The 475,621-nt window shown below is 56.2% G+C and overlaps 135 protein-coding genes and 2 non-coding genes across 137 annotated transcripts; 71 read left to right on the forward strand and 66 right to left on the reverse strand.

Annotated features, from left to right (window-relative positions):
* Positions 1–5,534: 5,534 nt before the first annotated feature.
* Positions 5,535–8,410, reverse strand: B0H64DRAFT_193809 (fungal-specific transcription factor domain-containing protein). Its single transcript, XM_062799127.1, has 2 exons — positions 8,099–8,410; positions 5,535–8,039 (listed from the first exon to the last, which is right to left on the reverse strand). Exons 1-2 carry the CDS (start codon positions 8,269–8,271, stop codon positions 5,759–5,761), a joined length of 2,454 nt encoding a protein of 817 aa, XP_062658240.1. The 5' UTR covers positions 8,272–8,410; the 3' UTR covers positions 5,535–5,758.
* Positions 8,411–8,965: 555 nt separating this feature from the next.
* On the reverse strand, positions 8,966–10,003 carry B0H64DRAFT_193807 (uncharacterized protein). Its single transcript, XM_062799126.1, has one exon. The coding sequence runs from the start codon at positions 9,811–9,813 to the stop codon at positions 9,175–9,177; it is 639 nt and encodes a 212-aa protein (XP_062658241.1). The 5' UTR covers positions 9,814–10,003; the 3' UTR covers positions 8,966–9,174.
* A 1,444-nt stretch (positions 10,004–11,447) lies between these two features.
* On the forward strand, positions 11,448–12,242 carry B0H64DRAFT_401417 (uncharacterized protein). Its single transcript, XM_062804159.1, has 2 exons — positions 11,448–11,839; positions 11,887–12,242. The coding sequence occupies exons 1-2, from the start codon at positions 11,467–11,469 to the stop codon at positions 12,144–12,146; spliced, it is 633 nt and encodes a 210-aa protein (XP_062658242.1). The 5' UTR covers positions 11,448–11,466; the 3' UTR covers positions 12,147–12,242.
* Positions 12,243–12,739: 497 nt separating this feature from the next.
* On the reverse strand, positions 12,740–13,879 carry B0H64DRAFT_193862 (uncharacterized protein). The gene has a single exon (XM_062799128.1). It carries the CDS (start codon positions 13,536–13,538, stop codon positions 12,834–12,836), a length of 705 nt encoding a protein of 234 aa, XP_062658243.1. The 5' UTR covers positions 13,539–13,879; the 3' UTR covers positions 12,740–12,833.
* Positions 13,880–15,988: 2,109 nt separating this feature from the next.
* On the reverse strand, positions 15,989–18,362 carry B0H64DRAFT_193873 (uncharacterized protein). Its single transcript, XM_062799129.1, has 5 exons — positions 17,979–18,362; positions 17,757–17,923; positions 17,118–17,690; positions 16,710–17,055; positions 15,989–16,476 (listed from the first exon to the last, which is right to left on the reverse strand). The coding sequence occupies exons 1-5, from the start codon at positions 18,169–18,171 to the stop codon at positions 16,010–16,012; spliced, it is 1,746 nt and encodes a 581-aa protein (XP_062658244.1). The 5' UTR covers positions 18,172–18,362; the 3' UTR covers positions 15,989–16,009.
* Positions 18,363–18,678: 316 nt separating this feature from the next.
* B0H64DRAFT_193923 (uncharacterized protein) lies at positions 18,679–20,556 on the forward strand. Its single transcript, XM_062799132.1, has 6 exons — positions 18,679–18,926; positions 18,995–19,222; positions 19,275–19,396; positions 19,446–19,802; positions 19,858–20,121; positions 20,172–20,556. The coding sequence occupies exons 1-6, from the start codon at positions 18,850–18,852 to the stop codon at positions 20,264–20,266; spliced, it is 1,143 nt and encodes a 380-aa protein (XP_062658245.1). The 5' UTR covers positions 18,679–18,849; the 3' UTR covers positions 20,267–20,556.
* A 1,079-nt stretch (positions 20,557–21,635) lies between these two features.
* On the forward strand, positions 21,636–23,116 carry B0H64DRAFT_193895 (uncharacterized protein). Its single transcript, XM_062799130.1, has 3 exons — positions 21,636–22,380; positions 22,436–22,487; positions 22,615–23,116. The coding sequence occupies exons 1-3, from the start codon at positions 21,983–21,985 to the stop codon at positions 23,026–23,028; spliced, it is 864 nt and encodes a 287-aa protein (XP_062658246.1). The 5' UTR covers positions 21,636–21,982; the 3' UTR covers positions 23,029–23,116.
* Positions 23,117–23,584: 468 nt separating this feature from the next.
* B0H64DRAFT_193901 (phosphatidylethanolamine N-methyltransferase) lies at positions 23,585–26,940 on the reverse strand. The gene is made up of 4 exons (XM_062799131.1): positions 26,571–26,940; positions 25,888–26,487; positions 23,811–25,825; positions 23,585–23,757 (listed from the first exon to the last, which is right to left on the reverse strand). Exons 1-4 carry the CDS (start codon positions 26,749–26,751, stop codon positions 23,680–23,682), a joined length of 2,874 nt encoding a protein of 957 aa, XP_062658247.1. The 5' UTR covers positions 26,752–26,940; the 3' UTR covers positions 23,585–23,679.
* A 1,066-nt stretch (positions 26,941–28,006) lies between these two features.
* B0H64DRAFT_375491 (uncharacterized protein) lies at positions 28,007–28,498 on the forward strand (the record flags this gene model as incomplete). Its single annotated transcript, XM_062802420.1, has 1 exon — positions 28,007–28,498. The coding sequence occupies one exon, from the start codon at positions 28,007–28,009 to the stop codon at positions 28,496–28,498; it is 492 nt and encodes a 163-aa protein (XP_062658248.1).
* Positions 28,499–29,151: 653 nt separating this feature from the next.
* Positions 29,152–30,621, reverse strand: B0H64DRAFT_433835 (eIF-3 RNA-binding subunit). Its single transcript, XM_062806065.1, has 3 exons — positions 30,454–30,621; positions 29,738–30,398; positions 29,152–29,657 (listed from the first exon to the last, which is right to left on the reverse strand). Exons 1-3 carry the CDS (start codon positions 30,468–30,470, stop codon positions 29,433–29,435), a joined length of 903 nt encoding a protein of 300 aa, XP_062658249.1. The 5' UTR covers positions 30,471–30,621; the 3' UTR covers positions 29,152–29,432.
* A 569-nt stretch (positions 30,622–31,190) lies between these two features.
* On the reverse strand, positions 31,191–33,896 carry B0H64DRAFT_193965 (uncharacterized protein). The gene has a single exon (XM_062799133.1). It carries the CDS (start codon positions 33,797–33,799, stop codon positions 31,367–31,369), a length of 2,433 nt encoding a protein of 810 aa, XP_062658250.1. The 5' UTR covers positions 33,800–33,896; the 3' UTR covers positions 31,191–31,366.
* Positions 33,897–36,527: 2,631 nt separating this feature from the next.
* B0H64DRAFT_433838 (uncharacterized protein) lies at positions 36,528–38,062 on the reverse strand (the record flags this gene model as incomplete). The annotated part of the gene is made up of 4 exons (XM_062806066.1): positions 36,528–37,104; positions 37,168–37,857; positions 37,924–37,965; positions 38,050–38,062. 4 exons carry the CDS (start codon positions 38,060–38,062, stop codon positions 36,944–36,946), a joined length of 906 nt encoding a protein of 301 aa, XP_062658251.1. The 3' UTR covers positions 36,528–36,943.
* Positions 38,063–39,016: 954 nt separating this feature from the next.
* Positions 39,017–40,658, forward strand: B0H64DRAFT_476145 (FAD dependent oxidoreductase; the record flags this gene model as incomplete). Its single annotated transcript, XM_062808134.1, has 1 exon — positions 39,017–40,658. The coding sequence occupies exon 1, from the start codon at positions 39,375–39,377 to the stop codon at positions 40,656–40,658; it is 1,284 nt and encodes a 427-aa protein (XP_062658252.1). The 5' UTR covers positions 39,017–39,374.
* Positions 40,656–43,787, reverse strand: B0H64DRAFT_362293 (uncharacterized protein). Its single transcript, XM_062801761.1, has 5 exons — positions 43,387–43,787; positions 43,234–43,302; positions 42,388–43,137; positions 41,117–42,334; positions 40,656–41,053 (listed from the first exon to the last, which is right to left on the reverse strand). The coding sequence occupies exons 1-5, from the start codon at positions 43,404–43,406 to the stop codon at positions 40,969–40,971; spliced, it is 2,142 nt and encodes a 713-aa protein (XP_062658253.1). The 5' UTR covers positions 43,407–43,787; the 3' UTR covers positions 40,656–40,968.
* B0H64DRAFT_433841 (heat shock protein 70 family) lies at positions 43,788–46,734 on the forward strand. Its single transcript, XM_062806067.1, has 3 exons — positions 43,788–44,312; positions 44,381–44,501; positions 44,562–46,734. The coding sequence occupies exons 1-3, from the start codon at positions 44,286–44,288 to the stop codon at positions 46,418–46,420; spliced, it is 2,007 nt and encodes a 668-aa protein (XP_062658254.1). The 5' UTR covers positions 43,788–44,285; the 3' UTR covers positions 46,421–46,734.
* Positions 46,735–47,024: 290 nt separating this feature from the next.
* Positions 47,025–49,181, reverse strand: B0H64DRAFT_344197 (uncharacterized protein). Its single transcript, XM_062801296.1, has 3 exons — positions 48,914–49,181; positions 47,719–48,849; positions 47,025–47,655 (listed from the first exon to the last, which is right to left on the reverse strand). Exons 1-3 carry the CDS (start codon positions 49,102–49,104, stop codon positions 47,052–47,054), a joined length of 1,926 nt encoding a protein of 641 aa, XP_062658255.1. The 5' UTR covers positions 49,105–49,181; the 3' UTR covers positions 47,025–47,051.
* A 205-nt stretch (positions 49,182–49,386) lies between these two features.
* On the forward strand, positions 49,387–53,744 carry B0H64DRAFT_401450 (uncharacterized protein). Its single transcript, XM_062804160.1, has one exon. It carries the CDS (start codon positions 49,677–49,679, stop codon positions 53,541–53,543), a length of 3,867 nt encoding a protein of 1,288 aa, XP_062658256.1. The 5' UTR covers positions 49,387–49,676; the 3' UTR covers positions 53,544–53,744.
* Positions 53,745–53,839: 95 nt separating this feature from the next.
* Positions 53,840–56,846, forward strand: B0H64DRAFT_194119 (uncharacterized protein). Its single transcript, XM_062799134.1, has 5 exons — positions 53,840–54,064; positions 54,159–54,277; positions 54,346–55,011; positions 55,066–56,135; positions 56,194–56,846. The coding sequence occupies exons 1-5, from the start codon at positions 54,000–54,002 to the stop codon at positions 56,758–56,760; spliced, it is 2,487 nt and encodes an 828-aa protein (XP_062658257.1). The 5' UTR covers positions 53,840–53,999; the 3' UTR covers positions 56,761–56,846.
* Positions 56,847–58,006: 1,160 nt separating this feature from the next.
* B0H64DRAFT_375501 (methylenetetrahydrofolate reductase-domain-containing protein) lies at positions 58,007–59,907 on the reverse strand (the record flags this gene model as incomplete). The annotated part of the gene is made up of 2 exons (XM_062802421.1): positions 58,007–58,152; positions 58,209–59,907. 2 exons carry the CDS (start codon positions 59,905–59,907, stop codon positions 58,007–58,009), a joined length of 1,845 nt encoding a protein of 614 aa, XP_062658258.1.
* A 126-nt stretch (positions 59,908–60,033) lies between these two features.
* Positions 60,034–60,467, reverse strand: B0H64DRAFT_362306 (uncharacterized protein; the record flags this gene model as incomplete). Its single annotated transcript, XM_062801762.1, has 1 exon — positions 60,034–60,467. A coding segment is annotated over one exon (249 nt), but the record flags the coding sequence as incomplete, so codon positions are not given.
* Positions 60,468–61,366: 899 nt separating this feature from the next.
* Positions 61,367–61,451, reverse strand: B0H64DRAFT_t108. Its single transcript has one exon. It is a non-coding gene; the product is annotated as a tRNA-Ala (tRNA).
* Positions 61,452–61,620: 169 nt separating this feature from the next.
* Positions 61,621–65,855, reverse strand: B0H64DRAFT_194164 (putative serine esterase-domain-containing protein). Its single transcript, XM_062799135.1, has one exon. The coding sequence runs from the start codon at positions 65,591–65,593 to the stop codon at positions 61,838–61,840; it is 3,756 nt and encodes a 1,251-aa protein (XP_062658260.1). The 5' UTR covers positions 65,594–65,855; the 3' UTR covers positions 61,621–61,837.
* Positions 65,856–66,723: 868 nt separating this feature from the next.
* Positions 66,724–69,649, forward strand: B0H64DRAFT_194222 (uncharacterized protein). The gene is made up of 4 exons (XM_062799137.1): positions 66,724–66,911; positions 67,108–67,532; positions 67,591–69,228; positions 69,292–69,649. The coding sequence occupies exons 1-4, from the start codon at positions 66,817–66,819 to the stop codon at positions 69,399–69,401; spliced, it is 2,268 nt and encodes a 755-aa protein (XP_062658261.1). The 5' UTR covers positions 66,724–66,816; the 3' UTR covers positions 69,402–69,649.
* Positions 69,573–73,311, reverse strand: B0H64DRAFT_194217 (exocyst complex component Sec5-domain-containing protein). Its single transcript, XM_062799136.1, has 3 exons — positions 72,901–73,311; positions 70,733–72,828; positions 69,573–70,656 (listed from the first exon to the last, which is right to left on the reverse strand). Exons 1-3 carry the CDS (start codon positions 73,223–73,225, stop codon positions 69,898–69,900), a joined length of 3,180 nt encoding a protein of 1,059 aa, XP_062658262.1. The 5' UTR covers positions 73,226–73,311; the 3' UTR covers positions 69,573–69,897.
* A 375-nt stretch (positions 73,312–73,686) lies between these two features.
* B0H64DRAFT_194312 (uncharacterized protein) lies at positions 73,687–75,644 on the forward strand. The gene is made up of 5 exons (XM_062799138.1): positions 73,687–73,928; positions 74,002–74,064; positions 74,199–74,285; positions 74,366–74,488; positions 74,545–75,644. Exons 1-5 carry the CDS (start codon positions 73,842–73,844, stop codon positions 75,334–75,336), a joined length of 1,152 nt encoding a protein of 383 aa, XP_062658263.1. The 5' UTR covers positions 73,687–73,841; the 3' UTR covers positions 75,337–75,644.
* Positions 75,645–78,206: 2,562 nt separating this feature from the next.
* Positions 78,207–78,697, forward strand: B0H64DRAFT_194345 (uncharacterized protein). Its single transcript, XM_062799139.1, has 2 exons — positions 78,207–78,470; positions 78,527–78,697. Exons 1-2 carry the CDS (start codon positions 78,358–78,360, stop codon positions 78,615–78,617), a joined length of 204 nt encoding a protein of 67 aa, XP_062658264.1. The 5' UTR covers positions 78,207–78,357; the 3' UTR covers positions 78,618–78,697.
* A 2,024-nt stretch (positions 78,698–80,721) lies between these two features.
* On the forward strand, positions 80,722–82,648 carry B0H64DRAFT_401475 (uncharacterized protein). The gene is made up of 2 exons (XM_062804161.1): positions 80,722–80,828; positions 81,177–82,648. The coding sequence occupies exons 1-2, from the start codon at positions 80,804–80,806 to the stop codon at positions 82,316–82,318; spliced, it is 1,167 nt and encodes a 388-aa protein (XP_062658265.1). The 5' UTR covers positions 80,722–80,803; the 3' UTR covers positions 82,319–82,648.
* Positions 82,649–84,150, reverse strand: B0H64DRAFT_401478 (peptidase of plants and bacteria-domain-containing protein). Its single transcript, XM_062804162.1, has 3 exons — positions 83,428–84,150; positions 83,081–83,318; positions 82,649–82,912 (listed from the first exon to the last, which is right to left on the reverse strand). Exons 1-3 carry the CDS (start codon positions 83,791–83,793, stop codon positions 82,698–82,700), a joined length of 819 nt encoding a protein of 272 aa, XP_062658266.1. The 5' UTR covers positions 83,794–84,150; the 3' UTR covers positions 82,649–82,697.
* A 498-nt stretch (positions 84,151–84,648) lies between these two features.
* On the forward strand, positions 84,649–88,205 carry B0H64DRAFT_418504 (clasp N terminal-domain-containing protein; the record flags this gene model as incomplete). The annotated part of the gene is made up of 4 exons (XM_062805323.1): positions 84,649–85,113; positions 85,169–85,287; positions 85,340–86,648; positions 86,682–88,205. The coding sequence occupies 4 exons, from the start codon at positions 84,649–84,651 to the stop codon at positions 88,203–88,205; spliced, it is 3,417 nt and encodes a 1,138-aa protein (XP_062658267.1).
* Positions 88,152–88,597, forward strand: B0H64DRAFT_401482 (uncharacterized protein). Its single transcript, XM_062804163.1, has 2 exons — positions 88,152–88,356; positions 88,388–88,597. The coding sequence occupies exons 1-2, from the start codon at positions 88,238–88,240 to the stop codon at positions 88,509–88,511; spliced, it is 243 nt and encodes an 80-aa protein (XP_062658268.1). The 5' UTR covers positions 88,152–88,237; the 3' UTR covers positions 88,512–88,597.
* Positions 88,598–91,504: 2,907 nt separating this feature from the next.
* B0H64DRAFT_194512 (uncharacterized protein) lies at positions 91,505–95,584 on the forward strand. The gene is made up of 6 exons (XM_062799140.1): positions 91,505–91,781; positions 91,840–91,870; positions 91,948–93,285; positions 93,349–95,130; positions 95,206–95,339; positions 95,424–95,584. The coding sequence occupies exons 1-6, from the start codon at positions 91,716–91,718 to the stop codon at positions 95,568–95,570; spliced, it is 3,498 nt and encodes a 1,165-aa protein (XP_062658269.1). The 5' UTR covers positions 91,505–91,715; the 3' UTR covers positions 95,571–95,584.
* An 888-nt stretch (positions 95,585–96,472) lies between these two features.
* Positions 96,473–97,289, reverse strand: B0H64DRAFT_443802 (uncharacterized protein; the record flags this gene model as incomplete). The annotated part of the gene is made up of 2 exons (XM_062806736.1): positions 96,473–97,086; positions 97,142–97,289. 2 exons carry the CDS (start codon positions 97,287–97,289, stop codon positions 96,473–96,475), a joined length of 762 nt encoding a protein of 253 aa, XP_062658270.1.
* Positions 97,290–98,551: 1,262 nt separating this feature from the next.
* Positions 98,552–101,308, forward strand: B0H64DRAFT_194545 (uncharacterized protein). The gene has a single exon (XM_062799141.1). The coding sequence runs from the start codon at positions 98,644–98,646 to the stop codon at positions 101,290–101,292; it is 2,649 nt and encodes an 882-aa protein (XP_062658271.1). The 5' UTR covers positions 98,552–98,643; the 3' UTR covers positions 101,293–101,308.
* Positions 101,309–101,626: 318 nt separating this feature from the next.
* B0H64DRAFT_401491 (P-loop containing nucleoside triphosphate hydrolase protein) lies at positions 101,627–105,192 on the reverse strand. Its single transcript, XM_062804164.1, has 6 exons — positions 104,834–105,192; positions 104,616–104,647; positions 104,308–104,556; positions 103,795–104,246; positions 101,965–103,740; positions 101,627–101,909 (listed from the first exon to the last, which is right to left on the reverse strand). The coding sequence occupies exons 1-6, from the start codon at positions 104,839–104,841 to the stop codon at positions 101,892–101,894; spliced, it is 2,535 nt and encodes an 844-aa protein (XP_062658272.1). The 5' UTR covers positions 104,842–105,192; the 3' UTR covers positions 101,627–101,891.
* Positions 105,193–105,977: 785 nt separating this feature from the next.
* B0H64DRAFT_401497 (organic solute transporter Ostalpha-domain-containing protein) lies at positions 105,978–108,424 on the reverse strand. Its single transcript, XM_062804165.1, has 6 exons — positions 108,176–108,424; positions 108,081–108,098; positions 107,971–108,024; positions 107,832–107,919; positions 106,782–107,783; positions 105,978–106,724 (listed from the first exon to the last, which is right to left on the reverse strand). The coding sequence occupies exons 1-6, from the start codon at positions 108,262–108,264 to the stop codon at positions 106,191–106,193; spliced, it is 1,785 nt and encodes a 594-aa protein (XP_062658273.1). The 5' UTR covers positions 108,265–108,424; the 3' UTR covers positions 105,978–106,190.
* A 313-nt stretch (positions 108,425–108,737) lies between these two features.
* On the forward strand, positions 108,738–118,825 carry B0H64DRAFT_476163 (uncharacterized protein). Its single transcript, XM_062808135.1, has 3 exons — positions 108,738–108,942; positions 109,017–109,052; positions 109,106–118,825. The coding sequence occupies exons 1-3, from the start codon at positions 108,896–108,898 to the stop codon at positions 118,806–118,808; spliced, it is 9,786 nt and encodes a 3,261-aa protein (XP_062658274.1). The 5' UTR covers positions 108,738–108,895; the 3' UTR covers positions 118,809–118,825.
* A 510-nt stretch (positions 118,826–119,335) lies between these two features.
* On the reverse strand, positions 119,336–121,643 carry B0H64DRAFT_194659 (Sodium/calcium exchanger protein-domain-containing protein). Its single transcript, XM_062799142.1, has 5 exons — positions 121,402–121,643; positions 121,260–121,339; positions 120,537–121,182; positions 119,457–120,487; positions 119,336–119,389 (listed from the first exon to the last, which is right to left on the reverse strand). Exons 2-5 carry the CDS (start codon positions 121,267–121,269, stop codon positions 119,349–119,351), a joined length of 1,728 nt encoding a protein of 575 aa, XP_062658275.1. The 5' UTR covers positions 121,270–121,339; positions 121,402–121,643; the 3' UTR covers positions 119,336–119,348.
* A 196-nt stretch (positions 121,644–121,839) lies between these two features.
* B0H64DRAFT_418510 (vacuolar membrane-associated protein IML1) lies at positions 121,840–128,291 on the reverse strand (the record flags this gene model as incomplete). Its single annotated transcript, XM_062805324.1, has 18 exons — positions 121,840–121,914; positions 122,489–123,027; positions 123,058–123,430; positions 123,467–123,730; positions 123,761–123,791; positions 123,825–124,010; positions 124,044–124,125; positions 124,159–124,410; positions 124,447–124,536; positions 124,579–124,685; positions 124,716–124,834; positions 124,880–124,948; positions 124,988–124,990; positions 125,021–125,122; positions 125,162–125,551; positions 125,588–125,751; positions 125,785–127,672; positions 127,740–128,291. The coding sequence occupies 18 exons, from the start codon at positions 128,289–128,291 to the stop codon at positions 121,840–121,842; spliced, it is 5,286 nt and encodes a 1,761-aa protein (XP_062658276.1).
* Positions 128,292–130,040: 1,749 nt separating this feature from the next.
* Positions 130,041–131,638, forward strand: B0H64DRAFT_463773 (cation efflux family-domain-containing protein; the record flags this gene model as incomplete). The annotated part of the gene is made up of 2 exons (XM_062807613.1): positions 130,041–130,812; positions 130,961–131,638. 2 exons carry the CDS (start codon positions 130,041–130,043, stop codon positions 131,341–131,343), a joined length of 1,155 nt encoding a protein of 384 aa, XP_062658277.1. The 3' UTR covers positions 131,344–131,638.
* Positions 131,639–134,223: 2,585 nt separating this feature from the next.
* On the forward strand, positions 134,224–135,184 carry B0H64DRAFT_194702 (uncharacterized protein). Its single transcript, XM_062799143.1, has one exon. It carries the CDS (start codon positions 134,397–134,399, stop codon positions 134,886–134,888), a length of 492 nt encoding a protein of 163 aa, XP_062658278.1. The 5' UTR covers positions 134,224–134,396; the 3' UTR covers positions 134,889–135,184.
* A 226-nt stretch (positions 135,185–135,410) lies between these two features.
* Positions 135,411–139,181, forward strand: B0H64DRAFT_325617 (folliculin-interacting protein N-terminus-domain-containing protein; the record flags this gene model as incomplete). The annotated part of the gene is made up of 2 exons (XM_062800706.1): positions 135,411–135,752; positions 135,813–139,181. 2 exons carry the CDS (start codon positions 135,411–135,413, stop codon positions 139,179–139,181), a joined length of 3,711 nt encoding a protein of 1,236 aa, XP_062658279.1.
* A 4,023-nt stretch (positions 139,182–143,204) lies between these two features.
* On the forward strand, positions 143,205–144,697 carry B0H64DRAFT_375519 (Lactonase, 7-bladed beta-propeller-domain-containing protein; the record flags this gene model as incomplete). Its single annotated transcript, XM_062802422.1, has 4 exons — positions 143,205–143,608; positions 143,754–143,985; positions 144,057–144,284; positions 144,365–144,697. 4 exons carry the CDS (start codon positions 143,205–143,207, stop codon positions 144,695–144,697), a joined length of 1,197 nt encoding a protein of 398 aa, XP_062658280.1.
* Positions 144,698–145,488: 791 nt separating this feature from the next.
* Positions 145,489–146,854, reverse strand: B0H64DRAFT_194783 (uncharacterized protein). The gene is made up of 2 exons (XM_062799144.1): positions 146,364–146,854; positions 145,489–146,144 (listed from the first exon to the last, which is right to left on the reverse strand). The coding sequence occupies exons 1-2, from the start codon at positions 146,517–146,519 to the stop codon at positions 145,665–145,667; spliced, it is 636 nt and encodes a 211-aa protein (XP_062658281.1). The 5' UTR covers positions 146,520–146,854; the 3' UTR covers positions 145,489–145,664.
* A 3,058-nt stretch (positions 146,855–149,912) lies between these two features.
* Positions 149,913–150,939, reverse strand: B0H64DRAFT_194860 (uncharacterized protein). Its single transcript, XM_062799145.1, has 2 exons — positions 150,504–150,939; positions 149,913–150,400 (listed from the first exon to the last, which is right to left on the reverse strand). The coding sequence occupies exons 1-2, from the start codon at positions 150,836–150,838 to the stop codon at positions 150,121–150,123; spliced, it is 615 nt and encodes a 204-aa protein (XP_062658282.1). The 5' UTR covers positions 150,839–150,939; the 3' UTR covers positions 149,913–150,120.
* Positions 150,940–151,908: 969 nt separating this feature from the next.
* B0H64DRAFT_324468 (uncharacterized protein) lies at positions 151,909–154,135 on the forward strand (the record flags this gene model as incomplete). The annotated part of the gene is made up of 3 exons (XM_062800653.1): positions 151,909–152,301; positions 152,353–153,809; positions 153,874–154,135. The coding sequence occupies 3 exons, from the start codon at positions 151,909–151,911 to the stop codon at positions 154,133–154,135; spliced, it is 2,112 nt and encodes a 703-aa protein (XP_062658283.1).
* Positions 154,136–158,682: 4,547 nt separating this feature from the next.
* On the forward strand, positions 158,683–162,537 carry B0H64DRAFT_194869 (uncharacterized protein). Its single transcript, XM_062799146.1, has 4 exons — positions 158,683–159,826; positions 159,891–160,088; positions 160,151–160,675; positions 160,745–162,537. Exons 1-4 carry the CDS (start codon positions 158,952–158,954, stop codon positions 162,486–162,488), a joined length of 3,342 nt encoding a protein of 1,113 aa, XP_062658284.1. The 5' UTR covers positions 158,683–158,951; the 3' UTR covers positions 162,489–162,537.
* A 640-nt stretch (positions 162,538–163,177) lies between these two features.
* B0H64DRAFT_194873 (P-loop containing nucleoside triphosphate hydrolase protein) lies at positions 163,178–166,237 on the reverse strand. The gene is made up of 2 exons (XM_062799147.1): positions 165,862–166,237; positions 163,178–165,784 (listed from the first exon to the last, which is right to left on the reverse strand). Exons 1-2 carry the CDS (start codon positions 166,127–166,129, stop codon positions 163,293–163,295), a joined length of 2,760 nt encoding a protein of 919 aa, XP_062658285.1. The 5' UTR covers positions 166,130–166,237; the 3' UTR covers positions 163,178–163,292.
* A 279-nt stretch (positions 166,238–166,516) lies between these two features.
* Positions 166,517–167,315, forward strand: B0H64DRAFT_375523 (uncharacterized protein; the record flags this gene model as incomplete). The annotated part of the gene is made up of 3 exons (XM_062802423.1): positions 166,517–166,606; positions 166,671–166,714; positions 166,781–167,315. 3 exons carry the CDS (start codon positions 166,517–166,519, stop codon positions 167,313–167,315), a joined length of 669 nt encoding a protein of 222 aa, XP_062658286.1.
* Positions 167,316–167,469: 154 nt separating this feature from the next.
* On the reverse strand, positions 167,470–169,932 carry B0H64DRAFT_194929 (uncharacterized protein). The gene is made up of 2 exons (XM_062799148.1): positions 169,422–169,932; positions 167,470–169,365 (listed from the first exon to the last, which is right to left on the reverse strand). The coding sequence occupies exons 1-2, from the start codon at positions 169,812–169,814 to the stop codon at positions 167,710–167,712; spliced, it is 2,049 nt and encodes a 682-aa protein (XP_062658287.1). The 5' UTR covers positions 169,815–169,932; the 3' UTR covers positions 167,470–167,709.
* A 166-nt stretch (positions 169,933–170,098) lies between these two features.
* On the forward strand, positions 170,099–172,758 carry B0H64DRAFT_425431 (uncharacterized protein). Its single transcript, XM_062805684.1, has 5 exons — positions 170,099–171,080; positions 171,142–171,210; positions 171,261–171,446; positions 171,499–171,873; positions 171,944–172,758. The coding sequence occupies exons 1-5, from the start codon at positions 170,432–170,434 to the stop codon at positions 172,657–172,659; spliced, it is 1,995 nt and encodes a 664-aa protein (XP_062658288.1). The 5' UTR covers positions 170,099–170,431; the 3' UTR covers positions 172,660–172,758.
* On the reverse strand, positions 172,759–174,099 carry B0H64DRAFT_433867 (uncharacterized protein). Its single transcript, XM_062806068.1, has 5 exons — positions 173,765–174,099; positions 173,571–173,674; positions 173,211–173,390; positions 173,044–173,105; positions 172,759–172,951 (listed from the first exon to the last, which is right to left on the reverse strand). Exons 1-5 carry the CDS (start codon positions 173,878–173,880, stop codon positions 172,865–172,867), a joined length of 549 nt encoding a protein of 182 aa, XP_062658289.1. The 5' UTR covers positions 173,881–174,099; the 3' UTR covers positions 172,759–172,864.
* On the forward strand, positions 174,053–175,522 carry B0H64DRAFT_194947 (uncharacterized protein). Its single transcript, XM_062799149.1, has 2 exons — positions 174,053–174,457; positions 174,533–175,522. The coding sequence occupies exons 1-2, from the start codon at positions 174,416–174,418 to the stop codon at positions 175,229–175,231; spliced, it is 741 nt and encodes a 246-aa protein (XP_062658290.1). The 5' UTR covers positions 174,053–174,415; the 3' UTR covers positions 175,232–175,522.
* Positions 175,523–175,722: 200 nt separating this feature from the next.
* Positions 175,723–177,011, reverse strand: B0H64DRAFT_443818 (uncharacterized protein; the record flags this gene model as incomplete). Its single annotated transcript, XM_062806737.1, has 3 exons — positions 175,723–175,959; positions 176,073–176,325; positions 176,428–177,011. 3 exons carry the CDS (start codon positions 177,009–177,011, stop codon positions 175,723–175,725), a joined length of 1,074 nt encoding a protein of 357 aa, XP_062658291.1.
* A 400-nt stretch (positions 177,012–177,411) lies between these two features.
* B0H64DRAFT_195014 (uncharacterized protein) lies at positions 177,412–178,758 on the forward strand. Its single transcript, XM_062799151.1, has one exon. It carries the CDS (start codon positions 177,717–177,719, stop codon positions 178,494–178,496), a length of 780 nt encoding a protein of 259 aa, XP_062658292.1. The 5' UTR covers positions 177,412–177,716; the 3' UTR covers positions 178,497–178,758.
* Positions 178,635–180,224, reverse strand: B0H64DRAFT_194959 (NUDIX hydrolase domain-like protein). The gene is made up of 3 exons (XM_062799150.1): positions 179,580–180,224; positions 179,090–179,428; positions 178,635–179,005 (listed from the first exon to the last, which is right to left on the reverse strand). Exons 1-3 carry the CDS (start codon positions 179,770–179,772, stop codon positions 178,773–178,775), a joined length of 765 nt encoding a protein of 254 aa, XP_062658293.1. The 5' UTR covers positions 179,773–180,224; the 3' UTR covers positions 178,635–178,772.
* Positions 180,225–180,530: 306 nt separating this feature from the next.
* B0H64DRAFT_324623 (mate-domain-containing protein) lies at positions 180,531–182,703 on the reverse strand (the record flags this gene model as incomplete). Its single annotated transcript, XM_062800660.1, has 4 exons — positions 180,531–180,618; positions 180,680–181,008; positions 181,072–181,809; positions 182,161–182,703. The coding sequence occupies 4 exons, from the start codon at positions 182,701–182,703 to the stop codon at positions 180,531–180,533; spliced, it is 1,698 nt and encodes a 565-aa protein (XP_062658294.1).
* A 583-nt stretch (positions 182,704–183,286) lies between these two features.
* On the forward strand, positions 183,287–187,017 carry B0H64DRAFT_463795 (ribosome 60S biogenesis N-terminal-domain-containing protein). Its single transcript, XM_062807614.1, has 2 exons — positions 183,287–183,500; positions 183,583–187,017. Exons 1-2 carry the CDS (start codon positions 183,344–183,346, stop codon positions 186,864–186,866), a joined length of 3,441 nt encoding a protein of 1,146 aa, XP_062658295.1. The 5' UTR covers positions 183,287–183,343; the 3' UTR covers positions 186,867–187,017.
* A 358-nt stretch (positions 187,018–187,375) lies between these two features.
* Positions 187,376–190,747, forward strand: B0H64DRAFT_362362 (uncharacterized protein). The gene is made up of 3 exons (XM_062801763.1): positions 187,376–187,919; positions 188,007–188,137; positions 188,237–190,747. Exons 1-3 carry the CDS (start codon positions 187,822–187,824, stop codon positions 190,561–190,563), a joined length of 2,556 nt encoding a protein of 851 aa, XP_062658296.1. The 5' UTR covers positions 187,376–187,821; the 3' UTR covers positions 190,564–190,747.
* A 973-nt stretch (positions 190,748–191,720) lies between these two features.
* B0H64DRAFT_195070 (histidine kinase-like ATPase) lies at positions 191,721–194,535 on the reverse strand. Its single transcript, XM_062799152.1, has 3 exons — positions 194,086–194,535; positions 193,813–193,992; positions 191,721–193,749 (listed from the first exon to the last, which is right to left on the reverse strand). The coding sequence occupies exons 1-3, from the start codon at positions 194,173–194,175 to the stop codon at positions 191,791–191,793; spliced, it is 2,229 nt and encodes a 742-aa protein (XP_062658297.1). The 5' UTR covers positions 194,176–194,535; the 3' UTR covers positions 191,721–191,790.
* Positions 194,536–195,932: 1,397 nt separating this feature from the next.
* Positions 195,933–196,325, forward strand: B0H64DRAFT_375533 (uncharacterized protein; the record flags this gene model as incomplete). Its single annotated transcript, XM_062802424.1, has 1 exon — positions 195,933–196,325. The coding sequence occupies one exon, from the start codon at positions 195,933–195,935 to the stop codon at positions 196,323–196,325; it is 393 nt and encodes a 130-aa protein (XP_062658298.1).
* A 445-nt stretch (positions 196,326–196,770) lies between these two features.
* Positions 196,771–198,270, forward strand: B0H64DRAFT_375534 (uncharacterized protein; the record flags this gene model as incomplete). Its single annotated transcript, XM_062802425.1, has 3 exons — positions 196,771–196,773; positions 196,834–196,914; positions 197,134–198,270. The coding sequence occupies 3 exons, from the start codon at positions 196,771–196,773 to the stop codon at positions 198,268–198,270; spliced, it is 1,221 nt and encodes a 406-aa protein (XP_062658299.1).
* A 2,436-nt stretch (positions 198,271–200,706) lies between these two features.
* On the reverse strand, positions 200,707–202,377 carry B0H64DRAFT_325026 (uncharacterized protein; the record flags this gene model as incomplete). The annotated part of the gene is made up of 2 exons (XM_062800678.1): positions 200,707–202,032; positions 202,306–202,377. 2 exons carry the CDS (start codon positions 202,375–202,377, stop codon positions 200,707–200,709), a joined length of 1,398 nt encoding a protein of 465 aa, XP_062658300.1.
* Positions 202,272–203,566, reverse strand: B0H64DRAFT_195156 (uncharacterized protein). The gene is made up of 2 exons (XM_062799153.1): positions 202,767–203,566; positions 202,272–202,701 (listed from the first exon to the last, which is right to left on the reverse strand). Exons 1-2 carry the CDS (start codon positions 203,387–203,389, stop codon positions 202,575–202,577), a joined length of 750 nt encoding a protein of 249 aa, XP_062658301.1. The 5' UTR covers positions 203,390–203,566; the 3' UTR covers positions 202,272–202,574.
* Positions 203,567–214,294: 10,728 nt separating this feature from the next.
* B0H64DRAFT_324064 (Lon protease C-terminal proteolytic domain-containing protein) lies at positions 214,295–217,642 on the reverse strand (the record flags this gene model as incomplete). Its single annotated transcript, XM_062800640.1, has 2 exons — positions 214,295–214,900; positions 215,069–217,642. 2 exons carry the CDS (start codon positions 217,640–217,642, stop codon positions 214,295–214,297), a joined length of 3,180 nt encoding a protein of 1,059 aa, XP_062658302.1.
* Positions 217,643–218,647: 1,005 nt separating this feature from the next.
* B0H64DRAFT_362374 (cell morphogenesis N-terminal-domain-containing protein) lies at positions 218,648–227,338 on the reverse strand. Its single transcript, XM_062801764.1, has 2 exons — positions 227,201–227,338; positions 218,648–226,903 (listed from the first exon to the last, which is right to left on the reverse strand). Exons 1-2 carry the CDS (start codon positions 227,202–227,204, stop codon positions 218,709–218,711), a joined length of 8,199 nt encoding a protein of 2,732 aa, XP_062658303.1. The 5' UTR covers positions 227,205–227,338; the 3' UTR covers positions 218,648–218,708.
* A 2,558-nt stretch (positions 227,339–229,896) lies between these two features.
* B0H64DRAFT_325991 (uncharacterized protein) lies at positions 229,897–232,092 on the forward strand (the record flags this gene model as incomplete). Its single annotated transcript, XM_062800719.1, has 3 exons — positions 229,897–231,678; positions 231,741–232,019; positions 232,075–232,092. The coding sequence occupies 3 exons, from the start codon at positions 229,897–229,899 to the stop codon at positions 232,090–232,092; spliced, it is 2,079 nt and encodes a 692-aa protein (XP_062658304.1).
* Positions 232,093–235,395: 3,303 nt separating this feature from the next.
* Positions 235,396–238,119, forward strand: B0H64DRAFT_195302 (uncharacterized protein). Its single transcript, XM_062799155.1, has 9 exons — positions 235,396–235,447; positions 235,667–235,702; positions 235,859–236,756; positions 236,805–236,895; positions 236,951–237,040; positions 237,094–237,185; positions 237,242–237,499; positions 237,553–237,648; positions 237,709–238,119. Exons 3-9 carry the CDS (start codon positions 235,867–235,869, stop codon positions 237,842–237,844), a joined length of 1,653 nt encoding a protein of 550 aa, XP_062658305.1. The 5' UTR covers positions 235,396–235,447; positions 235,667–235,702; positions 235,859–235,866; the 3' UTR covers positions 237,845–238,119.
* Positions 238,120–238,357: 238 nt separating this feature from the next.
* Positions 238,358–239,841, reverse strand: B0H64DRAFT_401588 (Rio2, N-terminal-domain-containing protein). The gene is made up of 2 exons (XM_062804166.1): positions 239,655–239,841; positions 238,358–239,590 (listed from the first exon to the last, which is right to left on the reverse strand). Exons 1-2 carry the CDS (start codon positions 239,715–239,717, stop codon positions 238,394–238,396), a joined length of 1,260 nt encoding a protein of 419 aa, XP_062658306.1. The 5' UTR covers positions 239,718–239,841; the 3' UTR covers positions 238,358–238,393.
* Positions 239,842–240,079: 238 nt separating this feature from the next.
* On the forward strand, positions 240,080–243,364 carry B0H64DRAFT_195396 (armadillo-type protein). Its single transcript, XM_062799156.1, has 4 exons — positions 240,080–240,479; positions 240,568–240,638; positions 240,698–243,175; positions 243,239–243,364. Exons 1-4 carry the CDS (start codon positions 240,347–240,349, stop codon positions 243,263–243,265), a joined length of 2,709 nt encoding a protein of 902 aa, XP_062658307.1. The 5' UTR covers positions 240,080–240,346; the 3' UTR covers positions 243,266–243,364.
* Positions 243,365–243,482: 118 nt separating this feature from the next.
* B0H64DRAFT_433883 (Sec1-like protein) lies at positions 243,483–246,698 on the reverse strand. The gene is made up of 6 exons (XM_062806069.1): positions 246,383–246,698; positions 246,270–246,307; positions 246,103–246,190; positions 245,845–246,045; positions 245,635–245,777; positions 243,483–245,581 (listed from the first exon to the last, which is right to left on the reverse strand). The coding sequence occupies exons 1-6, from the start codon at positions 246,417–246,419 to the stop codon at positions 243,893–243,895; spliced, it is 2,196 nt and encodes a 731-aa protein (XP_062658308.1). The 5' UTR covers positions 246,420–246,698; the 3' UTR covers positions 243,483–243,892.
* Positions 246,699–247,264: 566 nt separating this feature from the next.
* Positions 247,265–247,634, forward strand: B0H64DRAFT_401596 (uncharacterized protein). The gene has a single exon (XM_062804167.1). The coding sequence runs from the start codon at positions 247,354–247,356 to the stop codon at positions 247,576–247,578; it is 225 nt and encodes a 74-aa protein (XP_062658309.1). The 5' UTR covers positions 247,265–247,353; the 3' UTR covers positions 247,579–247,634.
* A 430-nt stretch (positions 247,635–248,064) lies between these two features.
* B0H64DRAFT_195487 (permease for cytosine/purines, uracil, thiamine, allantoin-domain-containing protein) lies at positions 248,065–249,973 on the forward strand. Its single transcript, XM_062799157.1, has 4 exons — positions 248,065–248,475; positions 248,530–248,697; positions 248,754–249,155; positions 249,248–249,973. Exons 1-4 carry the CDS (start codon positions 248,183–248,185, stop codon positions 249,942–249,944), a joined length of 1,560 nt encoding a protein of 519 aa, XP_062658310.1. The 5' UTR covers positions 248,065–248,182; the 3' UTR covers positions 249,945–249,973.
* Positions 249,974–250,001: 28 nt separating this feature from the next.
* On the reverse strand, positions 250,002–251,015 carry B0H64DRAFT_325239 (dihydrofolate reductase-like domain-containing protein; the record flags this gene model as incomplete). Its single annotated transcript, XM_062800690.1, has 2 exons — positions 250,002–250,517; positions 250,602–251,015. 2 exons carry the CDS (start codon positions 251,013–251,015, stop codon positions 250,002–250,004), a joined length of 930 nt encoding a protein of 309 aa, XP_062658311.1.
* A 987-nt stretch (positions 251,016–252,002) lies between these two features.
* Positions 252,003–252,978, forward strand: B0H64DRAFT_195490 (uncharacterized protein). The gene is made up of 2 exons (XM_062799158.1): positions 252,003–252,565; positions 252,660–252,978. Exons 1-2 carry the CDS (start codon positions 252,296–252,298, stop codon positions 252,720–252,722), a joined length of 333 nt encoding a protein of 110 aa, XP_062658312.1. The 5' UTR covers positions 252,003–252,295; the 3' UTR covers positions 252,723–252,978.
* Positions 252,979–253,217: 239 nt separating this feature from the next.
* Positions 253,218–254,584, reverse strand: B0H64DRAFT_401603 (uncharacterized protein). The gene has a single exon (XM_062804168.1). The coding sequence runs from the start codon at positions 254,284–254,286 to the stop codon at positions 253,234–253,236; it is 1,053 nt and encodes a 350-aa protein (XP_062658313.1). The 5' UTR covers positions 254,287–254,584; the 3' UTR covers positions 253,218–253,233.
* Positions 254,585–256,707: 2,123 nt separating this feature from the next.
* On the forward strand, positions 256,708–261,237 carry B0H64DRAFT_195495 (uncharacterized protein). The gene is made up of 2 exons (XM_062799159.1): positions 256,708–257,216; positions 257,297–261,237. The coding sequence occupies exons 1-2, from the start codon at positions 256,957–256,959 to the stop codon at positions 260,901–260,903; spliced, it is 3,867 nt and encodes a 1,288-aa protein (XP_062658314.1). The 5' UTR covers positions 256,708–256,956; the 3' UTR covers positions 260,904–261,237.
* A 3-nt stretch (positions 261,238–261,240) lies between these two features.
* B0H64DRAFT_401613 (uncharacterized protein) lies at positions 261,241–262,750 on the reverse strand. Its single transcript, XM_062804169.1, has 4 exons — positions 262,519–262,750; positions 262,232–262,429; positions 262,126–262,170; positions 261,241–262,064 (listed from the first exon to the last, which is right to left on the reverse strand). The coding sequence occupies exons 1-4, from the start codon at positions 262,529–262,531 to the stop codon at positions 261,493–261,495; spliced, it is 828 nt and encodes a 275-aa protein (XP_062658315.1). The 5' UTR covers positions 262,532–262,750; the 3' UTR covers positions 261,241–261,492.
* A 117-nt stretch (positions 262,751–262,867) lies between these two features.
* B0H64DRAFT_401614 (uncharacterized protein) lies at positions 262,868–264,430 on the reverse strand. The gene has a single exon (XM_062804170.1). The coding sequence runs from the start codon at positions 264,117–264,119 to the stop codon at positions 263,331–263,333; it is 789 nt and encodes a 262-aa protein (XP_062658316.1). The 5' UTR covers positions 264,120–264,430; the 3' UTR covers positions 262,868–263,330.
* Positions 264,431–264,886: 456 nt separating this feature from the next.
* On the reverse strand, positions 264,887–268,307 carry B0H64DRAFT_195639 (Hamartin protein-domain-containing protein). The gene is made up of 3 exons (XM_062799160.1): positions 268,207–268,307; positions 265,266–268,102; positions 264,887–265,198 (listed from the first exon to the last, which is right to left on the reverse strand). Exons 1-3 carry the CDS (start codon positions 268,218–268,220, stop codon positions 265,089–265,091), a joined length of 2,961 nt encoding a protein of 986 aa, XP_062658317.1. The 5' UTR covers positions 268,221–268,307; the 3' UTR covers positions 264,887–265,088.
* A 350-nt stretch (positions 268,308–268,657) lies between these two features.
* B0H64DRAFT_401618 (class I glutamine amidotransferase-like protein) lies at positions 268,658–270,297 on the forward strand. The gene is made up of 3 exons (XM_062804171.1): positions 268,658–269,195; positions 269,347–269,848; positions 269,907–270,297. Exons 1-3 carry the CDS (start codon positions 269,060–269,062, stop codon positions 270,136–270,138), a joined length of 870 nt encoding a protein of 289 aa, XP_062658318.1. The 5' UTR covers positions 268,658–269,059; the 3' UTR covers positions 270,139–270,297.
* A 184-nt stretch (positions 270,298–270,481) lies between these two features.
* On the forward strand, positions 270,482–271,363 carry B0H64DRAFT_401621 (uncharacterized protein). The gene is made up of 2 exons (XM_062804172.1): positions 270,482–270,635; positions 270,701–271,363. Exons 1-2 carry the CDS (start codon positions 270,556–270,558, stop codon positions 271,209–271,211), a joined length of 591 nt encoding a protein of 196 aa, XP_062658319.1. The 5' UTR covers positions 270,482–270,555; the 3' UTR covers positions 271,212–271,363.
* B0H64DRAFT_476200 (MT-A70-domain-containing protein) lies at positions 271,361–272,659 on the reverse strand (the record flags this gene model as incomplete). Its single annotated transcript, XM_062808136.1, has 1 exon — positions 271,361–272,659. One exon carries the CDS (start codon positions 272,657–272,659, stop codon positions 271,361–271,363), a length of 1,299 nt encoding a protein of 432 aa, XP_062658320.1.
* A 695-nt stretch (positions 272,660–273,354) lies between these two features.
* B0H64DRAFT_195696 (mitochondrial carrier domain-containing protein) lies at positions 273,355–274,845 on the forward strand. The gene is made up of 2 exons (XM_062799161.1): positions 273,355–273,683; positions 273,743–274,845. Exons 1-2 carry the CDS (start codon positions 273,471–273,473, stop codon positions 274,718–274,720), a joined length of 1,191 nt encoding a protein of 396 aa, XP_062658321.1. The 5' UTR covers positions 273,355–273,470; the 3' UTR covers positions 274,721–274,845.
* Positions 274,846–275,729: 884 nt separating this feature from the next.
* Positions 275,730–276,544, forward strand: B0H64DRAFT_401624 (HotDog domain-containing protein). Its single transcript, XM_062804173.1, has 3 exons — positions 275,730–275,950; positions 276,020–276,157; positions 276,217–276,544. The coding sequence occupies exons 1-3, from the start codon at positions 275,755–275,757 to the stop codon at positions 276,282–276,284; spliced, it is 402 nt and encodes a 133-aa protein (XP_062658322.1). The 5' UTR covers positions 275,730–275,754; the 3' UTR covers positions 276,285–276,544.
* Positions 276,545–276,670: 126 nt separating this feature from the next.
* B0H64DRAFT_433894 (origin recognition complex subunit 4 C-terminus-domain-containing protein) lies at positions 276,671–279,461 on the forward strand (the record flags this gene model as incomplete). Its single annotated transcript, XM_062806070.1, has 4 exons — positions 276,671–278,132; positions 278,186–278,347; positions 278,396–278,827; positions 278,886–279,461. The coding sequence occupies exons 1-4, from the start codon at positions 276,771–276,773 to the stop codon at positions 279,459–279,461; spliced, it is 2,532 nt and encodes an 843-aa protein (XP_062658323.1). The 5' UTR covers positions 276,671–276,770.
* Positions 279,462–280,189: 728 nt separating this feature from the next.
* Positions 280,190–282,233, forward strand: B0H64DRAFT_443847 (uncharacterized protein; the record flags this gene model as incomplete). The annotated part of the gene is made up of 3 exons (XM_062806738.1): positions 280,190–280,490; positions 280,552–281,786; positions 281,919–282,233. 3 exons carry the CDS (start codon positions 280,190–280,192, stop codon positions 282,231–282,233), a joined length of 1,851 nt encoding a protein of 616 aa, XP_062658324.1.
* Positions 282,234–282,459: 226 nt separating this feature from the next.
* On the reverse strand, positions 282,460–283,551 carry B0H64DRAFT_476205 (uncharacterized protein; the record flags this gene model as incomplete). The annotated part of the gene is made up of 3 exons (XM_062808137.1): positions 282,460–282,931; positions 283,274–283,339; positions 283,399–283,551. 3 exons carry the CDS (start codon positions 283,549–283,551, stop codon positions 282,683–282,685), a joined length of 468 nt encoding a protein of 155 aa, XP_062658325.1. The 3' UTR covers positions 282,460–282,682.
* A 975-nt stretch (positions 283,552–284,526) lies between these two features.
* On the reverse strand, positions 284,527–287,061 carry B0H64DRAFT_195734 (regulator of G protein signaling domain-containing protein). Its single transcript, XM_062799162.1, has 3 exons — positions 286,330–287,061; positions 284,876–286,216; positions 284,527–284,812 (listed from the first exon to the last, which is right to left on the reverse strand). Exons 1-3 carry the CDS (start codon positions 286,918–286,920, stop codon positions 284,678–284,680), a joined length of 2,067 nt encoding a protein of 688 aa, XP_062658326.1. The 5' UTR covers positions 286,921–287,061; the 3' UTR covers positions 284,527–284,677.
* Positions 287,062–291,842: 4,781 nt separating this feature from the next.
* On the reverse strand, positions 291,843–293,114 carry B0H64DRAFT_195771 (kinase-like domain-containing protein). The gene has a single exon (XM_062799164.1). It carries the CDS (start codon positions 293,030–293,032, stop codon positions 292,085–292,087), a length of 948 nt encoding a protein of 315 aa, XP_062658327.1. The 5' UTR covers positions 293,033–293,114; the 3' UTR covers positions 291,843–292,084.
* Positions 293,115–294,292: 1,178 nt separating this feature from the next.
* Positions 294,293–295,009, forward strand: B0H64DRAFT_401638 (uncharacterized protein). The gene has a single exon (XM_062804174.1). It carries the CDS (start codon positions 294,390–294,392, stop codon positions 294,978–294,980), a length of 591 nt encoding a protein of 196 aa, XP_062658328.1. The 5' UTR covers positions 294,293–294,389; the 3' UTR covers positions 294,981–295,009.
* A 15-nt stretch (positions 295,010–295,024) lies between these two features.
* Positions 295,025–297,004, reverse strand: B0H64DRAFT_476209 (RNA pol II accessory factor, Cdc73 family-domain-containing protein). The gene is made up of 2 exons (XM_062808138.1): positions 296,198–297,004; positions 295,025–296,134 (listed from the first exon to the last, which is right to left on the reverse strand). The coding sequence occupies exons 1-2, from the start codon at positions 296,771–296,773 to the stop codon at positions 295,478–295,480; spliced, it is 1,233 nt and encodes a 410-aa protein (XP_062658329.1). The 5' UTR covers positions 296,774–297,004; the 3' UTR covers positions 295,025–295,477.
* Positions 297,005–297,446: 442 nt separating this feature from the next.
* On the reverse strand, positions 297,447–299,611 carry B0H64DRAFT_195782 (Bystin-domain-containing protein). Its single transcript, XM_062799166.1, has 7 exons — positions 298,797–299,611; positions 298,622–298,735; positions 298,377–298,564; positions 298,295–298,321; positions 298,047–298,238; positions 297,848–297,985; positions 297,447–297,784 (listed from the first exon to the last, which is right to left on the reverse strand). The coding sequence occupies exons 1-7, from the start codon at positions 299,411–299,413 to the stop codon at positions 297,615–297,617; spliced, it is 1,446 nt and encodes a 481-aa protein (XP_062658330.1). The 5' UTR covers positions 299,414–299,611; the 3' UTR covers positions 297,447–297,614.
* Positions 299,612–299,735: 124 nt separating this feature from the next.
* On the forward strand, positions 299,736–301,332 carry B0H64DRAFT_195822 (uncharacterized protein). Its single transcript, XM_062799168.1, has 4 exons — positions 299,736–299,861; positions 299,921–300,070; positions 300,124–300,237; positions 300,322–301,332. The coding sequence occupies exons 1-4, from the start codon at positions 299,841–299,843 to the stop codon at positions 301,099–301,101; spliced, it is 1,065 nt and encodes a 354-aa protein (XP_062658331.1). The 5' UTR covers positions 299,736–299,840; the 3' UTR covers positions 301,102–301,332.
* A 1,287-nt stretch (positions 301,333–302,619) lies between these two features.
* On the forward strand, positions 302,620–305,016 carry B0H64DRAFT_195831 (major facilitator superfamily domain-containing protein). The gene is made up of 4 exons (XM_062799169.1): positions 302,620–303,088; positions 303,143–303,564; positions 303,629–304,146; positions 304,215–305,016. The coding sequence occupies exons 1-4, from the start codon at positions 303,037–303,039 to the stop codon at positions 304,996–304,998; spliced, it is 1,776 nt and encodes a 591-aa protein (XP_062658332.1). The 5' UTR covers positions 302,620–303,036; the 3' UTR covers positions 304,999–305,016.
* A 1,217-nt stretch (positions 305,017–306,233) lies between these two features.
* On the forward strand, positions 306,234–310,453 carry B0H64DRAFT_195872 (uncharacterized protein). The gene is made up of 7 exons (XM_062799170.1): positions 306,234–306,887; positions 306,945–307,137; positions 307,193–307,462; positions 307,520–307,690; positions 307,751–307,775; positions 307,846–308,421; positions 308,468–310,453. Exons 1-7 carry the CDS (start codon positions 306,528–306,530, stop codon positions 310,053–310,055), a joined length of 3,183 nt encoding a protein of 1,060 aa, XP_062658333.1. The 5' UTR covers positions 306,234–306,527; the 3' UTR covers positions 310,056–310,453.
* A 292-nt stretch (positions 310,454–310,745) lies between these two features.
* B0H64DRAFT_324065 (fungal-specific transcription factor domain-containing protein) lies at positions 310,746–314,117 on the reverse strand (the record flags this gene model as incomplete). Its single annotated transcript, XM_062800641.1, has 2 exons — positions 310,746–311,816; positions 311,868–314,117. The coding sequence occupies 2 exons, from the start codon at positions 314,115–314,117 to the stop codon at positions 310,746–310,748; spliced, it is 3,321 nt and encodes a 1,106-aa protein (XP_062658334.1).
* A 1,582-nt stretch (positions 314,118–315,699) lies between these two features.
* On the reverse strand, positions 315,700–317,921 carry B0H64DRAFT_195924 (major facilitator superfamily domain-containing protein). Its single transcript, XM_062799171.1, has 6 exons — positions 317,743–317,921; positions 317,378–317,687; positions 317,263–317,321; positions 317,163–317,202; positions 316,607–317,095; positions 315,700–316,552 (listed from the first exon to the last, which is right to left on the reverse strand). Exons 1-6 carry the CDS (start codon positions 317,816–317,818, stop codon positions 315,871–315,873), a joined length of 1,656 nt encoding a protein of 551 aa, XP_062658335.1. The 5' UTR covers positions 317,819–317,921; the 3' UTR covers positions 315,700–315,870.
* Positions 317,922–319,586: 1,665 nt separating this feature from the next.
* On the forward strand, positions 319,587–321,082 carry B0H64DRAFT_463875 (uncharacterized protein; the record flags this gene model as incomplete). The annotated part of the gene is made up of 3 exons (XM_062807615.1): positions 319,587–320,194; positions 320,275–320,286; positions 320,543–321,082. The coding sequence occupies exons 1-3, from the start codon at positions 320,057–320,059 to the stop codon at positions 321,080–321,082; spliced, it is 690 nt and encodes a 229-aa protein (XP_062658336.1). The 5' UTR covers positions 319,587–320,056.
* A 3,497-nt stretch (positions 321,083–324,579) lies between these two features.
* Positions 324,580–325,086, reverse strand: B0H64DRAFT_401659 (uncharacterized protein). Its single transcript, XM_062804175.1, has 2 exons — positions 325,065–325,086; positions 324,580–324,984 (listed from the first exon to the last, which is right to left on the reverse strand). Exon 2 carries the CDS (start codon positions 324,942–324,944, stop codon positions 324,762–324,764), a length of 183 nt encoding a protein of 60 aa, XP_062658337.1. The 5' UTR covers positions 324,945–324,984; positions 325,065–325,086; the 3' UTR covers positions 324,580–324,761.
* Positions 325,087–325,103: 17 nt separating this feature from the next.
* B0H64DRAFT_195959 (uncharacterized protein) lies at positions 325,104–325,875 on the forward strand. The gene is made up of 2 exons (XM_062799172.1): positions 325,104–325,593; positions 325,665–325,875. The coding sequence occupies exons 1-2, from the start codon at positions 325,298–325,300 to the stop codon at positions 325,765–325,767; spliced, it is 399 nt and encodes a 132-aa protein (XP_062658338.1). The 5' UTR covers positions 325,104–325,297; the 3' UTR covers positions 325,768–325,875.
* A 1,592-nt stretch (positions 325,876–327,467) lies between these two features.
* On the forward strand, positions 327,468–328,853 carry B0H64DRAFT_195963 (uncharacterized protein). Its single transcript, XM_062799173.1, has 2 exons — positions 327,468–327,663; positions 328,067–328,853. The coding sequence occupies exons 1-2, from the start codon at positions 327,506–327,508 to the stop codon at positions 328,578–328,580; spliced, it is 672 nt and encodes a 223-aa protein (XP_062658339.1). The 5' UTR covers positions 327,468–327,505; the 3' UTR covers positions 328,581–328,853.
* A 521-nt stretch (positions 328,854–329,374) lies between these two features.
* Positions 329,375–333,683, forward strand: B0H64DRAFT_443860 (uncharacterized protein; the record flags this gene model as incomplete). The annotated part of the gene is made up of 7 exons (XM_062806739.1): positions 329,375–329,421; positions 329,488–329,582; positions 329,771–330,771; positions 330,826–330,905; positions 331,761–332,218; positions 332,273–332,372; positions 332,426–333,683. The coding sequence occupies 7 exons, from the start codon at positions 329,375–329,377 to the stop codon at positions 333,681–333,683; spliced, it is 3,039 nt and encodes a 1,012-aa protein (XP_062658340.1).
* A 91-nt stretch (positions 333,684–333,774) lies between these two features.
* B0H64DRAFT_325901 (uncharacterized protein) lies at positions 333,775–335,315 on the reverse strand (the record flags this gene model as incomplete). The annotated part of the gene is made up of 3 exons (XM_062800716.1): positions 333,775–334,374; positions 334,445–334,636; positions 334,689–335,315. The coding sequence occupies 3 exons, from the start codon at positions 335,313–335,315 to the stop codon at positions 333,775–333,777; spliced, it is 1,419 nt and encodes a 472-aa protein (XP_062658341.1).
* Positions 335,316–335,737: 422 nt separating this feature from the next.
* On the forward strand, positions 335,738–337,650 carry B0H64DRAFT_425461 (WD40-repeat-containing domain protein). Its single transcript, XM_062805685.1, has 2 exons — positions 335,738–336,384; positions 336,471–337,650. Exons 1-2 carry the CDS (start codon positions 335,983–335,985, stop codon positions 337,179–337,181), a joined length of 1,113 nt encoding a protein of 370 aa, XP_062658342.1. The 5' UTR covers positions 335,738–335,982; the 3' UTR covers positions 337,182–337,650.
* Positions 337,651–338,236: 586 nt separating this feature from the next.
* B0H64DRAFT_375571 (P-loop containing nucleoside triphosphate hydrolase protein) lies at positions 338,237–340,334 on the reverse strand (the record flags this gene model as incomplete). Its single annotated transcript, XM_062802426.1, has 2 exons — positions 338,237–339,917; positions 339,979–340,334. 2 exons carry the CDS (start codon positions 340,332–340,334, stop codon positions 338,237–338,239), a joined length of 2,037 nt encoding a protein of 678 aa, XP_062658343.1.
* A 982-nt stretch (positions 340,335–341,316) lies between these two features.
* B0H64DRAFT_401680 (uncharacterized protein) lies at positions 341,317–342,863 on the forward strand. The gene is made up of 3 exons (XM_062804176.1): positions 341,317–341,520; positions 341,657–341,987; positions 342,182–342,863. Exons 1-3 carry the CDS (start codon positions 341,446–341,448, stop codon positions 342,811–342,813), a joined length of 1,038 nt encoding a protein of 345 aa, XP_062658344.1. The 5' UTR covers positions 341,317–341,445; the 3' UTR covers positions 342,814–342,863.
* Positions 342,864–342,867: 4 nt separating this feature from the next.
* Positions 342,868–344,497, reverse strand: B0H64DRAFT_476222 (uncharacterized protein). The gene is made up of 2 exons (XM_062808139.1): positions 343,706–344,497; positions 342,868–343,509 (listed from the first exon to the last, which is right to left on the reverse strand). The coding sequence occupies exons 1-2, from the start codon at positions 344,027–344,029 to the stop codon at positions 343,177–343,179; spliced, it is 657 nt and encodes a 218-aa protein (XP_062658345.1). The 5' UTR covers positions 344,030–344,497; the 3' UTR covers positions 342,868–343,176.
* B0H64DRAFT_401690 (uncharacterized protein) lies at positions 344,498–347,713 on the reverse strand. Its single transcript, XM_062804177.1, has 6 exons — positions 347,466–347,713; positions 346,828–346,959; positions 346,587–346,746; positions 345,336–346,097; positions 344,938–345,283; positions 344,498–344,876 (listed from the first exon to the last, which is right to left on the reverse strand). Exons 1-6 carry the CDS (start codon positions 347,479–347,481, stop codon positions 344,805–344,807), a joined length of 1,488 nt encoding a protein of 495 aa, XP_062658346.1. The 5' UTR covers positions 347,482–347,713; the 3' UTR covers positions 344,498–344,804.
* On the reverse strand, positions 347,714–349,507 carry B0H64DRAFT_401693 (CobW/HypB/UreG, nucleotide-binding domain-containing protein). Its single transcript, XM_062804178.1, has 6 exons — positions 349,311–349,507; positions 349,131–349,214; positions 349,061–349,072; positions 348,912–349,008; positions 348,356–348,857; positions 347,714–348,301 (listed from the first exon to the last, which is right to left on the reverse strand). Exons 1-6 carry the CDS (start codon positions 349,408–349,410, stop codon positions 347,951–347,953), a joined length of 1,146 nt encoding a protein of 381 aa, XP_062658347.1. The 5' UTR covers positions 349,411–349,507; the 3' UTR covers positions 347,714–347,950.
* Positions 349,508–349,653: 146 nt separating this feature from the next.
* On the forward strand, positions 349,654–352,171 carry B0H64DRAFT_425463 (Mob1/phocein). The gene is made up of 2 exons (XM_062805686.1): positions 349,654–350,196; positions 350,262–352,171. Exons 1-2 carry the CDS (start codon positions 349,981–349,983, stop codon positions 351,957–351,959), a joined length of 1,914 nt encoding a protein of 637 aa, XP_062658348.1. The 5' UTR covers positions 349,654–349,980; the 3' UTR covers positions 351,960–352,171.
* Positions 352,172–353,616: 1,445 nt separating this feature from the next.
* On the reverse strand, positions 353,617–356,054 carry B0H64DRAFT_326041 (uncharacterized protein; the record flags this gene model as incomplete). Its single annotated transcript, XM_062800720.1, has 5 exons — positions 353,617–353,893; positions 354,002–354,801; positions 354,861–355,612; positions 355,677–355,704; positions 355,758–356,054. The coding sequence occupies 5 exons, from the start codon at positions 356,052–356,054 to the stop codon at positions 353,617–353,619; spliced, it is 2,154 nt and encodes a 717-aa protein (XP_062658349.1).
* A 97-nt stretch (positions 356,055–356,151) lies between these two features.
* Positions 356,152–357,134, forward strand: B0H64DRAFT_196279 (uncharacterized protein). The gene has a single exon (XM_062799174.1). It carries the CDS (start codon positions 356,250–356,252, stop codon positions 356,877–356,879), a length of 630 nt encoding a protein of 209 aa, XP_062658350.1. The 5' UTR covers positions 356,152–356,249; the 3' UTR covers positions 356,880–357,134.
* Positions 357,135–358,220: 1,086 nt separating this feature from the next.
* On the forward strand, positions 358,221–359,747 carry B0H64DRAFT_401699 (uncharacterized protein). The gene is made up of 3 exons (XM_062804179.1): positions 358,221–358,243; positions 358,307–359,093; positions 359,150–359,747. The coding sequence occupies exons 2-3, from the start codon at positions 358,648–358,650 to the stop codon at positions 359,616–359,618; spliced, it is 915 nt and encodes a 304-aa protein (XP_062658351.1). The 5' UTR covers positions 358,221–358,243; positions 358,307–358,647; the 3' UTR covers positions 359,619–359,747.
* A 3,403-nt stretch (positions 359,748–363,150) lies between these two features.
* B0H64DRAFT_443870 (uncharacterized protein) lies at positions 363,151–364,931 on the forward strand (the record flags this gene model as incomplete). Its single annotated transcript, XM_062806740.1, has 6 exons — positions 363,151–363,264; positions 363,401–364,060; positions 364,254–364,365; positions 364,494–364,608; positions 364,664–364,840; positions 364,895–364,931. 6 exons carry the CDS (start codon positions 363,151–363,153, stop codon positions 364,929–364,931), a joined length of 1,215 nt encoding a protein of 404 aa, XP_062658352.1.
* A 21-nt stretch (positions 364,932–364,952) lies between these two features.
* Positions 364,953–369,220, reverse strand: B0H64DRAFT_476228 (SMC2-like protein). Its single transcript, XM_062808140.1, has 5 exons — positions 369,018–369,220; positions 368,920–368,960; positions 368,747–368,867; positions 365,600–368,685; positions 364,953–365,520 (listed from the first exon to the last, which is right to left on the reverse strand). The coding sequence occupies exons 1-5, from the start codon at positions 369,042–369,044 to the stop codon at positions 365,256–365,258; spliced, it is 3,540 nt and encodes a 1,179-aa protein (XP_062658353.1). The 5' UTR covers positions 369,045–369,220; the 3' UTR covers positions 364,953–365,255.
* A 930-nt stretch (positions 369,221–370,150) lies between these two features.
* B0H64DRAFT_418551 (Arv1-like family-domain-containing protein) lies at positions 370,151–373,917 on the forward strand (the record flags this gene model as incomplete). Its single annotated transcript, XM_062805325.1, has 6 exons — positions 370,151–372,021; positions 372,273–372,293; positions 372,783–373,023; positions 373,093–373,146; positions 373,212–373,380; positions 373,454–373,917. 6 exons carry the CDS (start codon positions 370,151–370,153, stop codon positions 373,915–373,917), a joined length of 2,820 nt encoding a protein of 939 aa, XP_062658354.1.
* A 73-nt stretch (positions 373,918–373,990) lies between these two features.
* On the reverse strand, positions 373,991–374,728 carry B0H64DRAFT_401711 (ATPase, V0 complex, subunit E1/e2). Its single transcript, XM_062804180.1, has 3 exons — positions 374,586–374,728; positions 374,437–374,520; positions 373,991–374,373 (listed from the first exon to the last, which is right to left on the reverse strand). The coding sequence occupies exons 1-3, from the start codon at positions 374,594–374,596 to the stop codon at positions 374,241–374,243; spliced, it is 228 nt and encodes a 75-aa protein (XP_062658355.1). The 5' UTR covers positions 374,597–374,728; the 3' UTR covers positions 373,991–374,240.
* Positions 374,729–375,012: 284 nt separating this feature from the next.
* On the reverse strand, positions 375,013–375,989 carry B0H64DRAFT_375581 (NAD binding domain of 6-phosphogluconate dehydrogenase-domain-containing protein; the record flags this gene model as incomplete). Its single annotated transcript, XM_062802427.1, has 2 exons — positions 375,013–375,891; positions 375,945–375,989. The coding sequence occupies 2 exons, from the start codon at positions 375,987–375,989 to the stop codon at positions 375,013–375,015; spliced, it is 924 nt and encodes a 307-aa protein (XP_062658356.1).
* Positions 375,990–376,675: 686 nt separating this feature from the next.
* On the forward strand, positions 376,676–379,130 carry B0H64DRAFT_362451 (uncharacterized protein). The gene is made up of 3 exons (XM_062801765.1): positions 376,676–376,980; positions 377,040–377,177; positions 377,235–379,130. The coding sequence occupies exons 1-3, from the start codon at positions 376,924–376,926 to the stop codon at positions 379,050–379,052; spliced, it is 2,013 nt and encodes a 670-aa protein (XP_062658357.1). The 5' UTR covers positions 376,676–376,923; the 3' UTR covers positions 379,053–379,130.
* A 192-nt stretch (positions 379,131–379,322) lies between these two features.
* B0H64DRAFT_401720 (BAR domain-containing family protein) lies at positions 379,323–381,192 on the forward strand. The gene is made up of 6 exons (XM_062804181.1): positions 379,323–379,469; positions 379,542–379,623; positions 379,685–379,767; positions 379,836–380,448; positions 380,530–380,661; positions 380,750–381,192. The coding sequence occupies exons 1-6, from the start codon at positions 379,435–379,437 to the stop codon at positions 380,783–380,785; spliced, it is 981 nt and encodes a 326-aa protein (XP_062658358.1). The 5' UTR covers positions 379,323–379,434; the 3' UTR covers positions 380,786–381,192.
* Positions 381,193–381,271: 79 nt separating this feature from the next.
* On the forward strand, positions 381,272–381,356 carry B0H64DRAFT_t106. The gene has a single exon. It is a non-coding gene; the product is annotated as a tRNA-Ala (tRNA).
* Positions 381,357–381,622: 266 nt separating this feature from the next.
* On the forward strand, positions 381,623–382,382 carry B0H64DRAFT_362455 (uncharacterized protein; the record flags this gene model as incomplete). The annotated part of the gene is made up of 3 exons (XM_062801766.1): positions 381,623–381,985; positions 382,084–382,134; positions 382,194–382,382. Exons 1-3 carry the CDS (start codon positions 381,809–381,811, stop codon positions 382,380–382,382), a joined length of 417 nt encoding a protein of 138 aa, XP_062658359.1. The 5' UTR covers positions 381,623–381,808.
* A 368-nt stretch (positions 382,383–382,750) lies between these two features.
* On the forward strand, positions 382,751–385,382 carry B0H64DRAFT_196528 (uncharacterized protein). Its single transcript, XM_062799175.1, has 2 exons — positions 382,751–383,855; positions 383,912–385,382. The coding sequence occupies exons 1-2, from the start codon at positions 383,007–383,009 to the stop codon at positions 385,136–385,138; spliced, it is 2,076 nt and encodes a 691-aa protein (XP_062658360.1). The 5' UTR covers positions 382,751–383,006; the 3' UTR covers positions 385,139–385,382.
* A 546-nt stretch (positions 385,383–385,928) lies between these two features.
* Positions 385,929–388,697, forward strand: B0H64DRAFT_401730 (major facilitator superfamily domain-containing protein). Its single transcript, XM_062804182.1, has 4 exons — positions 385,929–386,630; positions 386,697–386,770; positions 386,839–388,289; positions 388,354–388,697. The coding sequence occupies exons 1-4, from the start codon at positions 386,388–386,390 to the stop codon at positions 388,455–388,457; spliced, it is 1,872 nt and encodes a 623-aa protein (XP_062658361.1). The 5' UTR covers positions 385,929–386,387; the 3' UTR covers positions 388,458–388,697.
* Positions 388,698–389,226: 529 nt separating this feature from the next.
* Positions 389,227–390,338, forward strand: B0H64DRAFT_375586 (HIT-like domain-containing protein; the record flags this gene model as incomplete). The annotated part of the gene is made up of 3 exons (XM_062802428.1): positions 389,227–389,325; positions 389,386–389,905; positions 390,313–390,338. The coding sequence occupies 3 exons, from the start codon at positions 389,227–389,229 to the stop codon at positions 390,336–390,338; spliced, it is 645 nt and encodes a 214-aa protein (XP_062658362.1).
* Positions 390,339–390,368: 30 nt separating this feature from the next.
* Positions 390,369–393,725, reverse strand: B0H64DRAFT_196563 (fungal-specific transcription factor domain-containing protein). Its single transcript, XM_062799176.1, has 2 exons — positions 391,727–393,725; positions 390,369–391,671 (listed from the first exon to the last, which is right to left on the reverse strand). The coding sequence occupies exons 1-2, from the start codon at positions 393,316–393,318 to the stop codon at positions 390,558–390,560; spliced, it is 2,706 nt and encodes a 901-aa protein (XP_062658363.1). The 5' UTR covers positions 393,319–393,725; the 3' UTR covers positions 390,369–390,557.
* Positions 393,726–396,903: 3,178 nt separating this feature from the next.
* B0H64DRAFT_196596 (uncharacterized protein) lies at positions 396,904–398,480 on the reverse strand. The gene is made up of 3 exons (XM_062799177.1): positions 398,089–398,480; positions 397,444–398,026; positions 396,904–397,386 (listed from the first exon to the last, which is right to left on the reverse strand). Exons 1-3 carry the CDS (start codon positions 398,287–398,289, stop codon positions 396,941–396,943), a joined length of 1,230 nt encoding a protein of 409 aa, XP_062658364.1. The 5' UTR covers positions 398,290–398,480; the 3' UTR covers positions 396,904–396,940.
* A 192-nt stretch (positions 398,481–398,672) lies between these two features.
* On the forward strand, positions 398,673–400,984 carry B0H64DRAFT_196608 (ATP-dependent DNA helicase II subunit 1). Its single transcript, XM_062799178.1, has 3 exons — positions 398,673–398,910; positions 398,964–399,569; positions 399,619–400,984. Exons 1-3 carry the CDS (start codon positions 398,842–398,844, stop codon positions 400,876–400,878), a joined length of 1,935 nt encoding a protein of 644 aa, XP_062658365.1. The 5' UTR covers positions 398,673–398,841; the 3' UTR covers positions 400,879–400,984.
* Positions 400,985–401,474: 490 nt separating this feature from the next.
* On the forward strand, positions 401,475–404,815 carry B0H64DRAFT_443883 (uncharacterized protein; the record flags this gene model as incomplete). The annotated part of the gene is made up of 5 exons (XM_062806741.1): positions 401,475–402,027; positions 402,086–403,041; positions 403,094–404,085; positions 404,169–404,378; positions 404,458–404,815. The coding sequence occupies 5 exons, from the start codon at positions 401,475–401,477 to the stop codon at positions 404,813–404,815; spliced, it is 3,069 nt and encodes a 1,022-aa protein (XP_062658366.1).
* An 833-nt stretch (positions 404,816–405,648) lies between these two features.
* Positions 405,649–407,721, reverse strand: B0H64DRAFT_401743 (uncharacterized protein). The gene is made up of 3 exons (XM_062804183.1): positions 407,036–407,721; positions 406,130–406,968; positions 405,649–406,067 (listed from the first exon to the last, which is right to left on the reverse strand). The coding sequence occupies exons 1-3, from the start codon at positions 407,288–407,290 to the stop codon at positions 405,932–405,934; spliced, it is 1,230 nt and encodes a 409-aa protein (XP_062658367.1). The 5' UTR covers positions 407,291–407,721; the 3' UTR covers positions 405,649–405,931.
* Positions 407,722–408,027: 306 nt separating this feature from the next.
* Positions 408,028–410,236, forward strand: B0H64DRAFT_401744 (uncharacterized protein). The gene is made up of 3 exons (XM_062804184.1): positions 408,028–408,436; positions 408,511–408,966; positions 409,049–410,236. Exons 1-3 carry the CDS (start codon positions 408,392–408,394, stop codon positions 409,925–409,927), a joined length of 1,380 nt encoding a protein of 459 aa, XP_062658368.1. The 5' UTR covers positions 408,028–408,391; the 3' UTR covers positions 409,928–410,236.
* Positions 410,237–410,503: 267 nt separating this feature from the next.
* On the reverse strand, positions 410,504–412,032 carry B0H64DRAFT_463937 (uncharacterized protein; the record flags this gene model as incomplete). The annotated part of the gene is made up of 4 exons (XM_062807616.1): positions 410,504–410,700; positions 410,764–410,833; positions 410,930–411,156; positions 411,243–412,032. The coding sequence occupies 4 exons, from the start codon at positions 412,030–412,032 to the stop codon at positions 410,504–410,506; spliced, it is 1,284 nt and encodes a 427-aa protein (XP_062658369.1).
* Positions 412,033–413,599: 1,567 nt separating this feature from the next.
* B0H64DRAFT_401747 (uncharacterized protein) lies at positions 413,600–414,711 on the reverse strand. The gene is made up of 2 exons (XM_062804185.1): positions 414,379–414,711; positions 413,600–414,297 (listed from the first exon to the last, which is right to left on the reverse strand). Exons 1-2 carry the CDS (start codon positions 414,681–414,683, stop codon positions 413,997–413,999), a joined length of 606 nt encoding a protein of 201 aa, XP_062658370.1. The 5' UTR covers positions 414,684–414,711; the 3' UTR covers positions 413,600–413,996.
* Positions 414,712–415,700: 989 nt separating this feature from the next.
* On the reverse strand, positions 415,701–417,370 carry B0H64DRAFT_196739 (Septin-domain-containing protein). The gene is made up of 3 exons (XM_062799179.1): positions 416,998–417,370; positions 416,463–416,929; positions 415,701–416,403 (listed from the first exon to the last, which is right to left on the reverse strand). Exons 1-3 carry the CDS (start codon positions 417,215–417,217, stop codon positions 415,768–415,770), a joined length of 1,323 nt encoding a protein of 440 aa, XP_062658371.1. The 5' UTR covers positions 417,218–417,370; the 3' UTR covers positions 415,701–415,767.
* A 52,184-nt stretch (positions 417,371–469,554) lies between these two features.
* B0H64DRAFT_401870 (acyl transferase/acyl hydrolase/lysophospholipase) lies at positions 469,555–472,539 on the forward strand. Its single transcript, XM_062804186.1, has one exon. It carries the CDS (start codon positions 469,955–469,957, stop codon positions 472,457–472,459), a length of 2,505 nt encoding a protein of 834 aa, XP_062658372.1. The 5' UTR covers positions 469,555–469,954; the 3' UTR covers positions 472,460–472,539.
* Positions 472,540–474,395, reverse strand: B0H64DRAFT_401873 (ribonuclease III domain-containing protein). The gene has a single exon (XM_062804187.1). The coding sequence runs from the start codon at positions 474,185–474,187 to the stop codon at positions 472,919–472,921; it is 1,269 nt and encodes a 422-aa protein (XP_062658373.1). The 5' UTR covers positions 474,188–474,395; the 3' UTR covers positions 472,540–472,918.
* A 238-nt stretch (positions 474,396–474,633) lies between these two features.
* B0H64DRAFT_401875 (uncharacterized protein) lies at positions 474,634–475,315 on the forward strand. Its single transcript, XM_062804188.1, has 4 exons — positions 474,634–474,719; positions 474,783–474,802; positions 474,892–475,074; positions 475,134–475,315. Exons 1-4 carry the CDS (start codon positions 474,717–474,719, stop codon positions 475,201–475,203), a joined length of 276 nt encoding a protein of 91 aa, XP_062658374.1. The 5' UTR covers positions 474,634–474,716; the 3' UTR covers positions 475,204–475,315.
* Positions 475,316–475,621: the final 306 nt, after the last annotated feature.

Below are 475,621 nucleotides of genomic sequence, written 5' to 3' on the forward strand. Positions count from 1 at the left end.
CTTGTACATACACAGTATGCCGCTACCCGAACCCGACAGCTTGGTTCGCCGTGTCTGCCGGCCGGTAATGTGACGCGCAAGCATGAAGACAGGCGGCATCGGCCTGGCCGGCTCGAGTTTGTGATGCGATGATGTCCTGTTTTTGGTGGAGTTTTGGGAAAGTGGAAGGATTTTGGGTGCCTTCCACGAGGGATGCTCTGTTGCACCGTGTCAACACAGTGTGACAGCCACTCACGGCCCCCAAAAGAAATAATGGCCGCCGTGACGTGCGTGACACAGCACTCGCAGGATCAACTTTGAGATAAGATGGAGCTTTGGTAGATTTATTGAGTGGCGCAGCGTCACTGCTTCGGGAAGGAGAGTACAGCGCGTGAGAACAACACCAACCCCATTTTGAGTTGGAGACAACTAACTATAAATATAAATACCTACCATGAACAGTCAGTTTACCTATTGGTAACCTGTCGATTGTAGGTAGGTAAGCACGTAAGTCAAGTTACCTGGAGATATGCACGACATACCTACAGGATACGGATAATACAGGCCGGATACCGCAGGCCTTGGTGAAACACGCCTCACCGCCGTCTCGGTAACCTATCATCAAGTCCGCATTCCTAACACGCCTCCTCATCTGTGCCGTTTAACAAGCTGAAGGGGTCGCGGCCTCGCCTGCTTTTCCGGCCGTTTGCTGCGCCGCTGACATGCTTCCACACTGAACGAAAGGCTGAATTGAGGGCCGAATACAACAAGGGCCAGGCTAGACTCACATATTTTCCGTCCATCTTATATCCTACGTTACGCACATAGTCATTATATTTTGAACTCGCTACGGCTAGCAACGTGGAAGCGAGCTGGAGGCCTGCAGGGGTCCCGAAGCTACCACCCAGACCACGAGGAATCTACACTTGATTTCAGGCCCCAAGGACAGCATCTGAGGAATGGTTTTGGCATACAAAAACTCCTTGTCACCTTCCAGCTATGACTAGAACGGGAGTGACTTGAGTCAATGCCTCCCATTTATTACCTACAGACCGAAGTATATCCTTTGAATACCGCCTCGACTTTGACGATGCGGTTCGTATGTAAAAGTTGAGGTAGTGTATCAAGTAATTTAGCTACGTCTCTGACTACAGCATATGTGCGTAGGGTTGAAGACATCACAGCCGAATATAATTCAACAACCGCTAGGTACTGTAGGTGCCAGCAGTTCGAAAACCAGAAAAAATGACATTACACCCTGTGTTATTCTGCTGTCAGGTGAGACTATGCCATTATTCAGCAACTGCTAGGTGAGCTCTCTTTTTTCAAAAGCGTTGCAATGGCTAGCTTTAGGAACGCTGTCTCTATCAGTGGCATCTTATCATATAACGGTTACCCTATTACCTCGGCCGCAAGATCCCGGTGTCGAAAGAGGGTAGGAGTTTCGACGGCTAGTACTCTACATCTATGTACCTTACTTAGTGCACGACCATTCCAACCCGAGACGGTGACCCGAGACGGTGGCCGTACTACTCGATCTCGCCGGGCATTAGAGTGTCTATGTTCATTACCACTAGGTAATGGGCGGTGGCTACGGTCATGTACAATTCTCTACGACTGTTAGAAACCTCCGCGGCGGTCTTGCCCAATGCAACCGGTGGGCAAAAGCAGAGTCTGTCAAAGCTGCAGCTATAGTGGGACTCGGCTCTAGAACTTGGATGTAATCACAACGTTAGGACTTCTAGACTCAGGATAGTTTCTCAAGCAAGCCATGTAGACAAGACTTTGAGCATCGCTGTCGAGCCCCGTGCCGCTGGGAGGACGAACCTTTGCTCACTACGGATAGAATAGAAAACCGCGTTTTAGGTTTGAGAGAGATTGGCGTGGGATTAGTTCTCTTGAGTCCAGGCGGTGGTTTGGCAGTCCGCTGTACAGCCCGGTGTCAGTGACATGGAGCAAATCACCCTCACCGGGCCCCGGGCTTCATAATCTAATACGGCTGTTGTTGCCTTATGGCTTGTCCCCATATACCCGTATACGAATGAAGTGTATGTGCGTTTGTATTATTCCCACCGTCTCATTCAACAACAGCAGTCGAAACATATGACTCAATGTGCTGCTCCTCACCACGCAACCATATAGCAAACTAGTAACGTTCATCAATTCCACTGGCGCAAAGAGGTTATCGGCGATTTTTTCCGTGCTGTTCGATCATTTCCATTCCCGTTTCCCCATCTTTTTTCTCTTAGCTTTTCTCTTTCTCACCACTTACGAAGTACAACCATCTCACCGGCTCCCTATTGTGTCACCGTGTAACTTCAAGTCCGTCTGTCCGCAGTTACTGCTATTTTTAATGGCGGTGCATGTACCTTCTCGACCGCATTTCCTGATGGCCGCGTTGATGCCCGTCACTGCGCTTCCAGTGGGCAGGACACTGCAAACCCTCAACAGCCGACTCGGGACCGAAGCTGTCCGACGCGGTGGGTTGCTCTTGACCGTCAACGACGCTGATAAAAGCATCCGACCGCACCAGTTCAGCCAATCCGACCCGCAGCGACGAAAATTTTCTCATAAACACCAAACTTGAAGAAAGTTGGATCTCAGCCAAATGGCCACCTTGCGGCTCCTTACAATTTGTCTTGTTTTGCCATGCAGTGCCACCTGATGTTGGCTCTTTTACTTTGGTACTGCAACCCATTATTGCCACAATCGGCCGACAATGCTTCAAGGTGTCCCTGAGCCGATCTCAAAACGCAACTGGTAGGTGCAACCTCGGGACATAACAATAGAGCCTGCTGGCTGTCGACTCTAATGTTCGGAGGTGGGCGGAGGATACTTTCGAAACCCAACCTACGACAAAGTTGATACTTCAAGACGCCATCTATGCACACCAAACTTGGACCCAGGCTGGCTCACCAACGATAGTGCTACCACATCCCGAAGGATAGACAAAGAAAGCCCTTTAGGACCAAACTTTGTGACTTCGCGGTCACCGCCGGACTTTTCGCACGTGTTGGGACATGCTGCTAGGTCCGGTCTCGGCGTGGATCCCGGCCCGGCCTCGTCTCGCGGATGTGACCGTCTACGAGACCCGTCCAACACCGGTATCCGAGGGTCGGTGGCCGGAGCCCTCGGCATCCCCTGCCAATGGCAGACGAACAACAAACACTGCGCTGGGGCCAAGGCCCCTGGTGTGACGAGACCGAGGACATGCAGTTGGAAAGACCGAGCCATCATCCATCTTGCATCCTTCACGGCACATGTGTCGCCCGTGAGCCCGCCAATCCCCACATGCTACCGGCAATGGACGAGAGGAGGCCGAATGTGGATTTCGAGGTGGATAAGTCTGGCGGCAATGGACACCGGCTGGTGCCAAGCTTTCTCGTCGACGGGTTGGCGGGGCCGAAAAGGGGAAAGAGACCAAGAGAAAAGAAGCAACTGGCGATCTCTTGTCACACACACCTACCCCGCATTCTCGCTACATTTCCCGACCAGAGAAGTGCATCCCGAGGAACGGTCTGGCTGGGTGCTGTCGGGAGATGCACCGATGTCTAAAAGGTATTAAGACCAGAGACATATACTCCATTCCACCTGGTTTTCTCATCACGCCGGCCTGAAAAGGCAGGTGGTTGTCTGAGTCCTCACGACCCGGCGGTTGGGATGGAGCTCATCCCCGCATCTTCAATTTTCTTCCCCAGCTCAGCCCAAGTCTCAGAGAGCTGGGGTGCATACCCCGCACTCTCCAACATCTTGCAGTGTCCCCACCCGAGGGTACTCGGTACCTTTGCGCCCTGGTGCAGCTCACTGGCTCCTCCCCTGGACCGACAGGTACCAGGCCAGAGAACGACCCGCGCAACGGGCCGCAAATCCAGATTGCCAAGCAGTTTCGATGCGAAGTCCCGAAGCATTCAGCCACCCAATCACCATCCACCGTTTCGGCTCTCGGCTCCGCTTCAGGAAACCGTTTTTCTCTTTGCCCAGAGCCAAGCGCGCGTCCGACGCCTTGCCAGTTCCATCGGATACCACGGGCCTGAGTGGACTCTTGGACGCCGTGGAGTGTGTCGTCGGAGTGGGCTCAGCATGCAGAGGTAAGGGATGAAGATGGTCGGCGTGTATCAGGAGTCTCCCCTGGGAATTTCCGAAGGCCGCAGCTTCCCGCCGTCGCTAACTAGCCGCCGGACCAACCGATGACCCATGACAAAAGGCGCGCGGACTGGAGGCAGCCCCAGAAAATAACGATTCCGAAAACCCGTCTCGCCCCCTTCGCGGCGACGCGAGCTACGGGCATCACCCCGGGAGTGCAGCAGAGTTGGGGGAATTCCCCCAACAGCTGAATGCCGATCCTCTCCTGACTCCTCGCTCGTAAAAGCTCAGAACAACCCGAAGAGAACCTTGGGGGAGTCGATTCGCAGATCACAGCCTCGAAGAGTCAAGTTCAAGGTCCAAGCACCGCTTGGCGCTCTGGCGCATCGGCCCTGACATCCATCTTGCCATGAGTGATGAGCGGCCCACCCAGGTTTTTTGAGAATCGAAAGGTCGCATTTTCAACCTCGCGGTCTTTCCCGCCCTTCCACGGGCTAGCGCGCCCAAAGGGACCCTACGCCGGTTGATCTCAGAAGGCAGGTTTGCCTGCCGCACCGCCCCCCGGTTGCAAAGTCAAGCAGTGAATATGCCATGCGACGTGGACCGTCACCACGGCAGAGACGATCTCGAGTGAAAAGCCGGTTCCAACCTGCCCAAGCCGGTACGCGCATCTCATTGGGTGTGGTCATGACGCTAGAACTTTTCGAAGCCTTCCATCAATATCCGGGGTAGCAGACGATCACGACACCAAGATGCCGGCAAGGAAGCAAATGCTGCAGGTCAGAATGCGGGGAGGTTGGGTATAATGCCCATGTACATCCCAAAGCACGACCAGTGAACTCGAATAGGAAACCGAGGGGGGTGACAAGTCATACTGTTATACCCTCACCTCACTGCCCTCTGACTGTGCTCTCATTCCGGGTATTCAAACAAGGGCCGCGCGCCATTTTGCCCTGCCCAATCTCAGTCGGTCCATTTCCCCGAATTTCACAGCACAGGAGAGGAGGCAGCAGAAGCAAGATCAAGAGCAAGTACTTGTAAATGTTGAAGCATCGAAGAAGTGTTTTTGCAACCTAAGTATAGACAGATGAAGAAGTATAGACTGTAAACCGACTCCCCATTCCTGTGCACCATGCCTTGCCATCCATCCGATCCCCCCTCTTCCCGAGAGTACTTTGTACAGTCCGATTTTCCCATCCCGCCGCCCCTCCCAATTTGAGCAGCGATCGCATGTACACATGGGGTCATAAACAGCCAACGTTCCTGGTATATCCGTCATCCACACACATCAAGACACATTTCCCGTCGTCATGAGAAGTATTTGAGAAAGAGAAAAAACAAAAAGAGGCGCAGGGGGGGGGGAGGAGGGGGGGTGCATGATCATCAAACCCCCCTCTTCTTTCCTCCACCCCCCTTCGTCCACACCACCACCAGAACCACAACCCAAAAAAAGACTTCCCACCCCTGTACCCCACATTTTCCTGGGGGAACAAGCCACAGACTCCCACCCACACCCCCCTTTCTGCCGTCCGTCCCGGGCCGAAAAGGCCATCCTGCCAAGACCTCGCAAGGTCGGCAAGAAGAACGGAGAGGAAGGGTGTGTGAGTGTGTGAGTGTGTGTGTGAGTGTAGTGTGTGAGTGGGCGAGTTGAGAGAGAGGTGGAAAAATAGAGAGAAGGAAGAAAAAAGAAGGGAGATTATTGGACGTATCCAAACTCCATCGCCCCCTGGGGCTGTTGCTGGTGATGATGATGATGCCCGCCGTGATGGGGGTGAGCGTGGTGGCCCATGAGGCCGCCGTAGTCAACGGCGTGGACCATGCCCTCATGCGGGCCCGCCGAGGTGGGCGCGCCCGGGTGGTAAGCCGCGGCAGCGGCAAACTCGTGGGCGGCGGCGGCGGCAGCCATGGCCGACTCGTCGACGGGGCTGCCCAGGCTCATGCTGCCGGCGTGGCTGCCCTGGCTGCCCCAGTACATGCCGTCGAGGTCGCCCCACAGGCCGCCCTGGTCGAGCAGGCCCATGATGCCGAGCCCCTCGACCGGCTCCAGGCCGATGGGGCTCATGTGCATGCCGGCCGCGTCCGCGGCGCCCGGGCTGGGCATGAGCATGCCGTCGGCGCCGGCGGCACCACCACCGCCCGTGAGCACCTGGATGGAGGGGCTGGCGCTGGCGCGCTGCTGGGCGACGAGCTGGCGGGCGGCCTCGTACATGCGCCAGACGACCTCGCGGGAGCGGCGGGCGGCGAGCGACCACTCCTCCATGACCTCGAGCAGGTCGAGGACGGCCTCGATCTGCTTGAGCCACTCGGGCACGCGGGGGGACCCCCACTGCCAGAAGACGCTGACGAGCGGCACCATGGCGGCCTGGTACAGGAACCAGACCGCGTTCCAGCCGCTCATCTGGTTCCGCGCCCACTCGCGCGCGATGTCGTCGATGGTCTGCGCGGCGAGGTCGCGGCACGTCTCGATGGCGGCCAGGTCGGCGTCGCACGCCTGCGTGTGCGGGTTCAGGCCCGACGAGGCGAGCGAGAGCAGCACGGGTCGGTGCAGCAGCATGCGCAGGTTCTGGTAGCGCCACTTCATGATGCAGCGGGCCATGTAGAGCGGCTCCGCGCAGGGGTCGGTGGTGCGCAGAAGCCAGGGCAGCGATGTGTACCAGGCGACGAGCTGTGCGTCGAGGTTGCAGCGGTCTTCAGTGTTGAGGAGGGGAGTGATGGCGAGCATATCCTGGATCTGGGTCGCGATCTTGCAGAACTTGATGTTCTCGATCAGCGGGAGGATGCCGGCGTGCTGGGACGAGTCGCGGTTGGCGTTGATGCCGAACTCGGGAGGCCGGATGTTGATGGCAGGTCCCCAGCGGCCGAAGGAAGGGCGGCCCATAGTAGTCGTTGCCCACGTGTCGAGGCAGAAGAGAGACCACCAGGTGCGGCGGCGGGTCTCGGCCGCGATGATGTCGCTGCTGGACTGGGCGAGAGACTCGCGGTGCAGGCCGAGGGCGCTGGCCATGCGGATGGCGGCGCCGAGGACGGCGTTGGCCATGTTGGGGCGGTTGATGTAGTGGAGGTAGTAGCCGCCGATGAGGGCGAGGGCTTGCACCATCTCGATGTGGCTGCTGCCGAAGGCGTCCATGGGCAAGTGCTCCATGGCGCGGTTGTAGTAGTTGATGTGGTTGTAGTCGTCGGATTTCATGGCGGCGATGCTACCCATGGCGAACACCATGTTGAGCAGTGCCAGCCAGGGAGCGTCGGTCCGCTGTCCCTCGAGGTAGTCGGCCCGGAAGGCGCTCTCGTCAAGCATCGGGACGAAGACGTGGACGCGCTTGAAGTAGGCGTCGATAAGTGTCTGGCCCTTCCAGGACCACGGGATCCGCTGAGGGTCTTTTGGTGCCGTCGACGACTTTTGCCTTACGGCGGGGAAGTTGTGTGACATCTCGACGCCGCTCAGGGGCGCAGCGAGGGTGGTCCTCAAACTGGGTTGCACCTTGAGCATGACCATCAGGGCGGCCTTGATGGACGAAGCGCCGAGGTAGGATGCTTGCCGGTCCACGGAGAGTGAGAGGGCGTTGATGTCGTCGGCCTCGGCGGGGATGGGGTCTCTCCCCCTCCGCTCCTCGTCCCATTCGGTGTCTCTCGACGGAAGCTGCTCCAGGATGTTTTCCGACTTGGTCATCATTGGCGAGCCGAGGTCCGAGATGGGCGAAGTGTTGATCGGTGGTGATGGCAAACCGCCGACCGAGGTGTCTATTACGGGCCGGTCCAGGAGGCTGAGGAGCTCCTGACGTGATAGGGGCAGCAAGGCCTGGACTTCCTGGTTGGGATACAACCGCTTGAGGATGGAACGGCATTCTTCGAGCGACTGTGAGAGGGCTTCGAGGGTCTTGCGTGAGGGGATGACCCTTTGCCGGTGCTTGTCATAGAAGCACCTCTTGGGTGCTCTGCTGGAGAGACACTGGCCGCAGGGTTGTTGGCCGTCACACCGACTGTAAGAGACCTCCCGTTAGGTCTCGCGTTCCCAATCCAAGGGACCGTTCCGACTTACATCTTGCGCCTCTTGCACTCGGCACAGGCGTGTGGTGTTGTTATCCTCTTAGCGGTCCCTGACCCGCTGGTCTTGGTGCTGTCTTGAGAGTCTGTTGATGCTTTGCGTGGTGTGACGCCTTGGAATGTGTGGAACATGCCGCCCTGGGTGGGCACTGGGATGGTTGGCGCCATGATGGGAAGATCTGAGGTGAAGGGAATCAAGGGTATCTCTGAAATGCTAGGGACCGGCCCGAGGAGCGACGCCGGGTCGTAAGAGTCGTGATAAGGTAGATGGATGATTTACACAAGTTTGTTGTACATGGACGATGGTGACAGTGGACTAGGATTAGACCTCTCGTCGGCAGCCACGATGATAAAGATAGACACGGGCAATGACGGGGAGAGGCGAGAACGTGGGGAGCAGATGCAGACTTATATATCTACATTGATGGATGCAGCTAGGAGTTGGGGATGGGGCTCCCGGGAAGTGTGGGGAGTGCGAGATTTGGAAAAGATGGTCGGCTGCCCAGGCCGCCATCGTGTGGAGAAAAAGTCCGTTGCGGGACCGCCTCCCCCCCTCGTCTCCCAGCGTCGCAACTAGCGGAGCGGGCGCTTGAATGGACCCATTGCCAACGCAATATACGCCGGTATGGGCCCCAGTATAGTTCGCCCGAGTAAGGTTGAGATAGAGTGTGTGAGGCAATGTCCAGTGTCCTGCTAAGCTCGCGTGGCGTGGTCAATGCCGTCCGGATTTGTGAACGAGCATGAAGCCATGAGAGAGAGATTTGGGATTGACAGGGGACAAGGCTGCTCACGAACTCACGAACTCACGAACTCACTGGGGCCCACGGCCAATCAGGCATGATCGAGCCGCTGGTACCTGAGCTCACATATTAATATCAGCTTCAGTACAGGTCACGCCCAACCCGCCGTCCCGAAGGGCAGCTTGACGCGGAGAAGGCGGCTCGTTTGGAGAAAAAAAAAACGCAGCCGTCTGGGGAGCATGAGCTCTCATCAGCCAGCCAGTGAGCGGCCTCCTTGTCCTGAGGTTTCAGCGCCAGGGCCGGGGTGCATGAGGGATGGAGGGGGAAGCGCTCAGAGGTACCGCAAGACGTTCCTGGCTCCCCAGCTGCACGTCAACCAGGGATGTCCCCGCCATACCGCACGTGGGGCGGCGTTGTACTTGGTCGTACTGCGGAAAGCAATCGAAGTACTAGCCGAATATCCTGATGATGTCGCAGTGAAGCATCGGCTGCCGAGGCCATTGGCAGCAGACGAGAGAGTGTAACTGTGTAACTGGCTGCAGGATTCGGCATCGTCGCCGAGCACATGCTCCTCCTCCTGACGTAGGCCCAGCATAGACGGCTGACAGACGTCGTCGCCCCGGGCATGCCCCTGAGCTGCTGGAGTCGGGACAAGATAGCGAGATGAGAGGGATGACGCCGCGCAAGGACATCGGGGCACCACTGTTTCTGTGTTGGAGTTTTGGCCAGGGGCGTCAGGAGAAGAATTGGAGAACAGTGGAGCGTGTGTTTGGAGAGAGCTGGAACGAGGGACGGCCAGCCGACTGTGGGGAGATGACTGCGTGTTCGTCGTCTGATTGGCGACTGGCTCTCTCAACGGCCAGCGCCCAGGGATCTGCCCGCTCGCCCCTCCGATCAGGGCAGACAGGGGTAAGAGTCCGGGGTGGGTGGTGGTGTGGGTCTGGCGTTCCCAGCTTTCACCGTTCAGCATGCCAGGAGGACAAGCACCCCAAGCACTCCTTTGGGGATCTGGGCAAGATTGAGCGAACTGGTGGCATGGCGGTCGACGAAAACGGATGTGGCGCGCCTAATGGGAGGAAGCGCAGCACTCCAGCCCGCTCCGTTGCCAACTCATACGGTGCATGCGACGTTCCCAGAGATGGTCACCTATCAGTACCCTTTCCGATGAGCATCACTTGGATCGTACCAGATGACGGGGTCGAGATGATCGCGGCTGGGGCCAGGCAAGAACCTGTTCTAGGCTGCTCCTAGGTTGTTTGCCTCTTCTGCTGCGGGGCTCCCGAGTCTAGCGAGAGAAAAGAGCGACGGGATAGATAGGCCAGTGGCGATTTCAGCTGTTGTTGAGGGCACATGACTGTGTTAATCTACCCGAACGGTGTTGATGTCCTAGTTGGACAGCGCCTGCGTGATCTGGGAGGCGCCTGTTGCTTGTGGAAGCTGGCAGGCTGGCCGAGCCGCCTCTCCACTGTCTCCAGCGCCCCAATTCCGCGCGCGGCAGGACAGGGCACCTCGCAGCCACCCACCAAGCGTTCGTCACGAACGGAGGGGCGTTCTTTGGTCCGGCCGCTCCGTCATCCTGGCGACCCCGCTATGGAAATGGTATTCATCAATAAGGTTGGCTCTTCGCGCTGGGCCTCGAACGCTGGTGGAAATCTGGACCCACGAAGACGCGGCCCGGTTCTCGCTCTGTGCCGTCTTGCGTCCTGTCATTTCGGCGCGTCCGCGAAGTTTCGTGACGCAATTGTCTACCGCCAGCCGCAGGTCCCTCAGGTCCCTCGGGTTCCTTTCTCAGGACCCCGCCCAAACGGGGCGACAAGTGTTGAGATGTTGATTGATGTTTTTGGTTTCCGCGATTGTTTCCCTCGGTTTCGTTCGTCTGCCGGACATGGGTGTGGACAATGCTACCGTTAACTGTCGGCGTTTGGGTGATCAACCTGCGCCCTACGTCGCACGGCTTTCCCTGGGACCCTGATACCCTGACCTTGTGCGAGATCAAAGCGACATTACCGGCTGTGCCGTGGCCGAGCAGCCGGAATCGAGGGGAGGGGGTGGAGTCGGCAGCACTGGCGAACAGACCCCACGGTGACCGGGGGCCCTGTTTTGGGGGCAACAATCCTGGTAGGGCATCGCTGAAAACGCAGGGTCCAGGCGACGACAAGTCTGTCAGCTTCTGCGATCATCGCCTTCTAGAAAACCGCAGCTGTGAAAGTGCAGAAATGAAATTGCGCATTGTCTTGGCCGTCTGTGCTAGTGGCTTTGAAAGGGGAGGGCAATGGAATGGCAGAGGCAGAGACGGGAGTAATGGGGAATAGCGGGCTTTTCCTGGTGGTACCTTGGTGCTGCCCGGGAAAGATTGAATCGCATTAGGTGGCAGTGGTACCACAAGGCAGGAACGACGACGTCAAGGTGGCTTGTTGGGGGTGCAGTGGCCGCCGTGGCTGGCAACGGGAGTGGCTCAAAGGTTCCACTGGCTGTCGGATGGACGGCCTGCACCTCCACACCCTGAAACGGCGTGTGGCGCCTACCGACTCACGAGAGACCCCACGTGCTCCCCCCTCCGTTACGCACTGCTGCACCCCGCCATCAGCGCCATGCAGTGGTGGTGAACCGACGATGACTTCGCATGCACCCCATGCCGTCATCTTGTGAGCCCGTGCCTGTGTCCGGGTCTCCTGGGCGGTCAACAGAAGTTTCACACGCCCCCCTACACCGCCGCTCGGGCACCGTGAAGACGGTCAGGCAAGCCGAAATAGTGGAAGGCGCGGAGTGGGGAGTCGCAAGATCCGAGCTACGCGCACACCGTTCCCACTCGCAAGTGTTTTGCAAAGGCGCGATGGAGAAGCCCCTGCCATTTCGGCTCCCCTTCGACTGTTGTTCTTCCCCACACTCCTATGGCCCAATCAGAGTTGCAGGCCCGCCTGGAATCACGGCAAGCGAGCCTAGCGTCGGTCGGCTGCGCTGCCCCTGCTTCGACCTGAACATCCATCGTCCCGTTAGGTAAGCAGTCGATGCCGATCTCCAGCGTTGCGCTGACTTTCACCCGGCTCTATTCCTGGTCGAGACTGGTGGCATTCTGAGGTTACAGCCGTGAGATTTCGTGCGTTGTCTCACGGCCTCGGGAGAGTCTGGAGAAAGGCATTGATCAATCAGCTTGGCCCCCATCTGGCTCCTCCATATAGACACGGGAGTCATTGGGGACCTGGAGGCCGGAAATGTTGGATTTCTGTATCGGTTGCCTACTTTAACCTCCCACCTCCTCACTCGTTGCAGTCACATTCCAAACGCAGTCAGATGCAGTCGTGATGGTGGTGTCGGCGAGGTGTGTGGTACCTGATGTGGGCTGCGCGTAGCGGTGGCTTGCTCGGCCGAATAGCCTCATCAAGTGGGGCTTGCGACCCCTGCCCACCGTGACAAACTCGCAGAAGCTTCCACATTTTCAAGTCTCACAGGCTTGTTGACGTTTTAAGCTTGTGGGAAGAAGGCAGCCATACCCAACACGGCTTAACGCTTTGCGGCCTTCGGCATCCACCCCGGCCATTTCCCCACAGGCAGAATCGAGGATCGAATGGGCATTCGACGCCACCAACCGCGCGGACCAGCCAAAACCTCAAAAGGTTCACGCAGATTAAATGCCAAGCCCCCAGCAAGCCCGGCACGCCTTGCACTGGTTTTTCTTGCCCATTCCGACCTTCGACAGCAGGCGCACAGACATGATTGACAACGCTTGTCCGCACTTGCTCAGGCTTTCATGCTTCTCGAAGCCTCTCAATTTCTCACTTGACGCGCTAGAGCAGTCGGAGTGAGGAGAATGCTCACACACTCGCGCACACACAGAATTGCGCATCACACACACACACCTCAGCCCGGCCGTCCCGAGTTTAATTTAGCGAGGCCATCTAACGCCATTAACGCTTTCCTTCCAAGCCCAGCTCTAACCGTCAGTGCCCGAGCCTGGCTTCCCCTTCTCGGATCCCACCACTCTGCCTTTCATCAAGTTGCTTTCATTCTATTCCCCCACCCTTTTGCCCATCTGACGAACTGCCATGGAGGGCGAGCCGCATCTCGGGAGGGTGTGATGTGTGGCTTTGTGCGTGAGACTGGCGCGACATCGCATTGATCGGCATCGAGATGGGTTGTCGCGAGGAGACTGAGCGTTGAAAAAGCCTCGGCTGGGGTCGGCATCAACCTCTCGTTCGAGCCAACCTGCCACCCTGCCAACCCAGTCATGGCTACGGCGTGCCACCCGGCGACGGGATGGCGGGATGCCATCGCCGTGGAGCCGGTCGACCGTGGCTGGACAGCCCAGCAGCGAGCCAGGGACCCGAGATTTCCAGCAACCAACACCACCCAATGACGAGTGTCACGGACCTGGCCGACGTGGCCATGCTCCATTGCCCTGAAAATTGGAGTTGGAACCCGCGTCCATGCCTGTTTCACGGCCCAGGTCATCTCATCCACCAGTCGGCGGGAGACCTCGATTGGGGTGATACGAGGAGACCACCCTGAAGAACACTTCTGGAAACTCCGAACCTCAAGTTTCTGCAGACTGCAATGCGTCTGCTCCACACTTGGGAGGAGGTTTCTCTGAACTCGGCAAACCCCCCGTGTCCCACGTTGAGATGCTGCTCCCCTTCGCATTTCGGGTCTGCCCTGTTCTGGGGCCAACAACCCACTCCCAGAGGCGATCCGAAACATGCATGCCTTGAACTGGCAGATTTGACAGCTAAGCGGGCTGCACAGGACGGGGTCACCTCCCAACTCTATTCCTCCAAGCCGGGCGAGCCCCCACCAGCCGTCCTGTTCATTCTCCTTCCCGTTTTATTTTTATTTCCATCTGGCGTTGCCCACCTCCCCCTCCCTCGGTCTTCCCTGTCAGGCGTTCCCGCGGGATAACAGATATTATCGCGCGTCTCACCAACACAAATCCTCCGACCTGGAACATGTGATCGGGCCACGCAGCGTACTGTGTAGTCCGACGCCGCATCCTCTGGCTTCCTCCAATTCCCGTTCCTGCCGTCCTTGTCCCGTCCTTGCTGCGGCTTTTGTTCCTGTTCCTGTTCCTCTCCTCCTTGGCTGGCGGTACCTGGCCAAGGCACGCAGTGGGCACGGACTTGAAAGAGGTCGCTTTCTGCCCGAAAGGTACCTGGGCCTGACCTTAGCTGCATATGCAAGAAGGTCAAGTGTATTTGCCTATCGGCCGAACCACCCAGCTTTCCGGACGAGACGTCGGAACAGTCGCCACACTCATCCGTTGGAAACCAGAAACGGGCAGCGATCGTCGTGGCCAGCCTTCTCGTGTGGCTTCGATGGAGTCTCCCCCGCTTCCCCCACACACACTTTCCCCAAGACTTCCCCAGATACCCAAGACTAACACAGCATGAGGCAGGAGTCACTTGCTTCCCCTCGTGGCTTGCAGGCTGATCGAAGCCAAGATCTGACGTCGGGTGCTCTTGCCGACCCTGCTGACCTCCATCGCGAGATGCGCTCAAGAAGGAAAGGCGGGAAGGCTCTTGCAATGGGTAGACTACTAGTAGCTCAAAAGAGGTGCGCGTACACGGGCACACACACCAACACCGCCTCCAACATCACTCCGCACTAGTTACCCGACAAAATGTATGGACATACCTAGTGTGCTCATCTGCACCTACAACCACCGAAATACTCCGCAGCAAAATGCAGAGGACACGATACCCTCACCACAATCCACCGAAACCAGGTTCAGAATACGGGTCCTGCGTTTTTTTTTTCTTTTTACACCCGTCCCAAACGTTACATAGGTATCCTTTACCGCCGAATCGCGCAGCAGTAACGTTGGCCGTAGCAGTCGCACTCGTAGCCGCTGGCCCAGCGGTCCCTGGCAAAAAAGCTGAATGAGTTGCGTGCGACTGCGCAAAGCACGAGGGTTCCATCCAGGCCCTGCGGTCCGAAGCGTGTAAATCTCTGCTTGGGGTCGCAAGCAAAACCAGGGTGGGGGGAGGAGGGGGGGCAGGCAGGTGGGTGGTTGGCAGGGAGGCGTTCAAGTTGCCTTGGAGAAAGAGGTGGTCCCCTCATTGCTGTGCACCACAGACAGCAAAAGCGGTCACCTTTTTTTTCTTTCCTTTTTCTTCCACCCACTCATCTGCCATGGCACAACCGGGAGGCTGAGGTGTGGGCCGGTCGACGGCACAACCGCGCGGCGGAAGCGGCGCGCGATGGTACCTTGGAGCAGATGTGGCGGCGGGTTTCGCACGACTGCGCCGACGAGTTCTAGCCGATGACGATGGCAGCGGGAACTTCATCCCCTTGTCCAGGGACGTCATGTCATCATTTCCATGGCCACGCGCAAAGCGCATCACTGCTACAATCAGGGCATGATCGTAGAAACATATAGCCCTCGTTTAGCAAAACCCTCACTGCCGACGCGCATCGCCAGTGATCAACCCCCAACAAATATATCCCCAACACTGACTGCGACTGCCGCCGCCAAGGGCGAGAAGGGTTGGGTTAAAACCCGGATCTGCAAACGCCTAATGCCGAAATCACCCTCAGCCCGAGATATGGTGGGTAAAAGCAGAGAGATACGGATAGGCCCAGAGGCAAAGAAACGCCAGTAAGCCAACCTTGGCCATGCAGCGGGTATTCATTCATCATTCATTGAGGTCCCGCCAGCACCGGCCGGCGCTTGCGGTCGGCCCGTTTTGCTGCCGTCAATCCACACGTGTGCTGTGCTCTCTATGGATGGATGCCAGGGGCGCCCGCCCGCCTACCTACCTACCAGCTGCTTTGCCTACCATGCCTCCGTGCCTTGTCCCGGCGCCTCGCTCTTGATACCCGGCTGGCTGCCCCTGAGTTTCCGAGGAAAACGCTCAAAGGGAAAAAAAACCCTCAAACCCAAGCCGCTTGGTCCGACCGGGCTTGTCCGAGTCATCCATTCCTTAGGCGAGGTAATGAGGCGAGGTAGACAAAGCCCAGTTCGCTTCAGCATGGACCTTGCAGAGCGCCAGTCGCAGTCGGCCGGCGAGCCCAGCACTCGGCGAGATAAACGCACCTCGCGAGCCAGCAAGCAACCCAACCCAACCCACTCACTCCCTCTCCACCGAAGCCACCACCCCCCCATACGAATCCACCCCTTTACCCTCTCTGCCCCTTCCCAACTCCCCTTACTACCCCATCCCCACACCCCATCATCACAGCCGCAGCACCTGAACCCTCCCGCCAACGCCGTCGTACACGCACGTGTTGTCGGCGGGGATGTACTGCTTGGTCACGATCTTGATGGTCTCCTGCGCCACCATGCCCCCCGTCAGGGCGGCGACGTTGTGCAGCTCGCCGCCCGCGGCGCGCGCCACCTCGCGCGCGGCCTGCACCACGCGCTCCCGCTTCTCCACGCCGGGCACCGCCTGGGCGACCGCCGCGAGGATGGACTCCGCGGTGAAGCCGCGCGTTGTTTCTTGCTGCTGCTGCTGCTGCTGCTGCTTCTCCGCCTCGGCTGCTGCTGCTGTCTCTGCTGCCTCTGACTCCGAGTTGGTGGTGGTGGGAGCGGTGGCGGTGGATAGACCCACGTGGGCTGTCGCTTGCAGGGCGAGGTAGATTGGTAGTAGGGAGAGCGGGGAGAGCGAGAGGGCGGCGGTCTCGTCGTTGGCGAACTCGCGGTCTGGTGAGTGAGCGGTGGCGATGTCACCCTTTCGTTAGTCTTTGACTCCTTTCTCTCTCGCTTCTTTCTCGCTTCTTGTTCGCTTCCCCGCCTTCTTCGTGTTGATGGGACCGAGACGTGTGGAGATGGATGACCTCGCCTTGCCCATAGGTAGAGCAGGGCCGAGACCATCCCGGGGGTGGGTGGTGTGAATGAGGGGGAACTTCGGGGGAGGGGGGGGTCTGAATGCTTACCCGCCGCTGCCTTCAAACGATCTGCCCTGCTGATCTTCGCACCGCTACTGCTGTCGCTGGCCCCTCCCCCCGTCGCATTGATTAGCTTGACAAAAGCTGCATTCTTGCAGAAGAGATCCACTTCTGCGGGATTGACGTGCTCGCCACCCGGCGACGCCTGGACTATTTGAAGTATCTTGGCGGCGTCCTTGCGTGCCTTAGCCTTGTAGATTCCTTGTAGCTGGATGTACACCTTGGACTGCGCCTTCATGTCGGGCAGCTTGCCAGGAAGGGGTAGGCACTTGTGCTCCTCGTAGAACTTCTTCACGGCGTCGGCGATGAGCCAGAACCCCGATCTCTGCTCGGCCTAGCATCTCGCGTCAGCACAAGCGAGTCCTCGGTTGGGGTACTTTGTACGGGGGACCTTACCGGGTCTGTGTGCTCGTACTCGAATACCTCCTTCAACCCGGACGGCAGAGACGGCAGGACCACCGTTTTGACAACGGCAGCAGCCGCTTCCTCGAAATTCTCCTCGCCACCTTCCGGGTTATTGGTCCTCGCTGCAGCCTGCACGATCTTGCGGAACTCGGCCTTTTCTTTAAATGCTGTGGGGTACTTGCCGTCGTGTGCCGCTTTCCACTGCTCGAGGTAGTGGAGAAGGATCACCACATACGGCAGGTGACCATGTTCGAAGTTGTCTAGGCCGTCGATATCCTTAGTCAACTCCTCGGCAAAGGCCACCAGTTCCGGCCAGGGGTTCAGCAACCGCAGGTCAGTCGTTGCCGTCTCGTCCGGATGCGTATCGACGATGGGGAAGGCCCCTGGAAGGTTAATCTGGAAATAGGAGTAGAACCCAGCTGAGTGAATCGCCACGAGCGGGGTCTTGTGCTGCTGCCCATACGCTTCGAGCCGTGAGAGCTGCTCTGGGCGAATCGGGTGCGTGTACATGATGACTGTGAACACCGGGGAGTCGGTGAGGAGTGAGTCCAGGGTCTTCGTGTCCTATATTGACCACGTGAGCATGCGGTCTCCCGCAGAGAGTCGAGACTAATCCTGTCATCGACCTACCTCATTGGGATACCAGCTGCCTTGGACATCCGGGTTGAGCTCCAGGATGAGCTCCGTCAGGCTCTGAGACCGAGAAGCTCCCAGGCAGCTGTCGTCCAGGAAGAAGTTGACCCCCAGATCGGCCTCACTGACTCGAGCCTCATCGTAGATGGCGAAGCGGCCGATGCCTGGAGCGGGGTATTAGCACCGAGCTCATGCCAAGTGAGGGGATTCTCACAGTACCTGGCAATACGAGATTCTTCAGAGTCTCTGCACCGACGGTCCCCGCCCCCGAGTTCACCAGGAGTATGTTCGCTGACTCGAGAGCTGCCTGGCCGTTTGCTGCCCACAAACGGAGTTGTCGGTCATATTTGCGTTCCTTTTCTGAGGGCCCGTGAAGGATCGGAGGAGTCTGGCTCATGATGATTTCTGTCATGCTGTTGTGAAAACTGAAAAAGGCGGTCCACCGTTGTTTGGGGGTTCCTAGTCGTCAAAGTCGTGAGCACGGAGTTGCTCTTCGTGGGGTTCGATGCTGTGGATCATGGCGGTTGGCTGTTGGCGCTGACAGCTGATGCCTGTCGGGTTGCAGCGCACAGTGGGAGGTTAGTGTTATAGACAGTGTGGGGCTCGTTGGGCGTGCCCGAACCACGACAACCACACACTGACATCTAGAGAACTTACATACTATCAACAACATGAAATTGTTTGTCAGGTATGATAATTTAACAGGAAGCCATTCTTCTAAACTTTTACCAAATTCATGAATAATCATTGAAGTAGAATAAGCCAGTCTCTCGAGAGATCATGTGCTTCAAGTCTCAGTTCCTTCCTGACTAAGACCTCCTGGGCCTACAGTTGGGAAGGAGCAATGGCATTTACGGATGAGGTGCAACTTCCTCCCCTCGTAGTAACTAGCGGGTGTCAGTGTAATGCTGTCAATGCCAACTTGGAAGGCAAGGTCCAGAAATTCTCCACCAACATCACAATTTTCTTCCATCATCATGGCACTTTCCCGATGCCGTCACGGTCATATTCGCTGAGGATCGACCAGCTTCCGCTGAAGAGCGGCGAACAATTGCTTGAATTTCAGTAACCTGGAATCTGACGATACGGAATGGAGCAACATTTAAATTGTAATGTGCAAGAGTGTGGTGCGCAGCTCACAGGGCAGGCGGTGGTGACGGTGTGCAGGTGAGTCTTTGACGTCCTTCGTTTTAACCACCGATGCCATGCCCACAGATAACTAACCCCTTTCGAAGCCATGCCATATGTCCGCGATGCGCAAACAACCACGGGTTTGCTGGGCAAGCACCTTACACTTGCCCCATTTGCAGCCAGCCTCTGAGCGCCTCCGAAGTATGCGAGCAGCTTCTCCAGCCCTCAGAAGAATGGAAATCCGTAGCCCTGAGCGGACTTGGTCCCACCGTCGTCATGGAGTGCGCGGGGAGAGCCCTGAGCTTCTGGTCATATCAGATGACAAACCAAATGTCTGTCCATTTTCAGTCCAAGCCTTGTTAGGCTGCTGCTTACTGGTAGAAGCTCATCCCAGGCGCGGAGAAACAGCAAACTGAAAGATTACTGCGCCGAGCTTCAGGGGGAGATTGAGAATATATGGGGTCAGGCCAACCAGAGGATTACCACTCTCACTTCAAAGATACGAGGTTTGTCCATACCTCACGGAGTCCTGTTGCCGCTGTTAACATTGCATAGATATGGAACGCGAGGAACACACTCTGAGACGCCAGTGTGAGGACCTCCGCCTCACATTAGAGAGCCGGACCAGGGAACTCTCACAATCGCAAGAGCTGTACAGTAAGTTGAAGCGAAGGGTTTTGCTCAACCAAACTCAGGAGACACCGCCCAGCGTTTCGAGATCGCGGACCCCCATACAACCAACCACCACTGTAGACACAGGTCACGGACAGGCCCAGTCACAGTTACCACGTGCTATATCGTCAGTTGGTACCAGGACGGGGGTCGCCAATTACTTTCCGGCCAGCCCTGGATACTCCAAACCCCAAAACTCGACCTCTCTAATGGACTGGAATCAATCAGTGCCTTCCCGGTGTAAGGGTCACTCGACGTTGTACTTAACAACCGTGTGCTAACAACATAGCGACAGCAATGCCTGCTACACCATCCAGCAACTTGCCCGTTAGAAACCCGAGGTCCTTAGCCTTTGTGTCTACGCCCAGGACGGGGGTGGAGGCGGCATTAAACGTCCCAAGGTCAGGTCGATTTCATCAAACAGCGAACGCTGTTCCCATTAATGCCACAGATGGGCTAAGAGGGTTCCCGGAAGCCAGATCAGGTGTTTCTGATGTAAGGCGTCCGCTTGGCGGCTCTGCATCGGACATGCCCAGGCCCCTTCTAGGGAGGACAGAAGGTTTGAGCTGCCATATTCCCGCTCGTATTTTTGAAGCTCATCGGAACCAGCGGTTTCAGTCGTACCCCGCAACTCTCCGCAGTCGACGGCAAGACGGACATCGCAACAATTTGAACTTCCAGGCCCGATACTTCGCCGTCCTTGACCTGATTTGGTTCCTTGCTCGAACGCCAATGTTGGTTTGGGCAGTTGAAACGACACTGAAAGATGCGAGAGGCCGCCCGGGCCCAAGGGACGCGGTGCTACCATCTTCGGCATTCACGATATCCGGGTTGGCAGATGTTTCTGACGTTTAGTGCTCCTATCCTAAGAAAGCTCTTGGGCATACCTGACACACGGACTAGACGATGAGGCTGAGTTTTCAGGGGCCCGCTTTTCGAATGCCGAACTCCTTGCGAGCTTGCGATATCACCGAAGCCGCGCTCCCCGCAAGCGGCCCACTCGGAATGTTTCGATGCATTGCTGCGTGACAGCTTCCATTTTGGGTGATCTCGATACGATTGGTCTCTTCAATGGTATTTTCCCCGTTTGTGGAAGCTAAAGTTGTTTGATCGACGAGGCCGCCGGGTGGGAGCCAATGTTTCGAGATACACTTGTTCCGATCACCGCGCACTAATTCCGGACCAAGAACGATAGAAACAGAAACCACAGCGCATGAATCGGCGGATCTTGGAGACGATGAGGGTTGTGACCGAAGAGGTTGGTGTTTCCAACGTCCATTCTGGATGGCAGCCTCTCACTGTCGATATCACCGTTGGCGGGGCAACAACCTGGACCGGAACTGCAGAGTCACGAACTCAGAGGATCAGGACGTCATCGAGAGAGCACGCCGTCGACTTGTGGTCGAGCGAGTCATGTCATGGGCCGGGAATAAGAGCCTCACGATGTTTTCAGTGTTTTCACACGCCCAAAGCGCCACTTCCTGTCATTCATTGGATTATCGAGTCGAAACAATCGGAAACCACACCAAAAAGAGCCAAGGTCCGTGCATTCGGGGGCATCGAGTTTCAAACCAAGACGTGGTGAGGCAAGCCCCTTGGTTGCAGCGAACGACGGGATTCCGGCACTCGAGTCCCGCTCTCAACGCTACCTCGAATGTCTGTTTGAGTTCGTTCTGTTTGGGTTTGTTCCAACGCGAAACCGTGTTGGGGCTGAACCAGAACTGATCCAGGGCACATGGAAAGGTTCAGTTCGCACGATGCCTCTCTTCTCCAGGCCGCGAACAGTGGGCGGGCCGACGAGACGTTAGTTGTGTTGATCTCATGCTGTTCAGCCCTATCGTATAAAGAAAAGATCACCAAATCTCAGCGTTGATGTTTTGGCCGAGATCTCCCATTCCCAGCACAGATCTCGATCTTCAGGATCCACAATCAAGGTAGACTTTGCAGTTCAGGACCCGCAGCATTCCCGGGTTTGGTCACGGCCGAGGGTCAGGGATGAATATACGAACAAGGGCACGGACGAGGTTATGGGGGAGGGGGCCGCCGGGGGGTTGCTCAATTCGAGATCTTGAGACAACTCCGTCTCAATCCGATCTTGGGACTGCGGCCGGGCACCTGCTGGAGGTCGCTTGGTTTCGCCAAGAAGTGATAGCACTCGTTCTCATCACGCTGCGGTCGATGAGGTTGAATTCTAGTCAAGATGGAGGATGAGTTACGGCAGTCGGCATCGCGGGCTCGGCCTTGGGCATGTCTATATAATGGGCTTGACCTGCCCTCACCCACCCATATTCCCTCACTCAGCATCACTCACCGTCCAGGAGACAAGCCAGCCACAAACAAACCTTCAACTTCTCTTCTTTCTCCTGCAGGACAGGTTTTGATACTACACCTTAACTCAATAATCACCTTACAAACACAAAATGGCTTCAACCAAGACCCTTCTGACTCTCGCCTTCCTGGCCACAGCCCAACTTGTGGCGGGCCATGGCGCCATCATCGCAGCTGTTGGTGACGCTGGAGGCACCGGCATGGGCCTCGGCGTCGACACCAGCACCCCGCGCGACGGCACCCGCCGCCGGCCTTTCCAACAGGACGCTACCCGCTTCCGGGGCGACTCAGCCGACACCCTGGGCGAGACCCTCGGCAACGGTGACAACAGTCTCGAGTCCGGCACTTCAGCTATCATGGCCGAGACGGGCGACTCGCTGCCGATGGTCACAGCTGGCGGCGAACTGCAAATGACGCTGCACCAGGTGAACAGTGACGGCGCAGGCCCATATACTTGCATGATCAATGCCGATGGCACGGCACAAACTTGGTAAGACACCCTATTTCGCATCTCCCGCCGGACTACATGACTAACAGCCACTCAGGAACAACATCCAGGTCACCCAGAACGTCCCAGGCCGCCGATCCCGCAACCGCGTAAGCATTTTCTACTTCCTCCCCCTTTTACCCCCTCTTCACCCCCTCTCCCCTCTCATCACTGTCATTCCCCACCCGCCTCCCCAACCTCACCAACCAGCCAGTATGTCCTAACCCTTCCCACCAGGACGGCGAGGCAACCGACTTCCCCCTAATCGCCGCCATCCCCGCCACCCAGACCTGCAGCGGCACCGTCGCGGGCCAGGAGGACGTCTGCCTGGTCCGCTGCGAGAACGGCGCCCGCGCAGGCCCCTTTGGTGGCGTCGTTCCCGTGCAGATGGTCGACGCCGGCGCCGGAGCGGGCGCCGCGGCTGGGAACGGGACCGCCGATGCCGGTGCTGATGCCGGCACCGGCACCGGCAATGGGAACACGGGCAACAACAACGCGGCGACCCGGGCCAAGAATGCGCGCCGCGCGCTGGCCAGGCGCGTCCGTGAGTCTGAGGCCAAGCTCGCGCGCCTGCAGAACAGGGCTGTTGCGCTGGCTCAGGACCTTGGTGATCCGGATGTGCTGGCCGAGGTGCTGGAGGACTGCGAGTGAGTGAGTGAGTGAGTGGGGAGATCGAGCTGGAGGAAAGAATAGCACCAGGTGCGAGGGAGGGGGTTTGATCCATTGAAGGGGGGGGGGTTGTAAGGGATAGGGTATAAGGGGGTGGGCGAGCAAGTGAGGGAAGGGATGTTTGACGCTGTTGAGATTACGAGGCACGCTCCTTACGACTGACGAAGTACCTTGAGGGTACAGCTGGATAAATAGTACTCTCCTTAAATTTTAGTTGTTTATTGTATAACACCCTGTCAGGTATCTCAGCCGTTTTCAACGGAAGGTACAGATCTATTGGTTATCGTATGTTTCGATAGGAAACGTGAATGAAGCATGTGAGGTATTAGGCGCGGCAACAACTTGTACAGCCATGGCATCACTTTCCTCGGAACACTCTTGTCTCATTGCCATCAGCACTCCGTGTTTCCGAACTTCAACAAACCACTCTATTCCACGCTGCATGCAACAACAACCAACCCAGCCACGGACACTCCCGACAACAGCACGCTTCGCTAACACCCGCCCACATCTATCGACACTGGTATCTCATGCATCCCGCAACCCCGACGCCACACTCTACAGTCGAGCCATGCATAAACACGTAAACATAGGCCATCATCCTCTATATCCCCCTCCCTTGCAGTCCCTCCTTTACAACGAGGTTGGAAACTTATCCCGGACAGGGGTCGACGGGCCCTGTCCCTGTCTCTCAGACATGCTATAGGGAGCCTGTATTTTGTTAGTATCAACGTCGGTGGTATCTCGCGGAGAGAATGACTTACGAGCACTTCCTTCGCGCTGCATATCCGCCAAGCCAGCTTCCGCACGTCGCCGTCGGCCGGCACGACGGCCGGGGCAAACTCGACACCGAACATGTGGTGGATGGCGTAAACGACCCGCTTGGCATACTTGCTGTCCCGCTCGACGTGGGCACCGAACCGCTCCTCGACAGTACCAGGGGCGATATCGGGGTCGCGGTCCAGGCAGTTGCGGACGATGGGCAGGAGGGCGCTTTCAACCTCCTGGCGACCGGCCACTCCGGCGTCCTCGTCATCTACCTTGGCTAGGCGCACCTCGAAGGGCTCCGAGATGGACATAACGTTGTGACCGCTATTGTGGTGATAACGGAACTCGAAGACGCCCTGCGTCCACCACAGCTTATCGCCCTCGAAGACCATCTCACCCTTAACGACGTCCACTTCGGGTGACGGGCACGGTGTTGTAGTTGGCTGGTCCCACGAGACAATACCCTGGTCGGTGGTGGTGTCGTACTGGCCGGGGCGGGTTGGCACCCAGCGGCCGAGAGTCGGGACCTCGGTGACCTCGCGCGACCGGTTGTCGGTGACCATGTAGAGGCCAACCCAATCCTTCTTGCTGTGGTTGGCGGGCGCGGTCCACTTGACGCGGATCGGGGCGCCATACTCGAATACCTTCGTCTTAACCGGCTTGGACACGCGGGCCCTGGTGCTCTCCTTTCCGGTGGCCTTCTCGTCGGCGCCCACCAAGGGCGTACCCTCCATGGAGATGCTGTAGTGCTTGGGGTCATAGCCGGCGAGGTCGGGCGAGATGCGGCTGAGGGTGAGACGGGCAGGGTACTTGTTGAACAAGGCCGATGTGTCCCTGGCGATGGTTGAGGATCCGGCACCCAGCTTTGTGCGTGCGACATCGACGAAATCGTCGAAGAAGTGCTTGGAGTCCTCCCAGACCTTGTCCACGCTCATCTGCAGCCCCTTTACGGGCTCCGGAAGCGAGCGCTTGATGAACTTTGTCAGGCCGGCTTCCTGGCGCAGATTCTCGCCGTAAATCTTTTGCATGTGCGGCTTCTCGACATAGGAGATGAAGCCGAGGGTCAGGATGTGGCCGATGAGGGCAATCAGGAAGATGGGGCTGCTCCAGGTGATGAGGGCCATGCCCCACAGGCCGGCGGTGCCGATGACACGCTCCGGGTTGTTTAGGAAGCGGTAGATAGACTTGTAGGTGAGCTTTCCGGTGCTATCGAAGAAAAAGTCACCATAGAACCAGCCAAACTCGCCGAGGGACTCGTAGATGCTAGTGGCGGTCCAGATCTGAAGCGCCACCAAGCTGAAACCAACTACGTGCTTCAGGAGAACCCAGCCGTAGCCCCAGTCCGCCGGGTAGTTGTACATCTTCCAGCACGCAGCGAGGAATGAGACGTAGCACAGAGTCATGCTCAGATGATACATGCCCTTCCATTGGCGCCAGGCCTCTGCCGCAGTTTCGCCGAACTTGAGGAAGTGCCTGGTAAACATCTTCTCGTTGGATTGCTTTGTCAGGATGACGCCGAGACCGACCGAGTACCACAGGCGCCAGACGATGGCGTTCAACACGAAGAGGGTTTTGTAAATGGTCGTGGATGGCGTGACAATGGCGAGGGCCGCGAAGCAGGCAACAAGGAGTACCGAGGTGTAGTCGGTGATACGGAAAGGGTCGAAGTTCTGGACACCCACCATGTTGTGGACGGGCAAGGGAGTCGCCGGGGTCTTGGCTGATTTTCTGAACGACTCGGCAGTGGTCTCGGAGTGTGTGCTAGCCTCTGACTCGGCACGCTGGCGGGGCGGGGGCGGGTTGTAGGTCTTCTCGATATGAGGGTTTTCGACGATGGCCAGGAAGGCAAACTGGGCGGCGTGCGCAAGGATGGAAATGAAGAGCACGTCGTAGCTAGCCGCCATCATGGAGATACCATAGTACCCGGCATAGCCAATGGAGTACATGGGGTGCGGGGCCATCTCGAACACACCATCAAACGTAAGTTCCTGCTCAATGAGGTAGAAGAAGTCTATGAGGCTTAGTTAGTATTACCATAACACACAAAGTCTTGGCGGGTTGATGATCACTTACCGCCCCAGTACCAGGCGTAATCCTTGACGACTCTGTGCGCATCCAGCTTGACCCACAGATTGAAGCCGACGAGAGCGATACCGATGACCCAACGGGCGGCAGCAATGGCAAAGCCCTCGCCCAGCGGCTTGTGGGAGCACACGATGGCGAACAGGCAGTACGAGACAAAGTCACACATGAGAATGAGATCCACCACACGGCGGAAGACGAGCCAGGTGTTATACTCGAGGGGTGCCTCGGCCATCTTGTAGTCCTTGGGGATTTTGGCCTCGAGCTCGTTCTGGAGCAGCTGGTAGAGCCACGGACGCGGGTTCTTGCCGGTAGACGGGTTCTCAAAGAGCTGCATCCGCCTGGCCCAGGTAACGATGAGCTTGTAGTTGGATTGGACGGTCAAGAGATAGCCTATCCCCACATTGTAGGACGCCCTCCAGAAAAGGAATATAAGGGCAAAGATGGGGCGCTTGAGGCTCGAGGGCAGGGCGTATGCGGCCCAGATGTGGAGGGCGAGGATGGCGAGCACCAGGACATCGGAGAGGTTCTTGGGTTCGCGGGGATCGAGGAGCTGTGACACCATGTCGTGTGTTTCGGGGACGACGAAGACTGGAGATACGTGTAAGCAGGACTCGGCCAGCATTGCACCCCAGCCATGTCCCATCCCATTTCATAGAATTGGTTTCGCATACCTGTTCCATCCGGAGTGCGGCCATACGTCTTGTTAGAACGAGCCTCCCTCTCCCTTTCCGTCTCAGACTCGGGCCTCCCCGCGGCGTGGGGCGTGGCATCCTTCGAGGTTGACGATGCGGCCCTTGCGCGGTGGCGGACATTGTCGAGCCCAGAAGAGGGCTCGGCTGTCGATGTGCTCATTCTCAGGATTCGGTGTTGAAGACCGATTAGCAGAGATAAGCGTTGAGCTTTAGTAGCATCACCGGGACAAGCAGTGATGTTTTGCGATATTTAGGGAAACGATAGGAATGTGGGAGGACCCGAGGGGCAGTGTCGAGTTCGGCTCGTGTGACCCCCAGAACAAACCAACAGGTCTCGTAACGCCAAGACAATTTAAGCTTGCCGTGCCGTCGTGGTGTGTGGCCAGTGTGGGTAGGAGTGAGTTCTGTTGGTCGCCTTGGGTAATTCCTAGCCGGGTTTGCCGCTGACACGCTTTGGAAAACGACGTCACTAAAAAACAGGGCAGATGTAAATTGCCGGCAGTTGTACTGTGTCGTGTTGTAGTCGTCCAATTCACCGGATGAAAGTTGGCAGTTGGCAAGCACAGCTCATTGACCGGGGATCCTGCGTTTTTCACATGCTCTCCCCGTGGAGAACTTTTGTGGGTTGCCATGGGTGGCCACGATCTGGCCAGTCGGAAGCTTTGCGGGGTGTTGACAGAGGGATCCGCATCTTCTTCTCCGCCAGTTTCCAGGGCATTCCAGGGCATTGGCTCTCTCAGTTGGTGGTGCTGTTCAGCCGTTGCGCAAGACATCCTGATTGTTGATCTTGGATGTTCAACGGTTCCAAGAAAATATTTCGAATGGAGTTGCATCGACCTGATCCAAGGAGCTGGGTGCGACAGGGCAAGTGCGACCATTCAACTACCCACGCCGCCGACGTGCATATGTGCTGGCGTCTCATTGGGTTTGATGAGGTTGTCATGCTTCGAGGGCCATCGGCCGTTGCGCAGTTGTCCGCCAGGTGTCATTAAGCTGTCAGCGACCTTTATCCTCCTTGGCGCCATGGGTCTCTTGACATCGCATGAACTTGCTGGGGACTGTACTCTCCGGACCCAACGAAGAAGTGTGCTCTCACTCCAATGGCGAGAGTTTTTTATAGAGCCAGCAAGGTAGGGTAGACAGGGAGATGGTAGGGAGTCACGGAGGTAGCGAAGGTCGGAGAATATACATAATCAGAAGCTTGTCCCTTGCTGCTGCTTCTTTCTTCTTTTCTTCTCCCGCTTCTTCCCAGGCTCCGATCATTGTATTCCTCGCTCACCCAGTCACTCCCTACCTAATAAAACAACAACCTAATAAACAAACAAGGCCTTACCTCAGGCTGTCCACTCATTTTCAAATGTTCCGCACACCCAAAACCAACACCAATACCACCACCAAACACCACCACCACCACCATGCCCCGCCAACAGCGTCCCCGGACCCCCTCCCTCCCCACAACAGAGGACGAGGACAACTCCAAACCCCTCCCGGACCCATCCACCGACGGCCAAAAACAAAAGCCGCAACGCCCCGGCACCTCGGGCACCGAAGCGGCGCTCAAAGTCTCACGCCGGCAAGCCTCCGAAAAGTTCCGCCAGGCAGAGCGCGCCGAGCGCGCGTACCGGGCCAAGAAGCGGTCGGCCGCGACGCGCGCCAACTACGCCGACGCCAAGGACCACTTCCGGCAGGCGCGCGAGCATTTCGGTTTGGGGTTCAAGCTGCTGTCGGCGGTGGTCAAGGGGTGGCCGTATGTGTTGAGGGAGAAGCGCGAGGCGAGGCGGCTGCGGGGCGAGGAGGAGAAGCGGCGGAAGGTGTTGGAGATGAAGAGGCGGTTGGATGAGAAGTTGGGGGAGGGGGAGGGTGGTGCCCGTGACGGTGAGGAGGGGGAAGGGGTGAAGGTTGTTTGAGTGTAAGGGTGGGTTGGTGAAAGGGGGTTGTTGAGGGGGTGAGGTGGTTTTGAAAGGGGGGGAGGGGAGGAGAAAGTGGAAGAAGGGGGGACACACAAGTTGCACAGATGCCCTTTGGTTTTCTGCCATTTGGCTTCTACATTCCGTCGTTCTTTTTCTATGTCTTCGTTTTGGCTTCATCTGGTTTTTGTTTTTCTTTTGCCTTTTTCTTTGCTCTCGCTTCTGCGTTGAGACAGCGCTGGCAAGTATCCGGCGCTGTCGAAACCCGACATTCACTCACAGCTTGCCTCTGCGCAGCATATTCTCCTTAACTGTTCTGTCTTTCTCTTGCGTTTCACCGGCGTCAGCCGTAATACCCTTATTGTACTAATGACTTGATGAGGCATGGATACGGTTAGAAACGGGGGCATCACGGCCGCTAGAATCTTCCCAGTCGGGTGGGATACTGATTCATCGGGTGGGGGAGAGCGTTCTGGCTGTGTTTTGGAGTCCCCGAGTTGCCGTCTGCTTTGTCATTTATAGTTCACCACACGAAAATTGGTTTAGCGTTAGCAGGTGTGGCTGAGAGGGCGGGACTATGTGCGAAGCCCTTGATTTAATCAGGCTCGAGAAAACCGATAATAAGAAACATCGCGGCATTAGTGTCTTGATCATGCTGAATTCACTATGTTGTACTTTGACGGCACTCAGATCTTGTCCATTCATGCACCGGGCTAAACGACCGGACACTTGCCTTGAGGCTTAAATACCGCTTGCTCTCCTCTTGGAGACATTCACCAATCCGTCCAGTCATGGAAACAAGTCATCGCCGGATTCGTATTGGAAAATACAACTCGTTCATGATGCCCGCAAGCCGTGAAGCAAGTCGCTTTTGGTTCCCAGTCTAGATCCTAGCCTCCAACCCACACTCCCTGCTGTTTCGCTGCCACCAAGTTTACTGGGCCTTTTTGGCAAACTCCACCCTAAGGATCAAATGCCTGAAACCAAAGCCGTCCATCTTGTTGCAAGCCTTAACAGCGTCGTCGCGGTCTGCGTAACTGATAAACGCAAAGCCCTTTGCCATGCCAGTGTCGCGGTCCTTGGCCAGGAAGACGCGAGTGACGCGGCCGAACCGCTCGAACATGTCGCGTAGTTCTTGCTCCTCTGCCATCTCGGAGACCTGCGGTAAATGACGTGGTCAGTAAGTTGTCTCGCCAATGTATTCAAGCATATAATCAGAAAAGGGGGGAAGAAACTCACGTTTGTAACACGAAGCGTCGCCAAGTCGTCCCGCTCGCCATATTTGCCGCCCATCCGCTCGCCCTGCGCGCCGGCACCGGCACGCATCGCAGGCGGAACATACGAGCCCTTCTTGCCGGCCCCAGCGGCGCCGGCGGCCGCAGGCCCCGCAACAGACGGCTCGTCGCCCATGCCCGCGGCGACGTCGGCGGCGCCGGCCTCGCCGATGGGGGCCATGGTGTCCTTGTAGGGACAGCGGGCGGTGAAATGCTCCCCGTTGCAGATACGGCACTTGACCTTCTTGTCCTTGAGCTTGTCCTTCATGGCCTGGGCGTTGGGGTCGTTGGCCTCGTCCTTGGCCTCCTTGCGCCAGTTGACCGACGGCCGGAAGATGATGTTCTCGCCCACCGTCGTCGTGTCGGGCGCGGGGCCCTTGGGGTCGTTGGCCGAGTCGCCGAACTTGGCCCACGCCTTGCGCTCCGCCACCCGCGGGTTGACGACCTCGCGCCGCACCACATAGCGCACGCGCCGCGTCGCCTTGACCTTTTGCCCCAGGTCGTTGATCCGGTACTCAATGATGGTCCATGTCCCGTCCTTGTTCTGGATTTTTTGCGGGGGCGGCAGGTCGGTTGTCGGCGCTGTCGTCGTCTCCTCGAGGTCCTCGTCGTCCGCCCAGTCGTGCCTGCCAGTCCCGAGTCAGAGCCGGGGACAAAGAATTATAACGTGTTTGTACTCACTTTGTTTGAGCCGCCATTTTCGCGATATGTGTGATCTGGGATGCAGCGGGTATGCGCGGTATCGCCTTGATCGATGCTGTGTCGTGGTCGGGGGGCTTGGTGGGGGTGGGGAGTTGAGGTTCCCAGGGCCGTCGAATTTTTGGATATTCCAGTGTGGGGCGAAAATTGGTGAGAAAGAGGCGGAAGTCGGGTGGATAAATGTACAGTGCTTTAACTTGGTCCTCTACTTTCCTGGCTGTCCTTAGTTACTCTGTGGTGTGGTGCTGTTCATCCTGCCCTGGCGCTCTTCTTTTCAAACAGTTTTCCTTCCCAGTCTGACATTCCCTTAAGCTGTGTTATATACCTCTTTATCTCACAGGTACATACCTGGGTTGCGCTGCTAGTAAATTACGTAGATGCTGTGGGAAGACCAGTTCAGATTCAAAGTATATGTACTGTGTAAAGCTCCGCCCAGCACTGTATATCTATCGCGGGACAGGAGAGGGATCTTTTCTTCACAAAAGGTCGGCCCAGCCAGCATGAGGGAACAGAATATATAACCAACAGGTCTGTCCATATTCATTTGAGAAATGTGTCGATGGATCTATATAATTCAAGATACTAGTATCTCCTCCAGAAATAGGAAATAATGTCGTCGTCGACTGTCATCCGTTGGGTATAGCTTTCCTCATTAGATGCCTCCCCCCAACAGCAATTCAACACCAACACCAACATCCCCCAGACGCCTACCCACAAACAGATGACAGTAAAACAAAATCAAACCCCCACCGGTCGTGGTTTCTATAACAAATTCGTGAAAGACGTCGTTCTGTGGCACGACGTACCCTGATTCGCCTCAAGGTGGGCAGGTGCTTAGGTCAAGACTAGACTTGCCAAAAGCTATACATCTCAATGGAAAAAGATAGAGAGTTTATCAGATGAACCCTGGCGGTGCCGTCGTCCTTGGCGGAAGGGGAGGGAGGGCCCGGTTTGGAGGGGGAGCAGGTGGTGGTCCTTCGGCGGCCAGTTGTGACAAGCTCCGTCTCTGATAAGCCGTGTGGGACGGCGGGTCGAGCCTGAGGTGCTGCGATGACCTCGGTACCGATCTCAACGTTGGCGTATGAGGCCGTTGTGTCAGGTCAGGCCGGATAGAAGGAGGGGAAAGAAGGCCGCCCCTTTGGGTTTGCTGAGGCGAGGTGAGGCTCAGCCGCCGGACCCGCGTTGTCGGTTTTCCGGCCACCGGAGGTCCTCGCTGGGGCTCTCCGTACGTGCCGAGCGACGTACTCGACCTGGGCACGTCGTGTGGGCTGGGGGGCGGGAGCCTGGGCGATGGGACCACGCTATAGTCTTTCGAGCAGCGATCCAGCGGGGCATTGGAAGACGGCGGGTCCATACGCAGCACAACCTCCGATGTGCTTTCGTGCGTTGAGATACCCGAGTCCCGAATTGACTCGTCCCGAATCCGCTTGGCCGCCTCGATCAAGGCCCTGTGAGGCGAGATCAAAGTTATCGGCGGGGTGATTGGGGTAGCTGACAGAGAGCTTCCGGCGCCTTCTGTGGCTGTTCCGGCTCGGCTAAGAGCGGACAGGGCGGGCGAAGGGTGATCCTCGACCAAGGACAAAGGGCGTGGGTTGATGGATAAGGCTGACGGTGGTGGCCTTCGTGTGCCCGTTCGCGCAAGTAGGGAAGAAGTTGTCACCTGCGTGGGCGGCATTCCCGGGACGGTCCTGCCGATGGAGTGCCGTTTACTTGCGCTATGAGGCACGCTGAAGTTGGGTGTGGATTGCGACGCGGATGCACCCGCATCCGATTGTCCGGAATTCGAGTACGTCGATATGGGTCGGTGGGACTGAGCCGAGGCGACGCCCATCTCGAGGACGTGGTTGATCGTCTGGAGCGACTGTCTCCGGTCGATAATAGCCTTCGCATTCGGTCTCAGCTTCGGTTGCGACTGGTCTTCGGGTTCCGGGAGCTCAAGCATCGGATCAAACTCCCCAAAGGAATCTCGGATCGGCGAACACGCTGGTGATGACCCTACAGATGTGATCATCGTCCGCTGGCCCGAGGAAATGAACGACAGGCGATTATAGCTGTCCCTCAGGGCGTCGAGCTGTCTCCCTTCGTGTGAAATGAAGCTCGCGGTCGAGGTGCCATCGAAAGACTGCTCGCGGGCCGGGGCTTCGGGGCTGGGGCTCATGATCGGTAGAGCCTGGTTCCAGGATTGTTCGGGCGGCGTCATGACCCGAGAGAATCGATCCGGGTCCCTCGTCACTAGAGTCCTCTGGCTTGACTGGCTCCTCAATTGCGCATCGTCGCCTCCTGTCTTGGGCTTCCCTGTTTCCGACAGGACTTTCCGTCCCCCAAGCGTCTCGATTTCTCGCCGCAGCGTTGCGAGCCAGCTATCCATGTCCTCGGCGCTCTCAAACACCATCAGGAAAGAGGAGGAATTCCTCCTCTCCTGGACACGAAAAGGAAGCCGTGAGCGGAGCGAAGTTGGGGTCCCGGGAGCACGATCCATATCTGGGACTGACGAAACTTGAATGACCCAATGACGGCCCGGAATAGCGTCGCTAGCGAAGGCTGCCGAATCCTTTCCCAGCTGGAGGACCCTTTCTGGGAGTCGGTCGAAGGTACCTTCACCCGCATACTGCAGCAAGAATCCCGACGTGGCGAGGACGTAGATTTTGGTTGTCCACTCGAACCTCGACGTCGAACCGGACCCGTTCCTCCGATGACCCCTTCTCGGTTTCTCGCCCATCGCATCCTCCATCACGTCAGTTGCTCTTGGGCTCAACAGCCCGGCGAGTGAGCCGCTACCCTTGTGGGTATGCATCCGGAGAACGACTTCGGCGGGGACGGTGCATGCGGGGAGGTTCGCATGCTTGATTGCCTGTGGGTACGCTTGAAACAACCGAGGAGGGTCCCAAGACGCGATGCCCTCCGGGTTCGACTGCTGGCGGACGATGCTCTCCGATTTCTTGTGTTTCAAAGCCTGTCCGGCGGGTAGGACCTTGGAGAAGGACGATAGCGAGATTTCGGATCGATGCCCGGGCGCGCTCTGGGAACCGTAAGGCCAATTGATCTCGGCCAGCGAGGCTCGAATTCCGCCAAGCCTTTGGGGAGCATCTCGCGGTGAAGCTGGTCCTGTATCCGCATCAGATCCTCCTTTGCCCCGGCCGAAGATGTTCCTCAATCCCAGTCTCGATTCCCGCCTGCGCGCCTTGTCCCCTTCGGCCCTCAGCGGTATTCTGATTGCCTCTGCGGACTCGGCATGTGGATCAGGGGGTCGTATCCTCCTAAGGTGTGAACCTTGGCTGTTGTTGATTTCTGGCCTCTCAGGAGAGGCCGGGTCCAGGAAGTCGTGCATGGTGGTTGTGGTGGTTGCAAAAACGAGTGGACACGGCAGATGTACCGCTTAAATGGTATGTAAATATTGGCGAATGGCGGTGGTATTGAAGCACCGTAGTGTCCAGCTCAGGTCCATTCAGTCAGAAGATACGCGTGTCATTGAGAAGCGCCGGGCATGAATGCAAAAATGAATGTGCTGCCACGGTAAATCCGATGATGCGTCGTTGTGTAAGACTTGCAGAGCAAGAAAAACAAAAAGAGAAAAAGGAGCGGGATGAGGATGAGACGCAGACGCGTGAAAATAGGGTAAGCAAGCAACAAAATGATGCAGGCGCGTTCCGGCTCCGGTTGTTGCGGGACACGGATCCCCGGGTAGGATGGCGCAAGGAGAGTGGACAATGGACCGGAGATTCGTTATAGCCACCGCTTGCCGAATATACGTTAGAGCCCGAGCTGGCTGTGCCGCGTGCCGCAGGGAGGGGCGGTAGGTGCGGTAGGTGATATAGGTGTAAGGAAAGAACGGACGGCTGGAGCGAAGGACTCGGCACCGACAGAGAGGAACGAGGATGCGCAGCCGGGGCAGGCAAACGCTATATAAATTGGAGGGGACAAGACCATACGCTCCAGACTGGCAGTCCAAAGGACTCGAACTTTGACAAGGGTGTGCGGCTGCGCCAACCGTGGCCCATTTTTTTCAGGAACAGGCCGCCACAACGTCTCGGGGTTTCCATGCTCAGTGTTACAGAGCTTCATCCTGGGCATGATTTTCAGTTGTGAGGGACTGTGCAACGCCTCGCCACGGTCTCAGTTCACCAATATACCGGCCAGTTCAAGATGCCTTGCATCGATCTCAGCCGCACGCTCATGAACCTTCTGAAGCCCGGCTATATTTTTTTTTTTTTTTCAATTTTCTATTTTGAGGCAAAGCTCTCCATCTCGAGTCCGGGCATGGCTGACAAAATGGTTTTTCTCAAAACAGCATGACAGAAAGAAATGAACGAAAAAAGCAAATTCGCAAGCCCAGTGGCATCGAGTCCCGAACAAGGGATTCGGTCCCGGGGGTCCTTGTCGAATCGGTTTCCACATTGGATGGGGCGACCCTTGCTCAGGTGGTATCATTCAGGGGTCATGTTTCCGAGCCAAGCTCGACGTTGCAAGCGGGTCAGCCTGGGTGAAGATCCGAATTTTCGACCCGCAACCGCCGGCAACAAACTTCACGGCGATGAGGTCCAGGCAGTGTCAGGTCATGAATACCTGCTCGCATGTCTCAATTGTAAAGCACGTAATAGATAGATCCAATTCCCCGTGCAGGGGTTCACGGCGGCCAACTTTTGGCTTCCGTTAGTTAAGCAGATGCCCGCCTTTTTCAGCCTCCGGGGCTCGCCTCAGCATCTTAAGAGCAGGGGACGGAGATGCGAAACAAATCCGAGTTAACAAACAGCCACCAGTGATTCCTGAAAGGCGCCTCACATGCTGGTGGCTTCGGCAGTTCCGCCGGGGATGCTTCTGAAAGGCTTCGATGATATCCCGAAGCCATCTATGTACTTGTATACATAGTTAGTTACTGCGTATGGATCTCATGCCGAACCGCCCTGCCTCCACATCAGCTCCCTGGGCTTGATGCATGGCCGAGTTGCACAAAACAACCTCGCGATTGGTCTCGGGATCCCGCCTTGGAGAGCACTGCATCGCCCAACGCGTGTTTCTCATCACCAACAGACGAACCCGCCTCTCCAGCTCAAGCAGCTCCCCGCGAAGTCCACGGGGCACGACGGGGAAACCACCGAAGTGGGGGGCGCCAGGGACCGTGCCGTCCCCCTTTGGACCAACTGGAGAAACAGGGCCCGCAGGCGAGACACGGCGATCCTGATCCGGATCCGGGCAGGTCGCGGCAAGGCGCGTCGCCGTCCAATTCTCTGCAGCCGAAGATGAACCCCAGGACCGGAAGCCTGATCGCAGCTGACTGGGCATCGTCTGGGCGTCGCGCTTGCTCATGAAACATAACGGTCACACGGATCGACGAGGACGACCACCCCGGCTCGGAAGGGGGAAAGAAGAGAAACAAACAGGGCTTGACCCTTACACAGTAGCTGCTTTTAGTTGCTTTTAGCTGCTTTGAGTGACGGACGAAGCGGCAGTTCCATCCGCAATCCTTCCACCCGCGCGAGCGAGGAGAAGAAAAGAAGTCGGGGGTTTTGGCTTCGAAGGACGACCGATTTTTTGTTCCTGCATTAGCGCCATGTGTAATCGAAATTGGCGAGCCAGCTCCGGCAACCAAAACGTTGATTCGACCGCCCGCCAAGTTGGTCATCACGGAAACATGCCCTGGAACGAGAATCGCCAAAACCCACTTCACGGAGAATAAATACCCGGAAATGCCACGTCAAGGGTTTTGAGCGGCCGGTCTCGATTAACGAAGGCAACTCTCGTACGAGCTGACCAAGAACCTGTCAAGTCAACAATCAAAAACCCCCGGTAATGACCGTGCAAGGTTGCAAGAGCCGAGAGCTCGGCTATTTTAGCTTGGGCGGGCCCCCGGAGTGGCAGCCATCTCCACCGAGTTCCGGTAGGGCTTGCCGGGGGGAGGGGTTGGGCAGTGCCGAATCTTGAAGCTAACCTTGAAGCTAACCGACAAATGATCATTGTGTCGACGGCGAGTTTCAAGGGGGCGAGCCTCGAGCGAGTCGTGCCTGTACTAATAGTTATCTTGCCTCGCTTTCATAACTGCAAGCGGGCGTTCACAAGATCCGAGAGAAGTTTGATGGTCTATTCGGTTGATAAAAACCCACGGTTGCGCGCTACCGCCGTTGATACTCATACAACAGTTACACAGTATCAGATCCTCCGCTGAACGCCGCCCCTCCTTCCTCAAATATGCTGCCAGCCCGAAATACCATCAGTAAAGCCCGCGTACTTCAGACCAGGAACGAGACCGCGCTGCAGCAGGACTGCTAGTCGAGGTCGAAGCACCGCTGAAATCTTACAGAAACAAACCCAGGCCCAAACTCCGAAACGAGCGGATATCCCCACCGCTGCGGCAAAAGTCTTGCGAAAACTCTCTAGAGAAGCAATATGGCCTAATAGAAACGCCGTGAGGCGGCCATATCGTACTCGATCATGTTGGCGGCATGGCGTCCGGCCCAAGAGGGCCGGCCTGTTGCGCTTACTCCCCCTTAGCCCCATGCTCCTGCGCGGCGGCTGCGGACGCGATCTTAGCAGCATCCTCTTCAGACGCTGACACGGAGTGGTTCAGGTGTGAAGAATGGGACGGCTCATGGGCCAGCGACGACGTATTGGTGCCCTGCAGCTCGGCAAGTTGGCGTTCTGTTGTCGGGTTAATAACTGGTTTTACTCGAGATCTCAAAAAACAAGGAAGGGGAAACGCACCCATCTCTCGGATCCGATGCCGAAGCATCTGATTCTCACGGACCAGCATCTGTGACTCGGCTTGATAGAAGGCGCTCTCATCGCGCCCGGCCAGCGCCCACGGCTCGCCGCTGTCGGCGTTGATGGACGTGGAGCGTAGCCTGGGTGAAGCGTTGCGGCTGGGGGTCCTGGACCGGTTGCGCAAGTCGGCGCGGGCCATATCGAATGAGCTGCGCGGAAATATGGGGGACCGCGGCAGGGACCCGGAGCTCGCAAACGTGGGTTGCGGAGACGAGGTCATGTTCGGTACGGGAACGGGCACGGGTGCCGGCCCCGACACGGATCGTTCCGACGCCTCATCGCCAGCAATACCAGACTGCTGCTGCTGGCGTTGAACTTGTTCCTGCAGCTGCCGGATCTGCGTAAGGAGCCGGTTGACTTGGAACTCTTGTTCGTTCTCTAGCTCCTGGTGAAGCTCACCGAGGCTGGGAGTCCGGTTGTGGTGTGGCGTCCTAGTTGCGATCAGGCGGGGAGAAGCGGTTGCGGGGGCCGGGATGCCAGTCTGAGAGTTGTTTGTCGGGCTCTCCGAAACCATCTCGCCAGGCGCTGGCATCGAGGGGTTCGCCATTTGGAGGTTTAAGAGAACTTGGGAACGACGGCGACCGGTACTCGGTGATTGGTTACGAGGAGACAGGGGGCTGTTAGGTGAGCCTGGGCAATGACGATATTAGTATAGGACAATGATATCAAAAGTGTCTCACAGTGTTGGTAACCTACCTCTGGTGGGCGACTCGCGCTGTAACCCAGCATTCAGTGTTGCTGCGGCTTGGAGAGAGATAGATGGATGTCTTGCGGGGGAGCTCGAGAGAGTACCGTCTCCATTCAGAGCTCTGGAGAGCTCACCATCGGGAGCCATGTTTAGTGGTGAGATTGCACAAGCTGTTCGTGACAGAAATTGCCGAGCAGGAATTGGAAGGCACAGCTCTGGCCACAGAATTTATGGGCAGATATCAATCACCAACGATAGCCAAAGATAAAGCCCAATGATGGTGGTGGTGGTGGTGGTGGCGGTGGGTAGACTGAATGAGCCAGGAGAATGCCGGAATCGGTTGCTGCAGCTGGAGCCTGGCCTGGTCAAACGAAAGTCGGGTCCGGTGCAAACAACTGCGCTGCCACGGTGTGACTGTGACTCGCGCGGGCAGTTGCTAGTTGGGGCTGAATCAATAAATTCACCGATGAGACAATGTTGCCTGATCAAACCAGAACCCGTGAGAGAAAAGTATCGGAAGGTGGTCAAGGACGGTGAACAGCCACGGGTTGCTCTAAATCGGTGGCATGCTTTGTCTCGTTCCGACGGACCTTCTATAGAAATGGTGGGGTGATTCAACGGCCGGAGGCGCTGCGCGTGACGCAACAATTCACAGGACCCTTGTTCGGAGACTTGTGAGCGCCATGTGGGGCACAACCGTCACCTCTTCTTTCTGAGCCATCCATTCTGTGCCATTCCACACACCATGATGAAAGCTGCCCGTGGACGTCCCCAGCCTCGCGCTGATCACTGTTGCACGGCGCTTGACCTTGCTGGAAGCATGGAAATAACGTGTAGTCTTCTAATTTGATAGTGATCGAATTATTTGGCAGGTTTCAGGCCGTCAAAGACAGTGTGTACTGTGTATGTAATAGCTCGAACCACAATGTGTCAGTGCTGGAAGTCATGGGTTGATCAATCTTGCCGAGCCTACGAGCATCACACCTGCCACTTGAACTGAACCACACCACCACAGTGGAAAAATGGGAGACATCGTTGTGAGGCTAATTTCATGAGAATTCTAGACCAAATCTAAGTTCCTGTTTCTAATTATTTTTATCTCCTTTTGTTGAATCTGTCTTCCTTTTCGTTGGTGGGCCGTTCATTCTCTTGTTGAATCTGTCATTCATTCACACCCCTGTAATGAGTGAGTGAGGAAGTCCCTGTACACAGTACAGAAGAGTCCCACACCGTTCACAAAGGACACAAACGTGAAACTGTAACCTGCAACTACCTCTGCACACCGCACACATGCACCACCACACCATTCCAGACCGACCAAGACCCCGGGTCAGGCCCTTTACCAGCCACCCGGAACGGATTTAGTCGGTCAGGAGACAGCCGCCTTCTCTACCAAGGATCTCGACCCTCGTGATTTCCAAATCCGCCCTTGCTTGCTTTCAAGCAGCCTCGGCCCAGGATGCGTCCCGGTCTCAGTCCAAGGCTGTCCCTCTCCCTCCGTCCACAACATGCCACCACCCTCACCGCCCGGCCCTTCTCCCAAACCACACCCCACCTCTCCAAGCCAGCGGCAGACTTCACCCACGCAGTAATAGGCGGCGGGGTAGTCGGCCTCGCCATCGCACAATCCCTCGCCCAGCGCGCCTCCTCCTCCCCCTCTTCCCCTAGTAACAACAACAGCACAACCCTCCTCCTCGAACGCCACGCCGCAATCGGCACGGAAACCTCCTCGCGCAACAGCGAAGTAATCCACGCGGGCCTGTACTACGGCGCCAACTCCCTCAAGACCGCCCTCTGCCTGCAGGGCAAAGCCCTGCTCTACAACCTCTGCTCCACCCACCACATCCCGCACCGGCGCACGGGCAAGTGGATCGTCGCGCAGACCGACGGCCAGCGCGCGGCGCTGCAGCGCCTGCACGACTTCTGCACCACCGAGCTGCACGTGCCCGTGCGCTGGGTCGGGCGCGAGGAGGCGGCGCGGAGGGAGCCCGCCGTGCGCGCCGAGCGGGGGGTGTTGGAGAGCCCGACGACGGGGATCGTGGATAGCCATGCGTTGATGCTGTGCTTGCTGGGGCAGTTTGAGGATTCCGGTGGGACGCTGGCGCTGGGGAGTGCGGTGGAGGGGGTGGTGCCGCTGGGTGGGGATGGGAGTGGCGGGTGGGAGTTGACGGTGAGGGATGTGGCTTCCGGGGAGGTGTCCAGGGTGACGGCGGAGACGATTGTTAACTCGGCTGGGCTGGGGGCGGTGGCGGTGAATAATATGATTGTGCCGCCCGAGAAGCGGAGGGAGATGTTTTATGCCAAGGGGAATTACTTCTCGTACGGGGCGTCGAGTCCCAGCGTGAGCACGCTGGTGTATCCCGCGCCGGAGCCGGGCCATGCGGGGCTAGGGACGCATTTGACGCTGGACTTGGGAGGGCGGATCAAGTTTGGGCCGGATGTTGAGTGGGTTGATTCGCCCGATGACTTGGCCGTGAACGAGTCGCGTTTGGCGCAGACGGTGGCGGAGGTGAAGAAGTATCTCCCGGGGCTGGACGAGACGCAACTGCAGCCCGACTACGCGGGGATAAGGCCGAAGCTGGGGAAGCAGGGCGCTGTAGCACAGGGGAAGGGGTTCGTGGATTTTGTGATCCAGAAGGAGGAGGGTTATCAGGGGTGGATCAACCTCCTGAACATCGAGAGCCCCGGGCTCACGAGCTGCCTGGCCATAGCAGAAAGGGTGAGAAAACTTTTGTATACATGAACGAGTACAATTATACGGCCGCGCTCCGCTAAGTTGACGGCTACCTAGTTGATGAAGAGCGCGGGCAAGCGAGTTGTCCTTGTTGCCGCATCCGCATACCGGGCCTATTATGTTATGATTAGGCCAACCCAGGCAATTCAAGCCAAACCGCGAGTTTTGATCCTCGAAAAAGCATCGCCATATCCAGTCGACAGACAGACCCCGGAGATACCTGAGCTAGTGACAGTCTCGGCCATCCACGATTACCAAAACACCATAACGCCTTTTCCATGCAATGTTTACCCTATACGCACCCCCCCCAAATCAAACTTTAACTAAAAGTGATGCTCGGAGAGAGTCTCCGTCCAAATAGATTAACGTGGAACTCGTAAATACCACTCTCGGCACCGACGAACCTGGCAGGGATATTAGACGGTTCCTTCACACTGAAGCAGGGCGAGACCAAGGTGTCGACTTACAGACTATGCCCGTTCTCGTTCCACGACAAACCGGCCGTGTCGTATGGCCCAGGTCGCGAGTGGGCAGTCATGTACGTCCCGAGCGTTCGCCGGGTCGGGTTCTCATCCCACTCGCGCATGAGATAAGCCGCTCTATACCGCCGCACCGGGTTAGCAGAGGCCTCAGAGTCAACAGTCCTCGAGGGCACGGTTTCGCGAGGCACGTTCCCACTGGGTGAGGGGTCGTACAAAGCCTCGACGTTGTCCCAGCTGGCCGGGGAAGCGGGATTTGCAGTGTGTGCCAGGAGCCGCGAGACCAACGGGCCTCGTCCGCCGGCCCCGGCCCCGGGCCCGGATCCCGCGGTCCCCACGGTCGTACTAAGTCCAGAAAGGGGGCTGGCTGCATACCGGCGTCTCTCAGCAGTGTTGTCCTCCCGCGTCCGCAGACGCTCGTGCGTATCCCGAATCCGCTCTCTCTGGTCGCGGATGTTTTCCAAGATCTCGATCACGGTGCGCGACACGCTCGCGGTACGCTCTCCACGAACGCTTTCGGCCACGCGCCCCGCTCTGTCCGCCCACGGTGGTGGCCTTGAGCCAGCGGCGGAGCCACTAGCGCCACCGCTGTTGCTATTGCCATTGTTGTTACCGCCACCGCTTTCTGTGCGTGGCCGATGGTCCGCTGCCGCCGCCGCCGAGTTGTACTGGTCCTGGCGTCGGCGGAAGTCTTGAATCGCCTCCAAAACACCCGTTTCTTCCGCTGTCAGAGGGATGTTGTATCGTGACAAGATCGCTTGTTCTTCTGACGCACGAGTTGCCTGGTTCTCTGTCGAGGAATCTGCAGCGGCCGGAAAGCTGACTGATGGCAGCTCATTTCGCTCAGCCCGCTGTTCCAGGAGACGGGGATCAATAGTTCCTCGGTCGATCACCGTTAGGCCCTCGAAATCATTATCCTTGTCGAGATAAAGGATCTGGCGAGAATCGAAGCCGGCACGGATATCGGCAACACCCACACGGCCTCGATCCTCAGTCCAGGCCAGGAGATCGACTGGGCCGGGAGAGAATGCCATGTCTCTCACGGCGCCGAATTCCGCATTCGGCCGCGAGGCGCTAAACGCCGTCATCAACGCATCTGCTCCCGATATGGTGAGGGCAGCAACGTCGAATATCGAGATGGTCCCGTACTGGGTTCCCACGGCGAGGTATTGGCCCGTGCTGGAGAAACACGCCGCAAAACTCCCTCTGTTAATGGTCAGCGATTTGACACACGATGGTTAGTTATGGGTGGTCTGAACCTGTTATCAGAGCGATCGTCTTTGCTCTGACTCTTGAGCTGGATTTTCCCGCATGAACTCCATTCGTACCCGGAACGGTCAGCGGCTCGAGCGGATGTGCCACTTTCAGCCTTCTTCTCTTTCCTTTCGTGGATGTACAAGTAAGGGTCGTCACTGATAGCGACGAGTAGCCGCCCGTCTGGGGAGATTACCCCTCGGTTCATATAATCCGGATATGTGATCTTATCCAGCACCACCTGATCCCGAAGGCTCACCACAACGACCGAGCTGTCGTTGTGGGCTAGAACCGCAACGCCCTGGTCGTACGCTCCTTCGGATGACTCAACCAGAGTCGGGGGAAACCAGAGGGTGATGCAGTTCACTCGGTCCTTTCCGAAGCCAGTACTTTGCGCCACCAGGTTCTTTTCAGCGCGGGTCTCTGCAAGTGCCGATGTCGTGGCGTCCAAGATGTCGAGAGAGAGTGGAAGACGGTCGTCGGCTTGGAGGTCGGGTCCCCTCTCGGTTCCGTCCCGCGGATTTCGCTCGCCCACCCGGAATGCACTGAATAAACCTGCCTCGCCTCCGCAGCAGACCCAGCCATTCCGTGCTACTAGACACCTCGGATTGAAATGTAATCGTTTGATCGTCTCTGTCTCTCGCGTTTTGGCGTTCAGCCTCTGGATCGAGCAACTTCGGTTATCGCTGCCGGGTACCGGGAAGTAAACGAAGTGTTGGCCATCGGTGCCGATAAGCGATCGTAACTGCCAATGCCTAATGGCAGGGGATTAGTCGACGAAGACACATGACGCAACGCGCAAGGAAGAGATGGCGGAAGCCACCCTTGGCTTGGTGTTTGGTTAGACGTACTGCCAACGGACCCCGGTATCGAAGCGTCGGCGAGGACTTGTTGAAATTAGGTCCTCGGTCGGGGTATATCTACGCGATCAGACCATGTCAGCCGCCAGGATGCATGACGATTGTCCAGGTACCTTGGGTCTGTGGGTGAGTCGGGAACCGTACAGGTTGCTTGAGACGGCCATTGTGCCGATGTCTTGGCGTCGGAGGTCAGCGCGATGCGACCATCAAGAATCGCCTCGGGGGCGATGCTGCAGTTGCGTGTTGACGATACTCGAGATTCCTAAAGAAGACAAAGCCGCCTTCAAAGGTGATTTATCATCCGGAAGAATTCGCTGTATTTCAGGGTATTCGGGAGCCGGATGAAAGAGCACCGGAGACAATGAAGCGGGAGTGTCAGGACATGGTCGTCACTGCGGAAAAAGGTGGAGAAGAGCTTCGACTTTTAAGTTGGGAGGCGAGCCGAGATGCAGCATTACCAAGTAAAAAGATGTAAAAGAAACGAAGCACTCGTCACCATTATTTCATACTTTCTCCGCAAATGTTCGACAGATGTTGACCGAGTTGTAACGTATGCAGACCGCCATAAAATCTCACCAACAGCGATAAACCTCCTCGAAAGCATTGGCACCAGAGCCAACGACCTCACTGCTGTAACGTTATGCACATCTGCGCCGCCGAAAGAACCCTGCTGGACCGGCAAAGCCGTTGGAGTTATCCTGGTTTGCATCACGTGGATACTCACTCGCCTTTCCCCGGCTTTGGCATTTGTTGGCGAAAGCGCGGCTTTGCGCGATTGCCAGCTTCAAGTTTTTTGCTGTGACTGATTGGTCTGTGCACATGCCCCCCCACATGTTAGCAAACCAATGGTTCTCGAAATTTCCAGGTTGAGTGCTCTGAAATTTTTTTCGCCATAGTTTTTAAAGAAGACTTGCCGTCTCCGACTTTCTTCCCTCAATCTCCATCAATTCCACCACCCCATCCACCCGTCGTCTGCTTTCGTTGTGATTTACCATCCTACTGAGAGAAGGGTGTTATTTTCCTTTTAATTAGCTTCTTTCACAATGATGGCAACACGCCTTTCTCGTGCCGTAAGTTCCGACCTCGAGCATGAGGGGTTGCATGCTTTGTTTGATCTTGGGCTGACAGGTGTATATAGCTTCCCAGGGCATCCTCAGTAGCTTCCCGCTCGGCGGGTTTGCTCCGAAGGACTCCCGCGTTCGCGCGGTTCGAATCCACAGAGGAGAAGGTCAAGGGATCTGTCATCGGTATCGATCTCGGTAAGTTGCGGCCGGCTACGTCACGGATCGATCATGGGACTCACATGCGGTGATTGTTAGGCACAACCAACTCTGCCGTTGCCATCATGGAGGGCAAGGCCCCCAAGATCATCGAGAACGCCGAGGGTGCCCGTACTACTCCTTCAGTCGTTGCCTTCGCGGAGGACGGCGAGCGCCTCGTCGGTGTCGCTGCCAAGCGTCAAGCCGTCGTCAACCCCGAGAACACGCTCTTCGCCACCAAGCGGTTAATTGGACGCAAGTTCACCGACGCCGAGGTGCAGCGTGACATCAAGGAGGTGCCCTACAAGATCGTCCAGCACACCAACGGCGATGCCTGGGTAGAGTCTCGCGGCCAGAAGTACTCGCCATCCCAGATTGGTGGCTTCGTCCTCAACAAGATGAAGGAGACTGCCGAGGCTTACCTCAGCAAACCCATCAAGAACGCCGTCGTCACTGTCCCCGCCTACTTCAACGACTCCCAGCGTCAGGCCACCAAGGATGCTGGTCAGATTTCCGGCCTGAACGTCCTCCGTGTCGTTAACGAGCCCACCGCTGCCGCCCTCGCTTACGGTCTTGAGAAGGAGGCTGACCGCGTCGTCGCCGTCTACGATCTTGGTGGTGGCACATTCGATATCTCGATCCTCGAGATCCAGAACGGCGTCTTCGAGGTCAAGTCGACCAACGGTGACACCCATCTCGGTGGTGAGGACTTCGATATCCACCTCGTCCGCCACTTCGTCCAGCAATTCAAGAAGGACTCTGGCATCGACCTCTCAGGTGACCGCATGGCCATCCAGAGAATCCGTGAGGCCGCCGAGAAGGCCAAGATTGAGCTGTCGTCGTCCCTCCAGACCGACATCAACCTGCCCTTCATTACTGCCGACTCTGGCGGACCCAAGCACATCAACTCCAAGCTCACCCGCGCTCAGCTCGAGGCCATGGTCGACCCCCTCATCAGCAAGACCATCGAGCCCGTCCGCAAGGCCCTGAAGGATGCTAGCCTCCAGGCCAAGGACATCCAGGAGGTTATCCTTGTTGGTGGTATGACCCGTATGCCCAAGGTCTCGGAGTCGGTCAAGAGCATCTTCGGCCGTGACCCGGCCAAGTCTGTCAACCCTGACGAGGCTGTTGCCATTGGCGCGGCCGTCCAGGGTGCCGTTCTCTCTGGTGAGGTCAAGGACCTCCTGCTGCTCGATGTTACCCCCCTGTCTCTCGGTATCGAGACCCTCGGCGGTGTCTTCACTCGCCTGATCAACCGCAACACCACCATCCCCACCAAGAAGTCGCAGGTCTTCTCCACCGCTGCCGACTTCCAGACCGCCGTCGAGATCAAGGTCTACCAGGGTGAGCGTGAGCTCGTCCGGGACAACAAGCTTCTCGGAAACTTCCAGCTCGTCGGCATCCCCCCTGCGCACCGTGGTGTGCCCCAGGTTGAGGTCACCTTCGACATCGACGCCGACTCCATCGTTCACGTCCACGCCAAGGACAAGTCCACCAACAAGGACCAGTCCATCACCATTGCCTCCGGCTCGGGTCTGTCTGACTCCGAGATCCAGCAGATGGTTGAGGAGTCGGAGAAGTACGCTGAGTCGGACAAGGAGCGCAAGGCCGTCATCGAGACTGCCAACCGTGCCGACAGCGTTGTCAACGACACGGAGAAGGCTCTGAACGAGTATGCCGACAAGCTCGACAAGACCGAGGCCGAACAGATCCGCGAGAAGATCACTTCTCTGCGCGAGTTCGTCGCCAAGGCCCAGTCCGGCGAGACCGCTGCCACTTCTGCCGAGATCAAGGAGAAGACGGATGAGCTCCAGGTTGCCAGCCTGAACCTCTTCGACAAGATGCACAAGGCGCGTGCCGAGTCTGGCGAGCCGGCCCAGAACGCCGAAGGCGAGAAGAAGGATGAGCCCAAGGCTTAAATGCGTCCCCTCCACATGGACGCCTATACCCCCCCTATATTTTGATTTTATCGCATGTGTCTGAGTCGGTCGGAGCGGCTTTCAGTGTATATTCAGTGTACTCATATCTTGTGTTGGAGGCTCATGGGGGCTATCCAAATGTTTAATGCAGACGGCGGATGGCGTTACTGAGCATAAAAACTGCTGCGTTCTTGGGCAGGGTCATCTCACGATTTTTGATGATGGGCAGGAATCGGACGGGGGCTGGATAGCGGTGCATGCGTGTATCATTAAATACACGCCCACGAGAGCAAATATATTCCAAATCCCCCCTCATTTTGAGTTTTGTGCCGGCCTTCTTCGGAAATGTCCCATGTTTATGCACTAGGGCGTCAGGTCACACGGATATTCGTGAGAATATCAAGAATCTGGCAGGTTTGTTGAACCGTAAACGGTGCTAAGTTGGCCTCCGTCGTCGGACTATGAAGCTAAAAACTTGCACAAGCCTAGGCATGTCTACAAGCAGCAATGCAAATAACCAGCCCTTCGTTTGGTGCCGTGCTGGAGGTACTTAGTTTTTGTATTCACCCCATCTATACCTCTTTTTAACCCCCCCACCCTTTTAGGCAACTGTCACCCCTCCCCCTCCCACTCAAGACCGCCCAAACCCAAACCACCCCCTCTTCTGCGGCTTTGCCTCGGACTCCGCCGCACCGCCAGCCTGCTCCTCCTCCTCATGCTGCACCTCACCAGCACCCTGGCCAGCACCACTTGCCGGCTGTTGCTGCGGCTGCTGCTGCTCACCGCCGCCCTTGCCCGGGTAGGTGATGTAGTTCCAGGCGACGTCCAGGAACAGCGGCTTGACGGGGAAGGGCTCGAGGCGCGGTGGGTAGGTCACGATGTTGTCGAGGTCGACGCCGCCGGACGGGTAGTCGGTCAGGCGGGTGGACAGCGGCGGCTTGGCGGTGGCGGTGGTGGTGGTGGGCTGGGCTGGTGTGTTGGTGTTGGTCGAGTTGGAGATCTCGACGAGCGCGCGGCCGCGCTGCACCTCGCCGGTTAGGGTTTCGTGCAGGAGGGTGAGGTCGTGCTTGATGACTTGGATGTTGCGCGGGGTGAAGGCGTCGTTGGCGTCGTCGTTTTGGGGCCCCGAGAGCGAGGGGGTGGCGGCGGTGGTTTGGTTGAGGGCGTGCTTGGTTAGGGCGAGGGAGTTGACGACGTTGCCGGCGATGGCGTGGGAACGGGCGATGGCGAGGGATCTTGAGGGGCTTAGTTAGTTGCCTGCGGGGGGGGGAGGGTAGGATAGGAGGGAGGAAACATACTTGAGGGCAGTAAAGTACTGCGACGTCGCCTCTAACCGCCCAGACAGGTCTTGATCGTTGGCGACGCCGGGAAGCTCCTTGATGGACTCCAGACTCTGCAAGATGCCGTCGTACAAGACGACTTTCTCCTTTAGCCTCGCGATATGCCGGCCCGGTGCTTCATCCCTGCTTCTGTCTGCTTCTGACTCTTCCATCTGCTTTTTCCTCCGTGAGGTGGGCCCAAATTCCATCTTCACACCATCATTCTCGCCCACCAGCACCCTGTTGCGGCCAATCCGCCAGCTAATCATTTCGTAGCCCACAGCTGTCCGCGTAATTTGTAGGCTCTGCATGCGCGCATCGCCCTGTGTGACGCCTTCGGCTCTGAGCTCATCCATGGCTTGTTTAGTAGCGTCGACGGCGTCCTGACTGGCGATCAGAATCTCGTCATAGGCCGCGGCCATGTCCTTTGGATGGAGCGCCCCTGCGGTTGCCAACTTCTCAGCCAGTTGGCCTCTCGCCGTCCCCACTGCAGCCCATGCGACAGCGATCGCGGCGTCCTCGATCTTGACTTCTCTGCCCCGCCATGTCAGGGTGGTCGGAGCTCCCTCAGCCCCCTTCGTCGCATCGGGGTCACCATGTTCAAGAACGGTGGGGTTCAGTTGCTTGATCTGGTCGGCTAGTTCGGGATCGGCGGACTCGAAGGCTTTGCGGGCAATCGTAGGGATGGGTTGCGTGCGTGGGATCTTGGCCTGGTATGCGGCGTAACGGCTGGAGGGGTCGATGGTCTCGGAGAGCAGATCTTTGAAGACGTCGCCCTTCACAGAAGTGGCAAGCGCGCTATAAATGATGCGGCATACCGCGTAGCTCTTCAGACACGCCTCCCAGCTCTGCTTCTCAAACAGGGCCGCCCCCCTGAGCAGAGCGGCGTAGGCACGGGCATCGAGGGTGTCGGTGGGGGATGCACCACTCGCGCTCGACGACAGAGCCTGGGCCAGCCGCTCAGCGGTGCGGGCGCCTTTTTCGAGCCTCGATACAATGTGCGAGCGAGCTTTGCCCGTCATGCCCTTGGTGTCGGCCGTGTGGGAGGCCTTCATGGACATGGCGTGGGCCCATGTCCGCTCGGCCGTCAGCAGCTGGAGGTAAACGTATCTGGGGCGCGGGTGCGGTTAGCCAACTGCAACCAAAAATAAAATAAAGTACCGCAATAGCATACTCATGGTTCTCGGCGATCTGTTCGGGAGTGACGGGCGCTTTGGGGTTGAATTTCCCGCGGCTCTTGGTCGCAATGTTGAGTTTCTTGCGACAGTTGAGCAGCTTGCCCGACAGCTGCGACCAGTATGTCGAGTAGTCACCGTACAACAGCGCCTTCTCCCTTAAGGAAACCACAAATTTGGTGATATCCATGGTAGCTTGCGAGGGGGATGGGTGACGTTTCTCGAGCGGTGGTGGATTCCTTGTCGTGTGCTTCGGCTTCAAACACCACAGAGCTCGAGAATGTGGGGCTCTTGTTTTTTGGTCGATTCATCCCCCGCTGCAATGGAAGGCAAAGAAGGGACAGGGTTGGGGTTAGTTAGTTCATCCCACCTTCGGCCAGACGCTGGCCAGGGTGCGATTTTGTCGTTACCCCCCGCCGGAGCCCGGTGCAAGCTCCACCACCGAGTGCCGGCCGGGACCCAAAATTTCTTGGTTACTTTTTCGGGACGGCAACTAACTCACGAGGGACCTACATCAACTTCCCCTCTACCAGGTACCTCCCTTTCCCTCCCTGACATAACACCTGCCGCTCTCCGTCCCATTATTGCGGGATTGCGGGTTCCAACACCACCCGAATATTCCTGCAGGTCCACTATGACCCTCGGCGGACTTGTATATTTCCTCCAGGTTCATCTCGTCGACGACACGGCAGCTACCTCGAGATCGGTGCGGATCATGCGGCGGTAATACGGTCCACCTTTTTGAGTTGTTTTTGGGATCGAATGCACCGTCGCCATCTTGTCGTATCTTCCAGCGCCATGCTGGAGAGGACCGCGACGAGCATAGAGCCGTGCAGCAGCAGCCTCCAACGAGCTCTTCCCTCGACCAGGTCCTGTTTGCAAAGCCGCCGCAAGCTTCACACTGCCTTATTTTACCATGGTGCTACCGAAACCGAGTTCATCGATGCGTGCCAGGCCCTCATGCGCCAGGTCCCGGCCGAGTCGAAGAACCCCGCGACGCCAGCGAAACCCCACCAGAGAGCCGAGGTCATGACGGCATCTGGCCTCCTTCTCGACTTCCTATACCCCAGCGGAACCGCTGCGCTCTTGCGGAGGCCATATCCGATTCATCCAGTGCGTCTCGAGTCCGCATCCAGACCACGAACCCACATGTCGCGCCTCTTCACATCCGCCGCCTCCCGTCGATCCGACCAGCCGTCGAAACCGCAAGCCGCTGCCGATGAGTCCGCCAGTATAGAAGAGGCAGAAGAGGTAGCAGAGGAGGATTTTGAGGAAGTGCCAGACCACGACCACGGGATCGCGGCCGGAGATGCTGAGGAGAACGCGTTCTTTACGGCTCCTGGCCTGTTGCGAAGGCTGCTATACTCGAACCGCGCCGGAGCTTACGATCAGATCTTCCAGCACTACATGAAACTCGATCCGACCTTGAAGGACGATTTCACAACGGACGTGCTGCTCGCCATCTCGGCATCGACCCGCCCGATCGAGGCATGGAGAGTCAACGATTTATTCGCCAAGTATCAAGTCGAAGACTGGACCGAGGACCTTGTCCGCGCGGCAGTCAAGGCGCAGCTCACGCTGCATAAGGTTCCCGAGGCCATGGCGATTTTCAGGACTGCCATGGAACAGCGTGGCTTTGGTGGGGCATTAGATTATATCGCCGCCTACGGATTCGAGCTGTCGTCGTGGAACCTCGTTCTCGAGGCTTGGGAGCTCTACTTGAGCATCAAGGGTGAAGAGGAACCGGTGTACGCGCCGCCCACTCGGGAGATGGGAGAGACTGGAGAGACTGGAGAGGCTGGAGAGACTGGAGAGTCTCCAGAAGGACAGGGGATAGAGCAAGGGGCTGAGCCGACGAAGCTCGCCAGTCTCGGTTCTGACCCTGAACCAACGACTGCGCAAGTAACGGATACGCAAGAAACGGATACGCAAGCCGCCGAAAGTTCCTCGCAAGTACGACATGTTGGCTCAGGGACCGAAACATCGACTGTGCAGGAGTCCGAAACATCGTCCCGGCCAACAGGCGAGCCAACAGAACCACAGGATTCCGATTCAGGGGTCGAACAGCCTCAAACACCATTGCCGGGGGCCTTCCCGACTCTGGCGGCGACGGCAGACTTTGAGGCCAAAGTGAAGGAGCTGTACAAGTTCCTCGAGAACAACCCCGAGACCATGTCTCAGCGCACTGCCCTTGTCGACTCCTTTCTGAAGCATCTCGTTAGACACTCGCTGGAGTTGTTCCGGGCGTCCGACGTTGTTTTTATGCTCCACCGCGCCGAGGATCCGCGGTCTTATGAGCGCTTCATCATTTCCAGCGCGGAGCAGGACCGGAAGCGGCTTGCCACTGATTTGTACAGAAAATACAGGGCGCTTCCTGGCGTGCGCGTGGACGAATCCGTTCTGCGGGTTCTGATTGACGTCTTTTTCCCATTCAACGTTGTGGGAATGGAACAGCTGCTCGAGGACTGGTACCGTGGTTATGGCCAGTTGGACCAGAGGGCATACCATAAGTTCATGGCTTTCTATAGTGGACGCGGCGATATCAAGTCCATCATGCGGCTGGTCGACGAATATACCAAGCTCTTCGACCTTAAACCCGAGGATGAGCCAAGGTTCATCCACACACTCATGCAGGCCCATGCCGTCAGGGGTGATCCTGAAACCGCCCGCCAGGTCATGATGGATGCTGCCGACAGGACTGGCGAGGCACCAGTGATCAAGCAGTGGAACATCTTGATGAACGCCTACACCAAGGCCGGAGACTACAAGGGCGCTATTGAGCTCTTCTCATACATTTGCGACGAACTCGAACCGGACCATTACACTTTTGGAACCATGATGGGCATGGCTGGCTTCCGCGGCGATTTACAATTCACGCTCGAGCTATTTCAGCTCGCGAAGGACCGCAACGTGCAGCCAACTATAGCGATGGCGAGGTCGTTGGTTGAGGCATACTGCCAGAATGACCGTTTCGCCGAGGCCGAGAAACTCTGCATAAGCGCAACCAAGAGACGGGAGATACCTGGCAGTTATACCTTGCTCTGGAATACGCTCCTCCAACACAACGCGAGGCGGCGGGACTTGAGCACGGTCAATCGGCTGCTCGAGTTTATGTCGTCGCAAGGAATCGTTTATAACCAGGAAACATACAGTCATCTCCTCCTCGCCCTGCTCTACGCCCGTCAGTCGCATCACGCCATGCATCTGCTCCGAGTCGCCAACCGCGAAGGCGTGTTTGAGCCTACGGCCGACCACTTCGTGCTCCTGATGGCGGCCTTCATCAACAGCGGTGAACCACACATGACACTCAAGACCAACGAGCTGATGAACCAAATGAACTTCCCGCAATCGGCCATGCGCATGACCAAAGTTATCGACGCGCTGGGGAGATGGCAGCAACTGCCCTCCAGCAAGCGGCGCGGCGTCGGCGCCGAGCACTTTCTGAAAAGGATTCTCCGCGATTTCTACAAGGCCATGGAGCGAGAGGACCAGGGCGCACCGGACGACATCCGTTCCGTCATCAGTCTCTATTCCAAGGTGATCTTTATCCTGACGCAGATGCGCGAGCACGCCACGGTGCAGCAGCTCATCCACCTCCACAATACTCGCTACCCCGCGCGCTCGTCCCAGGAGACCCTCCCGCTCAAACTCCTCCACCAGATCATGCTCGCCGACTTCTTCGAGAAGAAGTACGCCCGCGTCCACGAGACGTGGGCCCTCATCCTGAAGCGTACCAGCAAGCGCTACCAGCCCGCCTCGTCCCACCTCAACCCGGACGAGTACGACGACCCGGAAGACCCCTCCAAGCCGGTCGTCTACGCGCAGCGCTTCCGCCTGTGCGACCCGCTCAAGACCATGCAGCGTCTGTACCTCGAGGAGAGGAACCCGGAGGGCCTGCTCGCCCTGGTGGCCACGGTCCGGCGGCGCGGGTTCGACCTGGACAGCAAGAACTGGAACTACCACGTGCAGGCGCTGGCGCGGCTGAAGAAGTGGCGCGAGGCCTTCGCCGTGTGCGAGAACGTGCTGATGCCGCAGTGGGCCGGCTGGTACGCGGTGCGCGCCGAGGGCCAGGTGAAGAACCAGGTGCCGCTGGAGCTGCGGCGCGCCGGCACCAACCCGCACCGGCCGCGGCCCATCGCCCACACCCTGCTCGTCCTCGCCAAGGAGTACATGGACCTCGAGCAGATGATGCTCTGGTCGCGCGAGGCCAGCCGCCAGTTCCAGTACATCAACGAGAGCTGCCCCAAGACCGTCCGCGCCGTCACCACCATGCACCGCTCCGGCTCGCGCCTCGAGGCGAGCATCTTTGGGGAGGCCAAGAGCAAGGGTCTCGAGGAGGTGTCGGAGCTGGAGGCCGATGAGGGTGCGGAAGAGGGTGGCGAGGAAGAGGGCGGCGAGGAGGGCGCGGCGGAGAAGCGGGAAGGGGAGGGCGAGGAGGATGAAGCCACGTGGAAGGGTGGCCGGTTGGTCAGGACCGATGAGAAGAAGAAGAGGACGCCCCGTCCGAATCAGGTCTGGTCCGAGACCGGCTTCTTGAATGCGGGAGACCCGGCGCAGGCGCAGGTGAAAAAGGGGAAGGAGGACCTGTCGGAGGAGGATATCGTCAATGCGTTGAAAGATGGTCAGTGATAGGATGTGGGTTGTAAGGGGAGTGTGTATGATTGAGAACAGTGGCAGTGGCCGCTGTACGTTGTATAAATGTACTAGTATGTACTTGTGTATGTAGTTGTCCATGTCAAACTTGTAGAATCGGATACTAAGAAAGAGAAAGGGTGGCGCGGTAATTATATCGTGTATCACGTAACGTTATTTACACCAGCAGTGCTCGGCTCGTCACAATATAACCAAAGAAAGGTGTAATATACAGATCTGTACAAGTACTGTGTATGTAAGTCGGCGCACCCCTGCTCTTCATGACGCGACCTGCAAATAATTACGTGAGGAAGTCGAGGTCGCGCATTGATTGCCCGAACACATTTGACAAAGCGGTGCGATTCTAGCCAAACTCTCGACCTCGAAAGCAAAACTCTCCTTCCACCATAATACATCCCATGGAAATATCGACAGATAAAAGAATCAACCGAAATGCTATTCCCGGAGGAGCACACTGCTCATTTGAAGAAATGGATCGTTACACGACTTGAGAATACGTCCGTCTTTTCCCTTTTTTTGCCTTTTCTCGTGATGCATGCGCCTTGTACAGAATAGTCCGTCCTGCTAACCTCCGGACTTTGTTCGCATCAGATCTGACGCCGACCCCGATGTGCTCGCCGACTATGTCCTAGCTCTCTTACGCCACGATGGTGACATCAACGACGTGCGCAGGCTTTGCGAGGAGGAAATACCCGACTTCCTCAAAGAAGGTGGGCGATTCCTCAACAGCGGCTATGTGCCCCTCCAAGCTTCCCAACTGACCGGCCCCTTGTTACAGACTCGCCCGTTTTTGTAAACGACGTCTTCGAAGCACTTGCCTACCGATCCTACCTACCGGGCGCCCCTCCCCCGCCTCCGAAGCATGTTGCCCTGCCAGCCCCCAGCGCTACCGGCCAATTCCCCCCGAATTTGTACTATGATGACGACTCGATGGGCGCAGCCCCGGCGTACCCGCCGCGCTTTCAAAATGGGTCGAAAAAGCGAGGGTATACCGACTGGGACGACCCAATGGCGCAGAACGGGAGGGATCCTGGGTTTGGTGCGAGGGCATTCAAGCAGCCCAGGCGAGGAGGTCGAGGGCCCCGACCCGAGGATATGAATACCTTCGGAGGCGGCGCGCCAGGTATGGCCCCGTACCCTATGCCGGGACAATTACCACCGCAAGGTCCTCCCGGCCCGGCAACAGTTGGGTATTTTGACCCCAAGGGCGCGATGGATGCCATGTTCGGACTGAGCTTAGCCGCCAGCCATCCCATGCCCGAAATGTTGCGAGGCCAATTCCCCCCCAAGAAGAGAAAGAAGTGCCGCGATTGGGAGAAAAAGGGGTATTGCCCGCGCGGGACAAACTGCATGTTTGCGCATAGCAACGACCCGGGTTATCCTCCTCTGCCTGGGGCCCCGTTCGGCGGTATGCAGGCGCTGCCACAACCTCCGCCAGTAGAAGGTATGACGAAAACCTCCATGGTTCGGGGCGCGAAGGCCGCTAACCAGCACGCAGAGTATGACCCTTCCAATGCTCTCATGCCCGATCTCTTCGGCGCACCGGGCCCTTTTCAGGGGCAGCCACCGATGCCCGACTTCGGCCAGCAACCGAGACACAGGGGTGGCAAGCATCAGAACCGTCAGAGACGGGGCGAGAGAGCGCCATTCTCTGCAGACGGACCAGTTTTCGATCGGACAAAGTCGACAATAGTGGTGGAAAACATCCCAGAGGATAATTTTACCGAAGACCAAGTCAAGGACTTCTTTTCCCAGTTCGGAAATATCCTGGAAGTTTCCATGCAACCATACAAGAGGCTGGCTATTGTGAAATTCGACAGCTGGAACTCCGCCAACGCAGCTTACCAATCCCCGAAGGTCATGTTTGATAACCGGTTTGTCAAGGTCTTCTGGCACAAAGATGAGGGGTCGAAACAACCGAACTCGACACCCTTCGCGGGAGGTGCGCAAGGTGCGAAGAAGCCACGGCACACGAATGGCTTATCCACGGTTGACGATCACGATGCTGGCCCCAAATCCGAGGTAGACGTGGAAGAGTTCACTAAGCAGCAAGAAGAGAAGCAAAAGGCGTTCGAGGAGAAGACCAAGAAGAGAGAGGAACTGGAACGCCAGCGTGAGGAGCTCGAGAAGCGGCAGAAGGAGCTTATAGCGAAGCAGGTGGAGGAGAAGGCGAAGCTGGAGGCCAAACTCGGAGGCCACAACGGCATCAAATCCGACGACGGCGAAAGCGAATCCAAAAAGCCCATAAGCCAGAGCGAGGCCCTCCGAGCGCAGCTAGAGGCGCTCGAGGCCGAGGCACGGCAAATGGGTCTCGATCCCGACGCCATCGACGCCCCCTCACCGTGGCCCCCTAGAGGTGGTTACGGCGGACGGGGTAGAGGTAACTGGCGAGGATCGGCATCGCCGTACCCGCCGCGCGGGTCGCACCGGGGCAACTACCGCGGCCGGGCCGACGTCCACGCCGCATACGCTGCCTATTCACTCGATAACCGCCCCAAGAAGGTAATCCTCACCGGAGTGGATTTTACCGCATCCGATAAGGACGAGACATTGCGGCAATACCTCTTTGTAAGTCCCATTAGCAGCCCGTTAGCCCTTCCACCCCCGTAACTAACACAATCCCCAGGGCATCGGTGAGTTCACCGACATCCAAACAACCCCCACCTCGGCCGAGATTACTTTTAAAGACCGTAAAACCGCCGAGAAATTCTTCAACTCGGTCCTCCTCGCCAACAAAGAAATCCCCGGCCTCAACGCCCCCTCCCAGCTCGACCTCTCCTGGGCCGGCTCCAACGGCGCCTCAGGCTCCGTGCCCACCACCCCCGGCGCCAACGGCCCAACCCCCTCCTCAACCTCCCGACACCTCGGCGCAGCCGCCCAAGGCCGGAACGGCACCAGCGCTGACAGAAAACACGAGCAAACAACCACCACCACCACAACCTCACCCTCCAACGACCACGACCACGACCACGACCACGACCGCGAGAGCGGGGACGAAGACGGAGATCATGACGCCGCGACGGCGGCCGCAGCAGCAGGAGTCGATAGCAGCGATAAGGACGTGCATATCACGCTGGAGCGGCCGTCGGGCGACGACGATCAGCATCATCACCACGGCCATCACCACCATAACGACCAGCAGCAGCGCGATCAGATGGACTATGAGGCCGACGAGGAGCAGTGGGGGTATTAGTGATACCTACCTACCGGGCGTCTCGGGCCCAGCTTGAATGGGTGGTGGTTGACGGGCTCCGTGGGGTGTGGCTGGGGCTGGGGTTTGGCTCGGTGCGGTTCGGTGGTGTGATCGCCGCTGTTGGTGCTGGTGCTGGTGCTGGTGTCGATGAGTGAGTCGGGTTGGGTTGGGTCAGAGGCATGCTGGGGGCCGGGGGGGAATAGCCATGGGCGTGGGGTTCCAAGGGGTTATAACAAGGAGCGTGACGGGAAGTGGGCCATTGGCTGTGTAATAGATATCTTTTACTTGTGAGATACTTGGTCTGATGCTCAGAGAGAGAGGAGTCTGGGCTTCCCGGTTGTTAGGGGCTTCGCCCAGGAGTTGCATGTTACGGTTACAAAAAAACAGAGCGGGTATGGGATGGGTCTGCACTCGGGCTTGGTAGAGGAACGGAATGACAACTAAAACAGCCATTGCTTGGGTGGTTGACATTGAGTGCATTTCAACTGTGTACAGTGCCAGGTGACAAATAAATCACAGTTGCCTGGGACTATAGACGAGCAGAACAGATCGTTTGCGACCTATTGCTACCAATTCACGTTGGATGTCACTCGCCTAGCACCTCATCCTCTGCGTACTGCAAGGTCCTCATATTGTCTCTCCGTATCAACTACTGTTGAAGTTGCAAGTTTGGCCGCCCTACACAAGAAGGCAGCCAAACGTACTTGAACCAAATCCTGCCTAAGTTTCCCCTGGGTATCGTTGAGATCTCGGTGATGCATGAAAACCGGGTTGGACCGTCTACTCCTCCACCGCCAACCACCTCCTTCCTGCCGGCCCAGTCCTCTTATGTGTACCAGTTGATGATTGAAATCCATCCAGCCTATTCCAACACCGCCTGCCTTTCCTTTTTTGTTGAAAAATCAAGACCCGACCTGGGGAAGAAATGCCCATGCCCCGTGATGCGCATTTTGTTTTGCTCGCCCGTCCACTCGAAAACGCCTTCCCATATGCATGCTGTATGTTAAATAATGCCGAAAGTTGCGTGCGTCGTTAAATGCGTCATTCCCTCGGCCCGGTCCCGTCTCGCTCCAGGCTGCGGATGGATAGATGGATAGTTGAATATTAAAAGTGATTGTGTGTGTGCAAGTTGGGAGGTTGAAATGGATTGCGGCCATGCAAAGTGTTGAAGAAATATTCGTCATCGGTTGGCTGGCCAAGTTGAGCGGTCCAGCATGGCCGAAAGACGAGTCATGAGGCATTACGTTTATGCCTCGACGCCGTTGGGGGCGCCGTTTGTAGCGCCATTCGTGGCGCCATTCGCTTGAGGTTCTGGGACCTTGTCTAGACCAGGGGCCTCGAGACCCTTGAGGACCTCGAAGATGGTTTCGCCACGGTGGAAATCGTTATTAACTGCATGTATGTTAGTTTTGGTGATCCTAGGCATCAGGCTTTACGGGTCATCTTACCAATATTCACCAAGTACCAGGTGTTCATGACCTCGTCCAAGATGGAACGGCTTGGCGTGCCGGTCTCGTAGCAGCGAGCCCATTCCATGCCCAACTGGAATGCCTCGTCCTTCCAAGCGAGGAAACTGATCCTCTCCACGATGGTGGGCTGGACGATTTCCTTGCCAGGGAACACACCCCAGGTGACAGCATTGGGTCCCTCGAATTGCGCGTTGGTATGAAGGTTGCCGGACTTGGTCACCGCGTGGTAGGTCAGATCAGGATGATCCTCGATACGGCGCTTGATTTGCGGGAAGAGCTCGGGCGAGATAAGCATCTCGAGGTAGGCCTTCTGATAGACGTAGCCGTTCGCAGGCCCCCAGCCGTGGATTGGGTGGGTTGATTTGACGCCGTTGACGGCCGGCTGTGAGTTCACAGTGATAAGACCACGGTTGTTCAACTCGATTAGGTCGTCCCTGATGAGGTCGGCTTCCTCGGCCACCGGTGCCTCGCTCCAGGGAAGGTAGTCGATCTCCTTGTTCAGGTAGCGGACAAAGAGGTTGGCAATGTCCTGAATGCAGGTCGGCTCACCCCACTTCTTGCGGTTTTGTTCGTTACTGCCAGTCAAGCCAACGCCGTAGGCATCCAGCTCGCCGAAGGCGGGGGACCTCGAATCACCCCAGCGGCCGTTGGGGAACTCATCCCAATCCTGTGTGCGCGCGACGTACGACTTGTTGCGGTTGCGCCAGAAAATAGGTCGAACGTCCTCGTCGCGACGCCCAAAGCCCAGAGATTGCTTCCAAGGGAGCGCCTGCTTGAGCGGGCGGTCTGGCGACGGCATCCAGTCCAACTCTTCCAGGACCATCCGGGTTGCCTGAGCGAGGTTCATGGTGTAGAAATGCAGGTGACGAATTCCAGCGGTGAGGATCTTCCGGCACATGTCGGCAACCAGCGTCTTGCCGATATCACGGACTGCCACATCGTCATTCTTGACCGATTCGAGCTTCGCCATCCAATCCTCGGGCACCTTGCAATTCATATGGTTCGCGCGACGCAAGAAGCTGGCATAGGTGGCGATGGGCATGATGCCAGGCACGATGGGCACGGTAATGCCGCGCTCACGGACCTTTCCGACCCAGCGGATGAAATTGTCGGCATCGTAGAACATCTGGGTGACGATGAACGTAGCGCCCATATCGACTTTCTCCTTCAAGTGGTCGAGCAGCGATTCCTCGTCCTTGTTGTCGTCACAACCCTCCGGGTAGCCGGCCACGCCAATGTCGAAGTGGTTGCCGTATGTCTTGCGGATGTGGGCCACGAGGTCCCGGGCATACTGGAAGCCGCCCTCAGTAGCCTCCCACTTCTCATGTTCGCGTGGCGGGTCCCCCCTGAGGGCCAGGATGTTGGTGCAGCCGGCCTTGTAAGCCTTCCGAAGCGCATCGTTGACCTTGTCCTCGCCCATGTCGGTGCATGTAAGGTGCATACACGCTTCGAGCCCCAGGTAGGTCTGCGCCTGGGCCACCATCTCGCACGTCAACTCGGCAATGCGACCGCCAGCTCCCCAGGTGATGTCGACAAACTTGGGGCCGAAGTTGTACATGCGCTCCATGCGGTCGTAGAGGTTCTGTACACCTTGGGCCGTCTTGGGCGGGAAGTATTCGAACGAGAAGGACGGGTTGCCGGTCCTCTCGGCTTCCGCCAGCATCTCCCGGATGTGCATGATGACGAGATGTTTTAACTATGACGGGGAATCGGCGGAATGGATACGGCTGCTGCTGAGGAGAGGGTTGTTTTCGTTAGCTTGTTGTCGCTCTTTTTCGGTCCTTAAAACTTTAAGAATTCGGGACAATTGAGACGTCTAGGGAAGCAGCTGAAGCGGGAACAAAGGCAGTACAGTACGGTGGGAGTCATCCGGGGGCCAGACCAGATTCACCGGGCCGCAGCAAACAGATCACGGAGGGTGCAATCGATGGGAGAGGAAGCCGAATAGATGGAAATTGTCATACGTGGTTAACAATCTCGGAGGGCAGCTCAACACTCGCTCACTCCCTGGGGGGCGACAAGGAAGCAGCGTCTACACCTCTCCACCTGTGAGCCGTGATGCCCTTGGAGTCCGGCCGGTGATGCTCCGGGGGGTGCGGACACGAGACTGGAGAAGTGGGAAAGAGAAGAAGAACAACAGAGAAGAAAAAGAGACGACTCGACAAACTGACGAGAACCTGGAATGTAATGGAAAAGAGAGATCGCCGCGGGGCAACGGCTGCTTTTACATGCACAGTGCGCAAGGGGAGACAGAAGGAGCACCCTGAGAGGCAGAATTTCGCCGGACACGGAGTCGTGCTCATTGGACGAGACAGCTGCGATCGCGCCTGCATGTCTCCCCGAATCCCCACCACACCCTTCCCCTCCGACCTTGAGAACCCCGAACTGATCTGGCGGGCCCCGCAACCCGGAGAGAATTGGGGGAGGAGCAGCCAGCACCGAGCACACCGAAGCAATTAATGCGCCAGCTAAGCTTGCAGTTTTGACAACGGGAACCTGCCCTGTGGCCAAGTAACAGAGGACAGAAAACGTTGACAGCGAAGCACGGTCCGTTCCGCGAGACAAACAAATACAAGGGGTGTTTGTCTCCGATGAACGATGTTCCAAGTAGCGGTCAACGGTCAACTCACTTTCACTCTCTCTCTCAGGCGCTTCAGATGCGAGGTGGGAAACACAACAGCCCGCGTTCCCGAGCCCTGAGGAGTTTCCCTTACGGATGCTACCCCGAACAAACCGCTTCCCGTAATATCATTGACGACGTCCGAGAGGAGGCCGGACACTTCTCGAATCACACATGAACGGGAAAAGGATCCTGACGTAACCCTGGTCCAAGCACCAACGGCACCCTGTCTGCGTTCCCCGGTTCTCTTGTTGGTGGGTACCCCCACTGTCCCATTCAAGACTGACCTCGCCCCGCATCGCTGCCGTGGTCGGCCACACCACGATTGCGTGACCGGATGCCTCCGGGCCGTCCCTCTTTCTCCTCGCCGGTTGGCTGCAAAAGGGCGGCGCCGAAAAAGAAGAACACCAACGAGACAAAGGACCGAGCGTAATGGGCATCGGGTGCTGAACTGAGCCACTGGCTTCCGTGGTGAGACGACAAAAAGTGATCCGGCAGGACGGCAAAAGATAATCTGTGGACGAGCTGGGAATCGAACCCAGGACCTTTCGCATACACCGAAGTATGCTAAGCGAACGCTCTACCAACTGAGCCACACGCCCTTGATTGGTTGATTGGTTTAACGCTCGCGGTGCTGGGTCTTGTCAACAGGCTCGCGGATTCAACCACATGGGAAGAAAGTGAGGTATGAGAGGAAACGAGAAGGAAGTAGGGGAAGAAGGAAGGATGGACTTGAGTGGAGAAAAGAAAATAAGAGGTGCTGGTGTGAGAGCAAAGTAGCAAACTGCATTTTGTAAAAAGGGGTTGAATCTGTATTAACGAATCTCGCTTTGAACAATTAGTAGATAAAATAACAACCAACTTCGATGTGTACACCTCTATCTTACTCTATCCATCTTCTCAAAGAGGCGACAACCAGCCCAGCAAACAAACCGTGCGCCAGCCAACATCCCGACCGTACCAAACAAGCCACACGATATGAACACTCTCACACGTCCTTCTTCTTCTTCGCAGCAGAACTAGCACCACTGCCAGCCGGCGACTTCGACCGCCCTGCCCCACCCTTTCCGACAATCTTCTCGGTCCAGTTCCAATTCAACGGGCTCGAACTCCGCTCGCCGCCGGCAAGGGGAACGCCCAACCCGCCGCCCCCTTTCCCCTTGCTTCCCCCACTGCTACTACCACCACCACCACCATTACCACCACCCTCCTTCCTCCCACCCCTCCCACCCGCCACACCTCCCTCATCACTCTCATTCTCACTATCCATCCAATCACGCTCACTCCACGTCACCGAATCGAGCCGATCCAGCGTCGGGCGCGGCGTAGTCGGCGTGCGACCGCCGCCGCCACCGCCCGCCGCCTGCGTATCCGACACCGACGACGACGGCGACGAGTACACGCCCAGCATGTTACTACTACTACTGCTGCTGGCGGCGGCGGCGGCGGTGGCGGCGCTCGGCGCCAGCGACGGCGACCGTTTCGGGCTCCGCGGCAGCAGCTCGGGCACCGTGTCGCCCTCCTCGCCGTTCCCGTCCTCCTCGCCATCTTCTTCCTTTCTCGCCGCATCACCGCTGACACTAACCCCCTCCCCGGCCGCATCCACACCTCGCACGGTGCCCTTCGTCTCGCGGCCGTCCGCGCCAGGCGCCCGGCCGACCGACCTGGCGCGCTCGGCGTCGGGCTCGTCGGCGTCGGGGCGGCGGGCGGTGGCGGCGTCGGAGAAGTGGGCGTCGACGAGGTGCTGGATGACGGGCCAGCCGAAGGCGTTGGCAAAGGTGCGGCGCACGACGATGTTGTTGTGCGCGTCCGGCTCCAGCTTGACCAGGACCTTGCGCCACGACAGGCCGCGGTGGTAGGCGCGCGCGATCTTTTCCTCAACCCGCATCTGCGAGCTGTCGATGTCGAGGTCGATGACCTGCTCCGCGGGGGCGTCGGGCGGGGTGTTGAGGGAGGGGATCTGGGCTGGTAGGGGTTCGTCGTTGACTGAGATGGTCGTTTGTTTGGGGGTTTGGGGCGGTTGGGGCTTTTGGGATTGCTGGGACTTTGGGGACTGCTGGGGCTTTTCGGGCTGCTGGGAGGCGGCACTGTCTTTATCTTCGACTGGTTTGTTAGAAGGTGGCGAGGAGGTCTCGCTTTGGCTGGTTTTGGACGAGTTTATCGTGGGTGTTCGCCGCCGTAAGGTCAATGGGCTGGAAGAGCGCTCCTTGATGGGCGGTAAAGGGATGTCGGTCGGATGATAGACGCGGTCGTGGAAGATGGTCCGGGGACGTTTGGATGGGTCGATGATAAATTCCATCGGGGGTAGTTTCGGGTTGAGCAGGTCGCCAGCGGACTCGAAGATGGTCGTTCTTGGAGGTGCCGACATGTTCTCTTGCTCGTCCGTGAGCTCGCTCCCGGTCGTCACTCGAGAGCTAGACTGGGAGGCGGAATCCAAAGCGGACCACTGGTCTGGCTTGAGCGTCTGGCTCCGCTGGTAAATCTTAGTTACCTTGGGAGACGCCGGGGGCACCGGTTTCGGCGTCTCGCTGCGGAAGAAATTGAAAAACCCAGAGAGAGGGTTCGACGTGGTCGTGCTTGAGCTCTGAAGATGCTGGAATTCCGAGGGTGATTCTCGGTATGGGCTAGTAATCGACCTAAGACTCTGCCGGTCATCTTCTAGCATCGCGTTGGTCGGCGGTTGAGGGACCTGGTGAGAGTCTCCATGGCTGGTGGGGGTTGTCTTTCCCGTCCCGCCAGAATCATCTCTGTCTTCCGGCGACCAAGGTGCGAGCCTGGGAGTCGTGACGTTGGCTCCTGTCAGCTCGGCCCAGCCAAACCCAACGACGGTTTCCACCAGACCTGCCTCTCGCCGAGCCTTTTCGACCCGCCCAAGCCCCTGCCAGTCGAGGAAGAGAAGACAGCTTGTCCGAAGCGGCACGATGCCGTCATTGACCACGTTGGAGTAGACTGTTCTGTTCCGGAACTTCTTGAGTGCCTTGTGGGCCGGACCCGTGGGCAGGATCCGGAGGAGCGGCTTGGACTCGGCCTGGTGCTCCCCATACACGCGCTTGTGGGCATGCTCTCCGAGGTTCCCCATGAGCGCGCCCCATCCGTTCCGTGCGATGGTTGGCGCTCTCCAGGTCAACCCGAGATCTTGACCTGTCCTTCCCACCAGGCCAAAGTCTAGCGCAAACTTGACGTAGAGCGGATTCTCATGGTTGAGTCCTAAAAATGGTGATGCCAGCGCAATGAAGTTGACGGGTTCAATCAAGTCAAAAAACTGCGGCGAGTGCTTTTGGATGTACGCAACGGCGTACGTTTGCACCAAGCCACCAAGAGAATGGGCGATGAAGCTGATCTTGGTAAATTTGTACAGCCGCTTGCCCCCCGGAGACGTCGCCTGGTGGACGGAGCTATGCTTATGTGCCTCCTCGATGGCTTTCTTCTGTGCGCCTGTTTTGAGCGAGTGGGTAATGGCATCCGAAGCGGCTTTGGCGGTAGGCAAGCATGGCTGATCCGGGTAGGTCATGGATAAGATGTACCTGGCAAGCCGTTTGCCCAGCCATTTGATACCCTTTTCCGTTTTTGCCGCATTTCCAGAGAAGCCGCGCACAATGACGTCCTCCTCCTCCTCCTCCTCCTCCTCCCCCTCCTCGTAATCGTCATCGGCGAGGTCTTCTTTCCCGTCGGAATTTCCTTGTTGGTCCGAAGTGTCCCCGCTGGCTTCTATCCCCTGGCCAGGAGTAGGAGGAGTGGTCTGGCTGCCTTTTTCGGAAGCATCACCTGATGTATCAGCTTCTGTGCATGCGCTCTTCCTCGCCGCTCGCTCCCTTGCTTTGCGTGCCTTTGCGTCAATCCTCGCTTGCTTCACGGTCGCATCTATGCTCTCCTTGATGAACAGCATATCGCCGCCGAGATTGCTGTGCAACCCGTGGGTGAGCACAACCAGATGAACCTTTCTCTGCTTCTGCTTCGTTTGCCGCCTTTCCTCGTCGCAGTTCCCACTTTCCGCGCCGGGTTCAATCGGAGGGTGGGAATCCTCCGTTTCCCTAGCTCGGAGCCATCCATTATCATCCCAGCCTGGAATCTGTGGAGTGTTCCATAAAGCCGCGGTGTCCTCCACCTTGAGGTGTATGGCTTTGGAGAAGACGCCCTTCGACTGAGCCGGGTGGTGTTTCGACGAGCTAGAGCTCTGTTGGAAGTCGCTGACGCGGCCCGGCTGGGGAACTTGTGCCTGGTTCCCTATGACGGGCACCACGGAGCCGAGATTTAACGACTTCTCATCGCGCGCCAGCAATATTTCATAGTGCACCGACGCCGAGGCGGAAAAGACGACTTGGGAGGAGACCTCAACCACCCACGTTACAGTATCCCCATCATGCTCGGGCCCGCCCCCGAAGTGTCCATGTTTGCTACTGCCCTCGCCGGCACTCTGGCGGATATTGTCGGGCACAACCAAATGGCAATTCCACACAGCGCCAGCCTTGAGCATGGGTTCGAATTCGGGTACGCCATAGCGACGGGGATTCTCGAACTTTTCGAAGGGTTTAAATGTCGATGGATACGCGGCGACTCCGAGAGTGTAGGGTCCGTGGACAAAGGCGGCGCGGAGGGCAATTGCGCAAGTGTTCTTGATGCGTAGGTATAGGAACTCGGGGGACGGGAGGATGTGGTCGGCCGAGGGCGTGTAAGTCACGGTGTAACGGATTACTTCGCCGATCTTGACGCTGCCGGTTTGGTGGAGGAGCAGCATCGTGGACATGTAATGGAAATGTCAGGGGTTCATGTGCCGAGAACAGTGCCAGCATCGGGGCCGGCGAGAGTAATGATCGGACAGAGAGACAATCGAATGCATCCAAGGTTCGGGCTTGGGGGTGCTTCCTTTGGTGGGGCCGATGGTGCCGCGGGCGGAGCGTTTATCCCATGTTGGACATGGTAGGGAGTTACGTCACTGCGGTCAGCGTTTTTGTGCCTGTTTGGTTTGGAGTTGCCCTTCGAAAAGGAGAGAGACCGGCGGAGAGATAAAAGAAGTTGTCGACTGATCTCGGTTGCTTCGGGTGGTGCCTCGAGTTGGCAAGGATGGGGATGTGTCGAAGGAACAGACGAAACGCGTACGCAAGGATGATTGCACTTCTGAGCGTAGGCTGGACCTGGTGCGAAGTTACACAATCCACCCAATTCGAGGTTTAGTTGGTAGAAGAGGAACCCGGGAGGCGGGAGTCCGAGGCGCTCGAGCCAGTTTATCAAAGCTTAATTCTCTTGGCTGGTTGGTGCTTGGCTTGGTTTGTCACATGCTGCAGCGACGATGGATCGCAGAGAGTTTGAACCAATGTTGGATGTTGGCCACTGGCACTTCATCAAGCTCAGCCGACAACATTCCGCATTGGTACAAAGCACGCGCCAGTATTTGAAGGTGGGCGACGACGATTCGTGCGAGTGAATGTGCCCAAAGATATTGGCCCACTGCAGGTGATACCCGGAGGTAATCTAACATACACAGTAATCATTGAAAAAGAGTGTAATGAAGTGGCGAGGCTGCGAGGGGAGTTCCTTCGTCGGTTGGCAGAGTGCAGTTTCTCACCGTTTTCTCCTTCGTAAGCGGCGAACAATAGTTATGAAAACATGCAACACAAAGAGGACCACTTTTCCCGCGTCGGGCTGGTAATTGACAGCACGATGGCTGGGATGCCCAGATGCACAGGTGCCAGGCACCAGGCAGCCGGGCACCCGGGACCCGCTCTCGAGCCGCTTTCGAGTTCAAGTTCGTTGAACTCCGACCACTCCGACCACTCACGTGAGGAGGACAGACCCACCGCATAGCCAGAACGACCCTGACGACGAGACGACATGATTGACTGACCGCCAAATTAAGCCGGCAGTATTTTCACATTTCCAGACCCCTCCCCCCCCGGCACCTCAACAGAGACATACTCACCGCACAGCTCCCGAACTGTCGATGCGACACTCGGGATTCTGATCACAACAATGGGGAGACGGCCGAATGCACTCATCTTGCAGTATTTCGAGCGGGGCCCGAAGCTGCAGGATCAAAGCAATCGCTATCCCCACACATGTAAAGCGTGAGCCACCGCTCTTTTGGTCTTTTGCCCTTTTGTTGTTTTCCTCTTTTGCTGTTTCCGTGTTGTTTCGTTATCTCGTTGTCTCGTTGCCCCGTTACTCCCTCTGTCCCCGTAACCGGGCTCCATTCCCACCGCTTGTTTCCGTTTCCGCGAGTCGCTGAATCCGATCGCTAATCAAATCACTTTTCTTTCGCAGATGCGGAGAGCACTTCCCTCGTGGTCGACTCGACAGCTTGACGGGCCACTTGACTAAGAAATGTCCTGCCATTTCCGAGTCGGAGCGAGTCAGCGCCCTCTTAGCTCTTTCGGGCATGAGCCATGCCTCCCAGCGATTTCAGCAGACCCAGCAGGCCCAGGCGCGTGCCCAGGCCAACGTGTCTTCGGTCGACTTGCCCATGATTCAACAACGCGACTGGACCGCCCTCGGAGTCCTCGCCGAAGTATCGCGACAGATCGACCTGAACGAGAAGAATGACGACCGCGGCCAACCCAATGGCGCGGCCCAACAAGGGCCTTCGTCACCCGGTGGGCAGCCCGCGGACCGCTTTGAGCTGCAAGAGCAGTTCATCATCGAGAACCCGCCGTTGCACCAGGATAACAGCACATTTCAGCCTGTGAAGGGTACGTAATTAATTAGTAGCAAGGCGATACATAGGCGTCGAGTTGACGGGTCATGTAGGCGAACCCCAGCCAGAAGAGACAAACCGGGCACCGACGGCGGAAGAGCGTCTCCAGGAAATCCTGCGCGCCGAAGATGGCCAGGCAGATTCGGCAAACATAACCATGGCCGCCGCCGCCGCTGCGCGTTTGCATCCCGCATTCCTCGACCCCGAGATACTGGGCGAAGAGGCCGCAGCAGCCGCCGACGCTGCGACCGCTAGCGCCGATGCTGCTGCCACCGCCGCTGCTGTAGTAAATAGCCTCCCGATGGCCGACATGAACGGAACAGATGAGCGCCCAGCAACCCCAAGCACCCCTGCGGCCCATACGGCGATGCCCACTCCAAGCGCAATGCCGACACCAAATGCCATGTCAACACCAAGCGCGATGGCGACACCGAATGTGCCCCCGCCTTGGGGTGAGCTCACATATGCGACCGAGACTTTCCAGGCCACCGTAAACAACAACAGCCCCATGCAGACCACAACAGCCCCCCTTGGTAAGGGTGTTTTCCGCTTGGATGGCGGCCCCAACGGTGCCAAGTCCCGCCACTCGAGGGCCCGGTTCAACGCGACCAGGCGGAAGGAGGTCCAGGAGGTCCGGAAAATTGGCGCCTGTATTCGTTGCCGAGTTCTCAGAAAGACCTGCTCCCAAGGCTCGCCCTGTGACACCTGCCGGAAGGTCCTGTCTCCCCGGGTCTGGCGCTCGGGGTGCGTTCGCACAAAGTTTTCAGAGCAGTTGGATCTGTACTCGGCCGGGGTGCAAATAGTACTTGCCCAAGCCCGAGTCAACTCGATCAAGCAAACCATGACTCTCGGTAGCCACGGTGTTCTGATCGAGGCCTGCCATTTCCCGGATTGCGGCCCGCGCCTTCAGCTCCAGGTGCTGCAGCGTGATTCCGATCGAGACCCCGAGGGAAAACTTGTCGACGCGGCCATTGTGGACGACAGGCCGTCGTCGTATCCCATTGTCATGCTCGACAATGACAACCAGGACGCGCCCGCCAGAGTTGAGACCTACATGCGTGAGATTCTGCCCGACATGATCAAGCGAGAGCCCTCACACTTCATGCAAGTCACGCTACAAACTGCTGTCGACGTCGCGAGCAAGACGAATGACGAGTTGCTCAAGAAGTCGCTTGAGCTGTGGGGTCTCGTAGAGATCCTGGACCGCGAGCGGCAATGGACCATCAACGCCAAAACTTGGGCCGAGGACACCCCGGCTAAATCAATCAAGGAAGACACGGACGGAGAGCTTTTCAATACCATCTGTCTTCAGCTCGCAGCCGCAGCCGAGAGGAAGGCCGCAGCTACCAGCAAGGCCCTTCTCACCGGAATGCAGCGCGTTCTCCAAGACAGCAAAGTCAAGATCGACTTCAACATGTACTTTGCCGTCCTGATCCTGCTGAACTGCGTTGAGAAATCCAGCTGGGCCTTCAAGGCATGGGAGCAGGAAAACCTGCGACATCTCTGGCCGCTCGAGAAGGAGCCGGTCAGTTTTGCGCAGCAAGGCTATGTGATTGCGAACCTTTTGCACATGCTCCTAGGCATTCGGAAAGCCCTCCCCCGGACCACGCGCCGGGAGATTGACGGGAAACTGGTTACCGAGGAGGAAACCCCGGCCATCAGAGAGTATTTCGAGGCAATCAACCTTGACTGTGAGTTCCCATCATCGTAGACCCTACGTCTCTGTGTCATCATCTAACCAAGTCCCATCGCAGTCGCCCAGGTCAAGGCAAAGCAGGAACGCCCTACCTTTTCACCCACCGATTCCCGCTCATTCGAGCTCTTGTTCTGCTCAACACTTCTTCTTCCCAGCTCGGATTCCTGATCGAGTCGATCCTTGTTGTCAATAGCTTAAGAGCACCAAGCTCTTCCTCTTCGACTTCGATTCTGGCTGTGGGACCGACCGCGGCATCTTAGACCGCGACGACCCATGGCTTATGACTGCATACGCCATGTACGATTATGAGGTTCTCCGACGTCGGAGACCCCCAAAGTGCAGCAATGGCTTCACTAATGATATAATGCGCCCCCCTCGTGTTTTGTTGATGAGCGGAGAGGGCAGTGTTGGTTGAGAAACTGTCGGGAAAAAAGACACTCTGGACGGTCTCTGGAGAGAATGGATTTGCTTTTCAAATGATAGATAAAATACCCCACGGCGGACTCGGACAACCGAGCGGTCGCCAGCGGATTATTTCTGGTTTCTGAAAACTACCAACGACAATCCTTTACAAATCACAAAAGTCTCCTCAAATGAAGCGTGCTAGAAGCCTGAAAATGACGAACCCAAACCAAAGTAACCCGCCTGAGGCTAGCTACCTGAATCACCTATCCCGATCACTGCCCACGCTACCCCCCGTATCCCTCCTCTCCAGCGCGCCAGGCCCGGGCGCAGAGGAAGACGCACCCCCACCCCCAGCGCCAGCCCGCTTGGGCTTCCGGAAGCAGGCAAACTCCCCCTTGCTCGCCTCGCGCAGGCGCTTGAGCACGGCGCGCATCTCGGGCAGCTCGGCCTGCAGGCGGGCGCGGGCGTCGTTGTCGGTGCGGCCGTCGAGCTCCTGGTAGACGGCGCTCTGCAGCTCCGACGCCCGGTCCGTCGTGTAGTGGCCCAGCGTCTGCGCCACGAACTCGACGTCCAGCGTCGCCTGCATCAGCGCCTCGAGGTCGTAGCGCGCGCGGGCGCGGAACGCGTCCAGCAGCTCGCGCGACCCCTGCTCGAGCAGGTAGGAGAGCACCTCGCTGGTGAGCGAGGCCGCCGTGGTGGACACCTGCGTGTGCACGAGGACGAGGTTGAGCAGCGCCTCGTAGACGTAGGGCCGGACGGAGCGGGGCTTGGTGCCCGGCGGCGGTGCCCAGTCCGGGGCGGAGACGCCGGCGCGGATGATGCGCCGCAGAGCGTCGATGGCGGGCCGCGTGTAGGACTGGAAGAGGCGGGCGTCGATCTGGCTGAGCACGTCGCGGATTGTTTTGGTCTCGTCGGTGAGTTTGACGGAGAAGGCGTTCTCGAACTGGGTGTTGAGGGAGGGGACGACGGTGGACCGCAGCGCTTGGAGGTTGCTGAGGGTTAGGAGCATGCGGACATTCTGAGGTTGGGGGGGTTGGGTTAGTGGGAGGTGCTTATTGGGGGGGGGAAGGGGAAGGGGGTGTAAGGGGCCTTACTCTATCGCCTGCATCTATCGTACCCCCGCCTAGTGTTGATGCCGAGAGCTGGGTGATCGTTGGGTTGCTCACTGGCGCGTACCCGTCAACCTCAACTGTCCACTCATCGTCTGCCTTCTTAGGGAACCGCTCGGCGTTCTCGACCATCCCGCTAAGGGCCTTGTAGAGAGTGGTCACGTATTGGCTCCGCACCATCTGCAGCAGCTTCGTCGGCGGAGGGAGGACAATATCCCCAGCCCCTGGCCTTGACATGGCTTCGGAGATGTAGAGGATCTTCTGCATGCCGCTGAGAAGCGCGCCCTCGAATGCGGCAAAGCTGGCCGGCATCTTGGTCACGTCCCTGCTGTCTGGCGACCGGTTCCAGTCCTCAACGTACTTGATGTTCTCCGCATCCCTGTTCCATGCCGCGCAGAGCGCGGTAACGCACCTCTCCCTGGAAACACCAACTAGCGTCTTGACCCGCTCTACTTCAGCGACATCTCCGTTGCCCACCGGAGTGATGGATGCCATATCTGAAGCCCCGCTCCCCACGAGCGCCAGCATCTTGGACAAGAAATGCACGCCACTCAGAGAGTTTGACCACGGCGGCCAGAACGCAAACTTCTCCCACGCCTCTCCTCTCTTCGGTGAGGGGGGCGGTGGATTGTTCGGATCGAGGTTGAAGCGGGGGTCCCGTGGTGTGAGAGAGCCAGAGACAGAGGCGGCAGCCGGAGTCCCCGGGGATTGGGGCGGCATTGGGGAAAATAGTAGAGAGATATCCTCGGGCGGCGGGCCGGCGAAAAATAGAAGAACGTTGTCGCGTATCATACTGACCAACTCCACGGTACCCTTTGAAAGGTCTGTCGTGCCTTGCAAGGAAAGCCTGTGGTGGTTCTCAGATTCCCCCTGGTACCCAAGTGGCATACTCCTCTGCGTCTTGCCCTCAATGAAGCCCTGGACCGTCTGCCAAAACTCGAGGACCTCGCCCAGGATACCCTGGGGTGAAAGGAGATTACTCAGAAAGCTGATGTTCATCTCCCAGAGCTCGATAACGTCGGAAGAGTCAAATGTTTTCGACATCATCTCGATAGATTGTCGCCCTAGCGTCCGCATGTGCGATGCGATCGTCTCGGGACTCGGCTTCTCGGCGTTCGCCAGCCGCCGTCGCAGGATCTCAATTTCCACCTTGGACCGCTCAGCCGTGGATTGGATCTTGCTCTTCAGGTAATCGTAGCGGCTCAGCAGCCAGACCCAAATAGGATTGTCCTCAACCCCTAGCTCCAAGAGAAGCGTAATCAGCTCCATATGCTGGTCGTTCTCGCGTTGCCCCGGTGTCTCCGCCTTGGCCATGTTGTAAGGAGATATGAGCCTTCGCCATACGTCTCGTTTGAGAACCTGGATTTGCTCGTCGACATCATGCCACATGCGTGCTGCCAACAGAACCCGGTACAACTGGTCATCGGTAGGTTGAGACGATTTGAGCTCCTCGGCCAGCAGCTTTGCCTCGTCCGCAAACTTCCTTGCTTTTGTGAACTCCTCGACCAGGGTTTCGTGGTCCTTGCGCTTGATGCAATCCGCTATTGCCGCGCTCGTCTCCACGTATTCCTTGTACTGGTCGAGCGAGGAGGCAACCGTCTTGAGATGCTCCTCTTTTTCTCTCCCTCCCAGAGCAGGGCCCCAGACTTCCTCCGCTTTTGCCGAAACGTCCAGCAACGGCGCTTTCACCCCTAGCACGCCGTACTCGCTCTCTTTTATTAGCGCATTTTTCTTGCGCGGATCCGTCGCCGGCGAGTGTGGGCTGATGAGGGGCGGAGGGCCGCTGGTACTTCGAAAGCTACTCCTACTCGCATGACGAGAGTGAGCCCTGGCACGTGGTGGTGTAGGATCTGCGCCGCGGTATTTCATCTCCTTGTAGACATTGTCGATGGTTGCTTTGGCGCGGACGAAGCGCTCAAAGTTGGATTCCACCAGCACCTTGAGGGATGCCGACTTCTGATCGATTGACTTGGAAAGAATATCGAGGCCGCTTATCAGGGATTGCGTGTCGGCTGTCGCATGCATCTGGGAGAGGAACAGCGCAGGCGAGAAGGTGGTCGAGGAGAGGAGGAACCGGTTGCCTGTCCACAACTATGTGTCAATCGCCCTGGCCGGCCCAGCCATGTAATTCTGGTATGGTAGGTCAGACTCACGAAGCCGCAAGTCATCCTGCAGCGGAACCCCCAGGTGTTTTAGCGTCCGCACCACGCTCTCGGTCGTGCCTAGGGGGTCGGGCTCGTCCTTCTGCACCAAGTTGCTCACGCCGCTACCCGAATTCTCAGATCCCGGTACGATGCTGCTTCTTGTGCTCACAGCCCTCTCCAGAGCTTGGTATCTCGACTTCCTCCTGTTGGCCTTCTTCTTGACCGATTCATCGCCAGACGCATCGCTTTCGTTATCCTTCTCTGTCGGCCATTGGACGGGGTTGAGTGTCGAGATTTGGTAAAAGTCAAGGACTGTCCGCTCGAGGTCGGCCATGGTGAAGAGTGCGGTGCCAGCCGCTGGGTTCAATCGATTATTCGCGTTCGGATGCGCCTCTCCTTCCTATCGCCATCCCCCACAAACTGTCCTCGAGTTATCGCACTGAACCTCGCTGGTGGTGGACGGGACAGGGGTCAAGCGGGGTCTTGGCAAGCCGATCGAGGGACGTCTCAGCAGCCTTTCACCGCCCGTATGCACAATTGGGACGCAGGGTGTTTCTGCCGTGTTATTCGGGCGGTGAAATTGGAAGCGGGCGAGGTTGTGGGCCCTTGTTGTCGGGCACCCACCTCCAAGGCTACGTAATGGCCCGCCCGCCAGTGCCGCCCTCTGGCCGTCGGCTCGGTCTTGTTGCCACCGACGGCAACCGAAGCCGCATCCTTGCCCTGCACGGGCCTTGCCGTTGTGCCGTCGCCAAATCCTGCATCAACTGTGGGTTTCCAGGTTGGTTCCATTTGCAGCAATTCGATCAGTTTTTCCTCGCGCAGCCAAAAAAACATCCTTCTTCTGCAGACCTACCAAGTGGTTGCCTCTCGACGTTCTTTCCAATTTTCCGCCCTCTCTAGCCTCCGATACCACCTTGTACCGGAACCCAGCTTTACAGTACAGTGTCAAAATGCTGGCCCTCCGCTCGATTGCTGCCCCGGTGCAGCGCCAATCCTGGCGTGCAGCTCCCCGCGCCGCCGTTACCCTCTCGCTGCAGGTGCGCCAGACAGCTCCCGCCAGCTCCCCGCGCAATACGAATAATCCCCCAAACTAACAGCGGCGCCTTTTAGAACCAGAGACTGTACTCGTCGCAAGAACGTGTCGCCAAATTCAACGGAAAGAAGGATGCGCAGGTAGGCAGCAACCCAGGTCCGAGTGCATGTGCGCAGCCGCAATTGTTGTTGGCTTGGCATATGAAAATCACTCAAACATCGCGGGGGAACAACAGCTCCGCGATATGAGCAATGCGGCTAATACCTGTCTATAGGGTCGCTACACTGTCAGCTTGATCGAGGGTGATGGCATTGGCCCCGAGATTGCCGTCGCCGTCAAGGACATCTTCGCTGCCGCCAAGGTCCGTCCCAAGCTTCCGCTCGCCCGGCGCCGCCCAGGCCGGCCAGGCTACGACCCAGAGACGCTGACACAACAAGACAGACCCCCATCAAGTGGGAGCCCATTAACGTCGACCCTATCCTCAAGGATGGCAAGACGGCAATTCCCGATGCCGCGATTGAGAGCATTAAGAGGAACAAGATCGCCCTGAAGGGCCCCCTTGCCGTACGTGCGCCGGATCGCTGGTCCTGACGGGAAGCCCTTTCTAACGGTGGTTATAGACTCCCATCGGCAAGGGACACGTCTCTCTCAACCTTACCCTCCGCCGTACCTTCAACCTCTTCGCCAACCTTCGTCCCTGCCGGTCGGTCGCCGGGTACAAGACGCCCTACGACGACGTCGACACCGTCCTGATCCGCGAAAACACCGAGGGCGAGTACTCCGGCATTGAGCACGTTGTGGTGGATGGCGTCGTCCAAAGCATCAAGCTCATCACGCGCGAGGCCAGCGAGCGTGTCCTGCGGTATGCCTTCCAGCACGCCCGGGCCATTGGTCGCAAGAAGGTCCGCGTTGTGCACAAGGCCACCATCATGAAGATGAGCGACGGCCTCTTCCTTTCCGTCGGCAACCGGGTCGCCAAGGAGTTCCCGGATATCGAGTTCGACGCCGAGCTTCTCGACAACACCTGCCTGAAGATGACGACCGACCCCCTCCCGTACAACGACAAGGTCCTCGTCATGCCCAACCTCTACGGCGACATTCTCTCCGACATGTGCGCCGGTCTGATTGGTGGCCTGGGTCTGACGCCCTCCGGCAACATCGGTGACGAGTGCTCCATCTTCGAGGCCGTCCACGGCTCCGCCCCTGATATCGCCGGCCAGGGCCTCGCCAACCCCACCGCCCTTCTCCTCAGCTCCATGATGATGCTGAGGCACATGGACCTCAACCAGTACGCGGACCGGATCGAGAAGGCGGCGTTTGACACGCTGGCCGAGGGCAAGGCTCTGACTGGCGACCTGGGCGGCAAGGCGAAGACGCACGAGTATGCGGCGGCCATCATCGAGAAGCTATGATATCCATGTATAGACTGTACTAGTACTGCGGCCAACGTTCGATAGCATTCTGGCTGGTTGTTAACGATGACGATTGTAATGATCTTTCAACCGGTTGTGGGCACGTTTGTTTGCTCAGTCCGGCGCTTTCAGGCGGCACCTTCTCCGAGCAACAACTATCGTGTAAGCGGTAGCCATGGGTATATTTTGCACGGCACTTCCGGGCTGCGGTCAGGGACCGGGCTTCATGAACTGAGCGGGAGAGTCCTGGATTTCCCAAACCAAAAGCGACCGAGAGACCTAGTAGGATCTATTACAACTCCCAGGCCTTGATTCGTCCCACATCTCACTCCCTCCCTCACGCCCGCCAGCCAGTCCTGTGCCCCCAACTTGCTTGTCACCCCACGACCTACAAGGCAAAATGACAATCCCCTATCCAACAAATGAATTCCGGCATCAGCGCTGATAGGCTCGATAGGCCTCAGGTGACCATACTGTGTATGTACGGCAGTAAGCCATTTGCCATGCCGGCCAATTTTAAGGCTAATAATCGAGCATCGCAGATCATCGACGGTTGCAAGTGGGGGTCCACGAACAACTGTTTCCTCGAGCCAAGCCACTTGTTTCTCCTCGATCTCTTGGCTCGCGCCACCATCGGCCCCCAGGCGCGGAAAAAGAACGTCGAATTACCTAATATCACGTACTTCGTTGTCCACATCTCGTCCAGTGTTGCGTGCGTGGCCCAAGGGAAGCAAAGCCAGAACCAGGCTTCGCTTATGTGGCTGCCCCGGTAGGCACTCTCATGTGGGGTGGGTGTCAAACCTGGAGAATTTCCCCGGAATGGGGAACCTGTACCACAGTCGATGCATGCATGAACGGGGTTCCATTGTTCATACTTTGAAGAGTAATCCGGATAGAAACACCTCCCGTCCTCGGCCCCGTTCCAGAACACCCAATCGTACGGTAAGACGGGAGGAGCCCCGACCTCCCGTGCGGGACTAAATGATGGCCCAGCCCGCCCAATTTATCGGAGAATCCGTTGAAGCGAGACGAAAACCCAAAGTGGTGACTTACATCAGGGTTGCCCCGGTTGCCATCCAAAACCGACGGGCTCTTTCTCGGGCCGATCTTGAGGGGTAAGAGAAAGCAGGCTGAACTTCGGTTGTCAGCAAGGGACAGGGAAGTTGATCGTGAGAATGGGATGAAAGTGCCTGAATGAATGACTCGCAGAATGTACCAATGTGAGGCTTGAAGAACGGAAACCCGAGAGCATGATACACGTGTTCTGCAATCCTGCCTCCGTCAGGGTGATGCTGATGCTCCCACCAACGAGCAAACAAGGAGTGGGACCGTTCACGCAGGGGTAGCGGCGGGATGGAGGTGCAGGAACCAGAGCGGGAGACCGAGCAAGTTCACATCCCACAAATCAGAAAAGTAAAATGTTTCCCTTTCCAGGCTGATACGAATTGTTCTCGCCAAGATCTGCACGCCTTTGCCGCGTAACTACCTACCTAGGTATGCAGTATCATAACGGCGTACAAAGAGCCGGGAGTTGATGGTCATGCCTGTCTTCGTACCTGGGTCTGAAGGCTGGGCAAGCACTTGAAGTTCGAACATCGTTGTGGTGAATGTCTGGGCAAAAGTCAAAGAGGACAAGCTTCACCGCCGATTACCAAACCGAGAAGGAAGCAACCACGCGATTGGACTAGATCCCAGCCCTGGGGGTTGAGATGACAAGCCGCTAAAACCAAAACGATCTGGGGCCCCACATCAGTTTCGGGAAATTCATCACGCACACACCACAAGTCTTACGTTTGGAGTTTGCCAACTTCGAGCAACAACCACGGAGCACAACAGACAAAATATGAGACCACTTATTGACACAAACATGCGCATAGTTCAAAAAAAAAAAAATCACTCAATCCCTCCATTATCTCCGGTTACACTGCCTGCGTATTTCCTTGTACGTGCCGTCGACTGTCGATCCCGCGAAGACTTCGCAGCTGGATGCGGCACGTTTGTCCACTTCGTTCACCGACGCCAAGCCCTGTAGCGAATGAGATGGGTGACACAATCCAGCCCGCGTTACCGTGCAGCAGCCCCAAGGCACGAGGACAGCATCGCGGCGTGGGAACGGAGAAGCGTGGCTTCTGTGGCGTCCCCGAGCATGCTTCCCCATTGGCGTGGGAGGTTCTGGAACAATGCAGTTACCCCGAGGGTTGGAACCTTCGGAAACTTGGAGTGTTTCTGGTTGTCAAAAGTAGAACCTCTTTTTTTGCGCTGCTGTCCTGAACACGATGGTGTCATGGGACTGGGTCGGCGAACAGACGCAAGTGCGGTCCGGCCTTTTCCGACCTCGACGCGGCTTCCCGCCCAACCATCTTATCCATCTTGCTCCGAGCCGTGTCTCGCGTGGAAACCAGGCTGCTGAATCCGTGGTAGTCTCGGGCTAGTGCCTGAGAGCGACTTGATCCAGGTACCTGCACGATGCTTTATCCGGGGAAGCCCTCGCGATTCGCCCATGTTATCGACTTAGGCCCATGCCACCCTTTCCAAGGGGGGATACTCCCCCTTAGACGAATTCCGCGCGGGATTGGTGTTCCAGAGATCCAATGGTTGGGGCTCTGACGGAAACTGCAACGTCAAGGATACCGGGGTTCGCGCGGGCGTGGGATCCAGCGTGCTCAGAAATGGCTCATTATCGATTCGGGCAGCGGCTCCCGGGTGCATGAGGTTCATCCCTACTTGCGGCCGGCCCACATCCGGCTTGCCCTTCCAGAAAAGCGCACCCGCGTTCTAGTAACACCGACGGTTGGGACTTTGCGGCGGACGATCCGGTTTGCGCGTGCCGTGCCCTGAGCTTCGTGGCTCGCTATATAACCTCCCCGTCATTCCCTCTCCCAAACCCCGACCTTCCTTCCACCATTCACTTCTTTGTATCACACTCCAAACTTCACTTCCGCTCTGTCCTGCAAACCTTCAGGCCCAGGCCATTAACTATACACTCTCCACTCAACCAACAACACAACACTCCTCTCCAAAATGCCTGCCCACCAAGAAGCCCTCAAGTCCACCCTTGAGAGTAAGGGTCTCAAGTTCCATCTCAAGGCCGGCGGCGCCAAGTGGGAGTGCACTGTGCTCGACCGCGCTACCCAGTAAGACTGCTCTTCACTACATCGACAACATAACAGAGGTGCTAACGAGTTCACAGCGAGAGGCGCAAGGCCGAGCGCACCGACTCTTCGTCGTCTGTGTCATCAACCTCGTCGACGTCGTCTAACTCGAGCACCACGTCGCACTAAACGGCCCCCTCAACATCACAAAAGAGGAAGGGGAAGGTAACCGGGCCTTGAACCTCCCTCCCGGGGCAGGAGAACAACCACGACCCCAGACATCTACAATGTGGCCCTGCCCCCTATTTTCGCGCATATACCCTACCGGAACGGAGTACGGCACGTCATTTTAGCCCCAAGGAGGGTTAGATCGCAGGATGGAACGGATCGGACGGCGGCTGGCGGCGGAGAAAGGAAGCAACTTGCGAACCTGGGTAATCAGATGTGGTGGAGTCGGATCAGCCGGTGGACCCGGACACAAGTAAGGGTCTCCCGCCCTCGGGCTTCGCGATGCCGAGCGAGTTGCTTCCCCACGCTCTCCTGGCTGTCTCCGGTTCATCTCCTTTTTTTTCCCCTTATCGATTCGGTGTTTTCAGGCGGGGATGGACAAAACCCGGAGTTCTCTTTTTTATTTATCAAGTGGTTTTCGCGATCATGAATCGGGCGTTCTTCGACGAGATTGCTTCATGAGACGGGACAATACTTCATGATTATAACGATGAGGGATTTCAAGCAACCTCTAAATAGATTGCTCGCTCTCCCGTGTTCGCCCGTTGTTCTGGTGCTGTTGAAACGGTGACAGAACCAACCCCCCTGCAAGCGATGGCATGCAGGACGGCAACGCCCGGAAAGCTTGTTTTTCTCTGGTTGGGCAGGTTTGGGGTGGAGGTGGAATGGCGCGGCGTGGCGACATGGTTGGCTCGTCCCTCTCGAACGTGACAGCGAGCGCCGACGTCTTCGGACTCCTTCGTTTTCTCATCCACAAACGACAGCACGGACATACAGGAACCGCATCCCTCCAGCTGGCTGGCTTAGCGAGGGATAGCGCCTTCCACAGGATGGTGGGTGGCCGCGGAACGGGCGGGTTTTCTTCGACATGCAATTACATGTAGGTCGTTCCGCGTATTCCGCCCGTATCGAACCCGAAGGTGTGGGTGGGGTTGAGGCCAAGCTCCAGTGTGAGCCGTTCCTGTTGGACCGGGTTTCGGACTCGCTTCGCTGTCTCCCGTTTGTCCATTGACAGCACCGATCACGTAAAGGGGTTTTCAGCTGGGACTCCGGTTGTTATTAAACGCCGATGTCCGAGATTCTGAGACGGCGGTTCAATAGCCCGAGTCTCGGGGATACTAGATGGGTATTCGTACCTAGTTACCTTCAAGCATCATGGGCAATCTGGTAATCCAGCATGGGGACATGTGTGAGATGCACCAGTGCATCGGTAGTATGGTCACCTCGGCTGTATCTCTCGATTCTGGATTGTTGCAAACGGTTGATGTCATTTGTTGATTGAGGCACATGGGCGAAAAAGTTGAGGTGATGACACTCTTTTTTGTTGGTTATATGCATAATAATAATCCATCATCGAGTCTTCATGAGCTATCTAACTTGCCATCAATTGTAGTATTTGTTGTGGGAGAAACGAAGGTGAACCACCATCACTTCGTCTTCAGAGGAACCTTTGGAGGCATTCCGTTCTCCTCGGTTCTCTTCCGTCACCAAGACAGGGAGTGGCAAAGCTTGGCACTGAGGGAGACCGGTATTGTCAGCGGCGTCATCGTCATCGAACAAACGAGCCTAGGTTACCCTAACCCTATGGAAGCTATCTGTCTTTGTTCTCCATGCAGCGGCATCGTTTCTTTGACTAAAGAAAGTAGTACAAGGCTTGAGCTGGGTTTCAGCTCGTCTCCATCGAGGAAATAGCTTACCATTATCTCTGTAGGTAGTCTAGATTGAGCTGCTTTTTGTGCTATCAGCCTTTCTCCGTCCTCCAACAGCCGACTCAACATGTGAGGGTTTCCCCAGATATCTTTTGATTTGCAACGTACCTGTGGGGGTTAGATTAGGATTTAAGTTTGGCGCACACGATTCAGGTAGAGAACTGCAGGCCTCATTTACCCCAGCTTCCGTACCTAGCACTGCCTTCATGAGATGAATTGGCGCCCCCCGTGCCCTTGCAAAAGGAGGGGCTCGCCACGGTCCGCCTTGCCCGCAGCCTGTCGCCTACGTAAGCTCCTGGTCAGGGCGCTTGGAACAAAAGGTACAAGCACCCACGCTTTCTTGTGCTTTACCGCTGTGTTCCTTCAACACACTTCCCCGCCTGTCCGACCACCTCCACCAGCAACTTTGGTTTCGGTATACCAAAGACGCTGTCAATAATGCCGGTCCCGGTCGCAGCCAAAGGTGAGTGAAGATCGCTTCCTGTCACTTGTCATTCGTGTTTCCACAATGCCCAAACCCCTGCCTGCCCCGCATGGGTTGCAAATCATGGCGCCCGACCTGCTTGATGAAGTGGCGAGGCCCCGTGAACAACACGCAATCCTCGGCCTCAACACGGGTTGACTTGTCGCCTCAACAATGTTGGGCGAACAGCGTCGCTTGTTTTCCTAATTTCTTCGCTTTCGAGGAGCATTACCCATCAAGACATTTAAAGCAGACCACCATCCTGAGCTCCGACCTACCACTGCATAACCGCCTCCATGCCTCAAAATCCTAGAATGCCCCCTGTTAACCATGCTGCCCTTGCCTCAGTTGGCATCGTCGTCGCATCGGTAGCTGTGACGGCTGCCATCGCCATCTACGAAATTCCAGAAGTCCGCCGCGCAACCGAAGACCTCCGTCGACGGATCGCAGTCGCCCTCCACTCCCTCGGCGACAATTTCGATCCAAACAGGGAGCCACGCTTCAATCGCCCTGAAGACGCCGATGGATTCTATCAGAGTCACGAGGTCGATGCCGACGAGGAAACGAGGAGGAGGCAGCGGGAGGAGTTGATGTACTGGAACCTCCGCCACGAGGAGCAACAGCAAGACCATCAAGAGGTCCGGCAACGACCTCGTGGCTCAACCTTCGACGACTTCCTCCAACCGGACCGTACAGGCGATAGCGGCGCCTTCGTTTATAACACCGGAGCGGACGCTTGGGACGCCGAATCTTCCAACGTCCTCCGCCGCCGGGGCAACGTCGAGGGTGTACGGGGTCTGAACGCCGCCATGGTGAGCGACCCCTTCAGCGACGAGCACGGCATCGAGCTGGATGACAGTGCCGACATTCTCCCTCCGGCCCGCGCCGAAGCCATGTCGGACATCTACGGCGCCACCCCTCGCGTGCTTTCCCCTTCCGTTGCCCACGTTCAGCCCATCCCGGTCCAGCCCCTGGCTGTCCCAGTCGCCAGCGAAGTCCTTTTCGACTTTGAGTCCCACAACGCCCCTAGTGAGTACGCCACAGCCGTGGGAGAAGACAACGACGACGCCACGGAGTCCCCACGGGCCACCACACCCACCGCCACCTCCCGCAGCACCACCATTGGCCGTGAGCTCGCCGAGGACGAATACATGACCGCCGGACAGGACGACCGCACTGCCGCCGATGCCTACGCCTCGATCCAGGCGTGGGCCCACAACTCGTCCAACACAGGCTTCTACTCGCCCCTTCCCGAGACCCCCCAGGCGCCGCTCTCCGATCCCGAGGTCATCAGCCACGGGCAGCTTACGCCGACGGATTCGGTGTCGATGGTTGGGTCCGGTGTGGACGTTGCCAATGATGCCGTCTCAGTCGCCGATGGCCGTGATTATGACGTCATGAGCGAGTCGGATGGCGCGGTACACACGCCGGGCAGCTGGTCCGAGGTGGGGAGCGTAATCAGCGAGAGCGAGAGTGCGGCGCGGGCCTAAGCCCTCCTGCTGTCCCGGGTTGTTGTTTTCTGGGTTTGCTGGCCTACGTGCGATACCACCAACCTTTCTGGCGTTTATTGGTTTTGGCGTTACTGGTTACTGGGATATCGGGAAGGGACAGGGTATCGAAGGGATAGCATAGCATTTGGGCCATCAGGATAGGAGAGTTGTGCTTTCCCAAGTAGCCAGCTGCTGCCACGGACAGAGGCGCGTTATATCACGGCCTTGAAGGGATCTCTGACTGCAGACATAGGAAGGGGACCTTGTATAGGTATTTGCATAGTGAGCTCAAGTCAGAATAGATGCCATTTCATAAGCTTGTGAATTAAATTGGCTCGCCCACATACTCCCCCATCCAAATCGCCATCAGCTACGACGGTCATTTGCAGCTCTCTTGGTCGCGCTCCTTTTCCTTCTGCACGTAATCCACATACAGCTTCTCAACCGACTCGCCGAACAGCTCGGGCCAGAAAGCTTCGCACTTGTACTTGTGCCGCCGCAGCTTGTCGTTGAGCCGGCGGATCGTCCCGTCCCCGAACCGCTGCTCGAGGTATTGCAGGAAGTAGGCTGTGTGTTGGTAGCCCCTATCCCAGTCTAGGTAGAAGACACGGACGGGTGTGGTTAGATATTGATGATACGGTTTGTCTCAACGGAACAAGGGGGTAGGGTAAATAGAACGGAGATAGCAATGATAGCACGCCTGAAACCAAAAGAACAAAACATGAAGATCAACGATAAAGATATAAGATGACAATAACATACCGCCATCCACCTCCCGCTTCCAATGCGGCGGGCTCAGGTCGCAGTTCAGCCGCACCCAGTCGGCCACGCCCTCGATCAGGCCGCCCGGGCACGTGCCCTCGGCGTCCCACTGGTAGCAGTGCACCAGCTCGTGGGTCAGCACCCCCGTGATCTCGTGGGTGAGCCGCGAGGCCGGGCTGATGGAGTTGATGTAGTTGAGCGAGAAGTGGATCTCCTTGTGGTCGCTGTCGAGGTCGGTCTTTTGGGTGGGGGTGAGGGCACGGGGCCCGGTGTGTAAGTTAAGTGAATCAAGTTGGTGTTTTGGGGGGGAGGGTTGGAGAGAGAGGGGAAAAAAGGGGTTACGGTACCCCTGTGGTGTATGCCACGCCGCCCATGTCTCGCAGGATGAGGGTTACGGAGCGGGTGGGCGGGACTGTGGTGTGTTTGTCTGAGGGTGATTTGTAGAGGAGCCGCAGGACGTTGTTTACGGCGGAGGAGAGCACAGTGGCAGAGTTGACGGAGTTGAGGAACTTGAATGCGCCGGGATGATCGAGATCTTGAATCTTGAGGCGGAGCTTTGGCTTTGAGAATGATTGACTCCCTGTCGATGACCCAGTTTCCGGTTCTGGACCCGGTTCCGCGGTATCCCGAGTCCGGTCAGGCAGCGGAATGGGGGATGGAGTGGGAAGGGCTGAGGGCCCAGCGGAGACACTTGTTTGCTCCTTGAGAGTCATTGCGTCAAAGTAAGAGTTTGGTGAGAGATATAAACTAGGCAGTCGGCTCGGAACCACAAGAAGAGATTCGACAAGAGTTGTGAAACAGGGACTCGATCTGTCACCAGTATCATGTGATAGATAGGTAGCTAGGCACGTAGCTACTGTTGCAATCGGGCGAGTTGAAATCGAGGTCGGAGAAGGTGAAATTCCAGGTTGACACAATCCGACCCTTCTTAACCACTTGTATTTTGTTGCCTTCTAACGTTAATTTATAGGTTAGGTATGTTGTCTTGGAGATGGCTAGGCTTCCTTTCTCTTTCTTCGCAACGCGGGGCACCATTCGTTAGCATCCATGGCGTTGCGGGGTTGGCTTGTCCCCAAAATCGACTCCGGGCAGTCAGGCACCAGGGTGCCGAGGCGAGCGAGGGTTGTCAAGGTGATGGGCGGCCCCACCTTCCCGTCCCCGGCTTTCCGACAGGGGTTGGGTTGTCCCGCAATTGATAATCACCAAGCTGCCGCCAATGTCTTGAACTGACCTGAGCCTGAGCTAATTTGCGACGACGAGCATCACCATTAACCACCGCAATCCCTTTTCTTTCCTCGACCAAACGTAACTGTGTATCTCACGTGGATACGCACTAATCCTCACCAATCGTTAGTACACGGCCCTCCCAATTCTGTCTGTGGCGATTCAGACATCCTTGTGTGTGCGACTGTCGCACTCGTTCGGTTTTGTTTTCTTTCTTCCCGTTTCTACAACGTGCGATCGAGAGCCTGATTAAAAACCCAACCAACCAACTGACCCTTTCCCCTCTCCGTTAGAAACCACCATTTTGACGCCAACAACATCGGCATCCTCTTTCTGAGGAGAAAATGTCAGAAAGAATCACCGACGACCAGGTCGCCGACCTTATCGCGCTCCTGCGCACCGATGTATCCATCGATACCAAGGTCCAGCAGGTCACGGCTGTGAAATCGAGCATCAAGCAGCAGATGGTCCCCGAATCCTGTATAGTACCGGTATTCGAAGCTCTGCATCTGGCCTCTAGCTCCCAACATGCCCTCCTCGTCAACGCCGGCTTCACAGCGCTCAATCACCTCTTCACCCGGCTGGTGAGGCAGGATCCCAGGTCTCTGTCAAAAGAGGGCACTCGCGCACTGCCCCTGATTACCGAAAAGCTGGGTGACCAGAAAGAAAAGTTCCGCCAGCTGGCTTCCCAAGCTTTGGTCACTCTCCACAAGGTGGCACCGGTCGAAGTTGAGCGCTCAGTGCGCAACGTCGCCATGATCGGCAAGAACGCGAGGGCAAAGGAGGCCAGTCTACATTGGCTACTCCAGGTACGGGCCAGGAACAGCGCTGCCCCGTACACAATCGCGCTAACTAAGAGTGTAGATGCACCAGGAACACGGCCTCCAATTCCGAGCCTACGTCCCCACCATGATGGACCTCCTCGAGGATGCTGACGGCATGGTGCGCGATGTCGCCAAGTCGACCGTCATCGAGCTGTTCAAGTACGAGCCAGTTCCCCGCTACCGCAAATCGCACAAGCTCACAGAAACATAGGAACGCGCCTGGGCCCGCGAAGTCGGATTTGAAAAAACAACTCAAGAACTTCAAGGTCCGCCCGGCCATCGAACAGGCTATCGTCAAAGAACTCAATCCGACGAGCTCCGCCCCGACTTCGCAGACCGATCGTCAAGAAGACGTCGCGCCTTCCCGCCCGACCCTTGCCGCGAGCGTGTCCTCTCTCGCCCACCGCCCAGTGACCCCCGGACTGCCAGACAACCCCCCAGCGGAGGCCGTCGAACCGTCCTACGTCAACACATCGCGCGAACTCGATGAGATCTTCCGGGATATGCACGGCTACTTCGAGGGCAAGGAGACGGAGCAAAACTGGCTAAAGCGGGAGGAGAGTGTGACCAAGCTGCGGAGGCTTATCGCTGGGAATGCTGTGACCGACTTCCACGATCAATTTCTTGCGGAACTCCGGGCGCTTTTCGACGGCATGATCAAGGCTGTTGTTTCGCTCCGAACCAGCCTTTCCAAGGAGGGCTGCAGCTTGATCCAGGATATTGCCAAGGCTTACGGCCCTGCGATGGATCCCATGGTGGAAATCCTCATGCAGACCTTCATCAAGCTTACCGCCTCAACCAAGAAGATCGCCTCTGCTCAAGCCAACACCACGGTCGACACCATCATATCCAAGGCTACTTATAGTAACCGTATCATGCAACACGTCTGGGGCGCGTGCCAGGACAAAAACGTCCAGCCGCGGCTCTACGCTAGCGGCTGGCTGAGGACGCTACTAGCCAAGGAAGCTCACCACAAGAACCACGTGGAACACACGGGGGGCCTGGACCTGATCGAGAAGTGCATCAAGAAAGGGCTCGCGGATCCCAATCCTGGTGTGAGGGAGAAGATGCGTGCGACATACTGGATGTTCGCGGGCGTCTGGCCTGCAAGAGCCGAGGCTATCATGAACGGACTCGACGCGACCGCTGCAAGGCTGCTGCAGAACGACCCGAACAACCCCAAATCGCCTAAGAAACCGGAAGGGGGGGCGCGACCTGGCCTGGGTTTATCGAAGAGCACAATGGGTACCTCGAAGCCAAGTGTGCGGGAGGCTATGATGGCGCAAAAACGAGCCATGACGACTAAAACTCTTCCAACCCGGCCGGGTTCAGCCATGTCGCATTTCTCGCCCGCCAAGTCCGTCTCGAACTCGTCGCAAAAGCCTCCGGCGGCCTCTACGGTACGCGCAAGACCAGAGTCGGCCATGCTAGGCTCTACGGGGGGCATCTCTGGTGCGCCTATGAGGCCTGGGAGGAGAAAGGCCGAGATGGCTCGGCCGGCAACGGCGGGGCCTTATTCGGTTAGAAGCCACGACCAGCCCTCAGCTGAACAGTCCAGCCCTCCGAGCAGACCGAAACCGAAAGCCGTGACACCCAAGTCGATAACCTCATCACCAAAGCGGACGGTCCCTAAGACGGCCCGGCCGGTTACGGCTGAGCCTCATCTCCCGACGCCTACCAGGGCGGGGACACCAAAGGCCATCGAATCGCCCCGGGCCACTCCATCTAGAAGTGTGCAGCCGATGGTTATCCCGCCGTCAAGCAGCCCGTCCAAGAGACACGAAGATTTTAGTCTAGTTGTGCCCATGGTGACAAGTGACGCGTCGCCTCCACAAGAAGAGCAGCGGCTCGTAGAATCCGTCGAGGATGAAATCGAAATCGACCTAGGGCCGGTCGAGACGCCGTCTAAACTTCCTCAACCTTCTCTGGATGCACCGGATAGCCCGCCTCAGGCCGTTGCGGCTGCTCTTGAGGGGCCAATTATCATGGCGACTCCGCCTCGGGACGTCGAGCCTGCTGCACCGTCCCCGCCCAGCGCCTCGCGTTCGTTGGAGGTTTACGAGGACCCGTTGACCCGGGAGCAGCAGGCAACACCGAAACCCATCTTCGGGCCCGTTCTGGAAGACAGGTCAGTTAACGAAGACGCAGCGATTCTGCAGCAAGCTGTGCGGCAACAACAGCAGCAGCAGCAAAACGGCGAGGCCAACGGAGCAGGCCCCTCCCCGGAGAAGGTCAAGCAAAACCTGCGCCTCCTAGACAGCGGCATCTCCAAGGTCCAACAAAAGTCCCTCGACGTCCACGGCTTCCGCAAGCTGCAAGGCATCATCCGCGACAGCGACATCAAGCCCGCCACTGGCGCCCCGCTCCTGACCGACGATAAGTTCGACGCCCTGGTCACGGGCCTCTTTGACTTTCTCGAGTCGCCCCTGACCAACCTCGTGCCCGAGAAGACCCAGGACGTCAAAGCCCAGGTGCTCGCGACCATCAAGCTCCTCCTCAAGCGCACGCGGACCTCCTTCCAGCCGCACGTCTCGCGCGGCCTCGAGAGCCTGCTGCGCGCCCGCGCGGCCTACGAGGGCCGCACCCACATCGTCAGCGGGCTGGAGCTCTTAGCCGCCGACCTCGCCGACCTCGGCGACGCCAGCGAGATCGTCCTCGTGCTCTGCCGCATGCTGTCGGCGGCCATGGACGTCGACGCCAACACCGACGTCGACGGCGCCCACCCCTCCACCCCCGCTCCCGCCCCCGCCACGGGCCGCTCCCTCAGCATGGGCCTGCACGTGCTGCGCGAGATGCTCGACGCCCGCGGCGCCGCCTTCGTGCCCAGCGACCCGGAGCTTGATGCGCTTGCGTCCTTGGCCGGCCGCTGCCTCGAGAGCCTCGAGTCGGCTGTGCGCATGGATGCGGTGTTGCTGTGCGTCGCGCTGCATGCGCGCGTGGGCGATGCCCGCTTCTGGGAGGCGCTTAGGGGCGTCAAGGAGGATCCGAAGAGCTTGATTACGTATTATATTGTTAAGCGGCAGAGGGAGGCTGGGAGTGGTGGTGCTGGTGCTGGTGTGGTTGGGCTGACTGCTTGAGGGGGGTGGTTGTGGTGGTGGTGGTGGTGAGGATGGATTGGGGGTTGCCGATTTGTTGTGTATTTCTTTCTTGGGTGTGGGAGGCGCCGGCTCGTTCGGGGGATCATGGGCTTCTCCCCGTCCCGTTTCGATGGCATGGGTTTCTCTTTTTGTATGTACTACCTAATACCACACAGCATAAGGGGGTTGGAGGGACGGGAAAAGCGGGGGGATGGAGCGCGGCGTCTTGTGTGTTCGTTTTTGCGCTGCGGGGGATGGGCGGTTGATCTGTCTTTTTGTTTCTTCTCGATGGAAGGAAGTCTCTGAGCCGGGCTGGGCTTTTCTCGAGATACATACTTAAATTAGTTACTGATGGCCAGCGTTGAACATAATCACTCCGTTCTATATATTTACATATTCTCCGCAGATTAATTTGTGGTGATGTCTGTTGTTCGGACGAAACTGAGGCGGGCCGTCCCCGGATTGTTGACATGGCATGGAGTTCGTTCTCTTGCCTGCAGCCCCCCTGACGTGACGGGATTGCAGGGACCCTGGAGATCAATCGATCTGTGATTCTCGCTGCGCTGTAACCTTGGGCGGGTTGGGCGGGTGGTCATCTCATTACGCTGCTGCGTCTTGCATTCCTCTCCAAGCCATTCTGGTTTGACCATGAGTCCAGACTCTTCCTGTGTAGCCGCGGGTGGAGGCAGACTCGAAAAGAGAAGCCTGGGGAAAATTAAACCTCGGGTTCGGTTTGCTCAGGGACGGTAATTGGGGGGCGTCCTCTTTTATTGTTATTAGCGTTGCAACGCTGTTTTGAGGGTCTTGGAGAAGCTATTTCGGGGTCTGCCCCTGAATTACTCCGAGTCTTTGAGGAAAGGTTGTTGTTTTGGACACGACTTCTCGGCTCTTCTTTCTACTCTTGTCGAAAAGCTCATCTTCTCACGAAATGTTTGCTGTTGATTTCTTGACAGGGGGGGTGGGAATCCCCTCGCCTGTGACATTCTGCAGCCGTCCACCCGTCACAGCGGCGGGCCGCCGATGTATGTATGTATGTACATACATACATATTCCCGAGACTCTGAATTGATGAACCCCCATCCCGCCATTGACAACTACCTTGTCCCGTCAACCCATGCCATGCGCCGTCTGTGCGCGCGCAGAAACGGCAAGAATAAGAGACGCGGGTGTTTAAAGATCCACCTCGACAAGATCGACCGAACTGGTTGCCGTTGCGGCTTCATCATGCTGGAGCCTTCGAGTTTGTGGGGTTTCCGTTCGCGTTTCTCCCTCAAGAAGCCCCTGGAATTGAACATGGCCTGGGGGGTTTCTATCTGAAACGCCAAGCGACGGATGTCGGGACCAGGGGATCTCTGCAAGGCCGAGTGCAGATCTCTCCCGAAAGAACCACGCCCCGCGCATCTTATTTGAGAAGAAGGGATGAAACCCGCCATGGGTGCTTGGATGCTGTGTACACCTCATACAGATTAGACGTCAGTTGCTGGCGATGCGGAAACACAGCATCATCGGATTCCGAGCCGGTGTGGTGACTAGGTATCGATGTTTCGACGATCAAGTGGCCGGATTTGAAACATGCGAGGTGTTTCTGGAAGAGGCGGGGTGGTGTAACCTGCTAGTACCGGACATATAGGTATACGACACTCCACCGAGTTGATGGACTTGACATGCAGCGTGGTGCTGGGGGCGGTAGTTTCAGATGCCGCGGCCCTCCCTAGTTCGAGGGTAATTTAAGCATCGTGGAGGATGGGGAAGACGGGAGTTGAAGGTGTCGGAAACAACGATAGACGAGCATGACGGTGTTGGTTCCAACAGCCGCCGGCAGCAACTGCTGTCAGTTACACCATCGGCGAGTACACGCACATACGCGACTGACATACCTGACCTCGTGGTGGCGGGGCTCAGTCATGCGTGGCTAGGCGATTGACGCTTACTCTGGCACACGGGATTCTATTCTTGCCATCAACGCCGCTTCCAGTCGTGGCTTTGGAAGATCCCGACGGAGGCGGGTTATTAATGGTAGAGCAATCAGCCGGGCCACATCACGTCGCCGCCCGAAATCGCACCATGCAGTCGCCCTTGGTTCATCTTCGCTCTACGAAGTACGAAGTAGACTGGGTCGCTCTCCTCCCGACAGTCCGGGTGTGTAACACCAGTCCTGTCAGTCCGCGGCGTCAGCGACAGCAGGCTCGACGTTTTGTTGGTGTGCGCGTCTTATGTAGAGAGTCTGAAGGGCTGTTTTCTGGGACCCGGCTGGCTGGTCGGATTAGGCAAGACAATATTATGTCTCGTAGTATGGTGGGTAGGATGTGCTTCGCTGGTTGTGAGATGGAAACGTTGGACACACGCCGAGGGCTTCAGTTTGGCTTCGAGAACAGTTTCGTGTTCCAGGTTTCTTTCCATGTTTCAAAGCGCCCATTCGCAACAGCGGTCAGGCCAAAGTACCGGTTATTTTTTTAATGGATTGGTATTTCGGAAAATGAGACTGAATTACAGGCACATGGGATGAAGCGCCCTCGACATTCTGGACCCATCCATCCATGATCCATAGAAATTCCAAGGGCACAAGGGTTTTCCTGACGCGGCCATGAAATGGAGCTTTTCGTGGCTGTTCTGGGTCATACAAGCTGCCATTGGTTCCTGCCCCACCCCTGTGCTGCCCCTGACCGCACTCTGAACCCCTGGTCTTGGCCTGTTGAACAGCGGAGCACCTGGCCCTGCAAGGACCGCCCATTTTGGCGAAGAAACAGCGTTCCAGGACAAGAGAAGCCAGCCAGCCAGCCAAATGCACGGCCGATCCAGCGCCCTGGCGTCTTTTGCATTTTCCGCATTCTCGAGCTCGAGGCCAGGTCAGGTCCCACCGCATCGGTCGAGGTCACCCAGTGTGCTTTCCCACATCAGCGGCCCTCTCGTCGCCGCCATCCCCCGATCATCAACCCTGTGCGTAGTACGAGACGCAAACAGTACTTTGCAGATTGCCGCACAGCAGCGCTGGGCTTATCCTCATCCCGCCCGCCCTCACCAAGCAAACGCCCTCTTTGCTCCTTAGGTGGCCCTGCTTTTCTGCTTGGCTGCCCCCCCTCCCTTTGACGAGTCGAACACCTTTTTTTCGCAGGGCAAGAACCCCGAACTTCGGTGACCTTGAGCTTGACTCGACACCGTCCCACCACCATCACCGACGATTGCTCTAGACCGAACCACGAACCGCTACGAACGACGGGCCAAGCTTGCCCTGCCGACCCGACGATCGCTGGACCGCTCTTTGTGCCCCCCGCCCTCCGCACCCTCTCCGAAATAGGACATAAACCGCCGGGCAGAAACGTGTTCCCCTGATGCGATACTCCCGGCCTCTCGACCACTCCCGACACTATCGCTAAACGTTCATGCCGTGCCGGCCTCAAACTATCGCTTACGTTCATGCCGTGCCGGCCTCAAACTATCGCTTCCCCGCCGGTGTAAACCTCCACTGATATAACTCCCACAACCAAGCCCCCCCTGACCATCTCCGAAACCATGGACGACTATCTGGATAGCGCCATGGATGCGGACGATGTCTTCCCCTGCAAAGGGTGCGGCGAGGTGGGTTTCAACGCACTTGGAGTTGCCGTGGACTAGTTCTGACGACATGATGCTCTAGATTCTGGAGGAGGGGAAGGCCTTCGAACTCGGTATGTTGCACCCGAAAAACAGACTACAATACCTGTGTGCGTGACGAGGTAGTGGTATCATACTAACCAAACCCTAGCCGGCAACCGATGGCATCTTGACTGCTTCCGCTGCAACACCTGCAACACCTTGCTCGACTCGGACGCGAACCTCCTTCTACTCGGCGATGGCTCGCTGATATGCAATAACTGCACTTACAGCTGTAGCGCCTGCAACAATAAGATTGAGGACCTCGCCATCCTGACCGGAGACCAGGCCTTTTGCGCAACGTGCTTCCGCTGCAGGAACTGCAAGAGGAAGATCGAAAACCTGCGCTACGCTAGGACGTCACACGGTATATTCTGCATGAACTGCCACGAGTCGCTGATGGCGAGAAGGCGCAAAAAATCAAAGGCGGCCGCGCAGGCGAAGCAACGGGAGAAGGATGCCTCCCCGATGATCACAGACAAGTCGCTGCCCGCGTTGCCGCCGAACGCCGTTCCGCCGAACAACTCATTTTCCAACACGGACCGGGTGACCCCCGACTCCGATACGCCAACGGAACTGTCTCCGCGGCCTCGGGCCGCCTATGGGATAAACGAGTCCTCTTCCCGAAGCAGCTCGAGGCCTGATCGTTCCCCAGAGCGGGGGCATGAACCCGGCAAGGAAGCCTCCCTTGCGCCATCTGGCGGCTCGACCTACAGGCACAACCGAAACTCGGCCATTTTCGCAGGGAACATGGACAATGGCGACTCGGACGGGGGCTTCTTCATCCCCGTCGCGCTCGACCCGAGTCCCGGGCCGGCGTTGACCCCGCAGTCCATGTCGGATGCTTTTCCCGAGTCGAACAGGAGGACTAAGGACAGGGACTATTTTACCTCAGCGAAGCCGCCTACAGAGAAGAAGACTGATTCGCAGGCATCGACGCCTCACATCGCGTTCCAAGAAAAGTCGAGGCAGCCATCTTCGGATTACGAGGCACCTCAGCAGGACCGACCGGGGCGAAAGCTTTCCAAGAGGAACGGAAACCCCAAGGCCTCACCTGGTGTCGAGGATGGAAAGGGTCCCAACGCGAAGACGCAGCCCAATGAGGAGTTCAGGTTGCAAGACGCCCCAAGGACCAAGAGGCTTGGTAATTCCAGGAGCAACTCCGTGTCCAGTAACTCGCTGGATGTGCCTACTCCCGCCAAAGCACCCCCGGCCCCCCCGCGAAACCGGGAGGCTCTCTCTAACGCTACAAACGCCGACTCTCCCCGCCACTCCGCGACGGTGGACAAGTCATCACCGCCGAGACCTTCGCAGGACTCCCGGCGGAGGGACGATGATGGTGTCCGCCCCTCGCTTGACTCCGCAACTTCCAACCGGCCGGACCGGCCCGAGGCAGCTGTCGCGCCGCCCATCGTTAGGAAGGAAGTAGCTCAAAATCAGTCACGAAATGGTGAGCGAATAACGCCCGGACACGCTAAGGGAAAGGGGGTCGGGCTGACGAATACGAAATCAGTGAATGGCAACAACCCTGCTCTACCGCCACGTCCGACTGTACCCGAGACAAAATTGAGCGACACGTACATGCAGCCCAGGGCGCCACCTCAGCCTCCGTCTCAGGGCGCCAAGGAACCCGCGACGTCCGTCAATGAGGCGTCAGAACCAAAGGTGTCGCCCAAGCTGCCGCGCTGGAGCTCGGGCGGGGAGTTCACGATGGATGAAGATATGGCTAGAATACTGGGCACCGACGAAGGATCGTCCTCGATCCTGCGCCGGGTTTCGAACGCTGTCCGCCACGGGAGAAACAACAGCGCAGAGACAATCAGTAACAGCAGCAACAACAACAGGCTTGGTCACAGCAGGAGCGTGAGTGAGACAACCAGGGGAACTACATCCCCCCGCTGGCCACGCACGCCGATTGCCGAGGACCCAGATGGCTCCCAGGATACCAGCAGCACCGCTTCGGCATCCGGAGCCGGGCAGGAGGATCCTGCGCTTTTGAAACGGCAGCTGAGGAGCTCGGAGCAGCGCGTGGCGGAGCTCGAGCGGCAATTCAACACGGAAAAGGACCTGAAGAGCTTGAATAAGAAACTCGTCGAGAAGAGGAAGACTGTCTCCGTGTTGGATACCCAGACCGAGATCATGATCCGGCAGATTGAGGTGCTCGCCGGGTATGTGGAGCGGGCTAAGAAGACCAACGAACCCATCGACGCCCGGGAGCTGGAAGAATCGGCAATCAAAGAGTTTGTGCAGAAGCTTGACAAGGTCAAGCAAAACATGACGGTGGCCATTGAGCAGCTTCACGCCGAGCGGGATGAACTCTTGGAGGAGAAGGCCCAAGCGGTGGAGGACCGAGACCAGGCGCTACTGGAGTTTGCGCAGCTTTCGTCCAAAAACGCCCAGCTGGCCGATATGAACAATGATTTGACGCACCAAATCCAGGAAAGATTCAAATCGCAAATCAACAATGGCGAACTAAGGATGCCACCCAACGGTCTCGGCATCTACGGTCACGCCAAGGGGGTATCATCGGCGTCGGTCAACCTGGATGCCGTCAGCCTGCAAACGGGGACAACCATGGTCGGTACCGATGCGGATGAACCCGTCCTGGAGGGGCCCACGGTGGTCAACATTCGGAAGGGCCAGGTGAAGAAATTCAACTGGAAGAAGGGTTCTAGCAAGGTCGCACACAACATTTCCAAGGGGATCAACCGCGCAGCAGGCGCTTTCCAGCAACAGGAACAAGCTCGGGCGCAACAACAACAACACCAAAACCTGACGGGCGATAGCATTGGCCTCCCTTATAACATGACGGTCGCCCAGGTCGAGTCGCCCGTTACCATGGCCCCTCCCACCGGGCCCATCAACCGGGTCGGGACCGAGAGCCAGCGACAGGGGTTCGGCTTCTTCAGCAAGAAACAGGGCGCCATGCCCAAGTCGACCTCGACCACAAACGTCTCCAGCACGCCTGCTCCGGCCGAAGCGCCCAGCACCCTGTTCGGGTCTGACCTAGTTGAGCGGGCCGACTTCGAGCGCCGCCAGATCCCTAGTGTGATTACGCGTTGCATTGAGGAGGTGGAGCTGCGGGGGATGGACATCGAGGGCATCTACCGCAAGACAGGCGGCAATTCGCTGATCAACACGATCCGGGAAGGGTTTGAGAAGACGGAGGATTTCGATATCTCGGACCCGGCGCTCGACATCACCGCCGTCACGAGCGTGCTGAAGCAGTACTTCCGCAAGCTGCCGACGCCGCTGCTCACATTTGAAGTCTATGACCGGATTTTGGAGTCAAATAGTAAGCGCCTCCCCATTCTCTATTGCCTCGTTCATGCCTAGATGAGAGACGGTGCTAACCAACATGTCTGTGTAGCGGTACAAGATGAAACTGAGCGCTGTAGCCACCTGAGAAAGACGGTGAACATGCTCCCTCCCAAACACCGGGACTGCCTCGAGTTCCTCATGTTCCACCTGGTCCGGGTGGCGAGCCGGGAGCGTGAGAACCTGGTATGTTTACACACCCAATACCCAACCCCCACCCAGTACAGTACAGTACCTTGCAGCAGCAGCTAACCCATCCCCTTCTTCCAGATGTCCCCCAAGAACCTTGCCGTCGTCTTTGCGCCCACCATCATGCGCGACCACAGCCTGGAGAAGGAGATGACCGACATGCACGCCAAGAACCTGGCCGTGCAGTTCCTCATCGAGCACAGTCATGTCATCTTTGGCGAGGCATGAGCCAGCCCCCTCCTGTCCACCCAGCCAACTAGGGCTGGGTCTGGGTCGTAGGATAGAAAAGAAAAAAGAGGAACTGAAAATCAAAAAGGATCGTTTGTTTTGTGATGGGAACTGGGTGAGGGAAAGATGGGGGTGGGATGGCGGCGTGGCTGTGGTGTTGGGAACCGAAACATTGCTGCGTGTTGCACTTTTTTTTTCTTTTTTTTGCTGCAACTGTGTGATTTGTATATACCTTGAGCCTTCGAGCTGTTTTGTTCTTTCTGAGAGACACCCCTTTTGTTTGTTGCCCTTGCCTGGTTGCTAGTTTTACTCTCTTGTTGGCGTGGAACGGTTGTGGTTGAGTTGGTGGGAGCAGTTGGGTGATTTCGCTCATGGTTGGTGTTGTGCTTTTGGCGGGGGCTATGAGGTTGTGGCTTTGGTACAGCATGGGCGAGAAACCCTTTGGTTTGGTTTGGTTCTGGTTGGTTTTATATGATGATGATGCCTTTGCTTGTGGTTCTGAGGTGGTGGAAGTGGATAATACGTTTCAGTTCAGGTGCTGGTTGAGCTCGGTCTGCCTATGTATTATGTACGGTTATGATTCCCCGGCTGTCGATTTCTTCTGCTTGGGCTGTTTAAATAGCCTCAACGAAAGTATGTACCAAACTCCCAATATGAAAGTACGATGCCTGCCTTGAACCCGGTTCAACGAAGTGGCCCGTTGCTCTGCCCCCAACAAGAAAAGACAACCCCTTTTCCCCAACCCACAACCTCCCTAGCCCGACGTCCCAACATGCTCCTTCCTACCCGACAACCCTCACTCAAAACAAGCGACCAGCCCCCCCAGGGGTATCATCATCAACATCATAAAGCCAACCAAAACACATCCCCCCCAAAAATACCAACCCCACCCCATATCAACCTCACCCCCTCCCCACAACCCGCTGCACCCTCTCCAACAACAGTTTACTCTCCCGCCCAATCTTGACCCGCCCGTCCCGGCCGGGGGTCTTGGCTTTGGCCATGGCCTTGCGGTACCGCTCGCGCTCGGCCACGCGCCGCTGCCGCTCCTGCTCGCGCGCCGCTGCCTCGGCCGCCCGCTCGGCCGCCTGCTGCTTCGCGCGCTCGGCGGCGGCGAGCTCTTTGGTGTAGTAATCCGGGCGGTGGGCTTTGCGGCGGGGGGGTTTTTGGTCGTGGGGCTGTTGTTGTTGTTGTTGTTGGTGGGTTGGGGAGGAGGGGTCGGTTTCGGTTGTGGGTTGTTGTTGCTGTTGTTGTTGATGTTGATGTTGATGGCCTGGTTTCGGGCGGGAGGTGGGCGCGTCGAGCATGGCTTGTCGCTCGGGGTGGATCTGGACTGGGGGTGGCTCGGTCCCGTCTTCTTCTTGGTTCGGGTGTGTGGTGGGTTCGGTGCCGTCCTCGGCTTGGGTGTGGTCTTCGGGTGCTGGAGCTGGGGCCTGCTTCTGGTGTTCTGCCTTGATTTTGGCGTACTGCTTCTTCACCTTGGCTTTGGTGATGAGATCCTTCTTGATCTTGGTCACTGTGGGGGGTGGGTTAGTTTATGCCGGCAACGGTCTAAATCAGGGGGGCAATACCTTTGCGACGCCAGGCACCGTCGGGGAGGTTCTCAGGTCCAACTCGGAATCCATGTTTGGCCTTCTTCGGTTTTCTGGTCTCATCGGTCGTGGAAGATGGGCCAGCCCCATGGACGGCATCTTCATCGCGGGGGCGCTTGGCAGGCATGGCTGAATTGCGAGATGGTGTCTGGGTCGGGTGTTCTCTGTCTCAGCCGCGATGTGGTTCGGCAGCAGAGGCGCAATTATTTTTTGGTTGCGATAAAGCCGATAAAGAAGCCAGTTGACCCACCTGCCCGCTCTCAAGGCCCAGAGCGGTGAGAACCGACCCCCACACAGCTCGTCACCCATGATCCCGGCTCGCTTAACTGGACCCTTCCATCTGCATATTTTGGGGTTTCCGTCATTCTGCATTCGCTTGCTTTCAGACACAACTCGCCGACCAGCCAGGTGTCTAGGTAACTATAAACAAGATGGATGCATCGTCCAGGTTGCAAATTGTTACGGATACCTAGCTTTGTTCCTCCCAGGCAGAATCAAGAACGGTCAACTAAAACAGGAGCGCTTTTCCCACTCGGGAGTTCCGGCTGGTTCCGAGTGGCAATGACGCATGATCGAGCGTTTGATCAAATCCGGCAAGATTGGCCAACCGACGAACCCTTGGCGGTGGGCGCAACAGACAGTCCATTCTGTGGGTGTTGTCTTACAGTATATACATACAGGTTTACTATGGAAATACTGAGATAGACCAGTAGCCAAGATGGCAGGATAAAGTTGACGCCCTGGATTAGTGCTTCCCACCCCTAGTTGACAGAACCTCGAAAGTCGTCAGCCTTCCGGCCACGAGACGCGCTGGGTGAGCCGTTTTAGGGGGGTTCTTACCCCATACAGTGCGGGTATGAGCGGTAAATGGGCCCCCGTTCCGCTAAAACCCCATGCCATGACCCACGTTGCAGTCATTGTCAACGGGTCGCTTCAGACCAATCCATCCGTTTTCACCCAGTTGACCCGGGACTGTCTCCCGCCTTCTGCAACAAAGTTTTACAAGTAACAAGGAAATGGCAAAACTGCCTGCGTGTTTCGTGGCCCAATCTCCGCCCAACTATAAAATTATAAAATCATTACCTTGGTGGGCATGAGATTTTCATACAAAAGCAAGGTCGGATCTGGCGTTAACCAAAATAACTACTTGCCTCCATACCGACCGGGATCCAGCATCCTTCTCTTCACGCCTTCCCGCGCCTGGGCCGCCTTCCCGCCAACGAGAACCGTTGTTGGGTCTCGTGTGACTCTTTAACTGTTCCAACTTTCTTTCCCACTGCCTCTCACAAGCGCACATTTATTTGACCGCCCTGGTTTTACCATCACGTCGTCTGCTCGCCGTTTTAAGGAAGGCGTGTGTGGATGGATGGTATGGGTAGGCGTAGAACTGTCGCCTTTCCATGACCAGGAAGTCCATGTCATCATCATCACATCCTCCTCCTCCTCCTCCTCATCATCATCCGTAACATCACAGCTCGAAAATGCCTATGCTTCATGAAGACGATATGGGTCGGAGGAATTCGGGGGATTCCGACTCACAATGCCCCGAATCCGCTCCGGTCCCGATACCAACACCACCAGGAATGGCCAGGTGGTCTCGTCGCCTCTCAGAGGAGAGCATCCGGACCGAGCTATGTGAAGGGCCTGTCCCGGACAGCCCGCCCAAGCCATCCACACCCCAAGAAGCCGTCTCTCATGCGGTTTGCAACAGGGCCGAACTCATCGAGCGGTTGAAGCGCGGCGAGAGCCCGGCCTGGGTCCCGAACCGTCTCGCACACTTGGAACCACAATCTGATATCGGGTCTTCGTGGCTGTCTGAGGAGAAACTGGAATCTTTGTTCCGTCAAAATAAGGCCGCTTCGCCACCGAGAACGCCTCGGTTGACGGGCCCGGCCTCGCCCGGTTTGCTACCTGCACCCACCATCACCCCAGAGAAGCAAGATGTGACACGGGGCCAGCAAAGTATGGGCTCGCCTTCGCAGGAAGGGTTGAACATTGAGCGCCCACGGTCGGCCCTCCACAGCGGCAACTTCACCCCGGTAGAACTTTCTCCACGCTCCGGAGGCACTGAGGACACCGTCCTGCCCGACAGCGAGAGTCACTTTCCCTCAGCTAGCGCTGGATGGATGAGCACATCCCCTCCAAGGGACTATACACCCTTTGACTTTGCCCGGGGCGCGGCCGATTATAGGAAAGAGGCCTTCAAATCTGGCCCTGCTTCATTAAGCTCTTCACTCTCTTCCAGCTTTGCTTATCAGCCGCCAACCAGTCCGCTCGTTCAGTCAGAAAGCAACGAGGACCTCGATTTCACATTGCCTCTCGATAGTTTCAACATAGATGCGAACAGTCCTCGAAATCCTCGACGCCATACCCTAAACTTTGGCCACTCGCCCTTTGCCAACCCAACCGGCCACAGGCAGTCACCTCTTCGCCGCGAGAGCACTTACCCGTACCAAGCGCATCAACCCCGGCGATCCCTAAGTTCGACGCCAAATCCCTCTTTCACCGGGACTCCCCCACAAACGCCCGCGCTTTTCCGGTCCCGGCGGCCGTCGTTTGGCTCGGAAGCCTCCCCCTTGCACCATGCGTCTATGGTGGGGTCCTACGAAGAGAGTATCCTCAGAGGCCGCATGTCCACGATACCCTCTCGACCCCTGGAGTTCACGGCCCAGATTGGGGTTCTCGGCCTTGGAAAGTGCAAAGCAAGCCTCCGCTGCCCAGCTCATGTGACCCTACCGTTCTCGGCCGTCTTTTACAACTATGCCAGCACCTCCTCTGGGGCGAGTAAGGTGGAAGACGGGCCAAGTCCCTACGTTGGCCAGATTGATCTCGAGAACGGATTGCCAAATCCCGAAGAGGGGCAGCGGGCCAAGAGGAAACTGCAAACTCGGTACCAAGATCTTAAGGGTACGGGAGAAGAAAAGCCGCGGGCCCGTGAAAGCCTAGCCGAGCTCTCGGAAGGCGAAGGTGGCTCTTCTAGGACAACGACGTCCAAGCGGCCGTCCAGAACACCAAAGGCGCCCCCTGGTGGAGGTTACCGCATCCCGGAAAAGGGTCAGCTACAGATCATCATCAAAAACCAAAACAAGACCGCCGTCAAACTCTTCCTCATACCGTACGATTTAGCAGGCATGGAGCCCGGCACCAAGACCTTCATCCGCCAGCGCAGCTACTCAGCGGGGCCCATCATTGAAGCAGAGGTTCCCAAAGACGCCCCAGCCGACCGCCCGATCTTACGCTACCTCATTCACCTGCACATCTGTTGTCCTTCCAAGGGGCGCCACTATCTCTACAAGTCCATCCGCGTCGTTTTCGCCAACCGCGTCCCCGACGGCAAGGAGAAACTCCGGAACGAGGTTACTTACCCGGACCCCCGATTTTCCCCCTACAAGCCGGTACGCGTGATGCACCCACCGCCGGGGGTGAGTGGTTACGCCGCTACCAGCACCAGTGTACCCTCTAGCGCCGCCCTGGCGGCAGAGCAGGCCTTCCGTCGGCGCAGCCTGGGCTTCCCCGGACACGGGCACCATCCCCTCTACCAGCAGCAGCACCACCACCCCTTCCCCAACGAGGATCCAGACCATCCTCCCCAGGACCCACAGCCCAACCCATTCAGACGTTTCAGCGCCAACCCCATAACCCAGCCCGGGGCCCGCCCAGGCTGGAAAGGAGACCACACCCAGCTCGACCAAGGCACCTCCACCACCCCCACAGCAATGCCGGGCCTCGAGATGACCGGCCCTTCTTCACAACCGCAAACCTACGACAAGCTCAGCAAAGGCGACCTCGGCTACGGCGGCGTCCGCAGCTCACACCCCTTCAACAACAACAACAACCCCAACCGCCCTCTCCACCACCAACAACACCACACTCACCACCCCTACCAGCACCACCGCCCCCATCACCCCAACACCACCACCACCAACCCAGGCACCTCAGAACCAAGCGCAACAGCGACAGAGGGCCTCCTCTCCAAACGCCTCCGTTCGCTCGGCGTGCAGCACCCTCCTCCCGTCCCCACGTCATCGTCATCGCCACCGCCACCCCCGCCCCCGGCCCCGGCACTTCCATCTCAGCGCGGACCGCATCCGCCGCAGCCCGAGGAGGGCGGGGTGATGGAGCTGAGATAGGTAGCAAGCCTGACGAGCCCTGACGAGCTGGACTTAGCTAGGTGTCAGTCTTCTTGGAAATGATAATGTTGTTGTGGATGACAACAGGAGATGTACGATTTGGGGGTGGTGTATAGTACGAGTATGTATGATGAAGCTGGGTTGGTTTGGTTGGTTGTTTGGTGGGTGGATTGCCCCAAGGTACCTCGTTACCGAAGACGTGCCGGTATTGTTTATTTTGAATGAGGAGGGAGGTACTCTTTGGGGGCTTGAAACGGATAGCGGAATGGTATCGTGAAAAGCACTTTGTAGCAAGATCATCACAATTCACAACTCATCAGTTCATTTCATACCACCCAAAATGAAAGCTAGCCAATTCGGCCAACGTAATAATAAGTCATATCTCCGTTACTACAAACAGGTAGGTATCAAGACGGCGATAAAGCTTTGGGTGCCAGTGACTCTCCGTGGGGTTGCTTTTCACCACCATCGCCCCTCCTGTTTCGCTTGCTCTCATGCTCCTGGAGCCCGTCAGCCACCGGGAAACAGCCTCGGCGACTCGGCTCTTATGGCGCAGAGGGCGTAAAGCAGCGAGTTACACGCCGATCGGTAGGCGCCGCTTAAAGCTTGTCGTAGTACTAGGTAATGCATTAGCAGCTGTGGTTGACTGAGAGGACCAAAGTGAGAACTTACGTTGTCGACGCCCGGGACCTCGACCTTGAGACCCTTGCGCTTGCGCATTTCCTGCACAATCCCGCCAACCTTGGAAGTAGCATCCAGAGCAGAGCCACCAGGAAGAAGCTGCCAGTGGTCGAAGACGGACTGGGGGAAGGCCTGGCCAGAGGTGCCCTGGCGCAGATCGGCGTTGAAGCCGAAAGACTCCATGACAGGGAGGTAGGCCTTGATGGTGAAGAGGGGAGTGCCAGGGCGCTGCTCCTCGTTGAAGACGTGACCTCTCCGGCGGGTAAGGACACCGTAGACACCACCCATGGCTTGCTCGGGCACCTGGATTTCGACCAAGAAGACGGGCTCGAGAAGGGCGGGCTCGGCCAGGAGAGCGGCGGCGTAGAGCACGCGACGAGCGGTAGGGATGACCTGACCACCACCACGGTGGATGGCATCGGCGTGCAGGGTAACATCGAGGATGTTGAAGCGGATGCTGCGCATGGGCTCCTCGGCGACGGGACCCTCACGGGTAGCCCATTGGAAACCGGAAACGACGGAATCCTTGATTTCGTTGAGGTACTGAACGGCCTTGGTCTGGTCAACGAGCAAGTTGGCGCCGTTAGTGTCGGGACCGAAGGCCCAGATCTTGCGAGCATCTGTGACGTCCCAACCGAAGTCATCGGCAAGCACACGCGCGCGCGCCTTAAAGTCATCACGCGGGGTGATCTTGCCGTCCTCGATCGCCTTGGAAACCTCCTCGTCCATCGGCTCAGCAACCATGTACAAACGGTTGTGCTTGTTGGGAGACTTGGAGAGGGCAGTCATGCTAGATTTAGCACCGACCGTCTCACGGTACTGGACGACGGGGTCCGAGATGATAAGAGGAACACCAGCGTGGTCGTCCTGGAGATCCTTCAAGCAAATCTCGAGATGGAGCTCACCAGCGCCGGCGACGACGTGCTCGCCGGACTCGTTGGTCATGGTCAGGACGCAAGGGTCCGACTTGGACAGACGCTTGAGACCTTCGACAAGCTTGGGCAGGTCCTGGGCGTTCTTGACCTGGACGGACCGCTGCACGACGGGCGACACGGAGAACTTCATCACCTTCATGTTGTGGGCGGTGTCGCTGGTGGTGAGGGTACCGGACTTGAGCAGGAACTGATCGATACCGACCAGGCCGACAATGTTACCCGCGGGCATGTCGTCGATGGGCTCGACCTTGCCGCCCATCATGAGGACAGTGCGCTGAATGGCCTTGATGAACAGGTCCTCCTTCTTGCCCGGGGTGTAGTTGGGGCCCTGGATGCGGACCTTGAGACCAGAGCGGACGGTACCGGAGAAAACACGACCGAAGGCGTAGAAACGGCCCTTGTCGGAGGTGGGCACCATCTTGGAGACGTAGAGCATGAGGGGGCCCTTGGGGTTGCAGTCGCGGATGCTGATGCAGGCCTCGTCATCCGGCGCACCCTCGTACAGGGTCTCGGCACGGTACTTCTGAGCCGTGACGGGCGAGGGGAGGTGAAGAATCATCATCTCCAGCAGGCAGTCAGCGGCCGGCAGGAAGGTCTTCATGACAACCTTGAGGAGCTGCTTGCCCTCCTTCTCGCGGTCGTCGACGGAAAGCTTGAGGTTGAGCTTCTCGAGGAGGCTGGCGGTTTCTTCCTTCTTGAAGTTCATGACAGCGGCGAAGATCTTGAAGATGGGGTCCAGGATGAACTGGCAGAAGGCACGCTCGAGCTGCTTGCCCTCGTGGGTGCCAGACTTGGTCCACTTCTTGGTGGTGGGGTTAAAGTAGCTGTCGCCCTACATTTTGTTAGATCAAGCTGGTCAGATGCACAGAAAAGTGGCACCACTCACCCAGAGACGCTCCATCATCTTGTTGCGGTCGACGCCAAACTTCTTGGCGTACCGGGTCGCGAACTGACGGATGGTGAAGGCCCAGCCGTGGAGACCGGAGCCGAAGGCGACGGTGCCGCGGTCGGGGTAGACCTGGACATCACCGAGAGTCTTGTCGAAGTAAGTCGAGATGATGACGTTCACCGACTCGATAGTACGGGCGAAGGACTGGTAAAGGTCCTCCTTGGTGACCTGGAGCTCGAGGAGCGCACGGTCGACCTTGTTGATGATGACAACGGGCTTGATGCGCTCACCAAGAGCCTGCCGAAGCACGGTCTCGGTCTGGACGCACACACCCTCAACAGTGTCGACGACGACAAGAGCACCGTCGGTGACACGGAGGGCGGCAGTAACCTCGGAGGAGAAATCAACGTGACCGGGCGAGTCGATCAGGTTGATAAGGAAGTCCTTGCCTGTATTAACTATTAGCTTCCTGGCGATTTCCCGAAATGGCGCTGCCGGAACATGACCTACCGTCCGAAGCCTGGCCGACAATGTCCTTAAGATCCTCCTCATCGGGGAGGGTGCCGTACAGGGAGATGGCCGTGGACTTGATGGTGATGCCACGTTCTTGTTCGTCCGCTCGGGTATCTGTCGCCCGAGCCTCTCCGGCCTTGCCGGACGAGATGATACCGGCCTTGGCCAGCAGGGAGTCGGTCAGAGTGGACTTGCCGTGGTCGACGTGCGCAATGACGGACATGTTGCGCACGTTCGTGGGCTTGTCTGCGAACGAGTAAGCAATGAATCCGGAGGCGTGCGCCTGTCAGACTGCGCGGACTTACCCATCAATTGACGGATCTCATCGATCGTGAAGCTATTGAGGCACCATGGTCAACACTGTACTCTGTCTGCTCTCAACAATGGCCACCGGATGCTTGTCTTATCTCCGGGCGGGGTAGTGAAGCCCGTCGCAAAGATGCGCATCGCAAAAGGTGCGATGCACGCACGATAGACAGCTCGATCGACGATGTGGACAAGGGGAGCTTGAAGCATGACTTACTTGACCATCTTGGCGGTATTGAACGATACCTGCTAAAATGGGTTCGACAGAAAGTTGATGGAAGTCTGGTGAAGAATCTCCAGGAGGAGAGAAATTTTTCTTCCCCAGGTCAGGTCGGGTTGGCTAAAGTTGGGCGAGCCCGAGAGATGTGGCAGGGATCCCGCAGTCCTGCTCGGTGGATCAGCTATCAGCGCTAGACCGATAGCAATAAACAGGAGGAGGCTGGTGATGAAAAAGGCGCGGAGGGCAGTGGAAGTGGAAAAGCCAGCTGTTCCGAGCCTTTAAAATTGCGGTTGCGAGGGAGGAAAATGTGCACAGAGTGGGGGAGGGAGGAGGGGTAAAGAAGTGGTGGGGCAATGCGATATCGATCAGCAGCCCCTCCATTGGACCCCCTGCATCCAGGTTGTGCGCCGGCTGATTCAACTGGGTGGCCGAGGGTCAAGCCCTGTTTTGCCCCTCCTCACCAAGCCGGACGGAAAGAACCCCGCACCTCGGGGGCAGTTGAAGAGTTTTGTGTGGGACAGTGCACTTACCTCCTTAAACTTCCAGCTTCTTTCGGCGCAAAAGTATCTGTGTATGCAGGATTGTGACGATAACAGCAGGAATGGGTTACCTGGGGCGCTTTTTAAAGCTGCTGGACTGCATCCATGGTTGGTGAAGCTCTCTCTGAGGAATGGAGCTTGGGCCCTCTTTTATGTTAGTTGACGTATGAGGTCGAGCAGTGGCCCCTCTTTTTACGAACTGCTTGTCCAGGCCGTTGCTGATTAAGACGGCGGCGAATCACACACAAGGATCGATGAGCCATTCGGCGTGGCAGCGCCGTCCTTTTCTTACTCGACGCCGGCGCTGGCCGGTTGAAACAGGTGATCAAAAGGGGGCCCGGGACATCAAATCACTCCACAGCCATAGGGAACTGTTTTGATTGGAGCAGGTGATCAGAATGACAACATCAAAACACACCGCAATGGCAGAAAGCTCATTTGACTCTGGGGTAAAGGGCTCGCCACTGTGTCATCGGGAGACAACCGGCTAGGTATCCAGCCGCTAGCCAGTCGCCATGACGCACATAGGTAGGAAGAAGGTAAGACGGAAAGCGTAGTGGCAGTTTGCGAAGGTGTTTTCTCGTTTGCATGCAGAGACAGACCTCGCAAGCAAATATGTAAATAAAAGAAGACGGATGACCCGTTTACAATACTACAGATCCCATAACAACTCCAGTGCAATGCCCGAACCATCCATATATACATACATACAGAAGCATAGCCTCTTGGAGGCTGACGGGGTATTAGATGACGTGCCCCAACAACTCCGCCGCCCAGAATAAAAAAAAATGAAGCGGATGATGAATCGTGATTTATCACCTCCCCCAAACATTTCGAAACTCGTCCTCTCCATCGACGCCATACTTCGGGCTAGGGCTGCGATCCATCTCGCTGTCCTCCCCCTCCTCTATATCGTGGGACACGCCTGTCGGCTTATCATCTTCCTGTGGGACGTGGCTCTGCCGGGCTGGCCTTGTGGAATCCTGGTGAGGTTTGTGCAGCCCGCTGTCCGTGTCGACTTTGAAGTCGTCCTTTGTAATCTCTGCATGTGTCCCGATGGTGGGACCATACGCGATCTCAAGGGGGTCCATGCCCGCTTCATGCGTCGAGTCGGGATTTTGGGCTTCATCAAGCGCTTTCTTCTTGCCCTTCTTATCTCCGACGCCGGCTTGGGTTCCCTCGGGCGCCTGCTTTTTCCGCCTCTCTAGAGGGGCATCTGGATCTAGGGCTGGAACGGAGCTCGACGAGGCGCGTTGATAAAAGCTCCCGGTGGGTGTGTTTTGATAGAGACTGGGATGCGGCGACATATACCGCACGCTCGCCGGTTCACTGGCTGTGATGACAGGGTACTATGGGTGTGCTATTAGTTGACCAGGGCTAGGGACGATAAACACCTAGGCACTCACATTCCAGTCTCCGTACTCGAGTTTTCTCGCACTCTCGTACAAAAGCTCTTCGCTGGGGTCAAGTATCGGCTCTTCGTGGCTGTTAGTGTGTGGAGATAGCGATCCGTTCCTCCTGCTTGGCTCGCCGTTGGCTCCTAGGAGTGGTGTCGTTTGGTTGATCTCATCCGGCCTTGGTATCCAGTATTTCCCCTTGCCTCCTCGTTCATACCGCATCCCGTCCTTAATGCGAGCGAGCCGTGACCGGGAGGCCTCGTGGGCCATAATTTTGTCTCCCGAGTCAAAAATCCGATATCCGTACTTATCCCCCGAAAATGTTTCCTTGGAGTCTTGAATGAGGTCGCGGATTCCAAAAGCATCCCTTGCCGCATACCGTACCGGCATCCGGGCTGAAGCGATCCGGTTGTCCGCAAAATCATGCCACGAGAAGGCGTACCAATGGGCGACGGCAAATGCCGGCATCTCGATGCAGATCAAGAAGTCCTGGATGGCTGCGGCCAGGTTGTCGGGGGTGTAGCCTTCGACTTGGTCTGGAATGGCACCTAGCCAGACCAAAATAGACAGGAAAAAGCCCTGCCAGTACGACGCAAAGATGACGAGCTTGACGCAGAGGAACTTGGGGACCGGCCGGAAGGGTTTCAAGTCGTTGTGCATGCAAACCCAGAACAGCCCCAGCGAGTAAAGACTGACGGTGACACTGATGTTGTAGATTATGCCGCTCCAGAAATAGCCCGAATTAAGCCCGATATAGCCCTCCTGATATGTGCCGGTGGCCTTCATGATGATCGCCGCCAGCGACAAGGTCGGCTTTAGCCACGCGTATTGCAAGATACCGCGCTTTATGGCAAGAAAGGTGTGTGGATCGGAGATGTCGACGCGCGGAAGAGCATGGTTGAGCGGCCACAGATGGTCAACCGGCTCGCGACCGTGGGTCATGATGATGAGGGCTCGCTCGCCACCGAGGTAATTGATCAACAACTGGAAGAAGGTGTAGATGGTGAAGGCCTAGGCAAGTCAGTCCCCGGCCAAACGCGGCGTCAAAACAGGCAGTACCTCGTAGATATCTCGGATAGGACTAAGAAAGTCGGCCGCTGTCCGTGAGACCATGCTAGTCCAGGAAGCAACCGAGTATATGGGGATCCTAGACGCGGGTCAGCGCCGCTAACACAGAGATGAAGTTCTGTGGCCGTACATGAGCAGGATGCGAACCACATATCGTTGGAGCAGAGGTTTCCGGTAGTTCTTCCTGTAGTCGTCGCGATAAGTAGGCGAACCACTGGGGTCGGGTCGGAGCGTTCTTACGTTTGCAGCCATATCGAGCTATTCCAACAGACGGGCCAGAATGTCAGCAAACTTGTGCGATAGAGGGGTCAACTGAGGGAACAACTGTTCCATACACGATAGACATCAACGTCGCGACGAGGGACGCGACGCCTGCAATTACGGTCGCTGCCGCCTCGAACTTCTGTCCTGTGCCTCCCCTCATTTTGTTGGGGGGGTCACGAGCATCAAAACCCCAAGATGTGGATTTGGTCAAAAAGCCGTCATTAGGCTGCGTGGAGTGTGTCGTGAGGAGTGCAAGACTCCGGGGTTGGAATAGATGACGACGACCCCCAACAACCCCGGACTGGAAGCTCCAAACATCGTGGGATGGACAGGGGGTCGGCCTCTGAAGGAGCCGGGCGATTGCCTGCAAGCCTGCCCAGTCGCAGCCCGGGCCCGGGCCCCACTACGAGTTCCCCGGCCTTGTCCCACTCGACCGCGCACGCAGAACCTAATATTAGTGGGGCGTTGACCCCTGCAGCTTCCTCTCGGTGATCTTCTGGAGCTTCCATGCACGCCGCCAATTGCAATTGCAGCGACTCGCGAGCTCCAGGCGCGCCCGTTCGCGACTTCAAATCGAACGGAAAGGAGACGAATTGAGCTCGCATCCACCCCTCTGGCTTCGTCATTTACTATGCAGTAATTCATTCCACCGCCTTTCTACCCTATCTCCATTTTTCTTTTTATATCCTTCCCTCGACCGCGAATGAGGGCATGGAGGGCAACTCAAATCACCTCTTTGTGGTTCAATTCGGGGGGAGAACGCAGCAGCAGTGTTGTAGCTCGCGGTGAGCATGTCGAACGGCGACCCTTTCTCGGGCGATGGGATCGAGTTCCATCCGTACGTATTTTACCTCTGGGTTCCTAATTCAACCCCGGATGCAGTTACCTGATTTCTAACATTCGACCTTCTAGGCCATTCCTCGGGGTCCTGATTGCTTGTGGCGTGCTGTCAGTGTCCTCCTCCAACCTCACATAGCCATCTTTAAACTGACTGGTAGCAGATCAGTATTTTCCCTACTTTACTTTAACCGGGTATTCGCATCTATCGTTTCGTGGGGGATTAGAACATACACATGGCACCAATATGGCGTCTACATCGACATCAAAGCCCTCCAAATATCCTTGCTCGCCGGCCGCATCTTCTTCACGGGTCTTCGATACCACGGCAATAACGAGACGATTTTAGTGCAGAACGGACACATCACCTGGGCGTATTGGCTGCGTAGGGTTCGGGAGGTGGATCTGGGGAAACGAAAGGGGGGTTGTGAGAAGCACCCGGATGCTGCTACGGAAGAGCCCCCTGCAAAGCTCCCATGCCGGGTCAAGGTGTCTCTCAGGGGCCTGGAGTGGTTCGTGTACAACCGGAGTCCCGCATACGATTCCGTTCTTTCCGGTCTTACCGACTCGGCGGAGGTCCTTCACGATGCGGATCCGGGTCAAGGTGGTTCAGGGCCAGCAGCCTCAGAGCCGACTCAGTTGCCGCGGAGACAGTCGGGTCGGCAACAGGGACCCGCGAGGTCTTCATCCCCCGCTCGATTTTCGGCCAGGGCGGAAGGATCGGGCGCCGCCGCGGATGACAATGCCGGCAATAACATCGAGAGGAATCCTGCGCTGAGCCCTGGCTCATCCGGCTCTGAAAATGGTAGAGACGGAGACGCAGACAGGAATGCTAGTCTGCCGTTACTCCTGCAGCTTCTGCCCGTTTACCTGGCGTGCGACAAGGCAGCAATGGTGATGGGCAACGAAAACACCAAGGCTGTTCTAATCGTCAAAACAACCTCCTTGTCAGGTGAAATCGATGCTTCCAAGACCGAGACGCCCGATCCATATCGTCAATACTTCCGATTCAAATTCAAGGACCCGGTGATTGAAATGAAAGACAACATGGATTTCAAGGAAGAGCAACCCGACCGAGCCGTCCGAGACAAACAAGCCGCCCAAGCATCGCTTTCCCGCCCTCGACGGTCCTTTCTCCATTGGCAGAGGCGCAGGCTCCGCGAAGGCCTCAGGAACATGATCCCGTTCTGGAACAGATCTGTCGAGTCACTTGCCCCCTCTGGTAGAGAAATCGGGACTGCTACCAGCCAGGTACCCGGGGCTGGCCGATGGCAAGGGCTGTCGCGATATCTCTCCGACGATGCTGAGGACCAAAAGTCTCGATGGGCATCCTCCGAGTATGCCGCTGTTCCGACGCTCTTGGACAGCCCCGAGGCGTCTTTGACTATATTCTGGGACGTGGTGAGCAAAGTCGGGTCGAACGCTGTATCGTTACAGGAGAAGACTTTGCAGCAAGTGCCCAATATCAACGGCGCCGAACCCCCTGCTTGGGCAATCAGCTTGTCGGTAAACGGGGGCTCCATCAACTACGGCCCTTGGGCCGACAGGCATCGAGCAGATCTCCAGCGCATCTTCGTCCCCAGCCTCTGCAAGGACGCAGTACCAGCCCAACCTCTAGCTCCGGGTGCGTATCGGGTGCCGACGCAGTTTAAGTTCTATGTTGAGCTCACCAAAGCCACGACCATCCGCGTCCCGGTAAGGGAGGCATCGAAGAACTGGAGGTGGAAGGGCAAAGAGCCTACTCCACCAAAACCAGGAGGCAATGACACGCGGAAGGCTCGTCGATCTAAGAAGTCGGATCCTCCCGCTGACCTGCACCAACGACCTTGCGGATGGCTTGACCTGAAGGTCCCTGCCAACGCGACTGTGTCCTACTCCATGGATATGACCGCAGGAGCCTCGGGGTACACCAGCACTCTCGACGTGGACCTGCCCAGCACCGAAGTAACAACCAGCATCAACCACGAACTTCTCCTGAGGTCCAACCGGCAGAGGATATCCTGCGATTTGTCTACGCCACTGTGCTGGAACGCGCTCCGTCAATGGTACTTCAATATCAATAGCGACGATCTGGAGCTTTACATCTTGCGAGATCATATCTTCCTTCTGATCGATCTCGTCGATGACTGGACAAGCGGGCCACTGACCGACTACTTGGTCTTCACCCCCTTCAAATACCATCTAAATCTCCAACTCAAAGATGTACGGCTCTTCCTAAACCTCAACGACGCGAACATTGTCAACAATCCAACCGACTTGGAAGATAACACATACCTCATCATCTCTAGCCCGCTTCTCAAATGCGACACCTGCATCCCAATTGACCAGTACAGACCAAGCGAGAATGGCATTCCCTTCGACATCCGTGCCGACACCGCGGTGATCGACCTTCACCTGCCGCCCTGGAACACAGAGGCACAGTTTCTCACCTGCAAGGAGGTTGGGCGGCTTGAGAATCTTGCTATTCAGGGTTCTTACCATTATAATGCGACCACATCGCCCGCAAACACTGACACCCTGGTTCTGAACATTAGTGGGCAGTCACCGACGGCGAACCTCCATGGTTTTACCATCCGGTACTGCCTCATGATAAAGGACAACTACTTCGGCGACGACCTTCATTTCAGAACAATGGAGGAATACCAGGACATGTTGCGTTTGAAGGAGAAGGACCCGAATGCCGAGCTTGCTAACAAGCCGCCGCCTAAGAAGTCGAATGACTTGGATGTCATCCTCAGCATCAGGGCTGACGATCCGAAGGTCCTGCTCCCTGCCAACCTTTATTCGTCCAACCGCCACATACAAATCGACACTGCAAGCCTGTGCCTCGATCTGCGTTTCACCAACTACTATATGGACCTAGACCTCGTGGTGGCCCCGCTGAATCTCTCCTTGGGTAACACTGAAGCCGGCGCAGAAACCCCAATCAGCGCAACTTCGAGCACGCAAATGTTCGTGGATGGCATCAATGTTTATGGCCACCGCCTTTTCGGCCTTCCTCCGACGGAGCCAACCTACATGTGCAACTGGGATCTATCACTGGGCGCCGTTACCGGCGAATGCACGACCGAGTTTTTGACAACCCTCACCAGCGCAGGCAAGGCCTTCGCATTCACATTTGACGACGATGAAAATGCACTGGTTCCGTTTTCTTCGATCATCGTTTACGACGTCACCTTCCTTCGCGTCTTCGTTCATTCGGTCCGCCTCTGGCTACACGTTGAAGACGCCGCGTTTCTCTTCTCAACTGGGGCGATTGATGTCAACTATAACGACTGGGCGCGGTCACATTATTCTAGGAGAGCCAACATCAGCATCCCGGACATCAGCCTGTCTTGTTTGAACGCAGAGTTGGCTACCAGACACAGGGCTCGCTCGCAACATGCTGTGGACGCGGACGCCCTGGTGGAAACCAGCGTGCGGGTTGCGATAATAGGGCGCAAGGCAGACTTCTCGGCGGAAAGGAAGCTTCAGCAAGACCTTGTTCGTAAGCACGATCAGAGAACACACAGGACTCCGTTCCTCATCCTCTCCAACCTCGCGGATGACGATTTCATCCCTGATCTCGTCGACCCCCCCGCCCAAAGTGTACCACCAATGCCCATGCCGGTTCGCTCGGAGAATTCCAGGGACGATGGGACGTCCCTGCGCTCGAAGACCAGCTCGAGACCACCGCGGGGCCTTCGCCATAAATCGTCCTTTTTATCCATCGCTAGTTCACAGAGCAGCGTACTGAAGTCTTTCAAACCGGGGCGATCGAGTGGGAAAGAAAAACTTCCTGAACGCCACAACTACCATTCTTCTTTGAGTGCTCGCTTCGACGAGGGACGCAACTCGCTCGCCCAAGGCCGGGAGCTTTCTCCATCCACTCGCCATTCTGCCTTCTACAGTATGCCTGGAGACCAGACTGAGCACCCGGATGCCGGTCATAATACTGTTGCCTTCTCAAGCCAATATTTTGCACCTTATTTCCCGCTTGAGAACATCAAACCGAGTCACGGGGAAGCCATGATGCAAAGCATAGAAGAAAAAGACGGCGAATCGGTTGGCCCCGATTCAATCAGCTTCGGCTTGGAGGACGTTGACCCAAACCTTTTCAACGAAGAGTTCGCCTATTCCAGCGTCTTGCTCGAACTGCCGGCAGGCCTGACCGCGTTCTGCAACCCTACGTCTTTGCGATATGTGGCAAACTTGCTTTCGTCCCTGCAACAAACGGACCCAAACGACGTTCTAGACTCGCTGCAGATCGACTCGATGAAAGGGATCTTCGATGCACAAAAAGATCAGAAAATGAAGGGCCGGGTCAACGACCTGCAAGTCAAGCTGCCGCACCTCAACCTCCGGCTCATCAATTCTCCTGAAGTAGACTCCGTGAACCAGACTGCCGACGAGCAGGACCAATACGATGTTTCTCTCACAAAACTTTCCTTCACATCCCGGTCTCAGGCTACTTGGAAGGATGCTTTCAAGCCGCAGTCAAAGGCGTCTCGCGATTCATTTCACTTGAGACTTGACTCGATAGAGGTCTCGGCTTCTGAGAGGCTCCGTGGCATGGATAGCTCTCAAGCCGACGCCCTTGTCCGGGTTGACAGCGTGCTAGCTTCCCTGGGAAACAAAGACGTCACATACTTCGATGCGGAAATTGGTGGCATCCATGGCAGTACATCGTCTGGAAAGATCGACTACCTGGTGTCGTTGGTTGACCGCACAGGCGTCTTGGTGTCTGACCTCGGCGAGGTCTTCTCTAAAGTATCGTCACAGGAGAAGATGATGGTACGAAGTTTGGTGCATCGCCTTGTCGCCGCGGGCCAAGAAGTTCCTGACCCGTCATTCTTTATCCGTCCTTCTGCCATCCTCCGTTCTGCACCTCAACATTTGCGGACCTTTGACTCTTGGAAACTGGCCATGCGTCTTCGACAGATCTGGACGGTCCTGGGGCCAACCGAAGGAGACCAGATCAAGCTGGACTCCCTTGTCCAAGTTCCCAATTCAGCGGCGGAATTGAGGCAAGAAGTCATCTCGTCCTTCGAAAAATGGAGGAGCTGGGACTTGAACAATCTCGAGGAGAGTATGCTTCTCGGCGTGGTATTTGGGTGGTCGGTTGACGGCCCTAAGCCTGCGTCCCAAGACAAGCCGACTCTTGCTATCGTGAAGGTCAAACAGTTTCAACTCGCACTTAACCCCGGGCCGAAGCAGAACGAGATCACCCTCGTGGACCTTACTGCAAGACTCCAGAGCAAACCCGTCACGACAGCTAAGCAAAGGGACAGCTTCGGTGGGATGGCTGGTCCTTTGACCACCCTAAACGTTTCCTGCGAGGATGCCGCCATCAATCTGAACTGGGAGCTGTGCGAGCTAGCAGACAATATCCTAAGGCTGGCAAAGAACATGCAATCTCGGGCACCCGTTCAATCCCCGATCGAGTCTCAGGAAACCAAAGCCTTGACTACACCGAAGAAATCTTCAGAGGGTACGATACACCTTGTCCTGTCCCTCGGTCACGGGTCGCTGCTTTTAGAGGCTGTCAACATTTACTCGACGTCGTTCATTCACGGAGCTCAGACGTCGGTACTCGTCCAAAAGGGGCCCAACAACACCACGGACACGAACTTTATTCTCAACTGCGATTCTGCTACCTCAAGCCTCCGAAGCAACCACCAGAAGCTCGCGAAGCTGGTTCTGAAAAAGCCCAGTGTCCTCGTTTCACACGAGCTGCGAGCCAACCAGACAACAGACTCTCACACCATCAAGACAGCGGCTAGCAATCAATATCTCAACCTGGTTGTTAAGCAGGATCCAGTCACACTGGCAGAGGTTTTTGACCTCCTGGTCCGGGACGAGATCGCCCAGTTACACAGGCTGAAGGACCAACTCCCCTCTTCCCCTCGGCCTGTCTCGTCTTCCAAAAAGCTCGCGGATCGTCTATCTGCCTTCAGAGTCAACGTGGCGCTGTTCATGGACCAGTACACCATCAGCCTGCCTCTTTTGCCATCCCTTACGTACACGGTTCATGGGACAGTCTCCAGAGCAGCCATGGCAGCAAACTTTGGTCGAGAGATCATTTTTGATTTTGACATCAAGGAGAACTCTCACGATATGCAAATCAAGGTCAACAATGTCTCTAGAAGCATCTCGCTTCTGCAAATCCCACCGACCAACGGACGGGTCAGAAGCCACATGGGCCATGGCGAGCATTCCGTGACTGTCTTTGCATCCGTCGAGTTGATACAACTAGATGCCTCCGCCGTGTACAGCCTACTATCGGCTCTGAACCGCCCTGAGATCTCCAATGTCGTCGATGAGCTGCAACAGCAAATCAAAGCAATCCAGGAGCATCTCAAGGAAGTCACGGGAGAAGAACCGCAGGCACTTGTGGCCCCGACGGAGAAGAAACCGACGGCTGTGGCTTACGCCATTCATCTAACGCTTGCTGGTCTTGAGGTGTTTGGGAATAGCCCGTTGAAATCCGAGACCGGGGCGATGGCGCACATCTCTTTTGCACTCGGCAGCGTCCACCTTGGACTCTCAAACCAGGTGGAACAGCATGGGCCGGTATTATTATACCCGGAGTTCAACGTAAACCTGCGCCGCATTACCTTTGAGATACAAAGGGGCAGAGCCGAGGCGATGAAGTCATGCGGCAACGTTGCGTTCGGTGCTCTGATCTCGGCCTCCTCGCACGCCGGTGAGGACGGCAAGGACAAGAGGTTTTTCCACGTCAAGAGTGACGCCTTTGAGGTGAACCTATCACCTGACACCATCTCCACCGTCGTGGATGTCCTGGGCTACATGGGCAATAAGATCAAGGACCTCGACACTTCCCGAGAGCTCGGGTACCTGCGGAAACTCAGACAATCCAAGCCACGCATTGCTATCAACGACGCAGAAACGGGAGAGGAGACCGATATTATCGACACCTTCCTGTCTTCCATCACATACAGCTTCGAGATTTGCAACATCCAAATGGCTTGGTTGGTGAACAAGGCGGACGAAAAGCCGGCCGCTGGCAAAGAGGACCTTGTGCTCTCACTTCAGAGAATTGAGCTCGGCACGCGGACTAGAAACTCGGCAAGACTTACCATCGAAGACCTGCAAGTCCAGATATCGAGCCCATCATCCGACAAGAATCTCCGGTCTCCCAATTCCGCGCTGCTGCCGGAGATAATCTTTAACGTCGCCTACGTTTCCACTGCCGATGCCCGCCGCCTGGCTTTCCAGGCGGTTGGAAAGCCGCTGGATGTGCGGCTCACCTCGGGTTTCATTATACCGGCAGCCCATCTGAACGATTCCATCAGTCTGTCTTTCAAGAATATCCAGCAGGCGTCCCAAAATTGGAACCCGAGCGTCACATCCCCGGAACCGACTGCCACCGATCAGCCACAGGAGGCGGAGGCGCCACGGAAGAACATCCTTGGTGGGAAGAGACTCGAATCTCTGCTCGTAGACGCCGACTTTGCAGGAGCCGTGGTGCATCTCACGGGTAAGAAGGTCCCCGCGGACCTAATCTCGGCCACGAAACCAGCACGACCATCCAGCGCTGGGAAACAAGGGCAGTTGGGCTCAGATGAGACAACGGGCAGCACAACCCTGAGATCGCCGGGCCTAGCCTGGAAGCTAGAGTTTACGGACAACGGCAAGGATGACCCCTCGCTCCATGCAGAGGTCAAGGTCGATGCTTCGAGCAACATACTGTATCCGTCCGTGGTATCGCTCGTTGTGGACATCAGCGACAACATCAAAAAGGTGGTGAGCAGCCGGGACAGCAAAGACAACAACCCGGTTGCGCAAGCGCGAGAGGCTGCAGCCAAGCCGAAACTCCCCGAGGAGGATAGCATCCTCACTGCGGATCCCACGGCTGTTCTCGGCCGCATGAAGCTCAACCTGGGGCTGCGCATCTGCAAGCAAGAATTCTCGCTAAGCTGCCAGCCTATTGCGCGGGTAGCGGCCACGGCTAGTTTTGAGGATGTCTACTTCACTGCCAACACTGTTCGGTCGATGGAGCAGGGCAACTTCTTCGCCATCTCGGGGGCCTTCACGAATCTGCAGGCGTCGGTGCAGCATGTCTACTCGAGAGAGTCTACAGGCAGCTTCAAGGTGCAGTCGATTGTTCTGTCTTTCTTGAACAGCAAGCATCTCAGCGGCACCAGCGGTGTGTCGGCAATTCTTAAAGTCAGTCCTATGGAGGTATCGGTCAACGCGAAGCAGCTCCAGGACTTCCTGCTCTTCCGCGAGATCTGGCTACCGCGCAAGGTCGTGGACCCCTCAGCTGGACCAGTGGCAAAACTTGTCACGGAAACCTCCCAGGGGCATCTTGTGCAGCGTTACCAACAAGTCGCCGCGACAGCTGCGTTCCCTTGGACGGCCAGTATCTCCATCTCAGCACTCAAGATTGTCGTAGACCTTGGTCAGGCGCTGGGGAGGTCGACATTCTCCATCAATGACTTCTGGGTTTCTTCAAAGAAGACATCCGACTGGGAGCAGAACCTGTGTCTCGGTTTCAGCATGATCGGCATTGAAAGCACCGGCAGGATGAGCGGGTTTATCACGCTCAACGATTTCAAGCTGCGGACAGCGATAGTGTGGCCGGAGCGAGAACAAGCGCTCAGCGAGACGCCTCTGATCCAGGCGTCGATTGCGTTCAGGCAGTTCAGGGTAAAGGCTGCTTTCGATTACCAAGCCTTCCTCGTTGCGGATATCACCTCACTGGGCTTCCTCATGTACAACGTCCGCCGCAGCGGCGGAGACCGGCTCATGGCCAACTTTGACGGCGAGGCCGTCCAGGTGTTCGGCACAACAACCTCTGCAGCCCAAGCCATCTCGCTGTACCAAGCCTTTCAGCGATTGGTGCAGGAGCGCAAGGCGAATTTCGAAGTCTCGCTCAAGGAGATCGAACGGTACATGCAGCGCAAGTCGGTTTCGGCTCCCCCAGGCGTGATGCAGCGGCTGAGTATCCCGAAGTCGGCGGGTGACGACACGGCCCTCAAGTCACCCATCTCGCTCGACACGGACGTCGTCGTCACCCTCAAAGCCCTTAATCTAGGCATCTTCCCCGGCTCCTTCTCAGACCACCAGGTCTTCAAGATGGAAGCGCTCAACGCCCAAGCCCGCTTCGCCGCCTCGGTCCAGGACGACGGCCGCATCCACAGCGTCCTCGGCCTCACGCTCGGCCAACTGCGCATAGGACTCGCAGGTGTCCGGGCGGAGAGCGGGGCGCCCAGGACGCTCAGCGAGCTGTCGGTCGAGGACGTGGTGCGGAGCGCTACGGGCTCCCGCGGCGGGACGATCCTCAAGGTGCCGCAGGTCGAGGCCGTCATGCGGACGTGGCAGCGCCCGGAATCAAAGCACATCGAGTACATCTTCAAGAGCGCCTTCGAGGGCAAGGTCGAGGTCGGCTGGAACTACAGCCGCATCAGCTACATCCGCGGCATGTGGGCCAACCACTCCAAAACCCTCGCCCAGACCTGGGGCAGGGAGCTGCCCAACGTGACGGCCATCAAAGTGACCGGGGTACTCCCCGCGTCTGGCGCCGCCGCCTCGTCAGCAGCAACAACAACAACAGCGGCCCCCGACGAAGACAAAGACAGAAAACAACAACAACAAAAACAGCAACAGGACGAAGAACGAACCAACAAGATCACAGCCGAGGTCAAGGTGCCGCAGTCCGGGTACGAGTACACGGCGCTGGAGCCGCCCGTGATCGAGACGCCGCAGCTGCGCGACATGGGCGAGGCGACGCCGCCGCTCGAGTGGATCGGGCTGAACCGCGACCGGCTGCCCAACCTGACGCACCAGATCGTCATCGTGGCGCTGCTGGAGCTGGCGGGCGAGGTGGAGGACGCGTACTCGAGGATCTTGGGGAGTACGTGATGATGATTGCCTTTTGGGGGGAACGGTTTGGTTAGTTTGGGTGTGGAGGGGGTTCAGGGGGGTGTGTTGGTTTTGGTGTATTAGTTTGGGTGTATCTTGTTGTGTTTGATCGTGGATGGGGAAGCTGGGGAGGGGGTGACTGGGCGAGGGGAGTGACTTGATCTGTTTGAGTGCTCGTATATGTACATACCTTGTAACATTGCATTGTTTGGGTTTCGGGTTTTGGATGGGATGAATTGGAATGGAATGGGATAGACAGCAACTTAGAGATAGGGGTTTGAGTATTAGCATTGTAATCAATTCGACGTAGAAATTGTAAGGCAAGTCTTATATTTGCTCTTATGAATAGTGAAAAGTGGGATGTGGTAGCTGTCACATTCGGCCTATATGCCCTGCTTGAAATGCACTCGACACCTGCTTGTTCCCATGATTACACTATCCATATGCACAACCCCCAACTCGGCCCCCGCCGAATCCCTCTTCCGAATCCCTCTCCCAACGTAAACTATAGATAGGCGTTGAGAGCGGTGTCCACGCTCCTTAGACCTCCCCGCCCATGTGGGGGTCCTTCACAGGATACCCTGCACATGATTATCAGCACACCCATTTCACAAATTAACACGGCTCGAGAGAAAGGGAGAAACTTACACCACGCACAAACGGCAATGATACAATACAGGCAAATCAGCAGCATACCCTCCAACCAGTGACTCTTGCCGTCGGCAATCAGGTAGTTGACGAGTAGGACGGCGACAAACAACACGGCGACCTGGAAGGGGTCGAAGCTCAGGGCCATCTCGTCCATGCCCAAGCCCCAGCCGATGATAACAAGCAGGGGGATGAGGAAGAGGGCGACCTGCATGCTGGAGCCGACGGCGACGCCGATGGCTAGGTCCATCTTGTCCTTGATGGCAACGGTCACGGCGGTGGCGTGCTCGGCGGCATTCCCGACGATGGGCAGCAGGATCAGGCCAACGAACTCGGCCGAGACGGTGCCATCGGCAGTGATGGCGCTGATGCCATCGACCATGAACTCGGCGCAGAAGGCGATGATGACCGTGGAGAGCGCGAGGGTGGCGACGGCGACGTAAAAGTGCAGCTGGGGCTCCTCGCCCTCGTCTTCGTCGTTTCCGCTGTCGTTCTGGAGGTTCTTGCGCGGTGGGTTGGTGAGCAGGCTACGCATCTTCTCGTTATCGGTGCTGCTTGAAGGCAGACCATGACCGCCAATCATGCCGGCTGGTACGACGAAGCCCTGGGCGATGGCGCCTTCTTTGAGGCTTGGGCGCCTGAAAGGTTTGGCCTCGACTTTTTGCGACTCCACGGCAAAGACGGCGGAGTGAGTTTTGAGCTGGAAGAGGAGGTAGGCACCGTAGACGATCAGGAGGATGACAGAGGTGCCGCGGGAGAGCTTGGCGACGTCGGACTGGGGGGTCTTGCTGGCCATGTCGAATACGGTCGGGACAATGACGCCGGCGACGGCCAGCGCAAGGAGGCTGGCAGCTGTCTGGGCAACGGTGGTGTTGAAATGCTGCTCCTGGCGGCGCAGACCGCCAAAGAAGAAGCACATGCCCATTACGAGGAGCAGGTTGGAGAGGATACTGCCGATGAGAGAGGTCTGTACGATGACGACTTCGTTGTGCGCTAGGGCGATGATGGCCACGATCAGTTCGACGGCATTGCTGATAAAGTCAGTATAGCTTCGCCTAAAATTCCAGAGCAAGAAATTACCCAAATGTCGCGTTAAGCAGTCCGCCCAGCGTTTCGCCCGTCCGTAGCGCAATCTCCTCGGTGGCAAAGCCAAGCAGAGCGGCCAAAGGTACGATAGCTATAAAGTTGACGACAAACACAGCGATCCGGTCGACCGAGTGGATGTAGTTGATGGCAATGCCCACCGGCGCGGCGAGCAGTAAGATGTTGATCCATGAGCCGAACAGGGTCCGCTGGATCTGGTTCCTGACGGTAAACGGCTCCTTTGGCGTGAGGTGCTTGAAGAAAGTACTCTGCTTCTTTGGCTTCTCGCTCTGCTGTACATGTTCCGCAGTAGCGTCTGACGATCGGTCCCTGTTCGAGGTTCGCCGGCGGAGAACACCTTGGGTGATGGTAGCGTGCCGTGTCTCAGCGCCTAGTGCTTCAGTTTCCGTACTGGGTGGGTGATGTTCCGGATGGGCGGCTGCTGTTTCTTTTCCTTCGCTTCCGGATGTGGTCGGGGGATGTGAAGTGGCGGTGGGCGTAAGAGGTTGGCCTTCGAGCTCGTTGCTGGCCTGCCATGTCCGCGGGGGTGATTCGGTCTTGGTATGGCCGTGAGAAAAGAAGTTCCAGCGAGAGCTGTGGCCGGCTTCTCTAGATGCTTGCATCCTGGTGCGGTAGGCGTTGTCTATTATTGAGTTGTTTAGCACACCAGGTTAAAATGAATTCTGTGAAGGGTAAAGGATAGGCTCTGGTGTGCCCTACATGATGCCATGACCGCGAATACAACTCGGTATTGGAATAGATTAAGTCGAGCAGAAATTAGTATCGAGGTGTTAAATTTTCTAGGATGAGTTACATATAGTTAGTATCATCACATACAATACCAAGCAAAAAAAAGACCTACCACTCCGCTATAGGTCCTGTTGGTCTGGTCGGTTTGCTAAAACGTGAGGTGCGTACGCGTGTAGCGTGTAGTGTGCCTTCGTGAGCTCTAGTCCTGGTTGCCTCACTGCCGCGAGCTAGTCTCAGTGATGTAGCAAAGTTAGATGAGGTGGAATTATTCGGATGCCCCGTAATCCCAAAAGAGTGAACTCCGGGAAAGAACGCCCTTCACTAAACCACTCATAAAACCTAACCTCGACAGGCCGGACTCCGGGGATGCAGTCTCGTGCTGCAAGTCCGATGCACAATCCGCAAAGAAGATCTTAGTCTGCCTTCAAGCAAGCCAATTCGAAGAGTGCAAAAGGGGATGGGACTCGGAGCAATGGAAATCCGGAAATAAGGACTCTTCGATTCCTGTTCTCGGAAAATTACGCGCAGCACTTGCCTTGCTCGGATACTTTCACGATGGAGAAGGAGCGATGCCAAGCAGGGATCGGCGCCCGAGAGGAATCAAGCCTTTGCCAAGAATGCTTGTCTGCGCCACACCCGGCCAATAGTTATCCCTAACCCTTGAAATCACCCTAACCATCCCCAACCCAATAACCAACAATATAAATTAACCCCTCTCTTTTTCCCTTTCCCTTTCCCTCTCCCTCTCCCTCTCCCTTTCTCTCTCCCTCTCCCTCTCCCTTTCTCTCTCCCGCTCCCTCTCCCTCTCCCTCTCCCGTTCCCCCTCCCTCCCTCTATCCTTCCCCCCATCCCCCTCCCTCACCCCCCTCAACGACAACCCCCCCCAACCCCAACAGCCCGCCCCCCTCATACTGCACGCTCCCCCTCCTCAACAGCTGACTCGCCGACACGAACGCCGGGCTCGGGCTCGCCGCCCTCACACTCCCAGCATCCCCACCACCACCACCACCACCACCACCAACAGAAGAGGCAGCCCCGCCAACAGAAGAAGCAGCAACAGTAGCAGTACCAGGCGCAGAAGCAGCAGCAGCCAACACCCCCGGCGGCAGCCCCAGCACGGGGATACTCCCCTCGGGCACCGCCCCAATCCCACCCCCACCACCCCCACCCCCATAATTACCACCCCCCGAAACAGCAACAGCCGCCCCAAAAGCAGGCGTCATCGCCGCCCCAAAAGCAGGCGTCATCGCCGCCCCAAAAGCAGGCGTCATCGCCGCCCCCCCCGCGCTCGTCGACGCCGGCGCCGCCGTCTTCAGCTCGCGGTAAAACGCCTCCAGCGCCTGCGCGTCGAGGCAGAAGCTCTCGAGCTCCTCCTTGATCCACTCGGGCTCGCGCGTCGTCCACGTCGACCAGCCCGACCCGGGGCCGCCACCACCGCCACCGCCGCCACCGCCACCGCCGCCACCGCCACCGCCGCCGCCGCCGATGCAGGCGTTGGCGCAGGCGCCTGCTGCCGTGGTGGTGGTGGTGGATGACGACGGGGGTTTGCCGGGACCTGCTGCCTGGTTCTGGTTCGGGGTTTGGTTCTGCGCCCCCGGCGTGCCGGAGGCGCTGGTGCTTGATGTGGTGGTGGTTGGTGCGGAGAGGGCGGGGCGGACGACGGGGGAGAGGAGGGAGGAGTTCGTGGTGTTGGTGTTGGTGCTGGTGGTGGTGGTTGGTCGCAGGGCTGGGGAGCCGGCTGGGGACGAGTCGTACGGTGGTAGATTACTTGATATGCCGTAAGGAGTGTACGATCCCGGTGTGATGACGCGGATTGAGCCGCCGAGGCCCGGTGTGCCTATCGCGGGCCCCTGCTGCTCTTGCCGCTCGACGCGGAGCTCCTTCTGCATTTCCCGCTCCCGTGCCGCGAATGCGCGACTGCTGTAGAGCCGGTTGGCGAGGAGCAGGAAATGGCCGTCGTCGGTGATCTCGGCGAGGATGGACCCCGACCGGTGGATGTATTGCGTGTATCGGAAGTCCGGCCTGCCCCACGAGTAGTTCACGTCGACGTTGCTGGGGAAGTTGGACGCCGCCTCCATGTCGAGCACAAAGTCAAATCGGCGGAGGATGGCTTTCTGGTAGAACTGTCGCCCTGGGTGCGCCTGCGGGGTGAAGGAAGTCGGGTCGTAGTAGGTGACCGGTGACTGGTCGGGAGGCGACACCGCAAGCTTGATCATGTACGGCCGCCGGAACGGGTTGATTTCGCTGATGGCACTTGCCTCGGCGATGGGCACCTCGACGAGCCGGAGGCCGTACTGTCCGGCTTCGCGCGCCCAGTTCTCGATGACATCCTCTACAAGCTTCGCCGTCACGTTCATCCAGTCGATGCGGATATGGTAGCAGTTGTCTGGGTTGTGTAACCTGTCGTAGTGCAGCTCCACCAGTTCGGGTCGGTATGATCGCTTCCTGTGGTCCACGTCGTATTTGATGACCCTACTCAGCACCACCTTTGGCTTCTTCCCGCTCGGCGCTTGCGGGGCTGTTGGCGTTGTCGACCCCGATTCTGGCGAGTCCTCCTCGTGAATTGACGTCGGCCGGGAGAAGCTTGGTCGCCCGTCTCGCGGCGGCTGCTCCCCCATCGGCGTCGACGGCACCGACCCCTGGCTCCGCTTGGCGTTGAACCAGCCGGGCGGATGTGGTTTGGCAAACTCGTTGCTGATCTGGTAGAAGTACTGCCCATCCCTGAACGGGTGGCGTTTTTCGACATGCACGAACAGCCCGTTGTCCTTCTTCCCCTCCTTTTCCTTGTCGTCCGGAACCATGAGCCGCTTGCCGAGGGCCTCGGCCTCTTCACGATCTTCGAGATCGTCAAAGTTGTCCAGCAGCCAACTTGTCATATCCGAGCCGATGAAGCAGTTGTAGTGCAGCCTGAAATGCCACCTGCGGTTCTGCATCCGGACACCCCCATTCTCCACCGGCTGCTGCATGGCCTCGGCGAGCGCCGCGAGGTTGAGGTTTTTCTTGGAGAACGGCTCCCGGCTCCTCACAAGTTGTCCTTTGCGGTCGAGCCCCTCCAAGAGAGGCAGCGTCTCCAACTCGGCTGCAATTACGACGGAAGCGTCCTCTGTTTTGTAGACAATGTCTAGGGGGTTCGTGTCCTTCTTCGCGCGGGTGCTACCAGAACCCTGGAGCCGCCGTTCGTTAGGAGGAACATAGCGATGCTTCTGCCACATCTGAGCTAGCTTCCTGATACCCTCAATCCGGATTTCTTCCTCGTTGTCGCCAGTCTCGGTCCCCGGCATGGACGAACGACGTCCCGTCATTGGTATCAAGACAAAGCGAGCCCGCCAGAACCGAAGATGCTCCGTCAGCTCGTCGTTGTGGCCGGCGATAAACGCGTCAATGTAGTTCCAGTTCCTCTCCGGCTTTGGAGCGACGAGGTCAAACTCGCTCGTCATATAACCGCCATCCAGCAGAGTCCGAATGGCCGGCTTGTACAGCGGCGGCGAGCTGTAGGACGACCCAAAGGGGTCGGTCGGCTTTCGGACAAAGATATTCACCTCGACCTCGGTCCCGTTAACGCACGAGAGTTGATGGATCGTGTTACCGACGGACATGAAAATGCTAATACCGTCCTCCATCATGTGATTCCGCGAGAAGATATCGGCCACCTTGACCTGCTTTTGGCCAAATGCCCTCGCGACGGCTGGCCCGACGACGATCTGGAACCCTTGAGAGAACCGGAGACTGACCAGTTCACGCAGAAGTTCATCTCGTGACTTGGGCTCTTCCTGAAGCTCTTCGTCAAAGTCTTGAGATACGTTGTAAGGCTGGCGCTCGTATTGGGCCTCGAACTGGGCTCTCGATGGGAAGTATTCTGATGTCAGAGGCACGGCGGCCGGCGAGCACAGGCCTTTCCATTTCATGATTCTCATTTCCTGAGGCCTGGGAAATACGTGTTGCCAACGGCTGTAGAGCATGGCCATGTCCACGTCGTTGGTATCCGGGTTCGACGGGTTGAGCACCGTCAACCAGGGCGAAAGAGCCGTCTTCGGGGATAGCGTAGAGGGCAGTTCTGGGATGGCGCCGGCAAGCAACTTGGAGTTGTAGAGCTTCTTGGCGTCCTCCGCCCTGATGGCGTTCGAATACCGGAAGTCGCGGTCATGGCCGACAGGCTCCGGCCGAAGTGTTGTGGCAAGGATGGAGGAGCCAGACATGTTAGGAGCGGGCTCGAGTTGTTGGTTTCTGATGACGATGGGCCGGCTCGCTGAGTCTGTGGGGAACTGGGGACCCGGTGCGAAAGAAAACGGCGACAGGACTGGCTGCGAAAGTGCGGATGTGGGTGTTCCTCCGGTCAGCCTACGAGACGACGACGGCCGCTGGCCCGGTTTTGACGGCGTTATCCGTAGATCCTGTGAACTGCGAGACGGGGTCAAGGTCTTCGAAGCGCCGGCGCTTTCCATGCTCACCTCTGCCGTGGCCACTTTCGGGGCGGCAATACCAAAACCACGGTTACCCAGGCTAATGTGACGCATGAATTTAGGGGTCTTGAGAGGCGACGACGATGTCTTGGGTTCGGGCTTGTTGGATTGCGCGCTCATGCTCTTGCGGTTGGCTGGTGGGATCTCCAGCCTCTGAGACGTTGGACGGTGATAAGGAGAAAGCTCGGGGAGTGCCTGCTGGCCGGCTGTCGAGGGTCGGCGATCTGTAAAGGATGTCCCCAGCGGGCTCGTGTCCTCCAAGACTTGCCGTCTTGGGGTCTCCTCATGATCACGGCAACGTCTCGGTTGGTTGGCACTTCTGTGCGAGGGCAAACGCGCTCTGCAGTCATCGTACTCCTGCAGCTGCTTCCATATCGATTTCTCCCCCGGCTTACTGTGTCTATCCGGGGCAAACTTCTGAAAGCCAAAAACGTGGTCGAACAGGGTCTCCGGGACACGCACATTCTGGACGATGACATTGCCATCGCCGTCGAGATCAAAGTTCGGTTTAGAGACTTGGCTGGAGAGAACTGCGTTGAGTGGGTAACAGGGATCCGTGTGCAGTGGCTTGGTCTCGATCTCATTTGTTTCCATCACACTTCTCATCTGCAGATCGTACATGCGGCAACGGATTGGGAAGTCATCGCTGGATAGCTTCTGTGTGGAATCCGAGACTGACAGGGCGATGCCTTGGTACGTTAATTCCTCTTCCGAGGCCCCGGTCCAGTATGAGACGTGGAGCCACTGAGGTATGGCAGACACCCACTCGTCCTGGGAGGAGAGAGGGCCGGCTGGCTCACCACCTCGCGGGCCCTCCATTCTTTTGCTCGGCGAGTAGGAACCCGCGACGCTGCTGTAGCTCCCAAAGGTAAGCGTCGTCTGCTTTGGTGTGCTCCCCTGGCTGATATCAACCTTGGTTTTGCGCTGCTGCACATGGCCAGGTTGGCGGGGGTTTCGATATCGAAAAAGGGGCACGGAATGTAGCGGAATATTGGGTATGCATATCAATTCGATACCGATGCCGTTGCAAGCGAGGGCCTCAGTCGTCCGGCGCAACGCATCATACTCGACGTCGAACACGCCGGGGCTCGGACTAATGACAACGACGGAGACGCCAGTCCTCGTCAAATCCCGGTCAATGTAATCGTGGGCGTACAGTGACGAGGCCATGTTGATGGCTTCGAGGAAATTACCATGGATGGCCCGAGAGGCCTCGGCCTTGATTCTGTTGAGCAGAACCTCTTGGTCGCCAGCGTCCTCCCCTGAGGCGGTTGGTCCCATGGCCTTTTGATGGTATGTGCTGATATCCTTGCGGAAATAATTGAATTCGCGTTTGAGCTGATGTAGGATCCTAGTCCATTCTCCGCTGCCCATCTCACTGACCACAACGCGATAAAAGTCCTTGTAAGGGCGGTGATCCTCTGAGGTCTGGACGCCGGTGTAGTAGTCATGGTGTGCCGAGGCAGATGCTATCTCGGTCGAGATGCCCGTATCGTATTCGACGCGGGCGAACAAGACAATGGTAACGAGGTGTTTGACTTTCATAGCAGCCCATTTCTTAAACAGAGCAGGCAGAAACCCGTTGACAACCTTGTTGAACATGATCTCACCAGAGCCATCCTGGTCGAAGTCCCACATCTCGCGGGCCATCTGGATGAAGAGCACATAGCGAGCGGACTCACTGCGAAAAACGGGTTTCGTGTGGCAGCCAAAGAAAGCCGATTGGGCCTTGCGGCCATCAACATAGACGGCGGTCACCTGGGCCTTGACGGTGCCCATGAACAAGACCATCTGGCCCTTGTAGACGGTCCTCTCGGCCAGCTCTCCGACAGCCATCCTCCACATATCAGCTCTCGACAGATACTGGTCTTTGAAGCACAGCTCAACGTGAGACGCCTCGAGGGCTGGGTTGTTCTCGTCGATCTACCTTTATTTTAGTATACCTGCAGTCGCAACCGAGGAGCGGCGGGGCGGTGCTGCGCAAACATACTGGTGTGAGGGTGACTTGGGTGCCCTTCCTCATGGCAAAGGCATCGGCGACGTGTTTGGCGACGTAAACCTCTACGGTAGCGTACCGCGCCTTTAGTTCCTTCGGCATGTCTTTGGCGACACAGATGTAGCGCCTCTCTCCGCAACCGGCAGTGGTCGAATCTTTGCGATCCTGGTGCTTGTTCTGTGACGGTTTCTCCGAGTCGGCCTTCACCACGTCAATGGCTACAAGGCTGCCGGGCTTGATATCATCGCCAATCTGGTCCAAGTTGAGCAGCACCTCGTCGCGAGCGAGCGACTCGTTGACAGTGACGGTCCATCGCCGCTCAGAGCGCAACCGGGACGACAGGCGGGACGAGGGGCGCTCGCGAATGGTAGAGTTGCTCGAGGCGGTGTCGCCGGGCGAGTTTGAATACGCATGTTCGAGGGAGCGATCGTGGCTGGACCTGCTGAAGTGGCGGAGGTGGGAGGGCCAATTATTATTTGAACCCTTCGCTAACCCTGCCACCGCCGACAACGACGCCGACGATGCATTTCGTGGAGGAGGAGGCATGGAGATGGAGGGAAGATGTTCGAATTGATCATCAATCAATCCCTGTCCCCGCAAACAATTGAGTACTGCCGTTGAATGGTCATAGCGCTAAGTGGCAGCGCTTTCAACTTCCGGGTTGGAAGGCATGTGTAGGTTGTGTGTGTAATGCGCTTTCTGGCGGTTGTCGTTGTAAACTGCAGGGGATGGAGCTCGGAGGCTCAGGCGGGAGCTCATGCCGGCAGAATCAGTGGGGTGCATCTCCACCGCCTTCCAGGTTCTGATGCAGGCTCGCAGGCTCGCAGGCTGCCCGTCTGTCCGCCCGCCAAGCCGGGCACCGATGGTTCCACACGCAGAACCTGGGTAGCAATCAAATCAATCAAATCAATTAATTCATGGGCACCGAGCTCTCTCACCCGTGGACTGCAGGCATCCCCGCCATCTCCATCTCCATCCTCTCCATCTCTCGGCCCCGACGGGTGACGACGTCGAGTTTGGTGCAGCACAGCGTCGGACAATAGAATTGGATTTTTCATAGTACCTAGCTCGGTACTCGAGCGGTTTAATTTGTGATTGTGACCCTAGAACATTTTCACGCGGAATCATAGCCATGCCGCACACTCCACCCCAAGTGCCCCCTATGCCTACCCAGTGCCGGCTTCGTTCGGCTTGAATGTGCTCGTCTCCAGGCCTTATTGGGTTGTGGTGGGTTGTGTATTTTTACACATTATCTACCGAGGAAATATTACGAGGGGGGTGTCCCCCAAGCTCCGTGAAACCCCCTTTCCCGTTGCTGCACCAACAGCACACACCTTGCCGTGAACCACCACACACACACCCGTCCGAGCCAGCAATGATTGCATGAACTAATAGTAAACCACTACCCCCCTAAAAGACAATCATGGTGACTGGCTAGCCATCAAGGAGACTCCTGCATATTCAAGACGTGTCTGTTATATTGCACCCCCCTGAGCCCGGCTCGATGTCATGCCTGTTCCCGATGACTTCCTTTGCTATGTCCTCGGCTATGGTACACTACTGTACCCTCCTCCATGCCACCATCCTCCCGGTGCAATGCCTGTGTAATGGCCGTTTACCCTCAAGGCTCTCCATCTCATCGCCCAGGTCCGCTGAGCAGTCGACGACATAAGCAACGTTCCTTGATCTCCGCTATAGCGGGTATGCCACGCCTCCTGCTGCTTTTCGTTACTATCTGTTACTCTTCGTGGCACGCATCTTCCTCTTCACGTCCAGACTTCACCAATCCGACAGAATTAGCGACTTGCCCCGAGACTACCTACCCCCTCGGTGTCTGAATATCGGACCGTGGTTCCTTTGAAGCCGAGAAAGACGCTTTGATAGGGAACCTTGCCAACATCGTCAAGCCGGTGGCCGACACCGAAAACGAATCCTGCCCATGGCTTTCAAACTCCCCGACAAGCAGAAAATTTCGGCGGCTATCGTCATATCATTCGCCTTCTTCGTCGCAGAGCTGGGAGGTATATCGCAGGCCGTTTCCATAGGGGGTGACGGTTGGGTGTTGACAGTATCCAGTGGCTTTCAAGACGGGTAGTTTGGCCCTCCTGGCTGATGCTTTCCACTACGCAAGTCAATAACCCATGACTAACGCTCTCGTCGGCGGTATTGACCGGATCTTGTATTAGTTGAACGATCTCGTCGGCTTCGTCGTAACCTTGATATCAATCCTGGTAATTCCCATGCCCGTGACGGTCCGTAACCGGCACACCCCCACCATCACTAATTACCGGCTAGATGTCCGAAAAGACCGAGTTTCGCCAGGACTTCTCCTTCGGTTGGCAGCGGGCCCGGCTGCTCGGGGCCTTCTTTAACGGAGCCTTCCTCCTCGCCCTGGGTATCAGCATCTTGCTCCAGTCCATTGAACGCTTCATCTCTCTTAAGGAGGTCAGCGAGGTGAAGCTGATGCTCATCATGGGCTGTGTGGGCCTCGGTCTGAACATCATCACCGCCACCTTTCTGCACGGTCAGTCCATCACCAAGCCGTTTTCAGATAATGAACCTCACACATCGCTGCCAGAGCATCATCACCACCACCATAACCACCCCGACCGAGACTCCGAATCTGAAACCAGCTCCGGGACCCAGTTCCCTACCACCCATCCCCACCAAGACCACACACCGGACGAGTGCCCCTCCAAGGACGCCCTCAAAGGCGCAGCAATCAGCAACCATGCCAACCACCACCACACGCAACACACCATCCAAACACCGGGGCGGGACCTAGGAATGCTAGGCGCGCTGCTGCACGTGGCAGGGGACGCGCTCAACAACGCCGGGGTGATCGTAGCGGCGGCAGTGATGTGGCTGGCGCCGGGGGCCCGGGGCCGGTTCTACGCCGACCCGGCGGTGGGGCTGGCCATCGCGCTGACGATACTGCTCTCGGCCGTGCCGCTGGTCCGGCGCAGCGGCGAGATCCTGCTGCAGAGCGCGCCGGTGGGGGTCAGCCTGCGCGACGTGCGGGAGGATATCGAGAAGGTTCCCGGTGTTGTCTCCGTGCATGAGCTGCGTACGTTTTGCTCTCACACAACCACACAACCATAAAATCACCTCCCCTCCCCGCCCGCCCCCCCCAAAAACCACTTACGAGATACCTCCTACCTACCTCCCCGAGAAGAAAAGCAACTAACACCCTCCCCCTTCCCTAAACCAAACAGACATCTGGCGGCTCGACCAGCACAAGGCAATCGCGTCAGCACACGTCATCGTCTCGGCCCCAGACCTGGCCAGTTTCGTGGCCCAAACCCATACCATCCGGGAGTGTCTGCACGCCTATGGCATCCACTCGGCGACCCTGCAACCGGAGCTGGTGCCGCCGCCGCCGTCCTCGATTTGCCCTTCGTCCTCCGACTCGGTCCGTTCCGGCGCGGTGGCGGTGGAGGGCGCTGGTGGTGGCGGCGATGGTGGTGATGGCAGCGGCAAGAGGGAGGAAGGTGAGGGCATTATTCCTGAGAGGGCGGCCGTGTCTTGCTGTCAGATGGTGTGCGGCCGGGGCATGTGTAGCCATCTCATGTGCTGCAGTGGTTTGGTGCAGGTGTGAAGGGGGGCAGTTCGTCGGGACCTGGGGTTGCGTTTAAGTTTACTTGCTCCTTTCGATTGCTCGTCTCGGCGAGGTGGTGGTTGTTTCGAGGAGTTGACGTAGGTTTTCTTTCTCCCTCTCCCTATGTTGGGCATACGCCCTTGAGGGGAAGTAAGGAGATATGGCAAGGCGTTTCACGCAGAGTAGATAGATCCTTATTAACATCCCGTTGAGGCGGCACAGGTACCGTGACGTGACGTATGCGACATCGGCTATGCAACCAACTGCCGGATGGTTCCTTTACTAAGCTCAGCTCTCACGCTGCTTCGTCTACGCACGGCATACATACATGGCATATTGCCGTCAATGGCAGGCCCGCATTAGTTAGACTGTGTGACTGACCCAAATGCCGTATCACCCCGAGTACACTATGCAGGAGCGGTTTCGCAGCAGCTATGTCCCGTCAGGTGGGAGTTTCGGCTCGCTGGTGCGGCAGCTTCCCACTCTGCCACGAGGTGCGGATCACATTCCGTCTGCGTGGAATGACCCTCCCGATATCCAGCCTTGCGTAGAGTGTGCTGTGTCTCACCGTGCTGGGGGTATTTCCCGGGGAGAGCCTGGTGGCCCAACCTGGAAGCTGTGCGGTTCTATTTGCGGAAATGGTCGGAGGACGGTTGCTGTGTCGTTTGTTTCATGCTCGCTCGGCCGTCGCGGCCCGGAACCGTGGCGTCGGAGCCAGGGAGGGAATGGGGGCAAGGGCGGGGGGTTCGACGTGGGGGCGGGGCCATTGTTGAGGATGCGAGCAAGCTCAATCTTGGGATTTCGCGGGCGAGGCCGGGATCACGACCTGCATCTGCAGTGACAAGTTCCTTCGCTTGCCGCTGTTGTACGTAAGAGATACGGCATTTTCCAGGTTACGGGGAAGGTCGCACAGGCCTGGGAGATGCGCGCATCAGGAATATGCCTGACGCAACTTTATCGAACCCATCGGCTGGAGACCAGCCAACCCGTGAATTTCAAGCACGAAAGCTGGGCCAACTCTTGTCAACGTTGGAAACTCGACCAACACCGCACCAGCCAGGTAGTGATGTATTGTGTCCACATTGGATGGTTTGGCAACGATCGGGTCCCGCCCCCCTTTTTGACCTGTCACCTCGCGGCAGCACGGCTGCGGCACAAGAAATGACGGGGGGGGGATTATCTTGGGCCGCGGTTTGCGATGAGGTCACAGGCTTGGTTTCCCTATTGGGCCAGATTAGGCTGTCTTCAGCGTCGTAATTGGCTGTGTGGCATTTGGGCTTGTCGAGTACAGGGGGCGGGCTGTCCAAAACGAAGCCAATGCAGGTGAGAAAGGTGTGCGGTGCACTTGGACTGATGTGTGTGCGGCGGTACGTTCTCACTCGACGTTTTGATGCCACGAAGGAAGAGAAAAGGTGGTGACGATGCCGTCGCGTTGATCGTTTCCTTTGTGCGGACCGAAGCAGAGCTCTTGCAAATGAAGGGGAACAGAAAGGGGAAAAATCGGCGGCCGTTGCGAGAATGCCGTCACTGACCAAGTCAATGTCCGCCGTTGGTTTCGAGTCGCGGGCCGACAAACAAACAGGCTATAATCCAGGCGGGCAGGCTTTAGGAGGCCGTCGACGTCGCGGCAGCGACGAGGACGTCACTTTCTTCCAACCCGCAAAAGGATGAGCAACGACAAGGACAGGGCGACTTGAGTTGATGAACCTTTGGGTTACACCAGCCTGGGCGACGTCTTGTCCAGCCACTCCAGGCCATCAATCAGTTGCCGGCAAGGGAGCGTGAGGATGGCGGCTTTCTGGCGGTGAAGCCGTTGGTCGCAAGACCAACGAGCCAACCAGCCAACTTGCTTGGAGAGCCAGGCTGTCGGAACAGCCCCGGGATCCCGACAGCCTCGTGGCTCTGTCCAGATGTCCGATCCCTGATCCAAGGGAACGACGGAAATCGGGGCCAGGATTGGCCGAGCCACAACCGTCAATGGAGATCCCTAGAGCAGCAACGAAAGTCGCCGTCCCGAGGTTCTTTCTCGTCTTGCAAAACGGCCCGACCTGAAAAGGAAGAAGAATGAAGCTAAATTCAAAGCCACGCGGCATCCACCATGTGGATATTTTCCCTGGACGGGTCACGGCTCGGAAGGCCAACCGATCAGAGACGAGACGGGCCGCGGCAACCTCTGTCAGCCATGACAATAGCCGGCATCCATCTCCTTGGCGGCTGCCGGCAGCACTTTGGACGACTTGTTTGTCAAGCACTCTCCCACTCTCTGGTGGTTGCTTTTTGGAGAGTTGGTACAGATGTACTGCGAGTATTCGTAGTTGATGAATTTTGAATCTTCAGGGTTCGGCAAGTGGAGCAAAGTCAACGGCTGCATGGATGCGACTGACTCGGTCGGATGTGTGTTTTTCCACTGGCTGCTGACAACCGGGGATCGTGGTCGGGTGTTTTGGAGAGCAGTGGACGTTCGCTACTACCTATGTACATCGTAGTTAGTTATAGTTATCGTGTAAACCCACCGGTCCGACGCTGCGTCCTTCAAGGTCGTGGACCTGTGTCGGCGGCTTCAACAGGTCACTGGACCACGGAAGCGGGGGTTGTGTGTCGTGCAGCGTTTGCCCGGCTGCTGCTGTCAGTCATCAGTCGGTCGGTTAACGTGACAGATGCCCCAGCACCAAGCCACTTCAGAGATTCCATCCCAGGTTCCGCGAATTGAATGGTATTTTTGGGTTCCAGGCGCCTTCTTCGAGTCTGTGCAGCCCTGCCCAACCAGCAAATTGCGGGAAAGAGGTGCAGCAACGGGCCCGCTTTTGTGCAGCAAGCAGTCTGGGCGAGCCTCTTCGATTTGGCGAGGTCGATGGCCCCGGCGGATCCCACCCGCTCAATGTCGGGGGCCCATGTCACCCACATGCCGCGCACCTGCCGCAGCTGGGCGCGCAACGCGGACCTCAACCGCCGCTTTCGTCGTCACCGCCATTCTGGACCCGGGACCCCCGCAAAAGCTGCAACGCAACAAGCCAAAGGGCGACTCTGTGGCTCGGCTGCTAAACAATTGATGAATGCTCCTCCGCGCCTTGACAGATTTGAAGCTGACAGACGCCAGAGCCGCGCAAAGCGTCATCACCCTTCCATCTCTCCTCCTTCCTCTCCACTCCACCGCCGAATGCGCTTTCCACTTGCTCCACTCGCGTCCCTTCCAGTGGAGGTTCCTTCCTTGTGATCCCTTCCCCTCCTGCTCTTCTCGGCCCCATCCAGGTTACTCCCCTCGCTGCTTCTCGCTTCTCGCTGCTATCGCCGCTCTCTCCTGCTCTCCTGGGAATCCCCCGCGACGATTTCTCGCAGCCAAGCCCCTCCTTCGCGTATCGCTCTTCTCCACCTCCAACCAAAACCCACTCGTCATTGTGGGTTGCCGTGGGTGCCGCTCGTCGTGTTTTAAACCGCTCGAGAAGAGGAGACACGGAGGAACGGCGTACCCTTATTACGCTGTTTATAACCATCTAAATATCCACTCCCAACCCCCCCGCCCTCGGCCAAACCGCTGTCGCTCCTGACAACGCAGGCCCTCGCCTTTTTTGGCCCTGTCTGGTTTGTTCTGGTCTGGCCTTGTGCGGTGGTTGAGACAACACTAGCTTCAGATTACCCTTGTTGGGACCCGATCTCGTCGAATGAGCCGTTCTCGCTGTGGCCGTTGATCTCTCGGTTGCCCCTGTTAGCCGTTCTCACCTCGGCTCGACCAGTGTCGGGAGAGAGAAGGAAAGAGGGTTGAGAAGCAGATCGCTTCGTGGACGTTGGAACTGGGCCCCTCACGCGACCTCTCACCTCACGACGACTTTCACCTTTTCGTGCCGGCAGGTCATGCCATTTGACGCCTCGCTCGATATTGCCCACCTCTCACCACCCTTCCGGCTTTATTCGTCTCACAGTTACTCTCTTCGCATGGCGCCACCGCCATCCCCACCGGCGACGATGATCCTCCGACGCCTTGCTGTTGTCTGAATTGCTGAAACGGACCATCGCTCAACTCCTGGAGGCTTCCACTCCTCGCTTTCACGCGACTTCGTCAAATTCTGGGGATGCTTGGGAAGCTCTTTAACCTCGGCGCCGGCTCCGGGACCGGGGCCATGCCCTCGCCCCAGCCCTCGTCACACAGGCCTTTCCCGCTCGAGTCGGTTCAAGAAGATATCCACACGCGACATCTGCTCTTTCCAGATCCCCAGGATCTGTATGAGCACCGCGTCAGTCAGTTGTACCCTCTGTCTAGCGGCGCCACGACCCCGACCGGATCTACGACAAACGCCTACGACTATAACGCCGACATCGAGCTTGACGTGCGCGATGTCCGCCTCATCATTATGCAGGATGCCCTGAGCTCCGTCGCAGCCTCTCTCCTGTATGACAGCCAACCCGCCCCGCCTGTTGCACCCGCCTCCATAGACCGCCCTTCGGCGACTGCGGGCTCTTATTCTGTCCAAGAGCCGCGCCGGAATCCTGCCTCCCCGCGGAAACCCAGCGTCAGCTACTCGCAGCGTCCCATCATTATCCAGCCTGGCAGCCCTAAGATTCGGCAGGGCGCTTTCGACAGGAGGCCCTCGGTCCACAGCCGCAACCAGGGCTCCGTGGAAAGCGAATCCCAGCGTGCGTGGCGCGAATACCGCGAGGAGTTGGCTACTTTTTCTAGCTGCATATTTGGCAACTCGGAGCTCATGGCATACAAGGGAACATCGACCAAGGTCCATGTTGTGCCCTCAGAGGTTCGCCCGAACGAGTCGGGCCCCATGTTTGGGGACGGCCGCGGCTCGTTAGGAAGGTCTACTATGAGAGCGAGCCGGCTTTCCCAATCCTTTTCTTCCGAGAACCCCCCACCATTCCCTCCACCTCCCGCGCCAGGGGGGCCAAACCGGAATCAGGACAGGAAGAAGGTCCTGATAACGAGGTTGTTTCCCGTCAATCTCCCAGTTGAAGAAGAGATGCCGTCGTTTCAGGGCGGCTTTTCCGAGGAAACGGCAGGCTATCCGTTCCCGCAAACCGCCGAAGACATGAAGGCCAAGAAGAAGCGGTTCCAGCCGAGGCAGAAAAGGACGCCCATGTACGCAGTGGCCCTTATCATTACTCTGCCTCCTTCGTCGCATTCCGTCCCAGCAACGTTACGTTCCGGTTTCAAAGGGCCCAGTTCTTATGCCGAACAAGATTCATTCCCGTCGTCTTTCGGCTCCACCCGGCGCTCCGGCTGGACGATGGTCGGCCAGGGAGGATTTGGCGGATCTGAGTCCTTAGAGTCGAGTTACGGCAACGACATGGAGGATCAGATCGATGCCATTACCCAGCATTGGGACATCATCATGCGCACATTGAGTCATCTACAGACTGTGGTTGCTACCACCCTGTTTACCATGCTCAGGCAAATTGATCTCGCATCCCCGGACCCGCTTCCCGCTCTATCTCTCCAGCTGGCCAGGACTTCCTCGGCACCTGGTCGGCGCACCGAGGAGGGACAGTCGGTCAAGATCCCCAAGACAAACGCCAAGCACATTACACTGCTCCCCAACTGTCTACTCGACAACCGGAAAATCAGCATTGAAATGGATGCCGCAAAGGCTAGAATCGTTGCCGGCATTCGAGCTTCACGCGTGACAACTGGCCAGAACCGGTGGCCGATATGGCGGGAGGAAGCTCGCTGGATGGCGAAGTGGGCTGGCGGAAAGGAGCAAGGCTTTTTTTTCTTCAACCTACTCACGGGTTTCCTCGCGACCCATACCGACTGGCTCCAAGCATTAAGCCCGCCAGCCTATCGCCGGCGACATCCTTTCCAGCAGCATAAAGGTCGCTCAGAAGAAGACACTCTAGTACCGTCTCGAACGGTGATCCTGAGCGACGACAAGATCGCCGCGCGGCGACTGGTCTTTTTGCTGTCGGCTTTCCTACCGGCCTCCCAGCAGCTTCCCGGCATCAAAGCACATAGGCCAAGCACTCCGGCGTCTTTTGGCGCCCTTTCCCAGTCTCCTCCATCTTTTGTCGTCCCCATCCTCAAAGAGGAGTCGCTGCGCAGGAAAATAAACCGCCGGACAGGCACCCGCATGCCGTCACATTCCCGCAATTTAAGCTTACAGACGCACAACGCGCGCTCAGGAGCCGTCCCTCCCCCCCTAGCGCACCTAAGTATGGAAGGCAGGCATGAAAGGCGAGCTTCTGATGCTGCTTCGATCCGGACCACCCACCTGCCGATTCGTGGGAGCGACCTGCACACCCGAAAGAGCAGCGCTGCCACCACTGCGACCATTCTGCCGGAGACTAGTATCCCGCACTTCTCTACCGCTCATCGAGCCGAGCTTTTCGCCCAGGGTCGCCCCAGCAGCAGCAACAGCATCGCTGCGGATGATTTGAAGCGGCTCACTAGGGATGACAGTCCAGGATCTCAGGGCTCAACGGCCGGCGAACGCAGGCAGAGCTCGAGATGGAGTGTTATCAGCACCCTCTGGAGTGCTCGGAGGAGGGATTCGACGAGCAGGTCCCCCGTGCCTAGTGACGGGCAAAATGGGTTCCCTGCGTCACCAGTAAAGCCACGGCAGTCTTCAATTGCAGCATCCTCTAAGACGGCACCACCGGAAGTAGGGGTAGTAGCCCCCACGGGAGGCGCGGTTGGCGATGCCCGCGATGACGAGAATATCGGTCCGAGAGATCCCACGCCGCCACCGCGTGCCTCCCCCGACAGCCCGGCACCCTGTGAGCAAGCCGGAGTCCCGCGAAAGGCACAGAGGATAGCAGACCCATCGAGCGCCTTTGAGTCCCCCGTCAAGACGTCGATTAATATAGATGACGGAATCATCGACGTGGATGTCCCGTTGCCGGACTTCATCACGTCGTTCGAAAGCGCTGTAAGCTCGCCGTCAAGCAGTGGCTATCTCTCCGCCTCGGGATTCGGTACTGGTCTCGACGCTTTCGAGCAATCCTTCCGCTTTGCCGCCGACGGAGACGTCCCGCTCAACGTCGCCGGGTGGCTGCAGCACTACCACCCGGACTTCGTGCTCCAGGCACTGCCGGCAGCTCAGCACGACATCATCGAGGAGGTCAAAGAATCGATGCGCGCTGAACCAACTCCGCCACTCCCGCTGTCATCATCACCATCGCCGGAGGACATCGCTACCGAAAAGTGGATCGACGTCACCTCGGCCATTGTCGCAGACACAACGACGTTCACCATCACACGTATACGTTACCGTCGCCTAATGAAGCTGACGCCGCACACGCAATCCGTGCAACAGCTGCAGCCTAACAACGCTGCAGTGGTACCGACCCCACTCACGGCCTCAACTACCGCGTCGTCGAACCCGCCGCCGTCGGTGTTTGACGTGCAGCTCAAGGAAGAATTCATCGAAGAGCCCGTCGTCGCCTTTGATGACGTGCTGATTGAGGCTGTAGAGCGCGTCATCGCTTCCGCCGGGACCAGCACCGAGACGACTGTGAGCAAAGTTAGCTCGACGAGCTCGTCCAGGTCGACTAGCAAGCGGCGGGAGAGGGAGCGAGAGACGGGGAGGAGGGATAGCCTCTCGGCCAGCTCAGGGACGGTGTCCGTGTCTACGGATATAAGGTGTTCCGGTGCTTCTTCGACGACGCAAGGGCTGCTGCCAGTTTTGGGGACCGGGGGTTCCACGACCCCGCAGGAGGTGCCGCGGTCACAGTGCAAGACTGTCTTGCTGGGTGCGTTGGAGGATATCATTCATGACGTTATTGGGGAGAGAGAGCAGGAGTTAGAAGGGAGCATTGGAAATCGGGAGAGGGAAAGTCCCCTGCGCGAGGCGGTCAGGGGCTGGATAGAGAGCGTGGATTTTGGGGCTGGCGGCGATTGAGTATCACCTATTACTGCGACTACTTGATACCCTTTACTTTATCTTTCGTTTGGTCTTTTACATGGTTGGGCGGATTCCCCCGGGGGTGTTAGTTAGTGCATGGTAGAGGTCGGTTGGTTGGGCATCTTTGTGGCCGGTGGCCGGTGCATTGCGTTGTGTATTTGAGGGTTGGGTTGGCTACGAGTATTGCATTTCGAGGTCGGATGATGAACCAAGTCGTCTACATAGATATTCCTCTTCTAACTATTTGTGTGGTTGAACAAAACCTTGGAATGTGACGTCTTCACCAGCACAAGCCACATCACCGTTTCCCCCGACTTGTTTGTCCGCTTCTATGATGTATGTGTACCGTTTTGACGGAATCCTGGCGGGGCTCGTTGCGTCCCATGGCCAAATCGCAAGACGCTCTTACTTTGGAAAAGCACTGGGAACTCTCGGTTTGGTTACGAAGGAGTTAGTTTAAGCCGAGCCAATGTTCTGTGATGGCGGTAGTTGGGTAGGTAGGCACGTTAGGTATGTAGGCTTCTCCTTTTGTGACCGCCAACCCCCCCTTGCTCGTCTGGTCGTCTCCTCTCCTCTCCAGTTCGGCTGTCACGACGGCATGTGTGCAATTCGGTACTTGGTCGACGGGCAGGGTTCACGGTAGCATCCATTGACGTCGGTTCCTGACTTGTGGTAATTGTTTAATTAACGGCAGTGACGCTGGGTTTGTCCCCCCTCTCTCATTCTCCTCTCCGCTCGCCTCCCATGCTTGGGGTTGGGGAGGTGAGCGTTGAGGCGGTGGTGGTCTGGATGGGGTGATTGGGTTGAGGTAGTGTGGTACTATCAATACGACGGCGTGTGCTATTAGGGGAGGGTAGGGGGAGGGCGAGAGGGAGGCATTTGGGTATGGATGTCTGGAGTTTGGTGATGGGCGAAGGCGACGCTGCAATGCGCTTGGATCGTACACGAGTTAGCTAACAGATAACTACCTTCCCCGCAAAAGGCCATGCAATCATTTCATGATGCTTGTTCGGCTGTTGCCGTGCCTGCCCTGTTTTGCTGGTCAAGTTACCCTCACATCGTAAGACTTGACCGTTGACAAGGCGAAGAGACGCGTGGTCTCCCGTCCACACACGTCCGCCGCAACCTGCCCTGCTTCCTATCCCCGGTCCCCGTCCCCGACCAGGATGGCACCTTGGAGCCGGGCACAGACCCCCCCCCGAACGGTCTCTCCCGGAGGACGTCCGTTTTTTGCGCCCGGCTTACTCGAAGCACAAGAGTCACCCACCCACCCGTGCCACCCGATCATTCCACGAATGTTCGACACAGGAGTGCATCCCGGGGGCTCATCTCGCGTGAACGAGTGGAGGCGGGCTCGCTGGCCCCGAGGGCAGAAAGCCAGCCTTGTCCGGATCGGTCGCCAACTGCATGGCCCGGCCTTGTTGATCAGTGAGCGATCAGATCGTGGAGAGGCCACTGATATGGCGGGAGAAGAATGTGGGTCGCACCAACCGTCCGCTGACTGGCTGGGAACGGCTAAAGAAGGCGGTTAAATTGTGATTTTGTGGTTGTGGTGGATTGGCACATTGCGAAGGCTGCGGAACGAGAGAACTTCACTCGCTTCAGTGGCGGCGGGGAACGCGAGCAGACCAAGTCCCGGCGCTAACTCATTAGCTTGGGTGGTTGATGGTGGTTGATGGTGGTTGATGCTTGTTGATGCAGCCGTTTTCTGGCGAGCTAACCACTGTTGACGATGCAGGCTTGCGAGCGCTCAGACACTGAAGGATTGCTGGATGAGGCGTCTCTCGGGTACATGTATGTACATACACAGACATACTTGAGAGCCTGGAGTGGTCCGCAACAAACAGGGTTGCTGACGTTGAGTTTGACGCCACGATGTCGAGAGAAGAACCTGGGAACCTTGACTGAAGAGAAGGTGCCGCAGGGGATACAGATGGAGGCTAACTAACTAACTGCCTTAACGAACAGCCTGGAAGTCCGTTTGCGATAGGTACATATTTTCTGTCAGGCTTGCGCTGGTTCTGTGTCTCGGGCATGCACCCGGTTAGACTTTTAGTACGACCACTCCAACGAAATCGCAGGGTATGAGCTATGCGAACGGTAAAAGAGGGATGTGAACAGGTGGCGAGGTGAGCCGGTAATGGGCACGATATCCGTAGCTGCTGCGTCTGGTACCGAAAACGGTGACCCAAAGGCTTGGCATAACTGCCATCCGTGCGCTTCACGCCAAGACCCAGCTGACATAATTTTGAACTTCGGATCAATGAGAAACCGTGTTCCGTCTTCGGGCGAGGATGATTCCCGTCTTTCACGTGACAACCATAACCTGCCTCGCGAGACCGACACGGTTCGTCGTGCCAGTTTCGGCTCCTCGAGTTCCTCTCTGGGGCTTAAACTTCCATTTCCATCGGAGCTGCAGCCACCCGCGGAAGGCCTTTACCTGAACGGGATAGTGCCATACGATGGATGAGCTCGGTGCCATCTTTCTTGTTCTGGAGTGCGAGCTCGTCGGACACCCCTGGAAGAAGGACCCGAAATTCCGGGCTGGGGCGCGTTGGAGGATTTGTTGGTGGCCGTCGGCTGTGTTCCTCGTGACAGCTTTTTCGGACCAACTGCGGGATGTTGACCGGGGATTCGGCCGTCTCAACTCGGTCTCAGCTGGACCGTCTCACCGTCTGAAGAAGCCAAAAGCAACTTTTGAGGCCACAAATCTCAGCAAGGACGGCCCAACCTGCAAGGCCTCAAGTGTCGGCGAGTTATGACGCAAACAATTGCGACCAACTTGAACCTTGAAACTTGAAACCAACTGGTCCGCCGTTGGGGTTCGGTTCCGTGTTGTCGGCGTTGTTCCAGTGTTGCAGCGTCGGATTGTTTGGTCGAAGTGTGCCTGCCTGCTTGTTTCAAACCCAGACACACCACACAGGGGAAGAACAAACAACAGGCCCAGCGAGGCCTTCCAAAGACCTTCCCCGCTTTCTCGGCGCGCTTGGCTTGCCGCGCCCCTGCGTGCCTGCATGCGCCGCCTTGCAGGATCTCTCCATGAGCCCCACTAGCAAGGCGTGGTTCCATTCTTTGCCCCCATTCTTTGAGCTGAAGTCAAAAGGATTGGACGAGACGGAAGGAACACCCGCGAGATGGCCATTGTGCGTGCATGCGCCTTCTTGCGGGTCGCCGGGTCTCGTCCACACAATTCCCCCAACCCGGTACCTGCCCCCAACCGCGTTTCGTCGTAAATCAACCCTCCCCCACTGCTTCCTCGTTCATGTGGGAATTCATCGCTTCGAGCCAGCCAAGGCCTCATCGGGGTTAGATCCCGCCTCGACCGGGCCGGATAGATTAGGGCTCCAGCAGCCTAACGGCGATGGGCGATTTCCACTGGCTCTCAGTGGTTCCCAAGCCCTCCACCCGCTCCCAATGGACAGCTGCGCCCCGTGCTGCCTCCGTCCGATCTCATCCCATGCGGAACCAGGCGCAGGAGCTCCCGTTCCCTAATTGATGACCGCTGCAAGGGGTCGCTGTCCGATGTTGATTTTCCATCAACTGTTGGCCACCCTGCCACCAAACAGTCCGCCAACGCGGGACCACGGCACAATGGCAACAATGCGGGACTGGAGCCGGCTGTAATAACTGGTCTTGATTAGGCGCAATGAACAATGCAAAGGCCCCCTGTCCAGGGGGGCCACCTTTGACCTGTGCGGGCCGGGAGAAGCGCCCATTGTGCCCGTTTGTCAACCTCTCACAGGGCCATGTGGCACGATCGACACTCCTTCAAGCGCTTATTAGAAGGGTGTTGTCCGCCGCACCTCAGAACATCCTAAAATCCCAGAAACCTAGTCCTGGACATTCTTTCGACTGCGACCTACTCGAGAAAATAAAATAAAATAAAACAAAAACAAAACCTACCCGTCCACGCGAGCTGCGACACACAGACAGCAAACAAAACATACAACAACGATCGATATTTGGTTGCGAAAGTGCAGCACCGACTAGCGCCAAACTAACATCTCCCTAAAAAACGCCATGCGGACTTCTCACAGCGTTGCCGTTGCCCTCGGGGCCGGCATCCAGCTCGCGGCCGCCGCTCCGGTTTGCGGCGGCGGAAGCACATCGGACACCCTTTGGGTCACCACCTACCCCATCGGTGAGGGTTCCGGCGAGCTCATCACCCTCAAGCTGGAAGGGTCGACGCTCGAGAACGTCGCCCAGTCCGAGACCTGCGGTCCCTACCCCTCGTGGCTGACCCAAGCCGACGATGTTCTCTACTGCGTCAACGAGGCCTGGGGCGGCGACCACGGCGATCTCGCAGCCCTCCAGATCAACGACGATCTCAGCTTCACCAAGCTCAGCGGCGGTGAGACCATCGGCGGGCCCGTGAGCACCGTTGTCTACGGCAATGGTGGCCGTGGATTGGCTGTTGCCGATTAGTAAGTGTTTTCCCATTTTCCCAACAGCGCCCAACCGCCCCCCCTGGAGCTGGAGGACCCTTGTGTGGTCCGGCACCCGTTCCGCGGCTGGGCCAACCGTCCAATGTTTGGAGAGGACGAGAAACGGCTAACACATGAAATTTAGCGGTGCAGGAGGTATCGACACCTTCAACATTGAGGACCCCAAGGCGATTACCCTGATCAAGTCCCTGAAGTACCCCATCCCTGAGGACGCCACCGAGAACCCCCAGGACATCGCCCGCCCGCACGAGGCCATCCTGGATCCCACTGGAGATTTCCTCGTCTTCCCCGATCTCGGTGCCGACCTTCTCCGTGTCCTGAAGGTGGACAAGGAGACTCTGGAGTACACCGAAACGGTATGTAACGCCCCGCGCTGCGCGATTGCATTAGGTTTTCTTGACTCTGAAAATACTAACCGTCGTTATAGGAGAGCCACGTGCTTACCCGTGGCACCGGCCCCCGCCACGGCGCCTTCTTCACCTCCGGCGACAGCACCTTCTTCTACGTCGTCTGCGAGCTCGCCAACCTCCTCCAGGGCTTCTCCGTCACCTACGCCGAGGACGGGCTCACCTTCACCCAGATTTACAGCGCTAACACCCACGGCGAGGCCGACGCGCTCCCGGAAGCGGTTGCTGCCGCCGAGATTTTCCTTGCTGTAAGTTATCACCCACTCCCCATGCGCCCTGCGCAAGTACACAAGCATCCAGTCGCACTTGCTGACGTGACAAACCACAGCCCAACAGCAACTTCCTGACACTCTCGTCCCGCTACGAGAACGCGCTCGAGTACACCGTCGCCAACGGCACCGTCGTCCCCTCGGACCCGCTCATCACCTTCTCCATCGACGCCACGTCCGGCGAGCTCACCCACGTCCAGACCGCCCCCGCCGGCGGCGCCAACCCGCGCCACTTCTCCTTCAACAGCGACGGCAGCCGCGTCGCCTCGGCCCTGCAGGCCGACGGCCGCGTCGTCATCTTCGAGCGTGACACCGCCACCGGCAAGATCGGCAACGTCGTTGCCGAGGTTGATGTCGCGGGCATGCCTAACTTTGTCTCGTTCAAGCAGTAGAGCTGAGCGGTGGCGCTCGGGAAAGGGGAGGCCTAGATCTTCTTCTCTTTGGCTTTAGTTGTTTTTTACTTTAGAGAAATCCAAACTCACTAAAAGTTGGTTCATCCTCATGTTGGTTAGCCATACCTACGCTGCTTTCGTGAGATTGAGCACCGTGAAAGACGACGCAAAAACAGAACAAGTAGATAAAAAGGTGACAAAAAAGCGACACTTCACTCAAACCCCAACACCACAGCCCTTCACAGCCCTTCCTAATTACTAACGAGTACTTGACCAAAAGTGAGTGAACAAGCAATGATATGAAGCAAGACAAGCCCCCTCAAACTCCGTTGGCACAGACCCTCCCCCGCGGGGAAGGAAGACCTCGCCTCCCCAATGATCAACCTCCCCCCCTCCCCCGGCGCGCGTGCCTGACCCGGTATTGCCCTCCCATCGCATCGCATCGCGTGCATCATCGCATCTCACATCCTCCACCACATGTGAAACCGGGAACGAGGGGCGATCCCATCTCGCCAAGCGGGCGCAAACGCGTCTCGATCGATCCCCCGCTCCCCCGCCCCCGCCGTCCCCCGCACTCTCTCTCCTCTCATCTCGTTCCCCGTCCCATCACAACAAGCCCGGTCCGCCGCCCCCCCGGGCTCCGACCCTCCCTTTCGGCCTGTGAATCCATTTTGGGGGGTGTTGGTCCGGTACATAGTTCTGGGGGGAATGCGGGACCCGAACGGTCGGCAACCGTGGGCGTGGGTCAACCCAGCGAGCAACCCCCCCCCCCCCCCCCACCACCCCCGGATCCCCGACTCCCCGATCCCCCGACCCCCTCGACCGATCCCCCGACCCCCTCGACCGATCCCCCGCGAAAGGCGGCAAGTGGGGGATCCGTGTTGCGCACGAGCAGCAGCACAGACACACAGACACACATGCACGCATGGTGAACGCCATGACACCGGATGGTGGCTTGCCAATCATGTCATGGGGGGGTTGAAGGTTCGGGGAGTGGGGGGTCGAATGCAGTTCCATGTCCGGACACCAGCTTTGGTTTGCCAGTTTGCCCGTCTTCGCCCGAGCCCCGGACGCCCGGATCCAAATTCGGACATCTCTCTAACCCCCCTCTCCTCATCCTGCGGGTGGACGAAATATCACCCTCGCGTCGCGGCGCCGCCCGGGGGGGAGGCGACACAGTGTGGGCACTTGGTCGAATAGCGTTATGGGGTGGCGTCGGCGCGAGGAATTTTGAGTTCAAGAGATCAGATGAAAGCCGCGGGACGCTCCCGTTCTTTCTTTCGTGACCCACCGCACTAATGTTAGCCTGACCGGGGAGAGGGGAGCGAGGAGGGGGTGGATCGGCAGCATTCCGATCCGGTGCTGACGGCCCGGGACCACTCGGTGTTAACGGGAGGGTTTCGGAGGTACGGAGTTGGTTAGACACTTGGACTTTGGGTGTTTGTGACTAAGAATTAATCTTTAGTGAGACAAGATTTGTGTAGTGCCTCACGGTGGCTTGCCGAGCTGGTACTCGAGCGGCCGTTGCTGTGTCGGTTGGTCTGAGTGTCCTGCTTCGGCTCCGTCTTCAGGTGGGGGGAGTCTCGGCCACCTCGCGACAAGTCGACCGAGAACACCGGCTGCTGCAGTCTTGCACGCGCTAACGTAAGAGAAAGGAGAAACCAACAAGGTTCCAGACTAGCCGCATGCCACAAGCCTTTAGTGTAACGGCAGGCCCGATTTGGACACATCGGTCCCAGGATGTCAACACCACATTTTTTGGTTGGTGACGTGACAGGGCAAGCATTGAAAGTCTCCTCGATGGAGAGCACATGCTGCTCATCGGCTGACTTGTGCATGACAGAGACCGCCTCTGACGACAAGATGCGTCCGGTCCAAGGGTACGAAATTGGCACTCGTAGCGAGGCGCGGGGGCAAAAAGAAGGGCACGCTAGCCTTGGAGATGAGAGGGGTTGGTGGACCTCGCCGGCGCTTCGCGGTGAAGACGGGGCCCTGAAAATAGGTATTTTGCAGACAACTCCGCAACGACGTCCGCATCAGGGAAGAAAACGGCGCCGGACGAGGCTCCAAAACGGGTTATCACCAACCGGATCTGTACGTGTACACAGTACGCCTCGCAAAACCGCCTGCGCACCTCACGGACCTCTTGGCTCGCTATCGCATCGCCACGGAAGTGATATCTCCTGTGCGGACGCGGCGAGGGACATTCGGGAAGGATCCTGGCTCAAGCCTGGACGGTCGCCCCAGCACGACCAGGTCGAGACGTGTGACCGACAAGGGACTTGGTGCGGGGAGGCTGCGGCGTCTTGCAGCTGTACACTCTGGTGTAGTGTCCTCTCGAGAGACACATTGGTTCTAGAAGGATGTGCTTGACATGCTCGCTTTGCGGCCGACGGGAGGGGTAACCCAAACCGAAGCTCGGGCCGGGCCAAGTGAGAGACTTGTCAACTGTGTCTGAGCTGCTGCAGTTTCCTTCGTACCATGCTCGCTACCTAGGGTTGTTGTGTGTGGGATTGGCTGAGTGTGAGATGCTCTGTGCCATTGACACCCAGCTGGTTCATGAAAGCCACGTCCGTCGGCAATGGCCGGGTCTCCTGCAGAGGCATCCCGTTGCACATCCCCCGCGGCTTGGCGTGTATGGAACAACCGCCCTCTAATGCTACCCAGCAACAACCGCGGAGAGCAAAACCAGGCGTCATCGCGGGTGGTTAATGAATCACGAGGGCTACCGCGTCCGTCTGGCCCTCCTCACCGGCCTATGCGCGGCAACACCATGGCTGGTTCATAGAGATTAACTCGAACCCGCACCTCCCCCGTGCGGACGAGGACTCGGCGGTGGACGGGCCAAGGACCGGGTGGGGGGGGTCCTGAGCCGTGGGGTGCCGCGCAGGGCCACCGAGGAGCCGCACGGGAAGGGACAGCGGCTGCTAACAATAACGTCGCGCCGATAGACAAAGGAGCCTGCAATATCGATTCCCGTATCGCCTCAGCCTGGGCGTACGAGGCCTAGATGGCCGAGCCACTCCAGTCAGAATGGTGGCGGGTGTCGATTAATTAATATCGTGGTGGATTTGGGAGTCCCATGACCGCTCGGCTATCCAGGGGACGGCGCGGGACACGGCCAGGCGCCGAAATCCCAGGAGGTCGGGTTGCCGAAAGGTGGGAAACTGTGAAGAGCAGTCCGCGGCCCTCTCCCCGCGTTGTGGCGAGCGACGAGCCACGTGCGGGCTGTGAATACGGGGGACGGGACAGCTTGGGCGAGGGCCATGAATCTCGGGCTTCCCAGAACCGTCGTTTACTACCAGTGTGTGTGCTAGGAAAGCAGCTGGACAGACCGTGGGAGACCGTCACTGGGTGGTTTGCTCATCCGCAGTGCTTTTGTAATCAACGCATTTGGTTGGCCGTTCCTCGGGTTCTTGATTCGGCATACCTACTGTGTATGCAGTCGGAAGCCGGTATTCGCGGAGGTGACAGATTCCTTCGGGCTTGTATGTACAGATCTGTAAACCGATATTCTTCTTGCTTCGGTCCGCTGCTGAGATGGTGGTGATGGACAAGGGTTTAATCGCAAGTATTCGGACCGAAGCCTCTTTTGGTGCCCAGTAAGAGAACTGCTCTGTACCAAGCCACTAACGACGAACGCGCTCGGCTGCGCGACGCATGCATGTGCGGAGTGCAGGGGTCCCGGAGCGGAAGTGGCCAGCCACACCACTAACGGACCGCACCATCCGTCAACGTTTTGGCAAGCCACAGCCATGCCTGCGAACTGAAGCAGACGGTCGGGTCATGGGCACCGACCCGAGGTGAGCACAGTGGAGTGACCGGTGGATCCTGTGCAGGAACAGCAAGGAGTCTCTCTCTCAACACGTCTGTGCGCCGAGATTGTGATTTCGGACGGCGATGTTCGAGGACCCCTGGCGAGCCTGGCACGCCTGGCTTGACACGCTCTGGGCAAAAAAATGGGAACACACAAACGACTTACAGCTATCTTGAGTCGATGTTTCTCGGCCAAATCAAGCCCAAATTTGACAGAATAAAAGGCAATAAAGTCTTTGAGTGCTGCTCTCTTCACTTATCTATTATTGCTCATTTATCTTGTTTGGTGGTCCGTAGACGGCTTGTACAAGTGTAGTGCCTCGGTGAACGAGACTTGCAGGCGGATCCACCAAAAATCGGTTTGTGTGTACCGGTTTTTTTGGCCAGAGGGTGCTTGAGTTTGGGTGGCGGTCGGGAGAAGATCCTGTCATCGTCATCGTCGCGGTTGCCCTGCTGCCCTGCTGCCCTGCTGCCCTGTTCAAACCCCCGATCTCGAATCCTCTCGGCTCGTTACCTCGAAGAGGACGCGGCTTGCTTGACATGCACACGCCCGCGCCAGGCACAGCTCGCTGGCGTCTAGAGGATGGTGGCGAGTCCGAAGTGGATCGTTGTGCTCATGGGACTCGTCGCATCAACGCCCTTGCCGCGAGGCAGTCCTTTGCGGTCTGCGAAGTTGATGAGCATCCGTCTTCACATGACTCTGTGAATTGCGGACAACGAAGCGGCAGAGGTAGCGCGGCACGGCAGAAATGATTAGTTCGTCTCCCGTCTGGTTGGATGGGCTTCGGTATGCTGTGGGCACGGCCCAGACGAGGCCACCTTCGTCCCAAGTGGGTGCAGTCCGTCTGCGCGCTTGCTGCTGGCGCGATGATCTTGGACCGCCTTGGGACAAAGAGCACGCCCGATGTGGGGTGGAAGGAGCTTCTCGAAGGTTTCTCCTCAGACACGACGAACGCTTTTGGTCGACAACGCGGAGAGCCCGAGCGTGGGACTGACGTGGTTCGACAGCCAAGAGATTGTGAAGAGCGGTGCTGGCCGCTGCCGGATTTATGCTAAATCAAGAACCGCAGAGTTTGCCAAAATTTCAATTGAGGGTGGTTGCGTTCGTCCAAGCACTTGGGGTGCGTTGTTGATGAGTAACATTACTTCCCAAAGTTTTTGGTTTTGGTGTTGTTGTTGTTGTTGCCATTGAGCATGGTTTCCATGTGGAGAGCCTGAGGCGAGACGATGCGTGCTCCAGAAAAGAAATGGGAAATGCAAGAGAGGGAAGGTGCAGGGTTGATGGCTGTGGCTTGCTGTGTCAGCGGCTCGACTGCAGCTGAATCATTTCCGTAAGTCAACCACTCACTCCGTGCGCCGACTATGTACGGGTACGAAGTAGGTCTGCGAGGTATGGAAGAGTTACAAGTCTGTCGGAGGTGTGGACCAGTTGGCGAACCAGTCCTGATCGGTGAAGTCGAAAGAAATGAGACAAAAAGGCAACTCCTTGGTACCTCCTGTGTCGGTTACAAGGATACCAGGTACTGAGAAATTGAGTGCTTCACCCACTGGATGGAAGACCGAGCACAGGCAGCCCAGAGCGTTGAGAGCGTTGAGAGCCTGAGCTGTCACACTAGGTAGCCGTGCCTTCGCATGACTGTGTACAAGGAGGTACTACAAGTGTGTACTCGCTCACACCACCCACCTAACCAATGCTCCCTTTGCCCGGCGGCGAGGTTTTGGCCTTGATTCAGCGCGCACTTCATCACCATCAACCGTTGCCGGGCGAGATGATCGGCGGTTGCCGAGCTGAGCTTTGAGGGGATTGCTCGGACCCTTGCATGGATTGTCGGTATCGTTTCTTCATAGGGGGCAACAGACAAGAAGACCTGTGTCCCGTCTCGGGTTCTCTCTCTCTCTCAGCAATTCCATGCCCGCCACTGCCCGTCACTGCCCGTCCGTTGCGCACCAATCCGCGCGGCCGCTCTGAGCCCATGTCGGCGTTACATACCTAGGTATCCAAGATGCATCGGACTTGTATACATCACAGGAGAGCGTGCGTTGGGAAACCTGATCGCGAAGTGTGGAAACCGTCGAAACTCGAAGGAAGACAAGATTTGGAAGCCAAGGGAAGATGCGGAGGTTGAGGGTCGCCCAGAGAGAGGCGGCCCAGTGAGCGGTTGGAATCAGAAACCCCACCCCCGCGTTTTTCTGGTTGGCAAGTGGGCAGGCAAGGCCTCCTTCATTTGCTTCCGTCTCCTCCACACCCGGACCCGACGACCCACCCTCGTCCCAGGTCGCGCTGGTCGACGGTGTGTGGAAATGCCGTGGCTCGTCGTCGCCCATTTGCCAGCGATGACACGACAACCCATGGATCGCTTCATGCAGCTTCCCAGAACCCTGAGAGCGAAGTGTGCAAGCTGCAAGGTGCAAGGTCCTCAGTCCGGCATCGCTGAGAGGACCACGTCCGCTTTCGCACGCTAACCGTTAGTCGCTCAGCTTGGGCACTTCGGAGCACGCTCGACGGGCTCGACAGGGCGACCCCAAGATGCAGCAGAGAAAAGCGACATTTAACGCACCCCACAACGCGCCTTCTTTCGAAGACTCCATGCAACCCTCCACAGGGGTCCCTCGAGTGCGACTCCACAACAACCTGGAAGCAGCGCTCGTCCCCCTCACCCCCAGCCCACCCTTGTCCACCACAAATCTCCCCCGGTCGGCACTAGCGCATGCCACCCCAGTCCCCGCCGTCCCGCCTCCGTTATGGCTGGCTTTTCGGCGCACGTAACAGGACCAAGCAGCTTCTCCCCGCAAAAGCCAGCCGTTTGCGTTAGGACAGTACAAACGCCACACTCGACTCGCGCTGGCCCATGCCTTGGCTGTGATTAAAGGTGCCTCCGGGAACAAGCGGTACTGCAGAGGACATGCTCAGGACGAAGTGACCGCCCTACCCCCCCCCTGATTGGAGTCCCCAGTTCGTCTCGGCAAAGGCTGACCCCGTGTGCGGGATGAGATACATATGAATCCTCCACACCCGACCTTCCGTTCCCAAGATCCCGGAGAAGCTTCCCACCTGTCTACCTACGCGCAGCACATACCTGCCCCAACCACGCCATCCGCCCCGATCTGACCTTGACCCACCAAACCACCACGCCAAACCAGTCACCCGGCGCTGGCTTTCACGATTCCTAGTTGGCAGCGGCACGATAATGCGAGTTCGACTGCGAAGCACGGGTTTCAGTGATTTTGTTGGAGTTTACGGCGTTTGAATAATCGTCAACTCGATGTTGGAGCAGCCGCTATCGCTGACCGGTCGTCGATTGGAAGGAACTCAGCAGCAAGCACCCGCCTCCCCAGTTGTGGGTAGCTCGGGTCTTTGGAAATCCGTCACGGTGTCGCAACCCGGCCAATTCAGCATGTCGCCGTCCTCCAACGGCGACTCACCGCATTCGGTCACAGCCACCATGACGACCGCTGCCAGCGCCACCGTGGTTAGGCAGTATCCAATGCCGAATCGGGATTTCACCGTCGACATCCCGTCGCCCCAACTAGCCGCCGGTTCCAATGGCGCGGGCCTGCTCAAGTCGCCAAACTCGCTGAAGGCAGCGCGGGCGGCTTCCAACTTTAGTCGGGAAGGCATACTCGGCTCGGCCCAGAAAGCCCGGAACCTGTCACAGTCGTCAGATAACAGGCCAGACGGGGTCCCGAATGGCATCCCGAAGTCCACGAGCGAAGAGAGCATTAATCCGCTGAAGAGGAGGAACACAGACGCAGCGGTAGATTATCCGAGGCGGAGAGCGACCATTGCCGTATGTGCAAAATCGCAATGGAGCCGCGTCCCTGTGCTAACTCGTCGGTAGTGCGAAGTGTGCCGCTCGAGAAAGTCGCGATGCGACGGCACGAAACCGAAATGCAAGCTCTGCACGGAGCTGGGCGCCGAGTGCATCTACCGGGAGCCCGGTATCAAGCTGGACGCCGGCGACAAGCTCATCCTAGAGCGCCTAAACAGGATCGAGAACCTCCTCCAGATGAATATGGTGGGCCACGGCAACGGCATAAGTCTTTCTCACGACTCACCAAATATGAGCAACGGCACCGCACTCAGCGGGGACAACCTCATGATACGGAACGCGAACAACGAGTTCGTCTCCATCATTCCTAGCGGCGGCATAGGCACCTGGTCCGCGACGGCCACCAACATATCAACCATGCCAAAGGTGCACACAAACGCGGCCCTGCACCTACTGCAATGGCCGCTCATCAGAGACTTGGTCTCGCGGCCGTACGACCCTCAAATCCTGCTCCAGCTCGAGATGGCCCGCGAGCCGCTGCACTCGCTCGCCAAGACGCCCTGCGTGGACTTGTCTAATACCAATGCCTACATCGAGGCCTACTTTGACCGGGTCAACATCTGGTACGCCTGCGTCAACCCATACACGTGGCGGAGCCACTACCGGATCGCGTTATCAAACGGTTTCCGAGAAGGGCCAGAGAGTTGCATCGTGCTCCTCGTCTTGTCTCTCGGGCAAGCGAGTCTGCGGGGGAGCATATCAAGGATCGTTCCGCACGAGGACCCGCCCGGCCTGCAGTATTTCACCGCTGCTTGGTCGTTGCTCCCCGGCATGATGACCTCCAATAGCGTGCTTGCCGCGCAATGCCACCTGCTCGCCGCCGCTTACCTCTTCTACCTGGTGAGACCACTGGAGGCATGGAACCTGCTCTGCACCACGAGCACGAAACTGCAGCTCCTGCTCATGACGCCGAACCGAGTCCCGACCGACCAGAGAGAGTTGATCGAGAGAATCTACTGGAATTCGCTCCTTTTCGAGAGCGACTTGCTGGCCGAGCTGGATCTGCCCCACTCGGGCGTTGTCGCGTTCGAAGAGAACGTCGGCCTGCCCTGCGGCTTCGAGGGAGACGAGCAAGAGGCGGTTGGGCGGGACGAGCTGTGGTATTTCTTGGCCGAGATCGCGCTGCGGCGGCTCTTGAACCGGGTCAGCCAACTCATCTACTCCAAGGACTCGATGGCATCGACGACCAGTCTCGAGCCGGTCGTCGCCGAACTCGACTTCCAACTAACGCAGTGGTACGAGAGCCTGCCCGTGCCCCTGCAATTTCCCTTTACGCGCACCATGCTCCCGGATCCGGTACAGACGGTGCTGAGGCTACGATTCTTTGCCTGCCGGACCATCATCTACCGGCCGTACATCCTCGCTGTTCTGGACAACGAGCAGGCCATATTGGACCCCGCGGTGCGGGACAGTTGCACTAAGTGCCTAGAAGCCTCCGTCCGGCAATTGGAGCACATTGCCGCGCAGTAAGTCCTTTTCCCACCCCTCCTATTGGTCAAGACACCCCCCAATCTAACCAATTGGCCGCAGTCACGCCGGACACATGCCGTACCTTTGGCAAGGAGCCCTCTCCATCGTGTCGCAAACCTTGCTCGTCATGGGCGCCACGATGTCACCGTCGCTGTCTTCGATCCTCTGGAGCCTTGTACCCCACCGCGAGGCTATCGACCAGATCATCAACGACGTGGTCATGGAGATTGAACGCTTCGCCGTCCTGTCTCCCAGTCTCAGCCTCTCGGCCGAGATAATAAAGGAAGCCGAAGTCCGGCGCCGGACCTTCCTGAGCGGTTGATCCGTTTTTACAGGGCACCCCGGGCATTTGCCCCGAGCTTGCATCTCGCCTAGCTCGTCCTCACCACGCTTCCGGCCCTCTGGGAAACATGGTGGTTTCCTGCATCGCAAAAGAACCCCACGACCCGATCTCGCCTATTGCCAATGCATGGAGCCGCTGCACGTCTCGTGCGCGTGCCCAGCACGCCAGGGCCTGCATCTGCACCTTTTTACACACAAACACCCGGCTCCGTTACCATTAGAAAGGAGCACTCGACGCCGGCATCGCTAATGGCTCCCCGAGGAGCCGGTTGCCACCCCCCCGACAGTGTCCGGGGTTTTCAACATGGATGCGAAAAGTCCACCACCGCCTCGATCGTCGGCGCTGGCGTGCAGGCTACTGCACGGGGAAGTTAGCTCGTCAGATTTTATGTCGGAGCTTCCCCTGTTCCTTGGACTGGGCATCCAGCCCTGACTGGACAATGGGTTGCCCGCCAGAGCGCACGCTGCTGGGAGATCTGCAAGCTTGGTCTGGGGTTACACGCTGCTTTTCCCAGAGCGAGTCAAAACTGGCCTTTTGTTGGAGCGAGGCTGCGGATGACCTTGGATACGGATATCACGGCCCGATGTTCCGCGTCAACCTCCCCCATCCCCGCTCCCCGCCTTCTTTTCTTCATGCGCCCCGTCCTGGACATCAACCGGCGGTCGGGGCCACATTCCTCTTTTTATTTTAACTTTTTTGCACTCCTTGGCCCCTCGGGCTCGGTTTTCAGCGTCACGGATGGATATTTGGAGGGGGTAAAACTGGCAGGCAAATACACCGACCACCGTTAGGCGTTGTTGGGATGGAATACCTTTTGAGGACAACTACGTTTTGGATTCTCTTTGGACTTCTTTTCTGGCATTATCTCATTTGGTGGATATATCCCCGGGTTTTTAGCATGAAACATGTACCAGGATTGGTGAAGCCACATGAATTACGTTTTAGTGTACTGGGAGAAGGAACATGGAGAAGTCGCTCCGCCTTCTCTTTGGTGGTTGGTTCTTCGACTGGGCTGTAACTATGATAATTGAGTCTTGCGATCAGTGGATCTCTCTTGTCTCGATCAAAAAATCTACGCAGTCGCATCCCCAAGGATACATACACTACACTACAATAACACCCACCATCGGCGGCATTTGACCCCTATTTTTATCACGTCCAATCTATTCCTTCTTGCTCGCCCCGACGCTGGCATGTCGATCCCTCACGGACCCACCCCGACGGTGTCGGTGTTGCGGGGTTATCACATTCCCCAGAACGAGCCCCGGAATACCCCAGTTTTTTTGTATGTAGGTAACCTGTGTGTTTCTCCCCCGGACGCCAGAGGCCACAGAGGCCAGAGGCGGACGCCCCTCCCAGCCGCTTTTCCCCCCTCTCCTCCTCCCACTCCCCCCCGTCCCCCCCCCATCTTTTTCGCCGGGCCCGTCTTCCGTAGGCCACATGCAAGGCCCAGGTCCCCCGGGCATGGATGCGCCGCATGGGGCAAGCGGAATGGACGACGTTTCGCTGCGAGGGGGAATTGATCGGAGACTTTCTCCAATTTCACGGGTGCACTTCGGTCGGAATTTGGGGAGCGCGGTTTTCCTGGCGCCGTCTCTTGAAACCTACCTTGATTGACGACCGATTCGGCGCCTCGTGACTTTTTTTTTTTTCCTTTTGGGGCGGGGAGGAGGGGGTTGGTTGGCTACGGCGGCGGTTTGCGAGCTGCTGCTGCCGCAGGCATAGGTGGAAAGAGAGGGCGGGGTTGTCGCATGTTGCATAGGTGTTGCATGGAATGCGCCGGGCATCCGCTCCCACCGGCTTGCTCGGTTGCTTGCTGGGGCATCGGATTGTGCCTATGTACATACACTAGTGGACATGCTTGTATGTAGGTATGTACATATATGTGCGTGTTCCTTCGGGGGAACCACTGTGTAACAATGGAACTGCTGCATGTGCATGTCTCTACATATGCACATAGGAGACAAGAGGTATCGCCTGCCAGGCCACCCCGCCGGGCAGTGGAGATCTTCAGGAGACTTCTCCAGACGGCGGGCATGCCGGCATGGATGTCGAGCTGATGAAGACGCATGTAAGCACGCAGGAGCGAGATGTGGATTTGCGGGGGAACTGGGCGTGCTAGGCGAGGACGAACTGGTGAGACGGATCCCGCCTGGCTTGGGGAACGCGATGGAGATGCACGTGGGCAAGTCTTTGCTTGCAGTTGTTTCTTTCTCCAGAGTTACACACAGTAGGTTGTTTTGTCCCGTTCGCCCCGTCTCCATAGAGTTACGCGGAATGTAATCCGGACTACTGTTTCGAGTCTGCCTGCATTGACAAGTGTAGTGGTAGTTTATACGAGCCCCGTCTTCACTCACTAATGAGGCCGTGCTCCAAACTGAAGGAGACGTGCCTCCGGTGTTAGAGTGTCAGCTCGATCGAACTCTGCGCCACGACGCGCAGAATCAGATCAGATGGCACCCCCCGGATGAGCCCGCCCCTCCGTTGAAAGCGGAGAGCGAGGAGAACCAAGATCGGATTTTCTTTACAGACGACGACAGATCCTGACGACAGGCTAAACCTGCAGGTTCTTGGTGACGTGATGCAGGAAACCTCTTGGCCTGGGGATAAGACGGAGGATGGGAAACGGGTTGTGGCTTGGACTTTTCTTCTTGGTCCGTTCGGTGAGAAGGCTCGCCAAGCGTCAGGGGGCTCGATTGTCTCTCTGTTGACTTTGCCGTGGTCCGACGGCAAGAAAAGGTGATCAGGGTTGTTCGTTCTCAGTAAATTGCATCGGACCGAGTCCGAGTGAAGAGTGTTCTGCACCCGCTTCAACCCCCACGTCATTTGCTGGCTTGCTGGTTGCGAGTTGTATAATTTCAGCTAACCGTGTTCTCGAGATTGGTATGGTGGAGTTGTCGGTCCTCTGGAGTTCTTTGGGTCCAAATAATCGCATCACGATGCGTTATTTTGTCTCAACAACACGAGTTGGGATCCCCCGGCACGGTCAAACCCTCGGACGACAGCCAATCCATGACGACGCAGAGACGTCCAAGCCGGATTTTCCGCGGCCGCCAGTTGCGCATAACTACCACACAGTAGTTAACTGCCTAGTGTACTTTATCAGCGGCCCATTGTCGACCTGCTGGGAGTGGCTTGCCTTGGCGCGCAGAGCCAACCGAGCTGGCCGTGGAAGCACAATCTCATGTAGAGTGGCCGACGGACGGCTCGCAACCTTGTAACTATGGCCCGGCCCGTTGATGCTCGGCGACAAGACCCGGCCGGTTGGAGCTGGCTGGGTCACAACCGGGGCCGCAGCCGGATCTTGAATTCGGACCAACACGGATCGGATTGATGGATTGATGCGGCGGCACACAAACAACAAGTGGAGTGGATCTGGCCAACATCAGATGGCATCCATCCATCGGGGAGATCCGCGGTCAGGTTCCCGAGCCGCCGCAGTGGGAACGGAAACGAACAGCAGACAGTCAGCGGGCAGCGGGCAGCGGATGGCGGACATCAGCAAGCAGCGGGACCTGCATGTTAACCGTCCGATGTGCCGTGTCTTTTTTATTTCCTTTTTCTTCTTGGCTGCCCAGAATGCACAACGCTCGCCGTGCTACACTACACCGTGACGGCGCCATCCCACACTCACTCGCAACACCACTGACGGGATGTGCTAAGCGGGCTGTTCCGTTGACGCTGTGTCAAACGGGTGTTTGAAGCGGGTCCGAATCGGCAAGGCCCGCTGCCCGATTGCGGGGAAGGGTTTTGTGGTGTGGAACCAGCCTTGTGGCTGCCGTGTCCTGACCCCGGCAGCAGTGCCCGGTCAACAACGCCTCAGGATTTGTTTTTTAGGGGGGTTGAAACATGCCCGGCTTCAAAGGTGTGTTTGAGAATTTGAGGCGTCCAGAAGCAACCCTCCCTGACAAAAAGGAGGAAGGGGAAGAGAATTGGTTCGTTGAGTCATTTGGCTCTTTGGGTTGTGGTCGTTTTCTTGCCCTGCCCCACGTGACATATCACACCAAAAACCCGCCTTCTCCCGCTTTCGTATTTCGATTGGATCTGCCACTCGTTAGCTGGCGTCACTCATTGCACCCATCAGCCGGACTGTGGGTGGTGTCGAACTTAACTTTGGGTCTTTTGCCCTCACTTTTCTCAAAGTGGGAGACACTCGCTTCCAAAACTAGACGGTCACCGTCACCATCTGAGACCGCGGTTGTTGACTGGCTCACTGGGTTCACGGGCTCACGGGGCTTGTGGAGCTACCTTGGTTAGGCCTCAGAAAGTCAGCAAGGGGGGACCTCGCGAGGGGCCGTCTTAGCATCCCCGTCTCATCCCATCGTCACCCCTCATCTGAACTCTCCTTCCCCCGCAACCCATTTTCACCCTCACTCCTCGGGCCGCTTCTCATCTCGACGGAGCCCAAAGCAACTGGCGTTATTTTTAATTTTTTTCTCTTTCTTTTTTCCTCCGCGAGAATCCCGGGGGCCTTGTTGGGCTTTTATTAGGCTCGCAGAATTCTCAGGGAAATCGAGAGCGAGCCGGGGTGGCCTGTTTCGAGAAGAGCCCGTGTTGTGCTGGCAATGCACGTCGACCCTTCGCGATTGGGGCATCCGTAGACCCGCCCTTGCCCGGCCAACCACGCTCAACCATCTGGCCGAACTCTTCAATTCTCCATCTCGAGCCTGCTCCTCCCACCGCGGCTGCCCGACTGACCCAGCGACCATCCTCGGGGCCGCCGCACTGGACTCGAGAAAGTGGAAGAAAGTGTTGCTTGCTGCAACCGCGGGGCTGAACGAGGAACGAGAGACGAATGGCCGACGTAGACCGACAGCAGGGCGGGCCCAGCAGCTCGCGACGGAAGAAGCACGCCGGCAAATCGAAGGCACAGGTCGCAAATGATTGGTCACGGAGCGGCGAGCCACGCCCCCGTGCCTCGCCTCGTTCGAACCGTCATGGAGATATAGACAGAGACCTTGTCGAGTCGTCCGACGACGCCAGCGACGCCCACGACGCCAAAGCGTCGCCCAGGAAGCAACGACCCCGACGTCGTTCCCAACCCCTGAATTCCGCCATTATTGACACGGACTCGGACACGACCCATCCGGCCAAGGCCCCCGCGCCCGCCATGAAGGGACGCTCCAAGAGCATGCGGGTGCCCAACGCGTCCGTGCCCGTGCCCGCTGCTCGGCGCCCAACCTGTATCATCGAGCCGGCCGACGAGGACGATGCGTCCCCCTCCGTCCCCTCGCGGCCCGTGAGTCGCCAGACCATCGCCCGCCGTGACATGAGCCCCCGATCCGCTCACCGCTACCGGTCGACTCCCGAATCCCGCCGCTCCCCGAGAACCTCTGTTTCCGACTCGGACGACGACACCGACGCCACCTCCGACTCAGACTCGGAACAGGTCATCCTGCCCCGCGGCAAACTTCCCCCGGCCCCTATGGCCCCTCCCGTTCCGTCTGCGCCTCCGTCTATTCACGCCGGCCGCGAACGATTGATGTCCCGCCCGGAGATGTACGAAGAAGAAGGCGACGGCGCCTCGAGGTACGCGCCGTCGGCCAGGCACAGATCGCTATCCCGCCCCGCTTCCAGTAGACAGGACCCGTATCGACGACCGAGGGATATCACCGTTTCCGGACCCCCCAGCCTGGATGAAACACGCCGGTCCCGGTCGAGATCCAAGAGGTAATATAGGGCGGAGAGTTGCCCGAATTTGAGCTCCAAATGTGCTGACGCCGCCGGGTTGTAGCGCTAGGCCGTCGAGGAGGCACTATGAATCCGACGTTTATATGTCTTCGAGGCCCGCCTCATCTTTCAACAACAAGAGGGTTCATGCCGCATCGTCGTATAGTCTAGGCTCCGATGCGAAGCGGTCGACCTTCTTTGGCGCCGATTTCGCCGCACCTCCTCCTGCCCGCGCTTCGCACCCGGAGAAACCAGCCGAGCGGTCAGTGCTTGTGTTCCGCGACCAACCGGCGCCGTGTGCCATTCTGACTTGGAGACTTTTAGTACTACCGTGTGCGTGCGATGCAGGGATAGTGCCACCCCTGTGAGCCGGACAGCGAAGCTCAAGTGCTGCCACCGCATGTGCCATACCTGTCTGCGCAAGGTCTTCAAGCTCTCCCTCACCGATCCGCAACACCACATGCCACCGCGCTGCTGCACTGATGACAATATCCCCGCCGAATCCGTTGACAAGCTGTTCGATGCCAGCTTCAAGAAGGAGTGGAATCAGCAGTTCAAGCAGCACGCTGGCAGAACCCCCACGACTTGTCCGTCGCGGCGGTGCGGTGCGTTGTTGAAGCGTGAGGATATGCGCCTCGAAGGCGCGCGCTGGCAGGGCAGGTGTAGCCGTTGCAGGACCAAGGTTTGCGCCTCTTGCAACGCCCGGTGGCATCACGAGCCGGAATGCCCGAGTGATGATAACGCCGCGCTGTTCGCCATCGAGCAGGTGACGAAACGGGAACCGTGGCAACGCTGCTACCGCTGCAAAACCATGGTGGAGGTCAAGGACAGCGGTAGTCATATCGCCTGGTAAGGATTGCATTCCGTTACGGATTTACCCTTTCAGCATTGACTGACGACGTATTTCTTCTTCTCTAGTCGGTGTGGTGCCGAATTCTGCCCGCAATGTGGAGGGAAGTGGAAGAGTTGTGAATGCCCATTTCTCACAGACGACCCGTTTGAGGTCGATACGCCGAATCCGCGAGGCAATCCCTTCGCGTCCCGGCCACCTTCACCTTCACCTCGCGACTTTCGGTCTGATTTTGCGCCTCCTCACTCCTCTCTTACTCGAGCCCGACCGTCAAGTTACGAAGACGATGCGCACATACGCCGGTTGCATGAACAACATCATCGTGATGACCATCTTGCGCGAAGAATGCATTCTTTCGATGAGTTTGGCCATCACGGTAGCCACGCTGAGCTTGGCCGCAGAAGGGAGGACTACGATTTCGAGGCCCCTGAACCTCGTGATCGTCGCCGGCGTCCGGAAATGCGCGACTACGCTACCCCGTTCGCGGACGAGGACTATCACCGCCGAGCCGCAACTGTCGTCGCCCCGTCACCCCCACAAGCCCATGTCCCGGCCGCGCCGCCTCCTCCTCGCTCAGCATTCGAACCACCTTCCCGTCCAGGTTTCGATCGCGCGGCGACCGGCTTTGAATATGGCTCCGCGGCGCGCCGGGGCCGGGAGATGCGCTACGCCTCCCCAGAGAGGTTTGACCATTACATGTCGGAGAATTATCCAGCCGAACGGCGCCGGCCTCGCTCCCCTGACCCCTGGCAAGCTTTCCCCCAGGAGCAGCGAGCTCGATCCCGCGACAGACGGCACACTTTCCCGTCGGAATCACGCCCTACGTCGCCTGAACAGTGGCAGCCTCCGACACGATACCCGTCCCCCGAAAGGCCCGTGGCGGCCCCCGAAGAGAGGCGACGCGCTCCGTCTCCCGAGCGGCGGCGTGCTCATTCACCCGACAGGCGCCGGGCATCTTCGCTCGAGCAGCGCCTCGCTGGCAGATTCAAAAAGGAGAGCAGACAAAACCCCACCGCTGCCCCTGCTGGCGCTGTCGGCCCAGCCGGTGCAGTTGGCGCCCTGGGTCCGTTGAGTCCCGCCCGCGCCCCGCCACCGCCTTCCCGCGCTGCCACCCACATTGGCGCAAGCATGCCCATGGCACCCATGGCACCGTCCGTCGCCCATGGCGGCCCGCCGCCAGCACCATCCCTCCGCAGACACCACACCATGGACGAGGACATCTACGGACCTGGTGCCGGCATGCCCGGTGGTGGTATGCCTGGTGGTGGTATGCCTGGCGGGATGTCCGGCGGTATGTCCGGCGGTATGCCCGGCGGTATACCCGGCGGTATGCCCGGCGGTATGCCCAACGGTATGCCCGGTGGCGGCGTACACGGCGGCGGGATGCCTCCCCCCGCAGATTGGTTCGGCCCTCCCCTCCCGCACGGCCACCCCCACGGCCACCCGCACTCCCACCCTCCCCCTCCCGGCATGGCCGGCGGCATGGGGATGCCGGGGATGCCCATGATGCACCACGGCCACCACCCGGCCATGCACGACATGGCGGCGGCGGCGGCGGCGGCGGCGGCCGGCATGGACCCCATCAACGGCGGCTCGCACCGCGCGCCCCACGTCAGGAGGCGCCCGCCCCAAGCCCACCGCGAGCACACCAAGTATGACTCCAAGTATGACACCAGCTATGACTTCCCGCGGTCGTCCGTCCTGGCGGGTCTCGGTGGCATGGGACGCGGTGCGCATCGTGTCCATGAGTGGGTGAATTATGTGGAGCCGGGCGCGCCCGACGATATCATGATGTCTGCTGGTATGCAGTAGTTGTGCGTTCCACTCGCTTGTTTTTTTTTGTGTTGGTTTGGTCTCCTCCTCTCTTGTCTTTTTTTTTTTTTTGGGAAGATTTACGTTCGTTGATCTTTTTACTTTTTTTTACTTTGGATCTGGATCCTGCTTCCGTTGCTTGCCCCGGTTTGGGATTGGGCGGAGCTCCCAGTCAGTACGTTGGTGTTGTTGAGGGGGGGTGGGTTGCCTGGGTATGGTATCATGGATCGATGGGTTGGGTTGGATGGGAAGGGATTGGGTGGAGGGTAGGGCATGAGAGAGAAAGTCATGACGTTTATGATTGAAATGTGATGTGGTTGGGGTATGTTGGCATATGGGCAGTGTGGTACCGTAACCTGTTTCTTTTGGGTATATGGCTGCTGGCGAGGGCAAATGAATCGGGATGGGTCAGGGGAGGGAAGGGGCAAAGGGGGTTTTGCTTGCTCTGGCCCAGACAGAGGCTTTTTTGTATCTACTAGCTCATGATGGATGCATATAATGTCTGTTTGCTCGCTGGTCAGAACTCGGCTTGAAGTTGTATTTGCTTTGTGATCGTGGGATAGAAGGGAAAGCATGTCTGTTTCGCATATTGCAAATACACGCTGGAATATGTTTTACACTTTGTTTAACGGAGCGGTTCTTTATCATAGGTATATGAGCAGGAATCATGCAGTAACATCAAAAAATAGACTTTCGAATAGACTCCATTCCAAAATCTCATTCCACCCTCCCAAGCTAAACACAGCACACGCCACACCCTATATACAAACAACCAACCACCCACACACCAACCCATCCGACCGATCACCTCTTCGCCCTCTTGGCCGGCCGCGCGTTCTTCTCCCTCTTCTGCTCCTGCACCTGCCTCGCCTTGCGGATATCCGTCGCGCTCTTGAGCTCGCGCCGGCTGCCCTCGCCGTCCTTGTACTTGCCGACGCGCTTCTCGCGCGCCTCGGCCACCCGCTTCTTGCGCACGTGGTAGTCGTCGCGGAACTTGTCGGCGTCCTTGGGCGCCTTCTCCTGCCGGTGCTTGTAGTGCTGGCCTCCACCCCCGCCGGGCCCGCCGCCGGGGCCGCCGCCGCCGTTGAAGTTGCGGACGAGGTTGGATTTCTCGGCCTCGCCGACCCCCGGCAGCCGGCCCAGGCGGTTGGCGCGGCGCCACTTGTCGAAGCGGCCGCTCTGGAAGGAGGCGGCGATCTTGACGCCGGACTCGCCGCGGATCATCTTGGCGCCGCGCGAGCCGTCGTCGTCGTTGGCGCGCGACACGTACTTGCTGTGCCGCTTGTCCCAGCGCAGCTTGGAGCGCGTCGGCAGGCCGAAGGCCTTGGCGCCGTCGTCGTTGGCCAGGTCCATGGCCGCGTCGCGCGCGGCTTCGACGAATTGCGTGGTGCCGCCCGAGTTGACGCCGTACGCGCGCTCCTCGGCCGCGCTGGTGGTGCGTGGGGTGTAGGACATGAAGATTTCGGGGTCTTGGAACGAGGTTTGCCCCTTGGTGGATTTGCCGCTGCTTGTTACCATCACCTCGAGTTCCGAGTCGGATTCCTCGTCCTCCCAGACCTCTTCTTCTTTAGCGTCCCCGCCGGGTTGGTCTTCTTCGGACTCCTCAAGACCGCCGCCATTTTCTTGAGGTGGCGATTCATCCTCGTCAGCGTCCACCATCTCTGTGTCTTCGTCCTTCTTGCTCGACCTCCGCGGGCCGACTCGTGCCCTGAAGCTGCGCATCACTTCAGCGGCCTTGTTCTTGGCCGATTTTCCCTGGGGCCCAATCTCGAAGACGGTCTCTTGGGGTTTGAACCCGCTGATCTTGGAGAGCAGGCAGTCTCGGGCTTCTTCGGCGTTTGCGGCCGACGCTCCGAATAGGGGGTGTAGTTGAGTCCAGCTCCTGGACGCAATAACTTCACGAGCACGCTTGGCGCTCGAGCTGGACGCTGAGTTTCGGGTCTTCATGTAGAGCTTTTCGGCTTTGATCGTGACCCCCTTGAGCCCGTTGATATCGTCAGAGTCACCAAGCACCTTCTTCACCCATTCTATGTTGTTTTCGAGGTCGGCTCTCATCAAAGTGCCAACAACAACGTCCTGGGCAAAAGATGGCTCTTTCACTTCCTGGCCGACTGTCAATTTCCTGCCAAGGAAAAGTTGGAGGTCGATGAGATATGGGAGATCCGACTCTCTCACAAGAGCATAGGCCCAACCGCGCTGGCCAGCACGGGCTGTTCTGCCCACACGATGGACGAAGATCTTGGGCTGAGGAGGGAAATCGTAGTTGATCACATTTGCGAGCACTGGGATATCGATACCACGGGCTGCAACATCCGTGACAACCAAGATGTTGGTTCTCCCCCTCCTAAAGTTGTCGACTTGGATTTTCCGGGCGGTTTGGTCGAGCGAACCGTAGATGTATGATACTGAAAACCCTGCATAGCGTAGTAAGTGCGCGATGTATTCGACGTGATGCTTAGTGGCCGTGAAGATAATGGTCGAATGCTCGGTCGGCTTTTCTTTCCTATTCCGCCTCTCCGAGTCGCGTTTCCGTTTCTTTGCTTGTAGCTCATCGCTCTCTTCCTCAACGCCTTCCGGAAGTCCCAGGGGCATCTTGATAACATCGTGAAGGATGTGGAGAAGGGCGCCCTCCTTTTCGCCGCCTTTGACCGAGAAGAAGGCGCTTTCAAGATCGGGTGACACTTTGGTCTCGGCGTCTAACCTGACAAGGCTCGGTTCCTGCAAACCGGCTCTGGCGAACTCGACTAAGGACGACGGGAGAGTGGCGGAGAAGAGGAGAGTCTGCCTAGATGGCGGCAGCGCGTGCAAAATCTCGGTAAGCTGAGCGGCGAAACCCATTTCGAACAGGCGATCGGCCTCGTCAAAGACAACGTATCGAACGGACGAGAGGTTCAGAGACATCTCAACCTTCAAGTGCAGAAATCGACCCGGTGTGGCAATGACGATATCCGGGTTGGCAGCCATCAAGCCGAACTGTTCCTCCAGACTGTCACCACCAACCAGCAAGACCGTCTTGAGGTCCGTTCCCTTGCCTAGCTCCTTCACGACCTTGAGCGTTTGCAGGGCCAACTCGCGGGAGGGGGACATGATGATAGCTCTGGCGCCAACTCGGGCGCTGTGGGCCTTTAGTCGCTCAATCATTGGGATGACGAAAGCGGCGGTCTTGCCGGAACCGGTTCTGGCCATGCCCACGACATCGCGCCGTTCGAGGACTAGGGGGATCGTCTTGCGCTGGATAGGGGTGGGCACGGAGAAGCCTTTCCGAGTGATAGCTCTCAAGAGATTCGAATTGAGACCTGTCGGCGCGAGGTTCGTTAGTTAGAGTCACTGATGTGCGACAGTCCACCAGGCATGTCAGAACCACGGCACTCACCCATAGCCTGGAAACCGCCGCCCTTCTTTGCGCTCTTGCTCTGTAGGTTGCCGGTTTTCCTGTTGGAGCTTCGCTGTTGCTTCGCGATAAAGGCGGCATCGCCGCCATCGTCGGAGTCGCCATTGTCTAGGAGATCGCCGAAGTCGAGGTCGGCGGGCTGCTTCTGAACTTGAACTTCGTTGTCGCTGTCGGCGTCATTGGCGAACAGAGAGCCGGCAATGTCGACTTCGTAGTCGGACATGGCCGGGGAGGCCGCTCTTCTTTTCATGGTGGAGTGTGTTGGGACTGCACCGGGGCGCAGTGTTGAAGTTGGCAAAGACACTCGGAAGCTGTCGATGGGGCAGAACACAGAGCTAACCGTGCTGGAAGCGGGCTGCCAAAACCGTGTAAATTTTCGAGATGCCCGCCAGCCCGCCAAATTTTAGCGGGGCCAGATCCCTGGTGGCTTATCGCGTCCCTTATCACAACCGACAACAGCGCCGTGCATCAGCCGGCGGCTTCCATGAACCATTCAAGTCCCCTCGATAAACAATAGCGGCGAAGACCAACCTACGGGGACTTCGAGAAAGCAAACCCCCACTCTCAAACTTGGCGAGCCACCGACTGGAATTACGGCGATATTGCGATCGCAGTAACGATCATTGACGGTGTCAAGATGGCTACGAAAGATGCAACAGACGACACCCCCGTCGACAACCGGGATGCGCTGGAGGTGCTGGAATCAGAAGCGAAGGAGTGGGAGAAGGTGTGTTCACCACGCATTTGATGCCCGGATGCCCGCATCACTTTACTGACAACACGGTGAACAGGATGCCGAGATTGACCGCATTTTGAAAGCCTTCAGGCTCGATGCGTAAGGGCTCCCCACTCAAAGCAACCCAACTCGACGATGGTCACCACCGACTAACATCCCCCTTAGCTACGCCGTCCTCGGCCTCAAACCCGGCGTGCCCGAATCAGACATCAAAGTGACCTACCGCAAAAAGTCGCTCCTAATCCATCCCGACAAGACCAAAAACCCCCTGGCACCGGACGCCTTCGACCGGCTCAAGAAGGCCCAGACCGAGCTGATGGACGAGAAGCACCGGGCGGTGCTGGACGAGGCGATCGCGGACGCGCGGATGCTGCTGATGCGGGAGAACAAGTGGACGGTGGACAGCCCGGAGCTCAAGACGGCCGAGTTCGAGCGCAAGTGGGCGGACAAGACCAAGTTCGTGCTGATCGAGAACGAGCAGCGGCGGCGGCGGCAGATGAAGGCGCAGATGCAGGAGGAGGGCCGCGAGCAGCGCCGCCAGGACGAGGAGACGGAGCAGCGCCGCAAGAAGCGCCAGCACGAGGAGGACTGGGAGGCCACCCGCGACCAGCGCATCAGCAGCTGGCGCCAGTTCCAGAAGGGCGGCAAGGAGGAGGGGCCCGAGAAGAAGAAGAAGAAGAAGTTGAAGCCGATCGGCTGAAGCGTTCTATTGAAACGACCACGGCGGGGGGACGGTGCATGGGAAAAACGGATGTTACTTGTGTGAGTCGATCTCAAGAGGAGAGAGCGTTTGATTCGAACCTGACCGAGATAAACAAGGCTTTTTCTTTGGGCGCACTGCCCTTGAGCGCAAGGCTCTAAGCGCAACTTGATTAAATGTGCAGTCACCAATATCAAACGGTCCGTGCTGCTGATTCGCTCGTGACATGACACTTATTGACTTTCATTCTCATTACAGCCATCAACGTTGCTGATTGAGGCTCCGAGGTGAGTAACCGGTCTCCTGAGATCTGTGACATACCTCACTCAGCCTCGCACCTCCCCAACTGCCCTGTCCATCCAACCAGCCCCTGAATGACGCGGCATTCCCCGGATCATTTTGGCGCATGTTTCTTCTTGTACTGCACGAACCGCCCCAGGTTGAGCAGCGCCTCGTCCGCCCGCGTCCTGAGCTCGGCCTGCGCCCTCTTGTCCACCCCCTTGACCAGCACCTTCATCCGCGGCACAAACTCCTCGAGGTGCGTTAGGAAGCCGTCCTTCCAGAACACCTCCCTGTCGCACGGCGCCTGCTCGTCCCCGTACATGTCGAACAGCTGGTTCAGCGCTTCGACGATGTCGGCCGGCGGCGCCGCGTCGCTGCCCAGCAGCGTCATGAGAAAGACGCCCACCTCGCGGTTGACCTCGACGGGGGCGGGGTCGCGCGCTAGCGACCCGAGCACGCCGATGCACTTGACGCCGAGGCCCTGGAAGGGGTCGTCTTGTGCTTCGCTGCTGTCGTCCTGGCCGGGTTGCTGTTGTTGTGGTTGTTCGGTTGGGTTTTTGGAGGCGGCGTGGTAGAGCGAGATGAACTTGCGGTGTTGGTTGCCGTCCGACGGCGTCTCGCCGTTGAGGGTGCGCGCGACGGCCCAGGCCAGGCCGGTTACTTGGGTGGCCAGCTTCAGGTCGGCGCTGTCGGCGTCGAGGATGGGCGCTATCGCCTTGCGCCAGAGCTTCTTGGCTGTCGGGACCCACGCGCCGAGGATGTGTGCGTTTTCGCCGTCGGCAAACTCGAGGCAGGAGATGGTCCAGGCGATGTTGTTGAGCGCGGAGAGGGAGTGGGACTGGATGGCGAGCGTCTCTTCGCTGTTGACGGGGATGTTGGTCAGGCGGATGAGTTGCGGGACGGCTCGTTGGATGAGCTCGCGGAGTGTTGGGAGGTCGTTGATGTCCCCTGCCCCTGAACCCTCTTCTCCTGCAACGCGGCCCATGTCGGCTTCCATGTCCGACGTGATCGAGTCGTCGTCCTCATCTTCTTCGCCGTCCTCGCCGTCCTCTTCCTCTGCCTCGTCCTCATCGACTCCGGCGTCCGAGCCTTGGTCAACATCCATGGCGTCGGCGCCAGCGTCGTCAAAACCATTCCACTCCTCGTTGGCCTTGGCAGGATCTAACGGCGCACGGTTACCCTTCACGAGCGTCTCCTGGAAATCAGTCCCAATAGAGGCTAGTATTTCAAGGGCGATCTGTGTAATCTCGGCATGGCTCGAACTTCCATTGGCAAGTGTACTGCTTGGGGTGACCTGTTCTAGCACCCGCGCCAGACTAGGGATAAGGACGGCATCGCAGGCTCCGTCTTTGCCGGGGCTGTGATCCAGCCATTGTAATGACGAGAAAACATTGTGTAGGACACCACAGGACAATACCGCCCTCGGACCAGTTCCGGTGGTCGCCAGTTTCAGGAGGACGTCGTAACACTGGGTTTCTTGATCGTTGGTCATGGCTTGGCCAAGTTCGAGGCTGTCCTCTGACAATGCTGTGAGACATGAGAGGGCCTCCTCAAACATCTCCTGAGGGGCGATGTCGGTGGAAGCCAGGCGGAAGAGGAGGCGCAGGACCGTCTGGTTTTTGACGATGGCTTCCAGGATCTCTTCCCGGGCCAATGCCAGAAGGCCGATAAGTGTGAGTAGGGAACTCGTGATATCCCATACTAGCCGTTGCTGAGCCTTCAGAAGCTTTGAAAATGGGGGCTCCGTTGCAGTGAGCGTTTCGAGGATCTAGTGATCCCAAGTCAGCCCCTGAAATGCCGACCTGAAAAATAAACGACACTTACCGCTTTGGCAGCATGTTCGATCGCTGTGAGAACATCGAGCCTGTAAAGATGCACACAGAAATCCGCCTCCTCCTCCTGGGCCAGCACTTTGAGAATCTCCCAACCGGCGGTCCGGCTATCGATGCTGTTGTCGGTAAGCGTCTCAGTGAGAACGATGTGAACGACCTGCTCCCGCAGGAGTAGCTTCCTGCACTTGGTATCTTGTACGATGTTGGCGATGGCGCCGGCAGCTGCTGTCCTGGACTTGGCTTCTGGGCTTTGCAAGTCTTTGAGCACGGGCAAGATCTTGCTCTCCCGGAGCTTGGCGAGCTCTGGATCAGATGGTGGTTTCACAGGCTTCGCGATCGGGTCGCTGCGGTTTCCCCGAGCTCTGTTCCGGCGGGATTTGCCCATGTTTTTAATATCGTAGTTAGACACCAGGTACCTTAGTTCTGAAGGCAGTTCTGATACTCCCGTCACAGTCCTCTAGTGGGGGTTCCTTTTTTTTTTTTTTTTGATCCCGTTGCCGTGTCGATGAAAACTCTCGAAAAAAAATAAAAAAGAAGCGATAAGGATTGCCCCTCTTCTTCCGCTCCCGTCCCCCACCTTTCCCGCAGCGAACAAACCAAGGCTGCAGGGGTTGATGCGGGACTGAGGCCCTGCCGCTGCCCGCTGGGACTGATCCCTGCAGGATGGATCGGCACTCACTGGCAGTCTGTCGCAGGAAATGGTCGCGAGACACGTTGATCTTAACCCCAAAACTCTCAACCTCGACTTGAGCTTCAACTCATAACCCGGCACCCGGATTCCACGATCGCGTCACCCTGGCGCGGATAAATCCGAGACAAATGCAGACAGCGCCTGCCGTCAGCCTCTTCCGATGACGACCGGCTGATAATTTCATTGACAAGTGAAGTGCCATTGGCGCATCAACGAGTCTCAGGTCGTTCCGTCTTTTTTTTCTCTCTTTTTGGCCCGAGGGATCGGAAGAAAGCGCCTCTTGGCAGGCAGCACTGGGCAAACGGCACAAGATGGGAAACATGTTCCTCACCAACGAGGAGCTGGTAAAAAAGGACGACGACCACAAACCAGCTAAGCTTCCCTCGATCCGTCCGCGATGGAGCGCCGCCACCGGAGCCCCGAGAAGCAAGTTCCTGAAACGGCTTGCGATGGTCTTTGCGCTGGGCGTCTTCGTCTACCTGTTTATCAGCAACCTCCCCACCGATCTTCCCATTCGAGATCGACGCCACCCCGTATATCGTGGCCGGCCCGAAGCCGATCAGCCTCATGCGCCGGGGCCGGGGTCGGGACGGAGGCCGGGGGGGATGCCGAAGCTGTACGACCAGAAGCCCCAGCGGCAGAGCCCTCCACCATCGAACGCCCCTCCGACGGCGCCAGTGCCCCCCCAGACCCCTTATAGCGGGCCTATCATTTACCTAAAGCTTCTACCTTCGCTTCAGGCGATATACACCACCTCGGGCACCTCCACGGTGAATAAAAACGTCCTGTTTGCTGCCGCCAATCTGAAGAGTGCCGCCCTTCTGTTGCCGATGGCCTGCCAGATGGGGGATGAGCTGAGGAATTATGTGCACTTTGCCCTCCTTGGCGGGAGTGGGATTGACATGGAACAGTTGCGCGCTGTCAATGGCATTGACGAGTCTTGCAAGGTTATTTTCCATGGTATGCGCAGCCCTCGTGACAACATCATCCTAGGAACATTCGTGCGCTGACTTGATGCCAGATGCTCGCCCGGATTTCGCCCAAGCGTCGGCTCCCGAGCGTCTCAGACAAAGCTCGGCTCGTGCGCTCCGTAAGTAGAATGGTCAAGAGACCCGTCGCCAGAATCTGACAGCTTCGTAGGCCACATCAACATGTATATGCACCCGCAGGCCGTGGTCATTGATGGTTCTGGTGTGGAGGAAGACTATTTCCTAGCCGGCGTTAGGAAACAGGCGCCAGTTTTGGGCATGCCTCTGATTGAACTGCCTAAAAACGCACATTCACGGCTGGCTTGGATAACGAAGCTAGATGCCTCGTCGTTGGCAGGTACGGTCGTCAGAACACGGTTATATGAAGGTCGTGCTAACGCGGAGAGCAGCCTGGGATAAAACCAGCATTGACATCGTGATCCATGCGCCCTCCGCAAGTTCAGGGGGTCTTATCCATCTGCTCAAGTCATTGTCAGAAGCCGACTTCTCGGCGGGCTCGGCACCTCATTTGACTATCGAACTGCCGCACGACGTGGACCCCGGCACGGTTGAATTTCTGAAGACGTTTCAGTGGCCACCAGGCCGCTCCCGTCTCCCATCCCACCCCCGCCAGCTCACGCTTAGACACCGCATACCGCGCAGTAGGCTAACCGAGGAGGAGAGTTCGGTGCGTTTTCTCGAGTCGTTCTGGCCGAGCAACCCGAAATACTCGCACGTACTTGTCCTCTCGCCTCAGGCCCAACTGTCACCTCGGTTTTTCCACTGTAAGTGAGAACCCGACCCGGTTTGAACCGTCATGTATGGACGTTTTGCTCATTTTGGCCCGCTTGTTAGACTTGAAATATTCCGTGCTACACTATCTGTACTCAGGAGCCGCCCTTACGCAGGAATGGGACTCTCGGTTACTTGGTATCAGCCTTGACCTTCCCTCTACTCAACTGGATGGCTCGCAGCCGTTTGCGCCTCCTTCTGGAAAGGGGGCAACCCCCTTCTTATGGCAAGCACCAGACAGCAACGCGGCGCTGTTCACGGGGCAAAAATGGATCGAGTTACACGGACTTGTTTCCCACCTGGTTGAATACGAGCACAAAACTCAGCCGCCGCCCGCTTTCTTCGCCAGCAAACTCATCAATAAGAGGTACCCTTCATGGCTGGAACACGCCCTGAAGCTCTCCCGTGCCCGCGGGTACTGGACGCTCTACCCCAGCGAGGTGACAGCGAGGAATTTGGCCACTGTCCACAGCGAGCTCTACAGGGCCCCCGAGGAATACGAGAGAGAGCTTGGAAAGGAAACGCTTGAGGATACTGAACTGCCCGTCCCCGGGGACACGCTTTTCGAGAGCCTTCCAAGCGGCGGGCTATTGCCGTTCGACGAGATGGCGCTTCTGCTCTGGGATGGGAGCGATACAACACTGTCGGACTTGGATGCGGCCGCGGCGAGCTACACGGACGAGTTTCGACGCGTGGTTGGGGGTTGCCAAGCATTGGCACCTGAAGACCTCCTAGCGAAGAAGTCTATGAAGGACTTGTTCTGTATGAAGGATGATTAAACGAATTGGCACGCTCTAGGTTACGGGGGCGATCATTGGAGGTCGGATACTGTACAAGCTTTTGTATCGAGGTGTGACCGTCGCACTGGAGCGACATGTATTGGTTTAGTGAGGGTGTATTATTATTTTTCATCTGCCGGATGGATGCTTAAATATTTACCCCAATATCAAAATGCGCCGAACGTCTTGGGTTGCCCGGATAGTCTCATTCATCTGCGCTCTCATTCAACTTGTTAACCACCAACAACGTCACACACGACCCGAAAATACACATTGCTATCGCACCCATGACCTGCAAATGTCAGTTAATGGGGATAACCCAAGTTACTAAAAGGTGGGTGGAAAAAAGGGAGGGGAAAAGGATAAGGGGAGGGAGCTACTCACGGTCTGCGTCTTCCACCCACTCTGCACGATCGCCGCCCGCCGACTATACTTATTGACCGTTTCTACGACGGCTAGCGTCAGAACCGTCCGCACACAACCTAACGCACCTAACAAGAGCACGCGCGCGCGCGAGAGAGAGAGAGAGAGAGAGAGAGAGCAGTACATACTCGTATAATTCGCGATGCCCACCCCTAGACAGCTCACCGACAGCACCCAAAAGATGGCGCCCAGCGGCTTGGCCATGCGCAGCTCGATGTCCGACGCCGTCTTGCGCAGGTGGAACGACAGCACGATGGCCACCGCCACGATGGACATGTACATGGAGAGCCGCAGGTAGGAGAGGAAAGCTGCAGGTGGGTTACGGAGGCCTTGTTAGAATCGGGATGGAAATCTACGGTTTTTATTTGTTATGGGGTGGGAGGGAAAGGGAGATGGAAAGGGAGATGGAAAGGGAGATGGAAAGGGAGGGGGAAAGGGAGGGGGAAAGGGAGGTGGAAAGGGAGGTGGGGGGGTGAGGGTTGGTTTACTTCGTTCGTTGGCGCAATGGTCGCGGCAGTCGCTCTGCTCGTTGTCGAAGAGGAGGGGGCCGAAGATGGGCGGGAGGCAGAAGGCGTTTTGGACGAGGCCGCGGCTGGGAGGAGGATGGCTGGTTAAGGATTGGATTGATATAATGATGGGATGATATGTTATCCTATCTAAGATATGGTATGGTATGCCTTACTCGCTCAGTTCAGAAACGTCAACGGGCCGGGCGAGAGAGGTTATCGGCGCGCAGCAGTCGCAGCATGATGGCGGGCTGTCTTCTTCGTCGGGAGGGGGTACTGTTGACGCTGGCATTATGAGGGATTCTACCCAATGGTAATAGTATGGTTTAGTTTGGAATACAGTCTGAGATCTAATATGGAATATTAAGTTGCTCGATCATGGTTGGTTGTTCTTATTCTCATGACGCCGTCGCTCTTTCTTTGAGATGTTGTTGGTGACCGATTACAGACCCACCTTTTATCCATCAACTAGCCAATCAGACATGGCTATCAGTCCCTTCTCAGACGAACGGCTGCACGGTCCCACTGGTCCCTGCTGCCTGCGGGGCACGCGTTGAGTGCTTGCTTCTTGTTGCTGCCCAGGCGCGTCGTAACGCGTCTTCGGCATACAATCTTTCACCCCGCAGCCTGCAACGACAACATCACCCGAATTCCAAGACAACCATCTATCTGACCCATCCTCGCCGAAAATTGCACATTATGAGTATGCCACCCCAGCAGTCCAATTTTGATCCTGAAAACCAGGCTAACGATTCACAGGCTCGTACGGTGGCTACCAACGAACGGGCTACGGCTCCCAAGGCGGCGGCGATGATGGCGGCGGTTTCATGGGTGGGTCGCAGCAAGGAAGCCAGAGCGGCAGCGGAAGGGTAAGGCATCTTTCCTCCTTTCGTCTTTGTTAAATACCCTCCCAGTTCTAACCGCCCGTCTGTCCCCCAAATCAGAACTTCGCAGACGACACCCTCCGCCCGATAACCATTAAACAGCTCATCGACTCCAAGCCACCCTACCCGGACTCCGATGTAACCATCGACGGCCTGCCGGCCAAACAGGTGACACTGGTTGGGCAGGTGCGGTCGGTGGCGAACCAGTCGATCAACACCACATACCGCATCGACGACGGCACGGGGCTCATCGACGCCAGGAAGTGGGTCGACCCAGACAAGCCCGAGTCGTCCGTACAGTTCGCCCCGGACACGTACGTGCGCGTCTTCGGCCGCCTGACGACTTTCAACGGCAAGCAACACATCGCCGCCCACTACGTCCGCGCCATCCAGGACTTCAACGAGGTCAACTACCACCTGCTCGAGGCCACCTACGTGCACCTGATGCTGACCAAGGGCGCATCCGCCGGCGGGACGGACGCCGACGGCGACAGCATGTTTGTGGATGGTGGGTATGGGGCCGGCGGCGGCAGCGGCGCCGCCGCGTCCGACGCGCGGCTGGCGTCGTGCTCGGCGGACGCGCGGACCGTCTTCAACTTTATGGCGAACTCGCCCGGCCACGATACCAACATCAGCCAGATCGAGGCCGGGACAAGGATGGACTCGTCGACCGTCTCGCTTGCGGTGCAGGGTTTATTGGACGCCGGCGTCATCTACACCACGGACGACGACTTCACGTGGGCCATCCTGGATATCTGAGCCACCAGCCGGGGGAGGGTTCGGGCTGCCGGGAGAAGGCACTGGGAGGAAATGGGACCTGGAGGAGCGCTGCATCGTGAGGGATACCGTGGCGCCGGCAGTTTGGGCACGCCTTGCTAGTTATCGGGTTTTGTTCATGTTGAGGATACAGGTCCACAGGGCTAAAGATTTGTTTCTCCTCAGGACGTACGAGGGTGGTGGCCCCGGCCGAATGAGTGACTACGGCCAATATGCTACGAAAAGATGCCATGATCGAACTGGATCCCACCGTAGGGTAACCCGGACGCCGTCGAGGATGGGGTTCCAATGACCGCTAGATCCTGCTGAAGCAAAAGCACGCATGTTGAATGCGGCAACCAGTTAACGGGTACGGGTCCAGTTGAGGGACCGACGCAAAAACAGAAACAAGAAGAAAAATAAAAATAAAAAAAAGCACTAACAAATCACCAAATCTCGACAAATCGAGCCCCCCTTGAGCAATCATCCCCCACTCAGCCCATCAACTTCTTGGCACCAACAACAAACTTCTTGACCAGTGAACTCGGCCTGGCACAAGCGGCCTCGTAGCCAGGCACGCGGGGTTCACGAACCATGATGGACAGGCGGATCGGGACGGGCCCGCGCTCGAGGAAGACATCCCGCTGGACCTCGAAGCCAAACTTTTCGTAGTAGGCGTTGTTGGACTGCGAGCTCGACTCGAGATACATAGGCCGCTTCTCGGCATCGGCCTGTGGGATGGTGCTCATCAGCAGGTCGGGACTCTTGCGGGGGCCGTGGGGGGGGGGGTAGGGGATATGTGTGATAGAGAGCGGAATGGAGGAGGAAAAGGGGGGTAACTCACCCGCGCCACCATATCGCGCAGCAGCTTCGCCGCGTACCCGCGGCCCTGCGAGTTGGGCCTGGTGCCCAGATAGGCCAGGAACCAGGCATCATCGTCGCGGTCGCCGAGGACTTGGGCCTTGGCGTCGTTCAGGCGCGGCAGGATCTCGTCGAAGTAACGCTTCTTGCCCTCGGGCGAGAGCTGGAAGTACAGCCGCCACATGCCGCTACGGAGCTGCGTCCACCATCCGTCGAGATACTTGCCGGGCGGGACCCTGGCGCTTGTCAGTCCTGGTGGCTGGCAAGAACAAACTTACTACCGGCAATCTTGACGATGCCTGAAGAAAAGAAAGAGAACAGGCGGGGGGAAACCATACCAGAGCGCAACGCAATCGCACTCAGCGCCCACAGCCGTGACCAGCCCGCTCATGCAGTGCGAGGCGACCGTGTAGGTCAGGATATCGACATGCAGCCGCCACCTGTCCTCCTCGGCCGTCAACCCTCCTCTACTACTCCTCCTCCTCCTTCCCCCCACACCACCACCACCACCCCTTTTACAATCATCATCATCCCCCACACCCACACCCGCACCCACCCCATCATCCGCCACCACGTACTGCGCATACTCGTCCGCGGCAAACGCGTGCGCCAGCGTCAGCGCCGCGTCCCGGCACTCGGCCATGCCGAGGGTGCGCACCGAGCAGTCGGTCCAGCGGGCGGGCACCAGCGAGCGCTTGGCGGCGAGCTTGGCGGCGGCGGCGGCGGCGGTGCCGGCCTTGGTGCTAGTACTAGTACTAGTACTGGAGACGGAGCTGGTGGGGGAGAGGGGGGGCGTGTTGGAGCTGCTGCTGGTGCCGGAGCTGGAGCTGGTACTCGAGCGGGAGATGGAGGGGGTGTCCGGGTCGGAGGCGGTATTGGTACTGCTACTACTGGAGCTGGTACTGCTTACGGACGGCGCCATGATGATGGTGATGATGGGGTGGTGGTGGTGGGGTGATTACTTGAGGGTCTGATAAGGGAGGTTAGGGACGGTTGTTTTCTAGCTGGTGTAAGGCTTGGACAGACATACTTTGGTTTATTTTCTGATATATTCTGGATACTGTCGCCCGTGTGGACTCTCGAAAGCTGGGTTCTGGAGATGGGCATGAATCTAGACGGGTGGCGCAGGCAATTGAGGGCGGTTCGAATGTCAGCCGACATCAATGTGGTTCTTCTGCCGTAGATTCCCTCTGCGAATGGGTAGTTGTGGTGGGCTATGGGTGAGGAGAGTGGTGACCGCAGTCGGTCGAAGCTGGTGGTTGATATGGGAGATTTTTGACGTCGTCACACAGACACGCAAACACGCACACAACACACACACACACACACGAACACGCAGGCCGAATGGATGCTAGTGTACGAGCGGGGCGGGGTGTAGACGGCTGGGTGGTGGCAAGTAGGCAAAGGTGCCCTGTAGGAAGAATGCCCCCTGGATGGGGAGTGTGTAAGTGAACTTCAACGCGGTGTGCTATTCTCAGTTGAGCCAAGAGGTGCTGTTCAGAGACTGAAGGGACAGCAGAGGACGGAGAGCGGGCAGAGAGGGATAAGTAGGCAGCTTGGTGGGCTAATAATTTCCGAGACATGTTGGACAGAATGAGACAGGCGTAACGGGCCTGGGCGGGATGGAATGCTATCGTGGCATCCTCGGCCAGCACAGAAGCGGCGGAAGTGCTCTGATTGCACTCACACTCACACGCACACATGTCAACCCGCGCCGTCTCGCCAATTGTCTAACAAGGAACCCCAATGTCTTGGTCAGGAAATGGCCCGACAGGGATACCGGGAGCGACGGGGCGTCAAAGGCGGCGGTATCGATTGGCTTACACCGGCCACCCGCAGGGGGGTGTCCGAGGGGGGGTCACAAGCAAGCGACAGCAATCGGCCGGCCGTCCCCGAAGTGGGGGTAGCCGAGTCCCGGATTCCAGGGAGCCAGCACGGAAGAAGCAAGGGAAGACCAGTACGGCCAGCTGCTCGGTCGGTATGCCGCTACACGTGCCCAACCTCGAGCCAGCCTGGGCGCCTGGCTCACTGGGTGACTGGGACGACTGGTTATCCGAGAGAGGTGGTCGGCGGTGTGGGGCGGACTTGCTCGCCCTGCAAGCACCACGCTTGTCTGCTTCCAATCACGATCAGCGGCGGCCAGAACGCCCGATCGGATCCATTCAGCGATCGCCTCAAGAGACATGGGGCCATGCAAGGCGGTCAGGTGACGTTTGTTGAGGGTATCCTAGTCCGGCGAGAGTGGCGTTGGGAAAGGGAAGCTGAGACGAGCGGGGAGAGCAGTTGGCGGCATGCTGCTGGCCTCCTATCGGCCGCTGGAGTTGTTTCAAGTGTGCTTGTTTGTCACATCGTACGCTCCCGGAATAGGTGTCGCCATGAGAATTGCATGAACTCCGGGTCGTATTAGTTATGTACTTTCCCCCAATCTCTAACCTGCAACCATGCCTTGTCCACTGTCCAATAGTCCTGCCGGCGCAACGCAGGGCGCTGAAAGAGGGAAGCACGGGGCTCTCTGCGCGGGCTTCTTACTTGCTACCGTAAAACGGAGCGGATATCTTAGGCTTAAAAATAAAACAGAACGACTGGCGCTGGTCAACTCCTCAAAGCTGCCCGCATCCCGCGCGATACGGCTTTGCAACAGGAACGAGAACTGTCACCCGCAGCTTCTTGATATATTGGTCGATTACATCCGGCGGATTTCCTGCTCGTTCATGTACGCCTCGAGGCCCGAGTCGAGGTGCTTCCACCAGTCAAAGAGCAACGAGTTGCAGATGAGCTTGAACCAGGGAGTGAACTTGAGGGTCGGGTCTTGGAACATTTCCTTCAGGCGGTCGGCCGAGACGTATTGGGTGGCCTGCACCTCGTTCTCGCTGGGGTCGAGATCGACGTTGGCCTTGATGAAGAGGATGTAGTCGACTGGGAAAACAGATTGTTAGCATGCACGTCGCCCTGCGCGGGAGTGCGGGAGCGCGGGAGGGAGCGCGGGATGGGGGTGCTCACTCTCGTGCTCGCCCCATTTGCCATCGCTTGGCGCCTTGTAGTGGATGCGGGTCAGGAAGCGGAAATCCTCCAGCGGCACCTGCTCCTTCTTGATACCGAGCTCGTGGTCCAGCTTGCGCTGGGCAGCATTCTTGACGCCACGGACGGCGTCTTCGAGGTTGGAGCCGGTCTCGCTGGCCATGTGCAGCGGGTGCGAGCAGCAGGTGTTGGTCCACATGTCAGGGAAGGTAATCTTTTCCGAGGCGCGCTGCTGCAGGAGCAGCTCGTTCTTGTCGTTGAAGAGGAAGACGGAGAAGGCTCTGTGCAGGAGGCCCTTGTCGATGTTTGTCATAAGGTGGCCTAGGTAACGAGTCGCATACCTTATTAGCACAACATGTCTTCCTGCATGTATTTACTTATTTGCTCTTGTTTGCTGCAACCCACTCGCCCACAATCCAACCCCCCCCCCCGCTTGGTTTCGGTGTCGCGTAACAGGAACTGTGACACTTACATAGCTTCTTGCTCGCAGTCCCGATTGGCAGGTCATTCTCGTCCAGGACGATGCAGACCTCGTCCATAAGACGGATCTGTTCCTCATCGTGACCTTCGAGAGCTGCCCCGCTCGTATCGATGTCCGGGAAGAGGCGGAGGATGGAGTCGGCCGTGATCGGCTCGGCCGTTGTCGTGGTGGTAGTGGTAGACATGGTGTTAGGTTCTTGTGGAGGGCGGAATGAGAATGCGTTGTTGGTTGGGGTTTGGTGGAGAAGTGCTCCCTTTGGAACCTGGAAGTTATAGCGTGCGATGGCCCTGACTTTAAATACTGAAATATTTCCGCTTCTCAGCGCGTGCTGCTGCTGCCCGACAAAAGGCGGCCGGCAACGGCAAACCCCTGCCTTGCACACCCCCTCGGACGGGAACCCCACTTTGTTGCCAAACTGTCGGGCGAGGCCCGCGCTCTCTGCCCCTCGCCAAGGGGAGGGTTGGAGACGGAATGTTGAATGTGCCGCTGACTAAGCGCTGCTGAGTACTGTGCAAGAGGGAGGCTGTCAGCCTCGGAGGAGACCAAGTTGCAGAGTTGCAAGGAGTACTGTATATTCTGAGGGATACAGTTGTAGTAAGAGGCACAGTCACTTTCAGCTTCGAACAAAAGCACCAGGAAGCCAACCATTCAGCCCCCAAGCCCGCCCAGTCATCGGCTTCGGGGCATAAAATCGGACCAGAAGTTTAGTTAGAATTCCTTCGAGCTTATCATTCGTTAAATCCATTTGACCATTTCCCATGCATTTATCTTTCCAAATTCATGACTTTTGCTTGTTTCAATCATCCCGCTATCCTGATGGGGTATCCAACAAATGCTACCAACGGTACGAATGTTTGTGTAATGCAGATCCAAATCGGTTAATATCATGCATGCATGTGGTATATCCCTCACCTGATCCCAAAAAAAGAGATGGGCACCCAGTTACCCTGAAGCATTCCTGCTCTCAGCTTCCCTGGCTGCCTGGTGCCAGTCAACGCGAAATGTGAACCAATACTCGGCCACCGAGACGCTATTGTGTGTTAGCACTTAGCAGAGTCGCACTCGGCGAGTGAAAGAGAACGGGAACCCACATGAAGAGCCCAATCGTGACGCCAATCCAGAGCCCGCTGAGTTTCCAATCGAGGCCGAATCCCAACCCGAACGATATGGGCAGCGCCACCGCGTAGTAGCAGATGAGGTTGGCATACCCTCCGAACTCTTGACGGCCGATGCCTCGCAACAGCGCGTGAGAGACGGCCGCCATGCTGTCGAAGAGCTGCATAATGGCACAGATGGGGAGCGTCCGGGCCACGAGCTCGATGACCTTGCTGTCATGCGTGAATAGCAACGGTATGTGGTACCTGAACACCGACAGGAGAATTACATTGAACAACCCCACCAGTGCTCCGCCAACGATAGTCTGTTGTCCCCGGGGTTAGTGAAAGAGGTATCGTCAAGGGGGCCTGACCGCCAACAAACTCACCACTTTGGCCGACGTCTTGGCCGCGTCGACCAGCTTGGCCCCAATGAGGTTAGCCAACCGGGTCGAGCCAGCGATGGAGAGCGGGAAAGGGATCTGGAACGTCGTGCTGGTCACCGTCACTAGGACGCTCTGCGCTGCGAGAAACTCGACGCCCATCCTCCCGGACGCGAGGGTCAAGATCTCAAAGGCGAACCACTCGGCCACAACCATGATCATGCCCGGCAAGGCCAATCTGATCATCGGCCCCCAGTTCTTCAGCGCACTCTTCCTGAACCCACCCCAGGCCTGGGAGCCGTCAATCTTCCACACGTACAAGAAAAGCAGCGCGGGCAGCATGTTCTGGGTGATAGCGACGGCCATCGGGGCACCGACGAAGCCCCAGCCAAACCTCCACACAAACAACCAGTTCAAGAACGCGTTGGTCGGCGCGGCCACCAGGAGGACGTACGTGGTGGCGTGGAACAGGCCCTGCGCCTGCACGAAGCGCTTGCCGCCCTCGAAGGCCGCGTAGGCGGGCGTGCCGAGCAGGGCGATGCGCAGGTAGCTGGCAGCCAACGCAGCGCTGTCCCTGTCGATCATGGAGGCCAGGATGGGCTCGGCGTGCAGCCAGACGGCGGCGACGGGCAGCAGCAGCAGCAGGAGGAAGTAGGTCATGCGCTGCAGCTGCAGGCCGACGAGCTGCTTGTGGCCGGAGCCGAAGGCCTGCGCGCACAGCGTGTCGAGGCTGGTCGCGAGCCCCTGCACCGGCGCGTAGCAGGTGATGTTGGCCGTCATGGTCGCCAGCGACACCGCGCCCAGCTCCAGCGTGCCCAGCCGCCCGACCGCGAAGATGGACGCCACGTTGAGCGAGTACTGCAGCAGGAAGGTCACCACCAGCGACCGCGAGTAGACGGCGATCGTCTTGGCCTCGCGCTGCCACGTCGTCTTGATCTGTCCGGCTGCTACGGCTGCGTCCCATTGCTCGTTGAGGCTCTCGCCCCCGGCGTCTCCTCCTCCTCCTCCTCCTCCTCCTCCTCCTGGGGATGGCTTGCCGGCAGAGGAGCGGCTGCGGGAGGCGAGGAGGGGGGCGGTCTCGTCGGGGATGATGACGATCCGCGGGGGTGACTGTCCCGGGCTGTGGGCTTCCTCGTCACCGGCTGGGAGGCGCACTTTCGTGCTGAAGAGGCGCTTGTAAAGACCCGAGACTTGTCCGGCAAGACCTTTCTTTGGGGTATGGTGATGTTGGTGTTTGGGAGGAAGGATGTGGTTGTCCCGAAGGAGAGAGCGCTCCGCGTCACGGCTACGGGTCCGTTCCGAGCGGGTGAGCAGAGCCGGCTCATCGATGGCACCCGTGCCAAAAGCGGGGCGTATGGTGCCGAAGGCGATACCGCTTGGCCGGCGGTAGAGGGTCGGCCCGGGGAGGGCATCGACGTCCTCGTCCTCGTCCCCGTCCTCTCCCTCTTCGACCGCCTCCGAGTCGAAGGGCACCTCTTCATCTTCGTCCGAGCACTCCGCGAGGTCACGGGCTAACATCTCCTGTGCCAGAGGCGAGGCTGACCGGAACGACGACGCAAAGGCTGATTGGATGTCATGATGGCCCGCCGAAGAGCTGCTCTTAGCTGGGATTGGCTGGCTTCCGGAGCTAGAAGGCATTTTCAGCGTGTTCGTGGGCCGTCGAATGGGAGGTTGACCAACAACAGATGGCTCGTGATGCAGGATGACTCTTTCGTGTGCAACACCAAGAAACACCAGTCGATCTAATCCTGGTTCTGAGACACTGAGTCAACAAATTAATCCAATTCAGCCAATGACAAGCGTTGCACATCCGAGTCTTCTTTCTAAGGTTAGAAAATGAACGCTTTGCCCGGCCTTGATAATAAGATATATAAGTTAAAAGTAAGAGCCAATTCCAATGCCAGTTCCAGTTCTGGTGGCAACAAAGGATGAACGGTGAAAAATGTAGTAAGCAGGGCGTCGTTACCAAGTAAGACAGTCATTCCCGCAGGAACGTCGGTTGGTCAGATCGGACCCTAACCCCCAAGTAGTACGAATAAGGGAGTTTCCGTAACTACCTATCGTTACACAGAAGGAACGAGAGCCGAGCAGGAGCTGGGGTGGGGTGACGGAGCGTGGGATCGTTTGGAGCTTATCGCCCCGCTGCGCTGCGATTAACTCGAAGGCGGTAAATTACTGCAAAATATTGAAATTCCATGCGCGCTCTCCCGCGTCCCCAAACAAAATGTGAAGGTACCGACATGCGAAAAAATTAAAATAAACCATTGCGCAGCATAAGATGGGGAAACGATTTACTCGTGGCCCGGACGGCGCTGCTGCGTCAAGGAAAAGGCAAAAAGTCGTACATGAAGCACCAACATCAGAAGAGATCCATGCGAGCCGACAATTGCAACAACTACTGTCCTTTAGTCAAGATCCGGTACGGGCCCGGCATGGTTCGTGAGCCTGTTGTTTATGGTCATGCCCTAGGCAGTGCTGTTTATTTGAAAAGACACGTCTAACTCTCGCCCACCACAGGTCTTCAATCCTTCAAACTCTTCCTCGACGACTTGCTAGACCCAGACAGCGACCATGGCGACCGGCCCCAGATACTACGGGACTACCTCCAATTCGCGAGGCCCGCCGATGACGACGACGAAAACACCGTTTGCCTGCCGGACATGATGCAGACATGGAGTTATGCCGCCCAAATCAACAACGACAACATCATGTCCGCCCTGCCAGTCGTTCTTGCTCTGCTCCTGAAGCTGCTCTCGCAATCCCTCGAGACGGTACCCCTGGGGCTAGCCATATGTAGAACCCTGCTACAGAAACGACAGCAAGAGTTGATAGCGCGCAACTTGGCTGCCGACAAGGGAAAAGCCTTCATAATCTCGCCAACCTTGAGGATGTTGAAAGAGGCTGTTAGCTTCGACGGAGGGGCCATCGCAAGACCCCTCTTCCGCGCCAGGGCGTCCATGTTGAAGTCGTTGGCACGGAACATGGGCATTGTTCACATCGGGGAGGAGGCCGAGGATACCAAACGGCCATCGGCTCGCACCAATGCCATCCTCTTCTTCCTCGGCGCCCTCAAGTTTCTCCACCCGGAAGCGAAGAAGGAGCTGCTGTCCCAGAGGGACATCGTTTCGGCCCTAACTCGTGATGTCAAGCAGGACCCGCCCTACCTCGTGCGGGAGCTTTTAGAGGGGCTACGGAGCCACGTCCTGTTGGACGACAAGCTCCTACGCGAGGCCAAGGCGAACCTGTTGAACACGTCGACACTCACCCGTCTCGCAGCGCTCTACCAATACCGTTTAGGCACACCCTCTGAAGACGAGACTTCCATTCCCGATATCGCCCACGAATTCCTCACGACGGCGTGCACCGACCCGGCCTGTGGTGTGCTGAGACATGATTCCGGCTTTTACCCTCGAGAGATCGACCCGGACACCGTTATCCCGACCGCCGAGCTCGACGACTTGGGACTAGAAGCCATCGTTTGGATGAACAAATTCAAAACAGAGGTTCCTGTTCGAAATTACACCTTGTCAAACTTCTTGCCGAACCTACGTCCGTGGTCGAACGTCAAACAGAGCGAGCTCATCACTTCCATCTTCAAGGTCGCTCCCGAGCTGGTCGCCCACTACTTCCTCACCAACAAGTCCTTCACATTCGAACCCAAGCTTTCGGCCACGTGGATTGGCTATGCCGCTTTTCTCTTCAACACAGTCACTCTCCCCGTCCCCGACTACTTCTGCCGCGCGGAAACCTTCCGTGAACTGCCTCCGCCAACTTCAATCGTCATGGACAACATCCTACCTCTCCCGCTGAATCAAAAAGCACTAACTCGGAGTCTGGCCAACAAGTCGAACATGATTTCGTTCTTCGCCACTCGAATCTTGGTGGTCGCGATCGAGAAGTTGGATGCCGCGATCAAGATGCACCATGATGCCGCCCACTCCAACAAGTCTGTCTGGGCGGAAGCCGCACGCAGGTTGGTGGATGATTTCTGCCAGCGGAGTCCTGGTATCAAAGAAATGATCAACTCGTACCGATCCATACCTGAGGGCGATCTTCTGCATCGCGAGGCGGGCAGCCGGTTGTTGCGCCTCTGCTACGAGGTGCTGCCGCAGGTCGCTCTCATGGCCAAATTTGACGTTTCTCCTTTCCTAGAAACGGCTCTAAGCCGCTTGTCCAAGCAAGAACTCGACGACCCCCGCGATTTTGCTCTGAGTCTGAAGGAGCTGGAAAACTTGCTTGCCATTGCCGGATATTCGCCCGGCATGCGCTGGTTTTCCGCTTCCGAGGGAATGTCGCTTTCTCCATTCACACTGCTGTTGAAAGTTTACGTCGATGCTCCGGACGGAGTGGCGCTAGAGGCAATACGGAGCGTTCTCAACTTTGTCGCTGTGGAGCAACAGCTGGTGCCCACCGGTGACAAACACCCCGGGCTGCTTGTCCTGCTCGAAGCGCTACAGTCGCTGCGCCAGTCATCACCAGATTCAGTCACGCAGCTGTGGCCCTTCTTGGATAACTGCCTGACGCGGTGTGCGAACACCCCAGTCAAGTACGTCGAGAAGATGCAAGAGGTAATACAAAACACAACCGAAAGCACACAAAAAGACCTTGCGGGAGCAGTCGCAAGTCCTATCGCAATGGCTATGCTGGAGCAATTGCCGTTTATTGCAGCAAAGGAGGGGGGACAAGCCACTATCAAGGCCCTTGGCCGCTTCCTGCCAAAATTCTTAGGGCTCTCGGCGACGGCTGGGGAGAGCAGACCGTTACTCGACGCAATATTCTCGAACATGGTGACCCACCTTGCTGATAGCAAGGGCAAGCTCGCCAAGGCTGGTGTCCCGAAGGGCCTGGAGTTCGAGCACAACCCAAGGCCCCGAGGCACAGAGACCAAAGCCAAGAAACCCAAGAGCACGGCGGCCAGCCAGGGGGAGGAAAAGTCGGAGCCTCAAATGGATGCTGAGACCTTAGAGGACACGCTACACGTCCCGGACGGCTTGGAGGCAGACAACGCGGCTCTGGTGAAATGGGCGTCCAAGACAGTGGATGAGCTTGTCGATGACGGCTACCTCACATCGCTCATCGCCCTACTCGTCTCGGAGCACGCCAGCATACGGAAAGAAGCACTCGTCAACATCCTCAAGGCTGCGGCAAAAATCAAGCAGTCCGAGTACGAAGAGAAGGAGCAGATCTGGCTGCTCCTCTCGGAACTCGCCGAGACGGCAAGGGACAATATCAACGACGGGCCCCTGCCGAGCACAATAGCATCATTTGCCTGCCACGCGCTCAACGTCCTGCGAGACCCCCTCTCGAGCCTCTATTCCAAGGTCAACATCTTCCTCACGCGTGGGCCAGTCTGGAGCCTGGACAGGCTCCCGCTTGTGGACGAGATCCTCTCCGAGGAGCCAACGGTCGGGGACACATACTACGCACAGGTCAACTGGCTCCTGGAATACCTGATCGACGGGCTCCGCACGCCACACGATTTCGAGCTGTTCCACAAGAAGCGGGCGAAGGGCCCCGTATTCGAGCGGATCCTGGCACTGGCGGCGAACCCGTACATGAGGCTGCCGCTCCGGAGCCAGGTGCTGCGCTTGCTGTACCGGGCTACCCGCATCGAGGGGGGGAGCACCACGCTGACGACGAGGTTTGGGATTGTGAATTGGCTCGACGCGAGACAGGCCGGTTGCACGGATGCTGGCGAGGCAGCTGTCCACGGGGCGTTGCGCAGGAGGATATGGGAGACGTGTGATCAGGATAGGGTTAGGGTTTGGAGTAAGGGGTCGTTGGGCGTTGGGCATGTGTAGCATCCATCCTTCAAGTTCCATTAAATTAAATTAAATGTGTTGATATTTGAGGCCTTACCTACCTTATTGATATAGCAGCGAAAAGAGCCAATCTAGCGGGGATTTTCTCTCTGATCATGCTTGCCCTACTATGTGGTCTGCCGAGACATCTTTCCTAACTCGGGACATCCAAATCGGTGAGAAGCTGGGAGCGGTTTGGTTGTCTGAGACAGAATGAGGCAAGTTTCAAGAAGAGACGAAAAAGAAAATACAGCTGGCAAGGGTATATAACATTAGGCTGCATTCGGAAGCGCTGCAAACGTTAATTCACTGTGGGTATCATTCTTGACTTGAACCGTTCACCTAGGTAACGTGGTAACTCATAATTCATATCTTCATCGAAAGAATGGAAGTCGCAAAACACATGACTGAAAGCAGGAACCCCGCCACTCCGATGATGCTAAAACACCCTTGCCCTGGTCCCTGGTCCAAGCCAACGCCGCCACCTAAATCCTGGTAGGAGCGATCATTTGAGGCTAGGGCCGGTTTTAATATTGATTTGATCGACTGCGACCTGCCACAGGCGGCAAACAAGACGGCAGCCCAAAACCGACCACAACCATCAAAGCTTCCACAACCAATTCATGGACAACGCATCAATACTCAGCGACCGCTACACCTACAAATCGCGCATTTCTTGCACCCAGCGAAAGGATAAACACATGCCGTATTTTTAACCCGTTTTCTCCATCCGCCGCCGACTCATTCCACCATTTTTGTTGCGTTCCCATCCGAGAGAGAGCGACTTGGATTCAAAAGCAGCGCAAGCCACACTCCCGCACCTTCTGACCGCATCTCATCGAGACACCGCAAGCTTAACTCAACGCCCACCCACCGGGGACAAACTACCTGGCCCATCGCATGCAGGCCGCCTCTCAGTCTTGAGCTGATGGTCGTTGCATAATAATATATTGACATGGCTGAACGGTACTCGGCAGAGTTTCTGCTACATTTACGCGAGTCGCCGCTATGCGTCAAACCTCCGAATCTGCCCCCTCCTGAGGAGTGGATGGGGTATGTTTTTTTTTCCCCTCTCCTTTCCCTGGCATACACACATGCTCCCCTCCTGCGTGGCCGGTATCTGACTTTGTTCTTCTCCAGGCCCCCTCCAGAGACATTCCGCACCCAGCAAAAGACAGCCAACGGCCAGAAGCCTGGAGAAGGCGGTGCGCTCCTGAACCAAGAGAACAGGCGCCCACCCCACGACCGCAATGGGTCTAGAAATGCATCCAGTACGCACCCCCCTCACCGCCGCGAGACAGCCGAATGACTCCTGGCGGTTGTCTGGTTCTCATGTCCGTTTGCCTTCGCTGACCATCAACACCACACAGACCCCGATGAATTCATCCTTGGTCCGCCGCGGACCAGCTTCGCATCTGCATCTGCAACTTCAATGCGCGGTGTTCGAAATAGTGACGTCGAGAAGGGATTCCGGGGCCAGGAGCGACAGGATCGTACCGACCGCTTCGCCTTCCGCGACCGCGCCAACGACTCGGATAGCCGAAACAATGCCTCCCGGCGGCAGCCCGGCCAAGGCCAAGACGGCGAAGGATGGAACACCGTGCCGCCGCGCAAGAGTTTTGGCCACGAGGGCGCCGAGCGCTTCCACGGCCGCATGGGCGGCGTCGGCAATGACCGCTTCGGCCAGCGGGACGACACCCGTCGGCTGCGGGACCGAGACGACCGGGAGGGCGGAGATCTCCGCCGCAACCGCGAATTCGAGCGTCGTTCGCGGGACCAAGAAGGCGATGACTCCGAAACCCCGCGCAAGAATGGACTAGGTCGTGGCAAGTCGGAATCCTGGTTCAGGGAGAATGCGGCGGGTGGCAGCTCTGATGCCCCTCCCAAGTCCCAGCGGGAGCGCATCGAGAAGGCCAAGAGCTGGCGCGACCGGGACCCGGAAGACAACAACAAAACCAACGACAGGTATGGCGACCGTAATGACCGAAACTTTGAGCGAAGGTGGGATCGCGATCGCCATGCCCGTGTCGAGAACGACCCCGAGTGGCTAGACGAGCCCCTCGAGGACAAGGCCCAGGGCCACACGGAAGAGGACTTTAAAAAGTTCATGGAGACCATGAAAGCGGGCAGAGGAGGCGGTGCCCCGAAACAAGACGAGAAGCCCAGCATGCTCTTGGATCAACCACCGGTTACCGCAGCTGCCGCAACTGTGGAAGTCGAGCACAAGGTTGTCTCGGCGCCTGCCACCGAGCAGGCCCCAGACAAGTTCTTTGCCGCCTACGGGAGTTCTGGTCTCGATGGCGGGACGCCCATTGCCGAGGTGAAGGATGCGGCTAAACCAAGGACCGGCAAGTCTTCGAGGTTCATGGCGTTCCTAAACCCTCAAGAGGATAGCCGAGCGAAGACCGAACCGCCTACCCCTGCACCAGCAGTCCAGCCAGGCGACCGACCTGGCCCGGCTCACCAGAGCGAGGCCGAGAAGGAAGCCTTTGCCCTGCTTATTTCTAAGCTCCACATGTCGGGGCTCGGGCCGGCCTTGGAATCGAGCGCGCCACCATCGCAGACAACCCCCGGCAGATATCCCGAAACATCCCCCTTCCAAGAGATGCAGCAGAAGAGCGCTGTCACTTCCCCGGAACCATTCCAGCAGTACGGCAATAACGATAGGCGCGAAGATCCACGCATACGTAGCTCGCAACACTCACTCCACGATATTATCTCCCCTCGACCGGTTGGGCTCCCAATGCCACCACCTGTTTCCCGGCCGGAGCAAGCCTTGCAAGATCTCCTCGCCCAGCGCCACCATCTTCCCAACCAACAACTCGCGCGCGCAGAGCAACAAAATATGACGGCCGTCAACCGAAACCGAGAATTTTTGGTGGGCCTCATGCAAGGCCGCCGCGAGACGCCTGAGCCACCACGCAACGAGCAGCTTCTGCTCCGCATGCCGCAGCCGACCAAGCAGGTACCGCTCGCCAACATGCCGGACCGCGAGCAAGAATACCCCCGTGAGCGGAGCTCCTCCCAGCGCCAGCAGATGCGCGGCCCGCCGGGCTTCCTCGACGAGAGCCAGTTCCACCCAGGAGAGGTCGACGGCCGCCCGCCCCCGCAGCCGACGCAGATTCTGCAGCGTCCCCCCCCTCCCCCGGGCCTCGATCACCAGATGCACCCCTTCCACATGGGCGGAGTCAACCCCGCCGTCGCAGCCGCAGCAGCTGCCGCCGGCCAGATGCCCCCACAGCGGCCCATGATCCCGCCCCCGGGGCTGATGAACAACGGACCCCGCAACGTGCCCATGCCGGGCATGTTCCCGCCCAACTTCCCGCATACGCACGGCCACGGCGGTCCGGGTAGCTTTCCCCCAGGGCCCCCTCCTCATGGCGGCGGCCCTCCGCCACCGGATGGCATGGGTGGCCCATCTTCCGGTCCCCCGCGTCCGATGCAGCCGCCACCGGGATTCTATGGCGGCCCGCCCCCGCCGGGTTTCATGCCCCCTCCCGGGATGGGGGGCGGAGGTGGCTTCCAGGGTCCGGATGGGCCCCAGCCGCGTAACGCAGGACCTGGCCCCGGACTTGGTGGTCATAGCGGTATCGGCGGGTACGGTGGACCGCCGGGTATGTTTGACGGGCTGGAGCGCATGAACGGCCTCGACCGGCGCGGCATGATGCCTCCTCCCGGCGGGTACAGAGGTCCCTGAGCGAGTGGTTGATATCAATGAACCCACACAATTAAGTCCGGCTTTGACGGACGGACCCACGGACAGACGAACGGACCAAATGATGGACGGGTGAGTGGGGTTGGTAATGAAGTAGCTCCCGGTCCGTTTTATTCGCAAAATACCTTTCTTGTTATTAGGCCACGGCCGGTCGGGCTGGGGTTGGGTTGGGTTGGGGTTGGGGGTTGGGGGCTGGGTGAAAGGCCGAGGCCATGCGGAGAGCAGCCCGTGTTTTATTCACCGTCCGACGCGCCTGCCTACCAGAGCGTAGGCCAGTCAGCCAGTATTTATTTTACCTACTTGGGTCAAGCTATGTGACAGGGCAGGGAGGAGGAAACTGCGGGTTTTGGTGGTTAGGTGGTTAGGTGGTTTAGGTGGGGGGTGCGAGAAAACGGGCCTAAAAAACGGATCGGGTATTTTTTTTCACTGAACTGGACTGGACTGGACTGGACTGGACTGGACTGGCTGGCGGTGGCGGTTTATGGGACGTCTTCGGGTGGTTGGAACCGGTTTGGTCGGGTGCAAAACGGTCGGTTGGCGTGTCTCTGTGTGTGTATATGGTATGGTATGGTACCGGTCGTAACGGTGTTTTGTTATGTGTTTATGACGATCTTGTCACGCTGCTACTCTATTGCATGGTTATGTGCCTGGTCGTTTTGAGTCGAGTTGAGTAGTTGAGTTGAAGTGTGGTTGGGGTGTTGTAACATTCTGCCTTGTTGTTGTTATTAGAGAAATTGAGGGGATTGCGCGGGAAGGGGGAGGGGGGGTTGGGTGTGTGGGCTGGGTGGACTATGTTTAGTGCATCCTTGATAATTTGGGGATATGTGATCGTTAGGGGCAATTAAGTGTTAAGTGTAGGATACATTGAGATGATGCCCCTTTTCCACGTTAAGTGATGTGTCATGGACAGCTTGAGATGGGCTGTGATAGAACGTCAGCGGTACTTGGCCCTATCCTAAGTGATATAAAGAAGATATTGGGGAGGGAGTACTATCACTCAGTCATACTTGGAGGTGAATACGAAGACAATAATTCAGGCCAACAGAACACAGTATCATTACAAGTTTGACTTTCTTATTCGGGGCTGCAACTACCTAACAGCCCCTTACTGAGTCTTTGTGTGTGTCCACCCCACGGGATATCTAACCCATTAGCCAGCAACACGTCCATGTTGCTACATTAAATCCATCACATCTAAGCAAGTACACCTTAACACCGCTCAAACACGCGGTACAGCCCCTTCAGGTTGGCAACCTCCAATATCCCCCCCTGCATCAGCGACTTGGTAGCCACCAGCCTCGACTTGAAGGCCGGAAACAGCACGTGCTCGAGCGCCCTGCGCACATGGCTCCGGCGGGTTTTGATCTCCTCGTCGACGTCCGCCTCCTCTGCAGCAGCGCCCTCTTCGTTCCCGGGCGTGGCGGGGAGCTGCTCAGGCACGTAGAAGGAAGCGAGCTCTTTGAGGAAATCGTCAAAGCATGACTTCTCCTCGCCCCAGTTGACGTGTGGGCCCAGTCGCAGGAGAAAGCGTGGGAGTTTGACGAGGGCGGGGTTGTATCCCTTGACGAGTAGCGGGATGCTGAGCAGCTCGCCGGTGGGGGAAATCTCGAGCGAGAAATACTCGAGCAGCATCTCGCGCCGCTCTATGAGCTGCTCGCCGACTAGTTCGACGATATCAGACACGTCAAATTCTTCATCACTCCCACCGTCTTCCGCAGCGGCGGCATCCTTCTCCTGCTGCGCAGCCAAGGTGAGCAGCTCCTTCAAATCTAGCGGCGGACTGAAGCGTATGACGCCAAAGTTACCAAAGTCGGTCAGGCCCAGCTGGTAGAAGTACTCAAAGCACACACGGCCGTAGTCGACCAAGAACAGCTTGACGCCGCCCTGGATGGCAGCGAGGCGGCGGCGCTCGTCGACGACGCCGACGAAAGTGTGGTTGGCAAAGATCTCGGTCAGCTCGTGGTGCATGTCTTCTCGCACCGCAGCGCGCAGCTCGCGGATGCTGATCAGGCGGCAGGCCGTAGCCTCGCGATCGACCGTCTCGTACTCGATCATGTCAGTATCTGCTGGGGCGTCGGGAAACGGACCACCGCCGCCGCTACCGCTACCGCTACCGCTACCAGAGGCGGCGGCGGCGGGAGGCAGCATGCTAGTGATCTTGCGTAGGTTGGTGTCGGTCCGAACGAGGTTGTTTTCGTTCCGGACTGGGGTCTTGCGAGCGGGGCCGCCACTTGTCTTAGAGGGGGCGGCCGCCGCTGCTGCTGAGTCGTGGGGGCTGGGGGCAGGGCCAGACCATGTGCCGCCCGGGAGCAGGCTCTGCGTGAGGAACGTCCGACTGGCATCTACTGCAGCCAGCTTCGAGCGGATATGCTCGCAGATGGCTTGGATGATTTCATCTTCATTTAGGAAGTTCACCTCCCGCTTGGTAGGGTGGACATTGACATCCACCCGGTGAGGATCGATCTCTAGGTTGAGGTACACGAAAGGGTGGCCATTTTTGGGGAGAAAGGCCGAGTACGTCTGTTCGATGGCTTTCCGGATGTTGGATGACTCAACACACCGGTGGTTGATGAATAATAGAATGGTGGTTTTCTTGGTACTGTAGTTGGCGTTGGTTGCTAGCCCCTTGGCCTTGAACGCCCAACGGTCGTCGGACGTGGAGAATTCGGTGAGTTCGTTGGCAACACTGCCCCCGTAAATCTGCCGTATCCTGTCGAGGCCTGAAGCAGTGGCTTGGACGGCAATGCTTGTCGACGACTCGCCGTGCTTCTTGCAGGAAAAGGCGACGTTGGAGCAGTGGACGGCGTACCGACCAACCATGTCGATAATCTTGTTGTACTCGTCCGCGGGAGACCGGAAGGCTCGCCGGCGGGTGGGGACATTGTAGAACAGATCCTCGACTGTGATCTGAGTGCCTTGCCGGCCGGCAACAGGTTTCGGGTCAGGCGACTGGCCTGGCTTGGCCGGCACCAGTTTCCCGCTGTCATAGTAGGCCCGCCACGCACAGTTCGATTCGGGGGTCTTCGTGGTGACTGTGAGGTGGGCTATGTGGCTGATGCTTGCCAGGGCCTCACCTCGGAACCCATAGGTGGCGATGGACTGGAGGTCTTCAAACTTCTGCAGCTTGGACGTGGTGAAGCGCTCACACAGGATTGGCAAGTCTTCTTTCTATTTACTTGGTGAGTGGTCTGGCAGGCATGGTTGGTGAACGGGAGCAAGGGGTGGTCACACATCAATGCCGGAGCCGTTGTCGGTGATCTGCAGCAACTTCAGGCCCCCATCCTTCACCAGGACTTCGAGGGACGTCGAGCCCGCATCCACGGCGTTCTCAATCAATTCTTTCAAGGCATGGACCGGAGCAACAATGATTTCCCCGGCGGCGATCTTGTTGACGACATCTTGATCAAGCGCCTGAATAACAACTCGGACTTAGCAATCCGAGGCAGGATGCAGCACCTGGGACGCGGTGACACTTAGGTGGGAAAGACTATCGGCATAGCATACCTTGATCCGTCGGGGAATAGCCGTGTCGTCAAGGGCATCGGCTTTTCGCTTAGCGCCACGGGGCGCATCCGAGTCCATTGCATCACTCATTGTGCCGTTCCGCCTTTGTACGTACAGTGTACTAGTAGTGTGTGACGGGGATTGAGAGATGCGGGGGGTTAAAACTGGCGAGTTTGGGCACTTTTCAGAGGTACCCCGCGCTGACGTGCGGCCGCTCTGTGGCTCATTTCAGCTCGCCCGGGCAAGGACGACTTGATTGAAAAAATCAATGTGGGTGAGTCAGGCATCCATCCATCATCCATGGGTAGATCGCGACTTCCTTCTGACTGAGCCTCATCAGTTGTTGCGGGTGAAGTCAGCCCTGGCAGGGAGGTGGTCAATGCTGACGGGCCGTCATTCAGCACAGACAACCGGCGTCTAAGCCTAATATGGACTAGTTAGCTGGCTCGGCCTTGGCTGCCTGCTGCGATGTGGCCCGAGTTCTCCAACCAACAAAATCACTTCAGCCCGACTTCGCGGCCCCCTTCCCCTTCTCCTTCCCGAACTTGCTTACTATGTTCAGGCTCGGTTCGTGGTCGAGTTCGAGTGGCACGGAAATCGATCAGTTTCTGTCCGGCCCCGGCGGACTGCAGCGCCACAACCGGCCTGGGCAAGCTACGAGAAGCGAAAGCGACTCGCGATAGTCAGCAACGTCCAGTCCTTCCCTTCTCCATTCACGCCACACGCGGCACAGCACATAGCTCAATGGCCCAGCTCAACCCCCCTCCTCCGACGACTATTCCCAATCCACAAAGCATATCGGGCGCCCTCAATCCTTCCCATAACCCCACGCCGGAATATTCGGCCACAATTCCGAAATTCGCAACAGGCCCGGTTTGAAGCTTTCAGGTCCAGGCTTCCAGTTAGTTACTGGCAAAGGATCCAAGCCACCCTCTCTTTTCACAGGGGGCTGAGCTTTTCCGCGCGGCTACGGGGACCAGATGCCGGACTGTGCCTTTCCCCGCCTCCTGTCGCTGTCCCGACAGGTGTACTGTGCAAGTAGGCCAACCGTTGGGTTTACTCGGTCAACGGCGGTCAGGTCAGGTGGTGGGGCCGAGCAAGTCGCTAGTGCCGAGCGTTGGTATGGGATGGGTTGCGTTAGAGTTGCATCCTGCGCTCAAGCGACGCGCCGCTCCCGCCCTTGCTTGCATATTCCCGTCCACCCACGCATCCTGCAGCCCTGTCATGTTCCCCAGGCGTATGGGAGGGCTCTCAAGCGGGGCACTCTGAAGTCCTGGGCGGGAAAAAAAAAGTCATTTTCGCCCTGATCCTCCAGTCGAGTGACTGTTTCGACTTTGGTTCAGACCGTTTTCTTTAAATATGTGACACCGGCCACACCACGGTCAGTTGCATCTCGCAGCTGCGTTGACCTTTCATATGGGCCAAGCACAAGTCGTGATACGCAACAGTTTTGACTCACCACCCAACCGACAAGCCATGACCAACGGTTCCCCCCGCGATATATCCGGGCTTTCGAGCCCGGAACCGGCTGCGAGTGAGGGACGTTCGTCAGTCCAAGTCAACCTCGATTCGTTGAGCCAAAGGTAGGTGCTTTCCTTCCAAGGGTACCTATATATTAGCACCGGCGGTTTCTCACAGCATTTATTAGAGGACGGAGCATGGGAAGGCGTTCCCGTTCACCATCAGTACGTCCTTCACCTTCACGAGGCCCCGAGCCGTCGTTGGCCCGACAAGCAACCGCCAATTCTCTGTCTTCGTTCCTTTCATCGCAGCCGTCATCACAACCGTCGCAAAACGACCGACTACCCCCCGAGGACCTACTAAGGGGCTTGATCGAGGCTACCGACATGGACAACGATACTCTCAACAATGCCCTTCATGGGGTGAAGCGGCCACATGACGACGAGACGACCGACGAACCCGTGGCGAAGCGAGACAAGCTCGGCGAGGAGCTAGACCGCATGTTCGCGTCGAATCCGTCCCCCGTTTCGACAGCGGTATCATCAGGCTCCTCCGCCTTCTCACTACCGGCTTCCACGGCACATCCAACCCCGACCAACGGCCCTTCGGCCAGTGGACCATCCGATCCGACAGCCCCTAGTAGGACGAGGGACACGCTTCCCATTAGACCCGCTAGGCGACGACTGCCCCGTGTTGGCAACGGGACAGCCATGTCCCGCAGTGGAATCCCGGAGACGTCTGAGCCGGCTAGCTCCAGCGACAACGATTCGGAATGCTGATTTCAAGGGTGTGCTCCTCGCTTGAGGGTCGGATATGCTTAGATGTTGTGATGGCAGTGGTGTGCAATGGACATTTGTAGCGTTGCTGTTACTGTCAGGGGAGAGATGGCCCCCCAAAATCGGCGTGTTTAAAACAGGGCAAAATAGCAATAGATAGTACGGGGCTCCGTGTGATTGTTTCGTGCTCTTGGAATATAAATTGGTTAGAAGCCAACCACTCGTCCCGAGTTTGTTCCTCATTGGTCATGCAATACCACTCCGTCCAAACCTTAATAACGCACGGCCGAAGTGAGCCAAACCCCCAACCTTTCCGTCACGACTCCAATCATCAACCCCAATCATCAACCCCAATCATCAACCCCAATCATCAACCCCAATCATCAACCCCAATCATCAACCCGGCGATTACTCCCAACACTTCATCATTTCAATTCCTACATCCACAATGGTAAGTCGCTAGAGGAGATAAACAATTAGTCGTTGACTGACCAATCACCGGTTGACTCAGCCGACCACACACCTTCTCGACTGCAACGAGGATGTGCTTTGGTTGATCCTAGGGTACCTGTCCCAAGGTGATCTTCGCAATGTTTGTTTGGTCCATCCGCAATTGCGCCATCTTGCCGAGGCACCTCTCTACTCTAGGATCAAGCTCTCCTATGACCAACAAAAATACTCGACGTGGCACCCCATCACCTTACTTATACGCACCATATTGCGTCGGCCGGACCTTGCCCCCCGCATACGAAGTCTCTCGGGCACCGGAGGTAGAGCCCAGGGGGATGGCTTAGAGCTTCCCGTGCGTCAGGCAGATTTGCGAGAGGCCTTATCCTTCGTGGAGAGGACTCAGTTACCCTATCGCGACATTTGGGCGGCGGAACTACGTGCGGGCACCATTGACGCCCACCTCGCCGTCCTATTATCACAGTTACCGCGCCTCCAGGACTTACGTCTCAGCAACAAGTTTTACCAGAAGTGTGACCTTGTGGCTCTCGTCTTGCGAAGTATGCTTTGCGATTCTCACTCCGGGCAACCTATACCCGGATTCAGTAGCACCAGTTTACACCAACTCCACACCGTCGATCTCGAACGGTATCCCGGCCTGCGGCTGGCCCCGGAGACTCGGAACACGGAATGTATCCTCCCGCTTTTCTACCTCCCATCCATCAAGGACATGTCCATCTCGATGCCGGACCCACCAGAGCCCGAATTCCCGTGGCCCACCTCCCAGCCGCCTTCCGCCCTCGGGCTCCGCACCCTCCGCCTCCATCACATCCGAGAAGCCCACCTCGGCCAGGTCCTCGCCGCCGCGCCGCGCCTCCACACCCTGCACTGGAACTGGCGCTACGACCCGGACACCGAGGACCAATTCAACACCCCCACCGTCAACCTGGACCTCCTCCTCCCCGCCCTCCTCCCCCTCCGCGACACCCTCACCACGCTCGACATCTTCGCCTTCAGCCTCTTCTCCCCCCGACCCTACATCCCCTTCCCCCTCCACGTCCAGGGGTCCATGCACCCCCTGTCCACCTTCCCCCACCTCACAACCCTCACCATCCCGCTCGTCTTCTTCACCGGCTTCCCCCTCCCCATCCCACACACCACCACCACCACCGGCCTGTCCCACAGCCTGCCGCCCAACCTCGAAGCGCTCACGCTGACGGACGACCTGTACGCCGACATCGACACGGAGGAGCCGTGGGACGTGACGGGCCACGTCCTGGCCGTGCGCGCGTGGCTGGCCGCCGGCGCCGGCGCCGACGTGCGGGCGCGCACGCCGCGGCTGAGGAGCGTGGTGCTGGTGCTGAGGGGGGAGGACGACGAGGTGTGTGAGGAGGAGCGGGCGGCGAGGGAGGAGATTCGGGGGCTGGCGCGGGGGGCGGGGATTGGGTTGGATATTAGGCGGGATGAGGAGGCGGGGGTTGGGATGGTGTGGAGGGGGTAGGTGGGTTGGGGTTGTAAGTTGTAAGGGGGGGGGAGGGCGGGGGCGGGTTGGAAGCTGGGGGGATTGATGTGTGCTTGGCCAGCCCCGATATACCAGCTTGGTACATGCTGCTGCCTGTATAACTACGTAGCAGGCTTTTGGGGTTGGGGTTGGGGGGCAGCGAGAAAACCAGGGGAAAGAGGAGAGAAAAGGGAAAAAAGCGGAAGAGTGAACGGGAAAATTGAGGAAAAGATAATATCAAGTCAAGCGGGAAAGAGTTCAAATATAGACTGGGGAGAAGGTTATATATATTGGATAAAATAGTAAAATAATACAACGGCTTGAATCAAGCAATCTGTTGGAAGATCACGCTAGTCGGTTAGGGCCTGGATGTGACTTCCTCATCGTGTCAGCCATACACAGTACAACCTTCCCGATTTGGAATATTCTCATTACTGCCTCGACCAATTATCACAACCAGGCTACCATTCAACATATTATTACTCTTAGAAGAGCAGGATGCAGATTCTCTCACCCTTGGCAATATGCTGAACAGCTTTCAATAAAAGAGTAAAGTGGCAGCAGACCAGGACACCAAAAGCGCAGGCTTTCTGCAACACCCCAAAGACTTGATCTATTTGCTAGTTAGCACCTATGTACATTCCATCACCTTCTACACGCCTGTGCTATCCCTCCCCTGCCAATAAATACATAATCGCCAGCAAACAGTCCCAACCCCGATCCAGCCGTTGTGTTCACAACCCGACCGCCACAGAAATGCATAAAAGTTATGGACACAGCACACCTACCCATGAGCTCCCAACGTGCGTGGAGGAGGGAGAGCGGGGGGGCAAGCAACAGCCGAAGCCAACTCCCATGTCAGACGATCCGACGTAACTCCAGCAGGGCCAGGCCAGGCCAGGCCATTCCCCGGGACGCCCAATGTTACGCAAATCTCCGCCGGGCGGAACGGAAGACGTAACCGAAGGAACCCTGGCTGGAACGCAGATGATACGGTTTGCTAAAGGCAGGCACAGGCGAAAGTCAAAAGGTGGGAAGGTAGGACGGACAACTGGTTCGTTGTGAGCTAGTTAACTATCCGGTTCGTTTGTGTGTCTTCTTACGCAGTGTTGCGTTGGCGGCTGAGTGCCCGTCTAGTACCTCGTAGGGAGAGGCGGTCGCTTGTTTTCGTTATCCCGCTGGCTCGGCCCCTTCCACCCCCTGCTCGGATCGAGGCCTCTGTACCAGGCCGGCAACGCCAGTCACCGCCTTAATCTCTTCCTCTGTCCGTCCTTGTATGTACATACATTGATTAAACCTTTCCCCCAGGGCCAAGATCATCATCCTGCCCGATTCCGACTTCCGGCTCTTGCACCCGCCACTGCGGCTCCGGTTGGTCAGAAACTCCGAGTAAAACCCTAAGTCAACGTCCACCCATCCAGGGGTATCATCCTATTTCCCTTACTTCTAATTTTCAACCCTTCCGTCCGACGGTTGCCGTTGCACCTCGCGCCAGAATGAACAGCTTTCCATCCGCTCGAAACCGAGATCAGCGTCGCAGCCATCAGCACATGACGCACGAACTGCCCCATCTCCGACCGAATCCATCTACTTGGCCTCTCCGGCAGGCCGCATGCGAAAGCGGGGCTGGAACATATCCATCAGTAGCCAACAACGACCAAGAAACCCCCTCCGACAACTCCGTATCATGAAAGGCCGTGGAATCTCCTTGGTACTTTGTTTGGGGACGAAAGGCACCGCGACATGGACTGCGACGAACAGAGACCGAGGAAATGAGGCCGAAGCGCCAGAAATACTCCTGGTATTCCGCCTCAGGCTGAGTTCTCTTCACGCATGCCAGCATGTAATCCAGCCTGCGTTCGCCGCTCAAGAAAAGACGACGGCAACAACACCTGAAAATAACGACGAACCACCGGAAAATGTGCCCCATTCAAAGGGGCCCGGCAGCTCGGAAAAGAAGAGCAAGTGAAGGGAAAAAAGAAGGAAGAGAAAAAGATGAAGTATAGACCGAAGAAGAGGTTGAAGAAGTCGAAAAAGAAGTTGAGGAAGCCGAACAAGCCGAATAAAGAGTAGAAAAAGCAAGCTGAAGAAGTCCAAAAAAGAATAAACGAAGAAAAAAGGTCCGAGCCGAACAAACGCCAAAAGATGCTCCTTGCTCCCCGCTCCCCTACCGCCCACCGCCCACCGCCCACCGGCTTTCCGAGACACAAAATTGCGCGCCGAATGCACTGAACACAAGAGTTATGTGCAAAGATATACAGTGGTATCATCCCAAACAAAAATGCGATCCCGCGAACGACAAGTTGCCCGAAAATAAGGTCCACAGAACCGATATCCTCTCGCCTTCGCTAGTTTTCCGTCCTCTTTTCCAACCCACAAAAGCGAGTCATCACAAACAACCTCGATTCACGCGACTCATCCCCCCTTTTGTTCTCGTCATGGGCTCTTCGTCCGCCCCGGCTGCTCAAGCAGGCCACCGATGCCTATCCGGGACCGTTCTTCTCGGGTTTGATATGGTGGCGGCGGCGGCGGCGGCGGCGGCTGCAACTGGGGCTGGGGCTGCGTTTGCGCCTGCTGCGTCTGAGGCGGTTCAGGTTGTTGCGGGGTGCCCATGGGTGGGCTCCTAATCCTCGGGAGGGGCAGAAGTTGATAATCTGCCGGCTGGGATGGGCGGCCTGTCGAGTGCACATCAGTTCTCGGAGTTTGGTACGCTCTCGGAGTGATCGGGTAGTCGGGCCTGCTCGGTGAGATGCCATACGCCGATGAGAGACTTGGGCTTCGGGCCGGCAGCATGTGAAGCGGCCCACCATGTTGCCCGGGCGGCCTGGAGTCGTATCCAGGATCACTTAACCTCGATTGCCGCGGGTCGAAGGTTGCTGACAGTGGCGTGGGTTGGGAGTAATGTTGCAGCCCTGGCTCGAATGACCCACCCATGTCTCTTAGGCTCGGCGATGGTGTTGGGTATGAAGGTCGAGATGCCCGGTTCAGCAACAAAACGACGAAATATATCGAGTCCCGAGTGGCTAACCCAGCGCGCACCGGAATCTGTCTCGCTTGTCCATCGTCGCCCAAAAAGGTGAAGGTGTCCAGCCAATGAAGTGGGTATCTCGACACCTCTTCGGGGCTAAAGCCAAGGCTCTGCATCACGGCATCGCTCCGGTCGTTGAATATCGGCGGGAGATAAGCCGGGTCTTTCCTGGTTTGCTCCTCCTGTGCCTGCTGCTGGAGTCGAGAAGCCCTGGGGCGCTCCTCGGCTGCTAACACATTCGTGATCTCGAGCCCCGTTACCGAAGCCCGGCCGATCGCACCCAGGAAAGCAGTCGATGCTCTTGAAAACTCGAGGCCGATGGTCAAGTACGCGACCGGCTCTTCGGGGGCTCTGGCTGTAGCGATTGACAACGGAGCTGGGTAAATGTTCGCATCGGACGCCAACCCTCGCTCTGGGAACCGCGGCACGATTGATTCAGCTGGCTGAGATTTCAGCACGCGGTACGATTGAGTGCGGCGAAGAGGGTCATCGTAAACCATACCCAGCGGCGGCCCCGGACCATAGGCCGATGACAATGGCCTTCTCATTGCATCCACGGCACTTCCGAACCTTGCGCCCTCGTATTTCGCTTGGTTGTCATCTCGTAAGCGAGGTCTCCCGCGCTTCTTGTGCTGCACGTCGATACATGCTCCCTCTTTGTTGGTGCTCATACACCTCGAGCAGGGGCGCTGGGCTATCGCTTTGTTAGCACACCAGCCACGAGAATAGCCTGCCTAGAACCGAACGAGGGGACGCGCTAGGGGGCGACCAGAAAGATGGCTCGCTTCTCCAAGATAGCCCGGGGCCTCATCCGTCAACGAGCACGGAGATCGGTGAGCCTTCAGACCCCCCCTCCCCCCCAGCCACTTGGTGATGCATCGTAATGGCTAAAAGAGGAGGGGCCGACAAGGCTGCTCGAGCCGTTGATCAGCGGGAAATCCCACCATATTTCAAGGGCAACGGGCCGGCTTGCCGTAGGATCAGACATCCGCCTTGCAGTAGCGAACCGTTCTGGCATGGAGTGATGGTAGCCCAGGGAGGAAGGGCAGCACCGACCCCGAACCAATCGCCCCGCGCATCTGGACCCAAGCACGGACAAGAGATAGCGCCCGCTTGAGAACCATCCCCTCCCGTTCCTGCAGCCTGATGACCCCATTACCGGTGCGACGACACTCAAATCAATGGGCCGTCTCAGCTTGAATGGCGTTGCACGCTGGTGCTTGGCACTGCTGAATGCCGCGCCTAAACGGTCCCGGAATTGCTCGACAATATGATGTCAATTAATTCCGCAAACCCCTACGACGGAGCCGCAGCGCCAGTGCCGCCCGCCTAGCCCGGTTGTTCCTTTGTTTGGTTCAAGTTTAATATCGGCGAAGGACGAGCCCAGGTACATACCGTCGCATCTACCAACCGTCAGCACTTTCACGTTTCAGGCCCGATGATGAAGTCAAAAACATGGATGACAAACCGGAGGTGTGCCTTTTTGCAAGGCACGCATGCGGATGCCACATGTCCTTTTGTCTTTCTTTGCGTCTTTGGCGGTGTATCGTGCAGGGCGTCGGGGGTGGGATGATGCGCCCCTGAGGGGTATGTCTGCGGAGGGGGCAAAGCCCCGGGGTGGTTCCCGGCCGCCCCAGTTCCGGGGCCAGGCAGGTATGCTGTTGACTGAGTGGTGCCCTGGCCGAGCGGTTGTGGGTAAAGCGGTGGCGGCCTTGTTCCTGGCGCATCGAGTCGAGGAAAAGTGTAGGGTGCTCGTTCTGGTGCATCTGAAAAGAATGCGCGGGGTCCACCCGCGGCCCCCGTCTGTGTCCTCTCCTCGTTCTGTGTTGTTGTCGGGATGCCAGAGTACACATCTTGTGTGGTCGCCTGATACGTCCCCTGGCTCCGTTCGGCAACCTCGGGGCTAGTTTTGGGGGGAAGCGGCGGAGACCCCGACATGGGGGGAGACGGGTAGCTTCCTCGCCCAACAGCGCCTCCGGAGCCGGTTCTGGTCCGCGTCAGGTCAAGGCCGAAGCGTGCCGTGTCCGATATTCCTCGGCGCTGGCCGAAAGACGTCCAAGAATCGTCGCGTCGATGGCCGGATGGCCGCATGGAGGATGTGCCGCTAGGGCCGGCGAGAAGACCGAAGGTTCCGAACGTCTGCCGGACAACGAGGGCGGGGCCGCACTCCACAAGCCGGTCTCAACCAAATCCCCACCAGGGAAGACGAACTTCCAAGCCGTGCCCCGAGCGCAGAGGCAGCGACCGACATTACCCGATGCGACGGGCAGTGGGACGAAGTAAGCCGATGGAGGACTATGGGGATCTCCTACGTCTCGGCGTGTGGGTGAAAAACTAAGGCTCCGTCCGCAGCGGAAGTCGTTGGCGGGAAATGGGGTCCTTGCATGGGGGTTCGAAGATGGCCTCCGGGTAAGCGGTAGCTGTAGCGCTCGTTGTGCGCTGCAAGATGCTAAGACTCGAGTGGTTCGCGCTAACTCACAGCCCTTTTGAGAACGAGCGGGAGCTGGATCTGGCCGAATGGGGTGGGCCGGGTGGTGGCGGGCGAAGAAGCGGGTCACTGTACAAGACGCCTAGGTCGGACAAGATGCTGCAATGTGAACCCTTTTAGTGATCTTGGGGATCCGGCCAGTGGCACAACATGTAGCGGCGTCCGTACGATGGAGAAGCTCTCGGGGAGCTGCAGGGCGGTCCCGTCACCAGTCAGTCTCCCGTGACATGGGGGTGTGGGTGTGAGCCGAGGGAAGCGGAAGGGCAACCGGACGGTTGGGTAGCTGCCGGGAACGTCGTCTTGCGTTTGTGTCGGTCCTCGTGAGCTCAGCTCGCAATCGTTATCTAGGCAGAGTCAGGTAGCTTGGTCGAGACTCGGGAGACAGAGATTTGGTGTCAGTGGCACTCGGTGGTTTTTGTGCGAGTTTAAGGCAACGGTGCAATTGAGATGGAGCCCCAGATGGAGCAAGGATAGCCGTACACTAAGTCAGGGCACCCTGGCAAGTGTGGCCATCCACGCCATCCATGGACGGCCCCGAAAATCGAAGGGTGCTGTTTGGCAATGCCAGCAAGGGCCCCGGTCATCGTCAAACCCCCCCTTCCCAGTCTGTTCCGGGGTATGGTAATCTGTAATCGGGAACTGTGTATTGGAGAGCACAGACTGCGCCCGGGGGCAGCCGGTTAGTTACAGCCTGTGAGGGCTGTCAAGCCTCAGTTGGGCCCCCCGTGGCCAAGGGGGGCTGACAGTGACGGCGCGTTTTTGACCTGGGCGCCTCCCTGTCTGCACGGGTAATATGGCTGCGAGGGTGCGCCAGTGCCGTTGCAGATAGTGGAACTCGGGGAACGATGGGGCAGTCTGCAGACGGAACTGGGGAAGTCGTTGGTCTATTGGGCGCTGGGCCACTCCGCGGGACCGTTTCGTGCGCCCCATCGAATGCGTCAAGCAACGCTTGTGATGTGAAAGCGGAGCGCAGCACAATTTCGTTGATGCGCGTGGCTCGCACGTCGGATGATGTGTCCGATGATGTGTCCGTGAGCCGTCTCAAGTGTCAAGTACATTCATACATACCATAACTACCTAGGTAGCTACCAGGCAGGGCCAGAAGACAGGTACCTACCTACCCGTACCTGTAGCATTGGCGCCGGCAACCAGGGCACGCAATCATGGGCTACCCACCGCCAGCGGGCCGGGACTCGACCAGAAGCTTGGGAGCGGGGTCGGTTGGATGCCCAAGGAGCCAAGGACAACCACTGATGTTGTGTAGAACTAGCCGACCGAGGGAGTCGTGATAGAGAGTTCGGAACAGGGGGTTCCAATTCGGCGCTGCAACGCACCAGTGGTGCTGTAACCGATATTGGAGGCTCTTTTACTGCGTGTTGTGAAGCATGCAGCTTGTCTCATCTGTGACGAGCAAGCTGAAGAAGCGGGAAAAAGTGAACCGAGAAGGTAGATACGAAAGGTAGGGAACTTGCGCCGTTGGAAGCCAACCGAGACAAAGAAAACCAACGTCGCTTGTAGAGTTTTAGTGTCAAAAACCGCACCCCGAATTGGAGGGTGATGATTATCCAGGGCCTATGCCCAACGGAAAGCTTGGAGGCCGTTGATCGAAGCGAGGTGGCTACGACGTCCATACGAGTTGGGAACCTCCAGATGTTGGATCACTTTCTCCGGGGCTTCCATTGCTGCCTCCAAGTTGAATATCAAAGGGGAAGTCACGCAGGATGGATTCAACCCGGAGGCGACTTCCATCCGCAGCGATGCTAAACTTGGAATGAGCGCGAGTTTTCGGTGCTTGCTCCTGCCATGTTGAAGGCCGAAAAGCTCCATGTTGGGAGCTCGGGCTTTGCCCAGACAACGTCCTGGAATGGAAAGGACCGCTGAGCTAGACTCTTTTCGGCGAGCCAGTGGTGCAAGTACCCCTGGCGCAGGAAGGGACTGCTGCCGCGTGGAAGCGCCACACAGTTTGTAAACTGCGCTTTCAACACGGTGGTCTCGCGATGAGATCAGCCCAAGAAGGGAAGTGCCGTGTTGACCCCTGTGACACGGATCTGGTACATACCTCCAGATTAAGCCCGCTCGCCCATCACCGTCTTCCTTCCCAAGCATGCTTTGTCGCCGTGTGGCATGTAGTGTTCAGCACCTCGAAAAGGCTTCGGTTGGGCGATTCCTTCTTCGGCCGCGATGTCTCCGGTTGGAGAATCGATCGACTACCGCAGCGGCCATGCAGATAACCGCCGTGTCGAGAGCACAAACCGCGGGCTCGGTATCCCCCGGATTGTTACAGAATTCATTTCTTCTTCGCACCCAAATCCCAATGCGGATAGTGATTGGCTTGAAGAGGATTCGGCCGCAGGCGTTCCCACCTTCCCATTCGCCACAAAAACAGATCAACGTTTTCCCATTGTGTCGGTTCAGGAAGCTGGCGCCAAGCAGAGACCAAGCGACGGCACCTCATGGCCGCACAAGCCAAGGGTTTGAGGGCCCATGCCCACCCGGGCCTTCTCGCTACAACGCGCCTTACACACATTGCCCTGTCGATATGGTAATTCGGGACGACGACATGGCCCATCGTCTCGCCTTTTAGCTTGAACCAACACACAGCATGAGTGAACAAACCATCTCTTTCGACAACAGGAGCTGCAGAGGGATCTGCTGTGAAAGTGGCTCCCAACCGCTGAGACACAAAGGAAGTGGCGGCAAACCGGAAGGGACCCGTGACAGCTGCATGATCGCCCACAACGTCAAGTCTCCGTTTTGTCGTCGACACCGCTCACTGACCTCATTGGATCATAGGGCCAGTTGAACCCCCTACCCCCTTTTCTCTCGCGTTTCCAGCGTGCTCGGCCGTTGCGGTAGGCAGCGTCGTGCATCACAAACCCCTGGCACACAGCATCGGACCCGGAGAAGAAGAGCGGCGGGTACGGGCATCAAGCAGCTTCGCCGCAGCAGTACCTCGCCAACCCGAAGGCTTCAACAGTGGTATTGATGTGCAATAAGCCGTGGTGGGGGGCAGCGTCAGGGGAACGAACGTATGGATCCAGGCTGTTAAGGAAATTGAGGTCCGTTACTGAATGCATCATCAGAAGCAACGCCAGCCCTACGGAAACCGGAGACAACTTTCTTACCATGGGCATTCGGCGCGCTTGCCTTGTGCCCCTTTGCACAAAACCTCGTTAGGATGTACGAATGTGCTCATTCAGCCACCGACCCCTTTGTCGTTTTAGGGCGCCTCTAGCATCTCGCCGTCTCTTTCGGCGACCTTTTGCCTGATCGGTGCCCGGGCCGGCCACTCAAAATCCCAGCCGCTCAACCCCAACCTGGGAGAGGCGTTCCTTGGCACGACGCAGCCAGAAAATAACCCGATGTACATATGTATGTCTGTAATCTGTAGTTACAGAGCAGCAGCAAACCTCTTGACGCTTATGAGTGCCGTGTCGATCCCATCCCGTCCGACTTGGTCGTTGACCCTGACAATCCCCAACGTTAATGCGAGTCGCGGCGTGTGCCGTTTGGGCGCTAAGCGAGTGTTCCAGTGTTGACGTCGACCGAAGGAAGCCCCCGGGTCCAGCATCCGGCTGCTCCAACTTCGAACCGATTCCCGCACAATCGAAAAACTTCCGAGGACGGCCAGGCGAGATCTAGGACAAATGGGGGTACTGGACACCGCGGCATCGCATGACGTTATGCCGAGAACCTTGCGTCAAAAAACGGGTGTTGAGCTATTTTCATCCCCCCCTTTGGCGATCAAGACCTTGGAACTCTTGTGGTGTGGTCAATTTGGGGGACCATCCCCCCACAGCGAATCTTCAAGCCTGATAGAATTCGCCCGAGGTGTCTCGGTATTGGCTGTTACACGCCGCCATGGCATGGTGGTCTCGCCATCACACGCATGAGTGCGGCGGGGGTTCGGTTCATCCCATGTCAAGGCCGTGCGTGCTCCCGGCTCATTTATGAGGGGCGGAAGATCGTCCCAGCACGCGCACAAATTACGGGCAGAAGCTGAACGCCCTGTGATGATCGACTTGGCGAAGGATGTCTCTTGAATTCCTACCAAAACGCACCAGCACGTGCGCCGAGTATGACGAGGTCTCACGGCTTGCTTCGCGCTCGGGCAGGCCGAATGGTTTTGCTCTCTGCCCCGAACCACCGAGCTTCCGCTGCTTGGCCCCGAGTTTGCCTTATTTCCTTTCTTTCCTCCTTGGGTCTGGTGAGACAAGTTCCTTGAGACTTCGCCGGCAACGGTGACATCGCGCACTGGTCTGGTCGACACTGGGCACCGGCGGGCGGAGCCCGAGCCCATCCCAAGCGGCAAGGAGATTTGATCGATCCCATGTCAGATGCTTGGCAGGTACCCGGGCGAAAAAAAGATCAGCCCTTAGCCCTTAATTGGTGTCACTATAGGTCAGGGGTAACCAGGTGCAGCCTGCGGACCGTGCATCCCGGGGAATCAACAACAGGTCAGTTTTGAACATTTGACGCCAACACGGATTCGAGACGTCTTCAACAACGAAAAGGCGGTCCCGTGCGACTGCGGCCAGACCCGATTGCAACCAGCGGTAACCAGCCGTGAGCGGGTATGCATCCAAACCGGACACATTTTATTTCGGAGAGATCTCTGCCGGGACGTTGCCGAGCCAGGCAGGCGTAACGGCCGAGTTGGCAGCGGCAATCATTCGAGGACATCTGTATTTCAGGGTCCGAGTCGTTTCCACCGTGCGCGGTTCGTCATGCGGGATATAACGTTATCGCTCGCCAGCGCGCCAACGTTCTTTTTGGGGTCCAAGAGTGTTCTTTCGAGCTTGGGCCAAGCCGAACGGTCTGGACCGAATAACATTAGGCGAACGAGCGACCCGAGAAGGGTAACGATCTTGGCAAAGTCGTCACGGTCGAAAGTTGATCAAACTGCATGCGTCGCGTCAATCACCATGAACGCCTTCGAGGTTCCCTGTCGCTGATTGTCAACTTGAATGGAGAGAGCCTTCCCAGATTCGTTCGACGTCACTTGCAATTTCACCGGCGATTTCGATTGCCGCCCTGAATGTTGCACAGACTCAAAGACCGCGGCTATCGTCGCCCCTTGATGTTTTTTGAGTTGGTCCTTCCTGTCTTGTCAAGACGCGGCCCAGAGCACCTTCCATCATAGAAGACTCTTCATCTCGAGGCAGGCATCTCCCCGCCTTACCTCTTCGACCACACACACCCCCCGCTGGCAACCTGAGTTTTTATTTCAATTTATTAATCGGGCCACGGCGGAACTTTCCTCTTCCCATGCAGTTGACGTTCCCTGGCCGCTCCATCAGCAACAACCGTCCGGGACCGCAGGCCAATCAGCAGGCTTCCCGCAGGCCGAAGCCGCCGAGAAAGTCAAGAGGTTCCAGGTCGGTTTGGGCGGGTTGCAGGGGTATTGGACTGGCCTTCCCCTCTCATCATGCAGCCCAGCAGCCTTCGACTTCAATCACCACCAGGGCACGGGCAGGCTCGCAGGGTCCGTCGTTGACAGCTGCCTCCTTCCTCGTCACCTATCAATTTGCTGGCGACGCACCCCACTCTGCACATGCGACCGCTGCCGCACCTGCCGCATGATTAAATTGGACTCCATCGGCTCGGACGACTCTTTCGAGCAACTTTGACGTTCAGCAGAGCCAAAAAGGAAAGCGCCTTGCTGGACTGTCACCTCCGAAGAAGTCCGCTAGTGACTGCCCAGCGTACCGCCAACATTTATTGTGCGCCAGTCATGCGCCTCGTGGTTTCCGTGCTTTCCTCGCACCCCACCGTTGCTTCACCATCTCGTACTAGTACTATCCGTAATCCAGAGCGGTGACGTTCTCAGGTTGAGACATGATGACCGCAAGAAACCCCGTCAGGATCCCGACTCCTCAGCAAAATAAAACCGGGGCCGCGACACTGAGTGGAGTCATCACCCGCCCGTTCGCCCCGGAAGTCATTTCCCTGTTCCCGCCCTCGTGGCCGGGAAATTCTCCTCGTCGCGGACCTCTTTGCGACCCTGTCCCGCTCCCTCTTTCGGGGTTGACAGTGGCCCGCCGTCACACTCTCTGGCACAACCCAGAAGGGCCAAGATTGAGGGGATCCCCCGGGGGTGTGTGGGTGGGGGGAGGCTGTGGGAGTGCCAAACCGAAAACTCGCCGAGCAGTAACTAACTAGTTAACGGCCGATGTCTCGAGACGATTTCCGAACTGTCGGGTCTGAATAAAGCGCTCTGCCATCTGGTGGCCCCGGGCAACACGCGGAGAGACGTATGTAGCTGAGGAATAACTAAGGCAACTAACACCATACATACATACATAGCAGTGCTGGTGGAGGGTACCGACAAGCTGGGCATTAGCTGTGGACCCTCGTGCTGCTGGGACTGGGGAACCAATTCCGGATATATAGTGCCCACTACCACGCAATCCGTTCCTGCAACACGGAATACTACAACAGTACGCCCTTGGCCCGCAATCGCTCGTGTCGTCCCGCGCTTGCTCCCGTGCTCCACGCTGCTGTCTCCGTGCCGCGGTGTTGCTTTGGGCCCGTTGCAGGGCGGGACAGATTGCGGAGGATTCTCACCTCGGAGCACGGATTATGCGGTGTGTTAATATTCACACCGACTTCGGCGCAAATTATACCTGGCTCATTGCCAGCGGGGCCCGGCGGACCGGACACGGGGCACGGAACCGCGCGGAGAGGCCCCAAAGTCCCGGGCATGATCGCCGCCGCCAGCGGGACCCGGAGATGACCAGGATCTCGCCCCGGCAGCTCCAACAAGCGAACGGACGGGACGGGGCACAGACCCAACGTTAGTTCAGACGGTGCATCCGCCTGTTGGGAGACGGGACGGAAAGGAGATGGGACGAAAAGCCACAGGGCACATCAAAGGTGCAATTTTCTGGTACCGACGGGAGCGCTTGGTCCTTTTTCCTTGTCCCAGATCTTGGTTGGAGCGAACAGACCCGCGGGCCCGCCATGTCACCTTAATCCTAATCCTGGTGCATTCTCTGAGGCTGCAAATCCGGGTTCCAAGTTGCCCTCTCAGACCACCGCCCCGCATCCTTGGGGATGAATCCGCCGTGTCACAGCAGCATGCATCAGCTGCGTGATGGGACAGGTTGTGCCCGAGCACCCCTCGGCTCATACCAGACCAGACACACCCCGTCTAGTTATCAACATCGCGGGCACGAGATCGAGGGTGTGAGCCGTCACGACTGGGACATTGGGTACCTCCATTACATACATGATCTGCGCTGCTCCAGCACGCGGTGTGCTTCCCTGGGGCGATCACACCTGTCAGGGCCTGGATCTCAGTCCAAGACGGCGTGCTCCTCATGCCGCATTTCCCCGTTCCCATATTGGCCCCGGCACAGCGCTTATGTCCATCACGCACCCCATCTCCCGAAAAAGCCGAGATTAAAGGACGTTGAGAAGGCCATACCGAACGGCTTCCGCCCCACGGACCGCGATCGCGTGGTAGCGTATCGTGAATTCCAAAAACGGGTGTGGCCCGCGAGGTTGGCAATGGACCCAACTTAACTCAGCCAGTGCCCGGAAGCCGGAAAAAGAATACCGACGGCGGTTATGCCACCTCTCCGTGTGCCGGATTGGTCTGACGGGCGCCCCTTGACCGCCGTGTTCATCGGACCCAGCATCTCCACCCCCGCCGACAACATACCAAAGCAATGCGGCTCGTAGAGTTGTTCCCCGATGATGCTCGATGGCTTGCATCATGCCGGATTTTGTTGTTACCATAATCGATACCGGGCCCGGAATTCCGGTTTATGGTGGATCGGCCACTCAATTGCCTGCTTCTCGGGTTATTCGACCATTCAGCGGCGATTCTTCCAAGAGAAGGCGACTCGTCCAGCGTTGTTCCTGGCAGGAAGGCACAGCGCAATGCCATCACGTCACTTGCAGAGCACGCTGTGCCTGCGCTCGTTGCCATCTGTGGGCAAAAGTAGTGCTAGGAAGCGCGTGAATTTTCATGTTTGACCAGATATCGTCTCGCTCCGTGTGGTAACGTTACCAACACTCACCATGTTGGTCTATCTCCAACCCTACATTACTAGGCAAGAAGTCCGATAAGCCCCGGGTTGTTCGAAACCATCCCCGGCTAAGGAAAAGGGGGCTCATGGTGCTACGAGAAGGGACCACATTTCGGAACTTCATAGAGTGGTACGCCCGAGTCGGGTCTTGCTTGGGGCGAGGAAAGGCCATGACCAGCCCCTCGGAATGGTCAAAGTGAACTGGGGACAAGCGGTCAGTCGGTAACATCCTCGGCAGAGGATAAGGTAGGTGGTTCTACGAACCTCTGCTCGTGTGTCCAGATGGAAGGATATAGAATGAACCGACTCGGCAGCTTGCGGTGGCTGGTCGTGTTACTTGTGGGTGTATATGGCCATCCGTCCCCCATGTGCCCTCGACTCATTGGAGGCCAAGAAGGAGACTCGTGGTTCGATCAAATCGTGGGTAGAGCCGTGCAGCGCCGCGAGGGAATATGTGTAGGAGGTACGCTGTTGTAAAACGCTCACCACGAACTATATGGCGGGCCGGAAGAGGTTGTTAGGTATTCCATACCGCCTCGGGGCCGTGACACCTCTCTCGGTTCCACCCGCGGCATCTATAATTCCAAACCAGCCACGGTCAAGGGCAAGGGGTCATAAGGAGAGTAGGAAGAGGAATGCTAGCCACATGAATATAATCTCGTGTCCCGAGTAAACTGCCATACCACCACAAAAGTGATCCTCCGCAGCTGGGTACACAGTAATACTGAGAACAGACTAGATCCCCACTAATCGGGATATTTTTCCCTGCCCCCAACGTGGAACTATACTCAGCATCGTGTGTCCGCCCACTGTATTCCCCCTTTCCTACCCCCTTTCCCGTTTCCCCTTCTGTCCAAGTAACTCGACGTGAGTAAACGCACCCCCTCCCCCCATCCAAATCCTGCATTATCCCCTCATGTAGAGCCGGCTATCTTGATCTTCCTGCGTAAACGAGTGACGTATAACCCCCAAACCTTCGCATCTTCTTAGTGACACAAAACACACACACCCCCCCTCAGAACCAAACCAACAAACGAATCAACTCATAACCAACCACCATTCAGCCACCACCCACGGTAACCAAGTCCCCATCAGTCAACCCCCCACCCAAACCACACCAACCTTAAAACCTAACAACACAACACAACCCAACCCTCGGCTCTCGGAAACCGGGAGCGAGAAAAAAAGGGGGTGGCATCATCATCATCATCATCATAATCATATGCATGCACACATGCACACATGCACACAATATGCACGCCCGCCCGCATTGCATATGATATGATGATGATATGATGCATGGGGAGGTGGGGGGGGGGGGGGAGCGCATGCAGGCTACCGCGGGCCTCGGCGTGGACGGCAACACAAGACCGACGGCACACAAGATCTGGTGCGACGGTGGCGCGGCCGCGGGTTGGGGGGGGGGGTGAGGGTTTCCGAGACATGACGGTTGGGGGAGAGGGAAGGTAAGGGATGTGTGTAGTGTGGTGGGTGGGTGATCAGTCGAGTCGGGCGTTTCGCGCCGGGTTGAGGTTGCGTTGGGTTTGCGTTGCGTTGGGGGGGGGTGGTTTAGGAGGGTGGTTTAGGGCTGGCTCGCTACCTACCTCGTGGGGGAATAGTAGGGGAGGCACATGCTGCTATGAGATTGGGAGGGCGGGAGTGGTACGGGGGATCATGCTCTAGTTGTGCTCTGCACTTGGGAAGAGGGAGAGGAGATCCTGTAGAATGACCCAAAACTGTTTCCTATGGGAATGGAGAGGGGGTAAAACAAGAGACAACAAAATTCAAAACGACACAACCTGCTATGCACCCTCCGACAAACAACACTGTAAAAAAACAAAACTACCGCAAGACATGCAATCAAGGGAATAGCCACAGCTTTTGCTGCGCAACCCGGCCAGCTACCTACCACGCCACACCCAACCCTTTATCCCCGGGCCTTGCCCTGGCTGGCCACCCACCACACACCGAGACATAGCTGTATCCTCCTGCATGTCTCGCGCGGCGACCAGGCAAGTAATATATCCCACACGACCACTGGCCCCCCTGCCTCAACCTGCAACACCACGCAAGGCGGGGAAGCAAGCCGGGAAGCCAACCGGGACAGACCCATAAACGGCTAGACGCACACCGCGCGCTACCAACACCTGATTCCTGCCCTCGCCTGGACACTCCTCCCCCATGCTGCCACTAGGGGGGGCATCCCCAGGTAGTCAAAAGCTGTATGCGGTACAACAGCGCCAGCCGCCGCCCGGCCGGCCACACAGTCCCACAGCATGGGATGGGTGTCTACCCCCCGTCTGCCGGCGCGTGAGAGTGTATGTATGTCTCCGCCTGCCGGAAAAAGGGGGGAATGGAGGGAGAGGAACGAGGCGAGCCGAAACGAAACGAAATGAAGAAAGGGCATCGAAAACCGCACTCTCCAGGGAAATCACTTTCCCCCGAGTCTCACACGCATCTCGATCATCTCGATCATGTCATCTTCTCGATCTCCCCGGTCCCATCAACCCCCACCGCCCCAAACTCACTACCCATCGACCGGCCAGCCACCTCACAGGCGGCTCTGGACGTCCGGATGGTCTTGATCACCCGGCCAGCGAGCCTCGGGCCAGACGCGGCGCATGGCTTCCCAGATGTGGCTGTAGAGAACGTTGGTGTTAGCAAAAGCAGCCAGCACACACACTCTCTCTCCTTATTTTCCCTGTCTCTGTGTCCATGTTTCTCCAACTTGAACAGAACCGAGCATACCCACCCCCCCCCCCTCTTTCCTCGCTTTGTGTCCCCTTGATTCAATTTCGGGGGCAAGAAAGGCCGGACGGAGGAAGCGGGGCGCGGGCTCAGTGAGACAACCAACAACACAAAACCGAACCCAACCCCAAACCCAAAATTTTGCGAACTTGGAACATACCTAACATGAACAATCTCAAGGCCGTCCTTGACCTCCTGGGGCAGGTCCTTCACGTCCTTGCGGTTCTGGGCCGGCAGCAGCACCGTCTTGACGCCGGCGCGCAGGGCGCCGATCAGCTTCTCCTTGATCCCGCCGACGGCGGTGATGCGTCCGCGTAGGGAAATTTCGCCCTGTGGTGTGTTGTGAAACGCTTGTGTTAGCTTACCGCGATCTGTCTGTGTGTGCGTGTGTGTGTGTGCGTGCGTGTGTGTATGTGGGAAAAAGGGGAGGGGTTGGAACGGACGTAAGGGTTGTTGCGGAGGGAGGGGGGGGGGGGGGGGGGGGGGGGGTTCACTTACGGTCATGGCCATGGTGGGCGGCACCGCTTTCCCCGAGAACAGGGAGATCAGCGCGATGGCCTGCGAGATGCCGCTGCTGGGCCCGTCTTTGGGAATGGAGCCCGACGGGCAGTGCACGTGGATGCTCCGGTCCTTCATGATGTTCTCGGCCGGGCCTTGCGTCAGGCCCAACTCGTAGGCATGCGCCTTCACCCACGTCAGAGCCACCTCGACGCTCTCCTTCAGGACGTCGCCCAGCTTGCCCGTGAGCTGCACCGTACCGGTGCCTGGCATGTCGGCCACCTCGATGAAGAGGATGCTGCCGTTGCCGCCGGAGCTGTATGCCACGAGACCGGTGACAATACCCGGCCTACTGGTCTTCTCGGCGATCTCTTCTTCGAACTTTTCGATGCCGAGGAATCGCTCCAGGTCATCGGTACTGAGGCGTGGGTTGTATTTCTCTGGGTGGCCCGCGTCTTTAGCGTCGGCGAACTCGACTGCCTTGCCGCGGAGCACTGAGGAGATTTCGCGTTCGAGATTGCGGACACCTGCTTCGCGGGTGTAGGACTCGATGATCTTGGAAACGACCTCCTCCGTGAACACGACCTGGTCCTCGCTCAACCCATTCACACGGATCTGCTTGGGCACCAAGTGCTGCATCGCAATATGGCGCTTCTCTAGCGTAGTGTAGCCGGGGAGGTAGATGGTCTCCATGCGGTCGAGCAGGGGCGGCGGGATCGTGTCGAGGCTGTTCGCCGTGGCGATGAACATGACCTTGCTCAGATCGATAGGGATGTTGACGTAGTGGTCCGTGAAGGAGTTATTCTGCTCGGGGTCAAGCACCTCCAACATCGCTGCTGACGGGTCCCCGTGCACGCTGGAGCCGCCCACCTTGTCGATCTCGTCGAGCAGGAAGACGGGGTTGGCCACGCCCACTTTCTTTAGGCCCTGGACGATGAGACCGGGCATGGCGGCAACATAGGTACGGCGGTGGCCCCGAATCTCTGCTTCATCCCTGACACCACCCAGCGAGATGCGATGGAACTTCCTCCCCAGCGCAATGGCTACTGACCGCGCGAGACTAGTTTTCCCGACACCCGGGGGCCCAATAAGCAGCAGAATCGGCGACTTGTCCACCATACGCCTGCTTCTCAGGACCTCCAACTTGGCGCCGCTGGCCTTAATTCTCTCATCTGCGCTTGGGTCCGGTGCGGGAACTTCCGTTTTCTCCTCTTTGCTCGCTGTCTCGACTGCACCAATCTCCTCCTCGGCCTTCTTGATCTGCGCATCGACATCATCGTTGATGGACTGCTTCAGCCTGAGGACGGCAAGGTATTCCAAGAGGCGCTTCTTGACATTCTCGAGCCCATAGTGGTCGTCGTCCAACTGCTTCCGCGCCCTGGAGAGGGTTTGAGGTCCCAGGCGGTCATCGGTGGTGGTCGTCCAGGGAATCTCGGCCAGTGTCTCGAGGTACGTCCGCGTGATGGCATACTCGGCTTGGGCGGGGTGGATCTTTTTCAGACGCTTGATCTCCCTGTCGGCGACCTTAGCGGCCTCTGGGGACAGTTTTGCATCATCGAGTTTCTTTTGCAGCTCGTCTAACTCATTCGGTTCTTCCTCCCCCTCCTCTTCGGGGTCACCACCGGACTTGCCCGCGAATCCCGAAGGTGGCAGCATGCCCGCCCCGGGGGTGCGGAATTTGGCTTGCCTTGACTTGTTTGGTCTGATTATCCCGTCGTTATCTTTCTTGCTCGGGTCCGAGTCGAAGGGTAGTGTCGTGGTGGTAACGGACATGATTTTAATGCTGTTCTTGATGTTGCCGACTTGGCGGTCGAGCAGCTCGATAACTTTGGAAACGCGCTCCTTCACGTCTAGCAGGGCCAGAACCTGCAGCTTCTCCTCGTAGGAGCTCTCGACGATGTTGGCCATGAAGTCGGCAAGAGAGCCCGGCTCCTTCTGCCTCGTAATGAAGAGGTCGAGCCGGCGGGCGAGCAAGGGCGACAGCCCGGGGGTGCCGCTTGACCGTGGGAGGACGGATGACAGCCTGAGGATGGCAACGAGCTCCCTCGACAGGAGTTTCAGGTGCTGGAAGAGCTCCTCGAGGGTCGCGTCGGGACGGCTGCCCTCTTCCTGGAAGTATACCACTTTGCCCTCCAAGTATGCCTTGTCATTGTAAATCTTATCCACCTTCACACGGGTAACACCCTCGACTAGCAGTGTGAACTCCCCCGTGCCGCGCCCCTCCACGCCAGTTATCTTTGCTGCGACGCCCCAGCCGAAGAGGTCGGCCTTGGTGGCTTTTGCCGGGTCGACATCAGCCCGGTCAGGTGCGGGAGCGGGGTTCTCGGCATCTTCGATCAGGAGTTGTCCGTCGGGGCCGATTAGAGGGGATGCGAGGGGGATGCAGACAATCGGGACGGTGTCGATACGGCCATTCGGTGTCTTGGAAGCAGCGCGGGTGTAGACGGCGGCGAGTAAGGAAGCGATGTCGGGACGGTTGAAAGAAACGGCGACTCGTTGGACGACCCCCGGTAGGAGCACGCTGTCGCGGGGCAGTGTGATGACCGGGAGAGTCGCTGTTTGTGTACGGACCATTTTCGAGTCGTGGTTGGTGGTTTTGCAGTCGCGCTGCAGATGCGATAGGATGCAATGCGATGCGCGACTCCGGTCGGGTCGAGAGGAGTTGTTGGTTTTGTTGGTTTGTTGGTTTGGGGGAAAGAGGAAGCAGGTAGGTAGTTATTCGGTATTTAATCGGCGTTGGGTTATTAATGCAAGGAATGCGGAATGTTTCTTTTTAGTTAATTGTTGTATTATTGTATTTGTTGCAGTTTCTCAATCCAAGGTTGGGACTCAAACCCATCATCGAAGCTCAAAGAAAGCCGGTGAAGTAGTGGCAGTTCAGCCAAGGCAAGAAGGAAGGCAGCTTGTCATTGTTGGTCGTCGGCGCGAAAGAGCATGGGGCTTCTTCTGCCGAGGCTCACGCGATTGGCGACGGGCACTGGGTGGCGGACAAAGCACCGGGGCGCCGGGACCCAATTGCCGGCGGCAAGAACCCCGGCCTCGGGAGGGGGATGACAGCCCCACAATCCACGATGCCCAGGGGCCTGCCAAGCCCATGCACCCGGCGGTCTGCTTCGCGCCATGTGATTGTGATAGTGATTGTGATTGTTGACATTCAGTAAAGCAAGCACGTTGATAGGATTAATCAAGTGCACGAACCCCTATTTATCCCAAAATACAAATTACACTCAGAACAGTCAGTTACTCATCCCATTAAGAGATAATAATAGCCTCGCATCTCAACTCATCCTCACACCTATTCCCAACTGACTACCATTACCCCTGACCGAGCCCCTGACAAAAACATGGAGCATGTTAACGACCCCCCCGGACATTGTACACCGACAAGACGCCGCCTCGCCGCCCACAACAACTCCCAAAGCGATGAGCAACCATGCAAAACGTGCCGTCCAATGTTGTCACGTTATACAACCCCATCAACTACACAGTAAACATTCAACATGGAGACGCCATACATGCCATGCAACATTACCCTTCCCCCCCCAACACCCACCCACCCCAACCCACCCCTATCCCTTCCCCCCTTCAAGTTCAAGACGATATGAGAAAAGCCAGACAAAAAACAACATCACACCCTCACTCAATGCCCCAACTGCAAAAACTCCCCCGTCCCCTTCATCCTCGCGCCACCCTGCTGTCCTTGCTGCTGTTGCTGCTGCTGCCCTTGCTGCGACGATGATTGCTGCTGAGGCGAAGCCGACAGCGACCCGGGCCCGCCACCCGCAGTCGACGGAGACGTCACCGTAACCGACGACGCCGGGCTGAGCTGGTACTGATACAGCCCCTGACCCTGCCCACCCTGCCCACCACCCTGACCACTCTGGCCACCCTGACCACCTTGCCCACCTTGCCCACCTTGACCAGAAGCACCACCACCACCCTGCCCCACATACAACTGCAACTGCGCCTGCTGCGGTGAAGGATGAAACGGAAACCCACCATCACGCGACCGCCCGCCCGTCATGCGGCGCATGCGGGAGCGGGTGCCCTGGGTGAGGGGGCGGATGACGTTCTCGAGAAAGAAGGAGCCGCCGGAGCCGCTACCGCTGCCGCCGCTGCCGCTGCCGCCGCCGCCGGACCCGTCGCCGTTGGCCGTGCTGGGCCGCTCGTCGTCGCCGTCCGAGAAGACGTCCTCGGGGAACTCGTCGTCCGACGTGAAGTCGCTTGTTGATGATGATGTTGCGGCTAGTTGTGCGTGGTAGGATGCGGGCGCGGAGGGGGAGGTGATGGAGCGCGCGTGCAGGCCGGGCCGGTTGGGCGGGGTGATGGTGGTGGTGACGATGTTGTTGCCGTTGTTGGAGTTGTTGGTGGTGTTGTTGTTGCCGTTGTTTTGGTGGCTGTGGCTGTGGTTATGGTTATTGTTATTGGGTGTGCCGCCGCCGCCGCCGCCGCCGACGCCGACGTTAAAGGCGCCTGGGTTCATCGTGTTGTTGGCCGTTCCTGGGTTCCCGCCCCCTTCGCGCGGCATGAAGATGGGTCGGTCTGCGAATCCGTTCTGGAACGACGTGCTGCTGTTATTGGATGCCTGGTGCAGGATTGGGAGGATCTGCTCGTCGTAGAGCTGCGCGCCAGAATCAAACGTGTCCGGGGAGAACTCAGTCACCGTCCGCGACGATCGGCCGTCGCTTGGTGGGCTGGTTGACACGTCATCGAAGAAGTCGTCCAGGCTGTCGAGCTTGGAGAAAAGGTCTCCCATGGGCGCGTCGACTCGCCCGTCGTCCGACATCATCGTGTCCGCCCTGTCAAACGAACCAGGGAAGAACCCGTAGGGGAAGTCGTCCGTGTGGAACTCCACTTCGGGTGTCATGTCCGGCTGCGCGACAACCCCCTCGTCACTCTGACACATGTAGAACGCAGCATGAATATTGGCCCGTGTCGAGTCTGTCTTGCGCGCAGGTATAGGAATCGCCCATCCTGACGGCTCCGGGATGCCGAAGAGGCTCTGCGTGCGCTCATACTCCTTTCTGACCGCCTTCGATGTCGGCCGCGTCATGCTCATGCGGAGGTGGTGCTTGTCCATAGATGACCCAGACATGGTCATGATGTTGTCTAGTACCTCTAGCGCCTCCATGCAATACTCCGTCTGCAGCAGTCGCAGGAGGGGCGAGATCATGTCGGAGCCGTGGCTGGCAATCTCCGGTTTCTTCATGTCCACCTCGGGGATGATCACGCGTAGAATTCGCATCGTCTTGATCTTCACCCATGAAGTCCCATTGGTGAGGAACCCCATTAGCATGGTGATCATTTGGCAGTCCAGTGTGGGCAAAAACCGCTCCCTGAGCGCCTCGATCATTTGCGTCGCGAAGTCGCTCCCAGTAGGATATTTAGCTCCCAGATAATTATCCAGTACCACAGACACGCTCGTCAAACCCTGCTCGTCTGCCGCCGCCATGAGAGTTTCGGCTGTCTGCACAACCCCGCGGTCGAGGAACTGCTGGTCGATGGTGTGTAAGAAGCGGGGGAGGTTGGCAATGACGGTGAAGAATAGACGACTGTCATCGCCGACCAACGCGTCGCTGGGCAGCTGGATGAGCTTCTCGAGAGTTTTCAGCGTCAAGTCGTAACAAGTCGACGACCGCAGACCCTTATACAGCAAGGGCTGCAGCCCCTCAAAAGGCCCATCCCACTTGGACGGTTGGCCATCGTATAGCAGCCGCCGTACGGTGGGGGAGTGGAAGTCCAGCTTGTTGAGGAACTCGTTAAGCATCTCGACTCCTTCAAGGAATTCACACTCGTTGATGGACTCGAGGCAGGCGCAGGTGGTCCAAAAGAGTTGAGGGAGAGCTAGAAGCTTGTCGGCATCGACCTTCACAATCAGTGTTTTGAGCGTGGTAAGGATTTCCATCGAGAACGTCTGGATCTCTGTGTCTTCGTCGGCGATGGTGTTGGACAGACGGGCGAGCATGTCTCCGAGCATGTACTGATCGAGTGATGTCAGGATGCACCTGAATATTTGGAAGGACCGGCAGGCAAGGTGCCTAACTGGACAGGAAGTCGCCCAGGTAAGTGAGAGCCTGCCCCATTGATCTTTGATGCCGGGGAAAGTGAGCTCAAACGTCTTGACCACCTCGGCCGTGAGATATTCCATGCTCGGAGGCACCTTGTTGTCGTGACCATCCACCTTTCCGTTGCTGTCTTCGTAGCCCCACACAACAGACCTGTCGTGGCGTCGGATGGCATCGATCAAACTCTCGATCCACTGCTTGGTGGCTGCCGGCGTGTTGTCGTCAATATTGGAGATGACGAGCTCGTGAATGAGATGCACCAGCATTTCCCGGGCCTGCTCCTGAACAAGCGGCGTGTAATGATCCCAGAGAACGGTGACCACCTGCAGCAGAACCGGGACGTTGTCCGCGGCGAGGCTGACGGGCGCCACCATGAGGTCAACTAGCAGGATGAGAGATAGCTGACCAAGAGAGAATCCAGCTTGCTTGGTGCCGATGGGGAGAGCTTCCGAGAGGTCCGCGCAGTAGGGAAGCACGTTGATGTCGGGCGGAGGGGGGATTGCCTCCCGCTTCTCGTTAGGCACCATAGCCTTGGGGGTGATCTGAAGCAGCAGGAACTCAATCACCCGGTTTCCCGGTGTGCTGTTTGTGCTTGCGAGGAAGACGACGATTTGTTTCGCGTACTCGACAAAATTCTGCTCTCGCCGCTCTAGGCACAAGGACATGATAAAGTCCAGGACAAGCCGCACGTTTCCGGGATGTGGCCCCGTGGCCAACGCTTGCCAGAGCGCCTGTACCTCGTTGTGCAGAGCCGCGCTAGATTTGATCGTGATTTCGAGTAGGTTGGCTAGGAGGACATATGATTGTGCAATGGGCCCGCCGTTTGGATCGACCTTGAGCTCGACGGCTTGGATCCAAGGGAGGATAACGGCGATCACGTTCCTCTGGGCACCGGCTTGCTGGTCCTTGAAATAGAACGTGAACTCGGAGAAAATGTGGAAAGCCAGCTCCGTGTGTTGTTTTGCCAGTCGCTTGGATATTTCAAATTGAGCCAGTTTATAGACCGCCTTGGTTTTGTCCGATATGCTGATGTCAAAATCCTGGATCTTGGAGCTTCGGGGTTGCGGCTGTCGTTCCTCGAGCGCTTTCAAGAGATGGGCGCCTTGCGACCTGATCGTACTCTGGTCATTGCCCAGCATGAATAGGCAAAGGCCGAGGAGCTTCCAAAACGGAATAGGGTAGTCGAGATGCTCTTGCAGCACTTCTGTCACCGCACCGAAGTAGCTCTCCAGCATCTTCGGGGCCTCGGCGAGGTAACATCTCGAGATGCAATGCTCGAGAAGATAGGGGTATTCCTGATTGTGGACTATCAGGTTCTTGAGTGCCATCTTACCAATCACGTTCATGCGGTCACTCCCCGAATTGAAGATGGCCTCGATCCAGGCCAGCATCCTTCGAACGTCGAACTGGAGGGACGCGCCGCTCTCGGTGGTGGCGCTGATGGGCCCGCCACAGAGCGCCCCCATGGCGCTCAGGGCTGCCGTGCGCAGATTTCTTTTCTCGATTTCCATGGCTGCCGTCACGGTGCCTCGCTCGCCCGCGGTCTTCTGGTCGATCACGGATTGTCTCATATTGTTCTCTCTTTGCCGTATCTGTGGCTGGTTGGGGGAGAAACCGCACCAGTCCTCCATTAGGGCGAACGCTGATTTCCGAGCTTCGAATGTCATCCACCGAGACGGGTCGTTTGTTCGATTAATTCCTTCGAAAAGCTCCTCCATGAGTCCGCAGTAGTGCCGTCGCAGTTTTTGGAACTCCCAATCCATTTGAACTTCGCCGTCCATTAGGAAGATCTTCAGATCCTTGGTATATGCCACTAGATTGTTCAGAACCCAGTCGTCTTGGTAGACCTGAGGGTCACGCAGGAAATGGGACGTGAGCTTGTACACATGCGTGATTTCGGTTCGCAGGATGTCCATCTTCCGGTTGCGCCGCGGACTGCTGTTGGTACGCTGGTGAATGCGTTGCCGTGCATCATCGTTGCAGCGGGACACCTGCCCTTGAAGCTCTTCGAGCAGCGTGCGGTAAATGTGGATGTTGATGGACCCCATAGCTATGACAACCGCCTCCCGAATGGGCGCGGATGAGGCAGAAAGCATCGGGTTGAGGTACTTGAAGAGCGTTCTTGCCGAACCAATCTTTTCAGCCGCTGAAGATGACTTGGATCCCGTTCGCCCATGCTGACCGTTCTGTGCTCCGCTGGGTTGAGCGCTACCAGGATCCGCCAGGGTGGTGCAGGCGAAAACGAGGTAGAGCTTCCACTGCTCAATCACGACACCCGGATGTGTCGTCGGGGTCTTCCCCGTCATGCGAGCACTGCTAGGTTCTGCATAAAACTGCCCTCGGTGTTCACGCGGCGGCTCCGACAGCACCGTGATGACCTTGTACAGCTGAAGTATCCTCTCGCAAATGAGATCGCGACTTAGCGTGATGGCGAACGGACACTTGTCGAAGGCGATACGAATGAAGTTGGGGAAAATCTTGAACCACAGTGTGGTGTCGTACGAAACTTCGCTGGTGCAGAGCTCGATCAGGGCCCCTTGACTGTTCGTGTTTTGCATCCCCCGCTGCAGCCTGCTCCGCTCAGCTACGGAGAGCTGCTCGTCGTTGAAACTCATGACCTGCATCGAGTCATTTTCAAGAATGTCGATGAGCCTTGGTGTGTCCTTCTCGCGACCGCTAGGCTTCCTCAGGACCGCATCAAACTCGGTGATCAGGCGCAGAACGTTAACGGCGTAGTACCGCACACTTCGAGACTGGGAACAAAGGAAGAACAGTCCGTGTGCTTCCACTTGGTCGACCTCTGCCCAGACACTGGACAAGTCGAGTTTGATGCTCCTCTTGTCAGCGACGCTGGATTCGCCGCTCTCATCTGCGGCATTCTTGGTTTTCTGTTTGATCTCCTCGATCCAGATGTGGAGGAGCTCGATGTATAGCTTGAGAGTCTTCTCGATGTGCCCCGGTCCTAGCATACCCCCATCCGACATGGTAGAGTAGCGGTCATCAAAGTTGAAGATGAAGCGGGCAAACCCCATTGTTACTTGATGAGCGTGTGACTGGCGGGCAATGGCCTTGAGCGACTGCGCAGACGACTCTGCGATGTTGTGTTGGACATGCGCCGTTCCGGTGCAGAGAAGGTTGATGAGGGTGTTGAAGGGTATGTCGGATGACAGACACCGCGGGAGGGCCTGAACGGCGACATGAAGGAGTTCGTAGAAGGCTTGTTTCTGGTCATGAGGGCTAGGGTGGTCGTCCCGGCGCGAGAAGTTGAAGGTGTCGGTGATGGGTGTTTTGGGTCCCGGGCTGTTGAACTTTTCCATCTTGTCAAATTTCTCGTCGAGGGCAGCCTGTCCGCCAAATGTGTTGTCGCAGATGATGCTGATCTTGCCGAGGATCTCGCAGAATCGGGAGTAGTAGTCCCTGACATTCTCGGAGAGTGCGGAGACCGAGACTGGCTTGGACAGTCTCTCGCCGCCCGACAGGGCCGCCCAGGCAACGGAGGGAAGGTCATGCGGTGAACCGAAAACGGGTGACGTCGGGGGCACACGCTCGGGAAAGGGAGGCGGGGGGGCATACGACTGCGGAAATGGAGGCCGGCCCTTGTCGCCCTTTTCAAGATCCGACATGATTGTGAGGAAGGCCCGAATCCCCACGACGATCCGGTCTGGGTCAAGCTGCTCGATCTTGAGCTCCCTGTTCGTCGATGTGAAGAGATCGGCATTGACTAGAGGGAAGATGATGGTTCGGAAACAGTATTCCGGGTGTTTATAACCAATGAATCGGATGATCTGGATGAGAGGGTCGATGATGGCAGTATCTGTGGCAATCAAGGCCCTCTTAGCATTAGGGAGAACGGTCTTCAAGATTTCGTCCAGCCTCCTGGTCATGCCCGAGGAGCTGTCGTTGGCGCGGTAGAGATAGGTCCACACGAGTCTCGAGATAACCTGCAAGCAGAGCGGCCGGGTGGAACGGTCCTTGAGCCGCGGCTGTAGCGGGTAGATCAACTGCAACCACTGACTAACAAACGTATCGGGCGGAGAAACGCACAACATGGTAGCGGTCAGGGGAAAGGTGCACTGCCAGTGGCGCGGCTTAACAAACATTTGCGCCAGCCGGGGTCCAACGATAGCCAACACTTCGTTCCACTTCGGATGGGCAATGTCGCTGTTGGTCGCCTTGGCGGCTATGGGAAGCACGAGCATCTCGAGGACCTGGCAGAAGGCTGATTTTACCTTGGGGCCGTGGGACCGGCTGAACAGCTTCCCGAGGGAGGCCAGGAACTCACAAGACCGGTCCCAGGCATCCTCTGGGGAGGTCTTTATGCGGAGATGCTTCATCCCTCCTAGCACGAGCTCCATCTTGTTCTCGAGATCCCGAGGCGACGAGGCCGGTCCCTTAGCATTCAGCTCTTGCAACGAGCGGTCGAGATCGGCAGCGAAGCGGTCGGTCACGGTGGTGAAGCTGATCTCGCTCATGACACCCATGAGCTGGGCAAAGAGGTTCCAATTGGATAGTTTTAGCGGCGAAACCATCAGTTGCTCGGTATCGGAAATCTTCAGCTGCCCGAATATGATGTTCTCGAGCTTGTCCTCCATTTCGGGAGTGATGGAAGCCAGCGTGCTCTGCGTCCACACCTCGAGAAGGACGCGGCAGAGCACGTAGATGGAGACGGTTGAGCGACGCTCGGCCTGGGCAACGTATTCCTGCTTTGCAGCTAGCGACATCTGGCCGCCCGGGTGACCGTCTGGCGCGGCGCCCCCCACGGCCGGCTGCATCGGCTCTGTGTTACGCCTCTGCAGCGGTCCGGGAGGAGGGTAGATCCGCGACTGCTGGAGTTGGGTTCGGGCCTCGTTGGCCGCATCGCTCTTGCTTTTTCTCCAGAGCATCATCGAGTCAATCAGCGGTCTAGGTTTCTGCTTAGCGATGTGACCGAGGGCAACGATGAGCTGATCGAAGCCAGGGTCTCTTCCGGGTCCGCATATCTGCTCTACGTGTGGCTCCGGCTCGAACGGGACCGTGATGCATTCGTTCAACTTCTCCTCTGCCTGTGCGATGAAAGACGTGAACAAGACATGGAGGGCGTACTCGCCAACTGTTTTCTGCTCGTCTTTGTGGTGGCGCGAAGAGTGCGAATGGTGGGGTGCGTGGTCGCGGCGAGACTTGCCACTATGCCTCCTCTCCATCTTCCCTCGCACCGGCATCTGACCACCACCAATCTCGCCGGCCGCGGCTGAGGAGGACCTTTCGGGAACATTGTTGGGCATCGACGCGAGGGTGGTCCCGGAGAGGGCGGTTGGTGGTCGTTGCCCTAGCGAAGCAGCATCGCTGTCGAGGCGGGGAAAAGAGTGCATTTCTGCCCTGTCCGGCGTAAGGCCAGCCCCAGCCGCAGCAATCATCTGCGGGCTAAGAGGGCTAGAAGAGGAACTAGCGAGGCTCCCGTTCCTAGAATGATGAATCCCAATGCCATGGACGATGGATGTCTGTCGGTGGTGTCCGTAGGTGGATGCTTTTGGGTCCACGACGCGCTCTATGACTCCCCCGAGAGCGCTCCGCGACGGCACATGCGATCGAGGCGGCGGCAGCTGTGTGATGAGGTCGGGGCGCTGAAGCTTTTCTATGGACGACTCGCGCGAGTGGGCGACACTTCGAGAGCCCAAGGCTACGGGGCGTATCGTCTTTTGCCAGTCGTCTTCATCCTCCTCGTCGAGTCGAGAAACCGTGCGAGGCGAGAACTTCAAGGGCTCGTGATCTGGCAACGTCGTCTGAGACGGAGCTGCTCTGGTCAGTACGGCAAGGTCTGCGAAACATGGGCTCCCCCGATCATGACTAGCTGCATTCTAATCGCGGCGAGCGTAAAGCCATGTGGAGTACAGTTAAACCGCACGGAGACGGAGGCGGCGGCGATATTAGCGAGCGACTCGGCCCGGGTGGCGGCGTCACAAGGCTCCAAGAAGGAGGGGGGAGGAGGGGATGGATTGGATGTATCGTCTGAAGTTTCGGGGATTCGATCGGTTTGCAGGGAGGCGACCAAAGAAAAAAATAAATCAAATAAAATGCATTCGCGACTCACCCATTGTTCAGAGGTCACGACTCGCATGATCCTCCTAATAGTTTGTAATCACGATATCGCAGGATCTCGACAGCAAAGTACAAGAGGGATGCGGTTGCAAGAACGAGCACAACGCCAAAGTTCTGTTTAACTTTTGACTCGGCGCGCGCTTCGAGACGTCGAGGTGCTGCCCGCCGAGCAAGGGAGGCTCTTCAGGGGCCCAACGCTGCTAGCCAATGGGCATCCTGACGGCTCGACCCCACCACTACCCGGGGTCATCGTAGTTGGCCAATCAACGCGCCATCTCCAGATGACCCCGGTTTGCCCTCTTGACATTTTGACATCGACGGAGAGTTCACAGAGAGCGACTTGTACAAGCATGGGCATGCTACGTGCACAGAAAGGACACCACACTAGCCTGGAAGCTGAAGCATCAGGGCAATATTGGTTGTGGATGTATGGGCTTGTCAAGCATTTGGACAACCTGGAAATCCTCGTGTACCCAAGACGAAAGCACCGGTTACCCAAACACAGTTGGCCAACGTCAGGACCGAGTTAAACAGTGGCGTCGTCGGCTCTCAGAGCAAACAAACAGCTGGCACAAAACACAGTATTATTCCGGCCGAACGAGTTTATCAAATGAATCCCAATGGTGCATGATGCAGACGGCTACCTCCTCGGCATGATGCTCCTCAACATGATGTCAAGTTCATGTGGCCTGGAGGAAGCGCATGGCGCAGGTGACCTCATGTCTGAGCACCCGAGTCGCAACCTGCTCCACCTCTCCTAGGTCCGTTCCTGTGGGATGAACATGAAGGCAAGAGTCGACTCCCGAGCAGTCTTGCCGTGGGGCCACGCCCGGGATGATCCCGGATTCTCGGGTGCCTCTCTCTCTTTCTCCCGGTGTAATTATCACGTTACTGAGGCGCCGGTCTTATGAAATGCGCATTTAAGCCGACGATCTCAAGCCTCGACGAGGCCATGATACCGAGCTTTGCGCAGTAAATATCCATGTAACAACAAGGCAACTCTCGGCCGAAACGGGGGGCAGTTTGCGGTCGTTCGGCTGCGATGCCGCATGCCCCGCTAACCTCTGCCGCAGGTCGGAGTTGTTGCGGAGCGGCTTCTCTTTTCGCTGCGTTGTTCTCGAGCCGAAAGCGCGGCCAAGCTACTGCAGTAAATTCTCAACCGAGCGGCTTCCTTCCGGACTTCCAGGCTGCTTGGCATTTGCTGCCCCGCTCTGTCGCCCCCCAGGCCGCTGGCGAATCGAGATGGAACGTTGGATTGTATAAAGTGTGCGGGAGACGGGAGTTCCAGGCAAGGGTCGGCTTCTCTCCAACCGAGCCATCGAATCAACTGGAATGAGTGGACGGCCCGCCCCTGGGCGGTTGAGCTGATGGGGTTCGGGGTAAGGAAGGTGGGGGCTGCGGCTTCCATCTCATTCGGGCAGGGTGAACACCACCGAATAGGCCAACGGAGAGAGCAGTCTGTCCGCCTCAGCATAACTGCCCTACCGGAAAACGAGGGAGGTATCCGTACGAATAAGGTAAATAAAACCCTGGCATGCATATTGATTATCTGACCGTCTGGATTACGTATACCATGGCTCATGTCTGTAGCTGAGAAAGCCTGGGATATGGCCGAAGGCACGACCGGGGACTTTTCGCATGCCAGTGGAGTCAATCTATGTAGTCGCACAGTTCATTTAGAAACTCAAACGCCAGACATTCGGAGTCGTATTCGGCTTCCATCTCGCATACCAGTACAGGACAAGACTCCAGCCATCGTGAGGAGTTCCGTAATTATAAATGTTCGCTGAGTAGGTAAAACTTTTATGTATAGGTATTGGATTGAAACATGACCATGATTGCCCCGCCTCTGTGCCACGGTCAAATGTTTTCTATATTATGCCGATAGGTATGTAGTTACTTAGGTAGGTAGGAGAGAAGTTCTACTTGCGTGGAAACAACCTACCGAGAAACCCCTCCAACCTGACAGTGAGTTAGCTCGGTTAGGTACAGAATACTCGTACAAATTCCTGTATCGAGTAATTATGGGGTCAAACAATCCCCTGCAGGTCCCAGGCCCCCTCTGCGCAAAGGGCTGCAGGTTAAGCAGGCTATGCTTGGCAAACTTGCCGGGCTGACGGTGGTGCCACGGAGCGCGAGACCGCCCGGACGAGGGTCCATGGGTTGCATGTGCGGTGTGGCTTTCTGTCGATAAGTCCGCTGCGAAGGCGGCCGCGGATCCTAGTTGAAATTTCCAGATCTTCTTGACCTCAACCCCCTTTTCCTTCGCGCTTTCCGCCTCCTCCTTCTCTTTCTCTCCACATTCCCGCGCACTTTCGCCGGTTGTGTCCTCGCCTTCTCTTTTTCTCCAATTGCGCGTGGCGACGTGCAATCCCGCGACGCCCGCACTTCTTCTCTTTTTTTCTCCGCCGCTTGGATCCGTTGTCCGTCTGCTTCGGCTTCAACTTTTGGCGACGCCACGCCGATCGGGCCGTATCCATTTTTACGGCTAACGTTTTCCCGCGAACCCATCTCAGCTTCGGTCTTCGGGGACGGTGAATGTTGTTCTTAGAGAGACGGACTTCACTGGCCGCATCTCTCTCGCCGCTAACAAGTGCTCCTGTGTTCTGATTTGACGCTTGTCCGTCACGGATTCGTGCAGCTCGGCGCGTCCCGAATCCGACGAGATTCTCCTTCTTCCTTGTCGCCATGGCTGAACTCGACACTCTGGACGTCATCGTCCTGGCTGCCATCTTCCTCGGGACGGTGGCCTACTTCACCAAAGGGAAATACTGGGCCGTCACCAAAGACCCGTATGCGAGCTCCTTCGCCGGTGCCAATGGCGCCAAAGCGGGTAAGACTCGCGACATCGTCGAGAAGATGGAGGAATCCGGCAAAAATTGCATCATCTTCTACGGCTCACAAACGGGTACCGCTGAGGATTACGCGTCGAGACTAGCAAAGGAGGGCAAGAGCCGCTTCGGCCTCGAGACCATGGTCGCTGATTTGGAGGACTACGACTACGACAACCTGGATGCTGTCCCCAGCGACAAGGTCGTCATGTTCGTGCTGGCCACATACGGCGAGGGCGAACCCACGGATAACGCTGTCGACTTCACCGAGTTCATCACCGGCGAGAGCGCATCCTTCACCCTCGACAACGACCCCCCTCTTGGCAACCTGAACTACGTCGCATTCGGCCTGGGCAACAACACGTACGAACACTACAACTCAATGGTCCGCAACGTTGACAAGGCTCTGAAGGCCGCCGGCGCCCATCGCATCGGAGAGGCCGGCGAGGGCGACGACGGCGCCGGCACCATGGAGGAGGACTTCTTGGCTTGGAAGGACCCCATGTGGACCGCTCTGGCTGAAAAGATGGGTCTGGAGGAGCGCGAGGCCGTTTACGAGCCGATCTTTGGTATCACCGACAGGGAGGGTCTTACTCGCGACGCGCCCGAAGTCTACGTCGGCGAGCCCAACAAGACGCACCTCGATGGAACCCCCAAGGGCCCCTTCAACGCCCACAACCCGTACATTGCCCCCATTCAGAAGTCCTCCGAGCTGTTCAACGTCAAAGACCGCAACTGCCTACACATGGAAGTCGATATCAGTGGCTCCAACCTGAGCTATCAGACCGGTGATCACATTGCGGTCTGGCCTACCAACGCCGGCGAGGAGGTCGACCGTTTCTTGGACGTCTTCGGTCTCACCAGCAAGCGCCACAATGTCATCAGCGTCAAGGCCCTCGAACCGACTGCCAAGGTGCCTTTCCCAACCCCGACCACCTTCGACGCCGTCGCCCGTTACCACATGGAAATCTGTGCTCCAGTCTCTCGCCAATTCATCGCCACTCTCGCCGCGTTCGCGCCCGACGACGAGTCCAAGGCCGAGATGACCAAGCTCGGCAGCGACAAGGACTACTTCCACTCCAAGGTTAATGCTCATTGTCTCAACATCGCTCGTCTCCTCGCGGTTGTGAGCAAGGGCAAGAAGTGGGACAACGTTCCGTTTTCCGCTCTCATCGAAGGCGTCACCAAGCTGCAGCCCCGCTACTACTCCATCTCGTCTTCCTCTCTGGAGCAGCCCAAGTTGATCTCCATTACCGCAGTGGTCGAATCGCAAAACCTCCCGGGCCGCGGCGACCCTTTCAGGGGTGTCGCGACAAACTATCTCCTGGCTCTCAAGGAGAAGCAGAACGGCGACCCGAACCCCAGCCCTTTCGGCCTGACGTACGAGATTACGGGACCCCGCAACAGATTCGACGGCATCCACGTTCCGGTTCACGTCCGCCACTCCAACTTCAAGCTTCCCTCGGACCCCACAAGACCGGTGATCATGGTCGGTCCCGGTACCGGTGTCGCCCCGTTCAGAGGTTTCGTCCGTGAAAGGAAGAAGATGGTTGAGAACGGCCAGACTGTTGGCAAGACCATCCTCTTCTTTGGCTGCCGGAAGTCGGCCGAGGACTTTTTGTACAAGGACGAGTGGGAGGTGCGTCCTAAATCTTTTTCCCTTGGCCCGCAAAGACATAATTTTGCTAACCCTCTCCGCAGGAAGCTAAGCAGGTGCTTGGTGACAAGTTCGAGATTGTCCTCGCCTTCTCTCGTGAGGGGTCCAAGAAGGTCTACGTCCAGCACCGGTTGAAGGAGCGCGCCAAGGAGGTCAACGAGTTGTTGCGACAGAAGGCATATTTCTATGTCTGCGGTGACGCCGCCAACATGGCTCGCGAAGTCAACACCGTCCTGGCGCAGATTCTCTGTGGGGAGCGCGGCATCCCGGAAGAAAAGGCTGAGGAGGTCGTCAAGCAGATGCGGGCGACGAACCAGTACCAGGTACGTTTCGAGTCTTGCAATCTACGCCGAACTAGTTGCTAATGTGTCGAAATAGGAGGACGTTTGGTCCTAAACGAATATGCTTATCAGTGGGATTTATGCCACTGTGTAAACAGCGACGGCGCTAAGGTCAGGGCAGCGTTAGCAATTCAGCATCGGTTACTTCTGGGATAGATGGGAGTTTTGTTCATGCTGCATCGGTTTCGCTGTCGGCCAGCTTTTTAGAATAATGTGTCTTTTCTTCCCTCCTGTACACCCCCATTAGGTTTGGCATCATCCCTTCGAGGACGCATGTGCTTATAGCTCTTCTCCGTACTACGACATGAATGAGATTATTTTAACCAGATCTATCTGCCTGCCTATGTAATCTGTGTTCCGTCCGCCCTTGACCAAGGCAGCAGGCAATGTCTTGTGTATGGTTCCACAGTCCCGACCTGTGGCTGGCCCCGCCGCGAGAGAGGTTGTTCTCCAAGTCCCTTCTCCAAATCCCGCTCCCACATTCGTTTCCCTTTTCCGACCTTCCCGAGCGGGGATCTCCCGTTCAAAAGTCGGGATCTTGGGACACCCTTGCTGCTGCGAACAGACCTGGCTGCATGTTTCCCCGGTGTCTGTCTCGGAGTTTTGTTCCCTTCTTGGCCTTGACCACAATGTTGCCCGCCGGCAAGTCGGGTAACGGCGCAACTACTGGCCAGTGGTTACGATGAAGTCAACCACCATTTTTCACTCTATTCATTTTATTTCGACATGGTGGCCTGTGTTAAACCACACGTGTTGGGGAGCGAGGTTTTCAAAAAGAAAAGTAGAAAAAAAGAGAAAAATATAGAACGGGAGATGTATTCCAACCCTGTTGCTGCTGCCTTTGCTGAAGCCACACCATCAATATAGGTGCCAAAAGCAAAGGCTCCCCCGAATCAGACGCAGCCTACACCTTCGGCAGCAGTCGACATCCACCTGCCAACGATGTAGTAATCGGTTGCAAGTTCGTCAAAAGCCCTGCTGTCCACTGCGTGCTGTCATCACGCGAAGAGGGCGGAAACCAGCGGAGAATTTGGCGTTCTGATCTGAGACATACCTTCCGATTAGTTACACTAGCCAATAGCTTCAACGATCGAGAGCCACGCCTACGGAAACAACCACTTGCCTCTCGGGTCCCTACCTGACTGTGCAGGTATGTACCTCCTACCTCCCTGGGTCGGGCCAAACGACTGAAGCGACGACGGCGCTGCTGCGGTATCACCTTCTCCAATCCCAGTCTGTCGTCGTGCATGGCCACCTTTACCTTTGTTCGTACGCCATCGCAGCGCCATATTCCCAAAGTGGGCAGCTCAAGCAAGGGGCTTCCTTCTTCTTCCCCTTCACGCCAATCAGCACATTACCGATGGTGTACATATGTAGAAAGCTCGAGGGGGGACGGCATGGCGATCATGCCCGTGTCTTGGATCGAGCTGGCTGTTCACCTTCTCATCCCGCTTTCCGTGCTCCCATTCCGTGGTTCGTTATGTAACCGCCCGGTCGGAAAGCCTCCCGTGGCGATCGTGGGCTGAAGGTGTCTCGCCTCTTCTTCGGATACGGTACCAGCCCCCGCCCAACAAAAGACGAACTTGTCTCTGGCGTGAGGCGCTTAGTTGCAGCTTCTCCCGTCGGCCCGCGCCTTTTGGGATGTGCGGCTTTTGAGGTTGCGGGTGGCATTCGCCCATCTTGGATATTAAAGGGGCTTGATGTCCGTGTTGGCGAAGGGCGGTTCGTCGTCCTTCGGTGCTAGGTTCTTCTTCTTCCACTCCAAGTATCTCTATCCCAGCATTGTTATCAAGTATTCGCTTAGCCATAAGCTTTAGGATCGTGAACATACCTAGCATAAAGCGCCTCTTGACGTGGACCTTTACCTTTGCCATTCCATCGACCACTTCAATCGCGAGTCACTGAAGGACAAGGAGCAAGGGGTCTTTGCGGGTGGGAACGGCGAGGTTATTCCCACCAGAAAACATCAACCAGCAGCATGCTGACTGAGGCTGCACAGATCACTTATCCGACACCACCACACCGTCACAAGGCCGGGTTAATGCAAAACGCACTTTCGTGATCATTGGTGCCCCTTGACGGCATCTCTCAACAACCTTATTCCCACATCAAGTCTGGAAGTCGGCCTGTATTGGATGAGCTTGACCGTCCCGCACAGTGAGAACTAGGATAACGTCCTGGTTTTGTCTGATCTCGTATCAGTTCAGTTTTTTTACGAACCTCTACATCATTTCCAGCGGTGAAGCAGGCAGGAGCTCCATAAACTGGGCAAGCGGAGGACACGGGACGCAACTGGCTTCTAGCAACCCGGGCAAGCAACAAAACGGACGAGATCCATTTCAACCGCGGTGAGAACCCATTGCGGAAAATAAGTGGCCGTCAGCTTGAAGTTTCTGCCTGTTCCCACAGGTGCAGGGGAAAGGCCATCGGGCAGGATAGGTTCCGGCAGTTCCATGGTATCCCGGGCAGTCAAGAGCACGTCACCCACGGTACCTTGGGCGTTCGAGGCTGGGCAGAGTCACTCGAACTTGCATCATTTACTGCCCACCTAGGAACCCGCTCCTTCCTCCGGCCGAACAGTTCTAGGGTAGGTTCGCCGATAACGAGGAGCACCGACTTGGCCTTGTGCCGTCGTTCCTTCTTGACTTTCTTCTGATCCATTACCTTACCAAATCGCCGGGATCAACTTACTGTGTAGAACCACTGCACTCTAACGACTTTTGGAAGCCTCTACTTGCAATTTACCGGCCAAGCATATTGTAGAAGGGGCCATCATCGTACCCCGATCGTTCATTTGGGTTGTCAGCTCGAGCTCAGCAGGTAAGTTCGGCAGCATTTCTTTCGACTGTATGGTTTCTTGCCTTCCCTCCCTGTTAGCATTCATCAAGTGCACAAGTTTCACCCTGCCTACCGTGAGAATCTCCACAATCTGGTCTTCAAAGTTGGGCAGGTTTACTGCGGCAGCAGTGGGTAACCTCGAGTAACCGGTTTGGGCAGCACTGTCTAGGTGGGCAGGTCCGGGCAGCATCAACCAGCGCGCCTTCCAAATTCCCCTCCTCACCGGGCTGCTCGTCTGGTCCCCGCTGGAAGGTGGCAAGAGCGCTTGCACTTGAGCCACTGTGCTTTAAAATCCTCTCTCCTCTGCACACCCAAACCCCATCATTTTGGACTGTCGTGGATTCTGCTTCCGATCATTACAGCATCAACACTCCCTCCCCGTCCCAAATCAACCACCGCAGTCTCTTCCATTCATCTTGCTGATAGCTCGATCTATCTTCTTACCTCCACCATCACTCGCTTGCATTCGACTCTTTGGTACTAACATCGCCGTCATCGAGTGCCTCGGTTTCTTGTTGTCGATACTTACATCTCTGTGATCCTACGACAATCGGTCAGGGTCGATTTTGGAGGTAAGTCAACGCGTCAAAACACGGTTCCCCTTACTTCCAAATCACGGTCTTTTTTTTCCTTGCCCGAAGGTCTTGAAAACCCTTCCTTGATCGGGTCTTTCTACGTTTATCCTCCTCTCCCATTCTTCTCCGCTCCTCTATCTCTTCTAGCTTCACCCACCCATCAACAGCCTGCCCCCATTATCACTTGGCTTTTTGTATTGACAAACCGTTCTACAGAAGTACTCATTTGTCAAGAAACGAGCAACCGAAAAGGTGTGTACCGCAAGCACCCTCTTTCCAGCACTCCCACTGCAACCGCCCCTCCGACCTCGATGTGTTTTATCTGCCGGCGATTTGAGTCGGCCGTCCTTATTTTCTACTTCCGTTGAATAGCATCACCATAACACCGAGGCTAATCGCTGATTATAGCTTGTACCATGACTCACTATCGCGCCGGCGCTGCCATGTCTTCGGACACTGGAAACCATCGCCACGCATCTTATCCTGCATACCTGAGCGCTCAAATGGGCCACGGGCCCCATCATGACAATCAGGCTTCCCATGGACAGCATATGGGTCACCACTCGGATGCCATCGGCGCTGTGGTTAACCAGTTTAGGACGCTGGCTCTCCCGGCCGGTCCTGGCATGCCCACCGCTTCAACTATGTCGCAGATCCAGGCTCACCATGCTTATTGTGGCCCTCAGGAGCAGCCTGTCGCCTACCAGGGCTATCCGGTTCCGGTCCATGTCGGCATGCCGCACGAGGCGGCTTATTCATTTGGAGTCTCTGGCCAATATCCGGCCCAGAGCGGATTTGCTCCACTGCCCGTTCCATACCATGCCATGCCTTACACACCAGGCCGAGTAGCATCTTACGCTGACCGCAGCAGCGAGGTTCCTGGTCTGGATAATCGCCGTGGCTCGTATTCTACCACTGAGTCGACCCCGGCGACTCCCTTCTTCGGCAGTGCGTCGGAGCGCGGCAACGCTTCGAGGATCGCGGTTTTCCGCTCGAGCTACACGACCCCTTCCCCAGAGCAGGTCGTCGCACCCAAAGCTCCTCAGCCCATCGATGAGAGTCTCCTGGAGCTCCTCAAGCAGAACCCGCCCATTCCGGAGGCCGTACCCGCCGTATTCACGCCACCCAGCCACACCAAGTCGATAGAGCAGTGCCTAGAGAATAGGATTCATGGAAACCGCAATGTCTACATTCGCGGGCTCCATCCCACCACCGACGACGAGCTCCTGCATAGATATGCGTCTCGCTTCGGTAAGGTCGAGCAGAGCAAGGCCATCATCGACACTTCGACTGGGGCTTGCAAAGGGTATGTCTTGTTCTGAATTCCGCGTGAAACCGGCTGACATTATTTTAGATTTGGCTTTGCCAAGTTCGCAGACGTCCGTGACTCCGAGAAGTGCATCCGAGGCTTTTATCATCTTGGGTATGAGGTTGGCTTCGCTCGGGTAAGATTTATCCCTCTATGCCCCGTCCATGTATTTAGTACTGACTTTGAGACAGGAGAGCTTCAACGCGAGGCTCAAGGCCGAGGGTGACGAGTTGTCTACCAACCTGTACTTGTCCAACCTGCCTAAGCGCCTGAACGAATCGGTGAGTTGTTTCGGACGAGACTTGGAGTTACTGTCGACTAATATTTGTGCCAGGAGCTGAATGCGATCTTTGCCGGCTATCATGTAGTCTCCAGCAAAATTCTCCGTGACAGCATGGGCAACAGTCGTGGTGTCGGTTTCGCTCGGTGAGTAGGGGACCCGTGCTTCAAGCTTGACCATAGCAAACTAACACGCGGAACAGTTTCGAGACGCGCGATGAATGTGAGGACATCATAAAGAAGTACCACGGAGCTTCCATTGGAGAAGAGGGGATGTTGATGCAGGTTCGCTATGCGGATACGCCGGCCCAGAAGGAGCTCAAGCGCATCACTGCCGAACGGCGCCAGTTCCGCACCAATGAGTACAACATTGGTGCTTATGGCACAGCTGATGTTGGAATCCATCCAAGCATATACAGCCCTGCCCCTTGGAACCGCCGTCCCGACTTGGGAGCTAACGGGTAAGTCGTTTCCGTGCCATGGAAGATTGAGTTTGAAACTGACTTGTGACCAGCCTCTTCGCGCCCCGCGTGCCTTCCATCCGTACCAACCTGGGAAGCAGCGCGAGTGCAGGCTCAATGATGGGCCAGAGCATGGGACACACCCCCAAGTATGATCAGCACCAGTGTGATGGGCAGCTTTCCGAGCATCCCTACTAATATCCTTTCAGGCAGAGCATCTCGGTGCCCGGAACGGTATCCTCTGATGACGGCTTGGGTGGCGACGGTGCCACCGTTGTTGACTCCCCAACTGCCAACAAGGGCAGCACTCAGTCATCACCCACCGTCAAGGCGGAGAAGGCCTAGATGGCCGTTGATGCTTCGCCCTAACCTTATGTTGAGGAGTTGTTGGGGCAGTGTAGGACTTTTGTTGGGCCACCAGACTTTCCTTATCTCAAAGGTTTGTCGCAACGATATCGGATACTTCACTATCGTCATCTCGCTTTTTTTGCTATGGTCACAATGGCCTCGGACGGGCGCGACTCGGGTTCGGGGCAAAGTGGTTGTCAGCTCACATAATGAACTTCTCTACTATGTCGAACTGGGATAGAATAATCTTAGGGACGGACTCTTAGTCGGTAGTGGAGGGCGTGGGACGGGCAGCCACAACAAAATACTCTTTTCCATTTCTTTTATGGGGGCTTGGACTTCGATGATGAAATCCCAGCATAGTAGTATCGATCGAATGGAGGGAATCGCGCGACTTTGTGTTGTGCGTGCTCGATGAGTGCTGGAACAAGCCGTTACGAGTCGGCGGGTGACAATTTAGGCTCTGACACGCTCGGGGTCATTCAGGGGAATTAAACGTGACAAATAGTGCGTCAAGAGACAGGTATCATTGACAATGATGTTTATTCATGTCCCATCATTGATTGCTAGTTTCTCTAACCCTTCTCCAGCTGTTACAATTTGATCCCCGATGACTTGATGCCCCTCATCCGCATCCTCGTCCTCGTCCTCCTCCTCTTCCTCAGACTCATCCTCCGCGTCATCCGAGTCGCTGGCCTCATTCTTGGCGTTGGCTTGCTGCTCCCGGAGGGCGGCCTCCAGGTCCTTGGCCATCTTCTTGGTGAAGCCGGACGCCTCGACGACGGCGTCGAGCCGCCGCACGCCGTCGCGGCCGACCGTCTTCTTGGCGTCCTTGAAGAAGGGCCCCGGCTCGGTGCTGGTGAAGTGGAAGCGCCGCGAGAAGAAGCGCTTGACGCACTCGACGTCGCGGTCGAAGTACATCTCGGCGTTTTGGTGGTCCATGGATACCATCTGGGGGAAGTCGATTAGGATGGGGGTTAGGGTGGTGGACGGGGTGGTGGAGTCGTCGTCTTCTTGTTGTTGTTCGTTGGTGTTGGGGTCTGTGTCGGGGTCGGTGTCGTCGTTTTCGGTCTCGGGCTCGATCTTGTCCTCGCGGATGAGGATGTTGAATTCGTTGAAGTCGCCGTGGATGAGGCCGTGCTTGGCGAGGCGCAGGATCAGGGATATCAGCTCGGCGTAGAGGGCGGCCGGGTCGGGGACCGACGAGATCTGCCGCATCGGGGGCGCGTCGATGAGCGTCATGAGGATGGTGTGCCGCGACTGGGCGATCGGCTCGGGCACGGGGAAGCCCTCTTCCCGCAGCGCCTGCATGAAGGCGTATTCCTTGATGGCGGCGAGCCGGGAAAGGTACATCCACGAGCCGGACTGGCGGTTCTTGAGGTAGTCGCGGTTGGTCTTGACGGTGCGGAATGAGATGCGCCCGAGACGGTGGATCTTGAGGACTTTTTGCGTGCCCTTGTCGTCGGCCACGATCATGATGTCGCTCTCCTTGCCGACGCCGATGCGGCTGCCGACGCTGTAGACGTTCTTGCGCGAGGCGTGGGTGTGCAGGGCGAGATAGTCGAGCCCGCCGTACGAGAGCCGGTAGCCATCGTACTTGGCTTCCTTCATGCGCGCAATCAGGCCGACCTTGGCGAGGTTCGAGATGGACTTGTGCACGCCGCTGGCGCCGCCTTTGAGGCGGGCAATCTTCTCGATTAATGTTGTTGGAACGAGCTCATGGTTCTTGCTACCCATCTCAACCTGTTGGAGCGGAATGCCGTGTTAGTGGGGTGATAATGACGAGGAAAATGAACTGGGAACTCACGGCTGTGAGAACCCTCCAGTCCTCCGCTGTCAGGTAGCGCATAGCTCTCGTGTCTAGCTTCATGGTTGCGAATTTCGATGAAAAACCACGAGTGTGCTGTGCGGGTTGGTGGTTTTGGTTTTGATTGAGAGCAGAATTGAGAGGCAGTCAGTTGATATTCGCCTGTCCTGGTGAGCCCCTCCAAAGCTCGGGCAGTGTGTCCACCAAAAATTCATGGCTGCGAGGGGCGATAAGCCAACGCCCAGCTGATAAGGACGGGCCTCTGCGCACCGTCATGGCTGGACCGGGGGGCGGGAAATGGACCGGATTTTGTATGTGCCGGGCCGGCGGCGGCTGTTGGTCCCAGCTCCCCAGCATGGGGCGGCTACCAAGCTCAGTGGAGCTGACCGCTGGTTGGGCGCCTCGCCTCAGGCGGCAAGCAGCATCGCGTAACCAAGCTGCCTGCCTTGCCCGCACGGATCTATTAAGCTTCCACTCCCTTCCAACCAAGCCCACCAAACCCACCAAACAACCCGAATCACCCCAAGCCGCCCGTTATCCCCCGCGCCGGGATCAGATCTCGGAGACCCAACATCCCAATTTTAATAAGGCGAGCGACTGCTGCCGTTTCTGCGACACCCCTCACTCGCTAGCTCTTTCGCCGCCCACTTTAACTGAGCTTTGGGCCATCCCCGCCATCCCAAGACCCGACCATGGCGCAAGAGAGCGACTTGTCTAAGACGGCCGACAAGGGCAAGGGGAAGGCCGTGGATGATGAGACACAAAAGGACAAGGCCGGGGAGCCGGTGCCGACCGGAAAGAAAGACGAGGACGACAAGGCCGAGTGTTTGTTATCCTCTCCTGCGCCACCCCGCCGAGACTCGGGACTCGGGATCTCTGTCGATTCGGTTTCGCTGACTACCACTATCACCAGCTTCGGAAGAGCTCAGCGAAGAGGACCAGACTTTGAAGAATGAGCTCGACATGCTTGTTGAGCGGTTGACTGTGCGTAGCCTCACTTCCATAGTCGATCCGTCCATCACTTGCTTACTCTAGTGTCGCAGGAATCCAATGCATCGCTCTACAAACCAGCCCTCGAGACCATGAAGAACTTTATCAAGACATCAACCTCCTCCATGACAGCCGTCCCCAAGCCTCTGAAGTTTCTACGGCCACACTATGAGACCATGACAAAGCTCTACGATGAATGGCCGGTAGGCGACGACAAGAACTCCTTGGCCGATGTTTTGTCCGTGATCGGCATGACCTACTCGGACGAAGAGCGCCAGGATACCCTGAAGTACCGTCTCCTCGCACCCACCCAAGACATCGGCTCGTGGGGTCACGAGTACGTCCGCCACCTCGCGCTCGAGATCGGCGAGGTCTACGGGAAGCGCATTGCCGCCGACGAGTCAACTGCGGACTTGGTCGACCTCGCACTGACTCTCGTGCCCCTCTTCCTTAAGAGCAATCAGGAGGCCGATGCCGTCGACCTGATGAGCGAGCTGGAGATTATTGAGGAGCTGCCCAAATTTGTCGACGAAAACACCTATGGGAGGGTTTGCTTGTACATGGTCTCGATGGTCAACTTGCTCACCTACCCGGACAACGAGCAGTTCCTCCGGGTCGCGCACGGCATTTACAAAAATTACAAGCAGTACACCCAAGCCATGGTGCTTGCCATCCGGATTAACGACCTCGCCCTCATCGATGCCGATTTCGACGATGCCCCGGATCCGGCGCTGAAGAAGCAGCTTGCCTTCCTCGTCGCCCGCCAGAGGATATGTCTGGACCACGACCGGGATACGCCCGACGACGAGGAGATTGTTGAGTGCATCGGCAACGTGAAGCTGCCCGAGCATTTTAAATCCCTTGGCAAGGAGCTCAACATTCTGGAGCCCAAGACAACCGAGGATATCTACAAGAGCCACCTGGAAAGCAGCCGCGTGGCTGGCCTGACGAACTTCGACTCTGCCCGTAACAACCTGGCGGCCGCTTTCGTGAACGCTTTTGTGAATGCGGGCTTCGGAAACGACAAGATGATGCTGGTTGAGAAGGACAAGGAGAGCTGGGTGTGGAAGACCAAGGAGGAGGGCATGATGTCGACCGTCGCCTCTCTGGGGACGCTGCTTATGTGGGATATCGAGAGTGGTTTGGACCAAGTCGATAAGTACACCTACCTCGAGGAGGAGCAGATTCAGGCCGGCGCCTATCTCGCAATAGGCATCATGAACTCGGGCGTTCGGTTGGATTCGGAGCCTGCCATGGCCCTACTCGCCGACCACGACAAGCTCAACCACAAGAACCCCCTGATCCGGGTAGCCGCCATCATGGGTCTTGGTCTGTCGTACGCCGGCTCCAACAAGGAGGAGCTTCTCGCCTACCTCCTGCCCATCATTTCCGACACAAGCCAGGAGATGCGGGTGTCGGCAATGGCTGCGCTGGCTTGTGGGTTGGTTTTCGTTGGGTCTTCACACGCCGAGGCCGGGGAGGCTATCATCATGACTTTGATGGATGACGAGCGTAAGAGCCAGCTCACGGATAAGTGGACACGCTTCCTCGCTCTCGGTCTGGGTCTCCTCTACTTCGGTCGTCAAGAGGAGGTCGATGTCGTTCTGGAGACGCTAAAGGTTGTTGAGCACCCCATGGCGAAGCCGACATCGGTTCTCGCGTCAATCTGTGCTTGGGCTGGAACCGGTGCTGTTCTCAAGATCCAGGAGCTTTTGCACCTGTGCAACGAGCACATGGAGGAGTCGGAGGAGAAGAAGGGTGACGAGCTGCTGCAGGCTTATGCTGTGCTCGGCATCGGCCTGATCGCCATGGGCGAGGACGTCGGTCAAGACATGGTGCTCCGCCATTTCGGCCATCTCATGCACTACGGCGAGGCAAACATCCGAAGGGCAGTGCCTCTAGCCATGGGTCTCGTCAGCCCTAGCAACCCGCAAATGAAGATTTACGACACCTTGTCGCGGTATAGCCACGACAATGATAATGACGTCGCCATCAACGCCATTTTCGCCATGGGTCTCGTGGGTGCCGGTACCAACAACGCGAGGTTGGCGCAACTTCTCCGGCAGCTCGCGAGCTACTACCATCGGGATCAGGAATCCCTGTTCATGGTACGCATCGCTCAGGGCCTGCTGCACATGGGCAAGGGAACGCTCTCCATCAACCCCTTCCACACCGACCGCCAAATCCTGTCGCGCGTCTCCGCGGCCGGTATCCTTGCTGTCCTCGTGGCGATGATCGATTCGAAGCAGTTCATCACGTCGAACTCGCACTACCTGCTCTACTTCCTCGTCACGGCCATGCACCCGCGCTTCCTGGTCACGCTGGACGAGAACCTCAAGCCGCTGACGGTCAACGTGCGGGTTGGTCAGGCGGTCGACGTTGTCGGCCAGGCCGGTCGCCCCAAGACCATCACCGGCTGGCAGACGCAGAGCACACCGGTGCTGCTGGCGTATGGCGAGCGCGCCGAGCTCGAGGACGAGGAGTACATCAGCTTGAACGGCACGCTCGAGGGTCTAGTCATCCTACGCAAGGTACGTCCCTAATTCCCCCTTTCGCTATGTGCGAACCAATACTAATTGATCATGTTAATGCAGAACCCGGAGTGGGAGGGTGGTAAATAAACGGGTTTGCCAAACTTGGGTGGGGGCATGCGACTACGAAGCGCAAGAGACAGCTTCTCGTAGACAGGGATACGGTGATGATGTATGTGTACATTACAGTAAATGCGTTGCGCAGGTTCATCAACCGGAACGGCAGGCTAGCTGTAGTGGCAGCCCGACGACTTCGTGTTCCTAAAATGGGTATACAGCGGAACCATCATGATTTATGGACCTGGGAGTCATGCCATTGGTGACGTCGAAATTACTACTTCTTGTTTATGTAACTTGACCAGGTTCGCGTCGACAGATCTAGGGTATCCATCTCTTGCATCGACGGACGTAGATACAACAAAAGCGGAAGCACCCACACCCATCTACATCCATCTACATACTTGGAATATGTAGCGTAGATACAGATTAGACACGTACCGCTAGATACACCCGCCCATCAACGCACACATGCACGCCTTCTTTCTCTCCCCAACCAACGAATGTCAGGTCAGCCCCTCAACCAAACCAACCCCCATAACGGAACCGGAACTCCATGCTTGATCAGACCGAGCCGAAGCCAAGAACCAAACCAAACCAAACCAAACCAATCAACCACAGCAAACCCCAATACAGCCCCCCCCCGACCCCCGCCCTTCTTCACTTCTTAATCCCAAAGATATTCCGCTTCTTCTTCTCCTTATCCTTCTTCTTCCCGCCACCCCCATCCGACCCGCTCGTCCCCGGCCGCAAGTCCCCCGCACCGCCCACGCCCAGCGACGAAGCCGACGCCGACGGACCGTTGTTGTTCAGGGTCATACCAGCCATGCCCTTGGTCGGCGGCCGCAGCCCACCACCACCACCACCACCACCGGGGGGCATCTGGTGTCCCATGCCCATGCCCATGGCAGCCTGCTGTTGGGGCGCGGGCGCGGGGGCAGGGACGGGCGCGGGGCGCTCGAACAGGTGGGCGGGGGCGCGGGGCGGGGGCCGGTCGACGGGCAGGTCGAGGCGGCGGCGGTCGAGCTTGAGGGCGCGGAGGTCGGCGATGTATTTGCCCGGGGAGGCCATGTGGCTGGAGGCGAGGAAGACGTCGCGGTTGTGCTTGTCCGAGATCTCGTAGCAGGCGCGCGCCTCCGAGTAGGTGGCGCCGCCGGCGACGAAGACGATGACGCGCTGCCGGTTTTCGGCCTGCCGCCGGTTGGCCGACGCCCAGCGGGGGGCGGCGGAGCGGAGCGAGCCCTGCGAGCCGTGGGTTTCCGAGGCCGCCTCGAGCGGGGGCACGACGTAGGGGAAGAGGGCCGGGTCGAGGTCGCCCGCGCAGACGTGCTCTAGCATTTGCTTGAGGGCGGGTTCGAAGCGGGAGAGGGCGTATTCGTCGTCTGGGATGGCGCCTTGAGGGTTGCGGGGCGGGAATAAGGGGGGCGGCGGCTGGCGCGGTTCTTTGAGTTCTTTCAGGGGGCGGGCGCCGAGGAGGTGCAGGTTTTCGATGATGGTTTGGTCTTGGCTGTCGCGCGATCGCTGTAGAGAGGCATGCCATAGTAGCCGGCTGATGTCCTTCTCAATAACGCCGTCACGGTACAAGACGTACAGGGTGATGAGGCGGAGTCTGTCTGCCGGTGCCACGTCTGGGTCGTCCAAGAGACGGACAACCTCGTCGAGGACGTTCTTGGGCTTCTTGTAGTCTTCGTCGAGGCCGGTGGCCAAGGTCTGCTCTACCGCAGCAATGTCTACGAGCTTGTATTTTTTGAAGATATTCATGGCCTCCTGGGCCATGGTGAGGTGGAGAGAGTAGGCCTGCTTCGTCTCCTGGAACTGCGGCAGGCCAGCCATCATGTCCCGAATGTCGTTCACGGTGGTCTTCCCGGCATCCGCCTTGGCGAAGTGTGGGTTTTGGTCGAGGAACTTCTGGAAGTCGCTCATGAGCTTGTCGATGGTATCCTTCATGTGGCGGTGCCTGTTGTTGACCCAGACGGTATCCTTATCCATGAGTTCCATGTCCTTCTCCTCGGCATTGGCCGTGTTCTCGTTGACGGTCATGCGAAAAGTGACCTTGCCGTTTTCTTGATCCTTTATCGGAAGCAGATCGTGGGCCATGGCTTGGTAGGTGAACTCGTGTACCAGGGGGGCCATCAAGTCCATCGATCTGTCCGTTATGAGCAGCACCGACTGTGGCCGCTGAGATTGCGGTGGGAAATTACGGTCGAAGCGCTGATAGCCATCTAGCTCTTCCTGGACGAAGCGGGCCAGGTGCATGCACAAGACTTTCGCGTCGTGGGTGGTGTGTGCCGGGGGTTGGTAGTACCGAATCTTGGGGACTTCTTGCAAGGTGATGCAGACGGCGGCAATCTACAAGTTTGGTTAGCTAAATAGCACTAATAGAACGGACGGCGTGTTCGTACCTTTGATGCCAGGGCGCGTAAATGTGGTGCCACGAGGTTGTTGCAGGTGGGATTGTACAAGACGAGGAAGCTGGACGGGTCCTGAAAGGTGATGAGATGCGACTCCCGGGGGTAGAAGTCGACGAGCAGACGGTCAGGGGGCCCTATCAATAATACGGTGAGCCCAAGAGCCTCGGAGCCACGGAGCCACGGAACACGGAAACGGCATACCTCCCATTTGCCCCCGGGCCCCATCTAGGCGGCGGTGCAGGTGGTCGGGCAAGGAGCCAGCCCATATGATAAACCCCCTCCTGTAGCGGCGGCGCTCGAAGTCGGCGAGGAGACAGTCGACGATGTGTGGCAGGGGAGAGAGGAGGTACACGGCATCCATGTCCGGGTTCAGCTCCCTCCGCTCCTCGATGCGCTCGATATCTGAGTGTCCGGTTTAGTGCTGCTGACGGACGGTCGGGTGGGGATACGGAGGCATACTGGCGATGTTGTGGTTGAGGATGTCATCTTCGTTGACGGAGCTGTCGATGATTTTCTTGGTGCCTTCGTCTAAAACCAGAACTTTCCACTAACAGACACGCGACAGGGTCAGCGCGGAGCTCTCTCGTGACGGGGTCGGGGTATGGAATGAGGCGAGGTCGGCTTACATCGTTCTGGGTAGTTCTCTGGATGGCGTTGATGATGGCTAAGTGGTAGGGCAGCGGTCAGCAACGGTTATTATGTGGTGGCTCCTTTTCTCAAAAACGGGTGGTATGCATACCCTTGCCGTGCTCCTTGATAATGGAGGGCCCGTCCATGGCGGCGGCGGTGGTACGCGGTGAGGCCACAGCCCGGGGAACCGAAGGGGGCGTCGAGGGAGGGAGGGAGAGGGAGGGAGGAAGGAAGCGAGAGAGGGAGATGGTTTGGATGTGGGAAGAATTGTTGTTTCTTAAGCGAGAGATCAGTTTCTAGTTACTGCAAAATCCCAAGATACCCAGGTAGCGAATAATGAATGCTCGGATCCCCGCCGTTTCTGCTTCGAAACACGGAGTTGGCAGCTTGTCGCTTGCCGCTTGCCGCTTGTCGCTTGTCGCCTTGTCGCATGTGGATCGCAATGCATGGTGGGGTGCCGCCCAACAGCTCTGGGCGCATGAAGCTTATAAAGCCCTAACCCTTAAACACCTTCATCTCGTGTTGAATTGCTTCATCTCCACTCCACTGAGATTTGACTTCAACCATTTCCATTCGAGCTTCCAAAAAGAACAAAAACATACAACACCGAGGATTCGCTGGTCGTCACCGACCCAACTACTAGTTCAGCTCTCACGAGTTTGACTAGGGGAGAGCGGACGGGATCCCGTACTTTCTCGTGGATATGGTCGTATGTGATAGTCGGGCGAGGAGGTGTCGTTCATAAACGTGGATCCTCAGGTATCTTTGGGTACAAAAGGGAAAAAACAAAACATACAACACCGGGGATTCCCCAGTCGTCACCGACCTGAGTACTAGTCCAGCAGTCAGTAGTTTATCGAGGGGAGAGCGGACGGGATCCCGAGCTTTCTACTGCTTATGGTCGTATGTGCTCGTCACCTTTGCGAATCGACATGATATTGGGGCAGTTTGTCGTTGACCACAGCCTCGTGATGCTCCAACGACATGAACGACCATCAACCCTAACCCCGCAACGTCGGTCTGCATGAACCGCCCCACCTACGGTCCGCGGGGTAAGAACCCTGAAGGACCAACTTGCGCATGGACGAGAACCCCCGCCGTGCCTGCCGACAACTACCGTGGCACCGCCAATTGCTTTTGTTCCTCTTTCTCTTTCATCTCGGCTTCCGATCATTTGGGTCGCCAAGCCGCATGGAGTGTTACCCGCTAATAGCATCCATCCGAACCTTGGGCCGAACGTTAAGGGTTATTGTGCCCATTGTTGACACCAGAACGAGGGCGTCACGATGGGATTGGAGTAGCTAAGTGCAGCGAAGCTACAACGCAGGCGCAGCTTGCATCAAGCCATCACTACCTACCTTAGTACCTTCCTGTGCAACACACCTCTTGAGAGCGGGGAATATCACCTGCACCCCGATTTGCCCACCTTATTCTTCCCTCCCCCCTCCCCCCCCTTGGGATCTCCCCTCTTTCGCCCTCAAGCCAGTTCTTCCAGCATGGCTGCATGTCCCACATCACGACGTGATATTCCGTCGTCATGCCAGTCACACCCGCAGCGTGGCTTTAACCCCGGACACTTCCCTCCAATCGAGGCTGCTGGCGTCGACATGGTCTCTGCAGCTCCTGTCTTATCAGGAAGTCATCCGGCATACTGGGACCCCAATACATGCTAGAACAAAGGCCCGCGGGATGATATTCCACTCCGGGGCTGTTGTTGGACCTGATGCCGATGATCGTCGCATCTCCGCGTGGGCCACCACCGAAATAGAATGGCCGCTCGGAAACTGTACAGGCCCCTCTTTCTAGTGTCCCATGGTTGCATCATAAATACCGTGTGTCTCTATGTTCCTCATATCCACCTTGAGCCGTATGCCCCAGCCTTGGTAGCATCTCTCCTCCCTGACCTGCCATGTCTTCTTCACCTATTACCGTTTCTGAAGCGGGCAAGGATGTTCCTCGGGACCTCGAGAATCAGGGCCAGGGCGAGCCCAGGCGATGGGCAAAGCTCATATCATTCCTGGCCGTAAAGGATGGTGAAGTCTACGAGGCCAATCCCGACAAGAACCCAAAATGGTACCAGAGATTGCTGGACGCTGGCGTGGAAGAGAATGGGATCAAGCCGGTGCCCGTCGATCAACGTACTTCAACTCAGTACAGCAACCTCTTCACCGTCTTCTTCACCTGCCTGTTGTGTTTGCTCCCGTAGGTAACCAAGCTACCAGCCCGTGGGACATGAAACTAACTCCCTACCCACAGAATCCCAACCGGAATGCTGGCCACACTCGGCATGGGTCTGAGCCTGAGAGACGCCTCGCTCACCATCCTGTTCTTCGCCATGCTCACATGCATCCCGCCCGCCTTCATGGGCATAGGCGGTATGGAGACGGGGCTGAGGCAGCTCGTACAGGCTCGGTATTCGTTTGGGTGCGTCGAAACCGACTCTACGTGAACCAATTTCACCCTTTCTAACATGCCACAAGTCGCTACCTCGTCACCATACCGCTCCTCCTAAACGCCGCCACAGTGACAGGCTTCTCTCTCCTCTCGTCTATCGTCGGCGGCCAGACACTTGCCTCCTTGAACCCGGACAAGATCGGTGTCGACGTGGGCATTGTGATCGCCTGTATCGTCTCCTTCTTGGTCTCCCTAATGGGCTTCAAGGCCCTCCATTTTTGGGAGCGCTGGACCTGGATTCCCAATTTGATCGCCATCGTCATCGCCGTAGGCTGCGGCGGCAAGTACCTCCACCTCCAAACTGACACCGACCCGGCAACGCCGTCGCAAGTCATGACCTTTGGCTGCCTGATTGCCGGCTACTTCATCACCTTCGGCGGCACCGTCTCGGATTATTCCATCTACCACGACCCGCGGCGTACATCCCGGTATGTACCTATCAACCCCCCCTCCACTCCCAAAACAAAAACCAACCAAACTAACCCCCGCCCCCCCCCCTCCGCCCCCCCTCTCAACCCAGCCTCAAAATCTTCCTCTACATCTACACGGGCCTCCTCCTCCCCTCCATCCCCCTCCTCGTCCTCGGCGCCGCCATCGGCGGGGCCGTGCCCAACGTGCCCAGCTGGCACGCAGCCTACCTGGCCACAGGCATCGGCGGCGTCATGAGCGAGATGCTGGCGCCCGCGGGCGGGTTCGGCCGGTTCGTGCTCGTGATGCTGGCGCTGAGCGTCATCGGCAACATTGCCGTTTCCATGTACAGCATCGCGCTGAACCTGCAGATGCTGCTGCCCTTCTTTGCGCGCGTGCATCGGTTTGTTTTTATTTTGGTTACTATGGCGATTATGATCCCTATGGCTATTCGTGCTGCTGAGGAGTGGGAGGAGAGTTTGACCAACTTTTTGGCAGTGATTGGCTACTGGGCGGGGTGTTTTGATGCGGTGTTGATCGTGGAGCTGGTTGTGTTTCGGCGGATGGACTACTCGACGTTTGATCATGCGATTTGGAATGTCGGGCGGAGGCTGCCGCCGGGGGTTGCGGCCATTGGGGCGTCGGTGGTGAGTTTGGGGTTGGTCGTGCCGGGCATGGCGGCGCCGTGGTATACGGGCCCGATTGCAAAGACGACGGGAGACATTGGGTTCGAGATGGCGTTCGTTGTGACGGCCATCAGCTATGTTCCATTTCGGTGGTTGGAGATTAGATGGAGGGGGCATTTGTAGGTTGTTTGTCTCCCGAGGTAAACTTTTATGGCGACCGCAATAAACCCCTTTCCCCTCTCACCTCTTGATCCTCCCGCACAAGACCACATCCTCCCCAAGCGGACACCACGTCACATCCGTCAACCGCACCGGTTCGGCCGGCCGTCCATCCTCCCCGGCCGTGCGCGGCGGCGAGACCACCACGCCACCCTGCCCGAGCCACGTCGGCGCGATAGTCACAATGACCGAGTCGACAAACGCATTCCCCGCAGGCTCGAGCAGCGAGTTGATCACCTCGCCACCGCCCTCGATCATGACACTCGCCACACCCTCCCGCGCCAGCACCCGCAGCACGTCCTCCCACGCAAACCGCCCCTTCTCCCCCCTCGCCTCCAGCGGCACATACCGCCCGCCCACCGCCTCCAAAACCCTCCTCCTCCCCTCGTCCACAACCACCCCCTGCGCAACAAACACCCACGGCGCCAGCCCCTTCCCCTCCCTCGCCACCCCCACAACCCGACTCCCCCCATCCACCGCCCACCGCGCCCGCGGATCCAGCACCACCGGCCGGGGCTGCTGAGGCTGTCCCACCACCTCCCCACCTTTCACACCACCACCACCACCACCACCACCACCACCACCACCACCCCCCTCCCGCTCACCACCACCACCCACCACCCCAGCTTCAGGAAACGGACCCTCCAGCGAAAGAAGCCGTGAGTTCAGCCCCGGATCATCCGCCACCGCGGTGCCCGCACCGACGAGGATGGCGGCGTGGCGCGCGCGCAGGTAGTGGGTCATGGCCTTGGAGGCCGGGCCGGACAGGGCGGTGCGCACGCCGGGGGCGAGGGCCAGGGAGGCGTCGAGGGAGTGGGCGTAGGTTAGGGTTACGTGCGGGCGGGTTTCTTTTTCTTTGGTGGTTGTGGTGGTGGTGGTGGTGTCCTTGGGGTTGGTGGTGGTTGATGATGAGGGGGTGGGTGAGGGTTGGGGTTGGGGTTGCGGGAGGTACGGGGAGATGAGGGCTGCGTGGGCGGCGGGGAAGGTTAAGGTTTGTTCTTTGGGAGGGGTGGGTTGGGGGTTGAGGGATGCCATGATGGGTGATGTGAGATGGCTTTTTGGCGTTGAGGTCGGGTTTATTGTGTGGATAGATGTACAATGATGGGATCGGTGTTGAACCGCAGACAAAGTCCGGCGTGCAGACCCTGCCAAGACTGGGGTCATCTGTAACAACAGTGCCCAGAACTCGGCGATACACGACAGCATTGTTACAAATATTGGTACGAATATTCGTACTTCGGACCTCAACAGTGTAACAATCCATGCATGTACTTGTATGCTGCACTTCCGCTGTCATCCTTGGCTGTTGTGTCAGCGGAATACAAAGGATCGGATACCTGCTTCGAAAAGTAGTTTAGTTATGAGGATCGCTGTAATGGCGATCGCGTCAGCACTTTAACTGCACGTATCCCGAGTGACTGTACAGTAATGTAAACTCGTCCCGCAAATCACATCCATCTCAATAATCGGACAGAACAACCCCGTTTCCATTCTTGCTGCGGACTCGGTCTCTTTGGCTCCGGTTTACTCCGAGCCGCACGCAGGGCTGTGGCGGAGCGTTTGAGTGCCACACATGGATGGTCTTCGAAGGGGACCCTGTGAACCTGTGAACCGCCCATGTGAGACGCCCGAGGTCTGAAGGAGCGAGTGACACGGCAGCGAGCAAGACGCATTGGCCCACGCCGAAACTCCGCGAAGGCCAAACTCGGCATTGAGGGGGCCATCCATTCTTTGTTCGATAATTAGCCGTCGCGCGTTTAGATAGTCTGCCGTGTATCGTCTGTTTCTGCTCGTCTTTGTCGAGTCTCATTCATGGCCGTTTACAGCTTTTGTTGAGCGAGTCTCCCGCTTCTTCGAGCGACTACTGTGTAACTGACTACCTCCCTACCAACCGAGGCCGCGTCGCATTCAGAGGCGCTGGCACAGTTCGGACAGTGCGGAGTAACCGCCCCCGCCACTGCTGCACATCATCACCGGGCACTGGGTCTCGGGTCCAGCGACACGTAAGGTACCGACATAATCTGCGACACAGCCACGCTTGCCACGCAGGGGGAAACCATCTTCAAAACCAACTGCCAACCACCGACGCAGCTTTCAGCCTTGCACCTTTTCTTTTGGCGCATTCCCAACGATCAATCCCTCTGCAAACGACCGCCCACTCACCGACAAAAATATCCACTCCTTTCCATTCCGCAAACAACCACAACCTCCCGGTCAATCGCTCCACGTCGCGCATCACCATCCCATCAAAAAAAACCCACCCAAACACCACCAACCCCCAAACCAAATCCAAATCCAAACCCCCAACTCCAAAAATGCAAAAACACGACGAACCCCCCGCCTACGGCAACAACCCCTCCTACCCGCAGCCGGCCTACTACCAAGGAGGCGGCGCACCGCCGCCGCAGCAGCAACAGCCCGGCGCGGCCGGCGGTTACTACCAGCAGCAGGCGCCGATGGGCTACAACGGCGGGCACCCCCAGCAGGGCGCGCCGCCGCCGGGCGGGTACTACCAGCAGGGGCCCTATGGCCAGCAGCAGCAGCCGATGCATTACCAGCAGCAGGAGCAGAAGAGCAGTGGGCCGGTATGTGACTTTTTCATTACCTAGTTTTTGTTGTCTGGCCTGGGATGGTGATGTTGCGCGGTTGAAAAAGGGGTTTGCTAACGAATGATGGCAGGGATTCCTTTCGGCGTGTCTTGCCGGTTTGGCGTGCTGTTGCTGCTTGGACATGTTGTGTTAAGCGGGTTTTGTTGGTTGCGGGTGGTCGCCGGGGCTGGTTTCTTGGACAAACGAAAGACGACGTGGGGGCGGGAGGGGGTGGCTATGCGCGTCGTGCGGTATCGCGAATTCCGGCCGGGGCAGCTTGGAAAAGCAAACGGCTGACTGCGCGATGAGCGATACGATGGGTTCGCGAATAGCAATGGGCGCCGGGCAGGGACCGCGGGATGGGGGCGCAGGGTTGACTGATTGACGACCCGTGGGTGGCCTGTGATGGAGTGGGCGGGCGTATCTCAGGGGGGATTCTGGTCAAGCACACGGCATGCATGACTTTCACGATGGTCTCTTATGTCATGGCTCGTGTGGTTCACGTTTGTTTTTTCTTTTCTTTCGGTAAACCTTGTAATATCTAGGTGGCTGCTTCTTCTAGGGTATGCGTTATAGGATCACCACCGACAGTGGCCACTACTGGAGAATACCGTACTTCCCTAAACAATGCGCCGTCCCAACCCTCCCGCCGCCCTCCAACGCCCTCACAACGTGGCAAACAGCCGGTCGTAGTTGCCAATGGCCTCCTGGACGCAGTCGTTGGAGTAGATCATCTTCTGGACGTCCGGGCTCGCCCACTTGTCGGGCACGGAGCCGGACTTGCCGTTCTGGCGGAACTCGCGATCCCGCGCCTCCTTGGCCTTGCCCTCCCCGAGATGCAGGATGCGGCCCGAGTGCGCGGCCATGTCGACCAGCGCGCTGCAGTGCGGCTTGCGCAGCAGCTCGTACACCTTGAGCGTCCTGGATACCGCCTCGGGGTCGTGCGTCTTGTCCGCGGGGATCCTGCTGACGACCTCGGCCAGCACGGCGCCGTCCTCGATCGCCATGGCCGCGCCCTGGCTAAGGTGCGGCAGCGTCGGGTGGCACGCGTCGCCCAGCAGCGCCACCGACCCGTGCACCCACGTCGGCAGCGGCTTGTGCACGCGCAGCTTCCACTCGCACACCTCGCCGTCCGGCACCAGGTCGAGCATGCGGTGCACCAGCGGGCAGAAGTCGCCGTACACGTCGAGCATGGCCGCCTTGGACCCCTTGGTCGTGTAGGTGGCGTTGGTGGCGGCCGCGAAGTTGGTGTCGGGCTGCGCCGACGACAGGTTGTAGATCTGCTTGTTGCTGACGGGGTAGGCGATGATGTGGCGGCGCTCCCCGACCCACCGCACCACCGTGTCGCTCTCGATGAGCGCCAGCATCTCCGGGTCGTGCTCCATCTGCGCCCGCTCCAGCATGATGCGGTACGCCGCCTGGCCCGTGTCCTCCTCCTCCGACTCCGTGCCCAGCTCCGCCAGCATCTGCGTGCGCGTCACCGACTTGACCCCGTCCGACGCCAGCACCATGTCCGCCTCCAGCGCGTACTCGTCCCCGCCCCGCGGCTTGAGCGTGATGGTCGGCTTGCCCGCGAACGAGTTCACCCGCACCAGCGCCGTCGAGAAGTGGAACTTGATGGCGCTTTCCTTCTTACACCCCTCGTACAGGCCGCCCGCGAGCGACGACCGGTGCCCCGTGCAGTGGGGGAACCCGTATTTCTCTTCGATGTCCGGCATCCGCACGTGTGAGAGCTCGATATTCGTGCTTCCCTCTGCTCATACGATTAGCCCCCCTCGAGCTAGTTTAGGGTCGACTCGGAGTAGTCGTCTTACGCCTGATGCTGGTCCCCTGGACGTTTGTTGCCTCGGCGTAGATCTCTTTCCAGCAACCTAGACGGTCAAGCACGCGAACAACGTTGGGCGGTATCTGGATGCCAGCGCCGACGAAGCCCAGATTCGACGCCGTCTCGAAGACATCGATGTTCTTGAACCCCTTTTTGGCGAAGGCGAGGGCGGTCCCCAACCCGCCCATGCCTGCAAAGCGTTAGCATCCATTTCTCCGGTATGGCCTGTGTGAAACTAAGGGAAGCGCACCCGCGCCGATGATGGCGATGCGCAGATCGCGTACGTCCGCCATGCTAGGACTCGACTGTAATATCTAAAGATGCCTTGGTCTGACTAAGTGTGTGTGTGTATGTGGGTATAAAGGGGGTGTATGGGTGACTTGAGAGAAAATCCAAGTAGTTCCAAGTTTGAAGTAAGGCAGAAGAGAGAGGGTATGAATGGTGCGGTTAAAGGAGGCTGTCCCTTCTTCACTAAGTATTCATATATACACCGGCGGCGACAGCCTGGATCCAGTCCTCGGCACCTGCTCCCGCGGACACAACCCGCGGGACTATCTGACCATCCCCCATCCCGTTTCGTGATTCGTGTGGCAGGCGGCGCCGGATCGAAGTGGGCCTTGCTGTTGTTTCGCCGGGTGCTCATCGGACATCACATTTTCGCTCAATTATTCTCCCCGTCCTCATGGTAGGTAGCATATATCCCCATGGGATATCCATCCCACTGCTGCGGGAGGATGCACTCCAAAAGCACTGTTTCTTCGGTACTGAAAGGGTTGCTTGCGGCCGAGTGTGGGGGTGCGGGTGAGGCGGTGCGGGGAAGACTCCAGCGCCGGGACATTCTGGAACCGCCGCGGATTGCCCAGGCCGGGAATCATATCGCTGTTGGGAAAATGTATTTGCCGGTGATTTTGACCCGAGGCCGGCCCGCAGCCATGGGCCAACCCGCTGACCCTTGCGCCCTGACGATTGTTGGACAAATTCGGCGAAGTCATCAGCCGTTTTTTGGCCCCGTGCGAAGCACCACTGTTTTATTGTCTAACAGGTTCTACGAAAAGAACGACTCAGCCTCGATGCTGTGAACTGCTGTATGTTGTTGCGTGGTGTCGGAGCTTGAAAAATTACCGTAACCCGATTGGGGGATCCGGCTCCAACTCCAACGTCGAAAGGCAGTTTGCCCAATACATTGTGCGTATTTGGTAGTTAAAGTATAACTATCGGTTTTCCCTCAGCATTCTCAAACCAACCTGGAAACGGCGAAAACGGGAGATCGGACTGCGAGCCCAAAAACCCGGTCATTGAAGTCGATCAGGGATCGCGGCCCGCCGCAACCCAGGAAGGCAGGGATTTTGTTCAACGATGGAAAACTGCGTTGCCTCACGAGAAATCATCGGGGCAACAGGATCTTGTGGCCATAACTTCGGCACGCTTTCTAACATTTTTGTTTTTAGCAATTACCAACAACGCCGTATTTTCCAGCCGTTGCCTTCCCCCGCCAACGGCGAGCGTGGCCACTTCTGCAGGTCGGTCCGCGCGATGGGTGAGACATGTTTCGAGCGGCAGACCGGCGGCAAACCGACAGCCTGGAACGTGGCCAGGGAAAGGCTCACTCACGTGCCTTGAAAGAAGTGCCCCTTTCGGCCATCCTCTCCTTTGAACTTCTTCAGACAGAGGACCCAGATTACCTAGTTAGTTACCTAACAAAGGACAAAGAGCATTGACGGGTATAGCCGCCAGGGGATAAAAAGGTACATTGAAGGCCAAAAATAAAAATAAGAATCATAAAAAATAACTTCGACAAAGCGCGCGTTTAAGCTTGAATTCGATAATGGAATCATTGGTTCCCGCAAGCCAAGAAATTGGCGAGCTCGGCGGGCTCGGGTCAGACAAACAGCCAACAAAAAGGTCCACAGAAGTCGGCGGGAAAACAAGGCCAGCGGAGGATGCAGGTGCGAGAGACAGCCGCCGACGTCACTGCCAATCGACAATTGGCAGCCAATCAATTCCTTGCCCTGCCCGCGTCTGCCAAATGTTTCAGACGAACTGGGTCTTTGTTCAGGGTCAATAAAATTAGCGACTTTGACATTCAAGTTTCAGGCCCGATGTCATAGGCCAATCGACCAAATGGTCGGGGAGACCGCAACGCCATGCCCCCCCTGTTAGTTAACTCTCGCAAAGCGAGGTATGGAACTATGGAAATTCACACCTCGGTCGCCTTTGCCGCTTTTCCGATTTTCTCCAGGTTCATTCATTGTGCCAAGATGGCCATGTGGTGGTCCCAAATCCTCCACTAGATTCTGATCCCATCTCTTGTGCTCTCTCCTTTTCGTGCTGCCTCTCTGCTCTGTCACCCTCTGTGTTCTTAACCAAAACCAATAACTCAACTCTTAACCCCTCACCTAACTACGCCGCAAAACGCCCCCCATCTCCCGTCCTCAACTTCGCGGGGATACACACGCATGGCCCGTTATTGCGGTAGCCTTATTTCGCACTCGCGCTAGCGAGCTCTAATATTACAAAAGCCACTTTCTACAGATTACAGCCATCGCATGCGACATTCATACCGATGAGTGACATAACCACGACGGCGCCCGCAGAGGTGCCGACGTCGGCGTCGCCATCATTATCATCATTGGCGTCGTCGACCTTGACATCGGCCGCGGCGGCGGCGACGAGTAGTACGATCGAAGAAGGACCGGGTTCAGCCCAGGAAGCGACTGGTATTAGCCTCGTTGCTTTTGTGACTGCTTTGGCCGCTTCGTTGGTTGTCTTCGGCATCCAGACGGGCTTTTTCTTATTATTACGGAACAAGTTGGTCAGGATATTGTGCGTTGCTGCCTCCCTCCCTCCCTCTCTCTCTTCTTCTCGCTCTCCTACTGTGCAGAAACTGACAGACCGGACCACAGCAAACCAAAAACATACCTAGTACCCGAACGAGAACGTACCGATTCACCCCCCGCCAACCATCTGGCCCTGGCGTACAAGCTCATGAGCTTCGAGGATCGCGAAATCATCAAGAAATGCGGTCTCGACGCCTACTTCTTCCTGCGCTACCTACAAACCCTCCTCATCATCTTCATCCCCATCGCCGTAGTGGTAATCCCGGTCCTTGTTCCTCTCAACTACATTGGCGGCCTGGGGCGCGAAGTCGTCGTCAACAATAGCACCGAAGGCGAAGAAGCCGACGCCAGCATCCCCACGGGATTGGATACGCTAGCATGGGGAAACGTCGCTCCAAACAGGCAAAACCGGCGCTGGGCTCACCTTGCTCTCGCCCTCATCGTCATCTTGTGGGTCTGCGGCGTCTTCTTCGCCGAGCTGAGGGTTTACGTCAAGATCCGCCAGGATTATCTAACCAGCGCCGAGCACCGCCTGCGCGCCTCGGCGAACACGGTGCTCGTGAGCTCCATCCCCGAAAAGTGGCTCAGCGAGGAAGCCTTGAGAGGCCTGTTTGACGTGTTTCCCGGAGGCATTAGAAATGTCTGGCTTACCCGGGACTTCACGCCGCTCCTCGCCAAGGTCCACGAGCGCGACGCCATCCACAAGCAGCTGGAGTCGGCCGCGAGCGAACTGATCCGCAGCGCGAAGAGGTCTCAGCTCAAAAAGGAGGGGGAAAATGGCATCATGCACAGGATCAAGGCCGTCACCACGGAGAACAGGGCCGACAGAGCGCAGCGCTCAAAGGCCGAGGACGACGAGGCTCGGAGACGCGCCGAAGGTGCCGGTGGTCTGAGTGCCAACACGCCACACGTCCCCCAGGGCGTGCACGAGGCGATTGCCGACACGGACAGCAGGAGCGACAGCGATACCGATACCCAAGGAGAACCTGAGGAAGAGAAGCGCCGGGGGCGCGGGAACCCGCTCGCTAAGATTGGGGAGGGCCTGGGCAGAGGGGCCGGCAAGGGCGCTGCTCTCGCCACGGGGGCCGGCCTAGGCATCCTTGGGGGGGCGAAAGCCGTCCGAAAAGGCGTCAATCAGGAGCTGGACCGGACTGCTGGTTTCGATTTTGCGGTCACGGGAGGCCCTCAGGGACCGCCTTCCATGACGACGCTCGACCCGGACTCTCCTAAGCGGGACTACGGTGCGGACGACGAGGAGAGACCCAAGATGTCGTTTACATCGCAAGCCCCGTTGACCAACAACGCCCGCCATGCCCACACCTCGTCCGACGCCTCAGACCCTAACAAGGAAGGTCCCGAACCTAAACTTTTCGGCAACACAGTCCGCCGTGCTACTAACATGGAGGAGATGATCGTTACCGACAAGACGCGGTGGTACGAGTTCTGGAAGCCGCCCAGCGGAAGCTACGCATCCCCGATCCCCCAGGGCGCTGAGCAAGGCGAATACCCGTGGAAGAAGAAGAAGTCGTTCTGGGAACTTGTCAAAGACGCGATTCCCTTCGTGGGCGCCGATATCCCGCCGATCGACTACCCACCCGCGTATACGCACGATTACAAAAAGCAGCCAGAGGACGACGCGGAATGGAGGAAATGGCTCGAGCCAAGGGAGCGCCCGCACCACCGGATTGCCAACTTCAAGTGGACCCCCGCGTGGTTGCCCGCCCTACCCCTGATCAACAAGAAGGTGGACACCATCTACTGGTGCCGCGCCGAGCTCGCCCGGCTGAACTTGGAGATCGAAGAGGACCAGCAGCGACCCGAGCGCTACCCTGTCATGAACTCGGCCTTCATCCAGTTCAACCACCAGGTCGCCGCCCACATGGCCTGCCAGTCGGTTACCCACCACGTCCCGAAGCAGATGGCGCCCCGCATGGTCGAAATCTCGCCGGGCGACGTCCTCTGGGACAACATGGCCATCTCGTGGTGGGGCGAGTGGCTGAGGAGCGCCATCGTCTTCGCCCTGGTGTCCGCCATGGTTGTTCTCTGGGCCTTCCCGGTCGCCTGGACTGCCTCGCTCTCCCAGATCGACGCTCTGGTTCGAAAGTACAACTGGCTCTCGTTCCTGGTCGAAAACGAGGTCATCAACAACGCCATCAAGGCGGTTGCCGGTGTCCTGCCCGCCCTGGTCCTGTCCATCATCCTGGCGCTGGTGCCCGTCTTTCTGAATTTGTTGGCCGAGTTCCAAGGATCCAAGACCGGCTCGCGGAAGACCGAGACGGTCCAGATCTACTACTTTGTCTTCCTCTTCGTCCAGGTCTTCCTGGTCGTCTCCATCGCCTCCGGTACCTTCCAGACGCTCGCCAACATCTCCAAGGACTTCACGACCACGCCGAACGTCCTAGCCGAGAACCTCCCCAAGGCGGCCAACTACTTCTTCGCGTACATGATTCTGCAAGCGCTCTCGACGAGCTCGGGAACGCTGTTACAGATCGGAACGCTCCTCGTCTGGTACTTCTGGGCCAGGATAGTGGACAACACGGCGCGGGCTAAATGGACGCGCAACACCCAGCTGCCGACCGTCCAGTGGGGTTCCTTCTTCCCGGTGTACACCAACTTTGCGTGCATCGCGCTCATCTACTCCATCGTCGCGCCCCTCATCTCCCTCTTCGCCATCATCACCTTCAGCCTGCTCTGGGTGGCGCACCGCTACAACATGCTCTACGTCACGCGGTTCAAGACCGACACCGGCGGCGTCCTGTACCCGCGGGCCATCAACCAGACCTTCACGGGTTTGTATGTGATGGAGCTGTGCCTCATCGGCCTCTTCTTCATCGCCGAGGACGAGACGGGCAAGAACGTGTGCTTCCCGCAGGGCATCGTCATGGTGATCGCCCTCATCCTCACCATCCTCTTCCAATACGTGCTCAACTCCTCCTTCGGCCCGCTCTTCCGCTACCTCCCCATCACCTTCGAGGACGAGGCCGTCCTCCGCGACGAAGCCTTCCAGCGCGCCCAGGCCCGCCGCCTCGGCCTGCTCGGCGACGACGACGACGAGGCCACCTCCCTCCACCGCCCGGGCACCGCCGACACCGACAACAACCAGCAGCAACAGCAGCACGCAGCAGACGACATCGAGCTCGAAAAAATGGCCGGCGCCGGCCGCGGCCACAGCACCAACCCACGCCACCACGCACGAACGGGCTCCGTCCTCAACCGCCTCGCCCCGGTCAACAAGGGCATCGCACACGCCAGCACGTGGGCCGCGCGCGGCGGCAAACAGATCCGCGCGGCCACCTTCGGCAAAGCCGAAGAGGGCCTGCGCACGGCGGCGCAGTACCGCAAGACGCGGCGGCAGCGGGACCTCGAGTCCCAGCGCGCCATGGGCGACGCGCTCTACGGCGGCTACTGCGACGTCATCGAGGACCTGACGCCGCGCGAGCGCGACGTGCTCGTGCGCAAGGCCTTCCAGCACTCGGCGCTGCGGGCGCGCCGGCCCGTGGTGTGGATCCCGCGCGACGATATCGGGGTCAGCGATGATGAGATCAGGAGGACGAATCAGTTTAGCGGGTATATTTCGATTACGAACGAGGGGACGGCGCTGGATAGTCGGGTGCGTGTGCTGTATGGGCGGAATCCGCCGGATTTTTCGGAGGTGGATCTGATTAATCTTTGAGGTGGTGGTGGTCGGTGAGTGACAATGGTCCTGGTGGGGGAGGGGAGTTGAAGGCGGGGGTGGATGGATGAGATAGAGGGAAGAGCTAGGTGCATGCATACATACATACATTGGGAGAGGTAAAAAATACCCATGGCGTCTTGGGGTTGGCTTGGGTTGATTGGTTTGGTTTTGTTTAATTTAGTTTGGAGAGCAAGCATCGGATTCAGTGCATCTCAGACGGGGATAAGCATCGCATCGCATCGGCATTGGGCGTGGTGGATGTACATAGATAGCATACGCATACCAGCACCAGCTCAGGAATAGCATTGCATATAACACCCAACCTCACTTTCACGCTTGAAGTTCATGTGGGAGCAAGACTCGGTATTCGCTCTCCATGTCCCTAGCTAGCTATGCATCCCTCTGGTGATGAGATTTCGTTTTCGCAAACAATCTAAGGATGCGCCCGCAGCAACCATAAGTCGATATAATACTGAAGACAAACCCCCACAGAGCGCCAGTCCGACCTTAAACCATGCCATAAACGCCCTTTACCCGCCCCGTTCCTTTTTTTCGGTCTCCCACTGCAATCACGGTATCCAACACCCTAGGCCTTCTCCTTTCCCCCGGCCGGCCTGACAGCTTTCATCACCGGGCCTAGTGTGGTGGCACCAATTAAGCAGGTCACGGTGGCTAGCAACTGCAGGAAGCCGACGATGATGGGAACCACGGACGTCAGGGTGACGAACTTGACACACTCGTTCACCTGATACAGGTCCTGCTGCTTCGCGATCACGTACCGCTTCGGACGGGGGCTGGAGGAGGAACCGGAGCTGGAGCTAGGGCGGGAAGCGCTGGGCTTGCCGCCCGCGCTGGAGCCCGGCGGGGATGTGTTGTCTTCTCCCTTCTTTTGCTGCTGCGGCGGCTGGTGGGCTGGCGTGGCAGAGGCTCCGCCGGAAATAACGGCTGCGTAGCTCGGCTCGGTGCCTTCCAGGACGGCTTGACGCTTTTCCTGAGCGGCATCGTATGGGGGAGGCGGGGTGCCGTCTCCGGTCGTGGGGGCGGGGGTTAGGTGCAGGACTGTGACCAGGCGGACCGGGGCGCGGTGGAAGGGGATGAACCAGAGGGAGAAGACCTGGAAGATGGTGAGGTAGAGGAGGCTGCAGCGCTCATCGTAGACTGTGGAAGGGAGAGTGGTTAGTGGATTGATTTGGGGTTGGATGACGGCGGAACAACATACCGCATGATTCGAGTTCAAACTCAATCTTGGGACTCAGTATTTTGTCTAGTCGAACGGGTTAACCAGTGTTTTCTTGCTGTTCTCGTCAACATGGCTGGGTACGTACACCACCTGTAAATGGCAGCGATAAGTACACGGGAGTCGATCTTGCCGACACGTGGCACATTCACGTTCTTGAAGGACGGGACCCAGCAGAATGGGTGCTCGAAAACGGCACCGGGAGCGAAGTAGCGATAGATGACGTCGTGTTGGGCGTCCGGGCTCCCCTGGGTCAGGGTGCGAAGGACGTGTTTGATGTCCTGTGCTGCAGAGTTGGTGTCAAAGGTGGTTAGCCCATCGTCACATGTCTTCGGGTTGAGAGGAATTGGGAGTGTTTATTTGTTCTACACGTACCTGGGTTCTCCATTGTGGTTGGGCGATGGATTCGATCGACTTGATTGGGAGGTGCTTGCTTGGTCTTGGTGGTCAATGGAGATGGAATGGGAATTGTCAAAGTAGAAACAAACGACGGCGTTTATTTTCTATTGTCAGCTCAATTGGTTTTACCTGACCTCTTGAACGTGGGAGGGCAAGAGCGGATGGGAGGGTGGTACGAATATTTGTTTTATGTGCCTGTCCCTCCTCCCCTATCTGCCAGCTGGTGATGTCATTGATGCATTTTAAGGAAGGCAGGCTAAAGGCACGCAACCCCACAGCATGTGATAGCCCCCAACCCAGCACTACCACAGCACCCAAGTCGTCCCTTACATTGGGCAAGCTTGGCGCATATGAGTGAAGCAAGGAAGGGATTCGACGCGGGTGATATTCGAATTACCTAGCGTGCCTAGGTAGCGGGTAGGAAAAAAATGATGGGTGTAAAGTGGATAAAAAATGGACGTTGGTAACAGTTAAAATCGCAGCTCGATTAGAAGTGTAAAGAGGATATGTATCGCAATGTATCGTAATTCCCTATATCTTTCAGAAAGAACAACCGATTCATCCAAACCATTCGTTTATCTATTAACACACAATTCCTGCCACCCATCCACAGTACCGTACCGTACCCACCTCGTCCATCATTTACATCCCAGCGCCGAGAAAAAGACACCCAAACCTCCCGCAACCCGTATTCATAACACTGACTTCCCCAAGACCTCAACCCATCCAAAATCAACCACACCTACCCAGGCAAGCTCCCCCTCCCAACAAACCACAACTAACCCGCATCACCTCCGACTCCCCTGCCGGCGCACCTCCACAAACGAGGCATCGCCACCACCAAACCGGTCCGGATCAACCTCGCGAAACCCGCTCGACCGTCTCTCCACACTCCGCACCCTGCTCCTGCGCCGCCGCGACGGGCTATGCTCCTCAATCACCACCACCTCATCCTCGTCATCATCATCGTCATCCGACTCCCCACTACTCGAGACCACCCTCCTCGGCGGGTGCGCCATGCGCGCGCGGCTGACACTCCGCCTCCTTCTCTCCTCCTGCACCACCACGCGATCAAACTCGCTCGGCGCCATCGACGACGCCGCCACCACCTCCTCGACCACCACGGGTCCACCACGCACCGTGGCACTCCCGCGCCGCACCTCCACCGTCTCCTTATTATGATGCCGCGAGTGCGAGTGCCTGCGCCGGCTGCGGCTGCGCTGCTGCTGGCGGCGGCGCGTGTAGACGGACCCGGACCCCTCGGTGACCACCGTGGACGTGCCGTCCCCGCCGGCCGCGCCCGGGTTGCGCATGTTGACGCACGTGTACACCAGCCAGAGCAGCAGCACGAAGCCCGCGACGGCGCCGATCGTGATGCCCGCGACCGCGCCCGGGTCGGGCCCGCCCGTGAGGGAGCCGTAGTAGGCCGGGATGGTGGTCGTGTGGGTGGGCGGCGGCGGCGGGTCTTGTTGCTGCTGCCGCGGGATTACGAGGACGTGCGCGACGTGGTTGGGGTCCATCGCCGGTGCGGACGCGGGCGCGGGCGCGCGCGGTTGGTTTCGGGTGGCGGGCGGCATGGCGCCGGTTTTGGGGGGGTTGGCTGAGTCGCAGGTGAGTTGGTGAGGTCGGTGAGTTAGGTGGGTTGCTGTGGTATTTTGGATTTGGGATTCGGAGCGGGCGACTGCTGCGCGCGTTGACGATGATGCGCGTCTTCCACAGAGTGGTCGTGATTTGGGTCGCAAAGAGGGCCGAGCGAACGAGTGAGGTGAGTGAGTGAGTGGCCGCGCTAACAGGTCTCGAGGAGGGGTTTTGTGCGACGGCGGCGTCTAGACGATCGGGTGTATGGACGTCTTAGATGAGATGGCCTTCGTCGCGGCCGTCAAAAAAAGGGATAGGTTCTTGATAAAAAGCAGCAATGCGCTCCCGGTTGGTTCTCAAATGCGCCGGAACTCTAAGCAGGCAACAGCAGAGACGGCCGTTGCGAGCGCACCACAAAAGTACCTGTTGCGACGGCGGGCAATGGGCCAATGGCGGTTCCAGATAATTCCTGATGGATATCGCGGGAGCACAAATAATTGGTTAAAAGAGTGGCTCAAGGTTCGCGCATGCGGCCAAGCTGCAAATTCGGAAACTGAGCGATGAGCCGTGCCTCTGGTCGGTTGGTTTCAAGGAACAATCCTCAGCAGCAAGCGCAACCCAATGTGTGCCGACCTGCGCGCGGCACGACATCGAGGGGGAGGCTGGGGAGGCGCTCCACTCAGAATAAACACAACGAGGATTCTGGAGGGCTTGGCACGGGATTGGATCGAGCTTGAACCCCTGTCGGCGGTTGCCAAGAGTCTCACGGAGGGCGAACACAGATCTCACTCCCTACCTACCTACAGATTACCTACCTACCTATACATACAACACACAATCCCAAGAATGGATGAATATCGACGGGCAGAGGGCAGCAATAATATACCCAGATTCTCATGTATTTCATCACCATAATCCATCACATCATCTAAACACCAACGCCATCCCGCGGTATGCGCTTGCTCAAATCACACAAACCCCCGGATCGCCCTCATAGTCATCGGCTTCTTATCCTTTTTGTCCCCCTTGTCTTCTTTTTTATCCTTGCGCTCTTTCCGTGCCGCGTTTTGCGCTCCCCCTTACGACGCCGTCAGCAGCTGCCTCTCTCCAAGTCTTCTTCCAAGAAAAAAATCCGACTAACTAACCTCGAGGGAAACTTCTATCGGCCTGCGGGCTTGTCGCAGGCTGGGCCTGTTGTGCTGCTAGCGGGCTCAGCGGGCCATGCGATCCCGACCCGAGAGGCGTTGATGATGCCGATTCGACCGGCGGCGACACCGTGCTCTGGGGCGACCGCTCGGCGGCTTCCGGGTCCGAGGAGCCCCGCTGCCGGCTTCGGATCCCTAGCGGGCTTTTCCCCATCAGCGACGACTCGCTGTCGCCGTCGGGTAATGCGCCTCGTTCGGGCCTCCCCGCCCTCTGCTCGGCGTTGCACCGCATATCCAACAATGTCGACTCGAGGGTCGTGTATTTCTTCGTGAGGACATCGTATTGCCGTTGTAGTGCCGTGTTCTTCGCTCGGGCTGACGAGAGGGCGCTCTGGAACGCCGCGGCCGCGTCGCTCGACGGCTTCTTCGTGCTTTCCTGGTGCGCCTTGGCCAGCTGCGCTTTCAGATCATTGATTTGCGCCTGGTAATGGCCATCTACCTCGCGGAGCTGTTGCTTCAAGGCGGCGGTCTCCTGCTCTACCTGTTGCGCCCTAGCCTCCGCGATAGCCGCCTCTTGCATTGCGATTTCCATTTTCGTCTCCTTACCCTGTAGCTCCCGCTCCGAGGCCGAGAGTCGCGTGATCTCACTCTTGAGCTTATCGACCATGGCTGTGCTGATATCAACCGCTTCGAGGTTTTGTTCCGACTGCAGCCTCTTGTGCTCTGCTTCCTCGACGAGCCGGCGCAGATTTTCGCATTCCGCTTGCGCTTTCTTCAGCTGCTGGCCCAGGTCGTTACCCTCCACGTTCCACTTCTTTTGTTCGTCGCGTAGGCCGCGCAGTTTGTTTGACAGGTCGCTCTCCCACTTCTTGGTCATGTTTCGCCGGTGATCGAACTCTTTCCTAACCTGCGCTTCGCCCCTCTTGGCTTCGTCCAGCCGCTGTTTCAGACTGCGGTTTGCCATCACCAGGTTCTGCGTTTCGGCTTCTGTGGCCGACACCTCGATTTGCCGCCGGCGTAGCCCCCCCATGTGTATCATGTGCTGCTCCTTTATAAACCTCTCGTACTGAAGATCGTTGATCAAGCGAAGCCTGTGGTGCTGCAACAGAGCTATTTGGTCGTCTACCTCCAGGCTGGACCCCTTGCGGCCCGACCCGTGCGCAGCCGGTTGCTGCAGCGGGCTCTTTTCACCGCCTTGCTCTTGGGGGTTGAGTGCTATAGATGGTACGCTGTCGTTGGGAAGCGACTGGTGGAGCCCTGTTCTCACGAAATCACTGGAGCGACTTGTGTCTTGTGCGTGGCCATACGACGTCGACTGAGCAAGGCCTGATGGCAGTGTCGGGCTGTCATCGTCTCGTCCACGGGCCTGCGCCTCGTAGAAGTCGTATATTGATGGTTGGCTCGACTGCGAGCCCCGGCGAAGCGATGGGGTATTAGCCCGACGGATAGACATGGAGCTTATCGACAATGCTGGGTGTGAGGGATCGGTACGGGCCGGGTTGGTCAGAAGAGCAGAGTCGAACCCTTCTTGTTCGAGACCGTCGCCCATGGCGGAGCCAGGCCCGCTCGGGAGCGGTGTGGCCGGGCGAACGTGCGCATTGGTAGGTGTCTGGTCTATGACTAGGGCTAGACAATCTGCGAGGACTCCATCGGCCTCGCTCTCGACCCACCGACTGAGGTCCGTCTTCTCGGATTCGATAGTGAGGTTGTAAAAGTTTGGATGCAGTAGATGCTGCTTTCTGAACCGATCCGACCGGTCTCTGATCTCCGTGGCCTGGACGTCAATATCGTCGGCATTGTTCGCATGCCTCAGGTACCTCTGGGGCTTCCGCACGTAATCGAGGAAGTTGATGGGGTACAGGCCGTATAAGAGGGTAAAATATTCCGGTAGGTAGGAAAGGGAGTGGCCGTCGTAGTCGGGGTCCAGTAGGGAAGTGTCCCAAGGCATTCCACTGCCGGCCTCGCGGTTTTCCGCCCCCATTTCTGTGTGTTTCTGGGCGAAGTACGAGCCTCGGTCCCAAAACAGCAACCGGGCGTAGATATTGAACAGGGTAGGAAGGAATGGAACGAGAGAGCTGGGTATGAAGGGTAGGATCATGACCAAAGCCACGAGAGCTAGATTAACCGTCGCGGTGGATTCATCTTTCTGAAGGGAATGCAGGATGTTCCCGAAGAGGGGGGTTTGCAGGATGAGGTGCAGATGCGGCGGGCCGCTCGAGACGAAGGCGCAGAGAAGACTCAGGGCCGAGTTCCTATGCTCTCTCCTGACCACGAAGGCGTTCAGGGCCGTCATGAAGCCCTTTGGGTCTCTCTTGCCGAACGCCATCAGGGCATCGTTGATCATCTGCTCCTTGAGATCGTTCGACTGACGAACGCCCGACTGCGACTCGCGCGCCTCCATCCACCTCGTGAGGAGCCGGTGGACGAGCGGTGCCAAACCTTCCTCGCTCCAGGTAGCCGGGTCATCGTAATCATCCGTCGAGAGGAGGTCGAGCGTGTGGTCCATAGCCTCTCTCGCTAAGCCCTTCTCCCGTCCGACATGGTCCAGGACTGGGTCAAGCAGTTTGTCCCACCATTTAAAAACCCTCGCCGGTGTCCCGAGACCTGAGCGGAGCTGCCGTAGGATTGTGAGGAAAGCGACGTATTTTTCAGGATGGTCCTGCACCGCCTTCTCCCAGATAGCCAACAACTCGTCGCCCAACCGCTCGCCGGATCCTTCGTCGGGCTTTTCGTGCTTCTCGAGGTAGCTGGCAATGATACCGTTTATCTCGGCGGGGAGGGGCAGCGTCGGTGCTTGAAAGAAGCCATTGAGGGCTTTGGCAAGGTCCTTTGAAGACCTATGTGCATGATAAGCGGTCAGGAGGGCCACGAAAGCAGAAGCAAAGTTGCATTTGAAAAGCAGGCGGCTCGTCCAAAGGGGCGTTCTGGCGGGGCGACTCACCCGGATGAAGTCATCCTGATCGGCACGGAGCGCGTATCATTGGATATACCTGGCAGGAGGGCGGGGGACTGCGCTCGAGGAGCTTCGTGTTCCGTTGAATTGGCGATTGACGGTCAGAACTTGAGAGCGGTTTGGAATAGTTACGGGACACCGGTCCCTCTTTACGCCCGGGCGGCGTGTAACATTCGGTCAAGATCTTGGACTCGTAGCTGTATGTTCAAGTTGTCTCGACACGTTCGATTTCTTCATCAGGGGCAGGCAAAGCAAGCACGCAAGCAACAAGAAAGCAAATGTCAAACTCCACTGCCCTGTTTGGATTCCTGCCGGTCCTGACCACGCTAAATCAATCTGCCCCACCATGTGACCCAGCTTCAGCCCAGTTTGCATGGTCAATGCCCAAAAACCCCGCACTAGGAAAGTAGGTGGGGTCAACCCCAGATATGAGGTGGGCCCGGGATCGTCTGATGCATGGTCCGAGAGGGCAAGTTCTGGGCGCCATATCCGGGATGGCTCGATGGCTCGATGGCTGCCCCTCTTTGGCGGGGCTTCCTTGACAGCTCTCTCGTGACCGACCTGATCGAGGTGCCCCCCTCCTCCAGTGAGCGTTCGAGACACAAAACGGCTTGTATCCCTTCGAGAAACGTTGGGCACACATTCCCAATTTCTCACTCTTCCATCGTACCTATCCCAAGCTCGGTTCTTTTTGTCTACATTCAAACAACTTCAGTCCGTTTTTCTACTGAACCAACACAGTAAAGACCAATTTGCACTTCACTTACACCTCGCATCATCTCGAGGACAAGACGTCACCAGACCACCGTCCCCCTCGAAATCACAATACAGGTTGCCAAAGATGGCTAGTAAGACGTCCGCAGTGGCAGATGAGCCAATTGAGGTGCTCTTTGCCCTGCATCCCAAGTTCAACCTCATGGACTTTGCAGGGCCCGTCGAAGTCCTGACTTCCTGCCTGCACGATTCGAAGGATCCTAGTGAGTGACCACAACGCACGCGTCTTTGTTGCCAACCCCGCACCTGCCCCTCTGTTCCGGCCAAGCTCGGCACTGAGACCACAGAGCCCCTACCTTTAAGGCATTGAGCCCCGAGATGCTTGCTGTGTACTGACACGTCTTTGCCCAACAGCCTCCAAGGCCTTCGAAGTCACCATTGCTGCCGGCGAGCCCCAGGTGCTCTCCCAGCAGGGCGTCATCATTGGCTCCCAGGCCACCTGGAAGGAAGCTCACGAGCGCCTCAACGACTTCGATGTCCTCGTCGTTATCGGCGGCAACACGGACGAGGTTATAAAGGAGAAGGCTGAGCCCCTCGACCTCATCGCTGCTTATGCGGAGCTCCAGAAAAATGACCCGAGCCGCGAGCGCACACTGCTTTCCATCTGCACGGGATCCCATTTCCTGGCTTATCAGGGCATCCTCTCTGGCCTCGGTGCCACCACTCACCCGGACGAGATCACCAAGTTTGAGAACTTGTGCAGCCATGCAGTTGTCCGCCTCCTAGGCGAGCATACTGACGTCATGGAGGAGGCCCGCTATGTCGTGAACAACCTGCGCTTCGAGCTCGGAGACGAGGATGAGAACCCTTACATCCGGCGCAAGTCGGACAGTGGTAGGCGTCCGTCTAACGCTCGGTACGTGTCCACGAGAAGTCGAACCCTCGCACGTGCAACTAGCTAACGCTTACTCCAGGAAGGGCTCGATGTCATTCAAGGGCGCGTCGCGTAGGGAGTCGATTGCCCGCCGCGCCGCGATGCGCCTAGGTGGCCTCCGTGTCATCACGAGCGGCGGCGTGGCGGCCGGAATGGATGCGACTCTGTATCTGGCTAGCATCCTGGTGTCGGAGGATTCCGCGAACGAGGTCGCCCGTGTCATGCAGCTGACCTGGACCAAGGGCGTCGTTGTGGACGGTCTTGATGTGTAAATTTTAGCGTGGCGTTAAGCTCGCGACAAGGTGTCGTGTAGCGGTTGAAATTGGCAGCGATTCGGTTAGAAATCAGGAACATTGACGGTCAACGGTCATAACTTGAGGTGCCTGTCATTGGGAATTCTGCTCATGTGACATTCTACCCAGTGGTGTAAAAGCGCGAGTGGTCGACGATGAAACTCCAAACGAATCTCCACAGTAGAGCAGGGGCCAAACTACAGAGCGGGACCCGCATTCTTGGCGCTCCCTTGCCAGCGCTGCCACCTGCAACGGCCCGATAGACCTGGCCGACCGCTGAAAATATCTCGACTGCGTCTTGGCTGCCAAATCGTGACGGCGCCGAAGATACAGCTTTATGACGCTCGCCCGGCGCCGACATCCCGTATTTCCCAACGGCACCCGCAGATTATAATCATGACGACCCCGATAGCAGCGGCCGCTGAGGCGGCTACCAAGCAGCTCCCTCGAAAATTCGGCAATAAGCAGGTTTTCTTGTACGGGAGGAGTCTCTTGGTTCAACCATGTGCTGTCGTATACTGATTCCAACTCTCAAATATAGACCGAACCATGTCGTTGCCTTCATCCGCCCCAAGGACAAGCAGCCGCCAAATCTGGCGACCTTCGTCGTGCCGCTAAAATTCAACAAGTTCGACCTCCGCGACTACCTCTACCACGGCTACAATGTCCAGGTGACCTCAGTACGCTCCTTCATCAACCGGCAGTTCCCGAAGCGAAAGTTCGCACACCACGGCAGGATTTACCTACCGCGCCCACAAAAAATGATGATCGTCGAGCTCCTAAAGCCGTTCGTTTGGCCGGAGCCGCCCGCCAAGTCGGACCTGGACGCGTTCGACTACGCTACGTACAAGAAGATAAGCGATCAGAGGGGATCCGAGACGAAAAAGCGAATAGACCCAACGAAGGTCCCCTTGCTGTCGAGGTCCCCGTTGCCCGAATATCGGGTGAAGTTGAAGGAGTCGGCGGCCGATATGGCGAAGCGCGGGGAATGGAGCAACGAAAAGAACAACGATGATGAGTGGACCGAGGTAGAGACCGACGTCAAGGTATGAAATCAGAATTGAGGAATTGGGGAGTAGAAGGAGACGGGGACTTGCGGCTCGGTGCTGTCACGATAGACCGCGGCGTGGAAAACGAGCCGGCGGTGGCATGTAATATACCACACGACGTAAGGTAGCTTACAATGTATGTACAATTATGATCACGTCCCAGCACCCTCGCCGTCTGCCACGCCCTCACCCTCACCATCACTCTCTTCACCACCCCCCTCCCCCTCCCCTGCCTCAACCCAACACTCCCTTTTCTGAAATAAGAGAACCTCGTCCCCCCAAGCCCACCAGCCCGCCGTCAGATTCCTCGCAAACACCTCCAGCGCCTCATACCGCTCCGGCAACAGTTCCTCGAAAAGCCCTCTCAGATTCGGCTTCCGCGAATGCACATCCGGCACCGCAACAATCACCTTCCCCGCCACCGCACCACTCCCACTCCCCATCCCACTCCCCATTCCACCCACATTCCCACCCCCATTCCCACCCCCATTCCCACTCCCATCCCCACCCCTCCTCCTCCCAATAACCAACCTCTCCCACGGCCGCCTCCACACCGAATCCACCCCCACCACCATCTCCCCTTTACTCGTCACCTTCAACCACGTCCACTCCCCGACCACATCCACCCCCCACCCCGCCTCCATCACCCCCCTCGGCCCCGTCAGCAGCGACGCGAACCGCCCGGCGTTGGTCACCCACACGCCCACCAGCCCGCCCGGCGCCAGGCGCGTCGCCACGGGGATGTTGTTGAGGAGAGTGCGGATGGCGGTTGTGTTGGGTGCCGGCGTGTAGGCCCCCGCGCCGGTGCGCTTGCGCTTGGCGGAGCGGTTCGGCCAGGGCGGGTCGAGGAGGAGGAGGTGGAAGAAGTGCGGGGGGGTGGCGGTTGTGAGGGGGCAGGGTTGCTGTGTGGTGGGGGATGTTGGGGGGATGGTGGCGGGGATGGGGTGCGCGTTGGGGGGGAGGTGGTAGTCTAAGGGGGAGGGGAGGGGAGGGTTTGATGGGGAGGGATGGTGGTTGTTGTTGTGAGGGGGGTTGTTGTCTGTTGCTGCTGCTGCTGCTGCCGGGGGAGTGGCACGTGAGCTTGTTGGGGGCGGCTTCTGGGGCTGGGTTGGGTTTGTCAAGATGCGTGGGAGGCACCAGGGTCCGTCATATGACGACGCCTTGATCTCTTCCAGGGCGGATTCCACCGCCGCTTGGGTCATCAGCTCAGCCACTTGCGCTGAGGGCGACGCGGTCGGCGGTTCGGATCCGCCCGCCTTCCGGGGCTCCGGGGTCGGGAAAGGGCATGCCGGGGGCAATGCCGAGACTAGCCTGCGCAGCTTGATTGGGGCTTCACCATTACCGGCAGTCAGCTGACTCGAAGGGACTTGAGCTTCCTCAATTGACCGTGGGAGGTCGAGTAGGACCACCGTTTTGCGGTCGTTTTGCCAGAGGATACTGGATGGAGCCATCTGATCGGCGGCACTCTGGGTTGAGTCGGGTCGGGCTGTTTCGACCTGGAACGACCCGCCCGGTGCAGATGGATGGAATGGCACGGAATCTGGGGACAGGAACAGGAACAAGCATGTCAGGGGCCCTGGCTGACGGGAGAAAATATGGGTCCCGGAGAGTCGCGTGAGCCTTGGTTGGCCGCTCTTTTTACTCGAGCCGAAAGCTTGGCTCTCGTCCACAAAGATCCCTTCTTTGCGATTGGTACTGACGTGGAAAAGAGAAAAGGAAAAATAAATGTACAAAAAAGTCTTCGCTGTAAATGAGGATGGGGGGGACGTGAGAAGCGGCAGAAAGAGCTGTCATCGACACAAAAATAATCACAAATAATCACAAATAATACACCCAAGTGCGACGAAACTGTGAGGGCGACTTGTTCGCAGTCACACTCGGCACTCCGGGCCTGCAGGAGCCAGCCGGACAATCGGTAATCCTCGGCTTGTGGAGGCGGGGACCGGGCGACCGCTAAAAGCTCGCTTTCGAGCGGCCAGAAATGACGTTTCGGGGTTGCGTTTCCGGAATTTTGGCTCTCTTATCTCCATCCCTTTCGCAACTTGCGCCAGCGGTTTTTACGCATCTCAAGACGACAACGATCTGAACCGCGCATTCAACTCTTGAGTTTTGTTTCCCGATATCGACAAGATCGACAAATCGACTTCATCCCTGCGTGATGCGCCCATAGCGTGCCGGTCCAACCGTTTCGACTCGCCAGAACGTCCCTCACTCCCCACGACGGATCGCACACCTCCCGGAGAGGGAATTCCCCCGGCACTTATGAGTGCTCATGCCTCCATGCCGGGGGTTCTGCCCTCACACCGACCGAAAGATGCCGCTGGTGTACCCCGGACACCGGTAGCCTCGGGGAAGGAGCCCGCCGTCTGTCCAACAGACGACGAGGCGCAAGTCCCGCGCAAAACGGCCAAGGATAAGCGAAGCTTCGACTATGTCTGGAAGTCCGGTGTTGCAGGAGGCATGGCGGGATGCGCGGTAGGTGGTTTCGCTTGTTGGGCGCATTTGCTCCGTTCGAGCTGCTAATATGCGTGTAGGCCAAAACGATTGTCGCGCCGCTCGACCGAGTCAAGATTCTGTTCCAGTCCCACAATCCACACTTTGTAAAATACACGGGGTCGTGGTATGGCGTTGGGGGGGCGATGAAGGAGATTTATCTCCAAGATGGACCGGTGGGGTTATTCAGAGGACACTCGGCTACCTTGTTGAGGATATTTCCCTATGCGGCGATCAAGTTCGTCGCGTACGAGCAGATCCGCGCCGTTGTCATCCCCCGAAAGGACAATGAGACGCCATTCCGACGGCTTATCAGTGGTGCCATGGCGGGGGTGACATCGGTTTTCTTCACCTACCCCCTAGAAGTCGTCCGAGTACGGCTTGCGTTCGAAACAAAAAAGGAGGGCCGGTCGTCACTGCGGTCAATATGCAAACAAATATACCACGAGGGGCAATTACGGAAATCGGCAGCGCCCGCAGTCGATTCGGCTGGTGCGTCTGTCTCAACGGTTCGCGGTGCGGCCGCCACCGTCGCAGCGGTAGCGCCGGCAGTAGCGCAAAAGTCCGGGCTCGTCAACTTCTACCGTGGCTTCTCCCCGACGCTCCTGGGCATGCTCCCGTACGCCGGCATGTCCTTCCTCACCCACGATACCGCGGGCGACTTGCTCCGCCTCCCCGAGATCGCTCAGTACACGACACTGCCCAAGCCGGCAAACCACCCGGCAGGCAAACCTGCACCGCTCCGTTACTGGGCCGAGCTGCTTGCGGGCGGCGTTGCGGGAATGGTGTCGCAGACGGCGTCATACCCGCTGGAGGTGATCAGGAGGCGGATGCAGGTCGGCGGTGCCGTCGGCGACGGCCACCGGATGCGCATCGGCGAGACGGCCCGGCTGATCATGCGGGAGCGCGGCTTCCGGGGCTTCTTTGTGGGGTTGACGATTGGCTATGCCAAAGTGATACCCATGGCAGCTGCGGCTTTCTACACGTACGAGCGGCTAAAGATGTTGTTTGGCATTTAGAATATAGGGTTTTTTTCTTTCTTTATTTCTCCGAAGCACATGAGCGGCGTTTGGGCGGTTGTTGTGTATCGAAGGCCGCTTGGCTCTAGCATCATTCAAGACAATAGATCCTTTATTTTGACTCATGGTGGTCGTCAGCCATCGCGTTGTGATACGAAGCCACGGGGCATTGTTAGCGCGATGTACTTGATATCTCTCCTACGGAAGCTGAGGAGTGCCCTTGGAAAGCACTAACCGGCAGGTTCGACCGTAGGTAACCAGGGAACCGCCTACCTCGACACAAAGCGCGATTTCTCAACTAGGTTGGCATTCTAGGGAAAGCGCGCCGCCTACTCCTTCGAACCAATGCGGAAGCACGCAACAACTACGAGATGTAACGAGGACCGAAGAACCAGCTCAGTCCTGCCTGGCGATCTACGTACCAGAGAGTGTCATCTACCGTCCCAGTCCGCTCGCCACATCTCTCGACAACAACGGGCATCCTCAACGTAAGCACTCAGCACAAGCAGTTCACGACTCATCAACAACACACCCGTAACCCAAGAAAGAACATCCCAAGCGCATCATTAGTCACCATGAGCACACCAAACAACCCCCGAAGCCCCAAAGCCCAACCCGAAACCCAACCCAACCCGGACACCGCTACCACCACCACCACCACCACCCCCAACCCAAACACAACCACAACCACAACCACTCCCACACCAAACCCACTCCCCCCGCCCGTCCCGCAAAAACACCACAACCAAGCCGTCGCCGACCCGCTCGCGCACTTCCTCGCCATCCCGTGGGCCGCGCGCCTGCTGACCGACCCCGCGGCGTTCGGCATCGTGGTCTCGGACCGGCGCCCGCTGGCGTCGGGCGACAAGCAGTTTGTGCGCTGCGTCCTGAGCAGCGCGACGACGGTGCGCGCGTGCGTGACCTTTTTTGTGCGGCTGCCGTCATCGGTGACCCAGGTGGCGGGGCCGGGGGTAAGGGTGTCTAAGGTGTCTGGGGTGGGGGTTGGTGCTGCTGCTGCTGCTGCTGCTGGGGGGATGGTGCCGAAGAGTAGGGCGCTGCTGCGGGGTGGGGGTGCGCAGGATGGTGAGGATCCGGAGAGGCCGTTCTTGCTGTTCAATGCGCTCCTGGATCTGGGTGAGGATCTGTGTGGCCACAAGGGCACGCTGCATGGCGGGGCGCTGATGGTGCTGCTGGATGAGACGATGGGTGCCGCGGCAAATAACCAGAGTGGTGGGTTCCCTTCCCTTCCCTTCTATTTATTTGGTTCGCGGGGACGTTAACTCGACGGGGTGTGAGCAGATTATGCATTTACGGCGACCATGCACACCAGCTTCTTGAAGCCTGTCATGTTGCCGGGGCCGGTGATAGTCAGGTCAAGAGTTATTCGGAGGGAAAGGCGCAAGATCTATGTTCGGGGTACGGTTGAGGATGGCGAGGGTGAGTTCAACGGGTGCTACAACGTCTACCAACAACATGGCTGACAGATAGGTACGCAGGAACCATCATGGCGGAGAGTGAAGCAATGCTGGTGGACAAGGCACAGGACAAGGCAACTAGGCTGTGACGGTCAAAAATCATGATACGATTAACTTAACTCAAGACACGATACGGAGAATTCGAGGATTCGAGGTTCGGAGATGGGTAGCGGTTGGGTGCAATAACTCCCTTTAACCACGGAAATTCATGATGTAGTTATAAGTCAGAGCTCAATGTATGAGCTTAAATGCGAATTTTAATATTTATCACCCTTTGCCTCATGTCGAGGACTCGAATCTTAGGTGACGGGAGAGAGGAAGAAAGAACGAGAGATGAGGTGCAGTCGCTGGGAAGGTCTGAGGCAGGGTTCCTGGGAGCTGATTGGTTAAACTTGTTTATTGTCCCACTTTTCAATGCCAACCCCTGGAGGTCGGTGAATCAACGGCGCGCTTCTTCAGTGAGACGCGCCTTCATCGTCGAAGTCTGCAAAATTATCTCTTGATCCATCCATTCATCATTTTACCACCCCAATTACCAAAAACTATTCCATCTTGCTCACTTCCAACAATCAGCTATGGGTGGCCGGACAAGCGCCCCTGCGACCAGGAAACGGACGAGGCAACAGAACGAAGAGGACCCTTCATCAACAGCAAAGAAACGCCGAACAAAGGCATCGGAAGAGTCGTCTGCTGATGAGCCTAATGACGATCAAAAGGATAATAAACCAGCATCAACCGCCAACGGGACTTTAAGGCGTGGCCGCAGTCTGAGAAACACACACGCCAAGGACTCGCCGGTCGACGCACCTCCAGAGCAGCCAAAACAGCCAAAACAACCAAAGCAGGCCGCCCGGCAGACCAAGGGCAAGTCTCAACCAAAGAAAGCGCAGCCTTCAAAAAGCAGCCAAAAAAGCAGCGTTTACGATGTTCCGGACTCGGGTGAGGATGAACTCATCACCACTACCGTGGCATCGTCCCCGAAGGCAACCGTCGCAGCAACCGCTCCGGCCGCGAAGAGAGAGGAGCCCGAGAAGAAGAAACGCGGCCGGCCCAGTAAGCGGGATCGTGAAGCCAAGGCCAAGGAGCAGAGTGAGGGACCTTCTGTTGTAGCAGTTCCGGCCAGCACAAAGCCAGCTCCACGATCACGTCGGCCAGCGGGTCGTGAGAGCCCATCTCTTGATTCACGCCAAGAAGGAGAACAGGACCCCGATGGCGATGGGGAGAAGTCTCGACCAAAAGCCACGGCAAAGGGGAAGCTGAGAGAAGATCCTGTGGTACCGAAAGGTATCTTGACGCCTCGGGGGCGCAAGAGCGGCGTTCGTCGGCTACACAAAAGCGTGGCCTTTGACAGCGGCCCCAGTGAAGACGTTCTGGATAGCTTAGCTGCTGCATCGCCGTCAAAGTCTGCCAGGAAACGCCGCGAGGCGGCAGAAGCCGTGGACGAAATGCAGGTCGGCAGCCAGCAGGACGGAGAGGAGGCGCCTTCAGGAGACGAATCGGAGGAAGAGGACGACGAAGTCTGCGCTATCTGCTCCAAGCCGGACTCAAAAGCGCCCAACGAGATCGTATTCTGCGACAACTGCGACATGCCCGTACATCAACAGTGCTATGGGCTTGCCGAAGTTCCCGAGGGTGACTGGATCTGCCGCAACTGCTCGCAGGAGGACGCGACCTCGGCTAACCTGGGTGGGGTTAACCATGGAATGTCATCTGTGGTTGCACGGGAGGAACAGCGTCCGGACATTCCGAACTTCGACCAACACCTCCGCTCGGCACAGCGGGTGCTGTTGGACCGCTGTGTCGGCAAGCGCCGGATCAAGCTCCGCGGACAGGGTGAAGCTTATGAGAAGGCCTATCAGCTTGTGGAACAGACTGTTGTAGCAGGCGAGGGCAACTCCATGATGGTGATCGGGGCGAGGGGGTGTGGCAAGACTACCGTAAGTTGTGCGGTTTACTTTCGTGAGAGTTATTAAGCTAATCACGGGCACAGCTGGTTGAATCCATCATCACCGATCTGTCGAGACAGCATGAAAATCAATTTCACGTTGTCCGGCTTAGTGGATTTATCCATACCGATGACAAGCTGGCTCTGAGGGAAATATGGCGGCAGCTTGGCAAGGAGATGGAGGTTGAGGACGAGCTCGTGAACAAGGTAATTCGCCTGGCGTTAAAACCTAGACCATTTTGCTAATCCAAATAGACCACCAACTATGCGGACACCATGGCTTCTCTTCTCGCGCTTTTGTCGCACCCGTCTGAGATAGCAGAAACGCAGGACGGCATGACGTCCAGGTCCATCGTTTTCGTCATTGACGAGTTCGACCTCTTCGCGACACACGCGCGGCAAACCCTTCTCTATAACCTCTTCGATATTGCGCAGGCCCGCAAGGCGCCGATCGCTGTGCTAGGGCTGACAACGAGGATTGATGTGGTTGAAAGCCTCGAAAAGCGAGTGAAGAGCCGGTTCAGTCACCGATATGTCTATCTTTCACTGCCAAAAAGCCTCCCCGTGTACTGGGATATCTGCAAGCAGGGACTCAGCATTGACGACGAGGACATGGCCCGAGAGGGCATTGATCCGAAATTGAAGGGTCACGACGCCTTTTGGGTTTGGTGGAATGGGAAAATTGATGTAAGCTGGCCCTCGACTCAGCGTCTCGCTCTCATCTCGGTTTGCTGACCCATCGCAGTCCGTCTACAAAACGCAGGGGTTCACAGATCATTTGGAATCACACTTTTTCGGCACGAAATCGGTGTCTGCGTTTCTGACGACATGCATCCTCCCGCTCGCAGCGCTCTCTCCCGCAGCGCCATCGTTACGTGTACCTGCAGCCGGAGGACTTGTTCCCTCCCTAGAGCCGCCGGACTCCAAGCTGCATCTCCTCGGATCCCTCTCCGACCTGGATCTGTCGATGCTCATTTCGGCGGCGCGGTTAGATATTGTGGCGCACACCGACACGGTCAACTTCGCCATGGCCTACGACGAGTACACGTCGCTCATGAGCAGGCAGCGAGTTCAGACGGCGAGTTCGGGCATGCTAGCCCTCGGAGGCGGAGCAAGGGTGTGGGGCCGCGGCACCGCAGGAATCGCGTGGGAGCGCCTCGTCGCACTCGGCCTGCTCGTTCCGGCGGCGGCGGGGGGCAGAGGAACAGCCGGTCTCGGTGGGCTGGACGCCAAGATGTGGAAGGTTGATGTTGCGCTCGAAGAGATTCCGCCGGCGGTGAAACTGAATGCGGTTTTGTCGCGGTGGTGCAGGGAGATTTGATCGGCCCGGTCGGGCATGGATGGCCCAGCGACCGAATCCAACTTGCCCGGGGCAACAAACGAACGAACCAACAGGATACGGCCAGCTGGCGGTAGGATGCGAGTCCTCGTCCTTTCTCCCTGTCCTTTTATGGTTCCCAATTTTGCGGCGCGGCTGCCTGCGCTTATGAAGTGGAACGACCAGGCGATCTTTCGAAGCTTCGGCGTGAGTGGGTGAGTGGGCATGCGGTCATCTTGACTGGCCCCCAATCACACGTCTCTTTGCCCCGGATTCCGACGCATTCGGGTTGGTCGGTGGTGCTTGATGCGCGACGCGGGAGACGGGAGACCGGGATCCGGTGGTCAGGGGTGCTATTTTCGGTTGCACCGCCCACCTTGACCGCCCTCCTTGACGCCATTTCCACGTGCTCGGGTCACATCGCGGCAGCCCGACGGAAGAACAATGCAGGAAGTGCGCCACACCTAACAATAACCGGGGTGCAGCATCCCGGGCGCATGCGGTCGAGCCGCTGGACATTGCTGTGTTCCTGGGACCGCGCAAAACAATGGGATTGTTGTGTATACATACAGCCTTGGCCTCGGACGAAGGGTTGCGCTTGTTTTTTTCTAGACTGGTTTTGGTCGTGCTGTGTTTGTTTGTGTTGTGATTATTACCCTCTCACTTCTGCCTTCTCAGAAGGCTCGTCTGGCCTCACATAATCCCAATTCTTCACTTACACAGACCCAGCCATGTCGAAGCGAACTGTATTCACCACCGTGACGCCCCTTCCGGCGGTCGTCACCCGCCAAGTCGTCCTCGACTTTCTCCATGACTACGAGGAGATGATCGACTTGAACCCCTTAGTCAAAGAGCGCCACCCTATTCCACCTCCGTCACACGCCCCAGCAGACGAACTCCACTGCCAGTGGTACTCTCTGACCGACAAGATCTCATACTTCCCCGGGGTGAGCGGCGACGTCACTTACACATGCGCCTTCAATGATCTACCAACCGGTCTCCAGACACACTGCTACGCACCGGCAGGGCTGAGTATGTTCCATCCCTCCATCGATCCTCCCTAGCTCGGAGAGCGGCAATTAATAGTTTCCAGCAATCCGTGATAAATGGACGGTCGGCGGTTCTCTCCCAGGGGAACCCCCGCAACCTCTCGAGCTAGGTCTTAAGGCGCCTTCGACGGGACTATATCTCCGTGAAGATGTCGATATGCGCTGCAATGTAATCATGACGAGCTTTGTGAAGAAGACGCTCAAGAAGGCACACTCCGCTCTGGTCGACCGTTTGAGGATCAAAGCCGAGATTGCGAGCACCTCCAGCAGGCGCAGGAGCAGTAGGGACAGCAGAAGCGCCGTGGTTTCTCCCGAGCCGAGCATGATGTCGACCATGGGAAGCACCGCGCCAAGTAGCATCAGCAGCATCAGCAGCCAATACCCCCATGTAGCCGACTGCGTACCGACCAGCCGCCCCTCCTCCGCCGCATCTTCTGTGTCCTGCTATAGCGTGCAGAGCAGTCCAATGTGGTCACCACCAGCAAGCACCCTCGGAACAAGCCCCGCGCTGTCCGCCTCGAGCCCACCACCAACTCACGGCGGCAACCCCCAACAGCCAGGCGAACTACCAGGCGAACTTCCCGCAAGCGAACTTTGCGCAGAGCAATCCAAGCAGCAACCCGCGGCACTAGCACCACCATCACGGCCGCCACCGCCGCCACCGGCACCCACATCCATCCCCGAGTTCACCTTCGAACCGATATCCATCACCCTCTCCGAACCGCCCACCCACTCCGACCCCGACACCCCCTTCCTGCGCAACGCCAAACCCGCCACCCCCTCGCGCACCATCGACCCCGACACCCCCTTCCTCCGCAACGCCAAACCCGCCACCCCCTCGCGCACCATCGACCCCGACACCCCCTTCCTGCGCAACGCCAAACCCGCCACCCCCGCGCGCACCACCACCCTCGAGCCAGAAACCCCCTTCCTGCGCAACACCAAACCCAACTGGCCGCTCGCCCCGCCCAACGACGACGACGGCAGCAACAACTGGCCGCTGAAACCCGCGGCGGCCCCGTGCCAGCAACAACAACAACCACAGGAACAATCCCGTCCCCGCCCCCGCCCCCGGCCCCAGACGCACCTCTTCATCCAGCCGTACCGCCCGCCCCAGCCGCCGGCGGGGTCGGCCGCGCACTCGCCCGCTTCTAGCATCGGCGCTGAGTCGGGGCTGTCGGGGGATGCGCTGTGGCAGGCTCTGGGCGGCGGACGGGTCGGTGTGGCGAAGGGTGCTGGTGCTGGTGCTGGTGCGGATGCGGGTTCGGGTGGGGGTGGGGTGGGGGCTGGAGTCGGAGTCGGGGTTGGAGTTGGGGCTGGGGTTGGAGTTGGAGTTGGAGTTGGGGTGGGGGTCGGGGTTGGACTTGGGGTCGGTAATGGCGGTAACCACCACTACTACCATCGGCCGCAGTACCAGCATGCTCGTGCGCGGAGCTATGGGCAGCCGCCGGCGTGTGCGACTGGGTATGGCGCTGCGTATGGAGTTGGGAATGGGTATGGGTCTGGGCCTGTGTACGGGCATGGCAACGGGCGTGTGTATAGCTCGGGGCATCCGGATTATCCGCAGTTGAGTCCGTATGATGGGGAGAGTGCGGCGAGCCCTGTAGCTGCGGATGGGGGGGTGAGGCGCGTGAGCATGCCGCCGCCGCCCAAAAGGGTGCCGGTGCCGGGGACGGCGGGCCAGAAGGCCACGCTGAATGGGCCGTTTGTTGCGAACTTGGATTGAGAGATGGCTAGCTGTCTTAGATGTTTTATGACGGGTGTTGAGTGATGGAGTATTTTGTTTCTGGATGGAAATTTTGTTTTAGTAGAGCAGAACGGCGTTCGATACCCGGGTTATATAACTAAAAGTTGTGGTGTTTCAAGGCATCGTTTGGCAGTTTCATTGTTCATTGAGTGACGGGAGTTGGTCGATGTGAAGAACGTTGCAGTATGCATCGACACGACATATCCCAAGTGACTCCATCGGTTAATTAGTCCTCGAGCGTGAGATGTGTATCCCTTTTTATCAGCTCACAGTAAGAAGTCCCGAATTCCACTTCGACGCGCGGTATCACCCCAGTATAACACCCGACCAACACACCAAAACCAAAACAACCTTAAAACAACGACAAACAACAAAGAAAGTACCAAAACAAGCCCAACCCAGAAACACACACACACACACACACACCCTCACAACAAAACCGCAACAACAACCCCAACACCCCCCAAACACCCAGCAGCAGCCGCAGCCGCCGCAGCCGCCGCATACCCCCCCACCGCACCCGAGACAAACACAAACGGAGTCGGCTTCACACCGCCAGTCGGCACCACGCCCGTCGGCACCACGCCCGTCCCCGTCCCTGTCGGCAGCACGCGCACCCCGGGCCCGGGCCCAGGGGCTACCGCTAGCGGCGGGTGCGGAGGTGGGGGTGGGGGTGGCTGTTTTTGGGGTTGAGTTGTTAGTTAGTGTATGTATGGATGGATATACTTGTATGTATTAGGGTGGTGGCAGGGGGGTGTTGCTTATTAGGGGGCGCTTGGTGGTGCTAACTCGTGCTAGTGCGAGTGCTGGTGCTGGTGCTGGTGCTGGTGGGTGTTGGGGGGGGGGGGGGGGGGGGGGGGGGGTTGATGCGCGGAGAGGTGTGGGATGGATGGAGTGGGGGTGGGAGATGGGGGAGAGGGTGGGTTTAGTGAATGATTGGGAGAGGATTGCCAGTATACTACTAGTATGAGGGAGGTAGATCGGTATGGGACGTGACTAGGGGGGCGAGGTGAACTCACGCTAGGATTATTCACGGCGTTCACGCTGTCGCAACCTGCGTAGTCGGCGTGGGCTGGTTTGTCCTGCTATGGCAATCAGCCTATCTATTCTAGAGATTCATGGCACGGCACAGGGTCAAACGTACGTCAGATACGCCGAGGTTGGGGTTCACGCTAGTGGTGTTGGCGCGGCCGAGATGGCGATAGAGGTGAGGCTGTTGGTGGTCATGCTGGTTTGTGAATGCCGTAGCCGTCACGGAGGCCGCGAGGAGGAGGAGGGCGTTGGTGACGAGCTGCATTGTCAAGAAAACTATACCGTGATGCAGCTGCTGTTTGTGTGTTTGCCGTGTGATGCTGTTGTGGCAGGGCCGTGGAGAAGCAGGCCAGGTTTGAAGGGACGAGAACACACAATACACTGATGGCTTCAGGCGAGGCAGAAAACAGATGGAGGAAATGTTGGAGTGAAAAAGGCCAAGAGGACTCGTCCAAGTTCCCGGATGGCAGCCCAGGGGCGCTCCCATTTTATGCCCATATTCATCAACCACTCTCAGGTATTCTCATAAGCTGTAAACAAGATTCCCATGCCCATCCAATCCTGAAACGCTGCCGGAATGCCATGTGCGAGCGGCCCCCTTACCCAAACAACCCACAGCATCCAAGAATGCTTGGTTGGGTGGACGGCAGACCGCATTCCAACCATCGCACCGATAACGAGGCCCCGTCTCACTCTTCCAAGGCACGTCGAGTCATCACATTCCCCATACGTCACGGCCTGTTGTTGACGCCCGCCAACTAAATCCAATTCGGGTGGTATTGTGTGTCTTCGTCATTCGTGTGGATGCGGATCTCATGGGATCATCATAAGCCAACATCAACCACGCGCGCGCTCATTTTGATTCACCCTCGTTCGACCTTCCCGTACAACACGCCGGCAGCCAACGCCCCATCCATGCTTTTGAAGCAGCTCCAAACCTGTTTGGGCCTTCCGTCCCCGTTTCCCTTCCCGCCTCGCAGAAACGCCTCTCCTCCCCCCAATGGCGTGAAGGGCCTCCCGGCCCACCAGCATGACAAAGAGTTGGGAAAAATGTTTACCAGGTGTATGCCAAATGATCTGCTCTCCCATCTATGCCGTCACCAACCCCCCCGCCGTAAACGCCGGTATATCAACGAACACGTAACAAAAGATAGCAAAAGAAAACGGAAAATTAACTAAAAAAGGGGATATAACGCAGGGAGGCAAGCAGCAAGCGCTTCCTCATGCAAGCAAGCACGAGAGGCAACAAAGAAAATAAAACGCGGCGGCAACCTTCTCAAAATCAAGGCGGAAAGCGCCCGTCAAGACGCGGCGCGGCGCCTCGACTGCTGCTGGGCAGCACGCACTTCCTGGTAGGATCGCAGCCGTCTGAGCGAGGGCATGCGGGCCAGTCAATTCCGGTTCGACCTGCTCTGGCTGCGCTCGGGGACGCGGGGCTGGGAGTGGCTGCCGGGGATGGCGTCGAAGTCGTAGTTCTTGAGCGTCTGTTCGTACTTGGGGCTGCGCAGGAACTTGGGGACCGAATCCTGTCTTGCGCGTTAGCCGTTTGGTTCCTTCTTTCTCCGACAAATCCGCGAGCCGGTACTTACGCTAGCCATCAGCTTGAAGACGGCGTTCTGGGCGTCCTCGAACAGAGCGGTGACCTCGTGGAGGGTGTCGATCATGGCGACGTCCTGCCCCACCGCCTTCGTCATGCGGGTCGCGAGGTTGTTTCGCAGCTGATGGTCGATGTTCAACTCGCAGGGCGAGCCGGGGGCCAGGAAGGCGTTGTAGATGCCGTACGCCTGGGCCATGATCTCCTTGATCCCGTCCAGCGACGCGGCGTTGTTGGGGCTCTTTTGCGCGACGCGGATGGCTTGCCTGCACTGCCGGACGAAGTCGTCGACGTCCAGATAGAAGGACAGGTTCTCCTCGCAGTGGGTCTCGCGGAGGTTCTCGCGGAACAGCAGCCGCAGGGCGGGGTCGTTGAGGATCTTGTCGAGGCGCTGCGTGTTGGAGTCGCGGGCGATCCCGCCGGACCGCGTAGCCGATTGCCCCTCGCTCTCGGATGCTCGCCCTCTCGCGGCGGCGCCGTTGGCGAGATCCTTGCCCTTGGCCGTGACCTGGTAGATGGCGTGTTTGGTCGGCTGAAAAAGGCTGTGGGCCGGGTGCTGGAGCACGTAAGACCGATCTTGCTGCACGGCTTCCATGAGATCATATTCCACGAAGAGCGCGGCGATCTCGAAGGTTTCCCTCTTGTCGACAGTCGTCGAGCAATCCAGCAACCAATCAGATGCGGCCTTCCCGGTGAAGGTATCCTTGAACGTCTTGCCGCCTACTTTGCGATCCGCGGCCATCTTAACGCCGGTGAGACCGTCCTTGTAGTCGTTCAACGAGTCCGAGTCGGCCGAGCTCACGGTCGACTTGATGTTGAAGCCATTGGCTCCGATAAACCTCCGGAAGATGACCTCAACCGTGCCGCGATCCGTAAGCAGCTTATCCGACTGCCCATCGCGCTCGAGGCTGACCAGCTGCGGTAGAGATGCGCCAATAAGCTCCGCGACCTGCTTCTGTTGGATGCCATTCCGAGAGCAAAAGCGGTCCAGGATGGAGATGCCCTTGGGGGTCAACTGCCAGACCACGCCCTTCATCGTGTACACGGACTGGTACCTCCCGTCTGCTGATTCGATGAATCTCGCCTCCAGAAACCGCTGGCAGATGGAGCGGGCCATATCCTTCGCCATCGAGAAGGTCGTGGTCGTGGTGGTGGTCACGATCCTCGATGGATCTTTCGGATCTGGCATCCGATTGGACTGGGAGAACTTGAGGGAGCCGAGGTTGTTGATGGCATCTTCGGAGAGGAACGTGTGTTCCACCTTGGTCAATCTCACCCGATGTGCCGAGAGCGGCAGAAGGCTGACTATTAATGTAGAAAAGAGGTCTTTGAAATCCTGGTCGCGGGTTCCCGGTCAGCCGCCAAGTTGCCCGCGACGACAAAACCAACCGCGGCACGTGGGGGGGAGGGTGCGCGGCGGCGGGCCGCTCGGTCTTCTTGAACACTTACTTTGGTGTAAGGACGGTCATCGTCCGTCATGCGGAGTAACCGCGACGATGTTTGGTGCATCTTGTTGTCGAATCGGGGGAGGTGGGTCGGCTCGGGGAGCGAGGGATCCGTCTCGCTATAAGGCTGAGAAGGGGGGTCACCGAGGACGAGAGTCGGGCTGCTCGGCCGCTTGCCGTCAACGGATATCAACCCCACCGGGATGGCGTAGTTGGACGTTGGGCGAGCGCTGCGAGGTCCCCTCTCCGGGCTGGACTGGCCACTGCCAAACGAGTCGGGACCAGTCGAGAGGCGGCTGAGCGATTGGCGGGGTCGAACCCGAGGCTCGGTGATACCAGCGATGGTCCGGTCGAAAAAGGCGAGAAACCCGTTCGATCGTTGCGAACTGATGGACTGATGGCTCGAGTGATGCGGCCGATTTGTGGTGGTGGAGCCGGTGACGGAGGAGGAGGGTTCGGGTCGAGAAGCAGCCGAAGAAGACGGGCTCGACGGAGATCGGTGGTGGGAGGTTTCGATGCGCTCGCGAACGGGGACCGGGCTCGCTGGGGATTCAGGCAATGGCGATGAGCGAGACGATTTAGACGTCGCGGCCATCTAACACCGACACAAAAAAATATGGGGAGTTGGCGGAATATTATGTGAGCGAGGGGGGGGGGGGTGGTTGTGCGGTGGGCAGCGCCGGGACTGGGCAGGTTTCGGTTCAAATAAAAGAGGGACGCCCGGCAGAGGGCGAGCAAAAAACGTGGAGCGGGCCCGGATGGCTGCGAGGGGGAGACAATGAACTGCACGCCAGGGAAGGACCAGGGGTCCCGCTGCGTGGTGTGTGGGAGCCAGGGGTCCCTGGATGGTACAGGTACAGGTACCTCAGCACTTCTGAATGGGTCAGTGGCAGGCTGTGGATCGTGGTGGGGACTGCCCACTGCCGCTTGCCGTCTGGCGATGCTCAAGTTTGCGCGCCTTCTCAAGCCATTCGGTTCGGTTGAAAACTGACAAAAAGCAAAAGTCGGTTTTTGTCAAGATTGAATATGACAGTACCAGGGCTTCGGGTTTTTTGGAATTATCTGAGCGGCAGTGTCTCGGATCTCAGAACCAAACCCAAAACAACGAACCTGGAAGAAGTGATGAAGAAAGTGACAACCACACCACCTCCCGAGTTCTGGAACCAAGCGAGCCCAGGCTCCCCCGCCCCTCCATTCTCAGACCGCCGCACATGGAACCCCTCCGCATGCCCGTGGAGCGGACGATGGTCCTACCAAGCCGCAAAGCTCATTCTTCCGCCTCCCGTCCCGTGGACCCTTTCGGAGTGTGAAAATCAAATGTGAGAAAATACAAAACGGCCCCATCATCAGGGTCCCCTTTCCGACAAGAAAACAGGGATAGAGCGGTTCGCAGTCCACACGTGGGCGGTCAACAATTTCATCATGCCAGCATCCTCGACGAGGCGCGAGATTCTTCACTCCTCGCGATTGCTTCCGGGATGGCAGGCTTAGCCGGAGTTAACAGCAAAGCAGTTAAACCCACGGCTGTCTTGCCTATCGGCGATAATCAATAGGCAACACATGGCGGCTGGCGTTCCGCGCAGTCAGCACTTGCAAGCCCTGCGCAAGGCATTCCGCTTGCCCCTGGACAGACAAAAGCAAGGGGGGATGAGTTAGGGCTGGCTGTCAGCGCCATGCAAAGGTAATATAAAACGGCGCGGCAGCTCGACAGGCATGGGGGGACAAAGCAGCGAGCTGCAGCTTTGCGAGACACTCGTCAATTTTTTTTTCTTACCACAGCACGCACCCGCGCGAGCGACCAAGCAGCCGCCCGATGCGGTGAGGTGGTAACTCGCGGCACCTCAGAGTTCCATTGCCGCCCGGAACAACCGACGATGGGCGGTGGGCTGCGAAACCCGTGGTGCATCAAGCCGGCGTCGCAATGAGCTCCCGAAAGCGGTTCGACTCAAGTGGGCGAAAAAAGAAAGGCGGTCAAGGCGGTGCCATGTGGTGGAGCGGCCCATGGCACTGATTGGCGAGGAAGAGCTTGCGAGAACGGTTTGGCGGGCGTGATGGCAGTTGTTCGCGACGCGCACTCGCGCTGCAGCCAAACAGCAGTCTCGCACATCAAGATCTGCGCGTGGCTCCAGGGATCTCTCCCACGAGGGCCCCGTCGGCTGTGAGCGGGGGCCCCTGCAGCCACGCTGTCTCGTCCACGACCTGCAGCCTGTGAGGGGCTCGCGTTTCTGTCTGAAAAATGGAGTGGGTCCTTGGCGTCCCAATCTTCAAAAAATCCTCTCGTCATGCTTTCGGCAGGCGAGACCCACAGGCGCAAAATCATGGCTCATGGCGCTGCTGATTCTGGAGCCTGCTTGACTCTTATGAGGCGGGGTTCCTGGTCCGCCGCCATGTTTTGCCCACCGCCTCCTCCTCACCGCCTGCCGCGCCAGAACTCCGAATGACGAAACGCAATCCGCCAACCAGTGTTGACTAACTAATCGATACGAAGAGGGCCCTCTGAATTTGAGATATGAAACAGCAAGCGAAGGCGAGGAGCAGGGTGAGCCGCCGGTCTTAGGGGCGACAGAATATTTATGCCTCTCTGCATGCGGGCAACCGTACCTGCACAGAGTCCGATGGTCGGATCTGGCTGCCATGATATCTTTCCCGCTTGGTGGTGGGGATGGATCCGCTGGTCAAGTCTGTGGGGTCGTTATCACGAAAGCGGACAAAGTGATTTGTCTTGTGGGCCTGCACACCGAAACATGGAGCGGGGCGGTTCCGTCGTCACACCGTGACAAAAAAAAGCCAGCGTGTGATCGAGACGATGTCGAAACTCGAAACTCGAATTTCTCAACAGCGGGTTGCGGGCAGTGGGAACGGAGGTTGGCCGCAAATTCGGGATCTCAAATTGAAGAAACGCATTGAAACCCGATCCCAAACGAGCCTACGCTGATTAGTGCGCATACCACAATAATGATAAATGGTTGGGTAAAGTAGGAACACCGGCACCTCTCGCCCTCATTCACAGGCCAATGAGAGACTATCTGTTATAGTATATTTTGCTCAGATCCGGGTTACTGGACGTTTGACGTTTTGCTGCCGTCTGCAGCAAGTCACTGTGTCGGTGTGGGGGTTGGAGTTTGGGGGGCAGCTGGACATCGGATCCGACGACTTCGTCCGGAAAAGAGAATCAAAAGATCGCAGCGCGCATGTGCCCAAAACAGAAGTGCCGGGCTGGCAAAAGCCGAAGACCGGGTGCGGTGCGGAGCCCAGCCGTCATGTTCGAGAAATTATAGGTTAACGTTACTGGCGAACGCTGTGTGACAGGGGCATCGGTGCAAGAACTGTGGATCTGGCCAGACACAACACCACATAGTTAAAACACGAAAACGCAGGTTTTATGATAACGACGCTCGATAATGAAGGAGGAGTGAGGGGAAACGATGGCTCTCTTTTCACGATGGAGTACCACATTGCGGTGACAATTGCTGCTGCATGCGACATGCACGTCACGACCGTTTCATCGAGAGAACTGCAGGATCGACCGATTACCCTGTGCAGGCAGGTTACGGAAGCAACACCATCGTTATTCACAAGCGTTACTCATCAGCACCTTTCGTCATCCCGAAAGCAGCAGGCAGCTCCCCCACCTCCCCCCCAAACCCTGATGCTGGGCACTTTACCGCCAGTTCTAGGCTCCTCCCTGACAAACAAAAAGGCCCAGCCGTGCCTCCCACGCCTGCCGCCCACGGCTTCCAGAGCAGAGGGCGATCTTCCCCCGTTCCGACGCAGCGCGCGCCCACAGATCCCATCACAGCTCAGACATAACGGCGATCGGGGTGAGGCTGAGGAGCTTTGGGCCGTGCAGGGCGCGGGAACCAGATAACCGGACCAAACCCACCGGGGGGGGGGGTCGCCGGAGAGAGAGAAAGCAAGAGAAAGCGTCGGGTCTTGCCGCTGCCCTACGCTCGGAGTCGCACGCGTGCTTCCGCGCCGCCCGGCGCCGGCATTAGCCGGACCGGTGAAGACCCTCCGGAGGCGGGCCGGAGGATATCGTCCCTGGGCGTTTGCTGGGCGTGCCTCGTGGGCAGCAAGGGAAGGGAAAATAAAAAGGTGTGAGATGATGCAACGGGTCGAAGGGGAGGGGCCGAGGCGATCTTCAACACTTTTTTATTTTTTGGCGCTACTGCCCGAAAGGTAAAGAGTGTTTCGGCTGCTTTGGGAAGTCGTATTGTACCGGTACATGCATGCATCCCCCCTTGGAAGGCGGGATTGCCGCCACGTGAGCCAGCTTGCATCCTCTGACGGAAAAAGAGCGAAAGGGCGGGAAAAAAGCTTGGGTGTGGGGTGGGGAAGGCCACGTGGTAAACGCCTGCCGCGTGTCGCACGAAAGCCCCCTCGGAAAGGAAGGACCGGGGAGGAGGCGCGCACAAATTGTGAGAGGAGGGTGTTTGGGCTTTCGTTCCTGCTTTGCATAAATGAGCCCGATATGGGATGAAACGGCGCCTTCTTGGTCCCGGTAACCATGGTGCCATCACGACTTGCTGGCCGAACGGCCAAAACAACGTGGGCTTCTTTTATCATGCACCAATTGTTTCGAGGTGAGCGATCCTTTGCACAGAGAGCATAAGAACTGCGTATATATTCGATTTGTGGTCAGATTATTCTTTTATTTGACCAGTACGTACAAATATAACAATACATGATCTCGCCCAGTGCTTCCGAGATGCAGTTCCACGCGGGGATGCTTGAAAGGGCCAGACACATGGCCAAGTGCGCCAACCAGCCGTGCCAGCCACTCAAGTTTCCCGGAGACGATGCGGTTCATCCGAAATGGAAAGTTGCGCAGCTCGGACCCAAAGTGGTGGAACACCAAGCCGAAACGCCGCCATCAGCCGCTCAACAGTTCGTCACTATCTCGGACACAACGGCGGAGCACCTCACCCCACCAAACGCGCAATGTCACAAACAGACCTGGTTTTATCCCGTCTGTCATCTGCCATCCGTCATCTGTCATCTCGGTTTTAGTTTAGCCAGGGATTTGTTCAACATCTCAAAAGCGACGAGTCCATTGCGACCAGCATCATCCTGGTGACTTGGCCACGAGACGGCCCAGACGGCCCACCGCCGGTCCTTCTTCCTTTCTTCTCCCGTGATACCCCCAAGCGGCCGATCGTGCTTTCAGGCTGGAGTCCAAAATTAAGGTGAGCGACGTGGATAACCGGCGAACCCTTCTAGAAGGCTCGGCTGTTTCATGGTGGGTGATCTCATTTGAGGGCATAACCTGGTAAAGACAACGGGATGGAGATGATATTCTTCACTGAACATCAGAAGCTCCACTGGTGCCGGCGAACGCCGTCTCTTCGTGGGTCGCCAAAGCCCGGGTGTTTTGTTGAGGCTCATCGAGTTCAGGGGCAAGCTCTGGTTTTCATCGAGGCCTCTTCTTTCGTTCCGTCCTTGGCCGCGAGTCACAGCCGGCATGTTAAGGGAGTGAAAAGTCTCGGACTCGAGCTGTGGGAGAGTTCCAAATCGAATTTATTCTATCCTCTCGCATGCCTGTCTATAATGCCCTAAGAAAACCCAACTGCACCGCTCTTATATTCCATTTTTTGTTGTATGTATCCCCAAAGTGGCCGTGTCGGCCCATCGCAGTTCTGTGTGTAATCTGCCCTCTTCGGGGACGCCCCTCTAGGGCGATTCGGCCAGTCTGAAGAGGAGAGAAGGAGAAGCAGAGCCAAGCACAGGCGGCCGGCTGGTGCCCTCCCTCGCCTCCCCATCTAGTCCTTCTTCCCGCCGCACCCAAAACAGAGAAGCTTCTTCGGGTCATGTTCCTCATCCCACCACTCGGCCAGACGCTTGAGGGCGAACTCGTCGTGTCTCTTCTGCGAGGTGAAGTCCTCATCCTCCTCGTCACAAAACCCGGGACTGCCGAGGGACAGAGGCTGAGTGCCGAACGGCCCGCACGAATCGAAGTCGATGAGCACGGGCGTGCATGCGCCGACGCCGTTGCTCGGCTCCCGGACCATGATGTTGAGGGGGCTAATGTCGTTGTGGGCGAGGCCGAGCGAGTGCAGGAACTTGACGGCCGACTCGACTCCCGCGAGGAAGGCGGCCTTGTCGATCTGGTTGAACCTGTGCGGGTCGTCGTAGGCGTAAACGCTTAACGGCTGCCCGAGTTTCTCCGTCGCAATGGACGTGATGCGCCCGCGGTGGACCGTACACCCGTAATACTCAACTATGTACGGATGGGGTGTCTTGGAAAGCTTCTCCATGACGAGGACCTCGGCAAGCAGCTGGTCTTTGGCGCCGCACGTGCTCCCCTTTTCGGCGTTTTCGTACCGCCTTAGACCCGAGCGTTTAATGTGAACGGTGTCGGCATCCAGGCTCTTCGGCGCGATAGTGATTTGTGTATCGGTCGGGACCTCGGGGAAGATGGCGTCGTCGCTGATACGCTCGAGCCCGGCAACGAACTCGTCGAAGGTAATGTCAAACCTACGCTTGTCCGAATATCCATAATAGGTTTCGTTTTCTGGCGTGAAATGATACCATTGGGTATGCTGAACGCCTGTGACTGTGTCCATGCACATCCAGATCGTCAGGTCCGCTTCGTTCCTGATCTCCGGGCGCTTCCCGACGGTTATGTCCGCCTCTTCAGTGGTCTTTAGGCGCTTCGAGACCTTTAAGTCGGCCTCGTCCGCGGTATTTGGGCGCTTTTCAACAACCATGGTGCGGTTCTATAACTTCAGGGTAGTGAGGGAGTAAGATGGGATGATGACAGACGAGATATGGGGAAGGTGGTTAGTAGGTTTGGCCAGGGGTTTACAAGAGGTAGGGCATATGTACGAGGAGGGCAAGGTAAGTCATCCATACACACAAAGAACAGCGGCCTTGAAGTGTCAGGCGTGGGCATTGAAGCAAGTCCTTTGAGGCCCGAAAAAAGAAGCAAACAAAGGCTCGCGATCTTTCACCACCCTGGGCCCACCGAGACAACCGCCGCCTCTTCTTGCATCTGCTTCGTACCTGGTATCTCCCGCGGTTGGATGGGTTAAATGCGATGTAACAAGCTACTTCTTTGTTGGGTTCTTCGGAAGCAAGATCTCACTCTCGAGAAGCCACATGCCAGCAGCAAGGCTCTCAGGGGTCAATCACCGACTCATATTAGCTAGTATAGGCCGTAGCCGGTTTATTGGAACGTTCGTGGGTGTGTATGGATGTGATATATGAAGAAACCAGCCCATGCATAATGAGCGTACGTGCGGAAGATGTGACCTGTCATTTATCGCTTCCGAAGTCCTCTCTGCTGAGACGATGCCGGCTGTTTTCCTTCTCTGTTAACTCCGTCAACCAGATACGGCCACCTTTGTCTTTAAATCCGATATTGGTGGAAAGGAATCGAGACAAATCAGCAAGAAACGAGATGATTGTGAGTGGCATAAGAGGCACACTGGCTGGAGGAGATGGAACATCTGGGGTGGTTATAGGTATATACTCCGAGCCTTTAGCTGAATTAAGTGTGGATCGTAGTGTGTAACCAGTTTTTGTCCCAGAGATCAAAAACAACAATTCAGTTAAGCTTGGGAAGAGCACTGCTCGCAACTTGCTGCGAGAAGGTTACTTGGTTCGTTCGTGTAAGACGCGGGCCAACCAATGGCAGCGCCGAGGCCGGCAGTCCCCAGAGCAGCCCCTCAGCGGCGGGTACGGCCTCATCGTTTGGTTGGTTTCATCTCGTGCGGCTCGGCCACCAAGCTCCCTCATTGCTCCTCTGCTTGAAAAATAAATGGACCACTGGTGGTAGGCAACAAGGCAGTCTCGCCACCATGGCGGTTTTCGTTCTGGGTTACCAAACCCGCGAACTCGCCAAACCCTGCTGCTTTAGTTGGTAGTCACCAAACACCACCCGCACGAGTCAAGCAATCCGCATGCATCACCAAACCAACCCCATCCCTTGAAACCAAACCAAACAAAACAAAACCAACCATGCCGGAGTCACTCGACTCGGCCGACCTCTCCCACGGCCACCGCCGACCGGCCCGCCACCACCGCCGACCCCACCACAGCAGCAGCAGCAGCAGCAGCAGCAACATGAACCAACACGAGCAACAACCCCCCCGAACCTCGCGCGGGGTGCCCCGGGACTCGCGCGATCGGGACCGCGATCGGGATCGCCACCACCGGCCGCGTCCGCGACCCCGGGCCCGGTCCCCCTCGCCCGCCGCCTCCACCTCGGCCACATCCACCTGCTCCTGCTCGACAGCGACAACAACAACAACAACCACCACGAGCGGCCCCACAACCAACAGCAGAACCACCCATAGTAGTAGCCACAACAACCGCAAAGCCCTCATCCCCTACCCCCACGCCCCGCAGCAGCAGCGCCGCCACCGCCATGGCTCTTTCTCAGATGACGATGATGATGACAGCGCTCCCGAGGAGTACACGGTCTACCCGGACGGGCGGATCCGCGAGCACCGGCGGCCGCGGCGCAGTGGGGGGAAAGAAAAGGGTTATCGGGATGGTGGCGGGTATCGGGATGGTTATGATGACGAGTATGAGTATGGGGGTAGTGGGGGGAGGAGGTTGCGGCGGACGCGGTCGCGGTCGCGGGAGGAGGCGAAGGGGTTTTTGATTGCGGCGGTGGTGCTTGTGGCGGGGATTGTGTTGTGTTCTGATTGAGGAGCGGGGGGTGGGGATACGGATCGAGGTGGTTTGGGTTTGGGGTTGGGAGAGGGGCGGAGTTTGGGGTGGTGGTCTTTCTTTCGTCGTGGGGTTGATGATTGGCATGGCGTTGGCGTTGGCGGGTGCGGATTGCGCTTCCGATGGGTTTGGTGGGATAGAGGTAGAATGTGCGCGCGACGCGACACTCATCTCAGCAATGAGCTATTCCTAGTCATGACTTGAATGGCGTTGTCCGGTTGGGGAGTACACACAGTATTCAATGCCAACGACCGAGACTCGACACCCGCGCCGGCCAGACGGCAGGGACAGATTTCACAGGAAACACGGTTCCGGATATCAAGTTGCTCATCTCCGCCAGGCCCAACTCCAGAATCCCCCTATATGTAAACCCTTCGAAAACGCCGCCTGAACGCCCAGCTAATGCCCTTGTAGAAGTAGATAATACAATCTAAGTTTTCACCGGCCTCCACACCCCTCCCGCGGAGACTCCCCCCTCAGATAGAACTAGGCGCCGCATCCTTCCGCCACCCCTTAGCGCGCATGTTCGCCTCGATGCCCTTCCAAATGGCCTCCACAACCTCACGGTCCCGCCAGCGGCTGGTCTCGGCGCCGGGCTGGCCCGGGTCGCGCCACTTCTCAACCGAGCACGAGAGGACCTTGTGGCCAAAGACACGCACAGTCTCGGGCGGCTCGTCGCCGCGCCAGCCCAGGTAGACGCCGAGCACGTGCTTGAACAGCTCCGTCGGGTTGCTCCAGCGGTAGTTCTTAAACTGCCAGGCCTGGCCCGTCGTGAACACGGCCACCACGCGGTTCCAGTACTCGGGCTTGAACTGCTCCGGGCCCTCCACCAGGATGAAGCGCATCGGCCGCGTCGCGTCGATGTCCTTGATGAGCCGCGAGATGTGCAGCATCGTCGACGTCGAGTTGCTGTCCGGCGGCGTGTAGCGCCCGCCCTCGAGGAACGATTTGGCGTTGGACATGCGCAGGAGCGCCGACGCCGACGGCGAGAGGAGGATGATGGGGTCGGGCCGCCGCGTCGGTTTTTGGTTGAGCGCGAGCGACGGGTTGGCGCCGACACCGGTTGCTGCGGGGGTCCCGCCTGGTTTGCGCGTCATGAAGGGTGCGGCCAGTTTGCGCACATGGGAGAAATCCTGTGGTGTCGATTGGTTAGGATCGCACGAGCACATTTGAGGAATCGGACTGTAGTCACTCACGGTTGGCTTGATACCCCTGAGGATGGTATTCCGGTCGCCCATGCGCCGCTCCCCGTCGTAGATTTGCGCCAGACGCGGATCCATCGTGCCTCGACCTGCGCGACCCGATGTGGCCGGAGCAGCCTTCAACGCCGCGCCCGTCGCCGCAGCGCCGGCCCCTGTTGCGGCATCCTTGTCCCCGGGCAGAGGCTTGATAAACTCGCTCTCCTCTTGCGCGCCTTCCAAGAACGTAAACAACACAAGACGCTCGACAAACGCAAACATGTGCACGGCTGCGGAGCCAGCCATCTCCTCGTTCAGCTTGGTCGCCACGGCATTGTATTCCGGAATGGCATAGTCGGTGTTCAGCCAGGCGAAGTAGATGGAGCGCACGTCGACGGCCTTGCCCTCGGTTGATGTGAATCGCGTCGGCGCGTCGATGGGCACGGCGACCCGGACCGGGTCGGTGAATACGAGGTGGGTTGCCTTGGAGAGCGGTACTTCTTCTGACGAGTCGGCGGATGCGGTTGGCGTGATCTTGCTACCCGAAGCAATTGATTGCCGCAACAGCAGCAGCGGATCTTCGATTGGCGCCATCTCGTTGCTTTGTCGAGTTTCCAAACCTCGTGGGCTTTCGAATTGGGGTTAGGTTCGATGGCCAAGGAATGGCGGAGGTGTGGCTGGCGATGCTGCTTGGAAGAAGTCGCGTTTGTTGCGAGACGAGGCTGCGAGCGCAGAGGTCAGGGATCAGAAAAATCCCCACTCTTTTACTCGAAAGGCTGAAAAAGGGTGAGCTCGGACCATCCTACCCGCACAACCCTTGCACGCTGGGACAGTCAGGGGATGACAATAAGGGATGTTCCAATTTCGAGCTCTTGCCATTCTATACAATATGGTCACGGTATTCTCAGATATTCTCCTACTATGGACGTGTGAGTGGGAAAGAAACTTTCATTCCTGCCCCATATTGTCCCGCTTCCCCCATACTCTACCGGAGTCATTGCAAACAGATCCGGTTGCTTCATCAAGCCGAGGAACTTGAGGATAACTAGATCGCCAAGTCGTGCTCGAAAGGTGTCATGATCGCATATAAAAATCATCATCAAGGCCACATAAAATGGCCAAATGGTATCCTCCAGCCCAGCTCGTAGTTACGGGGTGGGCCGTCTTGGCCAGCGGGACGAACAATGTCCCGCCATGCCGAACGTTTTGAGACAGCGAATCCATCCGATGTCGTCCGGTTGGAATCAGCCCATGTCCTCTGATATGGCCGCACTATGTAGGCCGGCGCCGAATAATTTTCGGTGGTAGCACGCGAGGCCTCGCATGGTAGGGGTGTTGGGACCGGCTGATGGGTGCTCAGGAGCTGCTGGTGAAACCAGGCGGGGCTTCATTTGGTCGCAAATCACGAAGCAGGTAGTACACCCAATACGTAATCTCATGAGTCAATGAGCATCGTGTCATCGCCATCAAATGCTGGCCCAGCTTGCTCAACTGCGACACCTCGCCCTCGCCCAGCGAGCAACTCCCTCCTGATTTCGGGGGCAATCTTGTCATGACCATGGCTCAAAAGAAGGTCCAAGAGGGCCTCGCGTTGGTCTTCGGTGACTAAATGCAGGATCCTGTGAGCACTGTGGGCATATTTAAAGGCTCCAAGGGAAAGACACTCACTATCATTGCGATATCGTTGCGCAAACACGAGCATGCACTGGTGGAAAATGACAGGCAGCGACCTGGGCCCATCTCCATCTCTAGCCGCCGCAGCGTACCGGAGGAAGTGGAAGACGAGGGAGTCCACGCATTGCCATGCTATCGCGATGAGTTAGTAAAGATTACAAGAAGGCCGGGAAAACGGCTGCTGATAACTTACGCAAGGCATATTTCTTTTCTAGAAGAACCTTGAGCATGAAGTTGGTCGCGCTGACACACTCGGATTGCTGAGAGGCTTGCTCTGCGGCGATGTCGCACAGTGTCTTGATGGCCGCTGCCGAGTGGAGGACTGGAATCGACACGCGAGCCAACACAGCAGAGATGATCTGTGCCTCGCGTAATGTGCAGGTGCCTTTCCAACAGTTAGCATAAGCAAGTTCCCATCCGCGGGAAGACCGGACAGCTTACCAGATGCGGCCAACGGAAACAGGAAACCTAGATCGATGAGTTAGCCTTGAGGATACTCTAGGGTGGATGGGCTTGAGCAAACCCTTGAAGAAGCCCGCAGGCTTGTAGAGGCCCCGCTTGAGGCAGTTGAAGAGATGAACGTTGAGCTTCTTGTTCTCGTAAATGTCCTCGCGGACGCGCTCCAAGACGACCATCTCCATAAACCGTTGAACGACCAGCGGTTTCGCTGATACGAAGATCCTCGTCGCGGCAAAGCACGCATTCGGGGTCCTAAAATCTCAAATCAGCTCATCTTTCTAAGGGGTTCCATGCTCGAAATGTACCTACCATTTCTCTGGGCGCGTGATTTGAAGAATGTCTTCCCAGTGGGGAATTTGTGGCAGGATCTTGAACGGTTTCGGCAAGGGCCCGGACTTGTAACGAGCGAGAATGAGCCCGATCCTAGCGACTCGTTAGCACTCTCATTCTCATCCATCGCCTACCCCAACCCGACCAAACGTACTTGGTAAAGACCTCGACAACCTTGGGCGGCATCTCGTAGTCCTCCTCAATCGGGTGGAAGTCCTGCTGCTGCCCGCCCTGCATCGCTTCCTTCTCGGCAATCTTGGCCAGGATCAAATCCGCCAGGTTCGTCCCCGCCCCCTGCTCTTCCGCTCCGTCGCCTGGCGTCCGGTCCCAGCCGTGTGTGAGAAGAGGGTCGTCGTTCATTGTTGGCGTGATGAACCGATTGAACGTGTCGAGATCGGCTGCATCGACCTCGACTTCCTCGACAATTTCCTCCTCATCACCCCACGCCTCTTCGTTGGCGTATCCCTCCTCCTCCTGGTCGCTGCCGCCCTCCAACCGGGAGGGGTCAAAGTCGAAACCTGATGGCGCGGATGCATCCTGGTTGTTGGCGTTGGATTCAAGATCCTCCTCGTCGATGAGGTCGCGGCTCAAAGCCAAGATCTTGCGGGAAGATTTGGCGTCGACAAAGGCCTGCTCCTCGGCCTGTTTCCTGTCGGCCCTCTTCGAAGGTCTCCCCTCTCGGTTCTTGAGGACTCCCGTCGCGAGTAGGTCATTCTCGAGGGGGTTATGCCGTCTCTTGCTGGACAGCGACGCTGTTGTTGATTTGGGCATTTTGTGAGATGTGCAATATGGCGTCTGGCGATGCGAGTTTCGTTGTGGAATTGGCGCCTGGCGATGCGAGTAAGTTCGCTGTGGAATGGCTTACGAGCGAGCACAGCAGGCCGCTCAGACTTGAACTTTGGCTGGGTAATTTTTCGTGCACCTTCGCAAAAAGATACCACTGTGGAGCGCCCGTTGGGTTGTGCTGCTACAGTGATTGGTCAAAATTGCTCGAGGTGCGGAAATACAATACACCGGCAAGCTTTTCGCTCGGTGAAAAACTTTATCGATAACGCCGGAGCCCCGCGGTGCCCCGCGTCATACCTCTGGAATTATTGAAATTTGCGGGCTGGCTGCAGCGAGAAGCGAGAGCGGAAGCATGAAAGCATCGTGACTGGACCTCAAAACAAATTACTGTATTCATTTACCAAAATCAACCATGCCGACAGAACTCGAAGAGGTAACATCACGCCTTGAATTAAATATGTAATTTAACGGTAGCTGACACGACGGGCGCAGCTCGTGGGGTTTATTGCCCACCCAAACCCTCAAATCCGCAAATTGGCCACTGAGAATCTCGTGCCATATTCCGCGGAACAACCTTCGATTTTCAAGACCGAGGAGCTCCTCCCCGTGAAGCATCTCAAGTTTTTGATCCGGGATCATCCAGTGAGAACTCATCGTTGCCTCGTAAATACGCCCCTGCTAAAGCAGCCGTGCAGGAAATTGCAGAGCATGCTCTCACTATCTTGATCAATTTGACGGCAGACCGAAGTGTTCTAGAATATGTAGCCACCGACGATAAATTTCTCGGTATCCTCCTCGGAAATTTGGTTGTATGTATTTTGGCCATACCGCGGCCAGAATCCACCCGATACTTTTCTGAACAGCGCTGACCGAAGGAACTTCGCCGTTGGCAGGACCCGGCAGAACCTAATGCCAATCTGCTCGCCATGCTGCTCGCCAACATGGTTAAGTGGGATGATCTGAAGAGCCTCGCGACTCGCAAGCAAGACCCTCCCAGCGCTCTGCAATCCAATGAGCTCGTGCTTAATCAGCTTCTTGATCTCTTCGTCAAGGGGGCTGACGGCACGTACAACAAAAAGGCCGATTTCGACTACCTCGCCTACGTCATCGCCGATCTCTCCAAGCACCCCGAGATACGGCAGTTCTTTGTCACTAAACAAGAGTACGACGGCGTCGTCCCCATCAACAAGATCAAGGTCTTTACGGAGCACAAGTCGGATATTCGGAGGAAAGGTGTGGCAAGCACCATCAAGAACGCGGCGTTCGATGTGCCGGCACACCCTGCGTTCCTCGACGAGGACCAAATTGACATCCTCCCTTATCTCTTGCTGCCTATCATGGGAGGCGAGGAATATGATGATGAAGAGACGATGGGGATGCTGCCGGATCTGCAGTTACTACCACCCGATAAGCAGCGAGATTCAGACCCCAAAATTGTTCAGGCCCACGTCGAAACACTGACCCTTCTGACAACTACGAGAGAAGGAAGGGAGCTAATGCGGAGGGTCAACGTGTACCCGATCATCCGGGAGACACATCTCAAGGTCAACGACGAGGATGTCCGCGAGGCATGTGAGCGGTTGGTCCAGGTACTAATGAGGGACGAGGCTGAGCCGGGGGCAGAAGAGGAAGCCGAAGACGACGGCGAGGACGACAGGATAGTTGAAGTTTAAGACTGTTCAAATGCAGACGGGAGTCGATTCGAATCACAGATGCCACCAAGACACCAAGCAAAACGCCACCTCATACCCCTGCTACCCAGCCCGGACGGTTAGGGCAAGGGGTCGCGTGCTCTCATTCCTGCGCTGGCAGCCAAGAGTCCAAGACTTACCCAAGACCGCCACAGCGGAACGCTACGTGAGCCAAGCAAAAACAAGCATTGGGACGAGCAGCAAGAAAGCTTAGCACGGCAGTGCATCGCCGTTTTCAATATCTCGGCGAGGTGACGTTCAACAACGGGAGAGCGCCCACGGGGATATCTACGAGACATTCCAGCGCGAAGGATTGAGAGCAAATCATCGATACACCGCGCTTAACCTCATTCCCAAAAGCAGCAGGACATTGAAACTCGAGCGAGCCAACCGCAGTTGTGTCCGGTGCGGTGAGCTGTCGTCATGGTATCGAGTGATCACCCCTCAGACGGCTCGTGCCTGGGTTGCAATCTTCGATTGGCCGGCGCCCCACGGCCTCGGTGAGCAGACTGCGGCGGTGGCCGATCGATGAGTTATTTGTCTTGCAAATTGATACGCGAGGTCCGGGAGACGGCGTATTTGAACGCATTCTAACATCATCAAGTATAATGTCGGGAGCTTTGTCTTCGGATTCGGCAAGATGCGCAGCGCCAAGCAGACTGAGCAAAGCTCATGCTCCTGTGAGTCCAGAAGAGCTTCCAACCGAGGCTCTAATCGATCATACCTTTGACTGAAGAAAAAAGACCCGAGTTCAGCGGCGGGGAGCAAAGCTATCATCGGGCCCCGTCCTTGACCGAAGGTCTGGAGCTTCGTTTGCGTGGAGCCCCCATGTCCCAGAGAAGAACGGGAACACCCGACGAACCAACGCCCGAGAATCCGAAACGTGGTGCTCTCTCAAGCTTGTCATTCGTGGGGAAGACCCATGCCCGGCAGAGCTCATTGCCCCGCTGCTGCGGATAACGGTCCAGGCTTTCTTCTCCCAGTACGACTTTCCGCTTCTGGATTTCTATCCGCGAGCGATTGGCTCGATGTTATTTCCGGTGCGCTTTCCGGTCTCCGACGAACAACGTCATTCGGGCTGAGACGAGTCGGTTGCCTGACTGGTTGACCGACGCACCGTTTGGGAAATGGCGCCTGCAAGCGGCAATGACGGAGGGCTTTGTGGTCTTGAAGCACTCGAGAAAGCCTCTGCCGGCCGCCAAGCGCGACGCCCAGCAATGCCGAGAGATGCCCCAGAGATCGAGAGCAGGGGCAAAAGCTTGTATGTCGAACGAGGAAACTTGTCGTTTGGAGGGCTCGTAGCCCAGGGGGGCAAAAGTCAAACTGATGAGGGAAATATTGGTCGCCCCGGAGATTCCGTCTGGATGCGTGTGAATACGCTCGGAGCCATTGTAGTGTAGTTCCAAGCTCCCCCACGTGCAACAGCCGCGCAATCCGAACGGGTCGGGGAATTGGGACAGAAGCAGCCACCGAGAGGTGGGGTGGGCAGGCCTCAACCGTCAGCGATGACGAGCATGGGCATGGGTAGGAGGAGTGAGGGGATTTGCAAACTACATACACAGTACGCAACTATCTCCCTAGCTAGCCTGTGGTCTGGGCCCGCTGCCCAAGCGGACGGACCAGCGGGAAACGCACGCGAGCACACCCAAAAGCCGTGGCCAGAGCTCGGCGGAGCTTCTCATGGAAGCCAGCGGCAACCGCGCGCCTTTGGGAAATCTATATCCTCCCCGGCTTGCCTCCCTCTCGCGAACCGGCCTTTTCCTCCATCCATTTTCCTGACTCCCTTTAGCACCCTCCAACTCGGCTGGCTGGCCTTGTAGAGATACTTGCGGCCAACTCCTTTCCTCCCGCGTATCTCTCCATTGCCACCTGCCTTCCAACACTTCGGCTTGCACACGCCGAGTACACGCTCTCGCCATGGCGACGACGACAAAAACCAGCGGTGGCAACAATGCGTACCATAACTTCCGTTCGTTACCCCTGAAACCCGTAGAGGAATGACTTATCTCACCATTATGGCTAGACAATGACTTTGCTCACATCAAGGACGTGAATGAGCGGAGGCGGCTCGCCCTCGCCGAAGTCGACAGGGCCCCGTTCGGTTGGTACCACGTCCGCGCCATCGTCGTCGCGGGTGTCGGTTTCTTTACCGATTCCTACGATATCTTCACCGTATCCCTCCTCACCCTCATGCTCGGTATTGTGTACTACCCGGGCGTCGGCCAAATGCCCACTACCTCCGACACGGCCATCAAGCTCGCAACCTCGGCCGGCACTGTCATCGGTCAGCTCGGCTTCGGCGCCCTGGCTGATATCGTTGGCCGGAAGCGCATGTACGGCCTCGAGCTGATCATGATCATCTTCGCCACGCTCGCTCAGGCTCTGTCGTCCTCGTCTCCCTCGATGGACATTATTGGCGTCATCATCTTCTGGCGTGTTCTCATGGTGAGTATCCCACTTGCTCCTTGCTCTAGAAGGAACTCAACTGAGGCTGACTGAACGACCCAAGGGCATCGGCATTGGCGGTGACTATCCTCTTTCGAGTATCATTACCTCCGAGTTCGCCACCACCAAGTGGAGAGGTGCCATGATGGGCGCCGTTTTTGCCATGCAGGGGCTCGGCCAACTCGCCGCCGCTTTTGTTATGCTGTTCCTCACGCTCGGCTTCAAGTCGTCGCTCGAGACATCCCCCAAGCTTGCTGACTGCACCGATGGTTGCGCCCAGGCCGTCGACAAGATGTGGCGTGTCCTGATCGGATTCGGTGCTGTACCCGGCTGCATTGCCCTCTACTACCGCCTCACCATCCCCGAGACGCCACGATACACCTTTGACGTCAAGATGGACGTCGAAAAGGCCGAGGGCGACGCTGAGGCCTACCTGAAGGGCAAGTCGGGTGCTACTCCAGACGACCTCACTCGCGCCACGACCCAGAAGCAAGCCAATGAGGAGATGAAGGCGCAGAAGGCCAGCTGGGCCGACTTCTTCCGCCATTATTCCAAGCCCAAGCATGCTATGCTCTTGGCTGGGTAAGCATTCGCCTCCCCGGGAATCTCTCCCTCTCCTCGGGACCACCAACTAACAACCTTCCCTGTAGAACCGCCCTCTCATGGTGCTTCCTCGATATCGCCTACTACGGCGTCTCGCTCAACAACGCCGTCATCCTCGAGGTGATCGGCTACTCGACCAAGAACGCCAGCAACACCTACGAAATCCTATACAACACCGCCGTCGGCAACCTCATCATCGTGCTCGCGGGCGCGGTACCCGGCTACTGGGTAACGGTCTTCACGGTCGACACGCTGGGGCGCAAGCCGATCCAGTTCATGGGCTTCACGATCCTCACCGTCCTCTTCGTGGTGATGGGGTTCGCCTACTTCCACATCCCGCCCAACGGCCTGCTCGCCATCTTCGTGCTCGCCCAGTTCTTCTTCAACTTCGGCCCCAACGCCACCACCTTCATCGTGCCCGGCGAGTGCTTCCCCACCCGCTACCGCTCCACCTCCCACGGCATCTCCGCCGCCTCGGGCAAGATCGGCAGCATCATCGGCCAGGGCGCCATCGCGCCCCTGCGTACCCGTGGTGCGACACCAGGGAACCCGAATCCCTGGATGGATCATGTGCTGGAGATTTATGCTTTGTTCATGCTGCTGGGTATCGGCTCTACCGCTTTAATTAAGGAGACCAAGCGCAAGACGCTGGAGGAGCTGGCGGGGGAGGAGGACGAGGCGGATGAGGTGGCTGTCAGCTCCGGTGCGGACGCGAACGCGGGGGCCCTGTCCACGGTTACGGAGAGGGCGAAAGGGGCGCCTGGTGCTGCTGCTTCGGGTGGTAATGGGGGTGGTGATGAGATTAAGCCTCAATGTGAGGGGGCGAAGTAGATAAAGTCGGACGTCTGATCTTTGCTCTTTTTCGTTTAGATGTAGGTACCAGGGGGGAGATGTTGCGCCAAGGTAATGCGGATATGTGTAGAGATGGATGGTTGAGATGTTAGAATACCCCCGTGAGCAAGACTAGGAGGAGACTTGCGGTTAATGAATGACGTGCAATGAGTCCACTGCTTAAGAGCGCAGTCATCTTTTGCTTGGAATTGCCATGTCCCGATATTAACTTGGGGTGTAGTCATTATTGAATCACGAAAACCGCTGCCGCCCCGAACGACTCCATCACACCTCCACAGAACCGCAACATCGTGCAATTCAGTTTCGAAGTGAACACAGTTACTCGCCCTTTTTTGTTTACCTTCTCCCACACGAACCCTCCCTCTCAGTCCCTAACTTAACGAGCACCGCCCGGCTGTGCAATGACAGAACCCCTTAGCAAAAGGAGAGGCCCACACCGGGTGGGTCACAAAAACAGCAAAAAGTCAAAAACATACAACACCGAGGATTCGCTGGTCGTCACCGACCCAACTACTAGTTCGGCTCTCACGAGTTTGACTAGGGGAGAGCGGACGGGATCCCGTACTTTCTCGTAGATATGGTCGTATGTGATAGTTTCGAGGGTTAGTTGGGTCTATATTGTATTGAATTTGGAAAACGAAGGGCGATACAGATATATATATAAAGCTAAGAGAGTTAGTTAGGTATTACCTATATAGGGTATATCTATATTTATATCTGAGAAAAGAAACTATATAGTCTTATAGGTATTACTAGGAGTAGGCTAGGATAAACCTCTCCGAAAAAGGCAAAAAGGTCAAAAACATACAACACTGAGGATTCGCTGGTCGTCACCGACCCAACTACTGGTTCAGCCCTTACTTGTTTGACTAGGGGAGAGCGGACGGGATCCCGTATTTTCAAGTAGGTATGGTCGTATGTGATAGTCGTGAGCGTAAGTTAGGTCTATATTATATCGCACTAGGGGAAGGAAAGCAAACAAAGTTACTCGAGCACCGTCTACCAACCTAGGAAGTCTATACCCAAGCAAAAAGATTGGCCTCTATAATCACGCCGTTTTGGATGGGTTGTATTCGTAATTAGGTAGTGTTGGGAGTGGGCTCAGATGGACCTAGGGGGTGGAGGCAAATAAGTCAAAAACATACAACACCAGAAATTTACTAGTCTTACTGTCTCTTTTGAGAGAACAGTGAAGCTGGCTGCGCCACAGAACCGTTCAGGCTTATGCAGCGAGCTCGGCATGGCAGCAAATCGACGAGCAATGCTCTCGGGCGCAGCCTCGGGCACCTGACCCCGCTTCGATCAGCCCCCTTCCGCACGACGAGCCCGACAGATTGCTTGTCTCAAGACCTACCTTATTCAACGAAGCTGGACCAAGTTGGGCCGCAAGGCGCCCTCATTTGAGAGCTTACGATCGATGACAGGCGATTCCTTCGACGCAGCTCGCCAATGCTTTGAATCGCCTCAACGCATCCATATATTGTTAATTTGTTCTTCAGTGTTTTCGCATGCATGCAGCCCAACAGGCTACAGCTGCCATGGCTTTGACTCTAGCGTCCCAATCCTCCGGGGTGCCACTGTCGCCTGCAAAGCAGCTCAATGAGGCGGTTGATGATTTCCAGAAAATTCTGACAGAGGACCAAAGGAACACGCTCGGAAAAATCAAATCCATCCCAGACGCCAATGCCGTGCTTGTCTTCACCGCGCAACTTGACTCGACTCGAGATAGGCGCGGCCGCAGCATCGCCACTCGGTTGCATTCCGTCCTTCAGTCTGTTCGAGAATTCTCTGCAGTTATCGACACATTCGTCTCATCAAACCCAGAAATAGCCGCTCTGATCTGGGGAAGCGTCAAGCTCACGATACAGGTGTGTACGCTGTACGGGAAATCCGGTGCCCAAATGCGAGCCGCTAACTCGGACGAGATTGCACTCAACTTCACATCTTACTATGAAGCATTTTCTAACCTCTTCATGGGTTTTGCGTCGCACTGTCCACGGTTTGCCGAGTACCAGGCCCTGTATCCGAACTCGGTCCGGCTCCAAGCAGCCTTGTGTAATTTCCACGCTTCTCTCATCCGATGCTGCAAGCACGCAGTAGAGGCTGCCCAACGACCTTGTTTGTCGCTCCGATCCTGACCGTACGAGAGCTTGCCATCGCTAACCGATCCTAGGGAAGACACAGCTTTGGAACGCTCTCTGGCAATCTTTTGAGCAGGAATTCAAGTCGGATATCAGCACGATTCAGAGGTGCGGCGATGAGGTAAGAGAGGAAATGGTCCTTGCCAAGGCACAGGCCGATCTCCAAGACCAAGAGCTCCAGAAGAAGGAAATAGAGGCCGCGTCTGGGCACAGACGCAAGCTCAGAGACATGCTGTCTCGGACGGGGAACAACCTTGATACCATAAAAGAATGGCAGCTACAGCAGGACGGGCGTCGGTCAAGTAAGTTTCTCCCTTTCTTTCGTGGCAGTTCTGGCATAAATGCCTAACAGCCTCCAGGAGAACGAAGGCGCCAGCTGCTCGATTCATTATCTTCCTACGACCACCTCCCTCCATTCAAACGCGCTTGTAAAGAGCGCCACCGCAATACAGCACAGTGGGTATTTGACACGGCCGAATTCCGTCGATGGAAGGATGGCGCATCCCCTTGGATCTGGTGCTCGGGAAAGAGTGGGTTCTCTCGAAACACGTTTAGAGTGTGTGTGTAGTGACCATGCTAATACCCCATAGTCGGATCTGGCAAGACGATTCTCCTGTGAGCACCCTATATATATTGGGTGGCTCGCAAAGCTACTATCGACTTGTGCTAATATCCCAACTTATAGTGCGAGCGCCGTTAGCTACGTCCTTGCGGAAAGGAGCGGGACCGGTGAAATCATCACCTTCTTTTTCCCTCAATTCAATGACCCACAGTCGTTACACGCGGAAACCGTCATACGATCCATCATCAGGCAGTCACTTGACCTAGTGACACTCTCCGAGAGAATGGAAGCCAGGCTGGCGGAAATGGACCAGAATCCATCCACTGGGCTTGGTGAATTGACCGTTCTTCTCCGAGAAAGACTCGCCCAATCGGAAAAGTTCTTCATCTTCATCGACGCCTTGGATGAGTTTGAACCCAGAGAACGACGCGCCCTTCTTGACCTACTCGCATCCCTTAGCTCGAGTGGGTCTGGCCCCAGGGTATTCCTCGCAGGGCGTGAGAGCCTACGCGCGGAACTGAAAGATAAACTTCCCGGCATAGAGCGTCTGTCGATGGCGTCAGTGGAAGCAATGCCCGATATTGCGCGCTATGTCAAACAGGCGCTTCAAGAAAGGATACAGAACCGAGACCTCGTGGTTGGAGACCAGTCTCTCATCTTGGACATAGAGCAAGCTTTAGCGAAGCATGCAGACGGAATGTACGTTAACAGCACCTTTCCTCCGCATCCTTTACTAACGAGGAAGGTTTCTTTGGGTCACTTTCCTGATCGACGAACTTTGTGCCCAGCATTGTGACTACGACATCTACAACGCCATCGGATGTCTTCCGAAGACTTTAACAGAGACATTTAGCAGAGCTCTTTTGCGGATAGTCTCCCGACGGCATGATTCGGTCGCGGTAAAAACCTTTTCTTGGGTCGCTATCGCGAAGCGACATCTGACACTGGATGAGCTCCGTGCAGCCATATCCATAGAGATTGGTCAACCGTACTCAATGCCTGAGCGGCTCGTCAACGGCATTGATCAGCTTGCCTCATGGTGTGAAAATCTAATTCATGTTGATGAAGAGCTGAAGACGGTGCAATTTGCTCACCAGGCAATTCACAAATTCATCATCGAGGGACCGGCAGAACCGCAACTCGGAAACTTCTGCTTCAACTTACCAGACGCGGACCACCATGCCGGCGAAATATGCGTGACGTACCTCAATTTCAACGACTTCAAGACCACTCTAGCTCGACGACCGCAACCAATGAAGCCGGTCGATCCAGTTGCAATGGCAAGATTAGCATTGTCACACCAGTCAAAGGTGCCAAGTACTATCCCAGCATTTGGGTTTCGTTCAAGACGCGAAAAGAGCAAAGTAGAACTAGATGTCGTTGGAGTTCTGTCTAGCTATGAAAGGGTAGACGCAGAGGAGGCTACAAGAAAGCTAGAGCAGAGTCACGCTTTCCTCAAGTACGCCTCGGTACACTGGATCTCACATACCAGCAGGTTTCGGAAGGATAGATCCACAACATGGGACTTGTGGCATCGAATGATCACTTGCGGGCACGATCTGGCGAAGAGACCCTGGCCGGAGCAGCAAGAGTTCAACGCTCTAGACTCGGACCTACTGGCTTGGAGCTTACAATCGCGTCACTACGCTCTCATACACCTCATTGAGGATTGCGGCGGAATATCCGAACCAGCAACGCGTCAGAGTATATGGGGTCTAGCAGCTCAGGGTAATATCGAATTGCTCGATGTTCTTCTCCAAGGTGGCTACTCGCCTCGGATCATCAGCACAGCTCTTCACACATCCTCCAAGAGCGGCCATCTCGAGGTTGTCGAGCGGCTCCTCACAGCTGGAGCCAACGTCAATGCCGATCCTGAGCAGCTCCCCGGCAGCCAAACCGCGTTACAGGCAGCTTCTAAGGGTGGCCATCTCAAGGTTGTTGAGCGGCTCCTCACAGCTGGAGCCAACGTCAATGCCGATCCTGAGCAGCTCCCCGGCAGCCAAACCGCCTTACAGGCAGCTTCCGAGGGCGGCTATCTCGAGGTTGTCGAGCGGCTCCTTAGAGCTGGAGCTGACGTCAATGCCAATCATATTTTCTCCGACAGGGGCCGAACCGCGTTACAGGCAGCTTCTGAGGGCGGCCATCTCGAGGTTGTTGAGCGGCTCCTCAGAGCCGGAGCTAACGTTAATGCTGGGCCTGCGTTGCGCGGCGGCTGTACCGCATTACAGGCAGCTTCCGCCGGTGGCCACATCGAGGTGGCTGATCGGCTCCTCAGAGCTGGAGCCAGCGGCAACCGCAAAGCTGCTAACCGTGGCCGTCAAACCACGATATAGGTAGCTTGTAAGGGCGGACATCTTGAGGTTATCGAGCGACTTCGCAGTATCGAATAGGGTTGGTTTCCGCGGCAGAGAAGAGAGCGGCATAGTATCTCCTATCAGGCAAGGATGTTGTATAGTTTCCTTATGTAGCTCTCCTAGCTTGGGATGTGTTAAAGATAGATTAGATATGGTCGTAAATAGTTGGGAGGATAAAAACTAATGATATTCGTTGTGGTTGGAGTTGGAGGGCCAAACCCTTACCCGAACCTATCGGTTCCTAGAGGAGGATACTTGTCCATCAATGGGGAATAAGGCTCGCTAACGCGGAAAAGGGTTGACAAACCTCCATATTCCCATCTGAAACTGAATGATATCGTCAAGATCACGCAAAACCTGCCCCTTATATATGAGCCTACACAATCAAGTGAAAGAAGCATAGAGTATCCCCATTATTCATGTCTGGTAACAGAAACCCGTTCATAAAGTACACAGTAACTACATCATGAGCTTAGCATTACGTCTATAAACAAGCCGAATTCCTAGCTGGCTCCGTTCCCACCCATCCAGTTGCATGCATATTTGCACAGGTATAACCCACCCCAGCCTTCCATCTCAAACAAATCCACCTACCCAGAACGAAATGAACCCCTTTAGACCCCTTCATACACACATTCCCCATCCCATACCCATTTCATAACATCATTCTCAAAGCCCCCCTCCCCCTCCCCCAGCACCACCCTGCTGCGGCCCCCCACCGAAAAAGAACCCATCAAACAAATCCAGCTGCTGACCATCATTAAAATCGTGATGCAGCCCCTCCCAGCCGAGCCCAAACCCCAGATCCATATGCGTGTCGGCCAGGCCACTGAAGTCAACCGCATCCAGCCCCCCTATGCTATCACTACCGCCAGCACCACCACCACCACCTCCAACCGCACCGGTGTTGCTATCAGCGTTGTTGATGGCAGCAGAAGAAGGGCTGAGATTCTGCAAGAACTCCAAGCCCTGCAATTCGCTGAACGACATCGCCCCCGGGCTGAACTGCTGCTGCTGCTGCTGCTGCTGCGGTGGCTGCTGTTGTCGTGGTTGCGGAGAGAGGAAACCCGCCGGCGGGGGTGGTGGTGTTTGGTTCAGCAGCTCTGCCATTTGGGGGCTGAGTTGTGCGGCCGGCGGGGTGGGGCGTTGTTGTTGCTGTTGTTGCATGGCTGCGGGGGACGGCATCATCTGTTGGTCGACGGTCGCCGCTGCTGCTGCTGCTTCGGGGGTGAGCGGGTTGGTGGTGGTGATGGTGTTTTCGGTGGGGCTGGCGCCGATTCGGGGCGGGACGGAGAGGTTGCGCATGTGGGTGTAGGTGTCTTGCTCGACTTTCACGGTGGGGCCGCTGGGGAGGCGGTACTGTGCCCCCTTTTGGAAGGCGGTTAGCAATGAAGGGTTGTTGGAGTATGCGTCCGACAGTGTGGTGGGGGTTTGGTCGACCGATGGCGAGCCGCGGAAGTGGCGTTTGTGGTGAGGCTTGTTCAACATGGGCGCGTTCTCTCTTCTCATACTCCGGTTGAGTCGGCTGTGGTCAAGCATGGTTCTTGAGCCGGAAGATACGTTGCTGTGTGCTGGTTGGTATTGTTGGCCGAAGCCGCCGGAGGCGTTGACCATCTTGAGCGTGGCCTTGACTGTCCGGTCAAATGCGTCTCGGCACGCCTCGGCTGGTGGGCATTTGTCCATGAAATCCGTAAAGACGGATGTCGCTGCGAGAATAGTGAAATCCACTTCGTCCATAGACTGCACATACTCGTTAGCAATGGCCCAACCAACAGAGCGGAAACCACCTACCAGCCGGCTCCTAACGATGGGAGAATGCCAAATCGCGTAGAGGTACGATATCCCCGCCACAAACAGATGGTGCGTCGTCAGGTAGGTGTAGTTCACAACGCCCACCAGATGCAGCTGGCGATACAGTCTCAGAATCTTCTGGCCGGCCTCAGCGACCTTGAGATACACCCGGTCCTCGTCCCCGCTAAGCTCTGCGTTGTAAACCACAGGGCTGTTTACCTCCTTGGCCGTGTCGTACTCGCCCTCAAAGACGGTCGGCACGCTCAGGCTCTGCCTGTACAACATGATGATAGCCTGCCAATAGTTGAGATGCAGGAAGTCGGTCAAGAAGGCCACGCCGGTGTCTTCTTTCTTCGGCGCCGAGTTATTCCACTCGTACAGCCTCTTGTCGATGTCCATTCGCCACGACCGGAACGAGTCAAACTTGGCGAGGAACGGGGAGGGCAGCTCCGTGTGCATATACGGATTTTGACAACCTTTCCCGCCGGCCCAGGCGCTTTGGGCTTGCCGAAATTGCAAAACCTGCAGTATCTCAGACTGTAAAAGCCTAAGCCGGAAGTAGTGATGAGCAACCAACTTGTAGCTCGGCAGCTCTGACCCGGGAGGTGGTTGAACAATGCCGCTGGTTGTAATGTATCGGTCCTCTAGTAGCGACGGAAACTCGGTTGTGATGACCTGGTCCGAGATACCGAAGGGCCGGCCGACGCAGAGACTGACCAGCCGGTCAAACGAGTAGGTACACCACCAGAGCCGACGTCTCAGATCGCGCACATACTCCCGCCTCCCCTTCTCCTTGGCCATCGTCTCCTTCTGCTGAGCGGCCGGGGAGGCCAAACCACTGTCAAGGTCCTTGCCATCCTCATAGTGCAGTCCCAGGTCGACGGCCAATCTAACCGCCACGCCAATGATGTACCACAACCCAGGAGGAACGGGCCTCAGCAGCGCAAAATTGGCCAAAAGCAGCACCGCCTGCAAGTCTTCCAGACCGCCGCCGCTCCCAAGACACGCCTCAAGATGGACAATCGCACTGGCATGGTACTCCTCCGGCTGGCATTGCCTCGATCCGGGCGAAGACTCGGCGGATTCGACGGCCGGCGGTTCCCCCTTGGAATCGCCGACGATGATGCCCGCCCCTATCGCGAACACCATGTTCAACACGTACAGCTCGCGCGGCCCGCGGCCCCGCACCTCATCGGCATACGCCCGCTCGAACATTTCCTTGAACTCGACCTTGTGCAGGACCGGTATCTGCGGGTTGGCGTGCTCGAAGTACAGACTGACCAGCCGCAACCCGAGCTCCCTGTCGGGGAACGTCGCCGGGTGGATGGTCGGCTTGGTGTGCAGGCCGAAAAAGGAATCCCGCATCGAAGTGCCGGGTCCGGGGCCAGCACCGGCGGGATCGGGACCGGCGGCGGCACCGCCATTGTTGCCACCCGGGGTGGGTCTGTACGGCCGCACGCCCCCCTTGTCCGAGTTCGACTTCTGGTCGGAAACCGACGACTGCACCGCGGCAAACACCACGCGAGCAAAGGATATGCCCGACGTCGAGCCGAGATAGCGGTTATTAGCACCGCCCGCGGAACCGGCGGACGAGCCGGGTTTCGAGGCTATCCTCTGCAGCCTACCGGCGCCGCCATCCCCATTACTCTCCCCCCTTCCGCTGCTCGGGGCGTAGGCTCCTTCCGAGTAGACCGACTGCCCCGTCTCGACGGGCGACTGGGCAGTGCTCGGCCCGGTGCCCGACTTGGAGCAGTAGTCGAGGTCTTGGGCAGGCGGGAAGGTGATGCTGTTGGTTGCGAGGAGCCCCTCGAGCTGCTCCACCCGCTTTTCCAGATAGAAGATGTAGCTCCGCGGTATCTCCCTCTTGGTGATGGGGTCGTATCCGACGCAGGCGACGCCGGCCTTCTCGCAGCTCGCGCAGCTCGGCAGCTTCTGGTCGCAGCGGTTCTTGCGCAGCCGGCACCGGTTGCACGCACTCACGTTGCGGAAGCTGCTGCTCTGTCCGGCCTTTCCCGCGACACCACTACCGCTGCCGCCACTGCCGCCGGTTCCTGCTCCTCCTCCTGCCCCTCCCCCTCCCCCTCCCCCGCCCGCGAGTCCAAGCAGGCCATTGTGGATGTGGTCGCCCGTCGGGGAGGCCGCGCCGGCCGAGAGCAGCGACGCCGGCGAATCCCTTTCGGGGGAAGATTGGCGGGGGCGCTTGGAGGGCTGGAGGTCCGGCGACGGAGGGTTGCGATCGGGTGCCGGCATCGTCTTTTCCCCGCAGCCAGCGCTGGTTCTGAGACAGAGGACGACGACGTGCGGCTCCGTGATTCGGCGATTACGGTGCGGCCCGATGCGAGTCAGGTGTGCCCCCCCCCTTCCCTTCCCAAGATTCCAGTAGCGCCCGCAGCTCACGGCGCACAGCACGGCGCGGGTGGCTGCCTGTGTCGAGAGAGAGAGAGAGAGCTCGGCCGCCCTGTTTCGCTCCCGACGCCGCAGAGAGCGCGGAGCTGTGGTGGTGGATTTGCCTGCCCGATCGATCTCTCGCCCCCCCCTTGGTGTTGTTATATGTCTGATGCTTCAATCGGCTTTTTCGCGGGCGCAATGCTTCGGGCCCATGGTTCTAGCTCCGGTAGCTTTTGGGGGATTCGGGGATTTTGCCTCAAAGTCGCCCGGACCGTGTTCGCACTGTCTTATTTGTTGTGTGTTTTGCTGCTTTGGATGCGGGGTCTACACAGTAATAGCCAAGACAAGCCGGGAGCTCACATGGGATGGCGGATCGAACGGCGTCGAGCTAGGAAGTCCGGATCGTGAAGCGGCGCTGCCGGTGTCTCGGGGGTGTGCATTACTTTCGCGAACGGAGCAGGCAGCTCGGAAGTTTGCGCGCAAACTAGAGAGGAAACAGCGATGCACCCAACCCCTGGTGACCGGCGGATCCCCGCCAATTGACGGAATGGAATGCCCAGGCGGCATATGCTTCCGTGTGATAGGTAAGCAGGGAGATAAGTGGGCGAAGAGCCTGTGAGCGACCAAAACCAGATTGGTGGGGGCCGTGGGGCTTTCTGTTCTGTGCTGGCGATTGAGAGAGACGGGAACCTGGAACTTACACCACGATCTGCTTAGCACCTTAGGTAGGAGATAAGACACCTTGCTGTGCGTTGTGAATTATGTACGTGTTTAACAGTTGACCCTTTAAACAGGTAATACACAGCAGCATCGGTATCCCTATAGCAAGTCACTGAGCGGCTTGTTCGTATCCCTATCCCACAAAGATGGAATCCGACGTGTTATCAACTCCAACGCTCATGATGATCGATTGCCTAAACTGTCATTAACTACAAACCACTAATGTCCGAAAACCCGCCTGCCAAGCCATGTAAAGACGCCTGTCCCTCCTTCCCTCGCCCGTTGACAGATGAACTAAAACCAAATAACAATGCGCATGGGTGGATGATACGTCGTAGTGGGAGGGGTATATCGAAGAGAGAGACCCAGACTGACCCAAAGGGAAGCCACAAACACTTCCACCAGCTGCCGCGTCCATTGACCCGTGGAACCCCGCCGCCTCCCCATCGTGTCCAGATGCTGCTGGGCGCGGGGCGCTGGGCGCTTGGGGCGGCCGGTCGGTTCGGGTAATGGCCCTTCTCTGATGCAAATCGCGCCGATTCTCCTCCGCCCATGTCTCTGAAAATCAAGAAACACGCTGTGACCTAACCCAAAACCCTGAGACATGGAAAACGCCACTGTCCCCGTCACTCAACCGTCGCCAAAAGAAAAGGTGTATGCTCTGCGTGTATCTCTCCCGAGAACCCGCTCGGTGAGCCAACACCAGTCTATCCCAGTAAAACCATGACCAGAGAAATGTAGTCGCTCGTAAAAACCCGCATGCAAAACGCCGTCGGCAACAGCCGCCCATCTAAGGGTTGGGCGGCGCGGGATAGCCCTCGAGGGCATCTGTGGCCATGTCGATTCCGTCGTCCGAAGAAAATTCGTTGGCGTGAAAAAAGCCCACGCACCGAGTTCAGCTCTCCTGCGCCTGCCTGCCGCTCGTCCCCGCCGCATCCCAGACCCCCTGAGGCGCGGGGGCCGCCTCGATGTCGAGCTTCTCGTCCATCCTCCCCCGGGGTTCCGTGATCTTCAGACCCACATAGGCGCCGCCAATTGTTATCAAGCCGGTAACCCACCAGGACAGCCCGGAGTACCCGTTTTCCCACCCCATGGAATACAAGAGCCCCGAGATGATGGGCCCCAGCGCGCGGCACAAACTGGCCGTCGAGGCGGCCGCTCCGTTGATCGTGCCTAGGGTCAGCGTAGTCGGTGCCGAGTTGGTAATGAGGATGGCGTTGCTCGGGTACGCCAGTGTCGAAAACGTGCACTTCCACACCACGATGAAGTAGACGCTAGCCATGCGGAGGTTCTCCGGGAGGAGGACGATGTACGGCGTGAAAAAGTACAAAAGCGGGTAGAGGATGGACATGAGCTTGAAGAGTCGGAGTGGGCCCAACCTGTGGGTAATGAGCGGGAAGAGGAAGTGAGTCGACGCCATCGAGTAAATGCCTTGTACCGACAGGATGACGCCAATCGTCCGGGTATCCATGCCGAAGCCGTCGGCGAACTTGAACGGAAGGGAAGTCGGCATCTTGTGATCGGGCGGGTTCGTGCTGAGGAATACCGGAAGCAGGGAGTCGAACACCATGGTGTGGCTGGTGGAACGCGTCAGTATTCGAGATTGGTACACGAGCCAGGGTGAGACTTACAATGCGAGGATGCCATACGAGGCGATGATGGTAATTACCGGCCTGGTAAATATTCTCGCCGCAGGCCTGCCGTCCTGTTTCGGTGCCGGGCCGCCGCATGCCTCCTCAAAGCCGACCGGTTCCTGTTCGGAAACCGAGTCCCCGTTGGTGAGATATCCAGGCAATGACTCCTCCGTCTCGAACAAGAGAGGTTGCTCCTCAGAATTCTTGGCTGGCAACTTGCCCTTGGACTTCGCGCTTCTCCCCGGCAGGTAGGTGAGGAGATAGTTCCCAAACTCCACTCCACGATCGCGGCCCTTCTTCTTCTCCGCATGCGTCTCCTCCAAAAATAGGAGGCCAATGACGACGCCGACCGAGACGCAGATGGCGCTGAACAGGTTAGGCAGCAGGTATGGGAAGCGGTCCCAAATGCTGCCCGGCGCGAAGACCGAAGGTAGAGTGTCGACTGGCTTCGCAAGTGCACCTCCGATCATGGGACCAACAATCGAACTGCCCTCGTCGTTAGCACTACCGCTCGAAAATGCCTCTGGCTCTTGCGCCATGCGCTCTCACTTACCCTACACACCAGACCAACGGCATTACCGAATACGCCCGAGCTGGTATTCATGTTAGTTTCTTCTTCTGGGCGCTACCTCCTCGGCGCTAGGGTGACTTACGTTGATGTTCCTTGACAGTAATCAGTTCTCCAACCGTCGTCTGCAGTACCCCGATGTTGCTTCTACCGTCAGCCCGACGGCCCCGGAAACCCCAAGCATACCGCATGAAACTTACCCGTTCAAGAATCCTCCCAGTGCACGAGCAAACAGGGCGACCTGCAGATTCGGGGCGAAGCCAAAGGCGAGCACGCTCATGCCCGTCCCAGCCATTCCCATGAGTAGCACGGGTTTCCGTCCGATCTTATCACTAAGTCTTCCCCAGAAGACGCTAGTCGAGAACTCGGCAAAGGTAAAAGCTGACGTCACCATTCCGGCGTAAAAAGAGATCTGGCTCTCATCATCGGTCAAGTTGAAGTCTTTAACCATGTGATAGATGTATGGGAAGATGGACATGAATGCAATTGGCTCGCATATCCGACAAAGCGCTACGCCATGTTAGTCAAAACCCCAATAGATCCAGTGGCCTTTTGTTGGACTTACCGAGGATGAGCAGCTGTCTCCCGGGATATGGGGGAGGCTCCGCGGCGGCCATGGCACGGTTCCTCCGCGTTCTCATGGCTATGGTGTGTGTGATATGGAATTCGAGGTTCGAAAAAGTTCTGGCCCGCTCGGAGTTGGAGTCTACCGGCCGATACAGACGCAGGCCTGCGGGAACTCAGAGGAAGGATGGGGGGAAGTGTGGGGGGGAAGGGGGGATGGTGTGGTGGTGTGGTGGTTTGTCCCCGTTAAGAGGCCGAGTTGGTACCAGTTGGTAACAACAAACTTAGGGTGAGGGCGGGCTTGTATAAACACCACGGGAGTGGTAGTTAGGGTCAAGGCCGAGGTGTTTGTGACCACTTGGTGTGACGATGCCCTTCGTAGTTGGGTAAGTTATAGAATGACGATGAGAGAAAACGGAGCCAAAGAGCAAGAGTGAAGACCAGGGAGCAGGTATTTGAACCGGAACAGGAATCAAAAGACTGGGAGTGGATGTATATATTCCCTTGGAACGGGAACAACGCGATCCACCAAGACCGGCTCGCATGAGACGGATCCCATGGAAGCTGGCTCGGGGTGCGGGAAGGGCTGAGAACAGAGGTCACCAGATCATCCATCTGACTGTGTGGGGACCCTTGCGTGGGATGTGGGCAAGAAAACCAGGAATAAAATTATCTGGAGGGAAACAATGAAACAGCGGTGACAAGCTCCCGTTTTCTGGCTCTCGGGGAAGAGACAGACGATCCTGGGGGGAAGCACTACTCCGCAGTAGGGTAAGCTCAAGTAGTACATACCAAAAGGTACGAAGTGAGTGCGGCGGAGACCGTCGACTGCCATCCTGCACCCTGGGCCGCGACAGGGGCCCGGGTCCTTGGCATGCGGTGGACATGACTGGAGCGCCCCCGGCTGCCCATTCTCCTCGGGTGGGTTGTACCCTGTCGCTGCGACCCATGCTTTGCACTTTTGCAGGGATTTGCCAATGGGTCAGTGGGCTCGTCACCGTTTCGCTGGGACGTGGGATCCTTTGACAGAGAAGCACAGAAGGTCCTCCACCACCGTTGGACGCCCCTGCCCCGCGGCCGTCGCCCGGTCGGCCGCCGATCGAAAGCGCGGGTGGGACCTACAGTTGTTGTCGGTGCGGTAAACTGTACTTGTTGAGTGTACAACCGGTTATGTGCTGTCGGCGGTGGCGGCAAGGTCGGAGGCGCGCCAACCGAGGCCTTTTGCCCGGAAGACTTCCTCTTGCAAATACTTAGGCGTCGACGGTTGGCTGCACCGCGAGAATCACGCCGACCTCTTGCGAGTGCGCCCGGGTAAGGCTCGATGCATGCCGGGGGCTTTCCGGTCCCGCGGCGCGCCCCTCGAGTGGTTCAAGACGACGGCATGTCTCGACAAGGCCATCGCACAACAGCAAGCAACAGACCGCCTTCGCGGGAACGTCGTCCGAGAACGCTCCTGTGTCAGCTCCGGATTGATGGACAGCGTGATAGCCCGCCGGCGGGTGCTTCGGAGAGAGGTTGGCGGGCAATTGGCGGGGAGAGTGAGCAAACGCCTCCTCGCCCAGGGCCGCCGGGTCTGATACCACCAACCAAGGCCTGGTCGCAACACGCGGCTACACGCACCAGCTCCCCACTTGTGAGGCTGCCACTGCTCGGTTTCTTTCCTCGGGCAGCACCGAGGCGGCGGAGCGCGCTGCGAATCTGGTCTCTTGGAAAGCATGCGGTCGATTGCTTCCAGGGATTAAAAAGTGAGGCGGCGTCATTTTTGCTCGTTGCGGATTTAGCGGCCTGCCGCTGAACACGAAGTGAAGCGCAGAGTCCCCCGAACCAGGTGGCACGGCTGCATGAATACCCACATGCCGCATCCTGCTTCAACCCTTGTCGTGATAGGTTGCTGCTCAAGACTGGAAAAGGGCTGTGCGCGAGGCGGGGGGGTTCACAGGCCGGAGGGGAAGGCGGCTCTTGATGGAAATTTCGTCACGCCTTGTCCCGGACGTTGGGCCGCGGATGATGTTGCGGGTTGCGATGGAGATGGGACCGGGCGAGGAGTTGGGAGAATGCTGCGATGATTGGACCGCCCGTTGAGAGGCGGTGAATCGTCGACAATGCCGGAACCCGGAGAATTGCGGGACTAGTCGTCCGGTGTGGAGACAACCGCCAGGGATGCCTGAGGGTGACGGCCACAACGATCGAAAGCGGTAGGCATGATGAGCCGAGCTGCGCAAAAACCACATCAGGGCCACGAATTCGATCTCCCTCGTGCCTTCCCTAATAGGGCCTCCAGCATCGCGTAACCTGGAGCAGGCTACCAGGTCACGATGGCACCTACCAGCGGGCTGGTGGCCGGTGAAGCCCAGGGCAGCACTGGCAGGTTCGAGGAAGGCATTCGGGAGATGCGGCGCCGGGCCTTTTGTCACCATCATCACCAGACCGGTCACGGCAAGGTTGCAGTCAGCGTAACCCGGCCGTAACCTGTCACTACATATTTCCATGGTAGGTAGGTCAAAAAGGTGACATTTAATTATTTTACCGCCAGTATTCGTACATTGTATGTACATCCGACCTGCTGTGGATGGATACCCAAACCTCGAGCCGCGAGCCGGAATCGACTCCGTAGCTCCTAGTCAAGAGGCGATCGATATTGGCGCTGCCGGAAACCGGGCATCAGCCATGGCGGAAACACTGAAGCACACGCATCAAGGATAAGATTCGCATCCGAGATCATGGAGATCGTGGGCATTGGCGGGCGATGAACCCCCGTTGCTTCTTGCGCACTAAACCCAAGCTTCAACCCAGGCACCCAGGGTCACCCAGGGCCCGGGGCCCGGGGCCAACGACAAAGACGCCACACCTCAAACTTTCTCTGCCCGGTTGCGGAAAAAGCGCATCGGACCGAAATCAAGCGAGAAACAGCACAACACGAGCTCAGTTCAAGAAGAAAGCGAAAAGCCAAGGGGGCGGACGGCAAAAAGAAGCGGCTACAAACACGCAACCCCTTGAGCCAACGGGGTCCTCAACACGACACCCGCTTGCCATCGGTCAATGTTGTGCAACATCGCGATGTCTCGGAGGGAGCTCGATTCGAGCGCTTCGGTAATTTAACGCCGACAATTGCGGCAACTGCTGAGAGACGGGGAGCCCCGGAGACCAGCCGACTTGTTGGTGCCCCGCGTGGCCGGCGTGGCCAAGCCATTGAGCAATCGCGGAGCTCGGAATCACCAGCCCACCCTTTCCAGGTTATCCCGTGCCACAAGTCGGCCAAGGGGATGTTTGCTTTTTTCTCGCCCTCATTTGCCAGCGCTGGTTACAACTCAGATCCCGATGGCTGGGCGTGCTCACTCTGAGTTGCCCTGAGTACCGAGGGAATACGTAGTCAGTTAGTTATTCGAGGGATGGTGACGACCGTATTGAGATATCAGAAGCAGTCCCAATTTACCATCACTGGTGGTAGGGAGACTTGCAGACGCAGCTGCAGAGGCACGACGCCAGATGGCCCGTCTGCAGCAGCCCGCTCGGGAATCATGGATTGACACAGGGCTCACAGTGCCGGCTTCATTGACGTGCATACAAAAAGTACGACGCAAGACTCTTCCTAGGGCGGCACGTGCCTGCGTGTCATGATCCAACCGGGGAGGCACCCGGTGAACCATCCGTTTTTTCCTCCCAAGACCCATCCGGCACCGCAGAGAAGAAATCAGCCGCCCCTGAATTCCTGTGGGTGCGATGACGAGTGGCAAACCAACCGGAACCGATCCCATCGCTATGGAGAACCATGTGGCGGACCCGCTCACATTTGATGGAGGGCGACCCGCGCGTGCGGCCCCAAAACCCGCCGCCCACGCGCGCATCGGGTTTGGAGATAATTACACTAAATCTGAACAAGCACTGCTCTTGTTTCAGAATGAGAGAAAACTGGGACTCACCGTTGAAAGCGAGGAAAGCGGTTTGTACACTAAATCGCCACGGAGAAAAGCAAGTATGTACTATGCAGTCGGAGCCCCCTGTTCGACTGAGCATGAGGTTTTGTAGGTTTCGGTATCACCAACGACTCCATCTCAGCCGCAAGCTTTCGGTGATTGTGGGCGGGATGTTCGCAGGCATCCCAACCTCGTCATGGGCGGCGAACCCCCCGGGAGATCGGTGAACTGCCCAGCGTGGAGCGAACCCCTGTTGGCCAGCTCGCTTCCAGAAAGTCGACTTTCCCCATGTGGGAGTCCAACCAGATTGCCGGGCCGGGGGCAAGCAGAGCTGATCCTCTGACGAGGCCTGCAACTGCGCACCAATCAGCGGTGGATGTCCGGTTTCAGTCGACTTCACAACGTGCCCTGTCCCTGACCACTGCCGGCAGCATGACAAAACACGGTGCGTCTTGTCAGATCCTCGGATGAGATCCTGCACCGCTAGTCAACTGTGGCTAGCAGAGGGGGAAAAAACCAACAAATGACGCCAGTCGCCGCACAGACGACGCTCAAGATTGCCGTTGATAATATCGTGGTGTCCCGGAATGCAACCGGGTTCATAAAAAAAAAACCAGAAGAGCGGGCTGGAAGGCCAGCAAAGTGGAACACGGCTGAACTTCTTCCAGGTTGTTGAAGGGTTCCCACAAGTTGATTGGCCATCCGTTTCGTCTTGCTTCGGGGGACGCATACGGTTGAAATCATGTGCTTTGAGTGCGACGACAGAAGCTCGGAATTGGGGGGAGCTCGGGAGCCACAGTTTCCTTTCATCTGCATGCCATGCAGCCCACGAGCCTGGCGCCGTGTTCACAGAAAGAACGGTACTCGTCAGACCGCGCAAGCCATTCTTCCTGCACATTCGCCCAACGGATAACTAAGGAAAAGCAGGCGGAGGCGTCTGCGCAGGCGTCTGCAGAGGCGTGCCGTTCGTTGGTGACTGGACCATGGATGCCCAAGCCATGCTGTGGACATCACCACCCGATGGAGGAAAGCCGAGTGGAAGGTTAATCACGCAGTGGGCCGGCGGAGGCGAAAGGCTTTTTTTGTTCCATAAGAAAATGCCACTCCGTCCTCCCTCCCCGCGTAAAATGGGGGTTGTCGGGGCGGGGCCACCGTCCCAACCACGCGGGTGAAACTGAAACCCATCCAGCCCTCATCACCATCCATCTCCGACGAATAAAGCTCTTCTCCGATAGCGGGCTCGTGGCGGCCGATATTAGCACGGCCGAGATAAATCCGCCGAGTTGCCCAAGCATGGCGAAGGGTGGGTGAGTAATCCGCCAGTGCCCGTCCGTACACAGTACTTCACAGACAAGTCCCCACTAAGCAACTCATTTCGTTGGGTTCTGCTGCGGACCTACCTCAGGTATGTATTGTGTACTTGTAACACTGTGTCCCCAGTAGGTAGGTAGTGAAGGCTTCTTCGTAACCGCGGTCCATCGGCAATTCCCAACAGTCTCTCACAACAATTCTTCAAACACGGCTCGTATCGAATTTCCTTTTCCTGACATTGTTTCCTTGGCCGCCGACAGAAGCGGATTCGTGGCGGTGTGCGTCTTGCGCCTGCGGATTCCAGGTGGTCCGAGCGCGCGTGGGCGAAGCTCAAAAATGCGTGGGGGCCGTCTCATCAAAAGGAGCAAGCCATCCAGTCCAACAGGAACCCTGTCTAGCTCACGCTGCCTGTTTTAGAGTATGAACTAACTTTAACCCGAACATGACTGTCTTTAACTGTGTGGATGTACTGTGGATGGTGCAGGCGGCCGAGATCACCTACACAGTAACCAATCTGAGTGAGCTCGACGTGGCGGGCAGAACCAACCGATGTTCCCTGGCAGCCTGAATACCATCGGCCGGTATGCATTTTCCATCCTTCCATGAACAATACACATCCTGATGTTCCGTCGTTGGCTCGGCACCCAAACATCTGTATGTACTTCGTACATATACTGTGTATGTACAAAATCCCAAAATGCCGGGCGGCGGGGTGGCGTCGAATCCTTGGTAGTCCCAATGAAACCCCCCGCACACTGGACGGTTTCGGTTCCGCCGAGCCGGGCCACGACTGGATCTTGTGTGGTGGGTGAGCTGCATTCGAGACGGAACGGGGGTTGAATGAATGTGCTCACTACTTGTCAGCAAAGCGTGAGCTGGCGCAACGCCGCGCAAAAGGATCGGAACCCGACGAAATGCCGCTCTTGGGACCATTGGGGGCGGAATCAAAAAAAAATGTAGGACCCGGGGTTGCACTTCGAACCTCCCTACCTAGCGTTACTGCGTGTAAGAAGCTGGAAACACCGCTTGTCGATGGTCCGGGGTGGGGTATCCTCTCGTGGGAGGCACCGAACGTGCTGGCTGCACTTGCAGGTGGGACAACGGCACAAACGGGTACTCCGTTGGGACGGTACAAACGGCAGAACGGACCAGCGGAAGGCCCGTTCGTGTGCCACGCGAGAGGTGTGGCCGGAGACGTCATTTTCCCAGCTGCGGGCGGCCTTTGATCTGACCCGGGATCGTGGTTTGGGCTGAGCGCTTGAAGCGCCGGCCCATGCTGCACCTCAGATCAGGTCTGCCGGGCGAGCCGGGTGTGATCCTCTCTCGCCTGCGACTGCGACGGGCTCTCTTGGCGCGCTGGTTCCCAGGCAGCTGCAGAAGGAATCTGCGGGACGAGCACCGTTCTTTCCTGGTTAGGGGGCCCGATGAACGCTGGCTGCCGCCAATGGAAGCTCCTGCCTCCGTCTACTGGACTGCGCGCACACCGAGTCGCGCTCTTTCCTTCAGCAGAACTTCCAAACTCCAAGCCCCGAGTCAGTTCTTGACACCTTCCATTTTTTTTTCTTTCCAATTTTGACCCGAGTCCCTAACGCCATCGATTGCCGCTTTGAAAGATGAATTTAGTGGCGGAACCCCGATTTGCATTTTCTTCGAGTCGTGGTGGCCGATTTTACCAAAAACAGCAGGTTTCGACCCGGCGTGTGTCTCGGGAGCTCGGTCCGAGCCCTCGGCCCCGTATGTGACCTCGTCCCCCGACGAGCAGTGTTCAAGAGAACCGAGCCACCCCGAGTCACGTTCAAAATCCGACGTCAACAGCCCTGCGAACCCCAGCCGTCACACCATAACGACTAGTCCTGCACGACGACGGGCCGGGTGCGGCTGTGCCTGTGCTTTGTCTCGACAAAGTCCACGCCCTCGTTCCTTTGGACCGCAAAGGTCTTGAGAAGGTATCTTCGATCGGCATTACTTGAGCATCCATGTGCGTGGGTACTGCGGGTGAAAATGTCGAGGGAGGCTTGGTGCGCCGCCTTCCAAGTCTCGTGCTCCTATCCCCCCTATCAATTGCTCGGCTAAGCATGCAGAGAAGGGGCACATACAGCTCGACCCCGGCCGGGAGAAGCAGGACGCCTTCTTGGGAACGACGACCCGCGGGCATCCACCAACCCAGAACTGCAACCTATTCGTGACTGATCCTCCGCTCGTCGATTGTTAAACACGGCGTATTTGTCCCCTGCAAACAGCTGTGTCCCCCCGGGGCCGCAGCTTGACCGGTCTGCGACCGTGGGGCGGGCGCGGCGGAGCTGTTCCAGAAGGGACGGAACATGCAGTTGGATGACAAGATATCAACAGTTCAGCGGACTCTGGTGGCTTCTGACGACGACTGCGGTTGCCTATCATGACTCATTGCGTCCTGGCTCCGCCAGTGCGTCGTGCAAAACGGCAGCCTCTTTCCTCACCAACTCGCTCCCAGCTCGGCCCAAAGCGTGTTGGCTTGCATGGAGGTATCGAACGCACGTTGACCATCTACCTCACTTCTCGGGCCGTGGCGGCCAATGTTCCAACTCGGCAAGGTTTGATCAATGCAATCGCCCAAGCCCTCGTCAACTCGCGAGAGCCGATACTCGTCGGTAATTCCTCCTCCGGAAGGCCCAACTACAGTCAGGAAATTGGCGGCTAAATCATCAACATATTGCTGCAGTGGCTTGGTCACAGGCCGTCTTCTTGCGGTACCCAGGGCCGTGGAGCCCGAAGCCACGGAGGCATTACCGACGCCGCCTTACAGACTTTTAGCTACTATGTAGGCGGAGGGTCTGAAACTTTCTCGCCTCATAGGACGCTATCATGGTACATACGCGGGAGCCGTGAACTGCGCCATTTGTTCGGGACACGCATCCCAGCGGCTTAAGCTCTGCCCTACCGGCCGTCTACACGGAAATTTGGTACCCCTTGCCCCGAAAAGACGAGGGTAACTCCTCGCAGCTTTCCCGCCGAGAGGCTGACGGGTGCTTCACCCGGGCATGCTTGGTTGTTCGTCAACCAATTTACAGGAGGCCCTTTCCCTAACACGGTGCAGAGCACGGGCCGTTGGACGGGAGACAACACATCTGAACGGCAGCAGAAACGGAAACGGAGCACGAACAGCGAGTATGAACAAGGCCTCAGTGGAAGTTTCTGCAATATGTGCCAGCCTCGCAAGCCCAAATGGTGACAATATAATAACAGACTTTTTCTCGCTAACAGCTTGTCTTAGAACGGAATTCCGGGGTTGCGTTTGGCGGAAGGGCGACCGCGTCATCCGCTAGCCATGCCGGGTACCGAGGAGATACACAGGAGTGCCGTGTTGCTGGAGTCTGTCAGAAGGGAGGTCGCTTTGAGGTAGCCGTCGGTCCTTCAAGGGGTGCACAAACCCACGCCCCGTGATGACTCTGCTGCTGGGCCAAGATAACCAACCACTGCAGATACTACACACGTGGACATTGCTAACTCGGGGACGATGGCTCGTCACGATAGGGCGACCGAGGCCTCGCGTGCAGACGATGACTCCGCTTCCCATTCTGTGCAACAACAACGAGATGTACCTATCGACTACCCTGCCATGCCTCCCCTGCCCCGAAACTGGGCCGCCCATGATCAAAACCTAGACGCTTGCATAGCGGGTTTGAGTGCTCTGTTTACGGTCGGACGCAGAAGGCAGGTCTAGGCCGGGTATAAAACTATGCTACTCTCGCTCGCGTCCGAGAAACATAACGGTTTTTGGCCCTGTGCATTTTGTGGGGTAACATGAAAGGGCTGAAAGAATGGCGCGTCTCGCATGATGTCGAAGATTGGGACATTCGGTACCGTGGTCAACTCGGGAAGCTCACAAAAGGGGACAGACGTGATGCGATTTGCTCGCGACACCAGGAAGGAAGTATTCCGGTTCCGTCTCGAGACGCTGTGTTCCTACGGACTCATTGCAGGAACGGAGGAGCGCGGGAGAGGAAGGACCGGAGATGTTACCCCGAATAACAAAAGGACCCGGTCGACTGTTTAAAACGCGCCAAGGCATAACGTGGCCCGGTAAGCATGAGGGGAATAAGTATGTACGGCTGTGCCTGTGTAGTCCCAAATCCGGCGTTGGGCTGGTGAAGTTTTTGGAGGTCAGAACAAAAGATCCCAGTGTATAAGGCAAGAACAACCTCACCCCATGGTTGCATTGCCAGTCACCGGTGACGAGCGGAAGCGGGAGGGGTTCGCCGGTATAGGTGGGCTTGCCCCACTTCCAATGGGCTTCCAGGTTGCTTGCCTGAGCCAAACCCCGCTACAGGCTCCCTGGAAGGTGACACAATCGACATACTGCGGTATTCCTCCCCACCATATTGGAGTCGACCTATTCTCAATCTTTGTTACCAATTTTATCGCCGCCACATCCAGAAACACGCCGCCGTACACCCGACCGGCTGATCAGCCTACCAACCAGACTCGCACGCGTAGGGGGACAGCGCCGAATCAATAAATAGATTCACGCTACCACGGCTCACCGAGCGAACAAGATAAGCCATGGCCAAAAAAGGCGGAGCCGACGGCAACAGCAAGAAGGCTGCTGGCCAGGCCCGCAAGGCCGAGACCGCCGCAAAGAAGGCGGCGGCTGCTGACGCCGAAAAAGAGGTTTTCGAGTCGGCCAAGTGGGACAAGGGAGCAAAAAGCAGTGCTAAAAAGTGAGTTTCACTTTTTTTTTCTTTTCTTTTTCTACCCGTTGACTGCTCTCCACGACGGGGAGTTGCTGCGACCTGCCGCCCGAAGCGCCGTTGGACCAGCGATTTCGAGAGGTGGTGGCCGGGGTTTCTGCTGCTGCTGCTGCTGTTGCTGCGTTGAGTCTGTGACACCCTGCTGTGCTGTCACGACGATGGGTTGGCATTTGGCCGCCTGCAGGCCCACCCATGATCCCAACCGCAGCCGCGACGCAGCCGTTTCGCACCCAAACCTCTGGGCGCAAGCTTCACATGGGCCCCTTCTATGTACGATGGCCGTGATGGTCACCTACCAGATTTGATGGGTTTTTGGTACACATGCGGGGATGGCCGGGGTGACGAGTGCTGACAACCTGCAACGCATAACCAGAGAAGCCGAAGCTGAAAAGAAAGCGGAGCAGGCCCGGAAGAAGGCCGAACGTGAAGCCCTGCTCGCCGAGGAGGAGAAGAGCACGCCGGGACGATCGGCACCCAAGAATTCCAAGGCGGCCGTCAGGAAGACCAAGGGCCTGGACCTCTCGCAGCTCGACGACGACGGCAGCGGGGGCCTGTCGGCGCTCAACGCATCCGGCATTGACAACGCGCTCGACGCGCTGTCGCTGACGTCCAAAACCGACGCCAAGATCGACAGGCATCCCGAGAGACGGTACAAGGCTGCGTACGCCGCCTTCGAGGAGCGGCGGCTCGGCGAGATGGAGGCGGACGGCAGCGGTGCCGGTCTCCGCATGAATCAGAAGAAGGAAAGGATCAAGAAGGAGTTTGAGCGCAGCCCGGAGAACCCGTTCAATCAGCTCACGGCACGTTACGACGCCTCCAAGGACGAGCTGCGCGAGCTCAAGGAGCAGGAGAAGTCCAAAATCGAGACCCGCCTCGGGTCGCCCTGAAAATCGGAGACAATGGTCCGCTTTGGGGGAAGAACCCGAACAGGGAAGGCCGATATCTCTCTGCCGGGGTCTCATGCGTCTGGCCCGGACGGGAAGGGGCGAGGGTCAGTTAGCGAAGGCGTCTCTCCGAGGTGGTCCTCCAACGTGTGGGGCGCACCAACCCGGGACACGATCTTCGGTCTGGCAGTCGTGGGTCAAAGGGAGCCTCGGGCAAGATGCATGGGTTGCCCGCGCGAGGCGACGAGCCTTTTTGCGAGGTTTCACGTGATGGGGTTGTGGCCGGTCTACAGAGTAGTATGTGACGACGGGAGGGTCGGGAGCTCATAGGTAGCTGCAAAGGAACCGGTGTGATCTGAGTTTCGGGCCTGGGATCTTTTGCACTGTTTTCCAGACCAGTTAAGACTGGGGCTGTGGCTTGGCAATGTGTCCCGGTGTCCCGCGTCCGGAGCCTTGTTGGTTATCAAGGTCTTTTATTCATGCTTTCCGGGACGAACAGACACGGACCAACGTTGATAACCAACTTCTGGTCGGGTGCGCAGATCGAGATATAAAACCCTAACCCTGGAACAGAACCAAGAACGCTCTCTGGTGTGACTGTGCATGAACCCACTCAGCTCCCGGCCGTGTCAGCTCTGCAACACCACAACATGCATCATGAAGCTCTCGCCCATTGACCTGTGAACTCACTTTTCACAAACTCATCTCATATTTTACTCTCTCTTCTTAAAGTGCCAGCCACATAACCGGCTGCGCGTTCTAGAATAATTTACATGTCTTCGCCGACAGCGATTAAAATGGGCGGCTTGCCCGCCTTCAAACGACAACACCTCCTCGCCGAATTGTATGTATTTCTCATTCCTGGGATATCATCTTCAAAATAGGAACTAATATGCCTCCTATCTTCTAGCACCGGTCTCAAGCAGGCCTGCCCGCAGGGGATCTTTGTCAGCCTCACGCCAGGCGACCCAACCCTCTGGTCCGGCGTGCTGTTTGTGCGAAAGGGTGCGTCGTCGTCGTCTTCTAGTTGTCGCATCTCATCCATCACGTTCATCTCATCCACCCCATCCATCCCATCCATCCCCATCCACCACCATCTACCACCATCCACCACACCACCCTCCCCCTCCCCCCAACCACCAAAAGAATAAAAAAAAATAAAAAAAAGAAGAACCCTAACAAGAAGAACCCAGGCCCCTACGCCCCCGCCATCCTGCGCTTCCAAATCTCCTTCCCCGACACCTACCCCTCCTCCCCGCCCCTCGTCACCTTCGCCACCGACATCTTCCACCCGCTGCTCACCCCGCCCTCCACCTACAACATGTACTCGACCGCCGCCGCCGACGTGCGTGACGGCAGCGGCGGCGGCGGCGGCGGCGGTGGCGGCGGGTCCGCCTCTTCTTCTGCCGCCGCCGCCGACGACGACCGCCTGCTGCCCCCTGGCGGGTTTAGTCTGCGTCATGGGTTTGCGGGGTGGTTTGGGAGGGGGGGTGGTAGGGCTAATGCTGCGGTGGGGGCAGTGGGTGCGGGTGCGCCGGTGGTGGCCGTCGCTGTGGCTGTGGAGGGGGAGGGGGATGGGGAGGGGGATGGGAATGGGGGTGAAAGTGGGGATGGGAATGGGGGTGGAGATGGTGATGACGGGGAAAGGGGGAGGCCAAGGGGGGATGGCCCTGCTACTACGGACCAAGGTGAGATGGTGGGGTTGATGACGCCTACGAGAGCCGTGGCCACGGCTACGGGGACTACCCCCGCGTCGGCGGCGTCGGTGGTTTCCTCTTCCGCGTCCGTACCGGGGCATGCGCGGACCGGCGGGGTGAGGGGGGTGTCGACCTACGAGGTGCTGAGGTACATCCGGAGCACGTTTGATGACGAGGATGTGCTGGACTCGGTGCCGCTCGAGGCGGCTGGGAATCCGGGGGCGTGGCATGCTTGGCGGACGCATCGGAGGCAGGCTGTGGGGAAGCCGTTGCCGGTGCCGGGAGGGGGTGAGGCACCCGGAGCCGAGGGCGAGGCTCAAGCGGAAAGGGCTCCGGCGCCGGCGCCGGCTGCGGTCGCGGTAGGTGCGGCTGCTACAACGAGGCGCCCTGGTGAATGGAACTGGGAGGGGGTCTGGGAAGACCGAGTGAAGAGGGGCATTGCGGGTAGCTTGTCTGAGGGGGTGCTGTATGGGCAGGCCGGGACGACAGATGACGTGGTAGGTCGCTGGTCTCTCCCGTGTTTGCCAACTGGTACTAACGATTACGGGCAGATCAACTTCCTCAGCATGGATGACGCCGAAGTCGAAGGGGCCAAATCCAACCTGCTCCGGACCCTTGGCGCTGCTGCATAGTAAGCTGGCCCAGAACGTTGGACAGCTCTTTCCCGGCGACTCTGACCAGCTTGTCAAAACCAGGGGTGCTGCTTCCCATGGTAGAAGGCAGCCCTGCTCTGATCCCACGTTGAATGGAACTCACCGTCAGCTCTCCGTCTTGATCCTTCAGTACTACACACCGGAGTACGGTGGACTCCATCGCTTCGTCGACATGTTAGCGATAGATACCCTTGAATACCGAATCCCGCTCCCCGTCAGATCGCCCGGTTTTCCTCCGGTAGCACAGAGTGTTTCGTTTCCGCTCTGCATACGAACAACGCATTAAGTTTCATCTAGAGTTTCAACCGCTCTTTAACATCCTTGACGGCAATCAACAACGGACATATTGTGACCTGAATACATACAAGTACCAGGCGGCAATGGCGGGTTGTGCCGACGGGCAACTCCGCACGGTAAGGAGTCACGCTCAGTCCAACGGCAGCTCTCTATGGCGTGATATACCGAGACCGTTGCATATCGCGAAACGATCAGCACTTGGGAAAGGCGATCGTGACTGCGTCTCGGGAAGTGATACGTCAAGCGCCAACATGGACAGCCCACCGGAACCGCTCGGCGAGCATCGACCCCTGACACTCCCAAAGAGGAGAGGAGACCGGGGTACGTGGGCCCTGTATCACCCTGTTGGCTGCACCCGGCGCAAGGGCAGGGACCTCAGGACCACAGACGGTTAGATCCCACCGTTATCAGGCCATGTCCGATGCGTTCCGCTTACGCCAGCCAGACAGAGCAGCGACACCGTTGGCCGATGATGATACCGCCCTTGAGCACCGACGATCCGCATCATGCACGACAAGCTCACGTCAGTCGAACAGCCGTCCCTCGTGCCGCTACCCATCATCCAATAGGCCGGGTCTGTCACTATCAGGGCTGGGGCTAGCCCGTGATGGAAGTACCAACATCGAGAGCGCCCAGGGAGAGGCCGGCCCGGGGCTGCCGATCGCTCCAGAGGACCTTGAGGATCACAACTCGCCGCGCCGGAATCCAAGGAGCGGCCTCCGCCTCCCGCCGTCATATGAGTCAGGCGACGACGCAAGCACCTTGCATATGCCGGTGCGAGCAGACCCCGGAAGTTCCACCGGTCCTCCTTCGCCCCCGCACTTTCAGGATACTTGCGTTCTCGCCCCCAATATTGTTGTGACTCCTGAATACGGAGCCGTCGACGAGGGTACCGTAACCGTGTGGGTAGCTGTGCAGTTGTCAACTCGGATATGTCGGGCCCTCGCTCTTGATCAAGGACACGGGAGGGCTACGGACGACCAGTCCTCGCTAGGTTAGTAGAGGCGCCAGCACAACTAATTCAGAGCACTTTCTAACGCGTAAAAAGATGCAGTACGGTATGGGTTCCTCTACAATGTCTCGACGGAACTGCTGCCCGCCGGCAAAAGTACCATCGTGGAGGTGCTGGACGATAAGGCCTGTGCAACGTATGTCTGTTTCTGGAGGCCCTTGTCGCTTAACGATATCTAACCTGGGGTAGGGTACTCTATCCGGGATCCCGGCTGCTATTTATCGCACATATCCGGCTTGGGCCTGCCGCCCGTTATCGTCCGCGCACCCATGTCCGGCAGAAGTCGGATGAGCTGATCGAAGACCTCGAGCACGAGTTAGGTGGCACTGTGACGGAATACCTCCAAGTCCGCGTGACATACTGCCACTCCGGATTTCCTCAGAGGCACAAACAGATCACGGCGACGGTGAATACCACGGCGTCGGATGGCATCGCCAGTATCCAAACCACCATCCAGACTACAGCCACCGCAACAATCAAGCGGCATAACTCCACCTCGCCATGGTCGCCACCACCCTGCACGCCGCGTCCCAACCCCCTATTCGAGGTCATCGCCTCGCACTGGGGGGCTGAGAATGCGCATGCCGTGATGCAGCGCGTCATACGTTCCCGGGCGGCCGCATCCAGCGCCCCAAACCGCCCTCTCAGCATCCCACCAGCGCCCGCACCCACGGTGCCCCCACACGGGCAAATCACGGTGAATGAGCACCGCCAGAAACCCCAACCCCAGCGGACGAAGCCCAGAACCGGCCAACAGATCCCCCCGCCTGACCTCGCCTCTCCATCCAGCGCGGCAGCGGCGGCGCCCCCCGTCCCAAGACGCCACGCGAGCCTGAGGCGCGTGGCTTCGGCATACCGCGACGCTGACCCGGAGCGCGAGCGCAGCCACCACCAAAACCAGCAGCAGCAGCAGCAGCGGAACGCCGAAGCGGAGATGGAGACAGAGAAAGAAGCGGTATCACCCACCGCAACGGTCCGGCGCCGCAAGGTCTCCCTAGACCGCGACCGCGACCGCCGGGGCAAGGCTGTGCGGGCGGCGTCAGTTTTCCGTCGGCGGCCGGGTTCGTCGATCTCGTTCGTTTCTTCTCCGTCGTCTTCGTCGTCGTCTGGCGGGCCACAGCCCCCTGCGGATTTGTTTCGGCCGGCTGGAGTGGTGGCGGCAGCAGCAGCTGGGAGGGGGTACGGTGGTGAGAGTGTCGGGAGTGCGAGTGTGAGTGCCGGTTCCCGGGCGGGGAAGGAGACGGAAAGGGAAAAGCGGTGCAGAGTCGGGGGGGAGTGGGCTGCCGGCGGTGATGCGGCGCCTGTAGGGGATGTGAGAAGGGGTGGTGAGGGCAACGGCAAGGGCAAGGGGTCGGAGGTGGGGATGGTTGGAAGGGGCGGCGGGAGTGTGAAGACGAGGAAGGGAAAGGAGAAGGAGAAGGGGTGGGGATGGACTAGCTGGTGGTAGTAGTAGCGGATAGGTTGGGCATTTTATACCACTTGGGTTTGGCTGTCCAATATGTAGTTAGAGAGTCATGGGCAAATAGCCATCTTTTATTTCACCCTGCTTCCTTCTCGGGCTTTGAATCCTCCCGTGCCGGACCCTCCCGCTTTACACTATCCTGCTTTACCCCCAACGGCTCCCCGTCCTGGTCAAACTCAGCCCACCGGAAATACTCACAGGCCTCCTTCCCCGGCACGTTTCCGGCGTGGCACATCCAGAAATACCGCCCCCAGTTCTCCCGCTTCTTGGTCACCACTCGCAGTATCACCGGCACTCCGCAGGGACAGCGTGGGGTGTTGCGCGGGTGGAAGCCGTCGCGGTAGTGGCGGTAGGTGATGTTGATTCGCCGGTTGCCCGCGACGGGGTGCGGGTCGATAGCCTGGGCCGGGCTGACGCTGTGCTTCCACTCCTCCTGCATGTCAGCATGCATCACCAGAAGGGAGTTGTGCGGGAGGTGGATGGCGATCTGCCCGGCCAGGTCAGGGTTGGTGTTGTTGTTGCTGCCGCCGTTGCCACTGTTGCCGCTGGGGTTTGGGTCGTTGGCGACGGCATCATCTTGCGGGACAATGCGGCGGACGCGGAACTCGCGGGTGACGCCAAGCGAGAGGGAACCGATTACGGCACGCGGGCCGAGGTAGGTTAAGTGGTCGCTGTGCTGGGTGAAGGGTTAGTTCTGGGGAGTTGGCAACGGGCACATCTTGTGTGGGAGGGAGGGGTGTGAATACCCAGCCGACACTCTCCTGGGGCCCGTTGTAGCAGTTCACAAAGGCCGCGTTGGGAGTCCACGGTTTCGGAGACTGGTACTTGAGCTTCTTCCCACCGTAACGAGTCTGGATGCGCTCCTGGATCTCCCGGTTGACGGCCTCCTGCACGCGCGCCTTGACCCGCTCCAACTGTGGTGTCAAGGTTCTGACGTCCTGTATTCTTATTAGCGCACATTCTAGGTCCGGGGCCTCTTGGGGGGCTTACCGTCAATGCTGAACCGTTGTAAACATACTCGTGCTTCTGCTCCTGCAGCTCCTCGTAGCTACCCACATAAAAGCTCGAAGTGTGCGGGCTCGAGACAACATTGTCGAACAGCTTGAAGGTAATCTTCTCGAATGACTTGGACTCCTCTAGCAGTTCCTCGAGGAGAGAATTGGCTTCCTCAGCGGGCAAGAAGTTGTGGATGATGGTGCAGGGGGTGTGCTCGCTGATGTCGACGGGGTCGTACAGGTGCAGCGTAGCCCCCTTGCGGGAGAGCAACTTGGGCCGTTTGGATTGGGATAACGGGTCTGGACTAGCTGAGCTGACGGCAAAGGATCGTAGGGATGACTGCGCGGCTACCGTACTTCCCATGCCGGGTTTCCTAGGTAGACGTGCCTTGAGAGTGCGTGAGGTCGCTTCGACGTCCCCATCGTGAGCAAGCAGGATATCCAGGAGTGTCTCCTGGTCGATGGTGGGATGGAGAGATGATAATATGGCCAGTTTTACATCAGTCGATTCCTCGTGGCTGGATTGGGTTGTTGGTTGTGTTGTGACTTGTGTTGCTGGCACTGCACCAGAGAGATTGGAATCACTGCATTTCCGTTTCTGTCTCGTCACGAAGGTATCCATCACGTTGGTCTCAGCGTTTCTGTCTGGCAAGGTCGTTGAGATGTGGCATCGTGTGACGTTCCACGCTGCATGCGCATCTCTGCTGTGAAACCGGACGGTAATGGGATGAGATGCGGTTTTGACGCGCCACGTCACTGGAAGAGCACCGAAGGGCGCGCTGTGTAAAGAACCTCGAAAGTGTGGGGTGGCTGCCTCACCAGGGTAATGGGGGCGCGGGGTGCGAAAAGGGAACGGTATCACGTGGTGTAGCAACAGGGGTGAGTGAGTTGTGGCCAGCGGTTCCCGCATGCGAAATAACTCAATCGACTGGTGCGCCTCAATTTTCAGGAAAGAATCGAAAAAGAGATGACATTGGGAAACGAGAAAAGAGAGAAATGGCCGAATTGGTAGGGCTGAGCTGAATGTGGTTAGATTCCCACCCCGGCTATCAAGGTACTTGCCTAAAGAGGGGCATTCCCCTCTGGCACAGGTCAAAAAGAAAGAGCCGAGGTCTCGGCCCCACCATCGCTCCTCTTCCCGGCAACCAAGTGCGGCGCCGAAGTACGAATCACTACCGAGTACAGACAGAGTACATACACACCTCCAGGACTCCTTGCTGGCATCACCAGTTGCTGTCAGTCGCGCGCGCGCATTGCGCAGCAGTCCCCCACCCCTCTGGCGACCGGCCATGGCGTCCATGCTCGAATTCCGCACCCCGGGCTTCAACCCGTACGCGGTCAAGTACTCGCCTTACTACGATTCGCGCCTCGCCGTTTCTGCCTCTGCCAACTACGGTATAGTCGGTAATGGCCGCCTCTTCGTCCTCGGTCTAGGCCCTGCCGGCATCCAGCTGGAAAAGGGCTTCGACACTAACGATGCCCTCTACGATCTGGCCTGGTCCGAGATCAACGAGAACCAGTTGGTGGTAGCTTGCGGCGATGGCTCGCTCAAGCTGTTCGACCTGACCGCCCCCGGCGATTTCCCTGTTATGAACTTTAGCGAACATAACCGCGAGGCCTTTTCCGTATGCTGGAACCCCATCGCAAAGGACAGCTTCATCTCGAGTTCCTGGGACGGCACCATCAAGATCGTGAGCCAGTCCCCCTTACCAAGCCCCCGCCCACTCCGCCCACTACCTCCACCCCCAATGTTAACATGCCGCGCAACGCAACCTAGTGGTCCCCCTCACGCCCAACCTCACTCAAAACCCTCCCCGTCGGCAACTGCACCTACTCGGCCGCCTTCTCACCCACCAACCCCTCCATAATCTCGTGCGTCTCCTCCGACTCCCACATCCGCATCTTCGACCTGCGCAGCCCAGTCTCCGCCAAATACCACCTGACCACCGTGATCCCGGCGCACGCACCACCCCAGGGCGGCGACCCAGCCGCCCCCCTCCCCCTCCTCTCAACGGGGCAGACCTTCGCGGGGGCGGTGCCGGCCGAGATCCTGACGCACGACTGGAACAAGTACCGCGACACGGTGCTGGCGACGGGGGGCGTGGACCGGCTGATCCGGACCTTCGACCTGCGCAACCCGCGCGGCGGGCCCGCCGCCGTGCTGCCGGGCCACGAGTACGCCGTCCGCCGCCTCGCCTGGAGCCCCCACGCCAGCGACGTGCTCGCCAGCGCCAGCTACGACATGACGGTGCGCGTGTGGTCCGACGGGTCGGCGGCGGCGTTTGGCGCTGGCGCTGGTGCTGGTGTAGCACAACAACACCCGAATACCATCCCCGTCGGCACCCAGCTCGGCGTCATGAACCGCCACTCCGAGTTCGCTACTGGTGTTGATTGGTGTCTGTTTGGTACGGGCGGCTGGCTGGCCTCGGCTGGTTGGGACCAGCGCGTGTTAGTGTGGGACGCCCATACCCTGCTGAGAGGGGGGTGATTTTGGTCGGTTGAGCCTCCATCTTGCACTTATCTCACGCTTTTCACCGTGTGTACATGTGCCCGTTTGTGTGTGTACGTCCGCCGGGTCTTCGACGGTCTTGATGGTTGGGTGGTCTGGGTTGGGCTGTGGGAAACGGAACCGAGGAGGATCATGTCGGCTTTTGGGCGTGTGGAGAGAGGAAAGGACAGAGATGATACCCCGTTGGAGAAGGAGGAGGAGGGACAGACTTGGCGATACAATGGGCTTTGGAAACGTCGGGTCAGAGTACAGGCCGGCGGTCGGGGGGGCGGCAATGACGGGGATGATGTCGGGTCATAGCGGGAAAATAGATGGGTCGAGAGACAAAGAGTGAGACTACCTATGTATGTAAGAAGAACCGGCGTTGTAGCAAGACCGGCGATTCCTGTTTTCGAGAAGAATGTAAAATAGCAGCAGCGAATGACAAACTTACCGTGTGTTCCCTGTCCCTACCGAAAGGGAGACAGTAATTAACATGACGAAGGAGAAACCATCAACCTAGAGACATCGACTTCATTACTTCTAATCATACAGCAGTAATACTAAAGACATACCAAAAGGGTGTATATGTACAAGACAAAATTGGAGAGAGATGGGAGATGGGTAGCCTGTCACCCGTCAAGATCGCCCGGCCCAGTACAAGCAAGAATAAGCAGCCTTCCTAGGAGCCCGGCAGAAAGCAGAAACCGACAAACGATGCAGAATGCCCCATCTCTAGTCCCCGAAAACCGGCAAACTCCCAAGACCATGATACATGATATACAACCCTCCCATCTCCTTTGCCTCGTTTCGCATCTTCCCCCAGCCCCATTTTGTCGTTCGTAGCGCCTCTGTGATAGGACAGGGGGGCGGCTTTTTTTGTCGTCCCAACACGCCTGCAAAACGCCGTATTTCGTCCCCTCGTATGACGGGTGGACGGGGAATCAAAACACAAGGCTAGGAATATAGCCACCATACAGATACAACGCGAGAAAGCCGCGGCTGGCGTTCAGGCGGCAAGAGCCCCAAGGGCCCTGCTCATGCTCTCGGGGCCCTTAAAAGGACGACGAAGGCCGGTTCCTGCCCCGCTGACGCGGGCCATCCTCGTTGGCGAGGCGCTCCATCATCTCAAACCCGTCACGCGGAGGCGGCCTGTCGCGACGGCCATTACCTCGGCCACCGCCACCACGACCGCCGAAACCACCGCCACCGCTGCGGCCACCGAAGCCGCCACCACCGCCGCTGCGGCCACCGAAGCCACCACCACCGCCACGGCCACCGAAACCACGGTCACGGTCACCGTAACCACCGCCGCGGCCACCGAAACCACGGTCACGGTCACGGTCACCGGCACGGGGGTCATGGTCGGCAATCTGCAGCCCCCTAATCCGACCGGGCATCTGGGCAGCGAACCTTGGCGTAACCGTCGGGGGCTCCTCCATACCCCAGGCATGCTTGGCCATGTTGTTGACCTCGTTGACAAGCTCCTGGCGGTGGACGTCCTTGATGGCGTTTCCGAGGAACGAGGTGTAGGTCTCCTTGAGTATGTCGTAGGGAGTCTTTTGGGCGGCCTCTTTGATGTCGTTGAAGACGGTGGGAGGCGTGTCACCCTTGGTCACGTCAAACGAGGCGCTTTCAATGTCGGTGCATCGCTTGATGGGCAGGCCCGGAAGACGTTGCCTCGCGCCCGGGATCTCAAGATCCGAGGCCAGGAGGTAAGCCTGGCCCTGCTTGCCAGCGCGGCCGGTACGCCCAATACGATGGATATAAAGGTCACGATCCTGAGGGAGATGAAGCTGGATGACGTGGGTCACGTTGGGGAAATCCATGCCTCTGGCCGACACGTCGGAGGAAAAGAGGATACCCGATTTCGTGGCCCTGAAGTCATCGGCGCTCCGAGTCCGTGAGCTTTGGTGTAGTTTGGAATGGATGTCGTACATCCTGGGCATCGTGCGGTCCATAAACTTGAGTCGGCGGAAGAAGTAGGAGTAGCTTATGACCGAGGCCGTGGTGGGTAGGAAAACAATGGCCTTGAAGGGCAGCCTTTCGGGGTCGTCCATGGCCCTCTGGATTTCGCGGCGAATCAACTCGAGCAGGGCGGGGCCAACATTCTCGAAGCCGCGGCAAGGGACGATAAACTGCGGCACTTTCTCGTGGGTCGGCACTTCGTCTGTCTTGACAGTCTGGACGAACTCGAAGTTGGTCGGGTTGATAAATTGCCGAGCAATGTTAACCACGTTCTTGGGCAGCGTCGCCGAGTAGAGGAGGGTTTGGCGGGGCACATCATTGCGCTGCGGCAGATACTGGATGATGCTCTCGAGTTCCTCCTTGAAGCCGACATCCAACATGCGGTCGGCCTCATCCAGCACAAGGGCGGCAAGATTGGGGGCATCGATTCCGCTAGACCGGTCCGAGAGGAGATCGTACAAGCGGCCCGGGGTGGCTACCATCAAATGGCAGCCCTCCATGCGTGTTTTGCGAAGCATCATGTTTTTCTGGGTTCCGCCAACGGCGGTCTGGACAATGACACCGGTTCCTTGGCAAAGCTTCCTTGCCTCAACGCCAATCTGCTCGGCAAGCTCACGGGTAGGCGAGACGATGATGGCGCGGATGTCATCCGAGCTAGCCCTGCCGCCGCGGGGCATTGCGAGTGCCGGCTCGACGGCGATGATCCTTTGAACGATGGGAACGAGAAAAGCCAGGGTCTTGCCCGTGCCGGTTTTCGCTTGGGCAACGCTGTAGCGGTGCGTCTTAGCCGTCTGGACCTCTAGGATTCAAGGGTCAAGGGCAGACTTACACATCTTTCCCAGCAAGAGCAGCATTGATGGTCATTGCCTGGACATCCGTCATGGTTTCATATTTCATGCCCTGCGTGAGGGAAGCGACAAGCCGTGAATGCACACCGAGTTGTGGGAGGTCTGCGAATCGAGTGACGGGACCCGAAGAGGCGTCGCCGGAGGTCGCCGGGGCTGCGGACTCGCTCGAGTAAAAGCGAAGCAGCGAGGCGGCGGGACGGTAGACGGCGGCAGTATTGCGGGAGGAGCGCGAGAGGGCGAGGGCAGCTGACGAAACCCTGAATGCAGCCTGGGCCGGGCGGACGGCGAGGGCGACACGGGTTGCGGCCGCTTGCCGTAAAAGGCTGGTCTTCATCATGTTGGCACGCACTCGCTGATACAATGCTCAATAAATCGACGATATCCCGCTGGTCCTCAGAAGATTGTTGATATGCACAACAGAGGCCGTCGTCGTGGATAGGCGACGAGGAGTTGTCAGGGTGTTCGGTTGAACAATTTGGGTCACGGTTCTGCAGAGGAAGGTGGGAGAGAAAATTTCCAGTTGTACAGGGTCGGCGGCCAATCCCTTATCTTATCACACCACAACGCGCCCGGACGAGGACAATATTTTTTAGCGTGGGTTGGGACCCACTACTCCGCCGTTTCAACTTGCACCATGGTAGGTCTGGTCTCGCCCTCTGCCCGGGAAAGGCCGAACTTGAACGGAAAGCAAGAAATCACCAAGCAAGAGGAAGACCTTACTAATTAAATTAATTGACTCGCTGCCTTCCGGATTCTCGCGGTTCTGCTTGGAAGAAAAAGGAACATGGCACTAACAGTCTGACGGGCGGCGAGCCAGTTCTCTTGGTAGCGTCATTTGTATGTACAAAAAGTCGAGCAAAAAAAGGCATAGCCGAAAAGAAATCAAGCAACAAGACGAATGAAATAAATCGAGTAAAAGAACTTGAAGCTAACTATAAAACAAAAACAACTGGGTGTCACAGTAAGCAACAGAGCATCTTTACGACAAAGGCGAGGAATTAGAGTGCGATAATTAATGAGTGAATATAGTAGTTTCCTTGGGCTCCTCAATAGATAACTTGTGTTCCATTCCTATCATCAAAATTTGGTCGACATGTATGGAATACACTTCGGTAAAGTCTGGTTTTCCTTGCTCAGAAAGTGTGTCTGTGCTTTTACGACGTATTTTACGCTACCTAAGGTCTACCTACCTAAACATCTGTGTGTATGGGCAAACTTCATGCAGATTAAGTCCCTTGGCTACGTCCCTAGCTAGGTAGATAGTATAGGTACTGAGGCGTATTTACAAATATGCTAGCGCTCTTTTAACTCGTGTTGATCTTTGTTTGAAAAAACCATGACACACACCAATTCATAGCGTCAGGGGTTAAGAGGGGCAAACGGCTGCGGAACAATGACGGCTTCAATGATGACAGCTTCCCGCTGCAGGTGCGTTCTAGCCCTCGAACATGAGGCTCAAAAGCACCAACAAGAACGGACGAGCATGTGAGACCTGGAAATCATCGCCACCGCATGGTAACCAGGTATGTTAAAGCGGCACGTCTCTCCCATTTCCCTCGTTCCCATAATCCCAGCTTTCCCCAACACCCAGAGCACATTCTACACCGGCAAGAGATCGCCATATTAACCAAACCTATACTTATGACACCGCTCGACAAGATGGAAAATACGTGGGCCACATGCACTGGAAGTCAGTCTAAACTTTGCGAAAGAACGGTGTGCGGCAGCGTGGCTTTCGTCCTAAACGGAATCCGGCAAGCGGCCAGTACAGTCGCTTCGAAGATAATGCTCAAGGAGCCAGCTTCCATACGGGTAGAACCGACGGACAGCCCTGTGCTAGACGACGAGGCGCCTGGTGTACCCAACCAACGCACTCTTGACCTTGGGCTGGCCCAGGCAAAAGGGTTCATCTCGATGATCGCCTATGGGGCGGCCATCTCGGACTCGCCCACCGTGAGCTCGAACGTTGACTGGCGGTTTGGCACTCGAGGTGAGTACATTCCTACACAGGCACGAGTCTTGGAAACAAGAGAAAATGAAAAATGAAAATGAAAAGAAGGTTGAATAAAAATATGGAGAAAAATGAAAAGGAAGAGATAAAAGAAATGAAAGAGAATGAAAAAGAAAAGACGAAAACAAACATGAAAAAAAAAGACCGATCAGCTAATTGAACCCACTCCCCAGGCATCGACCTGATGCTCACCTCCAGCCGCGAATTCGCCAGCCGCCAGACCGCCTCACAGGAAGCCCACTTCGAGCGGTCGGCGTACATCACCGGCGCCCAGCACGTCCTCGAGGGCCTGCCGCGGGACCTCAGCGCGGCCGAGGCAACCACCCTGCGCCGCGGGTTGCCGGATTCGGTACTCCGCCCCGACTCGGCACCCTCTTGGTGGTGGAGAAGGCCCCGTGGGCAGCAGAACGTGGTGCACAGCCTCGTCGTCGGCTTGCTGTACTGGCTGTGCACCCTCGCCGTGTGGTTGGAGTTTGTGGGCGTCAAGGTGATCGCGGCAGAGCGGCGGTACGCCTATGGTCAGTGGCTGCTGCTGGAGGGTGTTGGCCTGGCATGCGCTGTTGTTCAGACGCTGCGCTGGTGGAGTGAGTTTTGGCCGTGCCAGGTTTTGTTGGCGATGATGAAGTACGTCGTCATCGGGGTTTTGGGGGCGTTTATCGAGGTTTGGCAGCCGCCTGTCGCTAGGGAGGGAGGTACGGCAGGGAATATTCCTACTGTACAGGAACTTGGGGAGGCAGGCGCTCTCGTACCTCTGGCATTGCAAGGTAGATTGCCCGTGCAAGCCGTCGCGGATTCCTCGCACTAGGGTGTGTGGCATGGTATTAGATAAAATCATAATAATAAAGTTTAAACCCATACATGCGTGCGGGAAGCTGTATCAAGATTGGAATATGCGATTCCAGCAAGCTACCATGCTCGTGTTTTACCAGCTTGAGGCTCAGAAGAATCGAGTTAGCAGAGATAGCACCCTCACCATTCCCTGGCTCTGCTCTTGGACCAGACCGTGAGTAATAATTATTGTCCTGTTCTGTACAACGCGCTGCGTGACAGACTGATGAGCAGCTGATATGGACAACCCGTCACGTTTCCTTATGTGCCTCGTCTGCTCACTCCCACAACACCCCCATCCGGATGCAACAACCTGGAACCCAGCCCTTCCCGTTTGCCTTCAACTGCGTTTCGCCGCCTTCTCCGCAGCGATTTTGGCCTCCATCTTCCTCCTCGCCTCAAGAATCATCTGATCCCTCCTCTTCTGCAACAGAGTTTGCCTCTCGTCGCGATCGGTGCTCCACGCCTTTCCATTAGCACCCTTTCCACCCGTCTCAGCTCCGCTACTGGTGCCCTCCGACTCGCTGGCGGGCTCCCCAAGCTTGTTCTTCAGATTGTACCGCGTGATTAGATCCGGATGGACCGGCCCAGGGGCAGGCTTGGCCTGTGCAGCGGCATTGTTATTGCCACTACCGTTACCCGGCGGGGGCGGGGGCTGGAATGTGATGGGTGGCTGTCCGTAACACTTTATTAGCTCGTCATCCGTCATCACCACCTAGCAGCCCACGGAGACTTCAACTCCGACCCCAAACCTCCACACACCCTCAATCCAACGCATACTCGAGAAAACAGGGGCACAACCTCCAACCCCACCCCCCCCCCTCCCCCTAAAGAAAACCCTCAAAAAAAAAGCAAAAAAAGAAACTCACCGTCTCCAACCTCCCCGCCAAAATCCTCTCCGTCGTCGCCGCCACACTCCCCCCCGTACGCTGCAGATCCCACAGCGCGGCGCGGCGCTCGACCTGCGGGAACATCTGCTGGATGCGCTCGACGGCGGCCTCGCGCGCGCGCAGGAGGGCGGCCGGATCGCCGGCGCCGGTGCCGGTGCCGCGCCTGCCCAACCCCGACCCGACGCCGCCGCCCGAGGACGACGCCGGCGGCGAGAAGAACAGGTAGCGTATTATCAGGCCTGACACCACTAGGATGGCGACGAGGGAGGGTAGGTTGATTTGTTGGTCGTCGGCGTCTGCCATGGTGTTTTCTTTGGGTTTTTTTTTTTTCTTTTGCGTTGTGTGTGTGTGTCTCTCTCTCTTTCTCCTTCTCTCTTTCGGGGCCGCGGTTGGGTTGGTTGGTCGTTGAGGGGGGGGTTTGGGGTCGAGGTTCGGGAGTGTGGGATGGGGGGCGCCGGTGCGCGTTGGTAGGTTCTTGGTACTCGGGTATCTGGTCGTGTTGATGCAGCGTGTGATGGAAGAGACGTCAATGGGTTCGCTATTTCGCACGGATAAGGACGAGTTGGAGGCTAAATCACTTTGTATTGGGTTTGTGACAAGTTGGGGGCGCGCGCGGGGGAAATAGGAGTTCGGCGTTCAAGAATAAATGGATTCTAAAAGACGCAAGGTAGCTGCACGCGCGCAGAAGAAGGCTCAAGGATTCCGGCGTTCGCCGTGATGGTTCGGAGTTGGAACAATGACAAATGTGTCGTTGATGGCGTCGTTCGGGCTTCGGTTGAGGTCAATCAATCGAATGCAGATCGCCGCCAAGCATTTGGCCGTTACGCAGCAAGTGGGCCAGTCGCGTGCCACGAGCCACGTTACACAACTCGCCCTAATAATTACGCCACCTGTCACTTGCCACAACACACCAAAGCCACAGCTGCCCCTGAAAGCCGCCCCTGAGAAGGCTCTCAAATCATATTGCGCCAATTCCTCCGCCATAGCCCCCCTCCGTACCTAGGGAGAAGACTCGCCGCCTAGTTACATATACGCACATAAATCCGTACCCCTTGTTGTCTCAAGAGCACATATGGGCTCAAGCTGGTATGTTTTGCAACTGAGCAGCGGGCGTGGTATCGAGGTCCGCGTAATGCAACACGAGTTCCCGCTGCGAAAGAGGTCAGTACTAGGTTTCACTGGATGACTCCGATGGCTCTGCTCTCACGTACCCTCTCCTTGCGCCAGTGGACCGCGTCCCAGACGACATAGTAGCCGCGTTCGTGGGATGGGCTCAGTGATTGGGGCACCATGACGTCGTCCTTGGTTAACCACATCTGCATTTTCTTGTGCCACCTCCAGTTGCGGTTGTTGAGCTCCATGGCGGCCATCTGCTGCTGGATGTCCTGCGTACAGCTGTAAAACATCCACATCAAGGTCTCTTCGTTGAAGCTCGAGATCTTGGCCTCGATCGGCTGGACGTTCTTGACCTGGTAGCAGTCAGGGAGCCGGAATTTCGGCACTGGCGGTCGGGGCGCAACGTCGTCAAATAGCGAGTAGACCTTTGTGGACAAGGTTCTGGAGAGAAATTAGCAGCTAGATCCGAGTTTAATGTGTGCTAACCGCTTACTCTGTGGAGCGCATATCTACACCCAGCGCTACCGGGTCAATGCCACACGCCAGCGCGTTGTAATCGGGGAAGTTGTTCAGCAGTGTCCGGAGACCCTTTAGACCCCATTTATCGATGGACGCCATGCCCTCTAACGGATCTTGCGCCTGGGTGGCAGGTGTCTTCTCTTCCTCCTTGCCTTTACCAGCCGGGGGGTCATTGCCGATTGCGCCGAGCGGGTTTCTCCCACCCATCGAGTCCACCGAGCCCTCACGATACCCTGCTGGCTTCGGATGCGGCTCATCCTCGACTGGGCTCCGAGGATCCTGAGGTCGTGCTATCGCCGTCGGTGAGCGGGTATCCCCAGTCCTTGAAGTGGCGGACAGCGCGCTCAACAAGCCGTTCCCTGTCCGATTCGCATGCATGGTAGTTCCAGCCGAGCCCTGGGCGCCAAACCCCAGGGTCGACATCAAGTTCCCTCCTCGCTCTTGCCCGCCAATCTCACCATTCGGAGCTCGGTTTAACGGCGGGAACTCCTCGGCCACGCCTTGTTGCCCTTGCGCTGGTTGGGCAGCGCTCCCTTGGTTGCCAAACCTAAATGCAGCTTGGGCAGACGGTAAACGCGAGGCAAACAAGTCGTCCTGCTGGCTCTGTTGCGACGAGACTGGAGTTCCGCCGCCGCGGTGAACCCCACCGCTCAGGCTCCGAGGTCCTTGCGCCGACCACATGTTTGATTGACTCGACGAGTTCAGTTGGGATGTATTGGATAAGGATGGAAATTCCCTGCATCGAGCCGCCGGTCAGCATTGTTTTTGCCTACCAGGTAAGCGCCGCAAGATGGAGCAGGGTTTGATGAAGCGACTAAAGCAAGGAACAAAATCTGTAGTACCCCTTCACGATTGATGCGTAGGGAAACCCTTCAACCGGTCTCTGGGGCTCTCCGGCGGGGCTCGTCTCCTTCGACTTGATAGAGAGCTTGGGCCTGTGATGTTGAGGCTCCGCCATTTCGATCGTCGACTATGACGAGTAGCTGCATGCAGATGCCTCAATCGACGCTAGTGGAAGCGAAGAAATTCGCCGCCTTCTTTGCGCAATCGGCAACCCTTTAAAAAGGATAGATGTAGAGAAAGAAGGAGACCACTGGGGTTGAGAGGCGAATTGTGATAGTCGAGATGGGTGAAGCTCAGGAATCGACGGAGGGGAAGGATGCGATGCGAGTTCCAGAGCTCGACATGCGACAGAAGCAGCATAGAAACGGGAAAAACCACTTACGATGGGTCCAATGGTGTTGCCGGCTGCTGCGATCCCGCCAAGCTCTGCGCGAAACTGATATTCCCACCCATTTGTCTTGCCGTCGCCGCCGTAGGCGCGCTTCCACCCCCCCCAATGGGCATGGCGCCGAACCCCCATCCTGCCGCGTTTCCTCCCGGCCCTATCAGCCCGTGTTAACCTTCAATGGAAGCCCTGGTCGTCTTGGACGTCGAGAGTGCGACTGCAACTCGGGCCGCCTCACCTATCTTCCCGTTCGGTAACCTGCTGTTCGAGACCGCGCGACCTGCTTGTTGTTGCTGCTGCTGTTGTTGCTGCTGCTGCTGCTGGCCCCCAAAGCCCCCGGGCATGCCGCGGAGCGTTTGTGGTACTGCCCCTGGTATCCCGAAGGCGCGTTAGCACATGTACTTCATGTAATCGGCGTTCTTGACGGGATGCGAGCGGCGGGTGGGTGAGAGTGAGGGGCGCCCCCGAGGCTAGTCGGAGGCAACTTGGATAGCCCACACCGACCGACCGCACCGCGGGATAAACTCCAGCTCGATAGGTGAATACCGAGCGGATACCAGTGCCCGAGCCCCTGATCCGTTGTATCGCCTAGGGGGGACCACTCCGTAACCCTGAAGTATGCTCGAGACGGCAACGCAGTTTGAGGTTCTAGGAGGCGCGCTGTGGCCCTAATTCTGCACCCCCACCGCCAGGCCACCAACACCCCCCCTGACCATCATTTGGGTCAAGGCAGACTCGAGCGCGCACATATGAGGCAGCGGGGGAGACCGGGGTGGAAAGTCAAAGTCGAGGCCGGGACAGGGCAAACAGCGGGGCACTGGACACGAGAGATTCGGGATCTGGGGTCGCAAGGAGGACCGGGCGTCGGCACCATACCTGGTCGGTTCATCATTGAGGCTGCGCTCGTGCGCTATTTACTCGTTCGTCGGGCCGTGTGTTGGTGGTGTGCTGTATGAAGCGAATGGCTTCAGTTGTCTCGTTTCGGTGTTGGACGTGAATGGTAGTGGGACCCTTCCGGCCAAGATGGAGCAGCTGCAGTGTGGGCCGCCGCAAACACTGAACCAAAGCCTGTTGCCACTTGCCGCTAGCGCGAGGCCCGTGCTCATTACCATCACACCAAGGGCATTCGGACTTCCATGGGACATGGTCAACAAACATTCCATCAATCTCATCCCGAGTTGGATTTGTGGCGCTTGTTTATCATGCTAACTTGTCCTGCGTTTCGTCGTCAAGTCAATCGTCGCCTTACTTGTACAGCACAGCACATTGCCCACATATCCTGACATAAACACAGATCAAATCGACCGTTGCGTCTCAACAACTCGGTGTCTATTCGTATTTCAAGCCACTCCCCACTCGTCTTATAAAGGCTCAGCGCTTGCGAGAGCATCCTCTAAACTTTTTCGAAAATTGAAGCTCTCCAGATGGCGCCCGATCAGCACCATCTTGCCTGCTTCTGGCCCATTCGTATCTTGCTGCTGCGATGGGCTGTCGAAGATATCAAAGATTTCTCGTACTCCTTGGATGATCCTTTCGTTCCCCTCATAGCCAAAGAAACGACCTTTTAAACGATGGATATCGTATGCCGGGCCGTCTATTGACTTTTGACCCGGGAGAACATTCTCCCACAGAACCGATCGTAGCCAGGCATCCAGCCCCGATTGCTGCTTCTTGGTTAACCTAGGCAGTGGGACCGATATCGTCGAGATGGTCTAGCAAAGTCAGCGATGATTTAGCAACCAAGCCACACTGAATCGAGCTCCTACCTTATCGAGGTGACTGTGACCGAGTTCTGCACGGTCAAGCTGCTCGACCCTGTCATACGCATGCAGATCTAGGAGAAACCCTTCGAGTTTGGGCACCACACTTTGGCTAGTGACGAAGATCTTGGCGAGCCCGTTGATGGACCCAATCCTGTCCTTCACAGCTTGCAGCTCCTCTTCGCTGGCCAGGTCCGATTTGTTAATGACGATAACATCCGCGTGCGAAATTTGAACGTGGGCGGTTGTCATGACCGGGCCGTGGGCGTCATCGCTTTCCTCGTGGCCTTCGACCTTGCCGGCGGGGTCGTCAAGGCTGCGCAGGATGTTCTTGGCGTCGACGAGGGTCACGATGCCGTCGAGGTAGATGGTGCTGCCGAGTCCGTCGTCCATCCAGAACAAGGGCGCAATGTTTCCCGGATCTGCGAGGCCCGTGGTCTCGAGGAGGATGTAATCAAACTTGCCCTTCTTCTCCATCAGCGACTCGATGGCGTTCACGCCAGTATCTCTGCCCTCATGTTAGCACACGCATGTTGGTTTGTAACCCAAGGCTTCAGCTCACTTGACAGAGCAGCATATGCACCCATTGCCCACGTCCATCCACTCTTCGACCGACTCACCATCCTTGTTGATGGTCAGAGACTTCTCAATATCCAGGGCTATTTGCCATGTTAGCCAAACGCATGCTTAGCTAGCTCAAAGATAGCTTACAGTCACCAAACTCTGTATGTCCCCGGTTAGCAAACCAATATACATATGCATGAGCAATGTGCAATCTTACCATTCATGATCACCGCGATCTTCTTCCCATGTTCGGCAGTCAGGATGTAGTTTAAAAGTGTTGTCTTTCCCGCCCCAAGGTATCCTAGGTTTCTCATTAGACGTCTTGAACTTCAAACCCGAGGCCAGAACACGGAATGATCAACAAGACGAGGATAAAAGAAAACCAACATATACACACCGGTGATCAAGGTGATGGGTACTTTCACTGGTTTCTCCTCGGGCTCCAGCTCGGTGCCCGTGACAACCAGCTCCGGCGGTGCATCATCGTCCAAGTCCATTTTTGTTTGCGAGACTTCACACTCTGAGCGTCGAGAACTGTGGTATTATGGGATTTGAATAATATTGGTTGTATATTCCCGTGATGTAGATGTTGGGAGTTACATGCAGGTAAGGAGGTCCATTCCAGGCTGCGATGGAGGGGCAATACACGGTACGGTGTCGTTACAGTATTACGTAAAGTACCGACAAGGGGTCGCTCCCAGCATTGCAGGGGTAGCTGCAGCCTCAGCTTCAGCGGGAGCCCTGAACAACAAGTTCTGAGAGTTAAGCGCCCAGAGATTCCGACCAACAACCAGCCTTCCTTTTCCTCGCCGCACTACGACTTCACACGAATTCTACTCGATAACCCTCCCGACGAGAAATTAGGGGTCTTTCCGAAAATAAACAGGCGCATATATTGGGACGAACGGCTCGGAAGGATCAACTCTCCCCTATCAAACCAAGGGTATCGTGGGTTAGGCCATCCATACTCGACAGCGGGGCGCGTCGATACTCAACAACAAGAAGCACAACTCTAATTCCTCGCTGGGACGTGTCATAAGTTGTTTTCATTCGAATTCCGAGACGCCATGTCGCTGCCGCCGAGTTCGCCTCGGCTGCCTAGCCCGCCGCCTCCCGCCGAGATTCAACGAACACCGAAGTCGCCCTTGATGGGCCCCAATGCAGCCCGGCAGACTGCCCAAATCGAACAGACGGCCATTGATACCAATGCCAAGCGGCGCATCCACCCGGGCACAAAGTCGGCCGAGATGGCTGCTGGCCCTCCGCTCGTTCCGTTGCATGAGGTACACTAGGCTAGGTTCCTTCTGTTTCACTCGTTGACCGAGCTGACCGGCGGGCACGCGAACAGCTCGACTCGGCCTTCCAACTTCAGGAACACCTGGCAGCCCTGCATTACTACCATACGGCGAGCCATACGACCCCCATCAGTCGTGATACCGCAAAAGTGTTGGCAACCCCGCCGCCCGGCATCGACAAGACACTATGGCTGTACGAACTCTGTCGCTTCCTGATCGCCCAGTGCAACACCCTGATCGTCGGCTTTCTGTTCGATACGCCGCCTTGCAGCGCTGCTACTTGCCCCGAGATGCGTGCTGGCGAGTGGCAGTTCCTATGCGCTGTGCACGACGCCCCCAAGAGCTGCTGCGCCATCGATTATTGCTGCCACACCCTTGATTGGGCCACCAATGTCGTGACGAACCCCAAGATCTTCCCGAGTCGCTTCGTCGTCGACGCTCACGATAAGAACACGGCCCTTAAGAACCTGGTCAACGTGTTCCGCCGCCTGCACCGCATCTTCGCGCACGCCTGGTTTCAGCACCGCGGCGTGTTCTGGTCCGTCGAGGGCCAGGGTGGTCTCTATGTCTTCTTCAAAACCGTGTGCGATGTCTACGACCTGCTACCGGCGGAGAACTACAAGTTGCCGCCCGAAGCTGAAGGCTTGGACAGCAACACAGGGGCGGGAGATCTCGGGGACCGAAACGACAGGAGGCCCCAGCAGCAGCAGCAGCCACAGCAACTGCTCGGCCCTATCTCAATCGCGAAACCTCCAGCTCAACGCGATGCCGAGGACGGGGATTACTCCATGAACAGGAACAACACGAGAAGACACATTAAGAGCAGTCCCTCGACAGGAAGCGCCGTCACGACGGTGCCCGAGGCAGACGAAGACGACTCATCCGACCTATCCCACAGGCTACGCGGGATGCGCATCTCAGCGCCCCCGTCCGTGGCCGAGGAGGAAAGGGAATCGGCCAACATCCCGGTGATAGTGGAGCACAAGCCCATGGCCGCGGGGGAACATCCGGTCCGACCGCCCAGCGTAATCCCACCGCCCGGGGCCGAATCAGATGAGAGCCAGCCAAAACAGAAACCGGTCCCGGCGCCAGCACCGGAGGTCGCCATGCAAGAAGCCGCTGAAGCACCGGGGCCAGAACACGAATTCGCCGCCGAGCCGGAAGCCCCAACCCAGGAACACCAGCCCGAACCCGAACCCGAACCCAAGCCCGGGGGAGAGGAGGAGGCTCAGTCCACAGAAGAGCCCAACACTGCTCCTGCTACTACCGAGGAGCCCGCGCCAGAGAGCAAAGAACCCGAACCAGAACCCCAAGAGGCAGCGTCCACTGCGGAGGCGAGCGGCGAGCCCGACGCGGAAGAGTCGGATGCGGAGACGGTGATAGAGCCGGCCGAAAAGTCGGTACCGGAGGAGGCACCTTCATACCTGCCACTGACCGACGAAAAGAAAGACGAGCAAGCGCCAGAGCCGGACGCCGAGCCACAGGCCGCTACCACTGCCGCGAGTAGTGCCGCTCAGGAGAAGGACACTACAGAGGGGGTCACGACGGCCGGGGAGGAGGAGGAGGGGGAAGCTGGTCAGGTAGCACCGACTGGCGATGCCAAGACCGAGGCGGAGAAGGATAAGGATGGCGAAGGAACAGAAGCGGACACCGCAGCGGAAGAAAGCGAGAGGGGCGCCGAGGAGAAGCCGGCTGGGGTGGAGCCGACCGAGGACAAGAAGCCTGTCGAAGAGAAGGGTGATCAGGATTAGGTTCTCTCTCTTTTTGAGGCATTCCGACGCCCGGCTAATACCCTAGGGTTCTATTCTATTCTGCACGCTGTGTGTGTAATAATATGAGTACTTTTGGAGCGATACTCAATACTCAGGTGTTGTCAGTTCAGTACCGCGCTTATCGGATCGAGTGCGAGCGCGGTGAAGGCGACGGAACACTTGGAGTCAGCTATATGAACGGTTCATTAAATTGTCTTTGTACAGTACTTAATACATTGTAAGAACGCCGAATGCTTGTGCCTCCTCCTCTTCAGTGAGATGCAAACCCCCGCCCTTTTGACACCGTCACGACTGGGTATATCCCAAAGTTCAACGACTCCCCCCATCCCCACCATGGTTTGTCCAACAGCTTCTTCCCGCTCTTGCATCTCTTCGCCATGCGGTGTCACCCACATCACTCGATACCCTCCGACGATCACGCTTCGCCCAAATATAGCCGTTTCCCGCCCCCCTATGCATGCATTTTGTGTATATCCCTCTGTGCTTCTATGACGGTGCTCGCATTGCCCGCATATTAACAGCGATGCGTCTTTTTGTGTGTGCCAACTCGGTGAATAAAAAGAATAAAACGACGAAGACGGGGAATGATTAGGTGTAGGTGAAAGTGCTATGATACGAGCATCCCCAACGCAAGAGACAAAAATGTTATGATGCTAAAATATTGGACAAGGAAGAAGATGATGGGACCAAAAGGGTGTAAAAGACAAACAAACAAACGGGTAAATACATGAAGAGAAAGTGAAACTACCCCGAAATTGAAGGATTATTGTGCCGGGTGAGTGAAAGACGACGATGAGGCCCGGAGGCGGGGGAGATACCGAGGTCGAGGTCGTCGTCGCGGGAGTGAAGCTGAGCCGCCATCGTCGATTAGCCAAGCCCGGAAAACAGCCGCGTTGCGAATACGAAGCGGAGGAAGCGGAGGAAGCAGGGAGATGCAGGCCTTGCGGCTTTGCTCGCCGATTTCCCCGGTCCTCGGGGGGTGTCGCCGTAGTGTCGCCCCAAGTGGGCGAGTTGGGACGACGGCGCCCGGTTTCCGAGAGAATTGGCGCCTTGTGGGAAACCAGTTCGTCCGATCATAACCAGGGTGTTTTGGCCGGGCGATGCGCCAGAAGTTGCTAGCGGGTGGTTGGGGGGGGATCGTGTGGGGTGGTGAGATCCCCGAGTGCCGAAAGTGTGTTTCAGATCTTTGAAAACGGTTCAAGGGGCGATCCAAGCGTCGGCCCCTGCATTAGTATCGAGATTTTGACGTCGCAGGGCCGCATTATCGGGTCCCAGGAAATTGTCCAAGGAACCACATGCGACCACATGGGCCACCCACGGCAGAGGGAGCCGCATCATGAGCCGCCTGGAACCCCAACGTCAACCGTTCCCAGCCATTATTGGATCCCACGTTCCACGGCCCACGTACCACGAGGTCCCAGTTCCACACCCACGCCGTCCAGGTCTCCGAACCCAGCCCAGGGATGAGGCTTGTAACCGCTCGGATGGTCGGAATTCGGAACGAGAATGATGTCGAGGGCCCCATGAAGCCTCACCCTCCTGCAATCTATCCTGCTGCTCGTGCACTCGTTCGCGTTGGCGGATCCTCGGCTGCTAAACAGACGTGCGCAAAGCTCAATGGGCCCGGGCCCCTTGTTCACGCGTCCGGGTGCTTCCTCTTTGCCCCTGCATGCGCGCTGTCGTCGCCCTCGTCGTGCTCTTGTCCAAGCTGCATCCTTGAGAACACATGGCGAATCTGTTGCAGATTCTCCCTCTGAGTCGACACCGCCATGGCATTACGCTCGTCCGCAATGGCCCGGATATTTTGGAGCAAGGGGCTAAATCCCTCGTCATTTGGGAGCCACCATCGGATGCAGCTCTCGTCATTGAAGAGCTCGGCCATGCGTGTGCGCATTGTTATGGGGGAGATGTACCTATAATTTGGTTAGCACAAGTTGCCCCGCGCGAGATTGCATTCAAGCATGCGAGCTCGTCCAACCCTTGTGCATCCTGTCCAACGCGGTGCTGGAAAACAGACTCACCCCATGGTCTCGAGTAACGCGAACTTCCTCCTGATCCACATGTGGTGCTTCGGATCCCGTCGCAAATAAAGTGCGGCAAGGGCAAGACACGATTGCAGGATCACCAAGCTCCCCGGCGGGCTGTGAGGCCAGAGCTCTACCGTTTCGCAGATCCTGCATATCGCGTATGCGTGCTCCATCAATTTCGCCTTGTCCTCGTCTGTAAGCGTTTCCGCGCTCTGGCTGGCGTGCATGAGTGAAATCGAGTGATATTCGCACGCCATCAACGTCGTGGCGAAGAGCGGAGGCCGGAACAGGACCCCCGGTTCGAACGGGTTGACAATGTCGTCGGGGTCGGGCGTCTGGTTGCCGGGGAAGTCGTTCACCAGATACGCCGGATCATTGAGGGTAGTGTCGATGGAGTTTTTCCACTCCTCCCACGAGGCAGACAACCTGCGATGTTCGGCAGTGTACTCCTCTTCCGTAAACTCCTGCTTTGCGCCCTTGGCGAAAAGCCCCGACATTTCCTGCGAGATCAGTCGCACTCGTGCCGAGAATGCCTCGATTGTCCAAGCCAAGTTTCGGGGTTCTGCCGCTACCCTTGACTCGTAGTATCCCATCGATGCCGCGAACCAGTCTCGAGACAACGAGGTCCCAAAACTGCCCATGATGCCAATGAAGACGTCGAAGCGAGCGTACCACATCAGAGCCACACGGCCTACTGGTGATTGCATCACCGTCTGGGGCGTAAATAGCTTGGTCAGGACTTCGAAGGCTGCTTTCTGGTGGCCCATGAGGTTGACCCAATCGCCCAGGTATTCCTTTCCTGGTATTAGTATGTCTAGACGCCCGTTACATCCCGGAGTTGTGCGCTACGTACCTCGATGGTGGCAAGTTGCAGGATCGTCAATAGCGTCCCTACCGTGTGCTTTTCGTTCTTCAGACAGTCCAGAAGCAACGTGACGCTACGGCTGTAATACTGGAGAAACTCATTGATCTTCCCATTCGGGTTCTTCATCGAGTGGTGATATGCGGAGAAGCCCACTACCGCGTAGAGAAGCGCCTCGTTGCGGATCGCCAACCCCGGCAGGATGGTCCGAAAAAAGTCATCGGCATCGTTCACCACGCAATAGTGGTAGTGTGTAATGTTCTCGTAGAAATAGCTGAGATAGAACTGAAGTTCGTGCGGGAGGAACGTCCAGTCGGGACGGGAGGGCGTTGCGATGGTTGACCCATCAGGGAAATGCGGCCCAGCAGGCGTGTGGGCGCTGGTGACGCCGGACGATAAGGCGGGGGACGAGCTCTTCTGGTCGTCGTAGGACGGGGTTTCGGATCCCTGACGGTGGCCTCCCATGACACGCTGGCGCCCGAACGAGGATGTGGTACTGGATCTCCGGAGCGGGAAATTCGGCGCTGATGTTTGGGATGTCGCGCTCTCCGGTTCGTCTTCGTCTTCGTCCATGATTGGGTCCAGCTTCGTATCTTGCTCGGCCTCATCATCGTCATCGCCGCGGGAGGAACTTGGGCTCGCTTGCCGACTTGCCCCGGCCGAGTCTTTGGATCCTGCGGCACCGGATCCCTTTGGGGGCGGTGGTTCCGGGTAGATACATTCCCTCTTGCCCTTCCTACACCCTACAGCAACCCAGTTAGCGATGGTCCCGGGGGTATTTAAGGTGCCAGCAATAGCTGGACGTACTTTCGCAAACGGGGCGTGTTTCGTCGCACTACGATGTTGTTAGAGTAGCGCCTACTGGCGGGGGGGGTTGCGGGGTGATACCTTTACACGCCGGCTACGGCAAGTGTAGCAGCCAGATCTTGTACGGCGATGCTTGATGTGATCCAGGCCCGGCGCCGATTTCCTTCTGCTTCTCTGCGCTTTCGGCGCATTGAACATGATGGGCTCGGGGAAACCGGTGAAATAGCCTAGGCTTTGATAAGGGTTGGGCGCCGAAGAGACGCCCATCGGGACAACCTGGGGTTGTGACATCTGTCCGACGCCATCAAGCTGGTTAGGGTTGGGCTGTCCTCCAACCCCCACCATGGAGGATAGGAAGTGGTGGTAGTAGTCGCTCATCGCGGTCCTTTTAACGACGCTCGCTTTTTGTGTTCGTCGTGTCAGGCGGTGCCGGCTGTCCACGGCATCGAGCGGCTCGTGGAGGAGAGGTGGCGAGGGTCTGGCGCGTCCGTCGTCACACGAAGGCGGTCCAGATATGTGCGCTGATGCCCAAGCACGTCAACCTAGACTGATCGGAAAGGCCGACGGACCCTTATGGGCAGGCGATTCAGATTTGCGCAGCCCTCGGTCCAGAATTCCGAGGCCGGCGGCTCTCTCGGGTCTGGGGGAGGCGGAGAGAGTTCGAAGGAGACAATAACAAGTCTAATCCAAGCAGCGTTGAGAAAAACGGACCCTTGTCAGATGCTTGCGTTCAGTGCTGAATTAAATGCCATTATAGAAGTATCCCCGGTCAATAGTGGAGGCCAGTGCCTTGTGAAAAAGGAGCCGGCTGGGGTAGGCGACAGCTCGAACCCCAGCGTTGATCGGACGGCAGGTTCAAGAAGTCTTCTCAGGGGGGCCGAGGAGGGTGATTGTAGCGTACGAGATCTCCGCACAACGTTGGTAGGAAAAGGCCAACCAGCTACAAGTGGCAACCTCTTCGCGGAACTGGGGCTTCTCTGGGCCCTTCTGTGGAACGAGGGACTGGGCGGATCGCTGGCGGTTCCGTCAATCTTCCGGGTGCCAGAGAGTCGGCGCTTCTGGGTCGAAATAGGATGCTTGCGGGCGGGACGCCAGGATGTGATCTGCTGCGAAGCTGGTCGATTCTTGGTACGAACGTGGGTATGCAGGCGGGATACCACTGTGACTGAACAATCGTTGGCTCGATGGCTCCAGCCAAGATAACCCTACCCTACCCTGGAAGCTCACCCCTCAAGGAGAGAGACAGCGTCAATACTGGCGCGGATACAGCCGTGGGCGGCCCAACGGCACCAATACGGATAGGCGTCGAGTGGCTCTGGGTGCGTGAGGAGTCCTTCGGACGAGGGTAAGGGTGGCGAATAGCGGAGGGCGATGTCCTCGGGCTGCCAAGACGAGTCATCAACCCTGATGCGGGATACTACCGTCCCCTGAGGAACGAGGAACAGGGAGTTGGCGCACGGTACTGTGAACCAAGTAATCGAACAAGTATCTTTCTTGTCTGGTGACCGGGCGGGTAACCACAACGGCTGGTGGGTTACCGGGATAGGGGTGCTCTGCACGAAACCGGAGGTTGTGAGGGCGATGGGTCACAGGGTGTGGCGCGGGAAAGACCGAAGATGGTCTGAGGGGGGTGACCGGACTGCGGCCAGTAACTGATGAATGTAACCGTGGCCAACTCCCTCGTGGAGAAGGAGTGTGGTATGTACGAACTAGATGGATCCTGTCGTGAAGAGGAGACGGATGTCCGCTATTGGAGGCAGATCGTTGATCAGAAATGTTGGAAAGTCGAGTAGGAAAGCGGGTGAGAGATCATTCAGCTCGATCTTATTAGTCGATCAGTCGACAGCAAAGGCCCAACTCTTGTTAACGCCGGGGCGTGTCGTCCAGGATCAGCTTGACCCCGGGCCGTCCCAAGAGGCGTGCTGGTGGGGGTTGCCCAGTCAGAGGTGGCCCCTGGTCCAAGTCCGTGACTTGGTGCGCGTCTAACTGTCACAGGGCATCGAGTTTTCCCCCGGATTCATTACTCAGGTCTTGGAGGCACTTCAGCGAAGCTAGGGTACGTAGGAGGCTTTTCGGGGTCAAAGCCATGAAAGTGCGAACCTAGCGGGTGTATGCAAACCGTTTCCTAGCATGGATAGGCCGAGTTTGTGTGCGCGTATTCTACGCCCTGCTTGATGTGGTGAGCTGTCGTCATTACGTTTCAAGGACGGCGACAAAATTATGTTAGGGCCGCAGCTGCTGGACTAGTCGGTCCTCATGCTTGAGGCTCTCGCGGCTTATTTTCCGCATCCTGTCCTGGATAGGGCCCGGACACGAACATGGTCCGAATCTTGCCAGCTTGCTGCTTGTGTAGTGAGCTTCTCCAAAGTTGGGACCTCTGAACGGGTTCCGTCCAAGGCGGCAGAAGTTTCTGCAAGTGGGAAGCAATGGAAGGCTAGTTCGGTAGCGTAATTCGCCCGACAAGGGGGTTGCCAGATGTACCCCAAGTCTCATCGAGGACGCTGCGCGGGAACGGCAGAGCAGAAGAGAGCAGCAATGCAACGCACCCACAAAGCCAGCCCGCGTGCCTGGGCCCCGACTCGAGTTGTAAGTAGCTATTCTCTGTAGCTTCGCGTGCTGCATGAACATACTCTGGCTAAGAAGCATTCGAGACATGTTCAACGGTACATAGGACTCGAACTGCTTCAAGAGTTTGATCGGCGCGCGGCGGCTGAGGTTGACGGTTCATCTGATGTGCCGCGGCGCGAGAACCGTTCCACAACGGCCGTTGGTACCTGGCATGGGTGCTGGTTACTGGGTGCTGGGGGCGTGCTGGGGTCAAGAGCTGGATCCCCTGCCAGCGTCGTGCTCCACCTCGGCGCCATTCTGGTGGAACCTTGTGCCGGACTGAGACATGGCCCCGATGGTGCGCCAGGCCACATGCGCGGGAGACACATGGCTTCCATGCTAGAGCGGACGCCGCGGAGCCAAGATGTCATCTGTGTCCTCTCCTTTCCGGAAGGGGCCGTATCTTCGTTGCGCACGGTTGTCTTGCGGACAAGCGCCGCCAGCTTCCAGCCAAGTTGGAGCGCCGCTGGTTGACACCGCACCCATGCAGTTGGAAAGCGCGCCAATCCGTAAGCAGCCAGTCCGATGCAGGGCCCGCGAACGTCGGGCCTGCACTCCCAGGCCTGCCGGGGTCTGTGTCCTTGTCCAGGGAAGTGAAGCTGGTCCGCGGCAATGGTGGGAGCGATCCGATCCCGAACTGTGCAAGATGTCAGGATGCAGCGAAGGAGGAGGCGCCGCTCCAACCGTCGTGCCGGCGCCGGACAGGCCTCACAGTATTTTGTTCTCCGATCTCGAGGACATTGCTCGCTATCAACCAGTAAGGCAGCGCGGAGATTCGGGGGTGTGTCACACAAGCCCGCAGCTGAGAACCTAAGCTGCATCGTCAAAAATACCACACATCGCATTCGATGAATGGACTTACTCACTTCAGTGACTACTTCCATCGTAAGTCCTGGGCCGAGGCGATCGATGTTGCATCCACGTCCCAGTTGCCCAGATTGCCCATCATCTTGCCAAATTCATTTGAACGTCAGCCGGGGCAGTGAGCCGGGATTGGCAAGGGAAGTGACCTCGAGTCTCCAGCTTCCAGCCATCTTTCTTTCCTGTTGTTCTTGGTACGAAGTACTTCCGTTCATTTGGCCTCGGTGGGAGTGGGATTGCGGTGGGTGTGGCGTTATCGTCAGACGGGCCATCGCTGGATCCTCCACTGCATCTCGGCCAAGTCAGATCTGTAAATTCTCTTTTTCTCCCGCGCTGCACCATTGTATTGGCGCGTATGTAAAACTCTCGGGGATCGACATGGGAGCATGCAAATACGGACTCCGAGAGAAGTTCCATTGCAGAAATCAACAGGCAGGAGGAATGCGAGAGCTTGGTAGGTACGTGACTGAATAGGATTGGGAGGGAAGCGGCGTTGGGGGAAATCTCCCATCTTTGCAGCAGGAGCCCCATATCGGCGGAAAGAGCTCCCCTAAACCCTGCCTATAAGCCAGGCAGATAATGTTATGAGCGCAATACTTTGAACGGCAATCATTGATTATTGGCACGTGCAAGTCAGTTTAACCTGTTTTCCCTTGCCAATCACGGCACTGGCATCCGTTATCCAAGACCCCGGTCTTTCCAGTCAGGTCGTCGTGCAGTTGGGGGGAGTTATCTCCTTCAAGTGCACTGGCAGTGTTCAAGGTGAGTGCACGTCCTGTCGATTCAAAAGACGAAATCAGCTCCTTCCGTCTTGACTCGCGCTGTGTGTGCGTGCGTGTGTGTGTGTGTGTGTGTGCGTCAACACAAGCAATCGTCAATGATAAGAAAGCATCGTCGCATTTGAGAGACCCACGCGGGGGAGAATGCTGCTTGCATCCCAGCTAAGCAGGCATGTCTCACTGACCCCTGCCGAGGCAGTGCCCATTTGTTCGGGGATGACTTGACGAAAGTGAATTCCCATGGGACTTCTAGAATGCAGAGATCGAAATGAATATTGGTTGTTGGGAATGGGCCAAATTCATGCAACACCAAGCCGGAGTGACGATCTTCTGTTGGTGGAAGCTCCCGCGGGGGCCACTCACCACCCACGCACCCACGCACCCACGCTCACGGTCGGACTTCCTCCAACGGCGTTCAGCGGAGCGGCTGTGCCACGCCGGCCCGGTTCCCAGGCTCAGGGGCCGCTTCACTAGCGGCATCTTAAACAAGGATCGCATGAATCTGCAGGGCCCACTGCTCAGCCTTCGATGCGCAGCACACGGATCTCTCGAGGTCCGTCTCACCAAACTCGGTCTCTCGACGAACGTTGTCTCGAGCCTCGACACGAGTATCTTGGACTCCTCGCGCGCCGACACCTCTGCGGAGGCACGTCAGCCTACGCATGTGACTCCAAAACGCGCCGGGATGCATTAATGCAATCTCGGGTCGTGTCGGCGACAATCTCTCTTCCATGAAGCTTTATTCTCAACCTCGCACTGCCCAGGGGCCTTTGTGGATCGGATTCTATTCCAGACGTCCTCTGTAAGACCACTATACGTCATACCGGAGCCTATTATTCATCGTGAACTAGCAGGGTGACCAAGTCAGACATGTCAAGATCTCCGCCCACGACTCTTTCTTCGACCCTCATCCTGACATGAACCCGGGGTTATTACAGGTTATACCCATACCTCCATACTGGCTGAGTCACCCTCGACTACTAGGACCGGGCGGGCAGGTTGCGGTCGGTAATGCCGAGCCACGACGGAAGGGTTTCTTCGTGGACGTTGGCCCATTTTGATACCAACGGTGTCCCCGCTGCTCGCCCTCCAACGGCCCCGTCTTCGTCGAACAATGGATATATTACCACACTCCATCCAGCGCGGCCGTCACCAATGGCTCTTGGCCGTCGCAAGGTTCACCAAAGATATGGTAACTATGGCCGAGCTTGGTTAATATAGCCTCATCTCGGCCACGACGCGTGTACGTCTAAATCGGGTGACACAGCCGCGGTCCATCGCCAGCTCCCCGTCCGCTCACCGATACCCAGAGCGATCAGTCATGATGACCTGAGCAGAACCAGCCATGGCAAATCCCGGGGGTCACGGAAGCCCAAACCTCCACCGATTCCCACTTCGGGCCAGAAGCTGAATTTGAGGCGGATAGCAGCCTCCATCGTCTCCACCAAGGGCTTGTTCCTCCAGCGCTCATCCGCCTACATAATACATTGCCCGGCCCACCCAACACTCACAACAACTAATATAGGAGCAACGAGGCTCCTCTTCTTCTAGGCATAGAGCCGAAGACCCTGCCGCCAACTCGAGTGAATGGAGGTTGACGAGGCGACAATCTCACCTTTGACCTGGCAGCCTCATTATCCCGTGCTCCGTGCCGTCGGGTATCATCTCACGACGGTGGTATCCCGGCTGTCACTCACATGTAATGCTACAGTTGCCTCGTACCAATGAGACGGGAGATGCGACCCGTTTTTGGCCAGCCTGCGAGTCGCTGCCGTACCTAGGCGCGCTACCTCCCCATCGGGAATGTGGTTGCAGGCTCACCCGTCTCTCTCTGATGACTGCTGCGGCCTGCCGTCGTTCCACCGCTGTCCCACTCTCCCTCCCACTTCAGACGCTCGCTCGTGGGCCGGGCCACCAACAGCGCCCGAAGCAGATGAGCACATGAAGCTTGCGTCACGCACTCCCGTGCAGAGAGACGCCACCTGAACCACCCATACAGAGTGTTCGGGAATTAATTAACACATCACATATGCCCGTGCACCGGCCCAAGCATTCTTCCTCCCCGGCGCGCTGTGATTGACGGCTCCGGCCGCTTGTTCGGGACGGGATCCCGGGGGGTGGCGCTTGGGGGCGCTGATTCGGACCCGGTCCGGAAATCCCAAGACACGAAAACCCCCAATCAACTCCGTTTGCTGTGGCAGATCGCGCGCGGCAACAAATCGGGTCGGCGGGGCTAAAGGCCAATCGAAGCAGCCCTACCGACGAACACGCCAAATTTGCCGGATCAATTGGGGGCCACATCCGCCGGAAGTTCTCTTGCAGTAGTGGCGGGTTTGTGCCATGGGCATCGACGTCCATTTACACATTTGCTCACGCGATTTCAACTTGGCAGAGCTGTTTGGATCCTCCGCGGAACACTTCCGGAGAGGACAGTCCGAGAGGTTTCTCTGGGGCCCGGGACTAGGTTGCCGTTCCTTTGATCGATTGTTGGTCACCTCCTCAGTGATATCGATGTCCTTCTGCACAAGACCTTGTTTGCTTGTCAGCCCGAGTCTGACGACAAATCCAAAAATGGATGGACCTTAAAAGGCTCAGTGACATCGATGCAAGGTTGGTGAGTGCACTGCCGTGCCAGTACCGGCGGATGAGTGGTTTCGGAACGCCGAAGCTTGTTTTTACAAGACATCGATTTGACAAGTCTCCTCTGTAGGATTCAATTGGGTAAGGTAGGGAGTTGTTGCACTCATCGTCGGGTTTCCCCTCGTCTTTCGTTTGCTCCTTCCCTTCCTATGGATATTGTCTTTTTTTTTTTTCCCTCCCCGCCACCGACACCGAATTAATCGAGAACCCGTTCTTTCCTCCTCTATAACCTGCGTTTCCTACTATTGTTTACCTCGGTCTTATCGTCACTCTTCCCCGAACCCGTTGAATCCTACATTGCATAGGTACCTCCCTGGTAGCCAGGCAGGATGTGTAAGTGGTCTGGTTACGTAATGTATACAATCCGGCGGTATTGTTGTGTCACTTGACATATTTTCAGTTGCAAATTTACATGAATTGCTGTATGAGCCGTATGATCCACTGAATGCTTCACAAACCTGAAACACGAACACGCGATTCGGACTTTGGTTACAGGTCAAACTCGCCTGCCGTTCCTGGCTGGCAACCACTCAAACACAAACAAGGAAAACCGCGGCCGCAGCCGCAGCAACACGGGAAAATCACCAATGGACGGGAGCACGGTGCCGCAGCGCGGCCCGGCAGTCGACTCATCAAGCGCTTTCATTCTTCTCATCACCATCTTTGCCTTTTTCCTGCCCATCCTCCTCTACTTCCCGCCAGTACCCCCCATCCAAGCGCGATGCGCTCCTCGAAACCCACACCCAAGTCGGCCTCGGCCCATCAGAATCCGGCCTAAAAAGCCATCATCAACCTCACCACCCCCCCAAAGACGATAATGACCCCACAACCCCCAAGATCCGCAGCCTCTGGATCTACCCGCTCAAATCCTGCCGCGGCATCAAAGTCCACCAGAGCAAGGTCCTCCCCACCGGCCTGGAGTTCGACCGCCTGTACACCTTCGCCCAGCTCAAGAGCCCCTTCCCGGTCAGCCTACAATCCCCCTCCCCCGAAAAAGAAGCCCACGCCTGGCACTTCATCACCCAGCGCCAGTTCCCGCTGCTCGCCACCGTCTCCGTCGACCTCTTCACCCCGGACCCCGCCAAAACCCGCGGCAGCGTGGGGGACTCCTCAGCACCAGCCCCAGCCCCCTACCTCCTCGTACGCTTCCCCTGGCGGGAGCGCGGGGTCCGCGGCGCGCTGGGCTGGGCGGGCGCGAAGCTGGCGCGCGGGTGGCGCGCGCGGCCGGAGAGGGAGTTTGTGCTGCCCGTGGCGTTCCCGTCGCCCGACGAGATCGCCGCGCGCGGCTATGCCCGCGAGGAGGTCGCTGTCTGGCGGGATGCTGTGCCCGCTCTGAACATGCGCGCCGACCTGCCGCCGGAGCTGGCGCTTTATCTCGGGGTGAGCAATACGCTGGGTTTGTTTCGGGTTGATCCGGCGTGCTTGCGTGCGGTGCGGCGGTGTGCGCCGTCGAGGGCCGAGGCGGGGTATCAGCCCGTTACGGGGTTTCAGGATGCGGTGAGTGGGTGTAGTTTTTTTCTTTCCTTTTTCTTTTGGTGTTGTGAATCCCCGGTGCTTGGTTCTTTGTTTGCTCTCTCTCTCTGTGTGTGTAGTGTGCCGGGAGATGACCCTTGCTTGGTGTATTTGGTTTGGGTGGTATTCGTGGGGAGGAATGGGTTTGATGGCTGACTGCGGATCGTTGTGTGCACAGTATCCGCTGCATCTCCTGAACCTGACCAGCGTTCGGGATTTTGATGCCAAGATCGAAAAGGACGAGGAGCTCCGGGAGCTAGACCCCAGGCGGTTTCGGGCTAATATCATCGGTGAGTACTGTATAATGTTGATCTTGACCGGGCGTGGAACGGGGTATATCGCTTCATCTAGCACGGCGAACCCCTTTCCACGGGGCATAGCCGTGTCTACCACTCGACCGTAACTAACTCTCGGAAAGTGGACGGCGATGAGAACCCCTATGACGAAGAGACGTGGAAGAAGGTCCGGTTTAACCCGGGGCCCAGCAACAAGCGTGACGCCTCGACGTTCCATGTATCTTGCCGAACTGTCCGGTAAGTTATCTCTGCGTCCCGAGTCGTTCCATGTTTGGCACTAACGACCTCCTAGCTGCAAGCTGCCTAATGTCAACCAGGAGACTGGCTTTCGACACCCAGTCCAGCCGGACAAGGCCCTGAGGAAGTTCAGGGAGGTTGACGAAGGCGCGAAACACATGGGTTGTCTGGGCATGCAGGTCACGCCCCTATTTCCCACTGAGGATCTGGAGAGTTGGGTCGAGGTTGGAATGTCGGTTGAAGTGCTCGAGCGAGGTGAACATGTATACATACCACAATAGACTAGGGGCCACGACGACGGGGCATATGCTAGACACATGTAGTGTACATCACTGTACGATGCGGTATAGACACGAGAGAACAGATCAAATACACTAGACAGCAAGCCCACTACCCAAACGCAACCGTCATAGCTAGAGTCGTGTACGTGACAACGTCATAACACATCCACCGACAAGCACCGCCGTACCAAGTGCCCTAGAGACACCGACAAACAACAGCCTAAGCCAGATGTATCCTTCCACCTGCCTGCCCTTTACCAACCCAACCCAACTCCAACCCTCCTCCCATACAGAAACCACCCCCAACCAGTCAACCGCCCTTCACATCTACAGACCACCCACAAAAGACACGGCACAAAAAGAAAATCACCTCAAATCAGCCGGCGTGAGTGCCTGCACCATGCTAGTGCCCTCGCTAAAGCGGGTGCGGAAGATGCGGTTCGCGTTCTGGAACATGCCGTCCTTGAGGGAGACGACGATGAACTGGGAGCCGTGGAAGCGGGTCTTGATGAGGCGGCCGATGTTCTGCGTGTGCGACAGGTCCAGCGCCGCGTCGACCTCGTCGAGGATGTACATGGGCGCCGGCTTGAACTGCAGCAGCGCCATGATCAGGGAGAGGGCGATTAGGGATCTGTAGCAAGGGAGGGGTGGGGTGTTAGTGGGGTTGGAATAGATGGAAAGGATGGTGGGGGGGGGAAGGGGTGGCTTACCGTTGACCGCCGCTCAGTTCGGTGAGGGATTGTTTCCAGACTTTGCCCAGTGATACCTTCACCTCCAGGCCATCTGAGATGGTCTTGCCCTCGGGCGGGTCCAACTTGGCGAAGCTGCCCGGTAGCAGCTCGGCAAAGATCTGACCGAAATCGCCGTTCACCTTTTCCCATGTCTCATGCAGCGCCTTCTTCTTGTAGTCGTCTAGGCTGATGATGGTCTCCTCGATCTTGCGCTTGTCGCGGATAACGGTGCGCATCATGTGCTTGAGCGAGACCTCCTTCTTCTCCACGCTGTCGATCATGTTCATGACCTTGGGGTTGATCTTCTTGCGCAAGCCCTGGCTGCGCTCTAGTAGGTTCTTGTGCGTCGCCTTGCACTCGGCGATGTTCTGACCCTTAAAATCGTACGGCGTCCCCGTGCGTCCGAACTGGTCGCGCGCCTCGGCAATCCACTCGTGCTCTTGCTCCATGCGGGACACGCTCTGGGCTGCGGCCTGCTGCTCCTTGTTGAACTTTTCGACCTGGTGGCCGAGCTTTTGCTTCTCCAACCCCTCCTCGGTGATGCGTGCGTTCTTGGAACGCATGGCTTGCTCGAGAGCGCGCAGCTCGTCGTCGAAGACATGGAGTTTGGTGCGCTCATCTTCGAGCTGAGCCTGCGCCGTGTCGTGCGTCTCCTTGATTTCCTGCTGCTTCTTGATGAGCTCCTCGACCTCCTCCTTCTGCGCCTTGAGGGCGAGGTCGATTTCTTGCAGCTGCTCGCGTGCTGAGGCTAGGTCCCCAGAGACCTGCTCCGAGTCGAGCTGTGCGGTCTGGAGCTCCTTCTGAAGACCCTTGTTCGACGCCGTCATCCTCTCAACAGCGGCACGGAGCTTATCGACCGAAGCCTGGAGCTCAACGAGCTTGGCGTCCTTGTTATTGTCAAAGTCCTTCATGTCTTTTTCGATCCTCTTGACGTCGGCGCTGGCCTCGGCTTGCCGCTTCTTAGCCTCTACGACTGATTCTTTGAGCTCCGCAATCGTTTCCTTCATTTTCTGCACCTCTTGAAGGATAGATGAAGAGGAGTTGCCGCCGATTTGTTCCTCGGCAAGCTTGATCTCGTGTGACTTGAGATCGAGCTCCTGCTTGATCTTCTTGGCCTGGTCAAGCCTCGATTTCTCTCGCGCGATTTGGGATTGCAACTGGCCGAGTGATGCTTCGGCCTCCCTTAGCTGCCTTGTAAGCTCATTGAGTTTCTGCAACGTGACCAGCACGCCGCTTGAGTTCGGCGCGCTGCCGCCAGAGAGCGTACCCGAGGGATCGTAGGCATCGCCTTCCAGTGTGATACTCCGCATCCGTACGTTGGGGTCGAAGGTAACCCGCTTGGCTGTCTCGCCATCTGCGCACACCAGAGTATTGCCGAAGACATACTCCATGGCCGCCGAAACCTCGTTGTCATATCCTACAAGGGATAGCGCTAAGTCGACTTTCCCCGGCGCAACCCTCTGAGCGGTAGCGACGGTCTGAGCAGATGCCCTGAAGGTGGCGATTTTGTTGAGGGGAATGATGGTCACCCGCTTTCGCAGTCTTCCTCCCTGCAAGAGCTGCGTGCCGGTAACTTCTGTGTCCACCACGACGTTGTATAACCGCCCGCCCGCGCAGATCTCCAGCGCCGTAGCTGCTTGCGTGAACTGTTTGTCGAGGCTGAACAGCTGAGCTACTAGACCTTTGACCTTTGATCGGTCAAAGTTGGGTACTGGGTCGGCGTAGTTGAAGTCGATGTTGGCTACCCTGCGTTTGAGAGAATCGGATTCTTGTCGCAGATTCCGGATACTTTGTTGAAGTTGGCTTTCTTGCTTATACATCTCCTGTTCCGTGCCTGGTTGAAACCCAAGCTTGCCGAGCTCCTTCTCTAGCCTCTGCGCCTGGTGCTTGAGCCCTTCGAGGTCTTTGAGAAGTCCGGCATTCTGGTCCTTGGCCCTCACCGCACGCGGCTCTTCTTCCTTTATCCGTTTTTCGAGATGGGCCATCTTGATTTTGGCTTGCTCCTGCTCTGTCACAGCCGCTGTAACTCGGTTCCTCGCGTCTTGTAGCTGTCCCTGGTACCCGTTTTCCTGGCCTTCCTTGGATGCGACACCGGTTTGCAGAGTTTGAAGCAGTTCCTCCTTCGACTCTGCCTCCTGAGCCTGCTTCTCCGCCGTTTCCTTCGCAGAGTCGTACTTGGCCTTGATCTTTTCGTAAGCCTTGGTCTTCTCTTTCAGGGTTGCCTCCAGCTCGGCAACGGTCTTCTCGCAACCCGTCCTCCGTTCCTGCTCTTCCGCCATGCTGCTGCGTTTGAGATCGGCGACGGTGGCCAGGCGGACCAGTTCATTGGAATGCTTCTTTACTGCATCCTCAAGGGCCTGCGCCTTGCCACCCTTCCGCAACTCCTTGTCCCGCTGCGCCTTGACCCTTTGCACATCCTCCTCCAGATGGGATATTTCGCTCTTGAGGCGTGTGGCCGATTCCTCCAAATCCTTCTCACGCTGCTTCTTCGCTTCAAGATCCGAGGCGGACTGCTCTAGCTTTTCCTGGCACCGGACGTAGTCGTGGGCGACGACAACCCTGGTCAACCTTTCGAGATCGTTCTGCGTTTGTTGAAAGTCGAGGAAGGCGCGCTTCTCGGTTCGGAGTTTCTCGAGTTTTGGTTCGATTTCGTCTCGGAGCAGCTCTGTGATTTCCTGAAGCTTCATCTCCTTCTTCCCCATCGTCTTGATCGCCTTGTCCCTCCTATCCTCGAACATCCTTGTCCCTGCTGCCTCCTCGATCATGGCTAGAATTTCGACGGCCTTCATGTTCAGCACCTTGGTAATGCGACCCTGCATGATCAGAAAATTTGGGTTGTTGATGTTGAGTTGGACGGATTGGAACAGGTTCTGGACGGTCTGCTGTTGTGCGCGGTGACCGTTAATCAGGTATTTTGTTGTCCCGCCTAGAACGATCTGGCGTGTCACGCTGATTGTCGCATACTCTTCGAACCCGATGGGAGAGCGCTTCTTGTCCCTGTTGTCGAACACGATGGTGACGCTAGCCTTGGTGACGCCCGCTTGGCCGCGTTTGTAGATGAGGTCCTGCGGACAGAATCGGGAGCGTTAGCCGGGGATTGTCGACACACTCAAATCTTTGCCTCACCTGCAGGTTCTGGGCGCGGACTGTGGACATGTTGGTGATGCCCAGGACGAAGCAGATGGCGTCCAGAATGTTGGACTTGCCACTGCCGTTGAGGCCGGTGATGGAGTTGAAGCTCTCGTCCCTGTAACCGACTGTAAGCGACTACCCAACCTCTCAGAGACATCCCACAGTACCATCCTGATATCACTGTGCGTACGGCGTACGACTTGAAGCCCTGTTTGCGTGGGTTAGCTGTTGTCGGAAAAAAGAAGAAGAGTCGGTCAGCGCCTACGTCGATGATTAGTTCCGTCACCCTCATGGCGGCGTTGTCGAAAAAGCCCCCTTTATCTTGCTAGTTGTAGATTGGCTCGGGAGGGGGGTTATGGAGTCGCGCAAAGTCGCAAATCCGATTCCCAAGACACGCGGCACCCCTCCTTGCAACTTCGGTATTTGTTTACTTTGTTTGGCTGTCGCCCCGCAGCACGCGGGCCTGTGCGCTGGTGTCAGACCCCCAAACCCGCCCCTCACCGTGTATGGTAATTTATCTTGGTTGGTAACGTTATTTACGGTACTAATACATTACGGCTCGTTGTGGAATGTGAACCACTTGGCTCCACCCCGACAATCGCATTCATCCGAGGATCGTAATCCCAAACATGCCCGGGTAGGTGGGCTCGGAGCGTTCTCGAATTTAAATGCTCTAATGTTGGGGCCGCGTTTCTTCGGTTTTACAATATCCAGGACCGCCCTTGCAATTTTGATTTTTTCTTCTTCTTTTTCCAATACAGTATTTTTTATATCCTTGACACCAGCCTCGTTCGAGCCCAAATCCTGCCCTTTTCTGCGTCTGTTATCTCGAGGAATTCCGCACTAAAATACTACCCTGAAAGGGGCAGCTTGGACTTGCATCAGCAGCGCTTGTTCGCATTACTTGGCGGTCATTGGCCACCTTGTCAGAACGACTGGCCTGGGCAGGGGTTCCCGACCGCTGCCCCCAACTGGAACCGGGCACTCGGAGGGGAGACGTACGTCGGCCTGGTCCCTCCAGAACAACGGAACCTTCGACTGCATCTTGATATTGATGATTTACCTGGATTTCAGCCCAATGCGTGCGCTGGCCCGGCTTCCCGTATGCGCCCGCCGCTGATCTGGATCGCTTAACCGCCCACCATTTTTGATTGCTGTGCAAATCGGTCGAACACTCCTGTCGAGGACACAAGCCGCCACCACATCGAACCTTCCACCTCTTTTAGGTTGGCGAGGATTAAAATAACTACCCGAGCACCCATATAACCCGCGCAGCGCGGATTTCCAAATAAAAGCACCGGCATATTATCGAAACGGCCACGATCTGATGCCCATCCGTTATAGCTGCCATCGCCGCGCGTCGATGCCCCGGGCCCGTTTGGGAGGATGCCCGAGGCAATGATTCCCTCGCGGAGTTCCTCCTCGAGTACCCTCCTGCCTACTTCGCGGGATTCGGACACGGCATCTATTCGCCCACGCAACCGCCGCCTTCTGAGCACACAAGACGGTGCGGGGTCTCCTTCGGCCTTCTCGAGCCCCAGCCGAACTCCAAGCCGGGGCGCCTCGCCCATACCGCCGGCACATATTGGCTCCGTGACGGGGAGGAACAATGCTAGGGCGGACGTTGTGCACGGCACAGCCCGAGGAAAGAGTCCGGGTGCTGGCCGTGGGCTTCTCGACGGATCGTGGACCTCAAGCTGGGCCTCCGTCCAGGAATTGGCATCGTCGCTACTCACAGGCGGGGGACCGGGCGTTGGCGGCGAATCACACCGCCCACGCAGTAGGGATGGGAGCAGGACGAGGAAGCCGACCAGGCAATCTAGCTACCGGGCGGAAAACAGGAACGAGACCTGGGGCCCGCAACCGCCAAACGAGGGAAGGCCGAGCCACAACGACATTGCTGCTGGATCACGCGCAGAGAGGGAGGCCACCTTGAAAGCTTTGCGCACAGCAAGTGTGCTCGAAAGTCACGAGGGTGTCAACGGAGGATTGGACGTCGCAAAAAGATTCAAGAAACGGAACTCTGATGAGGACCTGAGGGACACCTCGCAGAATGAGGAGACGGAAGAGTACTTGGCCTACATTCACCACGTACAGGCCACAGACACATATGCAGGTATTGTGCTGAAGTACAGGTGCCGGGAGGATGCCTTTCGGAAGGCCAACGGGCTATGGTCGCGGGATAATATCCAGGTGCGGAAGTGGTTGGCAATGCCGGTGGATGCATGTGAGGTGAAGGGCCGACCTTGCGATCCCCCTACCAACCCATCATCACGAGTCGACCTCCTATCCCGAACTCCAGATGGAACCGACCCCTTCGGCCGAGACGATCAACAAAAACGCGACTTTTTCTCGAACCCCCCAAATGGACAGTCCTCGGACCAGAACCAGGCCATCGACGAAGACAAGCCATGGACCCCCGTAAGGTGGGTGTCCATAGACTCGCACCCACACCCGATCGAGGTTGCGCGGGTTCCCCGAAAAGCATTCGGGTATTTCCCCCCGCGCAGGAAGAAAAGCGTACATTCGATCTCAACGCTCTCCACCCCGCGAGCCTCCGTGGACCTCCCCAACACCACAGCCCCCGAATCCGCCGTCGAGAGCCCCGCAAGCAGCTCCTCCCGCCGACCCAGCCTCCTCACGTCCCGACGCCCGTCCAGCACCATGACCTCCTCCCCGGCCAACCGGCGCCGCATCAACAGCACCGGCAGCGGCACCAGCGCCGACGATCCCCGCCCCGCCTGGATGCGCCGACCCGGCGGCGTCGGCTCCCTCGGGCGGAACGTGCGGGCGCCCGGACCGGAGCGCGACTACTTCAACACGTGGACCAACAAGCACCTGCCGGGGCTCAACATCGACTCGCTCCCATCCATGTCGGTCATGGGGTCAGAGATCGCCCGCTTCGGCTTCAACCGCACGGCCGAGAACCCCTCGGTCGCCATCGCCGAGAGCCCCTTCGAGGACGGCCGCGACACCGCCTCGCCCACCCACCCGCAGCACCAACAGCAGCAGGGCACGGGCCTGGACAAGGCCGCCGCCGCCGTCGAGACCTGGCTGCGCGGCGCCTTTGAGCGCGCCAGGCAGGGCCCCCTCACCCCCGTCCTCGGCCCCAGGGGCAGGACGACGGCGGGCGGCGCCGCGATGCCCGAAGTCGGTGGCGGCGGTGATCTGATCGAGCTGGCGGATACGGGGAGCGACGATGGGAGGCATGATGGCGCGCCGTGGGATGTGGGCGGGCTGTTGAGCTCGCTGCCTGGTCAGGGGTCGGGGTCGGGGCCTGCGGCAGCGGCGGCTGGGGCTGGAGGTTCGGCTTCGGGGAGGAGGATGGGCCAGGGGGCGGTGGGGGTGAGGGGGAGGGGGAAGGGCGGTAGTGGTGTGGTTGGGCCGGGGAAGAAGGCAGATTAGGACGGGGGTTTGGGGAAGGAGAAGGGAGAGGAGGAGGATGGTATTTATCTACACGTGGTGGTCGTATGGGGAGTGACTGATATGGAATGTTGTCTGTTGTCGTGGGGTATCTTAGCATGGCGGTGCAGGCGTTATTGTATTGCTTTGTCGGAGGTGGAGATGTTGGCCTCTGACCATGACTTCTTCTTTTTGTATATAGAAGCAGGTGACTAGATCATGGCATGGCAAGTTGGGTTCTGTCTCGCATGAATTATTTCCTTATTTCGGTCGAGCTCGTTCTACACTTGGATGTTGCATTTGTGCACTTGACTTTTGACGCGGAACTTTATACCCTGAACGACAAACCTAATATATAACATATAACATATGGACTAGACGCTTGCCTAACTATTAACTTGCCAAGAGTGTTTTGTCTTGTGCATATCCTTTTATTTCATCGTTGTAAACCAACCTCCAATCCCGGAGCTTGGCTTGTGACGTTTCGCCGATAAGGGATCTTATCGCCGCACTTGAAAGCCGGCTGCGACCGCGACATCTTCGCAACACAATCCCTTTCGCGCCGCCTACCTCGTTTTACGAAGACACCGACCATCTTACCGACCGTCCGCACGCCTTCCGTCCCGAGAACGACCGACCTCGTCGCACCCCGACCGAACATCCCGCGAAATGCCACGACCGCCACAATGCCGATTTGTATAGAGTGTCGACACCCCGTCAAGACCCTCTGGCGCGAGGGCGGCGGCGACAAGTCGGGCGGGCACAATATCCGCCTGACAGTATGCAAGAACTGCGGGCGTTTCTGCGACAAATACGTCGAGCACGACTTCGTGGTGTTGTTTATCGATCTAGTCTTGATCAAGCCACAGGTACGACAGCAATCGGCATGCACAACGACGCAGGACAACGAGGGCTAACACAGAAGGGTGGGGGGTTAGGTATATAGGCATTTGCTACATAACACATTGATGAAAGAGGAGGACAAGTTTGCGGTAGGTTATTATGCGCGCCCTATGTACCAAACACGAACGGAGAGCACAACTAACGACCTCCTTAGCCCTCCATCATCCGCCTCGGCATCCTCCTCCTGCTCTTCGACGTCTATCTCACCTGGGCGCGTATCGAGCGGCAATCCGCCCCAGCCGACCCCCCCGACGCGACCGACAATGGCAACAGCTTTGGCCGGCTCGCCCAGCAACCCATAGTCTTCCAATACATGTTCTTCCGTACGTCTCCCCTCCCTAGCACATCACATACCAGACCAGCCCGACTAACAAAACCGCTTCCTTCCACCTCCAGTAATCCTCTGCACCCTCTCCACCATCGCCTTCCACGCATCGATCCGCTTCCTCACCTCCTCACGCTACTCACCGCTGGCCGCGCTGGGCGTGCTACCACGGTATTCACGACCCAACTCGGTATCAACAGCGCTGCTAGTATCATCATCAACAAAGCTGTTCCCGATCCTGATGGTGATCTGGGAGTACGACGTGCCGGCGGCGGCGCGGTCGCTCGGGTGGGCGGTGGTGGCCAACAACGTGGAGGCGCTCAAGATCCTGCTGGACTGCGGGTACGGCGTGGCGGCGCTGCTGGCCATGGCCGGCGCCGTCAGCCGCTGGGCCATGGGCCGCGCCGTGCTGTGGGCGGCCGGGCTCGAGGGCGTCGACTCGGCGGGCGAGTCGGGCGTCGCCGAGGACGGGCGCGCCTTTGTGGCGATGTTGATGTACGCGCGGGAATGGGCGGGGAGGCTGGCTGTTGGTTAGGTGCCGCACGACAGGCTCTGAGTGTTCCCGTTGCGCGTTTAGTAATTGTTTTGTCCCAGTGTTTCTCCAAGGCCGTCATGGGATGAGTGAGTGCTTGATATATGATGCAACTGTGGTGTATTGGCCCGCCTTTGCCAGGGGGGCCGTCTGCTGAATGTACAGTTCAAAGCCAACCCAAATGCGAAATATCAAAACCCGTAATATGCCCGCCTCGCGCCCCCAAACGCCGCCCCGGATCTGTATGGAACCCCGTGGGTATTCGTACAACAAGCCGCTGAACATGGTCCCGCCTCGCGCCCGTCTTGCCGCCCCGAGAATCCACCCTAGTGGTGGATGTACTCCTTGCGCAGATCCGACCGTCGCGGCTCGATGAGAGGGTGCAGTTGCGCGAGGAATGTGATGGCCCACATGAGGAAGCAGCTGGCAATGGAGAGGATGATGGAGGAGCGCCAGAGCCTGGAGAGAGGTGAAGTCAGTACAAGATCAAATAGCTGGCGTGGGGTTATATGGAAGGCATACACTTGGTTCTCACCCTTAGGAGAGAAGAACCATGCTGCGATCGCCATGGCGACAACGACCACCAGGCCAATGATGACACTCCACCTGCAGAGACTTGGTGTTAGCCAGGAGCGGACGGTTTTGTGGTGGTGTGCAGGGCCGTCGCGTACCCGTTGGCCATTTTGCTGTACTATGATGCGAGACGATTTAACTGCTGCAATTGGCCTCGGTGGACGTAGTGTTGTTGAGGGCGAAACGGTGTGTTGGCGGCTGAGAGAAGCGGCGTTGCGTGTTCGATGGTTGGTTGCGCGGCGTTGGAGGTTGGCGGAAGCTCACGCCGCAGCAACAAGGCAAGCTGCGGGCCTTGGCGGCGTCACTTAGTCATCGGACTGCGTTGTAAGATTACCTTCGGTACCTCACAGCGTACAGCATTACGACCTCAACATAACATTACACAGTACAATCCAATTCACAACCTGCGAATTTCAACAAACAGCAAATAGGAGTCAATAGAGGTGTTAGAGGTGCGTAGGATCCTGACTCTGGCTAATCAATACTTCATGCGCCCGACCTTCGTTACTTGACCGATCCGATGGATCAGTTATTTTCATACTTCAGGCCCGACTCCTGCCTGACGGCGCCGTAAATTCCGGCGATGTCTCCCTTCTCCCCATCATGCTCCTTCACCTGCGCCAGGTGCGCATCCGCCACCTCCAAATTCCTCATCCGCACGCCACAGGCCTCGGCCAAACTAAAGGCATGCCTCGCGTCCTTCCTCGCAAGGTCAACGGGGAAGAGCGGATAGGACATCCGGTGATACGCCCCCGACAGGATGCGGGTCGAATAAGCCGCAAACGGACCGGGGAAGAGGCTCTCGACGAATTCATGCATGCATTGTGTTCCGAGTCCCGACTTCTCGGAGAGGACCAAGGCCTCGGACAGCTGCTCGACCATGTTTGCGATGAAGGTGTTGCCGATCAGCTTCAACTGGAGCGCTTTCTCATAGGGCTGGTCGCCCATGTCGATCTCGCTTTTGGCCATGACACCTTTGAAGTACTGCCGAGCTTTCTGGACCGAGCCCTTAGGTCCTGCTAGGACGGCGACGAGCTGCCCGATTTCACCGATAGCAGGCGCTCCGAACACAGGCGCCGCGACGAACTCGGCACCACGGTCATGGAAGAGCTTGGCAACGCGTACTGTGGTGTCTGGGTGGATCGTGGAGCACTCCACGAAGAGCTTGCCCGTGACATCGACAGACTGGAGGATATCGGCTGCCACGGCTTCGACGACATCGTCCTTGGCGAGGATCGTGAAGATGATGTCGGCCTTGGCGACGCCCGCAGCGACTGAGTCTACGATTTCGGTTTGGCCAGCCGCAAACTTCGCGCTGAACTCAACGGACCGCTGCTTGGTGCGGTTGTAGATGAGGACGGGGTGTTCGACTGGTCCCTTTTCTATGACGTTCTTGCACATCCCCTAGTTCCATGTTAGACTCCCCGCTTCGCGTGGCCGGCAAGCTATACACTTACTCGGCCCATGTTCCCCAGGCCAATCCATAAGACTTTTGGAGCCATGTTGAAGGGTTTGATTGTGTAGGTTTCTAAAGCCCGTGTTTACTGAATGTTCAGGATGTCAGGAGGTTGCGGATGGGGCAGATGGTGTCGTTGAGTTGTTGTTTCAAGGTACTCCGTTGTACGACAGTTCCGATTTCCATCGAGACCCTTCCATCTCTTATAAGTCGGTCGCGGGTAACCGATCGGACCAACTCGCGGGGAAACACTTTCCCCTCTTCCCATAACAATTGGAACAACTTTGGAAGGAAAGGCTTACAAATGGCAACCGCAGTCTAGGTTGCCCACGCGAGGTCGGAATCACCTTTGACGAAATTGAAGTCGAAATTGGGCTTGCCTGCCCAAACTGAAGTCGTTGGCTTGAAGCCGTCTCCATCCCATCCCGTCGCCGGGTCATCTCTATTATACAGTGCGACCCTGCTGACTATTCGTCCTAAAAGTTATTCCATGGGCGGGCATCTTTAAGCGCGGGATAACTTGGAACCTGAATCAAGTGCGGGGCATAGCAAACCTCAGCTCCCGCCCGCTTCCTCCAAGCATCTGCGGGGTTCCCGGTCACCCCAACTTGGGTGCGTGGAAACATCACGGATGCTTCCTCTGATGGTCTAATTGCCCAATCACCCAATGCGAAAGAGCCAAAGCGGACTGGGACCTGCTGGCCCACCCCGGGACTCGGTGGCCGCCAAGCTCTTGTAGCCGTCAGTTCCACTTTCCGTTATCTGATGATCTGATAATTTTGCTTGGTGAAAGAGCAAGGGTTGTTAGTCGGTGGGTTTCCAATTCTCTTTCCTTGACTCATCATCACCGCCTCCTTCCCATTCAGCATTCTGCTCACCAAAAAAGTAATGTGTGTTACCTGCATCTGAGAGCTGATTTACTGGCCGGGTCACCTCGCAAAGGGACCCCGGGAAACTCCTCTGCGCGCTTTTAAATTCGCATGGCTATGTTCGCCAGAAACGGTGGCTCGTGGAAGAAAGCATCTTTAGTGGCCCAGGTGAGACAGATATTTGTGATTCTGTTCGAGTCAATTGCGTCCAATCTAACCCTAATCAGGCTTCCATTCGCCGGGAGAAAGGCCGTCACTTATCAACGGCTGAGAATGGCGCTCAGTCTGGAAGGACAGGCGCTGGTGCGTCCGATAGTCGACATCCGTCTAGTACAGAGGGAAAACAGAAAAGAGAATCTGATAGGGTTAGAGACGTCCCAGTTTCCCCACAGGGTACCTCGAACTTTACTGACCGTAGACAGCAATTTTTGATCTCTGTACTTGAATCATCCGCTACCAAACGCGACGCCAAGGCATACCTTCAGACCTTTGGGTCTTCCCCAGGCTCGGGGCCGAAGAAGACGCCAGCTTTTACTACCGTCTTACACGACGGACTTCGGGGCCAAAGCTCTGTTCCGCGGTTTGTCCAGGGCCCCGTGAGGGCTTCCGTGGCAGACACGAGTGAGGTGCCACATATCGCCATCGTGAAGCTGAGGGACCCACAGACTTGGGACGATGCTCTGCATAATGGCGTAGCCAAGACACTCACTCGACTGCGGGACTTGGGTTTACGTAGCGTCATCGTTCTCGACTGTGACCTGGGGGAGTGCAACGGGAAGCAGCAGCAGGAAGCCATTTCTCAACAAACGGACCGCATCATCAAGGCCATCGGCCGGCACGGCTCTCCAGGGGCAGAACTGGTAAGCTCGGCCATCTGGAAGACCAAGGGGGTGTCGCAGAAGGCCTCCCCGGTCAGCCCGACGGACCTGTTTGTGGGATTCGGAACGGGGTTCACCACGCCCCTAAGGCACGGCCATATTGTGGTAGTACCACCTCGTGCTCTCTGCGAAGAGACACTCGCATTTACGAGAGCCGACGCGGACGATATTGTCTTTGCGCTGGCGCACTATTTCTCGGGCCTGCAGTTCGATAAGCGGACGCTTACCGAAGGGAAAGCCGAAAGCACCTCGAGCGGCCATGTGCGGAACGCCGTGGTGGACCGAGTCATCGTTATTGACCCTCTGGGGGGTATTCCAGCAAGCGGCCATGGAGACGGCGCCCGGGTGTTTGTCAACCTGGAAGAAGAGTTCGACAGACTCCAAGCCGCCCTTGCTTCCAAGGGGCAAGCCGATCCACAAGCCAGCGTTGCGGGCTTGTCAGGCGACCTCACAACCAAGCATGCGAAAAACTTGAACCTCGTCAAGAAAACACTGGCGATACTCCCCTCAACAGCCTCGGCAGTCATAACCACTCCGGCCGAGGCAGCAAACTTACGAACCCCACCCACCCCGGCGAACGAGGCCACCATGGGGCAAATTGCTGGCGAGGTGAAGACGAGGAGGTGGCAGAATCCGATCATCCACAACTTGATCACGGACAGGCCGATTTATTCGGCGTCGCTACCCATTGGCAGGGTTAAACCTACGAGGCGCAGTGACGAAACGTCGCCGGGCCAAATGCCAATGACAACCCTCGCAAAGAAGGGCCTACCGGTTACGATTTTCCCTTACACACGCACAGGGCCCTGGACAGCCCCCGAACCTGGTGCCCGCCGACTCAAACTCACAGACACCTGCATCGACCTACCGCGGCTCGTCCACCTCATCAACGACTCCTTCAACCGCAAGCTCGACGTCGAACACTACCTACGTCGCGTCGAAGATAGCCTCGCCGGCATCATCATCGCGGGCGAGTACGAAGGAGGCGCCATCCTAACCTGGGAGCGGCCCTTTGGGATGGACGAGGCAACGGCTCACGCCACTGGCCGGCTGGTCCCCTACCTCGACAAGTTCGCAGTGCTTAAGAAGAGCCAGGGCGCAGGTGGCGTGGCCGATATCGTGTTCAACGCCATGGTGCGCGATTGTTTCCCCGGCGGGGTATGCTGGCGGAGCAGGAAAAACAATCCAGTCAATAAGTGGTATTTTGAGAGATCGTGTGGTGTCAGGAAGTTGCCGGAGAGTAACTGGGCCATGTTCTGGACGACGCCGGAGGCAGCGACGAGCGGGCAACTCATGAGGGATTATGAGGATGTGTGTAGGAATGTGGTACCGTCTTGGGAGGATACGAAGCCGGCGGATTAGAATTAGGCCATGTTTATTCCGTACGGGGGCAGGAGTCTTTTTATCAAGCAGATCGTGACCTAAACCGTTTGTTGCCAAGCAAGGGGTTGTTGTTGCAAGGAGCGCACATGTGGCTGAGCAACTGAGTGACGACAGATGAAAGCGGTCACCCCGGGCAGTATGACGAGTCCAATCACGTTAGCCTTTGCCTCGATGCAGCAGGGATTGACAGGTCTCAGATGTGGGGCTTTGCTCCCTGCAGCTTGGCCCCGAACGGCTGCAGCAAGGCAGCGACACCCAAACTGCACCACAAAGCTTCTCTTCGACCTCAACTGTCAACAACAACAGTTTGTCGTCGCACGTTTTAAACAATAGATCGCAAAGTTTACCACAAACTGCCAAGATGGACGCGTTCAAGGGATTCCAGAAAAGCCTCACGTACGAATACCTAAAATTCGAGGGGTATCGAAACAAGATTCGAGGACATTAACACAACTGACATCGAAGCAGCTCGCTGGGCGGGCAGATCACCCCATTTGCCTCGCGCACCTTTCAGTACACAAAGGAGCAGCTGGGTCAAGCCGAGGACAAGGTTCGCGACATTCGAGGGTCTTGGCCGGTTTGGAGGCAATGGCTAACACGACAACCCACAGACCCAGCTCCCGCCCGACTACATCGACCTCGAGAAGCGGGTCGATGCGCTCAAGGCAGTCCATCAGAAGATGCTTGCGGTGACGTGGGTTTGCCGATTTCCGCCCGGTTTCGCATACACATACACAAGTTGCGCTAACCACTTCGAAACAGGTCGCAGTACTCGAACGAGGCGTACGACTACCCGCCTAACATCAAGGAAACCTTCCAGGACCTAGGCCGCACCGTCAGCGAAAAGGTGACGCTCCTGTCCGGCGCCACGTCCCCGGCCGAGGCGCAGGCGGCCCTCACTGCCCCGCCGACCGCCAAGCCGCAGCCCAAGACGTTCCACCACGCCATGGCACGGGCCTCGCTGGCGGGCAGCCAGACGCTGCACCAGCAGCACACGGGGGCGGGCGAGGACCCGCTGGCGACGGCGCTGGAGAAGTACGCGCTGGCGATGGAGCGGGTGGGCGAGGCGCGCATGACGCAGGACGCGCAGGTGCAGAGCCGCTTCCTGGCCGGCTGGAACACCACCCTCAACACCAACATCCTCTTCGCCACCCGCGCCCGCCGCGCCGTCGAGAAGGCCCGCCTCACCCTCGACGCCGTCAAGGCCCGCGTCAAGGGCACCACCTGGAAGATGGCCGGCGCCGGGCCCGCCTCGCCCCGCTCCGCCGAACCCCATGACGAGCACGAGCTGAGCGCCGAGGCGCAGGAGGAGATTGAGAAGGCTGAGGACGAGTTTGTCACGCAGACGGAGGAGGCTGTGGGGGTGATGAAGAATGTGGGTTTCTCCTTTTTTTTTCTCCCCTGCTCCGTTCCCCAGCCACGCAACTTTGACGATGACTAACATGTGCTTGTTCAGGTCCTCGACACCCCCGAGCCGCTGCGCAACCTGGCCGAGCTGATCGCGGCGCAAATGGAGTTCCACAAGAAGGCCCACGAGATTCTGAGCGAGTTGGCACCCATCGTCGATGGGCTGCAGGTCGAACAGGAGGCAAGTCGCGCTTCGGCCTACGCGTTGCATTAAGAAGGGGAGAAGTAGAAGAGGCCATGTTGCTGACACGCCAGCTTCCTCACTCCAGGCGAGCTATCGCAAGAGCCGAGAGAGCGCCTCCTAAGCGGGGCGGAATGTGGGGAGACGGGAGGTTCAGTGCCGGCCTGGATGCCGAGCCGAGGGGAAGCATCATGTGCGAGGTCGGACATGTTTGCGCAAAGGTCTGTCTGTCGTGTAGGGATCACTCCGCGGGATCGTTCTTCTATCTATCAATACGCAGTTTGGTTGTCCCGATGTGGTTGGTTTTGTTCTTGCCTGGCTCGGCCTGGTTATATTGTTTTTCTTGATTTCACGAGGTGATGGTTGTAGATGACTTTACCTACTATTCTTGGCCGGCTGAATGCTGCAAACTATGCGTTCTTTCCGACGTAGCTTTACCATGAATCATTCTAAACTGTTAGAATCCCATTTTTTCAATCCTCGGTATGATGCCACATCGAAGATGGTTCCGATGGCACGAGTGAGCGTATGTCTCCTAGGATAGCCGCCGCGGGGTCAGCGTGCTCGCCGCGATAGGCGTCTACCCCGCAACGCCTACTCATTCAATTACGGGCGTGTGGCTCAGTTGGTAGAGCGTTCGCTTAGCATACTTCGGTGTATGCGAAAGGTCCTGGGTTCGATTCCCAGCTCGTCCACGGATTAATCTTTTGCCGGATGACCAGCGTCATTTTTGCTTGTATTCTTCATTCTAGAGACTCTTGCGCTTTGAATGAAGTCGGAGGGGCGGTTTGAGCGGAGTTGTCAATGTTTGTGCAGAGATGGAAATGACAAAGTCTTCTTTTGGATAATTCAATATTATATTTTCCTTTCGAGTTACAGCGTATCAATTTGTAAGTTACCGCCTTGGCTGTTCCCCATTCCAGCCTCGTTTCAAGTGGGCCTGCCAATTCTCCCCAATCCCTGCAGCTTGAGGTCATCCACTGAACGCTGTGCGCGCCTCGGAGCTCCCCAAGAATCCAGCCCACCCGACTCTCTGCTCCATCGTCCAGCGACCCGACAAGCCATCCACCCACAGACGGCGCTGGGACGCAGAACCTTTCGAAAATGGTACGATTCTCTGCCGCCCCTTGGTTAGGTATTTTACCAAATGCTAACCTGCTCTCTTTTTACTCATCTCGTGCAGCTGCCCCTCGGGCTTCTCAACGCGGCGCAGGGCCACCCCATGCTGGTCGAGCTCAAGAACGGCGAAACACTCAACGGTCACCTCGTGCTGTGCGACACCTGGATGAACCTCACCCTGCGCGAGGTCGTGCAGACTAGTCCGGTGCGTTCGTTTAGCTTTTCTCCGGCTCGCCTCCGCTCCGATGTGCTTTGGTGGATGGGTAGATTGATTGACTGACTGACTGGGTGTGGCGGTGATAGGAGGGCGATAAGTTTGTGCGGTTGCCTGAGGTCTACGTCAAGGGGAATAATGTGGGTTTTGGCTCTCCCTTTCCTCTTCTTCTAGGGCAGGTTGCTGACGGAGTGGACAGATCAAGTACTTGCGCGTTCCGGACGAAATCTTCGATGTGGTGAGGGAACAACAGAGCCAACAAGGCGGTGGCTACCGTGGAGGACGCGGCGGTCAAGGGAGAGGAGACCACGGTGGTCGCGGTGGAGATAGGGGGCGTGGTGGGCGAGGGCGGGGAGGTGGAAGGGGTGGGCGGGGTAGAGGGTCATGAGTATACTCTTGAGCATGGTGATGTTCTATGGACAAGCGTGGACAAGGAGCCCACACCTACAGCATATCCGAGTCAGGATAAGGGGTCGGTTTGGAAGCTGAAGGGGTTGGGGAAGCCGTTACTCTCAACGGGAAGCCACCAGCTTCGAGGGTATTGGTTTATGCGGCGACATGTGGGGGGTTGCGAGCGCCCGCTTCTGGGTCCAGAAGGCTACTATCCCGCGCAGCTTGCGAGCGGTTGTGCTCCGTATCTGGAGGAGCAGCAAGGAGAAATGAATATCATGAGACCTACCTTGGGATCCACGTGACCTGAATTGTGTCTTTCGAAGCCGGTGACAGGGGTTGCTCCATTCATCGACACCGCCTTATTTTCATCCGGCAGAATCTTTTAACGGAACTATCAAACCTCTTGATGAACAAATGATCCGCTCAAATACATTCAACGCAGGTCCGAAGGTCCCAATTTCAGAGCGCTAATGAGCAACCATCATTTCATACATGCCATTTTGAAGCGACTCTAAGTGCGGGGCTTTCCGTTGAAGACTGCGCGCCTAGATTTGCCAACGCTCCCCACCCACAGGACCTTATTTGAACCCGTCTCCGGCTCGTCCACCTCGTCTGCCTCATGTCGGCAAAGCGCGTAACCGTCGACGCGCTCTCGCGGGCTTTATGTCCGTCAATTGACGGAAATCTACTACCACGAGCTATCTCCTTGCCCTTACTATCGGCAAAACGCGGCGGGGTGACCCACGAACAACATGACGCCGGGTCGCACTCGGGTTGTCGAGCCGGCCAGGGGCGAGCCATCCACACCAGCAGGCCACTAGCAGAGCAAAGACCTAAACGAGAAAAATTCCCACAATGGGCAGCGGCTCCCAAAGTGCGACCGCAAAAGCAGGTGACCGAGAAGAAGCCACCGGCTCCGCCTGTATTGGACCCGTTTCCAAAGTGGTCTACAACAGAAGCGGCGCCTATACCTACGGTAGGGGACTCTATAGTCGTTCCTCAAGAAGACGCCCAGTCAACAGCGAGCCCTAAAAGTACCGACCCTCCGCAAGCGGCAGACCAAGCGCCCGCCCAGAAAGAGAATGACACCACGGCCCAGGCGCCCGAGGAGACAGCAGATCCAGCCTCGAAGCCCTCAGAAACAGACCGCGTGAGCGCATCCACGTTATGCCGGTCAACCTCGGACTTCCCGCCGGAAACGGCCGACGCGCCGACGCCGGCTATCTACGAGGCGCTGCGCAGCCTACGTAGCTGGCCGGGCAAGGGCCAGGCCCAAAAGATACGGCGCCTCGTCAAGTACCTGGTGGAGGACCGCGGCGAGCGGCCCAACGTTTTCCTGTACGAGGCGCTGGTCACGGCGAACTGGGACCCGGTGACGGGCTCGGCGGACGAGCTGGTGGACATCTACAAGGAGATGCGGACGGCGGGGATACAGCCGTCGCAGGGGTGGTACCACAGCGCTTTGCGGGTATGTCTGGGGTGGGCAGTGTTGGGTTGGGAGAACGCCGCTGACTTGGCCGCCAGCTGCTCGCAATCCACCCGAATTACCTCACCAGGAAGACTTACCTGCTGAAGATGGAGGAGCAAGACATGGAGCTCACTGACGACGGCAAGGCGAGCGTCGCTTTGGGACTCCTGCGTGACGGCCAGAACGAGATGGCGCTGGACTATTGGGACAGCATGCGTAGTAACGGGACCAAGATCCCCGAATGGGTGTCGGCTACCTTTGTCTCCGTCTTGGTGTTGCGGGGGTTTGTGGACGAAGCGGTCCAGTTATTTCGCCAGGTACTCAAGATGGCGAGGGCCAATTCGAAACCAGTGCCCCTTTCCCTCTGGTCCTATATTCTAGACGAATGCAGTCGGTCCCTCCACTACGAGGGGACAAAGCTGGTATGGGACGAGATGGTTTCGCCAGGGAAGATAAACCCGGCCGACGGCATCGCCCTCAATGTGCTGAACACGGCGGCACGCCACGGCGACACGGCACTGGCCACCGCCGTCATCGAGCTTCTCTCGACCCGCGAAGTCAAGCTCGGGTTCCACCACTACGAGCCGCTGCTCGAAAGCTACGTCCACGCCGGGAATCTAGACGTCGCGTTCCGCGTCCTCGGCATCATGAACGACGCGGGCGTGCAGCCGGACCAACCCAGCACCCGCGCGATCTTCTCAGCGCTGAAGGACTCGCCCGACCTCACGCAGGAGGTAGTCAGAATCCTCCGCAGCCTGGGGCGCGTCCCAGTAGCCGCAGTCAACGTGGTGCTGGAAGCCGTCGCCGCGGCGGGCGACATGGCCAAGACGCTCGACGTGTACCGGCAGGTGTGCGACCTGTGCCAGTCGGGCCCCAACCAGCAGACCTTCATCCTCCTACTCAACCAGTGCCGGCGCGCGGGGCCGGCCGTCTTCTTGGTATCCGAGATGGACCGGTTCTCGGTGCGGCCGTCGCCGCCGATCCTCGACAGCCTGATCCGCTGCTTCGCGCAGGACGGCAGCCTGGACGTCGCGCTGCTCTACCTCGACGAGATGAGCCGCTTCGCCCGCTCGTCGTCGTCGTCGTCGGCCGCCGCCGCCACCCCCTGGGTCAGCGAGCGCACCCTGCTCACCGTGCTCCGCCGCTGCTTCCGCGAGAAGGATGAGAGGGCCTTTGCGCTCGTCGCCGAGGCCCAGAAGAGGGGCATGCAGGTCGATATGGATACCGTGCGCAAAATGGAACGGGCGGGGCGCGGGGAGTTGGAGGACGGGCGAGAGGTGTGAGGGGTGATGGGCGATGGCGAGAATGGCGCTGTATACTCACTGTTCACTGTATATCTAAATATGTACATCTCGAATACAAGTATTTGTTGACTGGAGGCCGCAATGCATTTTGTATTCTCGAACTGGCTCAGACATATCTATCGATGGATGGTGGTATGTCCAACTCGATAGAAGGTGTTCGGGCTTGAAGCTCTGGTTACCCGACTCACTCAGGAAAATAAACAGACGGCGGTCCTTTATTTCCGTGGTTCGGTATCCTTGATTACGTCGGGTGTGGTTTGTAATCCGGGGGTTGCGAGACCGATCGCCGATAATTACATAACTCGGTACCTACACGGCAGCTCACGTCTCGGAGAGATTCCAGTGCGTCACCTTGCATCGATCTCGGGGGCGGCCCAACCAGCGAACCAAGCGTGTGCTGGCAGTTGAAATTGGCCGAGCATCATCCGGATTCAAGCCTGCCCTGACTGCATTTTGTTGCTTGTCGATGCGCAGTCATCTCATCGTGATCCGGGCGATGCTTGCATCTGAATTCCTATTCTCGGCGTTGGGACGCGGCGAAGCAGTGAGATCACGAAGGGTTGAGTCCAATCGAAAGTTGGAAAGGATTCGGATTGGAATAAATAATCCATGCCGGCCGGGCATCTCAAGAACCGTTGTGTACCCTTCGGGTTTGTCTGAGCCACGCGTCAGCTTGCCGAGCAGCCGTTAGTGGTTAATTACAGGGGTTTTTTGGGCCTTGCAGGAAGGGCACCATTGTGCTGGAACGTCGACCTCATGTTAATTGGACACTTCGGAAGTGCCCACTTTCCATACGTCTTCGAACGCCCCGACTTCAGTCCGGGGCCTTTTATCTTTCCATATCTCCCCATGCGCCCCCCTTCGTCGTCGAAACCAGGAATGGCCTCGATACGCACTCGATTCTTCCACGGGTAGCAACCACTGTTCCCGTCGGAACGAAACTGAACCTCGAGCCAACTCACTCCTTCGCCTCGGCCTCGGTGCTTACAAACCCGGTTTCGCCGTCCACGGGTGTGTATACTGAGTACCACAGTAAACAAGCGCTACCTACGAATTAGGTAGTTAGCACCGGCTCCATTCTGTGTTCAATTGACCCATCATTTTCACCGGACATTTTCCCCCGCCTCTTGCTTTCCCTCATTTTGCATCTATATTCAAGCCCAGGCAGGGTTTTGGGTCAGGATTGAAGAGTGCGGGATCTCCCGGTCATCATCTCGCAGCGTGGAACATGACGTCGACCGAAGGGTGGGACGAGTCTGATTCGCCCGGAGTCCGGAGGAGGGCCGACGGCTCGGGGGACGGAAACTTCGCCGATAATCATATCGACCATGCGGAGGAGACCACTAGCCTGCTGGGCGCCGGCGTTCACAGCAGCAATGGGGCCACCGATGAGACACATGCTCCCGCTCAGGACGGTGGGTGGGCAGGCCGTGAGGACTTCGCTGGGTTACCGTGGTGGAAAACGCCATCCGTATGTCCAACTCATACTCTCTAGGCCGGCGTCATGCGAGATGTCGAAATGTTGACTTTGATGCAGGTCGGGTTCCTGTTGGCTCCGTATGCCATTTTCACACTCGCCTTTGGCGGCTCCGTCGTTCCAAGACTGAACCTGTAAGCCCCCCCCCCAACCCCTCTCCTGTGTCGCACTTCAGATGCCAGCTCATACTGACGTCGCTCAGCATTATCGACCTCGTCTGCAAGCACTACTTTGCCGACCGGTCAGCTACCGACCCGGACTTCACCTTCACCCCGGTGATCCCGGGGGGTAACAACCGGCAGTGCTTCATCCCCGAGGTGCAAAAGGCCGTGGCCATCTTCACGCTTGTGCTCAACGTCGGCATCGGCATGCTCAGCTCCCTCTCGGCGCCGAAGTTGGGGTCGCTTTCCGATCGCTATGGCCGGAAGCGCATGTTGATTATCTGTTCCATGGGCGGCATCATGTCCGAGATCATCACCATTATCGCCGCCAAGTACCCCGAGACGGTCCCGTACCAGTGGCTGCTGCTCGGCGGCTTTTTCGACGGGCTCACGGGCTCCTTCACCGCAGGCAGCGTCCTGAGCCACGCGTATACGAGCGACTGCACTCCGCCGTCGAAGCGGGGCGTCGCGATCGGCTACCTCCACTCGTGCCTATTCACAGGTCTCGCCATCGGGCCCCTCATCGCCGGTTACCTCGTCGAGTGGACCGGTTCCCTGCTGTCCATCTTCTATATCCTTCTCGCATGCCACATCTTCTTCGTCCTCTTCATGGCTTTCATCCTCCCCGAATCCCTGTCGAGGAAACAGCAGCTGCTGGCGCGCGAGAAGCACGCGCGCGCAAAGGAGGCCCTCGTGCCAGCCCCCGATTACACTGGCCTCTCCCGGTCGCGAGTCCCGTTCGGACGGCACATCAGCCGGCTGATACGCTCGATCCGGACGACGAACCCCCTCGCGCCGCTCGACATCCTCTTCCCGACCGGCCCCGGCACCGGGCGGCTGCGGCGCAACTTCCTCATCCTCGCCTTCATCGACATGATCGTCCTCGGCACGGCCATGAGCACCGGCACCGTCATCGTCATGTACGTCGAGTACATGTTCGAGTGGGGCAACCTCGAGAGCTCCCAGTTCATCTCCATGACCTCCATGGTGCGCGTCATCATCCTGGTCGGCATCCTGCCCCTGATCAACTACCTCTTCCGCACGCGGCCGGCCGCGCGGCGGCGCCGGCGCGAGAACCCAGACCACAACAACCACCACAACCCATCACCACCCATCGAAAAAAACCGCGGCGCGGACCAAGTCGACCTGTGGATCCTGCGCGTGGCGCTCGTCTCGGACGTGGTCGGCATCACGGGCTACGTGTTCGCGCGCTCGAGCGCCGTCTTCGTCGCCTGCGCCGTGCTGACCGCCTTCGGCGGCCTCGGCTCCGCCACCATCCAGGCCGCCGTCACCAAGCACGTGCCGCCCCAGCGCGTCGGCCAGATGCTGGGCGCCATCGGCCTGCTGCACTCCCTCGCGCGTATTGTCGCGCCGATCGTGTTTAATCAGTTGTATGCGGCGACGGTGGAGGGGTTTCCGCAGGCTTTTTTTGTGCTGTTGGCGGTGATGTTTGGGTTGGCGTTGGGGGCGTCGTTTTTTTTGGAGCCGAATGGTATGTTCCCCTTCTTTTTGGGAGGGAGATTTGCGTTTGCTGATTGACTGACTGTGGGGTTTAGTTTTCATGGCGGGAGATGACGATGCACCTCTCCCTCCCCGGCCGAGTAGCAGCTCGGACGCGGCGCGGCGGGATGCGCTGGAGGATGATGCCCTTCTGCCTTGAGGTGTAGACGCTGTGTGGATATGGGCTGGCGGATGGAAGGGGGGGTGTAGAGGTTCAACCTGCATGAGTAAGATACACTGCATAGTAGAGGAAGGGGGTTGCATGGGTTTGGGGAGGCAGGTTTGTGGCTTTTCAACAGCGGGGTGGTGGCATTAGATGCGGTGTTGCAGATGCTGGGGCGGCGGTTCAACTGGCGATTTACATATATACCCTGCATTGAATTGAGTCTTCATTTTTGAATACCTCGAGATTCTCAGGTTCAATGATGTTTTGGGAATGAGAAGCGGTGGCCGGTCTGTCTCAAACTGATTTCCGGGTTGTTTACTCAAGCGGCGTACTATCCATACATGTACGTAACAGGGAATCATCATGCAATGCTTAGTTATTTATCACAAATCTCTTTATACAGGAAGTCGATCTTGGTCAAGAATAGCAATAGGATAAGATTTAGATATATAAATTGTACTTTTTTAGTCTTCCACGGTAAAATAAAACCTCAGCTAGGCGCTGGTCTCAAACTTAGCAATAACCCAGGCGCTTTGTAATTCACCCTCGGGCCACTTCCCAGTTTCCCACTCAAATACACAAATACATCAAGCAACGTCTCAACGCACCTCGAGAGTACCACGCCAATGATTTAGCCGACGCAAGCTACTGCATCTCATAGCTGATGAGCATGATTCCCCTCAGAAGGTCCTGGCATCAAATCACCCGCTCATTACTCTCCCCAATTCCGTCACTACAAGCATCAAGAATCTTCATCGCGAGAATGAGCAGCAACAACCTCCCATCCACGGCGCAACCGCCCGCGCAACAGAAACAACCCCAAAAGCCTATCCATTTTGGCCCATTCGAAGTCACCGACCAAGTAAGCCGCCTCTTTAGGTCCCTCAATAAAAACAGCTTACTCCTAACCACCCCCCCAAAGGTCTTCCTCTCCACCCCCCACACCTTCGCCCTCGTCAACCTCAAGCCCCTCCTCCCCGGCCACGTCCTCGTCTGCCCGCACCAACCCCACCGCCGCCTAACCGACCTTTCCACGCCGGAACTCACCGACCTCTTCACCTGCGTCCAGCGCGTCCAGCGCATGCTCGCCCGCCACTACTTCCTCCCCCCCTCTAACCCCTCCCCGTCCCCTACCAACCCACCCCCAAACAGCACCGCCCCTACCCCCACCAACACCAGCACCACCCCAACTGGCACCCCCACCCCCTCAAGGGAAAGCAAGGGATTAGCAGCAACGCCCACCGACGGCGCCTTCAACATCGCCGTGCAGGACGGCGCCGAGGCCGGGCAGACCGTCGCCCACGTGCACGTGCACGTGATCCCGCGCATCCGGGGCGCGACCGCCAAGCCGGCGTCGACGCCGTCCGACGCCGTGTACGAGCAGATGGCGGCCGAGGCGGGGAACGTCGGCGGGGGGCTGTGGGATCGGGATCGGGAGGAACGTGGGGAAGGGGGGGATGGGGGGGAAGGGGGGGATGGGGGAGGAGTGGTGGGTGGAGAGGGAAAGGGGGGGTATGTGGATGTGAAGGGGGGATTACCGGGAAGGGGAAGGGAGGTGAACGGGGTGGTGGTGGATGGGGAGGGGAGGCCGGTGCCTGGGGGGAGTTTTCCGAGTATTGAGGATGCGGCGAGGGTGGAGAGGGGGATGCGGGAGATGGAGGCCGAGGCGGCGGTTTATAAGGGGGTGTTGGAGGCGATGGAGAGGGATGGGTTGTAGCTTTACTTTGCAGGGGATTCTGTTAGGGGGCGGGGGCGGGGGGCTCTGTTAGACCGCGTGGTTTAAACTCGGTACGAAGAGAAGAGAGAAGCACTTGGCTATGGGCTGAGATACCCGCATACAGGACTCCAGTTGGAACCGGGACCATGGTTCAGTAGACAAGCTGTAGAATAGAGGTTTTTGATAGCAGAGTCTGGTATATACGCAGTATAATCGCCCGACTGAAACAAATAAACGACCTGCCCCTTTCCGCATTCCAAACCGAGATGCTACCCCCCCAACCAGATACCGCCAGATGTATTCCGTGACTATAACACCATAACCAAACCGCCACATGCCCCCCCCTACAGATACAAAGCGCGCTGTCTCAGGAACGCCTAATCTAACCCGGAGAGATGGTCCAGGCTATCCATCCCAAGCGAGTCGAAACCCGAGTCCATATCGTTCATATTGACCCCTCGAAACACAAACATGGACGGATCACTAATCCCCGGGTTCCTGCTACGTCCGTCCGGGGCGGGGGGCTGATTGGCGCCAGCGCCGAGCCCCCATGTCTGGAAGTTTTGTTGCCAATTCACGCCGTCTTTTAGGTACCAGTCCTGTCCGTCGATGGCGTACAGGGAGGTGGGTGAGATTTGGCGTCCCCCGGGGCGGGAAGTCGGCGGGGGGGCCATGTTGCTATGCGCATGGACGGGGGCAAAGGCTTGCGTGTAGCTAGGCATGGTCCGCGTCCCTGGTGAGACGGCCCACGAACTGATATCTGATAGGGGATCGCCCATGGGCATGGATGTGGCCGCGAGTGGTTGCGTCATTCGCCGCGGGTCTCGGTTATGCATGCGCTGTAGATTCGGGGCCATCCCGGCTCCCGCCACGCTGCTCATCATGTCGGCGGGCACACTCCTCGGGGGGACATCGAGCGCCATCGGTTGGGGTGCCGGGTCGACATATTGGTTCGGAGGCGTGTACTGTTCTTGGCCGTTTGTTGTTGGCGACTGCGTGACAGTCTCCGGGTTTGGTGGCGGTGACCGTGTAGATGACGGCCCCGACCCGGTTGGCGAAGGGACGTCGGAGATGCTGACCGTCCCGTATTTCTCATCGGTCCGCTGCAGCACAAGAGCGGCCTCTTCGGGCAGCTCAACCTTCCACTTCCGCGCAAGCACGCTCAGGGTGCTCAGTGCCCTCCTCGCGCACAACCAGTCCTCGGCGATCTCCTCCAAATGCTTCACGCCGTGAATAATGTCCCGCTTGGCCGTCTTCTCTGGGAGGTGCAGGATATGTATCGTGCAAGCAGTCTGCACCATATACACGGCAATATTGCAGATCTGCCTGAGATCGTACAACTTCTTGTACAGGCGCATGAGCTTGGAGATGGCCCCGGCGTTAGCACCGCACATCCGCCACGGGGAGACGTGTGTCGGCAATGGCGACGTCGCCGGGGTGTACTTGAGGAACGCTTTGAAGAGGTGGATGTACTGTAGATGGAAAAACATGCTGTGATGTGTCAACCGGCCGGCTCTCGCCCAGTGGTTCGGGCCTAGGTACTTACTGCATTAGAATGACGTGTGGTAGCTGGCCATCCTTTGGTTCGAACTCGTTTGGCAGTTCCTTTTTCCACTCTTCTAACCGGCGATGGAGCTCGCTGAGCTTTTTGACCTCGATGTTCCTGCCGGTTGACCGTCCGATATGGTTGGGGTGGTAGAAGAAAAGCAACAGGTCGCTGCTGATCTCGCAGAGTTGGCTCAAGTGCAGCCCGACCGCCCGCGTCCGAGAAGGCTGCTTCGATGACTGGTCGAACCCGCTCTCCGTGTACGGCGACCACAAGTCGGCATCTTCGTCGGGGAATACGTCGTACTTGGGAACATTGTAGGTATTCTTGGGGATCTGCGGCAGCCGCCCCAGATAATTGGACCAGCACTTGTCGAAGAGGAAGCAGCCCCAAAACGTGATTCTGCGCGCATCAACCTCTTGTTCGTCGAGCGAGCCCTTATCTTTTGCAGCCCCGCCGAGGTTGAGGTTCAACCCAATATCCTGCGCCATGCGGAAGCTCATGCCGCTGTACACCCACCCGTTGGCCTCTCGCCCGCACCCTGCCTCGCGAACCGACATGAGCGCCAGGGCCTGCACCGTGGCGAGCTTGGGTTTCGCGTACTCGTCGTTCTCGACGATCAAGCGCTTCGCCTCGGCAAAAAAGTGGTCGCCCTTGGTCCTACTGTCACCGGGGACTGCAAAGGCGCCGGCGGCGCTGGTGAAGTGGCAGCCGAGGGCCAGAATGACGTTGACGAGCAAGGGTGTGCAATACACGGTCGTTCTGGGCTGCCCTTGCGGTTTGCCTTTGAGGAAATCCCTGTAGAAGAGGGACTTGGATAGGGTGGCAAAGTAGGGATAATGCCAGCCGAAGTACATGTTGATCAAATGAATGATTAGTTGAGTGTCCTTGGTGACTTCGGTCCAGCTGGTCGTCGGCTCTTCAATCGAGAGGTAGCTGTCGGATTCCGGCTCGTCGAGGTCATCCGACTGATCGCCCAGATAAATCAAGTGCGAGGTGCCGCCGATATAGCGTACGGAGCCATTCTCGAGGCGAAGCTCTCCCATCTTGCGCGCAAGCTCCCTCTCGCCCTCCACTGGTTGGTTGGCGGCATATTCGTCGTCCGTATAACCGCTCGCTCCGTCTGTGTCCCCGTCCTCGACCTCGTTTCTGAGTATGGATTCTGCCACGGAATCGAGGCTGTCGCATGTGCGTATCTTTCTCACGATGGTCGGCACGTCGTCCTCGGCCGCGTTTAGGATGGCCTCGATCAGCACCTGGAGAGTCGAGTTCCGGGCTTTCATGCTGTCTGTCTTTTCGCGGTACACGCCTTTCCGGCGGTGGTCCGAGTTCGGGTCATAGACGCACTCGGTGCCGTAGACGCTGGCGCAGGCCGCGCAGCTGGGGATCGCGCCATCGCACTTGGACTTTCTCTTCCGGCAAGCGATACAGGCGGTGCTGACACATCGCCGTTTCTGGTTGGCGGGATCGGCGGCGCGTCGTGATTTCTTCTTGGAGGATGTCGGCGGCGGCCGGGAGGGCTCGGCGAAGGCGCCGTAATCGTCTTGCCCGCCCGGGTGGAGAGAAACCGGGGGTGTGTCGTGGCCGGGCATTGCAGTTGCGGGAAGTGCATCCGGCAATCGAGGCGGCGGCGGCGGGTTTCCAGCGGGTTTGGCGCAATTTACTGGAGCCCCGCGAATCCGAAATCCGGGGTTGGTGGGGAAATCGGCGGTGTTCCTGGCTAGTATCCGTACCTTCGGTATGTTGACACCTTCGCGCTCTTTTTTCAGACGAAAGTGAATGTCCAGCGCAACTCCTGACGGCCTGCAGGCAATTGCTCTCGGTTGATGGGAATGCGGGGGCCAAATCAGGAACAATGGCTGGGGCCCGGGGGGAGCGCCGGCCTCGTTCTAGCGGCCCACTTGCAACGCTCTTGGGCCTGAAGAGGTAATATCGTAGGTAATTGTTACCGAGTCGCGTTTAGGCGAGCGCGGATGGTGGGAGCAACCAGACAAGGAGAGTTTCCAATCGCGCTTTTATCTCGGCGGTTTGCCTTGGAGACAGCCTTGGCAGCATGCGGGTAATCAATTGCACAGTACCAAGTAATGCTTCGATTATGGCGAGAGGGAGAGAGAGCGGTCCACGGGTCCTGACTCGGTTGTCGAGGTAAGGAGTGTAGGTCCTGTCTTCCTAGGTCGATATTCAAAAGCCATCAATGCCATTGCTCGCATTATATACCTGGTGGGCGCATGAGCGGGAACCGCTGGTTTGGCAGCGCACACTACACCGCTTTGTAGCATCGGATAACTATCTGCTGGTGATTCGGCATAAAAAAGGCGGGGTGAGACTGCGGCTTTTCCAGGTTCCAAAATATCCCCCGGATGCTTTGGGGCCGCAGCGCAGGGACCCAGAACAAGCTCACTTTCGATGGCATGGGTGGCGAACCCACGGGCGGCTGAGCCGGCAACAACCTGGAAGGTGTGCGGCGGTAATTCGAGCCGGGGGGACACGCGGAGGGGTTGCGAGGAGGTGGGATTCAACTGGCTGTGGGAAAGTGCAACGATAAGCTCGGAAATCCCGCGACAACAAGGAGGAGATAACGCTGCCCGTGGTGAAAGTTGCGGGATGAGCGCCGCTGCACGCACTGGCGGTGCGATGACGGCTGAATTGACGGGCTGCTCTGGGGCCTGCCTACCCTGCGTTGCGTTGACTGGAGCAGAAACCGCTCACGTGCCAATTAGCCCCTTGGCATCTCAGGTGCTCGCTGTCAAGGAAACAGTCCGTGTTCTTCAATATGATGTGTGCAGAAATAATACTTCGATCGGGGAAAGCCCCCAACGTCCCTCGAAGCCCCGCGAGAGTTTGGCAGCCCACAGCAACCCTGGTGGGTGAGGACCTGAAAGTTGCGTCACCATCCTGCTCAGGGGGAAGGGATGCTGCCAAGACTGGGGCACCAGAGGCCGGTGGGAAGATCGTCGGGGCGAGACCCAGCGTGGGGGAACCAAATTGTCAGCGGATCTGATGCAGGCGTCGTGGGATTGGAGCAGGAAGAAGTCCGCCAAGAACTCACTCACGAAGGTGCTGAATACCTACTAATTGCATATTGGCATATCGCATTCTCTTCGTACATAGGTACCTTCGATAGGTAGGGTACATACAGAATGTCCAGAGCACTCCCACCTGCCCAGCTACCGAGTCGAGCACCGCCAAAGGTCACCATCATGGTCAGGATTCGAGGCACTACAGCCACGAAACGATCAAGATGCCGAATCCTGTGGTTTCCACCCTGTGGGGAGGTTGATACACTGGTCCAATTCGATCTCTGACCAAAACGAATTGCTAAGGTCGGAAAGGGTGATAATTTCAACACACTTTCTTGTTGCCGCTCCGTGCTCAACCCGGGCATACTGCGGCGACTCCCTGTTCCTGCCGCCGTGGTCTCTGCAACCCCCCACTTGCGCGTTCACTTCCAGATAATTAATTCAACATGCGCTCACTCTGCTTAGATATCTTTGGCGGCCAGTCGCACGACCTCAACCAGACTTATGGGCCCTACGTTATCCAACGTGGGCTCTGCAGAGGCAAGCTACGGCATATGCTCTGCTATCACTAGCTCTCTGTCTCGATAGCCGTCCGAAATAAGATAGCTCCAACTCACCAACTTTTATCGGTTGAGTTAACTTGTTTGCGCCCGCAACAGCGACCATGCCGAAGTGGCGCTCAGTCGAGAGAGGGAGGCATTGGGGAGTTGGGTGTCGCTAGGTGGGATTACAAACCCGCCCTCGTAAGGGAGGGCTCTATGGGGTTTCCCGCAGGCAAGCACGGTAGCTACGGCAGTAACGGCAGTCCATCCAAACCCCCAACCGGTCTGGAACCTACGATATTCCCTCCTCATAGCACCACAACTGCAACCAGTCTTATTATGCTCACTCGTGCAGCAATTACCATGACTGCTCCTGCGACTGGCATGCCGGCGGTTATAGGATGGATGCAGTCATCTTCTCTCTTGCCGTGACTGGCACGGATGCCACAGCGAATGCTACCTCGACGGCGGCTGCCGACATAGGCTGCCGACTGATCCGGACCTAGCCTTGCTGCTCGAGCCGCTACCGCTCCTCCGATAGTCGCTACGGTTACAGCGACGCTTGTTACACGGGGAGCCCGGATTGGCCACCCACTAGCTGCCCCTCGTCGTCATCGGGGGTGACACATTCTGGAAGGGCGCTAGGGAAACGGCATCGGGCCGTCCCCCTTCCATACGTGGAGCTCCAAGCGGTCAAGCCCATGCTAGGGCTTTGGTCCACGCTCGGCGGTAAGCCACTTCCGAGTAAAATCCCTAGGTTGGTCGGGGAAGAGGGGCTGCGGGATGTTGTTGATATTCTTTTCTTGAGGGAACCCATACACCTCTAGGTATATTTAATCCTTGGGGGACCAAAAGAATGTCTCTTGCGTCATGCCCGTGTGGTGGGACATACCAGACGATATCACACCCTCAGTCAAACCGGCAGGGCTTTCACCACAAAGGGTGTGGAATCAGCACCCTGGGCCGGCGAAGGGAACATGACCAAAATGTATCACTAACAGACAGACCAGCTATCGCCAATTAATCAGCCCGGCTCGACCCGTTTGTTCCCGTTGTTTCCGGCCGTCGGCTACTTGCCCCGAACCAAACACCTCCTCCACATCTCCCCCCATGTCTTGCCAGCAAGCCGCCTGCAGCTGTGAGTCGAGAATGGTCAAGAAAAACGTCAAGTCAAGCATTTCCGCCAAGCTCCGTCATGCAAGACCCTGGCATCGCAATAAATGCCGTGCAGGCTGAGGCAATCTTGGCATTTACGAGGTCAATTTCCTCAATGGGGCTCAAACTTCCGGGCCACAGTTCGTATACTTGGCCACAAGCCCAACGGCGGGCTTAACCTCGGCTCGATTCCGGGGTGAGACGGGTCGCGGGGAGGGCGACGCAACACCATGTACACGGGAAACTCTCCATGTGCTGTGGCACCACACCATGTTTGATGTGTGCTTTCGCGGTAACGGAGCTTGACCCGAAACCGATGACAGAAACTTATGAATGTATGATGGAGGCTGAACGGGGCATGTTCTATTTTATTTCCAAGCAATTTTCTCCCAGTTGCGGTCGACACATCAGCGAGCCGCGATAGTGTACATACATTTCACACCCCGTTAATAGCATATACACCACAACCCCCCCCCCCCCGGACTGCAGCGACCCACTTATACCTGCTGGCTCGCAAAGAACTTCTTCGACTCGGCACACCTCTCGCTCTTGCAGCCCGGACACCTCAGGCCCATCTGCGTCGAGCACGCGATCCCGCTGGCGAGGTGCGACTTGGCCAGGTCGGCGAGCGCCTGGATGAACACCGGGCTGCCGTTCAGGCTCTCCACGCGCTTGACCGTGTCGGCGTGCCCGGATTCGCCGATGACTTCTTCGTCGAGCTCGTAGAGCGTCTCGATGTGGTCGGACGTGAAGGCGATCGGGATCAGCAGGAGGTCCTTCTGGCCCTTGGCGATGTAGTCCTCCACCGAGCTGGACGTCTGCGGGCCGAGCCAGGGCTGCGGGCCAACCTGGGATTGCCAGCACAGCCGATAGGGGTTGACGTTGTTCAACCGCTGCATCACGGCGTGGACGGTCGCGGCCACTTCGGCGGGGTAGGGGTCACCTGTAATTCTGTTAATGGTGCAAAGTGAAGCGGCCTTGATTGGGGGGGAGTGCCTACCCCTGTTCACCACTGTCATGGGCAAACTGTGCGCCGAGAAGAGCAGCACGACCTTGTCCCGCTTCTCCGCTGGGTACTCTTGCAACTTGGCTTCGATGTTCTGCGCAAACGCCTCAACCAAGCCCGAATGCGCCGGCCACCGGTCAATAACACTCCACTTGATAGTCCCATCGTTCCCGTCCTCCAGCGGCCCGGCCTTGCCCTCCAGCCGCTGCCGCCACTTCCACAGCTCGTTCAGGCTGCTCCCTGTGGTCGAACACGAGTACTGGGGGTACTGTGTGAAGGCGACTGCGCGGCCGCCGCGGCCGTTGCCGAACCCGTCGGCCAACATCTGCCGGTACATGTCCTCGGTGAGCGGGTTCGCGTAGCGGAAGGCTACGTAGGGCTTGTGCGGCGCCGTCTCGGGACAGATCTTGTCGAGGATCTTACACATCTCGGCGCATTGATGCTCGGACCACTTGCGGATGGGTGAACCGCCGCCGATGGCCGCATATTGTTTCTGGATCTTGGGCGTGCGCCGGTTGGAGAGGAGCGGGCCGATGTAGCCTTGGAGCCGGCCAAGGGGGATGAGGTCGCCGTCGGACTGTGTGCCAGTTAGCGGCGCGAATCTGGCGAATCGCATTGGAAAACATGGGGTCTACCCACGAATAACCTGCTGAGGAAGTCGCCCACTTCGTCGGTCGTTGATGGTCCACCCATGTTGAGGAAGACCATGGCCGTCCCGGGCCCAGAGTCCCGAGTGACTGGGTGAGCCGGCGTCGCAAGCCATCGTACTTGTTGTGCCGACGGTTTCACGAGTCCGAAGGTCCGGAGGGGCCGCATCGCGGCGGGGAGTCGGAGGGCCATATTGGAACGGAGCGGACACGGAGAATCCGAGGCGACTTGGGCGGAATCAGGAGGAGGGGTCGACGTGCGAAAAATAACAAAAGGGGACAATCACACAGCCAGGCCGGGGAAGTCTTTAATTGACTCTCGAATTGAAGCTGACACCGTTTGGAACGGTGGTGGCGAAGGCAGGAGAAGGAAGGGCCAGATCACTCTCCACTCGTACTTTCCGGGCCCGTCGGCGACGGCAAGATCAGAGACCGACAACTTGCGTTCTTGGCATCGCCATGACGTTGCAGATTCGCGGGGATTATTGCGGCCAATTAGCATTGATCAATTGCGCTGCGCTGACAACTTGCTCGAGAGGTCGTCACATGTTCTGGCGTTAGGCAGGCGTGTCAGCCTAGAATCCCGTCGCGTCGCACCTGCACTTATCCGTCTTGCATCCAAACTTTGCGCCGGCTTTCGTTTTCAACACGACAACAAACCAAAAAAACAAGTTCAACCTCCAAACTTGAATTGCACAAACATCCAACACATTAATTAGGCTTCTAGATTGCCAATTACTCGACAATGGCGTGGGGAGGTGATGACGACAGGCGGCCAGATGCGGATGAGGGAGAGGAAGAGCTGGATGAGACTGTGAGATTCCCCAGTCATTCATTCCTCTTGACTCTTCCGCTGACATTTACCAGGATTACAAGACACAAAAAGATGCCGTGTTGTTTGCGATTGATGTCAGCTCGTCGATGCTTCAACAGCCCCCGGCTACGGACAAGAAGAAGGCGGACAAGGACTCGGCTATTGCTGCAGCCCTGAAATGCGCCTATCAATTCATGCAGCAACGCATCATTGCGCAACCTAAGGATATGATGGGAATCCTGCTCTTCGGCACAGAAAAGTCAAAGTTCCGTGACGAGGTTGGCGGCCGCAGCTCTGGGTACCCTCACTGCTACCTCTTTACCGATCTTGACGTCCCCGCTGCTGAGGACGTCAAGAACCTGAAGGAATTGGTGGAGGAAGGGGAAGACCCAGACGAAGTGCTTGTCCCGGCGAAGGAGCCCGCGTCTATGGCCAATGTGCTCTTTTGCGCCAATCAGGTGTTCACCACCAATGCGGCAAACTTTGGCTCCCGACGGCTGTTCATTATCACGGACAACGATAGTCCACATGGAAAGGACAAGGCGGCAAAGTCTGCGGCAGCAGTACGCGCGAAGGATCTTTATGACCTTGGTGTTGTCATCGAACTTTTCCCCGTTAGCCACGAAGGAAAAGCCTTTGATGTGTCCAAATTCTATGACGTAGGTTTCCCCCTCGTGGTTGGCTGAACACGTCCTAACTTTGGCCTAGGATATCATTTATCGCGACCCGGCGACTGAGGCGGGTTCTTCAGATGAGGTCAAGACCTCCAAGTCGGGCGATGGCCTGAGCCTCCTGAACTCCCTTATATCCAACATCAACTCAAAACAGACACCGAAACGGGCGTATTTCTCGAACCTGCACTTCGAAATTGCGCCCAATGTCACAATATCAGTAAAGGGCTACATGCCTCTCCATCGCCAACAGCCTGCACGCACATGCTACGTTTGGCTTGGGGGGGAGCAAGCGCAGCTTGCCCAATCCGAGACCATCAAAGTTGATTCAGCAACGAGGACTGTCGATAAGTCCGAGGTGAAGAAGGCGTACAAGTTCGGCGGCGAGTACATTCACTTCAAACCCGAGGAAGCGGCATCGTTAAAGAACCTCGGGGGAAAGGTGCTTCGAGTCATCGGGTTCAAGCCGCGCTCTCTGTTGCCGACGTGGGCTTCGGTGAAGAAGTCTATCTTCATCTTCCCGAGCGAAGAGCAATTTGTCGGCTCCACCCGTGTATTCTCTGCGTTGTGGCAGAAACTGCTCGACGCGGACAAGGTCGGAATCGCATGGTTTGTGGCCCGCGAAAACGCGAATCCCATCATGGTGGCCATCATCCCTTCAAGAGCGATGGACGATGAGACATCGGAGACGCCATATCTCCCGGCGGGACTATGGCTGTACCCGCTTCCCTTTGCCGACGATGTCAGGAACGTGGATCTGTCAGCACCACCAAAGCCGGCCGACGAGCTCACGGACAAGATGCGGGAGATCGTCCAGAACCTCCAGCTACCAAAAGCCATGTACAACCCGCTAAAATACCCCAACCCGTCCTTGCAATGGCATTACAAGATCCTGCAGGCCATGGCACTCGAAGAGGACGTACCAGAAACCTTGGACGATGCAACGATCCCAAAGTATAAACAAATCGACAAGCGGGTTGGCGGGTATTTAGCCGACTGGAAGGAAGCACTCGCCGAGAAGGCTGGGGGGCTCATGAAGAGCAGAGCAATGAAGCGTGAGGCGGAGGACGAGGAAGTGAGCCGGCCGCTAGCGAAGCGCACCAAGCCCGCCCCGAAGAAAGCAGCGGGAGGTCAGTTGAGCAATGCGCAGCTCAGGGTTGCTTTCGAACAAGACACGCTCAAGAAGATGACGGTGGCAGAGCTGAAGGATGTGTTGGCGAGTAAGGGAGTCAGTGCAGTGGGTAAGAAGGCGGACTTGGTGGAGAAGTTGGAACAGTGGATCGAGGAAAACGCGTGAATGCAGGAAGAATCTTTCTCTTTGGTATCAGCTGCTTCTAGGTTGGCTTGGAATGATGATGCTATAGCGGAGCGGAGAAACCTAAAGTGTACCTATACTACTACTTCACGAATATTATCTCGTGATGTTTTTTGAGAGTACCCCTGTGACTGGCGCAATCAAGTTGAGGAATTGGGACTGGAAGTCGGTGAGATCCGTCTTGAAACGACAAACTACCTGGTAGGTATCTTGAATTTATTGTTTTTGTTTTCGTACAATCTTTCCTCCGTATCTCCAGATTCCTCCGAAGTAGCGAGGCGGCCGGGTGCCTTCCCCGGGGAGGGTCCCACCAACCCCACTATACCACTCCCCTGCTCGCTCTGACTGGTTCTCCAACACACGCAAGCACGCGGCTGCTTTGCTCCGAGCTTCAACATTCCCGCGTTTGCAAGGCGACTTCGATTTCCGTCGGCACCTGCGACGTATCGCACGCCCCACCACGGCCGAGATCCCGACACCGTATCGGTTTTCGATTGAAGTTCACCGGCCCCGCCCTTTTTTTTCTTACCCAGAGATGAGGACACACTGCACAACCTGATCGAAAAAGGCGACCGACAATGGAGGCGCTGCTGGGCGCCGGCCAGTCGAACCCGGCCTGCGGCTCTGTAGCTGATCTCCAAGCGCAACTACGCGATCTGCTTCACAACCGCGTCACCGAAACGCGTGCCGACCACACTTCGGTGACGTTCGAAATTCGGGCGACTGCGACCTTCGAAATTCCCGTTACCGATGCGGAAAATGAGGCTCCCGAGGGCGTGTCGAACATCGACCCGCTACTGGGAGTAGCACGGTCGAGCGCGGTGACCGCTGCAAACGGAAATCCAGGCCAACCAGCGAGGAGAGTCAATGCCATTGATGCCCTTGTCAACCAGCCGGTCGACGACCCGGCCCTACAGACCACGATCGCAAGGCAGATCATCATGTCGCTGAGAGCGGTGGATTCGAGCAATTGGACGGTGCGGCAGGTCTCGCGCAGCGAGCAGGGCTGGACGTTTACCTACATTTGCAAGGACTCATGGCAGGCGTGGAACCGTCAGGCCTCCAAGACGCCTGCGAAGACGGTCATTGGAGAATGGAGTGAGAAGGGCGGGCAAGATCCGATTCACTTGGGTACGCGAGCCCGCGCTTTTGATGCGAGTATCTATCGTTGCTAACCAGGGCCTCCCAGCTCGTCCGGCGTTCGATTGCCGGGGTTCCGTTAAGATCGCCTTCTCCAAATCGACCAAGACCATCGATGTAAAATACGAACATACCCCAATTCACAAGACCGTTGCGCAGCTTATGGAACTACTTGCGCCGCCACCGGTTGCACCCGTGATCAAGACCCCAGCGAAGAAGGCCAAGGAGCCAAAGGCGCCAAAGGAGCCGAGGCCACCGAAGGAACCTAAGCCGAAGACGCCGAGGCCCTCGAAAAAGCGGGCAGGAGAGAACGGCATCACGGTCGGGGAGGGGTCACAACCGAAAAGGAGCCGCAAGAAGAAGGACTCTCTCGCTCCGATCGCGCCGTCTGGCGCTGTTCTGCCCCCGGAAATGCCGGGTGCCCTTCCAGTGGGTGATCCATCAGCACGCCAGCTTTACAACACCCAAGGAGGAACCCCCGATGGTCCGCAGCCGGGCGGTTCGGGCAGTTACCCGGAGGGGCTTGTGGGCGCTGCGAACGATGCGGCCACGGCATCCATCAATAGTGGGGTGCATGCTCATTCAATCCTCAATCTGCCTCCAGGAGAGGCCGCAAGGCGGCGGGAGGTGGCAATCAAACTACTCAGTGACAATAATCTTGACCCGAAAACTTTGTCGGCCGAACAGTTCAATATCTTTGCCAACCAGTCGCCGGAACTGCAAAACGACTCTCTGGCGATGTTGCTCGAGTATGGCGCCGAGAGACTGCGCATAGTTCATCCCACTAAGGATGGGTCGAGCTCTGCAGAGCAGTCAACTCCTACCGATGCGAACAACTCTAGCCCGGTAGCAACGGGAGTCCCCCAACCTGTGAACCCGAAGAAATCACGGAAGAAACCAGAGACGGGAGGTGCGGGAACGGGTAGGACACAGAGCTCCGAGGTCGGTGAACGGAGGCAGTGGCGCATCTGCGACAACTGCCGCATCAAGAAGTACAAGAGCAAGGTTGGTGGTTCGCTTCCTTGTCTGATCGATATGAAAACTAACAGCAGTGTAGTGCGACAAAGTAAAACCATCTTGCTCAATGTGCGTCAGGGATGGTGTCGCATGCGTTTACCCTCCTGCTTCAAAGTCAAGGCAGAGCAAGGCAGCCGACACAGTTCCAGAAGCCGCCGAGCAGGCCAGGCCAGCAATGCCGGTCGAAGAGCCGGATGGTTTGGGTTCACCAGGTTTAAATATCGCACCCGTTGTCCAGCCGCCACATGAGCCAGCCCCGGCCCAGGAACACTACGACGGTCATCTCGACCAGGCAGTGAACGTGCCGGTCTCTGAATCAACGGCCCATCAGGCTGAGACCCCGTCGGACGTGTTCAACCAGGTCCATGGCATTTATCAGCACCCCTCTGGACTAAGCTTCCCACAAGTTAGCGCCACTGTTTCCACGGAACTTCGCCAATCCAACATTCCGTCGGCCGCAATAGAGCCGGACTACACGCCAAACTCGGGATCAGAAGCCCCCGAGGCCTCGTTGCACGGGTACACCCATCCTCAGCCCCCAGCGGCCCATCGAAGGCCAGCTCCTGCCGTCGAACAGGGTGGGCGTGGAAGTTCGGGAACCCCGGCCACAGCATCAAGGCGTAGTCTCCCGGTCGGCCAGCCCGCCAACGGAGGTAACGCGAGCGCCACGACGGACAATCAAGCTGCCTGGCAATCAATGTCTAGCACTCCCTCCCAAGCAACCAGGACCTCGCCGAGGCAAGCCAGAGCTAAGAAATCTGCACCTGTATCAAAGGCGCACGACGGCTCCCTGCAACAGCCGGCATCAGGCTGGGGAAATGCTGGCCAGCCCGTCGCCACACAGCCGGCCCGCAACTCGCCGATCCAGGCTGCCGTTCAACCTGCTCGCGCCACGTCGCGTCAAAATAATCATGCTCCCTCTACCGCGACCCAGTCCAGCTCGGCGGTCCAGCCTAACCCGGCTCAAGGATACGGCTATAGCCAATATCAAAATGGCAACACTCAAGCTGAGCCCTCTAGCGAGCGCGTGTCGTACCAACCATATCCCAACCAAACCTCCAATCAGCCGAGCTCGTACTCGACTGATAACTATGATGCTCGAATGTCGAATACAGCATCCGCCACATACCCAGCGACAGCATCACAGAACGTGGCCTCGTCGTATTCCTCCAACCCAGCCGCGACGGCAAGCGCAGCGCAATGGACAGCCTCAACGCCGACTCCTCAATCCGCGAATACGCATGCGTACAACGCTACTCAGTCGGCCACAAGGGCGGCATCCTACAACGCAGCTTCCAATCCTCCACCGTCGCAGGCATTACAAGGTTTTAGCGTGCGACCGCCACCAACTCAACCTCGAGGCCCATCGAGTGCATATAACCAACAACTGCAACAACAGCAAAGGCAGCAGCACAACCAACAATCCCAACAACAGCCAAGCTACAACGGGTATGTGAACAACATGAGCCAGCAGCAACAGCCGCAGCAACAGGCCAGTGGCAGCCACCAGAACTGGGGATACGGTTTTGGGGCAACCACCAACAGCGCGTCTTCTGGCTACAACTCGGCGGCCGCGGGCAGCGTGAGCAACTCCTACTCCGCCGCGGCGGGCACGTCGCATGGGCGCGAGCACGGGGGTCACGGCAGCCATAGTCACCCAGCGCAGCAACAAAGGTCGATGAACTTGTCGAGCCACACCTACAGCAGCATGGACGGCGAACAGTCGCTGTATGACCTGCTCAGAAGCAACCCGGCCGGATAGAATCTAGGGTCGGGTTCGATCTGATTTAAGGCCCCTGCGCATGGGGTTGGCCGTCGCTAGTTCGGGTCCCAGCTGCCCGGCCTTTCCCTCCAAGGGGGTGTGTAGGACCACTGTCATGGCCCATACACTGGGCCAATGGTTATCCGGGAGGGCTGGGGCTGTCAGTTGCACCTCGCTGCTGCAATCAACCAAAGTCCCTCCTGATCTTGTTTTATATTGTTGGTTTATGAACGATCCTTGCGAGTCAGTTACATTTGGGTTCTCCCCACCAGCCCCGTCTTGCTCACATCCGCCACTAAGCCAACTCGCTTCTGTCGTGGAGTCCAACGGCGACGAGCCGTTTCAGCCCGCTCATTCGATCGAATCACACTCCGACGACGTAGCGGCTGGGGTGCCTTTATTCCGGAGGCCTTAACAGGTGGCACGGCCGGTTTTCGGTACGTTGGAGCCACCAACCCCATCGCTCAACCCCATCTTCCGACCGCTAATCGACTCAATAGATGCGTTTGTGTGTGCGATGCTCTGCGAAGTGGGTCCCCTTTTCATAGCTCGCAAGCGGCAATCACGGCAAACCGTCGACAGGGCCGAGGACGTGCGAGGCATTGGTGGTTGATTTTCTAGTCATGGGTTATTCAGGCGGCGCGGTTTGGTTTTTTGAGCTCAGATACCCAATACTTTCAAGGCCAGGAAGATGGCGGACGGGAAAACGGGGTTTGTTTAGATCCATTGTAATATCACGAGCCATGGCGGCGATACCGAAGTGGTGGGGGTCATGGCTGCCGAAGGACAGATGCCGTCACAAACATCACCCACCACAACCACACGGCATGCTCAAATGACTTAACGTTATCGCTATGTTATATGGCAAGTGACAACCGTCTAGTGGGGAAAGAAAATGAATTTAAAAACAGACCAGCCGAAAAACGCCATCCGTATCGGATAATTTACAACTCAGCCCATCAGCTCAGTCGGATACCCCAACCAACACAGGGAATGTGTCGGAAGGGAGGGAGCAAAATGCCAGGCATTCCACGTCCTGTCTCCTCCCTCCTTGAGCTTTTGTGTTCTTTTCGTTTGCCGTTCCCATCAAATGACTCAGACCAGAACTCCGTTCCCCTATTGCGCCGCAACAGCTGCTGCCTTGCTATCGACCTTCTTTGCGGGAGGCGCGTCGCCGCCGTCGTCTTCGCGGGCGCGCTTGCCATTAGTGTCGCCGTTCTTAGCGGTGGATTGGATAGTGGGCACTTGAACACTGTAAGGGTTGTTAGTAAGTAAAGAATGACAAAGTGTACGACTGGTGGTGCGGGGACATACTCATTGGTGTTCTGCCGGGTCTCCTCGCTCTTCTTCTCGTCACGATCCCTGTTGTTGTTGTCGCGGCCACGGGGACCACCACGACCACCGCGGAAACCACGACCGCCCCTCCCTCCCCTGCCACGACCCCGACCGCCCTTGAAGCCGTTCTTGTGGCCGTTCTCACCCCCCTCCGACCTGCCCTCCCGACCGTTGCGGTCATCACGTCCCCGGCCTCCGCGGCCTCCACGCCCGCGACGATCTGATCCGCGCTCCTTACCCTCGAAGAAGGCGTTGCGTCGGTTGGTGTTGGGCTCGATCTCGCCTGCCTTGATCTGCCTGTTCTTCTCGTCCAGGTAGTCCTTCTTCTTCATGATCAACAGATCGTGGCCCTTCCACGTGGGCTTGGGGTCCAGCTGGACGAAGGCGTCAGCCTCTTCGGCTGTCCCGAACTCGACGAAGACGGAGCCCTTGAAGAGCTCCTCGGCGGTGCGGCGCAGCTTGACGTGCTTGACATGACCGTGGGTAGAGAAGAAGGCCTCGATGTCGAACTGGGTGGACGCCTCCTCGTCGCCGAAGCCCTTGGCGTAGACGGATGCGGCCACGCGGGCCCGCTGGGCGTCGTTGGAGGACACGTAGGGCGTCTTGCGCTTGAGCGTCTCCTCGCCCTCCTCGCCCTCGACGTCGAGGAAGGTGCTCTCGCGCAGGGCGGCAACGACGGCGCTGTAGGGCTGGAACTGGCGCATGCGCTTGAAGCTGGCGATGGTCTTGAGCGACATGGGCTTGTTCTCCTCGCCACCGGTGCTCTCCCACATGAACTTGTCGGTCGGCAGGTTGCTGTCGCTGAAGTAGAACTCAACCTAGGGGGGCGGGGTCAGTCGGTGCACGGTCGCGCAAGGAATTCCCGTTGTAGGGGGCATCACATACCTGGGCGCGGATCTTGGCCGGGTCATCTGACACGGGCTGAGTGGTCGGGTCGTACTTGCGGTTCTGCTTGAAATCCTTGTGGTTGATTCTGGCAGTCGTCTTCAGAATGTTATCGGGCTTCTTGTCCTCGCCATTCTTCGTGTCTTGAGCACTGTTATCGGTGGTCTCAACAGCCGGGGCGGCCTCCTCCACAGGCTGCACCTCGACGGCGGCAGCGGCCGCGTCGGCCTGCTCCTTGATGGCACCGTCGCTCATGTCGACGAGTGGCTGTGCGCCGAACGAGATGTAGTCGAAATGAGATGAGAAGTGGGATTGAGCAATTGACAGACGATAAAGATCTACCCGAATGTCTCGAATGGAAAAGTGGTTGGAGGGAAAGAAGAGTCAGCCAGTCTGCGCAAGAGCGAAAAGTCTGTGAGCAGATGAAGAAAGTTGGGTGCATGTGCCCTTGTTGGAGGAGGGAGAGCTGCTGCACAAAATTGTTGGTGGGGTAGCGACCGTAGCGTCGAGGTTCAGCAGAGTCACAGGGATGTACCGCCTTCGAAAAAGAGTCACCGGAGCCGGAACAGAAAGAGTCAAAACGGATCATGGGTGATTGAAATTCAATCTTGTTGCCTGAGGGGGCTCAGCGGGGGCACGCCATCATTGCAGCTACTCTTTGCACGCGACCATGAACCACAAGGAGCCATCTCTACTTTTGGTTCTTGAATTCCTCGGATCGATTGGCGCGACTTGGAGGCTCCGTCCATTGACAAGCGCGTTTGCAAAAACCAAGACGGCAACCCCACACTGCGATTGTCGCTCATCAATTGGAGATTTTCCGCTTGCCGCCCCTCACCGCCCGCCCAAGGAGCTTGTTGCAGAAGCGCCAAGATGGTCTCCGCAACGGTAAAAGCCGCAATGAAGTGGGTCCGTAATACAAGGCGTAACGAATGTAATGTATGCGCAGTCCTGCACGAAGGACATTTGGGTTGTCAATGAACGGAAATTCAGCGAAATTTCACCCAGGAACCTGGTCCTCACGTGAGCGATCGCGTCGGGTCGAATTGGAGAGAGGGAAACTTTTTCGGGCGATTACAGCTGTTCGAGGCAGAGCAACACCGCGAATACACCCCCCTCTAGCTCACCATTGAGGTGTCGGGATTTTTGGTGATTTATCTGGCGGCTTGGTACACCACATGACAGTGCAAGGCCGGGGCTAAACCACGGCGGGGGCACACCAACCCGACGGCAATTATATTCCCCCAACGTAGGGACAAGCCCGACAACGACGACTACGACTACAACGACAACGACACAGTCCCTATAGACAAATAGACAGATAAACGGCACCGACAAGCCGACAGACCCACCACCATGAAGCAACGCAGGTTGTTGAGGTTTCACGGCCTGAAGCGCCCCGTGGGTTCACTCTTCCCCTCTACCACCGCATCTGCCACCCCCACCTCTCGACTGACCCCGTCTGGCCCTTGCAGCGTGTGCGCCAAACATGGAACAAGTACAACTTGTTTAACCTCTCTCGCCTCCGAACGCCCTTCCTCCAGTCCAAAACCTTCTTCCAGCAGAAATGGATGTCCAAATCCCTGACCCGCGGCTACCACGGCGAGCACATCAAGGAATACCAGTGGGAGCGCATGTTCAGCCGCCGCTCTCTCGCCGCCATCAACATGGATCCGGCTTACATGGCTCAGCACGATGGCAGCGAGCAAGCCGCCGGCCGTGGGTCGGGCCGAAAAATGGCGGATGGCTCCGACATTCCAGGGCCGCGGAACAGGGGCAACCTCAATCAAGCGACGCCGTACATGCAGATGATATTCGCTCCGATGGAACGCCGACTCGATATCGCCATCTTCCGCGCCCTCTTTGCTAGCAGTGCGAGACAAGCCCGGCAGTTTGTGCTGCACGGAGCCGTGACGGTGAACGGGAAGAAGGTGCATTTTTACCCTTGAAAAACACAACGCAGCCCCGCGCGGGGCGGCCGCTCCAGCTCGCTAACCTTTCTCGAATCGCCAGATGACGTACCCCGGCTACCTCCTCAACCCGGGTGACATGTTCCAAGTCGATATCGAGCGGGTCATGACAGCAACCGGGCAACCGAAGAGGCCAAACCGCAATCAAAAAGCACCCAAAAACACCGAGACGAGCGAAGGGGAAGAAGGCGAGGTCGCCGAAGGAGAAGCCACCGAAACCGCCGAAGGCGCGGCGGAAGGTGCAGCAGAGGGTGCGGCAGAGGGTGCGGCGGAAACCGTCGATGCGGACGCCGCCAAGTCGAAGCACTTTAAAACCCTCAGAGAGCTTAAAACACGCGCCCAAAACGTCATGTCGATGAAAGACCAGGTCATGCGTGCCAAGGAGAAGAAGGCGCTCCGCAAGCTGCTCGTGCAGATCAAGGAGACCATGAACCGCAGCCGGAAAGCCGACGACCCGTCCGTAGCGGAGATGAACCAAGCCGAACGGGAGCTGACCGACCTCCTCTCCGAGATGTCCCTCTCATACACGCAGCAAGCCGCCAAGGCCAAGAAGGCGACGATCGAGTGGAAGAAGCAGCAAGAGCAGCAAGGCCCGGACGTGGCCAAGATGCTCCGCAGCGGCAGCGCGGCGGCCAAGGTCGGCCTGCTGACGGCCCAGCAGCGCACGGTGCTCCTGTGGATGATGCGGCGCGAGGCCGAGAACCCGCGCGACGACTCCAAGCCCTACGCCACCCCCTGGAAGCCCCGCGACTGGATGTCCCCCTTCGCCTTCATCCCGCGCTACCTCGAGGTCAACCAGAACATCTGCGCCGCCGTCTACCTCCGCCACCCCGTCGCCCGCCCGGGCCTGTCCGAGGTCCCCACCCCGTTCGCCCCCGTGCTGTCCCAGCTGGCCTTCAACTGGTACCTGCGGAGAGGCTAAGCGCCTCGGGCGGGAGGTGGTCGCGGGTTGAATGTTGGCCTGCTGGCGTGCGATCGAGGTGGTGGCGGCGAATAGGGGGATACAGGGGGGATACAACCCAGGTGTTGTTGTATTTGCCGGGTGGGGGTGTGTGGTGGTCATGGGCAGGGCATGCTCATCGGAAGAGGGACATGAATAACTAGAGCACATGGATGTGCATAGCATGATGCATGTATTCTAGGTGTAACTTGTACAATATGGTACTATTTCTGCTGATTGAGACGATTACCTGGAGCGTGAGATTGCGGAGTACTCGTAGAGCAAGCGAGGTTCGACAGCAGAACTTGAGATGCCCCTTCCCCGAGTCTGATACTACGGTGATGAGGCGGCTCCCTCATGTAACAGCACGCAGCGACAACCGTGGTTGGTATTTTCTACCGTACCGATTCGTACCTCACAGGACCATCCGCCTACTAGTACGTTTAAATGCAGCCTTTAGCAACCCGCCACTTCCACATCTGACGGCCTCTCCGTCTGTGTGCCTTGAGACACCCCCCGTCCCCCCGTCCCACCGTCCCTACCCCCCAACCAATACAATCATGCACCTTCTGGCGATGTTCCCGTACTAACAGTAACACCGCCATCTTTCTCGACTGGGATAGGGGGACCAGGTTTGTCCGTCAAGACCGTCATCCGGTACTTCTGGATCATTGGTAAGCCGTTGGCACATCCATAGTAGTTCCCACGCATTCGCAATTGAGGCGTGGTGATAAGTTGGATGTTCCGGCCGTCGACTGTTAAACTGCGTCAGCAAGCCAGTATCGCAGGGGAAGTGAAGGGGCGCCAGTGCCGCTTACAAGACGACAGGACCTCGAGAGGCCTCGAGCCTATTGGTGCCATCTGGAAGCCGTCGGCCCTCTGGGCGGTCTCGAGCGGGAAGCCAGACAGAGCACCGGTATCCGGGTGACGAGAGATGACATCTCAGCTCCCCCGGTCGAGTTCCATGCACAAATCCATCTTCACGGCAGATTGGGCGATGCATTGGATGACTTCGTGCAGCCGTTCCCGGGTCATCCCATGGTCGGTGCAGAAAAGGGGGTCGAGTTCGTTCTTCAAGGCGTTGGCTACAGAATCAGGAGAGATTCGTGTCTTGTCCCCGGTGACGTGTTGTATGATGCCCACGGTGAGATTGCGCCAGATGCGATACCGGACGGTCCAAGATGTGTCTTCTTCTTCACTAGTTGCTAGGTCTGTGTCCGCCCCAACTCGTCAGTCTGGGATCTTGTTGTCCCGTCGATTCGCCGGGCCCGGGAAGAGATCATCTGGGGCTACTTACGTGGTGCCGCAAGACGTCGGAGGCGGGCGTAGGCTGCCCAGTGTTCACTCTGCTCTCCGACCAGCGGTCCCTCGGTGGCCCCAACGTCGGGAAACAGTGTGTCGACTAGGGTGCGCCAAATCCAGGCCTCATAGAGAAAGACGGCGTCGCAGTGTTTGTCCTCGATATACTCCTGCGCTTTTGGCGTCAAGCGAGCCAGCTTCTCTCGCAAAGCGGGTGGTAAACTGTCCCATGGCGCCGGATACGGAAAAAAGCATTCGGACAAGAAACGGACTTCCCCGTCGATGTGATCCCAATACCATTCGACCGCAGTATCTGGTCTCTCACCGTCCGTACAGTCAACGGGCAAAGCCGCCCACCGGATCATTTTGCGGAGGTACGGTTGAAGAGATTCTTCTCCGACCAGCCGAAAGTGCGCCGCCTCATACTGTTTGACCTGCTCTCTGAGCTCTTCATTTTGTTCTTCGGCTCGGCCCAGCCGGCTCTGCAACTCATCCCGCAGGTGTCTGATTTGCGTGCATTCCCGTTCCTTTTGACCGAGTTGCGCACGCAAGCGTGTGATCGCATCCTCCCGCAGTTGCAGCTCGCGAGCCTGTTCATATCGGCTGGCCCGTTTCTCTCTGTCGGTTTTGGAGGCAGCGTCCTTTGGCTGACTCTCATGCAGCCCCGGCTTGGATCCTTCCCCTGGGTGTGTGGGAATGGCTGCCTGCTGGGCAGTGTCGCGCTTTCCTTGTCCGCTGTGAGTGTTGCTGCCCGCACGGCCACGCGATTTTCCGCCTCTGCTAGGCATGATGAAAGTAAGTACCTAAGTACCGTAAGTGTCTTGAGAAGTATGAAAAAAAGCTTGTAGTAAATAATAGGGGGTAGGTAATCACGAAAAGTGCGAAGCGGGAGAAAGATGACGGGAGCGATGAGCAAGAAGAAGGAGGAAGAAAAGAAATCCGCGAAGCAAATGATTCTCGTAATTTTATCTCAGGTGGCAGACAATCCATCAACCGGCGTGAAGAAAGCTGTGCTCGTTTGTCTGAACTTGAAATCCGGGTACAGCATCAACTTGTTAGTTTTCTCGGTCGAGTACCCGAACGATTGGCTGTCCCATCGCTGCAGTGAATTGTGATTTTTCCTGTGACTCTCACACTCCCCATTTCTTTTTTCAAGTGACGGGGGCTTGCATTCACAGCTCCAAAACATCGTAACTATTCGCTACCTAGGTAATCAGGCCATCCCTATTATACTCTCGAACCCCTTCCTGCTCCACCCATGCCAGCATCGGTGACTCCGAAGAAACCCCCTGGGCTTTTCATCATTTGAATCAGACAGTCAAACAGTCGGTATCAGTCATCCGGAAAACGGGCTGTTTGAAGAATAGCCTGGGGCAGTCGAGACTGCTTGTAGCCACAACATCCTACTGCCCTTGTCTAGTTCATGTGTTCAGACCTCTTATTCAAATAACCTTGTCATCTGGTCTGCGGGAGGCCATGCTGCTGCTACAAGGGTAGGTAGGTACCTATGTACATAAGAGCCTGGCTGTCTCTGATCTGGCCACATTCAAACCCGTCGCTTTCTAGCTCTTTTGCAGAGACAATTCAGTCCCAGACCGTGTCTTGGAGCGCTGGCAAAATCATTTCGATTCTGTTGGCACCTGGCCACTTTATAGGCTGGGAATATCGTCACGCGAGTTTGAAAGAAAACCTTCCCATCTGTGCCCAACTACACTGTCATAACTCGCTATAGAGTCATCTTGGGTAAGCCACATCCTTTTGTGCATAATCGACGCGAGCCAGTAGCATGGTACTGACCCGTCCTGACCAAAGCTAGTCTGCGGCCGCCCACGGCGCCGTTATAATGGACCCCGAATCTCAGAGCGAAAGCCGCGACATGGGCGATCTGGGATGCATCGCGACCCGTCTCTATTACTGTATCCTTAATAGGAAATATCGAATGTGGTGGATGATTGTTATGGTATGTAATTTTCCAATCCGCCCTCCTCAGCGTTTCGAACCTTTCTAACCAGCAACTGTCGAATAGGATGAGCCTCCCGTGCCCGGGCATCTAATTGCCCTCGATCCCGACGATTTCGCTATCTCGACACGCCCGCCGGTCGTGCGGGGCGACCTGCCTCTCCAGACTGGCCGTCTCCTCGTGATCCGATATGCTGAAAGGGGGCACACTGAAGAAAGCTCTCTTTCCAACGCGTTCGATATCACAGTCGTGGGCAGCGTCAAGGGTATGGAGCTTGAGATCCTTGGGATTGGCGGCATTAGGGCCGATGCCGAGTTTGCCATTAGGCGAGATGGCGTCCGTCTGGGTCCTGAGGATGCCCGGGTCGACTACTCTGGTATGGCTCTCTAGCCCGTCGATAGTGCCGAGGGTGGCCTTCCTGTTTTTCTTTTTCCTTTTGGCTTAGGAGGGGGGGCGGATTTGGGCACGGTGATTAGGCTTAGATTTTGTGAGCCTCTCAGGCTTGACGTCTTCCGGATGGAATCAATCTTCGCTCACTCCTAAAAATCATCGTCCACAGAGTTTCAGGGACTCCAGCGCCTAGTGTCCGTCGAAATGTCTCCCAGTCGGGAAACTTTGCTGTGCAGGCGGGTTCTCCAAACACCCCATCATCTACGCAACAGTTCGATGACCAAGCTTCTACTAACAACCCGAACTCGACCGCTAGCCTCTTCTGACACCCCGGTTGGTAGCCGGAGTAAGGAACTAACATATTTGACGGGCATTTCATCACGAAAAGTGAACAATTCCTTGCTAGCTCGTTGCATCACCTCCCTCCACTCCCGCATCCCTCTCAGCCACCGAGCTGTTCACTCTTGCACGATCCTGGGTCCCCCTCCTCCTCTGACAGCATCTCGGCACAGCAAGGACCTTCTTCCCAACATAATCCGCCACGTCGACTGCAAACCGTAGGTACCGGTTAGCATACGCCTCGCCGTTGGCAAACGGTCCGCTCGCCGTCTCCAGCTCGAGGATGTTGATCTGCAGGACATCCGGATCGGGGTCGTTGGCGGGGACCAGGTGGTCGAATGTGACGCCGTAGTAGTCGATGTGCCTAGGTGGATAGGTTGAACAATGCTGCAATACCACCGCAAATTGCAACCAAGTAATAGCCAACAACAACAAAAGTACGCACCTGAATGGTCTCACGTCCGTGACCCAGCCCAAGTATTCATCCCGCACAACCAAATCATCTGCGCACTCCGGACGAGGATGGCGCCCGTATATCACCTGGTATGCTAGTTTGGCGAGCTCGGGGCCGGCGGGCTGTGGAAACTCCAGCGACAAGGCATCAGTATGCCAGGATATACAGGGAAGAAGCTTTTGTATGGCAACGATGGGACCTTCAATTTGAATTCTCAGCGGTTTTTCTAGTGGTGGGGGATGAAGAGGATGAGCAGGTACGCAAATGCAAGCCGGGATGTGGAGCTCGAAATTCATATCGAGATTATGAGAATTGTTTAATCTGGAGCACTACTGCGTAGGAAGGAGAGTCGTCTTTGAGCAACAAAAAGTAGGCTCTGCTTAGTAATCGACGCAATCTGGTGCGATCAAGGAGTAACCGGACAGTCGCCATTCTCTAGGACATAGCTAGCATAGGGCAATCAAGACTGTGAGATCCTTTTATTCCAGACAGACACTAAGCTAAGCAACGACAGCAAGAAAAATAGGGTAAAGCTAAAACTGGGCGGAAGAGAAGACTAGGAAAATGATATGAAGAGGTGTGGCGACAGCCGAGTGTGAGAACCGGAGTTGACCATCCAGGGAGGGGGAATGAATAAAAAGACAGGTGGGTGAACTGGGGGTATAATGGTGCCCTGATCCAAGCAATCCTCCTTGTCCCGTTTCGCGTAATAACCAGTCCCCCTTTACCATGTTGGCCCACCCTCCGGCTCTCGTAATATCGAAGCAGCCAGATAGTCTCCGGCTACTTGGGTTGGTCGGCTGGGCCGGTCGAGACTGTCGAAAGGGGGTGAACTTGTCGTCTTCGGTCGAGTAGTCAGCCAGGGGGCCGTCAACTCCGCTCGAACCGGGCTTGCTTTAGATGCCTCCAGCCGCCGAATAATCCGATTCTCATGTCCATCCCCGAAACAAAAACATCCCCCCGCATCGCCATCCCAACCGGAAACGCTGATAATCCTGTTCAGAACAAGGTCGGGTATCGCGGTGTCGTTTCCAGTTCCCGACCAGGCCAATTAGATCGTGTACAATTTTCAACAAGCGTTGATCAGACCGTCGCCTCCCGACAAGAAGACCACGGGCCTTTTGCGGACCGGGTAGACCCCATCCCGGCGACAGCAGAGCACTTCCCCACCACCCGGAGTCCGCCGTTGTCAGAGTCCTCGGCCCTCTCCCGGGCGAACTTTTCCGTGAGTATTAAGGGGATGTGATTAAGTAGGGAAACAGGACGAAACAAAACCGAAAAAAAAAACAGGCAAAAGAAAAGAGGCGGCGAGCTGGTATTTGTTGTGGCATCATGATACTGAGACAGGTCGTGGAAAAGAGAAGGGGAGGGTCGGCGAGATTATCGGAGAGAGAACCCCTTCCTCTTGGGCTCCTTCTCCAGAGGCCGTCCGCTCTCGATCCTCGACTTCTTCTCCTCGAGCTCGAGCCGTTGGCGCTCCAGCTGCTCCTTCATCTCCCGATGGCGGGCATACAGCTCCTCCTCGCTCAGCTTCAGCTTGGATTCCTTCTCAGACACCTTCTGTTGGAAGACCATCTTCATCTCGGCCTCCATCTTGGCGAGCTTCTGCTCGTGAAGGTTGCGCTCCTCCTCCTGCTTGACGGCAGGGTTGACCTCCTTGAAAACGCTCGGGTCTTGCGAGACGCCCATAGCGATCAACTTGTCTGTCCGGTAGTTCTCGTAGAGGGTGTTGTTGGTGTGCTCCTTCAGCTCCTCCATGTGGGTGCGGATGAGCATCTGGCGGAGCTTGACGAAGTCGCAGTGCTCCTCGTTGTCCACCTCGATGACACCCCAAGGATAGCTACGGCCGCGGACCTTGCGCCCATCGGCGTTGGTGACCTCGTTGTTAGCGCCAACAACGGCGAAGGGGACCTTGGACATGATCTCGTTGTTCTCCGCAATGGTCTCCTCGTCATCGAGCTCGTAGCGCGGCCCCTCGAAGATTTGAACCTTGTGGTACTTGATGTCGGCAAGAATCTGGACGGGGCGATCAGCATTCTGCAGGACGGATAATAAACCGGGAAAGAAAAACGTACTCTGGCCTTGAAGGCAGCGACCTCCTCGTCAGTGAGGGTATCGGCCTTGGCAATAACCGGAATTAGGTTGACCTTGGTGTGCAGGCGCTTCATGACCTCGATGTCCAGAGGCTTCAGAGAGTGGCCGGTCGGCTGGATGAAGAAGACACACGCGTGAATGCGGTTGTCGACAATGTTCATGCGGTTGACCTTGTTCTCGGCATCTAGGTAGGCATCGAAGCGCTGCTCAATGTTGTCGACGATTGGACGCCACGACTCATCATTGTTGACAAAGTCGCCAAAGCCAGGTGTGTCAACCACGGTCAGCCGCAGGCGCACGCCCGCCTCCTCAATATCCGCGCTGATAGACTGGATAGTAACCGTCTTCGGGATGATATCCAGGCTGGGCTCCTTGCGCTCCTTGGGGGGGTAGAGCGAAGTGTTAAAGAGTGTGTTGACGAGAGTCGACTTGCCGAGGCCGGATTCACCTGCGAGTGGGGGTTCAACCGTTAGAATCGGTACCGTCATGACTCGGAATTTCCACCCAAACACTTACCGACAACCATGACGTTGAAGTTGAAGCCCTTCCGGACGCTCTTGCGGTGCCACTGATTGGGCAGGTTGGCAAAGCCAACATAGCCCGTCAGCTTCCGACGAACAATGTTCCTATTGTCGCTCATAGCTGGAGGAGCTGCGGCCACAAGGTCAGATGGAGCTTGGCGAGAAACCTCCGATCCAGACGACGAAGGCTGAACATGGGGAATTGGAATCGCCATGGTAGGGGATGGGAAATTGGTAGGAATACCGTTTGCAGCTGCTAAGGACACGACAAGTTAGCATCCTCCGTGTTCAAAGTGGCAGACTAGCAATGCAACGAGATCCTGTTGTGGGAGTACGCGGAGGCTGACTGTCAACGGGCGTCCTCGACGGCGGCATGATGTCCACGACCGGCTCAGCTGTACTGGGATAGAGCTCGCCATAGGACAGCGGCTTGGCCAGTGGGAGCTTCGGGACGCGCTCCACGTCCAGCATACTCCGATGGTGGCGGATTGGCGGCGGGTAAATGTACTGTTTGCTGCTGCTCAACGGTAGGCTGCTCGTCCGAGCCGCCTGGGGCGGCCGACGCGTGCCAGTGCCGGTATCACGGGAAGCAGCGCGGCGGGGCTTGGGGTCTGGCGCAGCCGAACTCTTTTCGAACTGCATACTCCGTGGGCGGACCCTAGCAGTAGCGTTTTGGACCATCGTAGAGAAATGCATCTCGGCGAAGAGTGTTGGTCGTAATGGAATGCAGATGATGATTCTCGTCCAAGAAAGGCGGTTCCCAAGAAACGATAAATGGAAACAAACGGCGGCGGCGAGCGGTCTCGAGATAACAGGCAGCGATGCGAGTACTGAAGGGAGCGCGCGGAAAGCCACACGCGCGAGAGTGACGGGGTGAGGTCATTTGTCTCGGTCGGGATCGAGCGCGGGAAAGGAGCGAGGTTGTCGACTTCCCGTGGCGGAATTCGGTTTGCAATCCGTCCTCCAAACGCAGGCATCACGAGCAAAGGAACAGAAAGCAGGTGCTTACCCATTGTGACAAGTGCTGTAGGGAACGATCGAAGGGGGTTTCGGGAAGAGGAATGAGGAAGGTGCAAGAGTCTGGAGGATGGCAAGAACGTTAGTTAAGCTCGATTGCGCTCGGTCGGGCAGCTTTTGCAGGTGCATCCGACGGAATGGAGCCAAAAGTTCAACGGGCCGCCGTGTCAGGAGCTATTCCAATGGAACACCCCAAAATGCGACGAGCCGACGAAGATCCGACACCGAATGGCAGCCAGGCAGAAATTCAGAAACGAGTTCTAGCAACTGGGAAGACCCGGCAATCATGGAGGAGGCCGAAAGCTGCAGTGGATGGCCTGGGTATGGAGGGATCTCATCACGTACCGAGTCAGAAATCGATGATTCGATGCAGTCGCGTCTCGGAGGCGCTAGAGGGATGGAGTGTTAAAAGGTAACAGGTGCCCTGTGTGGCACTGAAAGGTAACGCTGGGGGCGTACAAGTACGACAGGAAAAGAGTGTCGAGAAGGACGAAAATGTCGAGAAGGAGGATGGGAGGTGTGAACGTGTCGCGGTCGTCGAAGGGAAAAATTTAGGGTGCGACGAACAGGGAGATTAAGCTCTCCCGCTGCTTTGAGCAAAAGGGGTTGCAGCGCTGGGCACCCACGCTTTGCGGGAGTCGAGCGCAGGGGCCTGCTCGCGACAGATTAAAGACTGGGGTCTGGGGCAGCCCCGGTGCTGTGATTCGCCAGCAGGGTGTGGATGGCTTGCCGGGTCGGGAAGATCGCAGCCTGAGGATGCTGATGGAATGGGAAGACAACGGAACAGCAAGACTCCATCACTCCATGCGTCAACTGGAAATACCCTCGTTCCAACCACAGGCCGCGGGTGAGATTCTGGTGGGCCAATTGCGCCCTCCGGCTGTGCATATCACGAGAAGAGGGGCACTGAAAACGAGGCACGGGCATCCATTTGCGTGGGCTGGACGTAATCTGCATACGAGCACCAACCACCAACTGGGCAGGCTCCAGTAAATTCACACATCCAATGGATATTAGGTGTCTCAAAGGGACCAGCCCAGAATAGACTTCGCTCATGATGCGACGGATCCTCACCCCACCCAACTCCCCGCGCTGTCAATAACTGTCGGGGCCGCTGCAAACCCGAGTTGACCAGGCGTATGAATCTATTTGCCTAGGTAACGTTATCTCGAACGCACCGCGACTGAGAGCCCACTCACATCGGCTATCTTCGGTATCCAGGGCATCGGGTCGTTGTCGTCGTTGGTGTTGAGGCTCGACTTCGCATCAGCGCCAGGTGTGAGTTAGCCTGCGCCCCAGTTTTGCAGGACCGAGCCTCAAGATGGATTTGTTTCAACTGCACCCGATCCGTAGGCAACCAGGGCTCTATTGGAAACGATGTTTCAACTCGGTTGCTCTCGCCGGCCGCGCAAAGGTTAAAATAGTGTTTCTCTGCAACTCTCCCTAACCAGTCAAGCTAGCCCCAAGCCGTGCATCCAACGCAGTGTGCGATCGTCAGTTTGACAGGAGCACAAGTGAAATTGCAGGAAAACCCTCCGATGCTATACAAGCATAACTACTATCTAGTTAGTTATGGCTTCCATAGTCATCGAGGTTCAAGGCCGAGGAGGGTAGGCTGCCGAATGTCTGAACGCCTGTACCATAGCGCGCCACCACTGTACGTGAAAATGATCTCGGGTACTTATTTGCGGCGTAAATGAGACTTCCCTCCGTGAAGATTGAGTTCCACTGTGAAAACGGTTGTGGGGATTCTCCCGCCAATGAAACTGTAAAAAAGCCCAAGTGCGACTTAAACCGGGATCATCCTTTTTACTAAAACGATGCTGGGTATAATCGCTACTTGACTTATATTAATAGTATGAAAGAGCCTTTATTATATAATTGTATAGGAGTATTGAGTATACCTTCTGCTGTTAAATATATATTGAATTTTAATTAATTTTATTTTAGTAAATATATTTTTAGCTAAAATAAAATTTTAATTTAATAGGACTATTTTCTAAGCTTAATAAAGCCTTTATAATAAATTATTTTCTATTAGTAATAGTATTATCTTAAGAAGTACCTATTCTAATAAGAAGATTATTATATATTAGAAAGACTCCCGGTATAATATAGCTTTTATACTATTAAATCCGTTTTCCGGTCTATAGATCCTATTAATACTAAAATAGCTTAGTAAAACCGCTTAAACCTCTAGTACTTCTATATAGTAGAGAGGCTAAGGTAGGGTATTCTTTTACATTACCCTCTAATATATAGATACTAGTCCGCTAAATATCTATCTTAATAAAGAGAGGTATTAAGGTAGACTTCATTTACTATTTCCTATTAAATAATAGATATACTAGAGATATCTAGAGTATTAACTAAATTCTATTAACTAGGTAGATAGAATCTAACATTTTACATTTAACTTAATAGATTTAAGTTTAACTATTTCTATAGTCTTTATTATAATAGCTTAGCTATATAGTAATGTTTTAGCTACTTAGTACTCTATCTAGGATACTAGTTTTAGTAGATTAACTAACTATTAATTCTACTGGTAACCTATCTCTCGGTATATCTAAAAGATCGCTTTTCTAAAGGGTTTCCTTTACCCTTAAACTAAACTATAAAATTCCAGATATCCCCCGGCTAAACTAATATAATATAAGAAGAAGTAAAGATAACTCGGTATATTATAACTATAAACCCTAGTATTAATATAAAGCTGGTAGAAAAAAAACTTATAGCCTATCTCTAAAACCCTTACTTAGCCTTCCTATTCTCCAGCTGCTCCTCTATACCCTTCGGCTCATTACCCCCTATATAGTCCTCAGTTTATCTATTAATATTTGTCACGGATATGCCAACATGTGGGGCCCAAGGCACGGGACGCCCCGGGCCAGTCAAACCAATCAGGGATGCAGCAGGGTGATCAGTGAGCTCAGTCGCCAAGCAGACTGAGCACAGTGAGCACCGCGATCCCAATCACCAATCAGGATGAACAGGACGTTCTAAGTGATCAGTGTGATCAGTGTTCAGAGGAACTGAGCACACTGAGCACTCAAGAATTAGACAGGTATATAGTCACTCGTCCTGGAGAGCTCTGGGAGTTCTCCAGTTAGCAATCACAACTACAGTTCGCTACAAGCTCGAGAGCCTACTGTTGAGACAAGTCTTTGTTGTGCACCCTTTGGCTGCACCGAACCTACGCACCCTTGAGAGAATACCTTCGACCGATACTGAACCCTAACAGGACGGGTCCAGAGACAGGTTCGTCACACGTTGCTAACTCCCTTTGATCTGTTACAGTTCAGGCTCGAAGGTAAAACGACATGGCAACTCAACCGACGCCGGGCCAGATCACGGCCGCACTTCAGAGAGTCACCGAACGACTCGATGAAACTGAAGAAGAGCTTGCGAAGACCAAGGCCAGCAACGCGGCATTGGCAGCCCGACTTGCGGCGACCGAGGTCCACACCAAGGACCCGGCCAAGACAAAGGTCAAATTGGAGCAACCCGAGAAGTACGGGGGCGACCAGGAAGCCTTGCCAGGTTGGATCACGGAGATGCGGAACTATCTCGACCACAACTCGCACCAGTTCGCCACTGAGGAATCCAAGACCAGATACGCCGCCACCCGACTCAAGGACAAGGCCCTCAAGTGGTTCACGGGAACACTGAGTGATTTCCTCGGCGGAGCAATCCACAAACCCTTCACCAAAAAGGTCTTCGAGAACTACTCCGAGTTCGAGAGTGAGATTCAGAAGGTGTTCGGCGACAAGGACGAGAAGTTGCACGCCCAGGAACGGCTAGGACGGCTGAAGCAGACTAGGTCAGCCACCGCCTACGCCACGATTTTCCGACAAGACTCCATGAAGGCAGAGATAGACGACGAGGGGCTGATGCACCTGTTCTACGGAGGACTGAAGGAGGAGGTCAAGGACGAGCTCTACAAGGAGAGCCGACCTGACACGCTCGACGAGTACATCGCCATGGCTGTCAAGATTGACGACCGACAGTTCGCCCGCAAACAACAGAAGAAGGGCAGCGAGACTCAGCGATCCGCAGGCTACCACAAACCCAACGACAAAAAGAAACGCCAGCACCAGAGCACGTCGTACGGCACTCACTCGGGACCCATGGACGTCAGCGCTGCCCAGGCACAATGGGCAGGAAAGAGAGATGGTGCCAAGGACAAATCAGGCATCACTTGCTACAATTGCGGCAAGAAGGGTCACTTCAAACGCGACTGCCGCAGCAAGAAAGAGTGGAGACCGGTTCCAGGGAAGGAAGCTGCCACCATCGACCAAAACACGGTCGGAAGAAGAACCCGGTTTCTGGAGGTCGCAGCCGCCAGCTACACGCAGGACGACCTCGAAATCGACATTGACCGAGTCATCGAGCAGGACGATGAACTCACCGACTCGGATCAAGAAGACTTGATGAGCAGCAACCACCAGGAGGGAAATGACACCGCCCATCACGCTTTCATCGAAACGGATGACGAGGGAGAACTGGCTCCCCCGCGGCACATCCGACAAGTCGCTGAGGACTGGGGCATCACCCTGGTTCAGCAAGAGGACGGGCAATGGCGAACCCACGAGGGTGAAGGAGGAGTCAGCCCGAACCTCATTTTTCTGCAACAGAAGGTCCTAAGCCAACGGCAAAGGATCGAGGAGTTGTCAAGAGAGAAAGAAGAACTCGAGCAACTTCTCCAGAGAAGGAACGACCAGTACGGACGACTTTGCGCGGAACTCGATTTCGCCAGGGAACGAGTCCAAGAGATCACCGAGGCCAACAACAGGGCCGGGGATCACGTCGAAAAGACATTAAGAGAGGCACAGGCCTTGCAGGACGACATCCGCCAGGCACTTCCGCACCACACACCGTGGGATGGACCCACCGAAGAGGCGGAAGGATACGAAAACGGAGTACGATACCCCGAGCAACTTTTCGACTACGCACAGGAACAGAATGCGGCGAAAGGAAGAAAACAGCAGAGCTGGGAAGAATACTGGACGCGACATCAGCACATCGTGCGCGCCGGGCGACAAACCTCCGACCTCGAATGGTGGGGTTCCCGGGGCGAGAACAACACGGAGGGATTCCAGTTGTTATCAGAAGACCACGAGCGGGTGGACCCACGAAAAGAGAACCACATCTACCTGCCCTGGTTTCAGTGTATCGCGCACGAATGTCGGTACCATTTCCAGGACAAATTTCGCAACAGTTTCTGGCCCACGAGGGAAGAAAAGGGGATGCAACCCCTACCCATCAGATGGGTATACGACAGCGGCGACGCTCCCGCAAGCATGTTGTGGGACACACAACGCACTCACGAGGGCAGGCTGAGGGTTAAACCCAAGGCAGCCTGGCCCCGACGCTGTCTAACGGGCGTAGGAGTCAACGAATGCCGAAGCGCAGACTGCCTATCACACGCCGACGAGAAAATCTGGGGATATATGGAACAGCAATCCCAGAGGAAGCCACACCAGAGGACAAGAGCGTCCCGAAGGAACGAGAGGCGCCCAACCGAGGCGTGGGTGGCCCAATGGCTCCAAGAACACCAGACGATTGATGCCGCAAGCCAAGGTGCGGACAGGGACGCCTTGAAACACCACGAGAGCTTGGGAAACGGCTCAGGGCCCTCCGAGGGGCCCGGAAATCTCTAACTCCACAACAGCGGAGACAGGCTGCGCAGTACAGGAAGAACTGGCGCAAACAGAAGCCTTACAACGACCTCCCAGCAGACGAACACGAAGTAGCTGCTGTACGAAGCACCAAGCCAGACAACAGGCTCTGGATCACAGCGCGATGGGGGAAGATCGAAGCCCTCGCGTTAGTGGATGGAGGAGCGCAGATGGACCTCATTGCGCCCACATTTGTGAATCAACTCAGAATCCCATGGAGGATCAAGAAGCAACCACACGTCGTCAAGGGACCATTCGACACACAATGGGTACGACGAGAGACAGAACCACTCGACATTGAGGTGGAAGGAAAAACCACCCAAGTGGTGTTCGACATCGTGAACATGGGGCCGAAGAAAGACATGATTCTCGGACGCCCATGGCATGAGGATTACGACCCAGACATCAGTTGGAAGGGAGATGGCCATCTGCGACCGCGGGAACAGCGGGAGCATCCGACCAACTCGATGGGAGAACGCGCAGAACAGGAGCCACGGGAGAGCAGCGGGTCCGAACGAACCCCCTCTACGGGCCCACCGCAGGAAGCAGCCAGTGCAGAACCACGCACTCTGAAATCCGGAAGAAGCGGCACACGACGAAAGAAGCAGGCACGGGAGGAACGAACCATCGCCGTCGTCTCAGTCGACGAGCACGGAATGCTCAAACACGAACAATGGGTCAATCAGCTCGAAGCGGCAAGCATCGAGCTGGCAGCAGAAGAAGTCAGGGAACTCGAAGCAGCGAGCATCGAGCCTGGGAACAACAAGTTCGCGTACTACGAGGGTACAGCGAAGAACGCAAAGACGGGGCAGATCCCAGACGACTACAAGGGGCACCCGGCGTTCACGGCAAAACATCTTGCAGGGCTACCAGACCACGGACCTTGGGATCACGAGATCAAACTCAAGGAAGGAGCCCAGTTGAAGTTTTTCAAGGTGTACCACACCAACGAGAAGCAAGATGCAGAGTTGAGGAGTTATCTCGAAAAGAATCTCGAGATAGGACACATCAGACCATCGACATCTCCAGCAGGCTACCCAGTCCTCTTCGTTCCAAAGAAGGATGGGAAGCTCAGGATGTGTGTGGACTACCGACAGTTGAACAACGAGACGGTGAAGAACCGCTACCCACTGCCACTGATCTCGAGACTCCGAGATCAACTGTCAGGGGCACAATACTTCACGCGCCTCGATCTTCCGACAGCGTACGCCCACATCCGCATCAAGGAAGGAGACGAATGGAAGACGGCTTTTCGGACACCCTACGGGCACTACGAGTACCTCGTCATGCCGTTTGGGTTGACCAACGCACCAGCGACATTTCAAGCCGCTATCGACCACGCAATACGACATTGCCTCGATAAATTTGCAGTCTGTTACTTGGATGACATTCTCATCTACTCCAAGACACTCGAAGAACACAAGAAGCATGTGCAGCAGGTGCTGGATGCACTGCATGAGCACAAGTTGTCAGTCAACAAGGACAAGAGCGAGTTTCATGTCAAAAAGACAGTGTTTCTGGGTTACGAAATCTCCCCAGGATGGGTCAAGATCGAACCCGAGAAACTGGAAGCTGTCAGGACGTGGCCGACACCAACAAACGCCACAGAGGTCAGAGGATTCATCGGATTCGCCAACTTTGTCCGGATGTTCATCAAGAACTTCGGCGACATCGCGAGACCTCTACACGAACTCACGAAGAAGGATGCCACATTCCAGTGGAAGCAGGAGCACGAGCAGGCTTTCCAGCGGATCCGCGATGCGATCATCGCCGACCCGGTGCTCATGCTGCCCGATCCAAGCACGCCTTTCGAAGTCGAGGCTGATGCTTCGGACTTCGCGATCGGAGGACAACTTGGTCAGAGGGACAAGGACGGCAAGCTGCATCCAGTTGCGTTCTTCTCCAAGAAACTCGAAGGACCAAGGCTCAACTACCCGATCCACGACAAGGAGCTTCTCGCAATCATCGAAGCATTTCAGGAATGGAGACCATACCTCAGCGGCACGACACACGAAGTCCAGGTGTACACGGACCACAAGAACTTACGATACTTCACCACCACGAAGGTGCTGAACGGACGACAAACTCGGTGGGCAGAATTTCTGTCCGAATTCAACTTCATGATCCACTACAAGAAAGGCTCAGAGAACGCACGAGCGGACGCCTTGAGTAGGAGAGCGGATCATCACGACAACACGTCTGAAGCCTCACCACCATTGCTACATCAACAGACAGACGGATCGCTACGGCACGCTTCCCAACCGACTGAAGACTACGAGATCGCAGCACTTCAGCGACAGTCGGAAGATCCCGAAGCTAGGCCTCTGCAACCGTTTGTAGAATGCTGTGCGGCCTTCAGGGAACAACGATTGGAACAAGATTTCCAAGGAGTCATCGCGGACGGCGAGCGCGATGCATGGCAAGAAGAGCCAGAATCCAAGATCGCGGGATTGCGACTTGATGGAACGAGACTCTGGTACCACGACAAGGCCTACGTCAGGCTTGGTGACCAAAAGGAGCTCATTCGAAAGATCCACGAGTCGAGACTCGGAGGACACATGGGAATCAGCAAAACAATTGCAAAAGTCAAGCAGAATTACGACTTCCCAGGAATCAAGCAGGCGACAGAAGCAGTCCTAGCAGAGTGCGACCTCTGCGGACGAAGCAAACCAGGACGACACAAACCATATGGGCTGTTGCAACCATTGCCAGTCGCAGAACGACCATGGAGCTCGGTGACGATGGACTTCATCACCAAACTGCCAGTCTCCAAGGACTCAGTAACGGGAGTGGAATACGACAGCATCCTCACAATGGTGGACAGGCTCACCAAGTGGAGTTACTTCCTCCCTTACAAGGAGACATGGTCAGCAGAACAACTCGCAGACGTGATCTATCGCAACATCACCTCGGTCCACGGATGGCCGGAAGAATGGATCACAGACAGAGACACGAAGTTCGCATCAAAGTTTTGGCAAGCTCTGATGACGAAGCTGGGTACGAAGAGTAAGCTTTCGACTGCTTATCACCCACAAACGGACGGACAGACGGAACGACTCAACCAGATCGTTGAACAATACCTACGGTTGTACGTCAACTTCCAGCAGGATGATTGGGTCGAGCTGTTGCCAACGGCACAACTCGCCTACAACACCACCGTCACGGAGACCACGAAGGTCACACCATTCTTCGCGAATTACGGCTACGAAGCAGATTTGCGACAAGGGCCCGAAGTCTCGGTGCCCAGAGCGGCAGTCAAAGCCGACAAAATGAGCTCGCTGCACGCGATGCTCAAGGAGGAACTCGAGTTCGTACGAACCAGGATGAAGAAGTTCTACGACAGAAACAGGCTCGAGGGACCTCGCCTAGAAGAGGGGGGCAAAGTTTACCTCATTTCTCGAAATCTTCACACAAAGCGACCAAGCAGGAAACTCGATTTTCGCAAAATCGGACCGTTCAAGATCGACAAAAAGATTTCGGAGAACAATTACGCACTCGCGTTACCCTCGACAATGCGACTACGGACCAACGTTTTCCACATCTCGCTTCTGGAACCAGCACCCAAGAACGCACGACTCGACAAGGACGCTGAGGCAGAAGACGAAGAGGAGGAGTGGGACGTTGAGGAAGTCCTAGATTCACGCATCACGAAAGGACAGTTGGAGTATTTGGTCAAGTGGCTAGACTTCGGCCCAGAAGACAATTCATGGCAACCAGCTACAAATCTCAACTGCCCCGAGAAACTTCAGGAGTTCCACCAGAGGAACCCGGATCGACCAAAGGAAACCCCGCAGATAAGTCGACCCCGGCGAGGAAGGGGTCGTCCGAAAAGCTAAACACGGTCAACCGGGGGACCAAAAAAAAAAAAAAAAAGAAGGGGAAGAAAGAAGGACGCACCCCTGATCCCAGAAGGGACCGGAGGAGGGGACAGCAACAGCACCCGAAGACGGCTGCGCGCCAGAAACCTCGCGGCGCTCTTGCTCCGCCAACACTTCCCCCTCCTGGTTGAACATCACCAGCGCTCTGTCCTCAAGAGCACGACGCTGGATACGGAGGCGGTCCGCTTTCGCCATCAGCGTGCGGATCGCATCCGCAGTCTCTTGCTCCTCACGATCGAGATTGCGCTTCTCAATCACCATACGCTCGACAGCGGAATCGTGGTAGCCGAATGCGTCACACGAATGGTTACCAACGGACAAGCAATTACCACAGACGTCGGAATTGTCGGTCGCCTTACAAGTTGCAAGTTTCTTTTCTTTGCAACGAGTACACTTCACCATTTCGGTACCAAAGAGCTCGGAGATGCGCGCGCGTGTACGACGGCGTTCAGTGCTGGATTTTTGTTTTCGTTTCGGTTTCCTTATGCCGTCAGTCATGATGAAGGATGGTGTGGAAGGAAAAGGAGGAAGTTGCTAACCAGATTGGATTGAGGACTGTTGGCGCTATTTCAGGAGGTTGGCTGGGGATGCGGCCGACGGGACGTCAGCCCTGGAGGAGGGGCATCGTGTCACGGATATGCCAACATGTGGGGCCCAAGGCACGGGACGCCCCGGGCCAGTCAAACCAATCAGGGATGCAGCAGGGTGATCAGTGAGCTCAGTCGCCAAGCAGACTGAGCACAGTGAGCACCGCGATCCCAATCACCAATCAGGATGAACAGGACGTTCTAAGTGATCAGTGTGATCAGTGTTCAGAGGAACTGAGCACACTGAGCACTCAAGAATTAGACAGGTATATAGTCACTCGTCCTGGAGAGCTCTGGGAGTTCTCCAGTTAGCAATCACAACTACAGTTCGCTACAAGCTCGAGAGCCTACTGTTGAGACAAGTCTTTGTTGTGCACCCTTTGGCTGCACCGAACCTACGCACCCTTGAGAGAATACCTTCGACCGATACTGAACCCTAACAGGACGGGTCCAGAGACAGGTTCGTCACAATATTCCTAGCTTTACTATCTTCCTCTCCCTCCTTTAATACTAGGCTATCTATTACTATAATAATAGCCCTATATTAAGTAAGTTCCTTAGTATACCCCTTACTATCGGTACTATCCTAGTTACTATTAACTAAATCCTTTATATTAACTAAGGTAAGAAATAGATACTTTTACTTAGAACTATTCTTATAATATATGTTGAACCCTAGAGTTCAGATTACTAGTGCTGTGGCCGTCTGGGGGGCTCTACAGTACTGTAATTGAATTCGTATGGCCTGTAGCTATATACTGGTATCTTGGTTGTGGCGGTACGATTACTGGGTGGCTAGCTATCTTAGTTTGAAGAAGGTTGGTTCTTCTTTTCACTAAGTGTTAGTTTCTCCCGAATCGAGCTACCCTGCACCTACCCTGCACCTGGGTTTCCCAAGCGAGCTACCCTGCACCCGGTTGTTCCCAACCGGCCTACCCTGCACCTCTTGGCATCCCAAGCGACCTACCCTGCACCGGTGGTTGGCTCCCAAGCGGCCTACCCTGCACCGCTTGGCCCCAACCGGCCTACCCTGCACCGGTTTTTAAGGTAGTAGTGCAAGTGGGCCCGGGCACTTCTGGGTGCGGCTGCGAGCAGGTGAGCCCATTTTTAGTCAAACCTATACAAATGAGTTTTGCGGGATTCAGTTTTTTACCACTAAGACCGCTGGGCCGAATTCGGCACTGTGCCCCGGTCGGTGGGTATATGAGAAGGAAGTAGTAAATCCAACTCCAGTGGTTAAGATAGCAAATATAGAGGCATTCCCAAAACAATAGTGGTCTACCCACTAAATTAACCACTGTTATAGGGCCTAGGCCCTGTAATTACTGCTGGTAGCTAAGCAATAGTACTGTGCATTGCTTCCCCAAAGTGCATTGTAAGCCCTGTTAGTGTGTGCACTACAGGGCCTCACCCACCTAAATCTAAATAGGTTATGAGCCCGGAAAAGTACTATTTCCAGCTGTAGGCTTATAAATTGCCCTGCAAATTAGAGCCTTTGAACGCTATAAGCTTAGCCTGTTTCTACTGCTTGTAGCTTGGAATCCCTGAATTCTTCGTTTCTCCAAGCTAGAAACCACTATAGGAACTTCGACCTATAGATAGACCTCCTAGTGCAAGGTCGTCAACTATACTAGATAGCTGACAGTTAATATAGAGCTTCTGGGGGCCTATATTTTAACTTTTCCAACAAAGCCCGAAACGTTGGTTTTCTCAAAGAGATAGAAAAATCTAGCTTAACTTCGAAAGCTAGGGGTTATTATACCCACTGAAGGTACTATATTTATAGGCCTTCCCAACAGCCTGATCAACTGTATTGGTTCTACCGATTCTAGTAGGTAGGTAAAACGTAGTACCTCAAGGTACTAACTACTGCTGTAGCCAGTAGTTGTAGTTAAACTACGTAAAACAAGGACCTCTAAGAGCCGCACTGAGTAGAACTTAAGGCCCTAACAACCCACTGTAAGGTTGTTGGTCTAGGTAACTAGACTACCACTATAAGAGCGAATAGTGGTTACGCTATATCAAGGCTAGTGTCACGAGAGGTGGTTGCCTGTGATGGCACTGTGGCTCAATCGGGGTTAGCGCGCATAGCGCCTCGCCCTACTTCCCCACGAAACGATCGCTAGCGATCCCACCACCTCTCTTTTTCTCTTTGTCTCAGTTTCGATATTATAGTTGTATTGACTGGTGGCCTGACCCCATGGAATATCTGCTTCTCGTCACAGCTAGTAGCGTGTAAAAACTTACTGTGGTTACAGTATAGAATATAACCCGGTATTTTATACCGTTGAAGTCCTAGACCTATATAGTGGCATAGGCCCTATAACTACAGCGAAGGTAGTAATAGGATAGTGCTTACCAGCCTACGGCAACTGGTATAGCCGCTGTAGCCTACGGGCCTGTACAGAGGCACCATGGCACAGCCTGGGGGCGCTGGGAGCCCCCAAGCCCAAATAGAGGAGTTGCAAACCCGATTAGAGGCCCAGGCTACCCAAATGGCACAACTGCATGCCACTATAGCTACGTTGACGGATAGTTTACAACAGTTTACTGTTCAACAACAACAACGGCCCCAGATGCCTACCGAACAGCAGCTTACAGAAGCTATTGCTTCTGAAGTAGAAAATAGAGTAAAGGCCGCTTTACAGGCCCAACAGGCCCGTAATACTAGCCAGGGCCCTCCGGAGCCACTAGTAGTACCACCTTATACGGTACCACTACCAAATACAGTGCCTCCAAGCCCTGCCCTACAACCCACTATACCGCAAGACAATTTGAACAGTGGGTTGGTAAAAGAACTGTCAAGAAAGGTGTACGATTTCCCTGAAAATCTACGCCTTACAGGGCCAGATAACTTCGATATCTGGAAACAGGGCCTAAATATCATGTTTAGGGCTATCGGCATACCTACCTTTCCTTCTAACCCAGAGGGATTTATAGGGGGTAGCGACCAAACGTTGGCTCTACTTCTAATGCTGTTACGGAACATGTGACGAACCTGTCTCTGGACCCGTCCTGTTAGGGTTCAGTATCAGTCGAAGGTATTCTCTCAAGGGTGCTTAGGTTCGGTGCAGCCAAAGGGTGCACAACAAAGACTTGTCTCAACAGTAGGCTCTCGAGCTTGTAGCGAACTGTAGTTGTGATTGCTAACTGGAGAACTCCCAGAGCTCTCCAGAACGAGTGACTATATACTATCTAGGTCCGTAGGTACCTTCGTACCTATGCCTCCTGGATCGTCTTATCCTCAAGACGATCCATCCTGGATCGTCTTATCTATTCCACGATCCCATGGATCGTGAATTCTCCCACACGATCCGCTTCTTATTGGCTGACGCTCCCATCCTTGACGATTGGCTCGGGGCGTCCCGCGCCCCGCTTCCGTGCGTCTGGCACAGTGATCATGACACGATGCCCCTCCTCCGTGCCTTTCGACCCGAAAGGCCCCAACAACCTTTCTGCTTAAGTAGCGCCAGTCAGCCCATCCCTGATGTGCGTGGTTCCCTGTCCTTCTTTCTGTCCTCGCCTTACTGCCGCGATGATGCTGACAAGATGTCGAACCGCGTAAGCAAAACGAAACCCAAACCCTCTACGCCTCATCCCAAAACTATTAAACGTGACGAGTTGCTAGCGCGTATCTTGCGCCTAGGAGTCATTATGCACAAGCCTTGTTCTCGGTGCGAGGAGTTCGGTATTGAGTGCAAGGTGTCCTCCGACGATTCTTTTTCTTGTTACGAATGCACTCGTCGACACGAACCGTTTTGTGATGCCTTGGGTGTAACAGCCCAAATGTTTCAGCGTATCGTGGCTCAACATGATCAAGTTGAGTCGGATCTGGAGCAGGCGGAGGCTCTGGCGGAGGCAGCCAACGCCAAAGTGCGTCGTCTCCGAAATCTGAAAAGAACGTGGCTGGTGAAGATGCAGCGCGCCATTGCTCGGGGGCTCGATTCCATCGAGGAGCTGGAGAAACTGGAGCGCAAGGAGGCGGAGGAGGCGGCGGCAAAAGCAGCTGCCGGTCCCCCGTCGGCAGACCCTTCTTCCGTCGGGCTCCCTCACGACCCTGCGTGGCTTTCAAGGTTCGTTTTTCTTGTTCCCCCCCGTTGTTGGTTGCTGACGATTGACTTAGTTCCTCTGGCGACCCTTCCTCCGGGTTCGATTGGTCCTTGGGTGACCCTCTTGCTGGGGTCGACCTGTCCGTGGGGTTCCCGTTGGTCGATCCGGGTTCCTCTGGTGGAACTCCTGAAGTTTCTCGGGGCAGTTGAGATTGGTAGCTGGTTGCCATGAATTGTCTTCTGGGCCGAAGTCCAGCCATTTGACCAAATACTCCAACTGTCCTTTCGTGATGCGTGAATCTAGGACTTCCTCAACGTCCCACTCTTCCTCTTCGTCTTCTGCCTCGGCGTCCTTGTCGAGTCGTGCGCCCTTGGGCGCTGGTTCCAGAAGTGAGATGTGGAAAACGTTGGTCCGTAGTCGCATTGTCGAGGGTAACGCGAGAGCGTAATTGTTCTCCGAAATCTTTTTGTCGATCTTGAACGGTCCGACTTTGCGAAAGTCGAGCTTCCTGCTTGGTCGCTTCGTGCGAAGATTTCGAGAAATGAGGTAGACTTTGCCCCCCTCCTCTAGGCGAGGTCCCTCGAGCCTGTTTCTGTCGTAGAACTTCTTCATCCGTGTTCGTACGAATTCGAGTTCTTCCTTGAGCATCGCGTGCAGCGAGCTCATTTTGTCGGCTTTGACTGCCGCTCTGGGCACCGAAACTTCGGGCCCTTGTCGCAAATCTGCTTCGTAGCCGAAATTCGCGAAGAATGGTGTGACCCTGGTGGTCTCCGTGACGGTGGTGTTGTAGGCGAGTTGCGCTGTCGGCAGCAGCTCGACCCAGTCATCCTGCTGGAAATTGACGTACAACCGTAGGTATTGTTCGACGACCTGGTTGAGTCGTTCCGTCTGTCCGTCCGTCTGTGGGTGGTAAGCGGTTGAGAGCTTACTTTTCGTACCCAGTCTCGTCATCAGAGCCTGCCAAAACTTTGATGCGAACTTGGTGTCTCTGTCCGTGATCCATTCCTCCGGCCAGCCGTGGACCGAGGTGATGTTGCGGTAGATCACATCTGCGAGTTGTTCTGCTGACCATGTCTCCTTGTAAGGGAGGAAGTAACTCCACTTGGTGAGTCTGTCCACCATCGTGAGGATGCTGTCGTATTCTACTCCCGTTACTGAGTCCTTGGAGGCTGGTAGTTTGGTGATGAAGTCCATCGTCACCGAACTCCATGGTCGTTCTGCAACTGGCAATGGCTGTAGTAGCCCGTACGGCTTGTGTCGTCCTGGCTTGCTCCGCTTGCAGAGGTCGCATTCCGCCCGGACCTCTTCTGCCGTCTGCTTGATTCCTGGGAAGTCGTAGTTCTGCTTGACTTTCGCAATTGTCTTGCTGATTCCCATGTGTCCTCCGAGTCTCGACTCGTGGATCTTTCGAATGAGCTCCTTTTGGTCACCCAGCCTGACATAGGCCTTGTCGTGGTACCAGAGTCTCGTTCCTTCAAGTCGCAATCCCGCGATCTTGGATTCTGGCTCTTCTTGCCATGCATCGCGTTCGTCGTCCGCGATGATTCCTTGGAAGTCTTGTTCCAATCTTTGTTCTCTGAAGGCCGCACAGCATTCTACAAACGGTTGCAGAGGCCTGGCTTCGGGATCTTCCGACTGCTGCTGAAGTGCTGCGATCTCGTAGTCTTCAGTCGGTTGGGAAGCGTGCCGTAGCGATCCGTCTGTCTGTTGATGTAGCAATGGTGGTGAGGCTTCAGACGTGTTGTCGTGGTGATCCGCTCTCCTACTCAAGGCATCCGCTCGTGCGTTTTCTGAGCCTTTCTTGTAGTGGATCGTGAAGTTGAATTCGGACAGAAATTCTGCCCACCGAGTTTGTCGTCCGTTCAGCACCTTGGTGGTGGTGAAGTACCGTAAGTTCTTGTGGTCCGTGTACACCTGGACTTCGTGTGTCGTGCCGCTGAGGTATGGTCTCCATTCCTGAAATGCTTCGATGATTGCGAGAAGCTCCTTGTCGTGGATCGGGTAGTTAAGCCTTGGTCCTTCGAGTTTCTTGGAGAAGAACGCAACTGGGTGAAGCTTGCCGTCCTTGTCCCTCTGACCAAGTTGTCCTCCGATCGCGAAGTCCGAAGCATCAGCCTCGACTTCGAAAGGTGTGCTTGGATCAGGCAGCATGAGCACCGGGTCGGCGATGATCGCATCGCGGATCCGCTGGAAAGCCTGCTCGTGCTCCTGCTTCCACTGGAATGTGGCATCCTTTTTGGTAAGTTCGTGCAGAGGTCTCGCGAAGTCGCCAAAATTCTTGATGAACATTCTGACGAAGTTGGCGAATCCGATAAATCCTCTGACCTCCGTGGCGTTCGTCGGTGTCGGCCACGTCTTGACAGCTTCCAGTTTCTCGGGTTCGATCTTGACCCATCCCGGGGAGATTTCGTAACCCAGAAACACTGTTTTCTTGACATGAAACTCGCTCTTGTCCTTGTTGACTGACAATTTGTGCTCGTGCAGTGCGTCCAGCACCTGCCGCACGTGTCTCTTGTGTTCTTCGAGTGTCTTGGAGTAGATGAGAATGTCATCCAAGTAACAGACTGCAAATTTATCGAGGCAATGTCGAATTGCGTGGTCGATAGCGGCTTGAAATGTCGCTGGTGCGTTGGTCAACCCGAACGGCATGACGAGGTACTCGTAGTGCCCGTAGGGTGTCCGAAAAGCCGTCTTCCATTCGTCTCCTTCCTTGATGCGGATGTGGGCGTACGCTGTTGGAAGGTCGAGTCGTGTGAAGTGTTGTGCTCCTGACAGCTGATCTCGAAGCCTCGAAATCAGTGGCAGCGGGTATCGGTTCTTCACCGTCTCGTTGTTCAACTGTCGGTAGTCCACACACATCCTGAGCTTCCCATCTTTCTTTGGAACGAAGAGGACTGGGTAGCCTGCTGGAGATGTCGATGGTCTGATGTGTCCTATCTCGAGATTCTTTTCGAGATAACTCCTCAACTCTGCATCTTGCTTCTCGTTGGTGTGGTACACCTTGAAAAACTTCAACTGGGCTCCTTCCTTGAGTTTGATCTCGTGATCCCAAGGTCCGTGGTCTGGTAGCCCTGCAAGATGTTTTGCCGTGAACGCCGGGTGCCCCTTGTAGTCGTCTGGGATCTGCCCCGTCTTTGCGTTCTTCGCTGTACCCTCGTAGTACGCGAACTTGTTGTTCCCAGGCTCGATGCTCGCTGCTTCGAGTTCCCTGACTTCTTCTGCTGCCAGCTCGATGCTTGCCGCTTCGAGCTGATTGACCCATTGTTCGTGTTTGAGCATTCCGTGCTCGTCGACTGAGACGACGGCGATGGTTCGTTCCTCCCGTGCCTGCTTCTTTCGTCGTGTGCCGCTTCTTCCGGACTCCAGAGTGCGTGGTTCTGCACTGGCTGCTTCCTGCGGTGGGCCCGTAGAGGGGGTTCGTTCTGACCCGCTGCTCTTCCGTGGCTCCTGTTCTGCGCGTTCTCCCATCAAGCTGGTCGGATGCTCCCGTTGTTTCCGCGGTCGCAGATGGCCATCTCCCTTCCAGCTGATGTCTGGGTCGTAATCCTCATGCCATGGGCGCCCGAGAATCATGTCTTTCTTCGGCCCCATGTTTACGATGTCGAACACCACTTGGGTGGTTTTTCCTTCCACCTCAATGTCGAGTGGTTCTGTTTCCCGTCGTACCCATTGCGTGTCGAATGGTCCTTTGACGACGTGTGGCTGCTTCTTGATCCTCCATGGGATTCTGAGTTGATTCACAAATGTGGGCGCAATGAGGTCCATCTGCGCTCCTCCGTCCACTAACGCGAGGGCTTCGAATTTCCCCCATCGCGCTGTGATCCAGAGTCTGTTGTCTGGTTTGGTGCTTCGTACAGCAGCTACTTCGTGTTCGTCTGCTGGGAGATCGTTGTAAGGCTTCTGCTTGCGCCAGTTCTTCCTGTACTGCGCAGCCTGTCTCCGTTGTTGTGGAGTTAGAGGTTTCCGGGCCCCTCGGAGGGCCCTGAGCCGTTTCCCAAGCTCTCGTGGTGTTTCAAGGCGTCCCTGTCCGCACCTTGGCTTGCGGCGTCAATCGTCTGGTGTTCTTGGAGCCATTGGGCCGCCCATGCCTCAACTGGGCGCCTCTCGTTTCTTCGGGGCGCTCTCGTCCTCTGGTGTGGCTTCCTCTGGGATTGCTGTTCCATGTATCCCCAGATTTTCTCGTCGGCGTGTGATAGGCAGTCTGCGCTTCGGCATTCGTTGACTCCTACGCCCGTTAGACAGCGTCGGGGCCAGGCTGCCTTGGGTTTAACCCTCAGCCTGCCCTCGTGAGTGCGTTGGGTGTCCCACAACGTGCCTGCGGGCGCGTCGCCGCTGTCGTATACCCATCTGATGGGTAGGGGTTGCGTCCCCTTTTCTTCCCTCGTGGGCCAGAAACTGTTGCGAAATTTGTCCTGGAAGTGGTACCGACATTCGTGCGCGATGCACTGGAACCAGGGCAGATAGGTGTGATTCTCCTTTCGTGGGTCCACCCGCTCATGGTCCTCTGGCAGCAACTGGAATCCCTCCGTGTTGTTCTCGCCCCGGAAACCCCACCATTCAAGGTCAGCGGTTTGTCGTCCGGTGCGCACGATGTGCTGATGTCGAGTCCAATATTCTTCCCAGCTCTGCTGTTTCCTTCCTTTCGTCGCATTTTGCTCCTGTGCGTAGTCGAAAAGTCGCTCGGGGTATCGTACCCCGTTTTCGTATTCTTCCGCTTCTTCGGTGGGTCCATCCCACGGAGTGTGATCCGGGAGTGCCTGGCGGATGTCGTCCTGCAAGGCCTGTGCCTCTCTTAATGTCTTTTCGACGTGATCCCCGGCCCTGTTGTTGGCCTCGGTGATCTCTTGGACTCGTTCTCTGGCGAAATCGAGTTCCGCGCAAAGTTGTCCGTACTGGTCGTTTCTTTCTTGGAGAAGCTGCTCGAGTTCTTCTTTTTCTCTCGACAACTCCTCGATCCTTTGCCGTTGGCTTAGGACCCTCTGCTGTAGGAAGGTGAGGTTCGGGCTGACTCCTCCTTCACCCTCGTGGGTTCGCCATTGCCCGTCCTCCTGCTGAACCAGGGTGATGCCCCATTCCTCAGCGACTTGTTGGATGTACCGCGGGGGAGCCAGTTCTCCCTCGTCATCCGTCTCGATGAAAGCATGGTGGGCGGTGTCGTTTTCCTCCTGGTGGTTGCTGCTCATCAAGTCTCCTTGATCCGAGTCGGTGAGTTCATCGTCCTGCTCGATGACTCGGTCAATGTCGATTTCGAGGTCGTCCTGCGTGTAGCTGGCGGCTGCGACCTCCAGAAATCGGGTTCTTCTTCCGACCGTGTTTTGGTCGATGGTGGCAGCTTCCTTCCCTGGAACCGGTCTCCACTCTTTCTTGCTGCGGCAGTCTCGTTTGAAGTGCCCCTTCTTGCCGCAATTGTAACAAGTGATGCCTGATTTGTCCTTGGCACCATCTCTCTTTCCTGCCCATTGTGCCTGGGCAGCGCTGACGTCCATGGGTCCCGAGTGCGTGCCGTATGACGTGCTCTGGTGCTGGCGTTTCTTTTTGTCGTTGGGCTTGTGGTAGCCTGCGGATCGCTGAATCTCGCTGCCCTTCTTCTGTTGTTTGCGGGCGAACTGTCGGTCGTCAATTTTGACAGCCATGGCGATGTACTCGTCGAGCGTGTCAGGTCGGCTCTCCTTGTAGAGCTCGTCCTTGACCTCCTCCTTCAGCCCTCCGTAGAACAGGTGCATCAGCCCCTCGTCGTCTATCTCTGCCTTCATGGAGTCTTGTCGGAAAATCGTGGCGTAGGCGGTGGCTGACCTAGTCTGCTTCAGCCGCCCTAGCCGTTCCTGGGCGTGTAACTTCTCGTCCTTGTCACCGAACACCTTCTGAATCTCACTCTCGAACTCGGAGTAGTTCTCGAAGACCTTTTTGGTGAAGGGTTTGTGGATTGCTCCGCCGAGGAAATCACTCAGTGTTCCCGTGAACCACTTGAGGGCCTTGTCCTTGAGTCGGGTGGCGGCGTATCTGGTCTTGGATTCCTCAGTGGCGAACTGGTGCGAGTTGTGGTCGAGATAGTTCCGCATCTCCGTGATCCAACCTGGCAAGGCTTCCTGGTCGCCCCCGTACTTCTCGGGTTGCTCCAATTTGACCTTCGTCTTGGCCGGGTCCTTGGTGTGGACCTCGGTCGCCGCAAGTCGGGCTGCCAATGCCGCGTTGCTGGCCTTGGTCTTCGCAAGCTCTTCTTCAGTTTCATCGAGTCGTTCGGTGACTCTCTGAAGTGCGGCCGTGATCTGGCCCGGCGTCGGTTGAGTTGCCATGTCGTTTTACCTTCGAGCCTGAACTGTAACAGATCAAAGGGAGTTAGCAACGTGTGACGAACCTGTCTCTAGACCCGTCCTGTTAGGGTTCAGTATCGGTCGAAGGTATTCTCTCAAGGGTGCTTAGGTTCGGTGCAGCCAAAGGGTGCACAACAAAGACTTGTCTCAACAGTAGGCTCTCGAGCTTGTAGCGAACTGTAGTTGTGATTGCTAACTGGAGAACTCCCAGAGCTCTCCAGAACGAGTGACTATATACCATCTAAGTCCCAGGTATCTCTGTACCTGTCCTGTGTGTGGTAGCTCATGGTCGCCCGTCTACCCAAGTCTACCCGTGGTAGCTCGTGGTAGACTGCGATCCAAGGCTACCGCTTGTCCCGGGTAGCCAGCGTCCCTGGGCTACCCAACGGGCCCCCGCGTCTTGGCTTCCCAGCCGATTGGGTGAGGGCAGTCCTGCTGCGCCCCACGCGGTCCCGTTATATGGTTGGTTCGTGACAAGTAGTAGAGGCAAAGGTTTCGTTGAAATCTAAACCTTCGATTTATTGAAATCCTCTAACTACTAATCTAACCTTATATTTAACAATTTGGTTATCCTTGTTTTTCTTTACCTTAAGGACTAACCGGCTAGTTAACGGTTTGCGGGCTTTTGGGAGGTCTTTATAGGGTAGGAACTTAAAGGTTCCCTAGCTAACTAGTTGATCGAATTCACTATATATAGCCTCTAACTAGCGGTCTTTATCTTGAGATTTATAGACCTGTTTTAGTATTTAGGGCTCTGAGGCAGTGCCTTTCGAGGCCTTATAACAACTGGAAAGATAATATATAGTTGAACTAATAAAACTATTCAGCTATATTCTATCCTTAGGATCGATATTAAGATTAATATCGATATCTATATTGGATAGCGGGTTTACTAGAGGGGCTAGTATAGATTCGGCCATTATAGAATCTTATAGATTAGATACTATAGTAGATCCATTAGGCTCGCTATTTAGCCTAGCCCTATTACCTATAGATTTAGATTAATCTATATTAGTAGTAGGTATAGAGGGTTTGAAAATTTTCGATACTATAGTAGTAGATAATAGATCCTCTATAAGATCAGTAGGTTTGCGAGGCCTACTAGTAGATTCAGAGGTAGGATTTTCCTCTATATCTACTATATTATCCCTCTCTCGAACTATACTATCCTCTTTATAACCACCTCTAGAGGAGGTCTCTAAGGGTACTATAGTAATTTATAGAATAGTATTATTTTCGTTAACTATTTTAACAAACGGCGATTTTACTACAGCTCTTCTAGTAGGTATCCAAACTAGGCAGGTCTTATTTCCTAGTACTGCTAGAAGCCTACTAGGCTCTGTATAAGCCTATAGTTTCAGAGACTTAGGCCTCTTTTCATTCGGTATAAGTAGTTCTATTCTAGAACCTATAGCCTTATACCACCCTAAGTCGGGTATATAGGTAATACTAGGCTCTAATTTATCGAAGAAGGTCTGGTAGGGTGTAAGGTCTTTATTAGTTACTGCTATAGAGTTAACGAGATCCACTATACTAGATAGTATATAGCACCAGAGGTACTACAGCAACTATAATAGAACTACTGTAGATCTAAACCTATCTAAAACTACCCGAATAGATCGTTTAATTAGACCGTTCTGTTTGTAGGTATAGGGGCTAGAGGTAGAAAAGTCGATGCCCTTACGGGTTAACCAGGCCTGTAAATAGGTATTAATTTCAGTACTACCATCGAAATGGAATTTTCTTAGGTATTTTCCCTACTTGTTTTTTAGACTACGAAATAGGCCTTTAATTGCATTGAAAACAGTAGGACCCTCTTTGTTTGGCATTAAAACTACCTACCGGAATCGCGATTTTCGATCTATTAGAAATAGGGCTATAGGAAGCCGATTATATAGAATTGGCTTGATTTTTACTATATCCCCCTCTATTATATCTAAAACGGCCGGGGGATCTGGAATTGACTTCCAGTCTACCCTCCTAGTTACTTTAGCCTTAGAATAGGCTATATATCGAAAATCAACCTCCCTTATAGGGTCTAAATTAGGGATACTACTAGTATTTTTAGTGGTTTTCTTTAATAGATGTAGGCTAAGATGCCCTAGCCGAATATACTACTGTTTAGCTACTATAAGTAGATCTTTATAGGCCTAAGAACTAGGTACTATAGTAGTTCCACTATTTCCATCCTAGGGCTCCCTCTATATACAGGGCAAGTCCTCCTCTAGAGGGCCCTAAGATTTGTTATCCCAGGGCTCTATTTATATACAGGGCTATTCCTCTACTATAGAGCCCTAGGGTAGATCCTATAACCCTATATTCCTAGGGGTACCTAGGCCTATAGATCCTTCGTTAGAATTACAGGGCCTATTCCTCCGGGGTATGCCCTGAGATTTAGGGCTCGATGGCCCTGAAGAGCCGATAGTACCCCTACTATCTAGCTCTATACTACTAGGTTCGTTGTTATCGTACCTAGTATAACTATCCTTCTAAGATTGGGTTTTAGAAGGTAGTTCAACCACTAAATCTTTAGTGGTTTGGGCTAGGCTATACCCTATACCAACTATATTAATATAGCTAGTAAGATGGAGCCTTGGCCGAGGGTAACCCTTAATTTGAAGGAAGAAGCTCGATCTCTGGAAGTCCAGAGCTGTAATGGTAGACCCTATAGGGCCTTTCAACGTTTCCCGGTCCAAATAGCCTCCGGCCTTATAGTGCCGGATCCCACTAAATAGATTGATATCTATAGAGGGTATATAGAGGGCCTTATTAAGGACCAACTCTAAGTATTTTAGGGGACTCTTCTAGACTAGTACTTTGAACTTTGTAGTTCCAATACCTTTGGGTTTTACAGGGCTACCACCTGTATAAATAGGTGGTATTTAACTAGTATTTTTAGTAAAACTAGTAAACTATTTCCTATTGTTTATAATATAGTCTATAGAACTAGTATTATAGAGTAGAGTATTAGAGGTAACCTAGTAGCTATAGTAATCTTTATAGGCTAGCTTCGAAGATTTCCTACTAGTTGGTTTAGTGGTAGATTTTAAGGCCTAGTAGGTAGCATTAAAGAAAGAAGGTAGTTCTTCAGTATCTGAATCGGATTCAGAACTACTATCTTCGCTACTATTACTATAGTGCCCTATAGTGATATTGTATGCCCCTGTAATACAGGTAAAGGAATCGGGCTGGGTACTGTGGTTCGAACTGGAATTTGAACCCTAACCCTTCTTCTTCTTCTTCTTTTAGCCGTTTTAACCACTATTCCCACTACTGCTGTTGGTATTTTGTTGGCTTTAGGGACCCTTTTTCCCCTGTTTTTTAAGGCCTTTATAGGGGCCTTTAGCACCCTTATTTTCGCCGTAGGCCCTATTAGCCATACCTTTATTGGTAGTAGAGGCTGGAATTCTATGTTCTTCCAGAAGGTCGGCTATTAAGAAGCTCAAATTCAGGTTTTCAACACCTTGGCCAACTGTCCTCAGGGCCCGCATTTAACTATATTGCCGTTCAGCCCACTGTAGGAAGGCTTTTTCTATAGCCTTTAAGTAGTGGTTCACTTGGTCTATAGGCTGTATTTCAACCTCGTTTAGGGTTAGCCGGCTAGCCAAGTTGGAAAATTCAGCGTTGAAATCCGCTAAAGAACCACTAAATTTACTGAAATCCAACTCGTAGAACTTCCTATATAGTTGGTCCCGTTGAATTCCAGTGGAGTGCGAATACTGTAGTATTAGAAGCCTATAGGCCGCTATAGGGTATATTTGCCAGGCTATAGCGGCCTGTAGTCTAGGGCCTATACTGTTCTGTAATAGTATTAGAAGTAGAGCTAATGTTTGGTCGCTACCCTCTATAAATCCCTCTAGGTTAGAAGGAAAGGTAGGTATACCGATAGCCCTAAATATAATATTTAGGCCCTGTTTCCAGATATCGAAGTTATCTGGCCCTGTAAGATGTAGATTTTTAGGGAAATTGTATACCTTTCTTAACAGTTCTTTTACCAACCTACTGTTTAAATTGTCTTGCAGTATAGTAGGTTATAGGGCAGGGCTTAGAGGTACTGTATTTAGCAGTGGTACTGTATAAGGTGGTACTACTAGTGGCTCCGGAGGGCCCTGGCTAGTATTACGGGCCTGTTAGGCCTATAAAGCGGCCTTTACTCTATTTTCTACTTTAGAAGCAATAGCTTCTATAAGCTGCTGTTCGGTAGGTATCTGGGGCCGTTGTTGTTGTTAAATAGTAAACTGTTGTAAACTATCCGTTAACGTAGCTATAGTGGTATGTAGTTGTGCTATTTGGGTAGCCTGGGCCTCTAATCGGGTTTGTAACTCCTCTATTTGGGCTTGGGGGCTCCCAGCGCTCCTAGGCTGTGCCATAGTGCCTCTGTATAGGCCCGTAGGCTACAGCGGCTATACCAGTTGCTGTAGGCTGGTAAGCACTATCCTATTACTACCTTCGCTGTAGTTATAGGGCCTATACCACTATATAGGTCTAGGACTTCAACGGTATAAAATACCGGGTTATATTCTATACTATAACTATAGTGAGTTTTTATATACTACTAGCCTTAATATAGTGTAACTACTATTTGCTCTTATAGTAGTAGTCTAGTTACCTAGACTAACAACCTTACAGTAGGTTGTTAGGGCCTTAAGTTCTACTCGGTACAGCTCTTAGAGGTCCTTATTTTATATAGTTTAACTATAACTACTAGCTATAGTAGTAGTTAGTACCTTAAGGTACTACGTTTTACCTACCTATTAGAATCGGTAGAACTAATATAGTTGATTAGGCTATTAGGAAGGCCTATAAATATAGTACCTTTAGTGGGTATAGTAACCCCTAGCTTTCGAAGTTAAGCTAGACTTTTCTATCTTTTACGAGAAAACCAACAATTTGGGCTTAGTTAGAAAAGTTAAAATATAGGCCTCTAGAAGCTCTATATTAATTGTCAGCTATCTAGTATAGTTGACGACCTTATACTAGGAGGTCTATCTATAGGTTGAAGTTCCTATAGTGGTTTCTAGCTTGGAGAAACGAAGAATTTAGGGATTCTAAGCTGTAAGTAGTAGAAATAGGCTAAGCTTATAGCGTTCAAAGGCTCTAAATTACAGGGTAATTTATAAGCCTACAGCTAGAAATAGTACTTTTCCGGGCTTATAACCTTTTGAGATTTAGGTAGGTAAGGCCCTATAGTATACGTACTAACAGGGCTTATAATACACTTTAGGGAAGTAATATATAGTACTATTGCTTAGCTACTAGTAGTAATTACAGGGCCTAGGCCCTATAACAGTAGTTAATTTAGTAGGTAGACTACTATTATTTTAGGAATGCCTCTATATTTGCTATCTTAACTACTGGAGTTGGATTTACTACTTCCTTCTTATATATCTACCGACCGGGGCGTAGTGCCGAATTCGGCCCAGCGGTCTTAGTGGTAAAAGACTAAATCCCGCAAAACTCATTTATATAGGTTTAACTAAAAATGGGCTCACCTGCTCGCAGCCGTACCCAGAAGTACCCGGGCCCACTTACACTACTACCTTAAAAACCGGTATAGGGTAGGCCGGTTGGGGCCAAGCGGTGTAGGGTAGGCCGCTTAGGAGCTAACCACCGGTGTAGGGTAGGTTGCTTGGGATGCTAAGAGGTGCAGGGTAGGCCGGTTGGGAACAACTGGGTGCAGGGTAGCTCGCTTGGGAAACCCAGGTGTAGGGTAGGTGTAGGGTAGCTCGATTCGGGAGAAACTAACACTTAGTGAAAAGAAGAACCAACCTTCTTCAAACTAAGATAGCTAGCCACCCAGTAATCGTACCGCCACAACCAAGATACCAGTATATAGCTACAGGCTATACGAAGTCAATTACAGTACTATAGAGCCCCCCAGATAGCCACAGTACTAGTAATCTGAACTCTAGGGTTTAATAAGAAGGTCTATATTAGGGTAGTAGTATAACGGTAAAACTTATTAAAGGATAGGTATAAATCCTTAAGTATATTTTATAGTAGATGAAAAAAGTGTTAAGCGATACTAGATATATAGATATTAAGGTTTAGCAACTTATCGACTTTAAATTTAAAGCTCTAAAGGAGTATATTGTTAAGCTAGAGGTAAGATATATTATAGAAAATTTCTAGGTAATCCAGACCTATATTAATAGGATAGTTAAGGAGATCGAAACCTAGAAAGCCGAGTATAGCCTTAGTAAGGAGAATATTAGAACTCTATAGGATATAGGTAAAACCCTATACAAATAGGATAAAGTTACTAATAAGGAACTCCAATAGTTTAAGGCTAGAATTAAGGATATTAAAAGTTTTATTATTAACTACTAGTAATAGATACCAGATAATAAGAGAGATAACGATATCTAGACTATTATTAATAACTAAAAAGCATTTAGTACTAGCTTAGTAAAGGCTTATAAAGATATCGGAGATATAGTAGCAGCCGATAAAAGGATGCTAATAGCTCGAATTAATAGCCTAGAGAGCTAAATCTATAAAGATACAGTATATATTAAATAAATAATGGAGATAATTAATAAGCTAGGGAAGCTTTAGACTATCCTTATTAATATTATTAACGAGTATATAAAGGAGTACCTAGATATAGGTAAACTTATCTAAAGAGCTCTATTAGAGGTAGAGGAAGATAGCTAAGCCGAGACGGATAATAATAACTCCGTTATAAGCTTAGATAAGGATACCGATATCGATACTGAGTATAAGTATAACATTAACGATAAGTAGAGGAACGACAATAACTGTAATATTGAGTAGGGCTATAGCGATAATAAGAGGGTTAAAGATATAATCTATAAGAAAAAGAGGAGGAACTACCTAGGTAAATATATAAGAGAAGTATAGAAGTAAGGAATATATAAATTAAAATAAATATTAGAGTAGAAGCATTTCTTTATATTCGTTAATTAGGAGTTATCGATAGGATATTGATAAATTCGAAGATAGGTAACTGATGGGAACTGATGGTCTGTTAACCGTTAGCTATTAACGAGCAACTGTTAACTGTCTGTTAACGGTCGATAGTTGAGTACTGATGAACCGATAACCGATAGTTGTCGGTAGCTGTACGATAGCGGACAGCTAATAACAGACTAACAACAACCAGATAACTATTCGCAGCTGTCAGTCTGTCATTATAAATATAGCAGGTAGGAGGCCGACCATTGATAGAAAACCAACTCTTTTATATAAATAAAAACTAACTACAAGCTGTGACGTCCTATTAATAAGCTTTTTATAGTTATATCCTTTATACTCTTAAGATACCTATAGAGGAGAGACTTTACAATATTAGGAAATACTAGTAGTATAAAATATTGCTGGTATTAATGCTATCTAAGGAACTTACTAGATTGCTACTCTCTACTCGCTACTCTATCCTTAACCGAAACCCAAACTTCTATAGACCTTAAACCCTAAAAGCCTGGAACTATATATATCTAGCCGACAATCTTAGAACGACTGTAAAAAGAATAGTTAGTATAATATAACTATTGATATAGAGGGTAGTAGGTTGTTTTATATAAGTTATATCTATAGAGAGAGTAGTATCGATATTACTATAGTCCGGTATTAGTAAATTGGTTTATAGTATAGAGTAGGAGATCTTACCTAAGGTTTAGAGCAACCAATTAATAAAATGAACGAGCAACCTATATATTGTTAGTATTATATTACGATATTTAATTAGGAAGGGAATACTTACTATAGATAGGTAAGAGCAATGATAAGACTATGAATAGTTAGTAACGCTAATCGGCCGGTATAGGATATTGTACAACTGACAGATGCTATAGGCGGGTTTGCTGTGAGAGCCGGTAGGCCCGAGAAACTATTCTGGTTCTGAGATAGAGCTATATCGGTAGAGCGGTACTAGCCGGAGCGGCTTCGCTGTAATATACTATATAGTAACTGAGAAATCAATAAGCGGTACTCCTACTAAATTATGGGGATTGCTTACTTTTGACGGCCAACTGTGAAATGTTTTGGTAAGTTAAAACCTAGAAGTATTAGCTTGGTTCTGAAGAGTACGGCTGAGGGAGTAAATACCATTATGGATATTGGGTATAGTATTATAAATAGAGAGCTAGCTGGTCTATTAGAGGTTAGTATAGGATATACCCTATATATATAGGGATAGTAACTAACTGATTAATATAGTTTAATAATATTAATCTGAGAGTTGGATAAGAGTATAGGTATTAATAGTATTGGTAATCTAAGTAGTTATTGTAAGGTAGCTAGGTAGGATATTAATCCGGTTATTTATAGTTAGTATATACCCTAGATCCAAATGTTGCTCGAGCCTAACCTAGAGTTCTAGTATCATTTATAATATAGATATAACTACTTCGAGTCTGGTTCTTATTTGAGGTCAGCATATTTGGATATATAAGACGGTGTAGTGGAATTGGTAAAACTTAACCTGAAAGCTTATAGGTAATGCGAAATTAAGTTAACTATAAAATCTATCTATATATCGGGTTTTAGTAAAGGTAGAGAGGGGGTAATCGAATAATCGGACTATAGTTAATTTTTCCTATATTAGTATAATATACTTATTAACATTTAAAAAGAGTAGCTAGGATAAGGATACTATAACGAAAATATAATAATAAGTAGGAGATAGGATTAGAGATACTATACTATCGTTATAGCCAATACCTTCGAATAGATAATAGGATATAGCTAAACCTTTTCTACATATCGGTAAATTAGAATTATAGGATTATATAGTATTATATACATTTACTAGTATTATATATATCTGCCTATAAAGTAAGTATACTCTTAATAATAATACTAATAATAATACTATAGAGGTTCTACAATACTATTGGCGATATTGTCGGTAATATAACTGTAGATGATAATAATGTTAGGTAGTAAGAAAGTAATTCGGTCGATTAGAAGGGGACCGATTATTAGAAGTAATAGGGTTTTAGTTTCATCTATTTCTTTGTTTATAAAACTAGTAGGGCAGTTAGCTTACAGGGCTTTACCAGTTAGCCTTACTTTTTTAGCATTTAACACTTCCAGTTACTAATTCCGGGCAGCTGTTCTATAAGGGACAGCTATATAGACTAAGCACCCTTAAACTACGAAATACCCCTAAGTATCTAACTCTTAGGGTAGTAAAATACAATAGCGGTTCTTTAATTAATATAAATTTCGCAGTTATATTATATTTATCTAATAGGATTGTAATCGAGGAAGTAACCTATTATATATTAGAGTACTATCTATCTTTATTACTCTAGATACCTAGCTTAACTACGAAATCCCTTATACTATTATTATATAAAGAAAATATTATACTTTACCTATAGATATTCGGGAGAGCCGTTAGTACTGTAAGGTATAAACTATATTCTATCTACTAGGATATTAGGAAGTCCGATAAGTCTATACTAGCTAGATATATTATAGATTAGGTATCTAAAGAGTTTATTATATATCGGTAACTTAACCTATTATAATGAAAATATAATAATAGTAAAGAGGTATATAATTCCAGTTTAGTAGTAGGTAAATATACTATTAAGCTAGGTAATAGAGAGAATTAAGTCTTCTTCTTTAATATAGATAAAGTTACTAACTGAGAATACTATTCTTACTAAATACTCCCTATTATTATTAGTAATTATAACCAGTAATCGGAGAATAGTACCCTAACTTACTTATATATAAAAGATAGTTTCTCTACCTACTAAAATCTTCTATTTCCTTAGATTATATATAGCCGATTATAGTTAATTGTAAATACCTACTGGAAAAGTCTTATAAACTCGCTATTCTCTAGCTCGGTTTAGGGGTTAAGAACTCTAAGAAGCTAGTCCTGCTAGTTCTTAACCTATAGAAAGGAGAGACTATATAGTATAAGAGATGTTTTATAGTTATTGTCTACCCAAATCTCTAAAGATAATATCTCTTCTATAAGATGAAACCTATTACTATCAAAATATAGGTTATATCCTTCGATAAGACTAGGATATATCTTGTAAAGGGTACGAAATACTGTATATACCTCTAGATACTTCTGCTTAGTACTACCGGCAAAGAGAAATATAATCGAAAGTTAGTTATTAGTATACTAGATAAGAGTAGCAGCTATATTCTAGTAATTAATAGTAAAAATATCTTAAGTAAACTCTCTATTAAAATATTAGTAAATATCTTAATTATTTATAATATTTATTATTAAAAAGTAACTTACTTATACTAATCCTCGTTTTAAAATATAAGGGTAAGCCGGTAGGACCTATATTTACTAATAATATCTAGTAAATATATACTCTAGTAAATATTTAATAGTCTCTATTTCCCAATTATTTCGTTTACCTTCTACTCTAAGGATACTGGCTAATACTATATTATAGCTTAAGAAATTATAGAAGGGGGTTAGAAAACATTCTCAGGCTTAAAGTCTCCTTCCTTATCTATAATTAACAGTATAACCAACAGCTATATAGAAGCAGGAAATATAGAGGGAGGTAGTATTATATTCGCTAAGGCTTAACAAATATCGGGTTTTTTTATATAGCTATACCTTAGATTTTACAATTATAGCTGTCCTACTCTTTTCCCTTTGCTAAGAACGGTTAGTATAAACTATACTACTTTTCTACCGGATATAATAATATAATATAGTTCCTCGTTAGACAGCGGTTTCTTATATCTGAAAATCGTAAGTATAGATTATATAAATTTCTAGAATATAGTAATCAGCTATTAGTATACTCTATACTCTTAGATTGTAGGAGATACTCTGATAAACTGTAGTATATAATTGATAAGGAGTTGGTAAAACTCTGGTTTAATGAACGAAAGCTGTAGCTATAAGGAGAGGAGGAGAGGGGTAATAACTGCGATCCGGCTATACTCCTTTATCCTAAATAAGTTATAGTAGGTTTTAAAGTTCTAGATCCTTACCTATCTAGGTAGAAATATAAAATTCTAGAATATAAATGTAAGTTCTTTATAATACTATTTATAGAAAAAACTAATATTCTTAAATAGAAAGTTAGTTAATATTTAAGTAATTCCAGTAAATTCTAAGTAAGCTATATCTCCTAGTTAAATCTAGATTAAATTAAAGGTTAGGAATAGGAATATTAAGTTATTAATAAGTTAGGAGTTACTATAAATATTAAACTTCTTTTTAGCAACTACTTATACTATTTTAGTTAGAAAGTTTTAGATATAGGTAATATTATCAATATATTATTAATAGTAACGCCTATTCTTAATAATATTAAAACCTAGGTTTACCCTTTTATCGATCTTAACCTAACAGCTCCGATAGGGAAGAGCTATATTATATAACTTATAGCCGGAGAGTTTCTACTATAATAGTATATTACCGGTAATATATAAGACGAAGCTATAGATAAAAAGCCTATAGCTATCTAAGTTAATCCATTTCCTACTATCTAGGTCTATAAGGTAAATAAGGGATTGGAAAATCTCGGAGATCTCAGTACTAAAAGGTCTAAGAGTTAGTAGGAACATTCCCTCCTTTCGATTCCTTAACTATTCCTTAAAGAAGAGAGCGATAATATAGATGCCGGTAATAGATATATAATTGTTAGTATAAAGGTTAAAGCTGTTGTAAAAGAGATTCTAGGGGAGGGAGATCTAGTCTTTACTAATAAAATTATTGAGGAAATACTACCGGCCCTATATTTTTAGCTCAAACTCTACTCAGTACGGGAGTAATAACTATATTAGGTAGAACCGCTAATTGTTCTAACTAAAGATATACCGGATAATATATAGGGTTATAGTAGTAAATATTAGATTAGAGGTAGGGTTGAAATTATAGTTAATATCTATATTAGATAAGTAAGAGATAAATTAACTTAGTAAAAGTAAAATATTATTACCTTTAATAATTACTAACTCTATAAACTCTAGTAAATTTAGATAGATAGGTAAAATAAGAGAGGAGTTAACTATTATATTAGGTAGTTAGGAGAATAGATATACCCTTTATATTAATAGTATAGGTATTATAGAGTACCTACCTCTGGAATTAAGGTTATAGTAGCGAACCTATCTATAATAAAGTACTACTATTCCTCTGTTCCTATAAGGGTAGTCCTTTGATTTTACTCTATACTGGAAACGGATAAAGTTAGAGGGAAAAATCGATATACTATTAGAGTATTAGAAAAATTTCCTACTTATTGTTCGGATTAACTCTTCCTACTACTATACTTACTATAGGTTGGTAACCAGGCTATCTATAACCTATACTATCCTAGTATAAATTTTCTCGGATAACTTTCTTAAGCTAAGAAGCAATCTAGTAAGGTCCTTAATATTAAATACTAATATTAACTCTTTAAGGGATACTCAACTTAGTATAACAGCCCGATCTAACTAGAGGGTTGCTTTCTATAGAGTTCTATATAGGATAACTTAATAAAGTTGCTGAATAACGGTATCCTTATACCGGGGAATCGCTCTAAGCTTGCCTAAATTATAAACGAGCTGTAAGATATTATAGAGCTAAGAGTAAGCTGATCTGGAAATATTATATTTTTTTTCCTATAGGGTAAACGTAAGTTAAAATAGGGATAAGTTAAATAGTATAAGGGTATAGTTAATAACTAATATTATATTATCGAGTATAATTCTCTATAAGTATAAAAACCCCTATAGTACCCGATATACCGATACTGGCTATAGAGAGGTTAGCTAAACTGGTTCCTCTATTAACCCTTCTACATCTTATTTATCCGGATCTAGGAATCTAATATCCTCTACTATCTAAACTTATCCGGTCTATAGTAAACTAGATAATATCCTCGATCCTTTATTAATAGCTAGGGTATTATCGGTAAGGTCTATAGTATAGAAAGCCTATTTAATCTTATCTTAAATCTTCCTAATAATATCTAATATATTTTAATCTTTAACTATATCTTTACCAATAACCGGGGTAGGCCTAATATTTATAGCCTAAAGGTTAGCTAGGAAATTAGATAGTATATCTATATCTATCCCTCTAAACTAGTCCGAATCTAACTACTATTAAACTCTATTCTAAGTAGTAATAGCTCGGAGAGATTAAGGATTTCCTAGTTGCTTAATTCCTATATTTCCTACTTATAGTAATGGGTCTAGCTCTATATCGATATTCGAAGGTTAGATTCGTTTCTAGGATCGAAAGAACTTAAGCAGGTCTTTAGACTATTGCTTCGGAATATAGAGGGAATCGGCTATATTGTTATTATCGATAAGTATCTGCTAGTATTACTATATTATAAAAAGTTAATCTTAATACTTCTGCTAAACTTTAAGAAAAGTGCCGAGGATATAAAAAGATAGAAATTATAGAATCTAATTATACTCGGTTTACTATAATTATAAGCTTAGCGGACCGATAGATCTGGGAAATGCTAGGAAAGTATAGGCTATACTCTACTATCCTATAAATACTCTTTCTATTTCAATATAAAAATATTATTTTCGTCTTCTATAAATTATTCTACTGGTAATTAAGTCTTTAGTCTATCTTAAATGTTAAAGTACCCGATAGATTATTATATTTTCTATCCTAATTATCTCTATATATTTATTATTCTAATATTATTTATCTATTTAAATAATATTACCCTACTCTATATATTATAGCGGAACCTACTATTTTATAGAGTAAAATAATCCCCTAGACCTAAATACTAAATATAGATACTCCCGGAACTATAGAGAGGGAATCGGAGACTATTAGCTAGGTAAGTGAAGCTAGTAGTAGAACTAGGAACTTGGATAGGTAAGTAGTAGAATAACCGGCATTCCCTATAGAGAGGCTAATATTATCTGTCTAGTTATAAAGGATAGTTACAGCAATATAGTGCTTTAGGTACTGGAGATAGCTATTACCGCTAGCGGTTTTTTTATATCTATTTAGGTATATCGATAAGCTAATACTTCCCGTTCTATATTTCTAACATTATTTTATAGGAGGTTTATAAATAGTAAGAGGCAGTAACCTAGCTAGAGAATGGTAATATAGCTAGTACTAATACTAATACTACTGGTAGTATTAACGGTAATAGCAATATAGCTAATAACTAGAATACTGTAAATAAGAAGTATAAGTACTAGATAGTTTTAGTAAAGGATATAAAGGATATAATCTAGGACCGTTTAAAATTAGTTAAGTTCTAGTTCTATATTAATTACCTATTGACTTTAATGTCTAAGGATAAGGAAGAACTTATCGAGTATAACTTCTAGGATATTATAAGTAAATAAGCAGTAAAGGTCAGGGAGTATATCCAGATATAGATCCTTAGAAATATATTTAACTAGTAATACTATATTATTAATAAGCTAATTATATAATATATAACTCCGAGACTTATATAACTCCCTACTAACTGTAAATAGGTATATATAAAGCGGTACTACTCCGAAAACCTCTTTTTCAAGCAATGTAAGGATATCTATACGATTTACGATTAACTAAAGCGGCTCTTTAATCTATCCTTATTTATCGAGCTATTCAACTTCTATTTATACTTCCTTAATATCGATAAGAGCCTATAACTAGTAAAGAAGTAGTATAAGGGTAGGCTTTATATAATAACTATAAAATAGCTGGTTGCTAACTAGTGTTAATAGCTTTGTTTGTTAATCTATTAACCTATACTAAAAAATATATTAACTACTTTATACTTAGCCTAATATATCCCTCTGAAAAGACTATAGATAGTAAGCAGGTTCCTAATAGAGTATAGTTAATCTTCCGTTAGTAGAGTATTATAAGTGCTAAGTACTGGGAAGCTATCCGATTCGATCTAGCAACTATTATATTATATTTAAGGCTAGGCCGAAAGTAATATACTAAAAAGTAGAAGAAGGAGTATATAAGTATTAATAACGATCTGGATATATATATTCTATCTAGAGATAAAGGCGATAATACCCCCGATATATCCGGCAATAATATACCGAACGGTAGTATATAAGTTGGCAAACCTTCTGTAACAACGATTTTAGACTATATTAATAATATAAGCTTACTAGAAAAGTGATTTTACAGCCCCCTTAGCTATATCTTTGTAATATATAAAATAGTTAGTCCCCCCTCCCTTCCCTCTAAGCTTATCTAATATTAGTATTAATGTATCTAAGAGATTAGGTTAATTGTATTTACTAAGTAGATATAGATATACTTTTACTTAAGATATTTTAAAGAATATATTATTTACTAGGTAATACTATCTTTAATAGGAAATTGTATAGCAGTTAGGGAACCGGTATATATTATTTAAAGGGGGTAATATAGAAGAGAGATTATCTATTTATAGAGACTATTAACTTAATAATAATTCGTAGTTTATAGTTTAAGCTAGATATAGGCACTTATATTAATATTATTCTAATGAAATCTATCTAACCTAGAAGTTTTTAAAGTGGGATCTAAACGATAAATAAGGAATAAAATATATTTCTTAGTTATTGTAAAACCATTATACCCTGCTATTGGAATTAAATATATTATTAGACTTTAAATATTATACTTCTTTTAATTATTTAATAATTAAGAGATTTATAATAATTAAGAGATTTAATAATTTCTATATTATTCCTTCCTCTAAAACCTCTAGTAACCCCAATATATACCCTAAACTTTCTTATTTTAGTTTTTAACTAATACTACTTTACTTTCTAAACCTAAACTCTCTATCTTTTAACCTAGCTTCTAAACTATATTATATTCTTTTACTATATTTATTTAATTATACTTTCCTTCTATTCTCTCTTTAAGGTATACCCAATACTATATAAATCTTATCGTATAATACTATATAATAAAAGCAATACCTCTGAAAAAGGCTAGAAGAAATACTATATATTATAGGAAAATGGATTTAGCCGGACTTTCTAGGAGAGGTTGTCTAAATAGGCTACTAAATATAATAGTTATAAACTAAACGATCCTAAAATTCCGGTTAAAGAGGGACTAGAGCTTATATATTTTATCGGTATACTTCTTTTATATAATATACTTTCCGAAATAGTATTTGGTAAAACCTAAGTTATAAAAAACTAGAAACTTTAGAAAGAAACCTATTCCGATACTACCGAGGTTATACTCCGGTTTGTATAGCAGATAAGGATAAGAGATAGGAGATTATTCCAGCTCTCTGGATATAATTAGAAGAAGGCAGGCTAGCTTTATCTTATTATATCTAATAAGGCCGATAATACCGAAGATATAGATAATAAGGGATCTAATAAAGAGGGTGATAATACTAAGTATAAGTAACTTAAGAAGTTAGTAGCCCCTCTAGTAAAGTCTAAAACTAAGTATATAACAGTACCTCCTCCGGTAAAGCTGGTAAAGCCGGTAAAGCCTTAGACTAGCGAAGTAAAATAAGCTAGAAAGTAGAAGTAGGTAACGAAATAAAATAAACCTATAAAGGGTAAATAAGAGTATCTACCCCTTACTAATTTCCTAGTTAGACTAATTTATAAATCTCTAGATATACCTACCGAGACTTATAATATAGATATAGATAGTTCGGAAAATAAGAAGCTCTTAAAGAAACTAAAGTATAAGAAGATCTAAGAAGGTTAGTAATATACCTTACTATAAAAGCTATATTTTATAGTTAGACTAATATTTATATATAGCTACCCTTAGTAAAGACCTATAGTAGAAGACTATTAAATATCTAGGGAAGTTAGAGAAACTTATAAGGAACCTTACTAGTAATATAGAGCCTAATAATATCGAGAAATCTAAAAGCTATAATTCTAGTATAGATACTAGTATCTCTATTCTATATATAACTAAATACCCTACCTCTAAACCTAAGGATATTTAGGCTAGTACTATAAGAAAGAATTTATTCTTTACTCTTAAATTCCCTTCCGATAATAATAAGCTAGACTTTAACTAGGATAATAATATAGTCGATCTAGGTTTTAAGGAATATATATCTATAGGTAGCTTTAAAGTACTACTATTAGAGGATAGATATAGCTAGGACTTAGAGGAGCTTTTTATAAGAGCCGATATTAAAATCTCTAGAAAGGAGGTATTATATTTAGTCGGCTATATCTATAACCGGATTTTATAGTATAGGAAACTATATATTACTATATAGAAGTGGTTTAGATATAAGAAGTATCTTAGTAGCTAATATACCGAGCTGTGATATTTCTATTATAATTTCCTAATAGGTCTTTAGGGTATAGTAAACCGCTAGTTACAGAATATCTAGAGATTCTAAATAGTTATTATTAAGTTAGGTAAGAAGGGTTTTATAGTTATATATTAATTAGATTTAGGTGGGTGAGGCCCTGTAGTGCACACACTAACAGGGCTTACAATGCACTTTGGGGAAGCAATGCACAGTACTATTGCTTAGCTACCAGCAGTAATTACAGGGCCTAGGCCCTATAACAGTGGTTAATTTAGTGGGTAGACCACTATTGTTTTGGGAATGCCTCTATATTTGCTATCTTAACCACTGGAGTTGGATTTACTACTTCCTTCTCATATACCCACCGACCGGGGCACAGTGCCGAATTCGGCCCAGCGGTCTTAGTGGTAAAAAACTGAATCCCGCAAAACTCATTTGTATAGGTTTGACTAAAAATGGGCTCACCTGCTCGCAGCCGCACCCAGAAGTGCCCGGGCCCACTTGCACTACTACCTTAAAAACCGGTGCAGGGTAGGCCGGTTGGGGCCAAGCGGTGCAGGGTAGGCCGCTTGGGAGCCAACCACCGGTGCAGGGTAGGTCGCTTGGGATGCCAAGAGGTGCAGGGTAGGCCGGTTGGGAACAACCGGGTGCAGGGTAGCTCGCTTGGGAAACCCAGGTGCAGGGTAGGTGCAGGGTAGCTCGATTCGGGAGAAACTAACACTTAGTGAAAAGAAGAACCAACCTTCTTCAAACTAAGATAGCTAGCCACCCAGTAATCGTACCGCCACAACCAAGATACCAGTATATAGCTACAGGCCATACGAATTCAATTACAGTACTGTAGAGCCCCCCAGATGGCCACAGCACTAGTAATCTGAACTCTAGGGTTCAACACCCCCTCTTTGTAGGCCTGTATGCTCAGTGGAGTATAGAAGGTTTAAACCTTAGCTATACTAGCGAAGAGAATAAAAAAGACTAACTAACTAAACTAAAACTAAAGAACTATAGTAGTTAGATACTATTTACAGGCTTTTCTAGCTGTTGAAGCTATATAAAAAGGACTAAATTACAGGACCAATTTCAACACTATTTACAAAGGGAAGAAATAGTAGGGAATGGATAGGCTGTTATAGTGGGTGGTCCAATCTAATAACCATGTGACGAACCTGTCTCTGGACCCGTCCTGTTAGGGTTCAGTATCGGTCGAAGGTATTCTCTCAAGGGTGCTTAGGTTCGGTGCAGCCAAAGGGTGCACAACAAAGACTTGTCTCAACAGTAGGCTCTCGAGCTTGTAGCGAACTGTAGTTGTGATTGCTAACTGGAGAACTCCCAGAGCTCTCCAGAACGAGTGACTATATACTGCTATCTAACGTGTTGATCCCTCTGCTCCCTATGCTCCCGAGGAGCGATGGGAGCGTCGTGAGCAGTGAGTGCGGCGAGTGCTCCCCGTGCTCCCTTCCTCGAGAGGGAGCGTCGGGAGCGCTTTCACTTGTCGCAACGATTGGCCGTTGGACCCTTAAATGATTGGCCGGGACGTCCCGCATCCCGCAGGCCAAGACCGCGTTGGGCCTAATCCGTGACAAACCACTATAAACGCCTCGGCTTCTTTAGACCTAGTAGGTCTATAAACGCCCTGAAGAGTTGGCTCACCAAAGCCTTCGTAAGCCCATCGGCCGGCATACGTTTAGTATCAAGAAAACTAATGGAAACTAAGCCCCCTCTGACCTTCTCACGCACTGTCACGGATATGGCCGCATGCAGCCGGCCGGCGGGGTATGATGGCAGTAACCCCGGACCAATCACCCGACGAGGCACTCAGCCAGTAAGAAGCGAGAGCCATGGTGCTCAATGTGCTCAGAGCCAAGACTCGTGAGCATAATGAGCAACAGGATTAGATAGTATATAGTCACTCGTTCTGGAGAGCTCTGGGAGTTCTCCAGTTAGCAATCACAACTACAGTTCGCTACAAGCTCGAGAGCCTACTGTTGAGACAAGTCTTTGTTGTGCACCCTTTGGCTGCACCGAACCTAAGCACCCTTGAGAGAATACCTTCGACCGATACTGAACCCTAACAGGACGGGTCTAGAGACAGGTTCGTCACACGTTGCTAACTCCCTTTGATCTGTTACAGTTCAGGCTCGAAGGTAAAACGACATGGCAACTCAACCGACGCCGGGCCAGATCACGGCCGCGCTTCAGAGAGTCACCGAACGACTCGACGAAACTGAAGAAGAGCTTGCGAAGACCAAGGCCAGCAACGCGGCATTGGCAGCCCGACTTGCGGCGACCGAGGTCCACACCAAGGACCCGGCCAAGACGAAGGTCAAATTGGAGCAACCCGAGAAATACGGGGGCGACCAGGAAGCCTTGCCAGGTTGGATCACGGAGATGCGGAACTATCTCGACCACAACTCGCACCAGTTCGCCACTGAGGAATCCAAGACCAGATACGCCGCCACCCGACTCAAGGACAAGGCCCTCAAGTGGTTCACGGGAACACTGAGTGATTTCCTCGGCGGAGCAATCCACAAACCCTTCACCAAAAAAGTCTTCGAGAACTACTCCGAGTTCGAGAGTGAGATTCAGAAGGTGTTCGGTGACAAGGACGAGAAGCTGCACGCCCAGGAACGGCTAGGACGGCTGAAGCAGACTAGGTCAGCCACCGCCTACGCCACGATTTTCCGACAAGACTCCATGAAGGCAGAGATAGACGACGAGGGGCTGATGCACCTGTTCTACGGAGGGCTGAAGGAGGAGGTCAAGGACGAGCTCTACAAGGAGAGCCGACCCGACACACTCGACGAGTACATCGCCATGGCTGTCAAGATTGACGACCGACAGTTCGCCCGCAAACAACAGAAGAAGGGCAGCGAGATTCAGCGATCCGCAGGCTACCACAAGCCTAACGACAAAAAGAAACGTCAGCACCAGAGCACGTCGTACGGCACTCACGCGGGACCCATGGACGTCAGCGCTGCCCAAGCACAATGGGCAGGAAGAAGGGATGGTGCCAAGGACAAATCAGGCATCACCTGTTACAACTGCGGGAGGAAGGGTCACTTCAAACGTGACTGCCGCAGCAAGAAAGAGTGGAGACCGGTTCCAGGGAAGGAAGCCGCCACCATCGACCAAGACACGGTCGGAAGAAGAACCCGATTTCTGGAGGTCGCAGCCGCCAGCTACACGCAGGACGACCTCGAAATCGACATTGACCGAGTCATCGAGCAGGACGATGAACTCACCGACTCGGATCAAGGAGACCTGATGAGCAGCGTCCACCAGGAGGGAAACGACACCGCCCACCATGCTTTCATCGAAACGGATGACGAGGGAGAACTGGCTCCCCCGCGGTATATCCAACAAGTCGCTGAGGAATGGGGCATCACCCTGGTTCAGCAGGAGGACGGGCAATGGCGAACCCACGAGGGTGAAGGAGGAGTCAGCCCGAACCTCACCTTCCTACAGCAGAGGGTCCTAAGCCAACGGCAAAGGATCGAGGAGTTGTCGAGAGAGAAAGAAGAACTCGAGCAGCTTCTCCAAGCAAGAAACGACCAGTATGGACAACTTTGCGCGGAACTCGATTTCGCCAGAGAACGAGTCCAAGAGATCACCGAGGCCAACAACAGGGCCGGGGGTCACGTCGAAAAGACATTAAGAGAGGCACAGGCCTTGCAGGACGACATCCGCCAGGCACTTCCGCATCACACACCGTGGGATGGACCCACCGAAGAGGCGGAGGAATACGAAAACGGAGTGCGATATCCCGAGCAACTTTTCGACTACGCACAGGAGCAGAATGCGGCGAAAGGAAGGAAACAACAGAACTGGGAAGAATACTGGACTCGACATCAACACATCGTGCGCACCGGGCGACAAACCACCGACCTTGAATGGTGGGGTTTTCGGGGCGAGAACAACACGGAGGGATTCCAGTTGTTGCCAGAGGACCACGAGCGGGTGGACCCACGAAAAGAAAGTCACATCTACCTGCCCTGGTTCCAGTGCATCGCGCACGAATGCCGGTACCACTTCCAGGACAAATTTCGCAACAGTTTCTGGCCCACGAGGGAAGAAAAGGGGATGCAACCCCTACCCATCAGATGGGTATACGACAGCGGCGACGCTCCCGCAAGCATGTTGTGGGACACACAACGCACTCACGAGGGCAGGCTGAGGGTTAAACCCAAGGCAGCCTGGCCCCGACGCTGTATGGCGGGCGTAGGAGTCAACGAATGCCGAAGCGCAGACTGCCTACCACACGCCGACGAGAAAATCTGGGGATACATGGAACAGCAATCCCAGAGGAAGCCACACCAGAGGACGAGAGCGTCCCGAAGGAACGAGAGGCGCCCAGTTGAGGCATGGGCGGCCCAATGGCTCCAAGAACACCAGACGATTGACGCCGCAAGCCAAGGTGCGGACAGGGACGCCTTGAAACACCACGAGAGCTTGGGAAACGGCTCAGGGCCCTCCGAGGGGCCCGGAAATCTTTAACTCCACAACAACGAAGACAGGCTGCGCAGTACAGGAAGAACTGGCGCAAGCAGAAGCCTTACAACGACCTCCCAGCAGACGAACACGAAGTAGCTGCTGTACGAAGCACCAAGCCAGACAACAGGCTCTGGATCACAGCGCGATGGGGGAAGATCGAAGCCCTCGCGTTAGTGGATGGAGGAGCGCAGATGGATCTCATCTCGCCCGCATTTGTGAATCAACTCAGAATCCCATGGAGGATCAAGAAGCAACCACACGTCGTCAAAGGACCATTCGACACGCAATGGGTACGACGGGAAACAGAACCACTCGACATCGAGGTGGAAGGAAAAACCACCCAAGTGGTGTTCGACATCGTGAACATGGGGCCGAAGAAAGACATGATTCTCGGACGCCCATGGCATGAGGAATACGACCCAGACATCAGTTGGAAGGGAGATGGCCATCTGCGACCGCGGGAACAGCGGGAGCATCCGACCAGCTTGATGGGAGAACGCGCAGAACAGGAGCCACGGGAGAGCAGCGGGTCAGAACGAACCCCCTCTACGGGCCCACCGCAGGAAGCAGCCAGTGCAGAACCACGCACTCTGGAATCCGGAAGAAGCGGCACACGACGAAAGAAGCAGACACGGGAGGAACGAACCATCGCCGTCGTCTCAGTCGACGAGCACGGAATGCTCAAACACGAACAATGGGTCAATCAGCTCGAAGCGGCAAGCATCGAGCTGGCAGCAGAAGAAGTCAGGGAACTCGAAGCAGCGAGCATCGAGCCTGGGAACAACAAGTTCGCGTACTACGAGGGTACAGCGAAGAACGCAAAGACGGGGCAGATCCCAGACGACTACAAGGGGCACCCGGCGTTCACGGCAAAACATCTTGCAGGGCTACCAGACCACGGACCTTGGGATCACGAGATCAAACTCAAGGAAGGAGCCCAGTTGAAGTTTTTCAAGGTGTACCACACCAACGAGAAGCAAGATGCAGAGTTGAGGAGTTATCTCGAAAAGAATCTCGAGATAGGACACATCAGACCATCGACATCTCCAGCAGGCTACCCAGTCCTCTTCGTTCCAAAGAAAGATGGGAAGCTCAGGATGTGTGTGGACTACCGACAGTTGAACAACGAGACGGTGAAGAACCGATACCCGCTGCCACTGATTTCGAGGCTTCGAGATCAGCTGTCAGGAGCACAACACTTCACACGACTCGACCTTCCAACAGCGTACGCCCACATCCGCATCAAGGAAGGAGACGAATGGAAGACGGCTTTTCGGACACCCTACGGGCACTACGAGTACCTCGTCATGCCGTTTGGGTTGACCAACGCACCAGCGACATTTCAAGCCGCTATCGACCACGCAATACGACATTGCCTCGATAAATTTGCAGTCTGTTACCTGGATGACATTCTCATCTACTCCAAGACACTCGAAGAGCACAAAAAACACGTGCGGCAGGTGCTGGATGCACTGCACGAGCACAAGTTGTCAGTCAACAAAGACAAGAGCGAGTTTCATGTCAAAAAGACAGTATTTCTGGGTTACGAGATCTCCCCAGGATGGGTCAAGATCGAACCCGAGAAACTGGAAGCTGTCAGGACGTGGCCAACACCGACGAACGCCACAGAGGTCAGAGGATTCATCGGATTCGCCAACTTTGTCAGGATGTTCATCAAGAACTTTGGCAACATCGCGAGACCCCTACACGAACTCACGAAGAAGGATGCCACATTCCAGTGGAAGCAGGAGCACGAGCAAGCTTTCCAGCGGATCCGCGATGCGATCATCGCCGACCCGGTGCTCATGCTGCCTGATCCAAGCACACCTTTCGAAGTCGAGGCTGATGCTTCGGACTTCGCGATCGGAGGACAACTTGGTCAGAGGGACAAGGACGGCAAGCTTCACCCAGTTGCGTTCTGCTCCAAGAAACTCGAAGGACCAAGGCTTAACTACCCGATCCACGACAAGGAGCTTCTCGCAATCATCGAAGCATTTCAGGAATGGAGACCATACCTCAGCGGCACGACACACGAAGTCCAGGTGTACACGGACCACAAGAACTTACGATACTTCACCACCACCAAGGTGCTGAACGGACGACAGACTCGATGGGCAGAATTTCTGTCCGAATTCAACTTCACGATCCACTACAAGAAAGGCTCAGAGAACGCACGAGCGGACGCCTTGAGTAGGAGAGCGGATCACCACGACAACACATCTGAAGTCTCACCACCATTGCTATATCAGCAGACAGACGGATCCCTACGGCACGCTTCCCAACCGACTGAAGACTACGAGATCGCAGCGCTTCAGCAGCAGTCGGAAGATCCTGAAGGCAGGCCTCTGCAACCGTTTGTAGAATGTTGTGCGACTTTCAGGGAACAAAGATTGGAACGAGACTTCCAAGGAATCATCGCGGAAGACGAGCGCGATGCATGGCAAAAAGAGCCAGAATCCAAAATCGCGGGATTGCGACTTGAAGGAACGAGACTCTGGTACCACGACAAGGCCTACGTCAGGCTTGGTGACCAAAAGGAGCTCATTCGAAAGATCCACGAGTCGAGACTCGGAGGACACATGGGAATCGGCAAGACAATTGCGAAAGTCAAGCAGAACTACGACTTCCCAGGAATCAAGCAGACGGCAGAAGGGGTCCTGGCGGAATGCGACCTCTGCAAACGAAGCAAACCAGGACGACACAAGCCGTACGGGCTATTGCAGCCACTGCCAATCGCAGAACGACCATGGAGTTCGGTGACGATGGACTTCATCACCAAACTGCCAGTCTCCAAGGACTCGGTAACGGGAGTGGAATACGACAGCATCCTCACAATGGTGGACAGACTCACCAAGTGGAGCTACTTCCTCCCTTACAAGGAGACATGGTCAGCAGAACAACTCGCAGACGTGATCTATCGCAACATCACCTCGGTCCACGGATGGCCGGAGGAATGGATCACGGACAGAGACACGAAGTTCGCATCAAAGTTTTGGCAAGCTCTGATGACGAAGCTGGGTACGAAGAGTAAGCTTTCGACTGCTTATCACCCACAAACGGACGGACAGACGGAACGACTCAACCAGATCGTTGAACAATACCTACGGTTGTACGTCAACTTCCAGCAGGATGATTGGGTCGAGCTGTTGCCAACGGCACAACTCGCCTACAACACCACCGTCACGGAGACCACCAAGGTCACGCCATTCTTCGCGAATTACGGCTACGAAGCAGATTTGCGACAAGGGCCCGATGTTTCGGTGCCCCGAGCGGCAGTCAAAGCCGACAAAATGAGCTCGCTGCACGCGATGCTCAAGGAAGAACTCGAATTCGTACGAACACGGATGAAGAAGTTCTACGACAGGAACAGGCTCGAGGGACCTCGCCTAGAAGAGGGGGGCAAAGTTTACCTCGTTTCTCGAAATCTTCGCACGAAGCGACCAAGCAGGAAACTCGATTTTCGCAAGATCGGACCGTTCAAAATCGACAAAAAGATTTCGGAGAACAATTACGCACTCGCGTTACCCTCGACAATGCGACTACGGACCAACGTTTTCCACATCTCACTTCTGGAACCAGCGCCCAAGGGCGCACGACTCGACAAGGACGCCGAGGCAGAAGACGAAGAGGAGGAATGGGACGTTGAGGAAGTCCTAGATTCACGCATCACGAAAGGACAGTTGGAGTATTTGGTCAAATGGCTGGACTTTGGCCCAGAAGACAATTCATGGCAACCAGCTACAAATCTCAACTGCCCCGAGAAACTTCAGGAGTTCCACCAGAGGAACCCGGATCGACCAAGGGAAGCCCCGCGGACAAGTCGACCCCGGCGAGGAAAGGGTCGTCCAGGGAGAAACTAAGACGGTCAGTACGGAACCAAGGGGAGGAGGGAACAAACGAACCCTTGTAGCCAAGGGGGTGGATCACGAGAGGAGGTGCCAATGGCCTCCCAGTCCAACACATCGACACCACCCGCCGTCTGCACCTGGCCAACCAACTGCTGTGTGGGAGACATGGGCGCAGGGGAAGGAGGGTCCTCTTCCTCTTCCAGACGCTCCATCCCACGACGAAACACTTCAACACCACGATCCCGAAGAGACCGCTGTTGGCCGCGCAGGCGCGACAAACGGCTCAAAGCTTCGGCAAGCGTTTGCTCCACCGCCTCAATCTCTTTCGCCACCTTCTCTTGTTCAGAAAGGTTTGACAAAACTACCACGATCAGCACACACGCAAAAAAAAAAAAAAAAACCATGTCACTTACGAGTGTCGGCCACGTTTGGCCCACTACACTTCTTACCCATCTTGACGCAGTTCGAACACTTCCTCCCATCCTCCAGCATCATGCATCGCTTTCGCGGTTTCGCATCCCAACACCGCTGGCAAGGCATGGCGACTTCGTAACCAGAACGATCAATTTCCGCGGCAAGAACTTGGCGTTCACGTTGCAGGTCGCGGCGAGCGCTACCCAGACGATTAGCCATCATGGCCAAGGGACTGCGATAAGGTCAAGGAAACATACTCACTAGCAAGGAAGTGGACGTTGGCGCGTATTTCAAGAGGAAGTGCGGCATCTCTCGGGGCGAGAGATGTTGGAGAGGGGGCATCGTGTCACGAACCAACCATATAACGGGACCGCGTGGGGCGCAGCAGGACTGCCCTCACCCAATCGGCTGGGAAGCCAAGACGCGGGGGCCCGTTGGGTAGCCCAGGGACGCTGGCTACCCGGGACAAGCGGTAGCCTTGGATCGCAGTCTACCACGAGCTACCACGGGTAGACTTGGGTAGACGGGCGACCATGAGCTACCACACACAGGACAGGTACAGAGATACCTGGGACTTAGATGGTATATAGTCACTCGTTCTGGAGAGCTCTGGGAGTTCTCCAGTTAGCAATCACAACTACAGTTCGCTACAAGCTCGAGAGCCTACTGTTGAGACAAGTCTTTGTTGTGCACCCTTTGGCTGCACCGAACCTAAGCACCCTTGAGAGAATACCTTCGACCGATACTGAACCCTAACAGGACGGGTCTAGAGACAGGTTCGTCACACTACTATACTACCTTCGTAGCGTGTCCTACTGGCTATAGCAGCTATAGAGGACTGGGAAATCGAACAAATCGATTTTATAGGGGTATTTTTAAATAGGGAATTAAAAGAAGAAAACTATATACAAATTCCAGACGGTTTTATAGACTATGCTTGTAGGGCCTCAAAATCTACTAAGGCTTTACTAAAGAAGCAAGGATATAACCCTAAGGAGGACTAAGTTATACTTCTTTCTAAGGCCCTATACGGCCTAAAATAGAGTCCTAGACTATAGCAAACTAATCTTAGTATTTTACTAAGAAAGGAAGGCTTTAAACTACTAGTTTCAGACTCTGCTATCTTCTATAATCCTACTACTAGGATCTTTATAGTTACCTACGTTGATGATTGCCTTCTTATAGGGCCTGATATTAAGAAAATATAGGCCTTTAAACGTTGTTTTAACAAGGTCTATACTATAGAAGATAGAAGCCCGGTAGCCTTTTTCCTAGGAGTTTAAATAGAGAGGGTTAGAGAAAAGAGAATACTATATATCCATTAAAAACAGTATATCGAAGAAGCTTTAAAGATATTTAGGTTGGATTCTAGTCGATTAATCTCTATACCCTTATAACCAGGAATTACTAATTATAAATCCAATATATCTAGTAAAGGTAGCCCTGTAAATAGGTCCAACCACAAACTATTCTAAAAGATAGTAGGTACTATAATATACCTAATGCTCCTAATAAGGCCAGATATAGCCTTTACGGTATAGTGGCTCTTACAAGCTATATAGGGCCCTACTATAGAGTATCTTAATACCGCTAAAAACCTACTCCGGTATCTAAACGGTAGTAAGGATTTAGCTATTTGTTATAGTCCTACTAAAAAGGATATAGTAAATACTCTTTTAGAGGGGGTAAAGAACCTATAATTAGTGGGCTTTTCAGATAGCGACTATATAGGCAATAAAGAAACGTTTAAATCCATTTACAGCTATTTATTTAAATTAGTCGGTAGACCTATAACCTGGAAATCGAAACAGGCTTCTACTATAGCCCTTTCAACAGTTAAGGCCGAAACCGATATACTTACAGAGATTATACAGGAGTCTCAGTGGCTAATGGATTTCTTTAAGGAATTAGGGTGCCCAATTATAGGCCCAGTACCTATATTTAAGGATAATACTAGCTCTATAACTACAGCCTATAACCCAGCTCTATATAGTAGAACTAAGCATATACTGCTGAAATTCCACTATGTGTGTAAGAAGGTTAGAGGGGGCTTAGTTTCCATTAGTTTTCTTGATACTAAACGTATGCCGGCCGATAGGCTTATAAAGGCTTTGGTGAGCTAACTCTTTAGGGCGTTTATAGACCTACTAGGTCTAAAGAAGCCGAGGTATTTATAGTAGTTATTAGATTGGACCACCTACTATAACAGCCTATCCATTCCCTACTATTTCTTCCTTTTATAAATAGTTTTAAAATTAGTCCTACAATTTAATCCTTTTTATATATAGCTTCAATAGCTAGAAAAGCCTGTAAATAGTATCTAACTACTATAGTTCTTTAGTTTTAGTTTAGTTAGTTAGTCTTTTTTATTCTCTTCGTTAGTATAGCTAAGGTTTAAACCTTTTATACTCTACTAAGTATATAGGCCTATAAAGAGGGGGTATTAAACCTTAGAGTTCAGATTACTAGTGCTGTGGCCATCTGGGGGGCTCTACAGTACTGTAATTGAATTTGTATAGCCTATAGCTATATACTGGTATTTTAGTTGTAGCGGTACAATTACTGGGTGGCTAGTTATCTTAGTTTGAAGAAGGTTGGTTCTTCTTTTCACTAAGTGCTGGTTTCTCCCGAATCGAGCTACCCTACACCTACCCTGCACCTAGGTTTCCCAAGCGAGCTACCCTGCACCCGGTTGTTCCCAACCGGCCTACCCTGCACCTCTTGGCATCCCAAGCGACCTACCCTACACCGGTAGTTGGCTCCTAAACGGCCTACCCTACACCGCTTGGCCCCAACCGGCCTACCCTATACCGGTTTTTAAGGTAGTAGTGTAAGTAGGCCCGGGCACTTCTGGGTGCGGCTGCGAGTAGGTGAGCCCATTTTTAGTTAAACGTATATAAATGAGTTTTACGGGATTCAGTTTTTTACTACTAAGACTGCTAGGCCGAATTCGGTACTGTGCCCCGGTCGGTGGGTATATGAGAAGGAAGTAGTAAATCCAACTCTAGTGGTTAAGATAGCAAATACAGAGGCATTCCCAAAACAATAGTGGTCTACCTACTAAATTAACCACTGTTACAGGGCCTAGGCCCTGTAATTACTGCTGGTAGCTAAGCAATAGTACTGTACATTGCTTCTCTAAAGTGTATTGTAAGCCCTGTTAGTGTATACACTATAGGGCCTCACCTATCTAAATCTCAATATTATCCTATTAGCTAGTTACCGGCTATTATATAGTATTCCTATTCTAATAAGGAGTAGATAAAACCTAGGTTATTAAATTCTAACACTATTAGTAATATTAAAGCTAATAAAGGTAGTTTCTATATCGGCTCTCAGTATATATTAAATACTAGACCTTATCTCTAGATAGTATCGGTTATTAGTTATCGGCCCTTAGGCTATATATCTAAGTTGGATTAGGAATAAGTATAGAAAGTTCTAACTAATAGATATATCCTACCGGAGGATATAATCCTTAATAAAAAGGTTTAAATTAGATAGAGGGCCTCTAATACCTTCCTAGTATAGGATCTGTAAACTTAGGAAGTAGGTATTATAGATATAACTTCCGGTTATTAATAGATACTTCTAGGGAAAGTACCTAAACAGTTAGTTATCGATTCCTATAAGTTTATACTATATAGGAAGGCGCCTAGGTTGGATAGTACTAGTTATATCGCAGTTACTATTACCACTTCGTTATCCGCTATTTATTACTCTAGATCGGTAATGGTACTATCGGAGATACCGCCTTTAAAGGTATATTCCTTTACTTTAGCATACTACTAGGTAAGAAAACTTAGCAGTAACTTTATCCTTATACTCCAGTATCGTAGATAAGACTCCTCAGTTAGTTTCTACAGTCGAATATCTTATATAATATATTGGACAAATATAATATCCTTAGGGGTAATCTTACTTATAAAGGGGTAGTTCGTTTCCGAGAAACGTTGGATCTAATATATATATATTACAAACTAAGAGCTTAGTATAAACATTTAGGGAATATTAGCTATAAACGTTAATAGTAGGCCGGCACTCATTATATATCGGCTTTATAGGTTAGTAACCCTAATTTACAATGTTAGGGAAATATTAGGAAGTACTTAAAGGTCTAGCCGAGCCCTAAATAGGCTAGTAAGCAAGTAGATTACTACTAAATAATAGGATATTATAGCTTATAGTTAGTTTTTATTTATATAAAAAAGTTAGTTTTCTATTAATAGTCGGCCTCCTACCTACTATATTTATAATAACAGACTAACAGCTGCCGACAGTTGTTTGGTTATTGTTAGTCTATTATTAGCTATCTACTATTATATAGCTGCCGACAACTATCGGTTGTCGGTTCGTCAGTACTCAACTATCAACCGTCAACAGATAGTCGATAGTCACTCATTAACAGCTAACGGTTAACAGACCGTCAGTTCCTATTACTTATCGTCTTAGAATTATTCCTACTACTCTGTAATGGTTTTACACCTTAAAGATCCGATTCCTTAATCAAAATCATCCCTAAGGCAGTCTCCAGGAGAAAACAGTTATCGTATATAGGACTATCGTCTAGTCGCAAAATATACTATATTTACCGAACAGTTTTCTTTTACAGTTTATCTTTCCGATTAAGCTCCTTTCTACCGAAAACCAAGCTTAGCTCAAAATATTATTTAACGGAAAATCAGCTCCACCAACCAAAACGGAATCCAATCTAAAAATAACCCTCACAATTAACATTATCTTCCAAAGGAAAGCATATATACGCTTAAAAAGTATTATAAAATATAATAGACTTGGAATTAAATATTTTAATTCAATAGACTTTTCAAATCACAACACCGTCTTCATTCAAGATAATCGTACGCGATGATGATAGTTTTGTCGTCGAATTTGCTTCATCTCCAGGACCCTAACAAGTCGATCTTCACGTGACACAATTTTGAAACTTCGGGGTAATCTCCAAGATCATTTTCACGCACAGTGGTGGCGCGCTATGGTAGTTACCCAAGTGGGCGAGGTTGGATGGCCAAAAACTCGATTTCTCTTCCGAGAAAGTGGAAAGATGCTCGGAAAGTCATTTTCAATGTGAACATTCTTAACGCCCCACAACGTCCCTGACAATCCCGGCTTGATTGCATTTTCCAATGGAGGGCTTACCTAACCTTGGCAGTCCCTGCCCCACAAGCAGCCGATGATGTAACTTTGGGAATGGTACCGAAGCGAAGCTTCCAACTTCGCGGCTCGAGACCGCTTCTTCCCACGGAATGGCGCCAGCGGGGGAGCGCCAGCTTTGAGGAAACACGGCTTCCGCCAATTGTGGCAACTAGTTGATTATGCCGACCATGAGAATCAACACAGTTTCCAGAGAATTTGGAAGTCACCGATAATGAAACCCCTCTACATTTAACTCTCCCCGACTCCAGACTCGAACCACAACCGCAATTACGACCACGATCACGATCACCCACACTACGACTACGGCCGCGATGGCTTTGCACCGCGGAAATATTATACGCCTCAACCGTCTCAAATTTCCGGTATACTCGCAGGGCCAAACCGGTTTTATTACAACAAGAACCAGACCGCAGTTAGTAAATAATGGCTCTGGGCTCTCTTTCGACCGGCAACCCCCCCGGCGTTGCCTGTTCTTGTCGCCCCAGAGGCGTCGGTCGAAAGTGCGCGCTACCAAGCTGATATCGGTGACGCTCACTGGCGCATTGCTCGCGTTGTGGCTATTCCCGACTGATGCCTTGCAGCATACCGACTCCAGGGCGAAGTTGGCCCCTGGGAACCCCAAGGATGAGGATGTGGCAGCCTCGAACGAGGACCAGAGCGCCTGGGCCACGTTCTCACGGAACTTTAGCGCCCTCTCATTCGTACCCTCGACAGACGGGCTTTCCGACAGGGTTGTGGACCTGATCATGCCGGACTGGGCCAAGCTCGTCCCCGGCTATGTCAAGAAGCTGCAGCGCGAGATGGACATGGCGCCTGGATCATTGGCGGCTGAAATATGGCAGGAGGCACACGATCCGTTTACGCACCCGGAGATCCAGTACTCGGCCAAGGTTCGCGTGTCGGGGGAACTGTGTGACGAGGAAAAGACCTTTCTGGAGCGGAGGCGGAAGATGATCGTACCCGCGCTGGCCCGGTTTTTAGGAGTTGAAGAAAGGGATATCCATCCGGATGACGTCCCTACTATTGCTATGTGCGGTTCTGGCGGCGGCCTGAGGGCTTTGGTTGCCGGGACTGGTTCGTTTCTCGCAACCGCTGAGGATGGGCTCTTCGACTGCGCGACGTACGTGTCGGGGGTCAGCGGCTCCTGCTGGCTACAGTCCCTCTACTACTCGTCAGTGACCGGAGCGAATTTCCACAACGCTATTGACCACCTCAAGGCACGCCTCGGTACCCACATCGCCTACCCACCGGTCGCCTTCGCCGCATTGACGACGTCGCCTACGAACAAGTACCTGTTCAGTGGCCTGGTGGAGAAACTCAAGGGTGATCCCCGCTCTCAATTTGGCCTCGTCGATGCCTACGGCATGCTTCTAGCAGCAAGGCTTTTGGTCCCAAAGGGTGAACTCGGGGTTAACGAGAAGGACTTCAAACTATCGAATCAGCGAGAATACATGAAATATGGGCAGAACCCACTGCCTATCTACACCGCCGTGCGGCACGAGATACCGGAGCTGGACTCGCCCGACTACGGTGGTCCGGGCTCTTTAACCGAAGAGGCAAAGGATAGGGCCAAAAGGGAAGCGTGGTTCCAGTGGTTCGAGATCACTCCATACGAGTTCTTCTGCGAAGAATTCTCGGCCGGCATCCCCACCTGGGCCATGGGCCGCAGGTTCAAAAACGGGTCAGACTTGCCCTCAGATTCGGGCTTCCGTCTCCCCGAGACCCGCCTACCTTTTCTCTTGGGAACCTTTGGAAGTGCATTTTGTGCCACTCTGAGCCATTACTACCGCGAGATCAGACCGATCGTCAAGAGCCTCACTGGCTTCCAGTCACTCGATGACCTGATATGGGGGCACAACAAAGACCTGAGCAAAGTCCATCCTATCGAACCGCCCAGCATCCCCAACTTTGTCCACGGAATGTACGGTCAGCTCCCCAACACGGTACCACAAGGCGTCTACGACAACGAGTATCTCCAACTCATGGACGCGGGCATGTCCAACAACCTCCCCATCTACCCGCTCCTCCGCCCCGGCAGAGACGTTGACATCATCCTGGCGTTCGACGCGTCGGCCGACATCAAAACGGACAACTGGCTTTCTGTCGTCGAGGGCTACGCCCGCCAGCGGAACATCAAAGGCTGGCCCGTAGGAGCCGGCTGGCCCAAATCCAGCTCGCCCTCCGTCACCGCCTCGGAGCTCGAGCAAGCGCAAGCCCACTCGACCGCCGAAGCCGAAGGCAAAATCACCCAGGCCAAAACCGACCAAGCGGCCCGCCACCCGGAACGCAGCAGCCCAGGCTCCCCAACACACGGAACACACGGCCCACCCAAGCCGCCCGGGTCGCAGCCCATGAAGCCCGAGTCGCAGCGGCAGTCGGAGGCGGCCAGCGAGCTGGGGTACTGCACGGTGTGGGTGGGGACGACGCAGGAGCGGGCGACGACGGACCCGCCGCCGCCGCCCGTGGACGACGCGTCGGCGTGGCGCCTCACGCACCCGGACGCGGGCATCGCCGTCGTGTACCTGCCCTTCCTGGCCAACGACCGCGCCGCGCCCGGCGTCGACGTCGCCGTCTCCGACTACATGAGCACCTGGAACTTTGTCTACTCCCCGCCGCAGATCGACGAGGTGATTGCGCTTGCTCGGGCGAATTATGCTGAGGGCCGCGACCAGATCCGCGCTACCGTGCGCGCGGTTTATGAGCGCAAGAAGAAGCGGCGGTTGGAAAGGGAGGGGCGCGCGGAGAGGGCTGAGTTGCGGAGGCTGGTGAGGAGGGGCGATGTGAGTGGGTTGGGCGAGGGTGACCACTTTAGCTAGTGTTGCATGCTTGCGATGTGAAGTTATGACGTGATGGGTAACATGATCGTTGGATAATAAATATCAAAGTTGAAAGAAGCATGCATATATATGGCTTTTTTCTACATTGCAGCCGTTGTCTGGCAAAATACTATACATACACTACACTGACACGGCCGGGTTCGTTGTCCCCCCGCCGTTGCCCAACTCCTCCCAATGATCATCGGCCAGGAAGCCGTGCCTTTTTTCCGCTTGCCGGCCCGGATGGATGTGTTAAATGTACAATACATCTATCTATTTCTCTCCTCCCTATCCCGAACCACACCGGAGCGAAGGGATACTTGTGGGCGACCCCCTCGGACAGAGGAGTGAGATACCGTAGCCCACCCAGCCCTCACCCTTAGGCTAGGCCTACCTATCCCCCCGTTTTGGGATACATGACATAGGCTGGACGTTTATTTATTTATTCTTTTTGGTCTTTTAATGTCCGATAATCTCGCCCATGTCGATGTAGGCGGGCTCCCAGGGGGCGGCGTCCTCGGCCAGGACGTCGCTGGGCACGCGCACGCCCTCGCCGGGGCTGTAGAGGTACCAGCTCTTGAGGGCGTTCATGGCGGCCTTGGTGCGGGCGTGCTCGAGGCTGGCGCCGGCGGCCTCGCCCAGCTTGTCCTTGCCCGAGAAGATGCCGACGACGTAGACGGGGGTGCGCGACAGGCGGCCCGTCTCGGACAGCAGCCGCGCCACGGGCGGCTCGAAGTCCTCGCGCGCGCAGAGCATCGACAGCTCGCGCGTCGGCTTCTTGAAGGCGAAGAGCCTCGAGAGGTCGAGCGTGCGCGAGAGGACGTGCGACTTGATGAAGGCCTTGGCCCGGTCCCGCCCCGCGTGCGCGTAGATGGCGCCCGTGACGGCCCGCGCGCAGGTCGCGAAGGCCTTCTCGGCCAGCGAGCGTGTGTACTCGTTGCCGTACTCGGTGTCGGCGCGGAGCTGCAGCTCGTCCTTGGCCTCCTCCGAGTCCACGACCTCGCCGAAGTCGTCGTCGAACACCACCCGGCTGCTCATGCCGTGGCGCCACTTGTGCTTCTTCATCCCGTCGGCCTCGGCCCGGCGGTACCCGAACCCGATGATGGCGTCGCCCGGCTTGTGCATCGAGAACTGGAGCAGGCCTGGGTCGACCTCGCCGCCGGGCACGGCGGCGTGCTCCACACCCCAGGAGCGGGCGACGTGATGTAGAGAGGTTGGCCCCGCATAGCCCTTCATGGCGGCGTACAGGATGCCCATGGGCAGGCGCGGGTAGCGGCACATGATCCACTCGGCGACGTGGTAGTTGATGAGGGACTGGCCGACGAAGGCGAGGTTGGTGTTGTTGAACTGCGGGTTCTCGTCGGCGGAGGCGTCGACCAGGGCCCGGGCGAGGGTCTGGAGGGGCAGCCGTTCTGGGAGGGATAGACGGGCGTGGAGGGCGGCCAGCTTTGCCGACTGCAGTGCCCTCTCGGGCGGTGGGGAGGGTAGGCTCGTGGCTTTGGGGGGGAGTTGCTCGAGAGGCGGGAAGCGTGTGTGGTCCGTCCCGTCATAGTAGTCGTCTTCCTTGGGTATCTGGCGCACGGTGCCCGTTGACTGACTGCGCACGGCGGTGCATCTGGAAAGTGCGGCGGACCGGAGGGCGGCGGCCCGGGGAGTGGAAGCCGGAGAGGCTCCGGAACGAGCCAGGAGCAATTGGCCCGTCCATCGATCGATTCGTAACCTCTTCATGGGGCGGATTTATTGGTGGTGTGTCTGGGGAGGATGTGGGGGGGGGAAGAGGTCGATTTTAGGTTGGTGGTAGTTGTGGGAGTTGTGGCAAGTGCCCCAATAAATTGAGCCGTGGGACCCGGCCGTGGACAGAGAGGAGGTCGCAATAGATGGGTTGGTGGTCGTCTGGCGGTCGCGTGTGGTTTCCCTTCTTCCTCCCAAATCCAAATGCCCCAAAGACGAAAAAAGTTCTCCAGAATCCAGCAGCTCCCAGGCGATTGGACAGGGGTCGTAGTGGGCTGGCTGACATAACGGCCCGGGCTTGGCGTTTCTCCAGTCTCGTCCCAGGACTGTACTTTGTAACCTTGGTCGTACCTACCTTAGGTAATGTGTACCGGTGGTACGGTAAATTACAACTCTCCATCTTTCTCGACCCAAGCAATTGATTGATTGGTTTCTGGGGACCTCGCAGCAACCGACAAGCAACGCTCCGGCTTCAACCTCCAACCCCTCCCACGTCAATCCACGTCTCCTACCTTGCTATATCACAATGGTAATTGACCCCTCCCATACGCAGCTGGCTCAAACTTGACTGACACTGTTGTTCTCGACGTAGGGCGGCGGCGGAAAGGTCCCGTGAGTCTCCGAACCTCGAACAATGAAGAACAATTGAACGCATCGCATCGCATTCGGAATCCAAGACCTGACCGATTTCCCTTTCCTAGCTACCCCAAGCACGTCTGGTCGCCAGCCGGTGGCTCGTATGCGCAGCCAGCTAACTGGAAGGCCAACACGGCTGTCTTCGGCGTCGTCATCTTCGGCATCACAGCCCTCGTGTGGAAGTTGAGCGCCGACAGGGAATACCGCCATAAGATGCCCGAGCCTGGTCGCTTCTATCCCAGCAGAAAGTACGTGCCGGCATATTTCCGGATTCACGAACAAAGCTGACTAGGCATGTCCGTGATAGCTGGAGCAAGCAGATCATCGAGCACGAACGGGCGGAGAAGGCGGCATCGGAAAAGCCGAAGGAGTCATGATCGCAGTGCTTGGCCAAGGGGGTTATGACTTTTAACTGTACATGACGAATTAGACGTTGTTTCTGGGAATTTGACAGGTTTTGCTGTGCACAACCCACAGCTGCCGTATAAAGGTCTCGGCGATGGTAGTGACTAGCATAGTAGGACGTCTCGTCGTTCTACTCTTGCCGCCCCTCCCCCCTTTCCACGAACCCTAGCGTACTTCGATTCCTACCCCCCGTCGCCATAATCGTGGTGGCATCGAACTAGTGCGGCCATACTCTTGATTATGATAGGAGCTTCGATGGTGCCCGCCCTGAGGAAGGGGGTGCTTAGTCCCCAAGCAGAAGCATCGTCACTTCCAACTCCCCACGCCCATGCCACGGCAGGCCAGGTACATTCTAAATACAGACAGGAAGGGGCTTCGCAGACGGAGACG

Source organism: Chaetomium fimeti (assembly GCF_033439085.1).
Source record: "Chaetomium fimeti strain CBS 168.71 chromosome Unknown B0H64scaffold_5, whole genome shotgun sequence".
NCBI classification, from domain to species: domain Eukaryota; kingdom Fungi; phylum Ascomycota; class Sordariomycetes; order Sordariales; family Chaetomiaceae; genus Chaetomium; species Chaetomium fimeti.

Bases quoted from the DNA above. Each gene is read 5' to 3' on its own strand.
- B0H64DRAFT_401693 (XM_062804178.1), bottom strand. From the start codon at position 349,410: ATGGACTTGGACGATGATGCACCGCCGGAGCTGGTTGTCACGGGCACC. The intron at 348,858-348,911 runs GTGAGCTGAAGC...ACATGAGGGCAG, and splicing joins TGCATATGCTGCTCTGTCAA to AGATACTGGCGTGAACGCCA. The intron at 348,302-348,355 runs GTAGGAGCTCGA...TGACTTTGCTAG, and splicing joins GTCACAGTCACCTCGATAAG to ACCATCTCGACGATATCGGT.
- B0H64DRAFT_476228 (XM_062808140.1), bottom strand. From the start codon at position 369,044: ATGAGGGTGACGGAACTAATCATCGAC. The intron at 368,868-368,919 runs GTACTGTGGGAT...AGTCGGTTACAG, and splicing joins CGCACAGTGATATCAGGATG to GGACGAGAGCTTCAACTCCA. The intron at 365,521-365,599 runs GTAAGCCACCCC...CCCTTGCTACAG, and splicing joins GAACTGAGCGGCGGTCAACG to ATCCCTAATCGCCCTCTCCC.
- B0H64DRAFT_194702 (XM_062799143.1), top strand. From the start codon at position 134,397: ATGCTCCTCCGCGCCTTGACAGATTTGAAGCTGACAGACGCCAGAGCC.
- B0H64DRAFT_401475 (XM_062804161.1), top strand. From the start codon at position 80,804: ATGCCGGTCCCGGTCGCAGCCAAAG. The intron at 80,829-81,176 runs GTGAGTGAAGAT...CCCTTGCCTCAG, and splicing joins GGTCCCGGTCGCAGCCAAAG to TTGGCATCGTCGTCGCATCG.
- B0H64DRAFT_196279 (XM_062799174.1), top strand. From the start codon at position 356,250: ATGGGCAGGCGATTCAGATTTGCGCAGCCCTCGGTCCAGAATTCCGAG.
- B0H64DRAFT_194164 (XM_062799135.1), bottom strand. From the start codon at position 65,593: ATGTCCACGATGCTGCTCCTCCACCAAACCGGCAGCGTCAAGATCGGC.
- B0H64DRAFT_476163 (XM_062808135.1), top strand. From the start codon at position 108,896: ATGTCGAACGGCGACCCTTTCTCGGGCGATGGGATCGAGTTCCATCC. The intron at 108,943-109,016 runs GTACGTATTTTA...TCGACCTTCTAG, and splicing joins GATGGGATCGAGTTCCATCC to GCCATTCCTCGGGGTCCTGA. The intron at 109,053-109,105 runs GTCAGTGTCCTC...GACTGGTAGCAG, and splicing joins CTGATTGCTTGTGGCGTGCT to ATCAGTATTTTCCCTACTTT.
- B0H64DRAFT_196596 (XM_062799177.1), bottom strand. From the start codon at position 398,289: ATGGCCCTCCGACTCCCCGCCGCGATGCGGCCCCTCCGGACCTTCGGA. The intron at 398,027-398,088 runs GTGGGTAGACCC...ACTGGCACACAG, and splicing joins ACTTCCTCAGCAGGTTATTC to TCCGACGGCGACCTCATCCC. The intron at 397,387-397,443 runs GTAGGCACTCCC...ACAGAATTACAG, and splicing joins CATGACAGTGGTGAACAGGG to GTGACCCCTACCCCGCCGAA.
- B0H64DRAFT_194947 (XM_062799149.1), top strand. From the start codon at position 174,416: ATGGGTGGGTCGCAGCAAGGAAGCCAGAGCGGCAGCGGAAGG. The intron at 174,458-174,532 runs GTAAGGCATCTT...CCCCCAAATCAG, and splicing joins GCCAGAGCGGCAGCGGAAGG to AACTTCGCAGACGACACCCT.
- B0H64DRAFT_195487 (XM_062799157.1), top strand. From the start codon at position 248,183: ATGTCTTCTTCACCTATTACCGTTTCTGAAGCGGGCAAGGATGTTCCT. The intron at 248,698-248,753 runs GTGCGTCGAAAC...ACATGCCACAAG, and splicing joins CAGGCTCGGTATTCGTTTGG to TCGCTACCTCGTCACCATAC. The intron at 249,156-249,247 runs GTATGTACCTAT...CTCTCAACCCAG, and splicing joins GACCCGCGGCGTACATCCCG to CCTCAAAATCTTCCTCTACA.
- B0H64DRAFT_401624 (XM_062804173.1), top strand. From the start codon at position 275,755: ATGGTGCCGAAGAGTAGGGCGCTGCTGCGGGGTGGGGGTGCGCAGGAT. The intron at 275,951-276,019 runs GTGGGTTCCCTT...GGGTGTGAGCAG, and splicing joins CGCGGCAAATAACCAGAGTG to ATTATGCATTTACGGCGACC. The intron at 276,158-276,216 runs GTGAGTTCAACG...ATAGGTACGCAG, and splicing joins TACGGTTGAGGATGGCGAGG to GAACCATCATGGCGGAGAGT.
- B0H64DRAFT_193965 (XM_062799133.1), bottom strand. From the start codon at position 33,799: ATGCACGACTTCCTGGACCCGGCCTCTCCTGAGAGGCCAGAAATCAAC.
- B0H64DRAFT_195302 (XM_062799155.1), top strand. From the start codon at position 235,867: ATGACTCACTATCGCGCCGGCGCTGCCATGTCTTCGGACACTGGAAAC. The intron at 236,757-236,804 runs GTATGTCTTGTT...ACATTATTTTAG, and splicing joins TCGACTGGGGCTTGCAAAGG to ATTTGGCTTTGCCAAGTTCG. The intron at 237,649-237,708 runs GTATGATCAGCA...ATATCCTTTCAG, and splicing joins AGCATGGGACACACCCCCAA to GCAGAGCATCTCGGTGCCCG.
- B0H64DRAFT_194345 (XM_062799139.1), top strand. From the start codon at position 78,358: ATGCCTGCCCACCAAGAAGCCCTCAAGTCCACCCTTGAGAGTAAGGGT. The intron at 78,471-78,526 runs GTAAGACTGCTC...ACGAGTTCACAG, and splicing joins GTGCTCGACCGCGCTACCCA to CGAGAGGCGCAAGGCCGAGC.
- B0H64DRAFT_401711 (XM_062804180.1), bottom strand. The intron at 374,374-374,436 runs GTATGCCTTCCA...ACCTCTCTCCAG, and splicing joins CCTAAGGGTGAGAACCAAGT to GCTCTGGCGCTCCTCCATCA.
- B0H64DRAFT_195963 (XM_062799173.1), top strand. From the start codon at position 327,506: ATGGCCAAAAAAGGCGGAGCCGACGGCAACAGCAAGAAGGCTGCTGGC. The intron at 327,664-328,066 runs GTGAGTTTCACT...ACGCATAACCAG, and splicing joins GCAAAAAGCAGTGCTAAAAA to AGAAGCCGAAGCTGAAAAGA.
- B0H64DRAFT_425431 (XM_062805684.1), top strand. From the start codon at position 170,432: ATGGGAAACATGTTCCTCACCAACGAGGAGCTGGTAAAAAAGGACGAC. The intron at 171,211-171,260 runs GTAAGTAGAATG...ACAGCTTCGTAG, and splicing joins AAGCTCGGCTCGTGCGCTCC to GCCACATCAACATGTATATG. The intron at 171,874-171,943 runs GTAAGTGAGAAC...CCCGCTTGTTAG, and splicing joins GTCACCTCGGTTTTTCCACT to ACTTGAAATATTCCGTGCTA.
- B0H64DRAFT_196528 (XM_062799175.1), top strand. From the start codon at position 383,007: ATGTCGGCAAAGCGCGTAACCGTCGACGCGCTCTCGCGGGCTTTATGT. The intron at 383,856-383,911 runs GTATGTCTGGGG...CTTGGCCGCCAG, and splicing joins GGTACCACAGCGCTTTGCGG to CTGCTCGCAATCCACCCGAA.
- B0H64DRAFT_196563 (XM_062799176.1), bottom strand. From the start codon at position 393,318: ATGCCCGGCCACGACACACCCCCGGTTTCTCTCCACCCGGGCGGGCAA. The intron at 391,672-391,726 runs GTAAGTACCTAG...GACACATCACAG, and splicing joins CCACACGTCATTCTAATGCA to CATGTTTTTCCATCTACAGT.
- B0H64DRAFT_194659 (XM_062799142.1), bottom strand. The intron at 120,488-120,536 runs GTAATTTCTTGC...TGACTTTATCAG, and splicing joins CTGCTTAACGCGACATTTGG to CAATGCCGTCGAACTGATCG. The intron at 119,390-119,456 runs GTAAGTTTCTCC...AATCATGTGCAG, and splicing joins CATTGCCGTTTGTGCGTGGT to GGTATCCTGTGAAGGACCCC.
- B0H64DRAFT_196739 (XM_062799179.1), bottom strand. From the start codon at position 417,217: ATGGCGATTCCAATTCCCCATGTTCAGCCTTCGTCGTCTGGATCGGAG. The intron at 416,930-416,997 runs GTAAGTGTTTGG...CCCCACTCGCAG, and splicing joins CTTCAACGTCATGGTTGTCG to GTGAATCCGGCCTCGGCAAG. The intron at 416,404-416,462 runs GTACGTTTTTCT...CGCCCCGTCCAG, and splicing joins TCGCTGCCTTCAAGGCCAGA to ATTCTTGCCGACATCAAGTA.
- B0H64DRAFT_195495 (XM_062799159.1), top strand. From the start codon at position 256,957: ATGAGTGACATAACCACGACGGCGCCCGCAGAGGTGCCGACGTCGGCG. The intron at 257,217-257,296 runs GTGCGTTGCTGC...ACCGGACCACAG, and splicing joins AACAAGTTGGTCAGGATATT to CAAACCAAAAACATACCTAG.
- B0H64DRAFT_195696 (XM_062799161.1), top strand. From the start codon at position 273,471: ATGAGTGCTCATGCCTCCATGCCGGGGGTTCTGCCCTCACACCGACCG. The intron at 273,684-273,742 runs GTAGGTGGTTTC...ATATGCGTGTAG, and splicing joins GAGGCATGGCGGGATGCGCG to GCCAAAACGATTGTCGCGCC.
- B0H64DRAFT_433867 (XM_062806068.1), bottom strand. From the start codon at position 173,880: ATGCCAGCGTCAACAGTACCCCCTCCCGACGAAGAAGACAGCCCGCCA. The intron at 173,106-173,210 runs GTATGTACTGCT...TAGCCGTCGTAG, and splicing joins GGGCATCGCGAATTATACGA to AAACGGTCAATAAGTATAGT. The intron at 172,952-173,043 runs GTGAGTAGCTCC...TGACATTTGCAG, and splicing joins GTGGGTGGAAGACGCAGACC to GTCATGGGTGCGATAGCAAT.
- B0H64DRAFT_194217 (XM_062799136.1), bottom strand. From the start codon at position 73,225: ATGGCCGACCTCGAGCGGACAGTCCTTGACTTTTACCAAATCTCGACA. The intron at 72,829-72,900 runs GTGAGTCTGACC...AGTTGTGGACAG, and splicing joins GCAGGATGACTTGCGGCTTC to GCAACCGGTTCCTCCTCTCC. The intron at 70,657-70,732 runs GTAAGGCCCCTT...CCCCAACCTCAG, and splicing joins CGATAGATGCAGGCGATAGA to AATGTCCGCATGCTCCTAAC.
- B0H64DRAFT_433883 (XM_062806069.1), bottom strand. From the start codon at position 246,419: ATGGACGGGCCCTCCATTATCAAGGAGCACGGCAAGG. The intron at 246,191-246,269 runs GTAAGCCGACCT...CGTGTCTGTTAG, and splicing joins AGAGAACTACCCAGAACGAT to TGGAAAGTTCTGGTTTTAGA. The intron at 246,046-246,102 runs GTATGCCTCCGT...CCGGACACTCAG, and splicing joins CCTCAACCACAACATCGCCA to ATATCGAGCGCATCGAGGAG.
- B0H64DRAFT_193923 (XM_062799132.1), top strand. From the start codon at position 18,850: ATGGAGCAACATTTAAATTGTAATGTGCAAGAGTGTGGTGCGCAGCTC. The intron at 18,927-18,994 runs GTGAGTCTTTGA...CCCCTTTCGAAG, and splicing joins GCGGTGGTGACGGTGTGCAG to CCATGCCATATGTCCGCGAT. The intron at 19,397-19,445 runs GTTTGTCCATAC...AACATTGCATAG, and splicing joins TCTCACTTCAAAGATACGAG to ATATGGAACGCGAGGAACAC.
- B0H64DRAFT_195396 (XM_062799156.1), top strand. From the start codon at position 240,347: ATGGCGCAAGAGAGCGACTTGTCTAAGACGGCCGACAAGGGCAAGGGG. The intron at 240,480-240,567 runs GTTTGTTATCCT...CACTATCACCAG, and splicing joins CGAGGACGACAAGGCCGAGT to CTTCGGAAGAGCTCAGCGAA. The intron at 243,176-243,238 runs GTACGTCCCTAA...ATGTTAATGCAG, and splicing joins GTCTAGTCATCCTACGCAAG to AACCCGGAGTGGGAGGGTGG.
- B0H64DRAFT_362362 (XM_062801763.1), top strand. From the start codon at position 187,822: ATGGCTGAACGGTACTCGGCAGAGTTTCTGCTACATTTACGCGAGTCG. The intron at 187,920-188,006 runs GTATGTTTTTTT...GTTCTTCTCCAG, and splicing joins CCTCCTGAGGAGTGGATGGG to GCCCCCTCCAGAGACATTCC. The intron at 188,138-188,236 runs GTACGCACCCCC...AACACCACACAG, and splicing joins TGGGTCTAGAAATGCATCCA to ACCCCGATGAATTCATCCTT.
- B0H64DRAFT_463795 (XM_062807614.1), top strand. From the start codon at position 183,344: ATGGGGAAACGATTTACTCGTGGCCCGGACGGCGCTGCTGCGTCAAGG. The intron at 183,501-183,582 runs GTTCGTGAGCCT...CGCCCACCACAG, and splicing joins TCCGGTACGGGCCCGGCATG to GTCTTCAATCCTTCAAACTC.
- B0H64DRAFT_362451 (XM_062801765.1), top strand. From the start codon at position 376,924: ATGGCTATGTTCGCCAGAAACGGTGGCTCGTGGAAGAAAGCATCTTTA. The intron at 376,981-377,039 runs GTGAGACAGATA...AACCCTAATCAG, and splicing joins AAGCATCTTTAGTGGCCCAG to GCTTCCATTCGCCGGGAGAA. The intron at 377,178-377,234 runs GTTAGAGACGTC...GACCGTAGACAG, and splicing joins AGAAAAGAGAATCTGATAGG to CAATTTTTGATCTCTGTACT.
- B0H64DRAFT_401747 (XM_062804185.1), bottom strand. From the start codon at position 414,683: ATGAATTTCGAGCTCCACATCCCGGCTTGCATTTGCGTACCTGCTCAT. The intron at 414,298-414,378 runs GTGCGTACTTTT...CTATCCACCTAG, and splicing joins ACGGACGTGAGACCATTCAG to GCACATCGACTACTACGGCG.
- B0H64DRAFT_401699 (XM_062804179.1), top strand. From the start codon at position 358,648: ATGTCATCTGTGTCCTCTCCTTTCCGGAAGGGGCCGTATCTTCGTTGC. The intron at 359,094-359,149 runs CTAAGCTGCATC...GGACTTACTCAC, and splicing joins ACAAGCCCGCAGCTGAGAAC to TTCAGTGACTACTTCCATCG.
- B0H64DRAFT_401596 (XM_062804167.1), top strand. From the start codon at position 247,354: ATGGACGAGAACCCCCGCCGTGCCTGCCGACAACTACCGTGGCACCGC.
- B0H64DRAFT_401588 (XM_062804166.1), bottom strand. From the start codon at position 239,717: ATGAAGCTAGACACGAGAGCTATGCGCTACCTGACAGCGGAGGACTGG. The intron at 239,591-239,654 runs GTGAGTTCCCAG...CCGCTCCAACAG, and splicing joins ACTGGAGGGTTCTCACAGCC to GTTGAGATGGGTAGCAAGAA.
- B0H64DRAFT_196608 (XM_062799178.1), top strand. From the start codon at position 398,842: ATGGCGTGGGGAGGTGATGACGACAGGCGGCCAGATGCGGATGAGGGA. The intron at 398,911-398,963 runs GTGAGATTCCCC...GACATTTACCAG, and splicing joins AGGAAGAGCTGGATGAGACT to GATTACAAGACACAAAAAGA. The intron at 399,570-399,618 runs GTAGGTTTCCCC...ACTTTGGCCTAG, and splicing joins ATGTGTCCAAATTCTATGAC to GATATCATTTATCGCGACCC.
- B0H64DRAFT_401873 (XM_062804187.1), bottom strand. From the start codon at position 474,187: ATGAAGAGGTTACGAATCGATCGATGGACGGGCCAATTGCTCCTGGCT.
- B0H64DRAFT_401638 (XM_062804174.1), top strand. From the start codon at position 294,390: ATGAACCAACACGAGCAACAACCCCCCCGAACCTCGCGCGGGGTGCCC.
- B0H64DRAFT_401730 (XM_062804182.1), top strand. From the start codon at position 386,388: ATGACGTCGACCGAAGGGTGGGACGAGTCTGATTCGCCCGGAGTCCGG. The intron at 386,631-386,696 runs GTATGTCCAACT...ACTTTGATGCAG, and splicing joins CGTGGTGGAAAACGCCATCC to GTCGGGTTCCTGTTGGCTCC. The intron at 386,771-386,838 runs GTAAGCCCCCCC...GACGTCGCTCAG, and splicing joins GTCGTTCCAAGACTGAACCT to CATTATCGACCTCGTCTGCA.
- B0H64DRAFT_433835 (XM_062806065.1), bottom strand. The intron at 29,658-29,737 runs GTGAGTTTCTTC...CATTTACCGCAG, and splicing joins CGACGCTTCGTGTTACAAAC to GTCTCCGAGATGGCAGAGGA.
- B0H64DRAFT_401744 (XM_062804184.1), top strand. From the start codon at position 408,392: ATGAAGCAACGCAGGTTGTTGAGGTTTCACGGCCTGAAGCGCCCC. The intron at 408,437-408,510 runs GTGGGTTCACTC...TGGCCCTTGCAG, and splicing joins TTCACGGCCTGAAGCGCCCC to CGTGTGCGCCAAACATGGAA. The intron at 408,967-409,048 runs GTGCATTTTTAC...TCGAATCGCCAG, and splicing joins TGACGGTGAACGGGAAGAAG to ATGACGTACCCCGGCTACCT.
- B0H64DRAFT_401690 (XM_062804177.1), bottom strand. The intron at 346,098-346,586 runs GTAAGTGGTTTT...GGCTCGATGCAG, and splicing joins GCAACACCATTGGACCCATC to GGAATTTCCATCCTTATCCA. The intron at 345,284-345,335 runs GTAAGCGGTTAG...ATTTCTCTCCAG, and splicing joins GTAGATATGCGCTCCACAGA to AACCTTGTCCACAAAGGTCT.
- B0H64DRAFT_195924 (XM_062799171.1), bottom strand. From the start codon at position 317,818: ATGAGAACGCGGAGGAACCGTGCCATGGCCGCCGCGGAGCCTCCCCCA. The intron at 317,322-317,377 runs GTAAGTTTCATG...TGACGGTAGAAG, and splicing joins CTGGGAGGATTCTTGAACGG to CAACATCGGGGTACTGCAGA. The intron at 317,203-317,262 runs GTAAGTCACCCT...CATGAATACCAG, and splicing joins TACTGTCAAGGAACATCAAC to CTCGGGCGTATTCGGTAATG.
- B0H64DRAFT_195639 (XM_062799160.1), bottom strand. The intron at 265,199-265,265 runs GTTAGTTAGTCG...CGGCGTCGTAAG, and splicing joins CGATAGAAGTTTCCCTCGAG to GGGGAGCGCAAAACGCGGCA.
- B0H64DRAFT_194929 (XM_062799148.1), bottom strand. From the start codon at position 169,814: ATGGGCAAATCCCGCCGGAACAGAGCTCGGGGAAACCGCAGCGACCCG. The intron at 169,366-169,421 runs GTAAGTGTCGTT...TGGGATCACTAG, and splicing joins TCGAACATGCTGCCAAAGCG to ATCCTCGAAACGCTCACTGC.
- B0H64DRAFT_401614 (XM_062804170.1), bottom strand. From the start codon at position 264,119: ATGCCGCCCGCCACCCGAAACCAACCGCGCGCGCCCGCGCCCGCGTCC.
- B0H64DRAFT_425463 (XM_062805686.1), top strand. From the start codon at position 349,981: ATGTCGCTGCCGCCGAGTTCGCCTCGGCTGCCTAGCCCGCCGCCTCCC. The intron at 350,197-350,261 runs GTACACTAGGCT...GCACGCGAACAG, and splicing joins CGCTCGTTCCGTTGCATGAG to CTCGACTCGGCCTTCCAACT.
- B0H64DRAFT_194312 (XM_062799138.1), top strand. From the start codon at position 73,842: ATGCTGGCCCTCCGCTCGATTGCTGCCCCGGTGCAGCGCCAATCCTGG. The intron at 74,065-74,198 runs GTAGGCAGCAAC...ACCTGTCTATAG, and splicing joins ACGGAAAGAAGGATGCGCAG to GGTCGCTACACTGTCAGCTT. The intron at 74,286-74,365 runs GTCCGTCCCAAG...ACAACAAGACAG, and splicing joins ACATCTTCGCTGCCGCCAAG to ACCCCCATCAAGTGGGAGCC.
- B0H64DRAFT_362293 (XM_062801761.1), bottom strand. From the start codon at position 43,406: ATGGCCGTCTCAAGCAACCT. The intron at 43,303-43,386 runs GTACGGTTCCCG...CTGATCGCGTAG, and splicing joins ATGGCCGTCTCAAGCAACCT to ATATACCCCGACCGAGGACC. The intron at 41,054-41,116 runs GTAAGTCGACAC...TATCCCTGCCAG, and splicing joins AACGAGAACGGGCATAGTCT to GTTCGTCGGTGCCGAGAGTG.
- B0H64DRAFT_425461 (XM_062805685.1), top strand. From the start codon at position 335,983: ATGGCGTCCATGCTCGAATTCCGCACCCCGGGCTTCAACCCGTACGCG. The intron at 336,385-336,470 runs GTGAGCCAGTCC...AACGCAACCTAG, and splicing joins GGGACGGCACCATCAAGATC to TGGTCCCCCTCACGCCCAAC.
- B0H64DRAFT_193807 (XM_062799126.1), bottom strand. From the start codon at position 9,813: ATGCTGAACGGTGAAAGCTGGGAACGCCAGACCCACACCACCACCCAC.
- B0H64DRAFT_193873 (XM_062799129.1), bottom strand. From the start codon at position 18,171: ATGACAGAAATCATCATGAGCCAGACTCCTCCGATCCTTCACGGGCCC. The intron at 17,924-17,978 runs GTACTGTGAGAA...ACCCCGCTCCAG, and splicing joins GAAGAATCTCGTATTGCCAG to GCATCGGCCGCTTCGCCATC. The intron at 16,477-16,709 runs GTAAGCATTCAG...CTCACTCACCAG, and splicing joins TCGTTTGAAGGCAGCGGCGG to ACCGCGAGTTCGCCAACGAC.
- B0H64DRAFT_476209 (XM_062808138.1), bottom strand. From the start codon at position 296,773: ATGGCGCCAATCGAAGATCCGCTGCTGCTGTTGCGGCAATCAATTGCT. The intron at 296,135-296,197 runs GTGAGTGACTAC...TCGACACCACAG, and splicing joins TCAGGGGTATCAAGCCAACC to GATTTCTCCCATGTGCGCAA.
- B0H64DRAFT_194959 (XM_062799150.1), bottom strand. From the start codon at position 179,772: ATGTCTACCACTACCACCACGACAACGGCCGAGCCGATCACGGCCGAC. The intron at 179,429-179,579 runs GTAAGTGTCACA...CTCGTTACCTAG, and splicing joins GACTGCGAGCAAGAAGCTAT to GCCACCTTATGACAAACATC. The intron at 179,006-179,089 runs GTGAGCACCCCC...CTGTTTTCCCAG, and splicing joins CAAATGGGGCGAGCACGAGA to TCGACTACATCCTCTTCATC.
- B0H64DRAFT_401720 (XM_062804181.1), top strand. From the start codon at position 379,435: ATGGACGCGTTCAAGGGATTCCAGAAAAGCCTCAC. The intron at 379,768-379,835 runs GTGGGTTTGCCG...ACTTCGAAACAG, and splicing joins CAGAAGATGCTTGCGGTGAC to GTCGCAGTACTCGAACGAGG. The intron at 380,449-380,529 runs GTGGGTTTCTCC...GTGCTTGTTCAG, and splicing joins CTGTGGGGGTGATGAAGAAT to GTCCTCGACACCCCCGAGCC.
- B0H64DRAFT_194869 (XM_062799146.1), top strand. From the start codon at position 158,952: ATGGCCGACGTAGACCGACAGCAGGGCGGGCCCAGCAGCTCGCGACGG. The intron at 160,089-160,150 runs GTCAGTGCTTGT...GGAGACTTTTAG, and splicing joins CCGGAGAAACCAGCCGAGCG to TACTACCGTGTGCGTGCGAT. The intron at 160,676-160,744 runs GTAAGGATTGCA...CTTCTTCTCTAG, and splicing joins AGCGGTAGTCATATCGCCTG to TCGGTGTGGTGCCGAATTCT.
- B0H64DRAFT_194783 (XM_062799144.1), bottom strand. From the start codon at position 146,519: ATGAGCAGCATGTGCTCTCCATCGAGGAGACTTTCAATGCTTGCCCTG. The intron at 146,145-146,363 runs GTTGGTTTCTCC...ATTAATTCTTAG, and splicing joins TGCGGCTAGTCTGGAACCTT to TCACAAACACCCAAAGTCCA.
- B0H64DRAFT_401743 (XM_062804183.1), bottom strand. From the start codon at position 407,290: ATGAGCGACGGTGCCATCAAGGAGCAGGCCGACGCGGCCGCTGCCGCC. The intron at 406,969-407,035 runs GTATGTGATGCC...CCGCCCCCCTAG, and splicing joins CGGCCAAGATCCGCGCCCAG to GTTGAGTTCTACTTCAGCGA. The intron at 406,068-406,129 runs GTATGTCCCCGC...CAACCCTTACAG, and splicing joins ACCCGGCAGAACACCAATGA to TGTTCAAGTGCCCACTATCC.
- B0H64DRAFT_194119 (XM_062799134.1), top strand. From the start codon at position 54,000: ATGCTATTCCCGGAGGAGCACACTGCTCATTTGAAGAAATGGATCGTT. The intron at 54,065-54,158 runs GTCCGTCTTTTC...TGTTCGCATCAG, and splicing joins GTTACACGACTTGAGAATAC to ATCTGACGCCGACCCCGATG. The intron at 56,136-56,193 runs GTAAGTCCCATT...CACAATCCCCAG, and splicing joins CATTGCGGCAATACCTCTTT to GGCATCGGTGAGTTCACCGA.
- B0H64DRAFT_194873 (XM_062799147.1), bottom strand. From the start codon at position 166,129: ATGAAAAGAAGAGCGGCCTCCCCGGCCATGTCCGACTACGAAGTCGAC. The intron at 165,785-165,861 runs GTGAGTGCCGTG...TCGCGCCGACAG, and splicing joins CGGCGGTTTCCAGGCTATGG to GTCTCAATTCGAATCTCTTG.
- B0H64DRAFT_401680 (XM_062804176.1), top strand. From the start codon at position 341,446: ATGAGGCTCAAAAGCACCAACAAGAACGGACGAGCATGTGAGACCTGG. The intron at 341,521-341,656 runs GTATGTTAAAGC...CCGCTCGACAAG, and splicing joins CGCCACCGCATGGTAACCAG to ATGGAAAATACGTGGGCCAC. The intron at 341,988-342,181 runs GTGAGTACATTC...CCCACTCCCCAG, and splicing joins CTGGCGGTTTGGCACTCGAG to GCATCGACCTGATGCTCACC.
- B0H64DRAFT_401875 (XM_062804188.1), top strand. The intron at 474,803-474,891 runs GTGAGTCTCCGA...TCCCTTTCCTAG, and splicing joins GGCGGCGGCGGAAAGGTCCC to CTACCCCAAGCACGTCTGGT. The intron at 475,075-475,133 runs GTACGTGCCGGC...TGTCCGTGATAG, and splicing joins CGCTTCTATCCCAGCAGAAA to CTGGAGCAAGCAGATCATCG.
- B0H64DRAFT_195831 (XM_062799169.1), top strand. From the start codon at position 303,037: ATGGCGACGACGACAAAAACCAGCGGTGGCAACAATGCGTACCATAAC. The intron at 303,565-303,628 runs GTGAGTATCCCA...GAACGACCCAAG, and splicing joins TCTTCTGGCGTGTTCTCATG to GGCATCGGCATTGGCGGTGA. The intron at 304,147-304,214 runs GTAAGCATTCGC...CCTTCCCTGTAG, and splicing joins CATGCTATGCTCTTGGCTGG to AACCGCCCTCTCATGGTGCT.
- B0H64DRAFT_193809 (XM_062799127.1), bottom strand. From the start codon at position 8,271: ATGGCGCCAACCATCCCAGTGCCCACCCAGGGCGGCATGTTCCACACA. The intron at 8,040-8,098 runs GTAAGTCGGAAC...GGTCTCTTACAG, and splicing joins GAGTGCAAGAGGCGCAAGAT to TCGGTGTGACGGCCAACAAC.
- B0H64DRAFT_401870 (XM_062804186.1), top strand. From the start codon at position 469,955: ATGGCTTTGCACCGCGGAAATATTATACGCCTCAACCGTCTCAAATTT.
- B0H64DRAFT_433841 (XM_062806067.1), top strand. From the start codon at position 44,286: ATGATGGCAACACGCCTTTCTCGTGCC. The intron at 44,313-44,380 runs GTAAGTTCCGAC...AGGTGTATATAG, and splicing joins CAACACGCCTTTCTCGTGCC to CTTCCCAGGGCATCCTCAGT. The intron at 44,502-44,561 runs GTAAGTTGCGGC...GGTGATTGTTAG, and splicing joins TGTCATCGGTATCGATCTCG to GCACAACCAACTCTGCCGTT.
- B0H64DRAFT_194545 (XM_062799141.1), top strand. From the start codon at position 98,644: ATGCCTATGCTTCATGAAGACGATATGGGTCGGAGGAATTCGGGGGAT.
- B0H64DRAFT_195959 (XM_062799172.1), top strand. From the start codon at position 325,298: ATGACAAGATATCAACAGTTCAGCGGACTCTGGTGGCTTCTGACGACG. The intron at 325,594-325,664 runs GTAATTCCTCCT...ATATTGCTGCAG, and splicing joins GCGAGAGCCGATACTCGTCG to TGGCTTGGTCACAGGCCGTC.
- B0H64DRAFT_195070 (XM_062799152.1), bottom strand. From the start codon at position 194,175: ATGAGTGATGCAATGGACTCGGATGCGCCCCGTGGCGCTAAGCGAAAA. The intron at 193,993-194,085 runs GTATGCTATGCC...GTTGTTATTCAG, and splicing joins CTATTCCCCGACGGATCAAG to GCGCTTGATCAAGATGTCGT. The intron at 193,750-193,812 runs GTGTGACCACCC...CCAAGTAAATAG, and splicing joins ACAACGGCTCCGGCATTGAT to AAAGAAGACTTGCCAATCCT.
- B0H64DRAFT_193895 (XM_062799130.1), top strand. From the start codon at position 21,983: ATGGCTTCAACCAAGACCCTTCTGACTCTCGCCTTCCTGGCCACAGCC. The intron at 22,381-22,435 runs GTAAGACACCCT...ACAGCCACTCAG, and splicing joins GATGGCACGGCACAAACTTG to GAACAACATCCAGGTCACCC. The intron at 22,488-22,614 runs GTAAGCATTTTC...CCTTCCCACCAG, and splicing joins GCCGCCGATCCCGCAACCGC to GACGGCGAGGCAACCGACTT.
- B0H64DRAFT_401450 (XM_062804160.1), top strand. From the start codon at position 49,677: ATGCACCGTCGCCATCTTGTCGTATCTTCCAGCGCCATGCTGGAGAGG.
- B0H64DRAFT_195872 (XM_062799170.1), top strand. From the start codon at position 306,528: ATGCATGCAGCCCAACAGGCTACAGCTGCCATGGCTTTGACTCTAGCG. The intron at 307,776-307,845 runs GTGAGCACCCTA...CCCAACTTATAG, and splicing joins TCTGGCAAGACGATTCTCCT to TGCGAGCGCCGTTAGCTACG. The intron at 308,422-308,467 runs GTACGTTAACAG...CTAACGAGGAAG, and splicing joins GCGAAGCATGCAGACGGAAT to GTTTCTTTGGGTCACTTTCC.
- B0H64DRAFT_195156 (XM_062799153.1), bottom strand. From the start codon at position 203,389: ATGCGGCCATCCGGCCATCGACGCGACGATTCTTGGACGTCTTTCGGC. The intron at 202,702-202,766 runs GTTTGTCATCCA...GACGGTTGGTAG, and splicing joins TGCAAAAAGGCACACCTCCG to ATGCGACGGTATGTACCTGG.
- B0H64DRAFT_193862 (XM_062799128.1), bottom strand. From the start codon at position 13,538: ATGTTTCGGATCGCCTCTGGGAGTGGGTTGTTGGCCCCAGAACAGGGC.
- B0H64DRAFT_401491 (XM_062804164.1), bottom strand. The intron at 104,557-104,615 runs GTAAGTCCGCGC...ACTCGTTCGCAG, and splicing joins TGAGATCCGTCAATTGATGG to ACAAGCCCACGAACGTGCGC. The intron at 103,741-103,794 runs GTGAGTGGTGCC...AACAAAATGTAG, and splicing joins AGATGATGGAGCGTCTCTGG to GGCGACAGCTACTTTAACCC.
- B0H64DRAFT_194222 (XM_062799137.1), top strand. From the start codon at position 66,817: ATGGGGAGACGGCCGAATGCACTCATCTTGCAGTATTTCGAGCGGGGC. The intron at 66,912-67,107 runs GTGAGCCACCGC...TTTCTTTCGCAG, and splicing joins TATCCCCACACATGTAAAGC to ATGCGGAGAGCACTTCCCTC. The intron at 69,229-69,291 runs GTGAGTTCCCAT...GTCCCATCGCAG, and splicing joins CGAGGCAATCAACCTTGACT to TCGCCCAGGTCAAGGCAAAG.
- B0H64DRAFT_401417 (XM_062804159.1), top strand. From the start codon at position 11,467: ATGCACCCCATGCCGTCATCTTGTGAGCCCGTGCCTGTGTCCGGGTCT. The intron at 11,840-11,886 runs GGTAAGCAGTCG...GACTTTCACCCG, and splicing joins GAACATCCATCGTCCCGTTA to GCTCTATTCCTGGTCGAGAC.
- B0H64DRAFT_401478 (XM_062804162.1), bottom strand. From the start codon at position 83,793: ATGACTCTCAAGGAGCAAACAAGTGTCTCCGCTGGGCCCTCAGCCCTT. The intron at 83,319-83,427 runs GTACCGTAACCC...CCCACCCAAAAG, and splicing joins GCGTGGCATACACCACAGGG to ACCGACCTCGACAGCGACCA. The intron at 82,913-83,080 runs GTATGTTATTGT...TCTTCTACCTAG, and splicing joins GAAGCGGGAGGTGGATGGCG to ACTGGGATAGGGGCTACCAA.
- B0H64DRAFT_194860 (XM_062799145.1), bottom strand. From the start codon at position 150,838: ATGGGCGACGACGAGCCACGGCATTTCCACACACCGTCGACCAGCGCG. The intron at 150,401-150,503 runs GTATGTAACGCC...AGAGAGAGAGAG, and splicing joins GATGCATCTTGGATACCTAG to AACCCGAGACGGGACACAGG.
- B0H64DRAFT_194512 (XM_062799140.1), top strand. From the start codon at position 91,716: ATGGACGACTATCTGGATAGCGCCATGGATGCGGACGATGTCTTCCCC. The intron at 91,782-91,839 runs GTGGGTTTCAAC...ATGATGCTCTAG, and splicing joins CCTGCAAAGGGTGCGGCGAG to ATTCTGGAGGAGGGGAAGGC. The intron at 91,871-91,947 runs GTATGTTGCACC...ACCAAACCCTAG, and splicing joins GGGGAAGGCCTTCGAACTCG to CCGGCAACCGATGGCATCTT.
- B0H64DRAFT_195822 (XM_062799168.1), top strand. From the start codon at position 299,841: ATGCCGACAGAACTCGAAGAG. The intron at 299,862-299,920 runs GTAACATCACGC...CGACGGGCGCAG, and splicing joins TGCCGACAGAACTCGAAGAG to CTCGTGGGGTTTATTGCCCA. The intron at 300,238-300,321 runs GTATGTATTTTG...CGCCGTTGGCAG, and splicing joins TCCTCCTCGGAAATTTGGTT to GACCCGGCAGAACCTAATGC.
- B0H64DRAFT_401659 (XM_062804175.1), bottom strand. From the start codon at position 324,944: ATGGATGCTCAAGTAATGCCGATCGAAGATACCTTCTCAAGACCTTTG.
- B0H64DRAFT_401497 (XM_062804165.1), bottom strand. From the start codon at position 108,264: ATGAGGGGAGGCACAGGACAGAAGTTCGAGGCGGCAGCGACCGTAATT. The intron at 107,920-107,970 runs GTACGGCCACAG...ACCCGCGTCTAG, and splicing joins GTGGTTCGCATCCTGCTCAT to GATCCCCATATACTCGGTTG. The intron at 106,725-106,781 runs GTGAGTGCCTAG...GCACACCCATAG, and splicing joins TCGAGTACGGAGACTGGAAT to TACCCTGTCATCACAGCCAG.
- B0H64DRAFT_401618 (XM_062804171.1), top strand. From the start codon at position 269,060: ATGGCTAGTAAGACGTCCGCAGTGGCAGATGAGCCAATTGAGGTGCTC. The intron at 269,196-269,346 runs GTGAGTGACCAC...TTTGCCCAACAG, and splicing joins GCACGATTCGAAGGATCCTA to CCTCCAAGGCCTTCGAAGTC. The intron at 269,849-269,906 runs GTACGTGTCCAC...CGCTTACTCCAG, and splicing joins AGGCGTCCGTCTAACGCTCG to GAAGGGCTCGATGTCATTCA.
- B0H64DRAFT_195014 (XM_062799151.1), top strand. From the start codon at position 177,717: ATGCTATCGTGGCATCCTCGGCCAGCACAGAAGCGGCGGAAGTGCTCT.
- B0H64DRAFT_195490 (XM_062799158.1), top strand. From the start codon at position 252,296: ATGCAAAAACACGACGAACCCCCCGCCTACGGCAACAACCCCTCCTAC. The intron at 252,566-252,659 runs GTATGTGACTTT...GAATGATGGCAG, and splicing joins AGCAGAAGAGCAGTGGGCCG to GGATTCCTTTCGGCGTGTCT.
- B0H64DRAFT_401603 (XM_062804168.1), bottom strand. From the start codon at position 254,286: ATGCCGGACATCGAAGAGAAATACGGGTTCCCCCACTGCACGGGGCAC.
- B0H64DRAFT_401621 (XM_062804172.1), top strand. From the start codon at position 270,556: ATGACGACCCCGATAGCAGCGGCCGCTGAGGCGGCTACCAAGCAGCTC. The intron at 270,636-270,700 runs GTACGGGAGGAG...TCTCAAATATAG, and splicing joins GGCAATAAGCAGGTTTTCTT to ACCGAACCATGTCGTTGCCT.
- B0H64DRAFT_193901 (XM_062799131.1), bottom strand. From the start codon at position 26,751: ATGAGCACATCGACAGCCGAGCCCTCTTCTGGGCTCGACAATGTCCGC. The intron at 25,826-25,887 runs GTAAGTGATCAT...TAAGCCTCATAG, and splicing joins TTACGCCTGGTACTGGGGCG to ACTTCTTCTACCTCATTGAG. The intron at 23,758-23,810 runs GTAAGTCATTCT...AACAAAATACAG, and splicing joins GCAGCGCGAAGGAAGTGCTC to GCTCCCTATAGCATGTCTGA.
- B0H64DRAFT_344197 (XM_062801296.1), bottom strand. From the start codon at position 49,104: ATGGATATCACCAAATTTGTGGTTTCCTTAAGGGAGAAGGCGCTGTTG. The intron at 48,850-48,913 runs GTATGCTATTGC...CCCGCGCCCCAG, and splicing joins CAGATCGCCGAGAACCATGA to ATACGTTTACCTCCAGCTGC. The intron at 47,656-47,718 runs GTATGTTTCCTC...AAGCCCCTCAAG, and splicing joins CAGTACTTTACTGCCCTCAA to ATCCCTCGCCATCGCCCGTT.
- B0H64DRAFT_401482 (XM_062804163.1), top strand. From the start codon at position 88,238: ATGGATTGGGGGTTGCCGATTTGTTGTGTATTTCTTTCTTGGGTGTGG. The intron at 88,357-88,387 runs GTATGTACTACC...ACACAGCATAAG, and splicing joins TGGCATGGGTTTCTCTTTTT to GGGGTTGGAGGGACGGGAAA.
- B0H64DRAFT_195771 (XM_062799164.1), bottom strand. From the start codon at position 293,032: ATGGTTGTTGAAAAGCGCCCAAATACCGCGGACGAGGCCGACTTAAAG.
- B0H64DRAFT_195782 (XM_062799166.1), bottom strand. From the start codon at position 299,413: ATGCCCAAATCAACAACAGCGTCGCTGTCCAGCAAGAGACGGCATAAC. The intron at 298,565-298,621 runs GTAGGTACATTT...TTGAGATTTTAG, and splicing joins ATCACGCGCCCAGAGAAATG to GACCCCGAATGCGTGCTTTG. The intron at 298,239-298,294 runs GTAAGCTGTCCG...ACTGTTGGAAAG, and splicing joins GTTTCCGTTGGCCGCATCTG to GCACCTGCACATTACGCGAG.
- B0H64DRAFT_195734 (XM_062799162.1), bottom strand. From the start codon at position 286,920: ATGGCCGCGACGTCTAAATCGTCTCGCTCATCGCCATTGCCTGAATCC. The intron at 286,217-286,329 runs GTAAGTGTTCAA...ACCCGCGACCAG, and splicing joins ATGACCGTCCTTACACCAAA to GATTTCAAAGACCTCTTTTC. The intron at 284,813-284,875 runs GTAAGTACCGGC...CGCGCAAGACAG, and splicing joins TCTTCAAGCTGATGGCTAGC to GATTCGGTCCCCAAGTTCCT.
- B0H64DRAFT_401613 (XM_062804169.1), bottom strand. The intron at 262,171-262,231 runs GTACGTACCCAG...CCGTTCGACTAG, and splicing joins CGCTGCCATTTACAGGTGGT to ACAAAATACTGAGTCCCAAG. The intron at 262,065-262,125 runs GTATGTTGTTCC...TCCCTTCCACAG, and splicing joins GTTTGAACTCGAATCATGCG to TCTACGATGAGCGCTGCAGC.
- B0H64DRAFT_476222 (XM_062808139.1), bottom strand. From the start codon at position 344,029: ATGGCAGACGCCGACGACCAACAAATCAACCTACCCTCCCTCGTCGCC. The intron at 343,510-343,705 runs GTGAGTTTCTTT...TGTTACGGACAG, and splicing joins TGGCGGGGAGGTTGGAGACG to CCACCCATCACATTCCAGCC.